The sequence below is a fragment of the Dermacentor albipictus genome, chromosome 1 (genome assembly GCF_038994185.2).
Source record: "Dermacentor albipictus isolate Rhodes 1998 colony chromosome 1, USDA_Dalb.pri_finalv2, whole genome shotgun sequence".
Taxonomy (NCBI): domain Eukaryota; kingdom Metazoa; phylum Arthropoda; class Arachnida; order Ixodida; family Ixodidae; genus Dermacentor; species Dermacentor albipictus.
In genome coordinates, this window is record NC_091821.1 from 453650900 (window position 1) to 454152166 (window position 501267).

The window sequence follows — 501267 nt, forward strand, 5'->3', positions numbered from 1 at the left end:
GCATCGATCATTCTCTCAACTGAGCTTTATACTAACGTCAGCACCCCTCTTGCGTCACTTCTGTCCATCTTGCCCAACTGAAGTTCACAGTGATGCTAGTGGAATCCCATTTCGAGTGGTGCTTGTACAACGTTACAGTGGCGCAGAACATGTCGCATATGCCAGCCGTTGCCTGAGCAAATCTGAACGCAATTATACGGTTACAGAACAGGAATTCCCGGCAGCTGTTCTCGCCGTACAGATTTTTCAGGGTTATCTATACGGTAGACCATTCAAGATTATCACCGACCATCATTCTTTATGCTGGTTGGTCGGTTTGCGTGGTCTCTCTGGTCGCCTCGCATGTTGGGCGCTGCGCCTCCAGGAATACGACTTTGTGGTATCGTACAAGAGTGGCCGTCGTCACGCTGACGCAGACTGCCTCTCTCGGATTCCTCTTACGACTACCGACTGCTATGCTGCGAATTTTGACGGCTGTCTCGCTGCTGTTACTTCTATGTTCTCTGAAGTGAGAGACTTCAGGGAACAACGTAATGGTCTTACCCTCGATCCGCTTTTTGTCGCCACCCGTACTTCACACGGCAATGGTCGCTTTACTGTCCATGATAAGTTGCTCTACAAAACTAATAACTCCGGTCATGAGGTGCGTTTTCCAATTGTTGTCCCCGAGAGTCTCCGCTCCGACGTTCTACGCGCCATGCATGACGATGTGACATCCGGCAATTTCGGTTTCGTACAAACGCTGCACCGCACGCAGGAGCGCTTTTACTTTCCCGACATGTACGAAGCATCCAAGCGCTATGTCGCTAGTTGTGAAACGTGCCAACGTCACAAGCGACCAACCACCGCAGCCCCGGGTCACCTTTGGCCATTGACACCGCCCAGTACGCCGTTCGAGCAAGTAGGCATTGACCTTTTGGGACAATTCCCATTATGTAACAACAAGAACCGTTGGGGAAATGTCTGCTAGACCATCTTACACGGTACGCAGAAACTGCAGCCATACCCCCTTCCACTGCTGCTTGCGTGGCACCCTTCCTGCTGCGTTCCGTGGTCATTCTTCATGGTCCACCACATGTCATCATCAGCGACCGTGGTCGCCAGTTCACTGCTGATGCCACTGAACAGTTACTTTGTTTGTGCACTTCACAGTTCCATCATTCCACGCCGTAACTTCAGCAGATCAATGGCCTCGTGGAAAGGACAAGCAGAACGCTGACCAACATGCTTGCCATGTACGTCTCCTCCAATCATAAGAACTGGGACGACGTGCTGCCCTTCATCACTTACGCATACAACATGACGAAACACGAAATCACGAAATGTAAACTATTTTATTTTCTGTATGCAAGGTTACCGCGAAGCCCTCTGGATACTTTCTTACCCTTCGTTCTGCAAAATGACGATTCTGTATCGAAGACATTGTGTCTCGCCGAAGAACACGGTCGAATAGCTCGTCTTCGTACTCTGTCCTCGCAAAGTCGTTCGAAAGAGCGATACAACGACCGTCATGTAAAAGTATCGTTCGAAAAGGGGGACTTGGTTCTTCTTTGGACACCGCAACGCAAGCGTGCCAAAAGCTCTTGTCACAATGTTCAAGCCCATTTGTAGTCGTTGACCGCCTGAGCGAACTTACGTAATAATTCGCCTCCTGTGCAATGGTCGGCGATCAAGCAGAACTCAGCTGACTCATATTGCTCGCCTGGAGCCTTTCTACCCTGCTTGTGCATCCTTACTCGCCCCACGAGTTTCGTCTGCTTGCGGGGAAATGCAGCGGATACGAAGAGCAGGTACAAAAGAAAGCTGAGTAGACGAGGAGAACGAAGAGTTTGAGAGGCTGGACTGCGCTAAAATCACGCTATGATCATCGTCCATCTCCTGTAAATAAAAGCATTTCTTCACAACTCTTCGTAACAATATGTATACGCTGGCGACATTGCTTTATTTGCATCAGACAGGGATGTTCACTCCTTATATTATGGAGTACAGAACTACATCTGCGCCCTTGAAACCTGATTAAACAAGTCTTGCCTTCCACTTAACGTTAGATTGTGCTCGATATTGGTTTTTCTCTTAATGATCACGTTAACATACGCTATCCTACCGTCTCGAGACTATGCCTCAAGTGGAGTCGGTGAAATACCAAGGTCTAGTCTGTGACAGTTCCCTTAGTGGGCTTGACCATATTCACCATATACTTAAACAAGGAGTGAGAGCAGTTGGCATGCTACCTCAGCTATGCGACGGTAGGTCGGGGATGTGGAGAGACCCACTTCTTACGATATATAAAATGTATGTGCGGCCCATTTTAGAATTTGGGTGTGTACTGTTTCGTGGTGCGCCAGCTTATGAATTACAGCCCCTTGTTCTGCTTGAGCGGCAAGCCCTCAATTTGTTGTTGCTAATAACGTATTACATCACGAAATCAGGTTGCTTTCAGTATTATGCAGATTTTGTTCGCTGACGGTACAAGAATTCTCAAATATGTAAGAAACCCCTATAAGAAGATTGGAAAAGTTTATCAGCTCCCAGCCTGCATTTTCTTCGGAGTACACTGGCCCCGTTTTCCTGCACCACAGGTGGTCTTTGCACAAACATTTATCGATCCGTCAAATGCAATTATATAGGAGGTGCCACCTGTTTGTGATGCGCGAGAGAGTCTACAAATCGTCTATGAGTACTTCTTCCCAAACAGTGCAAAACTTCTGTGTTATAATACATTAAATTGACTATTACAAGGCAATTTATTCAGTTTAGCTCTAAATACGTGCATTGCAACAGACGCCTCACAGTGCGGAGAAAAATCTTGAATTGGCATTTCCACACCTGCTCTAGACTGGTATAATTATTCGTATTTCTGGCTGAATTTCTAGCTGTATCTTGAAATTGGAAGTTTAATAAATACTTAGTGCAGATACAAAAGTATACATATTTAGTAAAGAAATAAGTCCCATAGTGTAAACACTGTAGGGGGAGCTTTTATAATGCTAAAAAACAGACACCAATGCTACTTGAGAACAAAACTGTTAGTAGCAGTACAGTGTAAAATATAAAACGATAAGGTTAGGGCATAGGCTGAAGTAGGAAACGATACAAACAGTGCTCAAAACAACAGTGTTAACCTTGTGTTCACAAGACATATTCAATTACCAGTGCTATATTTTAACCATGAAATTGCGAAGCTGATGTTTGAATGACGAGATAGAAAAGGCGAACTTATTGTTATAAGGCAAAGAACTCTAGTTTCATTAACGCTAATGCTACTCTTTGAGGATCATAGTTAGTCCGTACCTTGAAGACTATAAAATTGTTATCGATGGAAAAGTTCTTGTTAATAAATTGTTAGCTGTTGTTTGAAGGCCCAATCGTTATTGGAGGTGTTAGCCTTATGCAAACGAAATTCTCCAATATTGACGGTAGTCATAATAGTGGAGTCTTTATCTTTATGCACATGGCTCACAACAAATAGGGGTACCTACATTTTGCGTACACGTTAACTAATATTGCCTGCCCACATAAACTCAATTAGGTTACTTTGGGTGCCAGGTCATAAGGGATTATACATTAACGAAATGGCTGGCAGTCTTGCGAGAGTGGCCCGCAATGGTCCGTTACTATCATTGCTGCCCACATGAGCATACCTGACTACTACTAGATTCAGGAGATGGGCAATTGCTCAAGACTTTATGAACCCTGCGATAGCAAGATTTTCAGAATATCGACACCTCCTATTCCCTTGGCATAAAAATTCCTTTCCCATCAGAAAAATTAAGTAATATTATCCGATTACGATGTCGAATACCAGTATTAAATCTTTCCGCCACAAGGCTACTCTGGCACTCTCCCCTCTGTGCCCAATCTATGCGGAAGATGAGACCACAGATCACTAGTTTTCTTATTCTGCCACCGTCTTTCTTCATTAAGGAAAAACGTTTTAGAACTGATGTTCAGGCAACTGGGTTTCAATTTTTTCTTTATAAATATTCTTTTTCTAGGTGCATCCTCTCTTGAACACTACAACAGGGATATTTTCTCAGCCGTGGAGAAATTCATAGGTGTTTCAAGGCGATTCTCCTAAATTCTCCAAACTTAATTTCTATACATTTGCACCTGACATTTTTACCAATTTTTGTATTAACAGAATCTTTCTAATTCAATCCTAATCATGGCCAGTCCCCGCAGTGAGTACGCGCCAACATAGAAGGATATCCTATCCTCTCCTATCCGATAGCTTGGGCTTGCGCTCAAATCTTTAATACCCGACGTTTATGCTGGTGCCAAAATCCCCTGGTCGTCGACCTTCCAGGCCTTGTTGCTTCGATGGCATCCATTGAGTGGCTCCGCAAGAACTGTGGCGTCCTCAGGGCCAGCGTCACGGAAACTATCACGCCCCTGACTGAGGAACTGCAGGCCTCCATTCCCGATGCCTCTCAGTTGTAATATCACGTCACCTAGCTTATTCAGCAGACCGCGAAGCTCTTCAGCTTCAACAAGCAAATATTCTACGTCACTGATGGCGACGCTTACGCGGAACAACTCGAAGCTGCGGCCAGATATGGCCGAAAGATGTCTGACATAGTGTCAGGAGCGTGGTTTTTTCTTCAAGGGCTTGCGAAGCAAACTACGGCGACGATTGCTTCAAGTCCGCACACAAGTCTATCGAATCCCGACGCCAGTAGTGACCGAACCTCAGCAGAAAATGAGGTTAGTGACTCTTCACCTAGCATACCAAAAGAGACAATGACTACCAGTCACAGGGCCATGCCGCCTCACCACGCATTGGTTTTGCGAAACTGCAAATTCCTACGTTTTCTGGCGCACTTCGCGACTGGTAGTCGTTCTGAAATCAATTTGGGGCCACCATCCATCTCAACGAAGAAATCTTGCCGATAGAAAAATTTAAGTACTTAACATATTTGACTGGCACAGCCAAGATAGCAATCAAGGGCATTCATCTGACTGAAGAAAGTTATAGCGTCATCATCAGGATTTTGACAGACCGATTTCGTCGACGCGACTTGCCCATCAACGAGCACGTTTACCACCTCCTCGCCTTGTCACCAGTCAAATCTTCGGCTGAGGTCGAAAAAATTCGGCTACTGTACGACAAGGTCCAGTTTCTGGTCTCCGTATTGACCAGTTTGTGCGTCTCACCGGATCAATACGACGCATAATCCGTACCCGCGTGCTGATGAAGTGCCCACCCCACGACCTCACGATACCATTTCGCCAGAAGTCAAAGGAAGAGTCCCAGGACACATCAGGTGACACGACTCCTCAAGAGTGAGCTCGGCAGGCTACAGAAAAGCTAAGGTTTCTGCGCGTCCAGATTGAAATCCGAGAGGGGGTAGTCAATGGCGCTGGTCGTCCGCATCCTCACGTTTCCTACGTGAAGATGACGCCCTACCTCCCCCAAAACGGAGCCAACATCTGCCAATGGCGTCCGCGCTTGCTATAGAGTCTGTTCCAGTTACGTAAGAAGCGTGCCCCTTATGCAACAGTTGTGGTCATACCATAACGAAACACAACGTCCAACTTTCTGCAACTTTCTGCTTTCTGTTCCTATTGTTGCCGCAGGAGCAATCACATGGCACATCGTTGCTGACTGTCGCGTATCATCGTGTGTAGCAAGTGCTACCGTCGCCATTTGACCACCCTCTGCGAGTCATTCGAGCCAGGTCTATCAACGAGGACAACCATCACGGCAGCGGATAAAGATGCCCCACGCCTTGCAGCGCGTGGCACCAGTCCGTCTCCGGTAACATCTGTCTCAAGTGGCGTGAGCGGAGTCAATGCGGTCCTGCTCCACGCAGGACGCGTGTGGATTGAGTGCGGATCACGAAAGCGCCTTGTGAAGATTCTTCTTGACAGCAGCAGCCAGCGCATCTTAATTCGAGATGTTCTTTCGAAGGGCCTCAAGTGGCCGGTTATCGGAAAGGAGGAACTCTCTCTTGTCATGTTCGGCCACTCGAAGCCCCGCCGTCTCACGCGCAGTGGTCGGGTAGCTTTGCCTCTGCGAGGCCGCTTACGTTGAGGCTCTGGGGGTACCTGGGGGTAACCGTTGAGCTCTGGGGGTAACCGTTGAGGCTCTGGGGGTACCTGAAGTATGTACCTTCGCAAGCCCGCCTCTCAGCAGCACAATCTTGCAGCTTCGATGCGAGTAGAAATATGACGTTACAGATAACTTTCATTCCGAGACACGGCAGCCACACGAAATAAGCGTTTTACTTGGTTACGACGTGTACTAGAAGGAAGCCACTGGAAAGATTGATAATTTGACCAGCGATCTAGTAGCCGTGGATACCAAGTTAAGATGGACCACGCAGTGAACCATGCAACTCAAAGGAGGTTCAACACCAACGAGTGCTCTGTTTCAGACTTGCAGCACGACTTCTATTCCTGACTGCAATTCGTTTGCGATGTGGCGTGTCGACGTCATTGGAATTGACACATACACAGCGGAAAATTCCAAGGCTCACCCGAAAGTTGAGACATTTGAAAAAAGCACCACCAATTTTGATGGGTGCTACCAGGTACCGCTAATGATACAAGCTCCATGGACGACACTTCAGGCAGCGATAATCGAAGGTTGCCCGAACGCTGTCGGCAAGCCCAACTGAATAGGTTTCTACAACACTCCGAACTTCTGAAGCAAGACGGCACGGCAATTAGATCATCCTTAATAAAAAGCCCTCAGAGTGTCTTGAAGAGCCACTGCCAAAGGAAAACGTGTTTGATAAGCCCTATGATGCAGTTGTCGGCCGAGATGCTGTCGCGACAGAGTTTCGTGTTGTATTTGAGCCTTCCTCCTACGTGGTTGGTCATCCCTTCCTGGGCGATGTTCTTTTCAAGGTTATTTGTCTTGTTCAAGGGTTACATTGGGCCGCTGCTGCTCGTCTTCTCGATTTGACCCTGTCGTACTGATTGCGGATATCAAAAAGGCTTACTTGCAGATACTTGACAGCAAACTTCCACGTTTACTAAAAGGCTATAATAAAAAACAAATCCATACTCGCCAAGTAAAATTATCTGACTTGTACGCGTTCTTCCTACCCCAAAATTAACCTTAAACCTGAATATGATCTGTATTTAATTATGTGCTTTAATGCGACTATTACTAGCGTAGGTTGTTATGAAATGTGCTGGCGTTCGAAGCTGATGTGAAGGGATGTATCCTAACGCATGAAACCCTGTGTAGGGCATTAACTAGTGATGTGTTTAATTTTAAGCTTTTCTCAAAGTGTGTGACGAAATTGTGTTTAATATGATGGAAGTGTACAGCAATGTAAGCAAAATCAATGTGCCTCTCCTGCTGTCTTTGCCACTATGGGTGCGAAGGACTCTCTCAAACCGCCCTTGAATGGCTATTCCTTTCGCCTCCTATCACATGTATTGTGATAAACTAATAAAGAATCATATTCGCTAACATGTTTATTCGTTATGCGCTCAGATACTGACCCATCTCTAGGAGGATGAGGGGGTTCCCATTCGGAGCCTCACCCAGTCGTTTTCGCTAGCAGCTATCATTCGCCATTACCTCTCGGGTGATCGAAAGCAATATATATATATACCCTTATACTTTTCTTTGCCACACAAAAAGGCCTTTTACGTCGACTATTTCATCGTGGGATTTCCGATTGTGGGAAAAGTGTAACAGTGTACACAGTGGAACGCCCAAAATATTCTCTGAAGCAAGCATGGAACTACGCAAGTAGGCCTCCAATTCAGTTGCTTTGTGGAAACGCTTCCTGTGCGACAAGGTTCCTATTGAAGACGAAGGCGGAGAGGGTCCCGTAATCAAAGTCCTCGTCGTACCCTGGGGACTTGAAAGCGACCAGATTATCCTCGCTGTACGCAAAGTGTCTGACATTCCAGCGAACAAGCCTTCTAAGAAGCGTTTGGTGCTTCAGACTTTAGCAAGGGTATACGATTGTTTGGGGTATCCAGCGTGCTTTACGCTCAGAGAAAAGATGCTTTTTCAAGCCCTGTGGAAGAGGAAATGCGCATGGGACGACGCCCTTCAACAAGGAGAACAATCAAGTTGGAACAGTTAGCGTACTGAATTCGCCAGCATAAACCGCAGTGGCGTCGTCAAGGCCGGGGTTTATAGTGGAGAGCTCTGTGGTGGGGAGGCTGTTAGGAGTGACTCATGAGATCTACAAAAAAAACGTATAGAGATGTTCACTAGGACGCATCAGTCTCAACGCCAAGTCTCTCTCTGCCGTTCTCTGCGAAGTAGCAGTGGTCACCAACAAAAAGTCTATTGCTTATCTTGTCAGCAACCCGGATAAACTGGAACCACAGACTCCGTCGCTCTTCTTGCTCGGAAAACGCGCCATATGCTTTCCGTAAGCAGCCAGCATTTCCGATGGCATGTCATCGTCAAGAATGAGCCTGGCTACACCGCGCGCGCTTTAGTGAGCGCCTCACTGCGGAGCTATGGATCAGATGAAAGCAGTAGTACCTGCTCTTACTTCGGTCTGCGTAGAACAGCCCTGTTCGCGAACTACCCCTGCTACACGAAGGTGAAGTGGTGCTTGTGCATGACGACAACGCACGTTGGTTACTATAGAAGCTGGGCAGAGTTCTTGCAAACCTCCACTAGCTTCTGGATAAAACGTAAGATAAGGTATAACCTACACACTTTAAGCTGTCACCACAGGGGACTCTTAACATTTCTCCCATTGTTGGAAACTATGTTGGTGCTACCATATTTACTTATGCCAGAGTAGCAAGGAAGCTATGCGTTTCTTTCACAGAACGCCTCCAAAGAGACAGAAATCAGTTATTTATCAGTTTTTATGTAACCCTTAAATGTCAAGCACGTTTCAAGAATTGACTGCATATCACCCCCTATGTCCCCTTCACCATTTATAAATCAACTTGGTGAGTTGATTTATAAATAGTGAACCTAGGTCCCTCAGCACTCCATGAAAACTGGCATTTAATATTTTCCTGCACTACTGAACGCACCCAGAACTTCGCTGTAGAAACTCAGCGAAAATGAACCAGAAAGTCATTGAAGCCTGCAAAAAAATTGCAAGAATACGTACAAGTGCCCCATACGTTTCTATACTAAGAAGGAGATGGCTAATATCTCTGTAAACTTGAAAACACCTCATTTCCGGCGCGAATACGTCACTCGGTGGACCGTATTAGTGCTTTAAAATAAAAAAAAACGCGTGACATAAAGGTCGTGAGCTTCTGCAGCACACAAACATCCACACTGCATCCCATTAAAATTGCATAGCGTGAAATTGACTACTCTCGCAAGCATCTTCGTTAGTTGTACAGCATTTATTTTTCTCGTTTGACTAAAATTTCACAGCACCTAGATACTAAAGTGTATGATGAACCCTCGTAAATTTTTATGTGATTTTACTATGTCTTCCTCTTTTGCAGCATTCCCACCAGGAACTTATATCTTTATTTCGAAGCTAAAGACACCGCCTTTCATAAACCGGCTACTCATAAGTAGAATTACCTTCCACTACATGCTTTCCCCAATTCGCGAATACCATTTATTGTCTTTTTTAGAGCAAACGTGCTTAGGGTGTGAGCTGCATGGCTTTATCTTTTGAGTGGACATGATCGTCGCTCACACTTTCAACTACAGCGTCTAACTTTCGCGCAAGCAAACGTCAAACGTACGCCTGCGTGTTGTAGACGAAGATAAATCGCTATCAGTGGCCCTGCGCTCCATTCCTTATCACCGCTGGGACAGGTTCACTTCTCTATGAGTGCCGCGAGGCGCAAGATGTCCCGGCATTGATTCTCCGTCACTTAACGCGGATAAAATCCAGGGGCTACGCACTGTGTCATACTTATTCTAAAAAACCACCTTCTTTCAAATGAACCAATGTCATCTTGTCGAAAAGTTCCAAGTCTAACGCTACCAGCACTAACAAATCACCACCATTGTGGAACGGCGGTACCTGCATCCCGGATATACCAGTACGAAATGGATCTGATGAACAACAAGTAGGGCACCTTCCATGGTCCATCCATATTCCGACTGCCCGCTGATAGAGCTGCGACAGCAGTGCCAACACAGCTGACGTGAGCGCCGCAACCACTGCAGCCATGGCTTGCACCCGAATGAGTCTTCTTTAGTCGGTTCTGCGAGCGTGCACAGAGTCGACTAGATAGGTTGCATTCGCTGGCGAGGGTTGTCGGTGAGGCAAGATAGGGTAGAGGCGCTGCTTATTGGAGTGGAAGTCGCTGCGGCGCTATCGTAGGCGGAATAACACGAACGTGTTGATGCGAGGGTATGCACAAAGATTGATTGATTGATTGATTGATTGATTGATTGATTGATTGATTGATTGATTGATTGATTGATTGATTGATTGATTGATTGATTGATCAGGCGCAACTTTTTGCAGAAATTTTATTGCAGTTTTGGGACGTTCTTTTTTGTTTTTGGGACCCGCCTGCAAATAATATGCACTATTATAACCTAGAACCGAAACAGCAATTAAATACAGCACAATAAAACAATTCAGCATAATCCTCCCACCTAAATCGGATAAATGCGCCACGCGAGGGCGGCTTGGCCCAATCCATAGCGTGATCAAACTCCTAATTTAAGCGATCAAAGAGCGCTACCTGGATCACTGTCACTTGAATAGGTAATAAGACATATAGTTACTTGTAGCATAAAGCATCGGAGATATGCAGTCAGAGTGAATGACATGCACTATACATGCAATGATATGATATACATACAATGACATGATATAAATGCAGTGTTTTGCTTTTATTACAATAGCAATTATATGGGCACTTCAAATAGGTTTCATATGGACACTCCGTGTAAGCAGCCTCCAGTTTTTTTGCCGTCGCCGTCGCCTTGATGTTCCGTATAAAATCCAAGGATGATAACGCTGTCCCCACGCGTCGCATGCTGTATGTACGAGTGAAAGCACGCGAGGGAAAGCAACGTTTTATCTGCAAGAAAGCGCAGAGCAAACGCGCCGTTTTACGTCGCGGTAAAGGCCGTGGGGGGATGGGATAGCAGGGGTGGAGGGGCGCGGCATTGTGCTCCGGCAGCAAGTGCGCATTTCGCGACCGGGCTCAACAGGAACTGACGTTCCAGGCTGAATCTCGCGTGCCCTATATAGAACCAAGCGGGGGGGGGGGGGGGGGAGGGCGGCTTCGATCCGCCAACAAGTGCGTACTTTGTAAGACCGCACGCTTTCGCGCGCGCCCTTATCTTGAAGATGATCTCCAGGCGGCTCATACCTTTGTGCGGGCTGTGTGCTCGCCGCTCTTCCATTGAAGCCGTAGAGTGCACGGAGGTCATTTAGCTACCTGCTGCTGGCGCGTTGCTGGCACCAGCGTTCGGACAGCGTGTGTCCGCGCTCATCGAATGTGATGTTTTCTTGTGTAGCAGCAGCCCCAGAATAAGCGTCGCGTCGAATCTGCTACTTCGTCAATGGCGGTGGGTGAGAGCGCTGCGACGGCGTAATGAAACTTTGAGGCTTGAGAGCGTGCACCAGCCACTTGGAATTGCGATTCGGCCTGAAGAAACCACGCCGAGAGACACTGGTCCCAGCACTGTGGGAGGTGGATGGCATTGGCGGAACAGGAGGGCTCAACCGCGTTTTTCGGAAGGGTTCTGGCCTTGAGCACTCGTAGCGTTGGTCTGGTCCATGGTCTTCTCTACCACATGAGCTGGTTTATCGCAAGGAGCAGACAACTGCACAACAAATAAAAATATCCAATGAAAAATTAACGAAATTTTACTAACAAACGATGATGATATGATAACTTTATTTGGAATCCGGCGATTGGGAGGCCCGGGCCTGGGGCCGCCTAGATGGCCACTGGGAGCTGCTGCTCCCGTGCGGCTTCCTTGGCTCGCTGGACGGCCCAAAGTTGGTCTTGGAGTTCTGAGCTGAGCAGCACGGCCGACCACCGCGCCCGTAGATTTTCTGGGGAGACTGCCATTTTATTTTGGTATATTTCACATCCCCACAACATGTGTTGAAGGGTGGCTCTAACAGACTTGCATAGCTTGCACATATCGCTCTCGTATATATCGGAGTAGAAAGTTTTTAGTAGCACAGGACTCGTATAAGTTTCTGTTTGTAGTCGCCTCCAAGTAACGGACTCAGCTCTGTTCAGTTTACTGTGAGGCGGTGGTAATACTCGCCTCCGGTTTTGATAGAATTTGGTAATATCACTAAATCTTGTTAATATATCTTTTTCTCTCCAGATTTCCTCCTCCGCGTTCTCCTGACCGATGGAAGTCACTCTTTGCTCAGCTCGGCGAGTAAGACCTCGAGCTTCGCGGTGTGCTACCTCGTTGAGGTTGACTGCGGGAATGTCTGGAGTCGTATGCGCTGGGAACCAGAGCAATTGCCTGCCGTTCTTCTCTGCATTGGAGAACTTTGCTTCATTGACTCTGATGATGTGCCATGCCTCAGGAGAGATCCTACCTTTTGCATAATTTCTAATGGCCGCTTGAGAATCGCTTATGATGTACTCAGCATTCGTGGAGACCAATGCTAGTGCAATGGCTACCTCCTCTGCGGTCTCGGAATGTTTGGTATTAACTGATACGCTTGTAAGGGGCTTTTGGGTGTGATCTACGATTACTGCTACATAGCTATTTCTGTCTGGGTATTCAGCCGCGTCTACGAAGGTTGCTCTGTCGTCTGACCCAAAGCATCGGATAATTTTCTCTGCTCTACTCTTGCGTCTGCCGTCGTTGTAACCTGGATGCATGTTCTTGGGTATATTTGGTACTAGGAGTTTGTCACGAATTTCTCTCGCTATCGTCCTCTTTTCCCCGTATAGATTGTGATAATTCTAACAAACGATTGAAAATTATTTAAGGTACAAATTACAAACAATGAATGGACGCTATTTTGTTCAGTATTTGCTCTAACCTACATAAACAAACACGACTGCTCAACTGTTTATAAGAATTCTGCAACTTTTGTCTTTTCTCGTAATTTGACTTCACCACAACAACTTTATACAACACCAGTGAACTTAGATTTGGGAGCACGTTAAAGAACCCCAGGTGGTTCAAATTAGTCCGTAGTGACACACTGCGGCGTGCCTCATAACGATATCGTGGTTTTAGCATGTAAAACCCTATACTTTAATTCAACATCAACCTTATAGGTCGTATGAAGCTGCACGATGCTGCCTACAATATATGAAATTCGAAGTGTTCGCAGATACCTAATTTGCACACAAACAACAGGACATGGATATGCTGTGAGTTATCTTGATTCCTAAATGCGCACGTAATGTCAAGTAACTTTATATCCTGTCTTGTTCATTGACATTCTTGCTTTTCGGACTTCACTTCTACATGTCTAAGTCCACATTGTGGACTGCAATCTAATGTACCTTTTCTGCGATCGTTTCTTCTATTGGTTGTTTTCATCGCCCTTAATTTGTACTGTATCCACTATAAATTGAGTGATCACTATAAAAAACAGTGTAAGAACGCTTCATTTTTGGCTTCTCAATGAAAGAAAAGCGACGGACCGTGGCCCTGCCATGCGTGCACAGCTTATCTCACCGCTTGAAAAAGAATGGGCGCAAAGCTGGAGTTAATGTAGTGCTTACTGCCCCGAAAAAACTAAAAAGCCCCTGTGGACACGTCAACGCTGAAGAGTCGATAAACCAGGAAGGGTGCGCGATAAATCACCAGAATCGTTTTGTGGAGTGCACAGAAGCCGTGGTGTATTCAATACTTCTGAAATGTGGAAAAAGGCATATAGGGCAAACTTCGAGATGCACAAATGAAAGACTAAAGGAACACAAACTTAGCGTCGAGCAGGCTAACAGAATCTAGGCATCCATATCAGGGATTGCCCCTCAAAATATTGCGCCGCAGAATTCAGACGCTGTAAAGTGCTGAAGAAACACAATGACCAGCTGGTCCGGGAGATAATTGAGGCAGCCGAGATTACCAGACTTCGTGACCAATGCGCTAGCATGCCGTCCTTGTTACTGACAAAAAAAGAGCTTGAGCTTTTGCATGTGTAACTACTATCTTGAGTGCAAAAAAGAAAAAGTTCATGTTTCACATGATGTGCGATCACCTGACTGCGACACGTGTGGGCAATGGTAATAAGAAGCCGTGTTTCTTTTGGAATAAACGCTGTTGAAAGTCAGCGCTTGTGGTGTGTTCTTGTCTCGTCTCTTGTCTACATTTTGCGCTGTTACTAGCAGTATGGAAAACCAAGCCCAAGCTGCTATTCTAACTTAGGTTCCAGGGGTCATACGATAAGGTATTTCACGAGGCTGCTCTAGATGATCTTGAGATGGTCACCGGCCTTGAGGGTCAAGTTTTTCAATGTATTTCTAATTACATAGTTATGAGACCATTCTTTATGAGTACCGCTCATGGCCAAACGGCACAACACTGCACCTACCGAGGCGTTCCTCAAGGCGGAGTACTTAGCCTCACCCTGTTCAACCTCACACTCTTTGGTCTTGTTGAACACATGCCAGCAGCAATCAAGCAAATGTACGCCGACGACATACCTGTGCAGACTTCAGGTTTGACACGTCCTCCGATGCGTGCAAGACATCCAAAAGCTGCTACTCTTCCACCTACCTCCACAACTAAGATACTCAAATCATTCCAAACAAGTGTGCACTGGTGGCATTCACTGGGAAACCAAGGCACCCTGCGCCATCTCTATATACGGTCAGATCATTTGTTATTAGAAGAGTCACAGATTCTTCGGGATAATTATTGATAGATATCCCCCAAGGAGCACGCACATGATCCACATGGAACAGCACCTGACAGCAATCTTCCAGCTTTTCAAGTTACTGGGCATAAAGAGTTGGGGTATGTTAGTGCACTCAATGTTGAAATTGTACAAGGCACCTTTTCTGGGCTTTCTGAGATACAGTTTGCCCATACTGACCAACATCTACAGGACAAATCATCATGCTCTACAAGCTATTCAACTTCAGGCTCCCAGATTTTGTCTTGGTTTGTGAAAATACGCATCAATAGTGGCGACTGTTGCAATCACCCGAGGCCAACCAATATAAACACACATTGCGGTGGAAGTGCTCACAGTGCACATTAGGCAATTTGGCCGAGCCCATTGTCATTATCTTGAAAACTACCGTTAGAAGGGCCGAAGGCATCATTTTTTTTGTTAAAATTTCAGATAGTTGCACCTGCCTTCTATCAGTCTTCAGCCCCGCAACTAAGCCATTGATTCCTCCATGGTATTCGGTTCGGCGTGCGTTCCACATCGTGATACCAGGAATGAGAAAAAAGTGACGCGGCCATCACCTGTACTTCATGCGACTATCTCTACTCGTTCTGCATGAGAGGTGCGCTGATTACATACATATGTGTACTTATAGATAAGCATCTCTCCAGTGCTCTTCTGGGGCCGTGTTTCTCCGGGGAGAGCCACCGCCATCAGTTTCAAGACGCGTCACCCAATGACATTGACCGCTGCGGAATTGGCATCTCTTGACACTGCACTTCGTTTCTTCAGCCAACGACTTCAAAGGTGGGTAATATTCAGTCACTTGAAGGCAGCACTGCAGGCTTTGCCGTCAGCCCTGCGGTCTGGATGACACGAACTGGTACTCGAAATTGGAGAACTCACCCACACCTTAGCTGAGAAAGGGCACGATGTGATATTTCAGGGGCTTCTAAGTCACTACGGCGTCTTAAATAACGAACACGCCGATAACGATGCTCGGTCGGCTCTTGAAGGCGGCAAAGAGGAGTCGATATATCATAGACATATGCCGCTTGAAAGTTACGCAAACTCAGACGGAATATCTCGTTCTCCATGTAGAACACCCCATGTTTTCAGGACAATCGGCTGCACCAGCTAGACTCTTCTCTCCGCCTTCGTATCCCAGCTAGACTATGCACACACGAGGCTACCCTACTTTATCGGACATGGGCCGCTATAACGTAAAACTATTCCAAACTTTTCTATTCCAATTCTGCTACCAGCCCTTCACGATTGGTCAAAAACTTTTTTCGACCATCCCCACTTCACCTGTCTGTCACGCGACGTCACGAAAACCGCGATTGCTCCCCATCTGATATAATGTGTACACACTGATTATGCATGATTTGACAGAAAAAAGAAAAACACTTATTTATGATTCTACCCCTGTCACCATTAGCCCCCGGCTATTGGTAAAAAGTTTTCGGGCTGCACCCACTTCACCTGCCTGTCACGCGACGTCACAAAAGCGCAAGAACTCACCGCGTCAAAGTGACGTGTACGCGATAAAGATGCATTAATATGCCGAACAAAACTGAATTTTCTTCGGAATAGCCGCAGGCTGCCCCGTTCCGAAAGGAATAGAAGATGGCTGCCGCCGATCGCTGTGACGCTGGCTACTCGGACCTGCCGGAGAGCATGAGTGCATTTGCGTATAATAAAACTTCTTGCGTGGCCGTGTAACGTTTTCGAGCACTTTCGGCCTGTTTACTCCCTCATTTTGCCAACTCTTCTTTGCTGAGGGTCCATTTTAGCGTCATTCTTGAGCTTGCGTTGCATGCCACCGCGATTTTCGACCAGCCACCGCAAGCTAAGTAAGGGAAAGCCGACCAATCGTAGACAACGGCATCACCCTCTTCATACGGTTATTGACTTTCAGTGCAGTGGCTCGGCCCCGTCGAATCCTTCTCCACTTGAGCCTTCTCCTCGCCTCTTGTCAGCCAATGTAGATACGACAAGCCGCTCAGTGCAGGCAATGTTATTCGTTTTTCAAGCAAACAAAAGTGACCTCCTATGAAGGAGGAGAGCGTTTGACTGGTCTGTTCAAACAACCCTGCGGGTGACCGCCCAGTGCTTGCGTTGGTGGTTACGCAAATTTGACGTCAGGAGATTGGAATAGAAACATATTGGAATAGATTTACGCTACAGGGCCCATGGATAAGGGTGGCTTTGGCGAAATCTTTGGCTTTCCGAATCAGATTGGCCGATAACGCCTCGTGTGATTACTGTGGTTGGAGGACGACTCTTCAACGCATTCTTTCGCTGTCCTGGCTACAATTTACAAAGACGATCACTCGCTATCGCGATAGCGCGCTTTGATCAAATGGCTTCAACAAAAGAAATCATTTTAGCATGCCGACATCACAAGCCATCGCAGTAGAGTGCGAAGAGGGGAGTTTTACAGTTTTTAAAGACAACAGACTTGGACGGGTGGCTGTAACCTGCACTCATTTTTACAGTGCTACAAATGCTACTGTGCCTGAGGCGATAATATGTGGAGATAGTGGCTGGCTTTGATTGTGTATCTGTGCTCCTTTTCTTTCTCACTCTATACTTTCCTATCAGTTTACATTCCTATCCCCTCTCTCCCCAGCGTAGGGTAGCAAACCGAATTTTCCCCTCTGGGTAACCTCCCGACATCTCCCCTTTCTTTTGCCTCTCAACCTCTTTTACTCCAGGAATAGGATATGCCGCTACGTTGCTCGAATACTATTCGAATCACCTGTGACAGTCATAGCCAGTTGAGTTCTGCTGGAAGTTTCTTGTATGTTTGCACAAGCCTAGCTTTCTCGTTTGTTGTAACAAATGCTATTTCATTTATCGTACGCCGCGTAAGTTGTTTCACACTATATTATATCCGTCGTTGGAAGCGTGACAAATGCCCCAACATTGCTTTCACGTATTTGCTCATATTGATTAGTATTAGTATTTATGTTGTTTAAAATAAAACGGTCCTGACACGCGGCTAGTCACAGCTTCTGTTCATATTTTCTCAATATTGACCCTTCATTTTGGCGCCCGTTCTTAAGCACTTTTTATTTATTGCAACTTATCGGAAATGCATTTTAGTCTCTCAAAAGCGCGACTTGATCTAACTCTGTGTAGGTACCAAGATTTTACAGCTTATGTAGCTTTGTGTATTTCCCCATTGTAAAATGTCATATGCCCTATAATGTAATAATTTATATTCTATGTAATCCCATGTCTTCATATCAAATAATGGTACGGTCATAATGAAAATTCCAATACGGTTGGGCCCTGAACACCACTGTATTGTGGCACACTGTATAGAGTCTAATACCGACTTCCAATAGTAGATAGATACGTACGGTCCACAAAGTCTGCCAAAGATCGCCGACGGACTTCGCCCGTTCCAGATCTGAGTCAGGAATGCCAGCGCTTCATCAAAAGGAAGTATAGATGCGCAGCCACACACACAAGTGCCGCTTTGTGCGTGTAAAGCGGTGCTTCTCAGCTGCATTTCGGGACGACAGCCATTTCAAAGGTGTGCAAATGCTATCACCACACTGAAGTTACATACTAAATTCCCCACGGTACATAAAGACACTTCGTTTCATTAGTACAATAACCTAATTGAGAAGCAACTTCTCTCTTTTTTCTTTTAACTAAAGTCTCATCATTGTGGCCTACTTGGGCGTCTTTGGTTGGACGATTAGAAAATATCGCAGAAAACGCGTTTTCAAACACAAAACCCTTCAGCGTTGTTTAAGCCGTGTTCATTGAAGCCTTAACTTGAGTATTTCTTTTGCTAGTTATGTCTTTCCCAATGAGCAAAAGCATCCCCCCTACATGGCAACGAGAATTATTATTATTTGCTCCAGCATACCGACGATTCGCTCGTGCACTGTCCAGTATTGTCTGCTGCAGAACGTTCTCAGCGAACGGCTACTGAAGGTACAAGTTCACAAAGACTTCCGGTCGAATCCACCGATTTCGTCCCAGGTCCTTCCACTGCTCTGATTGAAGTCAAGTGGTCTTTGCTGGCTAGGTGGAAGAAGCAGAGGCTTAATCGCAGGCTGCGTAAAAAGATTTCCGAGCTGAATAAGCTGATTGAGGAGCACTGTAAGCTTTTGTCTAGGCAAAAGTGGGATGAGGTATGCAACTCGGTGGACGAGCAGGTGCGCAACGGGAGGTCATGGGGCTGGCTTAAGCACTTGCTGAACGACTCCAATACGAGGGTTAGTCAGGGGCACGTCCTTGCTAGAGCTGTACACGAAGCAGTGGGGTCTGCCTCGGAGGAAGAGCTGGTTGAAAAGCTGGCCAACAAATACCTTCCTGTTGCGGACCCGGATGCTTTTCTGACGGAGCAGGCCTACACGGGAGAGGACAACTTTTCCCTAGATGAAGACTTTTCTGTGGAAGAGGTACGCACGGTTTTGCATAACCTTAAGAGCAAGTCGGCTCCCGGAGCGGACAGGATTTCGAACAAGCTTTTGAAAAATCTGGATGATAGGTCAATCAAGTACCTTACCGGGGAGGTTAACGCTATGTGCAGAGACGGGGTGGTTCCGGAGCAGTGGAAGACAGCTCTCACGGTGCTGATTCGCAATGCTGGCAAAGTCCCGAGCATCGATAACTTAAGGCCTATTTCGCTTACTTCGTGTGTGGGCAAGGTAGCCGAGCATGCGGTGCTTAATCGGCTTACAAGGTACCTTGAGGAGAACCAGGTCTACCCCCACACTATGATTGGTTTTAGGGACGGGCTGTCAACTCACGACGCAATGAAGCTCATCAAGCATCAGGTCATTGATTGAGATGGAAGGGGCGTTAAGGCCATCCTAGGGCTGGACCTGGAGAAGGCTTTTGACAACGTTCGGCACTCTTATATCCTTAAGTCCATTTCGGATCTTGGCCTCGGCGCGCGCTTTCCTGACTATGTCAGGTCCTTCCTGTCAGGCAGGAAGGCTACCTTGAAGGTTGCGGAGCTGGAGTCAAAGATGTTCAATCTTGGAGACAGGGGCACTCCTCAAGGGGCCGTCATCTCGCCCACATTGTTCAATCTGGCCATGGTCGGATTGACCAAGAAGCTCTTGGAGATTGAGGGGATTTGGCACACCATGTATGCAGATGACGTGACCATATGGTGCCCCGGTGGTAGTGAGGGCTATATTGAAAGTGTTCTGCAGGAGGCAGTAGATGTAATTGAGAAATATTTGGACCCGACGGGGTTAAGGTGCTCCCCCTCCAAGTCGGAGCTGTTGCTGTATAGTCCCACTAGAAGGGGACGCAAGCCAAGGGGATGGATCCCCGTGGACGAGCTGGGCATTCAGCTTCGTACAAGAAATGGTGATCTCATACCTAGGGTTGATAAGATTAGGGTTCTGGGGATGATTATTGAGTCGAACGGCGCCAACACGCTGACGATCCAGAAGGCCATTGCCAAGACAGAAAATGCGGTACGCCTAGTGAAGAGGGTGGCCAACAGGCAGACGGGGTTCAAGGAGGACACTCTCATTAGACTTATGCACGCATTTCTAATGTGTCACTTTACTTATGTGGCGGCCCTGCACAAGTGGAAACCATCGGAGAAGGAGAAGCTTGACACGCAGATTAGGAAGATCACGAAGAAAGTGTTGGGAGTGCCAATGTGCACCAGCACCGACCGACTTCTCCAGCTGGGAATTCATAATACCTTGGATGAGATAGCTGAGGCTCAGGAGAGGACGCAGATGGTGCGTCTCTCTACGACTAGCACGGGTCGGGAGATTCTGAGAGAGTTAGGGGTTCCTCAGGAGATTTCGCAGCTTCATGTCGGTATTCCCGTGAAGGTCCGTAATCGGTATCACGTCAAGCCTGTTCCCAGGAACATGCATCCGGAGCGAAATGCTGGTCGAAGAAAGGCAAGAGGAGCTTGCCTACTGAGACTCATTCGTGATGAGAATCAGAAGGTTGGCTTCGTCGATGCTTCTTTTAACGAGGAGAGAAAGGTGTTTACCATAGTTGTCGTGGACAATGAGGGCACTCTCGTTAACGCTGCTACCGTTGGGACTGATAGGCCAGAGGTCGCGGAGCAAGCGGCTATTGCGCTCGCCTTGGTTGACAGGCGCAGGCCTTTTGTATATAGCGATTCAAAGTCGGCTGTTAGGGCCTTTGAGAAGGGCTCGGTGGCTAAGGTTGCTTTTAAAGTTATGCGGACATGTGAGAACTCTCAACACTACTTATGCTGGTTCCTTGCTCACCTTGGGATGATCGAGGGAGCCCCTTCGAATCTCAATGAGTCCACTCATGAGGCAGCGCGAGATCTTACCCTCCGCTCTGCCACGCGCAACGGCGTGGCGGTACTCCCCAAGAATAGAGACGCCCCTTCCACATACAATGAAATCACGAAGTATTGCCTTCTTAATCGCGGGGTTTACAGTTTGCCGCATCCTAAACTAAACAGGGCTCAGGCACTTACATTACGCTTACTACAGACTGGTACTTATCCTTGCCCACGGAGACTGAACATGTTTTATCCAGAGATGTATACAGAGCCTTATTACCAAGATTGTGGTGCTTTAGCCACGCTCGAACACATGCTCTGGTCTTGCGAAAGAATTGAAGACTCGGCGATCAAGGATGCGTCCAGGTGGGAGGCTGCACTTCGCAGCCCGGACCTGGATGAACAATTCTGGGCTGTCCAGCAGGCTCACGATGTGGCCGTGAGGCTTGGCCTTCCGGTCCCGACGTGGGGGCGGCCCGCTTAGTGATTAATTATCACTACTTGCAGGACCAAATAAAGTTTTCCTTCCTTCCTTCCTTCCTTCCTTCCTTCCTTCCTTCCTTCCTTCCTTCCTTCCTTCCTTCCTTACACTGCTCAAGGGCGCAATCTGACATCGAGACCCGCTATTGATCTTCCATTGAAACAGATTTGCTCCAATTGGAATTCAGCGTGAGTGAGTTGAAACTTGATAATGGAATATTCCCTTGCATGTCTAGCAAACCAAATAGGCGCAGCATGGTTAGCCGGCAGCATAATGCCTACACAAACCAAGGAAACGTGCGAAGCTGTCGTTTTTCTAACACGAAAGTGCTGTCTGTCGAGCTGTAGTGAAAATGTGCCCCATGACGGGATTTATGCACTTATCATCACAGAAATGTTTCACAATTTCCGATCATGATATTTTGCCATTTTGCGCCTACTTGTGGTTACACAAGTAGGCATATAATTATTAGAAAGGTTTCGTTTATTAGAGTAATTGTGCTCTTGATGATATATATTTGTTTGAATCAGAATATTTAGGCTGCATTTGTTTCATGACTCAGTAATTCTGTGAGGAGCCTGAAAGCCTACGAAGTAGTAACTAATGCTGACCTGTCCTGCGTGCGCTGAATTCGGCGGACAGCCGCAGCACCCACCCAGCCGACAGCCACGGTCAGCAACGTCCAGGAGGTTTCGCAGCGAAAGCTTTGCTTTAAAAGCAGAGAAAACATCCACAAAATTGGTTTCCTTACAGACATATTGGTCGACGGAACTAGACCTGATACTCTGCGCTAACCCTCGCATCATACAGATGTGGACGTGCTCGGCAAGGTGCGCTGCAGTGACCATAGAATGGTTAGAACTCGAATTAGCCTAGACTCGAGGAGGGAACGGAAGAAACCGGTACATAAGAAGCTGACCAATTTGTTAGTGGTAAGAGGGAAAATAGAGGAATTCCGGATCAAGCTACGGAGCAGGTATTCGGCTTTAACTCAGGGAGAGGACCTTAGTGTTGAAGACATGAACGAGAATCTTATGGGCATCATTAAGGAGTGTGCAATAGAAGTCGGTGATAACTCCGTTAGACAGGATGCCAGTACCCTATCGCAGCAGACGAAAGATCTGATCAAGAAACGCCACTGTATGAAAGCTTCTAACCCTACAGCTAAAATAGAACTGGCAGTTCTTTCCAAGTTAATCAACAAGCGTAAGACAGCTGACATAAGGAAGTATAATATGGATCAAACTGAACATCCTCTCAGGAACGGAACAAGCCTAAAAGCAGTGAAGAAGAAACTAGCAATAGGCAAGAATCAGATGTATTTGTTCAGAGAGAAAGCTGGCAATATCATTACTAATATGGATGAGTTAGTGGAAGTGGCTGAGGAATTCTATAGAGATTTATGCATTACCAGTGGCACCCACGACGATAATGGAAGAGAGAATAGTCTAGAGGGATTTCAAATCCCAAAAGTAACGGTGGAAGAAGTAAAGAAAGCCTTGGGAGCTATGCAAATGGGGAAGGCAGCTGGGGAGGATCAAGTGACCGCAGATTTGTTGAAGAATGTTGGGAACATTGTTCTAGAAAGAGTGGCCACCCTAATACACAACGCCTCATGACCTCGAACGTACCGGAATCATGGAAGAACGATAACATAATCCTTATCTATAAGAAAGGGGACGCCATAGGCTTGAAAAATTATTGATCAATCAGCTTACTGTCCGTGGCTACAAAGTAATAACTAAGATAATCGCAAATAGAATCACGCACACCATAGGCTTCTGTCAACCAAAGGACCAGGCATGATTTCGTGAAGGCTGCTTAACAATAGGCCATCTTCACACTATCAATTCGGTGATAGAGAAATGAGCGGAATATAACCAACCCTTATGTTTAGCTTTTATTAATTACGAGAAAGCGTTTGATTCAGTCGAAACCTCAGCAGTCATGAAGGCATCACGAAATCAGGGTGTATACGAGCCGTATGTAAAGATACTGAAAGATATCCGTACCGGCTATACAGCCACCGTAGCCCTCCATAAATAAAGCAATAAAATCCCAATAAAGAAAGGCGTCAGGCAGGGACTTACGATCTCTCCGATACTATTCACAGCGTGTTTACAGGAGGTATTCAGAGACATAGATTGGGAAGTATTGGGGATAAGAGTTAATGGAGAATAGCTTAGTAACTTGAGATTCGCTGGTGATATTGCCTTGCTTGGTAACTCAAAGGACCAATTGCAATGCATGCTCACTGACCTGGAGGAGCAAAGCAGGAGGGTGGGTCTAAAAATTAATCTGCAGACAACTAAAGTAATGTTTAACAGTCTCGGAAGAGAACAGCAATTTACAATAGGCAGCGAGGCACTGCAAGTGCTAAGGGAATACATCTACTTAGGACAGGTTGTGACCGCGGAGCCGGATTATGAGACTGACATAATCAGAAGAATAAAAATGGACTGGGGTGCGTTTGGCAGGTATTCTCAGATCATGAACAGCAGGTTGCCATTGTCCCTCAAGAGAAAAGTGTATGACAGCTGTGTCTTACCAGTATTCACATACGTGGCAGAAACCTGGAGGCTTACGAAAAGGGTTCTACTTAAATTGAGGACGACGCAACGAGCTATAGAAAGAAGAATAATTGGTGTAACGTTAAGCGATAAGAGCAGGTTGGGTGAGGGGACAAGTGCGAGTTATTGACCTCTTAGTTGAAATCAAGAAAAAGAAATGGGCATGGCAGAACATGTAATGAGGAGGTAAGATAACCGATGGTCACTAAGGGTTACGGACTGAATTCCAAGGGAAGGGAAGCGTAACAGGGGACGGCAGTAGTTAGGTGGGCGGATGAGATTAAGAAGTTTGCAGGGACAACATGGCCAAAATTAGTACATGACTGGTGTAGCTGGAGAAACATGGGAGAGGCCTTTGCCCTGCAGTGGGCGTAAGCAGGCTTATGATGATGATGATGATGATGATGATGATGATGATGATTATGATGATGATGATGATGATGAAACAGACATATCTGACTCTACAAGTTAGCAACAGAAGTGTTAAGAAACTGAGAATTGATTAAGGGGCGTAGTCATCACGTCGCTTAGGGTGCTAAGGGGCGCAGTAACTCGAAGCTATGGCAATCTGTTTCTGTCACATTTCTGCCATTGGCGCTCGGTAAAAAAAATTTTCGGGTGATCCGCATTTAGTTAATGGTGCGACGGCGGGAAGTTCCTATCTACTGTGACGTATACACACTTCTTACTCAAGATAACGCCGAAGAAAATGATCAACGCTCCTCCCATTTCGCCTGTCAGTCACGTGACTTCACAAAGCCGCGAAGCTCACCACGTCAAACCGACGTGCGCTACCTAAAACTCCATTACTAGGTTGAATGAAACCAAACCTTCTTCCCAAATGCCGGAGACTACCCCGTTCCTAACCGAATAGATGATAGCTGCCCACTGATCACTTTGGCACTGGCCAGTCGGACCTGCCGGCGAAAATGAATTTCTCTACGTATAATGAGAATGTATGAGTGAAAGCATAACGTTGTAGCACCCTTTCGGCTAGTGTGCAACCTCGGTGTGCCAAAATGGCGGGATGCCGCTGGAGTTTTAGTGAAGCAGTTTCGTCACATACGCATTCACCATCGCGTCGGATGTACTTATGACGCCTCGCATCCTCGCGGGTAATGTTTTGACTTACGCTGTGCAGAAGCCCACGCCTCGCGTGCTTGCTGTCGTTATGGTTGCTTTGCCCTCCGAGCGCAGCTTGAATTATAAAAGCTGCGCACATTTGTGGACCTCTATTTGTCATTGTGCAACAAAGCTGTCACTGTTTCTTAGAATACACTTTTCCGTTTTGTGTTATGAATGATTGCTCTGAAAGGGGAATCAATCAGTTATTGTTTACATGGTGCCATCTTCGAAAAGCGGCTAATCTAATTTGTTGAAATTTCTTGAAATTTCTCTCTGTCCCAGACAGAGAGGCCGGCCCATAACTGTTCTTCGAGGTTAGCGCTGCGTAGAACTGCATCCTAGCGTGAAGAACGGCTGCTTTCATCGCCGCCTAACGCGGGACACCACCAGGGCGTGTGATCTAAGTTTGTTAAGTGATTGCATAGTGCACATGCCTTTGTTGTCTGAATTTCGGGGTAAATCGTGTGAAGAAGTAGGGTACTTTGGTATGCCCCCGTCTGTAGACGCCTTGGTGCTAAGGTCTGAAGTGTATTGAGCTTACACTGCGGGAGAGGGTAGATTCTTTGAAAAAAGTAAAAGTGCTTAGTAAGTTCGTTGTACGAGGAAGAAGAGTCTCGATGTTCTGTATCTCCAACATGACTTGACGTGGTAGCTACACGCTCGATGATCTCTCGCGCAGCATTGGGTGCGGACTCACTGAGGTTGGGCAGGGCACCCTCAATCTGTTCCATGTGGCCTAGAAACGCGATGACTTTGTGTCGCTTGATCTCCTTGCTGCGCAGCCTCCCCAGGGCCAGCTCGAATATGGTTTCTTTGGAAAATGTTCCAACGGCTGTTCTCGAGTCACTGTAGATTGCTGTTCTCTTGTCGTCCAATAAGACCATGGTTATTGCAGCCTGTTCTGCCATCACAGAGGACGTCGTCCGAATCGAGATTCAGTTCGTGACTGGACTTTCATTGTATTCGCTAACCGCAGCGAAGGCCCGTCTGTCAGCGTAGCGCGGTTCGTCGGCAAAACTTCTCCGAAGCCCATTCACAACTCTTTTTTCATGACGGCCTTCGCACGCACCCGACGTCTTCCCACGTTTTGTTCCAGATGGACGTTTTGTGGGATCGGGGTTACAGTGATGCGGTCCTGCTGCTGTCGAGGGATTCTGCAGAACCATACCTTGATTATTGGGGGGGGGGGAACCCAGCTCTTGTAGCATGTGTCTTCCAGCTTGTGTGGTAGATAGCCTTGCGAAGTGGGCCCTCTCCTGCACTTCCGCGATTTCCTCTAGCGTTTTATGCATGCCGAGTTTACGTTAGCATTCAATGTATTTGCATATGGGGAGGCCGAGAGCTATCTTCATTCGCTTCCTGATTAATGCATTGAGCATATCCTGCTACAAACTTTGCCAGTTCTCCATGGCTGCGGTGTAAGTGAAATGGCACAATACGAACGCATTTACCAATCTCACAAGGTTATCTTCTTCGAGGCCCTGCTAGCGGTTGACAAGACTTCTTGATATTCTGATGGTATTGTCCGTTTTCTGAGATAGTCACACCACTGTCTCATTGTTGGAGCCACTCTATTCGGTCATCACGTCGAGAATTCGGATGGCATTCACCCTCGGTATATAGACGTCATCGTTTGTGAGCAGTTTGATATCGCATTCGAGAAGTGGCTTCCATCCCTTTGGTTTGGGGCCTCTGCGCTTGCGACGGTATGGTTGCAGTTCCGACTTGTGCAGTGAGCACCGAAGGCCCGTGGGCTCGAGGTAGCTCGCGGTAGCATCAATCGTCTCTTGTAGGGCCGTCTCTACATGTCTGTCTCTACCTCCCGTATATACCAGATGGTGACGTAGTCTGCATATGTGGTGTTACTGTTACCGTTGATATCATAGAGTCCCTTGGATAGACCAATCATGGTGAAGTTAGAGAACGTAGAGCATATGACTGCCCCTTGAGGTTTCCCCGTAGACCACAGCTTTATCATGTCTGAAGTCAAGTCAGTAACCTTAAGGGTGGCTTCCCTGTCCCACAGGAACGATCACATGTAGGAATGAAGGTCCCTGCCCAGGTTAAGGCTCCAGATCAGGCCTAAAACGAACGAGTGAAGAATGTTGTCAAAGGCCTTTTCCAGGTCTGGACCTAGTATGGTTTTCGTGTCCTGCGTATTATGGCCAATATTGTGATGCTTGAGGAGCTTCATCGCGTCCTGCGTCAAGAGTCTGGCCGTGAAGTTGATCATGTAGGGTGGTTAAACATCATGGTCCTCCAGGTAGTAGGAAAGTCTGTTGATGATTGCGTACTGAGCAATCTTCCCCTCGCTCGATGCGAGCGAAACTGGGCGGACATTGTCGAAGCTGGGCGGCTTACCTGGCTCGGGGTTAGGATGGTGCTAGCCCACTTCCACATTTCCGATACCTTACCACTGCTCCATGCTTGGTTAATGATGTCTGTCCAACCGATGGAGTTAGCATCCAGGTTCCGTACGGCTTTATTTGTGACCTTGTCCAGACCAGAAGCCGATCTCTCATTCAGGTCGTGGAGCACCCGCAGGATCTCAATCCCGAATTCTACGTTGAGCTCAGGGTTCCGGGAGCCTTCGTAGTCAGGTGAAGGCGGTGTAGAGACCGATGCGACCGATAGGTACTTCTTCACGAATTTAGATAAAATTTCCTCGCCGGAAGATTCACGCTTGTCTGCGTGTAGGGTGGGCGCCACTCTATTGCGTTGGCTGGATTTAATGTTCGTCTCGTCGAAAAGATCCTTCAGGAGATTCCAGGTTCCCCCGCTCTTCATCTGCCAGTCGATGAAGTTACACACCTCATCCCATTTCTCTTTATATAGGCCCGTCTCTGCAGTGTTCCTCTATAGTAATGATGATTTCCGAGATCTTTTTTCTGAGCCTGATGTTGATGCGTTGTCCTTTCCAGGAGGAGAGGTGGAACTGCTCAGCCTTCATCAGGTGAGCCAGACGACTGCCCATCTTTTACAACAAACCTCTTTGGTGGTAGCTTTGATGTCGTATTAAAACTTGTGCCCCCCTCCCCTTTTTAGACGATAGGCTTGTTCTCGCTCTCCGTTCGTTCTTCCCTAGTCTTGCGAAACCTGTCTCAGTCTGTGACTGAAACATGCGCTCTTTCTTCGGCGCGACCTGGAGGTGTGTAGCCAAACTGTAATGGTCACTACCAAAGTGTGCCTCCAGGTTCGTCCACTTCACTGCTGCGGCGCTCCTCACAAAGGTAAAATCCTGTGTTGTGTCAGACCTTGACGATATCCCGCATCTGGTGCGGAATGTCGGGTCCGTGACTAGCATCAAGTTTAGGTTCATAGCCTCGTGCCAGTCTTCCTGCCCCTTGTATGCGTTATATGGCCAGCCCCAGGTATAATAGAATACAATATAATAGAAGTAACCCGCTATGTTCAAAGGGGAGTCATGCGCTAGTTTCGAGGCCTTGGTGGTTAGGGTTTTCAAGCGTTGTCTTCGGTTATTTAGGCTGCTGTAGGCATTTAGGATGAGTATACTTTCGCGGTTTGCTTGGCTGGGGATAACTTCTATCATTATGTTCTCGGCTTTACTTGCGGTCATCTTGATGTCGTGAGTGACCTGGGTCAGCTTGTTGCTAATCAGTACGCCAACCCCCCGTCCTTTCTCGTACTTCGTTATGGGCCAGTGGCCGGACAGCGTGACGTTACAGGTTAGCGTTTCTCGTATACCATGTGGCTTCTCTGCGTGTGAGCGAATACATTGTTACAAGGGAGCCCTTTTGCAAGAGAAACCCCTGCTATTTCATTGCCACATCCTGAATGAGTTAGTTTGTGTGGCCATCGTATTGCTTTTGAGTTGCTGTGCCAACCTTCGGAGGGCCAATTGGCCTCGCGCTGTGACTGGTCGATATTGTTGCTGGGGGTGTAGGAGCTATAAGTCTCAGCACAGGTGCCACCACGTTTCCTAAGAATGATTTGATTTTGCTAATCCGCTGATTAGTGTGCTCCTCCATAAAAGCCATGTTGCTTTGGAAGAACGAGAAGTTTTCATTTATCTGCCTAATACTGTCACTGAGACCGGAGAGCATCTCCCGAGTCTCTGATTTGGCTCTACCTGACGCTCTTTCTTGCTCGTTGTCGTTTGCCCTTTGTTAGCGGGCCTCTCCGTATCGCTCTTCCCAAATTTCATTGGCTGGGGAGTGACAGGCTACTTGTCAGCCACGATGGGTTTCTTAAGACGGCCGTTCTTTTTCTCGGAAATTTCTGCCACGAGTCAAACTGTTGTACGACGGGTTTCTTAGGACTGCCGTTCTTTTTCTCGGAAATTTCTGCCACGAGTCAAACTGTTGTGTTCTTCAGCATCTACCATTTCCATACCTATTGGAGATGTTTATATAATTGGTACTTTGTATATAACTTCGGATATTATATTGGTGATTGAGTGTGTGGTCATCCGGTGCTACCAAGCTCTGCTCTTGGGCATCTGCACTATTATGCCACGTAAGTGGCTCCGTTATTATGCATAAAAATTAAGGATGTGTTACGCAAAATCTTTACCTGTCTTAGCAGCCTCCCAGACACACGCTTGAGCATATAAAGAGCTGCCTATTTATTATTTGATCCGCGCAATCCCATGGAAGTTAGGAATGCCGGTCATCTGGATGTAAAGGTTTGAGGTCGCTAGACTATTCATTCGTACATTATTTCCTTCCAAGCACCGTTCTTCAGTGTTGGCACGCGCGGCAGAACTTCTGTTATGGAAGTGAATGCTTTCTTTTATAAATGGTTCTTGCGCTATGCCTAAATATTGTTCAGTCAAGCCACGTCTTTTTAGGCATGCACAGCTATGTCATGACTCACTAACTTGACCTAACCGCGCAGAATTTCTCTATAAGCTCATGATGTAAATTCAGGTTTGAAAATTACATTCAGATTGAATATACATTCAGATTGGCGAACAACCTAAATGTATATCAGGTAAGAAAAACCGCATAAAGTGTCCACATGAAACCTCGCTGATTTCAAAACGCAATTAAAAAAAAAGCTGTGATACATATAAAACCTGCCGTATGTGGCATCATGTAAAGCAATTCAAAAAGTATTTTGCAGCTTTTCTTCTAGACAGTTCCTCTTGTCTGGTGCTGAACAAATACCAAAAATGAAAATTCCTCAGGGGAGAGCCCAATGTGTGGTTTGGTACGCGGAAAAGAAGTCACTCGTTCCTGTCTAACGAAATTTTCGAATTTAATTTCATTGGAAACCACAAGACGGCAATGGGTGACTTCCTTGATATTTTAGAAGTTCGTTCCTTAGGAGAGTCGTTGGATATATTGAGAAAACCAATAACGTATTTTTCGTTGATAGTAGGCAAATCGCTGAACCACACTTGTTTCTTGAGGTTATTGCGCAATGATGTCCCGTCCTTGTTCAAATAAAACTCAACCTTTATTTCCACATCTCCTCAAACAACAGTTCGTTAACTACGGCTTCGAGGCATCTGACGCAATTTTAGGAATCTGCTCGCATGCGTGCCCAGTGAACCATGCTGAATTACAACTACTATGCTACTGAGCCCAATTTAGAGTGAGTATCCTGTTTAGTTAAATACATTAAACGTTTCCTTGTGTAAAAATCCTGGTCAGTCATCTTCGGCTTCAGGAAGAGGAATTTTTCTGATGACGCCAGTGTTGCCATCCAGCTGGACGTAGTCCCCTACGAGGAACAAACAGGGAGTGGTAACTCATCGTGTATACACACATATAATATAAGTATTAGTGTACGTTAAGCTTTTCTAGCTTTCTCTCTTGCTGGTGTTGTTTTAGGTGAGCCGGCACTTCCGCATACTGCGGAGTTAAAAACATATTTCTGTTCAACATGATGACTGTTTGCTCTCATTGAACAAGTTGCACAGCATAATATAAGTGAAACCCTGACAGTAGCTTCTCGCAGCGCCTCGTAATGCTTATAAGGGTTGTTATAGGAAGCACCATCTCTTAAGCTTGCATGAGTCGTAGTTACAGCTAGCGGTATGAATGTCAAGTAAGGAAGTCTCGAAGCTATTTTTCCAGTTCCTAACCGCAAGCTGTCATGAACGCATGCATTACTCATGGATCGCCACTATGGCCCTGTATAGGGCAATTTTCATACAGGTATCTTCAGTTCAGATCAGTTCAATTTATTATTTGTCCCACACAAAAATGTACAGCAGGGGAAAAATGGTGAAAACATGGTGACCAGAAAACAAGCTACTATATAGCACGGAGCTCCGCCCACCGTGAACAAGCAGCAACCAGGCGCAAATACTGCATCACAAAATGTGGTAATAAACAAATAAATAAATTAATTAAATAAACCGGGTAATACGCACATCAGTTAGGGCAGGGATACGCAAAACTTCAAAAACCACGCACACTTTAAGCATACGATGGTTAGAGCACTGAAAGAAGCGATGCAGCGATGCAGCTCGCAATTGAATGACGGATGATCACGTACGCAACACTAGAGCATGGCTGACTGCAATAGAGCGCATCCTTAAAGTTGCGTAGCGCAAATACTAGCAGCAGCAGTAAACATTTTTCTAAGAGTAAAAGTGCATGAAATAGCGAAGTATAACACCGGGCAAGTCATTAGGCTTGTGTTCGTAACACCCTTTTCATATAACTTCACCGACACATGTACATTGTGTAATGATTCCGGAATCCGCTTATTAATGTACTTAAAAGTTCTTCCGTCCGCAGCTGCAGTTGTTTTCGGAGTATGTGCATTAAATGTTTGCGTAGATATGATAGTTTTCTTTAAGCAACAACACAAACTACATGATGTTTCACACAGTTTTCTCTCGCACTTTTTGAAGCAGCCAATTTAGTGCAATTAGAAGTGACACCACAATGCGTTTAACGAAACGTCTGCTGTACGATAGTAAAAGACAGATGAAAGTTTTTGGGCATTGCGCCGAGCATTAAATGGCTTCAGTTCAGAAGTTGTAACATTCGGTCTGACATTTGTCGAAAAAAACATTTGTGCAAATTCAACGCACATTTTTGACATTTTTGTGAAGCACAGCTTTCGTGAAGCAGTTATTCGTGTGCTATAAATCTGCTGATGATGTCTGGTGATGATAAATCTGATGTCATTCCGGCGCCTTCCGCGTAAAAGGAACTGCTGCGCACGAATGCGATCTCGCGCACCCGTGGTGCGCAATGTGGCGCACAGGGCGATAAATAATCTCAGAAAGCTAGTCAGCGTTGACACAATAGAATTGCATGAACTGTGTGGGCCCAATGGTTATAGCATCCAGCCACTGTGCTAGAAGTGACGGAGGTTCGATGCCACCATGAAGTGTGCATCGTAACCACATATATATATATATATATATATATATATATATATATATATATATATATATATATATATATATATATATATATATATATATATATATATATATATATATATGTGTGTTTTTTTTCAACCTACTCGGCCAGGAAGAAGCACCCAGCAGCCATGATCCGTCAGGATTTATCTGGAAAGCTTCCGTGCTTTTTTTACAATAATGTCGTCGCTTCTTCATTCACAGTACGTAGCTCGGAGCTCGGAGCTCACCTAAATTCTTCCTTTGGTCTCGGCTCCTTCTGTTACCGACTTCTTCAATATTCTGTTTTAACTTCTTGCCTCTTGCACTGCTTGTGTGTTCGAGCACCTCTACCTAGTGACACACCCATTCCAGGGCATGTTTCTTTTTTCTTTCTTTTTCTTTCTTTGTTGTTGTTGCTAAGAATATGCACATGCGTAGTGCCATATGCACACGCTCCGTAAACCAAAGAGTATAATCGGCAAGACTGACGCAGCCAGAAATGGAAAAGTGGTGGTAGAGAAAAAAAGGAAGGTTCGCTTTAAAGCAGGTAAATGTTGACTGACACTGCAGCTGCTACCGCGTGTTTCAACTTTCCAAACAGTCATACTTGCGCGCTATGAACGTAAGAAAACCTTTAAGACCAAGTGGCAATACATACCTGAAGTAGGCATCGTCGTGATGCCTTCGATACCGACGACGCATGGAAGGCCGTATTCACGGGCAACGACGGCACCTGCGAAACGTGTAAAAGACATTTTTTGCTAACTGATAAGAAATATTCGGCAAAAAATACATTTGCTCCCCATGGGTTAATCAATGGCGGTAGTTGCTTGGTACTAGGATTGCACATCAAGTAATGCTTGTAGTCTCACGGTTAGCACAATGTGAATGAGTATTCGCTGACTACTTAATCAAGCGGTTAACCCGGGTGTTTGAGTATAAAAACGCGTCAGAAAAAAGTTTAGTCGATGATCACGAGTACAAATATTCGCAATGCAGATGTTATGAACGTTAGAAAAATTAAATCCTGCAGTTTAGTGTGACAAAATGCCGATCTGAACCACACCATAGTGGGCATTTCCGAATAATTTCGGCCACCAGGAGCGTTTTCGTTTCACCCCCATTTAAATACGGCCGTAGCGGATAGAATGTTATTTCACCAACTCGTGCTTAACAGTGCAACACAATAGCGGCAAGACCTCCACGCAGGGTGTAATCAACGTTCCGCCTTGCTGTTCCATTCACTACTTCGCTAAACCGCGCCTGCGAAATTCAGCCCATCACGCTACCTTCGGCACTTACCGCCCAGGCCGCACAACACGCGATGACAACGGCAAAAGCTTGCCTTATGTGTCCTTACAATTTCTATCACAAGACAAGTGCATCAAGAGCAAAAACGCCATCACTTGTTACCTTAGACCTCGCATTGCTGGCGGAGGAGTTCGAATACAGTTACTTCTATTCAGTAGAATGTTTACCACGATCAAATCAGTTGAATATTTATCATTTGCCTTGGCGCATCATATTGTTATGGCACAACATCGCTCAGTCTCAATTTCCTTTCGTATCTCCTGCTTTAAGTATGATTCATTCACAGAAGCTGGAAAGCCACTCGTGAACGCGGAAAGACAGTGCGGATCTAAATGCATGTACAACTAACGTTAAGCAACCTGCTAGAAGAAAAATTAAGAAATATACAGGGTGCGAGAAAAAATTATAACGCCCACAGTGCTCGCTAATCGCAAGTGTGACGACCGAACACTACAGGTCTTATAGCCGCACTTTGCACCGTGTTTCTTCTTGCCTTTTTACTCATAGCAGATAGCCTAACGTAATCAGGGACACCCTACACGTATACTTTCGCTGTGATATCAACTTCGGACCACTGCTGGCAGGATTGGTTACCGTGAGACAATGGGCCTCCAATTTCCGTCACGACGCCGGCCAACAAGGGGAAATACGGGGTCCAGCCGGTGTCGGTGGCAGTCGTTACCAGTATCTCACCTTTCTGTGCGAGGAAAAAGGTGAAGTCACATAAATAGCACTATTTTTTATCCTTCACTAGCCATTCGAGGCCTGGGCATAAAGAAGTGACGCGGCAATAGAGCTCTTATATCGCTGGTTATTCGCATCGCTTACATGGCTGGTTATTTACATATCGTTATACAAGAAATCAAATATATCTGATGATGGGAAAGAGGCGTGTAGCACTCAGGTAAGGAGCGAGGGAAAGAAAGAGGAGGTTCAAATTTAAACGATAGCTTCAAAAAGATCGGTCCTCTGTTTCGTCTCCTCATTGCAACGAGTACATTTGTTATCACTGAAGTCACGACAGTTTAACTCTAGAACTAGACAATGTGCGGTTACCTGTATGAGATGGGCTTCTTCAAACGTCTTTGCCACCCGAACTTTGCCTTCAACAACGCCCTGAGACATGGGGCTCCCTGAGAGAGAAATAACGCGCACAAGTAAGGAAGCAGTAAGTTTTGTAAGCATGCTAAACCATCTCCTGATTACTAGAACATTGATAACACTTATCTACACAGTTTGTTGCTGTTACTTGAGAGACAGCCGATTTGATATATTACGGCGTTGTAAACTACAGGCATGTTGCTTTCGTCTCCACTGTGTATTGCGACTGTAAACGAATGTCAATATTTTGTATCAGCACAGCATGGTGAACGCCTTCGCTCTAAAAAAATAGAATCATTGAGTGCTATGTCGCATAGCCTGCTAAATCCAGGAATAAATTTAAGAAGAACGCTCAATTTTTGTTTCAATTACAAGATCACTGGATATTTTTGTTTTACGAAGACCGTAAAAATTACCATGCTCAAAAGTAAGCACGCGACTTGTTCGGAGCATCACCATTAAAATCTTTTAACAGCATGTAGAAACGCACATAGCTAATTAAGCACGCTTAGAGAATAATTTCTGAACAATAGGATCCCCACAACGGCCTCAAATGGTGCTACAATCTTCATATTCTTGCCGACCTAGTCAACATGTAGAAATAAAAAATATATAAGGAATACTCACGAACGTTGATTTGACCAGTAACGCTTTCCATGCTTAGTACCTTGTCTATTGCTCTCGATATTGGCTGTATTTCACAGTAAAGAATCCATAAGCTCAGGTTCATTCAAGAAATAAGCGCGCCTAAATTTGAGATTGCTTCAAGTACAAAATTTACCCTGTGTGACCGGCGCCAAATGAGATGGTAAGCGAACAAAACTGAAGGCACCGACAGAGCTCAGCTGAACTCGCTCAGCTTTGCATTCTCTTAATGCACTTGGGGAAAAAACCTTACCTTTAATTTCAAAGTCACCTTCAACGTGCCTTTTCATCCGCTCAATCTACAAAAGAAAACCATAAGCGATTCGAGGAAAATGAGTGAATAAGCGCATGAGAAAGGACACAAGAAGACGGAATCTTATTATCTGTGTCAGCATGTACGCCTGACTTTATCTGGCACAAATCCCCAGCAACTAGCTCAACATTCGGTCGTTCTAAATTACAGCGCTTTGAAGAATCATGAATAAGTCTGCACTTTTTTTCTCTTCTGGAAGAACGCAGTGCATGTGCAACGAATTGTGATTTACTAACTTTTCAATCAGCACAAAAGTAGTACCGCCAGAATAAAAAGCAATGATCTTCTTTAGACATTGTTATAAGTAACCGCCAAAAAGCATTTTAATCTCTAAGAAGAAAAAGAAAGACCACATTACAGCAATGACGAGATCGATGCACGCCAACAAAGCGATGGTTTTCTTTTAGAGCCTGCTACCATGACGGCAGACATTATTCGACTGTGATGAAGAAGAATTAGACCACAGAATTTAATATCTAACTACTATATCTGTACCGCTGATTTAACGCATCTTGACAAGAGCGTGACTCAGTATGAAATAACCTTAAAAGGTGGTGGTTTGTACGATGGTAGACACTTTTTTTAATCCCATTTTTTCTTCCTGTCATGCTGCTCTTTATTATAATGCAATAACAAGAATAAACATTCGTTCAGAATTTTTAGTGCATTAGTATCCACCATCCATCACATCACCACACGTGAATATAAAGCGCCCGTAGCTTTTACGTCTAATTTTTTAAGTCACGAAACAGAAATACAAAAAGTTACCTTAGCAAGGAACCGCGCCTTTCAGGTTTCATCTTGTAAGGTAAAATTTAAACTTACGGGCTTCGGTATGCCAACGAAGATGGATGGGTATCGGTCCTTGTCAGCTTCCGCGTAAATTTTCTGACGCCGCTGTGCCCTAAAAAATTTAATTCTTAAGTGAAACGACGTAATCACATAGCGCACCTTGCAAAGTTAAACTCTCAGTTTGGGACAACGATAGGACAATGTCTAACGATGGAGGCTTTTTTGTAAAGTCTGTAAACACTGGCGTGTATGTGTAACGCGTAAGCTATGTTTCTTTTTGTATTGCAGTATGCACGAACGCACACATTGGCAAGCGAAAACAGTGTTCGCAATGAGCGACTTTTCTTTCTTTACAATCACCATTGAATAAACCATTGAATTTGTGTCGTGCAGTAAAAGAAAACTATCATGAAAGTTTATTATGAAGACTGGTAAACTGAAAGCTAATCCATATGCCTTATTTTTTTTTGCATCACATGCGAAACAGCATAAACATGGGTGTTTGCTCTCTTCTGTGTAGTGTTAACGAGAAAACTTAATTTGGTCGCGCCACTACAAACTCTCGCAAAAGCATCGTGACGGTAGATGCAAAAATGTGAACTATAATTGACAACTTAAAGACTATTCCGTAAACAAGTGGAATTTTCCTCCGTTCCTTTATTAAATACGGGAAGGACTCAACGACTGCTGTAATCTCTGACGTGAACTTCAGGAATCTGCAGATTTCATCGGTACGCATTCCTGAGATTCACCGCTGGGGGAACTCCCGATGCATCACACTATTATTTGCTTCGTCGACTTTGCCAGCCTCTGCCAAAGTTTGAATGCGTGGTACCCCTCGTCCGACCATTTGTCCTGAAACAACTGCTGCGTCAGAAGTGTATCAAGATAGGCCAGGTAAGCACTCTGTGCAGAAACCAAGTGACCCGCCAGTGTTGCGGTGGGCAACATAATACTGCCGGCTTTGAGGCACCTTCCTGACACGTCCCAATGTCCTGGCTCTCACGAAGCAACATATAAGGATTGCCTGAAAGTGCAACATGAAGTTCGTATTCTCACTAAATGGCACGAATAAATCTTCCCATTGAGAGGCTGCTCAATCGGCTCTCCGAGACAGACAACGCTCGCGTAAAAAGAGCCATCCAGTGACTTCAGAAGACCCTCAATGCGGGGTGCAGAAGCCACGGCGCCCTTTGCCTGCGCCGGCACCGAGGACGGTAACCGCGCCTACTAGAAATTCAGGGTCACTGAGAGCACAAGGCGAGTGTTGGTCGCCCCTAGGTGGCACAGACGTGGAATTGCCTTTGCTGCCCTGCAGACCCACGGGCACACCACCATGCTGTAGTGTTTCTCTGCGTCAAGGAGTGGATGATAAGGCTAGTAAAGCCGACGACCATACAGGCAACCAAGGAGCCGAAAAGAATGACATGCGCTGAAAAATGCTGAAGCACCTACTAGAATCAACGCGCGTGATTCTCTGTGATCTCAGCACTCCGGCTGCTCAAAGCGTCGTGCATGTCCTCACCGTACTTGAGAAACTTGTTGCTGCTCTTTGCATAATTGAATACATTTCTTGGCATCGGATCTGTTCATGCAGGAGAAGCCCACGCGCAAGGTTATTCGCTGTGAATTTTTGTGAAGTTTCAATTGTATTCGTGACTCCAGCCACGCTCTGGAAGGTGTTTCGCGAATCTCCATGACATTTATGCCCTTTATTGACAGCAATGAAAATGCTGAACTTCCCTTCATCGTTCTGTATCCCTCCATCGTGTCATCATCATCTCTCATCCAGCCTCTAACTCCCCGTTCCCCCTCCTGTGCAGAGTAGCAGTCTAGAGTGCGATAGCTCAAGCCTTACTCTCCGTCTTCATTCAAATAACTTCTCTCTTAACATAGCACTAGTTCGTGACTTCCACCACCGTTTCTAAAGGGACAGAATACAAAACTAAGAACTAGGAGGTACAAATCGCAACATAGCTCGCGAAATCACTGTGGTGAGTTATCTCACTGGTTAACACCTTAATGCGCCAATGATATACAATTGACACTAAAAAAAATATGACCGGAAGCCATCAGGAGTGATTGCACCAGTCATGTGAAAGCTTCCTGGTAAAGAAAAGAAAATAGACACGTTAGATCTCAGCGCCGGCATCGAGGTTTTGCATTAACTGCATAACGATTTGTCGCCTTCGCCAACATCTGCGCTGAGTGATGCTGCACCACTTGATGGCGCCACCAGTGCTCAATGTGCAAGCTTCTGACCACTACAGTTTGTGATGTCATTTAGTTCCTAATCAATCCGTGCACTGTTCCGCACCTGAAATATTTCTGTTGCCTTTTCTCCTTCTCGCTTTTTTCCTTTGCGCGACTCGAAACACGGTCCGTAAATATAACAGCAAATACGCAGGGCAATATATTGATTTGTCAGAGAAATCAGCCGAACTGGCTGGCAATAGCATGAGTGATTCGTAGCGCCATGGTGTTTCCTATATGATGCCTCGTTTGTAGCATGTTCCCATCTGAATCTTTGGCACCACATGTGCGATTCGCACCTTTCTTTTCACAACGGTGCTCTCTTCAGACTTTGCGGGAGCGATTGTTTGGTTTATAAACCCCGAATACAGCGCGTTAATAAAGTGGGCCCAATACCGGAGACAGCTAGCGGTAGAGGAAAATGAAAAATGAAAGGCAGAAAGGCTAGCCAGATTAGATGTACGGTTGACTGCTCTCCTTTGGGGAAAGAGGAAGGGCAGGAAGCATTAGAAAATGGAAGAGAATATATGAAGGGAACGTTCCGCACGAAGACGAGTAATGGAATTGGCCACGACTATAGTTTTTTCATGCAGTCCCGAGTCCTTTAGAGTACACTTCAGAACTTTTAGGGCTACTCCGGCACTTTCTGTGTGATTGCCCTCTCGTTGGTGCACAAGTAAAAGTGCTCAACATCAGACTCGACTAGATTGAAAGTCGTCCCTTTATGGAAAGTCGGATAATTGGACCAAGGTAACAGCCGATCTCCGCCCGGCGACAGTGTGATCGATAGACTCGAGTTGCGAGCCGATCCTGTCGCCAGTGCACAATATCCACCCTCGCAAGGGTTCTAACGCGGTTTGTAACGTTGGCCAATTTCTCAGGCAATGCAACCACACAGCCCGACCTGCACGCCTCATAGCATTCTTAATAAAACTTCCTGGGCAAGTTGTTGCAATTTGGAGACATAATTTTAGGGCGCTAAAGTGACACACGCAAAGAAGACACATACAGAGATTGCTACAGAGAACACAAATAGCCAACTACCAACTCAAATATTCAAATTAAATACAGAGAAAGGTGCAATTCCTGCGCACGCGCAACACGAGAGATATGACGCGACATTGAAGGATTACCTTTTCTGTTTCATCTGTGCTTCAAACAAGTGCATCTCAGCAACATGCAACGTGACTGAGGTATCGCTCACAGGCGTCACACCATTCTTCTTGATGTATCGTGGCTCCAAGAGTTGACGAGCAGTTTTATTACCGCTCCGAGCCAGTACGGCAACGCGCGCTATGTATGGCTCACTCGCGCAGGCGTTGCAATGCGCGCTAGAATTCGCACCATCCAATTTGTTTAAGTTGCTGTAATGTTCCTGCAGTCGATCATTCAAGTATCTACCATTTTCGCATATATACAATTTTCTGGATCTGGGAGGAATCTCGGGCCCTGCCCTAACAGCACAGCGAACAAATCGCTTAGCGTGCTTCTTTGTGCACACTTGCGTATCAGTACTCGTGGCACCGCGACGTAGCTGGGCCAGCTTATTGGGGGCAGAAAACGCGACGCCACCGAGCATCTAGCTATCAGCTTCTCAAGGTTGTGGCTAATTTTGTACACGTATGTCACAACCTGAGTTCTAGTGGCGTCTGTTCTGCTAACGTCAGACTGGGTACTCGACAAGCTTTTCTTTACGTTATGGTTAACAGATTCAGCAACACCGCGCACGACCGGCCGAGGGAAGCCAGTTTTTAAATGCCCTGTGATGTGAAAAACTTGCGTGCATTGAATGAGCACGTGCTTTGCGCCGCATCTACCCATGGCATAACGAGGCAATACCACGTTTTACAACCTTTGAGTGTGTCGAGTCGTACTGCAAACTTATTTCCCAACGCGCGGAAGTAATGCAAACAATGGCGAGGTAATACCACTCGACGGATATCAAAATTCTGTAAATTCTTGTCAGCGCACAGTTCGCAGGTAAAAGTGGGTCCCTGTCCACATTGCTTCACATTAGCTAAACCTAAATAAACGACCAGCGGAAAGGCCACTCGGCAGTCACGTCCTAAAAGAATTAAAAATCATCAACATACCTAAAGACTTTGAAAATAAGAGGTGTGCTGTTAGAACATTGCCGTGAGTAGTCAATAGTAGATAAAGATATGTCACATAATATAGGTGCAGTACGCGAACTGATCCAAACACCTTTCATAGGCTGATGCTACCTTTCAATACAACGTCCTAGCAGCACACCTCTTTTTCTATAATTATTTAGGTATGTGAATGATATTTAATTATTTTAGGACATGACTGCCAGTTACCTTTGCTCTGGCCGTCAATTTAGTTTTAGCTAATTTTAAGCTATGTGTACAAGCATACTCCTTGACCTTTCAGCTGTCTGTTGCAACACATTACAGTATTTAGATATCCGCCGAACGTTTTCACCTCAAGTTTGCTTTACTTCCCCGCATTAGGAAAGAACTTATGCGGTACGACTCGACGCACTCAACGGGTGTAAAACGTCATATTGCATCTTAATGCCAGGGGCGACGCTGCGTAAATCACGTGTTCATTCAATGCAGGCAAGTTTTTCAGATCACTAGGCATTTAAAAACTGGCTTCCCTCAGTCGGTCATCCGCGGTGTGGCCTAAATCTGTTGACCAAAATGTGAAGAAAAGCTTGTCGAGTTGCGAGTCTGATGGTACCGGAACAGACGCCACTAGACCTGAGGTTGTGCCGTACGTGTAAAAAATTAGCCACAACCTTAAGAAGATGGCAGCTAATTAGGGGGTTGTGCCACTTTTTCTGCCCCAAATACGCAGGCCCAGATACGTCGTCGTACCCCGAGCACTGATAGGCAAGTGGGCGCAAAGAAACACGCTAAGTGATTTGTGCGCTGTGCTGTTGGGGTAGTCCACGAGATTCCTCCCAGCTGCAGAAAATTGTATGCATGCGAAACAGGTAGATACTTGAATGAACCACTGAGGGAGCATTCCAAAAACTTAAACAAATGGCGTGCAGTGCATCTTAGCGCGCATAGCAATGCCTGCGCGAGTAAGCCATACATAGCGGGCGTTACCATAGTGGCTCGGATCGGTAACAAAACTGCTCGTGAGCTCTTTTAGGCACGCTACATCAACCAGAAAGGCACCACGTGTGACAGCGATTTCTCGGTCAAGTTACATGCTACCTAGATGCACTTGTTTGAAGCACAGATGTATCAGCAACTATAAACCTTCAATATCACGTGATATCTCTTGCGTTAGGCGGTCGCAAGAATTCCAGCATTACCCGTCTTCTTGTTAAATAAATCATTTGGCATTTGGCGCTTTGTGTGTTTCCCTTTGCGTCAGTCTCTACAGCACCTTCAAATCATGGGCCCTATAACGTAATACTATTCCTATATTGTCGCAGCCTAGTAGAAGGCGGGAAAGCCGGTGTAGAGGACGTATGGAAGCACTTTATCAGAGCAGTCAACGCGACGTCGTTGTCGTCTCCTTTTTTTCCACTCGCGCGCTACTTCAGCGTCGTTCTCATCGCCTGGCACATACCCGCGGCGACCCTATAGGGTGTGGCATTCGCCCCCCCCCTTTGAAAAAAGAGGCATCGTCCCGATGCACCAACGTCCGAAGGCTGTGCACAGACGGTGCAAAGTTGAAGTCATGAGGAAATGTATGGCTTCATACGAAGCACATGCACAACCTCGGGCAGATGCCGCCGGCGTTTGGAGCAGTTATGGCTGTCGGGGACAACTCGATAATTAACATCGCTGATGCGGCGCAGAACTGTGTACGGGCCGAAGTATCTTCGCAGGAGCTTTTCAGACAGCCCCCGCCGACGAATCGGAGTCCAGACCCACACCTGGTCACCGACGTTGTAGGTGACGGGTCTGTGTCGATGATTGTAGTGTCGGGCATCGTATTCCTGTTGTTCTGTGATTCGCAAACGCGCAAGCTGCCTGGCTTCCTCTGCGCGTTGCGTAAACTTCTCGGCACCAGTCTCGTCGTCACCGCACTCGTGCGGCAGCATTGCGTCCAACATTGTTGTCACTTCGCAAAGGCGTCACGCGTGTTGTCTCTTGGCGAGCCGTGTTATACGCAAATGTACCATATGGTAAAATCTCGTCCCAGTTCTTGTGGTTGACGTCGATGTACATACTCATCATGTCTGCCAGAGTCTTATTCATACGTTCTGTCAGCCCATTGGTTTGGGAATGATAAGCCGTGGTCTTTCGGTGAGTGGTACCACTTAGTCGCAACACGGTATCCAGAAGCGCAGCCGTGAACGCAGATTTTCTGTCGGTTATGACCACTGCTGGAGCGCCATGCCTTAGGACGACGGCTTCGACAAAAAATCGTGCTGCTTCGGCTGCTGTTCCACGTTGGATAGCACCTGTTTCGGCGTATCGAGTAAGATAATCTGTGACGACGATTATCCATCTATTTCCGGCAGTAGACATTGGAAACGGACCTAAAAGGTCCATGCCAATTTGTTCGAACGGTGCTTGCGGTATCTGAACAGGATGCAGCAGTCCAGCCGGCTTGCCGGGTAGGGCTAGCGGCGCTGGCAATCCAGGCATGTCTGTGTGTAACGTTTCACGATCGACGCAAGTCTCGGCCAATAGTACTTTAGCCTAATTGTTGCCAGTGTCCGAGTGTAGCCCAAGTGGCCAGCGGTCGGCTCGTTGTGACAGGCATGTAGGACTTCGTCGCGAAGAGATGCGGGAATGACGAGTAGGTAGCTGCTGCCACTAGGTGAAAAGTTCTTTTTGTACAGAACGTCGTGGCGTAAGCAGAATGAAGGCAGCCCTCTGGCGAATAACCTCGGCACGCTGCCTGTTCTTCCCTCTAAGTAATGAAAGAGAGGTACCAGTTCGGCGTCCTCGCGTTGGTGGCGTGAAACGGCGACAGTATCTAGCACGCCTAGAAAAGCCGTGTCATCATCGTCGTGCACTGCAGTTTGAACAGGAGACCAAGAAAGGCAGTCGGCGTCGGTGTGTCGTTTCTCTGATTTGTAGACAACCGTGAAGTTGAACTCTTGGAGACGAAGACTACAGCGCGCTAGCCAACCAGCTGGATCTTTTAAATTCGTCAGCCAGCAAAGTGCATGATGATCGCTGACAACGGCGAAACACCGACCATAGAAATATGGCCGAAATTTCAGGACGGCCCACACCAGTGCGAAACATTCTTTTTCTGTAGTGGCGTAGTTTGCCTCCGTCCTTGATAGCGTCCTGCTGGCGTAAGCAATCACTCTTTCGGCGCCGTCCTGCCACTGTACAAGCACTGCGCCGAGGCCGACATTACTAGCGTCGGTATGAAGAATCGTAGGAGCGTCGTCATCAAAGTGTGCGAGCACGGGAGGCGTCTGCAGCCGTTGCCGTAGGTCGTGAAATGCCCGTTGCTGGTCTTCACCCCATACGAAGGGGACATCTTCTCTGGTTAGATGCGTTAATGGCCATGCGATGCGCGAAAAGTCCGCAATAAAGCGTCGGTAGTAGGCGAAAAGGCCCAGAAAACGTCGCACGGCCTTTTTATCTGATGGCATTGGGAAATTAGCAACGGCAGAGATTTTATCAGGGTCAGGTCGGACACCTTCATGACTGACAACGTGACCGAGAAATTGAAGTTCTTCAAAGCCAAAATGGCACTTTTCGGGTTTCAAAGTTAGACCAGCTGAGCGTATTGCTTCAAAGACCGTCTTTAGTCTCCGTAAGTGTTCCTCGAACGTGACCGAGAAAAAAAATCACGTCGTCGAGGTACACCAGACAGGTTTGCCATTTGAGGCCTGAGAGTACCGTGTCCATGAGTCGCTGAAACGTTGCTGGCACAGAACACAAACCGAAGGGGAGCACCTGAAATTCATAAAGCCCGTCGGGCGTCACGAAAGCGGTCTTCTCACGGTCTCTCTCATCAACTTTTATTTGCCAGTAGCCGCTTTTCAAGTCCATCGACGAAAAGTAACGTGCGTTTCGTAGCCTGTCCAGTGAATCGTCGATACGCGGCAGCGGATAAACGTCTTTCTTTGTGATCTGGTTCAGTTTTCGATAGTCGACGCAGAAGCGCAGGCTACCGTCCTTCTTTTTCACCAACATGACAGGCGATGCCCAAGGACTCTTAGATGGCCGAATAACCCCGTCCTCAAGCATCGTCTTCACTTGCGTTTGTATCGCCTCGCACTCTTTCGGTGCCGCACGATAAGGATTCTGCCGAATAGGTTTGGCATCGGCTTCGGTGACAATACGGTGCTTAGTGAGCGGCGTCCGGCTGGCTCGTGACGTAGGTGAAAAGCAGCTCTTAAACTCATCGATGAGCTCAAGAAGGCTGTTACGTTCAACGGGTCACAAGGTGGGACTGATATCAACCGCAGGGGCAGGCATGGCCACGGTGGCCGTCGCGTGCTCCACTGAGAGGCAGTCTTGTATTGAGGTAAATTCGTCGAAGTAAGCAACAACCATGCCTCTAACAATGTATCGACGTTCCCTGGTAAAATTCGTCAGCAGGAGTTCAGCACATCCGTCATGTACGTTAATTACGGCCCTGGCCATGGAAACACCTTGAATCAGTACCAGTCCGTCGATGTGTTCAGCGACACCCGTCCCGGTGTTCAAGTTGTCGCAGATAATAGGTACGAGGGAACAGCTTCGCGGCGGAAGCGTGACGTCGTCGTCGGCGATACGTAAGCGGGGTCGCTGGTGTTCCGCGGGGTCGACGTCGTCTGAGCTCGTAGAAAATGTGACGACGAGGTCACGAACATTAATCACTGCACCATACCGTCTCAAGAAATCCATACCCAATATCAGTTCCTTGCAGCACTCAAAGAAAATGACGAGGGTGGCGACGAAGGTTTCACCGGCGATAACTATCCTGGCTGTGCAGTTTCCGATCGGCGTCATCAACTGGCCGCCGGCAGTTCTGATGTTGGGCCCGGTCCACGGCGTCTTCACTTTTCTCAACCTGTCGGCCAGCTGATGACTTATTATCGAAAAATGCGAACCAGTATCGACGAGAGCGGCCGCATGGTGGCCGTCAATGAAAACGACAAGATCGGTGCTGACGGCATCGTTTACAGGGGGTGCGGTTGGAGACGTCGGAGCTTTAGCGTCCTAGGTCGTCAGTGCTGGGGGCTCTTGGAAAGCTAGACGGTTTGCAACCTCACCCCCGGAGGTTGCTGCTTCTAGTTTCCCCGGCGTGGGCTAGGGGACCTGCCCCTAGAGGCGTCGGAAAAATCGCGATGGGTCGGTGGGGTATAACGAGCCGGAGAAGGGGAACGTGATCGAGGCATCGCTGAACCTTCCGGCCGAAAGTTTGTACAATTTTCGTCGCAGGTGCGTGCAGCATCAAACACAGGGTAATTGCAGTTGGGAAACCTTGGATACCCGGCTGCGCGGTAGTGGCACGCGCGATAAACATGTCCTGCTTCGTCGGAATGAAAGAAGAGCGGCCGGCGGTCAGCGGTGCACCACAAATCGGTCTTCGAAGCGGGTAGCCCACAGGGGTTTCGCCGTAAGACCGAGGCGCAGTAATGGGCTGGCGGCGATACGGCATAGCTGGCGGCGTCTGTGACTGGCGAAAATATGGCGTCGGAGGTGGCGGTGCTGGCTGCGTCGTAGTGGTCGATGGTGTCAGCAGCATCGAAGTCGCGGGAGGTGGACGACAGACAGCTTCCGCGTGGGTTAGTCGTCGCGGCACAGCCTGCCAGTCGGGGGACGAAAAGGCCTGTCGAACTTCCTCCCGAACGATATCGGTGACAGAAGCCACCGCTGGTGCCATAGGAGAAATCCCGAGCTGCCGGATCTCCTCTCGCACAATCTCCCGGATGACTTCACGCAGAGACGTGCCGTAGCTCTCAGGTAGAACTGAAGCATTCACCGGTGCGATCATATTCGCGGTGCCGCTGCTTTAGTGCCCGTTCTATAGCGGTAGCCTCCTTGGTGAATTCGACCACTGTCGTCGGTGGGTTCCTCACGAGTCCGGCAAACAGTTCCTCCTTCACTCTGCGCAAGAGATAGCGTAACTTCTTTTCTTCGGCCATCTCAGGGTCTGCTCTGCGGAAAAGGCGGGTCATATCTTCTGCATACATGGCTACGCTCTCGTTTGGTTTTTGAATACGGGATTCGAGTAGGCGCTGCGCAGTGTCTCTTCTGTCGGTACTAGTGAACGTGTCTAGCAGCTGGGAGCGGAAGGCATCCCATGTGGTTAAACTTCTCTCCCGGTTCACAAATCACGTCCGCGCACTGTCTAGAAGCGCGAAATAGACATTAGACAGCTTTTGCTGGTAGCCACAGCCACTATAACTGGCGACACGCTCAAATTGGTCCAGCTAATCTTGGACATCTTCAAAAGCGTCGCCATGGAAACTTTCTGGTATCTTAGGATTCTGCAGCGTCACCTGCGAGGGAGTTGCAGTAGCCATGGCGGAAGTAGGTAGACGTGTTCCAACATGGTCCTGCAAAGTGTTGAACTCGGGCGTCAGGCCTAGCAGGCGGCGACTGTACCGGTGAACAGGCGTTTCGACGAACGAAGGTGATCCCGTTTTCGAGGTATGGCTCCGCGAAGGGGTGCCGAGCATGAGGCAATCCTACCCCGCACCTCCACCAGTGTCGCAGCCTAGTAGAAGACGGGAAAGCCGGCGTAGAGGACGTATGGACGCACTTTATCAGAGCAGTCAACGCGACGTCGCTGTCGTCTGTTTTTCCACTCGCGCGCTACTTCAGCGTCGTTCTCATCGCCTGGCACATACCCGCGGCGACCATATCGGATGTGGCAATATGTTTTTATTCTATTCTCCTGAGGTCAAATTTGCGTAACCGCCGACGCAACCATCGGGTGGTCACCCGCAGGGTTATCTTAACAGACCAATGGAATGCTCTTCTCTTTCGTAGGAGATCACTTTTGTTTTCTTGAAAAACGAATAACACTCCTTACACTAAGTGGCTTGCCTTATCTAATTGGCTGGCAAGAGGCGAGGAGCACACTCAAGTGGAGAACGTTTCGATGAGGCTGAGCCACTGCACTGAAAATCGATAACCGGATGAAGAGGGTGGTGCTGGTGTCTGTGACTGGTCCGCTTTCCCTTACCCATCTTGCGGTGGCTGGTCAAAAAAAATTTTTTTCACAAGGTACAACGACCTTGTAAAGTCATTTTACCTTGCAAGAAGAACCTTCCCCACCCCTCACCGCAAGTTAAACAGGGCACAGGCAACCACCCTTCGCCTGTTACAGACGAATACATACCCCTCCCTCACACGCTATCACACTATATACCCCGACATCTACCCGAGCCAGACGTGCAAGGTCTGTCACACTGAATCGGCAACACTCCCTCACATGCTATGGGAGTGCAAACATCAATACCCAGACCTTAATCCCGTGACCCTCTCGTCGAGATGGCACGCCGCCCTGCGCAGCTCCCATCTCGACGACCAACTCTGGGTGACCCAGCAGGCCTACGAAGCGGCGAAGAGGCAAGACCTCGACGTCCCATCGTGGGAGGCCTAGGCCCAGCCGACTGAACTGCTGGTGCTCATTAAAGTTTGCTCTCTCTCTCTCTCTCTCTCAAATCATGCATAATCAGTTTGTACACGTCATATCACATGGAGAGCTATCGCAGTTTTTGTTACGTCGCGTGACAGGCAGGTCAAGTGGGCGTGGTCCAAAAATGTATTTCACCAATCGCGGAGGGCTGATTGCAAAATACGAATAAAAACGTTTCGAATAGTTTTATGTTATAGCGCCCCATGTTTTCCTCGTGGCCTTCACATGTGCGCAGATCCACCCGGAAGCTATCGTTTGATTTTTGCCAATCGCCTACGGTTGGTTTCAGTCCAGTTCTTTTTTTATTCCACTCTTTTGCTCATCGTCAAGCACGCATTCACTGAAAGTTTCATTCATTGTATGGTCGAAACTGGAGCTAGCTTTCTCACTTGTGGACCAGTTCCGGGGACCTCGTCCGGAGAAGGATGCCGATCTCTTCGTAGGTCAGGAAGAAGAGTTGTTCGGGTGAAGGTAGTCTGCCCTCGCACACCATGCACCGCGACAGCTGGTGGCAGAGCAGCCGTAGCTGGTGGATCACGCGTACTGCCGCAGACTGTGAGGTGCAAGGACAAAAATTACCCAATAGACGATGTCCCAGAGCTCTAGAAAACATCAACTGATAGGTGCATGTGCCTGCGAACAGCTACTGCACACAACCCGTTCTTCTCATATATGAATTATCGCTACTTCAACTCGCCTATACACTCTTACGAGTAATTTCAGCGTAAGTAACTTTAAGTAATTTATATGCCTTAAAAACAGGTATCTTTTCTTGATTCAATTGGCTTCATTTTCTTGGCCGTAAATATAGCCAGAATTGCGATGCAACAAGGGTATTTATACAGCTACGGTGGTGAACTAAATGCAAATATTAGGTCATAGTTTATGGAGCCGTATTACTGTTTGCTCACTTTTTTTCAGAAGCGCTAGACTTTTCATCCGGAAGCTAAAGGATCCTTCAGCAATCTTTCAGCAGTCTGCTTCAAATTTCTAGTGCTGGTCTCACAGCAGCCGCGCTGACTTTCATGCAGGGATCATTGTGGAGGAACTGCCTCACCGATGTGTGTGACATAAATCAGCCACATTGAATGTAGGAGAGTGCTTGAGTAGCGATATCAAATATTTTGTGCGTCGGCTTTGCTATAATTATCTTCTCTTTCCATCGTAGGTTCGAAGCTACGACAGCCAACGCATCGGGTTTGTAAGGTAACACTGCCACACCTGTTTGTGGTCACGCAATCAGTAAGGATATTCAGGATAACAACAATGGGTATTTGTTGAAGTGGAAGGTTCATAATGGCTGTTCAACGTGCCCCATCTTACACTTACAGATCCACGGTTGTCAACTTGCGAGAGGCTGTTACGACGAGAGATTGATATGTTTTGCAGCTCTGTTTTACAGTTGTTTCTCCTTAATACGCTAATCTTTAGTACGCTCACATCTGCAGCCAAATGCCGTCATAGTATCAAAGCTTCTAGTTCGGTGGTTGTTCCAGATCAGTCAAGTAAATATCGCGTCATACCACAATTTCAAGCTTCCGTAGTGGGCGTCATGTTTTTTGAGAGAAAGAATAAAGTCTCGTCCAAACCAATTCACATTAGCTTATTCATTGTAAATTCTATAGTAAATGCCTATCGTTTGATACACTAACCCGCTGTTTCAACTAGCTCTTATGCATGTATGAAATTGCCACAGAAAACTCTCTCACGCACCCGCTCACTGTGGGGGACGTGGCGTTCCAAGTGCGCTCAGAGTAACAGTCAACTGACGCAGCGGAAGCATCTGGTCCAATGATCCAAAACAACGACCCTACGGTCCGCGTCTGCCTACCAGTTACATCATAAATGAAGAATCTGAGGACACACATCCAGGGTGGCTAATTGAACCCACTGAAATCTGCCATAAAGCACGGGATTGAGGACCAGAACTCAAAGATGTTCTTTTTTGTTTTCTGCAAGATCGCCGAAGCTTTCCATTCAAATAGAAAAATTATATTGATGAAAAAAAAATATATTTGATATCGCAGGTAGTTTTCTTCGTGCGCAGAGTTGTGAAGCATTCTCAGAGCCCCTCGTCGTGTGTGCAAACCGTGAATTTGCGACCCAATGTAGATTTGCATATCAACGCAAGTTCCGCTATTATGACCTGGATGCTAAGACGCTGTATGTGAAGCTCAGAAAAGTAAGGCTCGATTCTCATACCCCACATTATTTCCCCATTGTAAGTAAAAGCAAAGAAGCTACATCAATTTGTCACTTTTTTGTTTTTAGAGGGAAATATTCGTAATTCCACTAACGTGTTCTGAACATTACAGAAAATCAACAAAATCATAATGTCATCGGGGAGCCGTCCTGACCATAACGCAGTGATCGTTGGGGTCGTCATCATCAAAAGACAGTCACCAGCCTCGTGCCTATATTTAGAATTTATTCAACGTTCGGCCTGCAAATGGTAGCCATAATCATTTGCTTTCTTTATCAAATCTAGCGAAAAGAATAGTTCCTAATCAACCACTTCACACAGTCACTTCAAGATACGTAAGTGGTGAACTTTGTGTGCGCATTTTGTCACCTGAATACGTGGTAGCATGGTGCCTTCATATAATGGGTAATATGGAAGGCGCTTTTTACGTGCCACAAAGTGCAATTTCAGTAATCGCACCCAATCGAAGCTGTAACCGTCCACAGTACACTATATCGTCAATTCTGCGCGTAATATGCATGAAATAATCTTTCTCGCACTACTAACCAACGACACTCACCTTTGTCGTCTCTCGTGCTACAACTGCAGCTCGGGCCCTGGGCGCCACCAGCTTTAATATGGCACTGCAAAAGTGAGGCATCGTAGAGCTAGAAATTCACTCATTTTCTCACGATTAGTCCGCCTACAAACAGGTTTTAATCACGTTGTTGTCATCTGAACAACTTTCAGGCTTTATAATTTGGCGAGTTGAGAGAGTCCTTCATCCACGAAAGCGTGAAACGGACGACGTTTCGGACAAGGAGAAATAATGAACGAGCTGGGAGTGCCAAGTGTGCCCAGTTCGGTTTTCGTTTTTGTTGCCCGCAACGTACAACTTTTCGTTTTTTAAACACCGGCTGCATTATTTTCTCCCTGTAACCTCACGAGAAACCTATCAATAGCATACAAAGTAATGTGCGAAATTGAAGTAATTGCCTGTTGTCTCAATTCAACGTCTAACAAGGTTCTTTAAAAACGTTTCTTGTTGACTGTCCGTAACCAAGTTCAAAGAAAATCCCCTTCAAAATTTTCTTGATATATCATATTTATAAGTGGTAGAGTGTAGTATAGATGGTAGCCTACTGCACCAGTCGTGATCAAACTGAGTCTTGTATTATTGAACGGGCCAGTATGTGTCACCAATCTTATTTAACGCGTTCAACTGCTGATTGCACAAAACACGAGCACTATAGCTCAAGCTACTATCAGCGAACTGAAACCAAGTGCCTTTCTGAGCAACAAAAGCTGCGCAAACTTTTTTTTCCATTGTCTCCCCCGTAAAAAAATATTTACAAACACAAATAACATACGGATGTCTGCAACAAAGCTAGCAATAATATCTACGATTTCGCTTTACTTGCAAGAACTTTCTTTGATAGCCTCATTTCGTCAACAGTTGCGAACGTGTCCATTGAAGCAAGCCGTAAAAAACTAAAGTTTTGTGGGGTGAAACAAGTTGTAATGGTGTCGAGCAGCAAGCTTGGTTTGCAGTTGCTGAAGCAAGGCTTCGATTTCGATAAGTCCACACGCAACTTGTTACACTTGATCCCATAACTTCGCAGCTTTGATTCTACTTAAAAAGTTCATTGTCATGCGTTGCATGTATGCCTAACGATAAATCTGGTGGATGATAGACTTGCTCGCAATGTTTTATAACTCAAGTCGGCAAAGAAGGCTCTCAGAGATAATCAGCGTCATTTATAACAGGCCGCCACAAGTCATTTTCATTTCTATATTGTCTCTATCTAATCAGTCCTGTGTAACAAGAGGGCATAGCAAACCACAGAACCTCCACACGGTGTCAAATTGTGCTTCGGTATTGCTATACAGGATCGCACTCGCCGTATTGTCCTTATATGTCACTTGTAAGACTCGTGGTCATGCTGAACACTATTTGTTGCAGTGCTGTAAGCTGCCTACAGAGGGCAAATTTCTTTTGAGGTTATCCACCGTCTAACAATCTACACGTTGGTGTGAATGACATGGCGTTTCCCAGAGAGTACTGGCCATTCAAGACGGAGGGGTCAGACTACACCTGAAGATTTTCGGTTATCTGGACTTATCCTGTGATTATCCTGGCCTTATCCTGTGATGCACTGTCTAGCAAAGCTATATCTGTCAGCAGTTAATAACCTCCTCCTCGCGAAAGACTTATTCGTAACGGGTAAAAAAAGTATGGCCCTAAGCTGGTGGAATGTTATCAGAAAGCGTGGGAGTGATGTCTTGCCATTCGAAATAGCACGATTTTCAATGTACCAGTGCTCCTGCAGTGCAAGATGTAGCACAGTCTACTGATTGTAACTGCACCAACGACATGCTCCCCATGTCTCGTGGTTGTGTAAACATTAGCCCTGTTGCGCATTTGTAATAGTAAAGCACTTCATCAGCACGAACGCGCAAATTTGCCATTTACCTCTGGATGGTAGACAACCTGTGGGGAAACTTAGAGAAGTCCCATGGAGCAGATGCTTTCTGTTCGACTTGCGGTGCGGCAGCCGCAGCCTAGGACAGAAAGCAGATAATTATCCTGGCGTTCTGCACAAAAATGATTCTAACTACACGGAAAGTCATCAAATAACCTTTTGAGATGTACTTGCACATGACTATGGGAGAATAAACCTAACAAACTACGGAAAAGTGTTAAATGTGAAAGATATAAAAAGAAATACACGTTGAATAATTACCTGTAAGAATTCATAGGATCCACAGGACTTAATTACTGCCGTTAAAGGTGTGCTGTGGTTGAGTATATCGCCTAACGTTCGCTCATCGCAAGAGCACGCTGGTGTTTGCGTCTGTGTTGCTACCACAATGAGCTATAAGTCTCCATGTTTCTTTCAATTCCAGACTACACCTCTCGCGAAAGAGTCACCACTGTTTTTTTTTTTTCATCTTCCGCGAAATCCTTCGTTTCTTACCTTCAATGATTTCACAAGAGACCACAGATCCATCACCCATGGTTTGGTATAAACGTCGAACTAAGCAAAAGAAAGGAGAAACATTTAGCTACGTTGAACAAATATACCACGTACAACTACAAAGTGTATCCTGGACTTTCCGTTCCGAAAATATTCTAGAAGAAAAGCAGCACATGGTAGCAGATAAGCTCTCAACATGGCCTATGCTGTGACGTCCTGCATTTTTTCCCGAATGTCATTATCGAAATCAGTGAATCACCATATGGCAATTAAAAGCAATAGTTTGCCCGTCACTGCGACTGTAAAATGAGTTGCCGAAACCACATCAGCAGGTGAAGTTTCTTTCGCTTGTGTTGATTTTCAGGAATCGTTTCATTTTGCTAGCTTGTTTATTTCGAAATGAAGCATGCTTCAGTCACTCCTGTAAATTGCTTACTTATGCTGCCTGAATTGATCAGCATTCACTCAATCAGGTGCTCAATCGCAATTCAGGTGCTCAATCGTCTCCTCGCAGCCGCAGGTGTAGCAGTGGGTAAACATCTCAGAAGAAGAGCAGGTACGACTAATAGCTCAGCTTTTACACAAATGTACCGCGAGTTTCAACGCACTTGAAAATCCCTACTCATTTACTATGCAACGCTGGCTAAGCGTGCACGCATATTAGATTTTATGCCATTCCACTCTCATGTGGTAAGACGTACGTTGGTCAGACAGGGCGTTGCGTGAATGAGCGACTCAGGTAACATGCACAAAAAGTACACAAAATTGTAGATAGAGGAGCGAACCTTGTTGCGCATATAAACTCTTGCAACAATTGTGAGGTGCGACTTGATGGGACTCCGATTCGTGGCAAAAGCAAGAATGAGCATGCGCGGATTGCCTTAGAAGTCTGCCACATAAAAAGACAAGGCGATAATTGCATCAGTGACACATCTTTGGCCTTGCACCCACCTGAATTTTACTTCCTAGGTTTGCGCATGTGATAATTCTGCAGATCTCGGTAATGTAATCTGTGCGCCAGCGCGGTTGCGTGGCCTAGAGTTTATGTATGCATCGACGACGGAGAAATAAAGAAGCTGTAAGTCAGTGCCATTGTGTGTCGTATGTTACTTTTGTGGTCCGTCTTAGGTGTTTACACTGTCAGATTAAGTTGGGTACATTTCAAAGATGCCGGAATTTTTCCATGTGGAAGTTATGATGCGGTAATGCATTTTTTTTTTCATACATGCATTGCAGGCGACATACTGTAATACTGGCTCTACCAAGGCGTCTGAGCTTTCTTCTGAACATAAAGCGTGCTGCTACAGGTTTCTGTGGTGAACCGAATACCCGCCAATGCACATAACGGTGAGCCGAACTCACATGTGCTCTTTAGGCTTACAAACGGTTCGTTGGTCACAACCGCCATTCACTAACGTATAGCCCAATCTGTTGGAAATAGGAGAGAATAAATGATCCCTTCAAACTGACGTAGTGCGCCACTTGTAAATACCTTCCCTAAATTAAATAAGATAAGGCGGAAAATCGCCTTCGGCACCTTTACATACGCCTTTTGTGAATCTTCACGCGAGATGAAGATTCGAAGAGATGGGCTGCTCAACAGACTAATAAGAAAATTGAGCGCTAATGTTTGCAGACATTGAGCACACCCATTATACACAAGCCATTCAAATGATCAATAGTTATATGACCTTAATAAATATATCAATGTATAATAATATACTTGTTTTTTATGCAATCTATATAAACAATCTCTAAAAACAATTCTTAAACGCACCCAATGAATGCAATCCTCGCAAAACATGGTTAATAATTGGTGGTTCCCCTGCCTTAAACGAAATGGAGATTGATGAGGTTGCTTGCCAGGTCTGGCTGGCCTAGCGCAATAAACACCAACCCATCTACTGCTGGTAATCATTATTTCCTGTCAATGTTTTTTCAACAAACTCTTATACAAGTGCAGTGTAACATACTTTCATTAAGTAAAGTGAAGTTGGCCCAAAGTTGTAGACGACTCTGAAACATGCACCACAACACTTTTTGAAGGTATATTTCTTCAGTCATAGCGAATGATAGACTGACACTGCTTGTGCCCGAGTTACATCATTTGGTTCAATGATGCTGTACACTCGTTAGACAGAAAGTCAGGATGGTAGGATAATCGTTTGTTCCTTTTCTAGAGACTCGCCGTAATTACACCGTTAATTTTTATTTATCACACAATCATTTTACGTTTTCCAACAAACAAGTTTCCATTCATTTCTTAAACCACATGTGCTAGTCAGTTGGGGGATGCGGGCATTAGGATCAAGAAAAAACTATTCGTTCATCATTGCCGACTGAAAGCAGCATGTCGAACTGTCCATCACAACTCGCAATGCCATCATTCCGTAAACGGAATTGAAGTCACGTTTGGTAAGCAGCTGGTTCAATTCACTCGCAGCTTATTGACTGTGATTTTTTTTCAAGTGGAGTTTTATTTGTCTCTCGTATGAGGTATGACATTCACCGTTTTTTTTGGTAATATTGGTGGATGCAAACACGCTCCTTAAGCCTGTGAGTATGTAGGTGGTGTATGTCATTCCAAGTAGACAGCTTGGGCCACTAGGTATGTGCCCGAATATATAAATTGCTGCCGGGAGCTGCGTGGCCTAATAGACAGCTTGAATCACCGAGCAGAGAACTTCGGCACTGGGTATGCTCGACAGGGTGTGTGCCTATTCTTGTCCGGTCCCCCAGATAGGATGTGCCTCTGTGGCGTCAGGGGTCTAAATGACTAAATTTATGTACATATGTCTCGTACTTCATATGTGTGGTGCTTTTCGGCACATAAAACTCTCAAGTACATTCCTTCCTCGACATTCTACATACAACACCTTTGTCATCGTAACGAAGATAGCTAACAGCTACACGCAGGCAATCAAATGGAGCCCATATCGTCTGCTACTGCTGCTACTACGCTAACTAAAAGAAGGTTCGCGTCACTTAGACCCCAAGGTTACTTTGGATCTTCGAACTCATTTCTTCTTCGTTGTACTGGTCGATTGCACTGGAAAAAACAAATGGTAGTTAAAAATGTGTACGCCTTGACTGAAAGTGATAGAAATGCTTTGCTTCTATTCAAAACAGGTTAAAAACTCAGGGCGTATTAAAAAACAAATTTAAATAGGACGGCTTCGATACCTCCTTAACGGCACGATGGCCATGCTTCTTGATGAACTCCCGGTACTTCTTTCCGCAGTCGCTTTCGGTCGTTGACAGCCATTTACAGGCCTCCTGTTGAATGAGGAAAGGCGAAATTGGCTTACGACTATCAACTCTGAGCACTTGCGACCAACAGCCTGTGTACTGCGCGGGCATTTCGAACTTTACGTGGGTCTTCAAGTTCCAGATGCTTGCACTACATTTGCCAACGAAAAGCACTAAACGTAGGGCGCCTCAACACAAGACGTAGAATGCGATGCTGACTGCGGAGAGAATATTTTGTTGCATGGAGAGTACCTTATGAAATTTCAGTAGTAGATGCCGAGGGTTCTCACTTAGACTTCAGCTATTCGCTGGTTTGCTGTCCAGAAGTGCTTGTCAGTTAACATTAACAAGAGGGCTTCGAATAAGGCGAAATTGAGTGTTGCAGCGAATACCAAAAAGTTAAGTTTAGATGTAAATTTTAATGGCGTTGTGTCTTACGTTTGCGACAAACTAAATATACCACCGTTACAGAAGTTGGGAGGACCAAATAAGCAAAGCATCCGTGTTTTTGGCCCTCTGCAATTAACGTGCATGAGACACTTCCCATACATCTTGGATCATATGAACACGCAGCCGAGTTGCAGAACGGACGCCAAATTCTACTGGCGGCGGAATGCTGCAACCCTCTCGTCGCATGTAGATTTGGCCGTAAGTTCAAGAGTGCATATTAAGCTGCATTCCTCTACTATGGCGTCCGTTATACATAATGTGTGACCTTGGAATGGTGCACCGCATAATTGTATGGTATTGTGATTTTGAATAATTAATGTTTCTTACGTCATTAACAATCTGAAGTAGCTCTGAATGACCGACGTAACGTGGTAGTTTAACCTGTCATTTGTGCTTAGTGCCCCCGAAAACATGCAGCATGGCAGTACTCATCTGTTTCACCATGTTAAAATAATGTTAGAGCATACTTCTGGGATGCATTCACCTCTGTGGTCATGCTGACGAACTGATCTTTCTCTGCCGACTCCCTCAGCACTCGACCCAGCTCCTGCGGCAAATAAATGAGAAAGCGCATCAGAAGGCAAACGACATAAAAGGTTTTCCTAAAACGCTGTTTGAGACTAACTATTACTTAGCTTTCAATTTTCGCAATTAATCTACAAAGTAACGTCGGTAACAATTACTAATATTGCACTGCTGCCCTTATTGTTAAGTCCACTCAGCCAGATGCTTTGTAACGGCAAGTGGCATGAAGATGAAGTACGGAATAGAAATCCAATAGGTAAGCCATGCCCGCAAATACGGCAACTATAGAACCCGTATTGTAAAGAAGAAAAAAAAAGTGTTTTTTTTTTTCATAACGTTGTCGTGCGAGTTAAAAACAGCTGCCGAAATTGTGAGTTTACAACGTAACTCTTTATTGCGCGAACATCTGCTGATAAGGAATAGCAGCACTCGTACCTCAGTGGGAGCGGTGAGCGTGCTCGTTCATCCTCGAATTCGGCCGCGCGGGTCTAGTTCGTCCGTTATTTAAACGTCTGTTACCACGCATTCGATATGAAGGAGTGATAAATGTGCGTGATTCGCTATGCAATAACGCTATAACTTATACATGCATGCGGGCCTGATGCCGCTTACTGCCGCGGAAATTGTCATGTTTGCGTCCCGACATCACGCTTTGATATTAATATACCCTTGCTACTGGCCCTTCTTTGTGGCAACAACACAAGAATGCCGAAATAAGTCCCAGTCACAGCTTTATCTGACGCTGAGGATAAATCAATGGCGATGTTGAGCTCTATTATACAGATGGCGTGTTTGTTTTCACGCAGCTAAGCCCGGAGGGACGGCGCCGAGCAGGGAAAGTGTCTTTATTTCCACCTAGCGGGTGGCGCCAGCATCCGCATTCCTGATGCGGCACAGCTGTTCGCTTGATGACTAATTTGATTAATTGCTGTACCATGGTATGCGATGAGGTCAGGCTAAAATGTTGGTCTCTCGGCTTATACTCCGCGGCGAAGAGGAGGCGCACGCTCATAGCAACGGTTGCGTAACATGGGGCCGTAGCGGGTCATGAATCGCGCTAACTTCAATCTCACTTAAGCGCTAGTGCTTGTGTGCAATCGAGAACGTAGAAAACAGATTGCGACGCGCGCTCAAGCTCGTGAATTATGAATTCTTCATTTCAGAAGCAGATACAGCATTTACGAAATTTCTGACAATGCAGCTGCGTGTTGAGCCGAACGACTCGATAGCAGGGATTACCCCCAATGAAAGAACCACGGACACGTTAAACCTTACAGTTTTATTTCATACAGAGAAGATGTTAGCCGCTCGTCAGTCGGCACTTTTCGTGTCCATGCCCGCCGGCAAAAAATGTGGGCCGTTCCCGGAGGCAGTGCAGTAGCGGGCCGACCCGTAGTGGAGCGAAGCAGGCTTCACACACTCACCAAAGTGAAGCGAGAAATGCATAATTTCGTCGGAATCACGAACGTATCGAATAGCATTCGCTTAAAAAAACTAAAATTAAGAGTCCGAAACCCATAATTAATGACCAGGCGCTCCTGATAACAATGCGCTCGCGCATATTTTTCCCCGCTAAGTATTGCTGTTGCGCAAGCTGCCGTCGCCGCGACAGCTTGACGTCACTAGCCTCTCTCATACAAAAGGACCAGCCTAACGACTAGTTTCATTGTTGTCGCCGCACCATTATGGGTAGACAGCGGGTAGTCCGCACTCCTGAGGAGCAACATGAGTACGAGGAGAGGCAAAGGAAAAAAGAAATGGCAATACGACCATCGGCGGCGTCCTGTCACAATTACCATTACTTCAATTGCTCTAAATTACCATTACCGTCATTACCCTATAGCCATAAAGCATCGCATACCCCACCTCGGCAGCTGTAGTGGTGGTTTTCAACTGCAACATTGGACATCCAACTTTCGCAGGGCCGGGGCGACGAGCCAATGCTTCACGCAGCTTCGGCTTCAGTCGCGATATTTCGCGCAGACACTTCACCGCATGCTCATATAAGCTCACCTGAATCATTCGCGGCACATCGGCGCACTCCGCCTCTGTGCCTCGTAAGATCTTGGACAACTCGCTGAAGACCTCGTTGTCGAGCCCTACAAGGAAAGAAAAGAAAGAGCGTGTCTTCGCCGTCATACTTACTTGAAAAAAAAAAAACAGACGTGAGACCAAAACTAAACCATCTGCATTATGGAGCTATCTGGTGAAACATCCGCTATATTTGTGCTCCACTAAACAATGCATGACCTAACTTACACTATTGATCAATGACTTTTATGCTGCAATGTGAAATGTTTTGCTTTAAGAATTTGCTGTAAAATATATGAAGTGACAAGTTTTAAGTTTTATGGAATTTTCAAAAATAGCTTGTTGCAAAAATACTCTTTGAAAGAGAGGTGGACAAAACGTGCACGAGAATTCGAAACACTTATTAAATATAATAACCAACATTCACTTATTAATTTCTGAGTTCATTACCCTGAGGCGCATATTGCGATTTACTAATTGTAGCCGATGAGCTTCCAATGCGTAACCACTTAAAGTAAATTTCCAGAATGACGTCAGTTCGGAAATATGCGCCATCAAACTCGCCGTAGAAAGCACTGTCATTCCACTCGCTCGTTTATATACTGAAGCACAACAGTAACGGGAAAGCCCATATATTTTGTCCTACACTTTATATTATCTCGAAAGTGTTGTCGTCCTGGAAATTCATTTCAAGTGGATACGTCCTGCAAGCTCGGCGGCTACAGTTCGTGAAGTGGCATACACTCTATGGGATGTAAAGCAATTAAAAAAGAGAATTAGCGAATTTTCTCTGATTAGTTCCATATCTGTTTCGATTTGTCATGTTAGTACTTTCTGCCTCTTCTAATAATGTAGCTCAACGACAATAATTACGCGATCTCCCACAGGTGATCACTAAAAATTTCGTAAAATTTAAAATGATCACCCTGTGGGTTGCAGACGGTTGCTTCTCTTGTGTCGAAGATTATTCCACTGCTGCTAGTAAGCCCGCACAATAAAAATATGGAAGAAAGAAGACAGAAAAGCAGTGGCTTTTTCCTAGCACCACACGACGCTGCTTCCCTCAAACTTTGTGTGAAACACAGGTAAGTCACTCTACCTGAAAACAGTTTTATTGATGGGAAAGCATCAATTGGCTCCGTGAACAGAAAAAATTCATGTGGCCGCAACATTCATATGGGCACGAATTACCAGCGAAGCGATTTATGCTGCAGTAATGGGCTGCATAGATGAGCTGCGTACATTATGAAATCATGCATTCTTTTTTTTTTCATACGGCACCACACTACACCAACACAAGCGCCCCCGCGGTCACCGCACCTCCCACGCATCTGCCGTAACCGCTGTCGCAGCCGCGCCGCCACCACTGACATGCCTGACGTTATAACCATAGAAGCGCAGGCCACTTGCACAGGAGCCGTTGCCACACTCTTTCCCCCTATCATTATTCTTCGAAAAGGATCTAAGCGAATAAAGCGCATAAAGGCCAACTTGCCATACTAAGTGCACTTCCTTAAACGGGGTGTCCGAAGCAACATTAATTAAAATTTAATGTATGCAAATGCCACGTAGCCTCACAGAACCCCGGTGATGTTGCTTGCCGTCGCTTTGAAAAACATAGATTATTCACTTTCTTCATTTCGCCTGATTAGGTAAGCAACCTTAAATAATTATTCAATTTCTTAAATATTCCAATTCGCAGGCTTCTTGCACGCTCGAAATGTCACTTTTACGAAGCACGTATTGAGCGACAGACAGCTGTATCGGGAGTTTTTCATGTTCTTCTACAATTTAGTCATCCTCACTTTTCGTCTAGTTCTAACATCTGAGAAGTTCAATGTATAATTACGACTAATTAAGTTATTAGGCGGAATGAAGAAAATAATCTGAGCACCTTTAGGCGATGTCAGACAAAATTTACTTGGTTCCCTCCAGCTTCATGGTATTGGCAGCTATTTGTCCAGCCACGTGGTTCTGCTTCGAAGAGGGTGAAGAGTGCAAACCGATGTGCTACATAGGTTATAAAGCTTGTGGGTTGGCGTAGAGACGAGGAAGAAGTGGCGCTATAGTACTGGAGGAGAGAGAACCAAGAACTTCAATAGACCACCCCAGGGATGTTTGCTCAGCCATGGAGGAATTATCACTTGTTCCAGGGAGATCTTCTGAAGCACTTCATACGCTGTATTCATTCTTTCCTTACAGTTTAACCAATTTTAGCAGTAACAAGAATTTCCTATTACTACCCAAATAATGGCCAATCCCTGCGATAGGTATGCGCCAACATCAAAAGGAAAACCAAAGCAAATGGAGGAACGGCTTCATGTGCGTCTGTTGATATGTTTACATTTTGACGCAGTCGCAGAGAATTAACACTAGTGCGCGTTGACAAGATTCACCGAAAGCGAAGAGGGAAACGCCGGAGAACTACCGTCCAAGTATAGAGATGGAGGCTGACTCGGGCGGGTCTTCTACATCGATTCACCGAAAGGGAAGAGGGAAACGCCGGAGAGCTACCATCCAAGTATAAAGATGGAGGCTGACTCGGGCGGGTCGTCTACATCGATTCACCGAAAGGAAAGAGGGAAACGCCGGAGAGCTACCGTCCAAGTATAAAGATGGAGGCTGACTCGGGCGGGTCTTCTACATCGATTCACCGAAAGGGAAGAGGGAAACGCCGGAGAGCTACCGTCCAAGTATAACGATGGAGGCTGACTCGGGCGGGTCTTCTACATCGACCGAACCACTCATCGGCGTCATCAGCAAGGCCAGTCCACGCGACCGCACCTTCACAGAGAGAGGTACGCCAGAATTTCGCACTTTGATGCACTTTGGCAAGACTTATATACTGTCATACACCACCGAATGAGTCGCCGTGAGGACAGAATTCGATGTCTATTACGATTAACCTACTGCATATGCCGGCGAAGCAGGTTGGGCAAAAGTCCAAGCTCTTGAATATCTTAGTCAGGCGGCATTACACGGAGCCGTTTCAAAAAGTGGTGCTGTAAAAGCGTACGATTTTGATGGTAGGTCAACGGCTGCAGCTACATGGATAGATTTTATTAATGCGCCTTCCAAGAAAATCATTGCGATTTAGATGATGACAAGAAACATGGAGCCATTTTTGTCGGGAATCGTGTAAACAGGACCAACCTGCAAGTCTCAGACTACCTTAGGGACGCGTCGAGCCAATGGAAATAAAGCTTCCTGAGATCGTTTAAAATGAACAGACCATAACGGGGGAACAGAGTTTAGGCACAAAGACGGGAGCCTTCAAGAATACTTGTATGAAAATTGAAGGATTCTCCTACTCGCTGACGCAAGCCTTCCTCACACATTAGTTGTGCCGCTTCCTGACTAGGTCAGCATGACGAAGGGCTTGAAATTTCTCGCATAAAAAAGTGCACTGTTTGTTTGGAGTGAACCTTGCGAAGAAACATATCAAGAACTTGTCAACATCATATCTTCAGATCCAGACATGAAACTTCCGGTCTTCAAAACGTTTTTCGAGCTCTGCACAGACGCATCACTTATGGAGCTGAGGCCGTACTCTACGAAGGGGATGGCTCACAGCCACTTGGGTTCCTGCTCAGGGCTCGGGGTAATTAATAGTGCGCCTTTACGAAAGCACAAGAAAACTGCGCTACAAGGAAAAGGAAGCGCTTGAAGTGCAACGGCTATCAGATATTTCCGCTCATACGTTAAGATCGACACTTCATCCTGTTTATGGGCGACAAAGCACTTAACTATCTTCTCAATCTCTCGTAACCCTCGGGTATATTAGTGAGGTGGATCAGCGAATTCAAGTGTGATTGCAAGTCACACTTGGAGTGAACACAGACCAAAGGACAAGCTGCCATAAGCTGATGCACCATCCCGGCTGCATATTTCACCATCAGCAAATACGGAAAAATTGTACACCTTCGACATCTCATAGCGCACAGAGGAAATTGGACCACAGGACGAGATGTTTTCCGTGCCAGAGACATGCCGGCCAAGAATCTTGCCATTTTACCACGCAACTACTCAGTAGAATGGGCATGACGGATTCTCAAAGACCTTCAGGAAGATAAACCTGCGTTTTGCTTGAGAAAATCTACAAAAAATATGTACATAAATATGACCGCATTTCCCACCTTTGTGAAATAGTGAAAGCCAAATACAAACCTAAAGGGAGCGAAATCGTCATTCCCACGCATGGGAGCATGCCCTTTGATGTCGTCCACCTCAACTTCGTTTAAATAAAAAAAATGGAGAAAGGATGTTGAGGACGCAGGCTTTCGCTGGCGCTATTGACGTATGTACAAGAAGGGTAGCAGCTAAATGAGGGAAACAGAATGCCATTGCCCTGATGGCACAAGTTGCTTCCAAGAACTAAAGTATTGGTCTCCGATACCGTACCTGTTTCTCGTATCGATGAGCTCAGAAAATGGACAGAACAGAAAGACACCGCTATAACAACTTGGTCGCCGTACTAGCCAGAGGGCAACGCACTCGCAGAAAGGTTAAATTGTGATCTCAAGAAATACTTGTATTTATACCCTACCTTCCCTGGTTGGTGGAAATGCGCCTAGGAATTTGCAGAGACTGTACACTGAAACACCTGCACGGAGTGGTAGGGCCGCAGTCCGCACTTATCTGCAAATGAATCAAGTTCTTGGCTTCCTGCAGATCGTCAGTTAGGAATCGCCGGTAGTGTTACTCTTCTAGAGACGGTCAAGACAGCCGAACAGCAAACGTAATATAAATTTGGAATGAAGATAAACTTCCACTTCGGTTGCCTGCGATTGAACCTGCATGTTTCATACACAAGAAAGGGCTCAGTGGCCTCAATTGCCAATTTAGTCATCCATACATGGTTCAGATCATGAACAGCAGGTTGCCATTATCCTTCAAGAGAAAAGTGTAAACAGCTGTGTCTTACCAGTACTCACGCATACGGAACAGAAACTTGGAGGATTACGAAAAGAGTTCTATTCAAATTGATGACGACGCAATGAGCTATGGAAAGAAGAATATGGGTGTAACGTTAAGGGACAAGAAAAGAGCAGATTAGGTGAGGGAACAAACGCAAGTTAATGACATCTTTGTTGAAATCAAGAAAAACAATGGGGCTTGGGCAGGACATGTAATGAGGAGGGAAAATAACCGATGGTCATTAAAGGTTACGGACTAGACTCCAAGGGAAGGAAAGCGTAGCAGGGGGCGGCAGAAAGCTAGGTGGGTGGATGAGATTAAGTTTGCAGGGACAACATGTGCACAATTAGTACATCACCGGGGTAGTTGGAGAAGTATGGGAGAGGCCTTTGCCCTGCCGTGGGCGTAACCAGGCTGATGATGATGATGATGATGATGATAATTATGATGATGATGATGTGGTTCCCATCAATCGGGAAACTGTGCATGCCATTGTGAGCCATCCGCGCATGACTGCGGTGCCGCACTACACGCAGGAACCCAATGCAACACGAGTATTAAGTGGATCAAGACCGTTCTTCTTGCGCACGCAAGCTTTCATCGTTCTGCTTCGCAGCTCCGTTAGCTGGGTGCATGGCATACAAAGCTTTTACTCCCACTATACAGACGACTCTTTCCCCTCCGTCTTATCAAGTGCATCTCATGAACAACGATCTTCTTGGCGGTGTCCGCCACCTTGGCTCTGGCCATGCAACGGCATCAGACACCCATCTAAGAGGCACCCAGGAGGCACAAGACGTTCTTGTATATTCTTTCGTTGCAAGTATCAATGCTCGAATTCTGCGCAGCGCGCTCCTGTGCCCACAGCGTGCAGAGGTAAGCAAGACTGACCGTATGCAGCCAACCCTGAACACCGAACGTAAATTATTGAACTTACCGCCATACGAGATGCATTGAACTCGCTGAAGCGTTTTTTCGAAATCCCGTAGTACTTGTAGATTGTCATCAGCATCGAATGCATGCTAGCAGTTCGCAGTACTTTTCGTGAAGCTCCATACACGTGACCCTCAAATGCCCTCCACTAGCTGGAGAGAAACGCCTATTCCGGTCCGTATCTAGTGGATCTCATGTGTCGCTGCAGCTGGCCAGTTAGAGGTAAAATCTGACATTCTTCCGCCAAAGATACGTCACCCTGTACCGTAGTTTTCAAATAAATGAGGACAACTGCTACTCAGTGACGTACTTAATCCCCTAGAGAAAAAGGCACTTCGTAGATGCTTTAGGCCTGCGCTTAAGCTGGTTGCACTGCCCTGTGGTCACAGCAATACTATGCCGCAATTGGGCGTTCTTGCCCATTTTGTGCCGTCTCCGTCAATGTTGTAAACGTGACAAACATGCATTGGTCGTGCCCGGTGCTATAGCAAGCGTGTCTGCGACATCTCGGGCCGATCGAGCTTCGTCCGGACCACCCACTCGACTTGCAGAGTTTGGTGCATGGGCCGTTGTCTTCTCTATAGTTTGTGCACGAAGGAAACTTTTTTTTGCATATGATTTACAAATCTTAGCTGTGGTGTAATTTCAATATTCCTCCGGGCAGTCCTTCTAGAAAGAATCATAGTGTGAAAGGGTGTTTCCTTGCCTCAATTACATTTTGTGTTTATGAAGTGCGCAAGCTATTGAAATATATTGCTGAGCGTGAAAACACAGAGCAAACACTATGCAATAACAAATAACTAGGTGCACGTACCTCCTCTGGCACTGCTGAGAATACTAATAATGATGGAGTTGTAGAAGGAAGACGATGTGGCTGCATTCCTCAGAAGAATAGCAGGCTGCAAGAAACGCCATTGGTTACTATCACACGGAGATTTCGGCGATAATTATATACTATAAAACTCTGTTTTACGGTAACTCATTGGTTTTATAAACTTCTCGATTGCTTTTTTAAACAAGAAGTATTCCGATCGGCCAAAGAAAACATTCCGATCGAAGGCGTTTCGTTTTGCCATCGTAGTTCTGCGGCGAATTAGATGCCTCGTCGAGCGCGGAATTCTATATATATTGCCCTTTCTGTTAGATAACTGCAGGTACAACGACATATGTATCTACATTAAACATTTCGGAAGACTATAACACACTCGCTTCACGTTATATTACCACGCGCAGAATGTTTGACTTTTCCCGGTGACCGTTCTAGTTTCGACTATCAGCGTTAGCGATATGCCGTTCGACGGAAGGCAACCGCAATGTATCTAAAGACTCTCGATTATAGCCGAAGATTTTGCATCCAAAAAGTGTTATTTAATCATATTGCGGGTGCTACGCGAATGCTGTTATTTATTCTCGAATGTAAGCTGGTGCTCAGCTCCGGGGGGAGGGGGGCGCAGGGAGGGGAGGCTTCTTACCTCACGTATGTGATGAAAGCTGCGTCCTATGTAGTCATAGATCTGCTCGGCAGTGGACGCTTCATCAACTGACAGGCGTAGCTCCGCTGATTTCTTTGTATTGCTCTCCACACCTTGGCTAGCGGTGAGCATCGTCTGTGAGAAACAGAGACAGTAGCAGTATAATTCAAACCCTGTAAAAATTATGCAGATCCCACGCACTCTCAAAATTTTAGGTGTGAGGTTTTACGTGTAAATCCCCTTTCTGATTATGAGGCACGCCGTAGTGGGGGGGGGGGGGGAGGGATCTGCACACATGGGATCTGCACAATTTTTTCTACCTGGAACTGCTACGACGTTGACTTACTTTTGCGAAGTAGTAAAACTGCACAGGAAGTTTCCAGCGGGTGACCATCCTCATCCGGTTTATGCCAGCTTCCACTTCGTCGCCTGCGTCACGTGCCAATATGCTGTACATTAACGACTTCTCTATTAGGTTTCCATCCGGTCCTGTCCTCCGTAAGCCCTGGAATATAGTTTACACATTCTCGTGGAAATTGCCTGGGATTACGCAGGCTGACTTCGTTGCACTCAACGTTACGTACTGGAAACGCACTATCCTAGCTTTTGTTTTCCAGGCTTTCTAAGCATTGCATTCTTTGAGTGCGCTGTTAAAACTGAAAAGCTGACAGCAGTCGGCATTCTCAAAAATGGAAGCACCACAACAGATTCCACCAAAGATAAATGCAACATCAAAAATGTGTTATATATATTGTTACGGAAACATGAAAGAAGGGAGAGAGGAAGAAGATCGTGAGACGCTGGTTGCTGCGTGTTGTTACTAGTCAGACGTTTTTAACCCCATTGATCCTGCTTCTATATGCTTTGTGAATACAGTCTTATACTCCCAATATCCCCGTAACATATTGGTAGAGGTGCGGTGTACCACGGCTGGAAACGGAGCTCCACAGTGGACGCCGCATTACCGTCCGCACCATGAACGACGGTGAGCACTCCGGATCAACGTCGTCACTGCCTCCAACGTCACCATCGCCCACTACGTCGCTGTCCCCTTCAGTTGTGAGTGTGCAACCCAAAAATCTCGGAACTTTCTGCAGGACAGATGGCGCCGACGTTGAAATGCGGGTGCCTATGTACGAACGTGTGAGTGGAATAAACAGGTGGTACCCTACACTTATGCTAGCTGATCTGTTCTTCTACCTAAGAGGCAAGGCAAAGGTGTAGTTCGAAAACCATAATGAGGAGCTGACTAGCTGGGACCAATGCAAATAGAAGTTAACAGAGTTGTTTGGGTAACCAGCCGGCCGTAAAATTGCCGCAAAGCAGGAACTGGCCTCTCATGCCCAATCCCCCACAGAGTCCTACGTTTCGTATATCGAGGACGTTCTGGTGCTTTGTCGTAAAGCCGATCACGACATCACAGAAGCTGAGATGGTAGGGCATGTGCTCAAGGAAGTGCTGACGACGCCCTTCACCTGCTCATGTGCAAAAGCTGCTCTACAGCTGATGCTATCATCAAAAAGTGCCGACGATTCGAGTTCGCAAAAAGCCGACACGTTCTGCACCCACTCACCAGACTTCCCAATACTGCCGCAACGTCGACGTGTCCGCACAGCAGCATGCGTCGCCATCAGAGGACGTGGTGCGAATCGTTCGACGTCAACTGGACGCGATGGCGCCCGCAGCTTTCTGTTCGCGTAGGCCTGATGCTACCCCTTTTTCAGTTCCTCTCGTGCTCGCCACCGTTTGACAAGAGCTTCAAAACTTTGGCCTACATTCGGTCTATGGTGTCACCAAACCCAGAGCCAACTAACGCCCTTCAACTGTTTTCGCTCCAACCCGACGCTTTTCTCCGTGTTATCGCAACCAGACTGAATGGAAAACCGTCGACGACCAGCCGATATATTTCACCTGTCGGCGCGTTGGTTATATCGCCAGATACTGTCGCAACTCGTGGCCCTCAACACCTCGCACGCCGACCAACCTGAGCCATTTTAATGGAAATGCCCGCAATGTTTCGCCCACCGCCGAGTCTTAACAGAGCCGTCAGCTCTGCCAGGAACACGTCGTACCGTGCTCACGGAATGAAACGCGTCAATTTAGGGCTAAGTAATGCGCATACTTTCGCTTCAACCGGTTGCAGTTCGTGTCACATCGACGTAATTCTGGCGCGTACACTTACATCAGAGTCCTCGTCACCTTTGGTGACCAAATTCCTAGCGACATGACATGGTGCTCTCACGTACTTGGCACATAAGTAGGGTTCTACTTAATGCTCCACGTCCTATTTCATTCCGTGTGCACTGTACATACCGGAACCATATATTACCAGATACAAGGCGTCCCGATGGGCAGTCCTCTTTCTGTAATCGTGGCTGACCTGCTAATGCAACACTGGGAACCGGTTGTGATGATATCCTTGCCCTTCCCTGCCAAAATGTACTGTCGCTATGTAGATGACACTTCTGTCATTGTCGAAAAGAAAACCCTACATGCCATGCATGAGGCGCTTAATGCCGTCCATCATGCCGTTCAATTTACATGCGAGACGGAGAATCGTGGCAACATAGCCGTTCTAGATGTGCTGGTACGTCGGAGCAATGGAGGTTCAGTGGAGACAGCCGTATATCGCAAATCATGCGATAGCGGGAGTATGCTGAGTTTTGACTCTCACCACCCTACAGAACAGAAGCATACTGCGGTATGTACGCTCCTGTCTCGTTGCGATGCACTCTCGTCAACGCAATCTTTGAGGGAGCAAGAATTAACTAGTGTTGCCGCTCTTTTCCATAAACGGAGTTACCCTCTGCGCTTTGTCAACGATACGCGACGCCGCAAGGCAGAGCAAGGCAGAGCAAGGCCAAAAGGCAGGCTTCCTTTGTGTGCATTCTGTATGTTCGCGGTGTAGCAGATGCAGGGCGCAGGGCCTTATGGCCTTTGGGTGTTCGAACTGTGTTCAAACCCTCGTATACATTGCCGAACGCGTTCCTGAAGCTAAATGACCGCACACCTCCGGACGAACAAAGTGGTGTCGTCTACAAGGTTGGCTGCTCGGACTGTGGTGCCGCTACATTGGCGTGACGGGGCGGTGACGTCTCACTCGACTCGAGGAACACTTAAGCGACGTTACGAAAGCCACCCATGCCACACGTGCAAAGACGGAACTGGTCGATCATCGTATAACAAAAGGACACATGTTCGATTTTGATCATGCAACCACGTTAGCACGGGAACACCGATGGGCCCAGGAATATTTGTGTAATCATGGTTTATCCGTCGCAAAAAATCTGCCGCGGCCCCCTGCCGGATGTTTACGGCATTATCGTACATAAATAGAATGTATTTTCTCATTTGTTGCCATTTGCGTACTGACGATGCCACCCGCATAGGTGGTGAAACGTCTATGTTTTTGTTATACTTTATTGTTGAGTAAAGCCAGTGATAACACGTTGAAGTATGAGTTCCCCTTGCCTTTGGGACATTCTTTCACGTGATACAGTCGCTCACGATCGCCGCGCGGACACCAGTCTCGCTCACCGCAAAGACGTCGCCCATCTTCCCGTTCGCCGCAGACGCGTGGCCTTTCGTCCCCTATGGCTTTTGGACACACCCTTTCGGAAAACTAAGAAATGCAGCCCTCGGAGGTGGTGCTGCATTGCCCACTACTCCAGCAAATCCTCTGTCTGTGTCCACAAAGAGAAGTGTAATTGACGTTAAAATAGGTGGCTTACCTGTCCAAGCACTCGTCGACACTGGAGCCCAAGTGTATGTGATCAGTGCTTGCCTACGTAGACGCTTAAAGAAGGTCCTCCCCCCAGCAGGTGCCCGAGTGCTTCTTGTGGCCGACGGCAGCATGCTTGTTGTACTTGGAATGTGTACTGCGCGCCTAAGTATAGCCGTCCGCCCAACTTCTGCTTTCTTTACTGTGATCGACAACTGCCCTCACGGCAAAAATCCTTGGATTGGACTTTTTATCCCATCATTCCGCTCCCATCGACTGCGCAACCGGCGTCCTTCAGTTGGAACTGCCTCAAGTCGCCGGTGCCCCGAGCACCGCTCCACCACCCTTGTGTGCGCTTCAAAATGTCCGTCTATCACCTGAGGCAGTCACTTACGTCGCTTTGAGCGCACAGCCACAGATTCCCGACAGTGAATATGTCCTTCGCCCCATCATCGACGTGTTTTTGAACCGGAACGTTGCTCTTCCGCATAGGCTGGTGACGGTTGCTAATAACAACGCCGTTCTTTCGCTTCTGAATTTCAGCCTGAGCTCTCAAGCGCATCCAGCCGGCATGTTCTTGCAGCGTTTTTAATACTTCCGAATTTGACATTGAAAGTCTGAATGCCGAGAGCTGTTTCTTAGCACTAATTGCAGCTCAGAGCTCTGGTTACTCACAATATGTTTCTGAAAATTAGTGAAACCAAAAGCTAGTTGTACTCACGCTCTGAATAAAGGAAGTGCTCGAACTAGGTTAATGGCAGCCGCAGCCCGAGTTTTGAACGAAGATGGTGCGCCTCTATTCTTCGAGGGTGATCATAACGATTTGGCGACGAGTATCAACTGGCAATTGCAAGATGCCAACGTAACGTTATCTTGAGTCCTTCGAGCACCACTTCCAGTCGCAGCAGGAGTATTTGAAGAGTATTCTTCTAATGCCTACCATATAAGCTGTACCTATGTATGGTACGTTGGCCGCAATACCTCCCTCATACTTGCATAAAGCAACGCATAACCCATTAATACGAATACTAACAAACACATGGCAACGTTTCACTTGTTAAACATGGGAGTTACGTTTTGACAGGTGGACAAAGGTTTGACAAGACGCTGAAATTCCGTCATATCTTGTGAAGCACACTCATTGGGACCCCTTTTACAAGAGAAATTTGTTAGTCTCTTGGTTGCGTCGAGAAAAATGTGTCGAGTGGTATTTACAAAACATTGTGCGAGAATAGCTACGATAAAGTTAGCGCTCCTGCAGCCGCAAATCGAATGCAGCGCCCAGTATTTCATTTTCCCGATGGAATGGTGGTACATATTTTAACTCTTGTGCTCAAAATGAAGTGTTATAATTAAACTCTACACGTCATGAAATTCGGCTATATGGACTCCCGTGTTATACGTATATACATGACCTAACATAAAGCTTCTTATTGAGCACTCGTTCACTCGTGAAAGCGTTCAAGTGCAGAACAAACTTAATGGTTCACTTTGAAATCTGCCATCCACAGCTTTCCAGACTAAGTATGACACAAATGTTTTGCGCTAGCTCTTATTGTTATGTAATAGTGCTTATAGCTTATCTTCAAAAGTATCTACAAGAAACACTTCCTCAAGGATTTTAACTCTGATGTTTTTTGTTTAATTATTTTTCTTTAAACGGCGAGATCTTACAACCGCTGAAAGTTCAAGTACTTTGCAACAATGGCATCCAATGGACCCATATTTTGCAGCAATGGTACGGATCGACTGTCGGCCAGAGGCAAGAAGGCGGGCCTTCGTTGTCTTCTCTGATACGTCCAGGGGACGGCTGTAGTAGTTTATTTGTAGACAATTAAGAGGCGATAATACATCACTAGCGGACGGCAAGAATTAAGGAGGCTGGTGGCAGTCTATGAGGATTCTCAAATATGCTTCAGTAGATCAATCTCTTTTTTTTTTTATACTCGTGCGAGCGTGTTAGACTTGAAACCATTGTTACCAACTGCAGTATTCTTTGTTATTATTGCACGACAAAGTACTCACACTGGGCGGTTCATGCTTTTATCATGCAATCAATTGATAGGGTAACCTTAGATCATCCCTTTGTAGCATTTATTGCTCCGTTTCTTGTGGTATGCAGTAGGCTGTCGTCAATACGCATATCAAGGAGCCCGTGAAAATCTGTTCGTCCTTTTAGAAATTCTTTCTATTAGAACCGATCTGCACAAGAAAAATTCTGCTATTTCTAGTGTGTCCCAATAGGGCTGACGCAAAACAATAAATGAAGTACCATTAAAATACTAAACTCAAATAAAACCCTAATAGATATTTATTCGAATGGTGTAACATAAGGCATAGCTTTTGCACTCTTGCCTAAGGTGTTGCTTGCCCCGACTGTCCGAATATACGCACAGTCAGGAATGCTGTAATTTCATTTAGTTTCCTCATAACGTTTTCACAGCTGGTTCTCGCGGCTTTAGAGCAGCGTTCTCACTACAATGATCAACCCGCAGAGGCACCTGGAGCTACTCGTGATGTATTGCTTCTTTGCTGTCAGCCCAGCAGGCTTCTACGTCATCGTTGACACTGGGGCAGTTAGCTCCAAAGAAGCACCATTTGCTCCTCACCCACTAACAGACTCGCCTTTTCCACGTCTTCCTATCTGGACCTCGCGGTGAGCCGAGTAGCGGGAATGCAGCTGAATCAACTGCATACTTAACATTCCAGCGAATATTTTTGCATTGAGTTTATAGGTAACCAAAGTGAATGCTCCCTCACTGTTCCATCATATCCGAAAATTCATCATAAGCAGGTTAGGGTTAACCGGAATGCACTGTAACTCCAAGATTGGAGCATTAGTTCTAACCGTCGATGTGTTGATCATGATTTTGGTACCAGTATACTTACATTAGACAACCAAATGAAGTAGTTGTAGCGATAAATTGGTCCCCGTGATGTTATGTATGAGGATCGATCAGGGCTGCTAGCGTACGCCAATGCCATGGCAGTGTCCTGCAAGAAATACCGATAACAAATTATCGCTTCAAAAAAGTGCATTGAACGTGCCCGACAGCTTCCAATCGCTCGAAAAAAAAACACGTAACTGTCATGCGGGACGCTTTATCAGTGGCTTTTTTAGCATTATGAGCGCTATGACCAAATTCGTGTGCGTCGTCTGTGGGCTGATATAGAGCGTGTATTCTTCATCCGCAAGCACCGCCACCATAACCAGGGAAGCGGAGCATGCTCTTAACTGCTATATTTGCAGCTGTAGCACTGCACACATTGGAAGCGGTGTTCGGTGTACTTCCTAAAAGTACTATCTTAGATTACTCACAAAGCATTACCCGGAAACATTTCTAGTACTATCATTTTTCGCGCTAGGCGAGGTGTTCTACCTGTCGTAACGCAAATAGAGCATACAGCTGCTGGATGGCTTGAGCCAAGTGCACTTATTAATGAATGCGTTGGAGCTCGAAGCCACAGATAAAAACACACAGCACAGGAATGAGATGGCTTGTTCTTTCGCTAAATAACGAGAGCAAAAAGCATCACAACTTACTTTTAGGGAAGCAGTAGCCGCAGCTACAGTCCGGGGATCCATGAATCCCGCAGCAAAGCTGATGCTTGTATCTTGAGCGGCACCATGGGATACACTTATGCCCGCCTTGCTGCGAGGAAAGCCGCCCCAAGCCAATCTCACAGCTTTCTTACCAGTTGTCCATCTAGAGGGCCAGAAAGGCGCGGCGCGCAGCCGCAAAAGCAGCGCCTTGATAAGAGAAACATTGACGCGGCAGAAACTAAGCGGCCGTGGCTGCAATAAGTGCAAAGGCGCCTTTGTCGCCGCTGCCAGCAGTTAGCTATCGTCAGTACGTTGAAGTGCAAACCGTGAATTATACAATACCGGATACATTTATTATCCAGGGGCTTCATTCACAAAAGCGTTCCTTCCGAAGAACATTTTATCATTGACCGGTCCCTTTAGCTATAGTAATATGTTCAATATAAAGGCGTTTCCGAACTCCCGAATGGTGGTCCTTGTCGCATTGGTCCCTTTGTTGATCAAGTCGGAATCTGATTGTTTTTCATTCTGACACCACTACACAATCGAAACGGGGATTATTGTACTCATGCGTTCGTCCATTATGATGTGGTTTCGTCATTTAGGTGACCTAAGCATCATCATCTTCATACTCATAATATGGTAGAGAGAAACTAACAGTGCGTGAGTGAGTGAAGGAAATAGCATCATTGGGTGCAGAAAAGACGAAGGGAAGACCCCGCGCCAACCGGCTAGTCCGACGCAGGGACCGCGAAGCCCAGCTTGAGGGCCCGATCGCGGGCACTCTAGATGGCCAGGGTTTGGTCATTGAGCACCTATCCTCGCTGAAGGAGGAACTGATGGCTTCACAGTCCCACAACACATGATCCAATGTCGCCCTTAGTCCACAGGCAGGGCAGTCCGCAGTAGGATACCTTTCAGGATATATTGCATGAAGAACCGCAAGGTTAGGATACGCACGGGCTTGTAAAAACCGAAGGACCACCGTCCGCACCCTCCATAAGGCGGGGTGCGGGAGGGGGAATACCCATCTTCACAGATTGTAGTGTGTGGTAACCTCATTGAACGTGAGCAGGGGTTCCACGCGGGGCAGGATGACTGCGGAGGCGGCGCGGTCAGTCAGTCCTCACACGGCCTCATGCGCGCCCTCTTTAGGAGGAGAGCCCTCAGTCGACCCCAAGTGAGCGGGAAACCAAGTGATAGAATGCGGAGAGATACTTTTGGTGCCTTGGAGAATGCGGAGGGCCTGAGGGGAGAACATCTTGGTTTGGCAGGCCTTAATGGCTGCCTTGAAATCGCTATATATTACCTCTCTGCGTCCACCGAACACAGCCAGCGCGATTGCAACCTATTCGGCTGCTACGGGCCTCGACGTGCGTACCGTAGCGCAGCAAGTGAGCCTACAACTAACCCACCAGCACCACAGTGGATTGAACTTCTGTCCCTATGACAACCCTAGCAAAATGTTTATGCTACATATCCAATATTCGAGTATGATCATATGAAAACACAGATGAACCTTATCACGTGTGATAAAATCACAAAATATTATTGCATTTGTGACGTGCGTGTCACAAGACTGAATGACGATGAAGACAAATTTTGCTCGGATGTGCGGAGAGGAACACGTTTCGCACCCGTTTGGACAGTCGCGACAAGTCAGGATATTTGGCGAATCTGTAGCCGTGCTCAACGCGCCCGCATGCGTGGCCATGGCAGCTGCTCCGATAAACATGGCCTCATTTTTCGTTCAGGTGCCACATAATTAGTGACTGTGGACACTCAAACCAAAGCGCAAACAATGACCGGGCCATCACAGTTTATCACCGAGCCCCACCTACACCTATGTATCAGCCTGGTCACTTCCAGATAGACTATGGAGCGCGCCAGTGTCCTTTAACGGTCAATGCCGTTTAACGGTTCTGAGGGAGTCGCAGAAGCCGCGTCAGGCTCTTCACAGTTGGTACCTCGTGAGAACTGGATACTGATAAAATCTTCCACCGCACCGGTACCACAGAAACCACGATGCAGTGACTGCACGACCACAGCGCTTTCCTCGCCTCGTCCGTTGCATGGCTACTAAGAACTTCCCAGTCCACTGCAGGCCCCGTCAAATCCTCTGCAGGTGCGCCTACTAGTTTTCAACAGAGATCTCCTTGCATCCAAGCCCACGTGTACCACCACGTCGGCACGCACTTGACTCGAATTGCATGGCATGGTGAGTCGAAGTCCTGGCGTTGATACAGCCGCGAGTGGTTCCTTTGCGTCTGGTGATACGAATTCCGATGCTCCTGTTCTGAGATAGGCCCCACGGCAGCAACATAGTGAGGCTGGTCCATCAGCTGTCACGTGCACTGCAACTCCTCACAACACCAGCGTCTTTCGTGCTGTAGCGTTGCTTTCTGATTCCACTTACAGTGCTCCGTAAGTGTATCAGCTCTAACGTCCCAGAGACATGGCCATGACGTCAGTGGCGTATGAGCTGTTTCTCGAATGTGAAGGGGGGGGGGGGGGGGGGGGCAAGTCACCTCTCTCGCTCTCCCTATATATATATATATATATATATATATATATATATATATATATATATATATTGCTCTACTGCCGCTGCTCTGTCCGCATTGACGCGTCACGCCAACAATGGCAGCTGCACTACCCTGCATATCATTTCCCCTTTGACTTCTGCAGAACATGTCCGCTTTTCGTATGCTTTACGACAAAGCCCGACACGGAGGGTTCCTTGCAAGGGGAGAGGAGGTTAGATTAGCAGCATCTACCTAACCTCCCTCCCACCCGGCTCCTTCCGGGCGGGAAAGAGGTAAGGTAGATGCCGCTTTAGTGGCCACAGACCAATAGACGATGACATGTTGTTTATATAATATGTTAATGACATGTCGATTTGTTGAAAAATGTTCATTGCAGGTTACACAAAAGTTCACGTTCACGAGTGGGCGGAGAATGCATACTCAGAGCGGGCATAGGTGGCACGTATTCTTTGTCTGCATTCTTTGTCTTTGTCTGGCACGTGAGTTTGCCTCCCTTGCGGATAAGAAAGGCTTGAGAATGCGTCTTTGTCATCGACAGATCTATTTTTCTATCGTAATTTATGAACCATTACATTCTAGTGTTGCCAAGATATTTGGAAGCGTGTCATTGAAGTGAGACAAAAAACTCACTAACGCTCTAGCTATAACTGTGAGGTGTATTTAGGAGTGTAGTTATTTTGAAACACTAATAAAAGCTAGCGTGAACTAGATGATTTGTGGAGACGTGTCTGTCAGTCTAATGTTCGTGCAGCTGAAGGAAAACGGTGAACTTACTAACAGAGTATAGAGGGCTTCAGCTTTAGCAATGTATTTAGATATTTACATATTTTTATTAGTAGTAACTACATAAGTAAACCTATAGCCCTATATACGAGAATCGGGAAATATCGAAGTTTCGAATATGAGTAGTTGGTGTGTAATATTTTATCCCTATTCGAAAATCTATTTGGAAATTTCTAACATCAAAACTAACCAAATATTTCGCAACCGACTGTGCAAATCGAGTTAATGTTCTCCACATGCAGGACAACGTATCGCGAATTATATTTTATCAGAAGTAAAACAGCGACAAGGTGTTTGACACAATGCAGAAACGAGATCGGCAATGCAAGCTTTCTTGGTCTTGAGGGACCCTCCGTGGTTGCTTAGCGGCTACCATGTTGGGCTGCTAAGCACGAGGTCGCGGGATCAAATCCCGGCCATTACGGCCACATTTCTATGGGGGCGAAAACACCCGTGTATTTAGATTTAGGTGCACGCTAAAGAACCCGAGGTGGTCAAAATTTCCAGAGCCTCCGGACATAATCAGATCGTTGTTCTGGCACGTAAAACCCCATAATTTATTTTTTTGCGTCGGAAATTTTGCGCTAGTTAACGCTGCTTGGGTTAGATCTCATATACATACATAAATAGCCAAGACTGCATGGGCGTGGGAACTGCCATCGTTGCCGTTGCACAATTTGTCGTGCAACGCACGCGTAAGGCAGAGGTTGAGGATTCGGCTCTCACCGACAGCGTCCCCAAGTTGAGCTTTCCTCCATTCCCCCTTAGCTTCTAATTTTTGCACTTCAGTTACAAACTACAAGCAATGTATCCTATGCTTTCCCTTTTTTCATTATCTGTTGTTTTAATATGGTTCTGACTAACAAATACGTGCGAGCGTTCTTATGAAATCAGGCCCCTCTGTTGCCTTTCATCTCGTCCGATACTTGACAATCGGCTACATTGTGCTTATAGCCTAGCTAGTCAATCTTGAGCCTAGTCATGTAGGAGTTTTGTCGCATACGTTATATTAACTAGTGTTTATTCTTGTAGAAGGCTCTGTATTCTTTCTTGGGGACACAAATACCTCCTTAGCGTTTTATTTTCCTTTTCCATAACTTCTGATTTTTTTAGCAACTATTTATTGTGTGTTTCTAAAAGTTGGTCAGTTTCAAATGCCTGTCGTTCTTGGAAATTTGTTTGCCACCAGGCTTAAAGGTGTCAAGTAGTTAGTGATACAGTACTTTTCATGACTATTGTGATCTTGTGTTTAAAACGATCCTAATTGTGCGGGATGGTTGACTGTCTATTCAGTGCAAGCGCTTTCCTAATTATACTGAAACAAATGTTCCTGCTGTAAATATGTGCGTGTGCACTTGTCTATTCGCTATTCGATACTTACTATTCGAAATCAATTCGCATTTGAAAAAGTCCATATTCGATCGTCCACCTCTAATATTTACATACTGGATTATGACAGCTTAAAATTTTCATTGTCCTCAGATTGGAAGCTTAAAAATACAGCACCATTAAAAAAACGCAAGCAACGTAGTTTTTCTTTTGCAAGAAAATGCATTTAGTTGGCATGTTATCCGTAAATTTTTTGTGCTTGTCGACATTCGTGATTGCAGAACCAGATTCTGTGGAACGCGCTTGGCCGCATGCTGTTAACATGACAATGGCAATTACCCGAGCTTTGTGCAGGTTAAATACCATATTTTCGCTCTTGATCTAGCCGAAAGCCGCCGTGAAGTACTGAGTGGTCCGAAAGGCGTGAGAAACAGAAGTTCTTTGTTCAGTCGCGCGTGAACAAGCTAAGCCGTTCCGATATTTACGCACTTACGCATTAGATATGGCTAACTAATCTGCTGTGTGCTAAATCTGAACTGAACAATTATTCCACTTCATTTGGTAAACTAGTTCTCTGACACGAAATTGAATGAATTTAGTGGCACTGCTAAACCCACAGCGTTTAGACGCTGCTGGTTCACGTAGGTTTTCTAATATTCAACTATATGTGCATCCAATGAGTTTCGTAAATAATGAATAAACTACAATTTTGTCACCACAATTTCAAGGCTATGGTGAGCACTGTGCTGTGAAGCAGTTATCACAGTGTGACGGCTACGAATGTGAAGGCAGCCGTTGGTTCATCAAGGTCACGGAGCTTATGCGCCGTACAGCGAGTTTCGGTCATTTGCCTGTGGCTTTTGAATTTCAAAGCACGTTCTTGAAGGCCATTTTCCAAGCATTTTTTAACTTATAAGTCGTTAAAATCTCGCCAACTGTTCATTCAAATCACTAAAAAAGTCACTGATTGCTAACTAGCAAACTTTACCGAAAGCAGACAAAAAATTTGGAGGATGCTTACGTTTCGCCTTTAAGAGTGCAACGCCGATAGCATTCAAAGACCGCAGACTGCTTCTCACGCTTCCCCGCAACTGCAGCGTATGTAACCATAATGTGTGTACCCTCAGCCTATACCGTTCCTGGCCTGGACCATACGGATTCATCCATAGAATGTCAAATTTTCTATATAACTGTATACAGTTCGCACGGTTTCATGCGCACTCACCAAGACTTCAGGTGGGAGCGTTACGTTAGTTAGTCACGTTAGTTACTCTACGTTAGTCAAAAAACTTCATTAACGAAATCAGCAACTACCACGCAAGTTTAGAGCTTGGAAATTTCTGCGGGGTTTCGTGGGCCACGCAAACTCTAGAGTGGCGTTGTCCGTGCATCCATATAGAAGAAGGCCCCAGCAAGCAATCTTGCACCTGATGAATGCGGTGTCTTACGCGACGAAAAGAGGCAGGTATTCTTGAGAATATTTAAAAGCCACTTTGACAGCTGGCTGCTGTCGCGGTAAATCAGTTGACAGCCGAAGGAAGACTCGAAATTTGCTAATTTTATAGCAACTATACGGGAAGCTACATCACCTAATTCAGCGCTCTCCTCCACACCACACCAGCTGGACAAGTGCCGCGTTCAAGCAAAGCAAAGTTATTGGACAAAATATGCAATGATATGCTCAGGTTTACTGTCTTGAAGCTAGTTTTCCCTAGGCCATGTCTGCTGGATGTACGAGCCACAGAGCAGGAAGCCCCTTTTGCCGTGTTGACCGGCCCGCATGAAGCTGGTGAAATGGTGAAAAAGTGAATCACCCAGGTTTGCCTGCCTAATGCAATTATGTGCGTGCTTCGGGTAAACGAAAGCTTCGGAATACAAATACTGGCTATCCTGAACACTTGACTGTTACAGTGGCTGAGATTCTTCTGCGCAAGACGAAGCAAGTACGCGTGACTGATCAGGTGCATGGAAATGAAGTCTGATCGAAAGAAGGCGGCGGTCATCCCATATCTGCACACGACGCCACATCGCCTCTAAAAAACTGAGGAAAATGCAGCCCTTATATTCGTCATGCCAGCCCTAGGCAAGTTCACCAAGATGTGCAGCATGACATCACCGGTAAAAAATCAAAGAACCACTGCAAAGTAAAGCACCAGAAAAAATCGGTGCATGCGCCGCAGGTGTCGTTTATCGAATACCGCTGTCATGTGGCAGAACTTAGGTAGGGCAGACGTAATGGTGCCTAAACGAGTGGTTAACGGAGCAAAGGAGTACGTGACAAAGAAAGGACAGGGACGCTTGGTGTTACACTGCCGGGCTGTGGGTTTGCTCCGTATCTTGAAAACACTGCAGCATTGTCCAGACACAAAAATCGGTGCACGCGCGACATTGTAGAAACTGCAATAATGAATAGTGATGATCATGAATGCATCAGCTTACCGTCTCTTTTGTTATCGCCAAATAAGTTAGTTTCCTTGGAGGCAGCTGGTAGCAAAGGCTACCAGCTCAAGTAATTAGCTACGTAATTAGCTAATTAGCGATCAAGTTTTTAGCTATGTTCTGTCTTTTCTTTTTATCTATTTTACTATATATATTGCTAACACCTGACATTAAATGTTATCTATAAATTAGCGCCGGTTCCGTTCGTGTATATGCGCGCTTTTTTGCAGATTCTGCGCTAAAACACTAACTATGGATCGCCAATTAGCTGAACCGGCGCTTTGCTCGCATAAGATAAATACCTACTCACTCGTGTGCTTTGCTTTATCTCCTGCATATGGCAGCAACCAAGGCACATTTTTTTTGTTGGATGCATTTGGGGTGAGCCCCACCCCTCCCTTACTTCGCCCCATATGTAGTAAATGGGTACAAAAAAAAATTCAAATAAACTCGAATAGCCTTGTCTGACGCATGTTCTCCAGCAATGCGTTCACGCATTTGTTGTCCTACGAGAGCAAGGCTTGCAAACTCTGTTTCAGTATGACAAGCAACGCCTAAACGCCTGTATTTAAATTAAGTATTTCCATTAGAATTATTGCACGAGTTCTGCAAGCACACTAATCAAGAACAAGCACCAAAACATACCATGCAGTTGACGTCGAAGGCACATCGAATGATTGACATAGAGAGCGGAGACGCGGCTCCTGGCAGCACTTCACTAAAAATAAATGAGAAACCAAATATTCAAGAAACGTTCATGGGATAGGGAAACGTGGCATTTATTTACGCAGTCTTCTAAATGTATACCATCTATATTAACTGAAAAGTTATGTTTACCAGTCCTAGCGAGAGCATACAGTAATCACAGTCGTAGTCGTAGACAATCTTCCAAGGCTATGAGAAATATGCAACAGAAAGCAGAAAAGTTTATTGCATTGAAATTTTATTTTCAAAGACAATTTGTCACAATCAATCACGTGGACCTCGTGTTCAGCGTCTAGCATTTGTTCTTTCGGGCACTACGCGGGTTCAGTGGGAATTAACGCGAGCAAGGTATCACATCTTCATTTGATGATGAAGACAGAAGGAACTGCGTTGTCTACACTTTACATGCATAATAGAAAGTACCCCACATGTTGAAACAAAAGTACACAGAGGCAGGATTCACTCATATTATGAACGACAGATACTTGATTAGTTCAATTAGGTATTTATGACATCGAAACGAGGTCCCATAAAACAATAACAATTATTTGTTCCATGCAGAAGCAAACCTTCACATGAGTTTGATCCGTCTGTGTGACCCGTTTACATACACTTGAGCTAGGTGGGCTTCTAGAGGCAGTGAATTAGGCATTTCTGAAAGCCATTAGACCAGAGTGCCTAAATTTAATTTCGCACTAATTATTGTTAGCTCAAATTCTAGATATGGTGGTTGCGAATTTAAGGCGCTCTAACGTAAAGGTATTCCAACATGTTTTGTTTGTTTTTTTCCCTCCTGACGTCAAATTTACGTAACCGCCGACGCAAGCATCGGGCGGTTACGCGCAGGGTTGTCGGAACAGACCAATCAAACACTCTTCTCGTTCATAGGAGGTCACTTTTGTTTGCTTGAAAAACGAATAACATTGCCTACACTGAGTGGCTTGTCTTATCGAATTAACTCACAAGATGCGAGGAGCACGCTCAAGCGGAGAAGGATTCGATGGGGCCGAGCCACTGCACTGAATATCGATAACCGGATGAAGAGGGTGGTGCCGGCGTCTGCGATTGGTCCGCTTTCTCTTACTTAGCTTGCGGAGGGTCGTCGACAGTCACGGCGGCATGCAAGGGAAGCTTACGAATGACGCTAAAACGGATCCTCAGAAAAGAAGTCTTGGCAGAACGAGGTCTTAAACGGGGCGAAAGTTCTCGAAAACGTTACACGGCCGCGCAAAAAGCTTTATTACACGCACATAAACAGATGGTCTCTGGCCGGGGCGAGTAGCCAGTGCCGGAGCGATCGGCGGGAGTCTTCTTTCAATCCTTTCAGAACGTAGCAGCCTGCGGCTATTTAAAAGAAAATTCAGTTTTGTTCGGCACATTAACGCATCTTTAACGCGTACGCGTCACTCTGACGTGGTAAGTTTTCGCGGTTTTGTGACGTCGCGTTAGAGGCAGGTTAATGGGGTGCAGCCCGAAAACTTTTGACCAATAGCCGAGGGCTAATGGCAAGTAGGCGTCGAATCAGAAAAAAAGCTATTTTTGTTTTGTTCGGTCAAATTATGTATAATCAGTGTGTACACGTCATATAAGATGGGGAGCTATCGCGGTTTTCGTGACATCGCGCGACAGGCAGGTGAATAGGACGTGGTCAAAAAAGGTTTTGACCAATTGCGGTGGGCTGATTGCAGAATTGGAATAGAAAATATTGAAATAGTTTTACGTTATAGAGCCCTAGTTTTATGTTACAGCGCCCTTATTTACATTGAAAAGAAATGGCTAGCCCTCTGCAATGGGTAGTCATGTGTGGCTCCACAGTACATTGCCCTTCCACTATTTGGCAAATGTAACCCGGTCTTCATATAACACAATATTAAACGAGCATATTTATTGGAGGATGAATTCTGTTTATTTTTCACTTGTCCTTTTGTCACCATACAACACCATAGAAAACATAATACCGTCAAGTCTGCCTCCGCAAAGAATATGCCCGTGCGGCTGGAACGTTCGCAATAGCTGAGAAATGGAGTAGGGTTTGCAGGATTTCTTCAGGCTCAAAATATAACGCCAGAAACCGAGCCGGTCGGATCTATCCGGTCACGACGAATCTTTTTTGGTGCGCGCGGGGCACGAGCCGGATTTGAAACTTAGAGGCTGGGCTTGAGTGGGTCAGCGCGTAGCCCTTCTGGGCTCAGGCCAGGCCTCGACAAGAAAAAAATGGACCATGCCAGGTTCTAGTGCATATTACCTCTGTGTTATAAAGCATTCTGCACGAATCAGAAACCTTAATGTTTTGTCTTCACACTCAATGACACATTCTCTATATGGAATTATTGAACACGGACATATATATTTTACATTAGTATTTTTTTACAACAGAACTGTAGAAAATTAAAGTGACTTTTGTCGACAGGAGAGGAGTTTTGTAAAATAAAGTTAATTGGTTCCTTTATTTTCATCGGCGACCAAATAGATACATAAATGTGGACAAGTAAATGCTCTTCAATTGTGCTGAACTATCACGGCTAAATGGTCAAATTTTCCCGGAAGACTAAATTATTATGTGGCTTGAGAAAAGTTAGAATCTGCGCATACTCACTATACATTTCCAATGGTGAAACTTTCTTTCGCTGATTTCAATCCTTCGTTGAATTCGTGGAGCATCTCGCAGTCGCTCTCCCTGAGGAATGTTGTGACGGGCCGACACTGAAAGGAGCACCATGACTGAAATTAGCTCTTTATTGATGGCACATTTAAATACCCGCCCATTTTAGATTTTTTTCGATATTAGATTTTCTATCTAATTGTGCAATATGCATCGACATTGAGCATACTCAGCGAAAAGAACAAAAAATATTCCGCGATGATTTTTTCAGCAGCAGGAGGAAAACACAAGACAAAAATTTGGAGAACGCTTAAGCTTCGCTTTTAGGAGTGGAACGTGACAGCGTTCAAAAACCACTGACTGTTTTTCGTGCTTACAGGTAACTGCAGTTTGTGTAACCGTAACGTTTACTGGCAAACGCTGGTGGCGAACGCTATGCACGAAGGCAAACTTTTTGGTACAAACGCGGCTTCTTGCGCGGCGCAGTCTCCTGCTATTGTTTCGCACTTCTCATATTTCAGTCCGGAAAAAGATGACGTAAAAGATGTGCGCTGTCGGTGGTTTGTTTCTCAATACATTTGTTTGTGGGCTACCATTCTCGAAATTCCGAGGCATACCTTAGTAAAGCGGGAAAGACAAAGTATGAGCAAATTTGTTGGTAGAAAAGTGGTTCGGTATGCGTGGTTCGGAATTTGGTCCGAAATTTTTTTTTTCCCGAAGCGACATCCGACCCCGCGTTGTCTGCGACACAGGGCCCTTCACGCTAAATTATGGGGCTTTGCGAGCCAAAACCACGATCTGAATTCGAGGCACGCCGTAGTGGGGGACTCCGGAAATTTCGACCACATGGGGTTCTTTAACGTGCATCTAAATCAAAGTGCACGGGTGTTTTCGCATTTATCCGTCGTCGTAATGCGGCCGCCGTGGCCAGGATTGGATCCCGGGACCACGTGCTTAGATGGCCCTTAACGCTGTCGCGTTCAAAAGGGGAGGAGGCATTCACCTCAAGCCACTTACGTATTCCTGTGAAATTTTTGCCGTTAGCTCTTGTCCCATGTCAACCATAGGCGTACATTTCGTTTGCGACATTGGCACCAATGTCGCTGGAGAGTGTGCATCGATCCGTCTTCTCTCAAAGTTATTTGTATACCGCAACAAAACAAAGGCACAGGTTTTGCACCCCTATACAGATACCTTTCACTGATCACCGACCAACAAGCCCATATCGTCACCCTTGTCTTCTCTACATGTCCTTTGAAAATAAAAAGATTCATGGGCCAGATTTCATTTTCATCTTGTGTTCCTGCTCTGAACTAAGAAATCACGCTTATTTCCTGTCATTCAGTGCTGGCTCAAGTCATTTAGGCGGACGCTTCATACTCAATACCGAAATTCAATAAAGCTGGTTTTTTCTGCTACGTTGAATGCAGGCACCTAGCAGAAAGAGTTAGTAGATTTTCTTTTTTCATTTCTTACCTGGAGCATAAAGAATATTCCATCCTTGAGTGCCCACTCAATATCTTGAGGTGTTGTGTATGTCTTTTCAATCTATACGCAAAAAAGCACAAAAGCAACACGGAATTTTATATGAGTCACTACTTCAGATTTTGTATTCATTTGCAAGTGTAAACCTTTGCTGCAAAGTAAACAGCGCCTATTTGCTGCCAACTTCATTACAGTCGCCTTGAAAGATATGAGAATTCCGTAAGCAGCACACGAATGTCAAGCCAATACATTCTCAGCGAATAAGTTTGTTTTCTACGGTTCAGACCCACACGCAACGCTCATGCTGAATATTGCAGGTAGTTCGTTGCTCCTATACGCGGGTATTTCTTCTTATGCGATTACCCTTACCAAAACGTCCACACGGAAAAAAACTTTTAATCACATCGAGTGTATTCTTTTTCAGTAATCCCGCTCATTCCAGCAATTCACATGTGAGCATCCACTGCGCCAATGAAAGGCGTTTTAACACTGCAGCTTTGTTTTCCTGCTTTCAATCAATATCTTTTTTTTTCAGTCATCACTGCCCTGCGAAGAACGCGATTAATAGGCCTTTCTCATTTCCTCATTCTCTTTGTATTCAACTGACAGCGCTGCTGACAAAACTGTCCAGAATTGGGCGCTGTAGGCATGCGCGATCATTAAGATTGAAATTACTTAGCGAGAATGTGCAAGACTTGATGCTTTTCGAGCGCTTAACGAGAAGCAAGAAAACCGAGAGAAGAAAATACAACAGCACAGGGAGGACGCTGGCGTGCTACTTATTTTAGTGTCAAAGGGAGGCACTTTCAGGCGGCACAGCAACGGACAGCAGAACTTGAATCGTGGCGCATCCGTGAAACCACTGCTCACGAAAGTGCGGCAGACATGTTTTTTCGTTGCATGTAGCACAGATATTGTTTATGGAAAACTACTTATCATGTGGCAAAATTTACGATGGCAAGACAGAGCGACATAAACGACAGAGACAGAGACAGAGACGTAAACGACAGAGCGAGGTAGCATCATGCGCAGGTACGGACATTCGCTGGGTCTGGTCACTTCGCAGACCACAGTTACCCATGCAAGTGCGCACCCTCAATTTACAAACGTTAATAATTGGGTCTCGAAGCCTTTTTAGCATACAAAAATAAAAATAACATATCAATTTCTGGCACTTTGTGGGGGAAAAAACAAGTTTTGATTAACAGGCACGCTGTAGACGGGCCATCCGCCCTTGCTTTGACCACCTGGGCTTCTCTAACGTGCACTCAATGCATGCGCGCGGGCATTTGTACACTTAGTCCCATTTGATGTGCGGTGGGATTTGATGCTGCCATCCCATGCTTAGCAGCGCAACCTCATATCAACAAATTCGCCATTGCAGGTAGCATGAAGACAGGCTCTGATAGGTGTGTTAGCACTGTGTCCATCACACTATCAATCACAGAGAGCGATTATCTGTGTGAAGAGACGCCGGCCACACATTTATGACGAGGGGCTTCACGCTTGCAAGCGATTCAATTCTGCCGTCTGTTGCCGCACGACGTTCGAGTGTATCTTTCGGGCAGGGAAGTGCTTTCGAGACCAGCGTCCTCCCATCATGTTGCCGCTTCTTCTCTCGGTTTTCCTGTTTCCTTTTGAGCGAGGAAAATGCATCAAATGCCGAAATTTCAACTAGTCCCGCTCTCTGTCCCAAGAATATGTTCGAGAGCACTGAATCACAGTTTTGTTTAATTGCAGATGCTAAAAAGTTTGTAAAACACCGCCAGTTTTCTTCGTATCGGGTAGCCCAAGGGCACGACCAGTAACTGTGTGTCATGCGTGTAACTTAAAACATACTAACGAACAAAATTATCTGAGAGAGTTTTTGAGAGTGATTCCGGAGACTTCAAATCTGAGAGTGATTCCGGCCTAGGAAACCGCCAAGGATGTAGAGAAGGTCATTTATCCTTAGTGTTTCCTCACTACAAATAATGCTAGATGGACGCTGCACGAACTTTTTAAGGATGGTTTACTCTGCAAGTGGATGTTCTTCTGGAAGCAGTACTCAGCGCTGTGTCTGTTTCTTTATGTCATTATACCTTATTTTGTCGCACTTCTTGCTTCAACATTCGTGTGGCGACCTTCGAAAATTCGGCGTCTCTACCCTGCGCCGACCACGGTCAACGCCCGCGTTTTACTGCCTGGAGAAAAGTAAACAGTGCAATTTGGTCTACATATTCATGATTAAAGCTTAGCGCGACAACCTGCATAGGGTGGAAGAACGACACAGAACGACTGGGCAAAATGTTTCGTTTTGCCTAGTTACCGACCCCTGACGAAGCCATCAAGCGACTATTTACAGCGTCTAAACTCACAAAGGTTGCCTTTACCTCTGCGCCAATAGCAGCCAAAATCTGAACGTCTTCTTCAGAGATGCAGGCACGCTGGGCTTTCTCCGCACTCACAGAAACCGTAGCCACAGCATCGCTTCCTGAAAGCAAATAAATAATCGCATGTCGCACAATGCTCCTAACAATATTCAAACTATCTCCTATGGTCGGTTAATGAGGACACCATGGCTTCTTTCCCAACAGCCAATTCTTCTTACAGCAAAAAGCACCGCCACAGGTCAAAGGGTCACGTGGTCTAGTGGCATTGCACAAAGCAACAAATTATGGCACCTTGAAAGAGAATGCACCATTGTTTAGTCGGCAAACGATGTGACAGACGCGAACTTTCACGATATTTTTAATCGTTAGTGCTGACACCCTTTTCCACAGGTTTCGAAGACAAACGGTGCCTGGCGATGCTATATGGCAAACTCTCTGCGTTCGATTGTTTCTCCGACACTATAGAATTTTCCTCGCGTTTGGGAACTTTGGAAATTAGCATACTGAGCGACCAATTTTTTACACGTTTCAGCGTCAGCATTGATCACGCGTGTTTCGCAATAGTTTAGCGCAACGAAGGAACTCTTGTTGTTCTTGTTCAAGGATCTTCGTCTGAAGTAAGAGGTACGCCTTCTGTAGTCTCATTAAATTATATATGTATATGAGTTCCCTTCGCGAAAAATGAGAAGACAGGTCTGGATATTCACCTGACGTCGTTGTGTAGACGGACTTGTGCCCAATTTGACTTGACTCGATGGTAGGGTGCTGGGATCCTCTCTTCTTCAGAACGAAAGTATCCGGCTCCGCAGAGGCTGAGACCACTGACTGTGCATTTGGTAGTTCAAGAAAGAGAAGGTAGGAAAATGCAGTTGTAGGAATACAGGCTGAACGATAAATAACTCAGGGCCCTTAAACGCTGCAAAGAAGGATGACCAGCGAAGTTGTGTATGTGCGCCCCTTAATGGCGAACTGCACCTCCACCGGCGGGCGGCCAGGCATTTCACTATCTTCAGGATCGGACCACAAATGGGGAGTGCTTGAGAAGAAGCTTTAGCTCGCATGCTCCCAACTAAATAGATTCAAAGAAATATTTTTCTCGGCAACGACTGCACCAAACTTGAGGAAAGTTGTTGCATTTGAAAGAAAAACCTAATATCTAGGGACTGTTGGTTTCGAATTTTCCATTTATCTCATCAATATTTTATGAAAAATTGGCAGAAATCGCACATTTTCAGCAAACGAAGCTATCAAGTTTACAACTGTGTAACTCAGCTATGAGGAACGATATCACAATTCTGTGAATTGCAGCTAATAGTGCATTTAAAGTGGACAAAATTGATATATTACGCATGATCCTTAAAAAATTTAGTAATGTGTAAATACAGTTTTCGCCGAACCCTTGTACACAACGCCACAGTTTCAAGTAAGATATGAATTGACATACTAAATTTGTTCGCTTTGAATGTTCGAATGGATGCCGTTGATATAACTGCGATAGCTGTTCTTAATGCAGAGCTAATAATTTGTAAACTTCGTGCTTCTATATTTTTTTCGAACTTTCGAATTTTGAAAGTTCTTTCTAAAAAATCCAGGCCCTAAATATAGAATTTCGCTTCCAACATTCTTTATAATTTAAATTTCTCTCTCAAATGCAACAAACTTCGTTAAAATCGACCGGGGGGTTATCACCAAAAAGCGTTTTTGCATTTGACATGTATTTGAATAAGCCGCGTCGTAGTTGGACGCGAGCTAAAGCTTCCTCTTAAGGCCTGCTTCACCTCCGCCGCGGGTCAGCCCGGCAGTGGACTATCTTCGGGATTTCGTGTCTATCACATGGACACAATCCTCGTGGAACTATCCCTTAAGAGCTTCGCTGTAAAAACAAGCCTTGCGCCTCACTTCTTTCTCGCCCATTTTTTGTCCCAGCCAAATGTGACTAATCGACAAATAAATTAGATCGTATGCCCAATGACAGGCTTCATGGGTTGTTCTTGATTTTTTCATATACTCAATTTCCTCAAGTATCCCTATTAAAATGTGTACATAAACGTTTTAATGGGTAGTATTCATTCGCTAGGTGCTTAAGGTCATTTTCTGCTCCTTTCGTTTCATGTGCCAAAAGAACCGTACCGCGATATTGGAGTAAACAGGTGAATTTCTGTGCATACACACACATATGTACGCTTACCACCAACTACTTATAGGCACGCGAACCTCCGAAGACATATTTTGGCAGCAAGCATAGGGCTCATGGTTTATACATATAATATTTCAAAAACATTGTATGCTACATTATGCGAGAATCTGTCGGCGTAGTCGGCGTGACAGAAAGATGCTACAATAAGTGGCCGAAGGCGTAAAGAGTAAAGCCAGGTCACAAGATGCTCGGATTGACATCAAATTTATCAGGCTGGTTCCTGTGAACAAACCAACTCAATGACTTTGAAAAGAAAATTCTGGGCTGGAATTAAGCCCAGACCTCCGGGTGGGAGACGAGCACACTTCGCCGGCGCCATAGCGTGTTCATGGTTTACGTTGACTAAAGGTGCGCCTAGTGCATGCGTCATCGGACACGTGGCGATGCGGCCATTAAGGAGGAGGTAGTGCCACGTCACGAGTGTATAAAATAAGCGAATATTACGCAATAATGCCTAAATGAACGGTGCCGAAAAGCCTTCAAGGTACAAACTTCCTCGCGGGCAAGTGAGCCCGTTCCGACGCTGAACGTGTTTTGAGTTGACCTTAGCGACGAGCAGTTTGGTCAAAGGTGAGAGCTTGCATGGTCAGGGGACGTGCAGAAAAACAATCTCACCAAAGGCATCTATGATGCTATCGCATTCCCACACGTAAGCAGTCTGAAGTGTCTCCGCCGAATTTTGCGTAAACTCGTCCTTCTGCCTTGAAAGTGCTTTGTAGCCTCATCATTTTAAACAAATTACTGTTATATAAATACTTCAACACACGCAAACCAAAGATGCACGGAAGCCTATAGCCATAAGCAGCTTAGCTGTAGTAAACACCATTAAATTGTCAGGTGGCAGTGTATGAACACACGACGTCTAGAACGGAAGCCATATATTGAAACCATTAGGCCACGAACGCATGCATCGACAAGCGGCGCTGAACACCCTTATGAATTGCTCGTGGGCAATTGAGCATGTTGAGACCTAGGAGAATATAGAAAAATTGCTAGATTGGAAGGGACGCTCTTCAAACAAAACCAGTGCTACCATATTGTGGTGGGAAGAAAGCTCGGCGGCCGCCGGATTGTGTGCAGCGACTGCAGTGCGCAGGGATTTTTCCTGGACAAAGATGCCTCTGGAGCACCTTCGTATGGGGGAAGCCACATTGCAACGGGCACGGTCCAATCCTGTGTGTCGGGGGGCCAATACTAGCCACCGCCTAATTTCAAGCTGGCCCACCCCTAATCTCAGTTTGGCCCTCCGCTAAATTTCAAGTTGGCCCAACACTAAATCTCAAGTTCGCCCACCCCCAAATTTCAGCTTACTAATGGATATCATTTGCGAGGGAAAAAAACGGCGGCACAAGCGCACCATATGCTACGCGGCACCCGCCGCGGTGGCCGCCTTTCGATGGGGGCGAAACGCGAAAGCACCCGTGTGCTTAGAATTAAGTGCACGTCAAAGATCCCCAGGTAGTCGAAATTTCCGGAGTCCTCAACTACGACGTGTCTCATAATCAGAAAGTTGTTTTGGCACGTAGAACCCCATAAAAATTGCTACGTGGCCAGTTTCCTGCCCACCACACTATGGCTGCCGGCGGGTTCATTGTTCTCTATGAGTACGAACAATAGGTTTCCACTGCCGAATTTTTTTTATATCCTCTTAGGTTGAGATCATCGCATTATTGTAGGAAAGTGGTTAAACGGCTGTACGTGTGTAAATTTGGCCTTGCCAAGACGCAGTTAGAACGTATCCGAGAGCTTGCGTGGGAATTTTTTTTTTATTGCGATGAAGGCTTGCCCTTAAGGCATAATTCTTGTAGCGTATATGTGTATTATATGTGTGCTGTGAGGCCTGTGTTGTGTATGAATTGAAGCAGTGTTTTGTGAAATCTGTTGTCATGTATCCAGCGGTCATAGCTGGTTGTCACACTATAGCGGAGGCCGGCTTGCAGTAGGAGACACGAGCGTTCCGATTGTAAACCCGCACATGTCCATATTAGGTGGTATGCATCTGGGCCGGTATTTTGTAGCGATGCCTTTTCCGATTCTATGCTCTTTCAGGCTTTTTGCGCTAAGCCAGTGGTCAGAGCGACGGCCTGCCCACATTATCAAAGGGATCAGGCGGTCGTGTGTGGTGGATGATAAGAATAGCATAGAATAAGGCATAAGGCATCGCTACAAAATAGCGGCCCTGATTCCACCACAGGAACGGAGCAGTATGGACATGTAGCACCCAGTGGTAAATGCGACCACTTCCACCTTGAGACAACAGCCGGTGTAAGGGCCACCCCGGCCCGAAGCCTCCTAAGCACAACTTCCTCCGCCCTAGTAAGGTGAAGGGGGAGGGAGCAGACACACGGTGGGATAAGAGCGCGTGTGTCCTGCCGGAGAACATTTTTACGGGCTCGCAGCGAGTTACGGGGTTGGGGTGGGAGCGGAATAGGTGGAGGATCAGGATTAGGAGGGCAGTGTGCCTGCTGGTCAGCAGCAATGTTGTGAGGGTTCGCTGAATGGCCTTGAATCCAGTGTACCTTGACGCAAGTAGCTGTCTTGCTATTCATAGTGTGTATTCTCTCGCAGATTTCCATCGCCTTATCAACCTTCTTGAGTTCCTGAATAGCCGCTAAAGAATCCGTGAAGATATCTAGTTTCTCGATGGTAGGCAGCTTAGATGTCGCATCTTGCACAGCGTCGTAGATGGCTTGAAGTTCCATTACTAGAGCGCTGGCTTCCGTAGATAAATAGCGCTGGTGGCCGCTGATGAAATTATGCGTAGTACTCAGGAATGATGTCCTTCCGCCGTCTGCCAGAATGGCAGCATCCGTATAGACTTTGCAGGTGTTAACGCATCATGCATCGACGATGTTGTCTTCGTCAATAGTACCTGTTGTATCGCTGCGTCGTAACTTCGTTGGCTTATTAGTTGTGATGCTCGTGAATTCCCAGGGAGGCATTGGGTAGGGCTGATTGTCAATCCGAGAGCCGCGGTGAACATGAGCATGCAACGCAGCGACAGCCGGAATAAGTTGCTTTTTTATTTCACGTGCTTTTTCACGTTGCAAAATTAGCTCTGCAATTGTATTGAGCTGGGCATGTTCCTGTAAGGTTGGTATCGGAGTGATGCGGGGCAGTGCTGTGATTGTGCGCATAGCATCGCGATTAATCGTCTCCAACTGTGCCAGCTGCGCCAAAGTCAGCCGTTGAAATTGTGCTTGATATAAAATTCGTGGCTGCAAGACTGCACGCACCAACCGTCGAGCTACGTCAGTACGAGCTCCAGCTACTTTTGCTGCAATGCGACGAATAAGGTTAAATGTTTTTGTCGAACTCTGTCTGGTTTTACGGAGCCAGTGTGCACCACTGCCGGATTGGTGAATATCGAGACCCAGTATGCGGACCTCAGAAGCCTCAGGGATTGTCAGTGCGCCGAGTCTAAATGTAAAGGGGTGCTGCGTGATTCTTGTGCGTCCTTTCTTGTTGGCCACCACAACAAAGCTTGATTTTTGGGCGGAAATGTCCAATCCTGCTTTCCGAGCGTAGTTGTTCAGCACATCAAGGACTTCTTGAAGCTGTTGAGTTTGTCTAGATATATCTTTATGCACGGACCACAAAGTGACGTCATCTGCATAGATTAAGAACCTTACATCTGGAATCCAATGTAGTTGCCAGGCCAGAGGTATTAGAGCAACGTTGAAGAGAAGAGGAGCCAGAACCAAACCTTGTGGGACTCCTCTGTTCGATGTGAAGTATCCTTCTTGCCTTCCATCTACTCTAATCGCAAATGTGCGATTCTGAAGGAATGAGTAGATGAATCTTATCACCCTCGGTGGAAGTCCCAGGTCGATGAGGTTGGCTATAATGATTTCATGGTCTATATTGTCATAAGCTTTCGTTATGTCTGTTGCTACTACCGTGCGCACAGCGTGACTGTGTGGAGAAACCTGTAAAACACCGTCTGATAACATAGAAAGTCCGTCTTCAGTTCCCAAGTAAGAACGGAATCCAATTTGAGCAGGATGATATTTATCGTGGCGTTCAAGCCACCAGGAAACTCGTGTGGCCAGCATCTTTTCAGCGAGTTTGCAGACAGTAGAGGTTAGTGAAATTGGGCGTAAAGACTGCAGGCTATTTGGAGACTTACCTGGTTTCGGAATCGCGACAACAATTGAATGCTTCCAATCAGGTGGAACGTTTCCAGTCTCCCATACTTTATTAATAGCCTGAAGAAGTGCGTCGAGAGCTGCTCATTCCATGTTTTTGAAAACCTCATAAGGAATACCATCGGGACCAGGTGTTGTTCGTTGCTTCGAAGTTTCAATCGCCGCTATTAGTTCGGCCATGCTGAAAGGGCTGGAGATATCGGATTTGGAGGTTGTGTCAGACTCATCAATTTCGGGGCAGTTTATAGGTGACGCTTGATCGTATTTCGGGAAAAACGCTCTAGCAGCGTGTTCTTGAAATTGATGCGGCGAACTCTGCATCGCTAACCTAACGCTCGCTGCAGGGTCAGGTTGCTTATGACCGCGTTCCATTGACCGGAACGTACGCCAAAGTGCTCTGTTTCCAATGCCCGATCCAAGATTCTCGCACCACTCATACCATCGACGTCGAGAAAGTTGTTTTTCGTGCTGACGCGCCTTCGCCGCAATATGGTTAGCACGTGCACGGCTACCTGGTGCATCGGGATTCCTCGACGCATACAATTCTGCCTGACGTCACTTTGCCCAAAGTTGCAAAAGGGTGAGGTCCGGTTGAGGTTGTTCCTCGTCAACGGTGGTTACAGTGGTATTCCGCCGTAGCAGTTCTTTCAAAGCGGGAAGAATTTCTGAGGGCTCTGAGGGTACTTTATCAATCGATGATTCCCGAAACTTATCCCAATGCGTGACTGTTACTCGTCGTCGAATTTTCTTTATGCACGTTCTGTGCAAACCAATCATTATTGGCATATGATCACTGCCCCATGTATCTGGTTCCACCCGCCACTGCGGCATTCCAGGACCCAACCACCACGTGAGGTCCGGAGCGTTTGTTCTAGATACTGCGGGTACAGCACAGGTAGCCACAGCATGATGGTTCAGCAGTGTAAAAGTGGCATCGCTCATGATGTTTTTAACTTGGTATCCTCTTCGGGAGTTGTACTTGTACCCCCATTCTGTATGTTGGGCATTGAAGTCTCCACCCACGAAAATAGGAATTCCCGGGTACGTAGACCGGAGATGGGCTATCCACCCCAAGTTCAAACGTGTGCGCTGCGGTCTGGCGTAGAGTGACACTAGAATGACGGGAGTCTTCACTGGTCGTGTCAGGACCCCGACAACTTCTTGATTACCACTACACCATGGCTCCAGGTCAATCACTGTGTGAGCAATATGCGATGATATATAAACTGCAGCTTTTCCCGGAGCTGAAGCCATTGTTGTGGCACGTCTATCTCTAATAGATGGGTTATGGTACCCATTAAAATTGGATAGGGAGCATAGCTTATTATGCTCTTGAATAAGCAGTGCCCACACATGTAGCTTATTGTATTGAAGCTTGGTTTTAATTTCTCCTAACTTGGAGTTTAGGCCCCGACAATTCCACTGTAGAATTCCATCCTGTGACAGCTGCTGCAGAGAATTAGCCATGATGCAGGCAATTCTGAATGAGCAACGTTAGTTGAGCAAGTTGATCTAAAACTGCTGTCCAGACAGCTTGGTTGGCCTGTGGTGCCGGACGGGATCCAGGCGTAACGGTGGCATTAGCAGTGGTTGATGCGTCACGTGTCGGTCCTATTTTCTGACGACAGAGAATTACCAATTCTTTATGTTTGCGTAGTCGCTCAATCTCTCTGGCCAGTGCGTCTATCCGAGCGTCAATGTCATCATGGTCATCATCTGACTGATGCAGAGGTTCCGGTAATTTCTGTTTCTTTGTCTGCGACTGCTGGCCAAGTTTAAGAACAGAAGAATACAGTTGTTTTTCTGAGCGCACGGAAAACGCAAACAAAAGTATTGCGTCTTCAGCAACAGGGAAAAGCTTCCGAAAAGGACGCCTTGGAAGGCAAGCGAGCGTGTCGGAGGGCAAATTATGTGAGGAAACGAAGCGCTGCAACATTTCTTCGTTTAAAAAAGGAAGATTGGCGGTAAGAACAAGCTTAGTGGGGTGATCCTCATAGTGTGCGTAGTATTATTTGGAGTTGCTTATTTTTTAAAGTACAGGAATGTTGCTTTCAAGGGTATAGTATAGCCTTCATTAGTCATGATTACAAAGAATGCTACGCCATACATGACAATTCCTCATTGGGGAGTTTCTACCCGATTCTTTGTTTTCACTTGTGTCAGCCAAGTAACCAAGTAATCAGAATGAAAACCTTGGTCTAATCTGTAGGCGCCAAGTAAAATTTGAGGTATGGTAGGTTGTGACCACCATCTCTGTAGTTTCTCCTTACAGTTGCTACCATGAAGGTTCGAGCTTTCTACAGGCCAAATAATTGATGCTGTTCATGTAGCTAGTTCTCTAGTTTAGAAAAAGGATGTTTTTGCTTCTGAACTTTAGAATATTTTCTGCATAGTTTTCTGAACTATATAATGAACTTTTTACTTTCCATTTCTTTACACTGACTTTCAGCATGTAAGAAAAAGTGTACACTCCGCTAGAATTGTCTAAGCAAGCATATGCATATCTCCCTTTTTCAGCTGGCTCAACCCCACATTTAACTTGGCCCACATAGAGATTTCAAGATGGCGCACCCCCAATTTAAAGTTGGTCGTATCCTAAATTTAAAGTTGGCCAACCCCCCAAATTCAGTTGGGCTTCCTCTAAGCTTAAACTTCGCCCACCGTAAAATTACAGGTTGGCCCACGCCCGAATTTCGCTTCAACCAGCCCGAAAATTAGGTTAGGCCACTCCCAGATTTATGTTGGCCCATCCCGAAATTTGGGTTCGCCTAAGACGAAATTTCCATTCGGCCCATCTCCAAATTTTAGTTGGGCCACCCACAAATTTAGGTTCTCCAACACCCAGATTTTGTCTTGGCGCACCCCCAAATTTAATTTGCCCCACCGAAATATTTCAGATGGCCAACCCCCATAGTTCAAGTTGGCCCGCCCCCATAGTTCGATTTAGGCGCCCCCATTCATTTTTATGTAGCCCTATGTATCCCTGCGGGGATTCACTCTGTTCAATGTTACCTTTTTATTTCGTTTCGATTGTTCCTCATCGCCCATAAAACTTCGAAACATATACATTTAAATTATTATAACGATTAAAGGTCTCAACTTATCAGATGACGCATTTTTTCTAAATACAAGGCATTGCACTTTTTGTGTGACAGGCCGGGGTACTCGCCAAACTATGCTTACACTTGAAAAAAATATCAAAAGCACAATAAAGGCTTCTACACACTTAAAATCTTCTGTCCTTCTTTTCATTTCTGGATAGACTTCATCAAGTATCTTTCATAACTAAAGTTACTATGCGCAATTCCGTATTGTACTGGCTACAAGGTAAAAAGCATGCCTAATAACATACGGAAGAAAGAAGCGACAGCCATGCGCAGCAACTGATTCAGCATGACTCTTACTTATGCACCGCACGGTGAAGTTCTTAATCATACGGCGCGCTGCAAATCTCAAGTTACAACTGAAAGCACTAGAGGCCGAGTAATGTGACTTTCAACCATGCATCCCCGTTGTATATCTTTAACTCGCACATACGAAAGCTCCCACGCTGCGCCACTTACCTCCCCAATGCCGTAATTTGCAGTCACCGTGATGTACCCTGGGTTTCCCGTGAGTGGGTCGCAGGTGAACATCACCCCAGCAGTATCAGCATTCACGAGCTCTTGTACTACTACTGCCATCGGCACTTCCAAAGCTTGCCCATATTGTCTGCGTAAATTCAAGTGCACAGATATTTTCAGTTTCATCACCCTGATTATTCACCACACTCAAAGATCATCCCGATTCTTATGGCAGGCTAGATATAGCAACAACATGGAAGAAACCATGTATACTTTCGCGTTCGAAGCATCCGCACAGGAAAACATGATTTCTATCCTGAATCACTTCTTATTCCTTCGGATCTGTTAATGCTGCCTTCTTCATACTCTGATGCATACATGCGAGTATGCATCAGTTCACTTACAGCACCACAGCCTTCCAGGAGGGCTGGTTCTAGTTGTTCGCGTGTGGCCTATTTTGGTATTACGAAAGCATCATTGCCTTGATAGACTTTAACGAAAAAGGGATTATGTATGGAACGTCGGCTTACAGAACCGGTTTCCTTAATGCAGAAGTTAGGAGTGGCACTGTTGCCCGGTTTTTGAATGCTTTGAACTCGTTATTCTAAATAGATGCCTCAGTTTGTCGGCGAAAACTGGCGTAAAGCGATGCTAAAAGAGGGGCACATATAGTATTTTACGCAACGATTTGGTCCCTGCTTGCTTGGTTTCTTCAAAAAGTGCGTATACTTGTCAGTAAGCCTCCTTTTGTTCGGCTAACATCACAACTCTAGCGCATACGAACCACAGCCATAAATGGGCATCGAAACAATTTTGTTTCTCGTCTCTTTAACTTCAGCATGCACGTATATGGCTGTGCATTTTTAAATTCAACCTTAATAGATACACAAACCAGTACTACAGCCTTCGTTTACCATGAGGATCCGGTATGAAGTATTGCAGAGGAAAAATAAGCTAATCTTTATGGGCATGTTCGTGGCAAAATCTGTACGCTTTTCTGTGGTATCACACAGAAATACTACAATATACAATTTAGTAATACTACTATTATTTACAACAATATAGAAATACTACTACACATTCTCGCACCAGAATCCATATCATAGGCAAGGCTTTTAAGACGACACAGGCGCCCATTCACCTCGCACCTCCTAATCTTCAGTGTTTCTCAGGTATAGCAAAGTTGATGCTGTTCGCGTGGCCTGATGTCTAGTTTCGATTGAAGAACGCGCGTCGTTTCCTTCTCAACTTTCGAATATGTTATTCGGAGTCTTCTTAAATATCCGACTCAAATATTGACTTCTCATGAAGCTTCACATCCTACATGTTAAAAGAAAAGGTTAGAAAATTTCCTAAAAGCAGAGACCCTTAAGAACGGACCATCTGGGGCGCTATAACGTAAAACTATTCCAAACTTTTCTATTCCAATTCTGCTATCAGCCCTCCGCGATTGGTCAAAAACTTTTTTCGACCACCCTCCACTTCACCTGTCTGTCACGCGACGTTACAAAAACCGCAATACCTCCCCATCTGATATGATATGTGCACACTGATTATGCATGATTTGACAGAAAAAAGAAAAACAGTTATTTCTTATTCGACCCCTTTTCGCCATTAGCCCTCGGCTATTGGTGAAAAGTTTTCGGGCTGCACCCGCTTCACCTGCCTGTCACGCGACGTCACAACACCGCACGAACTCACCGCGTCAAAGTGACGTGTACGCGATAAAGATGCATTAATATGCCGAACAAAACTGAATTTTTTTCGGAATAGCCGCAGGCTGCCCCGTTCCGAAAGGAATAAAAGATAGCTGCCGCCGATCGCTGAGACGCTGGCTACTTGCACCTGCCGGAGAGCATGGGTGTATTTGCGTATAATAAACCTTCTTGCGTGACCGTGTAACGTTTTCAAGCACTTTCGGCACGTTTACTACCTCATCCTGCCAACTCTTCTTTGCTGAGGGTCAATTTTAGCGTCATTCTTAAGCTTCCGTTGCATGCCGCCGCGATTTTCGACCAGCCACCACAAGCTATAAGTAAGGGAAAGCCGACCAATCGCAGACGCCAGCACCACCCTCTTCATCCGGTTATCGGTTTTCAGTGCAGTGGCTCGGCCCCATCGAATCCCTCTCCACTTGAGCGTTCTCCTCGCTTCTTGTGAGCCAATTAGATACAACAAGCCGCTCAGTGTAGGCAATGTTATTCGTTTTTCAAGCAAACAAAAGGGACGTCCTATGAACGAGGAGAGCGTTTGATTGGTCTGTTCAGACAACCCTATGGGTGACCGCCCGGTGCTTGCGTCGGTGGTTACGCAAATTTGACGTCAGGAAATTGGAATAGAAACATATTGGAATAGTTTTACGTTATAGGGCCCCTGCCTTTGCATTCGTCGCTTTTCTTCTCTTTTTTTTATATTTTCTGAGTAACAAAAGTTACAAATCAATCAAATCGAATATAGTGAGCTTAGTAAACTGTACCTTGACATGTACTGTTGTTTTCTTCTACTACTATTCTGTTCACTTAATATAACGTGACTTTCAAGAACAAGGCTCTGAGCACATTCGCAAAGTGAGTCGGTTTCGGATAGGGCAGTTGCAAGTGCAGCCCGCATTAAGAAGCAAGGACATCTCAGTTCCTTATTCCAGTATCACAAGTGTGACTTGCCTCATATTGTATTCCCCTTATTTTTGTTGATATCTGACGAACTTCCTTTCACTATTACTGTACTCGCAGTATATTCCTTTCGGTTATGCGTTGAGTTCCACTCCCGATATATTAAAACTCCGGAGAAAAAAAACGAAGCGTTGTAAGCTGGAAAGCTGGAATTATTTATGATTCTCATTACGTACCTAATTATCGTCGTCGCGAATCGTTACGAATCGGAATTTATGCCCAACGATCTCTGTAATCTTTAATTAAGCATCCGTAGCATTATCTATAGCTGTTATATGGACGCTTCTACAAAATTGTCTATAAGACGGCTTCGTATTGCCACGCAGGTGCGAATACCCCAGAACTACTTCCGCTCAATTGGCTTTCATGTTCCGGGTGCCTTGCTTAGCAGCAGCCACTGACTGCCTGTCGGGGCAGACGTATTCGCGCACTGTTGAACGAAATAAGTCTGGCACTTCGTAGTTTCTTGAATATGAGAAGTGGAGGCTAGGTGCCGGATTCACGTGCGAGGTAATGGCTAATTATTGAACCAATGTTCCTGTTCTGCTAAGGGGAAACTAATCGGGAATGAACTGCTTGATGTTACCGAAATAACGGGCAACGGAAAATCACGGGTATTGTCGTTTCCATGGCCGCTGAGGGCAAACTTACCTTTTATAGTTCACGTTTGTGAAGCTGAACTGTGATGCCCAGCATTTCACCACAGCGCTGATGACCTTAAATAAAGCAAGCGTGTTCGACGTACCTTAGGCAACCGCTAACCAGAATGACGGGTGTGCAAAACACGTGAATTCGCTTACGTTGTCTTGACCGCGAACCCCAAGCAGTGTGGTCATTTGGCCAGCGGCTGACATGTCTTCAGAGTCTTCACCTACACACACACAAGCCGACATGTCATTGGTTGCACACCATGAAAATGTCTTCATTTTATACCAAATTCAATGGCTCACCTAAAGCTGACGATCTCACCGCAAACAATGTGTCTTTATCAAACTTGGACAAGCGCTGAGAAATTGCTTCTTGAACATCCGCAGGCATATTTAGTCTCTCGAGAGCGCCTACCATGCTGCAAGCAATGAACGTAGAAATTAAACGCAAATGTCGCCGCAGTAAAGCTTAAAACATGATTGCATCACTAAAAGGGATTTGGCGTTTGTATCAACAAAGGCTAGAACATCCGCTACTGATATCAGGCGCCTGTGCTATTACCATGCCTTGCTTGAAAACATACCCCTGCTTCGGAAACTTATGCTTGTTCTGAAACTCGTAAGAATGAATAACACGACAAAACCAATAGCAATAAAATGGTGGAGCAAGTTGTTCGGTAACTAATTATATATTAACAGTAATTATATGGCGAAAAACAAGAGCGACAATCAAATTTAACGAAACTACGCTCAACAACTAAGCCAGCCAATAAATACGTTAGAATTGTGGAAAATGAGTGCTTGACGAAGCTCTGCGACCAATCCAAATTGAACCTTTCAAGCTGCAGGATCATTGGCAGAACCTTCCTGCGGGGATGGACAATCGAAAGCAAGCAACGAAAGCGCAGAACCTTGCACCTGACTGCTATGTCAGAAAACTGGCTCTCTTGGGGAATGAGCGCCTTTTTGGTTTCGGAAAATTCGCCCAATTATTCGAAACGCAACCGAGAATGTGTTTCCCGTAAATCAGTAAGGTGGGGACTACAGCTATTACGAATACAACGTCTACTAAAAGCACGTTAAACATTTGTCGAATGATATAATTGGTGCATGGCTCTTGTTCGACCCCTCAAGTTAGCAAACAGTTCCGTGTATGAGAATATGAGTTCTGCGCATCGTCAAGCATCCATTTTTAGTCATCATACAAAATATGCAGGCTTTTCTCTCAATTTATTATTATTCTTTCTTGTTCATTCACGCACATCATACCTCGCTATGTCTACAAATTATTAAGAAACTTTATAATGGTCTGGGCTATCTGGCACAATTTTTATCATGGCGTCAGCCAAAACCATGAGCGTAAAATTCCGGAATTACGCTCATTACGTTATTTGTTAAGATATGTTATAAAAAAAACATTTAGACGCACAACAAAATTGTTTGTTTACCCAATGTGCAAGTGGGTTGTCCAAGGGCAGTACCAAGACAGGTTATACGCCATTATTCTTTAATTTTGTTGCAACTTTAGTTGATTCCTTAATTATCATTGCGATGTGGTTTGTATTTGTCTTTTGAAAAAGATTTCATACGGGTACCTAAGTGCTACCAATTCCCAATATACCCTTGTCGATACGCTGTACATACCTGGAGCAGATTCCTTTCAGCGCTGTCTGCCAGTCGTCCCTGTAAATGATATAAAAAGTTCAGGAGCAGCTACCAAACCTTCAACTACACTCACGTAGAAGTACTGAAATATTTTAACCATCTCTTACGTTCATTCTAATAACCCAGTTACGTTTCGTTATGAATGTGCGAACAAGAACATAAGGATCATGTACCCAAAACTATCCGTGACAAGAAATGTCTGGCAATACTTCCGCTGGCACCGACGCTGAGAAGGTGCCTAGTGAATCGTCGTGATTTTCAGAAGTACGGGTGGAGTCTTTGTTACTGAATGCGCGAGTATTTTAAATGCAATGTACACTAGAGCGTTGTCGAAGAAATATTTGTTTTTGGCGCAATAGTTTCAAAGCTCCCAAAAAACCAGCGCTGGAAGACGCCACAGCGTATTCCAGCCCTACTTTGTGTGATCATGAATCAAACTAGCCGGTCACTCACTTCTTGTGCCATTCAGATTACTTGCGCTCGTTAACTAATGGAGGCTGTGCTTTCTTTGTAAAATGACTCGTGAAAGTGAAAACACTCACAATTCGTGAGGTATATGTCGGGAAAGCAAAGCTCGCAGTTCATTCGCATGACGACGCCGCCTTTGTGTCCTTATGGCAACATTAGGATCTTCAACATTTGTTCTGTCCCAAAAGTGTTCGTCGTTCTTAATTTTCTTTACCTTTCTTCAAACGCTTACCTGAGTAAATTAAGCGAGGCAGAACACGAACTCACCTGGTCATTGCGGTCTCCATTGTCCGCATCAACTGCTGAAAGTGTTCGCTCGAAGAAAAGACCTTGTAGGACTCGGTTGTGATGATAAATCCGCGAGGAACTGCAAACTAACCAAATTGGAACACAGTTAGGACGACGTTCCACGCATGCAAATATGCTCGGCTTGAGAAGGTTTTTGAAACGAAACCACAGAGCCACCGGAACAGAAAATATGTTATCGTGTTATAAACAGTTTGCGCCTCGACATCTTCGTATCACTATTCATTATCGTTCTTATTATTAGCTGTGAACGACGTAGTACTTCTGCGGAAACCCGCAAAGTGGAGAGAAGTAATGAATAAAGAAAAAATCAGGCATCCTCCTGTTCGTATCAATTGCTGCAAAGGAAACCCATACGGGTTCCTCGGAAGAAAAGCCTCATACTTGAAGAAAAGTTCATCCTGGCCCGGGACGTCGGACCAGGACGAATTTATTTATTTTATTAATAATTCATTTATTATAACATTATATTATTATTCTAATTTATTATATCAATAATTTATTATTTATTGAGGCCCTTTATTAGCTGTGAACGATAGAAAATTTCACTGCTGAACGGGCCTGCAATTTCACAACCTCAAGCATGGAAATACCATTAAGGGAAACGAGGTAACCGCATAAGGAAACGCTACAAAAAGAAGGCCCTGAATAACAAACGAGAAATAAATACAAGGAACAGGAAAGAACGGTACAGACACAGTAGCATGAAACGCCACAGGAGCATGCGCACTAAATTAGAACAGAAATAACGACTCACAAAAGATTCTTCGGGTTATATATATATATATATATATATATATATATATATATATATATATATATATATATATATATGTGTGTGTGTGTGTGTGTGTGTGTGCCCGGGTATTATATATATAATACCCGAGGAATATCTATCTAGTGTCACCTGGTAGTGACGGTGCAGAAAGCAGCAATACGGTGGAATACAAAACTAGCTTTTATTGGGCGAACCTGTGCCCACAAAAACAGGCTACTCTTCTAGCACAACGATAGCGGCGAACACAGTCGGCGCTCGTCGGAAATCTGATCAGCGGGTCAAGCACGTCGGCTTTTATAGAGCAGTCCTCGAATGTTCCAGACTAATCGTTCGGACCCGTGTGCCTTCCACAAAATTCTACACCATTCGCGTCAGGTGATGAAATCAGATAACATAAGGTTCGGCGACAACAGACAGCGGATAGAAGCATCGATAACTTTCCAGAAAACTTCGGATACATGCAGGCGCGTCCCACGCTGTGCGATTACATTTGTTAGGCGGCGAAACGTGGTTTCCCGATAAAGATGAGGACACGTGTCAATACACACACACACACATAAATATATATATATATATATATATATATATATATATATATATATATATATATATATATATTAATGAGAAGAAAGGAGGTTAACAAAGGGGCCCGATTTTTGTTAGTCCTATCACAAGAAGCCAACAAAAACACTGATACCAAAAAGAACACAGGGGAAATTACTTGTGCTTCATAACTGAAATACAGAAACATAGGGCGCTATAACGTAAAACTATTCCAAACTTTTCTATTCCAATTCTGCTATCAGCCCTCCACGATTGGTCAAAAACTTTTTTCGACCACGCCCACTTCACCTGTCTGTCACACGACGTCACGAAAACCGCGATACCTCCCCATCTGATCTGATGTGTACACACTGATTATGCATGATTTGACAGAAAAAAGAAAAGCAGTTATTTCTGATTCGACCCCTTTTCGCCATTAGCCCTCGGCTATTGGTAAAACGTTTTCGGGCTGCACCCACTTCACCTGCCTGTAACACGACGTCACAAAACCGCACAAACTCACCGCGTCAAAGTGACGTGTACGCGATAAAGATGCATTAATATGCCGAACAAAACTGAATTTTTTTCGGAATAGCCGCAGGCTGCCACGTTCCGAAAGGAATAAAAGATCGCTGCCGCCGATCGCTGAGACGCTGGCTAGTCGCACCTGCCGGAGAGCATGGGTGTATTTGCGTATAATAAAACTTCTTGCGTGGCCGTGTAACGTTTTCGAGCCATTTCGGCACGTTTACCACCTCATTCTGCCAACTCTTCTTTGCTGAGGGTCAATTTTAGCGTCATTCTTGAGCTTCCGTTGCATGCCGCCGCGATTTTCGACCAGCCACCACAAGCTAAGTACGGGAAAGCCGACCAATCGCAGGCGCCGGCACCACCCTCTTCATCCGGTTATCGATTTTCAGTGCACTGGCTCTGCCCCAGCGAATTCTTCTCTACTTGAGCGTTCTCCTCGCCTCTTGTCAGCCAATTAGATACGACAAGCCGCTGAGTGTAGGCAATGTTATTCGTTTTTCAAGCAAACAAAAGTGACCTCCTATGAACGAGGAGAGCGTTTGATTGGTTTGTTCAGACAACCCTGTGGGTGACCGCCCGGTGCTTGCGTCGGTGGTTACGCAAATTTGACGTCAGGAGATCGGAATAGAAACATATTGGAATAGTTTTACGTTATAGGGCCCATAAATAGCCAAGAAAGTGGATGGAAATACGGAGCCGCGGTTGCGTAGTGCGAAGACGTCGATTCGTGTCCCACCTGTGGCAAGTTGTTTTTCTTTCACTTTCGTTTCCGTTAACTTGTCATTTCCTCAATTCGATTACGAACCACAAATAATTTATCTTGTGGTGTGCTTGGTGGCATTGTTTGATGGCTTGTTATGATGTGACCAACGAAAATTGTTCCCCTCGGTTTCCTTTCTTCTGGATCATACATACATGTTCAGATCCTATTGTTGGGTTACTTGGTTCATTATCGTCCATCGTGTTCTCTTGCACCGTTTGCTGCTATAAGCGGTTTTAATACCGCGCCCAAAAGTAGAAACCACCAAAATTACGCAATTTATATCGTGCTGAAGAAGCATGTATTGAACACTGAACATTCTTTTATGCCGAAGTTCCCCTCGACTTTATTGATCAAAGTATGTCGCTCTGGAGTTGCAGGTCCAGATGAAATAAAAGATCGTTTGCCCTTCCAAATTGCTTGGCCCGCTGATAATTCGAGGGCAGAGGTACGCGGTTTACTGTTGTTGTGCACGTACCCTATTGCTGAGATTCTTGCTGAACGTTTCTTTTACGCTGCACTCGAATCAGTGTTTCAGTATAATTTCTCAGCAGCAACATTGCCGCTGGGTGTATTAGGTGATTTATACCCAACGGACAAGTGCAGACATTCTAACTCTAGAGCCGCCCTGGAGCATATCCTATGGGAATGTAGGGCTGTAATACAGGGTAATGGTGATGCAGCCTCAAACAGCGACAGCCCCTGCGCGCGCTGAGAGTCTGCGTTGCTCAGCTCCGACCTCCAGCACCAACTCTGGGCCGTCCAGCCTGCCGAGGAAGCCGCCAAGTGCCAACAACCCTTGGCCGAAATCTAGGCCGCGTTCAGGCCCACCCCACCAAATTGCAGGGCACTGAATAAAGTTATTTGAATGAATGAACATTGCTGCTCTAAGAAGCCGTTTAATGGGCGTGACATCTCTAAAATATATGCCACAATTTTCCCCCAAATTTGATGATTCGCCAATATGATTCCAAGTACAGCTAGAAAGCGTGTCGCAATGCTACGACTTCCATTAGGCGTAACACGTGCCAATAAGGGTTTGCGAATGATCATTTCTTTAGTTTTATTTCAATGACGCGTAGGAGTACAGGAAACGCCTTGATTAAACATGACATCATATTTTGTTTAGGCAGGGGCGCTAAACGTAGAACTATTCCAAAATTTTCTATTCCATTTCTGCAATCAGTCCTCCGCAATTGGTCAAAATCTTTCTTGGACCACCCCAACTTCACCTGCCCATCACGCGACGTCACGAAAACCGCGATAGCTCCCCATCTGATATGACGTGTATACGCTAATTATGCATGATTTTACCGAAAAAAGGAAAATAGGTATTCCCTTTTTTTTTACCAATGGCGCTCGGCTATTGGTAAAAAGTTTTCGGGCTGCACCCACTTCACTTGCCTGTCGCGCAACGTCAAATAACCGCAAAAACTCGCTGCGTCAAAGTGACGTGTACGTGTTACAGATGCATTAATATGCCGAACAAAACTGAATTTTATTCTGAATAGCCGCAGGTTGCCTTGTTCCGAAAGGAATAAAAGATGGCTGCCGCTGCTCGCTCAGGCACTGGCTACTCGCACCTGCCGGAGAGCATGGGTTTCTTTGCGTACAATAAATCTTTTTGCGTGGCTGTTTAACGTTTTCGAGCACTTTCGACCCGTTTACGACCTCCCTCTGCCAACTGTTCTTTCCTGAAGATAAATATTGGCGGCATTCCTAGCCTTCCGTTGCGTGCCGCCGCAATTTTCGACCAGCCAACTCAAGCTAAGTAAGGGAGAGCGGACCCATCGCAGACGCCGACACCACCCTCTTCATGCAGTTATCGGTTTTCCGTGCAGTTTTCCGTGCAGTGGCTCGGCCCCGTCGAATCCCTCTCTACTTGAGAGTGCTCCTCGCCTCTCATGAGCCAATTAGATAAGACAAGCCACTGCGTGCAGGCAATGTTATCCGTTTTTCAAACAAGCAAAAGAGGCCTCCTATGAACGAGCAGGGCATATGATGGGTCTGTTCAGACAACCCTGCGGATCACTTCCCGATGCTTGCGTCGGCGCTTACGCAAATGTGACGTGAGGAGATTTGAATAAAAACATATTGGAATAGTTTTACGTCATAGGGCCCCAATTCATTTTTTTTTAATCGTTGCCTATATATTCTGTCACAAAAAAACTGAAACATTAAATTCTCGACCAAAGTATCACGGCTTGGTCGCGTTATTTAACGCCAGGAAAGCAAAGTGTATGCAAAGGTATTCTTGCTCTCGCACTTGCAGGTAACACGCTATACCCATAACATAGCATTTTAATGCAATAACATACTAGCGTTGTTATGCATTGACAGGTGTGCGCGTGCATCACGAAGGACCTTGCACACTGTCATTTGTCTAAATGACGTGTCTATACCCGGTATCTCCTTTGCAATTTCGTGAAGTATAATGCTGTAAATAAATGCGTTACCAATGGTGGGATCTAACTTCGTGTCTTCAAGCACAGCAGCCCTATGCTCAGCAGTCGGGCCACGATCGCCCGCATCCTTCTCTCCCACCATGCTACTAGGGAGTTTTAGTGTTGGGGACGCAAGCGGCTTGCGTACGCAAGAACTAGGGGCGACGTTACTGCGCATGCGCATACCGCTACGTCTACTTGCGTCCTTGGGTTGTTGGAGCGGCCGAAAACATCGCTGCCCCTAAGAGGTCACATTACCCACGTGACTCTTGCGGTGTAGGAGAACTTACGAGTAGCTAGCGGGTAGATAATCTAATAAATCTTTCGACAAGTGTCGACAGACGTCGTTTTTATGTGTATTAGAGAGGTTTAGCGTGTCGGTATTCGGATTAACGCAGTTGGGGTGTTGGGGCGGAGCCATAAACGGGAGCGTCCTGCTTGGTGCATCCACCTGGCGGCGCAAAGCTCAAATCGACAAAAGCAGGTAATATTGCTGTAACCAAGTCTATTCTACTTCGCTGCTGGCGTAAATTATCGGCAATGGCTTAATTGTGTTGCTGCCAAAAATTTATACCCGCAGCAAAGTAAAATACACTTGGTTACTGCAATATTAGCTGTTTTGTCTGTTTGAGCTTTGCGCCACCAGGTGGCAGCACCATGCAAGACGCTCTAGTTCATGGCTCCGCCCCAACGTCCCAGCCTGCGTTTACCCCGTTACCGGACGCTGTAAACCTCTCTATTAACTGCTTCTAATAAAAAGAGTTTAATGTACTTTACTTCGTATGCTTCATTTCATATTTTATAGCATGATAACGCAGCAACGATCAGACGTTGGTGGTGCTGCGAGCGCATGCGACCTCATTGCGGTTTGCGTTTGGGGCCGCTAACCTATAACACGTTTCTGCTTGCGTACGCAAACGCAAACGCACCCAAGCGCTTGGGGCCCCAACGCCTTGCGTCCCCAATACTAAAACTCCCTACTATTTGAAAAGTCTGGTGCGTGCGTCACGTGGCTGATTCCTCCCCCTCCCCCCTCGCTCCTCCTCACCCCCAATCTTTCCTAGTGGCCTCCTGTGCTTTGATAGACATCACTGCCTCCGCTATCGGTGCAGATTCTACGTCAGATGCATGTCTACAAAGGGTTCCGTCATAATATCAGAATTCTCTTTCGCGCTGTTCGCTAAAGAAGAATGCCCCGTTTCAGTGCGTGTAACTATATGGAAAATGAAATGTGTGTAGAGTTCGCATGCCCTGCATTTTTTTAAGCTTACGACGAAGCTTATAGAAATAATGTGACTACTCTCATGGGCGCCTACGATTGTGGGCGACCTGGCTCCTGTGTATTATTGTCTGGAGGTTTCTTGATGGACCAATATTTTGATTCTTGCATCATAAAACATTGAAGAGCGTGCAAAGATATGCAATTAGCCCCCTTATACAGGGCGTGCGTATGATGACTCTGTATATAAAGTGACCTTTGGCTCCTTCTTACGCGCACATGCTTATGAACTGCATAGTTGTCGTGCGCATGGCGTTTTAGTCGTTAAGTGAAAGCTTAACGCTGCCTTCGTTTCACTGTCGAGCTCCGATTACAAGGAGCGTAACGGGGCGTCAACGCGGCTTTCTTTTCAATGCTTTGCAGCCAGCTGACAGCGCGTCCCACACACCCCCTAAAAAAAATTGTGGAGCTTTACGTGCCAAAACCACGATCTGATTATGAGGGACCCTGCAGTCGAGGACTCCGGAATAACTTGGACCACTCAGGAGTCTTTAACGTGCACCTAACTGTAAGTACACAGGTACTTTCGCATATCGCTTCCATCGAAATGCCGTCGCCGTGGCCAGGATTTGATCCTGCGACCTCGTGCTTAGCAGCGCAACATCATAGCCCCTGATGAAACAAAGCTGGTCGCTTCGTGTGGACGCATTAGTCAAAAATGCGACAGCAACGCAGTTTACTTCAGTGCCTAGTCGCCTCATGTGTAAGCAAATGCTTCGAAAAACCTGCCGAATGATTGTCTCAAGCAAAATGAGTTTTCTTAGAGCTTCTATGGCCATGCTTCGCAAGTTTTGCCGACAAGGAAAGAAACAAAGCGACGCAGCTTATTTGCCAAATTGCAGGGCTCCTGCAGAAGAAGGCCGATGCACATTAATTAGCTACGACTACCGCTATGTACAGACGCTGCTCACGCTGAGCATCAACGTACTCGATAATATTTTAATGCGAATAGCATTTTTTTTCATCTTCAGCCGGCTTAAGCCTATCTATCTATCGAGCCTCTTACGGCAACCAAGTGGCCCAAGTTGTCTACCTGCTTGGGACACTAGGTGTGTGCTCCTGACTGTTATGCGTTGTGGTCCTTCCGTTGTCGTCATTCTAGCTTCGTGATATATCCTACTTTCGACATGCCGTCGCCATCACGCCTGGTATCCCTACCTACGCCCCGAACTGTCTAATATCTTGGATAGGCACGTACCCAGGCAGGGAGAGGGGAGGCGAGGGCCCCCTCCCCTGAATTAAGCGGCATATCCCCCCCTCTACCCACTCACGCCACCAATCCTTACACAGATTCCTAAAGCGCCGCCAAATCAATGTTGAGAGTTGACAGCTATTCGATGGTCATCGTTTTGCTGGCTTTTTCACTCCGTTTCTGTGACGGTATTTATCGGCATCTCCTGACGTGTGAACGCCAGTTTTCTCATCGATTCGGCGCCCGTGCGATTAACTCGAGATGCGTTCCGTTGCCACCATCTATTCAACGGTCACCACGCGTGGCTGTCACTTCGTTAGTTCGACCTCCTCTGTTTAGACTAATCCAGGGACCAGGAAAGGGATTCTGTTCGTAGTCAGCTGGTCAGTATGCTTGAGGAACGAGTTGCAGCCGGAGAAAGCGCCAGTTGAGTTTAACTTTTCCTTTTGCTTAATTATTACCTCGAGTGGCGGCTTGCCGCGACGCTGGCAGATCGTCAGAATCATATACCCGCGATATGGGTTAAATAAAGTGCAAATTAAAGTAATGCGAAATGGCGTGCATCATCAAACCTTGCAATAACCCTTTAACCCATAAGCAATATGACTGTCACCCGTTAACTCGTGTGGTTTTTCCCTAATTGTACAGCACTTTTCGTGCAAAATCGGCAACTGGAAAGAAGAGTCGCAATGAGTTAAGAAATTAAGCGAAGGCAACAGCCAAACAGGGAGGAAAAGCGAAAATTAACAAATTTAACCATTGTTTATGAAAATTTTTATGGATCAATACCTTTTTATTTAAAAAGGAAGAAGATAACGCTGCCGGAAGTTTAGAAAAATTCTGGGTATCTTGAATGACACTTCTACAGTTACCAGTCGAGCCGTCTGACGTATGCCGTTCTCTGCTGTGCTTATGTAGGCATTTTTGTAACCTTCCGCGGTGGGCGCAGTACGCCCAGAAGCGCAGCCTCCTGCACCCTACGCGGTTCTACGGGACTCGCGGCGACGCATCGCGGCGCTACTTCCCAGATAACAATACGAGTCGGTCACTACACTTGGTAGAGCAGTAAACGAGGGATCCAAAATAACTGTGATTGTAGCGTATATATATATATATATATATATATATATATATATATATATATATATATATATATATATATATATATATATATATATATATATATATATATATATATATATATATAGAGAGAGAGAGAGAGAGAGAGAGAGATAGATAGATAGATAGATAGATAGATAGATAGATAGATAGATAGATAGATAGATAGATAGATAGATAGATAGATAGATAGATAGATAGATAGATAGATAGATAGATAGATAGATAGATAGATATTCTCTATAATTCTTACATAGCTAATACAACAAAGACGCAACTATAGCCGGATACAACTGAAGTCTACAGTGAAGCCCCGCGCACGCCCTCATGACCACCAGCCACTGTTCCTCGGTGATGGATAGATGGATGGATGGATGGATGGATGGATGGATGGATGGATGGATGGATGGATGGATGGATGGATGGATGGATGGATGGATGGATGGATGGATGGATGGATGGATGGATGGATGGATGGATGGATGGATGGATGGATGGATGAAAAACTTTATTAGGGTCCTTTAGGGCGCGCACTAGAGCACAGCGGGCCGCTCTCACGTCGGGACAGAGAGGCCGAGCACCGCCGCAACGTCGCGGGCCCGTTGGACAGCCCATAACTGTTCTTCGAGGTTGGGGCTGTGTAGCACCGCATCCCAGCGTGAAGAAGTGTTGTTTTGATCGCCGCGTAACGCGGGACATCGCCAGAGCATGTGAGGTAAGTTCGCTGCGTCATTGCATAGTGCACATGCATTTGTGGTCTGAATTTCGGTGTACATCTTTTGATGAAGTAGGGGGTTTGGGTATGCCCCCGTCCATAGAAGCCTTAGTGTGAAAGCCTGAGGTCTACTGAGTTTGCAGTGTGGGAGGGGGTAGATCCTCCGAGCCAAGTAAAAGTGCTCAGTAATTTCGGTGTACGAGGAAGCAGAGTCCCGATTGTCAGTACCCCCAGCGTCGTGCTGCCCGGTAGCTACGCGGTTGATGATCCCTCGCGCAACTTCGTGTGCCGACTCATTGAGGTTGCGTGGGGCACCCTTGATCTGTCCCACGTGGGCTGGAAACCAGATCAATGTGTGTGGCTTGACCTCCTTGCTTCCTAATATCCCTAGTGCCAGCTCGGATATGGTTCCTTTGGCAAATGTCCTAACAGCTGATATCGAGTCACTGTAGGTTGATGTCCCCTTGACGTCCAATAAGGCCATCACTATAAAAATGTGGAATGCTTCACGATTTTGCTTGTCATCCTTGCGCAGGGGCCATGCTAATCTTCTCTGTATCGTTCCAGTTTTAGTATATGTACTTTGGAAGTACATATACTTCTCCTGGTACTCAAATAAGGCGGTACCCACAAAAATAAAATTATTAGAGCGTAATTTTATACGTCTTCTCTCGCCTATTATAGTGGAATAGCGAAAGCCTAATTCTTTAATAAAGTGAAATAAAATTCTTGCTTCGCTGCAACTATTTAATGTCAAGTTTCATTTCAGTTGGTAGTGAAATTTCATGAGTAAAACGGGCGCAGCAGTGAAATGAACTCTACTGCAGACTTTTGAATATTTAATTAATTATGCAGTTTTATGTGCCGAAACCAGGATCTCATAATGAGACATGCCGCAGCGAAAGACTCCGGAAATTTGGACGAACTGGGGTTCCTTAACGTGGACATAAATCTAAGTAGACGGGTGTTTTCGCATTTCGTCCCCATTGAAATGCGACCGCCGTGGCCGGGATTCAATCCCACGACCTCGTGCTTAGCAGCCCAACACCTTAGGCACTGAGCAACCATGGTGGGTAGACCTTTGAAGAGCGAAATTCTCAGACTCTATACGCTTTGTCCATGTGGGATGCACAGCTCACGGCTGCCGTCGATGAAAAGACTCTTCAAGAATAGCAGACGCGCTGAAGGTATCAAGTACGACGCCATTTTTAAAAGGCCGCATGAAGACGATTTCGTTTGCTTCTATGATTGGCTGGCAGAGTAACACAACCCTGCGCGATCCATGTGCCTTGGTTGCCACCTGCTGTTTTTTTTCAGTTGTATGCTACTATAGAAATCTACCATATGTCACCTTGCAGTTGACATATTATAGGCTGATGGTAATGATAGAAATATTGATTTCGCACTTTCGTTTGTTTACTTGTTCTTGGCAGTGTTCTTCCTGCGCTTCTTTCTTGCGCGAGTCCATTGGATGTGGTTCCTTCTTTACCAAGTAAGGAGGTGTATCTCACAGTTGTACTACCTGTGAGGTACACGTACCTTACTTCATTCCTGTTTTGCGGGTTTACGCGTCTTTATGGCGAATGGCGGGCGTTATTGACATTTGTACTAATAAAGGTACCCCACCCCTCATTTGTACAGAAAAGGCCTTGAGTTGCACGCCCCCCCCCCCTCCCCGCGAAAGAAAAATCCTGGGTACGTGCCTGATCTTGGATCACTAGGTATGGGTTTTTGGTTGGGATGCCTTCGAGCTCGTTGCATCACCGTCATTGTAGCTTTGTCATTCGACACTCACTATGCCGTTGTCCTCACACCACCGTCGTCACGCAGTCCTCATGCCTTCGTTCACACCGCAATATGGATGCCGTTGTGGTCATTCAATCGTCGTCATTCCATCTTCGTGATTTGACAATCGTCATGCTGTCGTTATCAGTCCTTCTACTTCGACCCAGTGGTTCAAGTTGTTCAATAGCTTGGGTCACTACGTAGGTTTTCGGAAGCGTGATGCTGTCGTGGTCGTTGTGTCTTGGTCATTCCAGCTTTGTCATCGGACTAAGGCCATGACGTCATACTCCCGCCATCATCCTCACACAGTTGTCGTCATGAAGTCGTCGTCACGCTGTTGTTTTATCGTTGTCATCACCTCAGTAACGTCATCCTATTGTCACCATGCTGTGGTCGCCACAAGTCCTTCCACGCCCTATTGACGCGAATCTTTTTGAGTAATTTTAGTTTGATCATGATGATGTTGTTCAACCGTCATCAGGCCGCCCTTGGGAGGTCGTCATCGCCAGACAGCCGCTATCATGCTTCAATTGTCGGCCCGTCATCGTAATCAATGCCGTCATGGTCATGCCAAAATTTTCACTCCAGCTTCGTTACCCTACTCTCTCTATTCAGTTGTCGTCAAATCATAGCCGTCAGACAGGTTTTGTGATACAATCATCATGACCCCATTGCCATCACACAGTCGTCGTTATTCCATTGTCCTCATGTCGTTGTCATACCATAGTCGTCGTTGCCTGGTCGTCATAAAGTCGTCGTCATGCATTCGATTTCATACCGTCGTCGGGATGCTGCACGGTCGTTCATTAGTGTAACTTCGGCATCTGACTGTCGTTATACCGTTGTCGGTATGCCACCGTCGTCATGTTGTCCTTTCATCATTGTCATCACTTGAATATCATCATCCCACTCTCATCATGCCGTTGTCTTCACACCATCCTCATCGATATATCGACGTCCTTCCTTGTTTATCATTTTATTGTAATCATGCTGTCCTCATTCAATCGTCCTTATGACACCGTGTTCATTGCGTCGCCTTCACAAAGACGCTAGTATGCATTCGTTGTCCTACCATCGTCATCAAGTTGTTTCACCACGCCGTTTCGTCATTCCTGCGTCTTCATCAGACTGTCGTGACACCGATGCCGTCCTCTCATTGTCCTTAAATGATCGTTATGTTGTCGTCGTACTACCATCGTTATAATTTAAACAGCGACATTTCACTGTATCCATGCCGTCGTTGTTATACGCCTATGTCGTTCGATCGATATCATTCCTTCGTCATTGCGTCGGCGCCATACAGTCTTAGTCACGCCTCCATGCTGACGGTCCACCTTGGCAAGCGACTTCCATAGCAAACATTGTTTACCTGCGCGAACAAACGAACCACAAAGACAGCAAGGGACAAGGCCGGGCGCAGACCTTGACGGGCGCAGACCTTGCGCCCGTTCTTGTCCATTGCTGTCTTTGTGGTTCGTTTGTTCGCGCAGTTAAACAATGTTCGCTAATATCTACCAACTCGCCCAACAACAAGTTCTTCTAAAATTCCATAGCAAAGTAGGCCGAAATGAGAGCATTTGTGATATAGCCGAAGCAACGAAATCCTCATAATTAGCTCTACACGTGTTGAACAAACTTGACTTCAGGAATTGGATATGTCGCTACATTGCCCGATCGCTATTCTCATTACCATCCACTGTAACCGTCAGAGTACTTCTTTCGTAATTTTTAAGAGTACAAACAACACTGATGTAAAACACATGCAATAAGTATATTTTGTTTTAACGTTTCAGTCCCCTTTTCAGAATGTAAACTCGTCATGCTGTGTCTGCGAATGTGGCACTCGGCTGCTCTAGTGCGGCGTTGTTATGAGGCTCTCACTTGAGTATACGCCATGTATGTAGCAGAACGGAACTTTCAGGCTTAATCGTCACTTGTAGCGAAGAAAGCAAACATGCATCCATTTTTCTTTCTATTGTGCGTAAAATTAGACCGTTACATTGCACAAACGTTGAATATTGGAATTACAATCTAAGAAAAGCAGGATTTTTTACTACGATAACACGTTGCAAGTTGCCTAATAAAAGGACAGTTTGCAATCTAACATTCTGCATGGCGAAAGTTTTCATAATGTTGTCGAAACGTTGCCATAAAATTCATACGAACATACCTCTGCGAAACCTCCAGGAAAACCAGAATGATACAGCTCAGAGATTATGTTATACGCGTCTTTCTTAGCCTGGAAGTCGTGTCAAATCACTCCGCTATCTTGCTTTTTTTGTCTTATAGTTACCATTGTAGGCAGTAAATGTTTTGTAGGATCCTCTGTCTCCCACTTTGAACAATATTGCCATGTCAACTGTGTTTTTAGGCGGGAAAAGTTCGACGAGGAGAATTAGTCAAATCTACAGTACAACGGTTCACGCTGACAAATTATGACTGTGAATGTTGTGCGAGAACACACGGATCCAGTATATGTGCTTTGTTAGCGAATCTTTAAGCCCAATATTTCAACTCGTGTCGAGCCACCACCCGCGGGCTGGACCTCCACATTTGCTTCTAACAGCGGCTGTAATACGGTCATAGTCGTCATGATTCACGTCCACTGCAAAACTAAGGGCTCTTCATTGTCTACCGTTACCCTCATCTCCAATTACCCCTGCCATGTCGCAGCAGGCCCAATCCTATACCAGCAAATTTGTTTACGCGAGGTGCTTGTAGGAAACCTCACAAATGTCGCGGTTCTAGTAAACGCATGTTGAAAGATTTCAATGTAGCGCTGTACCTACCGACTTCACTTCTCTGGCAATGGAGTCCAGCACCGCTAGCGATGATCCTTTCCCTCCCGTGAAGTCCGGCGTCTTGCTGCATTCGTTGTCAATATCTGATACAAGCGGAGACTCCCCAGGACGCTGGCGTTCTACACACCACCGGAAAAGAACGTGAAAGAAAATTGATTGTTGCGTTTGTGAACACGATGGCGCGGGCGAAAACAGGGACGGCCACCATATCAGCTGTTCCAGTTCCCCTGGAACTCAAAACTCTAAAATTGTGTTTGGACTCGATCGTGCGCCATTGTCAGCGAGGGAAGCGAGTTTTGTACCAAAAAAGCACGCCCTCGGAGGCACATTTCTCAATTCCGGAAACTAGTTCTACACAGGAAAATTTCATTCTTACAGAGCACTTACCTTCAATAATCTTGTGCTTCAAGTAACCTGGCATGCCGCAAGTTCTTCGTTGAGGCCTAGACGAAAGATGGTAAAGCTCGATTTCAACGGCAACAGTCGAGATTGATGTGGCTTGACAAAGTTACAGAAACGCTCGCTACATAAAACTATAACAAGCTGAATTTGATTTCCTTTTCTTTTATGTGCAGTATGTGTATCTTCGACCATGTGGGCCTTCTCCAGCCGATCTTTCTTCGAACCCGTAACTACTACACTAAACAATCACACTAAGCTTATGCGTGTTTACTTACCTTTTAACGGAAACGGTGAAGCCACATGCCGGATATTGCTCACATTTGAGGTCAACAGCAGTGACGATGATGCTACAAGCACTGTCTTCGTTCTGGAAGACCCAGTCAGGTGCAACGTTTCTTACGGAAGCAAGCAGAGTATACGCACCTGCATAAGAAGTGCATGCTCAAGAAGGCCGTCTAGGGAACAGTAGGTTAGTCTCAATCAGTGGACGTATGTGAATTGCGAGAGGATATGTCACAACAGTTGACTTCGTAACATTCAAGCCATCTATGTCAACTTAGAAGAAAAAAACCTAATGACAGTTTCGCGTTAAATGAGAGAGAAATGTGTTATATATATATATATATATATATATATATATATATATATATATATATATATATATATATATATATATATATATATATATATATATACTGTTCCACTATATAAAACTGTTCCACTATGTTGCTTTCGCGAAGCGCTCATCAGTGCTGACTATACAGTCCCAGTAGTCTGAATACTGTCCAAGAGACTCATTGCAGGTAAGCTACCTCTAGGTGCTCATTTTTTAAACGCAGTGCGGCCTTCATTCTATAAAATATACCAGACGTCTCTTGAAGAATAAAGATATAGAAATATTCCTCCTGATGACACGTGCCTGCTCTTCTTTTTCTAAACTAACTTTCCTATCTTTACCTAATTTTCCATTTACTGTTCTCAGGTGCCGTAAGCATCTTAAGCAGATCCCAAGTCTTTATATTACGGATTCTTTCATGGCGCCTCATCTTATTCTCCGCAAAGCATATTAATATTATACTTGAAGTTAATTGGAAACATGGGCTTGGACGCTGGGCCCAAACAAACGTGTAGCTTATTATTGAGTCCGCGGGACACGCTATTGCAGGCGACATCTCCTTAGTGCATAATATACGGTCTTTCTTTCGGTTGTGACTTTCAGAACAAAACCCACTGCTGCTAAAGTTACAGACATCTCGCCAGACGACATCGAGAGCCGCGGAACTTGCTGCTCTTCCTGCGCACTTCGCATGCTTCGTAAAGAAACACCTAAAGAATTTGGTGCTTTCTGAGGCTCCAAAGCAGCTCTACATTGCTTGCATTCCGGCTGACGCCATGGACCCTACGAACAACTAATTCTAGAAATACGATAGCTCTTTCATCACCTTGTCGAGCGAGGACACGGCGTCAAATTTCACAGGCTTCCTAGCCACTGTAGCGTAATGGGCAAAGAACATGCCGATGAAGCAGCTCAATCTGCTCATGAAGGCAGCGTGCTGTTACCAATATCGCTATCAAGAACAGGTGCACCAGTAAAATTTTGAGTGCCCGCAAATTATGCCACACAATCGCTGTGGTACACGCATAGCCACCAGCACACACGTCTGCATCGACTGGACCCCTGTTGTCGACTTCGTCTTCCACCTGGACTATGCTGGCCCGCGGCAGCAGTACTGCGCCGACTGTGTCTTGGCGTCGCTTTCACAAAGCAGTTTGCTTTCCGCATCAAAGGGAAGATAGCCCTGCGTGTGACCACTGCGGAAGTCAGGAAGCTATTGAACACTTTCTTTGCCGTTGGCTCTCTACAGCGCACAAAAGCAGTCATTCGCGACCGCGCTGGCCCGTCTTGACCCACCGGCAGCTTTCGAAGCAGACAGTTCTAGAACATCGGCCTTTGCAGTCGTCTGACCGCAAGTCGGTCAAGGCATTCTTGGAGTTCTTGCTTTCTAGTGGCCTATTAGACAAAGTATAGTTCTCACGTACGTTCCCGGCGTCCTGGGTTTAATGGTTTCATTATCTTGCTATTCTTTACATCATCCATTCCAGCTTACCCTTCCTACAGTGCAGGGTAGCAAACCGGGACCTCCTCCTGCTAATCTGCCTACGTTTCCCCCTCCGTTTATCTCTGTATCCCTCTTTTTTCACATCTAATGCTCTTCAAGTCTACAATCAAGCAGTTTAGAGCTATATGGCTCCCTTCAGTAGGCCTGTTCCTGTCAATATGAAACTGTGGCATGAATATTCTCAATCATTTTCAGTCATTCCTTGTTGGGTGGAGCGCTCTACAAGCCTTCTATTGCCGCATTGCCTGCTGAATTTGCATTGGTAGACGTGATGCCCTATTGAGACTGAGTCCTCCTTGTCTTTTGTGGTCAGGTTTCACGTGAATAGAATAAAGTCAAGAGTATTCACGTTCTTTATGAACGTAACGCACTCCTAAAGCGCCATATTTAGCTTCTTGGTCAGAACATCGGAGTACACCCTCATCTACTAGCAAACTCTCTCTCTCGCACACTTCTGGAATGAGTTCCGTGCTTGAAGCCCATTATTTCTACTCACCGCTTCGTAAATGCAGCTTGCCACGCTCAGCATGTAATTCTTGCTTAGTCTCTATGGCAGCGTAGTCGATAGATCGCATCTCACTTGCAGGGGCGTAGATTGATCCATAGTAAATGCTATACAAAAAGTGAGTGAGTTTATTTTTCATGCAGTGGTATCGATTACCGAAACCTTAATGCTGCCTTCACGGCACCGCCATGGGTTGTAGTCACTGTCCAAATGACTGCCCTAAAGCAACCATCGCAACACTGGTGGTCCGCGTCAATGCCCCAAGCGACAGAGAAGCGTAAGTGTTCTTTTGCAAAGCAGCGCGTTACGCAGGGGGGGACGCGAAAATAGCGGAATGGTACAAGCATTCAAATTTTCTACCGTCACATCCATACAACATTCTTGCGGACAGACGTATCGCCACGCGTGCTTCTCGTGCGAAGACCTTCTGAAGCGCGGTGGCAAACAAGGCTCGTGATGCCGAAAAAGGCACATCGGCTTCTGTGCTGATTACAAAAAAATGCCGCTTCACATGCAGCGGTGGTTGCAGCTACACACCCCAGTCACTGCTCTGAGAGAACTTGATTGATGAACTCATTGTTACGAACATTCATGGCAAAGAAAAAGACGCTAAGCAGGTGATTGCCGGGCAAGTCGATAGGCTTACCGCGCCTGCAACGTTACTTCGATTATCACTACGCCGGAGCCACCAAGATCGTCAAGTCTGCGCACGAGAGGTCGTCACAGGGTGCGGACGGACACAAGATGGCAAAATATGCTAACATGTTGCACAGTATGTCGAGATGAAACGATGAAAGAAAGTAATTGCGCGACAGCAATGCATATTTACCGCGTGCAGTATGAAGCTATCTATCAGTGTTGTTATATTTCGCAAGTGGTGAAGCGGGCATTTCTGTTTTTGTCTTAGTAAGTAGGGTATATGTAGACGTAGGATGCTCAAGGGAAGTGCTCCACTGAGAAAACATGTACGCATTAGGGATTCCGCTCTCTAAACTCAATTTTGTTCTCCGTCTTAGAAGGTAGATTGAAGACTGCACGCAGCGCTTTCTTTTTCTTTTGTTTAGATGAGCCTGTGGTTCGCATGTGGACCTTCGCACACAGGCGAATGTGTGCATTGTACACAGTGTACGTGTAGAGAGAGAGAAAAATGTGTATACAGAAAGGCAGAGAGGTTGGCCTGAGCTATAACTTACTCTGGCCTGCTACTCTACACTGGTGAAAAGGGACGCGAAGGAAAACGGCTGATGAATGATGATGATGGTGTAAAGAAGATATGCGTACATACAAATTCACAGAGTTCTAGCATCTCTAAACCCTCTAGTCCAGCCCAGAGGCCTGGAGAAAAGCTATAGTGGCACTTGTTATCAGGGCAGCGCTTTTTGCATTAGGCCAAGGACCTAAAAGAAACTCGTCTGATAGCGGCCTCTTATGGATCGTTGCAATGGAAGAGACCAGTTCTGACGCTCTTGCGCGTACGCGGGACACACGCAGAATATATGATAAAGTAATTGTGGCCCGTAACAGTATTCACAGTTTGGACTAGTATCACTGCCACCTATATCAGTGTACGTGTAAATTCTCGCCAAACCGTGTTTTGACAACAGCAACTTCACATTTGTTTCTTGAGTTCTCGCAGCCATCCGAGAAGTGAAAAGGACTAAATACGAACTCGTTCTGGTCATGGCGCGGACACAGAATAACCGTATTTGCCATTTGTATCGTACCTTCATTTTAAGTTAGCCTCGAGAAAAATAATGGTGATATGCTACAGCAGCCACCGCCGTAGTTGCAAACATTCACTCACCCACTTTTTCCTCCGTAGTTGTTTGTGCGAACCAAATGGTACATGTCTCCATTCTGAAAGAAACTAAGAAGGCGTCCAAAAAGAATCCACAAAGTGGCACACGATCATCTAGCCTATTGGTCAACATTCTCTACGGTCATTCTCTAATGACAACGAATAACAAGCGTACTATTTAGATTAGGTGAGAAAATCTTGAATAACAGTAAGAGGGCAGATATCTGCCGTAGAAATAAAAGAGAGGCACTGAAGAGCATTAGTCGCACTCCTAAAAAAGATGATTGCTCGACTAGGCTGGCGACCACGTTTGAACAGATTTTATGACATTGTCATAGTGTCACATTCGTCGCAATTGTCTGCGCAGTCTTTAGTGTGGTCTTCCTAATGTGTGTGCGGAGACGCAAACGTGTGGCCTGAGTTTGGTATTTTTGAGCCTAGAGGTCTTCTTTTGCGCAGTAGAAATTGAGCACTTTTGGGTTCGCTCTTTATCTGTGCTGGCCGGATGCCCAATATATTATGGGAGGTTTTGTGAAGTTTCTGACATCAAAGTACGTATTTCCTCGCCGATAGGGTAGAAAGGCATGGGAAGCGGGCGGTCTCAGAAACATCGGTAAGATCATGGACTATGCGCTTGCAGGTGCTTTTTCGAGGTTTTTTCATGTCTATGCCAGGCGTAAAGCTATGAATGCATGACCTACGTAACTTTTTCTCACTCCATACTACGCCGGTTGTTTGGAGCACAAACATGAATTTTTTTACTCAAAAATAATTGCCCCTTCCTTGGGTGCCTTTTTTCTTAGGACACGTACTCGTCACTGAACGATCTCCTCTAAGGTGTGGTTGAAACGCGGTAAAGTAAAAAAAAATAATTTTTAAAGAATATGCACGTTCTATTTTCAAATCTTTGCGATGTAAGCAACAACTAAACAACCTTCACTGACGACATGCAGATCTCTCGGTATTACCGGCATATTTGACCATTTTTGCAATATAGAAGAAATCACCTAGGCATCATTGAAGCTTTACGTGTGAAATCTCACATTGGGTAGGAAAGCAAGGATTGGTACAAAAACTAGAATCTGCAAATAGTGATTACCTCAAAGAAGCCGAAGTGGTGGTTCTCCTCACAAGGCCAATCAACTAGGCCACCTAGAAAAGGACGTATTTTTCATTATACCTTTAACGTCTTCAGGCAGCACCATCGTACTTATAGGAAGGCTTAGAAATTGAACGTTGTTAGAGTTGTCCCAAAGAAAGATACAATTTGAAAAAATAAAGATACTGAAGGAAATATATTTTAATGACGGGGTTTCACGTCAGTAATGCAAAGCATTCGATGAAGTGAATTTGACAGGAAGCAGTTAAGTAGCCTGTACCACAGTAATGGCGCTTTGTGGTAATATTTCTCCAGGTTGATTCTTGCAAATGTGCTCCTTCTATAGGCATGTCTGCAGGAACCAACACAAGAAGGCCAGTGTTTTTGCTCTTCGTTAATTCTCTTCACTTCAGCACACTTTTACGCTGCCCCGCATTTGGAACAACGTTGTCCTTTCATCGCCATGGCCTCGAACTTTTAAACGGTCGCCGTGCTACATTTGCACACATTGCTTCTAAAGCAGCACCTTTGGAATATATCTTATGGTATTATCGTTACCACTTCGGCAAACAGAAGAAGTTGTCACCCTTTCTTTAGTGGCATGCACACTGAGAGACGCTGGCACCAACATGCGGGGCCGGCTGCTGCTTTGCCTCTGAATGACGTTGACATCACGTATTTCCGCATATTCTTCTATATAATGTATTAATAGATAATATCAGCAGACTAAATTAAAGTTTTTAAAAGGACACCATAGGTCGACACTGTTTAAGTGGGCTTATACCAAGTGTCGGAGACTCAACAGATGCAGTACACATAAACAAAATTTCACATGATACAGAAGTGCATGCATTATAGATACCTACAATGCGCCAACATGAAGTGAGTGTTGTTTTCACCGGAGGAACCTACGCCTACTTCGTGCTCTCGTATTCCTCCACAATATCAGCGATCTTCAAAAATGCTTGAAGAGCAGTCAGCGCACGTTTTTCGGGAGTACATGTTAGCCACGGTCCCAGCAGCCTCTCCAGGCTTATTAGCCTGTGATCGAGTCTCATGGCTTTAACGCCGGTCGCTTTCTTGCCTGATAGTCATCGCGGCACACCTAAAGTAGACATACACTCCCCAAAAAATTTCCGGACCATGGGATGTCGGAAAAGTAGTAGTAGCTTGAATCAGTAACTAGCAAAACAGCTCATCAGAATGTTGACCACACATCCTTGTAGAAGCTGGAAATGCGAATACCAGGCTGCGTTGTGAGGCTGCGGATATACCAGTCTGAGGCTGCGGATATGCTTGTATTAGACCCTGGGATCTTTCTCAGATCCCAAGGTCCGTAATGGTATTTTGCCTGTGGTGCATCTTCATCTGCACTGCCACGTTCACAGTCAGGGTTTTGAACGTGACCGACGCGATATAGAAACGTTAATTGCATGTGTGTGTGCCTGTGCGTGTGAGTGTGTGTGTGTGCGTGTGAGTGTGTGTGTGTGCGCGTGTGTGTGTGTGTGTGTTTGTGTGTGTATGTGTGTGTGTGTGTGTGTGTGCGTGTGTGTGTGCGTGTGTGTGTGTGTGTGCGTGTGTGTGTGTGTGTGTGTGTCAAGCAGTTCTCAGGCGCCTTTTGAGCTCTGTTAGTATATGAAGTTCAATGAGGGCATCAGTACTATACAGATCTGAAGCCGGACCAGTTATATCAAACGACGTTCTTCTCCTTTTGTGGGAAGCTGCGTGTCTCAAAATGTAACGTCTTTCAAATGTAGTTACATGTGTGTGATCGGTCTCGCATCAGGGACAACATCATAAGGCGATTGCATTTTTTTTTCATTTTCATTTCAAAAATACGATTTGGCCAATCTTGTTTTCATAAGACGCTGGGCAATAAAACATTGCGGGCAATGTAAAATCTTTTTAGCCGAAGAATTTCAGGCAAGCGCAACTAATTCATCGTTCTGCAAAGTTTCTGCTTCATTATGTACATTTGGGAAAAAAATCGTTTTCTTGCTTTGATCTGTGCGTGAATATTCTTTTTTGCTGTCAAGTTGCCAAGAGTGCATGCCAAAAGTGCCAGGACCAAAATTACGGTAGAATGTTGCATGAAATCATACACGGCTCTCTAACAATTCGAATCAAAGAACTTACTATTTAACATTCCCATGTTATAAATGTTTTTGCGTGTGCGACGTTGTAACTCGCGCGTAATTTTCAGCCGGACGCACCCACCTTGGTTCCTGATTTTGTATCCCCAAAGGCACAACTCTCTGCGCTCGCCGTCCACTATGACCTCGCCAGACATCATGCCAGCTTGATCATACGAATCCATTTCATTCGCCAGCCTGTGAAAGGACGAAAGGAAAACGATTGAAGCATATCCAACTTTTTTTATTTAGGTCGAAATTTTAATGTACATTTCGCTTTCCGCAAACACATTACGCATGCAAGGACCAGTACCCCAGTAAGCGCCATCTTGAAATGCTCAGCTCAAGATGCAAGCGCACAGGCTCAGACTTTGTAAACCTATTACACCACTGTAATCACCCTCTATAGATTATTTTGACCAGTCTGAAAAATTACTCTCAGCATATTCCGAGCAAATATGAGTCATCTCAAATGTAACTTTTCAACAAGAAAGTGGCACCTTCTTTTCAATTTCTTTGAAAAGTGCTACTGACTAAGAAAATGGCGGAGCGTTATGATGTTCGAGGACTACCGTGATTTGGAGCTTTCCTCATGCGTGGCCTTAGACAACGCCCTAGCTTCATCGCGAAATGAAACAGAGCATTGCGTAGCGTTTCTGCATTGTTAAGTAAATAAGTACCTACCGCAGTGGTTCAGCGTCTGAGGTGTCGAGCTCTAAGCATAAGGTCGCGGGATCGAATCCCGGAAGCGGCGGCCGCAGATCGACGGGGGCGAAATGCAAGAACGCCCGTGCCCCGTGCATTGGGGGCACGTTAACAAACTTCTGGTGGTCAAAATAATCCATAGTCTCCCACTGCAGCGTGCCTCATAATCAAATCGTGGTTTTGGCACGTAAAACCTCAGAATTCAATTCAAATAAGTGAGTCTTAGAATGTTGCCAATGACGTTTGCTGGAATTTCAAATCGTTACCCACATGCAGATCCGCCGTTTCCCCATTAATAATCACATCAAACTTTAACATAACAGTTTATTGCACACAGGAACCCACAAAATGAAAAAAATACCAGCCATTTTGTAATTTCTAATGCGTTAAAATTGTGCTTTTATCATATTTAGTTCATCTACAGAACTATCACGTTGTGTTTGCAGTCTCTACTACAGCCAATCCTAAGCATTCAAAATTAACAATCCCCCTGTTACAAAACCAACGCAGGATATCAGTCTATGGGAACAACTTGAGATGTGTAGTTAGCCTAGCAGGGAATCAAGAACATCAAGTCTCTTCTAGCACCTCACAAGGGTACACCTGTCGTCGTTCTGATCGTTTGACCATCACTAAGTGGTTGGCTGGGGGCACTGACGAAATTGTTTCTTCCTTTGCGCTCGAACTTGTGACAAAAATTCAGCTAACACATTTCTTATGTCTACAAATTAGTCTGGACGTACGTTGCTACAAGTGAACGAAATTGGACTCAGCCATGCCGAGACACGTCAAAATTCTCTTTAGGATGGTAGTTTTTGCGGAAACCAATATCTTCTGCGAAAATATTAATGTTAGGTAAATCTTAAGATGTGAAAAATTTCCCAAGTGCGCATGCTACAAAACGCCCTTTCTTTTCGCTTGCAGTGTGCTGTTTTGTAATGGGAAGCTATCTTGTGTGGGAAATACGGGCAAGGAACCAATTTACGAATGTGGGGGTTTCAGCACGTCTTCCCTGCCAATCAAGAGAACTGTCATTGCTTGTGTCCAGAACAGTTCTCCCGGCGGCTTGTTAGGGTTCCCTTTTTTGGACTGGTCAATCTATAATAAACGGAAACCCATCGCAAACATACATACTTCGTAGGCCATGCTTACCTCTTGACATCACGCAGCATCTGAAGCGTCGATCCTTCAGCGCAGCCCTCGGCCAGCATAGCTGGTGCCAGCTCGGCTGGCTGCTCCAATGTGTGAGACACGGCGGACCAGCTGAAAGGAAATTTTATAACATGACCAAAGAAAAAATTAGGCGGTTGTAAACGAATCTATAGGGTACTCTTGATGCATAAAAGTTCAGATCAGACGTTTTATGTTCTGGTAAATATTAAAATTACGGAGCAGTCGATGAATGAGTGGAAGGCAAGATGCGCTCGCGGAGGAACCTGTGCAGTGATAACCATAATGTTAACTTGGGACCATGCATTGTCTTTGGCAGATAACTCACCTGCAGTCCATATTCGACGGGGCAGACATTACTCTCGTGGAAAATGCAAATGGACTAATAATTAAAAACATACAAATTAACTCGGTAATTACTAACTCTGCGGCACATATTGCAGTTCACGAATTCCTGCAGATGAGTTTGCAAGGCCATATTCATCTGAACTGGTTTCTATAAATCACACTGCATTGGAGACATGCGCCGTGAAACGTGCAGCAGAAGTGAATTAATGGTACGTTTTCTTTTTGACAAACCGCTGTTTTACGCATTGAGGCATAAGAATAACTGATACGCCCATGCATCTGGCCGCACACTTTTCGATTGAGTATCTCGAAATTGGCATCGTCCTTAATATTCGTTCCAACTGCATATGTATTGCGAACTCACAGGTTACAATATGTCATTTGAAATAAATAAGAGCCGTAAACTAATTGAATGGAAATTTAACAAGTGAGTTTTGGTCAATTAGTCAATTATGCATTTCAATTTCTCGGGCAAGTAATGTCCGCCTGTTTGTATAATAATCCAGCTCAACGACTAAAATTATCCTATCCGCCACAGGCGATTTTAGAAAATTCTGTGCGTTTTAAAGAAAACACCCGGTATAAGAAAACAAACAATATTTTCGTGAGTCGATGCAGCATTTTTCATTGTTGAAGTGTCCAAGCACACGAAGCCCGTAATGTGCAGATCAATACCTACATGAATCCAAATTTCACGTGAACCTCTGATTCCGCGGATGTCGCACTTGTGGCTTCAGAGTGCTTCCTGCAAAGGGAGAAAAAACATTGGATTTTAACCACCTGCACAGCCGGCTCGGATAATACGCTTCATCATCCATGTGTGATTGAAAACATTTCTGAAGATGACGAAAACAGTTATTCTTTCAAAGGGGGTTGTGCATGGACCTTATTGTAATATATTTTAATTCTATCTGATTCCCAAACAGCGCATTATCACTGCATCTTATGTTTATTTTTTAATTTTTGTCATAAGCAAGAACTTATGTTTAGGGTGCCCTTGCCAGTCTTCGAAAGACTGTACATGGTTATTTCTGTCCAGGGAATGCGACACGTCAACGACAACTGACGAAGGCGCCTCCCGAAGAATACTTCACGTGGTTGGAATGCGGCAGCAGTCCGAGAGACATTCACCGTGAGACATTTTCAGTTTTGCGAAGCTGCTTTAATGTTGACGATATTGGTTCGAACTGTGTGTTGAAAAAGTATTTCTCCGGGTTACAGCAAAGCTCTTTCAAAGGAATTCTACCCCAGTTCGCGCGACGGCGCCGATGGAGTGTGGCGGCCTGCTCGCTATGAATCGGACAACAAAGCAACCTGCAGCAGAGCCACAAATTTGCCCTGAAACCCAATCATGAAGATTATCAAGAATATAGGATAAGCGTATAAGCGTATAAGCCACTAGAATAGACTACTTGAAATCTTGTTTATATTAGCCAATAAAACATTATTTGTGTTTTGCACGTCCCGTTTAACCAGCTCCATACTGGATAGCGGCCCAGATTGACTAGTGTTCTGCAGGTATTGCTCGAATCGTATGTGGGCCCTTTGGGTAGCATCAATTTTCGTTCCCACGCAATCAGCATCCCGTCACCGTCTAGTGTTGCGCCGGCTTCGGGGATCCTACTTGCCGCTAATCTAAGGTTTAGCAACCCGTCATCACCGACCCAGCTGGTCTTCCCGGGAGACCTGCAAAGATGGCCTCGAATGCAGTCTTCCGACGTCCCCGCAAGGAGCACTGTTTTACATTCTATGGCTTTAAGAACTGCTATATACAGATTCGCCTTCCTTGATGTGGGGAGCTCTCTGATTGTCATGCATCTTTCAAGATTTATTTCTTTCTTATTTTTCGCTCATTTCAGTCTACATAAGTGGTTCAACTGCTTTGGCAGATTCGTTAGTTTAGAGTTCTCAAAATTTTTTTTGACACGTCCGTGAAAGGCGCATGCAATATTCTTCGCCGGATTATGCGACGCGTACATTTCTAAAGATAGACCATGGCGTTGCAGTAACAGCGCATAGGCACTTAGGTCTGTTCCGGCAACCACAGCTGCAACTGTGCCTTACGATGTTTCGTCGCCTCAGCAATACCCTCGGGTGTTCACTGCAACCCACTACGAAACAACAGTGCGAAAAAGGTTGAGCGGCAGTGTCCTGTTTACCACGTGACTACGCTTAATCTAAACATTGAGATTGCCCTGCAGCACGCACACCATAAGAGCAGGTGAGATAAGAGTGCTGGACGAGACATTGAGGCGGTCAGCTGAATGCTCGTCTTTTTTTGTATTCGATTAGAAACAGCGCCGAATGACAGAACGTAAAAAATAGACAGGCGCGGAAAACATGTTACCACGTAGGAACAAGCTTAACGTGCCAAGTACAAAGGCTAAAGCTTAGAGGATATCGCTTAAAAGGCTCTTGGCAAGAATTATCGGGTCCCTCATATTTCATTTAAAAAGGGAATCCACTCAGCCAGAACGCCGCTCGCAGCAAAATATTGCGGTAATTTCCCGCGCACACAAGATATCGGACCATCTAAAAGGAAGGGTCGTTGACAGGGCAGTCTTTAAGCTGGTGTCCACTGTCTCAAACACTTTTGGCAGTCTATGTCATAATGTAGATCGCGAACCACAGACTGAACGAAATTACGAGAAAAGTCGTAGGCGGTTGTGCCGACGTAGTGTCGTCGGATGTCTACGTCGGGCACAGGGGCCGCAGTGTCGATAAACGCATGCGCGAGCACTCAGATAGGATACGTAAGCACTCATTTTGGTATGGCTGCAAACTACTTTTTTTTATTTGTGCAATTGAGTCATTTGCAATTATGAGCGGGCACGACCTGTGTCCGAGGCCTCCCACACCCAGAAAAGTGCCACACGTAACCTTCGCTTCTACTGGACGCCTTTCCAAGGAAATATAATCCCCAATGTACGGATTATTTATTTATTTATTTATTTATTTATTTATTTATTTATTTATTTATTTATTTATTTATTTATTTATTTATTATTAGTCCTAGCACAGAACTGCGCGCGGACATTGGTTAAGCAATTGGCGGGTTGCCCTCCAGAACGTTCTCGGCAAGATCTCCCCTTTCTTTTCACTTAACGGCCAATCCTCTTTGACTCGCCGTGGCAGCCCAGTGACTACGGTGTTGCCCTAGTGACCTCAAGGTCGTGGGTTCGATCCCGGCAGCGGCAGCCGCAAGCCGGTGCAGGTGGAATGCCAATACGCTCACATAACGTGCAGTGTGTGCACCTTCGAGGACCTCACGTCGTGAAAATTAACGCGGAACGCCCCACCATGCTGGGCGCCTCGTAATGAGATTGTGCTCCTGTCGGTCAAGGCACCCACGAACTTGGCTTTCTTTCACCAATCCACTATATTGCTCTTTTTATCGCAATCCCTGCGTTGCGCTGCTTCGCAAACAGCATCGTTGGGAGCTTCATACCGGCCTGCGACTAAGCCTGTTTCTTCTATATTTCTTTTTTCTTTCGAATTATCTCCATAGAAAGCACATTGCGCCCAAGCACTGAACGAAATACAGACCAACCTGAGCAGGCCGTTGAACGCGACGCGCCAGCGCCGATTGGGCGCCAAGCACTGCAGCCTTAGACCGGCGGCCGAGAAGCAACTTCCGGCGCTGCGGTCGAGCGTCACCTCCGCCGGCAGAGAATAGCGCCTTCCGTCTTGTGTGTACACGGCTAGCCAGAGCTGGGCCACGTGATTGCGAAGGCGGGACACGTTCAGTGCCAGGCGGTCACCGTCCGTGTTGACGCCGAAGAAGAGCACCTCGTCGTGGCCCTGAACGAAAGGGCGTCAATTTGGGCACTTGGCCCTTTCTATTCCGCACCCTCATAAGGGCACGCGTTTCGGAAGCACGTACACACGCAAACAATGTTTAAAAAAAGATAGAATAAACAACGTGGGGATCTCTTGCATTGTGGGAATTAGTTTAAGTGCAGCTTAGTGATGTTTGATGCTATTTTCGGCTGGTCGTTTCTGAGCACTCTGGAGTGCTCTCGCGAGCAGCGTTGTCTACGGCTGGTTGAAAGAGGGTGCGCGCCCTGCGTTCGGCTGGTTCTTCTCGATTGCTCTCTTCTATCTTTGAGCGCTCTGAGGCGCTCCGAGCCCTGTCGTCGAAGCAGTCATCGAGATTGAAACGTCATCGCAGCGCCGCGTCGCTGCTGTTGGCGACGGCCCACCCTAACCTTGGCAACCTAGGCCACTGCATGCTGGGGTCTCGACGAACGTTCGTCCCGCCGGCACGTCCGTCGGTTTTTTCCGGCAGCGCCGGGAGCTTTGGATAGGCGAAACATCGAACGTTGGCAGTAGTCACGTGGTTTCGCATTAGCAATTTCCTCCTCCGAGAGCGCGTCGCACGTTCGGCTTGCTGGCCATTCCCCTGCCTTTGAGCTCGGGAAACGACCGATCTACCCGACTCTGCTTCGGGGCATACACGTCACCAGTCGAAGATACCATAAGTGAAGTTTAGTGGTTGCTAGGAACGCTGTTCTTGTTTAGCGATAATTAGAATGTGTCCAGCACGCGACAAATTTGGACAGGTTCCCGGTGGAAAACGCTTGGCACCACACAAGATTGTCCAAGGTTCTTGTGCGAAATATTATTTATATATATTGCGTTCGTGTACTTTTCCCTTTGTTATTCTTTGACTTTATTCTTTGTATAAAGCTAAGAAACCCACCACGAAAGAAAGGTCTTCCACATTGGCTGCTTTTCATGCTATTGAGTCTGTTCTATGTCTAACTTGATAATCCTTGAGCTATGGCCCTGCCAAAAAAAAGTGCTTTTTAGGCTGCTTTCTGCCGCTAACAGCTGCAACATTTTTATGCAGAATTATTAGCGCTTTTTTTTAATGAAGGCTTAATATTCAAGACCTACGAATTTACATCGCTTCTACATATTTCCTTCGGCATCCAAGAGCTAAGCTTTTAAAATTTGCATATAATACCTTGGCAGGGTTGTTCAAATACTGTGTAGCTGTGCGTACTTACAATTATGCAATAACGGTTAAATGGCTTCCGAAGATTTATGGCTTTCAAACAGTCACTTCTAGTGACGTAAAACCGCGCAGGGTGATATTTTGAGCGAGCATTATTTTCATAATGACAATGTGGGGCCACGTAATTTCCATACTTTTTGCCGCCACACTAAAAGGTCACAAATAATAAGCATGCTTACGCGATCTAAATAAAGAACTATAAAATTATTCTACCCATGTCTAAGTTTCATAACAAGAGAGGGGCAAGGACATGTTTCACCTGTGGTAAATGTGGTACATCTGTACTAAATGGAGAAAGCGAAACATAGCTTGCAGTTTAGCCATTCGGTGAAATTGTTCCTTGGAACCGCCAATTACCATGTATACACAGAAAGGCGACGCAAGACGAACGCATCGTCTGCTCTTGCTTCTCATTTCTGTGTATATAGTGTGCGTCTGTTTCTCTAATAATAACGGGAAGCTAATTCGCACTTGCCTTCTCCAAGTGCTGCCTTTGTTGTGGACATTCTTTCGACCACTCTAGCGGTGCACAAACCGCTCCACAGTTCACGATGTCATCGTGCTTTCCGGATTCCAAGTAAACGAACCGTCGACCTTTTCTCCGCAGAAGGTACGTAAGGCGCACCACAGCCACCAGGTAGCGGAGTATATGGGCCAGCCCTGCATGAATACAGATCGGCTGGTGACTGTGCACAACTTCAGCGCCTCCGTTGGTACCCACGTGTCCACTTCCATCGAAAAAAATGCTGTTTCAGGGGCCCTACGGAATAACGAAGTAAATTTGGCGGCGCGCCGGCATTGAAGCGCCGGGCCAACGCCGCAGACAGCAAGCAGATAACGCGAGCTGCGAACGAGGCCGTACTCGCGGGGACCTCCGATACGGGAGGAAAGGGGGGGGGGGTGAAGTCGACGACACAGACGCTCTTTCTCCAGCTAGTTTCGGCTTCAAGGAGCCTGCCAAGGAGGACTAATTGTTCGCGTGGCTCCCTCATGAACTCCGCTATTCAAAATTTGATCGTTGGGAGAGGTAGTGTTGAGGACGGGCCCCAAAGTACTCATTTGCTGTAGCCACTCATTGTTGATAATTAGAAAGTTAATTGCCGTAACTTTGCTAATTACGCATGTAATAGCAGAAATTGCTCTGTATCTAGAGGCTGTCTATCCGTACACTCGAATGGCAAACATAACGTTACCGGGATTTATATTGTGTAATTTTCAGAATCTGTTGCAGCTAAAAATAACCTGTATGTACGTAGCTGAAAACGTTTGGCCCATTGAAAAATACAGTAATCTATATATATATATATATATATATATATATATATATATATATATATATATATATATATATATATATATATATATATATATATATATATATATATATATATATATATATATATATATATACAACTGAACTACAATATAATTAGGTAGGAGAGCACGTGCTTGAGCTAGTTTGTTGGAACGCATACTGAAAAGGTCTGAGCGCAGACATGGGGACAAGCCGAGAAAAGACAAGGTCGAGCGCTAACTCCCAAAGGAAGTTTATTCCGAACGCCAACACGAATAAGTAGGAAAACCGAAACAGAACAAAACAAGGCTATCATTTTGAACATTACGTGTAACACCGTGTGCCGGACCGAGTTGGTCAAGAACTTCCCTATCAGAGAAACCGATGGAAGCCTGACTGATGCACTTATCTCCTCTGATATGCATATTAAAGACCTCCGTGAGCTCTCGCACGTGTTGATCCCTGAACCTGAATACGTCTGTTGGTTTGTTCAAGCGCGCTTTGGATTGAATATTTTCTTATCGTTCGTCCCACCAGTGCGGCAATGTTTAGGGAGGTTATCAAGGGAATCTCCTCGAAGTAATCTTCACTGTTATTCTAATATTTCGTTAACGTACATGTTAGATTAACGTGCATCATTGTATATCGCCCAAACCGGTCGATGCGTTAGTGAAAGATTAGGAGAACCCCGAAGAGAACTTGGAGGAGATTCTCTTGATAAACGCCCTAAACATTGCCGCACGTGTGGCACGAACGATAAGAAAAAGATCCAATGCAAACCGCTTTTCGACAAAACGACAGTCCTATTCAGGCACAGGGATCAACTCGGGCGAGAGCTCATGGAAGCTTTCCATATGAGTATCAGCCGAGATAAGTGCATCAGTCAGGCTTCCGTCGGCTTCTCTGATATGGAGTTTCAGTTCTTGACAACTCGGTCAGGTACACGGAGTAACACGTGGTGTTCAAAATGATTTCCTATTTACGGTTTCCTAAACGGTTTCCCTATTTATGCGTGTATGCATTTGGAATAAACTTCACTTGTGAGTTAGTGCTCATCCTTGTCTTTTATCGGCTTGTCCTCGTGTCTCCGCGCAAACTTATTCAGCATTAAAATATAATGCTACAACGGCCGGATTCGAACAAACCAGTTCTATGACGGAATCCCGGTACTCTAGCCATTAGGCCGCGAGCGCTTACCTCAGCATGGGACTTGAAGCACCCTGTTACGAGTAGAAGTGGGGGGTCATGGATCTGCTCACAAGATTATCATTCCAGCGCAAAGGTGCCTCAGCTTTGCAAAGCGATGAAGAACCTCCGTTTGAGCAAATACACGTCGCTGTATTTGTGTAACTCGTCTGCCGAAGTCCTACGCGTTTCTCAAGCTGCTGACATTTCGCGATGTTCGTTTGAAACCCTAATCGCTGCAAGCAGTCTAAGCTGACCGTCACAGAAAGCCAAATAGTTACTGATGGGAGCCAACATCTAACCGCCATAGCGGCGTTGACTGTTGCATCCCGTTGCTTCCCGTTGACTTGTCATTGCGCCATATGTGGGACGGTGGGAGTAACATCAGAGGCAGAGCCCAGCGCTGTAGCGTGACAAAGTGGGCGCAGTACTGCGAACAGTTCTACCATTGCGATTGGCCAGGAAAATGTCGCTGAATTCCCTTGTCTAGTGACCTAGAGAAAAGGAGAGCTTAAAAACCGACACATTGGTAGCTATGTGCGGTGTGTGCTGACTTGTACAGTGTAATATCCGCTGACCAAACTAGTGGAGGTCAGAGACGGTCCGCACCATGTAGCACGGCCAGACTGGAACGTATGAGCGCGAGCGCACACTCAGACTGCCGTGCGCTAAGCTAATGCTGTGCCATCGCACTGCAGCAGCTACAGTTCCATGAAGCTGCGATCTGCTACGTAGCGTATACACCACAGCCGCCGCGGGTTATGTCTGCTCGCTGAGTGCAGTGTGGTTCGCTGAAGGCAACCGCGACTGGCTAAGCCACCTGAATAAAACTAAAGCTAGCGACAATCCTCCTCTCCCGGCCTCTCCTTCTCCGGCTCTCCTCGCCGCTCGCGCTTTCTCTTGTCGCTCGCCTCCGCAGTTTGGTCGTTCGCTCATGGGTGCGCCGGCTTCGCCGCCCATGCAGTTACGAGAGGTGAGGCATTAAAAAGTGTTTCGTGTTTGTGCATATATTTCTGATGCATGTAAGGCTTGTTTCTTGTGTGATGCGCTAGCAGCGATGGTGGAACGCTATGAAACTGGCAGAAGCAGATGACTTTTGTGCCTATTTGGTACAGTAACTGCACACTTGTTTTGCTGCTTTGCGTTGGCTGCCTGCTTCAAGTTAGAAGCCTTTTGAGGCTAGTTTCGTGGACAAGCTTGTTTGATTGTCGAGTAGAAGCCCAAAAATCACAGCTCTTTGTCTGTACACGATCACGATCAATGTACACGATCTTCATATACCTACCAGAGCATTACTTGAGTGTTATGTGGTCCACGACCAGCCGACCTGCAGGCAAAAACACTGTCGCGACTTGTACAGATCAAGCTGCTTCGCGAGATATTTCTGTTGCATTGACCAGATTCTCTATTTAGCTTTCTGAACACACCTTCCTTGCGTGAAAAGGCTGTGATGAAGTCAAAGTTTCGCCGGTAGACGAGAAAGGCAACGCGTTTCCGCATGTGCAGCAGTATGTAGCTGCTGATTCAACAGCTTGTATGTGTCTGATCTGCACGAAGTGCTTACGTGAGTACTTGCGTGTACTGAATCGACTGCCGTGTCCCGAGCTTCTGCAGTTTCATAATACAGCCACCTTAGTAACACGATGACCGAAAGTAAAGCATGTGACATATTTTCACCTGCATAACGCGAGCTTCATGCAGGAGCGTTGTTGCGTACTCCAGGCTAGCCTATCATACTGCTGCCGAATTGTAGCGATGCCTGTTTATCGCAGCTTGACCGACGTTACTATTGGGTAGCGTGGCTTTGTCCGAGGGCTGCACGCATCCAGTATACCATGGCGACCAGGCAAGGACTAGACGATTTCTAGTGTGAAACTTGCACGGTGTATTCAAAGGTTGGTGAAAGATGATAAGAAGAGAATGAAGTAATAAAAGTACATTTCTGAGCCCCTTAAAAACAGTCTCTCTAAAATCGTGGGAGGGATCTTGCTGCCACCGACGTCACGTGACAGGCACAGAGTCTCGTTTGTGGATGGGCATCTCACCTCCGTATATCCCAAGACGCAGGTCCGTAGATGCTTTTTCGTTTCTTTTAGGCCACGTTTGCTTGTAGAAAGGGCGTCCCGCCCCCGCAGATACCAAGCCGCAGCAAGGACTGAGCGTCCTGCCTCCATATATATCAAGCCGCAGGTCTGGGAATGTAGACGCTTTTTCTTTTCTTCTATTCGACGTTGGTTCGCGGTAAGGGCGTCCGGCCACAGTAGCTACCAAGCCAGCAGCAAGGCATGAGCGTCCCGCCTCCGGATATACCAAGCCGCAGGTCTGGGAATGTAGATGCTTTTTCTTTTCTTCTTGGCGACGTTGGTTCGCGGAAAGGAAAGTTGCGGAAGGGTGATTGATCCATTCTCCTAGTTGACGTATTCGCTAACGCGCCTCTGCAGGCGGCAGTCCGTGGTCCTGGGAATAGTAGACAGCTAAGCCCTTCCCTGTCGCGCGTTGCTCGTTCGCGGAAGTTCTCCTGCAGAGCTCGACAGTTCAAGGAAAGGGTCTCTCTAAAGTCGCACACACACAAAAGGGGCCTGTAAACACTGCGGAGCTTCCGCCAGACCAGCATAGACACGAGACAACCATGGCGAATTAGGAAGTCACCCTTCGTTCCGATGACGCATCGCGGGCGAGAATCCTTTTTGCTCGGTGTGCTAGACGCCAACCGTAACAGCGTGCGCGATAAACGCGGAGAATGTCAACTGTTGCCGTCGTTTCGTCATGACGCTATCATCTGTGTATGCAGTGGAACTAGTCCTACACCTTTAGACAAATTGGTGCCGCTGGCTCTCAAGCGCAAATGTCACACTAGAACCTGTAATTCGTTTGTAAACAAAGCTTATGCAAGGATAAAATTCACACATGGATATGGTTTCCATCATTGAGCCCCTTCCGAGCCCTTTTCTTCGCCCACTTTCCAAATCAGTATGAGCCAGCAAACTCGCTGACCACTTTATTTTGCCGAGACGGCGGAGGGTAGAAAGCCTACTCACAATGGTCCAAATCATTTACACTTAGTGATGAGCAGGTTTTCTTAGCAAATTATACTTTCAGCGGTTAACAAAAGCATGGACTGATAAAGCTACGTACTAGCAGTAGTACAACAACAGCGCGTGTTACGTTTTTAGCACGATATATGACAGCACACATCCTACGCACTGCATAGCTCCATACCCTTGTCGAGGATAGCGCAGTCAAGAAAAAAAACATTTGCACTTTTATTAACCTTAAAGTCAATCCCTAACATAAAAGAAAACAAAAACGGAGTTGTTCAATGACGCGGGTAGCTACGAACTTAGCCAGAACATGTGAAATCCCTTGTGGGTGCCTCACCGCGGCAACTCGATGGCCAACTGTCATGGTGGCGAGTGCGCCGAGACACGTAAACAAAGAAAAAATTGAGAAAAGGATGTGGAAAACACCGCGTGACGGCGCTCAACCAATGCGGAGTAGCAGCTCTTCTATCCTGCTTTCTCCCATGCTCCTCACCGCAGCTGCGGCGGCAAGAGAAAAGTATGTCGCTGCCTTTAGTTTTATTCAGGGGGTTTACGTTTGGCGCGTTGTAGGTACCGAAATCAAATGTAGTGGTGTCTACGTCAACATCCACAATCAAATTTTAACTGGGCGGCGTTCAGTCGGCGCCCCCTTCTCCTGCGTGGGCTTCGCAGTGCAAGTCATTGAGAAGGAGCCGACGAACCACGTAAGGGGGCGTTTGATTGCCAATAACTATGCTTCTGCTGAAGGCATTGAAGTACTTTTTCATTCGGAAGCCCTATATGCCCCATGAAGCAGTAAATATGGCACCCTGCGTTAACATTCCGTGGTACCTGTACCATACCCACGTGACGAAGTGATAACGTCACGTTCTGGCACTGCGAAATCCCATGGTGAACAGCCACGGCGCCTGACGGACGGTCGTCGGGAGCAAGTTCCATCTACATTGTTTAACTTTCGCTCAAGTAAACATTATAATGAGCGTTGCCTGCGTTGTCTAGCTCAAGTCGCCGACAATGGTCGTGCACCCTGCTCCTTATCGCTGCTGTGCTAAGTCAGCGGCTCTAGAGTGCCCTGGCACACGCGTGGTCAGAGCTTCAAATCTCAGTGATATAAAATGCACCGACTCCTCTTAAGCAACGGCAGTCATTTATGACCTCCCACAACCGGTCATGCGAACGTACCTTATGCTACAAGTAAAGCTTCGGTTTCTTAACGCAAGTAAACCGCCGACGTTTTGAGACAACTGTTTCTGCACGCATGATTATCCGCTAAAGAATAGCACCAATGAAGTACGAAATAAGGCACCCACCCTGGTCCATCCATATTCCTAATGCGCGCTTGTAGAGGTGCCAAAGTAGAGCCCACACAGAGGCCGTGAAAGCGGCAGCCACTACCGCCATGGCTTGCGCCTGATGGAATCCTCAGTCGGGTCTGAGTGGCCACGGCAATCAGCCAGATAGGACCGAGTGTGGTAGAGAGTGCGACGTAAGCTAGGTCAGATAGGGTCAAGCTGCTGCCTATGGGAGAGCAAGTCGCCATTCCGCAGAAAGGTAGAACAATACTGAGACGCTGTTTCTTCGAGGGCAAATACAAAGATTTATTTATTTATTTATTTATTTATTTATTTATTTATTTATTTATTTATTTATTTATTTATTTATTTATTTATTTATAGGTTGATTGAGCGAAACCTTCAAGGTCAATTTAGGTGCATTTGGAAAAACTTTAGTACAACGCTGCGCTTTGTGCTCTCTTGAGGCTCGAGTTTTTACTGAAATTTGATGCCAATATTTCATAAATCTTTTTAGGGTAATTTACCCACCAGATTTCTTTATATGACTACCAATCGATAGTGCTAGCATGTCTTCGAATGTAGTACAACACAATAAAAGAGCACCTTGCTACTACAGAAACTGGAGGCGACAGTAGGCAAATGCTGTTTTATGGGGTGGCTTCACACAAACCCGATGTCCCCCTCGGGAGTGCGATGTCCACGTACCAATTGATTAAATAACAGCGCGTATCTTCATTGGTGACTGTGAAACCGTAACAGATCGTATCCAACGACATACGCATTTGACATACGAATCTGTCCCTTCCCACTCAATGCAGAAAATTTAACAAAAAAAGATTTGAGAATGGCGCGTTACGTGTGCCATAACCGCAATATGATTGTCAGACAAGCCGTAGTGGGAGAGCCCAGAATGATTTTTACCACCTCTGACCATTTAACGGGCACCTAAATCTAAGCAGACGCGCTTTCGCATTTTGCCCGTTGGAAATGCGGTAGCCACGGCCCAGCTCGGAACCGCGACCTTGAGCTAAGCAGGCGCACTGCGATAGCCATTGGCCTAATGCGGCTGGTAGTCCGAGAAAACGCGCCATACCGTAAAATTAATAATACTTTTTATAAATGGCGTTAAAGCACCAAGCAGTCACCTTCACAACTCATTGCCAATTATATCTACACATAATTTCAGGTTTTTTCTGTCTTTCTTTATTAGGTTGTACTGCCCTTTTTCATGCGCTAAAATGTCATGCAGCGTTTAATGTGCATTCTTATTCCACGGGCAGTAACAAGGGGGATAGGGCACAATTGCCCGTGTATTATATTCTCTTTCTTTATCGCGGTACGAACAATGAGGTACGCGTTCGGGCCGTCGGCGCCGTCACAATGCGGTCTTTGTAACGACAGAACGCCTACCGCCCATAGCTATGGATGGTTAGATAATCGCCAGAAGAGCTAGAGTGACAGCGACTGTGGCCCCATCTGTAGGAAACACCAAACACCAATATCGCCCAATAAGGCTCACCTTGTCTCGAACTTGTAAAATCAGAGTCGCCGGTGCCCAATATTGCAGTCGCTCGCCTCTCCGCTTTCAGCGTATCAGTCTTTCGGTTCACTGAGCTGTACTGTTCACCCAAACGAGAACATAGGCAAAACTGAGGCACATGCGCCCAACGTTGCCCGGATATGTGCCAGTTTTATTCATTTTTGTCATTTCTGTGAACAGTACAGTGCATTAAAACAGAACGGTGGCAGAACAACTAGTTCCAGTTGAAGCCTTATATTTGACCCCAGCAATTTGATATCAGCGTTCCTCTACAAAAGCATTGCCTTCTGCCATAAATCTGCCACTGGCTACTGCCATCGGCTTTGTTGGCATTGGCGTGGTGGTGTCGTCATTTTACGTAGTTGAGGCTCCTAAATGTGTTCAGCAGTTTCGCCCATTTTCGGGTCGTGCTCGACATAGATGCAGCAGTAACTAATCTTGTATTAAAGGCAGGGGCAGACAGGGGACCGGATGATTGCACTGAAAAAAAAATTTGACACCCTTTGGGGTTTATCTCGTCCACAAAGAATAATCGTCATCCGCCTTCCTCGCGTCTCCTCTCTTGAAAACTCGGCGCACGCTACTTTCCTCTCGAGAATGCTGTGTCAGGCTTATAACGCGCAAGCCGTTCGTGACTAGGAAGTACCGGGCTCGCAGCCTTAAAGAAAAGAAATGCGGGCAAGACGGATGACGATTATTGTTTGGGGACAACATACAACCCAAAGGGTGTGAACTTCTTTTTGAGTGTGGCTACAGGGAGGTACTAACCATTACAGACTGGGTAGGATGTGGTTGCCCCCCCCCCCAGATACCCATCACTTAATAAGCAGCATGCAATGGCATGGCGCCTCCTTCAAACTAATACGTATCCAAATTAGGTGGCTAACAATCTTCATCATCGAGAACAATATTCCGCCAAATGTAAATTTTGTCAAGAAAGGGCGGACTTGAACCACATTAGCTGAGCCTGTGATCTGGCGCCCCGAAAGGGCCGAAAAATTAACGATGGGATGCAGTGGGAGACCGTGCTACTAATCTCGGCCCCCGAGGACCAACTTTTGGCCGTCCAGCAGGCGGAGGATGCCGCTAGAGTCCAAGTATTTCTGGCAGCCATCTAGCCATCTAGGCAGCCCTCTAGATGCCGCATGAAATCAAGTTATTTCTCTCTCTCTCTCTCTCTTGAGGGTATGGTCGGGACTATCCTGCAGTGCTTCTATCACTTCTTTAATAAAAAGACGCAAAATGAACACAGCATATGGAGGCTGCAGCGCCAGACGAACACACACTGGACCACCTTGGTTGCACAGAAAAGTTTATCCAACTCAATAATTAAGTATGAGGACGTTTTGGCATGTTCCATGACCTAGCAACCATTGCTTCGTGAGCCTAAATATTGCCATCAAGACCAAACCAGGTGCCCGCAGCAACGAGTAACAACAAATGCTCAGTGTACAATAGGACCTTAGACGTTTTCACCTCTGTGAAGCTGCTGCTTTCCCACTTTGCATGGGCATCGCTATAGCTAGTATTGACGCCAACAAATCTTCATAATAATTTTCTTGCGTGATCTGACTTACAAAAGCAGTAAACAAGGAACGAAGTGCAAATTCTGTATATTTCAGTTTTCTTACCTCTCAGTACTTAAATTAAAAGTAGGTAATTATTACTTTTGATCCTGTTTCTTGAGGTGCTTCTTCAAAGTTTCTTATAAGAATTGTCAAAAATTGCCTGAGCAAAAAAAAAAATGTGCGTTTCATCTATTCAGAACATCAGTGATCAGACCATAATTTTATGTACACCCGTCGTGGTTGCTCAGTGGCTATGGTGTTGGGCTGCTGAGCACGAGGTCGCGGGATTGAATCCCGGCCATGACGGCCGAATTTCGATGGAGACGAAATGCGAAAGCACCCGTGTACATAGATTTAGGTGCGCGTTAAAGAACCCCAGGTGGTCAAAATTCCCGGAGTCCTCCACTGCGGCGTGCCTCATAATCAGACAATGGTTTTGGCACGTAATACCCCACATATCATGAACTAGTTTTATGTACGCCAGCATACTTTGCGAGTACGTCTTCAAATAAACGCATAACGAATAAACGTTCAAACGTATAAGCACCGAGAATGAACACATTGCCAGCGGTAATAAAATAGTTAAGTAGCTACGCCATGGATTCACTTGCTCTGTGACGGTGTTCAACGAGCCTCTCGCCAACTTGTGTCACTGAGTATGTGCCACTAAATGTGCTGCAAGCTAGGTCACAGTTCTGAACGTTCGCAGGCATCGGCACGCGACGCTTCTCGTCTCGGAGGCCACGAGCGGACTTCGCGGCATTGCCGCCAGATGGCGCAGCATCTCTAGAATGAGACGCCGGAGAAAAGCCTGGTTTCCGCATGACGCTTCATAAGTATTCGCAAGCACCGGAGTGCCACGTGTTTCGTAGGCCACATCTAGGCTTCGTGGTGGTGGCGCTACATGTTGCCGAGCATTCTCAAGGAAGCGTAAGAGAGCAAATCCGCTGCAGCACACACTCCAAACGTAACTCGTTTTCGACGGTCGCAATACGCTTCGTGACTGTGCTTATTCAACGCTAAAGACATTACCGTCGACAGTCGTCGCAAGATGGGTTCCACCACTTACTTTGCTACGCATAGCGATGCGTGGTTCTAATCAGCTACAAATTAAATATTCAAACTTCGTAGAAGCACCGATTATTTTTGTTATGAATTAGAAATAATTCTATTGTTCAGAGACTTCATATTTGATAACTGGTCATAGTTTCCACAATCTCAGAACCACATGCATTTGGAAGACGAAAATTACGATAACGTGTAAGTTACAGCAGCGTCTCTACTAAGCATCTGAGAGCGTAGAAGAACCAACAAACTCACACTTCCACTATATTGAAGTATTTTACGTTGATTGCTTATTTATTCGCCACATTTCAGATTAGTCAGTTAAAAAAAAATTATCAATGACATGCGTCATTAAATGTGAGGGCGAATACAGGCCACGTCTGATAGACGTCCATGTGCATAATGTTTCTGAAGTCGACATTACGTATTACAAAATGCTTCTTAAAAAGCGATTATCTACCGAACATTAACTCAGCACTCAAGAAGCAACCTTTATATCAGCCAAACTGCACGCTAATCCTACATTAGTCGATTACAGTAAGCGTAACCTTACTGTCTAATAGTGTTGAAAATAGTGTCCGAAACGTTTAACAAACCTGGGTGCAATTGTCGCAAAAAGGTCATCCGCATTATTATGACCACTGGAGCGTCAACACAGCCGAGGCAGTCTTTACTGATTATCTGCGCTATCACCCTCCGCACTCGCTGGAGTACCTCGCCGCAGTGCTTTCCAGAAACGAAGTAAGGGATCCCTTTATCGGTTACGGCGAAGAGAGACATATCCGGCCTGTTGCCGGTCAGGAGAAAATTCCGCTTACAAAATTACCCTGAAGCCTTTTTACTACCATAAGGCAGAAGCGTACCTTCAGTTTTTTTTTTTAATCGAACCCATCGACATCATGCTGGAACAAATCCTCAAACCTCTTCCTGCAGCGCAACAAGACAGTGCTTCAAAGAGCTTTACTTGGCTCACCTTGGTCGAGCCATATTCCCGTTCCTTACGGGTAGAGTTGCTTCAGTATCGCCCACAGGGTGGCCGTAAGCGCCAAGGCCATCACTTCACTTCACTTCATTACGCATTTATTCACTGTCCCTTGCAATACTGCATCTCAGTTTGAGGAAATACATATTGCTCGCACATAATACATCTACAACATTTACAAAATGAAGCCTTGAGGATCATTAATTTCTCTACTTACATGTCACATGCGGTACCAATTTTCAGTTCCTTAAAGGGCCCCTGAAACGGTACGGACAAATTTTGTAGGCGCCTAGGGTACAGCTTAAGTAGAACATTCGCACCACAATTTAGGTGAAGCGTTAAGTATTAATGGAGCTACAAGCGATTAGAAGTTACCCTCCTGCCTAGCCATGTTTTTCCTCCTCAACTCGTTCGCCGAGCGAGCGAGGCTACGCTCCGCCTTCACTGGTCCTGCGTCACGATGCGACGTCATATCGTCCACTTCCGGTTGTTTTGAAGCCCGCCCCCACCCGCGCGAAACCTCTCCGCTAGCTCTTGGCTGTCGACCCCAAGCGAGAGCTATCGAAGCAACGGGCGTTGCGAGCATTCTGTCGTAGCGCCGAACGTGTCTGGTATTCCGTTAGCCGCAGGCAAGCTGGTCATATCGGCAAATGACTGGATGCATAAACTCAAGCTGATGAAGGAACTTTGGCGCAGACGTAGGTGAGCGGCCTGATCGGTCTGCACTGTCCAGACACTTGTTGGCGCAGCGCTTAACCAGCAAAACAAAGCGCTAATATTGCTCTAACCAAGTGCAAAATATTTTAAACATTTATAAAAACAACGTGTTGATGATTACACTCCTGCGAAAAATACGCACCAGCAGCAAAAAAGAATACATTTTGTTGCTGCTACTGTGTATGGTTGAGCTCTATGCCACCAGGTGGCTGCACCATGCAGACCATTCACATTTGCCCTTCTGTTCATCTCGGCTCATCCCGTTACGGCACAGTCAAGCGGCCAGAACCTGTCCCCTTGCGCTTACGTTTGCCCTAATATGGGACTCGCGAAACGCTAGTGCGTTAGTAATCTTCCGGTGTAAAGTGACGGCCACAAACGCGCAAATCCTGACGCCGATCGGATAGCGGCAGTCCGATGCGCAGCAGCCAGTTCGCTCGTACGCTGCCCTGCAGAGGGACACGATGTCGCAGCTTGACATATTGCCAGTCGCTACGTTTGCAGTCCACAAGGCAACAAAGTCGAATCATAGTGCTCGCGAAAAGACTGAGACCAACTCTGACCGCGGAGCTCTCGTCAAAACGGAGTATGTTGTAACACAAGCAGACGGCACTTGCTGTGTGCCGGAAGTGCTTAAGTGTACTGAAAAATTGTTCTTGTGCATTCTCTTTCTGCTACTTTCTCTTTATAAAAACAAATTAACTAACATTCCAACTATTACGAAGATCATTTGTTTACCATAAAGTTGGAAAAATTATCGATCACGCGCCCTGGTCAGCCAATCGGATAGCTCGCGCCACTGACGTCATATGGGTGATTTCGGTCATATGGGTAGGGGCGGCTTAAAATTCCGCCGAGCAGTGCGCTGCGATCGGCAGCGATGTGCATTTTTAAAACCTTATAATAAATTACACGCTTTACGCAGAGCACTTGGATGTGTCAATTAATGATCAGAAGGACCTACTCCGACGACTCAGTACGTTTGTAGAAAATCGTCAAAAGCGTTTCAGGGTCCCTTTAAGAATACTACCATTACGTTACATGCTCCAGCTCAAATTAGTTTTACTAAGATACCGCACACTAAATCATGAAATAATTTTAGGTGCATTTAATAACTATGCTCTTACCAACACTAACAATACGACATTTTCCTCTAACAACAATTTTTTACTTCCTCGAATAAACACTAATTATGGAATGTTTACTTCCCTTTTTACGGCCATTAAATACTGGAACAAAACTACCACCCCATATTAAAGCCTGCCGCACGACATTAACATTCAGGAGAGAGACGAAGAAATATTTACTAACGACACTACTGGCTACTGATTCATTACTATAAGTATATATTGTGTACAAATCTATTTCCCAGTTTTCAATAATTCTGTACTTACCTATTGTATCGAGAGCCTTTACTTATTGGTTATTCTATATCTTGCTTTGTCTTCCTTTTTCTCCTTTCTTAGGCATTTCAAATTTTTTGTCGCATAGTCTATATAACATTTGTACTTTGCGTATTGTAAGCATATATTTATTTCTAATTATCTGTTACATTAACCCCGTGTTCTTTGACACGTGTCATTCCTATGATTCTATAACGTGTCAATTACTACATATTCTTTTATTCATACGCTGTATAGGTTTCATTCGCCTGTGTATTGAACTTCAATAATTGCAAGCAACTTTTTGTATTTGCTTATTTTTTCATTAAATTCGTGTTTTCTGTTGTTGCCAAAATGTATTAATTCTTGCAATGTTAAATTACTAATAGGAGGTCGCCCTGACAGTTCTTGTAACTCCGGGACCTCCTTCTGTACTAATGATGAATGATGAAATAAAGAAGAGAGCCCAGTCATTGTGCGCTTCCGTGGAACTGACCTCTTCCGCGCGCAAAGAAGCCAGCGTGAAATCCACTGCCAAGGTTGGCGCAACTGATTACTGAAGAACGGTTTGCAACAAAGCGTCAGCTGCCGTATCGTGGGGAAAAGTGCGCTCGGCGGATAGGCGCACTGGCAAATGCCTTCGACGCTCCCCTTGACCCTCTGTGTAGGTATAACGTATGTCTATAAAGCATGAGTTTTAACTTCTTGTATCGCAGTGACATTTTATTATTAGCGTTTCTTTTTTTCGAAGTAGTGTCCCCCATGACACACAGAGGAATATATCTTGTTAACTAAATATAATATTTTCTCAATAAGCAATAAATAAAAAGTGCTATCGAGTACGACAGGGGATGACAAGTGCTACTGGTGAGATACTATTTGTTTCCGTGTACTCAATCCTTAATTCGCTCATACTTATATGACTGCAGTTTGTTGCGGCCCCTTGAAGGTTATTTTTTGTTTGTTTCTGCTTTGTTTTGGGTTGTTTTATTCCTAAGCACTATCTTTGACAGGAAGCTTGAGCGGGAGGCGAACTCCAATTTCTGCATCCAAGTAAAATGCAGAAATTCTTTTACGAGGCAACCGCTGGAACGATTTGAAATAAATTTGTTGCATTTGAAAGAAGATGCTAAAGTATAGACATTTTAAGCAGCTAGATCTTGATTTATTCGATGCAATATTTTACGAAAATTCCGGAAACTTGGTACTTTTAAATAAAGGGTTATAATTGAAGCAGAAGCTTAAAAATCCATAACTCTACATCAGTGACTTCACCTGTTAGAGAATCTAAGAGATTTGATACAAGACTTCACAACTTAAGTGAAACGGTGATAATGTTTAGGAGTACGAAAATTATTGCAATGGCACTACTCAGAAGTTTGGGTTATATTTCAGAGCTGTCTGTAACACATGAACTTCGTACGTTTTAGACGTAATATTGCATGAACTTTACAGAAGTTTGATATCCTTTATTACCACTTAGTTACTCAGATGTACAATTCCTAACATTCTGAGAAAAGGGCTTAATTTCTTGGTGAGTTAGTAATATTCATAGAGTATCTCACTACATTACCTAGAGGTAAATCTGACGCTGCTGCGCTGTGGTATGCATGGGAATGCCGGTATATTGCGACTTCGGATCGGCAACGTTCTCGGAGAGACAGTACACCTTGAAGACGCGCTTGGCAAGTACCATTTCGTGTGTCACATTGATTCATTTTCTGCTAAAACAGCACGTGAAAAGCAGTTTTAGCTTTATTATTACGCGAAAACATGTTTTGTTTAACTATGACAACTTGCTATTGCGTGTACGACTATCTGCTACGTAAAAAGTATCAGCGGGCCACTAAAGTTAGAGGACAGACAACAAGGTTCGCGCTCGCTTGGGAACAGTTGGCCGTCTGTTCTTGCTTTTCTTCGCTTGGTCATGCATTGTAGGTGAGTAAAGATGTAATATGCGTGAATGGAAACATTTTACGAAGATTTTACTTTGAGAACGCATTATTTGTGTAGCCATATCCACGTTTTAGACGAAGCCTCTTATAACACCAGCCAACACGAGCCTCGCAGACACATATACCGTCATTCCCATGAGGGCACGGTGCTCCCTTAAGAAACTCCCATAGACGGTGGCGCTAGATTTCCCTCTATGTGTTATAGTGAGAAACTCTCTGCTAATATTGAAGTTTTTTAGAAACCATTCATGACCTTAATACAGTATCTGCTTCATACTATATATATATATATATATTGTCACAAGCTGTCATGAACCACGCCTGCCGCGCAAACAACCAGATGAAAGAAAGAAGAGAACGACGTGAGCCAAGCTGCCGCGAGACCGCTCTTCAACAACCGCGCCTATCAACCAGATTCATCTAGTTCTGCATTAAAACACCTCGTGTGTAACATTTGGTGGAGCTGTGCGGGGTAACTCCCACGACCTACAACGGAGCCACCAGCACGAGAGCTACGCCGAAGCCGTCGCCTCGCCGGACTTTCGCCGTCGCGCTCAGTCATGGCCACAGAGCAAAATACCTTCACCAGCAGTGCCTCGGCGAGCCCAGTCCCTATCCAGCACTACCGAGAGCCACGCACGTTCTCGGCGAAGGCAGAGGAAGATGTGGATGAGTGGCTAACCCATTACGAAAGGGTAAGCCAATACAATAACTGGAACGCTGCCAGTCAGCTTAGGAACGTTGTTTTCTTCTTGGCCGGCACGGCGTTGGTATGGTACGACAACCACGCGGACATGCTAACTACTTGGACACGCTTCGTTGAGGAAATCAAAAAGTGTTTCGGTGACTCGGACGCAAAGAGGAAACGTGCGGAACTCACATTAGCCCAGAGAGCTCAGGTACCCGGCGAGACTTGCACTACCTACATCGAAGAAATTTTGAAGCTGTGCCGCACCGTCAACTCTCAAATGACAGAGGAAGATAAAGTGGGGCACGTGGTAAAAGGAATAGCGGAAGACGTGTACAACTTCCTCATTGGTAAAGAGAACTTGCACACTGTATCAGAACTGATACGGCACTGCCGTACGTTCGAGGCGCTGAAGACTCGCCGAATTACACCAAAGTTTGGACGGCTGGCCAATGTAACGACTGTAGCAAGTGTTGACACGAGTCCTCTGCTCCCAGACCTTTCGTCCGCCATCCGCCAGATAGTCCGCGAGGAGCTCCAGCGACATGACGAACAGGCACGTTATGCGGCGCCTCGTTGCAGCTCCTCCGTTTTCCGAGACACTTTTCGGGAACCCCCTTCGCCTACTTGGAACCACTCGGTGAACGTCGCGGATCTTATCGGCTCCAGAGACGTACCGCATTACATTACGACCGAACCACCACGCAATGATTCGCCCCCTCAACGTTTTGATCCACGCCCACGCAACTTTCGTCCACGAAGACTCGCCGCTACCTACGACTTTCAAGGGGAAGAGCCTCGTTACCCTCAACCGATGTCTTCGGCAGATTACTTCAATCCGCATTCTGAAGTTCGCCCTTCGCCAGTGTGTTACTGCTGCGGCATGCCTGGCCATATAGCTAGGTACTGTAGCCGACGCCGAGCATCAAACTACGGATCGTCAGCGCCGACTACGCGGTCTAGCGGTCGTACACTGCGCACTCAGTGGCCAGGAGACTCCTCTTCAGGAAGCCACTTTCGAGAGGACGGATGCACCGCCCAGGAGACCTACTTTGGAGCAGAAAGAACCCGGAACCGCTACCGCTCCCCTGCCTCCGACCGTACTCTGACGCCACCACCAGCCTTCCGAGCCTCCCGATCACCATCCCCTCGGCCGCGATTCACGTCACCATCGCCTCGGCGCCGTTTCGTGTCGCCCCCGCCGGGAAACTAGCCAGCGCGGCCGATGGAGGTGAGGTCGCTGGAAAATGTGTGCTGCCGACTCAACTGCCTCCAACTATTTTCATGCTAAAGAATAAGGTTTATGTACTGATTGATGGGGTCTCCACAATGGCTTTAGTCGACACTGGAGCAACTGTCTCGGTCATGAGTGTGGGGTTTAAAGGCCTTCTGGGACGCAAGGTTATGTTTCGTTGGGACCAGTGCACAAGTTTCCGTGGAGTCAGTGGTGAAGCATTATACCCGGTTGGTGTGTGTAATGTGGATGTGTCTTTGGGTGGGAAAGTTTTTAATGCAGAGTTTACTGTTCTTCCTCGCTCCTCGCATGACGTGATTCTGGGGATTGACTTTTTGCAGTTGTGTGGTGCGAATGTTGATTGCCGGACGGGAGAACTCAGTGTCGACACCAGTGTTTCACCTGTGCTCTTTGAAGGTGAAGCTTGCCCGGAGAGTGTGCTGTGCGTGTCTGAGGATACAGTTGTGCCCGCCTTATCCGCGATGCGTGTTGCCGTCGCCTGTTCATCCCCGACTCCTATCTCGTTCGATGCTGCAGTGGAACCTGTACATCGGAACTGCCTCAAGAAAAACGTATTAGTTCCGCACTGCGTGGTCTCAGTGACCAATGGATGCGCGGGGCTGTGGGCGCTAAACTGTTCCACTGAAGCGGCAGTGCTACCTCAAGGCCTAAAGATTGCCACGTTTCCGACAGACTCTCCCGTATCGGTGGCAGTACTTGCGGAACTCCCCGATGAAGGAGCAACCAGTGTCTCGAGCTCCGGGAGCTCGAAGATACTTTCCATGATTGATAAGTCACTCAGCGATAATGAGCGTCAAGTTTTGATGGCCCTGCTTACGAAACATACCTCGGTATTCGACTTTGCGCAGCACAATGGACCGCCATCAATTCCTGCGTCCAGAACTCGTCACCGCATCAACACAGGAGCCGCCCAGCCAATCCGACAAAAACCCTATCGTGTATCCCCATCAGAACGCAAGATAATCAGTGATCAGGTCCAAGAAATGCTATGCAAAGGCGTCATTCGAGAATCATCTAGTCCTTGGGCAGCCCCCGTAATATTGGTGAAGAAGAAAGACGGTACGTGGCGGTTCTGTGTTGATTACCGTCGCCTAAACGCCGTTACTAAGAAAGATGTATATCCGCTCCCCCGAATTGACGACGCCATCGACTGTCTCTTTGCGGCATCTTACTTTTCCTCAATCGATTTACGGTCAGGTTACTGGCAAATTCCTATACACAAGGACGACAGAGAAAAGACAGCATTTGTAACACCCGACGGACTATTCGAGTTTAACGTGATGCCTTTCGGGTTGTGTAACGCGCCCGCAACGTTCGAAAGGTTCATGGACACGATATTACGCGGCTTAAAATGGGAAGTTTGCATGTGCTACTTAGACGATGTTGTGATCTTCGGGCGAACGTTTAGTGAGCACAACAAACGTTTGGATTCGGTCTTGAACTGCTTGGAGAAAGCGGGTCTTGTGCTCAATTCAAAAAAATGCCGTTTTGGGGAACGGCAAACTCTTGTGCTAGGCCATCTGGTCGCTAAAGAAGGCATCCGACCAGATCCGCAAAAGACTGCGGCCGTAGAAGCATTTAGAGTACCCAACTCTGTCAAGCAGTTAAGAAGTTTCTTGGGCTTGTGCTCCTATTTTCGCCGCTTCATTCCCCGGTTTGCTGACATAGCTCATCCCCTTACACGCCTTCTCCAAAAAGGCGTTCCCTTTGAATGGACTGCAGATTGCGACTCATCATTTCGCCAGCTCAAGTTCCTGTTGACATCCCAACCAATTCTTCGCCACTTTGATCCTTCATCACCAACTGAGATTCACACCGATGCCAGTGTCGTAGGCATCGGTGCTGTGCTAGTTCAGCGTGTTGGCGACCGAGAGCACGTGATCTCTTACGCTAGCCGGTCCTTGAGCCGCTCCGAGCGCAACTACACAGTCACCGAACAAGAGTGTCTGGCGGTCATCTTCGCCGTGCAACGGTTTCGTTCGTATCTCTATGGGCACCCCTTCACTGTCATAACAGATCATCATTCGCTATGCTGGCTTGTGAATCTGCGGGATCCCTCAGGACGACTAGCGCGCTGGGCCCTCCGTCTACAGGAATACGATTTCGTTATTTGCTACAAAAGTGGTCGGCGGCATGCTGACGCTGATTGTCTCTCTCGGATGCCACTTGAAACAACTGAATGTGATGCGGACAATTTTGATGAGTACATCGCTTTTGTGTCCCCGGAATTTCCGGATATGGGTACCGTCATATCCGAGCAGCACAAGGACGAGAGCTTACAACCGCTCTTCGCGGCAGCACAGGAGTCACCTGCGGGCAGTCGCTTTCGCCTACGGGATGGTGGCGCGCTGTATAAGAAGAGCTACTTGACCACCGGTGCACGCTACCTTTTAGTTGTCCCCAAGAACCTTCGCCACCAAGTATTACACGCCATGCACGATGACCCAACTTCCGGTCATCTTGGTTCCACACGGACACTCTACCGGGCTCAAGAACGTGTTTACTGGCCTAAGATGCGGAAAGATATCGAACGGTACGTCGCCAGCTGCTCTAAATGCCAGCGCTACAAGCGTCCGCCACAAGCGCCACATGGCCTGCTTCAACCAGTTCCCCCTTCTAGCGTCCCCTTTGAGCAAGTTGGTATAGATCTTCTGGGCCCTTTCCCGCGATCCTCCAAGGGTAATCGTTGGGTTATCGTTTGCGTAGATCACCTTACCCGCTATTGTGAGACCGCCGCATTGCCATCGGCCACAGCTACAGAAGTTTCTATCTTCTTGCTGGCTAACATTATACTCCGACATGGACCTCCTCGCATAGTAATCAGCGATCGTGGGCGACAGTTTACCGCGGACGTGGTTGAAGAAACCCTTCGTCTGTGTTCATGTAGCTTCCGCCATTCTACGCCCTACCATCCACAAACTAATGGTCTGGTCGAGCGCACAAACAGAACGCTTGCCAACATGCTGTCCATGTACGTCGATTCAGCACACAAGAATTGGGACAGTATCTTGCCTTTCATTACCTATGCCTTCAATACCGCGAGACACGAGACCACTGGTTACTCACCATTTTTCCTTCTGTATGCTCGTCCGCGGCGCTACACCCTCGACACAATATTTCCCTACTTCGCTCATGACAACGAATCAATTGATGAGCTCCTATGTCGAGCAGAAGAAGCGCGACGCCTCGCTAGGCTACGCACCATAGCATCGCAGGACCGGTCCAAGATACGCTATGACGGGCGTCACCGCCACGTTTACTTCGATCCTGGTGACCTTGTGTGGCTCTGGACGCCGTTGCGGAAGCGTGGCTTGTGCCAGAAGTTTCTCGCCCACTACGTCGGCCCTTACGTTATTCTGGAGCGCCTCAGCGATGTAAACTACCGCATTGCGCGTCTCACGAGCAGTGGACGACGCTCGGCCAAGGCTGAAGTGACACACGTCGCGCGTCTGAGGCGTTACAATCCGCGAGATGACTGACTCGCCCGGCGGGCTTCGTCTGCCAGCGGGGAAATGTCACAAGCTGTCATGAACCACGCCTGCCGCGCAAACAACCAGATGAAAGAAAGAAGAGAACGACGTGAGCCAAGCTGCCGCGAGACCGCTCTTCAACAACCGCGCCTATCAACCAGATTCATCTGGTTCTGCATTAAAACACCTCGTGTGTAACAATATATATATATATATATATATATATATATATATATATATATATATATATATATATATATATATATATATATATATATATATATATATATATCACTAAATTTTAACCACGTTCTTTTCTTCTGTTCTTTTGCTATTAGTTTCTTTATTGCGACCTCCTCACATTGTGCCGTGCTTTCTAAAACATATGGTTTCTCGGCTTACACATATAAAAACATGCATTTCCGAGCTAAAGCTTCCTAGTAAGAAAGGATTGCGCTGATTGAAGTTATCATAACTTATCGCGGCGCTAGATAGAAAGAGTGTGCCTTTTAGAGCGAAAACCGTATATGACTAACCACGGACCGCGTCTCCTTCAAACCCGTAGTTTCGTAGGCATCCGTCAACATAAAAAACCTCATGAGGGCCGCTCCTGATGAGAGTGCAGTAAGGGTGCAAGCTAAATGGAACATACCCCTCTGGGCCCGGGAAACTGTAACGCGCCCTTCCGGACCTTCGGGATGGGCCCACGTATGGGCTTGCTTAATGCCTGCGTCACCTCCGCCGCAGGTCGGCCCTGCGTTGCACTGCCTTCGGGACGTAACCACGTATGGGGAGCGCTTAACGCCTGCTTTACCTCCGCCGCGGGTGGGCTCGGTATTGCACTATCTTCGGGATCGGCCCTCGTATGGGGAGTGCTGAGCGTCTCCTTCACTTACGCCGCAGATCGGCCCTGCGTTGCGCTACCGTAGGGATAGGCCCACGTATGGGGAATTCTAACGCCGGCGTCAGCTCCACCGCGGGTCGGCCCGGCATTGCAGTACCTTCGGTATGGACCCATGCATTGGGAGCGCTTAACGCCTTCTTCACCTCCTCAGCGGGTGGGCTCGGTATTGCAATATCGTCGGGATCGGCCCACGTATGGGAAGTGCTTAACGCCTACTTCACCTCCGCCTCCAGTCGGCCCTGCATTGCTCTACCCTCGGGATCGGCCCACGTATGCGAGGTGCTTAACGCCTGCTTCACCTTTGTCGTGGGTCGGGCCTGTCGTTGCACTATCTTCGGGCTCACCCGCGGCGGAGGTGAAGCACATTGCTTTTCACTTGAGAGCTTCGACTGTCGTCAGCTTTCCATGCCATTCCACCATCACAGAGTGAGCTGGTTGTCAAGTTTTTCACTCCTTTTGGATGGCGGCAGTCATAGGAATCTCTTGGGATGTGAAGGCCAGTTTTCTCATCGATCGGTGCCCACGCGATTAACTCAAGATGAGTCTAGTTGTCACCATCTATTCAACGGCAACGCGCCTGTCTGTTACTTCGTTAGTTGAACCTTCTTCGTTTAGACTGATCCAGGTACCAGGACATGGATTGGGTTCGTAGTCAGCTGATCCGTATGCTCGTGGAACGAGTTGGGGCCAGAGAAAACGCTAGTGCCTTCAACTTTTCGTTTTTCTTCATTATTTCTTCCAGTGACGGCTCTGCACGATGCTAGCAGATCCTCGGAACCATATACCATACCCGTGATATGCGGTAAATATGGCGGAAAATGCGAGACAGCGCCCATCGTCAGACCTTTCAATAACCGTTAAACGCTTAAGCAATATGACTGTCACCGGTAGCCTCGTCTGGCTTTTCCCATTATTGTACAGCCGTTTTCTTGCATAATTGGAAACAGGAAACAAGAGTCGCCATGTGTGAAGAATGTAAGCGATCTACCAAGGGAGACAGCCAAGGCAGCGGCCAAACAGGAAGGAAATCCTAAAATTAGCAAATGTGACTTTTTTTGTGAAAATATTTGTGGATCAACATCTACAGTACGTAGAGGACTGTATTGACAACTACGGCTCACTTGCGTTCCAGAAGGCTTCTGCTGTTTCGGTAAGGGGCTTTCTTGAGCTGCGTATATTATATTTAAGGCCCACGCTTGCCTCATGGCATGAACACATTTACATTAAAAAGTGGTGCTTGCATTGGTTCATGCATAGCACCAATTTTAAGCGACATTTTACTCGCTTCCCGTGACCGACTTATTGCTAGCAACATTGATAGCACCCTGGTTGTAAAGGTTTTTAGTTTTGTGGATGACTTCTTGTTACCTTTTGCGTGTGGAGGGGAAAATTTTGAGCCTGCTGTTTCAGATGCACTTTGCCTATTCAACGAGTGTTTGTCGCCACTCGTCCCAACGCATGAACTACCAGTAGATGGCTCTTTAAGGTTTTAGGTTTGCGACTTATGGTATCTTCGACTGGTCGCCTGTATGCCCCGAAGCAGAGTCGGGTAGATCGGTCGTTTCCCGAGCTCAAAGGTAGGGGACAAGCGCGCAAACCGAACGTGCGACTCGCTCTCGGAGGAGGAAATTGCTGATGCGAAACCATGTGACTACTGCCAACATACGATGTGTCGCCTATCCAAAGCTCCCGGCGCTGCCGGAAAAACCGGCGGACATGCCGGCGGGACGAACGTTCATCGAAGCGCCAGCATGCAGTGGCCTAGGTTGCCGAGGTTACGGTGGGCCGTCGCGGACAGCAGCCGCGCGGCTCTGCGATGACGTTTCAATCTCGATGACTACTCCCACGACAGGGCTCGGAGCGCCTCAGAGCGCTCCAAGATAGATGAGAGCAATCGAGAAGAACCAGCCGAACGCAGGGCGCGCACCCTCTTTCAACCAGCCGAAGACAACGCCGCTTACGAGAGCGCTCCAGAGTGCTCGGAAACGACAAGCCGAAGATAGCATTAGTATCTCTAGAGATCACTTGTGCTGGAAGTACGAGCCCAGAGGGAGCAAGCCACTTTTCTCTTATCTGTCGGCCCATTCTAAGATGGTTAAATTGGTCATTGTAAACATTTGCTTCACAAAAGCCCTGCACAGGTCTCGCTTCCACTCTTTAACGCGCAGTCCACAAACACATGCTTCCCGCCTAACATGTGCTGGGTACCCCGAGATTTTTTTAGTTTCAGTCGCAGAAAAATATTAAAGAAAATCAAGAAGGGAGTCAAAGCACCAGCTCACAGCACTGCCAGATGCAAAAAGCCAGTTGCGGTGCTCCCCTATTTGCGCAAAATTTCGCAAAGCTTGAAGAAGAGAGGAAGTTAAGAAGATGGTAAAGTTGCTCTTTCCTCCCCCGAAAAATTATCAGTGCTCTATAGGCGCACGAATGCTCATGCCACACGACGGAATATTTGCAATACTAACCACAGGAAGCGGTTTGGAGCAGGCACCCTCGGTGTGGTTTACATTATTCCTTTGATTTCCGGAATGAAATATGTTGGCTAAACAGGCAGATGTTTAAACGAGAGATTGAAAGAGCATTTTTAGAATGTTTATACCGCCGTGCAAGATCACCTTGGCATTAACTCCAGAGACTGCCATTGTGACCCTGAATTTGAAAACTGCGTCGTAATTTCAAACACCGAGAATAGCTTACACGCAAAATCATCAAGGCTGAAAAGATACACGGGCTGGGCGACAATATTCGGCAATATTCGGCAATAGCGGCAATATTCCGTCTATTGCCCTCACAAAAACGAAATCAAGCATCTGGCTGTGATGCAATAGGGGCTCATGTGTGATTTTATGCACAAGTGTTTTTTATTGCTTTTTCTCATGCATATAGTTCTGGCGGTTTCGCAAATCAAGATCAGTTGAAATCAACACCTTTGTTGTGTTCTTTCTTCAATCCTCGTCTTTCGCGCTGTGCAAACACGTCTATATTGAATCACCAACTCGCCAAAGGTTCCACCTTGACAATTTCTTTTGTTTCCTGCTGAATAATTACCACAAAAGACAATCCCTCAATAGAGAGTCCAATGAGGGGGTGATGTATGCCAAAAGGAAGTCACCCATTCCTGTCCAACTTGAGAAAACCAATAGCATATTTTGCGCTGATATTGGGCAAATCGCTGAATGACACGTGTTCCTTGAAATCACTGCGTATTGATCCCCGTCCTTGTTCAAATAAAACTCCACCTTTATTGCCACCCTCCACAAGCAACATTTCGTCAACTATGACTTCGAGGCATCTGGCGCAGTCTTTGAAATATGCTCGCACACTTGCCAAGTGAACCATGCTGAATTACAACTACTGTGCTACTGCGCTCAATTTAAAGTGGGCAATTTCTTTAGTGAAAAACATTAAACTTTTCTTGAGTCATAATCCTGGTCAGTCATCTTCAGCTTCCGGAGTAGGAATTTTTCTGATGACGCCAGTGTTCCCATCCAGCTGGACGTAATCTCCTGCGAGGAACAAAGAGCAAGCGGTAACTAACTGTGCTTACACACATATTATAGAAGTACTAGTGTACGTTAAGCTTATCTAGATTCTCACTTACTGGTCTTGTTTTAGGTGAGCCGACATTTCCGCATATTGCGAACTTGAAAAATGTTTCTGCTCTACAAGATGACTGTTTGCTCTCGTCGAACAAGTAGCGCTGCTAGATATAGGTGAAACACTCACAGTAGCTCTCCGTAACGCCTCGTAATGCTTTCAAGGGCTGTTATAGGAAGCACCATCTCTTAATCTTGCATGCGTCTTACTTACAGCTAGCAGTATGAATGTCATGTAAGGAAGTCTCCAAACTATTTCTGCAGTCCCTCAGCGCAAGCTGTTTACTCATGGATCAACACTATGGTCCTGTATGCGGCAATTTCCCTTCAGCTATTACACGGATACGCATCACGGTGAAGACTTGCAAGAACCACGCACACTTTAAGCATATGATGATGAGAGCACTAAAAGAAGGGATGCAGCGATGCAGCTCGTAATTTAATTACAGATGTTCAAATATGCGACACTAGAGCGTGGCTGACTGTAACGGAGCCAATTTAAAGTTACGCTGCACAAGTATCAGCAACAACAGTAAACAGTTTTTCCATGAGTCAAATCGCATGAAATACCGAAGTATCACCTCGCGCACTCCACTAGGCTTGTATTCTTAACACCCTTTACATATAACTTTACAGACAAATGTGCATTGTGTAAAGACTTCAGAATCTACTCATATTGTACTTAAATGTTATTCCGTCCGCAGCTGCACTTGTTTTCAATCTATGCGTATGAACAGTTCGCGTAGATATGATAGTTGGTTGTTTTACACGACAATACAAAGTACATTGACGTCTTACACACTTTTCCCCGCACTTTTTCGAGCGGCCCCTTCAGCGAAATTGTAAGTCGAAAGCTTATGAATTTCACGGAACGTCAGCAGTAGGTTATTTTAGCTGCAGCAGCCCTAAATGCAGCAGCACTAATTAGTTTCTATTCTAAAGTTGTAGCATTTGGTCGGATGTTTGTAGCAAAAAAATGTCATGGAAATTGAACGGACTTTTTGACATTTTTGTGAAGCAAAAGCTTTCGTTAAGCAGTGAATCGTGTGCTGTCAATCTGTTCATGTTATTCCGGCGCCTTCGCCGTAAGAGAAACTGCTGCGCGCGCATGCGCTCTCGCCCTCCCGTGCTACGCAATGTGACGCACAAGGCGATAAAACATCTCAGAGAGCTAGTCAGCGTTGACACGATAGAATTGTAGGTACTATTGTAAGCCTAATGGTTATAGCATATGGCCTCTGTGCTGGGTTCAATACCACCATGAAGCCATGGATGTAAAATGTTTTTGATATTTATTTCTATATTTCGAGCTACTCGGCAAGCAAGAAGCACCCAGCAGACATGATCTGGAATGTTCGGGACGGTTCGCAGACAAAGTTAAGAAGAAGCTTTAGCTCGGGCCCAGCTCTGACGCGACCTATTCAAATACATGTAAAACGCAAACATTTTTCTGAAATAACCCCTCGACCAAGTTTAATGAAATTTGTTGCATTTGAGAGACAAAGTTTAATTCTAGTGACAGTTGGAAGAGGAATTTCGATTTAGGGCATGAATTTTGTTACAGGAACATAAAAAATATTAAAGATAGCAGAAAATAGAAAGGCAAAGTTTACAAATTCATAACTCTGCACCAAAAACAGATATCGCGGCTCTCTAAACGGAATCCATTAGATCATTGGAAGGGGACAAATTCCATACATCATTTTACATTTTACGTAAGTTTGTTACCTTGTTTACGCGAGTTCTGCAAAAGTTGTATTTCCTTACCTCTAATCTTTTTCTAAATTCTTGTGTAACATATCCATTTTGTCCGCTTTAGATGCCCTATTAGATACAATTTATAGAATTGCATTATCATTTCTCGTTGCTGAGCTACAGAGTTGTAAACTTGATAGTTTCATTTCTTGAAAATTTTTGATTTTTGCCCATTTTTAATGAAAGATTGCCAACCAAAATCAAAAATTCGAAACCAACAGTCACTAGATTTTAAGTTTTTCTTTTGAATGCAACAAACATTTACATGTATTTACATAGGAGCACCCATCCTAAAGCTTCCTCTTAAACATCGGTCGATCTCACGCATACGTCAGGATTTGTTATCTGCAATGTTTTCGCGGAGTTTTCACGTTAATGTCGTCGCTTCTTCATTCACAGTACGTAGCTCGCAGCTCCTGACTCACTTAAATTCTCTTTGCTCTCGGCTGCTTGTGTTGCTGACTTCTTCAATATTCTGTTTTAACTTCTCGCCTCTTGCACTTGTGTGTTCGAGCACCTCTGCCTAGTGCCTAGTGGGCTTGGTGACTGTGCCAGTGCACAGACCACTAATCAGTTCAATTTCGCTATGCAGATGGTTTACTGCGTTGTGCGCCTGCTGCTGCCTGCGCTTGCGCATGTAGCGTCGCAAACAACATCGGAATGCGGACTCATCGATCCTGGAAGCTACGGACCCACTGCCCGGCTCCTACCTGTCGGCAGGCTGCAGTTCCTGCCCAAGCCGCATGGGGCACGCTGGACAGCGGCACTCTCCCGAGATTGGGCTGCCGCATCATCGTCGACAGCAACAAGTCTACCGGCTATAAAGGAACAAGCACCTTCGGCGCAATCCTGTGGGCTAGGTGACTGTGCCAGTGCACAGACCACTAATCAGTTCACTTTCGCTATGCAGGTTGGTGAACCTTACGTTATGTTTGCAAAAAAAACGAGTAATTATTGCCTGGTACAGCTGCCGAGCCCACGGTGCTGTATTGATATTATTGCTGAATGTGTTGATGTAATGCACTCGCTACTACTCCAAGGTGGAGATATTGAATATAACCCTGGCCCTTCTAATGAAGCCCTTCTCGCGGAATTGCGTAATCTGACTAACGGCCAAGCGCAGGTACTTGCTGAAATACAAGGCCTGAAAGCTCAACTCGGCAATGCGGACAAAACAATAGGGATATTGAAGGAACGACTAACAGATCTCGAAAATCATTATCCGGCATTGGTGCCACTGCGGAAAGAAATTGAAACCATGCGCATCGGCACAGGGCGCACTGCCTCTCGAATTTCGGAGCTGGAAGCCCGTATGGATGACGCCGAGAACCGTTCGAGGCGAAATAACCTAATCTTCTACGGCATCCCCGACCCCTCCTCCTCGGAAACATTCGCAGAGACAGAGCAGTTGGTCGCAAACCTTTGCCGGGATAATTTACAGCTAACCTTGGAACCAAGAGATATAGAGCGTGCGCATCGCCTCGGCCGTCCCTCAGCCGGTCGCTGCCGGCCCATAATAGTGAAGCTTGCGTTACACAAGACCAAAGCTGCAATATTGTCAAAAGGCTGGATGCCTAAAGGGACAAGTTATGGCATCGGTGAGGATTTCTCGCGCCCAGTCCAAAATGCCCGTAAACAACTAATTGCCTTTGCGAAAAGCAAGAACAAACCATTTTCCGTCCGTTTCAAAACTCTGTATATGAACCAAAAGCGTTACGTCTTTGACGACAGTACTAACAGCATCAAAGAATTATCATAGCAGACTAAGCACCAAAAAAAGAAAGAAAAGAACCGAGCATATGCTGTCTCTAGCGATGATTTTTCACTTTCTGCAATTTACACTAACATCCGCAGTTTTCTTCAAAAACGTGAACGTATATCTAGCATTGTATTGTCCTCTAGCAATAATCTACTAATACTTACCGAGACGTGGCTCACTGACGACGTGAGCGATACTGAAGTGCTATCTGACCTACCAAACTTTCGTGTGTACCGCAATGACCGTGCATCTACGCGCGGTGGTGGTGTACTGATTGCATTCCACGAACGATTGTCTTGTGCAGTAATCAATGTTCGGTCACAGTCGGAAATATTATGGGTGGCTATCCAATCACGCCCACACACCGTACTACTAGGCGTTTGTTACAGACCTCCCAACACTACTTCCGAATTTTGCAGCCAGCTTAACCAAACCATGTGTCAGCTTATTGCTGCTCACCCAAATGCACACATACTACTATTTGGCGATTTTAACTTCCCGCAAATAGACTGGCACACTGAAAATTTGTGTTCTTCGACAGGACTAACCGAAGCCAGGAACTTCCTCGATATCTGCCTCAATTTTAACATGACCCAGCTGGTTTCTGAAGCAACACGTGTTTCAGAGGATACATCCAATATCTTAGATCTAATATTAACCAACAACCCCGAAAGTCTTTCATACATCCATTATCTCAAGGAAATAAGTGACCACAAGGTAATTCATGCTGGCTTTTCTTTTCGACCAACAAAGTGCGAAATGTACAAGAAAACGATACAGTTGTATGACAAAGGCGATTATTAAGCGATAAATGAGGGCCTTTTCACATTTTTTCCCACATTTGAGACAACGTTCCACCACCATAATGTTGACGCCAAGTGGACACGTTTTAAAGAAAAGCTGAAGGAATTAACCGATAAATTTGTACCTAAAGTAAGTTTCAGAGCCAGTCGTCACAAACCATGGTTTACGAAAACATTAAAAAGGCTTGAAAATAAAAAGAAACGTCTATTCCGGGTTGCAAAGATTAGAGATCAACCAAAAGCATGGGAGAAATATTATGAAGCTGATAAAAACTACCTTTCTACTCTGCATCAAGCAAAGCACTCTTTTTACCACTTAGAATTGCCCAAGCTACTAAAATCTAATCCCAAACAGTTTTGGAAAACACTGAAAGACGACGAACCGCGAGAAATCGTACTCACCATTGACCTGAATGAAAGGATTACGGACGTCGACTGTGCGAACTTGTTCAACACCACGTTCAGTACTGTATTTTCTGATGAAGGGACCGCACCCCCATGTTTACCTTCGCTTGACATTCATTGTGACATGCCAGCGATAAATTTTTGTGAAAATGGAATTTCATCCATAATAGAAAATATTAAATTGTCATCTTCTGCTGGAATGGACGAAATTAATACCAAAATCTTGAAAAACACCAAACACAACGTCTCACTTTATCTCACCCTAATTTTTTCACAGTCACTTTCTACAGGAATCATTCCAGACGACTGGAGGACAGGGAAGGTCATTCCTGTTTTCAAGTCAGGTAGCAGAAATTCCCCACTAAATTACCGCCCTATCTCTCCAACAAACGTCCCTTGTAAAATCATGGAGCATGTGATCTACTCCCACATAATAAATTTCCTTGACAGTAATCACTTTTTCCATCCTTCACAACATGGCTTCCGCAAGGGCTTGTCATGCGAAACACAGCTTGCAGTTTTTCTACACGACATCCACACTAACCTGGATAGTAACATACAGACTGACGCGATCTTTCTTGATTATGCTAAAGCGTTTGATAAAGTGCCTCACCAACGATTACTTGCGAAACTCTCCCCGCTAAATTTACATCCTACTATCTTAGCATGGATTGCAGAATTTCTTACTAATCGATCGCAGTACGTTGTTATAAATAACCACCTATCCACACCGGTTCCAGTAACGTCAGGCGTCCCCCAGGGATCGGTTCTTGGCCCCCTCCTATTCTTAATATATATTAGCGACTTACCTTTGCATGTATCCTGTAATATGCGCATGTTCGCGGATGAGTGTGTTATCTACCGCACCGTACTTAACACTTCGGATCAGATAACCCTACAAAGTGACCTTACTAATATTTCAGAATGGTGTACCACTTGGTTAATGACACTAAACGTTAACAAATGCAAAAGCATGTCATTTACCCGCAGTCATAACCCTCGGACGTTTGCGTACACAATTAACAATTTCGCTCTTCAATCAACCGACACTTTTAAATACCTCGGTGTCACTGTATCAAACGACCTCAACTGGCGTACGCATGTGCATACCATCATTTCAGCTTCTAACAAAACTTTAGGTTTCCTAAAACGTCATTTGCGGAAAGCCCCAAATCACGTAAAATTACTTGCCTACACATCACTTGTACGACCGAAACTAGAATACGCCTCAGCAGTCTGGAATCCGCATCAAGCATATCTCATCGACGCTCTTGAAGCGGTACAAAACCGCGCTGCTCGATTCATCCATTCGTCGTACTCATATGACGTAAGCGTTACGTCACTGAAATCACTATCTGGGCTTCCGGACCTCGTTTTACGTCGGCGCATCGCTTCCCTCTGTCTTTACCACAAATTTTTTTACAGTCCTATCCTTCATCAAGCACCATATATCACGCCCGCGGCGCGCATATCATACCGGACGAGCCACTCGCTGCAAGTTTCACGACCACGCTCACGAACATCAACATTTCTAGCCTCGTTTTTTCTTCGCATGGCGGCAGACTGGAACGGCCTCCCCGCCGCCATTGTCGACATAATCTGCCCATCCATATTTTTACAACATGTTACTGACCATCTCCAACCACATTGTACATGATTTTTCCTTATATGTGTTGTTTGTATTTACATACGTGTATTTTGGTCTACATATATAGGCTTTGATATATGTAAATACATGTGTGAATATACTTGAATATGTATACTATGTATGTGTATATATATGCGTGCTTGAACTTGAACGTTACTTGAACTAGTCTTAATTCGAATCTTGCACCCACCCCTTATGTAATACCCCTGAAATCGGGGGTCTTTAAGGAAAATACACTGAACTGAACTGAACTGACACAAACCAATTCTGGGGCATGTCTTTTTTTTCTTTATTTTGCTTTCTTTGTTGTTGTTGCTAAGAATGTTCACATACGTAGTGCCATATGCACACGCTCCGTAGTCCAAAGAGTTTAATCGGCAAGAGTGCCGCAAGTCAGAAACGGAAAAGTGGTGGCAGGGAACAAAGGAAGGTTCGCTTTAAAACGGGTAAATTTTGACTGACACTTGTTGCTGCTGCCGCGTGTTTAAAATTTCAGAACAGTAATACTTGCATGCTATGAACGCAAAAAAACACCTTTAAGACCAAGTGACGATACATACCAGAAGTAAGCATTGTCGTGATGCCTTCGATACCGACGACGCATGGAAGGCCGTACTCACGGGCAACAACGGCACCTGCGAAATGTTTAGGAAACATTCTTTGGTAACTGTTAAGAAGTGTTCGGCAAAAAATACTTTTTCTCCCCATGGGCTAATCAATAAGAGTGATAGCATGGTACTAGAATTGCACATGAAGCAAGGCTGGTAGTCTCACGGTTAGCATAAAGGGAATAACCAATCGCTGACTACTTAATGGAGCGGTTAATCCGGGTGTTGGATTATAAACGCGCGTCATACACGCAATAGCAAAGTTCATTCGATGACCACGAGTACAAGCGCTGGCAACGCACATGTGATGAATGTTAGAAAAATTATCTCCTACAATTTACCGTGACAAAATCCCGATCTCATCTTTAAGCAAGCCGTTGTGGCCATTTCCGAATAATTTTCACCACCTGGAGTTTTTCTCTTTCGCCCCCATCGAAATGCGACCGCAGCGTATAGAATTTCATCCCCCCACCTCGTGCTTAGCAGCGAAGCACCATAGCGGCTAACCCTCCACACGGGGCGCGATGAAAGTTCCACGTTGCTCTTCCATTCACTCCATTCAGCACATCACGCTACATCCGGCAGTTACCGCTCAGGCAGCGCAAGATACGATGGCAACTGCAAAAGCTTGCATTTCGTTCCCTTACGATTTCTATCGCATTAGAAGTGCAGCAATAGCAAGAACGTCATCTCACATTGCCTTTGGCCTCGCATTGCTGGCAGAGGAGGTCGAATACACTTACTTCTATTCGGTAGGAAGTTTACTGCGATCTGATCAGTTGAATAATTATCGTTTGCCTTGGCGCCTCACATTGTTATGGCACAACATCGCTCAGTCTCAATTTCCTTTGGCATCTCTTGTTTGAAACATGAATCATTTACGGAAGCTGGAAAGGCACTCGTGAGCGCGGAAAGACATTGCGGAGCTAAACGCGCGACCAACTAACCTTAACCAAGCTGTTAAAAGAAGAAGAATTAAGAAATATACAGGGTGCAAGATAAAATTATAATGCCCATGGTGCTCGCTAATCGCAAGTGTGACGACCGAACACTGCCGGCCTTACAACCACACTTTGCACCGTGTTTTTTTCTTGCCTTTTTACTCATAACAGATAGCCTAACGTTATCAGGGACACCCTACACTTATGCTTCCGCGCCGATATCAACTTCGCACAACTGTTACCTGGATCGGTACTCACCGTGAGACAGTGGGCCTCCAATTTCCGTCACGACGCCGGCCAACAAGGGGAAATACGGGGTCCAGCCGGTGTCGGTGGCAGTCGTTACCAGTATCTCACCTTTCTGCGCGAAGAAAAGATGAGGTCACATAAATAGCATGATTTCTGCTGTTTGAGTAGTCATTCTAGGCCTGGCCAGCAAGAAGTGACGCCGCAATGGAGTGTTATATCGCTGATTATTCGCATCACTTACATGGCTGGTTATTTACATCCTGTTATACAAGAAATTAAGTAAATCTGATGATGGGAAAGAGGCGTGTAGTGCTCACGCAAGCAGCGAGAGCAAGAAAGAGGAGGTTCAAATTTAAAAGATAACTTCTAAAAGATCGGTCCTGTTTCGTCTCCTCATTGCAACGAGTACATTTGTTATCACTGACGTCACGACAATTCTAACTTTAGAACTAGACAATGTGCTGTTACCTGTATGAGATGGGCTTCTTCAAACGTCTGCGCTACCCGAGCTTTTCCTTCAACAATGCCCTGAGACATGGGGCTCCCTGAGAGAGAAATAACGCGCACAAGTGAGCAAGCAGCACGTTTTGTAAGCATGCTAAACCATCTCCTCCTTACTAGAACATTGACAACACTTATCTACACAGTTTGAAGCTGTTACTCGAGAGACAGCAGATTCAGTAAATTACGGTGTTGTAAATACGGGCATATTGTTTTCTCGTCCACTGTGTATTACCACTGTAAACGAATGTCACTATTTTGTATAAGCACAACATGGTGAAAGGCTTGTTTCTCAAATATATAATCATTGTGTACTATGTCGCACAGCCTGCTAAACCCAGGAATAAATTTTAGGAAGAACGCCCTATTTTTGTTTAAATTACAAGATCCCTGGACATTTTTGTTTTACGAAGACATTAAAAATTACCATCCTCAAAAATAAGCACGCCGCTTGTTCGGAGCATCACCATTAAAATCTTTTAACAACATGTAGAAACGCACATAGCTAATTAAGCACGCTTAGAGAAGGATTTCTGAAAAGTGGGCCCTCCATAATGCCCCCAAATGGTGTTACAATCTTCCTTATTCTTGCCGACCTATTCAGGATGCAAAAATAAAAATAATATATAAGGAATACTCATGAACTTTGATTTGAAATGTAACGCTTTGCATGCGTAGCACCCGGTCTACTGCTCTCAAAATTGGCTGTATCTTACAGTAAAGAACACATAAGCCCAGGTTCATTCAAGAAATAAGCGCGCATAAATTTCAGATTGCGTCAAGTACAAAATTTACCCTGTGTGACCGGCGCCAAATAAGATGGTAAGCGAACAACACTGCTAAGCTGAGCAGTGTTGTTAGCTCAACAACACTGCTGTGAGCAGTGTTAGCTCAACACTGAGCGAGTTGAGCCAAGCTCAACTCGCTCAGCTTTGCATTCTATCAACGCACTTGGGGGTTGCTCTCAGAAACAAAAAATGAACTTACTTTTAATTTCAAAGTCACCTTCAACGTGCCTTTTGATCCGCTCAATCTATAAAAGAAAACCATAAGCGATTCGAGGGAAATGAGTGAATAAGCGCGTGATAAAGGGCACAAGGTGACGGAATCTTATTGTCTGTGTCTGCATGCATGCCTGACTTTCGTCTGGCACAAATCCCCAGCAACTAGCTCAACATTAGGTCGTTCTAAATTACAGCGCTTGGAAGAATCATGAATCACCATCATCATCAGCCTGGTTACGCCCACTGCAGGGCGAAGGACTCTCCCATACTTTTCCAACAACGCCGGTCATGTACTAATTGTGGCCATGCCGTGCCTGCAAACTTCTTAATCTCATCCGCCCACCTCACTTTCTGCCGCCCACTGCTACACTTCCCTTCCCTTGGGATCCAGTCCGTAACCCTTAATGACCATCGGTTATCTTCCCTCCTCATTACATGTCCTGCCCATGCCCATTTCTTTTTCTTGATTTCAACTAAGATGTCATTACCTCGCGTTTGTTCCCTCACCCAATCTGCTCTTTTCTTATCCCTTAACGTTACACCTATCATTCTTCTTTCCATACCTCGTTGCGTCGTCCTCAATTTGAGTAGAACCCTTTTCGTAAGCCTCCAGGTTTCTGTCCCGTAGGTGAGTACTGGTAAGACACAGCTATTATATACTTTTCTCTTGAGGGATAATGGCAACCTGCTGTTCATGATCTGAGAATGGCTGCCAAATGCTCCCCAGCCCATTCTTATTCTTCTGATTATTTCCTTCTCATGATCGGGATCCGCCATCATTACCTGCCCTAAGTAGATGTATTCCCTTACGACTTTCAGTGCCTCGCTGCCTATTGTAAATTGCTGTTCTCTACCGAGACTGTTAAGCATTACTTTAGTTTTCTGCAGATTAATTTTTAGACCCACTCTTCTGCTTTGCCTCTCCAGGTCAGTGAGCATGCATTGCAATTGGTCCCCTGAGTTACTAAGCAAGGCAATATCATCCGCGAATCGCAAGTTACTAAGGTATTCTCCATTAACTTTTATCCCCAATTCCTCCCAATCCAGGTCTCTGAATACCTCCTGTAAGCACGCTGTGAATAGCATTGGAGATATCGTATCTCCCTGTCTGACGCCTTTCTTTATTGGGATTTTGTTGCTTGCTTTATGGAGGACTACGGTGGCTGTGGAGCCGCTATAGATATCTTTCAGTATTTTTACATACGGCTCGTCTACACCCTGATTCCGTAATGCCTCCATGACTGCTGAGGTTTCGACAGAATCGAACGCTTTCTCGTAATCAATGAAAGCTATATATAAGGGTTGGTTATATTCCGCACATTTCTCTATCACCTGATTGATAGTGTGAATATGATCTATTGTTGAGCAGCCTTTACGGAATCCTGCCTGGTCCTTTGCTTGACAGAAGTCTAAGGTGCTCCTGATTCTAATTGCGATTACCTTAGTAAATAGTTTGTAGGCAACGGACAGTAAACTGATCGGTCTATAATTTTTCAAGTCTTTGGCGTCCCCTTTCTTATGAATTAGGATTATGTTAGCGTTCTTCCAAGATTCCGGTACGCTCGAGGTCATGAGGCATTGCGTATACAGGGTGGCCAGTTTCTCTAGAACAATCTGTCCCCCGTCCTTCAACAAATCTGCTGTTACCTGGTCCTCCCCAGCTGCCCTCCGCCTTAGCATATCTCCCAACGCTTTCTTTACTTCTTCCGGGGTTACCTTTGGGATTTCGAATTCGTCTAGACTATTTTCTCTTCCATTATCGTCGTGGGTGCCACTGGTACTGTATAAATTTCTATAGAACTCCTCAGCCACTTGAACTATCTCATCCACATTAGTAATGATATTGCCGGCTTTGTTTCTTAACGCATACATCTTATTCTTGCCAATTCCTAGTTTCTTCTTCACTGTTCAGCTTGATCTGGAATTCCTCTATTTTCCCTCTTACCGCTAACTCATTAATCGTCTTCTTATGTACCAGTTTCTTCCGCTCCCTCCTCAGGTCTAGACTAATTCGAGTTCTTACCATCCTGTGGTCACTGCAGCGCACCTTGCCGAGCACGTCCACATCTTGTATGATGCCAGGGTTAGCGCAGAGTATGAAGTCTATTTCATTTCTAGACTCGCCGTTCGGGCTCCTCCACGTCCACTTTCGGCTATCCCGCTTGCGGAAGAAGGTATTCATTATCCTCATATTATTCTGTTCAGCAAACTCTACTAATAACTCCCCTCTGCTATTCCTAGTGCCTATGCCATATTCCCCCATCCGAGCTTGGTCAAGAATCATGAATTATCGCACACTTTTTTTTTCTCTTCTGGAAGAACGCACTTCATGTGCAACGAATTGTGATTTAGTAACTTTTCAATCAGCGCGAAAGTAGTAGCGCGAGAATGAAAAGCAATGGTCTTCTTTAGGTATTGTCATAAGTAACCGCGAAAAATCATTTTAATCTCTAAAAAGAAAAAGAAAGACCACATTACTGCAATGACGAGATCTATGCACGCCAACAAAGCGATGGTTTTCTTTTAGAGCCTATGACCATGACGGCAGACAATCGACTGTGATGAAGAAGAATTAGACCCCAAAATTTAATATCTAACTGCTATATTGATACCACTAATTTAACACATCTTGACAAGAGCGTGACTCAGTACGAAATAATCTTAAAAGGTGGTGGTTTGTACCATGCTAGACACTTTTTAATCCCATTATTTCTTCCTGTCGTACTGCTCTTTATTATAATGTAACAACAAGAATAAACATTCGTTCAGAAATTTTAGTGCGTTAGTATCCAGCATCAATCACATGACCACACGTGAATATAAAGCGCCCGTAGCTTTTACGTCTAATTTTTTAAGTCATGAAACAGAAATAGAGAAAGCTACCTTAGCAACGAACCGTGCCTTTCGGTTTTCATCTTGTAAAGTAAAATTCAAACTTACCGGCTTCGGAACGCCAACGAAGATGGATGGGTATCGGTCCTTGTCGGCTTCCGCGTGAATTTTCTGACGCCGCTGTGCCCTAGAAAAATGAATTCTTAAGTGAAACGACGTAATCACATAGTGCACCTTGCAAAGTTAAACTCTCAGTTTGGGACAACGATAGGACAATGTCTAAGGATAGAGGCTTTTTTGTAAAGTCAGTAAACACTGGCATGTACTATGACACGCGTATGCTATGTTTCTTTTTGTACTGCAATATGCACGTACGCACACATTGACAAGCGAAAAGAGTGTTCGCTGTGAGCGACTTTTCTTTGTTTACAATCACCATTCAATAAACCATTGAATTTGTGCCGTGCAGTAACAGAAAACTGTCATGAACGGTTATTATGACGACTGGTAAACTGAAAGCTAACCACTCTGCTTTATTTTCTTTTTTTTTTGGCGGGGGGGCAGCACATACGAAACAGTATAAATATGGGTGTTTGCTCTCTTCTTTATAGTGTTAACGAGAAAATTTAATTTGGCGCTGGAGTCTTTGCTGCGGGGGCTCCGAGGAATAACCTTTGTCTCACATTTGGGAGGAAGATAAAAAAGCGCCCAGAGTTAACCGATGCTCTGGGCCTCTCGCTGTTATGCAGGTTGTTGTGGTTTTGCTAGTTTCACCAGTTCACTTTCATGAAGAATGAGCAAGAAGACGATCGCATTTCCACCTGAACAATATGAGCCGTCTGTTTCAGTGCTAATGTTTGGACAACATGCCTGTGGCAGCTCAGCCATGTCCATTCTCGGGCAGTTCAAAGCCCAAAGCTATGTACCCAGACAACGAGTACACCGTAGTCACGGGCCGTCGTGTAAAGAAGATACACCAGATGTAGAGGGAGCAGATTTTATCGAACGAGATTGAGCAGCAATCGTTAATGATATCTAACGTGCCGTGAGCAGACGTAGCCACAGTTTACTTAGGCCGGCCAGCCATGGTGCAGTGGGACCTCGGGAGTGGAGGACACCGTGGCCACTCAGGTCTAGCGCGCTAGCATGTTCTGTCCTCGCGCTAAACGCACGTTAGCCCTTTCTCTTCTTCGCCTTTATAGGAGGCATTAGTCATGCCGCTACAAAACACTCGAAAAAACATCGTGACGGTAGATGCAAAAATTTCAACTATAATTGACATCTTGAAAACTATTCCGGCATCAAGTGGAATTTTCCTCCATTCCTTTATTAAATACGGGAAGGACTGCTGTAATCTCTGGCGTGAAATTCAGGAATATGCTGATTTCATCAGTACGCATTCATGAGATTCACCGCCGGGGGAACTCCCGATGAATGAAACTATTATGTCCTTCGTCGACTTTGCCAGCCTCTGCCAAAGTTTGAATACGCGATACACCTCGTCCTACCATATGTCCTGAAACCCCTACTGCGTCATAAGTGTCTCAAAATAGGCCAGGTAAGCACTATGTGCAGAAACAAAGTGGGCCGCCAGTGTTGCTGTGGGCAGCATAATACTGCCGACTTTGAGGCACCTTCCTGACACGTCCCAATATCCTGGCTCTCAGGAAGAAACATCTAAGGATTGCGCGAAAGTGCAACATGAAGTTCGTATTCTCACTAAATGGCATGAATAAATCTTCCCATTGAGAGGCTGCTCAATCGGCTCTCAGAGACAGACAACGCTCGCGTAAGAAGAGCCACCCAGTGACTTCCGAAGACCCTCAATGCGGGGCGCAGCGGCCACGGCACTCTTTGCCTGTGCCGGCATCGAGGCCGGTAACTACGCTTACTGGAAATTCAGGCTCGCTGAGAGCACAACGCGAACGTTCGTCGCCCCTTGGTAGCACAGACGTGGGATGGCCTTTTCTGCCCTGCAGACCCATGGGTACGCCGCCATGCTATAGGGTTTCTCTGCGTCAAGGAGCGGATGATAAGGCTAGTAAAGCCGACGACCATACAGGCAAACAAGGAGCCGAAAAGAATAACAAGCGTTGAAAAATGCTGAAGCACGTACTAGAATCAACGCGCGTAATTCTCTGTGATCTCAGCACTCCGGCTGCTCAAAGCGTCGTGCATGAACTCACCGTACTTGAGAAACTTGTGGCTGCTCTTCGCATAATTGAATACATTTCTTGGCATCTGTTCTGTTCATGCAGGAGAAGCCCACGCGCAAATTTATTCGCTGTGCATTTTTGTGAAGTTTCAATTGTATTCGTGACTCCAGCCACGCTCTGGAAGGCGTTTCGCAAATCTCCATGACATTTTTGCCCTTTATTGACAGCAATTAAAATGTTGAACTTCCCTTCATCGTTGTGCATCCCTACATGGTGTCATCATCATCTCTCATCCAGCCTCTAAGTCCCCGTTGCCCCTCCTGTGCAGAGTAGCAGTCTAGAGTGCAATAGCTCAAGCCTAACTCTCCGTCTTCCTTCGAAAAAATTCTATCTTAACATAGTACTAGTTCGTGACTTCCACCACGATTTCTAAACTAAGAACGAGGAGGTACAAATCGCAACATCGCTCGCGAAATGGCTGTGGTGAATTATCTCACTGGCTAACACCTCAACGCGCCAATGATACAGAACTGACACTAAAAAAAATATGACCGGAAACCATCAGGAGTGATCGCACCAATCATCTGAAAGCTTTCTGGTAAAAAAAATAGACACGTTAGATCGCAGCACAGGCGTTCAGGTTTTGCATGAGCGGCATACCGATTTGTCGCCTTCGCGGACATCTGTGCTGAGTGACGCCGTACCACTTGATGACGCCACCAGTGCTCAATGTGCAAGCTTCTGTCCACTCCAGTTGGTGATGTCGTTTACTTCCTAATCAATCCATGCACTGTTCCGCTCTTGAAATATTTCTGTTGCCTTTTCTCCTTCTCGCTTTTCTCCTTTGCGCGACTCGAAACACGGTCCGTAAATATAACAGCAAATACGCAGGGCAATATATTGATTTGTCAGAGAAATCAGCCGAACTGGCTGGCAATAGCATGAGTGATTCGTAGCGCCATGGTGTTTCCTATATGATGCCTCGTTTGTAGCATGTTCCCATCTGAATCTCTGGCACCACGTGTGCGATTCGCACCTTTCTTTTAGAACGGTGCTCTCTTCAAACTTTGAGGGAGCGGCTGTCAGGTTGATAAACCTCGAATACAGCGCGTTATTAAAATGGGGCCAATACCGGAGACAGTGATAAAGGAAAAATGATGGATGAAAGGCAGAAAGGTTAGCCAGATTAAATGTACGGTTGACTGCTCTCCTTTGGGGAAAGAGGAAGGGCAGGAAGCATTAGAAAATGGATGAGAATATATGAAGGGAACGTGCCGCACGAAGACGAGTAATGGAACTGACCACGACTATAGTTTTTGTCATGCAGCCCCGATGCTTTTAAAGTATACTTCAGAACTGTTAGGGCTACTCCTGCTCTTTCTGTGTGATTGCCTTCTCGTTGGTGAACAAGTAAAAGGGCTCACCATCAGACTCGACAAGTTTGAAAATCGTCCTCTTACGGAAAATCAGATCATTGGACCAAGGCCACAGCCGATCTCCGCCCGGGGACCGTGTGATCGATAGACTCGAGTTGCGAGCCGATCCTGTCACCAGTGCACAATATCCACCCTCGCAGGGGTTCTAACGCGGTTTGTAACGTTGGCCTATTTCTCAGGCAATGCAACCACACAGCCCGACCTGCACGCTTCATTACATTCCTAATAAAACCTCCTGGGCAAGTTGTTGCGATTTGGAGACATGATTTTAGGGCGCTAACGTGACACACGCAAGAGAGACACATACAGAGAAACCCAAATTGCCAACTACCAACACAATTATTCACTATAAACACAGGGCAAGGTACAATTCCTGCACACGCGCAACACGAGAAATATGACGCGACATTGAAGGATTACCCTTTCTGTTTCATCTGTGCTTCAAACAAGTGCATCTCAGCAACATGCTACGAGACTGAGGTATCGCTCGCAGACGTCACACCTTTCTTCTTGATGTAGCGTGCCTCCAAGCGTTCACGAGCAGTTTGATCACCGCTCCGAGCCAGTACGGCAACGCGCGCTATGCATGGCTCACTTGCGCAGGCATTGTAATGCGCGCTAAAATTCGCACCATCCGATTTGTTTAAGTTGTTCTAATGCTCCTGCAGCCGATCATTCAAGTATCTACCTGTTTGGCATACATACGATTTTCTGCTGCCGGGAGGAATCTCGTGGACTACCCCAACAGCACTGCGAACAAATCGCTTAGCCTGCTTGTTTGTGGAAACTTGCGTATAAGTACTCGTGGCACGACGACGTAGCTAGGCTATTTTATTGGGGGCAGAAAACGCGACGCGACCGCGTATCTAGCTATCACTTTCTCAATGTTATGGCTAATTTTGTACACGTACGGCACAACCTGAGTTCTAGTGGCGTCTGTTCTGCTAACCTCAGACTGCGCACTCGACAAGTTTTTCTTTACGTTGTGGTTAACAGATTCGGCAACACCGTGGTCGACCGGCTGAGGGAAGCCAGTTTTAAATGCCCTGTGATGTGAAAAACTTGCGTGCATTGAATGAGCACGTGATTTGCGCCACATCGACCCATGGCATAAAGAGGCAATACCACGTTTTACAACCCTTGAGTGTGCCGAGTCCTACTGCATAAGTTCTTTCCCAACGCGCGGAAGTAAAGCAAACAATGGCGAGGTAATAACGCTCGACGGATATCGAAATGCTGTAAATTGTTGCCAACACAAAGTTCACAGGTGAAAGTGAGTCCCTGTCCACATTGCTTCAAATTAGCTAAAATTAAATTACCGGCCAGTGGAAAGGCCACTCGGCAGCCACTTCCTAAAATAATTAAAAATCATCAACATATCTAACCACTTTAAAGAGATGTGTACTGTTAGAATGTTGCAGTGAGTGGTCAAAAGTAGACAAAAATATGTCACATAAGATCGGCGCAACACGCGAACCAATCCAAATACCTTTCTTGTGCTGATACTACTTTTCAACACAACGTCCAAGCAGCACACCGCTTTTTCTTCAATTGTTTAGGTATGTTGATGATGTTTAATCATTTTAGGACGTGACTGCCCAGTGACTTTTGTTCTGGCCGTTAATTTAGTTTTAGCTAATGTTAAGCTATATGGAGAGGCATACTCTTTCAACTTTGAACTCTCTGTTGACAACGCATTACATTATGTAATGGATGAACGGATGTGGGTGAACGGATGTAAAACGTTACATTGCCTCTTAATGCCAGGGGTGATGCTGCATAAATCACGTGCTCATTCAATGCACGCAAGTTTTTCACATCACTAGGCATTTAAAAACTGGCTTCCCTTAGTCGCTCGTCCGCGATGTGGCCGAATCCATTTACCATAAGGTAAAGAAAAGCTTGTCGAGTCCTCAGTGTGACGTCACCAGAACAGACGCCACTATACCTCAGGTTATGCCGTACGTGTAAACAATTTGCCGCAATCTTGAGAAGATGGCAGCTATTTTACGGGGTCGTGCCACGTTTTCTACCCCAAATAAGCCGGCCCAGATACGTCCTCGTACCACGAGTACTAATAGGCAAGCGTGCACAAATAAACACGCTAAGCGATTTGTGCGATGTGCTGTTAGGGTAGTACACGAAAGTCCTCTCAGCTGTGGAAAATCGTATGTAGGCCAAAAGGGTAGATACTTGAATGATCCACTGAGGGAGCATTCCAAAAACTCATCCAAATGAGATGCGGCGCATCTCAGCGCGCATAACAACGCCAGCGCGAGTGAGCCATACATAGCGGTCGTTGCCGTAGTGGCTCGGAGCGGTAAGAAAACTGCTCGTGAGTTCTTTTAGGCACGCTACACCAACGAGAAAGGCACCACGTGTGACAGCGACATCTCGGTCAAGTTACATGCTAACTAGATGCACTTGTTCGAAGCACAGATGTAATAGCAAATATAAACCTTCAATGTCACGTGATATCTGTTGCGTTACGCATCAGCTAGAATTCCACCATTACGCGTCTTCTTTTTAAATAAATCATTTGGCAGTTGGCGCTTTGTGTGTTTCCTCTTGAGTGTGTCGCTACAGCGCCCTGAAATCATCGGCCCTCTAACGTAAAACTATTCCAATATGCTTTTATTCCATTCTCCTGGCGTCAAAATTTTGTAACCGCTGACGGAAGCATCGGCCGTCTCCCGCAGGGTTGTCTGAACAGACTAATGAAACGCTCTTCTCTTTCCTAGGAGGTCACTTTTGTTTTCTTGAAAAACGAATAACATTGCCTACACTAAGCGGCTTGCCTTATCTAATTGGCTGACAAGAGGCGAGGAGCACACTCAAGTGGAGAGGGATTTGATGGGGTCGAGCCACTGCACTGAAGTTCGATAACCGGATGAAGAGGGCGGTGCTTTCCCTTACTTATCTTGTGGTGGCTGGTCGAAAATCGCGGCGGCATGCAACCGAAGCTTAAGAATGACGCTAAAACGAATGCTCAGCAAAGAAGAGTTGGCAGAACGAGGTCGTAAATGCACCAAAAGTGCTCTAAAATGTTACACGGCCAGGCGAAAAGTTTCAATATACGCAAATAAACTCATGCTCTCCGGCAGGTGCGACTAGCCAGTGCCTGAGCGATTGGCGGCAGCCATCTTTTATTCCATTTAGAACGGGGCAGCCTGCAGCTATTCCGAGAAAAAGTCTGTTTTCTTCGGCGTATTAATGTATTTTTAGCACGTACACGCCACTTTGACGCGGAGAGTTCTCTGTTTTGTGATGTCGCGTTACAGACAGGTGAAGTGGCTGCAGCCCGAAAAGTTTTGTCCAATAGCCGAGGCCTAATGGCGAAAAGGCGCCGAATGAGAAATAACAATTTTTTTGTCCAATCATGCATAATCCGTGTGTGCACGTCATATCATATGGGGAGCTATCGCAGTTTTCGTTACGTCGCGTGACAGGAAAGTGAAGTGAGGATGGTCCAAAAAAGTATTTGACCGATCGCGGAGGCCTGATTGCAAAATAGAAATAAAAAAGTTTGGAATAGTTTTACGTTATAGCACCCCATGTTTTCCTCGTGGCCTTCGCGTGTCAGCACATCAATCGGGAAGCTATCGATTGATTTTTGCCAATCGCCTACCGCTGGTTTCAGTCCAGTTCTTTTTTTATTCCACTCTTTTGCTCATCGCCAAGTACGCATTTGCTCAAAGCTTCATTCATTGTATAGTCGAAACTGGAGCTAGGTTTCTCACTTGAGGACTAGTTCCGGGGACCTCGTCCGGAGAAGGATGCCGATCTCTTCGTAGGTCAGGAAGAACAGTAGCTCGGGTGAAGGTAGTCTGCCCTCGCTCACCATGCGCTGCGACAGCTGGTCGCAGAGCAGCCGTAGCTGGTGGATAACGCGTACTGCCGCAGACTGTGAGGTGCAAGGACAAAAAATTTACCAATAGACGGTGTCACAAAGCCCTATAAAACATCAATTGATAGCTGCCTGTGCCTGCGAGCAGCTACTGCACACAACCCGTTCATGTCACATATAAATTATCGCTACTTCAACTCGCCTATACACTCTATGAGCAATTAAGTAACTCTAAGTACCTTATATACCTGAAAAACAGGCATCTTTTGTTGATTCAATTGGCTTCATTTTATTGACCGTAAAAGTAGCCAGAATTGTGCAACAACACGGATATTTATACAGGTACAGTGGTAAACTATATGCAAATATTAAGTCAGTGTATGGAGCCGTATTACTGTTTGCTCACTTTTTTTTGAGAAACGCTAGACATTTCATTCGGAAGCTGAAGGTAGAACCTGCAGCAATATTTCAGCAGTCTGCATCAAATGTCTAGTGCTCGTCTCACAGCAGCCGTGGTTACTTTCACACAGGGATCATTCTGAAGGAACTGCCTCCCCAATGTTTGTGAGATAAATCAGCCACATTGAATGTAGGGTACTGCTTGAGCAGCGATATCAAATATTTCGTGCGTCGGCTTTGTCATCATTATTCTCTCTTTCCATCGTAGGTTTGAAGCTAAGACTGCCAACGCATCGGGTTTGTAAAGTAACCCTGCCAAACCTGTTTGTGCTCACGCAATCAATAAGGATATTCAGGGTAACAAAAATGGGTATTCGTTGAAGCGGAAGGTCCATAATGCCCTTTCAAAATGGCACCATCTTACATTTACAGGTCCACGGTTTTCAACTTGCAATATGCTGTTACGACGAGAGATTGAAAGGCTTTGCAGCTCTGCTATAGCAAAAAGTCGTACAGTTGTTTCTCCTTAGTACGCTAATCTTTAGTACGCTCACATCTACAGCCAAGTGCCGTCACAGCATCAAAGCTTCTAGTTCGGTGGTCCTTCCGGATCAGTCAAGTAAATATCACGTAATATCACAATTTCAAAGCTTCCGTAGTGGGCGTTTTGTTTTTTGAGGGGAAGAAGGAAGTCTCGTCATACCCAATTCACGTTAGATTAGTCCTTGTAAATTCTATAGTAAACATCTATCGTATGAGACACTAACCCGCTGGTTCAGCTAGCTCTGATGCATTTATGAAATTGCCGCAGAAAACTCTTACCCGCCCTCTCACAGTGGGAGACGTGGCCTTACCAGTGCGCTCAGAGTAACAGCCAACTGACGTAGTGGAACCATTTGGGGTCACCTTGTAAGGAAACCTTCAAGGCCCAATGTTGCGGAACAAAGACCCTACAGTCCACATCTGCCTACCAGTTACTTCGTAAATGACGAATCTGAGGACACACCTCAAGGGTGGCTACTTGAACGCACTGAAAGCTGCCATAAAGCACGGAATTGAGGAGCAAAACTCAAAGATGTTCTTTTTTCTTTTCTGCAATATCGCGGAGGCTTTCCATTCAAATAGAAAAATTATTATGGAAAAGAATTTATTTTATATCGCAGGTAATATTCTTCGTGCGCTGACTCGTGAAGCATTCTCACAGCTCCTCGTCTTGTGTGCAAACCGTGGATTTGCGTCCCAATGTGGATCTGCATCTCAACGCAAGCTCCGTTATTGTGACCTGGATGCTAAGACGCTCTATTTGAAGCTCAGAAAAGTAAGGCACGGTTCTCAGATCCCACGGTATCTTCGCATTGTAAGTAAAAACAAAGAAGCTACAACAATTTGTCGCTTTTTTCGGTTTTTAGAGGGAAATATTCGTAATTCCACTAAAGCGTTCTCAAGTTTAGAGAAAATCAATAAAATCTTAAGGTCATCGGGGAGCCGTCCTGACCATAACGCAGTGATCATTGGGGTCGTCATTGTCAAAGGACGGTCACCATCCTCGTGCCTATATTTAGAATTTACTCAACATTCGGCCTGCAAAAGGCAGGTACAATCATTTGCTTTTTTCATCAAATCTAACGAAAAGAATAGTACCTAGTCAACCAATTCGCACAGTCACTTCAATATACGTGAGTGGTGAACTTTGTGTGTGCATTTTGTCACCTAAATACGCGGTAGCATGGTGCCTCCATATAACGGCTAATTTTGAAGGCGCTTTTTACATGCCACAAAGCCCAATTTCAGTAATCGCGTGCAATCGAAGCTGCAACCGTCCACAGTTGACTATATTGTCACGTGGTAGTGACGTTAAAGAACACAGTAGCAGTACTGTGAAAGACAAAACTAGCTTTTATTGGGCGAACCTGTGCCCACAAAACAGGCTGTACTTAAAGCGCAACAATAGCGGCGAACACAGTCGGCGATCGTCGAAAATCTGATCAGCGGGTCAAGCGCGTCGGCTTTTATAGAGCAGTCGTCGAATGTTCCAGAAAAATCGTTCGGACACGCGTGCCTTCCAAAAAGTTCTACACCATTCGAGTCGGGTGATGAAATCAGATAACATAACGTTCGGCGACAACAGACAGCGGATAGAAGCATCGATAGCTTTCCAGAAACTTCGGATACATCTAGGCGCGTACCACGCTGTGCGATTACATTTGTTAGGCTGCGAAACGTGCTTGCCCGATAAGGATAAGTACACGTGTCAATATCGTCAATTCTGCGCTTAATATTCATAAAATAATCTTTTTCGCACTACTAACCCGCGACACTCACCTTTGTCGTCTCTCGTGCCTCAACTGCAGCTCGGGCCCTGGGCGCCACCAGCTTCAGTATGGCCCTACAAAAGTGAGGCATCGTAGAGCTAGGAATTCACTCATTTTCTCACGATTACTCCGCCTACAAACGTGTTTTAGTTGCATTGTTGTCATCTGAACAACTTTCGAGCTTTATAATTTGGCGAGTTTACAGAGTCTTTAATCCTCGAAAGCGTTGAACAAACGACATTTCGGACAAGGAGAAATGAAGAAGCAGCTGGTAGCGCCAAGTGTGCCCAGTTCGGATTTTGTTTGTTGTTGCCCACGACATACAATGTTTAATTATTTTTTAAACACAAGATGCATAATTTTTTCCCTGTGACCTCACGTGACACCCATCAATAGTGTACAAAGCAATGAGCGAAAGTGAAGCAATTGCCTGTTGCCTCAACTTAACGTCCTGCCATGGTTCTTAAAAAGTTTCTTGTTGGCTGTCCGTAACCAAGGTCAAAGCAAATCCCCTTCAAATTTTTCTTCATATCTCATTTTTAATATTGGTAGAGTGTAGTATAGATGGTAGCCGACTGCACCAATCGTAATATAACTGAGTCTTGTATTATCGAACGAGTGAGTATGTGTCTCCAATCTTATTCAACGCGGTCAACTGCTGATTGCACAAAACACGAGCAGTATAGCTCATGCGACTCTCATGCGAACTGAAACCAAGTGCCTTTCTGAGCAACAAAAGCTGCACAAACTTTTTTGCCATTGTGTCCCGGGTAAAAAGAAATATTTAGCGAGAAATATTTATCTAGAAATAAAGCTAGCGAAAATATCTACTCTTTCGCTTTACTTGCAAGACCTTACTTTGATAGCCTCATTTCGTTGACAGTTGCAAAAGTCTGCATTGAAGCAAGCCGAAGAAAACTAAAGTTTTGTGGGGGAAACAAGTTGTAATGGTGTCGTGCAGCAAGCTTGGTTTGCAGCTGTTGAAGCAAGGCTTCGATTTCGATAAGTCCACGCGCAACTTGTTACTCTTCGCCCCATCACTTCGCAGCTTTGATTCTACTTAAAACGTTGAATGTCATGCGTTGCATGTACGGCTAGCGACAAATCTGGTGGATGATAGACTTCCTTGCAATGTTTTACAACTCAAGTCGGTAAAGAAGGCTCTCAGAGATGCTCAGCGTCATTTATACCAGGCCACCACCAGTCATTTTCATGTTTTATGGTCTCTATCTCATCAGTCCTATGCAGGGGCGTAGCCGGGGGGGGGGGGGGGGGGGGGCTTATGGGGCTTCAGCCCTTTCCCGAAATTCTTTCGTGCTGTCCAAGCACCGCCGACCAAAGCAAGCCCCGGCGCCGAAAATCATTCTGGGTTTTGTCTAGAACGTCTTTTTCACGCTCGAAAAGCCATTTCACCGCAAGAATTGCGAACTCGGGCTGGGTTTCGCGGCAACCTCCATGCACCGGGAGTCACATAACGCAAGCAGCCCCATCCGAACACAAAGTTTCAAGGACGTTTTGATGGTGAACGGGCTCGTCGGGCATCTCGCGGAGGCCGCGGAATCTGCACTCTATCATGGAATCTACGGAGCGCGTGGATGTCAATTCCGAAACTTCATAGGTGTAAAGTTCTTATAAACTTTTGATGTGGAAGGTGCATTGACATTTCCAAACGTGTGCTTTAGATTTTCAGTTGCGGAACTTTGTATGTTGAATGTTCCCATAAATATTTGACGCCAAAGGTTCATTAACTTTTCCAAAGTCATACATCGGACCATACAACGAGACAAGCCAAACCGACGCACTATCAGACAAGTTGACAAAGCCCGCAGCGAAGCCGATGAGACGAAGCGTTGTGGTGGTTCTTTCGTGCCATCATGTCACATAAAAATATTAGCATTGTGTTTTTCACCGGCGCCAAAGCATCCAGTGAAGACACTAAAGCCAGCTGAAGTAACTACGTTCCTATTTATTTTTTCTACTTTGACTTTCAATCGCGAGGACCCATTGAGCCTCTTCAATTTTTTTTTGTTCTCGCTCCCCTACCCGCGGGCTGCCAGAGCCAGCCAGAGCGCCTGCGTTTTTCTCGTGTTGCCCAGACCACCGCGCGGCGCACTTCGGTGCCCGTTCGGTTTTCTCTGGCCGAGTGCATTTTCGCCTGGCAGTGTTTTGGACGCTTTCTAGTTAGAAGACGAGAAAAAGAAACAATGGTCGCTCGCCGCCATCACTGTGCGTATTCGATGGATTGCACCGCATTCGCCTGAGCGTCACCTCTCCAGAAAGTCTTGTCTAGCCGGTGTAGGACACCGAGCAGCATGCGTATGGTTCTCGGTAGAACAAACGTCTCACGATTTTTTTGGTATTCTTTTGGTAGCCAAATTAGGTGCCCGAAGTAGGCATTTGATTGTGGAGATACTTTCGTTTGCGTTTTTCCATTTCGGTGCCGCCGCACCACAAAAGGAAAAAAAAGACACCGTTGTGGCACAGCGAATTGTCGCATGGTGAAAGTTCGATTTTGTTGCTTCTTTTGCGGAAAGTAATGGGCCATGGAACGCTTCAGCTGCCGGATACTCCTACTATATTATTGCGGTAGCAAGTATATGGACACTCTAGGTGGATTCCTGCCGTTGCTGCCACCCTCATGTTCCGCATAAAGTCCAAAGGCGATAACGTCATGACCACGCGCCGCATGCCGTATGTGCGAGTGAAAGCGTAGGTAGGGGGACGGGGGACTGGAATGGATGATACGACGATGGTGGCTCAGTCTTGTGTGCGCAAGGACGAAAAGTGAGGAGCAAGCGTGCGCTTTCCGTCGCGCGCGATAGATCGGGGGGAGTGGGTGGAATGGGGGAGGGATCTAGGATTCTGTGAATCTGTGATTGCGCAGCAAGTTTATTTGCCTTGTTTCACCCATTATATACCGTGACTTTTTCTTAGATACGTAGATTTATTGAAAACTTATACGTACGTTTAGATATCTTGTTGTGAGCTTTTGTGCATACGTGCAGTGAACTTTGTTTCGAGTGGCACTTTTTTGCCCTTTTCAAGCTGTATCTTGCCATTTGTATATTCAATTGTATCTTCGCGTTTCTAATGTACGAAGGCGAGTGAAATGAAAGTGAGCCCACCCATCCTGTGCAATTATGGTTCTGTCCATTACCTGCAAGGCCTGCGCGTAGCACACAAGCATCTCTCATTTATAAAAGTGACACGCAGGTGTGAGGATAAATGTTCTTCATTGCGCTCATACACTGGTTTGAACATGGTCACGAGACGTAATGGACGCTCCAGAAGTTGAGCAGCGTGGTGCCGTGAGGTTTTTGACAGCTGGAGGTGTTTCCCAAAAAGAAATTAGTGACCGTGTGACTGCCGTGTACATTGCAAGCAAGTAAAGTAAGTAAGTAAGTAAGCTAGTAAAGTAAGTAAGTAATTAAGTGCTTTATTTCCCATATACAATAAATAGAAATATAAATGTAAATAAATAAATATAAACAGGTCTTGAGGAAAAAAGCTGCGTCAGCACCTTGACTAAGTCCTATTGAACATCCAACAATGCATTGCATTGACCACTGTCAAGCGTTAGAACAAACGGTTCAAAGAAACACGTGAAAGTTGCAAAGACGATCCCAGACCGCACCAAAGCCATCGTGCAATCATCCCTAACAAAATTACAAGGGTTGATGAGATGATGACACAAGAACGGAGGATAAGCATCGATGAACTGGCAGAACATGTGAACACAGTTTGGTTCGCCGTCCCCGTTCACGCCATAATTCATGAACATCTCGGTTATCCGCTCTTGTGTGCGCTATGGATGCCCAAGATTTTGAACCACCGCCAGAGTACGGAGAAGTTCTGCGCTGCCTTTACTCATCTGATCCGGTATCACAATAAGGGTGACGATTTCATGTCAGCAATTGTGATCGGAGACGAACCATCACGCTACTACTAAGAGCCTGAAACACGACGGCAAAGCTTACAATGGAAACGTTCGAATTCACCACCCCCAAAGAAAGCAGAGGCCGTCATTTCCGCCGGAAAGGTGTCATTGACTTTCATTTTTCGATCGTCAGGGGCCATTACAGATAGAATTTGCTAAATCTTGACGGACAATCATTTGTTTCCGATATTGTGAAACGCCGGATCGGCTGCATGTTGCAATCAAGAACAAACTACGTGAAAAATTGACAAATGGGGTCATCTTGTTCCGCGACAATGCCCATCCCCACGTCGATGATATGGTTAATACAAAACTGGCAAAGTTCAAGCAGGAAACGCTGCAACATCCGCCATACAGCTAAGACTTGTCGCCTTGCGACTTCCCCATTTTGGGGCAACCAAAAAAAAAACAGCGCAAGGGAACTAGATACGTCTCAGACGATGACGTGAAAGTCAGTTGCAGACGTTTTGGAGCAACAACCCAAGGAGCTTTATGAGACGGGAATTACGCGACTCATTAGTCAATGGGACAAATGTCTGAATACTCATGGAGGCTACATTTAAATTAAGTACCCCGTTTGGCATAGATTCGCATTGGCTCACTTTCATTTGACTGGCCCTCGTAAATTCTGCAGAACTGCTTCTTATACGTGCTTTCTGTTGCGACTATAACTTCAGTGCAATTACTCACGATACACGACCGGTGACACGCTCCTACGTAATGCATTGGAACAAATGACAGCTTCATTGAGATTTTTCACTGGCCGTTGCATATGTACAAGAATGTAAACAAGGATCTTGAATGACAAAGTTTCATTAACATATTTGTCCTCAACATGTTCATTTCATGGCCTTTACATTTTTCATATCAGCGGCATGCACTGCTTTGCTGGTTTCGAACTGATGTAGTTCTAAAGCTCGCGCGATATTTTCTTTACTTAGTAAATAGACAAAAACATAGAAGCATTGACATCAGTTATGTTGGGCACAATTTTTGGCACATACGAGTATAATACTCGATGAAAAATAATAATTTGCTGGTATTGACAGTGCGTAGCGTTCAAGAATTCGGTTGCAGAATCTTTGGCAATGACAATACAGTTATTCATGTATTTGATCCCTAGGCAAATTGTTTAAGAGGAAGCTTTAGCTCGGGCCCAACTCCGATGCGGCCTATTCAGATACATGTAAAACGCTTTTCTGAGATAACTCCTGAACAGTTTTAATGAAATTTGTTGCATTTGCAAGAGTAAGTTAAATTCTTGTGTCTGTTGGATGTCGAATTTCGATTTAGGGCCCGAATTTTGTTTAAAATATCTTGAAAAACTCGAAACACCGAAAAATATAGAAGCACGAAGTTTACAAATTAATAGCTCTTCATCAAGAACAGATTTCATGGTTCTGTAAACGGCATCCATTACACCATTCAAAGCGGACAAATTCGATATGTCTATTTGAATTGGTTATGTTATGTACAAGGGTTCTGCAAAAGCCTTATTTCCATAATACATAATTTTTTGAGACTCATGTGCAACATCACTATTTTCCGCTGTAAATGTACTATTATGTACAATTTACAGAATTACGATATAAATTTTCAATGCTGATTTGCAGAGTTGTAAACCTCACTGTTTCGTTTCCTGAAAATTTTCGTTCTTTGCCACTTTTTAATAAAATATTGACGACCTAAATCGAAAATTCGAAACAAACAATCACTAGAATTTAAGTTTTGCTTTTAAATGCGGCAAACTGCATCAAATTAGTGAAGTGGTTGCCGAGAAAAACGAATTTTCCTTCTACATGTATTTAGATAGGAGCATCCGACCTAATGTTTCCTCTTGGAGGTGGCCAAACTGCATTGTGAGCCTCCCCCCCCGAACGAAATTTCTGGCTACTCCATTGGTCCTGTGTAAGAAGAGGGCATAGCAAACCAAAGAACCCCCCGCTGCATCGCCTCCACACGGTATCAAATCGTGCTTCGGTATGGCTGCACAGGATTGCACCCACCGTATCGTCCTTATATGTGACTTGTAAGACTCGTGGTCATGCTGAACACTATTTGTTGCAGTGCTCTAAGCTGCCTACTGAGGGCAAATTTCTTTTGGGGTTATCCGCCGTCTAACAGTCTACACGTTGGTGTGAATGACATGGCGTTTCCCAGAGAATACTGGACATTCAAGAGGCAAGGGCCTGACTCCACCTGAAGATTTTCGGTTAGCTGGAATTATCCTGTGACTAATAACGTCTAGCAGTCTCATTTCAGAGCGTTTAGCGAGGGCCTGGGCAGCCTGACACTGCACCGTGCAGGGAATGGCCCATGGGCTGCTGGCTTTTGCCGCATTTCCGCTTCGGTGTGCGCGGGGCCTTAATTAGTCCCACGCTGCGCTTCTGAACGGGGACGAAATTTCCTGAAAGAAGCCGCTGCGAAGGAGAGAAAGTGTCGCACCGTCTAGCAAGGCTATATCTGTCAGCAGCCAACAACCTCCTCCTCACATAGGACCTCATTCGTAACGGGTGAAAAGGTATGGCCCTAAGCTGGTAGAATGTTATCAGAAAGCGTGGGAGTGAAGTCTTGCCATTCGAAATAGCAGGAGTTTCAATGTACCAGTGCTCCAGCAGTGCAAGATGTAGCACAGTCTACTGATTGTAACTGCACCAACGACACGCTCCCCGCGTCTCGTGTTTGTGTAAACACAAGCCCCGTTGCGCATTTGTAATAGCAAATCACTTCATCAGCACGAACGCGCAAATCTGCCATTTACCTCTGGATGGTAGACAACCTGTGGGGAAACTTAGAGGCGTCCCACGGAGCAGATGCTTTCTGTTCGACTTGGGGAGCGGCTGCCGCAGCCTAGAACAAGAAACAGATAATCAGCCTGATGCTCTGCACAAACATTATTCTAACTGCACGGAAAGTCATCAGATAACCTTTTGACATGTATTTTGATAACTACGGAGAGAGAATAAACCTAAGGAACTACGTAAAAGTGCTAAATGTGAAATAGATCAAAAGAAATAGATGTTCAGAAAATACCGGCAAGAATGAACAAGATAGATACAACTTATATAAAAAAATGCTTCCTCTAAGTACATTTTAGATGCGGTTGAGGGTCTCCAAACGGCCTCGAACTCGAGACCTGTCGCGCTGTCGTGGTGCATCAACAGCCTGACAGCGTTGTTAATGGGACTACTCAATCACTGCCGTTACAGGTGAGCTGTGGTTAAGTATACCACTTGATGTTCGCTGATCGCAAGAGCACGCTAATGTTTGCGTCTATGTTGCCATCATTGAAGCATTTAGGCTCCATTTTACTTTCAATGACAAACTCTGACTTTCGCGATCGAGTCACCGTTGATATATGTATCTGTTTTTCATATTCTATGAAATCCTTTGTTTCTTACCTTCAAAGATTTTACAAGAGAAGACGGCTCCATCACCCATGGCTTGGTATAAACGTCAAACTATGATAAAGAAACGAAAAACACGTATGTAGTTACGTCAACCGAATATACCACGTACAACTACAATTTGTGTATCCTGGATTTCCCGTTTCGAAAGTATTCTTGCAAAAATCAGCAAATGATAGCAGCTGAACTCTTAACATTGCATATGTTATACCGGCCTGTATTTTTTCCTATGCCATCATCGCAAACAGTAAATAATCATAGGGCAATTAAAAGCAAAAGTTTGCCCGTCACTGCCACTGTAAAATGAGTTGCCGAGACCGCATCAGAAGGTGAAGATTCTTTCGCTTGTTTTAATTGTCAGGAAGTTGTGTTATTTTGCTAGCATGTTTATTTCGAATTGCAGGACAACGCTTCAATTACTCCTGTAAATTGCTCACTTGCGCTGCGGGAATTGCTTAGCATTCACGCCTCCTATACTGATCGTATTTTGGTCCTGGAAAGCAAATTACCCCACAAGGGTTCAACAGTTGATAAATATATCAGAATGCAAAAAAAAACAGGTGCAACTAATACATCTGCTTTTACATAACTGTACCACAAATTTCAATGCACTTCAGAAGAACTATTCATAAAATATGCAACGCAAGCTAAGCGTGCACGCGTATTAAAGTACAATGATGCAGGAATTCTTCCTTGTGGAAGTGATGATGCTGTAATGCATTTATTTTTCAGGCGTGCATTGCATGCGACATACTGTAATATAAGCTCTACCAAGGCACACGAGCTTTCCTCTGAACATGAAACATGCTGCTGCAGGTTTCTGCGGTGAACGAAATTGCCGCTAGTGCGCATAACGGCGAGTCAAACCCAGATGCACCCTTTAGGTTTACAAATGGTTCGTTGGTCACAATAGCCATTCACAAACGTATAGCCCAATCTGTTGGGAATAGAAGAGAATAAATCCTATATTCAAACTTACGTAGTGCTCAACTTGCAATTGGCTTCTGTAAATTAAATTAAGTAAGGCGGAAAATCACCTTCGACAGCTTTACATTCGCCTTTTGTGAATCTTCACACGACATTACGACTCGAAAACATAGGCTGCTTAGCAGACTAGTCAGAGAATTGAGCGCTAATGTTCGTGCTAAAATGCTGACATTGAGCACACCTATTACACACAAGCCATTCAAATGATAAATAGGTATAGGATCTTAATAACTATATGCATGTATAATGTTATACTTGTAAATTTACGCAATCTATATAATTGATCTCTAAATACAATTTGTGAAGCACCGTATTAATGCAAACCTCGCAAAACATCGTTAATAATTGGTCGTTGACCTGCCTTAAATGACATAGAGACTGATCTCGTTGCTTGCCAGGTCTGACTGGTGTAACGCAATCAACACCAACGCATCCGCTGCTGATAATTATTAATTGCCATCAATTTTGTTGAAAGAAGCTCTTATACAACTGCAGTGTAACATACTTTCATTACGTAAAGCGCAGTTGGCCCAACGTTATTATGCTCGCGACTCTGAAATATACATTATAACACATCATACAAGTTTATTTCTTCACCCACTACAAATGATAGACTAACACTGCCTGTGCAAGACTTACATCATTTGGTTCAATGATGCTGTACACTCGTTTGACAGAAAGTCACAACGGTAGGATAATCGTTTGTTCCTTTTCTAGAGCCTCGCCGTAATTACAACGTTAATTTTATTATATTAAACAATCGTTTTACGTTTTCTAACAAACAGGTTTCCATCAATTTTCCAAACCACATGTGCTAGTCAGTTAGGGACTACGGGCGTTACGATCAAGAAAAATCTATTCGTTCATCATTGCCGACTGAACGCAGCATGTCCAAGTTTCCACCAAAACTTGCAATGCCTTCATTCAGCGAACGGAAATGCAGCTCGTTAAGTAGCTCATTGAATCCACTCACAGCTTAATGACTAGTTTTTCTTTAGGTGGAGCTTTCTGTGTATTTCGTATGAGGTTTCACGCTTGCCGTTTTTTTTTTTTCGGGAATACTTGTGGATTTAAACACACCCCTTAAGACTCTGACTATGCGCGTGGTGTATGTCATTCCTAGTAGACAGCTTGGGCCACTAGGTATTTGCCCGAATAGATTAATTGCTCCCGGATGTTGCGAGGCTTAGTAGAACAACTTGAATCGCTCGGTACGCGCCACTGGCTGTCTAAGCAAGCAGACAACTTCGGCACTGGGTATGCTCGACCGGGTGTGTGTCTATTTATTTATTTATTTTATTTATTTCAGAATACTGCAGGCCAACAGTTATGGCCCATGCAGGAGGGGCTATACAAGGCATGTAAATACACTGTGACATAAAAAAAGACAAAGAAAGAACGGCAGTTTAACAGATTCCCGCTAATAGACAAGCAGAAAAATATATATACACATGTGCATATTCATACATATATATACGCATACGCACATATACAGCACTCATTCACTCAAACAAATGCTCTTCTAGAGCTTTAACAAAATTAGGGGACAGGAAGATGGCCCCTGGAAGACAGTTCCAGTCGGAAACGGTCCTCGGGAAAAAACTGTGTTTGAATGTTTCAGTTCTTGCAAAAATTGGTTCCAGTAAATGACTTCCTGTGCGGTGTGTTCGTCTAGACGATAACTGTTTAAGTTCTGTGCGATGCGAAATGTTTAGTTTATGTGCTAAAAGGTTATGCAGGAGCAACAAACGGGACATTTTCCTACGTACTTGAAGCAGTTGGATGTTATTTGTTTTCATTAGTGTCGTAGGTGAATCAAGCCTTCTGTATTTGTCACAAATAAACCTAATCGCTTTCCTTTGCGCCATCTCAAGCTGGTAAATGTCCTTCTTTCAGAACGGGTCCCATAAGACCGACGCGTACTCTAATTTTGATCTGATGAATGTTATGTATGCAAGACGTTTAAGCTTACTTGGAGCGCCTCTAAGCTTCCGCCTCAGAAAGCACAGCTTGGAAAATGATGAGGAACAAATGTCTGCAATATGCGCGGACCAGGTTAAATCGTTTGTTATTGTAACCCCTAAGGCCTGACTCCTAAATACTTGGCCTGACCGACTCTTGGTCGGTCAGGCCAAGAGCGACTCTTGGCCTGACCCCTAAATAGGGTGTGCCATGGTGTAGTCATGGGTGTGAATGACTAAATGCATTTAGATATCTGTTGTACGTCGTACGTGTTGTAGTTTTCGACGCATACAACTCGCACGCACATTCATTCCTCGACATGCTTCGTGCCCGTATAGTCTGCTACTGCTGCTACTTCGCTAACTCAAAGAAGGTTCGCGTCACTTAGACTCCAACGTTACGCTGGATCTGCGAATTCCTTTCTTCTTCGTTGAACCGGTGGATTGAATTGGCGAAGACAAATGCTACTTACAAATGTGTACACCTTGACTGAAAGTGATAGAAATGGTTTGCTTCTATTAAAAACCCGCTAAACACTTAGCGCGTATTATTAAACAAATTTAAATACGATGGCTTCGATACCTCCTTAACGGCACGATGTCCATGCTTCTTGATGAACTCCCGGTACTTCTTTCCGCAGTCGCTTTCGGTCATTGACAGCCATTTACAGGCCTCCTGTTGAATTAGGAAAGGCGAAACCGTTTACGACAGTCAACTCTGAGCACTTGCGACCAACAGCCTGTGTGATGCGCGAGCCTTTTGAACTTTACGTGGATCTGGAAGTTCCAGATGCCTACAGTACATTTTCCAACGAAAAGCACTAAGCGTAAGGTGCCGAAACACAAGACGTAGAATGCGATGCTAACTGCGGAGAGAATATTTTGTTGCGTTGAGAGTACCTTATGAAATTTCAGTAGTAGATGTCGAGCGTTCCAACATAGACTTCAGCTATTCGCTGGTTTGCTGTCCAGAACTGCTTGCCAGTTAACATGAACAAGAGGGCTTCGAATGACGCGCAAATGAGTGTTGCAGACAATACCAACAATTTAAGTTTATATGTACATTTTAATGGCGTTGTGTCACACGTCTGCGACAAACTTAATATACCACCGTTATAGAAGTTCCAAGGATCGAATAAGAAAAGCATCCGTGTTTTTGGCGCTCTGCAATTGACGTGCATGAGACACTTCCCATCCATTTTGGATCATATGAAAACGCGGCCGAGTTGCAGAACTGACGCGAAATTCTATTGGCTGTGGAATGCTGCAACCCTCTAATCGCATGTAGATTTAGCCGTATTTTCAAGAGTGCATATTAGGCTGCATTCCTCTACTATGGCGTCTGTTATACATAATTTCTGACCTTGTAATGGTGCGCCGCATAATTGCATGTTATTCTGATTTTAATTCAATAATTTTTCTTACATCATTAACAATCTGAGGTAGCTCTCAATGACTGACGGAACGTGGTAGTTGAACATGTCGTTTGTGCTTGGTGCCCTCGAAAACATGAAGCATGGCACTACTCATCTGTTTCACCATGTTAATATAATGTTAGAGCAAACTCCTGGGATGCACTCACCTCAGTGGTCATGCTGACGAACTGATCTTTCTCTGCAGACTCCCTCAGCACTCGACCCAGCTCCTGCGGTAAATACACGAGAAAGCGCACCAGAAGGCAAACGATATAAAAGGTTATCCTAAAACGCTGTTTGAGACTAATTATCACTTAGCTTTCATTTTTCCCACTAAATCTGCAAAGTAACGTCGGTAACAATTACTAATATTGTACTGCTGCCCTTATTGTTAGATCCACTCAGCCATATACTTTGTAATGGCAGTTGGCATGAAGATGAAGTACGGAATAGAAATCCATTAGGTCAGCCATGCCCGCAAATACGGCCCCTATATTACCCGTATTGTAAAAAAGAAAAAAAAGTGTTTTGTGTCAAAACTATGTCGTGCGAGTAAAAAAGAGCTGCCGAAACTGTGAGTTTACAACGTAACTCTTTATTACGCGAACATCTGCTGATAAGGACTAACAGCACTCGTATCTCAGTGGTAGCGGTGAGCACGCTGGTTCATCCTCGAATTTGGCCGCACGGGTCTTGTTCGTCCGTTATTTAAACGTCTGTTACCACGCATTCAATATGAAGGAGTGATAAATATGCGTGATTCGCTATGCAATAACGCGATACCTTATACATGCATGCGGGCCTGATGCCGCTGACTGCCGCGCAAATTGCCATGTTTGCACCCCAACATCGCGCTTTGATATTACTATACACTTGCTAATGGCCCTCGTTTGTGGCAACAACACAAAAATGCCAAAATAAGTCACAGTCACAGTTTTATCTCACGCTGAGGATAAATAAACGGCAATGATTGAGCCCTATTATTGAGATGGCAATTTGTTTTGACGCAGCTAAGCCCGGAGAGACGGCGCGGAGCAGGGAAAGTGTCTTTATTTCCACCTAGCAGGTGGCGCCAGCATCCGCATTCCTGATGTGGCACAGCTGTTCGCTTCATGACTAATTTTATTAATTGCTGTACTTAGGTATGCGATGACGTCAGGTTAAAATGTTGGTCTCTCGGCTTATCCTACGCGGCGAAGAGAAGGCGCACGCTCATAGCAACGGTTGCGTAACATATGCCCGTAGCGGGTCACGAATCGCGCAAACTACAATATCGCTTAAGCGCTTGTGCTTGTGTGCAATCGAGAACGTAGAAAACTGTTTGCGACGCGCGCTCAAGATGATCAGTTCTGAATTCGTCGCTGCAGAAACAGAGAGAGCGTTTACGAAATACCGGGTAAAGTAGGTGCCTGTTGAGCCGAACGACGACTTCATAGCAGTGATGACCCATAATGAAAGAACCACGGACACGTTTAACCTTACAGTTTTGTTTAATACAGAGAAGATGTTAGCCTCTCGTTAGTCGGCACTTTTCGTGTCCCTCCCCGCGGGCAAACAATGTGGGCTGTTCCCGGAGGCAGTGCAATAGCGGGCCGACCCCTGGTGGAGCGAAGCACGCTTCACATGCTCAGCAAAGTGAAGCGAAAAGTTCTTAAATTCGTCGGAATAATGAACGTATAGAATGGCATTAGCTTAAAAAAACTAAAATTAAGAATCCGAAACACATAATTAATGACCAGGCGCTCCTGATAACAATGCGCTCGCGCATATTTTTCCCGCTAAATATTCCTGTTGCGCAAGCTGCCGTCGTCGCGGCAGCTTGACGTCACTAGCCTCTCTCATACAAAAGGACCAGCCTAACGACTAGTTTCATTGTTGTCGCCGCACAATTATGGGTAGACAGCGGGTAGTTCGCACTCCTGAGGAGCAACATGAGTACGAGGAGAGGCAAAGGGAAAAAGAAACGGCAATACGACCATCGGTGGCGTCCTGTCAAAATTACCACTACTCCGATTGCTCTAAATTACCATTACTGTCATTACCGTATAGCGATAAAGCATGGCATACCCCGCCTCGGCAGTTGTAGTGGTGGTTTTTAACTGCTTCACTGGACATACAACTTTCGCAGGGCCGGGGCAACGAGCCAATGCTTTACGCTACTTCGTCTTCGGTCGCGATACTTCGCGCAGACATTTCACCGCATGCTTATTTAAGCTCACCTGAATCATTCGCGGCACGTCGGCGCACTCCGCCTCTGTGCCTCGTAAGATCTTGGACAACTCGCTGAAGACCTCGTTGTTCAGCCCTACAAGGAAACAAAAGAAAGAGCGTGTCTTCGGCGTCATATTTATTTGAAAAAAAAAACAGACGTGAGACCAAAACTAAACCATCTGCATTATGGAGCTACTTCGCGAAACGTCCGCTATATTTGTGCTCCATTGAACAATGAATGACCTAACTTACATTATCGATCAATGACTTTGCTGCTGCAATGTGAAATGTTTGGCTTTTAGAATTTGTTCTAAAATATATGGAGTGACAACTTTTAAGCTTTACGGAATGTTTAAAGATAGCCTGTTGCAAATAGTATAATTCTTGTCCTTGAGCTGTATTATTCACAGCGTTGGCCAAAACTTGCATGAGAATTCGAAACACCTATCAACTATAATAACGAACATTGACTAAATAATTTCTCAGTTAATTACCTTAAGGCACATATTGCGATTTACTAATTGTAGTCGATGAGCTTTCAAGGCGTAACCACTTATAATGAATTTTCAGAATGCCACCAGGTTGGAGATATGCGCCACCGAACGCGCCGTAAAACACCGTGTTATTCCACTTACCTATTTAAGAAAACGCTCTTTTATATATTGAAGCACAAAAGTAACGGGAACGCCCATGTATTTCGTCCTGCACTTTGGGAAAGAATATCTCGAAACTGGTGTCATTCGGGAAATTCATTTCAAGTGGATACGTCCTGCAAGCTCAACGGCTACAGTTTGTGAAGTGACATACAATGTATGGGACGTAAATCAATTAAAAAAGAAGATAATTAGTGAATTTTCTCTAATTAGTTCCATAGTTGTTTCAATTTGTCATCTTAGTACTGTCATGTCATGTACAACAAGCATTACGCGATCTCCCACAGGCGATCACTAAAAATTCCGTCAAACTTAAAATGATCACCCTGTGGGTTGCAGACGGTTGCTTCTACTGTGTAGCAGATTATTCCACTGTTGCAAGTAAGCCCGCACAATAAAAATATGCAAGAAAGAAGACAGAAAAGCAGTGGCTTCTTCCTAGCGCCACACGACGCTACCTCCCTCAAACTTTCTGAGCAACACAGGTAAGTCTCTCTACCTGAAAAAAGTTTTGTTGATGAGAAAGCAACAATTGGCTCCGTGAACGGAAAAAAATTCGTGGGGCCGCAAGGTTCATATGGGCACGGATTACCAGCGAAGCGATTTATGCTGCAGACATGGGCTGCATAGATGAGCTGCGTACATTATGAAATCATGCATTCTTTTTTGTTTCATACGGCACCACACTACGCCAACACAAGCGCCCCGTGGTCACGGCACCTCCCACGCATCTGCCGCAACCGCTGCCGCAGCCGCACCGCCAGCACCGACATGCAGGACGTTATAACCACAGAAGCGCAGGCCACGCGCACAGGAGCCGTTGCCGCACACTTTCCCCATCATTATTCTTAGAAGAGGATCTAAAGCGAATAAAGCGCATAAAAGCCAACTTGCCACACTAAATGCACTTCCTTAAACAGGGTGTCCGAAGCAACATTAACCAAAATTTAATATATGCAGATGCCACGTATCCTGACAGAACTTCGGTAATGTTGCTTTCCGTCGGTTTGAGAAACAAAGATCATTCATTTTCTTCATTTCGCCTGATTAGGTGATCAGCCTTAAATATTTATTTGATTTCTGAAATATTACAATTCGCAGGCTTCTTGCACGCTCGAAATGTCGCTTTTACGCAGCACGTATTGAGCGACAGGCAGCTGTATCGCAAGTTTTTCAAGCTCTTCTACAATTTAGTCATCCTCATTTTTAAATCATCTAGTTCCAACATCTGAGAAGTTGAATGTATAATTAAGACTAATTATGTTTTTAGGCGGAATGAAGAAAATATTCTGAGCACCTTTAAGCAACAACGATAACTTGGTTCTGTCCAGCTTCATGGTATTGGCAGCTACTTGTCCAGCCACGTTGTTCTGCTTCGCCGTGGATGATGAGTGCAAACCGACGTGCTACATAGGTTATAAACCTTGTGGGGTGGCGTAGAGACGAGGAAGAAGTAGCGCTATATTACTGGAGGAGAGAGAACCAAGAACTTCAATAGACCACTCCAGTGTTGTTTGCTCAGCCACGGAGGAATTATCACTTGTTCCAGGGAGATCTTCTGAAGCACTTCATACGCTGTATTCATTCTTTCCTGACAGTTTAACCAATTTTAGCAGTAACAAGAATTTCCTATTACTACCCAAATAATGGCCAATCCCTGCGATAGGTATGCGCCACCATCAAAAGGAAAACCAAAGCAAATGGACGAATGGCTTCATCTGTGTCCGTTGAGATGTTTACATTTTGACGTAGTCGCAGAGGACTAACAATAGTGCGCGTTGACAAGATTCACCGAAAGGGAAGAGGGAAACGCCGGATAGCTACCGTTCAAGTACAAAGATGGAGGCTGACTCGGGCGCGTCTTCTACATCGACCGACCCGCTCATCGGCGTCACCAGCAAGACCAGTCCACGCGAGCGCACCTTCACAGAGAGGGGTACGCCAGAATTTCACACTTTGATTCACCATGGCAAGACTTACATACGGTCATCCACCACCGAATGAGTAGCCGTGAAGACAGAATTCGATGTCTATTACGATTAACGCACTGCATATGCCGGCGAAGCAGGTTGCGCAAGAGTCACAGCTCTTGAATATCGTAGTCAGGCGGCATTACACGGAGCCGTTACACGGAGCATGACGAAGGGCTTGAAATTTCATTATGCAAAAAAAGAAGTGAGGCGTGCAGACAGGACACAGGAGTAGACAAGTGGACAACGAGAACGCCGCACGTTCGCTTTTACTCTGGACCACACGAATGTCATCACGATTGCCGCCTTCGTGGACAACACGAACGCCGCCGAACGTTCACTTCTCTACTCTTGAGTCCTGTCTGCACGCCTCACTTCTTTTTTACATAATGAATCCTCACCAACTAGCTCAGCTTTCTGTCGTTCTAAGCTTGAAATTTCTAGCGCAAGAAAATGCACCGTTTGTTCGGAGTCAACATTGCGAACAAACATATCAAGAACTTGTCAACAGCATATCTTCAGATCCAGTCTTGATACTTCCGCTCTTCAAAACGTTTTTTCGAGTTCTGCACAGACGCATCACTTATGGAACTGAGGCCGTACTCTACGAACGGATGGCTCACAGCCGCTTCGGCGCCAACTCAGGGCTCTGGGTTATTACTAGCACGTATTTACGAAAGCGCAAGAAAACTACGCTACAAGGAAAAGGAAGCGCTTGAAGTGTAACGACTGTCAGGTATTTCCGCTCATACGTTAAGGTCGACCCTTCATGCTGTTTATGGGCAACAAAGCACTTAACTATCATCAAAATCTCTCGCAACCCTTGGGTATAATTGTTAGGTGGATCAACGAATCCAAGCGTGATTGGAAGTCACACTTGGAGTGACCACTGACGAAGGGACAAGCTGCCAGAAGCTGATGCACTATCCTGGCTGCATATTTCACCATCAGCAAATACGGAAAAATTGTACACCTTCGACATCTCATAGCGCACAGAGGGAATTGGACCACAGGGCGGGATGTTTACCGTGCCAGAGACATGCCGGCCAAGAATCTTGCCATTTTACCGCGACACTCCTCAGACAAATGGGCATGACGGATTCTAAAAGACCTTCAGGAAAATAAACCTGCCTTTTGCTTGAGAAAATCTCAAAAAAGATGGAAATAAATATGACCGCATTCGCCGCCTTTGTCAAATAGAGAAAGCTAAATACAAACCTTAAGGAATCGAAATCGTCATTCCCACGCATTCGAGCGTACCCTTTGAAGTCGTCCACCTCAACTTCGTTTAAATAAAAAAGAATGGAGAAAGGATGCTGAAGATGCAGGCTTTCGTTGGCGCTATTGACGTATATACAAGAATGGTAGCAGCTAAATGAGGGAAACAGGATGCCATTGCCCTAATGGAACAAGTTGTCTCCAAGAACTCAGGTATTAGTCTCCGATACCGGACCTGTCTCTCGCAGCGAGAAGCTCAGAAAATGGACAGAACAGGAAGACACCACTATAACAACTTCGTCGTCGAAGCACCCAGAGGGCAACGCACTCGCAGAAAGGTCAATTTGCAACATCAAGAAATACTTGTATTTATACCCTACCTTCCCTGGTTGGTGGAAATGCGCCTAGAAATTCGGAGAGACTGTGTACTGAAACACCTACACGGAGTGCTTGGGCCGCAGCCCGTACTTATCTGCAAATGAATCAAGTTCTTGGCTTCCTGCAGATCGTCAGTTAGGAATCACCGGTAGTGTTACTCTTCTAGAGAGTGCCAAGACAGCCGAACAGCAAACGTAATATAAATTTGCAATGAAGAGAAACTCCGACAATCGGCAGTATGGTAGGCTGCCTGTGATTAAACCTGGATATTTCATACTCAAGAAAGGGCTCAGTGGCCTCAATTGCCAATTGAGTCGTTCATACATCGTTCAGATCATGAACAGCAGGTTGCCATTATCCTTCAAGAAAAAAGTTTATAATAGCTGTGTCTTACCAGTACTCACGTACTGGACAGAAACCTGGAGGCTTACGAAAAGGGTTCTACTTAAATTGAGGACGATGCAACGAGCTATGGAAAGAAAAATGATGGTTGTAGCGTTAACGGATAAGAAAGTAGTGGATTGGGTGAGGGAACAAACGCGACCTATTGACATCTTAGTTGAAGTCAAGAAAAACAAAGAGGCATGGGCAGGACATGTAATGAGAAGGGAAGATAACCGATGGTCATTAAGGGCTATGGACTAGATTCTAAGGGAAAGGAAGCGTAGCAGGGCGCGGCAGAAAGTTAGGTGGGCGGAGGAGATTAAGAAGTTTCCAGGGACAACATGGCCACAATTAGTACGTCACCGGGCTAGTTGGAGAAGTATGGGAGAGGCCTTTGCCCTGCAGTGGGTGTAACCTAGATGATGATGATGATGATGATGTTGATGATGTGCCCAATAATCGGGAGACTGTGCATGCCATCGTGGGCCATCCGCGCATGAATGCGGTGCCGACTTTACAGGTAGGAACCCACGGCAACACGATTATTAAGTGGATCAAGACCGTTCTTCTTGCGCACGCAAGCTTTCATCATTCTGCTTCGCAACTGTGTTAGCTCGATATATGGGATACAGAGCTCTTACTCCCACTATACAGACGACTCTTTCTCCTCCGTCTTATCCAGTGCATCTCATGAACAACAATCTTCTTGGTGGTGTCCGCCACCTTGTCTCTGGCCAGGCAACGGCATCAGACACGTATCTAAGTGGCACCGAGGAGCCACAAGACGATCTTGTATATTATTTCGTTGCAAGTATCAGTGCTCGAATTCTGCGCAGCGCGCTCGTGTGCCCACAGCGTCCAGAAGTAAGAAAGACTGACCGTATGCAGCCGACCCTGAATACCGAACGTACATTATTGAACTCACCTCCATACGAGACGGATTGAACTCGCTGAAGCGTTTTGTCGAAGTCCCGCAGTATTGGTAGATTGGTCATCAGCATCGACTCCATGCTAGCAATTCGCAGTACTTTTCGTGAAGCTCTATATACGTGGCCATGAAATGCCCTCCACTAGCTGGAGAGAAACGCCTATTCCGATCCGTATCTAGTGAATCCCATGTGCCGCTGCAGCTGGCTAGTTAGAAATAAATTCTTACATTCTTCCGCCGACGATATGTCACCCTGTACCGTAGTTTTCAAATAAATGAGGACAACTGCTACTCACTGACATGCTTAATCCCCTAGAGAAAAAGGCACTTCGTAGATGCTTTAGGCCTGCGCTTAAGCTGGTTGCACTGCCCTGTGGTCACAGCAATACTATGCAGCAATTGGGCGTTCTTGCCCATTTTGTGCCATCTCCGTCAATGTTATAAACGTGACAAACATGCATTGGTCATGGCCGGTGCTATAGCAAGCGTGTCTGTGACATCTCGGACTGATCGGACCGACCCACTCGACTTGCAGCGTTTGGTGCCTGGGCCGTTGTCTTCACTATAGTTTGTACACGAAGGAAACTTTTTTTTTGCATATGATTCACTATGCTTAGCTGTGCTGTATTTCGCAATATTCCTCCTGGCAGTCTTTCTAGAAATAATGATAGTGCAAAAGGGCGTTTCTTTGCCGCAATTACATTTTTGTTTATCAAGTGCGCAAGCTATTGAGATATATTGTTGAGCGGGAAAACAGAGCCAACAACAGCATGCAATAAGAAATAACTAGGTGCACGTACCTCCTCTGGCACTGCTGAGAATACTAATAATGATGGAGTTGTAGAAGGAGGACGATATGGCTGCCTTCATCAGGAGAATAGCAGGCTGCAAGAAACACCATTGGTTACCATCACACGGAGATTTCGGCGATAATTATGTACCAGAAAACTCTGCTTTACGGTAACTGATTGGTTTTACAAACTTCTCAATTGCTTTTTTTTAAACAGGAAGTATTCCGTCCGGCCAAAAAACATTCCGATCCAAGTCGCTTCGTTTTGTCATCATAGTTCCGTGGCGAATCAGATGCCTCGTAAAGTGTGGAATTCTATATCTATTGCCCTTTCTGTTGGATAAATCTAGGTACAACGACATATGTATCTACATTGAACATTTCGCAAGACTAGAAAACACTCGCTTCATGCGATATTATATCACGCACATTGTTTGATTTTTGGCGGTGACCGTTCTAGTTCCGACTATCAGCGTTAGCGATATGTCGTTCGACGGAAGACAACCGTAATGTATCTAAAGACTCCCGAATACAGCCGCAGATTCTGCATCCAAAAGGGGTTAGCTACTCAGAGTGCGGGACGCGAATGCTGCTATACATTCTCGATTGTAAGCTGGTGCTCAGCTCCAGGGGAGAAGGTGCGGGGGGGGGGGGTTTCTTACCTCACGTATGTGATGAAAGCTGCGTCCTATGTAGTCATAGATCTGCTCGGCAGTGGACGCTTCATCAACCGAGAGGTGGAGCTCCGCTGTTTTCTTGGTATTGCTCTCCAAACCATGGCTAACGGTGAGCATCGTCTGTGAGAAACAGAGACAGTAGGAGTATAAGTGAAACCATATAATAATTATGCTGATCCCACGCACTGTCAAACTTTTAATTATGAGGTTTTACATGTAAAAACCGATCTCTGATTATGATGCACGCCGTAGTTGGGGGACTCCGGAAATTTCCACCACCTGGAGTTCTTTAACTAAATCTAAGTACACGGGTGTTTTCGCATTTCATCCCCCGTCGAAATGCGGCCGCCATGGTCGGGATTCAATCTCGCGACCTCGTGCTCAGCAGCCCAGCACCATAGCCACTAAGCAACTACGCAGGTGCATTGTCAGAATTAATATTATACCAAGCATTTTGCAGATAGCTGGCCACCCAGCATTGTTTCGGGCTCCGCATAGCATTACCGGTTACAACAACGTAGTGCGAGCAGTTATGTGTTTAACTCGAGAAACTGTAAGATGCCAGAAGCAAGACGACAATGACAGTGATAGCCATAGTATGAAGCAGACGGCATAGTTTCTACTCCGGTTATTCGACATGAGTTTCAGAGGTGCCAATTGTTGTGTTCTGCATAAAGTACTCAACTGGCGGCAGCGTCATAAGCACGGATTGTAGCGCCACCTGAGCATAATTGCTACACAGTCGTACGTACTTAAAGCTACGTTATGTTGTGTAAGCATACACAACCATGACATTATACTTCAGCGTAGAAACTTGAAAACTTGTTATGTCTGCGCCGCTCATGGGGTAGAACTGTTGTGCAGCTTATCGTTAGCTGCGGTGAAGAAAGGATCGAGAAATGTGGGCCGCAGCAGAAGGTGGTGCAGTCTTATAGCACCAAATGTCTCTAGAAAAAAGTGCAAGAAACTAACACGTGACGAAAGCGCCAAACATTTTTGACAATAGAGAACTATGTGCGCGATAGGGGCCTGACTTCAACTTAAACCGCTGAGGTGAACGGACACATGAATGTCTGGCTAATTGCGAGCGCTTTCGCCTGGCCAGGTAGTCCTCGGTAACGTGTTCCTTCTTTGCTGTTGGATGAATATCACGTCGTGTTACCAAGCTGGCCTACAGGATGCACCATAATTAGCACTGTTTTTACGCATAGGGACAGGTCTAGGCCCTACCACGTTGTAGATTGCCGAGTCACACTGATTCTTTGTGGCATGCTCCCCAAGATCGTAGCCTCAGGGACATACCAGATAAGTCACGTGGAGTACAGGAGGGCGAAAAATGCTCATGCCGCGTGGAACCTTTCATAGATGCTGCTGATGAGAAGGGCCACCGATCCATGATCTTTGACCGCTACAACCAGGACACAAGGTTGAAGATGCACTGGCTTCTACATGGTGTGCCTGACAAAGATGTGCAGGTTTATTTTTCGACGTATGGTAAGGGGACCGATATAGCAAAGGAACGTTGGAGGGTGCGAGACTTTACTTGTAGAGGCTCAACAAGGTGGACAGTCCCTTTAAAGCTCGAAGGTGCAGTAAGAAAGCCGGCATCCCTCATCAAGTACGGATCACTGCTGAGTTAGCCTTCGTCATTGTGCTACACTCTTAAACATAGGTACACCCTTTGGGGTGTATATTTGCCACACAACACTAATAGTCATGCGCCTTGATTGCGTTTCCTTTCATAATACGCCGCGCCCGCTACTTTCCTACCGGAAATGCAATGTCATGCTGATAACGCGCATGCCGTTCGCTACTGGGAAGTACCTGGCTCGCATCGTTAAAGAAAGGAAATGCGGACAACCCAGATGACAATTATTGTTGTGTGGAAAGATATGACCCAAAGGTGTAATTTGTTTTAGAGTGTAGGTGAAGCTCCTCTATGGCTAAGTTGCCATAGCACTGACCATAAACGCCGGGTGTGTCCGCTGCCGCGGTCTCCGCAGTGTCGTTGGTCTGGCCACGATGCACTACAGTTTTTGAATACGTACGCAGTGAAGACTACCCTGGGCACCCCATAAACAACGCAAATGCTGAAGACACTGTTGGATGTCTCATGCACGAAGGGAAGAAGGCCGGGACACCCATACCGACTAAAACGGCAACAATGGGAAAAGCATGAAACAACATCGAAAGACAAAACAGGCAATTGACGGGACACAGCGGATAAAGGAAGCAAGGATCAAGTCGTGTCGCCGTTGATGGGCGCCAGCAGCAAGCACGGCTATGGACTTGCAAGACGCGCTGGGCGTCGGCCTTCACATCATCAAGAAGTAGAAGAACTGCCCCGTAAAGCTACTCCCACTGGCCCATCCACCTTCTCACCGACGCCGATTGTCCTTATAGACAAGAGGCTGGCCTCGACACCACCAACACACACGTGAAGTTGTCACCATGGCGAAGTCCGTGGACGCAACATAGACATTGATAGTAAGAACCATGCATCCTTTTTAAAGCGATGCTTTTTTAGTCTCTTTCTTTGGTTTTGAGGAAACTATTTATTCGCTATTGACTGCGCAGGCACACCGTGAATTGAAGGCGGCGCTCTGAAACAACTCATTAAAAGTGTACCACAACATTGCGTTATATTTTTTTTTTTCCTGCGAGAAAGCACATGCCGAGGGTCTCACGAGGTGCATCGTCTTGCTTGCCTGATTACTCTTTCCATCGACAGCACCAAGAAAACAAATTTCATCAGTTGGCGTACAGCTAATAATATAAAATTGTAAATCTAATAATATTGTACCAAAAGAAGTTTGGAGGACACTTAAACTTGGCCTTTAAGAGTAGAACGGCGATAGCATTCGAAGACCCCTGACTGCTTCTCAAGCTTCTAGGCAACTGCTATGTATGTTTCCGTAATGTTTACCGGGAAACGGTCGCGGCGAACGCTATGCACGAAGGCGGGCTTTCTGGTCAGAACGCGGCCTCTTGCAGGGACCACGATGCGGTGGAGGTGAGCGCCATCTTTGAAGGAAGCAGGTGCGCCGCTCCGTGAACTCTGAGAGGCGTGCGCAAATTGCGGACGGAAATTAAGGTGAAAAAGGGATTTGTATGAGTTTTCGCGCAACAGAATTATGTTTGCTCGTATTTTCAAATTACAATCAAAGAGCTATCAAGTCTGTAGGTTGTTTGTAGGTCATAATTAACCAGCCTTTTACGCATTTTGGCTTGAGAAATTGAATTAGTTCAGTGAATTCCTTTCGTCCATGAACAGCCTGGCTTTGGGTCGTTCGATGATCCTTTTTCTCGATCTGACGTCTGACAATGGTCACCGAGTTTCTTCGACAAGGGCTTCTTAACGCTATCCCGTTAATACGTGTGCTATGACACGTTGCAGCATAACACCTAGCGCCGTCGGCCGTCCCTGCGCTGGTCGGTGAGTTGGACGTTTGCTTTCTCAACCGGCAACTGCCAACGGAGCCGCAGAGAGCGACGGGCACCTGTCCAATGTGTGTCCTCGTGTAGGCATGCTTTCATTGACCTGTTTTACCGCGGAACTGTTTACCTGACGCGCCTGTATGAATCAGCCTTATGTGCGGTCCCGTTGGGGTGAAGGGAGTATGTTGGCTGACTAACGTTCTTAAAGCGAACACAACGACGCTGTTTGGTCTCGTAGGGGGCTATCTTGGCCGCCTAACGGCTGTAAAGTGAACAAAAAAGAGGGCAGGGCAAGCGCCGACCCGTGTCGGAGGAGAAGCTCGTCTTGAGCACCCTCCATACGTACAATACCGCGTCGGGCTGGTATCGCACTACCATCGGGATCGGCCCACGTATAGGGAGTACTTCACGCCTGCTTCAACTCTGCCGCGGGTCGGCCCGGCATTGCACTATCTTCGGGATCGGCTCGCTTTTACAAGCGCTTAACGGCTGCTTCCTCTTTGCCGTGGGTCGGCCCGGCATTGCACTATCTTTGGGATCGACCCACGTATGAATAATTGTTGGTCTATGCCTATGGAGACGAGACCCGCCAGAACCTAGCCATAAACAGCTTCGCTATAAAACAAGTAGCCAAATGCGGGTGGTCGCGAAGATCTCCCGCACTGTTCGCGTGCACATATTCTAGAAGTTTCTACAGCAGAGCCGAGCGCCGCTAATGAGAGTCGGCGTGCCCTCTTAGGTAGAAATTGATCGGCTTTTACATGATCTGCCATTTCTTCGACTAAGGCATACAATGCGAATTTCACGATGAGAGTACAACAACATCACCATCAGGAGTGCGTATTCCTTGCTCTCGGCCTTCGAAGAAATACACGCACGTTTAACATTGGTACACTCTTGCTATGTTGTTGCCACAGTGAGCAAATAATAATATATATATATATTATAATAATTTTCCCTATCATCTATTAATAGCACCTCATCTGCAATGGCGCGGTAGTATGTCACCAAGTTCGTTCTCCCAGCTTGATTGTGTTTTTACCTACTTTAGGTACCTTAATACCATACGCTACATTTGCTATGGTTTACTGGCGCATAGAAACGAAAAAGTACATAGCATGATGTATTGTTTATAAACGCTCTTACGTCTGTACAAAACGCGCAACCAATTCGGTGCATAATATGTAGGTTACGCATTGAAGCTGAGTGCTGGGCAATTACAATAATATCCACACGAAGACATACCGAAACGAGAGTCTCGCCCGTGTTATCAGTGCACCATATACAGTGACTCGTAGTGTGTGTAACGGTGGCATAGAAAAATCGCCGATTGCGCAGCGTGCCTGCGTTGATCTGATGCAAGTCGGTTGGCTGCATAGATGGTTGCGCAGTAGCGATTTATTGCTCGGTCACAACGTAAAAAGCATTTCAAAAGAACGAGCTGTACTGGTGAGAGACAGAGCGTATCGCAAGTAAACGGTTGTAGGATGGCACAGGCAGCGGCCAAAGAGGAAGGACTCCGGGCCCACTAACCGCCGTTGCCTCATGCAACTAAAGCTACTCTCCGCCGATGAATTTGAATAATAGTTTTTTTTTCATCCATCCACCTGTAAACTTGCAATGGCCCCTATAGACGAGCTATCAAGACGAATGAGCTAATATCTCGAAATATCTAAAGATAGAAATGGCAACATTCGTATCGAATACGATCAGTTTCCTACTATTTTGTATCTGTATGTTAAATACTTACCGGTTCATTATTTTTATCGGTATCATAATAGAGTTACAAAGAACCTTTACCCAGCTCTGTGGCTGTTACAAGGAACGAAAGCCAAGTGGTGCTAAGAAAGCTTTACTTTAAAAACCTAGAAGAAAATCTCAGGACCACGCAAAGAGGAGGAAAAAGAAAAGGCAATAGAAAAAAAGACACAGAAGGTTGTAGTGTCGTGATTGTGTTTATGTGTGAATATCGGTAATGAGAATTTTTCTTCTGGTTATGCTTACAGTTTGACCCTCAAGGGAGCTGCTTCACATTTGCTGAAGAAAGGGCTTCCACGTGCCGAAAATGGAGCTCCTATGAAGCAGTTACTCCAGCTTACACTGTGACTGTGCGGCGCCTGCTGCGCAAGCATGTGACTTCTTCATGTTTGTCAGTGTTTTGTATTGAGAAAAATTATAAAAGACTGCATTTCAGTAGTTATGTCGCTACGTGGACATTCTCCCAGCAATTATTCAGAATATTGTTGGCCATTATGTTTTGTCACTAAATTCGGCGTCTGAAAATGTCGCTTGGAGCACTGCGCGGGCTCGAGCTGACCCGTTAGCCGGGCCCAGCCCGGACCGTGCGCCCTGCTGGGGCCAGAGTTGCGATTGTTGGATCACGCTAGGGTTTGGATCGAGCTTGAGTTAGGCCCATGATAATGTGTGCATGTTTCGCTAGTATCTTCGCATTACTTACGCTACGCTTAGGCTTTAGGGCTGAACCGAACCGGACCAGGCCGGATACAGTACCAGGTACTCTATAACGTATAAGTATTCCAATATGTTTTTATTCCAATCATCCGACTTGAAATTTAGGTAACAAAATTAAGTAAAATTAGGTGACAAATTAGGTGAAATTTAGGCAAGCACCCGTAGCCTTGTTTCAGCTGACCAATCAAACGCTGTCCTTGTTTATATAAGGCCACTTTTGTTTGCTTTCAGAGCGAATAGCATTGTCTGTCTTGACAGTGACAGGGTTTACCTATCGCATTGTTCTGACAACAGGCGAGGAGCATGCAGCAGTGGAAGGGGCTCGGTGGGACCGCGCTTGCACATTGAAAGTAGGTAACCGGTTGAGTAGGGTGGTGTCGGCGTCTTTAATTGGCCTGATTACCATTGCTCAGCATGCTGTTGCTGGTCGGAAACAATGCCGGTGGATGACGGAAGGTTAAAAATCCCGGTAACACGAATCCTCAGCGAAGAAGTGTTGGAAGAACGACGTTTTAAATGTGTCAAAAGGGCTCTACAATTTTATACAGCAACTTAGGAAATGTTTATTATAAGCAAATAAATTCATGCTCCCTGGCATCTACGAGTAGCCAGTGTCCGAGTGATCGGTAGGCAGACATCTTGCATTCCTTTCGGAACAGGGCAGACTCCGGCAAGTCCGAAAAAAATATGTGTTCTTTCCGGAATATAAATGCAACTGTAGTGACTATATGAGAGGATTAATGACTTATTAAGGTGACAAAGAGCGTATCGCTCAAGTATGAATTCGTAGGAGAGGTACTGTCTATGTGCGTCATGCTGGGGAGAGCCTCACAGAAGCTGGTTTATAGTACAAGCCAAACCACAGAACGCGCTCGCCGCAGTGTGAGTCATTCCAACGCAGGCGAAGCAGCCTTCCTAAATGCATCATCTCCAAGCTGTGGCTTACACCGGAGTCACTTCGCGACGAGAGGCAATAGCAGCAGCATGCCACGGTTTAGCAAGTGGTACACACGTAAGATAGAATGTACATCCCCCTCAAGGATAACATGAGCACACCTCTGCCGTTAGGCACCACTAACCAAGATGTTTTTTACAAAACACCAGACAAGCCACGCTATCATAAGCTGTTCATCATAGTCTTACCCAATACTAATTAGAACCTCAATGACAGACATTCCACACTTTCTTTTCTGTGCGAAACGCGCCGCAGTGCAGTACTCCTATTGCAAAATGTTTTTTCGACGTATACAATGATCCGTTTATGCCCGCACCAGAAGGCGTAAAGTGAGGATGACCAGTCAGATGCGTATTAAAAATTTCTTAAGAACAATACTCTTCAATCATTGTTTAGACCCTGGGCCATCGTCTAACATTTGTCTGTGTCTGTCTGTGTCTGTGTCTGTGTCTGTGTCTGTGTCTGTCTGCCTGTCTGTCTGTCTGTCTGTCTGTCTGTCTGTCTGTCTGTCTGTCTGTCTGTCTGTCTGTCTGTCTGTCTGTCTGTCTGTCTGTCTGTCTGTCTGTCTGTCTGTCTGTCTGTCTGTCTGTCTGTCTGTCTGTCTGTCTGTCTGTCTGTCTGTCTGTCTGTCTGTCTGTCTGTCTGTCTGTCTGTCTGTCTGTCTGTCTGTCTGTCTGTCTGTCTGTCTGTCTGTCTGTCTGTCTTCTCACGCCGCCGTGATGGGGTTCATGGTCGTCCCTTTAAATTGATGTGTATCAGAAAATATATGACACACTTGCAGAAATGACAATAATCTCATCGTACGACATGGCAGGCGTATTATGGAGATTTTCATGACATAAATTACATAACATGTGCATCATGATGTCGCGAATTACCACATCGCGATGCCGTCATGGGCGTTTCTAAATAGACATATTTATCAAGATATGCATGAGATTTGTGTCATGGCATGTACGTAATGATATAATGACATTCAATGCAATAAATAACATCATGTCATGACATGAATGACATAACAAGACAAGAATGTCATGCATTCGTGACATGTAGTCATACGATAGGCAAATGTCGCATTACCAATTACGTGACAAATAATTACGTGACTTATACTTTTGTAATTAACAATTACATGACTAACCAAACACAATTCGGAAGATCCAACTTCGCACGCTCGCAAATAACCATTGTTTCCTCCTGCGATCCTCAAGGGAGTGTTCTTACCCGTATTTTATTCCTAATATACATTAATGTCCGGCCTGGAAACCTCAAAAAATCCTAGGGCTATTCTCTGACAAATTTATATCAGATCACGAAAGGAACTCACCTATAAATGATGAAACTCTAAATAATGCCCTTAAATTGGCAATTAAATCGACATGACATGTATGACATTATATGCATGGCATTCATGACAATACGTGAGAAGTATGACAAACGTTCATGACATGCCATGAGTGATATATGTAGCATACGACTCATAACATGACGTGAATGAAATGGCTGACATGAATTACATGATATTCATGGTATGTAACCATCACATGCGGTGACATTCATGGTGATACATGACACGACATAGTCGCTTTGATTCGGTCGTAACGCGGACGCTCCCGTTAGCACATTACACAAGCGCGTTCCCCCATCTAGAAACTCTCTGAAGGGTACCGAATGATGTGTTGAAGAGCCAACGAACTGCCTGCAAAATGCTTCGCCTAACATCGATTCCCACAACGCATGCGATCTGCACAATTTTTTCTACCTGGAAATGTTACGACGTTGACTTACCTTTGCGATGTAGTAAAACTGCACAGGCAGTTTCCAGCGGGTAACCATCCTCATCCGTTTTATGCCAGCTTTCACTTCGTCGCCAGCGTCACGTCCCAATATGCTGTACATGAACGACTTCTCTATGAGGTTTCCATCCGGTCCTGTCTTCCGTAAGCCCTGGAATATAGTTTACACATTCTCGTGAAATTTGCCTGGGATTACGCAGGCTGATTCCATTGCACTCAACGTTACGTACTAGAAATGCACTATCCTAGCTTTTGTTTTCCAAGCTTTCTAAGCATTGCATTCTTTGAGTGCGCTGTTAAAACTGAAAAGCTGACAACAGTCGGAATTCCCAAAAATGCAAACACCACAAGAGATTTCACCAAAGATGAATGTAACATCAAAACTGTGTTATATATATTGTTACGGAAGCATGAGAGAAGAGAGAGAGGAAGAAGAAGATGGTGAGACGCTGGCTGCTGCATGTTGTTCCTTGTCAGACATTTTTAACCCCGTTGACTCTGCTCGTATATACATTGTGAATACAGTATTATACTCCCAATATCCCCGCAACATATTGGTGGAGGTGCGGTGTACCACGGCTGGAAATGGAGCTCCGCAGTGGACGTCGCATTACCGTCCGCACCATGAATGACGGTGAGCACTCCGGATCAAAGTCGTCGCTGCCTCCAACGTCACCATCGCCCGCTATGTCGCTGTCCCCTTCAGTTGTGATTGAGCAACCCAAAAATCCTGGAACTTTCTGCGGGACCGATGGCGCCGACGTTGAAAGGTTGGCAGATATGTACGAACGCGTCAGAGGAATCAACAGATGGTACCCTACATTTATGCTAGCTAATCTGTTCTGCTACCTAAGAGGCACGGCAAAGGTGTAGTTCGAAAACCATAATGAGGAGCTGACCAGCTGGGACCTATGCAAAGAGAAGTTAAGAGAGTTGTTTGGCAAACCAGCCGGCCGTAAAATGGCCGCAAAGCAGGAACTGACCTCTCGTTCCCGATCCCCCATAGAGTCCTACGTTTCGTATATCGAGGACGTTCTGATGCTTTTTCGTAAAGCCGATAACGACATCACAGAAGCTGAGAAGGTAGGGCATGTGCTCAAGGAAGTGCTCACTACGTCCTTCAGCTGCTCATGTGCAAAAGCTGCTCTACAGCTGATTCTATCATCGAAAAGTGCCGACAATTGGAGTTCGCCAAAAGCCGGCACGTTCTGCACCCGTCCACCAGACTTCCCAATACTGCCGCAACGTCGACTTGTCCGCACAGCAGCATGCGTCGCCATCAGAGGACGTGGTGCGAATCGTTCGACGTCAACCGGACGCGATGGCGCCCGCAGCTTTCTCTTCGCGTAGGCCTGATGCTACCCCTTTTTCAGTTCCTCTCGCGCAGGCCATCGTTTGACAAGAGCTTCAAAACTTTGGCCTACATTCGGTCTGTGGTGTCACCAACCACAGAGCCGACGAACGCCCTTCTGCTATTTTCGCTCCGCCCCGACGCTTTTCTCCGTGTTATCGCCACCAGACTGAATGGAAAACCGTCGACGACCAGCCGATATGTTTCACCTGGCGGCGCGTTGGTTATGTCACCAGATGCTGTCGCAACTCGTGGCCCTCAACATCTCGCACGCCGACCAACTTGATCCATTTCAATGGAAATGCCCGCAGTGTTTCGCCCACCGCCGGGTCCTAACAGAGCCGTCAGCTCTGCTAGGAACACGTGGTACAGTGCTCACTGAATGAAACGCGTCAATTTATGGCTAAGCAATGCGCATACTTTCGATTCAACCGGTTGCAGTTCGTGTCACATCGACGTAATTCTGGCTCGTACATTTAAATCACTCCTAGTCACCTTTGGTGACCAAATTCCTAGCGACATGGCATGTGCTCTCGCGTACTTCGCACATAAGTAGGGTTCTACTAAATGCTCCGTGCCCCATTTCATTCCATCAGCACTGTACATATTGGAACCATATATTACCAGATACAAGGCGTCCCGATGGGCAGTCCCCTTTCTGTAATCATGGCTGACCTGCTAATGCAACACTGGGAACCGGTTGTGATGACGTCCTTGCCCTTCCCTGTCAATATGTCACTATGTAGTCACTATGTAGATGGCACTTTCGTCATTGTCAAAAAGAAAAACCTGCATGCCATGCATCAGGCACTTAATGCCGTCCATCATGCCGTTCAATTCACATGCGAGATGGAGAATCGTGGCAGCCTAGCCTTTCTCGATGTGCTGGTACGTCGGAGCAAAGGAGGTTGAGTGGAGACAGGCGTATATCGCAAATCTTGCGATAGCGGGAGTATGCTGAGTTTTGACTCTCACCATCCTACAGAACAAAAGCATACCACGGTACGTGCGCTCCTGTCTTGTTGCGATGCACTGTCGTTAACGCAAACTTTGAGGGAGCAAGAATTACCTAATGTTGCCGCCCTTTTCCCTAAACGGAGTTACCCTCTGCGCTTTGTCAATGATACGCGACGCCGCAAGGCAGAGCAAGGCCGAAAGGCAGGCTTCCTTTATGTGCATTCCGTATGTTCGCGGTGTAGCAGATGCAGGGCGCAGGGCTTTAGGGCCTTTGGGAGTTCGAACTGTGTTCAAACCCTCGTATACATTGGCGAACGCGTTCCTGAAGCTAAATGACCGCACACCTCCGGACGAACAAAGTGGTGTCGTCTACAAGGTTGACTGCTCGGACTGTGGTGCCGCTACATTGGCGTGACGGGGTGATGGCGTCACACAAGACTCAAGGAACACTTAAGCGACGTTACGAAAGCCACCCATGCCACACGTGCAAAAACGGAACTGGTCGATCATTGTTTAACATAAGGACACATGTTCGATATTGGTCATGTAACCACGTTAGCACGAGAACACCGATGGGGCCCAAGAATATTTGTGTAATCATGGATTATCCGTCGCAAAAAATCTGCCGTGGCTCCCTGCCGGATGTTTACGGCAATATCGTACATAAATAGAATGTATTTTCTAATTTGTTGTCATTTGCGTACTGAGGATGCCACCCGCATAGGTGGCGGAACGTCTATGTTTTTGTTATATTTTATTGTTGAGTAAAGCCAGTGATAACACGTTGAAGTATGAGTTCCCCTCGCCTTTGGGACATTCTTTCACGTGATACAGTCACTCACCATCGCCGCGACACCAGTCTCGCTCACCGCAAACACGTCGCCCATCTTCCCGTTCGCCGCAGACGCGTGGCCTTTCGTCCCCTGTAGCTTTTGGCCGCACCCTTTCGGAAAACTAAGAAGTGCAGCCCTCGGAGGTGATGCTGCATTGCCCACTACTGCAGCAAATCCTCTGTCTGTGTCCACAAAGAGAAGTGTAATTGACGTTTAAATAGGCGGCTTACCTATCCAGGCACTCGTCAATAGTGGAGCCCCCGTGTCTCTGATGAGTGCTAGCCTACGTAGACGTTTAAAGGAGGTCCTCACCCCAGCACCTGCCCGAGTGCTTCGTGTGCCTGACAGAAGCTTGATGGTTGTACTTGGAATCTGTGTTGCGTGCATAAATATAGGCGACCGCCCTATTTCTATTCTCTTTGCTGTGATCAACAACTGCCCTCATGACATTATCCTTGGACTGAACTTTTTATCCCATCATTCCGCTCTCATCTACTGCGCTACCGGTGTTCTTCAGATCGAACTGCCTCAAGTGGCCGATGCTCGGATGCTCGACCTCACTTGTGTGCGCTTCAAGATGTGCATCTATCACCTGAGGCTGTCACATACGTCGCTTTGAGCGCACAGCCACCGATTCCCGAGAGTGAATATCTCCTTCGCCCCATCAGCGACGTGTTTTTGAACCGGAACGTTGCTCTTCCGCATACGCTGGTGACAATTGCTAATAACAACGTCGTTCTCTCGCTTAAGAATTTCAGCCTGAGCTCTCAAGCGCTTCCAGCCGGCATGTTCTTGGCCAGCGTTTTTAATACTTCCGAATTTGACATTGAAAGTCTGAATGCCAAGAACTGTTTCTTAGCGCCAATTGTAGCTCACAGCTCTGGTTACTCACAATATGTTTCTGAAAACTAGTGACACCAAACGCTAGTTGTACTCACGCTCTGAATAAAGGAAGTGCTCGAACTACGTTAATGGCAGCCGCAGCCAGAGTTCTGAACGAAGACGGTGCGCCTCTATTGTTCGAGGGCGATCATAACGAGTTGGCGACGAGCATCAACTGGCAATTGCAAGATGCCAACGTAGAGTTATCTTGAGTCCTTCGAGCACCACTTCCAGTCACAGCAAGAGTATTTGAAGCGAATGAAGGAGTCCTTTGATACCAACGACGTACAATAAACAAACATCCTTCTGAGTTGTTGCGTACTCCATCCTACGGAGCCTTCTTGCGCGGGGAAAGCCCACGGAAACTACTCTAACGATTTGCCTACAAACCCTCGACAAGCAATTTTAGCCGAAACCTTCAGTAGTGGTCAGTCGCTTCAGGTTCAATTGTCGCATCCCCGACGAGGCCACGTCGGTTGGCAACCATGTAGCAACAATCAAGAAGCTCTTAGAACACTGCGATTTCAGAATGCTCCTCAACCATTTGCTTAGAGACAGCATTGTTTGTCGATCCTCAAATGCAAACGAGACTCCTTGAGCACCCTAACCTCATGTTAGAATCCACAGAGACGTTGGCACTAGGTATGTAATCTCCTACACGTGATGTGTCGGAGCTCCGTGCTACTTGAGGAGCATCTTCTTCACCAATTACTGCTATCGAGGCTCCGCATACGAAGCATGTTAGTTGCTACCGCTGCGCTGAGACGCACTACGCGACTAAGTGTCGTTACATTGATGATGTTTGCCATCTTTACCACAAAGACGGTCATAGAGCCAAAGTATGCAAGGAAAAAAGTGCTGATTGCAATCAGAGATCTGCTGTTCCCAAGCAAAAATATCCCCGGAAGAGAAATGTCGGCAAGCAAGCTGCAGGGCAGGCTGCCTGCCCTGCAGGAAACCAGGTTCGAACTTCATGCTGCAGCCCTGAAACATACGATATGTAGACAATTTCTTCCACGTCACACGAAGCCTCTTAGTCCAATCCATTCATTATTCAACTTGAAATACAAGGATGATCATTTACGATTCGGAGTGACACAGGAGCGAGCGCATCCAAAATGGAGAGAAGAAATGACACCGTGAGTTTGCGAATTCGCATTGCACACATTTAGTCGTTGAACTAAGGAGTTACAGAAGTGAAATCAAAGCTTTCCTTGGAAAGTTTGTGGTATTAGCAAAGTACAATAATAATCAGTACAACCTTATATTGCTGCTCTCCCATGGTAAAGCACAGTCGCATCTCAGATGTAACTGGACGGAAGCGTTGAAGATGTCATTCGATATGCCAGTCTACAGCGTCACTGAAGCTTGTTCCAAAAGTGATGAGCAGCACTTAAAGTGAAGCGCCGTGCGTTGTTTTCTGATGGGTCAGGAACTTCCCGAGGCGTCACCTTTAAACGTCCTATTAAGTAGGGATCAAAGCCTCGTCTTTTCAAGCCTCGAACAGTTCCGTTCGCGCTGATGGATGAAGTCTCTGAAGAAATAGAAGAGTAGCAGTGGGACGACCATACAACCTGCATGCCCATCTGAATGGAAATCGCTATTGCTGCCGTCCTCAAGAAAGATCATCGGATTGACATATGTGAAGTTTGCGAGGTGGCTGTAAATACTCTTGCAAGTGTGGATAAGTACCCAGTTCCACGCGCTGAAGAGTTGTGGACGAAAATATCAGGTGGATTCAAATTTAGTAAGTTAGATCTCAAGGATACTTATCAGCAACTGATTGTCGACCCGGCGTCTATGAAGTACACAACTATCCACATGCTGAAAGGTTTCTTCGAATATGAAAGACTTGCTTTGGAAAGGGAAATCCATCTTCTACGTCGGTGCCACATTGCAGTCTGCTGTGGGGGCATGCTGCTTACAATCACCGACGACAAGAACCATGTGAACAATCTCTCCAAATATTTGTAGAGTACTGGCATCAAGGTCAAATATAGCGAATGATATTTCACGGTGTCATCTGTAAAGTACTTAGGCCACGTCAGTGATGTTACTGGGCTGCACCCCGCTCCACACAAGATTGAGGCCACTCTTTGCGTGCCTCTACCAAGCAACGTCAACGAGCTGGTCTTGGTGAAACAATGCAGGGCGTTTTTGATAAACCTATCTTCATTTCTCAATGCGCTGCATCACCTTCTGGCAAATAATGTACCTTGGACTTGAAAAAACGAGGGAGAATTCATTTCTAGAATCAAAGCTACTGTAAATACAGCTCCTCTAATGGTTGATTATAATCCCAATTAAAACTCTTCCTCATGGTGATGCTCATGCAACACGCCCATAAGGACTGCCAGGTCGACAAGGGAGATCTAGCGTTAACCTCCGTAGTTACAAGATTCTACCAATACCTCTCGGGAAGACATTTCCAAGATCACAAGCCGTTATTCGGATTTCTTGGATACGTCAAAGTTATTCCAGATCGCAGTTCTCTTAGAGTTGCGAACTGAGCTATGTTATTGTCTTGCCAAACGTATCTTCAGTTCTCAAGCAGCTGCATCACTTTCTGAGGAATACCATACCGTGGACTTGAAACAGAAGAGCATGAAGATTCGTTTCTAGAAGCAAAGTTATTTGCAACTACAGCTCCTCCATTGGCTCATATACAGTACAAGAATTAAGATGGGGTGTACCGATGGACCGAGCCGTTTGCCACTGAAATGCGACAACTTCACTGTTGAACGTTCCTGATATATATCCATCTTGTAAGAACATTACCTTAGAGTTTTCTCATATGAAACAGTAGGCAATGCCTCGACGAAAGACCTTTTCTTGTCTAAAGTTCATGACGTGCTTTTGCAAGGAGATGACCTTCCACAGGAAGCTAAATGAAAACTGTTCAAGCCACATGAACTTTAGGTTAGCCTTCAGCACAAAGCTGTTCTCCGGGGAACAACGGTCGTAATCGCAGCTGCACTTCAAGCGGAAGTGCTCAAACGCTTACGTCAAGGTCATCAAGTTACTGAGAAAAACAAATCTATAGCCGGATGGCATGTCCGGTGACCCAACATTGACCACGATATTGTTGGGAAGGACAAGTCTTGCATGGTATGCCAAGAACATGAGCGTATGCCACAACCAGGGCCATCAACGGCTTAGCCGTTTTCTAAGAATCCTTGGTCACGCCTCCACATTTTTTTGGTAGACCATTTGAACTACTTCTTAGCAATCGTTGATGCCTACTCAAAGTGGGTTGAAGCTCTGGAAGTCTCATTTCCATGTTCTGAAGTGATGACCGACAGGATGTCCATAAATGTGGTTAGTGCAGCTTCGCATTGTCGTTCATTAATGAAATCCTTGAATCCTGTTTAAAGTAAAAGCGGTAGCGTGTTTTTTATATCACCACGAACCACCTCTTCGTGTAGATCTCGACAAACCATTATAATTGCGCTACTGCCTTTCAATATCTTACTATGCGTTATAATAGTAGTTGTTATGACTGTGCCTAATTATCTCACTTTAACATAGTCTGCGCGCGCAAAACCAATTTGCATTTGGTCTCTTCATTGGTTTCTGCCTTCCTCAGTCTAAGTGACAGTTGGCTGTACAGTTGGCTCGTACAGTTGGATCATGTACAGTTGGCTCGAAGGTATTGCTAATAGACGGAAACTTCCGATCTCCTCGATTGACATTAGGTATCCTAATTGTCTTACATTTCCCCAACCGCAAAATTGCTTAGGTGATTGTATGCCATAAGTCAAGCATATGACGCACCCCTTTGCCGGAAGTGTTGTTTTTCGTGCGCTACAGTAATATTTTCGCTGTTAGAGGTGTGTTTTCCATTGCCATTTCTCTCATGCAAGAATTCCAAGACGAGAATCCATTCACAGTGCAGTTTAGCATTTCCCAGAGCCTTAGTAAAGGTGATGCATTTGTTGAGCAAAGAAATAACGTGTAGTCCCCTATAGTGTATGATTACAAACAAACAAAAATTTCAATTTGGCATGCATATTGTTACAAAGAATGCCGATTGTAAGTAATCGCAAGTTTTCTTCTAATGCCTACCATATAAGCTGTACCTATGTACGGTACGTAGGCCGCAATACTTCACTCATACTTGCATAAAGCAACGCATAACGCATTAATACGAATACTGACAAAAACATGGTGACATTTCACTTGTGAAACATGGGAGTTACGTTTCGACAGGTGGACAAAGCTATGACGGGACGCTGAAATTCCGTCATATCTTGTGAAGCGCACTCATTGAGACCCCTAATACAAGATAAATTCGTTAGTCTCTTGGCTGGGCCAAAAGTGGGTACCACTTGCGTAAATTACAAAATGTGTCGAGCGGTATTTACAAAACATTGTGCGAGGATACCTACGATAATGTTAGCGGTGTTGCAGCCGCAAATCGAGACCAGCGCCCAGTATTCCATTTTCACGATGGAATGGTTGTACATATTTTAACTCTTGTGCTCAAAATGAAGTGCTATAATTAAACTCTACGTGTCATCAAATTCGGCTATATGGACTCCCGTGTTATACGTACATACATGACCTAACATAAAGCTTCTTCTTGAGCACTCGTTCATTCGTGAAAGCATTTAAGTGCAGAACGAACTGAATGGTTCACTTTGAAATCTGCCATTCTCAACTTTTGAGACGAAGTATGATACAAATGTTTTGCACTAGCTGTTATTGTTATGTAATAGTGCTTACAGCTTACCTTAAAAAGTATCTACAAGAAACACTTCCTCAAGGATTTTAACTATGACAGTTTTTGTTTGACTTTTTCTTTAAACGGCGAGATCTAACAGCCGCTGAAAGTGCAAGTACTTTGCAATAATGACATCCAATAGAACCATACTTTGCAGCAATGGTACGGATCGACAGTGGGCCAGAGAGCAGGAAAGCGGGCCTTCGTTGTCTTCTGCGATTTGTCCAGGGGATGGCTGTAGTAGTTTATTTGTAGACAATTAAGAGGCCATAATACATCACTAGCGGACGGCAAGAATTAAGGAGGCTGGTGGCAGTATATGAGGACTCCCAAATATGCTTCAGTAGATCAATCTCTTTTTTTTTTACTCGTGCGAGCGTGCTAGACTTGAAACCACGGTTACCAACTGCAGTAATCTTTGTTATTATAGCACGAGAAAGTACTCACAGTGGGCGGTTCATGGTTTTATCATGCAATCAGTTGATAGGGTAACTTTGAATTTTCCCTTTGTAGCATTTATTGCTCAGTTTCTTATGGTATGCAGTAGGCTGTCGTCAAGACGCATATCAAGGAGCCCTTTAATATCTGTTCGTCTTTTCAGAAATTCTTTCTAGCAGAACCAACCTGCACAAGAAAAATTCTACTATTTCTAGTGTGTCCCAAAAGGGCTGACGCTAAGCAATAAATGAAGTATCATTAAAATTAAATAAATTTCTAATAGGTATTTACTCAAATGGTGGAACATAAGGCCTAGCCTTTTGCACTCTTGTCTAAGGTGTTGCTTGCCGTGACTGTGCGAATATAGGCACAGTCAGGAATGCAGTAATTTCATTTAGTTTCCTCATAACGTTTTAACAGCTAGTTCTCGCGACTTTAGAGGAGCGTTCTCACTATAATGATCAATCCGTAGAGGCACCTGGGGCTACTCGTGATGTATTGCTTCTTCGGTGTCAGCCCGGCACGCTTCTACGTCATCGTCGACACTGGGGCAGTTAGCTCCAAAGAAGCACCATTTGCACCTCACCAACTAACAGAGTCGCCTTTTCCACATCTTCCTATCTTGACCTAGCGGTGAGCCGAGTGGCGGGAATGCAGCTGAATCAACTGCACACTTCATATTCCAGTGAATATTTTGCATTCAGTTTATAGGTAACCAAAGTGAATACTCACTCACTGTTCCATCATATCCAAAAATTCATCATAACCAGGTTGGGGTTAACCGGAATCTACTGTAACTCCATGATTGGAGCATTAGTTCTACGCCGTCGATGTGCTGATCATGATTTTGGTAGCAGTATACTTACATCAGACAACCAAATGAAGTAGTTGTAGCGATAAATTGGTCCCCATGGTGTTATGTATGGGGATCGATCAGGGCTGCTGGCGTACACCAATGCCATGGCAGTGTCCTGCAAGAAATACCGATAACAAATTATCGCTTCAAAAACGTGCATTGAACGTGCCAGACAGCGTCCAATCGCTCGAAAAAAAAACACGTAACTGCCACGCGGGACGTTTTTTCAGTGGATTTTTTAGCATTATGAGCGCTATGACCAAATTCGTGTGCGTCGTCTGTGGGCTGATATAGAGCGTGTATTCTGCTCCGCAAGCACCGCCACCATAACCAGGGAAGCCGAGCATGCTCTTAACGGCTATATTTGCAGCTGTAACAGTGCACACATTGGAAGCGGTGTCCATGTATTTCCTAAAAGTACTATCTTAGACTACTCACAAAGCGTTACCACGGAAACATTTCTAGTACTATAATATTTCGCGCAAGGTGAGGTGTTCTACCTGTCGTAATGCAAATAGAGCATATGGCTGCTGGATGGCTTGAGCCAAGTGCGCTTAGGTAATGAATGTGTTAGAGCTCGAAGCCACAGATATTATTCTGTGGAACTATTACAGAACTATTACATGAGTTACGTGTTTGCAGAACTATTACATGAGTTCTGCAAACACAGTAATGAAGAACAAGCACCAAAGCGTACCCTGCAGTTGACGTCGAAGGCACATCGAATGAATGACATAGAGAGCGGAGACGCGGCTCCTGGCAGCACTTCACTGAAAATAAATGAGAAACCGAATATCCAAGAAATGGTTCATGAGATAGAGAAACGTGGCATTACACGTGGCATTTGTTTACATGGTCTTCTAAATGTATACCATGTATTTTAGCTGAAAAGTTATGTTTAACAGTTCGAGCAAGAGCGTACAGTAATCACAGTCGTAGTCGTAGACAATCTTCCAAGGCTCTGAGAAATGTGAAACAAAAAGCAGAAACGTTTCATACATTTCATTTTTATTTTCAATGACAATTTGTCACAATAGATCACGTGGACCTCATGCTAAGCGTCTAGCATTTGTTCTTTCAGGCACTACCCGGGTTCACTGAGAATTAACGCAGGCAAAGTATCTTATCTTATATTGGTGATGAAGATAGCAGAAACTGCGTTGTCTACGCTTTGTATGCAGATTGGAAAGCACCCCTCATGTTAAAATGAAAGTACACAGAGGCAGGATTCACTCATATTATGAACGACAGATACTTGATTAGCTCAATAAGGTATTTATGACATCGAAACGAGGTCCCATAAAACAATAACAATTATTTGTTCCATGCAGAAGTGAACCTTCACAAGAGTTTGATCCGTCTGTGTGACCCGTTTACATACGCTAGACCTAGGGGAGCTTCTAGAGGCAGTGAATTAGGCCTTTCTGAAAGCCATTACACCAGAGTGCCTAAATTTACGCAAACTCCGCACCAATTCTTATTAGCTCGAATTCTAGATATGGCGGTTGCAAATTTAGGGCCTTATAACGTAAAAGTATTCCAATATGTTTTTTTTTTCAACTTCCTGACGTCAAATTTACGTAACCACCGACGCAAACATCGGGCGGTTACACGCAGGGTTGTCTGAACAGGCCAATCAAAGGCTCTCCGCGTTCATAGCAGGTCACTTTTGTTTGCTTGAAAAACAAATAGCATTGCCTACACTGAGTGGCGCGTCTTATCTAGTTGGCTCACAAGATGCGAGGAGCACGCTCAAGTGCAGAGTGAATCGACGGGGCCGAGCCACTGCACGGAATATCGATAGCCGAATGAAGAAAGTGGAAAGTCGTCTGTGATTGGCCCGCTTTCTCTTACTTAGCTTGCGGTGGCTCGTCGACAGTCGCTGCGGCATGCAAGGGAAGCTTAAGAATGGCGCTAAAACGGATCCTCAGCAATGAAGAGTTGGCAGAATGAGGTCGTAAACGTGCCAAAAATTCTCGAAAACATTACACGGCCACGCAAAAAGTTTTATTGCGCGCTAATAAACCCACGTTCTCCGGCAGAGGCGAGTAGCCAGTGCCAGAGCGATCGGTGGCAGCCATGTATTATTCCTTTCAGAACGGAACAGCCTGCGGCTATTCAGAGGAAAATTCAGTTTTGTTCGGCATATTAATGCATCTTTAACGCGTACGCGTCACTCTGATGCAGTGAGTTGTTGCGGTTTCGTGACATCGCGTTAGAGGGAGGTGAAGGGGGTGCAGCTCGAAAACTTTGGACGAATAATCAAGGACTAATGGCAAGAAGGCGTCGAATCAGAAATAACTATGTTTGTTTTGTTCGGACAAATTATGTATATTCAGTGTGTACACGTCACATCAGATGGGGAGCTATTGCCGTTTTCGTGACGTCGCCTGACAGACAGGTGAAGTGGAGGTGGTCCAAAAAAGTTTTTGACCGATCGCCGTGGGCTGATTGCAGAATTAGAATAAAAAAGTTTGGAATGGTTTTACGTTATAGCACCCTAGTTTTACGTTATATGGCCCTTATTTACACTGAAAAGAAATGGCTAGCCCTCTGCAACGAGTAGTAATGTGTGGCTCCACAGTACATTGCCATTCCACTATCTGGCAAATGTAACCCGGTCTTCATATAACACAATATTAAACGAGCATATTTATTGGAGGATGAATTCTGTTTATTTTTCACTTGTTCTTTAGTCACCATACAACCCCATAGAAAACATAATACCGTCAAATCTGCCTCCGCAAAGAATATGCCCGTGCGGCTGGAACATTCGCAATAGCTGAGAAATGGAGTAGGATTTGCACGATTTCTTCAGGCTCAAAATATAACGCCACAAACCCAGCCGGTCGGATCTATGCGGTCGCGAATCTTTTTTGGTGCGTGCGGGGCTCGAGCCAGATTTCAAACTTAGAGACTGGGCTTGAGTGGGTCAGCGCTTGGCCTTTCTGGGCTCAGGCCAGACCTCGACAAAAAATAAATGGACCATGCCATGCTCGACCTCTGTGTTATAAAGCATTCTGCATGAATCACAAGCTTAATGTTTTGTATTCACACTCAACGACATATTCTCCACAGGAAATTATTGAACACGGACATATATCTTTTACATTAGTATTTTTTACAACAGAACTATAGAAAATTAAAACGACTTTTGTCGACAAGAGAGGAGTTTTGTAAAATAAAGTTAATTGGTTCCTTTATTTTCATCGGCGACCAAAAAGATACAATAATGTGCACGAGTAAATGCTCTTAAAGTGGGCCGAAATATCGCGGCTAAATGGTCAAGTTTTCCCGGAAGACTAAATTAATATGTGGCTGGAGAAAAGTTAAAATCTGCGCATACTCACGATACATTTCCCTTGGTGAAACTTTCTTTCGCTGATTTCAATCCTTCGTTGAATTCGTGGAGCATCTCGCAGTCGCTCTCCCTGAGGAATGTTGTGACGGGCCGGCACTGATAGGAGCACCATGACTAAAATTAGTCCTTTATTGGTGGCACACTTAAATACCCGGCCAGAGTATTCATTTTCTATCTAATTGGGCAATATGCATCGACATTGAGCATATTCGGTGAAAAGAACAAAAAATATTTCGCGATGATTTTTTTCAGCAGCAGGAGTAAAACACAAGACAAAAATTTGGAGAACGCTTAAGCTTCACCTTTAAGAGTGGAACGTGATAGCGTTCGAAAACCACTGACAGTTTTTCGTGCTTACCGGCAACTGCAGTTTATGTAACCGTAACGTTTACTGGCAAACGCTGGTGGCGAACGCTATGCACGAAGGCAAACTTTTTGGTACAAACGCGTCATCTTGCGCGGCTCAGTCTCCTGATATTGTTTCGCACTTTTCATATTTCAGTCTTAAAAAAGATTACGTAAAAGATGTGCGTTGTCGGTGGTTTCTTTCTCATTACATTTGTTTGTAGGCTGCGGTTCTCAATATTCCGAGGAATACCTTAGTAAAGCATGAAACACACAGTATCAGCAAATTGGTGGTAGAAAAGTGGTTGGGCATGCGTGGTTCGGAATTCGGTCTGAATTTTTTTTTTCCCGAAGCGACATCCGACCCCGGATTATCTGCGACACAGGCCCCTTCACGCTAAATTATGGGATTTTGCGACCCAAAACCACGATCTGAATTCGAGGCACGCCATAGTGGGGGACTCCGGAAATTTCGACCACAAGGGGTTCTTTAACGCGATTCTAAATCAAACTGCACGGGTGTTTTCGCATTTATCCCTCGTCGTAATGCGGCCGCCGTGGCCGGAATTGGATCCCGGGACCACGTGCTTAGACGGCCTTAACGCTGTCACGTTCAAAAGTGGAGGAGGCGTTCACCTCAAGCCACTTACGGATTCGTGTGAAATTTTTAGTCAGCTCTTGTCCCATGTCAATCATAGGCGTACATTTACATTGGCACCAATGTCGCTGGGGAGTGTGCATCACTCCGTCTTCTCTCAACGGTATTTGTATAGCGCAACAAAACAAGGGCACAGGTTTTGCACCCCTATACAGATACCTTTCTCTGATCACCGACCAACAAGCCCATATCGTCACCCTTGTCTTTTCTGCATGTCTTTTGGAAATAAAAAGATTCATGGGCCAGATTTCATTTTCGTCTTGTGTTCCTGCTCTGAACTAACAAATCACGCTTATTTCCTGTCCTTCAGTGCTGGCTCAAGTCATTTAGGCGGACGCTTCATACTCAATACCGAAATTCAATAAAGCTGATTTTTTCTGCTACGTTGAATGCAGGCACCTAGCAGAAAGAGTTAGTAGATTTTCTTTTTTCATTTCTTACCTGGAGCATAAAGAATATTCCATCCTTGAGTGCCCACTCAATATCTTGAGGTGTTGTGTATGTCTTTTCAATCTATAGGCAAAAAAGCACAAAAGCAACATGGCATTTCATATGAGTCATTACTTCAGATTTTGTACTCATTTGCAAGGGTAGACCTTTACGGCATAGTAAACAGCGCCTATTTGCTGCCAACTTCATTACAGTCGCCTTGAAAGATATGAGAATTCCGTAAGCAGCACACGAATGTCAAGCCAATGCATGCTCAGCGAATAAGTTTGTTTTCTACGGTTCAGACCCACACGCAACGCTCATGCTGAATATTGCAGGTAGTTCATTGCTCCTATACGCGGGTATTTCTTCTTATGCGATTACCCTTACCAAAACGTCCACACGGAAAAGAACTTTTAATGACATCGAGTGTATTCTTTTTCAGTAATCCCGCTCATTCCAGCAATTGACATGTGAGCATCCACTGCGCCAATGAAAGGCGTTTTAACACTGCAGCTTTGTTTCCCTGCTTTCAATCAATATCTTTTTTTTTCAGTCATCACTGCCCTGCGCAGAACGCGATTAATAGACCTTTCTCATTTCCTCATTCTCTTTGTATTCAACTGACAGCGCTGCTGACAAAACTGTCCAGAATTGGGCGCTGTAGGCATGCGCGATCATTAAGATTGAAATTACTTAGTGAGAATGTGAAAGACTTGATGCTTTTCGAGCGCTTAACGAGAAGCAAGAAAACCGAGAGAAGAAAATACAACAGCACAGGGAGGACGCTGGTGTGCTACTTATTTTAGGGCCAGAGAGAGGCACTTTCAGGCGGCGCGGCAACGGACGGCAGAACTTGAATCGTGGCGCATCCGTGAAACCGCTGCTCATGAAAGTGCGGCAGACATGTCTTTTCGTTGCAAGTAGCACAGAGGTTGTTTATGGACAACTACTTATCATGTGGCAAAACCTACGACGGCAAGACAGAGCGACATAAACGACAGAGGCAGAGACAGAGACATAAACAACAGAGCGAGGCAGCATCATGCGCAGGTACGAACATTCGCTGGGCCTGGTCACTTCGCAGACCACAGTTACTGATGCCAGTGCACACCCTGAATTTACAAACTTTAATAGTTGGGTCTCGAAGCCTTTTTAGCATTCAAAAATAAAAATAACGTAAATTTCTGGCACTCTGTGAGGGAAAAAACAAGCTTTGATTAAGAGGCACGCTGTAGACGGGCCATCGCCCTTGCTTTCACCACCTGGGGTTCTCTAACGTGCGCCCAATGCCTGCGCACGGGCATTTGTACACTTAGCCCCATTCAAAGTGCGGCGGGATTTCCAATGCTTAGCAGCGCCACCCCATATCCACAAATTCGCCACGGTAGGTGGCATGAAGAAAGGCTCTGATAGGTGTGTTAGCACTGTGTCCATCACACTATCAATAAAGGACAGTGATTATCTGTGTGAAGACACGTCGGCCACACATTCATGACGAGGGGCTTCACGCGCTTGCAAGTGATTCAATTCTGCCGCCTGTTGCCGCGCGACGTGCGAGTGTATCTTTCGGGCAGGGAAGTGCTTTCGAGACCAGCGTCGTCCCATCATGTTGCCGCTTCTTCTCTCGGTTTTCCTGTTTCCCTTTGAGCGCGGAAGATGCATCAAATGCAGAAATTTCAACTAGCCCCGCTCTTTGTCCCAAGAATATGTCCGAGAGCACTGAATCACAGTTTTTTTTTTTAATTGAAGATTATAAAAAGTAGTTAAAACGCCGTCGGTTTCCTTCGTATCCGGTAGCCCAAGGGTACTACAAGTAACTGTGTGTCATGCGTGTAACTTAATACATACTAACGAACAAAATGATAAGACATAATCTGAGAGTGATTCCGGCATATGAAACCGCCAAAGATATAGAGAAGGTCACTTATCCTTTGCGTTTCCACAATGAAAATAATGCTAGATGGACACTGCATGAACTTTTTAAGGATTGTTTACTCTGCGAGTGGGTGTTCTTGTGGCAAGCAGCACTCAGCGTTGTCTCTGTTTCTTTCTGTCATTACATCTTATTTTTTCGCACTTCTTGTTTCAAAATTCATGCGGTGACCTTTAAAAATTCGGCGTCTCTACCCTGCGCCGACCACGGTCAACGCCCGCGTTTTACTGCCTGGAGAAAAGTAAACTGTGCAATTCGGTCTACACATTCATGATTGAAGCTTAGCGCGACAACCTGCATAGTTTGGAAGAACGACACAGAACGACTGGGCAAAACGTTTCGTATTGCCTAGTTACCGATCCCTGATGAAGCCATCAAGCGACTATTTAGAGCGTCTAATCTCAGAAAGGTTGTCTTTACCTGTGCGCCAATAGAAGCCAAAATCTTAACGTCTTCTTCCGAGATGCAGGCACGCTGGGCTTTTTCATCGCTCACAGAAACCGTAGCCACACCATCGCTTCCTGAAAGCAAATAAAGAATCGCATGTCGCACAATGCTCCTAACAATATTCAAACTATCTCTTATGGTCGGTTAATGTGGACACCATGGCTTCTTTCCCAACAGCCGATTCTTATTAGAGCACAAAGCACCGCCACAGGCCAGAGGGTCGCGTGGTCTAGCGGCATTGCACAAAGCAACAAATTATGGCACTTTGAAAGAGAATGCACCTTTGTTTGGTCGCCAAACGATGTGACAGATACGAAATTCCACGATATTTGTAATCGTTAGTACTGACACCCTTTTCCACAGGTTTCGAAGACAAACGGTGCCTGGCGACGCTGTATGGTAAACTCTCTGCGTTCGATCGTTTCTCCGATACTACAGAAATTACGCTGTGCAGCGCAAAACTTTCCTCGCGCTTGGGAACTTTGGAAATTAGCATAGTGAGTGAACAATTTATTACACGTTTCAGTGTACGCATTGATCGCACTTGTTTCGCAATAGTTTAGCGCAACAAAGGAACTCTTGTTGTTCTTGTTCAAGGATTTTCGTCTGAAATAAGAGGTACGCCTTCTGTAGTCTTACTAAAATTATATATGTATATGAGTTCTCTTCGCGAAAGATGGAAAAAAGGTCTAGACACTTACCTGACGTCGTTGTGTAGACGGACTTGTGCCCAATTTGACTTGACTCGACGGTAGGGCGCTGCGATCTTCGCTTCTTCAGAACGAAAGTATCCGGCTCCGCAGAGGCTGAGACCACTGACTGTGCATTTGGTAGTTCAAGAGAGAGAAGGTAGGAAAATGCACTTGTAGGAATGAAAGATGAACGATAACGAACTCAGCGCCCTTTCACTCTGCGAAGAAGGATGACGAGCGAAGCTGTGTAGGTGGGCCCCTTAATGGCGAAGTGCACCTCCGCCTGGGTCGGCCTTATGTTGCACTATCTCCGGGATCGGGTCAATGCATGGGGAGTGCTTAAGAGGAAGTTTCAGCTAGGGTGCTCGTATGTAAATACATTTAAAAGGCTAATTCTTTTTTTTTCGGCAACCACTGCGCCAAACTTGACGAACTTTGTTGCATTTAAAAGAAAAGCTTAAAATCTAGAGACTGTTGCTTTTGGTTTTTTTATTAGGGTTGACAATTTTTACTAAAAAATTCAAAAACTCGCAAACTTTCGCAAAACAAAACTCTCAAGTTTACAACTCTGTAACTCAGCAATGAAATATGATATCACAATTCTGTGAATTGGCATGTAATAGTACATCTAATGTGGACAAAATCGATCTGTTACTACGTGAATCTTTAAAAATTTCGTAATATGGAAATACAGCTTTTGCATAGCCCTTGTACACAAAATAACGTATTGATGTAACATTTAAAGTGACATAACGAATTTGTTCGCTTTGAACGATCTTATAGCTGCCGTTTACATAAGCGCGATATCTGTTTTTGATGCAGTGATATTAATTTGTAAACTTCGTGCTTCCATATTTTTAAAACATTCTAATCTTGAAAATCATGTTAACAATATTCAGGCCCTAAAGCTAGATTCCGCTTCCAACAGTCACTAGAATTTAACTTTCGCTCTCAAATAAAACAAATTTCATTAAAATCGGTCCAGAAGTTATCTCAGATAAAGGTGTTTGCGACATGTATTTGAACGAGCCGCGTCAGAGTTGGGCCCCAGCTAAAGCTTCGTCTAAAGAGGAAGCTTAGCTCGGGTGCTCCTATCTAGGTACATGTAAAAGGAGAATCAGTTTTTCGTTGCAACCACTGCACCAAATTTGACGAAGTTTGTTCTGTTTAAAAGAAAATTGTTTTATCTAGTGACTGTTTCTTTTGAATATTTTATTTATGTCGTACATTTTCTATTAATGATTGGCAAAAATCGTAAATTCTCAGAGAACGACACTACCAAGTTTATAACTCTATCTCTCAGCAATAAAAATTGATACCATAATTATGGGCATCGCATATAATAGTACATCTAAAGCGGAGAAAATTTCTTTATTACACATGAGCCTCAAAAAAGTTAGTATTATGGCAATACAGCTTTTGAAGAACCCTCGTAAATAGCGTAACAATTTCACCTGGCATATAAATTGACATATCAATTTTGTTCGCTTTGAATGTGCTAATTGATGCCGTTTATATAATTGCGATAGCTGTTTTTAATGCGGAGGTATTAATTTGTAAACTTCATGGACTATTCCTTTTTTCGAACTTCCGAATTTTTCAAAATTGTTTTTTTTTAAATCCAGGCCCTCAATTGGAATTCCGCTTCCAACAGTCACTATAATTAAGCTTTCTGCCTAAAATGCAACATTTCATTATGATCAGTCCAAGGGTTATTTCCAAAAAACACTTTTGCGTTTTACATGTATTTCACTAGGCCACGTTGGAGTTGAGCCTGAGCTAAAGCTTTGTCTTATCTCAGGCCCAACTACAACGTGGCCTATTCAAAAACATGCAGAACACAAAAACGCCTTTTTGAAATAACCCTTGCACCGATTTTATAGAAATTTGTTCATTTGAGAGAAAAAGTTAAATTCTAATTACTGTTGCAAGCACACTTTCGATTCAGAACCTGAAGTTCGTTATAGGAATTTTCTAAATTTCGTAAGTTTCAAAAACATTCAAGAACGAAGTTTACAAATGAATAGCTCTGCATCGACAAAAGATATCAGGGTTTTGTAAACGGCATCCATAAGATCATTGAAAGCGGGCAAATTCGACTTGTCATTTTATATCTTACGTGAATGCGTTGCATTGTTTCCAAGGGCTCTGCAAAAGCTGTATTTCAGTATTACTAAATTTTTGGAAATTCATGTGTGACATATCAATGTTGTCCGCTTTAGATGTACAGTCAGATTCAATTAACAGAATAGTGGTATCATTTTCGATTGCTGAGTTACAAAGTTGTAAACTTGATAGTTTTCTGAAAATTTTCTATTTTGGCCCTTTCTTAAGAAAAAGTTTATGACCTAAATAAAGACTTTGAAACCAATAATCACTAGATCTTAAATCTTTCTTTAAAATTCAACAAAGCTCGTCAAATTTGGCGCAAGGGTCGCCGAGAAAAACGAATTCTCCTTTTACATACTTAGATACGAGCACCCGAGGTAAAGCTTCCTCCTAAGACCTGCTTCATTTCCGCCGCGGGTCGGACCGGCATTGAACTATCTTCGGGACTTTGTGTCTACACACGGACACGACCCTCGGGAACTAGCCCTTAACAGCTTCGCTGTAAAAGAAAGCCATGCGCCTAATTTTTTTTCGCCCGTTTTCTGTCACAGCCAAATGTGACTAATGGGCAAATAATTTAGATCGTATGCCCTATGACTTCCTTCATGAGTATTTTTTTTCACGTACTCGACTTCCTCAGGTATCCCTGTTAAAATGTGAACATATACATTTTAATGGGTAGCATTCTTTCGCTACGTACTTAATTACTAGGTACTAATTTCCTGCTCCTTTCCTTTCATGTCCCAAAATACCCGTACCGCCACATTGTATTAAACAGGTGCATTTCTGTGAATACACACATATCCGTACGCGTACCACCACCTACTTGTGGGCGCGAGAGCCTTCGAAGCGATATTTTGTCAGCATGCATAGGAGTCATGGTTTGTACATATATTATTTCAAAAGCAATGTATGCTACATTATGGGAAAATCTGTCGGCGTAGTCGGCGTGACAGAAAGATGGAACCATAAATGGCCAGAACGGCGCCGATAGACCTTCGAGTTACGAACTTCCTCGCGGGCAAGCGAGCCCGTTCAGACGCTGAACGCGTTTTGATTTGACCTTACCGAGGCGGAATTTACTTGAAGGTGAGAGCTTCCGCGGACAAGGAACGCGCAGAAAAAGCATCCCACCAAAGGGACCTATGATGTTTTCGCATTCCCACACGTAAGAGAGAGAGAGAAGCTTTTATTGACCTAAACGATTTGCGTGCAGTGGTCGGGGACCCTTTAGTCCAAGGCCCCGCTGGCCTCGGCCGCCCGCTTGACCTGTCTCATGAAGGACTGTTGTCCACCAGATCTGAGTTGGTTAGCTATGCCTCCCATTGCTCCATTGTGTGGTATTTTTTTTATAAAACGGGTGTGATTCACAACCTCAAGTAATGTGTTGGAGTGTTGGTATGCCTACTCACCACGGGCAGTCGGGCCTGTAGCGAGTGGGGAACATGTCATTCTGCAATTTAAGATGGGGGAATACCCCTGTCTGAATTTTGCGCCAGCTATCGGCTTGCTCTCCACTGAGTTGTGGGTGAGGGAGAGGGTATTTTTTTCTGGTTGCACGCTGATGAGCGAGAATCTCCCGGGCATTCGTAAGCTTGGGGTCATTAAAGTGGCTACCTGGGACCGTCCCAGTCGAGTCGGCCCAGTTAATAATACCTCGGGCTAGCTAATCGGCCAGTTCGTTCCCCTCAAGGCCTGTATGACCTGGACACCATAGGATCCGGTGATGATGGGCGAATTTCGTCGGCATTATTGAATGGCATGTTTTGGTCTCGTAGCCCCTGAGGAAAAGGCGACATGCTTCTTGAGAGTCTGTTATTATGGAGACGCTCTTTTCCGTGCGTTCCGCTTGAGCGAGGGCTATTGCCACGGCGAAAGTTTCGGCAGCCGCCGGAGTACCTGCCTTAACGGGTGCCGCAAATTGTTGCTGTGCTTTCGTATCGACGATTGCCACTGCGTACCTCCGTATGTTCTTTTGGGCATCACTGACATTCGAGTTTACGTTCGAATACGCGGCTGCGTCCGTCTTTATTGTATTGTGGGTGGGATTATTTTCATACATTGTTCTAATATGTTGTTCGCGTGCTTTTCGCCTTGCTTTATTGTATTCGGGGTGCATGTTTTGGGGTATGGGGGCCACTGTTATTCGAGCTTGTGTTGAGGTTGGTAGTGGTAATATGTGTTCGCTGATAAATTGTGGGTGTGGGAAAATACGTGTCCTTGTCAGTAGGGCCCGTCCTGCGTGAGTGTAGCTCAAGCGTTCCCTCTGGGAGATTAGTGTGGCTTGCTTTAGTTCTTGAAATGTGTTATGCACTCCTAAGGCTAGCAGGCGACCTGTAGACGTTCTCTGGGGTAGTCCGAGGGCCGCTTCGTATGCTGATCTTATTATGATGTCGACCTGCTTTTCCTCCTCGCGACTAAGGAAGTGGTAGGGCAGGCCGTACGTGACTCGGCTTATCACTAGTGCTTGAATGAGCCTCAGCGTGTCGTGTTCATGCATTTTAGCTTTTTATTTCGTTTCGATTGTTCCTCAAAGCCCATAAAGCTTCGAAACCTATACATTTCAATTTTTATAACGATTAAAGGTCTCAACTTCTCAAATCACGCATTTTGCCTACATACAAGGCATTACACTTTTCGCGGGACAGGCTGGGGTAGTCGCCGAACAATGCTTACACATTTTAAAAAATGTCAAAAGCAGACTAAAGGCTTCTACGCACACTTAACAATCTTCCGTCCTTCTTTGCATTTCTGGATAAATTTCGCCAAGTACCTTTGACAACTAAAGGTAATACGTGGAGTTTCGTGATGTGCAGTCTACAAGGCAATAAGCATGCCTAATAACATATGGAAGAAAGAAGCGAGAGCTGTGCGCAGCAGCTGATTCAGCTTGACTTTACTTATGCACCGCACTGTGAATCTCTTAATCATACGGTGCGCTGCAAACCTCAAGTCACAAGTGAAAGCATTTAAAGACCGAGTAATGCGACTTTCAACAATGTATCCCCGTTATATATCTGTCACTCGCACGTACGAAAGCTCGTACGCTTCGCAACTTACCTCCCCAATGCCGTAATTTGCAGTCACTGTGATGTACCCTGGGTTTCCCGTGAGTGGGTCGCAGGTGAACATCACCCCGGCCGTGTCAGCATTCACGAGCTCTTGTACTACTACTGCCATCGGCACGTCCAAAGCTTGCCCATATTGTCTGCGTAAATTCAAGTGCAGAGCTATTTTTAGTTTCATCAGCCTCATTTTTCACCACACTCAAAGTTCATCCCTATTCTACTGGGAGCTAGATATAGGAAGAACATCGAGAAAACCATGCATACTATGGCGTTCCCAGCCAAGCACATATATATTTGATTTCTATCCTGAATCACTTCTTATTCCTTCGGATCTATTAGTGCTGCCTTCTTCATAGTCTTCTGCGTGAGCATGCGAGTATGCATCAGTTCACCGACAGCACCACAGCCTTCCAGGAGGGCTGGTTGTTGCTGTTCGCGTGCGGCTTATTTTGGTATTACGAAAGCGTCATTGCCTTGATAGACTTTAACGGAAAATGAATTATGTATGGAACGTCGGCTTACAGAACTTCTTTCCTTATTTCAGACGTTAGGAGTGGCACTGATGCCCGGTTTTTGAATACCCAGAACTCGTTCTTCTAAATACATGCCTGTTTGTCGGCGAAAAGTGGCGTAAAGCAATGCCACAAGAAGGGCGCGTATAGTATTAAAAACACCAATTTGGTCCCTGCTTGCTTCGTTTCTTCAAAAAAGTGAGTATATATGTGTCAGTAAGCCTCCTTTTGTTCGACTAACATCACAACGCTAGTGCACATGAACCACAGCCATAAATAGGCATCGAAACAATTTTGCTTCTCGTCTTTTTAACTTCAGCATGCACGTATATGGCTGTGCATATTTAAATTCAACCTTATTAGATACATAAAGTGGTACTACAGCCTTCGTTTACCATCAGGATCCGGTATGAAGTATTGCGGAGGAAAAATAAGCTAATCCTTATGGGGATGTTCGTGGCAAAATCTGTGCGCTTTTCTGTGGTATCGCACAGAAATACTACAATTTACAATTTAGTAACACTACTGCAATGTACAACAATATAGAAATACTACTACAAATTTTCACACTAAAATTCATCTCATAGGGAAGGCTTCTAAGCAGACACAGGCACCCATTCACCTCGCACCTCCTAATCTTCAGTGTTTCTCAGGTATAGCAAAGTTGATGCTGTTCGCGTGGCCTGATGTCTAGTTTCGATTGAAGAACGCACGTCTTTTCCTTCTGAACTTCCAATATGTTATTGGGAGTCTTCCTAAATATCCGACTCAAATATTGACTTTTCATGAAGCTTCACTTCCTACATGTTAAAAGAAAACGTTAGAAAATTCCCTAAAAGCACACGCTCTTAAAAACGGAACATCTGTCTTTGCATTCGTGGCTTTTCTTCTCCTTTTTTCTATTTTCTGAGTAAAAAAAGTTACAGATCAATCAAATCAAATATAGCGAGATTAGTAAACTGCACCTTGATATGTACTGTTGTTTTGTTCTACTACTATTCTGTTCCCTTATAATAACATGACTTTCAAGAAGAAAGCTCTGAGCACATTTGCAAAGTGAGCCGGTTTCGGATAGGGCAGTTGCAAATGCAGCCCGCCTTAAGAAGCAACGACATCTCAGTTCCTTATTTCAGTATCACAAGTGCGACTTGCCTAATACTGTATTCCACCTATTTTTGTTGATATCTGAGGAACTTCCTTTCACTATTACTGTACTCGCAGTATATTCCTTTCGGTTAAGCTTAGAGTTCCACTCTCGATATAATAAGAACTCCGGCGAAAAAAACGAAGCGTTGTAAGCTGAAAGGCTGGAATTATTTGTGATTCTCATTACCTACCTAATTATCGTCATCGCGAATCGTTACGAATCGGAATTTAAGCCCAACGATCTCTGTATACTTTAGGTAAGCATTCGTAGCATTATCTATAGCTATTATATGGACGCTTCTATCAATTCGTCTATTAGACGGATTCGTATTGCCTCGCAGGTGCGGATACCCCAGAACTACCACCGCTCAATTGGCTTTCATGTTCCAGGTGCATTGCTTAGCCGCCATTGTCTGCCTGTCGGGGCAGAGGTATTCGCAGTGTGCTACGCATCAAGTCGGGCACTTCGCAGCTGCTTGAATATGTGAAGTGGAGGCTAGGCGCCGGATTCACGTGCGAGGTAATGGCTGATTATTGCACCAAGGTTCCTGATCTGCTAGGGGAAACTAATCGGGAATAAACTGCTTGATGTTACCGAAATAACGGGCAAAGAAAAATCACGCGTATTGTCGTTTCCACGGCCGCTGAGTGCAAACTTACCTTTTATAGTTCACGTTTGTGAAGCTGAACTGCGATGCCCAGCATTTCACCACAGCGCTGATGACCTTAAATAAAGAAGACATATTCGATGTACCTTACGCAACCGATAACCAGAATGACGGGTGGGCAAAACACGTGAATTCGCTTACGTTGTCTTGACCCCGAACCCCAAGCAACGTGGTCATTTGGCCAGCGGCTGACATGTCTTCAGAATCTTCACCTACACACACGCAAACCGACATGTCATTGGTTGCACACTATAAAAATGTCTTCACTTAATAGGAAATTCAATGGCTCACCTAAAGCTGACGATCTCACAGCAAACAATGTGTCTTTATCAAACTTGGACAAGTGCTGAGAAATTGCTTCTTGAACATCCGCAGGCATATTTAGTCTCTCGAGAGCACCTACCATGCTGCAAGCAATGAATGTAAAACTTAAACGCAAACGTCGCCGCAGTAAAGCTTAAAACATGATTGCATCACTGAAAGGCATTTGGCGTTTGTATCAGCAAAGGCTAGAACATCCGCTACTGATAGATGCCTGTGCTATTACCATGCCTTGCTTGAAACCATACCACTGCTTCGGACACTTAGGCCTGTTCTGAAACTGGTAAGAATGAATAACACGACAAAACCAATAGCGATAAAATCTTGAAGCAAGGTGTTCCACAACTAATTATATATTAACAGTAATTATATGGCGAAAAACAAGAGCGACAACCAAACTTAACAAAACTTCGCTCAACAACTAAACCAGCCAATAAATACGCTAGAATTGTGGAAAATGAGCGTTCAACGAAGCTCTGCGACATATCCAAACTGAACCCTCCAAACTGCAGGCGTATGGCAGATCATCCGTACGGGGATGGAAAATTGAAAGCAAGCAACGAAGGCGCAGAACCTTGCACCTGACTGCTATGTCAGAAGACTGGCTCTCTTAGGGAATGAGCACCTTTTTGGTTTCGGAAAATGCACCCAATTATTCGAAACGCAACCGAGAAGATGTTACCCGTAAGTAAATAAGGTGGTGACTACAGATATTACGAATAAAACCTCTATTTAAAGCACGTTAAACATTTGCCAAATGATACAATCGGTGCATGGCTCTTGCTCGTCGCCTTAAGAGGAAGCTTTAGCTCGGGTGCTCCTATCTAAATACATGTAAAAATAGAATTCGTTTTTCTCGGCAACCACTGCACCAATTTTGACGAGGTTTGTTGCATTTAAAAAAAAACTCAATTCTAATGACTGTCGGTTTTGAATTTTTGAGTTAGGGCGTCAATCGTTTATTAAAAACTGGCGAAAATCCGAAATTTTCAAAAACAAAGCTGTCAAGTTTACAACTTCGTAACTCCTTAAGGAAAAGCGATAATACAATTCTGTGAAATGCATCTAATAGTACATCCAAAGCGGACAAAATTGATATATACATGAATCTCAAAAACTTTAGTAACATGGAAATGCAGCTTTTGCAGAACCCTTGTAAACAACGTAACAAATTCACGTAAGATGTAAAATGACATATCGAATTTGTCCGCTTTCAATGATCTAATGGATGCCGTTCACAGAACCGCGATATCTGTTTTTGATACAGAGCTATCAATTTTTAAAAATTGTGCTTCTATTTTTTTCAAACGGTCAAATATTTGAAAATCGTTTTAAGAAAATTCAAGCCCTAAATAGAAATTAGGCTTCCAACAGTCACTAGAATTTAACTTTCTCTTTCAAATGCAACAAATTTCATTAAAATAGGGTTATCTCATGAAAACGTTTCTGCGTTTTACATGTATTTGAATAGGCCGCGTCAGAGTTGGGCCCGAGCTAAAGCTTCCTCTTAAGTAAGCAAACAGTTCCGTGTATGGGAATATGAGTTCTGCGCGTCGCCAAGCTCCCAGCTTTGGTCATCGTGCAAGACGTGCAGGCTTTTCTATCAATTTATTATTCCCCTTTCTTGTTCATTCATGCACATGATACCGCGCTATGTCTACAAAATATTAGGAATTTGATAATAGTCTGGACTACCTGGCACAATTTCTATCATGGCGTCCGGCAAAACCATGAGCGCAAAATTCCGGAATTCCCTGTACGCTAAGTTTACGTTATGGGTTAAGGTATGTTATAAATGCAAAACATTTAGACGCACAACAAAATTGGTTGTTTATCCCAATGTTCAAGTGGGTTGTCCAAGGGCAGTACCAAGACAGGTTATACGCCATTATTCTTTAATTTTGTTGCCACTTTAGTTAATTCCTCTATTATCATTGTGATGTGGCTTGCATTTGTCTTTTCGAAAAGATTTCATACGGGTACTTAAGTGCTACCAATTCCCAATATACTCTTGTCGATACGCTGTACATACCTGGAGCAGATTCCTTTCAGCGCTGTCTGCCAGTCGTCCCTGTAAAAGATATAAAAAGTTCAGAAGCAGCCACCAAACCTTCAACTACACTCGCGTAGAAGTACTTAAATATTTTTAACCATCTCTCACGTTCATTCTATTAAACCAGTAATGCTTCATTATCAATGTGTGAACAAGAACATAAGGATCATGTCACGAAAACTATCCATGAACAGAAATGTTTGGCCATACTTCCCCTGGCAGCGACTCTGAGAAAGTGACTAGTGAATCATCGTGATTTTCAGAAGTACGGGTATAGTCACTGTTACTGGATGCGCGAGTATTTAAATAGGTGCCATTTAAACTATAGCGTTGTCGAATCAATATTTGTTTTTAGCGCAATACTTTCAAAGCTCCCAAAAAACCAGCGCTGGAAGACGGCACAGCGTATTCCAGCCCTCCTTTGTGTGATCATGAATCAAACTAGCCGGTCACTCACTTCTTGTGACATTCAGATTGCTTGCGCTCGTTAACTAATGGAGGCTGTGCTTTCTTTGTAAAATGAATCGTGAAAGTGAAAGCACTCACAATTCGTGAGGTATATGTCGGGGAAGCTATGGTCGCAATTCATTCACATGACGACGCCGACTTTGTGTCGTTACGGCAACGTTAAGATCTTCAACATTTGTTCTGTTCCAAAAGTGTTCGTCGTTCTTATTTTCTTTACCTTTCTTCAAAGGCTTCCCTCAGTAAATTAAAGGAGGCAGAACACGAACTCACCTGGTCATTGCGGTCTCCATTGTCCGCATCAACTGCTGAAAGTGTTCACTCGAAGAAAAGACCTTGTAGGACTCGGTTGTGACGACAAATCCGCGAGGAACTGCAAACTAACCAGATAAGAACACAGTTGAGACGACGTTCCTCGCATGCAAATATGCTGCAGAAGGCTTTTGAAACCAAACCACAGAGGCACCAGAAAAGAAAATATGTTATCGTGTTATAAACAGTTTGCGCCTCGACATCGTCGTATCACTATACATTATCGTTCTTATTATTAGCTGTGAACGATGGGAAAATTCGCTGCTCAACGGGCCGGCAATTTCACAACGTGAAGATTGAAAATACCATTAATGGAAATGAAGTAACCGAAAAATGAAACACAATAAAAAGAAGGCCCTGAATAACGAATGAAAAAAAGATGCAAGGAACAGGAAATAACGGTACAGACACAGAAGCATGAAACGCCACAGGAGCATGCATGCATGCATCAACAGGTGCGCAAGCGAGCGCCTCGAAGCACCTTGCACACTGTCATTTGTCGAAATGACGTTTCTATACCCGGTATCTCCGTTGCGATTTCCTGAAGTATAATGCCGTAAATAAATGCGTCACCAATGGTGGGATCTAACCTCGTCTCTTCCAGCGCCGCAGCTCTATGCTCAGCAATAGGGCCACGATCGCACGGATCCTTCTCTCCCACCATGTCACTATTGTAAATATCTGGTGTGTGCGTCACGTGCCTCATTCCTCACCCCCTCACCCCATTCTTTCCAAGTTGCTCTAGTGCTTTGAGAAGTTCTGTCAGACATCGCTGCCTTCGGTATCGGCGCAGATTCTACGACAGGTACATGCCTACAAAGGGTTCTGTCGTAATATCAGACTTCTGCTTCGCAGGGTTCGCTAAAGAAGAAAACCTCTTTTGTGAAATGTGTGTAGAGCTCGCATATCCTGCATCTCTTTAGACTTACGACGAAGTTTATAGAATGAATGTGATTACTCTCATGGGCACCTATGATTGTGGGCAATCTGGCTTCTCTGGATCATTGTCTGGAGGCTGCTTGATGAACTAATATTTTGATTCTTACATCACTAAACTTAGAAGAGCGCGCAAAGATATGCCCCTTCAGTGCAATATCCCCCCTAATTCAGGGCGTTCGTATGATGACTCTCTATATAATGTGAGTTTTGGCTCCTCCTTACGCGCACGTGCTTAACAACCATATAGTGGTCACGCGTAAAGCGTTCGAGTCGGTAAGGGAAAGCTTAACGCTGCTTTTGTTTTGCTGCCGAGCTTGGATTGCAAGGAGCTTCGCGGGGCGTAGGCGTGGCTTTCTTTTATTTGTTTACAGCAACCAGTGCATATTTGAAAGCCAGAAGGATATACCTACCGCCGAGTCCCAAATTGAACAGGAGGCAGGCCGTCGACTGGTGACAACTCCAGACGAACACCTTCCCTAATCCATTCCGTCTGAAACGTATCTTCCCGGATAAGCATCACGACGACAAGTGCAAATTGTGCCAGGAAGCACTAGCAACACTCAAACACATCCTGTGGGAGTGCAATGTAGTTATAGGAGGGATGACAGTTACTCCGGAGACCCTGTCATCGAGGTGGGCCGGCGCTCTGCGCAGCTCAGACCTCGGAATCCAGACGTGGGCAGTACAGCAAGCCCATGAGGCGGCGTTGAGGCAGGGCCTTGACGTTCTCCCGTGGGAGACCTGAGCGCGGGTCGCGTTAATCTTTGCCGGACATACAAGAAAGTTGTATCCATCCATCCATCCATCCATTACAGCAAGCTGACAGTGGGGGCCGCACACACCACGTAAAAAAATTATGGGGTTTTACGTTCCAAAACCATGATCTGAATATGAGGGACACTGTTGTTGGGGACTCTGAAATAATTTGGACCACTCAGGGTTTTCTAATGTGCACCTAAATCTAAGTACATGAGTGCTTTCCCATTTCAATCCTATCGAAATGGGGCAGTCGTGGTCAGGATTTGATCCCGCGACCTCGTGCTTAGCAGCGCAACATCATAGCCGCTGAGCGACCAAAGAGGGTCGCATCGGATAGACGCATGTCGAAAATGCGAACGCAATGCAGTTTCTTTCGGTGACTAATCGCCTTGTGTGTAAGTGAATGCGTCGAAAAACCTGTCCAATAAATGTCTCAAGCAAAATAAGTTTTCTTAACGCTTCTATGGCCGTGCTTCGCAAGTTTTGCCGACAAGAGAAGAAACAAAGTGACGCAGCTTATTTGCCAAATTGCAGGGCTCCTACAGAAGGAAAACGTACATTAATAAGCTGCGTCTACCGCTAAGTACAGACGCTGTTCACACTGAGCATCGACGTAATCGAGAATATTTTAATGCGAATAGCATTCTTTTCCATCTTCAGCCAGTTTAAGCCTATCTATCTACCAAACCTCTTGTGCAAACCCTGTGGCCCAAGTTGTCTACCTGCTTGGGACAATAGGTATGCGCACTCGATCTTTCTGCTTTGTGGTCATTCCATTGTCGTCATTCTAGCTTCGTGATATCTTACTTTCGTTATGCCGTCACCGTCACGCCTTGTATCCCTACCTACTCCTACCCAAACTATCCAATATCATAGATCACTAGGTATGGGTTTGTGGCCGTGATGCTTTCATGTTCGCTGCATCACCGTCATTCTTGGTTTGTCATCAAACACTCACCATGCCTTTGTCCTAACACCAGCGTGGTCACACAGTCTTCATGCATTCGTTCACACATCAATAGTGATGCCTTTGTGGTCGTTCAATCGTCGTCATTCCAGCTCTTCGTGATTTGACCCTCGTAAATGCTGCCCTTATCAGACCTTCTACTTCGACCCAGTAGTCCAAGTTTTCGAATAGGTTAGGTCACCAGGTAGGTTTTCGGGATCGTGATGCTGCGGTCGTTGTGTCTTCGTCATTCCAGAATTGCCATCCGACTATGGTCACGACGTCTTCATCCCGCCATCGTCGCCGTCATGCCGTGTTCGTCACGCGGTCGTTGTATCATTGTCCTCACCTCAGTAACGTCATCCCATTGTCACCATGTGGTCGTCGTCACAAGTCCTTCTTCGTCATACCGACGCCAATCTTTCCTGGTAATTTTAATGTGATCGTGATGTCGTTGTTCAACCGTCAATGTTGTGTGAGAATACAAGGGGCCACTATTTGTGCTTTGATAGCGAATCACTTAACCCAATATTTTAACTCGAACCGAGCCACCAACCGTAGGCTGCACCTGCGCGTTTGCTTCTAAGAATGATTCTAATACGATCATAGTCGTCATAATTTACGTCCACTGCAAGACTACGAGCTATTCATGCTCTCCCGTTAACGTCGCCTTCAATTACCACTGCCATGTGGCAGCAAGCCCAATCCTATACCAGCAAATTTGGTTACGTAAGGTATTTGCATAAAACCTCACAAATGTCGCAGTTCTAGTAAACGCATGTTGAAGATTTCAATAGTAGCACTGTGCTCACCGACTTCACTTCTCTAGCAATGGAGTCCAGCACCGCTAGCGATGATCCCTTGCCTCCCGTCAAGTCCGGCGTCTTGCTGCATTGGTTGTGAATATCTGACACAAGCGGAGACTCCCCAGGCCTCTGGCATTCTGCACACCACCGGAAAAGAACGTGAAAGAAAATTAATTGTTGCGTCTGTGAACACGTTGGCGCGGGTAAAAACGGTGACGGCCACCATATCAGCGGTTCCAGTTCCCCTGGCACTGGAAACTCTAGAATTGTGTTTCGATTCGGACGTCATTATTGACGAGGGAAGCGGGTTTCTTCAAAAAAATGTACGCCCTCGGAAGCACAATTCGCAACGTCATAAATGAGTTCTGCACTGGAATATTTGATTCTTACCGAGCGCTTACCTTCAATAATCTTGTGCTTCAAGTAACCTGGAATGCCGCAAGTTCTTCGTTGAGGCCTAGACGAAAGATGGTAATGCTCGATTTCAACGGCAACAGTCGAGATTGATGTGGCTTCTCAAAGTTAGAGAAACGCTCGCTACACCAAACTAAAACAAGCTAAATTTGATTCGTTTTTGTTTTGTGTTGAGTATGTGTACCTTCGACCCCGTGGGACTTCTCCGGACGATCTTTCCTCGAACGTTAAATTAGTACATTAAACATGCGCACCAAGATTACGCGTATTTACTTACCTTTTAGCGGAAACGCTGAAGCCACATGCCGGATATTGCTCACATTTGAGGTCAACCGCCGTGACGATGACACTACAAGCACTGCCTTCGCTCTGGAAGACCAAGTCAGGTGCCACGCTCCTTACGGAAGCAAGTAGAGTATACGCACCTGCATAAAGATTGTAAGCTCAAGAACGTCGTCTATGGAACAGTAAATGAGTCTCAATCAGTTCACGTATGTGAATTGTGACGTTCAGTATAGCTGGGACGCCAAAACGTAAAACTGTTCCAAACTTTTCTATTCCAATTCTGCAATCAGCCCTCCACGATTGGTCAATAACTTTTTTGAGCAACCCACACTTCACCTGCCTGTCACGCGACGTCACGAAAACCATGATAGCTCCCCATCTGATACGGCGTGTACACACTGACTATGCATGATTTGATCAAACAAACAAAAAATAGTTATTTCTGATTCGATCCCTTTTCGCCATTAGCCCTCGGCTATTGGCCAAAGTTTTCGCATTGCACCCACATCACCAGCCTGCCACGGCATGTCATGAAACCGCTAAAGCTCACCGCGTCAAAGTAATGTGTACTCGTTCAAGATGCATAATTGTACCCAACAAAACTGAATTTTCTTCTCAATAGCGCCAGCCTGTCCCGTTCCGAAAACAAGAGATGGCTGCCGCCAATCGCTCAGTCACTGGCGACTTGCACCTGCCGGAGAGTATGGGCTTAATTTCGTAAAATAAAACTTCTTGCGCAGCCGTGTAACGTTCTCGAGCACATTCGGCACGTTTACGACCTCGTTCTGCCAGTAATTCTTTACTGAGGGTCCCTTTCAACGTCATTCTTAAGCTTCCATTGCATGCCACCGCGATTTTCGACGAGCCAACGCAGGCTAAGCAAGGGAAAGCGGACCAATCGCAGACGCCGGCACCACCCTCTTGATTCGGTTATCGATCTTAAGTGAAGTGGCTCGGCCCCATCGAATCCGTCTCCATTTGAGCATGCTTCTCGCTTCTAGTCAGACAATTAGATAAGACGAGCCGCTCAGTGTAGTCGATGTTATTCGTTTTTCAAGCTAACAAAAGTGCCCTCCTATGAACGAGGAGAGCGTTTGATTGGTCTGTTCAGACAACCCTGCGGGTGACTTCCCGATCCTTGCGTCGGTGGTTACGCGAATTTGACGTCATTAGATTGTAAGAAAAACATGTTGGAATCGTTTGCAAAACATATTTGCCCCCGGTAGCGCATCGTAGCCTCAGTTACGTCCAAAGCGGCAAGTTTTTTTTTTTTTTGACGTCATGGCTCCTTCGCAGGCGAGAAGCGGTAGCGTGCCACAAAAGCGTGAGCTCTGTCGCTGGACTGAAATCCCGCTAGCATCGTTCGAAAGCGTGTTCCTTTGTCAAGCGAAAACATGTTTTTTTTTAATTAAATGTGGGCCCTGTAATGTAAAACTATGCCAATATGTTTTTATTCCAATCTCTTGGCGTCAAATTTGCGTAAGCGCTTACCCAAGCATGGGGTGGTCAACGAAGCGTTGTGTGAACAGACCAATGAAGCGCTCCCCTAGTTCATAGGAAGTCACTTTTGCTTGCTTGGGAAACGAATAACATTGCCTACACTTAGCGGCTTGTCTTATCTAGTTCTCTGACAAGAAGCGAGGGCACGCTTAAGTGGAGAGGGATTCGATGGGGCCAAGCCAATGCACTGAAAATCGATAAGCGAACGAAGAAGGTGGTGCCGGAGTCTGCGATATTGGTCCATTTTCCCTAACTTACCTTGCGGTGGCTGGTAGAAAATCGCGGCGGCTTGCAACGCAAGCTTGAGAGTGACGCTAAAACGGATCCTCAGAAAAGAGCAGTTGGCACAACGATGTCGCAAACGTGCCAAAAGTGCTCGAAAACGTTACACGGCCACGCAAGAAGTTTTATTTTAGCAAATATACCCATGCTCTCCGGCACGTTCGAGTAGCCAGTGCCTGAGCGATCAGCGGCAGCCATCTTTTATTCCTTTTGGAACGGGCCAGCCGGCGGCTGTTCAGAAGAAATTTCAGGTTTGTTCGGCATATTAACGCACCTTTAACGCGCACACGCCACTTTGACGCGGTAAGTTTTTGCGGTTATGTGACGTCGCATGAGAGGCAGCTGAAGTAGGTGCAGCCCGAAAACATTTGACCAATAACTGAGGGATAATAGCGAAAGGGCGTCGAATCAGAAATAACTACTATTCTTTTGTTCGTTCAAGTTATGCTTATTCAGTGCTCGCGTCATATCAGATGGGGAGATATCACGGTTTTCGTGGTGTCGCGTAACAGACATGTGAAGTGGGTTCAAGAAAGCTTTTGACCTATCGCGGAGGGCTGATGACAGACATGTGAAGTGGGGGCGGTTCAAAAAAGCTTTTGACCAATCGCGGAGGGCTGATTACAGAATTGGAATAGTTTGGAATAGTTTTACGTTAGAGCGCCCCTGTTGATATTGAAAAACGCTCATCGGTGTTGACTATAAAGTCCCAGTAGCCTGAATACTGTCCAAGAGGCTCATTGCAGGCAAGCTACCTCTAGGTGCTCGTTTTTTAACGCACTGCGGCCTTCATTCTTTATAATATGCCAGACGTCTCTTGAAGAATAAAGATATAGAAATATTTCTCCTGATGGCATGTCTCTGTTCTTCTTTTTCTACACTAAATTTCATATCTTTTCATAATTTTCCATTTAGTGATCTCAGGTGCCGTAAGCATTTTAAGCCCAGCCCAAGTCTTTATTTTCCTAATTTTTGCAATATTGGGGATTCTTTCATCTCGCCTCATCTGATTCTCCGCAAAGCATATTAATACTATACTTGAAGTTAATTGGCGACATGGGCATGGACGCTGGGCCCAAACAAACGTGTAGCTTATTATTGAGTCCACGGGACACGCTATTGCAGGTGACATCTCCTTAGTGCATAATATACGGTCTTTCTTTCGGTTGTGACTTTCAGAACAAAACCCACTGCTGCTAAAGTTACAGACATCTCGCCAGACGACACCGAGAGCCGCGGAACTTGCTGCTCTTCCTAGCGCACTTCGCATACTTCGCAAAGAAACACCTAAAAAATTGGTGTTTTCTGAGGCTCCAAAGCAGCTCTACGTTGCTTGCACTCCGGCTGACGCCGGGGACACTACGTCCAACTAATTCTAGAAATACGATAGCTCCTTCATCACCTCGTCGAGAGAGGACACGGCGTCACATTTCACAGGCTTCCTAGCCACTGTAGCGTAATGGGAAAAGAACATGCCGATGAAGCAGCTCGACCTGCTCATGAAGACAGCGTGCTGTAACCACTCCCGCTATCAAGAACAGGTGCAGCAACGAAATTTTGAGTGCTCGCAAATGGTGCCACACAATCGCTGTGGTACACACATAGCCACCAGCACACACGTCTGCATCGACTGGACCCCTGTTGTCGACTTCGTCTTCCACCTGGACTATGCTGGCCCGCGACAGCAGTACTGCACCGACTGTGCCTTGGCGTCGCTTTAACAAAATAGTTTGCTTTCCGTATCAGAGGGAAGATAGTGCTGCGTGTGACCACTGCGGCAGTGAGGAAACTATTGAACATTCTCTTTGCCGTTGTCTCCCATACAGCGCACAAAGACAGTCATTCGCGACCGCGCTGACCCATCTAGGCCACCGTCCGCTTTCGAAGCAGACAGTCCTGGAACATCGGCCTTTACAGTCATCTCACGACAACTCGGTCAGGGCACTCTTGAAGTTCTTGCGCTCGAGTGGCCTATTAGACAACGTATAGTCCTCACGGACGTTCCCAGCTAACTGTGTTTAATGTTTTCTTTGTCTTGCTATTCTTTACATCTTCCATTGCAGCTTACTTTTCCTACAGTGCAAGGTAGCAAACCAGAATCTCCTCCGGGTAATTTCATTGCGTTTCCCGCTGCACTCATCTACATATCTCATTTTTTCACATCTAATGCTCTTCAAGCCTACAATTAAGCAGTTTAGAGCTATATGGCTCCCTTCAGTAGGCCTCTTCCTGTCAATATGAAGCTGTGGCATGAATATTCACAATCATTTTCAATCATTCCTTGTTGGGTGGAGCGCTTTACGAGCATTCTATTGCCGCAATATGAATTGCGGCAATGCGTGCTGAATGTGCATTGGTAGTCGTGATCCCCAACTGACAATGCGCTCTCCTTGCCATGCGTGATCAGGTTTCGCTTGAACAGAATATATTCAAGAGTATTCATGATCTTTATGAACGTAACGCACTCCTGAAGCGCAGTATTTAGCTTCTTCGTCAGAACATCGGAGTACGCCCTCATCGACTACCAAACTCGCACTCACACGCTTCTCGAGGGAGTTCCACATTTGAAAACCATTATTTATACTCACCGCTTCGTAAATGCAGCTTGCCATGCTCAGCACGCAATTCTTGCTTAGTTTCTACCGCAGCGTAGTCGATAGATCGCATCTCACTTGCAGGGGCGTAGATTGATCCGTAGTAAACGCTGAAAAAAAAGTGAATGGCTTTATTTTTCATGCAGTGGTGTCGAGTACAGAAGCCTTACTGCTGCATTCGCGGTCCTGCCATGGGTTGTAGTCACTGCCAAAATGACTGCCCTAAAGCAACCATCGCGACACTGGTGGTCCGTGTTAAGACACCAAGCGACAGAGAATCATACATGTTCCTTTACAAAACAGTGCGTTACGCAGGAGGGGCCACGACAATAGCGGAAGGTTACACGCGTTCATGCTCCAAATCTTCAACCGTAACATTCAGAAAACATTCTTGCGGATAGACCAAAAATACAGAAGCTTTTGACATATCCTAGCACCGCGTATCGCCACGCATACTTCTCGTACAAACACATTCTGAAGAGTGGTGCCACACAAGGCTCGTGGTGCCGAACAAGGCAGATGGACTTGTATGCCGATTGCAAAGAAATTTCGCTGCACATGCAGTGGTGATTGCAGGTATACATCCCAGTCACTGTTCTGAGGGAAGCTGATTGATCAACTCATTGTTACGCACATTCAGGGTAAAGAAAAAGACGCTAAGCATTGCAATTGCCGACCACGTCGATAGGCTTACCGCGTCTGCAACGTTACTGCGATTACCACTACGCCGCAGCCACCAAGAGCGTCAGGTCTGTGCATGAGAGGGCGTCACAGGGTGCGGACGGAAACAAGATGGCACAATATGCTAATGTGATGCACAGTAGGTCGAGGTGAAACGATGAAGGAAAGTAATTGCGCGACATCAATGCAGATTTACCGTGTACCGTATGAAGCTATCTATCATTGTTGTTGTATTTTGCAATGGTGAAGCGGGAGTTTCTGTTTTTCTTAGCAAGTAAGGTATATGTAAGCGTAGGATGCTGAGGGGAGGTACTCCGCTGAGAAAACATGTACTGATTAGGGATTCCGCTCTCTAAAGTCAATTTTCTTCTCTGTCTTAGAGAGTATATTGAAACTGCACGCAGAGTTCTTTTTTCTTTTCTTTTTTAGACGAGCCTGTGGTTCGCCTGCGGACCTTCCTACACAGGAGAACGTGTGCATTGTACACAGTGTACGTGTAGAGAGAGAGAGAGAGAGAACTGTATTTACAGAAAGGCAGAGAGGTCGGCTTGAGCTATAGCTTACTCTGGCCTGCTACTCTACACTGGTGAAAAGGGACGCGAAGGAAAAGGGCTGATGAATAATGATGATGATGTAAGGAAGATATGCGTATATACAAATTCACAGAGTTCTAGCATCTCTAAAGCCTAGAGTCCAGCCCAGTGGCTTGGGGAAAAGCTATAGTGCACTAGTTATCAGCGCTTCACTGTTTGCATTAGGCCAAGGACCTAAAAGAAACTCGCCTGATAGCGGCCTGTTATGAATCTTTGCAATGGAAGAGACCAGTTCTGTCGTGCTTGCGCGCACGCGGGACAAACGCAAACTATATGATCAAGTGTTTCCGGCAACTAACAGTACTCACAGTTTGGGCTAGTATCACTGCCACCTATATCAGTGTACGTGCAAATTCTCAATAAACTGGGTTTTTCGCAACAGCAACTTCACATTTGTGTCTTGAGTTCTCGTAGCCATCCGAGAACTGAAAAGGACTAAATACGAATTTGTTCTGGTTGTGGAATTTGCTCTGGACACAGAGTAACCGTATTCGCCATTTGTATCATAACGCCATTGTATTTGCACCTCGAGAAAACAAAACGGTGATATGCGACAGCAGCCGTCCCCGTAGTTGCAAACATTCGCTCACCCATTTTTTCCTCCGTAGTTGTTTGTGCGAACCAAATGGTACATGTCTCCATTCTGAAAGAAACCAAAAAGGCGTAAAAAAAAAGAAGCCACAAGGTGGCATACGATCGTCTAGCCTATTGGTCAACACTCTCTACGGACATTCTCTAATGACAACGAATAATAAGCGTACGATTCAGATTATGTGAGAAGTTATTGAATCAGAGTAAGAGGGCAGATATTTGCCGTAGTAGCAAAAGAGAAGAACTAAAAAGCATTAGTCGCTCTTCTAAAAAACACGATTGCTCCGCTAGGCTGGCGGACACGTTTGAAATAGACACGTTGTTCATAGAGTCACATTCTTTGCAATGGTCTGCGCAGTATTTAGTGGGATCTTCGTAATGTGTGTGCAGAGACGCGATTCATACATCTTTTTGTGTATTTGCAAACGTGGCGACAGCGTCTGATATTTTTGAGCCTAGAGGTCTTCTTTCGCGCAGTAGAAAGTGGGCACTTATGGGTTCGCTGTCCATCTGTGCTGGCCTGATGCCCATTGTATCATGGGAGGTTTTGTTAAATTTCTGACATCAAAGTACGTATTCCCTCGCCGAGAGGTTAGAAAGGCACTGGAAGTGAGTGGTCTCTGAAACATCGGTAAGATCATGTACTATCTTTTGCAGGTGATTTTCGTAGTTTTTTCATTTCTATGCCAGGCATAAAGCTACGCGTGCTTGACCTACGTCAATTTTTCTCACTCCAAATTGCACCGGTTGTTTGGGGCACAAACATGAATTTTTTTTTCTGAAAAATAATTGCCCCTGCCTTGATGATGATGTGTGGTGTTTTATGGCGCAAGGGCCAGGTTTGGCCAAGGTACACGTAATCGGTACACGTTAGTACACGTAATCTTCACTGAACAATCTCCTTAGGTGTGGTTGAAACGAGGTAGAGTAAAAAAAAAACACTTTTTAAGGAACATGTAGGTTTTATTTTAAAATCTTTTCGATGTAAGCAACAATTCAATAACCTTCACTGACGACTCGCAGATCTTCCAGTATTACCGTTATATTTGACCATTTTTGCAATATAGAAGCAATCACCTAGGCGTCAGTGAAGCTTTACATGCTAAATCTCACATTGGGTAAGAAAGGGACGATTGGTACAAAAACTAGAATCTGAAAATAGTCATTACCTCAAGGAAGCCGAAGTGGTGGTTCTCCTCACAAGCCCCATCAAGTAGGCTACCTGGAAAAAGACGTATTTTCAGTGTTACCTTTAACGTCTTCAGGCAGCACGATCGCACATATCGGAAGGCTGACAAATTGAAAGTTGCGAGAGTTGTCCCAGGGGAAGATCCAATTTGAAAAGATACTGAAGGAAATATATTAAGTGACGGGGTTGCATGTCACTAATGCAAAACATACAATTAACTGAATTTGACAGAAAGTAGTAACGTAGCCTGTACCACAGTCGTGGTGCTTTGGTAGTAATATTTCTCCTGGTTCACTCTTGCAAATGGGCTCCTTTTTTTGGCATGGCTGTAGGCTTTATCATTACAGCCCTAGTACCAACACGAGAAGGCCACTGTTTTTGCTCTTCGTTAATTCTCTACAATTCCACATACTTTCACGATGCCCTGCGCTTAGAACAACGTTGTCCATCCGTCGCCATGGCCTTTATCTTAAATGGTCACCATGCTACATTTGCACACATTTTTTCTAAAGCAGCACATTTGAAATACATCTTATGTTACTATCGTTACTACTTTGGTAAACAGAAGAAGTCGCCATCCTTCTTTTAATGGCATGCACATCGGGAGCTGTTGGCACCAACATGTGGGGCCGGCTGCTTCTTCTCCCGTGAATGACGTTGACATCACTTATTTCCGCATTATAGTCTATATAAAATACTAAAAGATATTATCAGCACAGTAAATTAAAGTTTTAAAAGGACACGATAAGTCGACACTGTTTAAGTTGGCTCATGCCTAGTGTCGGAAACACAACACATGCAGTATACATAAACAAAATATCACATGATACAAAAGTGCAATGATTATACATACATACAATGCGCCAATACGCAGTGACTTGTTTTCCCGGAGGAATTCACGTGCACTTCTTGCACTCGTATTCCTCCGCAATATCAGTGTTCTTCAAGAATGTTTTAGGAGCAGTCAGCGAACGTTTTTAGGGAGTACCTGTTCGCCATGGTCCGAGCAGCTTTTTTAGGCTCATTAACCTGCGATCGAGTCTCATGACTTTAGATGCCGGCCGCTTTCTTGCCTCACAGTAATTGTGCTATTCTTTAGATAGATGTACACTCGACCAAAAGAAGTTTGCGGACCATGAAATATCGGCAAACGTTTAACTTCTAAGTAGCCTCTGTCAGGACTTAGCAAAACTGTACCAAAATGTTGCTCACATATACTTGTGGAGGCTGGATATTGTCAATACCATGCTTTGTTGTGAAGCTGCGAATATATTAGTCTCAGGCTGTGGATATGCTAGTATTAGACCGCGGGATCTTTCGCAGATCCCAAGGTGGTACATCTTCATTTGCGCTGCCGCGTTTTGAACGTGACCGACACGATATATAAAGGATTTTTGTGTGTGTTGCAAGCAGTTCTCAGGTGGTGAATAAGTCTTTCGAGACGCCTTTTGGGCTCTAATGCTATATAAAATTCATTGAGCGGAACAGATCAGAAGCCGTACCAGTTTTATCGAGCCACGTTATTCTGCTTCTGTGGGAAGATGCATGTCTTACAATGACAAATTTCATGTCTAGTTACAGATATCTGGTCGGTTTTCATGATGGACCTCTCGTGTTGTCGCATCAGCGACTTCATAAGGTTATTAGATCTTTCCTTTTCATTTGCATTTCAGAAAGAAAATTTGGCCTATCTTGTTTTCACAAGACACCTGAGAGTAAAACAATAAGGGCCGTACACAAATCTTTTTCAGCAGAAGAATTTCAATTAAACGCTACTGATTCATCGCTCTGGAAGTTTCTGCGTAGTTACATATACTTGAAAAAAAACTTGTTTTTCCTTTGATCTGTGCGTGAATGTTCTTTTGTTGCTGTCAAGTTGCCAAAAGTGCATTCCAAAAGTGCCAGGAATAAAATTACGATAGAATGTTGCATGAAATCATACACAGCTCTCCAACAATGCGAAGCAAACAACCTACGATTTAACATTCCAGTGTTACGAATGCCTTTTGCTTGTTCGATGTTGCAGCACGCGCGCAATTCTCAGCAGGACGCACCCACCTTGGTTCCTGATCTTGTATCCCCAAAGGCACAACTCTCTCCGCTCACCGTCCACTGTGATCTCGCCAGACATCATGCCAGCTTGATCGTACGAATCCATTTCATTCGCCAGCCTACGAAAGGACAAAAAGAAAACGATGGATGCATATCCAACTTTTTCTCAGTGAAGTTTAATTTTTTTATGTTGACTTCACGTTACGTAAATATATTACCCATGCAAGAAAGAAGACTACCCCAGTAAGCGCCATCCTCATATGCTCAGCTCAAGAACAAAGCACACAAGCTTACACTCAGTAAACCTATTACACCATTTTAATCACTCTCTATAGATTCTTTATTCCAATCTGAAAAATTACTCACAGCATTTTCCGAGCAAATATGAGTCATATCAAATGTAGCTTTTTTAACAGGAAAGCGGTAGCCTCTTTCCAATTCCTTTGAAAAGTGCTACTGACTGAGAAAATAACGGAGCATTATGATGTTGGAGGACTTCCGTCACGTGGAGCTTTCCTCACGCATGGCCTTAGACAACGCCCTAGCTTCATCGCGAAACAGTCACAATGAAACAGAGCACTGCTTTGCGTTTCTGCATTCTTAAGTAAATAAGTACCCTCCACTGTGGTTCAGCGGCTGTGGTGTTGTGCTCTAAGCCTAAGGTCACGCGATCGACTCCCGGAAGCGGCGTCCACATTTATATGGGGCGAAATGCGAAAACACCCGTGTCTCGGGTTTGGAGGCAGATTAAGGAACCCCTAGTGGTCAAAATTAATCCAGTCTCCCACTACAGCGTGCCTCATTTTCAAATCGTGGTTTTGGTACTTAAAACGCCAGAATTCAATTTAAATAAATCAGTATGCGAATAGTGGCAGTGACGTTGGCGGGAATTCTGAATTCTTACTTGTATCCACGTCCACTGGTTACCCATTAATAATCACATTAAACGTTAAACACAACAGTGTAATGCACACAGAAACCCACACAATGAAAAAGAAATGATAAGCCCTTTCTTAATTTCAGATGCATTAAAATTGTGCTTTTGTCATAATTTGTTTTCTGCAGAACCATCAGGCTGTGCTTAGAGTCTTTACTACAGCCAATCACAAGCATTCAAAATTATAAATCCCACAGTTACAAAACCAACGCCTGATATCATTCCATGGGAACAACTTGAGATATGTAGTTAGGCATGCAGCGAATCAAGACCATCAAGTCCCTTCTAACACACCACAAACGTACACGTATCGTGGTTCGGGTCGTTTGACCATCACTACGTGGTTGGCTGGGGGCACGGACGAAATTGTTTCTTCCTTTGCGCTCGAACTTGGGAAGAAAATTCAGCTAACACATTTCTTATGTCTATAAATTAGTCTGGACGTACGTTGTTACAAGTAAACGAAATTGGACTCAACGATGCATAGACACGCCAAAATTCTCTTTAGGGCGGTAGTTTTTGCGGAAACCGTTGTCTTGGCCGAAAAAAATTAACGTTAGGTAAAGCTTCAATTCTGAAAAATTTCCCGAGTACGCTTGCTACAAAGCGCCCTTTCTCTTCACTTGCGATGTGCTGTTATGTAATGGGAAGCTATCGTTTTTGGGAAATGCGGGCAAGGAACTGATTTACGAATGTGGGTGTTTCAGCACATCTTCCCAGCCAATCAAAAGAACTGTCATTGCTTGTGTTAAGAACAGTTCTCCCCGTGGCTTGCTATGGTTCCCTTTTTTGGAGGTGTCAACCCATATGAAAGGGAAACCCATTGCAAACATACCTACTTCGTAGGCCACGCTTACCTCTTGATATCACGCAGCATCTGAAGCGTCGATCCTTCAGCGCAACCCTCTGCCAACATAGCTGGTGCCAGCTCGGCTGGCTGCTCCAATGTGTGTGACACGGAGGACCAGCTGAAGGAAAATTTTAAAAAAGGACCAAAGAAAAAATTAGGCGGTTGTAAACGAATCTATAGGGTGCTTTTGATGCACAATGGTTCATATCAGATTTTGTATTTCCTGCAAGATATTAAAATGGCCCAGCAGTCGATGACTGATTGGAAGGCAAGATGCGCTCGCGGATGAACCTGTGCAGAGTTAAGCATAACGTTAAATTGGGACCCTTGATTGTCTGTGGCAGACAGCTCAGTTGCAGTCCATCCCCGATAGCTCAATTGCAGTCCATCCTCGACATGGCGGTCGTTACTCTCATGGAAAATGCTAATGTGCAAATCGACTAATTAATAAAAAGGTACTAATTACCTCGGTAATCACTAACTTTACGGCACATATCGCAGCTTGCGAATTGCAGCCGGTGAGTTCACAAGGCATAGCCACCTGGACTGGTTTCTAAGAATCGCACTGCGTTCGAGACACGCGCCGTGAAACTTGCGGCAAAAGTGAATTAATATTACACTTTTTTTGACAAACTGCCGTTTTACGAATTAAAGCATCAGAATAAATCAGACGCCCATGCATCTCGCTGCACACTTTTGGATTCAGTACCTCGAAACTGGCGTCACCCTGAAAGTTTGCTCCAACTGCATATGGGTTGCAAACTCACAGGTTACAATATGTCCTTTGAAATAGCAGCCGTAAACTAATTGAGTGGAAATGTAATTTTCGAGTTTTGGTTGATTAGTCAATTATGCATTTATATTTCTCGGGCGAGTAATGTCCACCTCAATGGCTAGAAATATGCTATCTGCCACAGACGATTTTAGAAAAATCTGTGTGCTCTAAAGAAAACAACTGATATCAGAAAACAAACAATCTTATCGTGAGCCAATGCAGCATTTTTCATTGTTGAAGTATTCAAGCACACGAAGGCCGTAATGTTCATATCAATACATACATGAATCCAAACTTCACGTGAACCTCTGATTCCGCGGATGTCGCACTTGTGGCTTCAGACTGCTGCCTGCAGAGGGAGAAAGAACATTGGATTTTACCACCTGCGCAGTCGGCCCGGATAATGTGCGTCATCATACATGTGTAATAAAAGCATTTCTGAAGATAACGAAAGCGGTTATTCTTTCAAAGCTTTATGTGCATGGACCTATAATAATATGTTTTAATTCTGGCTGCTTTTCCACAGCACATCATCACTGCATCTTATGTTTACTTCTTTATTTTTTGCTCATAAGCAAGAACTTACGCTTAGGGCGCCTTTGTCTGTCTTCCAAAGGCTGTACATGGTTATTTCCGTTCAGAGAATGCGACAGGTCAATGACAAGTGATGAAGGCGCCTCCGAAAAAGACTTCACGTGGTTGGAATGCGACAGCAGTCAGAGAGACTTTCACCGTGAGCCATTTTCAATTTGGCGAAGCAGCTTCAATGTTGATGATTTCAGTATGAACTGTGTGTCGAAAAAGGAGTATCCCGTGGGGGGTTACAGCAAAGCTCTTTTAAAAGAGTTCTACCCCAGTTCGTGCAACGGCGGTGATAGAGTGTGGCGGCCTGCTAAGCCTGCACCAGAGCCGCCAGTTTGCCCTGAAGTGCAATTATGAAGAATATCAAGAATATATTGCAGGTTGCCTCGCGTATTTGCCACTAGAATAGACAACTTGAAATATTGTTTATGTTAACCAGTATAGTTTTATTTCCGTTTCTCACGTCGCGTTTAACCAGTTCCATTTTGGAGGTCAGCACGAAGCGGCCCAGATTGACAAGCGTTTTGCGGGTATTGCCCGAATCGTGTATGGGCCTTATGGGTAACAACAATTTTAGTTCGGGCAGCATACGAAGCACCACAGCGTTTTGGTTCACACGCAAGAAGCACCCCGTCACTGTATAACATAGCGCCGGCTTCGCGGATCCGACTTGCCGCTATTCTGATGGTTTACAAACCGTCATCATCGGGCCGACTGGTCCTCCCGGGAGGCCTGCGAAGATGGCCTCGAGGGCTTTCCTCCGACGCCCCCGCAAGGACCACTGTGTTACATTCTAAGGCTCTAAGAACTCCCATAAACAGATTGCATTTCCTTGATGTTAGGAGCTCTTGGATTGTTATACATCTTTCAGGGTTTCTTTCTTTCTTCTTTCTCGTTGATTTCAGTCTACACAAGTGGTTCATCTGCTATGTCAGATTCGATACCTTAGAGTTTTTAAATCTTTCTTTTTCAGACCTCCGTGAAAGGCGCACGCAATATTCATCGCCAAATTATGCGACGTGTACTTTTCTAGAGATAGACCATGGCTTTACAGTAACAGCACATAGGCGCTTATGTCTGTTTTGTCAACCACAGCTGCAACTGGGTCTTACGATGTTTCGTCGCTTCGGCCATACCATGACGTGCTCACTGTAACCCATCACGAAACAACACTGCGAAATGGGTTGCTCTGCAGTGCCCTCTCTGCCACGTTACTACGCTTAATCCAAACGTTTAGATTACCCTGCAGCACGCACACCAGGAAAGCAGGTCTTATACGAGTGCTGGACGGGACATTGATGTGATCAAGTGAAATCTCGTCTTGTTTTGGATTCGATTAGAAACAGCGCCAAATAACAGGACGTAAGGAATATACAAGCACGACAAGTATGTGCCAAGTAGAAAGGCTGAAGCTTGGCGAAAACGCTCTTGTCAAGCATCGCGGGGTCCCTTATATTTGATTTCAAAAGGAAATTCGCTCAGCCTGAGCACCAAGTGGAGCAATATTTTGCGGTAATTTCCTGCGCACACAAGATATCGCCCATTCTAAAAAAAGGGGTCATTGACAGGGCAGGCTTTAAGCTGCTGTTCACTGCCTCGAACACTCTTGCCAGTCTATGTTATAAAGTCGATCGCGAAACTGAAACTTAAAGAAATTACGAGTAAAAGCGTAGGCGGCAGTGCCGACGTAGTGGCGTCCGATGCCTACGTTGGCCACACGGGCTGCAGCGTCGATGAAATCATGCGCGAACGCTAAATAATGTAGGTAAGCAATCAATAGATAGCCACCTCCATAGCGCTGTCTTTCGTCGAATCTGGCTGCAGACAATTTTTTTTCAATTGTCCCATTGAGTTATTTGCAATTAAGAGCGTGCACGACCTGTATCCGAGGCCTTCCACACCCAGAAAAGTGGCACACGTAAGCTTCACTTCAATTAGACGCCTTTTCCAGGGAAATACAATCCCCACTGTTTGAAGTTTTAAGTTTTTTATGTTTATTTAGCAGATAAGCACAGTGATGTATACGAGCGGTGGGGATGGCAGGATAAACGCTGCATAATGGCAGCTTGGCTGGTCCGACCTCCCTGTGAAGAACAGGCAGCAACATGGCATCATATCCGTTGCACATACTTGCGGCAAGGCTAATAAACATATATATATATATATATATATATATATATATATATATATATATATAGCAGAAATCAAAAATTGCAATTTTGAAACGGTCAAGAAATACTTTTTCCGGTGCCAAAAATATATATACATATACATATATATATATATATATGTATATGTATATATATATATATATATATATATATATATATACATATATATATATATATATGTATATGTGTATATATATATATATATATATATATATATATATATATATATATATATATATATATATATATATATATATATATATATATATATATATATATATATATATATATATATATATATAGCAGAAATCAAAAATTGCAATTTTGAAACGGTCAAGAAATACTTTTTCCGGTGCCAAAAATAGAACAGTTAACATTCACAGAAATTTTTGCAGTAATGTGTTGTCGGATATGTGAGATATGTTTACATCCCTTAGGCTGTATTTGTTAAGCGTTAATGGAAGACAGTAGGAAAGTGCTTGAAGGCCATAATTAGTGCGCCGGCATGGAACTGCCCACATATCAGTGTATCAATTTAGGCAAAAACCAGGAATATGTTCCAAGTTCGCAATGTTTATGATATTATTAGTACAAATTTTCTCTTATTATTTGCACAATATACTATTATTTATTTATTTATTTATTTATTTATTTATTTATTTATTTATTTACGGAGATACCCTACATCATCCGTGCAGATTATTATGGCAGGGTGGAGTGGTTATACAACGTATATGACATATTTTCACACAGGTCGTACAGCAGTATACACAGGCATCACATTTGTCACCATAACTGTAAGCGCTGCGAAATGGGCCAGTTTAATATCCCGCGCATGGAGCGCAATTCATTACAACCATAAAGTAAAAAACGCAAATGGAAAAATCAGACTAGCGCAAAGAAAAATACAGTCCTAAATACGGTCCTTAGTGAGAACAGTATCGTAGGCGTTAAAATAAGAACCTCTGCAGAAGCCCGAAGAACAGCGCATGTCGTGCGGTAACAATAACCTGTCGCAAGCGGCTCTACTCCTTTCTTGCTCTTGGGAAAAAAGAAAGGCAATTTAAGAGCATTGATACGGCAGTCACACTCTCTTAGTTTCTACATGTGGTCAGAACGAGGTGAATTGTAGCTAGGCGGTTTTATGTACAGGCTCGTCCACTCTTAGGGTGAACACGGCTCACCGTGGCCGCGCTCCGCGGGGCGCTAGTGCGTCCGGTGCGGCGGCGCATCGAAGCGAAGCGGCGCAGGCGCACACGGACCTCGGGGAGGCGCTTCGCGTCGTCTGCTACAGCGCTGGAGCGCGCCGCTCTGGCTTTGCTGTAAAGTACGCTTCGCTAGACCCAGGTGACTGAGCGACCGAGGCGGCGTGGCGGGAAGGCGCACTTCACTTACTGGAGCATTTTCCAGCTAGTTCGGTCTACAGCTTGTGAACAGCCTGCTTAATCAATACACATTAACAGAAACAAGCTTATCACCACATAAATCACTTAGCATGTTTTTATAAGTGATGAGGGTAAAAATACAGTCATTTCTTCGCGCTCTTTATTAGGCTGGTGCCATTTTATTTTACTGTCACAGCACTTGGTGTAGTGCATACCGAGAAACCTATTAGGCGCGCTCTTCTTCGTTGGAGTCATCATGTGTTGAGCCTATAGCGCGCCGTTTCGCGCATGTCTTGATGCTAGAACGAATGTGCTTAATTGTCCTGAAAAAGCAACCGAAACCCGCAATAAATTCCACAGAAAGTTAGAGAACAATTGTTCAATCATGCATCGTCATTTTTGCCATCGATTTTACCAATAAGGAGGGCTATAATATTACTTCGACAGCAACTAAGAAGCGACATCCGCTACTTCGCGACTTTCTTATTGAGGCGTTAACGTCGCTGGTAGGGGTGCATGGAGCGCTTTACGCGATGTTGGAAAGGGCTCTTCCCTGCATAGCAACTGATTTGGCGGCAGTTTTACTCCCCCTTTTCCTCTTTCTACGTCGTATTTTTGTTGTCACAGATTGGTTAAAATTGCCGAAACGGTGCCGGTCCTTTGACGGCAACCTGACGTGAGAAGTCGCATTCTTATTTAGAGGAATCGTCGGTCAGTTATTTGATTACATTGATTAGGTGGAGTGAAACATGCGGCGCCATCGTTTATTTAGTTGTTTGTTTTTTCTCCTTGGAGTCGATGCACGACGCATGCGAATGCCCTTTCTGTCCGTTTTGAATAGGTAAGTGAATGGATGGATGAATGGATGCAAAACTTTAATAAGGTCCTGAGGTACGCGACTCAGCGCGCTGCGGGCCGCTCTCACGTTGGGACAGTCATGCCTTGCCCGACCGCGTAATTGAAGTGGAAAATCTATAATCTACATGTCTGTTTTCTAGCTTAAATTACGTCTTGCCGGGTAATGAAGTTGTTACTCGCTTGTATTTCATTTCAGTACTTCCTCGGAGTAGGTCATATGTATATTCTCACTAGCATATAATTGTGCGGTATGCGTCCCGAAGTGGCACATGGCCTCTGCGTTACGCCATATAGGGGGGCATCGGATAAATTTGGAGAAAAGGAGGAATTGATTTCTCTTTTTTTAGGGGTTAGGGGGGTGGCGAGGCTGAGTGGGTAAAACCCAAATATGAATACGGCACAGGAACCCTTGCCTTGAACAAGCGATGCTGTTGCAGTCGTGGGGAAGTGGCCGGTCCGTGTGTTGTACGAACGTGGCCACGATAATTAAACCGGCGGTCATGAGGCCGGCCCGGTGTCGTCTGCCGACAGCATGCCGGTGGTCAGCCAACGGGCTCGACATTTCTAAAAGCCAAGCCCGATTGCTATGTTCGGGCCAGTCTACTATTTAACTGACCATGGGCGTCAGCCGGATCTACCACCGAGCCCCCCCCCTCCTCATTTTTTTTTTTTTTGCTTAGGTCATGCTACTCCATTTTAGCTTAATATGGTGATGCGGTGCTGCCAATGGCTGCTCAAGTGAGTGACTGGCCGCTCACGAGTTAAATATTCTGGGATGACTCGTCAAATCGAAAGACACCAGAGGTGTTTCCATTAAACGCATTTCTATCGACTTGCATGATGAATTGCATTTTGTTCGGTTGTCGGTTGCCGGGGCACTTCGGCGACAAAAACGCTGTAACAGTGCAGGATTTTATTTCCCCGGTGCACTTTCAGAAACTGGCCATGTCGCGGGTACCGGAAAAAGAAAGACGACGCATTGTAGATCTGTGCCTACAAAACTATTCTCAACGCGTTATATCGTAGATGACAAAAAGGCCACTGAATACTGTGAATCGGATAGTTCAGGCTTGCAAGAAGGATGGAAGAATTGTGGATGCTCCCCGTAAAGCCCGGCAAAGAGCGACCACTGAAGCTGAATACATGACCATTGTTGCGGCGGCTGCTGCAAACCCGACCTTTATCGCTCGGGAAATTAAGAACAGCCTCTGGCTGGGTGACGCCTCTGACATGACTATCAAGCGTCGCCTCTACGCCCCAGCCTAATAAAGAGCGCGAAGAAATGACTGTATTTTTACCCTCATCACTTATAAAAACATGCTAAGTGATTTATGTGGTGATAAGCTTGTTTCTTTTAATGTGTATTGATTAAGCAGGCTGTTCACAAGCTGTAGACCGAACTAGCTGGAAAATGCTCCAGTAAGTGAAGTGCGCCTTCCCGCCACGCCGCCTCGGTCGCTCAGTCACCTGGGTCTAGCGAAGCGTACTTTACAGCAAAGCCAGAGCGGCGCGCTCCAGCGCTGTAGCAGACGACGCGAAGCGCCTCCCCGAGGTCCGTGTGCGCCTGCGCCGCTTCGCTTCGATGCGCCGCCGCACCGGACGCACTAGCGCCCCGCGGAGCGCGGCCACGGTGAGCCGTGTTCACCCTAAGAGTGGACGAGCCTGTACATGATTATGTTGATCCCTGTTGCTTCACGAAAAATGTTGAAGAAAAGGCATAGACCAAGGCAAGTATGTTTTTTGGATAGTAAAGGCCATCTTAGCTTTCCGGCAAAGAACACTGTATCTTATCTTGAAGTCATAAACGTTGCGCACAAAACAAAGCGGCATGTCTCTTGATTTAGTAGCCGGGTCGCAAGCTGCGCAAGCGTGTTCTATAACTGGGCGGACGTTTGAGAAGTACAGAATTTCTTTCAGTACTAAACTTGTATTCCAGACGTTTATTCGAAGAACGTTTAGTGCTCGACTCGCCTTCACTGTCGCAACATGGACATTCCAAGATAAACTTTTATCGAGAGCCACTCCTAAATATTTGTGTTCCATTACGACAGAGAGAATCAAGTAATTCATGTCATAATCAGTCACCAATGTTGTTACATTATTAGTAATCGAATGACGTTGTATTTAAAGAAGTTAAGCTTCATGTTCCACGTCGCAGGCTAGGAACGTACAGAATCGAGGTCCCTTTCTAACAGTTTCGAGTGATTCATAGAGCTAATTTATCAAATAAATCATGTGCGGTTGCCCGGACATGACTGCAAATAAGGTCAACAAGGTCGTTTAGACAAAGCAAAAGCAAAAAGGCGGCTAAAGACTGAGCCTTATCAGACTCCGTATATAACTGTTACATGTGACGAAACACCCACCATTCAGAACGACGCACTGTTTTTCGGTTCGTAACATAGGATTCAAGCCACCCAAATATGGCAGCAGGAATGTCAAGATTAGATAGCTTTACTAAAAGAAGAAGATGGGATACAGAGTCAAGCGCCTTTCTAAACTCAAAAGATCGATTTGACTACCTGAATTAAATGCAGTGGCAATGTTATGTGTAAATTCAAGTATTTGCGTATCACGCGAGAGACCCTTTAGAGAGCCATGCTGCTCCTGAAAAAAACAACATTTGTTAGACTTCTGTAAATGACGTGTTCGAAAATTTCGCGAGACCTACGCGTTCAAGAGATAAGTCGGTAGTTTGTAAAGCTTGACTTGTTGCCCTTTTTGTGAGCTGGAACAATGTTTGCTGTTTTCCAGTCAAGAGGTAATTTACCTTGAGATAGACATAGATTTTTCAAATATGACTGTTCAGAATAGGCTAAATGAAAGGGCACTTTTTTTTTTTCAAAACTAAGTTCGAAATATTGTCAGCGCCGGCAGCTGAACCTAGTTTAATTTATTTTAAGGGGGCACGACACTTTTCTCTTGAATGGCTATGTTGCCGAACTCTCAGATTCCCCTGTTGTTGTGGGTTCTGTATGCAACATTTGGGCATGGCGAGAGCATGTAATTCGAAGTATGGGTTGGAATAGTCAACTTTGCTTCTCTTAACTGCGGCAAAACTGGTACCATTAGTAACGTATAGAATGGCCATTACCGCTTTCTTATTTTTCTTGACGTACTTGCGTACAAGCTTTGGGTTAGTTTAAACATTTTTAACATTCTCCCCTACGTTGCGCAAATGCGCATTTTGTGCTGTGCGTGTACCTTTCGCGGTTCTCTTTCCCAGTTCTTTCATCTTATGCTGCGTGTCAGCATCTGGCAAGCGACGGTGACTTCGGCATAACATTTCACCTTTTTGACGTAGCCTCGAAGTTCGTTATTTAGCCAGGGTTCAGCTTCTCGAATTTTCACTGATGACATTCTCGGTGGAATGAAAGAGAAAGTCTTGCACGCCGCGCTCTTTTTCAGTGTTGCCTATGTTTCTTGTTGAGGTGCGTGCTATATAGGGCGTCTCAAAAAATTCAGAGGCGATTAAGTGGTAAATGCGAGAGAAATGCGTCACCATTAGGTCGCACCGCCTTGAAGTCCCGGACCCGTGATTTAAACCGCGTTCACCACAGTGCAACGTGTTGTTCAGGGGAGCTCACTCCACACACGTTCTACCTCTTGAAGGCGGGAAGTGCAACTGAAGGCGGCCAAGAGCACACCACCATTAGTTGTACTATATATATACATATATATATATATATATATATATATATATATATATATATATATATATATATATATATATATATATATATATATATATAAATATATATATATATATATATATATATACATATCAGGCACGTACCCAGGGGGGGGGGCGGCCCCCCCCCCCGATATCAAGTGGCATACCCCCCCCCCTCCCCACCCACGCCACCACTCCTCACACATTCCTAAAGCGCCGCCAGATCAATGTTGAGACTTCGCAGCTGTTCATCGGTCAGCATTATGCTGCCTTTTTCACTCCTTTTATATGGCGGTAGTTATCGGCATCTCTTGTAATGTGAAGGACAGTTTTCTCGTAGATTCCGCACCCGCGCGATTAACTCGAGATGCGTTCAGTTGTCACCATCTATTGAACCGTCACGCGCATAGCTGTTGCTTTTGTTAGTTCAAGCTTCTTTGTTTAGGCTGATCCTGGGACCAGGAGAGGGATGCGGCTGTTACTCAGCTGGTCTGTACTCTCATGGAACGAGTTGCGGCCGGAGAAAACGCCAATTGCGTTTAACTTATCCCTTTGCTTTTGCTTCATTGTTTCCTTGCGTTACGGCTCGCCGCGACGCTGGCAGATGCCCGGAATCATATACACGTGATATGGGTTAGGTAAGGTGGGAAATAAAATAATGTGAATGAGCGTCCATCCTGAAACCCTGACAACCCTTAAACCCATAAGCAAGATGACTGTCGCCGGTTGCCTCGTCTGTTTTTCCCTAACTGTATAGCACTTTTCGTGCAAAATTGGCAACTGGAAACAAAAATTGCAAGGAGTTGAGAAATTAAGCGATCTACTAAGGGGGAGAGCCAAGGCAACTACCAAACTGCAAGCAAAAGCAAATAATAAAAAAGTTAACCGTTGTTTATGAGAATATTTATGGATCAACATATTTTTATTTAAAAAGGAAGTAGAGAGAGAGAGAGAAAATGATAAATGAAAGGTAGGGAGGTTAACCAGGACTGAGCCCGGTTGGCTACCCTACACTGGGGAAAGGGAAACGAGGACGGAAAGATTAAAGAAAGAAGAGAAAGTCCACCGGGGATATCGTTCAGTCACTCAGTCCGGATTACAGACGCTGACTCAGTCCTGTATCTTTCAAATATCGCAGCAGCGCTTTTGTGGCCTTCTGTAGCTGCGATATACGAGGCCATGGTCCCAAGATCTTGTTCAAGGTGAACGGTTTTCTGTCTAACTGGTTGAGAGCTGTGCAGAGATCTTGTCTTTCATTTTCAAATGATGGGCAGTAGCACAGGAGATGGAAGTAGAGAAAACTCCGCCGGAAGTGGAGAACAATTACTTGTTTTGAATGACGCTTCTACAGTTATCGGTCGAACCACCTCACGTAGCCACTTCTCTGCTGTGCTTATGTGGGTGTTTTTCTAACTTTTCGCAGTGAGCGCAGTACGTCTAGAATCGCAGAGTCCTGCGCTCTATGCGGTTGTATGGGACTGGCGGCCGCACAGCGTTACGCAATTCGCGGAACTGTCAAAACTGATCAACAAGGCGGAAATAACTGATATTCGAAACTATAACATGAGAAAGACTGAAGAAGCCGTAAAAAATGAACGCAGCCTGAAATCAGTAAAAAAGAAACCTGGCATAGGAGAAACCATGATGTATGCACTAAAAGATAAGAAGGATAATATCATCAGGAATCTCGAAGATATAGTAAAAGCAGCGGAAAAATTCTAAGCTGACCTGTATACAGTACCCACAGGAGTCACGATAGTTCACTTAGAAACAGTAATGAACAGGATACAGAAACTCTCCTATAACTAGCGATGAGGTCAGAAGGGCCTTGCAAGACATGAAACGATGAAGAGCGGGAGGATAAGGTGGAATAACAGTCGATTTAATCACGGGTGGAGGAGACATAATGCTTGGAAAACTGGCGGCTCTTTATACGAAGTGTCTATAGGCTGCAAGGGTCCCGGAAAACTGGAAGAATGCAGACGTTATACTAATCCACAAAAAAAGGAGACATTAAAGAATTGAACAATTATGGCACCATTAGCTTGCGTCCAGTATTATACAAAATATTTACCAAAATAATCTCCAATAGAATAAGGTTAACACTGGATTTTGTCAACCAAGGGAACAGGCTGGCTTCAGGAAGAGATACTTTACAATGGATCACATCCATGTCATCAATCAGGTTATCGCAAAATCTGCAGAGTACAATAAGCCTCTCTATGTGGCTAATATAGATTACGAAAAGGCATTTGATTCAGTAGCGATACTAGCAATCGTAGAGGCACTACGTAATCAAGGAGTACAGAACGCTTACGTAAAAAGCTTGGAAAATGTTGCTACATGCGTGAGGTATTTGTTTGTTTGAACGAGGCACGTAGGCGCCATCACTCCAGAAAAGAGGAGGAAGAACGAGCTGGGCTCGCGCTGTGAATCTAACCGGTCAGCGCTGCAACCGTTGTAGTAAATATGTTCTGCAAATAGTTTCTCGTCTTACTGACTCGTCTTTCGCGTTAGAATATATACAGAGGTTCTACAGCTACCTTAATTCTACACAAGAAAAGCAGGGAGATAACTATAGAGAAAGGGGTCAGACAGGGAGACACAATTTCTCCAAAGCTAATCACTGCGTGCTTAGAAGAATTCAAGCTATTAAATTGGGAAGGCTTAGGAGTAAAGATCGACGGCAAATATCTCAGCAACCTTCGGTTTGCCGATGACATTGTTCTATTCAACAACAATGCAGACGAGTTACAACAAATGATTGGAGACCTTAACAGAGAGAGTGTAAGAGTGGTGTTGAATATTATTATGCAGAAGATGAAGATAATGATAAATGGCCGGGCAAAGGAACAAGAGATCAGGATGGCCAGTCGGCCACTAGAGACTGTGAAGGAGTACGTTCACCTAGGTCAATTAATCACAGGGAACCCTGATCATGAGAAGGAAATTAACAGAAGAATAAAAATAGGTTAGATTGCATACGGCAGACATTGCCAGCTCCTGACTGGAAGCTTACCATTATTTTTGAAAAGTAAGGTGTGCAATCAGTGCATTTTGCCAGTGCAATATGTCCAGTGCCAATGCATTTGCCTGTGCATTTCCCAGTGCATTTTGCCAGTGAATATGGGGCAGAGACTTGAGAGCAAGTTAAGGACCACGCAGTGAGCGATAGAACGAAGATTGCTAGGCACAACGTTCAGAGAAAGAGAGTGGTTTGGATCAGAGAGCGAACGGGTATATACGATATTCTAATTGACATCAAGAGGAAAAAATGTAGCTGGGCAGGTCATGTAATGCGCCGGCTAGATAACCGCTGGACCATTAGGGTTACAGAATGGGTACCAAGAGAAGGGAAACGCAATCGAGAACGACAAAACACTAGGTGGAGCGATGAAATGAGGAAATTCGCGGGTGCTAGTTGGAATCGGTTGGCGCAGGACAGGGGTAATTGGAGATCGCAGGGAGAGGCCTTCGTCCTGCAGTGGACATAAAACATGATGATGGTGATGATGATGATGGTGATGATGATGATGATGATGGTGGAGGTGGCGCCCCCCCCCCCGAAAAATATCCTGGGTACGTGCCTGATACATATATATATCCTACTACGTGCCACAATGTTCCGATCACGGTGGCAAGTAGTAGTACGCTATGCAGCGTCCCGCTTCACCAACACCATATGACTGGCTTGTCACAATTCGAAAACATATACTTATGTCCACTGTGATATTTCTAATGTGCACACTGTATTAAAATTTCTTAACTACTCACAACATGGGCCTGTACCACCCTTATGTTCCGCTGTTTCATCTCGAGACACCAACCAATCAGTGCAAAGGTGCACTCTTCTGTCTTATATAGTGCCCGATTATGCACGTTTTGATAATATCGATTCCACCATGCTGCCTGCTGTAATTACCGCAGAGAGTGCATACCTCCTTTCTTATCGTTTCATGCACAGCAATTTAGCAACATAATGGAATCAGATGTTCTCGTGAATGGCATACGTGGGCAGAACTTGATTTTCCCTCAAATGAAATGTAATGCGCGTTCGTTGTTTTTCTGAGTTCGATAGCTTTTAACATCACACTACAATCGTCATTATTCAATATTCCGCGTAGCCTCTGTGCCCCATATACCGAGTCACAAAGGTTTAAATCGCGTTGGTATTTACTTGTTACCCGTCGTGGTAGCTTAGTGGCTTTGGCGCTGTGCTGCTAAGCACGAGGTCGCGGAATCAAATCCCTGCCGCACTTGAATGTGGAAACGTCCGTATACCGTGCATTGAGTGCATGTGCAGTAAAGCACTCCGGGCGCTCTACTATTCGAATTTGGTTTTGTTTTAGTTCTAAACCTACTGGAAACCAACTGCTTCTTGGCCAATCCCCCATAGTGGATATGCGCCAGTGTTTAGAAACGAAACACGACATCAACTATACTAAGCGGACAAGGTGCCGCTCCTTACGCTTCTGCAATAAATGTGGCCGCGCTCGCCTTCATTGGCGGCGTGAACATTTTGGCCACGCATACGAGTCGGATTCAACCCTTAAAGTCTCTACTTCTATGCCAAGAATACCACGTCACGCTGATCGACGCAGGTCATTCATCTCAATAAATTACTGGGCGGTGCGACTTTAAAATAAAAAAACACACACACTGTACATGTCAAATATTGTTTGGGGACAAGATGAGCCCCGAATGGAGAAACTTGCTTTATAACGTGTCTATGGGTCCGCCTGCCTGCTTACACTTCATTGATACATCTCATTAGTCTAATGCGTGGGTGGGGGGGCGCGGAGCATGGGCATATGTTTATCGCCTGATTAACAATCAGCGAACAAACGCACTCCTACTGGACTACTCAGTGATCAGATAAAATAAACATTTTTTGAGCCAGGCACAGCAGCACTGCTCTGCATCATCATTTATGCATTTGCAATAAAATCAATTGATGCAGATGCATTCTCATCGCCTACCACCCAGAAAAACCTACCGACACATCGATGACGTTCTTGTGAAAGTGTTAGACAATAAACGGCCCTGGCGTAATTTTTTCTGGCGCAGAAAGCGTGGGCATTGGTTAAGCAATTGGCGGACTCTGGGCCAGATCTCCACTTTCTTTTCACATAACGGCCAATCCTCTCTCACTAGCCGCCGCAGCCCAGTGACTATGGTGTTGCCCTAGTGACCTCAAAGTCGTGGGTTCCATCCCGGCAGCGGCAGCCGCAAGCCGATGAAGGTGGAATGCCAATGGGACAGTGTAACGTGCGGTGGGTGCACGTTGCAGGACCTCACGTTGTTAAAATTAACGTGGGGCGCCCCACTCTACTGCACGCCTCGTAATGAGATTGTGCTCCTGTCGCTCAAGACACCCAGGAACTTCACTTTATTTCACCATTCTACTTTAGTGCTCTTTTTATTGTAATGACTACGTTGCGTTGCTTCGCAAACAGCCTTGTTGAGAGCTTCGTATCGACCTGTGACTAACCCTGTTTCTTTGTTGTTGTTTTTCTGTCGAATTATCTCCATAGAAAGCACATTGCGCCCACGCACCGAGCGAAATGAAGACCAACCTGAGCAGGCCGTTGAACGCGACGCGCCAGCGCCGATTGGGCGCCAAGCACTGGAGCCTCAGACCGGCGGCCGAGAAGCAGCTTCCGGTGCTGCGGTCGAGCGTGACCTCCGTTGGCAGCGAGTAGCGCCTTCCGTCTCGGGTGTACAGGGCTAGCCAGAGCTGGGCCACGTGATTGCGAAGGCGGGACACGCTCAGTGCCAGGCGGTCGCCGTCCGTGTTGGCGCCGAAGAAAAGCACCTCGTCGTGGCCCTGGGCGAAAGGGCGTCAGTTTGGGCACGTGGCCCTTCCTATTCCGCACCCTAATTGGGGCACGCGTTCCGGAAGCACGTACAGGTTCAAATAACGCTTTCAGAAAAAATAGATAGAATAACCAACGTGGGGATCTCTTGCATTGTGGGAATTAGTTTAAGTGAAGCTTAGTGAAGTCCAGTGGTTGCTAGGAACGCTGTTCTTGTTCAGCGATAATTTGCACGTGTCCAGCACGCGACAAACTTGCACAGATTCCCGGTGGAAAACGCTTCGCACCACACAAGTTTGTCAAAGGTTCTTGTGCGAAATATATATTTATATGTATTGCTTTATTGTATTTTGTTTTTCTTTATTATTCTTAGGCTTTATTCTTTGTTTAAAGCTACGGAGGTGAACACGAAACACTCCACGAAAAAAAAAGGTCTAAGGCGTTGGCAGTCTTTCTTGCTGTTGAGTCTTCTCAATTCCTAACTTCATAATCCTGAAGCTATTGTCCTGCCAAAAAAAAAAGGAAGAACAACATTCGCGCTCTGTCGACAACAATCTTCATTTACAGCTTACTGTCTGAATGGGGCTTCAAGTTTCATTTCTCTGGTGAACTACGCCAGCATTTGTTAGGCTGGTTTATTGCTGCTAATAGCTAATGCTAATGCAGATTTGTCAGCGTATTTTTTCACTGAAAGCTTAATCATCAAGCCCTATAAAATTTCCGTCTCTGCTGCGTATTTCCCTCGGCATCCAAGAGCTCAGCTTTGAAATATTTGCATATATTATCTTGGCAGCGCTGTTCAAATACCGGGTAGCTGTATGTACTTACGATTATGCAATAACGGGCAAGTGGCTTCTGAATATTTAAGGCGCTGACACAGCCACTTCTAGTAAAGTACCACCACGCAGGGGGATATTTTGAGTGAGCATATATAATGACAATATGGAACCCCGCTATTTCCATACCTTTTTCCCGCCACAAACTAATGTCACAAATATTAAGCATAAATGCGCGAACTAAATAAACAACTATACAATTATTTTATCCAGGTCCAAGTTTCATATGAAGACAGGAACAAAGGCATCTTTCACCTGTGGTAAATGTGGTAAATCTGTTTGAAAGATAGCTTGCAGTTTAGCCAGTTGGGGAAAATTGTTCCTTGGAACCGCCAATTACCATGTGTACACAGAAAGGCGACAAAGACGAGCGCATCGTCTGCTCTTGCTTCTCATTTCCGTGTATATAGTGTGCGCCTGTTTGTGTAAGAATTCTGTTAACGGGAAGCTAAGTCGCACTTGCCTTCTCCAAGTGCTGCCTTTGTTGTGGACATTCCTTCGACCACTCTAGCGGTGCACAAACCGCTCCGCACTTTACGACGTCATCGTGCTTTCCAGATTCCAAGTAAACGAACCGTCGACCCTTCCTCCGCAGAAGGTACGTGAGGCGCACCACAGCCACCAGGTAGCGGAGCAGATAGGCCAGCCCTGCATGAATACAAATCCGCTGGTGAATGTGCACAACGTCAGTGCCTCAAATACTGCAAAAAATGGCTGTTATCCGTGCTTTGTAGGACAACGTAATATCAGGTGAGTAGCGCGACAACCGTATAACTGTTAGAAAAACGAAATATGCAGTCTGGCTGTTCTTCCAAGTGAAGTTTACTTCGCAGTAGCCAAAGCGCCTGGCAAGAAAAGAAGAAAGAAGCTTTGCAACAAATAATTACACACACCTGTTCTGTCTCTAAAAAATATTACTTTTCTTGATAGGGAATCTAAAAGGGAATCTCGAGCCTTAGTCACATTTTTTTTCATGTTGTTGCCCTTCTATATCTCAAATACGGGATTTCTTTTACCATAATGGTTTTATACATCATAAGAAGACTTAATTTAAAAAAAGAAAGATGACGTATGGATTAGCTGAAGAGTGCGCCGCTCATCTAACACTCCACAACTGAATAAATCAGACAGTAAATATAGATGACATAGGTCTAGACAACGTATGACGGTAAAACTACACGATACGTGAAGTACCTCAGGTACCATGCCTCTCGCGGGAAAGTTTCGGGAGAAGTGGACAAGAAAACTTTGTATGTGCTTAAATGATATACAGAGCCTGTACATGTACAAATACCTACATGAACAGCGCAAGCACGCTAGCAAGTGTCATGAAATCAAATAATACACGATCATCTTCCAGTTTATTCGGGCCACGTGAACATTCCACCATCTCTGTGACCTGCCGCGGTAGCTTAGCGGCAACAGTGCTGCGCTGCTAAGCACGAGGTCGCCGGATCAAATCCCGGTGGCGGCAGCCGCATTTTGATTGGGGCGAAATGCAAAAAACGCCGGCGTCCCATGCAGTGGGAGTACGTTAAAGATGATCTCCTGGTCAAAATTTATCCGGAGCCCCCACTACGGCGTTCATCATAATCGAATCGTGGTTTATACGTGTAAAACCCCAGAATTAAATTTACCGTCACAGTGGAAAGTGCACGTGCACAAATTGTGTGCGTGGAAGAGCTCTGTTTAATGAATGCGTTACCAACAACGGTGCCCATGGTGCAATAGAAAATGTCGCGCAGCGAACGTTCTTGGTGATAAAATTGAGAAGCCTGACCATCCTCCAATGTATTAAAAGAAAGGAGCTTCGTTACCGTTACGGGCTACTTTGGCGACACGTAATTACCTAGGAATCCGTAAAAGCTAAGGAACGTCCTTTCCTTCTGCGCCTTGACTTAGTGACCACACAAGTGATTCATAATGTTGTCTGGCCAGGAAGCTTTCATTAACACCATTGCTATAACTTGTTTCCATCACGAATAAATTTGTGTGCGGACACGCCTGGAGCGAATGATATGGTAATTAAGGAAAGGCAGCGAGGTTAACCAGGACGCATCTGGAAAATAGTTTCTGTATACCTATAGGCTGCATCCATGTCTTTAAATGTGTTCTCCCCACACTAACACACTAAATGTATTCTTCCCACACTAAATGAACGAAGGAGATTGGTTCATTTATCCCCAATTGTCCTTTTTCGCCCTGGACGGGCGCTTACATTGTTCACTTCCACTTCCTCATCCCGACAATCAGCTGACAAGTTCTAATCGCCGAATTCAACTGATTGAGCCGATGGCGAAACTGTATTTGCGCTGTCGTTCAGCCCACATTCGCCCCAGGAGTCGAGGACACGTAACAACGAAGGCCGAAGGCTAAACAGTTTCTCTTGTACTGATACATTATTGCGGCTTCACAGCCTCCCAGCGCGCGATGTTTCTGATAAAACTGAATGTTGGCCTAAATGTGACCCTAACAAAGCTGGCCTCTCTAAATATAGCCTCATATTTCAGTCGCTCTCAATCAAACTATTATCGCTGCTAACGTCGAACTTATCGATGCTAGTGTTAGTGCAAGTCATTTCCACCGACTGATGTTGTTTTACAGCACAACTCTTAGGCTCCTGCCCTAACGAGGGTCCCGAATCCGGCTACATTGACGTCTTCAGGTAGCACGTGTGGGTTTATTGACCAGCTGCCTTCACCAAAAAAGATCACGTTCTCGTGACGCCTGCGGTAAAAAGGACGGTAAAAAGGACGCCGCCATGGTCTGTGGGTGGTGGCGCTGGCTAACACTCCCAGGGTTCTACTAGGACACATAAATACCCAAGAAAGTGAATGCGGAAACGGCGCCATGGCAGCTCAATTGGTAGAGCATCGCACGCGAAATGCGAAGGTTGGGGGTTCGGTTCCCTCCTGCGGCAAGTTGTTTTGTCATCCCCTTCAATGTCCATTAATTTATCGTGTCTGTATTTCATTTATTAAGCACGAGTAATTTCCCCTATGTTGTGCTTGGTATCAGTGTTTGTTGGCCTCTTACAATACGAGTATATATATATATATTGATAACGAAAATATGATCACTTAGGAGAGCACATAGTTGAGCTAGTCGGTTGAAATGCATACTGGAAAAGCTTGCACAAGGACAAGCCGAAAAAAACACAAGGACGAGCGCTAACTCAATTGAAGTTCATTCCAAGCACACACACGAATAAATAGGAAAACCGACACAGAAACAAACAAGGCTATCATTTTGAACACCACGTATTACCCCGTGTATCTGATTGAGTTGGCCAAGAACCAGAGCTCCTTATCGGAGAAGCGAACAGAAGTCTGACTAACGCACTTATCTCCGCTGATACGCACTTGGAAGGCTTCCATGAGCTTTCGCACGAGATGATGCCTGTGCCTGAATAGGGTTGTTGTTTTGGCGAAAAACAGTTTGCATCGGATCTTTTTCTTATCGTTCTTGCCACACGTGCGGCAATGTTTGGGGAGGTTATCAAGGGAATCTCCTCCAAGTAATCTTCGGTGTTCTCCTAGTATTTCATTACATACACCGTACATTAACGTACATCAGTGTGCATCAACCAAACCGGACGATGCGTTAGGATGACTTTGGACGCTCCGAATTCGTCGAAGAATCAACAGCCGTTTTCCCTCACCTAGGGATCTAAGGAGGACAGAGCGTTTACAACCAGCCGTTGTCAGCTCTTCAGTGTGCATTCCGCTTTCAGTCATGCTAAACTGATGAACTGCAACGTTCTCATCTAGATACTGTACATAAAACCCGTATTCCTCGTTCTCGATGAGAACAAGTCTCTACCTTCAACAAAGTCCACAGCGTCGATGCATTGGACGACGGCATGGGCCAGCTACCATCTAATCCATGCCCGCCCCCAACCCTTACAACGTAAAGAAAGAAATAAATAGAGAAAACGGCGTGAAAACTACCACGCGATGGCGATGAGGCAATGGGGAGACGCAGACCTTCTATCCTGCCTCCTCTCATGCTCCTCGCCGCAGCTGCGGCGGCAAGACAAAAAAACGTCGCTACTATCACTTTTATTCAGGGGGGTTACGTTTGGTGCTTCGGAGGCCCCGAAATTAGCTGTAGTGGCGTCTACGTCAGCATCCAAAATCAAATCTTAACTGCACGACGTTGAGTAGGCGGGGCGTTCCGGGCGCGCCCTCCTCCGCGGTGGCCTTCGCTGTGTGATTGAGAAGGAGCCAAGAACCGCATAGGAGACGTTTGATTGCCAATGACACCGCTTCTGCTGAATGCATTGACGTACTTTTTCATTCGAAAGCATAATATGCCCAATGAGACGGAAAATATGGCGTCCTGAATTAACATCCGGTGGTACCTGTACCATACCCACGTGACCAAGTGATTACGTCACGTTCTGGCACTGCGAAATCCCTCGGTGAACAGCCACGGCGTCGGACGGACGCCGTGGCCAACACTCAAAAAAAGAAAAGTTGACTTTGCCCAACTCGAAAATTGAGTTGACTCACGTTCAAAACCAACCTGACCCACTGGCAAAATTGGCCCACACCCAGAATTCGAGTACCCACCCCACAATATTGACTTTGCCTAGTTCCAGCACCCGACCAAGCGAAAAGTATTCTGCTGAAGAGTCATACTGCTTTCGCATTCAACGCACCTAAAGAGACTTCAGGGCTTCTGTAACTTATTGCGCGTCTGGCGGCACAGTATTTCTGAAACAGTCGATTTTAACTTGGGATGCATTCCTCGACTTCGATGAAAAGTGGTTCAGAACCAGTTTAAGAATTTGCCGCGTGCCACAGACGTTCCGTCGCTGCCAGGGCATTGCTGATTCCGTCCGCCCAGCACTAGCTGCCTTGCGTGCTGCTTCGCGCCGACATGTTACTCCCGAGTTTATGCTTGAACTCCTTTGGAGCAGTCGTCATTGCTCACGTTCGAACGCGCGGCTCACACCCACTGTGTTGGGATCGGCCAGTAAATGGGTGGATGCTATTGCGCAAGTGCTGTCGCAAAGGTTAAATCACGTGTTAAAAGAAAAGCAATGATGTCGGGGAGCATCAATAACTCGTATTTGAAAAGCACACAGAAGAAGGAAGAGAAACAAATTTAACAGGGTATTCGCTTGGACTCCATGAGAAATTTCTGGATTGCGAAGCAGACATCTGCTACTGAATCCCAAAGTAGCGCACACCTAAGCGCCACGCTAAACCTTGCTATCGCTGTCAATTCTTCGCCTTTCGGGGAAAACCACGTCTTTTCTTTTTTCTTTCTTTCTTTTGTCCGCCCTCTCAAGTGCGTACTTGTTGACGGCACGAGTCAAGATAAAGCGCGTGGAACGAAAGGTAGGTTAGTATCGATGGCGCCGACCCGTCTGTTCATAGGAAACCACAAGACAACTAAACAGCAGAGCGAGGAATGCCGACAGACTTCTGTGTATGGATTGTATTATTCGGATGAATGGACATAGCGACATAGTTTATATGCAAGCGCCTCAGGTTAATAATGTGAAATAATGCTATCGGCACTGTGTCGGTAACTATAACTGCGGCCTAGCTAATTGCGTTAGACCCATTTGTTCCTCGCCCATCGCATACAGCAGGATTCAATGGTCAGTTACGCTTGTTTTTTCTGTTTACGTGTACACATAGAAGGTGCATTGGTTGGCTGCTGCGCCTGAATCTCTGTTCAGTGCTAAACACTCCGCCATTTATAAACTGCTCCCTCATGAGAACATCTCCTAAACATTTCTTCTTCCTAGGTTTGGAGGATGGTGAAAACTCGAGAAATCATTTTTTTTCTGCCTCAATTACAAGAAGTCAGCGTTGCTATAGAGTTGTACGATCCATAATTAACTTTTCACACGATGGTGTTGTAAACGTCCCAGGATCAAACCCTGGGCGTGTCGGCCAAATTTCAATGAGGGTGAAATCCAAAACTCCCGTGTGCAGTGGATGCATTGGGTTCACAACAAATAACCACACTGTGTCAAAGCAATCCAGAGTCGCCCACTACGATGTGCCTCATAATGAAATCGTGGTGTTAGCACGTAAGACGCAAGAACTAATAATTAATTAGTTCGGGTTCTGTCATCGAGAGCAAGTTCCATCTACATTATTTAATATTCGCTCAAGTAAACGTCATAAACGGCGTTACCTGCGCCTGTTTGACTGGCTGAAGTCGCCGACAGGGTTGGTGCACCCTGCTGGTTATCGCTGCTCTGATATGTCAGCGGCTCTAGAGTGCTCCTGACACACGCGTATCCAGAGCTTCAAATCTCAGTGATATAAAACGCACAGACTCTTACGCGTATTCTCTCCACTTTACTCATGTCAAGCAACCGCACTCATTTAAAACCTCCCACACCCGGTCATAGAAACGTACCTGGTGCTAAAATACAAGCTTTGGGTTCTTAACACAAGTCAACCATCGACGTTTCGAGACAACTGTCTCTGCATGCGTGATTATCCGCTAAAGAAATTGCGCCGATGAAGAACAAAATAAGGCACCTACCTTGGTCCATCCATATCCCTAACGCGCGCTCGTAGAGGTGCCAAAGTAGAGCCCCCACAGCGGCCGTGAAAGCGGCAGCCGCTACCGCCATGGCTTGCGTCTGATGGAATCCTCAGTAGGGTCTGCGTGGCCATCACAATCGGCCAGATAGGACCTATTGGCAGAGGGTCGGACGTCAGCGATGACAGATAGGGTCAAGCTGCTGCTTGTGGGGGAAGAAGTCACCGCTCCGCAAAAAGGTCAAACAATGTCGAGATACTGTTTGTGCGTGGGCGAGCACAAAGATTGATTGATTGATTGATTGATTGATTGATTGATTGATTGATTGATTGATTGATTGATTGATTGATTGATTGATTGATTGATTGATTGATTGATTGATTGATTGATTGAAACCTTCAAGGTCAATCTAGGTACATTTGTAAATATTACAGCGGAAGGCTGCCACGTTGTGCTTTCCTGAAGTTCGAATTTTTACAGAAATATGATGGCGATAATTCACAAATCCTTCACGTCAATCCACTCAGCAATTTTTTTATGATGACAAACAATGAATAATTTTACCACGTGTTCAAATGCAGTACAATACAATGAAATGCCACGTTCCTCCTACCGAAGGCGGGGGCGACTATAGACAAATGCTGCTTTACAGGTGGCTTCAAACAAGCCCGATATAAATCGATCGATTCGAATGCCAGTTTTTCTGCGCCTTGGTGAACATTTCCTCGGGAATTATTATGCTGACATCATCGTGCGCTATCTGAAATGACAACCGCACTGTATATATTTATCATACTTGACCATTTTTGGCAGATAAGGAAGTAGGGGGAGTTGGATTAGGGAAGCCGAGCGAGCCACCGGGGCACCGCGGCTGGGGCCGACAGGTCACCGGATGGTTGGCTACAGGGAGATAACTAACCAGTACAGATTGGGGAGCGTGCGTTTTCGCCCCCCCCCCCCCCCGTACACCCATCGCTTAAAAGCAGCATGCAGTGCTATGGCGCCTCCTTCAAATCAATACGCATCCAAATATGGTGACTTATAATCGCTATCATTTGGCCAATTGTAAATTTTTTCAAGAAAGGGTAGACCAGGATCACATTATCTGGCCCTGCGCTCCGGTGCCCCGACAGAGCCAAAAAATTAAGGATCGGACGCAGTGGGATACCGTGCTACTCAGCTCGGCCCGCCAAGAGTAACTTTTGGCCGTCCAGCAGGCCGAGGATGCCGGCAGAGCCCAAGGACTTCTGGCCGCCATCTAGGCGAAGTTACACCCCCCCCCCTCTTCCCCTTGTCAATGTGCAGGAAAAGTTATTTCTCTCTCTCTCCCTCTTGGGAGTATGGTCGGGACTGGTCTGCAGTGGTTCTAGCACTTCTTTAATAAAAAGACGCAAACTGAACACAGCATATAGAGGCTGCAGCGCCAGATCAACACAGACTAGACCACCTTGCTTGCACAGAAAAGTTCATCGAACTCAGTAATTAAGTATGAGGAGATCTCGGCATGTTTCGTGACCTAGAAACTCTTCCCTTGTCAGCCTAAATATTGCAGTCAAGACCAAACCAGGTGCCCGCTGCAACGAGTAACAACAAACGCTCCATGTACAATAGGACTTTAGCCATTCTGACCTCCGTGAAGCTGCTGCTTTCCCACTTTTTATGGGCATCACTATGGTTAGTATTGATGCCACCAAATCTTCATAATAATTTTATTGCATGATTTGACTTGCGAAAGTAGTAAACAAGGAACGAGGATCTTATTTTGTATATTTCCATATTTTTAACTCTCAGTACTTAAACTAAAAGTAGCTAATCATTACTTTCATTCGTGTTCATTGATGTGCTTCTTTAAAGTTTCATACAAGAATTGGCAACATTGCCTGAGCAATAATTATCCGCTATACATCCATTCAAAACACCAACGATCAGGACATAACGTTATGTAGGCCAGCATAGTTGCGACTAGTACTTCCTGAAATAAGCTGTTAAAACGTATAACCACCGAGAACGAGGTCATTGCTAGCTGTAATTAAATAGTTAAGGAGCTGCTTAATGCATTCACTTGGTCTGTGCCGCTGCTCAATGAGCCTCTAGCCAACTTGGGTCACTGAGTACGTGCCACTAAGTGGGCGGCAAGCGAGGGCACAGTTCCCAGCGTTCGCAGGCATCGGCGCGCGTCCCTTCTGGTCTCGAAGGCCACGCGCGGACGTCTCGGCATGATCGCCAGATGGCGCGGCATCTCCAGAATGAAACGCGGGAGAGACGAGCCCGGTTGCCGCATGACGCTTCATAAGCCTTTGCACACACCACAGTGCCACGTATTTCGGAGGCCGCGTCTAGGCTACATGTCGCCGAGTACACTTATGGAAGCATGAGAGAGCCAGGGTGCAGTTGTGACGAAAAAGGTCATCAGCACTATTATGGCCAGTGGAGCATCATCACAGCCGAGACATACTTTACTGCTTATCTATGTTATCACACTTCGCACTCGCTCAAGTACTTCGCCGCAGTGCTTTCAAGAAACGAGGTCGCGAACCTCTTTATCGGTTACTGCGAATGGAGAGCTTGTTAATCGCATTATCCTGCCTGTGCCGGTCAGGAGAGACTTCCGCTGACAAAATTATCCTGAAGCCTCTTTACTACGGTAAGACACTGGCACAAGCTGATCTCCAGTTTTTATAAAGCGAACCCATTGCATCATACTGGAAGAAATCCTCAAACCCTTCCCGCCGCGCAACAAGACAGCGCTTCAAAGACCTGTAATTAGCTCACCTTGGTCGAGTCATATTCCCGTGCCTCGCAGGCAGAGTTGCTTCAGTATCACCGACAGGGTACCCGTAAGCGCCAAGGCCATCACAGTCATTGTAGGTTTGCGTGGAACTGACCTCTTTCCCGCGCAGACAAACCCACGTGAAATCAACTGCCCAGAATGGCGCAACTGACTACTGAACAACAGGTTTGGGACAGAGGGCGTCAGCTGCCGTATCGTCGGGAAAAGTGCGCTCGGCGGATACGTGTACTGGCAAATGTCTTCGATGCTTCCCTTGACCCTCTGTGTAGGTATAACGTATGTCTGTAAAGCATGAGTTTTAACTTGTATCGCAGTGACATTTTATTATTAGCGCTTCTTTTTTTCGAAGTAGCGTCCCCCATGACACCCAGAGGAATATATCTTGTTAACTAAATATAATATTTTCTCAATAAACAATAAATAAAAACTGCTATCAAGTATGACAGGGGATGACAAGTGCTACTGGTGAGATACTATTTGTTTCCGTGTACTCAATCCTTAATTCACTCTTACTTGTATGACTGCAGCTTCTTGCGACCACTTGAAGGTTATTTTTTGTTTGTTTCTGCTTTGTTTTCTTTTGTTTTATTCCTAAGCACTATCTTTAAGAGGAAGCTTGAGCTGGAGGCCAACCCCAATTCCTGCATCTAAATACATGCAGAATAGAGAAATACTTTGACGAAACAACCACAGGAACAATTTGAAATAAATTTGTTGCATTTGAAAGAAAATGTTAAACTACAGACATTTTGGGCAGCTAAATCTTGATTTATTGGATGCAATATTTTACTAAAAGTCTGCAAATTTGGTACGTTTAAGTAAAGGGTTAGAATTGAAGCAGAAAGCTTAAAAATCCGTAACTCCACATCAATAAAACATGTCGCATTTATAAATGAGAAGAAGGGGGGTTATCCGAGGGGCACGATTTTTACCTGTTAGAGAATCTGTTAGAGAATCTAAGAAATTTGATACAAGAATTTACAACTTAAGTGAAACGGTGATAATGTTTACGAGTACGGAAGTATTGCAACGGTACTACTCAGAACTTCGTGTTATATTTCAGAGCTGTCTGTAACGCACGAGCTTCATGGTATTAGACGTAATATTCCATGGACTCTACAGAAGTGTGATATTCCTTATTACATCGTAGTTACTGAGTTGCAAAATTTCTGAAATTCTGAGTAGACTAATTTCTTGGTAAGTTACTAATATTGAAGTTTTTTTTAAAAACCATTCATGATTTTAATATAAAATCTGCTTCCTACTATCCCTAATGTCTAACTACGTCCTTCTTCTTCTGTTATTTTGATATTACATTTTTTTATTGGGACCTCTTCAAATTGGTGCCGTGGTTTCTGAAACATATGGTTTCTCGGCTTACACGTAGCAACATATGCACTTCCGAGCTAAAGCTTCCTAGTACGAAAGGATGGCCGCTGAATTCATGTTATCATAACTTATCACTGCGCTAGATAGAGTGAGTTTGCGCGATATAACTATTATTTACAGAAAAGAAGTGAACTCAGCTGCTGTGCTCCAGTCGGCTCTCGGCACTGGGGAATATGTAAGGGGAGGAAAAATATCGGGATGAAGGATGAGGAGGATAAGGGAAGGAGCCCATGCTTATGTCCAACCCAACAACGGCTTTACTACAGCAGCTCATCCAGTCAGTCAGTAGGTTCGGTTTTCCTCCAAGAGTGGCTCCCGTGTTGTGTAGGCACTTCAGCAACTTTTTCATCGTCTGTCTTGCAGTTGTTATACGAGGCATGTGCAGCGCCTAGCGCGCACCTGGCTTGAAAACTATCTAGAGTCTGTCTCTCCAGCATCTATGCTGATCAATTAGATAATATTTGTTCAGCGTTTCAGGCGTCCGGCAAGGCTCCCAGTCAAGACTATTCGACTGCCCGGTGAGATGTTCATAGCGGCTGGTAAAAGGAACGCCCAGGTTAGTCCTACGGTGGCGAATGTGCCTGACTCCACGTAACCTTCGGTGAAATTTAGAATTTATCATCTCGATTCAATAGATTCGTGTGTCTGCTGACGTTTTCGGCAATTCGCCAGCTCTGTCGTTTTATGGATTAAAAACATATCTGCGAGATACAGCCCACTACTGAATTATGTGCCATCACCTATGCATGCGGACTGCGGATCCGGATCATGAGACTTAAATAATCAGACGAATAAGAATGTGCTGGGGTGCGTTTGGCAGGCATTCTCATATCATGAACAGCAGATTGCCATTATCCCTCAAGAGAAAAGTTTATAACAGCTGTGTCGTACCAGTACTCACGTACGGGGCAGAAATTTGGAGGCTTACGAAAAGGGTTCTACTTAAATTGAAGACGACACAACGAGCTATGGAAAGAAGAATGATAGGTGTAGCGTTAAGGGATAAGAAAAGGGCAGATTGGGTGAGGGAACAAACGCGAGTTAATGATATTTTAGTTCAAATCAAGAAAAAGAAATGGGCGTGGGCAAAACACGTAATGAGGAGGGAAGATAACCGATGGTCATTAAGAGTTACCGAATGGATTCCAAGGGAAGGGAAGCGTAGCAGAGGGCGGCAGAAAGTTAGGTGGGCGGATGAGGCTAAGTTTGCAGGGACAACATGGCCACAATTAGTGCATGACCGGGGTAGTTGAAGTATGGGAGAGGCCTTTGCCCTGCAGTGGGCGTAACCAGGATGATGGTGATGATGATGACGACGATGATGATGATGATCTATGCATGACGCCGTGCGTGGTCGCAATATAAAACAAAGAATGAGGACTGTGTGCAATTGTTATTAGAATCCTCCATGACTTACATAATCGGTGAGTCAGTCTCATACTGCGATTAAGAAATCCCCATTTGCTCGAAATACGAGAAGGTCAACCTCGCCTCACTGTCAGCGAGTCCGTTACCAGCCACGCAACCGTGACGAGGCACTCACTGAAACGCTATAACGTGGCCACTTTGCTGGGCACGGTAGAGAAGTTCTGCGATGTCTACCACGAGGATGTCATATGGTTAGTTTCTTTTTTTAAATATCATGTTGCCGCCTGCAACGCTGATTCCAGATGACAGAGGACGTTCAGTTCTGAGGGGCCTGAGCTTTGAACGAACAAGCAGCCTTCCGTGTTGCTGCGAATTATCCAACCATGCATGTATATGTGTGGTAAGTTGCGGGACAGCAAACGCTGCCGCTGTGGCAGATGGTGTGACCGAATCGTAGAATACTAAATGCACAATCCCATTACATGGGTTCTACCTAAGGTGTCTCAAGTTGTTTGAAAAAAGAGCTAGAAGACACGACGATTGGACGAACGGTGTTTTATTAGCAGTCACCTTGCTCACGCCATTGAATTTTTTTATCATTCATTCGTCAGGTAGTCAAAATTATTTGCCTAAGTTTTTGATTACTTGCACAATTACGCAAGCTAGAAGGTCAAATTGCGATTCGCATTAGAGAACATCATACCCAAAACTTTCCAGCTCGCAAGATTTTTCTGGCTTATTTTTTCTACATTTGTAAGTTGTGACGCAAAGCGTTCTACTTCGGCGGCAGCTGCGTATGGCGCTGCAGCGCGGATTTTATCTTGACAGTGATCTGCGATGGGGGCACAGTCCAGTCATCTGAGCGCACCGACGGCCGATAGCTTCGTTCGCGCAATGTTCTCACCACTTAGTTCGATTTGAGGCGAGAGGCCGCACGAACGCCTATTCGTTTCCTCACAGCGAGTTTCCGCGGTCACAGAGTAGATGTGTTCATGTTTGCTTGTGCAAGCGTGGCACCATGCTTGTTAATTCAGTTAGTACGCGAATTTTACTAGTTTTTACAGCCGAAAATACTAACCTTTCTTATTGTAAAGCAATCTACTAATTTGCTATCACAATCATTTATTCGCCTTTAAGGCGATACTACGAGTTTAAGGCTTCATAATTATATAATTATATATTTAAAAATGCTTGGCATAACGTTACGAAGCAGAGAGAGACAGCGGTTTGCATCAGATAGCAAACGGATATAGCCGATATTCTAATACACATCAATAGAGAAAATGCAGGTGGGCAAGTCATCCAATGCGCAGGTCAGACAACCGGTGGATCATTAGGTTTACGGAATAGGTGCCAGGAGAAAGGAAACGCAGTACGGCAGAAGTCTAGGCGGGACGATGAAATTAGGAAATTCGCGGGCGCTAGTTTGAATGTGTTGGCGCAGGATAGCGGTATATTGGAGATTGCAGGGAGAGGCCTTCATCCTGCAGTGGTCATAAAATAGGCTGATGATGAGGATGATGGTGATGATTATTGCAAAGATTGAGAAAGCTCTAACTGATGAAATGTGAACAGTATCAAAAGGCCACTACAGGCGTTCGAAAAGAACAGAACGCATGCAGTGTAGAGTAGACAAGTGTATGAGTTGATTAACTTTATTAACGTGCGTTAGTATGGGGACGCCGCGTAACCATGTGAACAATTTTATAGGCCGCTACACTGATTGCGCAACGTGTGTAATGCCAAACTACGACAAAAGCTGCTCTGGAATGCTAGCAATTCTTTCAAAAGACAACGGCGACTGAGCAAACGAAAGAGTGGCGCATTTCTAAGAAGCTTCTATGAAGAAATCTATGGCAGTGTTTATCGAAACCTTCGTAGGTGGATAATTCTATTAAAGTTAATTCTTATGTTGTATGACGGGAGATTAAAATTGTTCAAAAATTTACCGACCTAACAGTTTGCTGTGCACCTCGTACAATATATACGCTGTTAAAATGACGTCAAATGCAACCACTGCAATTACTTATGTCTCAGATGAAACAATTTGGCTTCGGCTACTGCTATTGGACAAAGGACTTTTGTTTTCTTCGCCGTTTCAAATAAATTAATTCGTATTTATTCGACATTGCTGAATGCGTGTGAATTCCCCAAAGAATCACAAGAGCAAGGACGATGGGCTTTCCTGGCTGTAATTTCTGACAAGATCAGCACTAATAAAAATAAACAGAAATAAGAAATTACATTGGTACTTTTGTGTCCCGGCATCTCCAGAAGAAAAGCAACCATGTATGGCATTCACAGCCTACGGAATGACGTCCGATTCAATTTAGGTACCAAGAAGTGTTGCTGTATTTCATTTGGAAAACATTAAAGAAGCTTAACTGAATATCTAGGAAAATTAATGTAACAAGTTACAATTGCCATGTTGTTATTTTTTTAACAATAACAGTGTAGAAATGCTTATGAAAGCTGTCAAGTAAAGAAGCGAAATATCCCAGTTGCTCTTCAGTGAATGCCTTAGATATAAAATTGTTTGCGCTCATTACAAAAGAAAACAATTAATCGGGAGCTAGACAAGAAGTTTTATTCGCACTTGACTAATAACAAAGGTTCAAAATGCTGGCTTTAAAAGCACATGAGGGTCAAGACGACTAATTCCAATATAAGTTTGCTGATATTTCATTTCTTCTTAGGCGTGCTGTGAAGTAAATTATCAGCTCAGGTGCAACTTGAGCTACAGGGAGCGCTAGGCAGAGGCGAGGTCATTACCGCTCTGAGTAGTCGAGTGTCACCTAATCAAGAAGTACAGGAGGGCAACACGAGTAGGCCTTTAATGTTTCATGTTTTCCAGCATGATTTTGCCAAATTGATTTAGCATCACAGCAAAGTCTTTCTGGCATCGCTCAGAATATCGGATCAGAAAGAATCCATCTGAGTCAAACGTCCTCTGACCTACTCACTCGTCGCCAGGTGGCCAGCAGCTGTTTGCGCGGAGTTCTGTTCAAAACTAAAATACCCACGTGGTGAGTGCGTGGCTGTGTTCACGCCCGTCTTTTCTAGCTCAGAGATTGAAATGTTTAGGTACTATTCCACATCACGTTTTAACAACATCTTACGACCATGATCCCGCATCTACAGAATGCCACAAAATCGCTGCTGCGATTTTTGAAGGCCACCGGCTTAGGTGATCCCATGGGTGGGAAGCGCAACCCATACGAAAGACACGAGGCTGTACACGATTCGAGCGCAGTACTTCCTCTTCTCTTTCGTCTGGGTTGCGCTGCTCCCCCATAGGAACATGTTGAATCACCAACTCGCCCAGCTTGCCAAGTTAATTCGGATTAGGCGACCGTCTCTGATACAGAGCAGAGAACTCTTACTGCGACTACAATATCCACTGCGGACTTATATGGCTAGGGTTCTGTGCATTTTTGTTCTCCATGAACAAAAACTATCATCATCAATGACTCATATCCCCATAACCATTCATACTCCCGTAAGCAAGCAAAAAATGCAATGGCTAACACCGCCGTAAGGTAGAGGCCACAAGCACTCAGCAAAGTGAAGCGAACAGTGTTTAAGTTCTTTCTAATCCCGCATACAACATACACAACATCATGTCGAAGACTCTCATCATCAATGGCTCATACCCCCGTGAGCAAGCAAGAAATACAATGAGTTCTAGTCCCGTAAGATTCATAGCTACTTACTTTGCTTGAATTAGCTGCGGTGACATTATCCCTTTTGTCGTTGTCCATGATCTCAATGTGAATGTGTCGGTTCCGAAAAGGGAGCGCTTTACGCGTTTCGTGTGACTTGCGATACCATGCCGATAGGGCCCAACCGACCACGGAGTGACGTACGTGCGACGATTTGAAATTATCAAAGGATTTGATTGCAGTTTAGAGTGAAATAATGACCACCGATCAAGACAATAAATGATTCTGCGTACCTTTGTTCAAAATTGTGTGTCACCTGCCTGTGGTGTGCTAAACACCTTCGCTGGTCAACCACCTTCACAAAATGGAATGGCTCATTTGTTCTTCATCTCTTAATATTTTCCTCCCCTTTTTCCCCCCAGTGCAGGGTTTCAAACCGAGCTCGGTCTTGATTAACCTTTCTGCCTTTCATGTATCCTTTCCCTCTCTCCCTCTCTCTTTACCACGCAAGATCTAATCTTTGTAGGTTATGGTTGGCCTTCCAGAGCCGGCACATCTTTTTATTAGAGCCATTGTCAGTGATTACCATGCACCTGTTATTATTTGAAGAATCTGTGCCAGTTATGATTCGCAAGGTTCACTGGAAAGCCACTGCCGTTATTGGTGTTCACGTAAGCACCATCGCTGAATCCCAAGTGTTTCCAAGTCCCAAGAATCCCAAGTCCAACGGCGAAGCATGCTGGTCCACGAAGATATAGCCTGTGCAAAGGGCATTTTCCCTTTCCACGTACTCACTCACACTGACACTCAGCCTTCATGCCTCAACGCCTTTCCTAGAGGCACTCACATTCAGCTCTCACTCACACATAATTCTAACTACCGCTACAAAACAACACTTTAACCATTTGCGCATGATTTACTCGCACATTTATTTTTTTTCTTGATGAAGAATCTTGTCAGTCGTCTTCGGCCGCCGGAACCGTTATTCTTCTCAGCAAACCTTTGTTGCCGTCTAGGTGGAGATAGTCACCTGAAGGGAAACAAAAAATCAATGCAAGCTCATGTGCATATGGGTTCAATTCTAGTGTAAGTGCGCGTTAAGCTTATTGAATTTGTCATTTTGCTTTATTTTATTTTCGTTAGCATGTACGTTTAAAATATTACACAGTGATCCTCCCTGTACACTGCTACCTTCCGCTAACGTCATGTCAGGTTTTTTTCATCGAAAATTCAGCTTCCGAACTTGATAAGCACACGTGAGGCATAGAGCTGGTATTAATGAGCCGTCGTGGTTGGTCCCCAGTTGTCATTGTAGTTTGAATAGCAGCGCAAGGACAGCAGAGGGGACAGAAGAGAGAACAGAGCGCTAAGTTCCAACAGTTTCTTTTCTTTTCAGAAAGCGTAGCAAGTTTTATAGCCACACATTAGCACATTGACCATGCCCAGAACGCCGCGACAAAGCCATGCAAAATTGAACGTGGCATCGATAGCCCGAGGTATATGACCTGCTTGTCAGTTAGCCGGACAGAAGGGGTGCTGACGCACCCGTCTTTTAAACATAGAATTTTTTCTACTTCGATAATTTCACGCGTAGCACGACCGGGCTATCGATGGCACGTTGAATTTTGCATGACATAGTCGCGGTGTTCCGGGCATGGTCGATTTGCTAATGTGTGGCTTAAAAATTGCTACGCTTTCTGAAAAGAAAATAAACTTTTGGAACTTAGCGCTCTGTTCTCTCTTCTGTCCCCTCTGCGGTCCTTGCGCTGCTACTCAAACTTTAAAGCATGTTTTCCCAATAAGCCCAATCATACACTCTTGTTAGCGTCAGTGTAGGTCTGTTATACGTGTGAATGATTGAACAATTGTTAAAATGTGAACATAACACTACGAAGAACGCCTACATCTGATCATTTCATTTTTTCAGAACCTTACGAGGGTTGAAATTGCCTGTCAGATCTATTAGTTTACGTTAGTACCACCAATGCGTTCTCGATGAGGCGCCTGCTAAGGTTGTCCAATACATTTTGATAATCATCTATTCTGAAAGTGTCGCATTAACGTTTTCTACAACACCTGTTATTACTATTCTGCCATGTCCATAATCCGCAATGTGTAGCCTGCTATACACTGTATTTTGAAGTTGCTGCTTTTACGCGCTTATCCTATCTATATAACTTGGATTATATCCTTACGTTGTACTATGCGCTATTACTTCATTCGTAAGTGTCAGTAATTGTTTTTGGTATCCGCATACCAAAGTATACAGACACTGACAGTCTGTGTGTAACTGCACACGACACCCACCAAGATGGGCGCAGTGGCAGCCAAACTCAAACGGAAGGGTCAAGACGGACGGTAAAAAAGAACGAGTGAGGAAACAATGGCACAAAGGTATGTGTGCGAAATTTAACAAAACGAGACATACAAAACATTTAACAAAACAATGAGGAAACACGAGACGCATAAGATTCCTCATTCAGCGGGCGTCAGTATAAATAGATCTTCATTGGACAAAAAAAAATTGCGAAAGACAAGATAACAACAGTGAACAACAGATGGTGCTGTTTTCAGACATAAGCCTACACCAACATTCCCGAGCTAATGGTGCTGCGGTAGATGAATGGCCCGCTCTAATACGGAGCCTGTTCGGCTCCCAGCAGCAATTGCCGGCTGTGAGAGTGACGTCGCGTACCATGCCAGATTGATGGACTCCAACGGATGATGTGCGTGTGCTGTGCGCTCTCTCTCCCTCTCCCCCTTCCCCATCTTTAATCTCCCCCATCCCTCTCCAATGTGTAGGGTAGCAAACCGGTTAAGCCAAACTGGTTAACCTCCCTACCTTTCCTTCTCCACTTTTTCCTTCTTGTCGGATTCCGATATAGAGGCGGTATGGAAGTACATTCGCTCGCCTATACATAAAAGCTACTTCCAGGGCCTAAGGTGGCCAATACTAGTCCTTAAACCTCCAGTAGGGCGTGCCTCGAAGCATCCTGCAATGCTTTCGGGACGCTTAGCCACAATAATTAGCTCCAGCACCGATCACTTTTTGCAGGTTCTTCCTCGCGACAAGGACACAAGGATACCCGCGAGGTCATTGACCTCGTAAGTGCTAAGGCCATATGAAACTGTCGCACGAAGACCACTTCAGCTATCGACTTTGCCTAGGCATGTGCACCACGTGTCCACACGAGAAATCTACCCGTAGGCTCAGTGGCTACGACATTCCGCTTCCGAGCCCCAGGTCATTGACTGTATTCCCGGCAGCAGCAACCGAATTCATGGGGAGGCGGAATGAAACAACGCCAGTCTACTGAGCCTTCGATGCCGTCGATGCACTCCAAAGAAATTCATTTTGTTTATATTGATCTACAATGTGTATATATATATACATCAAAACGTTTATTTCAAAGAAAAAACATGCAGAAAGCGAGTGGGTGGAGCCCCTAGTCCAGGGCCCCACTGGCTTGAGTGGTCCGCCGTGCTTGGTCGAGGAGCGCTAGTTACATCTCCCGATCCTCGCTGGCGAGCCAAGTCTCCCACTGCTCCCTTCCGGAAAGTTTGCCGGCTATTTTTGGTGTATTAATTTTGGGTGGCCTGTTCTGGCAGTCCCACGTAATGTGGGCGAGAGTTCGCCGGCCTCCGCACCAAGGACAGCGAACGCTGTACAGCGTTGGGTGAATGGCATTTTTCAAATAAAGGTTTGGAAATGTGTGCGTCTGTATTCGGCGCCAGTCATAAGAGTCCTGCCTGGATAGGTCAGGGTGTAGTGGACTGTACTTTCTTCGCTCGCGCCACTGGTGCTCAAGGATGTCTCGTTGTAAAAAGGGGTTTTCGTCAGAGTGGTCGACCGCTCTGTTGACAAAAGCACGAGCTGCGCCGTCCGCTCTCTCATTGCCCTCGAGTCCTGCGTGACCCGGGCACCAGATGATCATGTGTTTCTGCGTTAGGTTGGATCCTAATACGTGAGTGCTGCTGTGTGGTAGCCTCCCGGTGAGGAATAGTCTACATGCGACTTGGGAATCTGTAAGAGTTATCGACCATTCTCCTAGAGCGTCCTTAGTTTTAATAGCTAGCGCGATGCCTGAAGCTTCTGCAGTATTCGCAGATGCAACTCTAGCCGTGGCGCAAGTCACAAGCTCTTGATTTGCTGCCGCTCCTACCACTGCGAGGGCGTATTTGTAAGCACCACATCGAGCGACATCTGTGTAGACTATCCGGGTTCCCACCGAATTGCTGCATTAACTTTCGAGCTCGAGAACTTCTACGTCCCCGGTGGTATTTTGGACTCATGTTCTTAGGGATTGGGGCTACTATGATCCTTTCACGAAGGACTCTGGGCAGAGATTCGAGTTCTTCTCCCGCATACTGAGGACGAGTAGAATAACCCACGCGGCAAAGTAATTTTCTGACAGAGGAGGTTAAGCTAAGCCGCTCCCATTGCGATATGAGCGTCGCTGCCCGTAGCTCCTCGTAGTTATTGTGAATCCCGAGGGCCAGCAGGCGTTCAGTAGAGGTTGCCTGTGGTAGGCCGAGAGCCGCTTTGTACGACGTTCTAATCAACGCATCTAGGGCCTTTAGTTCTGTTTTCGTGGGGTCCTGGAAAGGGAGGCTATATGTGAGGCTATATGATTAGTACATGACCGGGGTTGTATTAGTACATGACCGGGGTTGTTGGAGAAATATGGGAGAGGCCTTTGCCCTGCAGTGGGCGTAACCAGGCAGATGATGATGATGATGTGAGACGACTTAGCACAAAAGCCTGAACGAGCCGGGTCGTCTCTGTTTCCTTGAAACCTTTTCGGTGATAAGTTACTCTACGGATCATACGGGAGATCTGTTTCACCGTAGTCCTAATGGTTTTAATGGTGTTGTCTACTCGTTTGTTGCTTTGCAGCCACAATCCGAGGACTCGCATTTTCTGGGCCTCCTTTATCTGGCTGTCTCCTAGAAAGAGGTTCACCGGCTCGTGAGTTTGACGGCCTCGACCTCGTATCCTGATAAATTCTGATTTATCGGGAGCGCAGCTCATTCCACTGCTGCGAGCGAAGGTTTCAACAATGGTCGCTGCTTCTTGCAGGATTTCTTCTTTTTGTCCTGACGAGCCGCTGGTTGCCCATAGGGTAATATCGTCTGCATATATCGCGTACCCTAGCCCAGGTATGGCGTCGAGTGTTTTGGCTAAGCGTCGCATGCCGATATTGAAAAGAAGGGGGGAGAGTATCGCCCCTTGCGGTGTACCTCTATTGGGCATGGGAAAAGGGTCTGAGCGCGTAGTGCCAATGCCTATTGTCGCGATGCGAGAGGTCAGGAAAGAGCGGGCGTAATCATAGATTCTTTGTCCACAACCGATGTCACTTAGCTCAGATAAGATAAGTTCATGTGAAATAGTGTCGAATGCGCTTTTTAAATCAAGAGCCAGGACGAGATGTTCCGCACCAACCGTGGTGTTGCATAGAACTTCTTCGCGAAGTAGCAGGAAAACATATTGTGTCGACAAATGTTGGCGAAAGCCGAATATGTTAGTGGGAAATAGGTTGCGGTCTTCAATGTAAGACGTGAGACGTGTGTGGATCACCTTCTCAAATAATTTGCCAAGACAGGAGGTTAGTGATATCGGCCTGAGATTTTGTAGATCATGAGGTTTTCCTGATTTCGGAATAAGCAAGATTTTAGCCTCCTTCCACTGTTGTGGAACTACGCCCCTCTCCCATATCTGTTCATTAAAATACCGGGTAAGCTGTTCTAGGTGCTCGTCGCTCAGGTTCCGGATCATAGCATTTGTGAGCTGATCTGGTCCTGGAGCAGTATTTCTCTTCGCAGCTTGCGCTGCCGCGAAGAGTTCTGCCTTAGTCATCGGAGCGTCTAGTGCCGCGTTTTCTCGCCCTTGGTATGGCAAGGTGCATGGGGGAGTGATTACTGCTCCTACGTACTTCTCTTTAAGCTTAGTGAGGAGAGCCTGATCTGTTCCTGAAAATTCTCCGGCAAGTTTTTGAAGAGTGCGGTTATTGGCCATTTTTTGTTTTTCCTGGTTCCATTATGCTGCGAAGTGTCACCCATGTCTTGGTGGTGGGTAACGTTTCGCGAAGTGAGTCGCAAAAGCTCGCCCAACTCGCTGTCTCTAACTGCCGTGCGTAAGCGTTTGCCCACTCTGATATTTCAGCAATTCTGTGGCGCAGTTTGCGATTAAGTCGCTGTTTTTTCCATCGTTTAGTTAGCCCCCTTCTGGCTTCCCACATATGTAGCAGATGGTTGTCAACTACCGGCGTTTCCGCTGTGAGCGCTAGCCGCTTAGATGTTGCTTTATGAGCGTCTCGTATGTGTGTTGCCCACTCTTCAGTGTTCTCAGGTGATATCTCCGGCATGGGGATTTTGCGATAACTTACCCTGTTCGTGATTACTACCTGGCCACAGGGTCGCCGAATTTTCGGGGAGCCTACCGACACACTGATAATGAAATGGTCACTGCCTAGATTCTCTCCTAGATTGGTCCAGAATACCTCGTTGACATTATTTGTGAATGTGAGATCTGGAAAGGTGTCTGCATTGACGCTGTTATCTAATCTTGTCGGGTTTTGAGGGAGAATGATGAGTTGGAGATCATGTGCTTCGGTCGCTCGCTCGAGCTCCCGGCCTTTGGGGGTGTCTGTTCGGTAACCCCAGCTGGTGTGAGGAGCATTGAAGTCCCCAAGAAGCAGTAGTCTATCCTGGGTGCCGGAGTGACACATGACGTACCAAATGATGGCCTCAAAATCGGCCCTCCTTTCTTTAGGTGGGCTATACACGTTCGGGATTATGGTTTTTGCCTTGCTACGCTTCTGCGGTAGTATTGTTACAATTTGATGGTTGATGCTGCTAGTCGCCACATAATCTATACTGACTGCTATGTCCTTGAGCACCATCGTCGCGACCTTAGGGTAATCTGGGTGGGATATCGTGTAGTAGCCAGTCAATCTGACCGGCTTGTTACCGATCTCTTGCAAACAAATATTATCTACAAGCTTTTACCCCACCACTCCCACCTTTTCTTGAGTCTTTTGTAGCTTTTTTCATGCCCTGCGAAGAAAACTCCATGACTTATATTCGACAATAAAAGTTGTACGAAACCCTTCTTTATAGAAGAGGACCCCCGTTTTGCAGTAAGCCTGTGGTTGTATATCTTTTTTTTAGCATAATCACAGTTACTTCAAAAAATCAGTATTTTGATATAACTGTTCAGAGGCATGATTTCTGCTTTTCCTTTCGCTTAATTTTGTATGTTTGCCCCTCTTTGGACGCAGACAGATACTTCGTGTAATTTCCTACACTCGCATACTTTTGAACGCCTGTGCCAAACGATTTCACTGCGTGAAGTTGCATTTCTTCCGTGTTCATGTTCTCGTGAATTTGTAGGTGCGTGTGTGAGGAATCTCTGTGGTGATTTAGCGATAAGCGCGAGAAAAATACGTTAGAATTAAGTCGCATCTCTTTCAGGTCCCGAATCCATGAGTTAACCCACGTTCACCACATTGCACATCACAAAGTATTGTGCCTAAGCCCACTCGACACACGTCCTGCCTCTTCGATAAGTGATTCGCAAGTGACGAGGGTCAGTCGCGCCACGTACACTCAGACACACACACACACACACATTTAATATATATATATATATATATATATATATATATATATATATATATATATATATATATATATATATATATATATATATATATATATATATATGTGTGTGTGTGTGTGTGTGTGTGTGTGTGTGTGTGTGTGTGTGTGTGTGTGTGTTCGTTCGTTCGTGTTTGTGTGATTTCGTGTGTGTGCGTGTGCGTCTGTGTTAATACAGAAGAAACAGCGTTCCAGGGTTGCATTCTGAGAGGACTGACATTCTGACAAGACTTTGGGAAGCTGTGTTAAAATTTGCTGGAAGCGTAAAATCACCCTTGCAACCAAGTGACAGCACGCACCCGTAGCAAGCATCGTGGTGATGCCTTCGACACCGACGATGCATGGAAGGCCGTACTCTCGAGCGACGACGGCACCTGCGAGAAATGCGACAAGCATGTTTAGTTTCTCTTCTCACGGCGAATGTTACGTGAATGGAATACAGGTACACGATAACGAAGAGCTGCGCGGCGTTTACACCGCACTCACCGCGTATTCAGGGAATTGTGCCTTTTGGCGAAGCATTGTATGTACACCCTGCCAGCTTTTTAATATCATCTTTAATTTTCAGTAATAGCGCCCACCTCGATAGTGTGTAAGCGCATTATAAAGTCAAGAAGCGGCGAGATCGATGATAGTACGCGCAAGCGCACGTAGCAATCAATCTCCAGTGCGAGTGTAGCTAGTAAGGCTGTGCCCGCCCTGCCACTTGTCCACGTGGATTTGAAATTGAACAGGGATCTCTGTGACCAAATGTCACGGAACGATTGAAAGAAAAGTATAATAAATGGAAGCTTCACAGATGAACAGAAAAGAACACCTAGAAGAACTATTGTTACTGAGCTTTTGGAAAGTGAGAAAAGTAGCCCCACGCTTGCGTTAAGCATCACTGCCGCAGATGAAGGTTCTTGGTACCACCAAGATTGAGCGTCGGCCTATTTTATTGTGCATTACAGATGACCCCCGGTGCATTCAACGCGGACAACAGAATCAACACCTACAGGGCTGAAAATAAACGCAATTGTATGCATCGCATTTGTTTACTGCATGTAGTTACCTTCTGACCGACGAAGTAAAACTTCGACCGGTAAGATGTTTTGGCTTGCGTACGGAAGCCTTGTTCATGTAATCCCCGAAACGTTGCCGGAATTCACAAAATGTCCGAAACGCCTTGCCTTCCAAAGTTTTATTTGGTCGGCGTAAGCCTTTCTTTTCTCATGTTTTATCCCAACCAGGTGGGCTTCCGTCGAACTCTCGATGACAGCGTTACTAAATCTTAGACTCAAGCGTTGAAGTTCGATAACGCTAATTTATTGCATTACTTGGCCTCCGAATGGAGCAAGAGAATTAAGACGAAGAAGGAAAACTGAAATCAGTCAAGAGGCGCGACGTATTGCCATGTATTCACGTGAACGATGGGGCCTCATCGTACACTAGACGATGCCAGCATTTAGATAGTGTTTTCCGCGTTCGCTCCCATTAAGTCCAATGTCCCCGCTTGTCACTCTTATAAGACGCCCTGCACTCGATGCTAGCGCGGTATTGTTAAAGATCAGGAAGCCGTTCACTGAGTAAAACGGAGTTTAGAGGAGCATTTGGTGCATTACTCCATAGTTCAAAACACTATAACGTGCTGAAATAGTCGCGCAAATAATATCGGGTGATAATTATTAACAACCACACCTGGTATTTACACTTTGTTTCAACCGTCTTCGTTTTAATATTGAAAAAAGGCGGTAAGAGAGTAAACCAGACGAATTTGCAGCATTTCTTTTCCTTGATGAATGATGGTTCTTGCACTTATTTTTATTTTTATCGCATAGCCTTGTTTTCATGTATATTTTATTCTTCATTGAGATCACCTGGAGCAGAAATAAAGGTTTTTCGCAGAGGCTAAGATCTCAAGCTCCCAATAAAATATGTTTATTTTTCTCTGTCTGTCGTTCTCTCGCACGATTTGCTGAATTGTAGGAGACTTAAGAGACAAAGGGACCTGAAAAGGGAACTACTGGGCACAGCGCACACACAAGAAGTTCATGAAGTGTAAAAAAAATGCACTAGCAACCAAAATATCTTTTTTTCGCAAGCAACGAACGTGGCTGTCGTGTCGGAATCTTCGCTTATTAAAACGCTTTGGCATATCGGTTTAACACAGCTCGCACAAATAGCAGCTGTACTACGTCCCGACGAACAATTGATTCGCTTCTGTTATGCTGGTATCCAGAAGGAATCGTCATCTAAAGATTGCGGGGAAGCGCCGCGTCCGAGTCCCGGTTTGTCGGTCACGGCCAGTCTGTACGTGCCCGTGTACTCTACTTCAACCTGTCTATCGGTGGAGATACCACTGCTGCTGCCGCTTGACGTGCAGGCTGGTTGGACATAATGCTCCGCGCTGGCTCTTTCTCTGTCAAGACTCTCACGTCCTCCAGCGGTCGCCTGTACCACGGCACCCCGCCGGATAGGTTGAGTTGAGTAGGATAGGATAGGTAGAGCCACACTCTGGAGCATGACGCCGAGCGGCTCTTGCGAGACCGAGGTCTTCCAGGTGCACCCACGCCCTTAACCTATCTGGCATTTGGAAAGTTGGTTCATTTCACAACATCAGGTGCACCAGTACGGAACGGAAAAGTGCTTAAGTGATGAGGACATCGGAAAAAAAGGTGCATTTTAGCAGTTTGAAGAGTTCCACCACACCCTGGTTTGAAAGGCGACGACGAAAGCAGGTGCTACAGAACAATTCAAATCAATGGCCTTATCCTACTACGGATTTCACATCAGTTTTACATCAAAGTGTGCGAAAAAACATACAAGGTATCATACTCAGATTTGAATTTTTCGATTATCCACGTAGACGCTCGATTGTTTGTTTCCACTGATTTAATATGCTGTGGAGATAATACGGCTGTAGTTGCAGTCTATAGTTGGCACGTGCCACTAGTATGTGCTAACGGTCCGTATGTCTCGTTAGGCGGGTGGAGGGATTAAGAGTTATATTTTCAGAAATGTGTATGGCGGGGCGATGCTGAACTAATTCGGCCTGAAATCTTCTTAAAAACCAAAACGCTTATGAGGTGACAATTAATAAACCTTAATATTAACAAGTAGATCGGACGTATGTGCATTATACGGGAAACCCACACGCAACGCAAGGTATTGCCTTCATAAGAAGCCAACAAGTACTGACGCGAAGGACAATATGGGGGAAATTACTTGTGCTTAATAAGTAAAATAACGAAACGATAAATTAATGGAAATGAAAGTGGATGAAAAAAGAACTTGCTGCAGGTGGGGAACGATCCCATAACCTTCGCATCGTGGGATCGTTCCCCAACTGGGGCGACTTGTTTTTTCATCCACTTTCTTTTCCATTCATTTATCCTTTCTTTATTTCAGTTATTAAGCACAAGTAATTTCCCCTATGTTTTCCTTAGTGTCAGTGTTTGTTGGCTTTTTATGATATGACTAATAAAAATCAGGCCCCTCGGTTAACCCCCTTTCTTCAAGGTACTCCCTTGGAGTATTGCTGAGTTGCGCGATAAATTTTAGTACGAGTAGCCCACACTAGATGACAGTAACGCAGATGAGGAGAAAAGATAGCGTTATACAAAGAAACGTTTTGCTCCTCAGGCAATATATGGACTCTGACTTTTCCGTTGAATACTCAGTCCTGACTTTGCTTTGCTAAGTTTAATCTTAGGTAATCTGTACGGCGTTCTCAATACACCTACTCAGTATCTGGCTACCAGGACACATCCCTCGACACACGTGGAGACTCACAGAGCGCGTTACCACAGAAGGCAAGAATTATCTGCTTTCGCGGTGTCTGCAGCATGCAAAAGCGCCCCCTACCGCTCACATTGGGTCGCATGCTCTGTTCAAGAGCGGGCACATCCTTGGAAAGAATTGATGTTGTAAAAAGCGATGATATGGCACGATGAGGACGCTCCTGAGTGAAATTCGTCAGCTTCAATGGAGCAAGTCAAGGTCCCCACGCTTGGTCAGTGATTCACGGCAGCCAACGAATCGCCACTGCATGGTCCATGGTGCGCGTGAGGTGCAGCTTCTAGCCGTTCTGCAGATGGCCGCCACCTTTCGCACGCACCGACCGCGTAGTCGTATAGCAACCACCACCATAGGAGTGTAGATAGTTCCTTCGCTCACAACTGTCCCTGTTCCAGTGTATGCGAACATCGTACCTTGATATCTCTACCGGCTGCGTTACCAGCGCCGTACAATTTCGTCTCTGAGCGAGCCAGGACCCTGCACGGTGCACCAGTGCGAAGACGTGCCGGCTGCGAGCCCTGGCTAGGCGGCCATGGCCAGTCCTGTGCTGCGCTTCAGCCTCTTACTTGATGGCGATGCCTCTGCTACTGTACGGCGCGAGGGCTGATTGTAAAAGATTTCCGACAAGCAGTGCCACGCGATGGCACTGCGGTTACTTTCAAGCCACTAGTTTGTACTCACTACAATTTGCCGAATAGCTATGAGGTACGTAGCTCTGACCTGCGCTCCCCCCGCAGATCCAGAACTCACCGTGAGACAGTGGACCGCCAACTTCAGTCACGACTCCGGCCAACAGAGGGAAGTACGGCGTCCAGCCGGTGTCGGTGGCAGTCGTTACCAGTATCTCGCCCTTCTGCGCATTGATAAAGAAGGGTCGCTGCATTAAGGACTAAACCTTTTTTTCGCTCAATAGTGCAATAACGTGCAGTGCATATCACGTGGTTAACGATGTATAGGTAACCTGTCACTTCTGCTTAGCGCTGAACAATAGAAGAACCACAGTCTCGGCCCTCTCTTGAACGAAGAAAGCGTGGATTTCTTCATATGTGGAAAAAAAAAAGCATTGACGGGCATTCGGGCATACGAAATAAGAAAGACGTAGACATTTTGATATTGAAAACTTGCGCTCTAATGTCTTAGAGCATGGTGGAAGTGCACACTTTAGCCGTGCAAAAATTGGCGCGCGAATATGTACCTTAGCACTTCGCGTGCCTTCATTAAGTGCTGGCCGACCTCCCAGATTTTCTCTCATAATAAGTACATCTATCTTTATTAAGTGCTAAATGCGACAGTAAAAGCTACCTTTAACATAATTTTAAGCTTCCCGAGGGAGACAGGACGTGAACTAGACGCACACACAAAGCGCAGACTTCCAGCGTGGTTTATTTCATGAACGCAGGGAATTTATGAGGTTGTTTAAAATATAAAAACAAGGAACAATCGCAAAGAAATTGTGCACGAGGCAGCGACAAAAATAGCAAGCCCACGTGTGCATTAAGAGCGCGGGATAGTGCTGAGGTGCCCATCTAAGAGTTATATTTATTTCCTTGATAGTGATAAAGGTGAGCTAAACGGTTGCCACGGCTTTTTGGATGTGAAATGCCTCGATGACTTCTCTTTCTGTTTTACAGCGAGGCTTCATATTGCTGGCCAATTCGTCCATCCGTCGCCTGTAAGCCGAAAACTCTTCCATACGTGCATCGATCCCGAAGATAGTACAATGCCGGGCCGACCCGCGGTGGAGGTGAAGCAGGCGTTAAGCACTCCCCATACGTGGGCCGATCCCGAAGATAGTGCAATACCGGCCCGACCCTCGGCGGCGGTGAAGCAGGCGTTAAGCACTCCCCATACATGGGCCACTCCCGGAGATAGTGCATTGCCGGGCCGACCCACGGCGGTGGTACAGTTCTTAATTTGAGGGGCCTACATTCACTGCTTCGCTGGTCATAATTCTTCACACAGTGGAAAGGCACTGTTTTTTTTATTATTATTTTGCCTTCGAAGGGAATTTCGCCTGTTCCAGATAAGGCAAATTGCTTTTGCTGTTGCATCTCTTGCAGTGCAAGGGGATATTACTGCCCATGCCAGTGCGTGTGAATCGCTTGTGTTCCTGTGCACGCTCATTGAAACAACGGTAAGGTTGACCTATGTAGGACCGGTCGCACAACAGAGGTATCGCGTAGATAACATTATAGATGCATTTAGTGAACTTGCTCTTATGGTTCTTCTTACCTTTTTTTTTTACATTAATCACTACTGGGCACACTTTCTTAAGTTTGCAAGGTGCTGAAAAGACGACGTGAATCCCATATCTTTCTGCAACCTTCTTAATGTCATGACACAGACAATGCAAATATAGCATGACAAAACGTGGTTTTTGGTAAAAATGTTGCTCTTTACTTTTTCGGAGATATTAGTTTTTGAAGCAGGCTCTCGGATGCACTGCGAATTAAGTGATGTGGGTAGCCAGAAGACAGCAGTCGCTGAACCTGACATTTGAAACTAAATGACACTGTGTGGGGGTGCACAAGATTTCTGTAGAGCAGAGAGGTAACTAGGCGTGGTGATGCCTCGTTTCACAAGTTTCGAATACGCACTTTTGTAAAATATACTTTTGTTAGACCTTAGATTACACGACCCACGAACGTGGGCATCTGTGAACTGCAATTTAAGGTATAAAAAGTGGATGTGATTGTCCTTAGTCATTTCATGGATGAAACTCAAACCTTGCCCCTCAGAGGAGAAAGAGTTAAGAACATTAGAGACAACACTGTCAAGATCATTATTGATATAATTACTTAAAATCACTAAAAGCGCCTCGACAGACCGAAACGCATGTAACACTGGAAGCTTAAAAAGTTCTCGGTCTAGGCATCAATCCAAAAAAGCCATAAAACATGTTACACAGCACAGGAGCAACCGAGGAACCAATGCAATTACCAGTTTTTTACATCAATGTGCCCGTTGTGAAAGGTTATAAATTGCTTGCCTTCACGAAATAAAGCCAGTTGGAAGTCTGCTCTTTGTGTGTACGTCTATGTTTCTGTACACAACAAGCCTTCCTCCCGCAGTTTAAAATTTTTCCGGAATATATGAACCGACTAGTCCAACAACATACCTTACTACTTTTGACAGTAGTCAAGACCGCGTTACATGTCAGTGCTTGTTGCGACGTTTTGAGTACATTCACTTTTTGGCATGGCTGATATCGTTGCGATTGCATATTTCTTACGAGAACACATTTTACGACATGTCATTTTTTCTCTACCACTATAATGTCTTCACGAAAACTACAGTGCACGCATCCGCCAAAATAACGCTCGTACTATCAGCCGCATTCCGGCAGCGCTGCTTGCATAAAGTGACGGCCTCGTATTACCTGTATAAGGTGGGCTTCCTCGAAAGATGGCACCACACGGGCTTTGCCTTCAACGACGCCCTGGGACATCGGGCTTCCTGCGGAGAAAAAATATGGCGCAGAAAACAAAAATTAAGCAAATATTTGCCACTTGCTTGGGGAGAGCGCAATTAAAACACCATAGGTCTCATGGACAACGCTGGGGGATACGCTACTTGAAACGCTGCTTTTAAAGTTGCGTTCATGTTTTATAATTGCACACCGACATCCAATTTTGGTGTAGTGTTTTTTTTTTCACAATGAGTTAGTATGCATTTCCTTTGCTTTGAAATGTGCATTTACCTTATCGGTTTATTTATGTACTTACAAGCACAGCGTCAAGAAACGTACTCACAGATTATTATACTTATAGTATTTGACTACATTCTCTATAAAATAGACCGGTTTTTTTTTTACTTTCCAATAAAGAATGCGAATATAGTTCCATTAAGGTATTTGTCAGTGACAAAGTTGACATGAACATCTGTTGAGGCCGTTTTTTGACTGGTTGACACTCTGGTGGTCTTCTCAGTGGTGTTCTGCGTTACCTTAAGACGGTCACGATATAATAATCGCCAATAGATGATGGAATTTACGCGGGAGAAGGGTATTGAATATTGCCCGGGATTAGTAGTGGAAAGCATAACTGCATACGAGAAAGTCTGTAAGCAATTTTGTTCCTACACTTGAGAACTAGATTCCGGTCTCAACAGCTATATCGACGCACATCACTACAAGAAGCTATGGAAGCGCCCATTCTCGTCAGCATAAATCTGCTGAAAAGTTGCTGCCAAATTACATCAGTCAAATTGCAGGCGGACAAATGTCGAAGTATGTGCTCGGGCTTAGACGTGAACACCCGAAGACGCAAACAACGGAAAACATGAACCATTAACCTTCCGTTGTTTTATTAGAGAGGCTGACCAATATCACATGCAGTGACTGTGGTGTTGGGCTGCTAAGCACGAGTTCACGGGATCGAATCCCGGCCCAGGTGGTGCAAATTATTCTGGAGTCCCCCACTACGGCGTGCCTCGTAATCAGATGGTGGTTTTGGCAGGTAAGACCCCATAATTTAACAAGTACCACATATGACTGAGATACTTAGCGTTCCCAATTATTGTGGTAAACAACGCTACACGGGTTACTATTAGGTCGTATTGCATACATCGCCGTATGAGACTTGTAAATATAAGCGTAATGCTTCCGAAACAACCTGCTGGATTTACACTCTACTACACGCAACTGCGAAGACAAGAAACGTTAATTCTAATAACCATTTCATGGTGACCTGATAGTATAAATAGACGACTCACCTTGTGAAACTTTTTTGGCTACGAGCCAAAAAAGTTGCACATGGTGAGTCATTGTTAATGAGGTACGACTGCATTTTTAAAGTAGCGCAACACCAGAATCACATTGGCATGTTCATGAACTAGCCTTACAGGCACAAGGCTCAGTTCAAGGCCTGTGTAATATCCTTGAAGAAAAAAAATGTCTCCTTGTCCTGTTTTTAAACCGCGGTCTGCCAACCACCAGCACCAACGTATTCCTACAAACTTCATCAGTGACAAATCAATCAAGCGTTCCCACCATATCAAGAAAGATAGCTCCATGATTAAAATATTTCTGCATGGCGCGCCTCATACAGTCCTCGGACACAGTTATTTGCACCAAAGACACGAGTTCCGTTAACCGGCACATACGTAGCGGTAGTATACGTGACCGTGACATATAGGCCACCTATATACGCTACATAGCCTTGAACGTGCCAGGTAGTAGGACGACGACGCCTTGGCGAGAATGGGATGACGTTTCTTAAATATTGTCGATGGCACGACGTCAGCGTGATGACGGCGGCATGACGAGAATGGAGTGCGGATGACCGAATGACGTTGATATCCTGACGAGAGTCCGATGGCGAAGCCCGAAAGACAGCAACGCAGTGATCACGATAGCGGGTCGACCGCGAGCACATAGTGAGTGGCCCAAGCTAGCATAGACAACGTGAGCTACTGAGTCGGTGTAAACGGTTGGAGGCACAGGGAGACAGAGATATAGGAAACTGCGTCAACTATGCGAAGAATGGTAATTGCATAAAAAAGTTAACCCCTTGGTCCCCTTATTTGTCTTTACTCGTACTTCTAGAAGTAACAATTTGGCCTGCGGGTTTGCCGTTTGAGGCAGCGGAATAACAAATCAGTTGGTCCAGTAGCGCGCCTAGCTGTCGAGATGTCAACGGTATATAGAAGTAAGAATATCAAATTATTTTGTTTTCGCCGGGGGACTGTACCTCCGCACTTTTGTCTATCTTTGTGCTAAACATTGCCATACGAGACGAATCTGTCATTCACATAAGTAATGCTCGTTTACACATCGGAGTTAGTTCATGCAACGCTTGCTGCTTCTGAAAATAAGCACTTACCTTTGACTTCGAAGTCCCCTTCAATGTGCCTTTTAATTCGTTCGATCTGAAAAAAAAAGAATATCAAACAAATTATTGGATGACATAATAGAAACCTACACTGCTTTCAAGATGCTGAAGAAATGCATACTTGTCTTCTTTATAGAAGACGTACATCACAATGTCAAACTATACCTGCCTGCTTTTCGATAGAGGGCGATGAATAATTGCAGGTCCCTAATGTGTGATCCCCTTCGTCAATAGTCAGAAACACGTTCTTTGCAAAACAGATTGCATTACCGCAGCATTTCGACCGCTCACAAAGTAGCACGAAAATCAGGCACGGATTCTGCTGCCGTGAATGCGAAGCCTACAAATGAAGCAACATTGGGGGTAAAGTAGTCATTTGTTATACTTTTGTCACTTTTAATTGTACGTGTTAGTAGGAAATAAGTTCCCGCATGAAAATAATGTAGTCGTGAACGGACCGAAGCGTCTCAGAAAATTTTTCTTTGTCGGTCTTGATCAGTAAGTGTGTTTACATTAAAAACAGTAAAGTGGACCCTGAAATTTTATAGCCTTGCGCCTTTCGATCCTGTAAGTGCATTGTTTTTCAGTAGCACTTAAAGGGACACTAAAGTGAAAAATGAGTTCTTCTGCATCAGTAAATTACCGTTCTACAACACCGAAAACACCACTCTTGCAACGCTAAGACGTTTGGTAAGCCAGAAAAAGCGCAAGAACGAAATACGGGTGGCGACGCCTACTTAAGTTCCCGCACCTGGGGGCTGTGAGGTCGTAGATTTTGATGGCATCTTCTAGGGCCTACTAATTATATATAGCGGAACAGATTGACTACATTGTGTTCTAAAGGAACCAAATATTAAACATGGCAAGTTTCGGGAACCTTTATTCAGCCAACGCGGCCCGAATGCGAATACATACTTTGGAATCCCTGACGTCACACTGACGTACCGGCGCTGGGGTTTCGGCGCGAAATTCAAACACAGATACTTGGACCTACATTTTCTCATCTAATAATCAAACTTTTTTTTTTAATGAATGCCTGCGGGGTTCTCAAACAATGCTTCGTTAGTCTAAACTGATTTATTGTTTCGCTTTAGTGTCCCTTTAACAACTAAGGTAGCGCAGCTTCTTTTTCTCCTTCACCGACTTGGATTATTTCGTTCTTAATCAACAAATATGGGCAGCGACTAGGGTTAAAGTATGCTAGCTTATTAGTAAATAGCATATGCCGTGCGCTAAATGCTGCGAAAGAACAGTGAACTAATATAAACGTGCAAAAGACCAAAATGTGTCAATTTCGTTATTTTAATTTATATCTATTTGTAACAAATTAATCTGAACGGAAAAGCTTGCAGCGTACTCCACAGAACGCTCTTCATAGTACTGTACTACGCACAACAAACTGGTGGAGTGACAAAGAACCAAGGAAACCCGCCGTGGTTGCTCAGTGACTATGGTGTTGAGCTGCTGAGCATGGGGGGGGAGGTCGCGGGATTGAATCCCGGCCATGGCGGCCGCATTTCAATGGGGGCGAAATGCGAAAACACCTGTGTACTAAGATTTTGGTGCACGTTAAAGAATCCCAGGTGGTCGAAATTTCCGGAGTCCTCCACTACGGCGTGCCTCATAATCAGAAAGTGGCTTTGGCACGTAAAAACCCATAATTAATTAAAAGAACCAAGGAAGTTGAACTTTTGCGTATTTTAGGCCTACTTGTTTCCAAGGAGGATAAAGATAAATTTACAAACAAGCTAGTGTAGAATATAATACAATGCAGTACCTCTTGGAGTTAGACGGACATAAAACTAGATTACGGAGATCCGTAGAAAAGCTATTCAGTACTGAAAAAAACAGTGATTGCGATGCAAGGGGCCATATACGACAGAAGTTGTACTTAAATTGTACGTAAAGTTATAAATCCAACTTTGTTTATTTACACGCGTACGATTCTCGTGCGAAAGACAATACAGGAAAGTAATATATTTTATTATGCACAGAAAAACAAGAGCTTTTGTAATTCGGCTTTACCAAAGTTGAACTCAGACATTTCGTCGCGCGTGGAACGTATGACATGTTTTAAGATATTATCCATTATATCCTTACATACGCTTTAGCGTGCGGCGCTATGAGTAAATACGCTGGGTATCGGCCGTTCTTCAATGAAGCTCTCACCAAATTGGGTCACTGAGTATGCGCCTATAAGTGTTCGGAAAGCGAGGGAACAGTTCTCTGCCATTCCCCACGTTTCTCGTCTCGAAAGCAACGCGCACACTTCTCGGCAGTACCGCCAGATGGCGCAGCGTGTTCAGAAAGAAGCGCGGGAGAGGAGCCTGGTTGCCGCATGGCGCGTTTCTTGGCGTTTGCACGCACCGGCACGCAATTCATTTAGAAGCACATGCGCAGTCTTCACGGCGTCTCCACTAGATGGCGCCAAGCGTTTTAAAGAGGTGCGAAAGAGGAGTCGTGCCGCAGTACGCATCTCATACATAACTCGTTTCGACGGTGGCAGTACGTCGGGGGGCTATATTGATTCGATGTGAAACTCATTATGATCGGCAGATATCGTGAGACAGGTTATGATGATTTTTTTCGGTCTCCTAACAAGCGTGTGTTACACTGAAAATGTCATACATTTCATTGTGTAACAGCTACCATGCCGCAATATGTGCACTTTCAAAATAAAATAGGCCATGGCGGACGAAAGTAGTTAAAGGTTTTTTTGTGCTCACCATTCCAGGAAGATGGCAGAAAGAATCTACGCTCGTCTTTATTGCTCCATTTCTTGATTTTGGCGTGGTATGATGTTCACATCGAAATAATATCACTATTATTAACCACTAGGTAGGCCCCTTTCTCCACTTCCTATCTCACCTTCTGTATCCATGACTATAGCCACAGAAGCAGCGCACTGTGCAGAATCATTTTTTTATATTATTTTGGACATCCTAGGGTCAACTTTGCATCTTCTAAGTAAAAAAAAAAGGACTTGCCGGTTTGGGGATTCCGACAAATATGGACGGATATCTGTCTTTGTCAAGCTGTGCGTGAATTTTCTGACGCCGCTGAGCTCTGTGAAAAGGGAACAAAAGGTGAAACAATATGGCAAAAGAGCACATAGTCCAAGTCTAGCGATGTTCAGGTCAACTGGATAGTCTCAATTGAACCATACTTTACAATGACACAAATGTCAAATCCATGAATAATTCATTATAAGCTACATCCGAAGCAGTCGCTGTACTTGATAAATATATCACACCGTGGTAAAGCAAAGGGAGCTGCACATATATGCATATTAGTTTAGCAAGCAGTACCTCGCCAAAGGTTGGGCGAGTTGCTTCTGCACGATGCTAAATGTAACAATGCGATTTTCTACAAGGACGAAAACCAACGAGCAGACTAGGACAAGAGCTTGTCCTTGTCTCCTTATTAGTTTATGACCATGTCCGGAGATCCGCCATTACATCTTGAATGACATCCCCAATTTGCCAAAACCAGCCAATAACTTACGCGCGCTTACAACAAAGCTAAACAACTCCACGTTTACTGTAGAACTTTAGATTCAGTAGAGATGATATATTGCTTCAAACAAGCAGCATACATTAAAGTGCTAGTTAAAGGACAAATTCTAAGGATATGCATATATTACTACCTACAATTACTGGCCTCATAAATAGGTATATTTTGGTAGATCTGTGCAATTTTCAGCATAGGCACATCGCAGGCAGTGAAGATCTGGTTTCATCGTCTACCAATCAACTCCTTCAACCTTCAACCTTCAATCAACCTTTTGGTGTTTTCAGGCAGCCTCGTGCGTCGAAGCGCAGAGATTCAGTATTCAGACTCAGTATTTATCAGTATTCATTTATTCAGACTCAGGATTATTCAGTATTTAGATTCAGATTCAGTACGGTTTTCGTCCGTGCGAAGCAAGGACGGAAACCATACGGGATCGGCGCTCAGAGCGACAGTGCTAGCCGCTCACTCCTAGAATTATCTGGGCGGGTATCGCTTCGCCGGTGGTCGGTTTCATTGAAGAAAGGAAAAGACGGCGAAAGCACTGAGCTCATTTCACGCTACCGAAAGGCTGACCATTTCCTGTAGCTCGCTCGCTTACTTGAGAACGAGCTCTGGATTCCTCGTCCGGAGGAGGATGCCAATCTCCTCGAAAGTCAGGAAGAACACCAGGTCCGCCGAAGGGAGCCGGCCTTCGTGAACCATGCGCCGCGCCAGCTGGTGGCACACAAGACGCAGCTGGTGGAAGACACGCACCGAAGCGGACTGTGAAAAAAAGTACCCGTGTCACGTGAGTGCCAGTTATAGATGAACAGACGACAGATACAACAAAAAGTTATTCTCAGTTGTCGCCACACACAACATCAGCTCTACACTAAGAAAAAAGAAGCCTTCTTGACTGAAGGGCTTCTTCCAGTTACAGTTTCAGTTTTCATACTTTCTTTGTTGTTGCTGATTGTTGCGTCATTTGTGACGCACAGGTTTGTTTTGACTTTAGGAAGCTCAAATGTCATGAATGTGAGAAGGGCACAAATGAGCTTTCCCGCTGTTTAACTTACATATAAGTAATAATGGATAAGCAATAAGTTCGCGATAAGCTTTACATTCACAATAACAAAAGGAAAAGTGATAACGCAACTGGAGGAAAAGACGCATTGCCGTCAGTAGTAGCTGAAGCCGCGTGCTTCACATGATGCGCGTCACGGGGACGTTCTCGTACCTGATGTGCCACTATTGCGGAACGCTATGCCCCATCACTAAAGACGGAGCTGCGGAAGAAACTTCCACTCCCAGCTTTCTGTTCTCGTGTACGATATCCCTAGATATGCACCCTCTGACCACCCGCCGGCAGTAAAAAAAGAAGTGTAATTGTCTGCGTGGTAAAACTCGCAAGGAATGCACCAGTGGCTTCAGGAGAATAAGTTCCTGTTTATTCATCATGAGTCAGCTTAGGAACTATCACGCAACGCTCCTTCCTGCTTGTTTGCTCTTCTTCCTTTTTTTTCGCAGATATGTGCAACATCCCGTGCTTTGAGAGTACGAGTCAGGTTAAAACTTTCCAAAATGCCTACCGAAGAAGTAGTGAGACACAGAACAAGGGTCAGAGAATGCAGAAGGCAAGCGCTTTCTGTGGGGAAGGCCTAACACCGAGTTGTGGTGCACATAAATCCCGGTATTGATTGCGACGGCGGTAGGCTATAGACAGGCCAAAGCAGAAGCGTCATGCCTACTGCAAGAGAATAATAGAGTAGGTAGACTTATTGCACTAGATGATTTAGAATGACGTATAGCGAGAAACAGAGGTGCTGTTGTTCCCTTAATCGCAAATATAGTAATTAATAACAATGTGTATAGCGAATCGGTGGATACGGAAATAGATATGTTTAGCGGATACTGGAAATATTTACCTGGTGGCATGTTTGTCATGATTTACCTGGTGGCATGTTTGTCATGCTACTCCAGATTGATAGAATGAAAAAGGAAATGATGTGAACAATTCATACCAAAGGTACACAACATACACAAACCACAGCACCGAAAGCTCAACAAATGTCTCATTGAGACTGCTCTAAAGAAAGAAAAAGTGTTTTTCGGTGCACTGGATGCACAGGCGAAGGTATAGTTCATGGGCTAAGGACAGGTCTTAATTGAAACGATGACAGTTGGTGAATTTTGAGTTAGGACAGGGCTATTCTTTGTACTGTACATACAGCCTGCAAGCGTACAGTGTGTCTGCTGTATTGCCACGTTGTAGTGACGATGAAGAAAACAATCGCAAAACTGTGCATAGAGGAACAAACTCTTTGTTGGGCTAACCTGTGCCCACAAAAGCAACTTACCCTCAAAGCACAATGAAAGCGGCAAACACTCTCGGCGATCGCGGAAATCTGATCTGCGGGGCAAGCACCTCGGTTTTTATATATGAGTCATCGAAGGTTCCAGAATAATTGCTGGTGCCCGCGTGCCTTCCAGAAAGTACTACACAATTCGCGTCGCGCATACGATCAGATTGCGCAAGGTTAGGTGACAAAAGATAACGGATAGAACCATCAGTACCATTCGTAAAATTTCCGACACATCCAGGCGCGTCCTGCGCTGAGCGATAAAGCTTTAGCTGATGAAAAAGCGGTCACCGGAGGAAGATACACAAGTACACGTGTCGATATCTTCCCGCAATTTGCACGCAGAGCACAGTGGTGATCTTATCCGTTTGAATTTCAATGGGAAGTACTTTGTGCTTGTCTAGTTTACGAGAATTCTGTGTAGACATGCCCTATTGCGCCTGTTACGGCCGCATGGCATGCGAAACTCGCACATAGGATCATAAGTGCGAAAAGCCCATAATAATTTTCCGAATGATGGATATCTTTTCCTCTTGCTCCAATGAACCATCACTCCCTACAGTTGCTTAACACTATGGATTCAGAGCATCGGGTCGTCATCGTGCGTACGGACCTGTGAATAAATGTTTAGATTTTTTTTTCCACGTGTCATACTTGGGTACCCACCTTTGCCGCCTCTCGCGCAGCAACGCCGCCTCTCGCCTTGGGCGCCACCAACTTCAACATGATCCTGTAATGGAGAGTTTGAACTTTAGGATGCTGCAGGAAGTGGAACTGAAGCCTTTTATGATAACCTTATCTTCTCACTTGTTTTATCTCTCTCATATTTATCTTAACCAACTTACCCAGCATTCATTCAAGTTCTCGACGGATCAAGAAAGTCAATCCTTGCGAGCGGTCAGCGTTAAGGCAAACTGCAATGCTAGGGCTGCGCATGCAGTGACGTGCCGGAACTGGTCCTTGCACCTTCACCAGAAAGGGGCGACCGAGCTCTCGAGAGTGCCATCACGTAGTCCTTTCCATGCGCGCCATCGCATGATTCCAAGCGACAGTATAGGGAATCGACAACGTCGACCCAAGATATGGCTTTCACACAGCGTGTGGCGATGGAATGCTTCACCGCACTACAATCAGCAAATGTCAGCTATACAAAAATTTTGCTTGGTGAAACTGTAACTCACGCCACATCAAATTTCGCAGCACGTGGGATGGCTTGAACCGTGCTTAAGTCGTCGGCACGCGCTTTGGACCTCAGAACGTGTTCGTAAGGGCACTTTTTAGGCACCGTCTGTAACGTTAGCTATAGGCCAAGCACTCCAATGCACTGCGAGTCTGTGCGCTTCTTTACGCTGTGCTACGTGTTTGGGACTTCATCTACCACCTGGAATACCTTGTTAGGCGCGTGTGGTTGCAGCTAACATCTCCGGTATCCGTCAAAGAATGCCACGAGCCTGCTCTCTCTCTACGGCCCCATCGCAGTTATATGACTGGGATGTACGAAGCATCGAAAGTAGGGAACTCCCAACGGCCATGTCAAAATTCCTTGCCGGTTTCTATGGTGCAACCTTTTAGGCAGTCATAGAACTGCAATGAGTGTTGTCAATTTACCGATCTTGTCGCCAGATGTAGCAATAACTCATTTTTGTACTGCGATCAGCAATTTCTTTAGCGACATGACAGAACAATCGGGTGGCGCTTCAGCGACTTTTAATTTAAGAAAGTCGCTTCGAAAACGGCTCTCCACAAAGCGCTTTATTATTCAAGAGCTATACGCAGGTGGACAAAATTGACTGCGCGGCGCGTGGGCTCTGTGACCATGATAAAGCAATGGTGGTATTCTCTCAAGTACGGCATGCGTTGCAGCTAATTCCTCCGAAAAAAACAGATGCTCACACAGTTCACCTTATCTCTTACTTCTTGCAAAACCAATTAGAATGGTTCTTAACGCTGCAGGTCCGGTTCTTTCGCAAAATACTATCGATTGGTGGATGTTGGAAACTGGAGCAGTAAATTAAGCTGCCAAAACACTCTGCAGTAGCGTTTATTCTGACATCTAGAACGAGGAGGCGAATAACAAAACAACCATTCGGTGAATAACGAAAGACGTCAGCTGTAGTTATAGTATTATTTTTTTGCTCACATTTAATAAAGACGTGCATATTGGAGTAGCTGCACCTGTTCACGCGAAGCTCAATGCCGCGCATCTGTTTCTCATGGTTTTTCTCAAATGAAAACAGCACGCAGATTTTAGATTGGTCAGGGCCGAAAGCGGGAGGGGGGGGGGGGGTGCAAGCGGGTGTCGACGAACTTAGGGCCCACGTAATGTAACGTCTAATTTTGCTCGATTCTATTTATTTCTTCATACACCACTTGCAACCGGATGATCCTGGTGATAACGTGGGTGGAGGGCCGCTCGTACCACTGACGAAGCATTCAAACGAGTAGCGTCGGAATAGAAACATGGCCATATCTCGGCCTAGTTCTCCTTTCATGAGATGATCCCTAGAAAATTTGCAGGCATAACGTCGACCAGGTGCGTCATTGCGCTGTGAAAGTCAGCCTATACTAGTGTTATGTTGAGCGTTACTAATGGTATCTTCGACTGGTGGCCTCCGTACCCCGAGCAGAGTCGGGAATATCCGGCGTTCCCCGCGCTTTAAAATTATGGGGTTTTACGGGCCAAAACCACTTTCTGATTATAAGGCACGCCGTAGAGGAGGACTCTGGAAATTTCGACCACCTGAGGTTCATTAACGTGCACCTAAATCTAAGCACGTGGGTGTTTTCGCATTTCGCCCCCATCGAAGTGCGGCCGCCATGGCCGGGATTCGATCCCACGACCTCGTGCTCAGCAGCCCAACACCATAGCCAATGAGCTCAGAGGTTCCCCGAGCTCAGAGGTAGAGGGCAAGTGCGCAAGCCGAACAAGTGACTCGCCTTCGGAGGAGGAAATTGCAGATGCGAAACCACGTAACTACTGCAAACGTCTGATGTTTCGCCTATCCAAAGTTTCCAGTGCTGCCGAGAAAACTGGCGGACGCGCCGGCGGTACGAGCCTTCGTGGAGACGCCAGCATGCAGTGGCCTAGGTTGCCTAGGTTACGGTGGGCTTTCGTCAACAGCAGTGACGCGGCGCTGTGATGACGTTTCAATTTCGACGACTGCTGCGACGGCAGGGCTCGGAGCGCCTCAGAGTGCTCCAAGATGGAGGAGAGCGATCGAGAAGAACCAGCCCAACGCAGAGCGCGCACTCTCTTTCTATCAGCCGAAGGCAACGCCGCTCGGGACAGCGCTCCAGAGCGCTCAGAAACGACCAGCCGAAGACATAACATTCGCCCCATGCAATCTGACGGTCAACAAGGAATTTCCGCTGTTATCGTTCGTTGTTTTTGTATGTACGTTAGTAAAGTTAGAGCCCTCTACATCCTGCTGGTAAGTTCTGTCAAGCGTTTTTAAAAGAGATTTAGCGACTCAGCAGCGAAACTTTGTTAAACTAGTGATTTCGTTCGTTCGGTTCCGTGGCGCAGTCAAAAAGTTTGCATCACTAACTACAACACCCGATGAGGTGAAGACAAGCTTTTTTCAATATTAACAGAATTTCGAACAACAGTGGTGGAACAACCATTACACCTTTCGGTGCACGTCCTGGCGCAGCCGCAAACAGTTTAAGCGCACGGTCCAATGCACGTGTGCTTATCATATACCATGCAAATCGTAATTTATTTTATTTATTTTATTTATACATACTGCAGCGCAATTAGCGCTATAGCAGGAGTGGGTTAAGAAAAGCTACAGAAAATGCAATGGAATATACAGCGGTAAAAACAAGTGAACACTTTGAAAGAGCACTGATGAAAGGAAAATACACAAATAAACACAAGTGGACCCTTATACAAAAGAGCACTGCTGAAAGAAAAATACACAAGAAGTTATAAAATGAGGCCAGGCATGGGTGAGCACGATTATGCATCTGGGATGGCGGTTGCAAAAATTTGGGATGAGCATGAGTGAATGGATCCATGTAATTAATTCCAGTCTTCAATTGAGCGGGGAAAAAAGCTGAATCTTATATATTCGATATGTTGTGGAGCCGCGTTTCCACGAGGTTTATCCTGCAAGCGCGGTCAGGAAAGAACACAATGCTCCTCGGCACAACGAGGCACAGAGGGCCCCACGGCCGGGTTTGTCAATACGGGGCAGAGAAGCCTCCACGATAGACAAACGCATGTTCTTTTTTTTTAACCCAGGATGCAACACAGAGCGACAGTCATGGTTTGTGCGCAAAGGCCCACCGCAAAACCGATCAGTACGCGCGCCTGCGCTGAACATGACATCACACAATGCACTTTGGCCATGACAAGCACATTAGGCAGTTTTAGAATAGGGGCCGCAAAGGTTCCGCAGCCGCAGTAAAAAAAGAATAGCGTCGGCGCCACTGCGCATGTGCGAGACGGAACAGGGTTTTGCGTTTGCGTCGCAGACTGTTTCACCGAAATGGCCTACCGACCCAAGCTCGACGCAAAACATTTGCGTAAACAAACATGCCGTCACCCATCGATGTGGCGCCTCTCGTCGTGAAATACGGACGACCTCATTCGCTAATACCATTTTTAATATGCACCACGTGCAATTCTAATCACAGCAGCTCTTTTGAAAAGCTCCTCTATCACCCACAAACATCTAAAAAGTGTCACTTTGATTCTAGAATGTTATATCCTCCTTCGACAAGCTCCGCGGTACCACGCAGGTTTCATGAACACGAAAACAAAGCGCCAGCAAGGAGGTACCATGGCACTGCATTGCACTTCTTTCAGAGAAAAATGCGCGAATGACGAACCGGACGGCTTCGACGGGCCCATTGTTTCTCACTATATAGTGAGAATTGTGTAAAAGTAGATGTATGTGGTGAATATTGTGTAAAATATTCGCCAAGGTAATGTCCAATAGAATCGGGACACTTTACTTCAGTCAACCATGAGAACAGGTTGGCTTTAGGAACCGCTATTCTGGATAGATCATATCTATGGCTCAATCGATCATGTAGCTGAAAAATCTGCGGAGTTTCATCAATCTCTCTCTATGGCTTTCAGAGATTATGAAAAAATAAAGCTATTTCCACGCAGTGAACGCTGTCAAAACAGTGAAGTTGGTTGTTTTCTTAAGTTTGAACTCGTGTTTAGCGCGATTTTCATGAAAGTCTTTTGTCTGGTCGACGTTTTGCTAGATTGGAGCTTCGGTTCCAGATTTCGCACACTCTTCAGTTGCGTGAGCTTGTGACAAACAAGCCACCGTCTATCACATACCATGCAGCTGTGGCCGCATTCACGGTCGAGGAATTCCCTCTTGAACCGTGCATGGGCACCCCCCGTGGGCGGAATCTCTCTGCATCGACGTCTCTGCTCAGCCTCCTACTCTCGACGTTGGGGGTTAGTTTGCTTTTGCTGGCGCTTGGCTTGGGTTGTCTTCTCTTGAAAATAAGGGTTGGCTTGCCTCCACCGGCGCTTGGGCTGCTTCCCGTTCTTGATCCTAGGCGGTAGCGGCTTCCCTCCACTGCCGCTTTGCTTGCACTACTCGCTCTCAAACTCAAGATTTGCCGCGCGTCGGCGCTGCAGCTCTCGTGCGAGCTCCCGCTGCCACTCATGCCGAGCGGAATCCATGGGGCGAAAGGGCGCGCGCCGGCAAAACACCTGCTCCTATGCCCCTCTCCTCTCCCCCTTCCACAGGCGCGCCCTCTAGTTGGTCCGCTCCCATCCCGGCTGGGCCCTGCTCCTTGAAGGGCATTACCGGATGGATGGATGGATGGATGGATGGATGGATGGATGGATGGATGGATGGATGGATGGATGGATGGATGGATGGATGGATGGATGGATGGATGGATGGATGGATGGATGGATGGATGGATGGATGGATGGATGGATGGATGGATGGATGGATGGATGGATGGATGGATGGATGGATGGATGGATGGATGGATGGATGGATGGATGGATGGATGGATGGATGGATGGATGGATGGATGGATGGATGGATGGATGGATGGATGGATGGATGGATGGATGGATGGATGGATGGATGGATGGATGGATGGATGGATGGATGGATGGATGGATGGATGGATGGATGGATGGATGGATGGATGGATGGATGGATGGATGGATGGATGGATGGATGGATGGATGGATGGATGGATGGATGGATGGATGGATGGATGGATGGATGGATGGATGGATGGATGGATGGATGGATGGATGGATGGATGGATGGATGGATGGATGGATGGATGGATGGATGGATGGATGGATGGATGGATGGATGGATGGATGGATGGATGGATGGATGGATGGATGGATGGATGGATGGATGGATGGATGGATGGATGGATGGATGGATGGATGGATGGATGGATGGATGGATGGATGGATGGATGGATGGATGGATGGATGGATGGATGGATGGATGGATGGATGGATGGATGGATGGATGGATGGATGGATGGATGGATGGATGGATGGATGGATGGATGGATGGATGGATGGATGGATGGATGGATGGATGGATGGATGGATGGATGGATGGATGGATGGATGGATGGATGGATGGATGGATGGATGGATGGATGGATGGATGGATGGATGGATGGATGGATGGATGGATGGATGGATGGATGGATGGATGGATGGATGGATGGATGGATGGATGGATGGATGGATGGATGGATGGATGGATGGATGGATGGATGGATGGATGGATGGATGGATGGATGGATGGATGGATGGATGGATGGATGGATGGATGGATGGATGGATGGATGGATGGATGGATGGATGGATGGATGGATGGATGGATGGATGGATGGATGGATGGATGGATGGATGGATGGATGGATGGATGGATGGATGGATGGATGGATGGATGGATGGATGGATGGATGGATGGATGGATGGATGGATGGATGGATGGATGGATGGATGGATGGATGGATGGATGGATGGATGGATGGATGGATGGATGGATGGATGGATGGATGGATGGATGGATGGATGGATGGATGGATGGATGGATGGATGGATGGATGGATGGATGGATGGATGGATGGATGGATGGATGGATGGATGGATGGATGGATGGATGGATGGATGGATGGATGGATGGATGGATGGATGGATGGATGGATGGATGGATGGATGGATGGATGGATGGATGGATGGATGGATGGATGGATGGATGGATGGATGGATGGATGGATGGATGGATGGATGGATGGATGGATGGATGGATGGATGGATGGATGGATGGATGGATGGATGGATGGATGGATGGATGGATGGATGGATGGATGGATGGATGGATGGATGGATGGATGGATGGATGGATGGATGGATGGATGGATGGATGGATGGATGGATGGATGGATGGATGGATGGATGGATGGATGGATGGATGGATGGATGGATGGATGGATGGATGGATGGATGGATGGATGGATGGATGGATGGATGGATGGATGGATGGATGGATGGATGGATGGATGGATGGATGGATGGATGGATGGATGGATGGATGGATGGATGGATGGATGGATGGATGGATGGATGGATGGATGGATGGATGGATGGATGGATGGATGGATGGATGGATGGATGGATGGATGGATGGATGGATGGATGGATGGATGGATGGATGGATGGATGGATGGATGGATGGATGGATGGATGGATGGATGGATGGATGGATGGATGGATGGATGGATGGATGGATGGATGGATGGATGGATGGATGGATGGATGGATGGATGGATGGATGGATGGATGGATGGATGGATGGATGGATGGATGGATGGATGGATGGATGGATGGATGGATGGATGGATGGATGGATGGATGGATGGATGGATGGATGGATGGATGGATGGATGGATGGATGGATGGATGGATGGATGGATGGATGGATGGATGGATGGATGGATGGATGGATGGATGGATGGATGGATGGATGGATGGATGGATGGATGGATGGATGGATGGATGGATGGATGGATGGATGGATGGATGGATGGATGTTATGAGCGTCCCCTTTGGCATGAGGTGGTGGGAAGAGCCACCAAGCTCTTGCTATTACACTGCCTAATGTCCTACCTGGACTGAACAATAAAAAAGGAAAACTAACACTATGAACTACTACACCCAAATTTTGTGATCCCCTATTGCGAACTTTGCTTTTGTACGTCTCCGTCTTTGGTCCTTTCCCTACTTTTCTTCCACCAATCCTCCAATCGCATCTTACTAATGCATATTGTGGACGTGTTTACTTGACCACTGCTCCCGTTGAACCCAACGGCTTCAAGGAGACCAGTGGTGCCTAAATCGACCACTGGGTAGACGTGTTCACATTCCAATAAAACATGCTCCATAGTTTCTCTCGCTTTGCCGCAGCAAGCACATGTTTCTTCTTGCTTCTTATATCTCGCTTTATAGGTGCGTGTTCTAAGGCACCCCCTTCTCGCTTCGAAAAGTAATGAGCTTCCCTTTGAGTTATCATAAATGGTTTCTTTCCTGATTTCTTTTTTTCCTCTTAAGTAGTTACTCATGGCAGGTTTCTTTTCCATTGCCGCCACCCATGAGATTATTTCAGCCTCTCTGACTGTCAGCATGACCTTTTTTGTGGCTGTGTTGCCCACCCTACAGGCCGCATGCTTGCTGGTAAGCTTCCTAGTTCTTTTCCTCCACTGTGAATCAATGTTTTTCCTGCACAGATACCTGAACACTCTCCCAGCCCATTTACTTTCTTCCATATTCCTCAGCCGTTCTTCATACTCAATTTTACTGCGAGCTTCTCTCACTTCAAAACTAGTCCAGCCCATATCACCCTGCACAGCTTCATTTGTAGTCTTCCCGTGAGCGCCCAATGCGAGGCGACCCACTAACCTTTTGTTCCCGTCGAGTCTTGATTGTGCCCCTGATTTAAAGCAAACAACCGCAGTTCCAAAAGTAAGTCGTGGAACCATTACACCTTTCCACATACCTCGGAGGACCTAGTGTATCCCCATAGCGCTCTGTGCTTCATTATGGCTGAATTTCTCTTCCCCTTCCCTGTTATTGTTCTTTCGTGTTAAATATATATATTCCCTTCGTTTATCCATATACCAAGGTATTTATATTCTGTTACTCGAGGTATTTCTTGGCCCTCTATCTCCACTGTCTGTTCACTGTTTTCATTGAATACCATAACACCTGATTTTCTAACACTAAATTTAAAGCCTAAATTGTTGCCTTCGTGTTCACAGCTATTAGCCACACGTTGCAAACCAGTTTGCTCGCTAGCTAGCAACACAATGTCGTCCGCATAAAATAAACCCGGAAGCCGCTCCTCTATTACTGTACCCGCCTGTTTGCATGAGAGATTAAACCCGATATTAGTTCCTTCTAGCGCCCTCTCCATCCTTACCATGTACATCCTAAACAGTAGTGGGGTAAAAGGGCACCCCGGCCTCAGTCCCTTGTTAATATGAACTTTCTCCTCACTCCTCATCCCTTCCAATTCAACGCAAACAGTAGTTTCTAGGTAAATCTCTCTCAAAGGCTGTAGACAATCGTCACCTAAGTACTCCCCGTCCAGAATATCCCACAAAATGTTGCGGTCTACGTTGTCATAGGCTCCTGCAATGTCTAAAGAGGCCACATACAACGGTCTGTTTTCTACTTTTGATATTTCAATACATTGAGTAAGAACAAACAAGTTATCATCCAAACGCCTACCTATTCTGAAGCCATTCTGAAGCTCTCCCAAAATGCCATTATTCTCCGCCCATGCTTGAAGCTTTAATTTGATTGCCTGCATTCCTAGCCCGCATATTACCTATGTAATCATCGACGGTCTATACGAGTGAATTCTATGTTTTTCCCCCTTACATTTATAAATTACATTCATTCTACTTTGTCGCCTACTGTCTGGTATTCGTCTATCTTTTAAAGTTTTGCCCACTGCTTTCACCAGAGCCTCCTTACTTTTTCGTCCTAGTTCTTCAATCAGCCTAACGGGAACCTCGTCTAGCCCTGTGGTTGTGCGCTTAGGAATTTTCTCTTCCGCTTTCTTCCAGTTGAAATTTGTCAACACCAGCTCCTTTTCCACTTGGTTCTCTTTCATGCTCCTTTCTTCTTCAAATACAACATCGTCATTGCCTTGGAAAGATTCGGCTGTTACTTTTCGGATGTAATTTATTGCCGCTTCTCCTTCCAGTCTGCTTTCATCGTCATCTAGGATACGTTGTTGTATTGTTGTTGACTTCCAGCCTAATAATTTTATGTGGTTCCAAAATATTCTAGGTGCGGCCTTCTATTTCTCACGTATTTCTGACAACCAACGTTCACTTTCACCTTTTAATTTTGCTTGCACCAGTATTTGAACCATAGACTTTTTCTCCCGGTATATTTCCCATTTACTGATTACTTCAACCTGCGGCAACTGCGCCTTCTTTGCCTGCCTGTGCTCTCGAGATGCTTTCTGTCGTTCGGCGATCGCTTCTCGTACCTCCCTGTTCCACCAGCTTTTCGGTTTCTTTCTTCCTTTCCAACGAACATTTTCTTCCTCTTTCCGCATTTCTGTCGTTATTACACTTAGAAGCTCACCATATTTCCACCCCATTACTTGGCTCATACCCTCATACCGCTCATACCCTCGGCGCGCCCTCTGGCCGTGAGCTCCAGAACCTGCCCCCATGACTGGACGCCGGACGGCGAATGTTCCGCTAAAGAAAAATATTGACTCAACCCGGCATTGCGAAAGTGTATGTCCAGCGACGTTGTAAAGCACCACAACTGCACCCCAACTATGAGGTGAGGAGCTCTATGGACAGACCTCTGCTTCCTCCTATGATGATGACGATGATGATGATTACGATAGTAGGCTGTTGGTTTTGATTTCAGCTTTGCTAGCTGCAAAGCATAGGAAATTTATGCTCTATATTATTTTCGAATAATCCACCCATTTCTTGGCCAATCCCCCATCGTGGGTAGGAGCCACACGTGCCACAGGCTACAACAACAACAATAAAGCATCGACGGAAAAAGGGATTCGCTCTTATGCATGCTTTGGCGCAGGCTCGGCGCAATTTTGCGCTAAAATGCTGTTTTCGGGCAGGATGGTGCAAAGGCCCGCTCTAAAAGTGGTTTGACGCAATTGGCGCAGCAGTTCCACCCCTGCAAGGGTCACAAGTGCTTCATGAAAAAATTGTGCAGATCCCACGCACTGTGAGAATCTACGTATTGTGAAGCATTTTTCAGCTAACGGGCTATCCAGTATTGCTAGGGGTTCCACAAAACGATGCAAAATGAGCCAACGTGTTCTTGTAAGTTGAGTAGCTGTGTGTGTGAGTCGCCAGCGTACGCGTGTGTGACTACAGCCGCACGACGATAACCTCATTGTAGGCTATCGTACAACCGCAATGGCATGATTTCCATGCGCCGGCCATTCCATGCGGGCCTGCTACACTGCTTCTACATAGGTAGTGGACAAGCGTAAGCGAAAGAAACGTGGCTTGTTACGTCATCATCGACCACGTGTTATGCAATCGTCCGTACATAGGCCGATTTTATGAGTTCAGGAAAACGAGAACAAGGTAAAAGCGGGAGCCAAGGTTTCGGCAACAGGACTTCTCTTTTTCACGGCTGCGTATGCTTTCTTCGGCACAGTACATATGGTAGTGTTCTTGTAAAGTGGAGACCGGGTAAGCCGGGTGGGCGAGGCGACGACCGGGCTTGTGTTAGCGGCTAGGGTGTAGAATTTAAAAGAAAGGTGCGCTATTCAACGACGGTGGAGGAATGTGAGGTAGCGCTGTGTGTCTGCCGGTTGACGTGTCACTGTAGGTTCCTTTTTTCGTGGAAAGGGGCAAAACGACAAGGGGGAGGGGTGAATTATCAGCTCCGCTGGCGGTCATATCCTGCGGTGTACTTTAAAATGACGATGGCATTTGTACTGCGGCGAAGAAAGGTTAAGACTTGATTACTTCGGGCGATCATGAAGTTTTGTTCAATGTCGCACAGTTTCCACGAATAGCGTAAGCGGTTACGAGGAAAGTAAGGGGCAAAGTAGGCCGGTCCCGGAGATTCTTCAGTCTCGCACGCTGCCCCAATACGCGAGCTGTCACAAGGACCGAAGACGACAAACTGGCACGGGGTGCGCGCGCCGAGTGCTCCAGTGAGCCGGCTGTCTCTGGAAATACGTAATCATGAATGCGCAATTGTTGGGAATATTTGTCCAATGTGTCGAAAAAAAAGCGTGTTTAAAAACACCTTCTTGATGTTATGCTCCCTACATTATTGTACCGTCTAACCAATTCTGGGTGCCAGTGGAAAATGTACCCAACGGAATTTAAGAAACGCTCGTCGCCCCTTTGTTGAGAGTTTCTTTTTTACACTACCCTCGAAGACATTACCTGTTAGAACACTGCTCCAGCAAAAAGTAATCTTAGTTCCCTGAACGAGTTCATCAATGCCTTTTCTGTGCGCCCCGATTCCATTTAGAATGCTGTTCGTGTAAGAGAGGAGGTCAGGAATCAACCCGATTTGCCAGAGTGGATCACCCTGTTCGATACATTCGCAATGCTCAGGAAGTTTTACTACGCGTCAGCCACATAAATACTGACGCATTTTAACATTGCGTATTGGTCGTTCAGTAAAAAAAAGGCACTAAATGAAAGAAGGTCGTAGCCTAATCGTTAGAGCGCCCGGCTGCTGCGCTTGGCACAAAGGTTCAATTCCCATAGCGGTCAGACATCATTTTATTTTTTTTAAAGAGAGACGAGATGGGAACCTAAATACCGCAAGTCAAAACGTGTTTCGCATTCATGAAATGGAATCCAGATTGCGGACACATTATGTGCAATTTTTTTTCATATACTCGTAAGACAATGTGCAGCCATCACTTTCCATTAAACGCAGCTAATAGCAGAGCATCACAACCCAGCACCACCGTGTCACAAGCGGTATTTCTGCGAGGCAAACAGACATAGATAGCGTCACTATAGAAGCAATCTTTTCTTTCTTTTACTCTTTTCGCCTATTTATGGACAGAAAGTAACAGTGTCATAGATAACTAACATGCATTCCGTACAAATACTAAATCGGAGTTTAAAAGTAGAGAGAGACGTCTTTCTCTATAGACATGCGCAGGTCTTATTCCAAAACAAGATATCAGTAAGAATAGATTTCCTTAGGAAGAAAATTTGTGCGCTGCGACATTACACGTGCGACATTAGGCATAAGCAGCCCAAAGGTAACGTAGGACTTTCGTGTTCTTTTTTTATTCTTCTTTTTTGTATGTGTGACCTTTGGAGAAACGACAAGCGGCTTAAATAGTACACTTTCCTTAGACTCCATTGTCAAGAAATGAAGAGACCCTGTCATGTACTTACTGTTGCCCTATCCGAGGCGTAACGACCGTCGTGTTTAAGCTAGTCTTTGCGCTTGTAAAGTGGTTACACGATATATTCTACATGCACGGAGTAACCTTTTTTTTTTTACCTCCGAAGGGCAGAAAGCCTGCGAGTTATAGTGGAAAGGTCCCGCGAAGCAGCCGGTGCTTCTCCCTCGACCTGGGGTGCCCTTGCTGCAGCCTGGAACATGGAAGCGAAGACAGACAGCGCACAGCAATCTGTATATTCACGAAGGTCATTCTCTTCATTGACAGATCAGTATGCACAGATACTTTCACCGAAGAAGAAACCGCATGAACGAATACCGTAATCACCTTGCAAAATAATTCCTTCAGGTCTCTGGAAAATCACAGATGCAACGAAAGCACCAAGTTATCAAAGTAGAAACTAAAAGTACTAACACTAGCAAAATTCTATAAATCAAAGGTCGCAACATGCATGTAAAATAGCATTAGGGCAAATCACGAAACCTATCTGTAGCAGTACGTTTTAACAAGAGAAATCCAACTTAAAATCAACACATTAAAGAATCTCATCGGTTAGAGTCAACTATGGTATTTTGTGTCTCAGATACTTATCTCTATACTTCCTTAAGAGCAATAAGAATTTTATAAGTTGGAACGACGAAGCCCCCTGACTATTTAAAATGTTTTTTGAAGGGCTACATTGTTTAGGTTGATTATATAGCTTGTACTTTGCGTTTGCATTTTATTCATGTATGAAGTGTTACTTTCTTGTTGTTGAAAAGATATTTCTTTCTGTTACATTCCGTGTTGGACTGCGAAGTCATTGTAATTATTGTGGGTTATCTGCTCTGCATGCAAGTGGTTGCGGCTGCGGAGCACAGAACGTCTTGCATAGCGGTCATGAATTTATTGAGGTGCTGTGAGCACATTCTGTCCTGTACACTTTGGTGTGCCCGTGAAGCAGAACGAACCAAAAACTATCTCAAATAAAAAAAAATATAATAAACTCAACCAGTCATCTTCTGGGACACCTGGACTGCTCCTGTAAACAATAAATCGGATCTTTTTCTCGGTAAATATAGCTTGGCCTGTCATGCCTTCAGCTCCTCTGAACATCCCCATGTAGTAGGTCTATCATATAAAACACTGTCATGGCCACCGCTGGCCACACTCACGCCCGAGGTTTGCGTAGGCTTTGTGACGCGTGGTGTCATCACTAGCACAGGTCAGGACGTACAATATACAGGGGCTCACCGCGCTTTTTTTTTGTTGAATTTCATATGTGCTACCAGAGCCAAAAGTGAGAGCAACCGAATCCCCGTGATAGAAGCTACCGGCACAAAGTGCTCTTTAGAGAAGCGTTGCACGACATGCTGCCCACATCGCCGTGCTGAGCACTGCGTAGCAACTATAAATTAGTGAGAAAGTGCAACAAAGTTGGAGGGATGAACGCTATACGTAAAATGCGGCACGTAGCATCCATTACAACGCTTGGTGGCATTAGGTGGTCAAAGCGCATGCGTGGGGTCGGCGCGTGCCCCGCCTGCGCAGACGGCACTTCTAGGCACGGATATGAGCATGCCGAAACGCTGTAGCAAAGAAATGCAAGGAACTAGCCATAACATTGATCCAACGAAGTCATTGAACGGCCTTCGTCACGTGCGCATCTGTGATCTCGAAGACAGGCGCTGTGTGGCATCACCTTCCTTATCGCTTAGTTAGATGCAATAGCGCAGCGCAGTATGCTACCCCGTCTAAAAAAGAACGTTGTTACCCTTCTTAATGTGGTACAAAGCTACCTGGATGACGAGACATCGTTCTTGAGAATGTGCACGGGAGCGCATTCAAGGGAGCTCTGTACAGCGGTGTGCGGGACAGCAGAATTCGACAGCGACCAATCACCTTTCTTTTACTGAAGCCGCTACCTTCTAAAAATTAATTTTGTTTTATTTTGTTACGATATGCGCATTGCAGCGTCCCTGTAGAAATCTTGGTGCTCATTCGTTAACACGAGTTCGACTGGAAGACAAGCGTCGTTAAGCGTTGTCCTCGTTCTTGGAGTATTGATTTAATATTTAGGCTGTATGTCTCTCGGACCGCTTGAGTTACTATGTCGTATCTCATCCTTAAGATTGCTGTGACCCATATAAACGAAACAGAAAACAAAATTTAGCCACATATTTTAGTGTTTTGCTCCGACCAGTTCGAAGCTGGTTCTTAACATGTTGAGGGCTGTCTGGATTATGTTCGCTGTTTCATTGCTCAAGTAATGTAATTCGTAAGCAATACAATTTGTGCAAGATGTTATTTTATGACCAGAACATACCATTCTAACGTGGCATCAACATGTCATGTTCACATCAAACACTACAGGATGCAGTTCGTTTCCATACTAGCGGCTGTACATATATATATATATATATATATATATATATATATATATATATATATATATATATATATATATATATATATATATATATATAGAGAGAGAGAGAGAGAGAGAGAGAGAGATAGATAGATAGATAGATAGATAGATAGATAGATAGATAGATAGATAGATAGATAGATAGATAGATAGATAGATAGATAGATAGATAGATAGATAGATAGATAGATAGATAGATAGATAGATAGATAGATAGATAGATAGATAGATAGATAGATAGATAGATAGATAGATAGATAGATAGATAGATAGATAACTTTCTACACAGAAATAGCAAGCTATTCTCGCTACGTGCGGTCTTGCGCAGCACTTTCATTCAACTATACGGCACTAAATCCTGCTAATGAACTGCCTTTCTTCTCGAAGAGTTCGCGTTAGCACAACTGTCAATAGGTGCACCATGAACCTATCTCGACGGCTATTCAAGCTGCTTGTTTTGTCTTCTGCAAACGCAGGTGTCAGACGTGCATAAGATTCTGCGGGCACGCCCCTGGCTTTAAACCGTCCATTGACGTCGTCTGCGTCGTGAGGGCGTTCAATCCAACCGGGGACGAGACTTGATCATGTGAACTCATAAACCACATTTCCACTCTTTCTTTTTCTTTTTTCAAACTTGATGCCTGAGACCGCGTTTCACGACCACGTGTAGGAAATGTTTCATGCCGGAGGGCAAACTAACCTAAAGAAATTCACGTGCACACAAATGTTAGCAGTTATGTTTGCTCCCAGGCCATGTGAGCTTACTTACCTTTAAAGACTTCACGAGAGACGAAGGATCCAGTGCCCAGGGCTTGGTGTACAAATCGAACTGAGAAGCAAGAAGTAAACAATCTTGTAAACACATTAGTATATTTATCAGTCATACTTTGCTAAAGTCAATTTGTCGAAGCCAGTGGTCCCGTGGAGACATTAACATATTGGCGCCCATGAATTAATGTGCCCCCTTCATACCTTTTGCGCCAGGCTATCGTACAGACGTTATAATATCAGAACTAAACGTACTGATTAAGTACGAAACGAACGAATTTTGGCTATTGATCTCCGAACCATTTGTTTCGCGTCATTCTTCGGCGAACGGTTAGTCATAGTAGGTTAACAAAAGTGTCGATGGAGAGTCGATGAGTGCAATTTGCTCGTCACGTTGGTTTAGGCGCGTACAGTGGTGATCAAAACATAAGGAGGCGAACGAAAAAGATGATAAGAAAACGGGTACGAGGCCAGAAGGCGGCATCTCCCATCCAAATTCGCCTTTACTCCTTGCTCTTCGTTGCGATTGCGAAATAAGTATTGATATGCGGATACCACGCGTTGCGGGAACCGGTTTAGGTGAAGCTTTCATTGGTGCTTGCGAAGAACGTTGTTCACGTTTAGCGACCACCTGCAGGGTTAAACCACACGATCAAGCTAGACACATTCTCACCGGGAAATTTCTCTCTGAATGTAAATTTCTGGTATTCGAGCAATACCTATTCCACGCACGACGATGAAAGAATAAGGATAATTGAATGACGACGGTGGTATAACGGGGACGGCGTTAAGGCAATGGGGTGACGGCACAGGAACGATCACACAATGGTGACGACGGAGGGGCCACGATCGAATGACGGCGACACAATGATAGCGTAAAATGACCACGACGCATTCCGACGATGGAATGACCAGGACGGCGTGACGACAATTGTATGACAACGACGCAATGACGACGATAATATTGTTACGTAGGATGACGCAGACGAAAAGCTATGTACAAATATATTTACAAGGAAAATACGCTGCGCTAGGCCAAGAGGCAACAGCCCGCGCTAGCATCTAATCGTCGTCGTCGTCTTCACACTGCTGGCCTTTCGTGATCGCACATATTGTGCTGTAGCACTACCCCCGGCTGCAAAAGCGCCGTCCCGGAGCGACTAAAGATCGGACTCGGAAGCAGTGTAGTAGGCCTTGAGCCTACTGACGTGTACGACATCACTAGATGCCACAGGAGAGGACGAGCTTGAGCCCACAGGAGCAATTTCGTAAGTCACAGGCGTCACCTGGCGCAGCACGCGGTAGGGCCCTGTGTATCGCGAAAGAAGTTTCTCTGAAAGTCCGACGTGACGAGAGGGCGACCACAGGAGCACGAGCGCACCAGGTGAAAACTGTACGTCACGATGGCGGGCGTTGTACTGACACTGCTGAGTGGTCTGTGAGGCCGTAAGTCGAGCACGGGCAAGCTGGCGTGCATGGTCCGCGAGGGCGATGGCGTTGCGCGCATACTCGCTTGTTGAGACCGCAGCAGGAGGAAGTGCCGTGTCTAGGGGCAAGGTAGGTTCGCGACCGTACAGGAGATAAAAGGGAGAAAATCCGGCGGTGTCGTGCCGGGAAGAATTGTACGTAAATGTTACGTATGGAAGGGCAATGTCCCAGTCGTGGTGGTCCTTGGAAACGTACTTGGCCAGCATATCGGTAAGAGTACGGTTTAACCGCTCTGTCAGGCCATTGGTTTGAGGATGGTATGAAGTAGTCAGTTTGTGTTGAATGGAGCAGGAACGCACAATGTCAGCGATAACTTTCGAGAGGAAGTTTCGACCACGGTCAGTAAGCAGCTGTCGCGGGGCGCCATGAAGCAAGATAATGTCACGCAAGAGAAAGTCCGCGACGTCAGTGGCGCAGCTGGTAGGGAGAGCCCGAGTGATAGCGTATCGGGTGGCGTAATCAGTCGCGACGGCTACCCATTTGTTCCCAGAGGATGACGTGGGAAAGGGACCGAGCAGGTCTAATCCAACACGAAAGAACGGTTCCACAGGGACGGTGATCGGCTGGAGATGACCGGCAGGTAGCACCTGAGGTGTCTTCCGACGCTGGCAGGGATCACAGGCAGCAACATAGCGTCGAACGGAGCGAGCGAGACCAGGCCAATAGAAGCGGCGGCGGACGCGGTCGTACGTGCGGGTTACCCCAAGCTGTCCTGCATTGGGTGCGTCATGCATCTCAAAGAGCACAGCCTGTCGTAGATGTTTTGGCACGACAAGAAGAAGATCAGAGCCATCAGGGAGGAAGCTCCTTCGGTACAGAATGCCGCCCTGGAGGACATATCGGCGAACGGATGCGTCGGTAGGTGTAGAGCGCAGACGCTCGATGAGTACTCGCAGCGATAGGTCTCGGTACTGCTCATCGGCGATGTTAGCGAAGGCAGACACAGAGAAAATGCCGTCAGCGGTACTACTGTCAGCGTCGTCAGGCTCGTCTACCGGGTAGCGAGACAGGCAGTCAGCGTCCGTGTGTAGTCGGCCAGATTTGTAGGTGACACAGAACGAATATTCTTGGAAGCGTAAGGCCCAGCGACCAAGTCTTCCGAAGGGTCTTTCAATGAGCATAACCAACAAAGCGCGTGATGGTCTGTGACAACGGAAAAGGATCGGCCATATAAGTATGGGCGGAATTTCGCAACCGCCCAAACTAGGGCCAGACACTCACGCTCAGTGATGGAATAGTTGCGCTCCGCGGTCGAGAGGAGCCTGCTGGCGTAAGCGATAACACGGTCGTGGCCACGCTGGCGTTGTGCTAGTACTGCTCCAATTCCGTGACCGCTGGCATCAGTACGGACTTCGGTAGGCGCAGAAGGATCGAAATGGGCCAGAACGGGAGGCGTTGTGAGAATGTCGATTAGATGAGAGAATGCAGAGGCCTCGTTATCGCCCCACTGGAAAGGCGAGTCTTTTTTCAAAAGGTCGGTTAGTGGTCGTGCTATGGCGGCGAAATTCCTCACGAAACGGCGGAAGTACGAACAAAAGCCGATGAAGCTGCGCACATCCTTGACACACGTCGGAACAGGGAAGTGCGTAACAGCATGGATCTTGCCTGGGTCCGGTTGCACTCCGTTCGCGTCAACGAGATGTCCAAGGACGGTAATCTGGCGACGGCCGAATTGGCACTTCGATGCGTTGAGTTGCAGACCGGCTTGCCGAAAAACGTCCAGGACTGCTGAGAGGCGCTCGAGGTGCGTAGCGAACGTTGGGGAGAATACGATAACGTCGTCCAAGTAGCACAAGCACGTGGACCATTTGAAACCGTGAAGAAGGGAGTCCATCATGCGTTCAAAAGTGGCAGGAGCGTTACATAGGCCGAACGGCATCACCTTGAATTGATAAAGACCGTCGGGTGTCACAAAGGCAGTCTTCTCGCGGTCGAGATCGTCCACGGCAATCTGCCAATAGCCGGAGCGAAGGTCAATAGAGGAGAAATAGCGAGCACCGTAGAGGCAGTCAAGGGCGTCATCAATCCGAGGTAGGGGGTACACGTCCTTTTTGGTAACCCTGTTAAGGTGCCGATAATCCACGCAAAAGCGCCATGAGCCATCCTTCTTTTTTACCAGCACAACCGGTGACGCCCAAGGACTACATGACGGTTCAATAATGTTCTTGGCAAGCATTTTGCGAACTTCTGCGTGAATAACTTGACGCTCAGCTGGTGACACTCGATACGGGCGGCGATGAATAGGAGGGGCATCGCCGGTATTAATGCGATGTTTGACAGCTGTAGTTTGGGCTAAAGGACGATCGTTAAAGTCAAAAATATCGTGGTAGGAAAACAGAATGCGGTAGAGTTCATGAGCGTGCTCGGAGGGCAAGTCGGGCGCAATCATTTTCCGTAAGTCAGCGATGGAACAATTTGTCGACTGCGATGGTAGAGAAGTATCGGATGAAGTGTCGTCTACTGCAATGGATGCTACTGAGTGATCCTCGAACGAACAAAGCTGGGCCAAAGACATCCCACGTGGCAGCACTTGTGTCGTCAAGGCAAAGTTGACCACTGGCAGGCAGACGCAATTCGCCGTAATAGATAAAACTGTATGGGGTACTGTGATCCCGTGTGTAAGGAGGACGTCTTGCATAGGAGCCGCGATGTAGTGACCGTCGGGGACTGGTGGGGATGACACTAGGTCAACGTAGGTCAGTGCCGAAGGTGGCAAGCGAACGAAGTCGGCGGAACTGAGGCGACTGGGGTGTGGGTCAGTAGAATCCAGAACAGGCAGGTCAAGGCGGAGAGTACTGGCGGAACAATCGATGAGAGCAGAATGTGCGGAGAGGAAGTCTGAGCCGAGGATGATGTCGTGGGGACAGTGGGCGATGACTGTGAATAGCACGATTGTTGAGCGATCGGCGAAGGAGACGCGGGCGGTACACATACCAATTACGGTGGCTGTTCCGCCATCGGCGACACGGACAACAGGCGTCGTGGCGGGCGTGATAATTTTCTTGAGCCGGTTACGAAGGTCAGCGCTCATTACGGACAAATGCGCCCCAGTGTCTATGAGAGCAGACACGGAAACACCGTCGACGTGCACGTCAAGAAGGTTCAGATGAGTGGGCAAAGTCAGTAGAGGATTTGGCGGCGTAGGGAGCAATGCAGCGTCACCTCGAGGCGCTGCATCGTCTAGTTTTCCGGCTGGGAGCGGTGCCCGAAGGGGGTCGGCGAATAGGAGCGACGGGGCTGGGGAGAGCGAGATTGTCGTCGATGGGGCGAAGGCGAACGAGAATAGGGGCGGTTCGTTGCAGGAGAATCAGTGGCGGCATTATCGGAGCGTGCGGCATAGGGACGAGAAGGGCCACCTGAGGGGTGAGAGTAGGCAGTATAAGTAGACCGGATCGGGGAACTCCAGCGACTACGACAGTGCCGAGAAATGTGCCCGATTCGATGGCAGTGGAAACAAATAGGCTTGTCGTCAGCAGTGCGCCACTCAGATGGGTTGCGGACACGTGGTGGGTAAGAAGATGCGGGACGGGGCGAAATCGAAGAAGCCGGGCGAGTATCAGGGCGATGGGCCGGGCGGGTATCAGGGCGATGGGCCGAGCAGATGGTGTGAAGACCCATGTTTTCAAACTCCTGGCGGACAACTGCCTGGATCAGTGAGACCGTGACTGCAGATGTGTTGGTGGGACTGGAGTCGAAGGCAGCCGGATAGGCGGCCTCGATCTCACGCCGGACGATCCTGGTAACATCGGCAGTGTTGTTGGGACGAGGAGCGTCGGCACAGGAAGATGTCGCTGGGGTGTTGGGCAGACGGGCAACCTGCTGGTCAATACGTCGGCTTTTGGCGAGTTCCAGGCGGCGGCACTCCTTTATAACAGCATCCACCGTGGCTACGTTGTTGCAAACGAGCAAGTTGAAGGCGTCATCGGCAATGCCTTTGAGGATGTGGGAAACCTTGTCTGACTCAGTCATGTGGGTGTCAACTTTGCGGCACAGAGCCAAGACGTCCTGAATGTACGTGACATATGGCTCTGTTTACGTCTGCACACGGCTGGAAAGCGCCTTCTGCGCGGCAAGTTTTTGACCGTAGGGGTTGCCGAACAAGTCTCGAAGCTGTGTCTTAAGTGAATCCCAACTGGTGAGCTCATCTTCGTGCGTGCGATACCAAACTCGAGGTGTGCCACCGAGGTAAAAGACTACGTTGGCGAGCATAATAGTAGGGTCCCACCGGTTATTGCGGCTGACGTGTTCATAGAGGCTGATCCAGTCATCGACGTCTTCCCCATCGTGGCCCGAGAATACGCCAGGATCACGGGTAGCGGGGAGAGTGATGTAGGTCGTCGAAGGGGCAGCAGGTGTCGGAGCCGGCGGAGTCGGGTTGTCGTCGCCGGGAGCCATGAAGGAAGGCTCGACGTACCGTCCACTGCGAAGCTCCGTGACGAGGTACAGGGAACGTCCACCTCCACCAGATATGTTACGTAGGATGACGCAGACGAAAAGCTATGTACAAATATATTTACAAGGAAAATACGCTGCGCTAGGCCAAGAGGCAACAGCCCGCGCTAGCATCTAATCGTCGTCGTCGTCGTCTTCACACTGCTGGCCATTCGTGATCGCACATATTGTGCCGTAGCAATATGACGACGACAAAATGACAACGGCGTGAATACGATAACGTAATGACTACGGCATGACGGGTCCAAAAAGACCATGACTGTACGCTTACGGTGGCGTGAGGACAAGAGCATGATCGCGATGGAATGATGACCACGACGGAACGACAACGACGACGTTACGTTGATGACGGCATGATGACGGCGTGATGGCAATACGACAACACAGTGATGTCGACAGAGTGAAGACGGCGGAACGATGAAGACGGCATAAGAACAAAGAAAAGACCACAATAGAAGGAAGGTGATAAAATGACGACGGCGTGTCTTTGTTGGAGCCCACCCCTGCGCCTATACGTGCATGACCTGCCGCCCCGGGTCTCCTGCTGCATCCTCGGTTTACCCCATATACGGTACTGGCAAATCATGCAGAACTGCAGCTCAGCACCCGAAAATGGGCTGCTCTCCAGGCACTCTTCAAGGCACTCTCCAGTGTGCGTTGAATAGACTGGATGACAGGCCATTTGCGGAAGCGAAGATCTTGGGAGCCTGGCCTCACAGTTCATTGGCCCAGAAAGCAGTTCGAGCGCTTTTTCACTACCTGAAGGCAACAGACTTGAGTGCCCGACTATAGACATCCTACACCTCAGTTCTCTTTCTCTATCTCTTTCTCTCCCCATTCCCCTCCCCACGTGTAGGGTAGCAAACTGGACTCAGTCCGGTTAACCTCCCTGCCTTTCCTTCCTCGCTTTTCTCTCTCTCTCTCTCTCTCTACTTGGCCACGTTCAGTCACTACGCGAGAGATGAGCTGTTTCTTTTTAAGGGTATAATAGACGCCACCATTGCCTTAGATGGCGCGTTAATGTTTCCCTACTAAATGGTATCACCAGTTTGAGCAATGGTTGTGTGCTTTCGATGAGGACCACTCTAGTTGAGCTTCCTCGTCAGCGCACGCGTAAGGGACGGTGATTCTTTTGCGCGTGTCCATGTAAACGGCCCGAAACACTAGAAGGAATACTCTGTTAAATGCCACCAAAATCGCTCGTAACTAAATATAACTATGGTAAAAGAGAAAAGCCGACAGACCTCCTTAACCGACCGATGACCATGCTTCTTTATAAATTCCCGAAATTTCTGACCGCACTCGTTCTCGGATTTCAACAGCCACTCAGTCGCCTCCTGCAAAAGGAAAAAAAGTCGAAATTAGTGCAATTCGTCTGGAATTGCTACGCCTATGATTTCGCAAAGTGTCTTAAGGTTTAGCTATTGATAAACTTGTATTCACGTATTATTCGCTCAGTATTCATAAATTTCTACCTTCATCCACACGTTTCGACTAACTGACCGCTGAGAAATGTGATGGTACAAATTTCATTATTTTTATTATCTGTTCTGTGTTGTTTAATGTTCTCTTTAACCATCGTATGACAAATATTTTGTATTGTGTGTGGACGGCTGATATTCTCCTTCTCCATTGTCTAATCGGTACTATTACGACTGTCAACCTCTTCTATGAAAGAAACGTGTCAGCACAGTATTTATTATTTGCTCTTTGCACCCCCTTGAACAAAATAACTTCTTTTGCCCTGTCCTCATTGGAAGTATAGTTATCAGTTTTTATGTGAAGCGTTAATATTTAATGGAGACAGGAACAAGGCTACAAGAGTAAGCGAGGCCACGCTTTGTTTATTCGTCTCCGTTAAATGTTTGCGCATCACACAGAAATGATGCAACACCAACTAACCCGATCAGTTACGCTACTAAGGAGATATAGGCAAAACCGCTTGTCTTGCGTGCATTCACCTCAGTAGTCATGTTGAGGAATTTCTCCCTGTCTGGAGACTCTCTCAGCACACGGCCCAGTTCCTGTAGTAAAGATCATCATCATCATCTTCATCATCATCGTCATCGTCGGTAGCCTGATTTATGCCCACTGCCGGACGAAGGCCTGTTCATCGATCTCCGTCCGCTCCTTTTAAAACTAAGCCAGCGGTCACCAACATATACCTGCAAATTTCCTGATTTCATCATATGACCAAGTTGTCCACCATCCTTGACTGAGCTTCCCTTCCCACATTTTACTTCCCCAGAAGATTAACCATAACCTCTCATCTTAGTTTTGCTATATTTGATCTCGGTTTCGTTTCCAGTTCTCCCATAGCAGCAGGATAAATTCTGTTTTGTTCGTAAAACACATTGACAAAGCTTCGGATCGCTTGCATGCGTAATTTACTGCATGTGTCGTAATCTGTCCCCTCACCTTGAAATTGGCCTACACATTGACTATAACGTGCTCCTTACTTTAACCAAATACGACTAAGGTACCTTCATAAGTTCACCGAAGAGCTCAGAGGCCCCAGCTACCAAAGTCTTACGACGCGGCAATATGGGGAAAGAAAACGAGGGTTCAGTAACAATTTCCAACTCTTCACACTGGATCAGGAGCATAGACATTTTGTCAAACATGACACTTACCATGACCAGCCCTCGCATTTCCAAAAATACAATACAAACATGTCATAGCCTACAGCGATGTCGGCTTAATAGGAAGTGTGTCTGATAGCGGGCGAATGACATGTTCTAAAACTTGACTAAGAGTTTTTTTTTTCTAAAGCTGAATTGGAATCAACTCATTTAACATCGTACAGTGATTTTGCACGGCGTTACACCCAATCTCGCTAAATTCAACCTCGCTGGCATTTGTAGCTCTTCCAGGGCAACGGGCTAAATTCTACCCCGTTCTTCGGACACACTCACAGCGCTCCAGAACGCTTGCATACGTAATTGATTGCCACAGCACTAATTACCCACCCAGAGTGCACTTTGCCTACACATCACCCATTACCTCGTCCTTACTGTCACCAAACATAAACAAGCTGCCTTGCTCAGTTCGCCGAAGACACCAGGCGCATCCAATTGCGTACCACACATAACCCCATCCTCTTCCCCGCCCCCACAAAAAGAAAAGAGCATGCAATATTTATTGGTAACGCTTCTAAATAAGCCAGAAACGCTCAATCTTCGCAACACATTGCCCTTAAGCTGCGCGCATTCTTTCTAAGGATAAAGTTTGTGAAATGCAGAGCTCTCTTGGTATGTTGCGATAACTAGCTGTAACGGCATCATGACACATTGGAACGCTTGCTTAACATTGTTATCTTTTTGGAAGATCTGTATTTTATCAACACGCATTTGACATCACACAAAAACTTGTCCTAGCATTCCCCCTTTGGTCGCAAAATTTCACCTCGGTTGCGAGCTCTAATTATGCCACGGAAGCGGTTTAAGTTAAACGCCGCTCGTCAAACAATAATAACGCTCCAGATGACTTACATATGTAATCTTTTGTTAAAAGAAAGGCGCAATTACACACCTATTTGGCATGTTACCTACGAATTATACATACCGTTCCCATAATTTTCAGCAAATATGAACAAGGTGTCCTGTTTAGTTCACCGAACACACTGGAGAAACCAACTGTGAGCCTCGTATAAGCAACAAAAATAATGGGGGAACGAGCGTTCAGCTTTTATTAACAGCTTTACGTTTAAAGCAAGCACGCCAAAGTCTCGCAACGCGATTGCACTAAAAATTCTCCCTATTGACAAGGAACTCCAAGCTCGTAGTTCGCGCAGTTGTCTTAGTAGTCTGGCGAACATGTTGAATAATGGCAGTGTGACACCTTGGAACGCTTGCATAAGTAACTTCTTCACAAAGGCTGCAATGGACCCACACATACTGAACATTTATCGCCCGTCACTGAGAACATGATTTCTAAACACCAAAGTATAAAAACCGTGCCTCGCATAAATTACTGATAAAACCGTGAAAAGCAACTAAATACCCTGTCTAAGGGTGTATTTTGAAATGTTAGGAGAAAGTAGGTACCTAACAAATATTTTCAAAGCACATAAGTAGCCTACACAGTTAAAACTTACGATATACGTATCCTCCAAAAAGTGGCCCCTTTTTACTTAAAATATGAAATTTCAATATTTTTATTCTGCCTGTGAACGCGTGCTAATATCAAGGTATAAAAATAAAACGAACAGACAACGTCAGAAGTGGTACATGACCATAGAAAAAAAAACCTTGGCAGAGCTGTAATGGTATTCTAACGGCTCTGCACATTCGACGATGACGTTTTCATAACGTATGAAGCACAAAACAAAAAGACGACACCAGTCTGCAGGTTGAATTTTGGCGTGATGCACCCTTTCTTTGGCTGCAGACAAGACATGATATGATTTTTTTTTAGATCGTATAGGCGCGCTAGAAAAAAAGACGATACCAGACAGCGCCTGAAATTTTTGTACTGTTATATCTCTAACGATCTTCACGGCTCAGGAACATTATCTCCAGCTGATACACCTAGTGATATCCAAGTGAACGTTTCTCGCGATACTCAACGTCGTTAAAGGTCCTTGTATACTTGAGCACCTTTGCGAAACCATGTTGGAAAACGTGCAATATATATATATATATATATATATATATATATACACAACCACATACACACATAGATACACTTTTCTAAGCTCTCCCATGCCCTCCTTACCTATACCACGCGACACATTTCACACACATACACTTATCAAACACATTAAAGACCCATTTACTAACTTACATTACCTTTGCTCACATTTAAGATGCCCAAAGTTCGGGTGAAAGATTTATAAGGAGGTAAGATATTTTCTACCGTTTCTAAGAATTCTTTTTTTGTGTGCGCGTTAGAAAGGGCGGGGGGGAGGGGGGAAGAACCGACCCTACATCACGCAAATACTGCTGTCGGCGTTGGAAATTATCGCGCTCAGATTTGAGCACATGATTACGCTCACCTGAATCATTTTAGGCACATCGGCACTCTCCACCTCTGTGCCATACAGTATTTTAGACAGCTCACTCCAGAGATCATTGCCGAGCCCTAAAAAAGAAGGGACATTTTCATTATATACAGGGAGAAGAGCAAGTCTAAGGAAGATAAAATCTCGGAAATACATAGACGGAAAAGTCGCATGGCACTTTTTTCGTATTTTAGTCTTTCTTCAGACCATGGAATAAGTTTTATGTGGCACTAGGAATGTAACTCAGGCCGTCCTCTGTGAATTTCATATCATTAAACTTCTGTCTCTCTCTCTCTCTCTCTCTTCCTTTATGTGGCACGTGTTGAGCAACAGAAAGCTGAATCGCGGATTTTTCAGGATGGTCTACAATTTTCCCAATGATAATTTCGCTCTAAATATATTATTTGAAAAGTTGAATAATTCATTTTAACTAATTATGTAATTATGCACAATACAAACAACACTCTGACTTGCGCCAAGCGACGGCAAACCTCATTATACAGGGTGATCACATTTGTGTTATGTACAATTTAAAAAATCTGCCTGTTACAAATAACATAATTCCAGTCCTTGAGTTGTATCATTCAGAGGTGCCTTTTACAAATAACATAATTCCAGTCCTTGAGTTGCATCATTGAGAGGGGCGGACATTACTTGCACGAGCAATAGCAATACATATTCAACTGGTTAAAAAAGAAATCCCCTAATCAACTTTTGAATGAATTACTTCATCGTACATACTGCAATTTACGAATTGTAGCCGGTGAGTTTGCAAGGCGTATCCGCTTGGAACGATCAAACTTGCCGTAAAAATGCACTGTTGTTCCAATTTACTTTTTCAACAAAATGATATTTTATTCACTGAAGCAAAAAAGTAACTCGAACGCCTACGCATTTCGTTCCACACGTTCGAAAATATTGTCTCGAAACTGGTGTCGTCCTCCAAATTTATTTCAAGTGAATATGCCTTGCAAGTTCAAGATATCCTGATTATCTTGCAAGTTCAGGAGATGTTCTTGCAAGGTAGTCAAGTAAGAAGTTAATTAGTGAAATTTTGTTAATTAGTTCATAATGTGTTTCGCTTTCTCGTGCTAGTAATGTCCGCCTCTTGGAATAACCGAACTCCTGGACAATAATTACGCTACCTTAAACAGGCGATCTCTAAAAATTTTATAGAACTTGAAACTCATCATCCTGCATTTCTGCTCACCTTCGTGGCACTTACATTTTATTTTAGTGTAAGACCGTGGAACACCAAGTGTATGCCTCTAAACAAACCAGAAACGAGGTTTTGGTAATCTTATTTTAACTCCTAATTAACCGACACGTTACAGATTTGCCCTTATATCACCCCTATATATATTTTCCAAAATTTTCAGAAATTATACATTTTGGATGTAATCTACTTTTTTGAAAAAACTAAGAACCACAAGCACATACCCTTTCTGAGAACTTCAAGGCCCTCCGCGTGCGTGTGCGATCTCACCGCGGCTTTCCTCCTCCCCCCCTCTCACTCTATTTTAGCTTTATAATTCCTCTCTACCTTCCCCTACAGTAGTGTAGCCAACTAGACGCATTAATGGTTAACGTCCCTGCCTTCGCCCTTTATTTCCTCCTCCTCCTCACCTAGTCGCTCAAACTGCCCCACCACAAAAGTTTCAATATTTAATGGACTCATAACCAATTATCTCATAACATTTCATGACATTTTTTGCAAAAACTCGTTCGCTCTCATACGATTGCGCAGTTAATTCGGATATGACAACTCCTTTGCGAATCTGAACTCGGTTTAATACGGTAGCGCAACGCATATGAAACCTATGCTCTTTCTGGTAAAGGCTGAAGCCTATACCCGCGAGCTGGATTGTCACGTGGTTGTCTTGGTAACTATGTTCTTTCCCCAATTTTATTCGTTTGCTTTATTTGTATGTATTGCAATTCTACTCATGGCGAATAAAACGATTGCTTCAGAGCTTTGCCTTTGGTTTCCGTTATTTTTTTCCTCCATGATACGATCGCACGCACCGGCCACATTACTAAAGCCGCCTCACTAAAATTAAGCGTTTTAAGCATTTCTCCTTGATTTCGAAAGCACCGTGTCGTCGCGGCAACGAATGCTTCTCCGAAACGGCGCCCGCATTGTTCGGCCCAAGCCATCTCCTATAGGACCATTTGGTCAGCAAAGGGTGCACGATGCATGGACGAAGAAGCGCTTTTGGTATCCACTTCAATGCCAAGGGGTAGTGACAGCAGATACGTATAAGCACTATACCGGTAAGAACGAACAACGAATCCGACTCCACGTTGGGAGAAGTTGTGCCCACCGGGGGAGTGCAGCACTTACGTACCACGAATGTGACGCGCAGCGATGGTGGCTGCGGAATCAAACCACAAGGCTCAAGTGCGGCATCACACATGCCAGCGCACTTGGCGCCGGTTAGAAAAAGGTCTGGAGTCTCACAACAATGTCATTATCTCGATTTTAAACAAAGAGAAATGACAACGCCCGCGTTGCATACGATAGAGACAGGGTCTTGTGCCGAGCGTTAACTTCATGAACGCCTTAATTTGGCGAAACCGAACGTGGGGGAAATTCAAGCGAGATTGTGGGATTGAAGCATTGCCCATCACGGATGCACTGAAAAAAATACCGCGCGCATTAGGTGCAAGCGGCATGATGCACGCGTGGCTGAAATAGTAGAAAGCTCGCTTCTCGCTGCTGGTAATGAATAGCCAGCCCCAGAGTAGCGATAGGGCTATGCATGTGCTTCACTTTGAATACCATTATTGCCAAGTTTTGTTCGCACTGCTTGCTTCTTTGTGTAAGGTTGTTTTTGTTTTATGCTCTCTCGCCAACGACTGCAACGATGACGCAACTACTTTGTTGCGTCATACTATCCTCACAAGTTGTTTCCACCAGGGTTTTACACCGCACAACAAACAACCTGCTCAGCAGAAAGAAGGCAAGCGAACTGTGAGGCAGTTGCATCGACCATACCGTACTGAATACACCAGTTCACCTACGATCACCAAGGGGAGCACTCGGTTATTCTGTCATGTGCGTTCCGCCTTACTCCGTACAAATAAAAAGTTTATAGGTATAGTCCATGCTTCTGAACCTAAATATGCTAAATGTAATATTTCAAAAATACCAATAAAATTTTATTGGCTCGTCTGAGGTGTCACATTACCTCGGTCTGCCTAAGTTTCCTCGCGTTATAGGCAAAAAATAACTTTTTTTCTCGTTCAACCGTCTTGCGATAGACGTGTTCCGTTCTCTTGTGATAATAGAGGGCTTTAATATGTTATGCACGTAATTCTCAGCACAATAATATTATATCAGAGACACGGTCGGCAGCAGCAGAGCTGCTAATTACATGTTGTAGCGCGTGTTAGAACGTGTTAGAAGTGTTACTGTGTTGCGTTGGCGCTCTTGGCGCAAAAAAACAGGAAGAGTACGCCCTGTTATCGATTATCTAATTGCCAACATTTTACGCCGGCAGCAAGTCAAATTATAGTTGATTATTTCGATATCCACTGTATGGCCTGCAGTTCACGTCTGCGCCAAGAGATGGCGCCGTCACCACGACTTCGTTACAGCTTTCTTTTACAGCTCAAAAGCTGTGTACAACTTTTGAAAGAGATTTACATAGAAAATACCATTTGCGTTGAATGGGAAGGGATGAGGAGCGAGGAGAATGTTGATATCAAGAAGCGACTGAGACAGGGGTGGCCTTTATCCCCACTGCTGTCTATGATGTACATGGTGAGGATGGAGAGGCCGCTAGAGGAAAGAAATATCGGGTTTAACCTCTAATGCAGGCAGGCGGGTACAGTAGTAGAGCAGCAGCTTCCAGTTTATTTTATGCGGACGACATTGTGTTGCTAGCCAACAAGTAAAGTGATTCGCAACGTCTGGCTAATATCTGTGGGCAGGAAGGCAAGAATTTAGGTCTGAAATTTAGTGTTAGAAAATCAGGTGTTATTGTAGTCAATTGAAACAGTGAACAGGCAGCTGAGATACAGGGCCAGGAAATACCTCGGGTAACAGAATATAAATACCTTGGTATATGGATAAACGGAGGCAATAGATATATGGAAACAGAGGAAAAAACAATAACAGTAACAGTAACAGAAAGAGAAATGCAGCCATAATGAAGCACGAAGCGCTATGGGGACACGATAGGTAGGAGGTGCTCCGGGGTATGTCAAAAGGTGTAATATTTTTAGGACTTACTCTTGGAAATGCGGTTGTTTGCTTGAAATCAGGGGTACAATCGGGACTCGATGGAAACCAAGGGTCAGTGGGTCGCCTCGCATTGGGCGCTTACGTGAAGACTACAAATGAAGCTCTGCTGGGTGACATGGGCTGGACTAGTTTTGAAGTGAGGGAAGCTCGCAGTAAGATTGATTAGAAGGACTGAGGAATATGGAAGAAAGTAAATGGGCTGGTAGAGTATTGATGTATTTGTACAGGAAAAGCATTGATTCACAGTCGAGGAAAAGACCTAGGAAGCTTGCCAGCAAGTATACGGCCTGTAGGGTGGGCAACGCAGCAACAAAGAACGACAAGTGGAAAGTCAGAGAGCCTGAAATAATCTCATGGGTGGCGGCAAAGGAAAAGAAACCTGCCATGAGTAACTACTTAAGAGGAAAAAACGAAATCAGGAACGAAACAATTTATGATAACTCAAATGGAAGCTCATTACTTTTCGAAGCGAGATCGGGATGCCTTAGAACACGCACCTATAAAGCGAGATAAAAGAAGGAAGAAGAAGCATGTGCAGGCTGCGGTAAAGCTAGGGAAACTATGGAGCATGTTTTATTGGAATGTGAAGCCATCTGCCCACCAGTCAATTTAGGTATCACTGGCCTCCTTGAAGCCCTTAAGTTCAGCGAGAACAGGGGAAAAGTAAACATGTCTGCAATATAATTTAGTAAGAGGCGATTGGAATATTGGTGGAAGAAAAATATAGAAACGCCGTACTAAAGCAAAGTTCGCAATAGCGGTCAGAAATTCTGGATTTGGGAGTTCACAGTGGGTTTTTCTTTCTTTCTTTTTTTTCCTTCCCTAAATTAGGTAGGACATTAGGCAGTATAATAGCAAGAGCTTGGTGGTGCAACCCACCGCCCCGTTCCAAAGGGGACACTCATACCATCCATCCATCTATCTATCTATCCATCCGTAACTTTGTGGCTCCAGTGAACGAATGTTTTGTAAATGGTAATACGAATGAGGATATACTGAAACTCACTACTAGGGAGTCTTACTTTTGTCCGTACACTGCTGACCGTTGGCGGGTTACTGGTCTACCGGGGCCGTTAGTGGCTGTAGGAAAGCAGATAACGACATCTTTTGACGCCTTACTGAACTACAATGAGTTTCAAAACATTTTTTTGACCCACGAGTGGTCTCGTCGAAATGCGGGCGCTGCGACCGGGATTCGACGCCGCGCCGTGGTTGTTAGAAGCGCAATGCCTTCGCCACTACAGCCCCACGGCGGGTAAAGTACAAAAAAGTTAACAATTGCCTCGCTACCAACGTTTTACATCAGCAGTTTAGTAGCATATGTAAGCCACTGCAGTATTAAGCCTTGCATGCTCTCCGGTTTGACTGTGCGTCATCAGATGGCGCTACCAGAGTTGCTGCTGCCGTATGCCCCTCCGGCAACCCGGTATTCAGAAATCAGCAATGGGTTTACTGACGCGCTAAAACCCTCCAATGTCAGCAGTGACGCGACATATCCAAAGGGATCCCGCAAACGCTGTCAGCGACCGTTCGATATTGAGCGATTAGTGTAATACTAACTTCGGTAGCCTAGCCTGTATCAGCATCGTATACTGTTCAATGGAAAAAGCCCGTAACGGCAGCAGGACCGTATACTCACCTCGTTCTGCAGCACCAAGTATTTGAAGTATGACGGCGTTGTAGAAGGAGGACGCCATTGACACTTTCATCAGGAGAATTCCAGGCTGCAAGAAACATTAACGGTGACCTCGAGTACCGCAGATTCTGCGACGTTTTACTTGCGAATAAATATATAACCATGTGAGTTAGTGAGTGAAATCATTTTATTAAGTGAACTAACTTTGTTAAGATATAACTATATCGTAGGTGCGCATAGTTCGCGTTAAAGGTTACCGCCATTGGTGAAACGAACATTTATTTAATGGCACCATTTCGATCGAATAACAATTTCATCCAACTTTTATGAAGCGCGCTTGGTTCTTCTAATGCAGCAGCCGCAGGAAGGACAGATGATACAAAAATGCAAAACTGACTCCCCGAGCGCTCAACCAACAGCTCAGTTTTGTTATTCAACGATTCCGACAACATGCACGCCCTCAATGCCACCGTGGGCGTCGGGCAGCGCAGAAGCACCACAAGCGCAAAGAATGTTATGGCGTGTTACCACCAGAATGATATCATTCGCCCGATGACAGCCCAGCGGTGCCCGATCATACAGTATATTTGTTTGCGTTGCTTCTTACCACGGCCTCATTCCGGCATTCTGGGCTGGTATATTGTCCCAAAACGCTGGCCAACGAAAGTTGGCGCTTGTGGCCCCAGTTTCACGTTCTTGTATACTCTTGTTCCTCCTGCGCTGCTAACTTAGTATGTAATACGAACTCGGCCCCCATCAACTCGTCCTTGATCTTTCTAAGCCGCCTGTTTAGGCCGAGGGCGGGCGCACAGTATAATTTGCGCATTCAATTTTGATAGCCTTACGCCGTTATTTCAGTGGTCCTAAGCTATTTCGCACACCACGATTTGGCTTACTCGTTAGTATATTCTAAACGTTGGTATTCTGATCTACTTTTTTAAGGAGTGCGGTAAGCCGCCGTTGATGCATTGAGTTTTTCAGAGCCCCCTTAACTTATGGTGTCTTGTCCTAGCGCAATTTCTTTCCGTAATCAGTTTTCTGTGGCTACATGGTTTTGATAAATACACTCGCTCTGCGAAGCTTAGAAGTAATATTTGTCCAGTCACGTAAAACGACGCCTTGCCTCTCGTTTTATTACAAGTTTCTAAAATTGATTTTTTTTTCAGCCATTGGTGCAAGTTCGCTGTAGGTGGCATTATTGTTAATTAACGTGTTGCAGCAAGACGACCACTGCGCGAATGAATGTTACGAGGCCCGAGGTGCCATCCGTTTTGCCCACACGAATGCGGTTAGCAGCGCTAGACCACGGTGCACATCCTCATATTACTTTTGCCGGTGAAATACAGGGCTCCGCGTGCCGTTTTAGGCTGATTGGAAAGCACAGCGCCCAGAGAGGAAAAAAGTACTGCGACCACGAAGCCGACCGGTCATCCGCAAACAAAGCCACCAGAGCACGGCTCCGCTTTTTGAAGGTGACCGGGCCGTGCGGCTGCCTCTGATTGCACGGTGATGTGTGCACATGTTTCCCTCGTTCTTTCTTTCATTCTCGCTTTACTTTGGTGTGATATGGTTGGTGTGATATGGTTAACCTCCCTGCATTTCCTTTCCGTCCTCTCAAGATTGTTGGCACTCTTACGTGCAACGACACTCTAAATTTCAGATGGCGCTCCATATCTTCAGTGTGCACAGTTACCCAGCGTGGGGTGCTAGGACGATGACTTATTCAAAACTGTTTCGTTTCCTTTTTTCGCAAGCAGCACTCCCCAATTGGTCAAACATATTTCGGGCAAGCCCCCTCCCCACTTCACCTGTCTGTCACGCGACGTCACGAGAACCACGACAAGTCATTAACCAATAGGACGCTTGCACATTAATTATGCATGATTTGACCGAACAAAAGAAAAGTAGTTATTTCCTATGTTAAGCCTTTTCTTGCCATAACGTTCTGCTGTAGTTCAGAAAGTTTTCAGGCTGCGCCCGCTTCGCCAGTCTGTAACGCGACGTCACAAAACCACGGAAACGCGCCACGTCAAAGTTGCGTGAACACATTGAAGATGCATTAATATGCCGAATAAAACTGCTTTTTCTTCAAGAATAGCCGCAGACTGCCCCGTTCCCAAAGGAAGGGATAATGTCTGCCCACCCATTGCTCTTGCAGAGGATACTCGGAGCTGCCGAAAAGAATAGATTTATGTGCGTCACGACCGGCTTTATTAAGTATTAAGAATAGAGGCGGTCGTGATTTGCGGATATAATAAAGATATTTACGGTGCCCTATAGCGTAATCGAGTCCTTTCGGCACGTTTGCGACATCGCTCTGTCAACTATTCGTTGCTGAGGGTGCGCTCTAGCGGCATCTTTAACCTTCCGTTCGGACTTTTGACCAGCCACCGCAGGCTCAGGGAGGGCAAGTGGGCCCATCCCAAACGCCGGCACTGCCCTCCTCATCCAGTTATCTACTTTCACTGCGCTAGGCTGAACCCACCGAAACCCTCTCCCCTTATGCGTGCAGATAAGAAAGATAAGTCAGATAAGAAAAGCCTTCCAAGGTAGGTGATGGTATTCGCTTTGAAAACAAACAAAAGTGACCGCATATAAACAAGGAGAGCGCTTGATTGGCTGGATCAAAAAACGCCGCGGGTCACCAGTCAGTGCATGCGTCAGCGGTTAAGTATGTTTGACGTCAAGACATTGGAATAAAAACGGGTTGGAATAATGTTACGTTATACCACCTATGATGTTCCTAAAAGGAACCATACACGGTAAAACAATAACATTACGCGGCTCGCATGTCGCTTCTCTCTCTCTTCTTTTTTTATTAGTACAGCGAAGGGGCGTATGTGTGGATTTTAACGAAGTAAAAGTGTACCGGCCCTCGTTCTGTCGAAATTTAACACCTAATTCTAGAACCTATTATGCATAAGTCACTACTTGTACACATATGTTCGATCAGCTCTTGTACCATGTTGGCAGCTCTTAATATGTTCTTCGCATTCGTTGCTCCGTAGAACTACAACAGATTGTGAAAGTCCGCTATAGTTGGCCCAGCAGAATCATTTGGACAGCTCCCGAGGTCTTTAGGTATTGCATCCTAGAGCTATGCTTATGCCGTTATCATGAGGGATCGCGTAGCCTGAGTGGCTCTGGACCTGCGGCCGTCCAATCAGCGCTTCGTGGGTCTCTCTTTCTTGTCCAGTTAGGTTGCTCTGTTTCCGTTCTAAAATGTGACCCATCAGTCGCGCCTTGGCTTCAAATGTTTCGCTGCGTTATGACAGGAACTGATGTGAGCCTTCGAGTGGTGTGGCCGTTCGAACACCTTACGCCTACGCTTATTGGCGCTTAGCCGTGCTCCCTAAGGAGCTGCCGGAAATAGCTGCTCTTCCTCTCCACAATCCCCATCTCTCTACGCCCCCCCCCCCCCTTATGCCTACGCTAATCAATCAAACTCGCTCAATCAGAAATGCTTACTTTTTTGCAACAGGTTGTACACATTGTTTCAACATGCAGAAGGGGGAGTCATAGCTCAATGCAGCAAAAAAACCTGCTTGTACGGAGTGCATGAAGCGGACTTAGTGAACACGCAGCAATGCATACGATAGGTTGTTTTGTAAAACAAGAGCAGTGAGAATGCATTGGTAGTAAATATGATGAGTACATATGTCAGCTTTCTCTTACAAAGGGCAATAGCGTCTTTTTTTCAGAAAATCTACGTGCGGGTAGAGAAGGCTTTAAGTGATTAATTAGACACGTCGTTCGAAACACGATTGCTGCGAACTGAAACAAATAACGGATACCGCGTTCACTTAGGTGACCTCCACCGTATTTGAAGCTCCTTGCGTACTTCGGTACAGCAGAAGCCGAGTCAGCCGTGCAGTTTCATACCTCGCGAAGCTTGTGCACGTGGCACTTGATGTAGTCGTACATCTGCGTGGCGGTCACCATCCCATCGACTGAGAGGCGGAGCTGTGCAGTTTTCCTCGAGGTCTCCTCCACACCGTGAGTGAGCGTAAGCATAGCCTGAAAAGGAAAACGAAAGAAAGCTGTCGCAGGGAACGCAGTAGGGGTGCTTGCAAACTACACGATGAAGGAGTTTACCACTTTCAGAAAAGTGCTGCGCCCTGAGAGTTGCGGGTACTAATTGCGACCTTTGAAATTAAAAAAAAGACAGCGCGATGTCTTTGAGCGAGAAAAACCTTAGCACAATAATTTTTTTCTTTTTCTTTTATAGCTTGTGTTGAAGTCAGGCGGGGAAATATTTTATCCAAGTGCGCTACGGTAACAAAAGGGGTTTACTGCAATTCGGCTTCTTCAACAGACAATTTATATACGTGCCTGGTCTGTTTCAATATTGATCTTGCAGTGCATTTTTCCGTGTTTCAGCATTTTCTCAACATTTCGTCAACATTGTTTTAGAGCCTCGTTCATTTGCTAGTCAAGTTTTCAGGCGTTGTTATGATTATTTATTTATTGTTTATTTATGTTTTACGATTTCATTTTGTGTTTCTTCTAGAAGAAATGTCCCCTAATATTTTTGCGACATATATAGTATGACTACTTCTTTAAAGTAAGATTTTCAAGTAGTAACCAAGTGTGTATGCATGTTTGCTAGGCCGGCACGTATAGTTTTGTGCCATTGAATATAAGCTGCTTGTGTCCAGTTGTTCTTTGCAGGCTATAAAATGTTTGTAATCATGTGGTTGGATGTAAAGCCATTCTAGTTCTGTGTTTTAAGTGCAGGTTAAAGAAGCATGCTTCCGAAGGCGGAATATGCCTTTTTCAATCCTTGTCATCTGCCCACACTGAGCTTACAGCCAGTGTCGCTTTCGTCCAGCGGATGTTAGGCCTATCATGGCCGACAAGTTCGCGCACGTGTACCGTCTGCCTGCCGATTCCAACGGATGAGCAATTAAAGCAAATAAAACTGATGCGATGGTCCATTCCTTGCCATACCAAACTGAAATAATACAACACTCTGGTAAAGGGCGTACGCAAAGAGCGGTAAGTGGCGACATGGCATGCTGCCAACATCGGCATTTCACCGTTCTCGATCGAAAGCTACACTGATCGCACCCGCCTGCGCTTCCGTCATGAACTATACAGCGCAAAGGGGTAAATCTGCATGGTGTTGTTACGGTGACACATCTCGCAATTACCAAAGTGCGCTTTTTTTTTTCTTAAGCAATACAGCCAACAAGTGATGACCTCTTTCATATACAATGGCGTTGCCTAGTTGACAAAGAGTGACGAGCATGAAAAGCGAGAATCAGCTATACAAATCAGCAGCATCACAGTCCCTGACCTCCCCCTTCTACATACGCTCTCCCAGTCGTCCTTATTGAAGGGGTCCAGGCGCTCATATCGGCTAGTCTCAGTGTGATTAGAGGCAGATGGTATGCGCCATTCTGCATGATGCCCGCCATTTCGTCATTGTTCCATGTTAGCGCTGCACGGTTACCACTGTATTTCAAGAGAACAACGAGTGGTGGCGGCTCGCGTCTATGTAAACAAATTTGTCCTTCTGGTAAATCGGCGTTCAAAAGTGGAAATTTGATTTATAAGATTTCCTGCAGCGAATACGCGGAATGTAATTTTCGGGCATTGGTAAAACTGATGAAGAGCGAGCGTCACACGAAGAAATCAGTAACAGCAATTCGACGGCAGCCGTGTCGGTGCCTGGATAGGACGATCGTGTAGTTGCAGTGTGACGACATAATCGTCACAGTGTCGGTCGATGACTCCACTACAACCGACTGCACACGGACTAGACTATAGGCGGACCGTCTACAGACTGTCGGCGTCGGTGCAACGTGATAGGGGTGCCGACGCTACAAGGACCAGTCGCGGGAAATGTTCCACTGTCGTCCTGCCTTTATACGATCGCTGTGCCTTGTTCCTAGTTGCACAATGCGAAAAAAACACACAAACCTATTGAAATGTTCCGCATGTGATTCCAATAATTACGTGTGTTTCCGTACAATTCTTACGGAATCTACATAAATTAGGTATAATTTCTTGTAAAATTTTTTTATAAGGTTCGCACGGAAAGCATACGGAATTATTGTAATCAGTCCGGAACGTTTCGATAGGAAAGGACAGCAAGAACAGAAGGAAGAACAAGCACTTGTCACGCACACACACACACACACACACACACGCACACACACACACACACACAAACACACACACACACACACGCACACGCACACACACACAAACACACGCACGCACACGCACACACACACACACAGTTCGCAAGCATAGATACGCATGCGCACACAGATACGCATGTTCACGCACGTGCACATTCAAACATGAACACACACGTTCGCACACATGCACATAAGCACGCGCCCACGCAGACGTACACTAACCCACACGCACGCATACTCAAATGCACACATACAGACACGCACGCGCATGCTCACAAACACCATACATGTATTCGCGCGCACGAAAATTCAATTGCGCGGACGCACACATGCGCGCACAAGAAGTGCACATGCACAATCACTCTCTCTCCCTCCCTGATACCTCTCAAAAGCCTGCGCGTGCAAACTGTCTGAGTGACATTCTTTTATCACCGTTCCAACGCCAGCTATAATCAATAGCTTTACCGTTTAAATTCCCCGCCTCTTATTCAACCCAAGTAAAACTCTTGCTTGGGCTAGTTGGTTCATGCTTGAAGTAGTAAAGCCAGGTGCAGAAGACCAGGACTCAAGAAGAAGAACACAAACGACAGAACTGGCGCCACTCACAACTAAGTTTATTTTCGCAACAAGCCTGCCTTATGTAGTTTATTCACGCCGAGTCACGCACGAAACTTTAGAAGTAAAAAACAGCAATCTATCGACCACTCAGGACTCATATCTGGCACATAATAATGAATGAGCAAGCAAGAACCACACGTGGATCAGCACGGGAGGCAATTGATCTAGTATAGTCTTTTTCCAAGCCAACGGGGACAAAAACCAGACATAAAAAGTACCGTCTACGCTTCACTATCAAACTATCAACAACATAACACACTTCAAACGCCTAGGGCCCAGTCAGTGATAAAACCCGCACGACTATGGGAATAATGACCAACGAATAACACGGAAAAGACATGAAAAAGGCGTCTAAGTACAGCGTCTGAGTCAAAACTAAAATCTCTAATAGTCACTCACCTAAAACATTGATAAAATATGCGACCACGCGAAAAATGAACCACGTGAGAAACAATGATATGGACAGAATAGTTGAACGATAAAGGTCTAAAGAACAGCGTCTGCGTCAAAAAATGCAACAAAAGCTTAAGAGCCACTAGAAAATCGTCAACAAAATGAAAACTAGGTAAATAAAAGGAAGACAGACGGAAAAACCAAATGAAATCACTCTAACATGAGGCCTAAATGAAACCTTCTAAAAAAGTCGTCTCCTTGTCACTAAGCACAATGGACGGCCTGCTGACGCATGCGTTTCCCTCTTTCTTGATGAAATGGGCTTCCACAATTTCCCGCTCGAGCCTGTCTTTTCCAAACTTCAAATTTTTTTTTAATTTAGTTTTGTCAAACTGAGGGCGGCAATTAGTGCAGTCTCTGCAATACTCTGCAAGGAAACTCCCTTCATTGTTGCGCAGATTCCGACAATGTTCCAGTGCACGCTCATTGAAACATTGACCTGTTTGTCCGATATAGCTGCGACCACAGCTTAGGGGGATTTGGTAGACGACACGTGTCCTGCATTATAGGCATGCCGATTGAGCAATGTCGAAAATTCCTGGACAATGTTGTGCTCAATGAGCTCAGCAGCTCAAGTTCCGTACTCGATTGGACAGTCGTTTTTTGTGCAATATTCATATTCTACGATAGATTCAGAAATTCCAATATTCCGACCGCCCTAAGTACAACCTAAGCTAACGGCAACAGGTGCGCCACCGCGAGTCCCTTAGGCTTGGAAAATAAATTAATTTCATATCCATTCACAACTAAAACATTCCGGTGCGACTCTTTTATGATAATATGTCATCTTGCATGTTCTAAGAGGTACTAAGCGTTTTCATAATAATAGATGAAAACTTCTAATTAACTTTATGCTGTAAATCTGTATGTCCTCTTTGCCCACTAATTTCCATTTACGACTGTTTCAGAAACTCCTCACCTTTGCCGTATAGTACAACTGCGCAGGAAGCTTCCACCTGACCATCTTCTTGACCCGTTCCACTGCTCCATTCACTTCCTCGGCCGCATCACGTCCCATTATACTGTGTATGACTGATCTCTCCATGAGACTCGCGTCCGCTCCGATTCTCTGTTGTCCCTGAAATGTAAATAACACATTGCAGCATACTTTGCCTCATACAATGTTGACCTAATTCATGAACATGATGACGATGACGACTCAAGGACAAAGTCCCTTCCTTGCCAGAATTATGAACAGGAAGTGTTCCTTTAGTTTATGATACATGAGCTGACCTCTATGTGAGTGTGAGTAGGACCGCAATGACCGCTCGTCAACTATCTTATGTTGCGTCAAAACATCGTATATATATACATATATATAATCATGTCATAAGAAGCCAACAAACACTTACACCAAGGACAACATAGGGGAAATTACTTGAGCTTAATTAATGAAATAAAGAAACAATAAATAATGGAAATAAAAGTGGATGAAAACCCAACTTTCCGCAGGTGGAAACCGAACCCACAACCTTCGCATTTCGCGAGCGATGCTCTACCAATTGAGCTACCGCGGCGGCGTTTCCCCATCCACTTTCTTGCGTATTTATGGGTACTAGTAGAACCCTGGGAGTGTTAGCCAGCGCCACCACTCACAGACCTTGGAGGCGGATGTGGAACGTCGTTTTTGCCACCGGCGTCACGAGAACGTGATTTTTATGGCTGAAGGCATCTGGTCAATAAGCCCACACATGCTACCTGAAGGCATCAATGTTGCCGTATTCAAGACCTTCGTTATGTAATAGACCAGAAGAAAGGGAGTTAACCGAGGGGCCCGGGTTCGCTTCCCACCTTCGGGAAAGTTGGTTTTTCATCCACTTTAATTTCCATTAATTTCGATAAGACAACTCGTCGACTGCTCTTCATGACATCTGCAACTCATTTATTCACGGAAGCGCCCTCGCTCTCCTTACCCTACATCAATACATGGAACGAACCATCGCTATCTTGATCAACTGATCAATCCCTGTTGGCCCAGTGGCTGTGCCACATCACAAACTCATCCACTGCTTTTCATGATCGAGGTCAGTGAAAAATACGCTGTTTCCTAAGACATCCAGTGACTACATTTTACTGCAGCTACCGGGTCTCCAGTGCTGCATTGCCATTTCTGTCGAATGTGTCGATGTCATTACTTTTGCAATGGGGCTATATTGAAACTAACCCTCGTCCAAATATGCCGATCTTGTTTTCTGAATAACAAAAATTCACCTCAGATCAAACGATGCTAATCAACGAGGTAAAAGAACTAAGGTCGCAGGTACTAACAGCGGACAAAACATTAACCGAACTAAGTCAGCGGTTAGCAGTCCCGGAAAGCTTTTGCCATAACCTTGGCCCCATGCAAGATGAATAGTCTTTCGTACGAATATACACCGGCCAGGCGGCTCGTCTTGTGCGGATCGTTGAAGCTCACGTGGACGATTCTGAAAATCCTTGGAGACAGATTGACCTGGGTTTTGCGGCCTTGCTGGCGCTTTCCTATGCCAAAGTTTTTCACAGACCAAGGAGGTAATAATCTGTCATTGCCACGACCATCTAAAGATAAGCATTGGTCCGGAAGAAATAGAACGTGCTCATCGCCTCGGCCGTCATTCACATGGCCGCCATCGCCTCGTCATCGTTATATTCACCTTTCACAAAACCATGGAATCAATTCTCCCACAAGGACGCAAGTATAAGGGCACGCAATACATCGCCGGGAAGGACTTTTCCCACTGGGTAGGCACTGTACACAGACACCTCCTTTCTTTAGCCAAGGCAAAATCTGTTCCTTTCAGCCTCATGTATAAAACACCTTTCATTGATTCGAAGTGCTACACCTATGATGAACAATCGCAATCCGTTGGGGAATTTACGTTGAGCTATCCGGTGTTGCATTTGGAAGGGGCAACAGTGCGTAACACGAGGAGTGAGAGAGTTGTTAAATATTCATTCTCAATCTGTAATATGCACAAAAAGGTTGTGTGGACTTGTGTGGACTCTTTCACTCATCTGTAAAAGATGGCTGTACTATAGTTACTGCACTGTGCCATCCTTTGTGCCATCCTCGGACTGTGCTGGTCCCCGTAGAGATTTTTTGTACGCTTATGTTCCTGTGTGTATCGTGCTTCTTGAGATTTTCTTCTTTCCTTTCTTTTTATTGTTGCTTCAGTAAAGAATTGAGCACTTTGTGATAGACTACTCCTATTAGTCCTACATTACCTCGTTTCTGCATCCAGATCGTCGTTACATCAAAGTTGTTACTTTTCGCACCATCCCGTACGGGTGTTCGTATTTCATAGCTATTTTTTTCCGGTTAACACTATGCGGCGGGAAGTAGCTTACATGAAAATGTGCCACCAGCTTAGAGCCGGCTAAAAAGCCTCGATTTCTAGCACTACCTAGCTTCTCCGGAAATGGTTTTTAACTGAGTAGGCTAACCTCGACATCCTCGTTTTGAATTGAAGACGCCGTCTTCAGACTATACTTAGCACAAGCCGTATTAACCAATATACTCACGTTGGACAACCACAAGAAATAGTTGTAGCGCTGAATCCGCATCCATAAGGCAACATACTGAGTTCGGTCTTGTTCGAATGCATATGAAAACCGCATGATGCCGTCCTGAAAACAGACATACGAGTGAACCCTTCTTTGTAGAAAATGGTTTAAGCAAGCCATTAGCTTTAGATGCATCAGAGATAATTCGAACATTGTGCAAAGTACACCATCAGCTACGTTTCGTCCAAAAAATTGAAGCATGAATACAACGATGGTACACGTGTGACGTAAAATTTGAGCTGTTGCATATACCTGTCCGTCTAAAATACATGTTACCAATTTAAATTTTATTTGAAACAGACAGGCAAAAACCACGCTAATGTTTTTCAGGTAATAAATAGGCCTGCGCGTCGTCTTTGTGGCGTGCTGGTAAGTGCAAGGCAATCAACAGAGGTACACTCATCGTCAGTTTCATTTGAGCCACTTAATGAGAGCACACTCGATCAATTCGTTTTCGGCCTCTTGTGCTAACACGATTAACAAAATATTTTACTTTATGTTGTACCCGAAAGTTATAATATGATGGTGGAAAAATACCTATCTTTTCAAACCCCTACTTCTGTATGCTTCTGACTCTCTACGGCATACCTCACTTCACATCAGTTACCCATTGTCACCAGTTTGTGCTTTTATGTGCAAAACAATAGAATGCTCTGTTTATCTCTTTCAACGTGACTGGACTCGATTCCGTTTACTGGCTTACCTTTTAATTTTAATTGTTCACGCAATGTTAACGTTTCTCTCCTTTGTTGAAATTTAAGAGTACAAGCAGCCGCTGATGGTATGGCTACGCTGGAAAAAGGAAAGTTTTTAGAAACGTTGTCTGGTGGGTTTTTAAAGCTTTTTGAAACGACGGTGAGCAAGATAACCAATTTCAGGTTCCACAATCATTTAATTCTATCGTGATCTTTGAATTTCATCGTGGAAAATTCGAAGAAATAAGCATTAAGACGTACCCTGATGTAGATATCAAAAGCAGCACGGAGGAAACATGAAGTCAGAGGTGGCATTGCTCCTGGAAGAACTTCACTGGAAAGGAGGTCAAAATATCTGTTACTAAAGGTGACCGATTAGAAAGAATGGCTATTCCAGCTAACAAATAAAAGCGGTCCATTCATTCGGCATACACAATGAGCAAGGTGCTGGGCTGTGTACGTATCAGCAGACGGTCTTCATAGCTTCAAAGGCATAACCCCTAAATAATGCCCTTCAGTTATAATAGCTTAAGCGCTTAGAGATTAAGTCAGTACATGGGCTCCGTTTCCTTCCTATTTCACCTAGCTTCTCCCCGAACACTACGAGATCTCGTGCGAAGAATAAACGGATTGGCAGTTTTGCCCGAAGGCCAAACATTGAAAGCGACAGGAAAGTATATCATTGGCGTTGAAGACGCCTCAGAGAACTTGTGTGACCAGGAGCACCGCCAATGGGGTTGCATACGTCGCATTCTCAATCGTGCGCGAGATGAGACCGAAGTAAAACCGCCAGCGTTCGCGAGCCTCCAAAGTGAACGATCAGATAGATTTGCTCCGATGCGCACTGCCCGTTACGCTGATGTGATTTCCGAACAGCTGCTTAAAAATAATGTATGTGTGCGTATACGGCGCTTATACGCCAGCAGCGAAAGCCAGAATGCTGTCCTGGCTTCGGCATAGCCGAGTGAGTGCAACATGGCGGTGCGTCCTCTTGCCTTTCGCTGCTGAACGCGCCGCGAGCCCACCGTGCGCTGTCCGCGCATGCGCGTCGACACCGTGACAACACGCAATGAATGCCAAAGGTGGCGACAGCGGTGGTGGCGCAAACGCGTCTCGGGCGTACCTCTAATTGCTATCGCAATAAACGCAGCGTACACGAGAGCGCCGTGTTCTATGACTGGGGCAAAAACAAACCTTATCTGTTGTCCCTGTAAAATGTTACGAACCCACGTCTTCGCAGATCAGGCAACCAATCTCCACGCTATTGTGTAGTTCTTATCAATTTTACATCGAACGGCACGTGCAAATTAGACTTTCAGGCTATCTTATATTCCGTCGGTGGATAATAATAGCAGATGGCGCTTAAGCGCTCTTTTTTTTTTCTTTGCGGGCGAACTAATTAGCTTTTACATACTTCCGTGGGCTTAGCTCTGCTAGTACAACCACACGTTACTTCCAATTTAGGCGCGCAAAGGGGAATGTGTGGACGTAAAACTGTATTAAGAGGAAGCTTTAGCTCCGGCCCAATTCCGACGCGGCCTATTCAAATACGCGTAAAACGCAAAAAAAACGCTTTTCTGAGATAACCCCTGGACCGATTTTAATGAAACTTGTTGCATTTCAGAGGAAAAAATTAAATTCTTGTGACTGTTTGAAACAGAATTTCGATTAGGGGCCTGAATTTTCTGAAAAGAATTTAGATAGACGCACGAGGTTTATAAATTAATAGTTCTGCATAAAGAACAGATATCGCAATTCCGTAAACAGCATCAGTTAGATCATTCAAAGCGGACAAATTAGATATGGTAATTTATATCTTACGTGAACTTGTTACGTTGCGTACAAGGGTTCTGCAAAAGCTGTATTTACAGATTACTAAATTGCTTTAGATTCATGTATAGCACATCAATTTTGTCTGCTTTAGGTGCAGTATCAGGTGCAATTCACAGAATTGGGGTACAATTTTTCGTTGCTGAGTTAGAGAGTTGTAAATTTGATAGCTTCAATTCTTGAAAATGTTCAATTTTTGTCCATTTTTAAGAACAATTAACGATCTAAATCGAAACTTCGAAACCAGCAGTCAATAGATATTACGTTTTCCTTTTAATTCAACAAACCTCGTCAAGTTTGGTAAAGTGACTGTCGAGAAAAACTAATTCTCCTTTTACATGTATTTAGATGCAAGCACGCGAGCTAAAGCATCCTCTTAAGCCGTAAACAAGCTAAGCAAAGGTTACAGCGCTAAGCAGACGAGGACGAAGTGAGACACAGGTGACATATACGAGAGCCATCGTTGCACGTTGTGTCTCCCTTCGTCCTAGTCTGCTTAGTGCCGTGACCTTTGTTTTTGAGTAAGTTTGTGGAAAGCTATAACGCAGTTCAACAATGCTGATGTCAATTCGCGACCTACACGTGATGACTTCATTGAATCTGTAGTACGGTTCAGGGATGTCCATCGGGCACTCCCTGAACAACCAACATGGATTGACATCCTAGATAAACTTGCAGCATTGAAAAAATTTTGATATGTCGTGCCAGCAAAATCCTTGCTGACATGTTTTTCCTTTTTCTGTATTGTTTGTGTATGTCAAAGCCGGCAATAAAGAAAAAAAAACTGAACCAACTGGCTCAGCAACAGGTTTTGATATGGCATCAGTTCTTTTTTATACTTTCTCCCGCTGCCGGTACACTTCTGCAAGTTTCCGCAATTGGTTCAAATTTGAAGTGAATTAACAGCCACAGTTTCTACAATAACGTATGAGCTGCCCAACAAAAAACCTTGTGGTCTTGTCGTGCTTTGAGAATTCTAGATTCTGAGCATGTGGGTGATCATAAATGCTGAGCGGCAATTTGCGAAGATCTTGAATTACGCTGTGCCAGAAAGATGAAATTGAAAAGTATGTCTACTGACCATCGTCATAGCGTTCGCCGCTTATTTTAAGACACATCACGTGTAAGCCGCCTGTGTGTACATAAGGCGATACTTAAGAAGTATGCGTGGCACGAAGCTAAAATTCTAGAGAATAATCACGAGGAGAAGGCAAGATTGCGAAACTCGCAGCTAATTTATTCCTGGAAGCACCCAATATACCGAAACATAACATGCACGCGCAAATCTATTAAACTCGCTGCATGTACAGGAACGCTGTCAATATAGTCTGAGAGAGAGAAAGACAGAAGAAGGGGGAAACAACATAGTCTGAAACTGCAAGTAAGCTATAGCAGATTGTGGCTATAGCATACTGTGGAAAGCCAAGTGGTTGGAAATCGCCAAACGCCGTGTGGTGGAAGCTTCTTACTATATTTCGTGGGGATAGGTGGGGATAGCCTATCTTTTTAAAGATGCATACAACTTCGCACGTAGCACCCAAAATTCTGGGGAAAAAAATCTTTAATACTCACGATACGTTTCCTTTGGTTAGGATTTCTTTTGGAGACTTCAAACCAGTGTCAAATTCGTGGATCATTTCGCAATCAGTCTCCCTCAAGAACGTTGTCACAGGCCGAGACTGCAAGCCATAGCGCAGGTAATAAGGCAATGCGTGCGCAAGTGTGCTTCGAAAATGAGAAACCGCTTAATTGCATGTTTACCTGCAGCATGAAGAATTTTCCATCGTAGAGCGCCCACTCAATATCCTGTGGTATTGTGTATGTCTTCTCAATCTGTGCGAAAAGGCACGCAAAAGCTTAAGGAAGCGCTTGCGAACGCGTAAGACTGCCGCGAACCCTATGAGAATTGACAATGGCAAATTATTTGTGGTAAACTACACCATCTCTTGATTGCCACTGGCATCCCTCTTTCGTTCAAATGGTATAACAGTATAACGACGCGCATACTTATTTGCTTTTTTTTTGCCTCTATACTTTCTACAGCTCGTGTCGTTTTTCTCGGATACTTGCGGTCCTGTCACATGTACTAAACCTTTATCTAGCCGTCGCTGAGGAGAGCTCTCGTTCAGGCACTTTTCTACGGCTGTTTTATACGCGCGAACTACTCTCCTAGCCTGCAGTATCAATAATGAATGCCCCCTATCAATCTAGCTCTAACTTTGAAGAACCAGGGCTGTCGCCCCCTGACTGTGAGGTTAAAACGCAGCTTGCTCAAGTGACTTCGCAAAATCGCATACCCATTTCTAGCACAGTCGATTTTTTTTTCAGCCAGTTGTAGTAATAATTTTCACTGCCTGTAAATAAACCACACGCTTTAAAATTTCGCCCACGTATGACCTTTGCCATCGCCATGTATTCACGGCAAATGTAAACTCGGTGTTAAATCTTATTGCCCCAAAAGCTTTCGAGAGGAGCAACGAAAAATTTTCTGTAAACAGTATAATTTACCCCATATAAGAATTGGAGTCCTCGGGCCACTCTTGAGCTCCCCATTTTCGCCAGATACGCAGACATTGCGACTTTGCCTTCTGAGGACAATGTGCAAACATTCTACACTCTAGATATAACACCCAATAAAATTTCTGAATATTGGTGTTCTATAGTTATCTACAACGGCCGTAATTAACCTGAAAACTTTAAACTTTGGCAGCACATCACACGAAACAAGCGCCTCCCCCCTCCCCCGGTTTTATTGAGTGTGAGGTAGATGAGGCGTTTAGTTTTCCCAGTACGCTGGGAAACTCTGCCGAGAACGGCTGCTTGATGCTTTCCACCACTTCTACGCGCAATTTACGGCAAAGACCATAATTACCCGCACATTTCTCCTTTGACACTGGTTAATTTCGCACACACTTATCGAAGCACTTATAGTTGCGATAATGAATTTTCCCGTAAAAAGAATTGTGTGCATATCGTTCATATTTGTTTATGTGTCGGAACTTTAGCTTGCTTCGCACAAGGTGAGACGTTCCAATAAATGCAATACAAAGGTATATCTCGATATCTACAGCTTGAGTTTATTCTCGTTATATATCTTCCCTAACAGTCTGAAGGTAGTACATGGCTGAAAGACTAACATAAAATTGAACACCCAAGGGTGCAATAAATAGCTAGGCCCACGTAGACACACGTATACAGCTATCGTGCGTGAAAACCCGAAAGTTCAGTTGCAACTTCAATGTAGATGTTATAATCAGGTCTGAGGTTGCCACACTACTGTCTTTAGGTACACAACATTAAGTGGTTGAACTGCATGTGCCAAACTGAAGCCGTTAGAAGCAGGACGGAAGCTTTAGCTCGGGGCCAACTGTGATGACACCTACTCAAATACATGTAACCCGCAGAAACGCTCTTCTGCGGTTACACCTACACCGATAAAAATGAACTTTCTTGCATTTGAGAGCGACTCTTGTATTCTAGTGACCGCTGCAAGCCGAATTTTTATTTAGGACAAGAATATTTTTACAGGAATGGCTGAAAACCTATAGGGCTGAAAAAATATAGAAACACGAAGAAATATCGAAAGAAGAAATATTGTACTCGCATATTAGCGGCGTAATTGAGAGTCACGTATAATGCGCCAAATTCGTCCGCTTTAAATGTTCTACCGGTGCACTTCACCGAATTCTTATCTCATTTTTATTGTTCAGTTACAAAGTTGTAATTTTGATTGCTTTGCATCGTGAGAATTAGCGATCTCCTACAATATTTGTTTTAAAAAATTAGAGCCTAAATGGAAAGTTCACTTGCTGCAGTCACTATAATTTCGGTTTTTTTTGTTTAGAATGTAACAAATTCCCCAAATTTGTTGATGTAGTGGCCAAGAAAAAACGAATTTTCGTTTCCCATGCATTTAGATAGGAGCCCCCGCGCTAAAGCTCTCTCTGAAGTGCCCTGCATGCTGTACACTATCCGAATGTGCGTTTAAGTTATGAATAACATGGACCAGCAGAGTGAGATCACGACGTTACCTGCATGCCAATAATGGCCAACTTTTCGACGTCTTTGTCAGAAATTGATGAGATCTGTGCCTTCTCCGAACTCAGTGGTACCGTAACCACACCGCCATTCTCTGCAATAAAAATGTCAAGTCACGTGCCACACGATGATTATGAAGACGGTTGGTATTTATAGTGGCATCCGACTGGAGCACAGAAGCAGCGTAAATGCATTTGGACACTCCCCACACCACCCAGAGGACCAGGCTTGTCATGGCAGGTGTACAGAAAACTTGTTCGACTCAGAAATCTGTTGATTTCGACATCAGAACAGGATATAGGCTGCTTACAACGATCCTGGCGAACTAGCCTGAAAGTGTTATCGTTACTATGTAACCTCTAACCTAAAAAAATCCAACGCTGCTTTTGCAAACCTGCAGTCTTTCTCTGAGCGTTAGAGCACATTCGGCCTTTGACCGCATTTCATGCAAGCGCCAGGTATGTTTATGCCATCCGACAGGCCTGAAGCTATTTCGGGCCTACAGACCTGTAGTTCAATTGACCGACTATGGTGGCTCAGGGGCCATTGCTACTGACGAAGACAGGGTAGTGGGCTTTATTCTAAGCCACGCCAGCCGCATTTCGGTGGAGGCCAAATGTAAAAGCCCTCATGTACTTAGATTATGTTTACCTTAGATAACTCCAGGTGGTCACAATTATTCGCATTACAAAGGTGTCGCACACTCTTGTTCTGCGCATTTACTAGAACAGCAGCCCCTATTGTATGATTTCATAGGCTCACAGGCTCACCGGACGTGGTTGTGTAGACTGACTTGTGACCTATCTGTTTTGACTCGATGGTCAGTGTCTGCGTTCCCGTCTTCTTCAATACAAAGGTATCCGGGTCTGCCGATGCCGATACCACAGACTGCACAGGAACAAACCCAAATGTATAAGATACCACCAGGAATTGGCAAAAGAGGCCTATTACGTTCGTGAAAATTATTATCTCGCGCATGCCTTTTTTTTCTATTTCGAGGCGAAAGAATGGTTCGGCTGTCGCATAAATTTGGAAGGTGCAAACATTGATTGAGTAAATGCGCATCATACTCTAATGCTCAAATTTTTCTTATGGTTGTTTCCACTTCCATAGCACCGTTATATCTAACTAACTTTTCGCACCACTAACAGCCACACATCAGAAAATTAGCTGTTTGCATAAACAGAATAAGGGAACGCGTTCCACCTAAGCCCAGCGAAGAAGACACAGTTGCAGTTTGGCTGCGCATGTCTAGAATACCATAAGAGGCCGTACCCCCCAACACCAGTCAGTAGTCACGCAGCCGAAAAGAAAGTAAAAAAACTGAATTTCTTTCAGCGTCTACTAACTGTAGCTCAAAATCATTCATGAACTATCCAAAAAAATTAATGACGCGATAAAATGTGATGCAGCGCTTACTTCACCGATACCGTAGTTGGCGGTCACAGTGATGTACGATGGGCTCCCGGTAAGTGGATCACATGTAAACATGACACCCGCCGCAGTTGCTTCCACGAGCTCCTGTACCACAACTGCCATTGGCACGTCCAGTGGCTGTCCATATTGCCTGCGAAATACCACGTCAAAGTAGCAGAGAGTAGCACATAATGCAACGCTCAGAAACCCACTGGTCGATTGCCGAAGACTACAAACTGAAGCACACGTTTCTTCTGAAACATTGAGGTGTCTGGTGTCATAAAAGAAAGCTCAGTATGGGTTCGTTGTTTTTTGTTAACAGGTTTTCAGTAATTGGTACATTTCGGATAATGTCTTCTTTCGAGCACACGTCTAAGCTTGTGAAGGAGGGCTCAAGGAAGGCAAGTGCTTCTTAACGACATTTAGCAAGAACAGATACCACCGCAACTGATGTACATGAGAAATTACCTCGCGATTTGAGTCTTTTCGTTGGTTTCGTCCTGATATCTCGATGAAAAATGCCCATATACAATAACGCATTTCTAAACCGCTGTCCCGAGGTGGTATGTCGCACGTTTCAGAAAGCACAATATGCAAGCTTGGATGCGCGGACAGCACGATGCGTATCTCACTGCGCATATTCACATAAGCAGGTATGAAAGTCATGACTTTGACTGCTTTATTTAGTATAAAACACCTACATAACAAGCACGGCAATATTATAGTCATTAAGAAACAATGCAGCACACTAGGAAGCATGCGATATATTCCGCTTCTAACTACTTTCATTAGTTTTAATAACCAAAATTAACTGCCGAGCAAGAAATGAGCTGTGGGAGCATGTTCGCCAGCCTCTGGGAAGCGTTAATTTTGTGCTTCTCTAAGCCAAAGTCCTCTTTAGTTTTCCGTCCTTCATGTAATGTACGTCTTCATGCAGCCTGCCTGCAAGTTTGCGTGTTTTGAACTTTCCTGTTGAGCTCACCAGGACTGGGGTGCTATGCAGGATGCGTCGAGTTTGGCGAAACACGGGATCTTCACGAGCTCTGGCGACACCCCAAGATGAAAGCACGAATGGTACCGAGACACAGTTTATCTTTCGACAAGCCTCCAGTTTCATTGGTTTATCTAGATTCACTCTGGCTGGCTATCATTCCTTGGGCGTTGCCTTCTGGGCGGTCGACAAACTGGGGCTCACGTGATCATACCGTCGGTGCATAGTCGTGCCTTCTTTCACTTGTTTGTCGTTCCACCGAGTGCATTACATGCAGAAGCAAGTTGTAAAACAAATGCATTTAGTACAATATTATTAGTTACTTAAACGTGGTTTAGAAGCATTTTGAAGCTTACGAGATGTGCACTGAATGCGTCTTAGACTACTTTGTAATTTAGTACGCTTCGCATTATACCACGAGGGAGCGCTGTAGTGGCGTCATCACATCCATTCACCGGGCAAGCATGGCGGCTAAGCATCAGAGAGGCCCAGTGTAAACAAACCCGTACAACGAGCTTGCAGTGCGCGACGTAGTGATCAGGCTCGACGAAGGCCACTATTTCTTGGATAGTTCTGTTCCTCCGTGGGCAATCTTCCCGTGCACCCGGTAAGACTGCCAATAGCTTCGGCGATTTTGTAGATCGCAACGCGCACCTACTGTTCACGGCGAAGTGCTGAAGAAACAACTTGTCCGGTGCTGCTTCTGCGAGTGCGCTGAGTTCCTCCACTCTGCGTGACTGCGAGCGTCACGAACATTACATAGTGTGGGCAAAAGGTAGACATCCAATATAGCTACGATGCGACGAGGTGGTACCGACGATGGATCTCGCTACCAACACAGTGAAGGAGAATTCGACAAACTGCAGATAAGTATATTTCTACTGTTTCATATTTAGCATAATAAGAGTGCACGGATTAAGTCACTTTCGTAGTAACGAACTGAATGTCCAGCAGTTTAAAGAAGGCAGTGAGAACCAATGAGTGTTCGTGCTTTTACGTGCAAGTGGGCCCGCGAAAATATGGAATAGATGAAGGTAACCTTCACTAACTTGGTGAGGCAACAGAAATTCATGAGTGACATTAAGCTAGAAAATTTATGGAAGAGTATCTTTACCCAAGTGAAATATCAATAGCAAGTACTGATATAAAGCAGGAAACTTATACAAAAATTTCATGGGTTGAACAGCACATCGAAGGCATTACCGAATCGTGATCCCCACGTTAACGATATCCTTGAAAAAAGTCTAGAATCATTGCATTCCACCGGTTATGCAATATGGGACATAAACCTGGAGGTTAACAAAGAAACTTGAGATGTCAAGGACTGTGTAGAAAGCGAAGTAACAAAAATTGTTGCAGATAGCATTAAGGCAGGAAGACAGTGGCGTAGTAAACCGTGGCAACTGATATGCTAGTTGAGATTAAAAAAGAAAGGAATCGGCAGGCAGGCCATGCACGTATTCGATCACTTGTTGCCAATTCATATCAGGTGATTACATAAGCATTACAGAATGAATGTCAAGGAGAGAGAACTACAGCCAAGGATGGTAGAAAATTGCGTAATGGGACAAGAATATGATGTTTGTAGGCATAGGATGCAATCAGCTCGTATATATAAGATGGGACTGTAGGGTGAGGCATTTGTTTTGCAGCGAACAAAAATAGGTTTGTGGTGCTGACAGTAGAGACTCGTGAAGGTGCAGGGCCACCTCAGTGGCTGGCACACTAATCAACATGACAATTGGCTCTGAAAGAAAAAACCCCAGTTTTGAAAAATAAAGCAATGTGGTCCCAACGCATTGTTTTACTAAGCATACTACACTAGAGGCTTCCACATTTAAGGGCACTTAGTACTAATAGTGCAACGAGAATTTTTCTTTGTAAATTATGGTTTGTACGTGGCTGATTCATTCCAATACACTTTTTTGCAGCAAAACATTCTGCTGCTGGAGGCACTCAACCGCCTGGTGGCAGTAGGCGAGCGCCAGGCACGTGCTCTTGAGAGTGTGGCAAAGGTCCAGAGGGCTGCTCCGCAACAGTAGTATCGGTGCCCTCACTGCTCTCATGTCGAGCCCACAGAAGGCACCTTATAAAGGAGCTTTCAGTTTAATATTTTGTTTATTATTCAAGAACATGAATAAAATTATTGCAGTAAACACTGTGCTGTGCATATTAGGAGACTTATAACATGCACTTTGTGTCCCTTCAAAATAGGCAAAAACGTAAGACAACCTGTGCCACTCTTGGACCATGTAAATAAAAAATACACTAATGCAGCATACACGTCATCATGCTGTTTGTTCTTTCTATGTGCAAGAATACAGTGCGAGTTCATTAGCCACAAGATGAACGGTGTGTGTAATTCACAATGAAGAAAGGAAACAGCAGGAGCTTAATAATGCTATCACCTATAGACTGTGCATATGACTGCAACACTCCCCGATTCAAATGTGCCATTACATGCATGTACGATACCACATATTCTTTAACATTGTCTTATAATTGCATGTACCATATTTCACACATCTTAAGCCCTTGCATAGCACACTTCTTATGTATCCATTTCATAGGCCAAATAATTGTACACTTTGTGCTTTTGTGTTGTATGAAAAGCACATCCTTTACAGTCGGATAAAACTTCAGAAGACAGGAGAGGCCCCACCCAGATGACCAAAGCGCAGCAGCCGATTGCCTACACGTCTAAAGAAATAGTCCCTCTCCAACGAGCAATATTAGTCTGTCTGGCGGCACGATATCAGTCTCGAGTGCGTGCCCATTGGTGCAGGCTTGTGTTCACCTGCCTTAAAGTGCAGATTCCGCAGCCTCCTAAAGTTGTATCCGACTATAGAAACACGTAATGCCTTGCACCTTTTGCATAGACTTCTGCAATTTGGTAGCGCACAATGATTTAGGAGCAGAAATCTATAAAGGCATTCAAGCAAAGCTGGCTGACCACACTTCCATTATGAGGGGCTGAAAAAGGTCTCGCCAAATATTCCCATGACGTCCTTGAAAAAGGGGTGGTGTTTGGCACTTCTTTAGAATCAAAAACAGGTTACACTGAATGTTGTGTAGCACGTCAAAACAAACTGAGCTTGGTTATTTGCACAGCATGTAATGGGAGGTCGAGCTTCACATAGGAAACAAACTGCTCTGTCCAGTACAATTTTGAGGCCGGTATGGCACCTATTATGGCACCGGTATGGCACCTATTATGTCAACAGTGTCTATATACAAATTACACTTTTCACAGGCCATTGATTTCACCATTATTTTTGTGTGATGGTTCTTTCAATCAGCGCTTGTATTACATGAGCAGGTGGATTTGAAAGCAAAGCTTTGTTTGCAAACCTTCCGACTTCCATAAGTGTGTGGCAAGGCACTGGCATGTTGTCGAATAGCTCACACTTCCTCAGTCCTGCACCAAAGAAGCCCAATGCTCTATTTTCAGTTGGATCGCACAACAATTCAACGGCACACAAAGAAGTGTAACACACACAGCAAAGCATTCTGCTGTGTGTATTTCTCTTTGTGTCCCGTCGAATTGTTGTGCAATTAAACTTCAAGTTTCTATACCAATACACCGTCTTCAACCTCACCAATGCTCTAGTTATTAGGCCACAATGATGCACATCTTTGAAATTTCCCAACACAAATTAGTTCTCCGAAAAATCACAAATGTTAAATTTTGCAGCACAGCTGTATGTATGAACGTGCCATATTCTTTACCACTAAACTCACAGGAATCAAAGAGGCAAGCATTAACGAGCCTTGCTGCTGCCGTTACCATTATCATCATGACACCAATGGAAAGACAGTGCCACGTTTCAGTAAAGGGAGTGCTGGAGGGAAAGGTGTGACAGCGAGGGCTTACAATAAAAATAAGTTACGAGACATGTTCAATGCCAATATATGCTGCATTTCGCTCAGCCTACTTTGGCATTGCGGCAAGTGTTTACTCGTTTGGGCATATAACGTTTTGTGTAATCGTTGCTCTAAAGCTGTACAAATGGTCTATTTGCTCTGCAAGTTTTATTTTTATCATGGTAGGTTAAAGACCCACTTTTCATTGGCATCTGCACCACATTTCTCCCGATATGTAATAATGCCTTGGTGGTTCACGACATCTTCACGTACAGAGAGTTCTGCAGAGTATCGGATGTGCATTGTTCTAATGCTTAAGAATTAGAGCCCCATTATGAGACGAAAATATACAATTTATCCATCCAGAATAACGCCGCCCCCCCCCCCAAAAAAAGAAGGTGCACTGAACCTCTGGCACATGCATCGACAGTGAACAGAGCAAACAATCTGAAGTATTTTCTTCATGCAAGCCAACACACTAAGATTCTCAATGCATTTTCATTTCGCCACAAATGCATAGGCACAACCGGCTTGGCGCAACATCCACATCTCGCGCTGCAACAAATTGTGCAATGCCTTGCTGTTTCATAGTGCGGCCGATAGATTACGCATGACCAAAATTCAGCATTGTGCATACTTAGTAACTTCACCAATGAAGAACCCCAAGTTGTTTATGAGATTAGGATTCATAGGTTACTTCACACAATTAGTGATATCCATTTATCTATTTATACTTAACCCCTTTCCCAAGAAAGTGAGCCATTTGGAAGGCACCCTGACAGATAAGTAGAACAATCGACAAAAAGTGATCAACCAGCGAAAAAGTCTGTTAATCACAGTAACGCTGACATTGAAGGCGCCTTAATTCCTACGTACGTTCCGTCGACACACCCGACTACGTTCGTAATGTTCCCACGAAGTGGGAAGCATTCTTTTATATATGCCCGCTCCGCCGCAGTATTCTGGAAAGCTAGCCACCGCTTACGCACTGCCGCATCGATAAACGCGTCAGACACATCTCTGACACAGTGGCTAACAGTAGTTTGATGGCGTCCGATGTAACGCTCGGCGCCGACGCTTCCCTGAAAACTCCCAGTCCCGTAGAAACGGAAGACACAGAGGACTTGCACTACGGCGGTGAGCGAATGAAGCCCGCCACGCTGTCTCCGCAGACGAGAGTCTTCGCCTAGCTCGTCACACAGCCAGCACACTGATGTCTTCGACAGGCGAAAATGACGCTGAAACTTCCCGTCGGTCATGCAGGTGAACGGGTCCGGACGGTCACACTGACGCTTGCTGCCGCTGGATGCAATGAAACAGGCTGCTGCTGCCGCCGCCATGTTCCCGAGTTGAACTCGGAGGGGGTTTCGCGATGTACGAGTTTAGCACGAGTTCGCCTGTCAATCAAAACCAGAGGTCACGCCCCGCGCGAGGCATGTAACTATTGCGCGCGCACCCACTACAGTTGGGCCACGCCCAACTTATCTTCCGGCAACAGCGACGCGGTGTCGAGCTGAGAGGCATCAACAATCTTGACCGCCGACATAAAACACGCACAACGCACTGTCATCGGTGATGTACTGAGCACCACTATCGAAAACAAAGCGTTGACTGTCGCTGGCATACATCTTCTCGGGCTGAGATGGCCGCACAACGCGGTTTCATTGCCTGCATTGCGGCGCGTAGCGCAGAGTAAATAATTATCGGCACGTCACTGTAGGTGCTTGCAAGGCGTCGAGGCGTCGAGGGGGACGACGATGCTGAGGAGTGCTTATTGCAGCAGTCGTTTCAGATGGCTGCTCTGTCATCGGTGATGAAACGGAGCCACAACGTCGTAAACACGATCAGCGTCCGAGAATCGCTCGCTCTTCTAGGCCCAGTGCAATGGCATTTCTTCATCACAAGCACTGCGCACTCAACAGTTCCAACACCTCTCTCCGTTCGAAATCTGATTTCATAACTGCACACAAGAGCCCTCACCTGCCAAAATGCGAGTGCTGCGGTGTCGTTACGATATCCATCTGCGATCGCTGCTGGCTCCAGCAGAGGTAATCCGCAAGCACCTTCGACTGCACAACACTCGTATACTGCGTACATGCGCTCAGAGGCGCCTTCACTGGGCAAGCGATGACAAGCGATGAATTCTGTCGCTGGGGAAGCGCGCACATTTCGCAATGTATCGCAGAGGCTTCGCGCACAAAGATAAACTGGTACATTTTCACTGAACTGCGTCACTACGCACTCTAAAATAACATACCGCCATTTTACAGCGACAGCTGTTGTGTCGTTTTTAGTTGGTAAAGCGGGGGCCTTAATGGCCTAGTGAAGCGCCTGCGATGAACAGCCGTACCGCGGCGCTGCGTTTCTATTCCCCTAATAGAGAAAGAGTGGCCATGACCCTCCATGGATCATGACCGACTTTATTGAGAATAGCACTACAGCGCCCCTAGGCGACTTATCACCGTATGAACGCCCTCGTGCGTGCGACCCACTTCAATGTACCGCTTCTAAGCTTTCGCCTCCCTGTCGCCACTGACGGCAAGAAGTGCAAAATTTAATAATTTGCTCGATCTCCGTTTGTCATCACAAATTTCTAGCATTGAAAACGAAAAACAGATACCTAAAGAAATAAAAATGTGCGTTATTTTATTTGTCGTATTTTAATGTATTCGTTTGAGTGAAAGTGTAGGTGCAAGAATGCGCCGCATGTACCCCGTTCGCATTCGATGGAGGATAGATAGATAGCGCCCGAAAGATGAGGCACGCCCTTGAGGCGCCCGGGAAAGGCGTGGCAAACGGCTCACGGCAAGTGTGCTGACAGACAGCGGGGCAGTCACGGTATCGCTAAGTTGCGATAATCCGTTGGTAACAATACGCGGCGCTGGCGCGTTTCGTTGTGCAGCCTTGTGCGCGTGAAACGTGGAAGCAGCGTGCCGCGCAGGGTGCGCTCATGTTGTCATACGCGACTTCTTGTCTACATATTTTTTTGCCTGCACCTTCGGCCCGTTCCGCGCTATCTCTGTTCACTGACTGCCGTCGAGCAAACTCGGGCAAAACTCGGGTGAACGAGAAACTCGGCGCATCCTGCATAGCACCCCTGGTGAGCACTATAACTCCGCGTTTGCCAATTTCAGAAGAGACACAGCGCAGCAGTTGCAGCTTCTTAGGATGTCCGCACAGAACACACTGGAATATCAATCAAAAACATGAACGCTGGCTCCCGAATCAGTTGTTGGAAAAAGTAACGCAGGCACACCAACATGCACTCACAGTGATTCACATTTAGGTACGTACGCGCGAACACATACATACATACATACATACATACATACATACATACATACATACATACATACATACATACATACATACATACATACATACATACATACATACATACATACATACATACATACATACATACATACATACATACATACATACATACATACATACATACATACATACATACATACATACATACATACATACATACATACATACATACATACATACATACATACATACATACATACATACATACATACATACATACATACATACATCGCCATCCACGTGTCTGTATGGGGTTCATGCATTCCTTAGTAGTGCCATTCGACAACTATGTTAAAATTGTTACTGTGCATCCAGCTCCGGTTTGTCGTCCCGTCATTTCGTCTCCTTCACACTACATCCGGTTCGGAAAGACAACTTCCCAACGCATTTCCTGTTTATCTATATTGTTCTCATGTTGTCGCGCTACAGAAAGCACCCACGAATGAACGCAACTCGCCCATCATGTTGCACAAGTGCAAGGCTTAACTTTCTGTAAGAAAATTGTTTAAGTTGTCGCTTCCTGTATTTGGTTTACAAAACAAGACATGCACAATGCACAAAGGCAATATTCGTATAAAAATATAGCGAATGCTTTCAACCTTGGCGGCTCGTAATTTAAACTCACCTCTTATAGTTCACGTTTGTGAAGCTGTACTGCGATGCCCAGCACTTCACCACAGCGCTGATGACCTTCAAAGCAAAGCATCATAAACATAAGATAACTGGGAACCGAGCGGGTGCCTAAATCAAATTAGTCTTTTTACATTTTCCTGGCCCTGAACGCCAAGCAATGTGGTCATTTGACCAGCGGCTGACATGTCCTCAGAGTCTTCACCTGCATTCAAGAAGTGCCAGAAGAAGGTGTGAGTATCCACACATATATCCTTCTTTCTTTCATTTTTCAGTAGTATGAAATCTTACCTATTGCTGAAGATCGGACGGCAAATGCGGTGCCGTTGCGAAATGTTGAAACGCGGAAGGAAATTTCTTGCGCAACTTTTGTAGGCATCTTCATTTCTTCAATAGCATCTACCACCCTGCATGCGATAAAGACGGTACGATAAAGCTAACATCTCCAAAGAGGAAAATAAAAAGTAGATTATTATCCCTTAAGCACTTGACGTCCCTGTTTTTTTATCTTTTAAACCACAGTTATTTATGCATTTTAGAAAGTCATTTTTAACTTAGAGAAGTTGAGCTTGTAATAAATTTCTATTTGTAGAATTATGCTTGCTTTTTTATTTCTTTGCGTGCACGTGCCCTCGCTTCCACATGTGTGTGTGTGTGTGTGTGTGTGGTGTGTGTGTGTGTGTGTGTGTCTGTGCGTGTGTGTGTGTGTGTGTGTGTGTGCGTGTGTGTGTGTGTGTGTGTGTGTGCGTGTGTGTGTGTGCGTGTGTGTGTGTGTGTGTGTGTGTGTGTGTGTGTGTGTGTGTGTGTGTGTGTGTGTTCGTGCGTGTGTGTGTGTCATCAACGCTACAAATGCCAATAATGCCCATAGATATACCCAGGATTCATAATTTTTTGTCATCTTTGTAATTCTCACAGTACCCTCTTATTATACGGAGATAGCACACTTTTCCAATATGAAGTCGCTCTTTGCCCTTCTAAACCCTTCTAAAATATCTTTGCTTTATTGTGCATGTCTAAAAGCATACAACTTACCTTGAACACACTTCTTTCAGCGCTGTTTGCCAGTCATCTCTGCAAAAAAATTTTAAAAATCTGCGGTAGTTGCGTCAACTTTCACTGAAACAATCGAATGGCGCGGTATATCTGCGCCGACATCTCCTTATATTGTGTAAATAAAAAACTAACGTGACAGTCTTGCTTTCCTTTAGTTTTTTTTTATCGCATTACCTACCGCTTAAGTTCGGTCCTCACGCAGACCGCTAATAACACCCGAATTGTTAAGCAATTAGGAGTGCGAAACTTTTTATTAAATGTCTCTCTACTTCCGCAGCGTAACTGCAGAACTTCTCATGCAGTCACTTTTTTTCGTCTTGTGGATTCGTGTCATCTGAAACACCCGCATGACGTCACTGAGGTGAAATATTGTTAAATCATGCACGTAGCCCTTCGAATGCAAAGAAGCTGTGCTGTTCTTGTTCCTTTTTACAACAAAGCGCATAGGCTCAATGAAATTCTGCGAGTGAAGCTGCATGTTTGATAGCACACAAAAGTAATTTGTAACCTGCAACACTCTTCCTACTAGAATAGTGAAACATACCTTCCACAAGTAAAGACGTTTCTCACTTTAGTTCAGAACATTTATTTCTGCGCTAATACGCTCATTTTCATTGAATAATTCCACCTAAAAAGCTCACCTGCCTCTTGCAGTTTCAATTTGTTGCACCAGTTTACCGAATTCTTCGTTCGCAGAAAAAAGCTCGTATGACTTGGTTGTGATGATAAATCCACGAGGTACTGAAAACTGAATATGAAAGGCCATTAACTGAACAGGCGAATGAACATGCGGTTACGGTGCAGTAACAAAACGCATTACTGAAAGAGGTTATGCATCAAGCAACCTTTTATAACAGTTTTCCTGTCAGTATCTTCAAAGGATCAACTAATATCGCGTGGAGTCACACAGCACTCGTCCCATCCAAACCCGCATAGTTCTTTAACTGGAGCCACAGTAGTAGTCGATCACTATTTTCGAGCTTGATTTAGAAATAATTACCGTTATACTGTTTAATTTAAACGGTTTCGTTTCACACTGTAATCTATGCGTGTATTTGTAAATGATGACTGTAATGGATTACTTCCCGCAGTATTCTTTCATTTCTTTTAGTATATTTACTGTGAGCGAGAGAGAAACAAGCTTTGATAAAATGCTGGAGATGTGAGCCTGGCGTTTCTCCCTAGTGCCTTTCGTAGCTTGATGCCTATGAGGAGAAAATTGAGATCACCCGGTATGTTCATTGCAATGTTACTCATTTAGGAGTTCTTAACTGAAAGTGAACGATTTATTCGTGCGAAATTTGAAATGCTGTCAGCTACTGTGCCACCGTTTGCGCCACAACCGATACCTTTTACAACGGTCAAATGATGATGACATGAGATGATATGAAAACCGTTCCCGCCATAAAGTGCGTTACATAAACATGCCTAAATAGTCAATAAAAAAACGGCCACAAGTCGATACATTCTGCACTTCCCGCAATGAAAGCACAACCCACCGCATATCATAAAATGAATTAATAAACCAACCCTTCCTAATCATATCGTTTAAGCATCGTAGTCATATGTCATACAACATATTCTAATCTCAATGTCACGTTTCTGCTTAGCTGTTCTACTAAGAGCTGTGAACCTTGATTAGTTTGACATCAGAGCGCCTGAAAAACTGCAAACAATCATAGCTGCCTTATATGTAGCTATTATTTCACGGTCGTTCGCCTGTGTCCTTTCAACACATTAACAAAACGTAATTCATTCCTCATTGCGGAGGCTGAACGGCGATAGCAACATCTTGGCGAGGGCTAGTTGGTTCATCTTTAGAAATATGATCATACAGCGTCACTAAATAATGGACACACAGGAAAACAAATGCCACAGAACAAGCGCAATGGCGGCGGAAGATAAGCGGTTCCACTCGGTAAAAGACTGTGGCGAACAGCACAGCACTTCTCATTTATGCGTCTCGAATAAAGTACATGGTTATGTTGCGCTTAGTTTTACAGCGACAATACTAAGTGAAGGACAGAACGTGGACGTGCGTTGCGCTACGTACGTCCACGTCCTGTCCTTCTCTTAATATCGTCACTGTAAAACTAAGCGCAATATAACCATCAACGTTCAACAAGTAGCCCATTTCATTGCTTTACTAAATCGAATAAAGTAAATGTCCTTTTTTTCGCTCTCCTATGCTTACAGTGACGCACCGTTTGCACTTCTGTGGCGATAGAATCCAGCACAGCTAGCGATGATCCTTTGCCCCCCGTCAATTGAGGAACTCTGCTGCACTGGTCCCTGATGTCAGATACAAGTGGAAGCACCTTGGGCAGCTCGTGCTCTGCACAACGTCAGAAAAAAAAAGAAACCCTGTAAAAGCAGCATTTGTAATAGACAACTGCATGCAGTATTTGCAGACTGAAGTAACAAATTTTCCCGAAGCACTAGCTCATTTTTTTTTTTTCATGCCAGGAGGACCGAAAGTGTGGGTGCGTTATCAAAGTAAAGGCATACGATTAAACATGACGGGTTTTGGGCAAGACTGCTTTGTTATTGTGCAGATTAAAAATTGAGCACTCGACGCTTACTTTAACTTTACTTTAATAAAATTCGTAGATGAACTAAAGCATGCCGATATGATAGGCTTAAAAAAGAAATGTATATATGCTGGTACCAAGCTGTTGCACCGATACATTAGAGAAAATATAAAAAAGGAGTCAGCGAACTTTAGCCACTGCACCATTTGTGAACTCATTTACTGCGAAAAAAGCCTGCTCTCACGGCGCACAATCTTCACAAGAATTTCTTGACAATGCACAATACGTCTTCCAGGCCGCTGCGGGATCGCCTTTCCTGATCTGATATAAAGGATTCTTTTCGCTCGATTGTAATGCTTTCTTTAGCATCAACCGCTGACAACCGACCTATCGATAACGTAGGCTGAGCGACGCTGGGATTACTGGCGAAGCTGTAGAAGGCACAAAATTAGGCTACAAATGTTACATCAGGAGATGGGGCTTCTCGCCGTGTACAACGCACAATGCCACTCGGGAAAAATAATTACTCATAATTGGACTTGACAGACATAAGGAGACAGCGATAGATTTTAATTACGAATGAATGAAGAATTGTTTCATCTGAAGCGGGGCGATGGTTTGGCCTAAAGGGACGGAGTTGAGGGGCGGGGCTCACGGGACTTGAAAGCTTAGCTTAGCGGTAGGGTTTGCGTGCTAATTCATGTTCAATACAGCACAAAGTTAAAGAAAATTGAAATAATGCGCGCACTAAAATTCACAGGCATGTGAAATCTCGTTCTGGTCTGTATCTCGCAGGATTGCTACAGACGCCCGCCAAACCAGAGCAACGCCCTGTAACAGGGACGTCCCGCCCCTATACAGACGTCCTGTGAGTGGCATGCTCAAAGCGTCTCTTGATACCTGCATGCGCTTGGACACAATGAAGCGTACAATGCTACTTATCTCCTTTATACATGGTCTCAGAGGAGAATCAATAATAAAGAAATAACCGCGAGTCTAAACAGAAATGAACGCCATTATAAATGAAGGGTAATAGAAATCCCAGCACTATGTGGCGAATAAAAAATAACTTTTGCACAAACAAAATCATCCTAAAATTTCAAAATCATTTCTGGATGAGTTGTTTGTGCACAAGAATGGTATCTGCATAGGGTCCAGTGTGGCACCCGTCTTATGCCACATTTTTCTTTCAAAATTTGACAAAGCTCTGAGCAGCTCTTTAAATGACGATAGGGTAGTCAAGGTCTTCAGGTATATTGAGGATTTTTAGACCTTGTCAGACCTTAAAGACCCTTTGTAACTATAATCGGTCTCAGGTGACATTTTTAGCTCAATTAGAGCGTGCACGAAGGCTCTACATTTTTCGAAACAACTGGTACCAGACGATGCAATTAGGTTTTTAGACTTATAACTAACCTTCTCTAACAATGGTCACCTTTGCTGGATGTATGCGCCTTGTAACCAGAAACAGCTTCTGCCATTCGAGTCGTCGCACTCTAAACTAGTGAAGCGTGGCATAGCCGCCGTCTGCATCAACAATGCCCTCAATAGAAGCTGCCATCCTTCAATGGAGCAAAGTTTTCATGAGCAGATTAAACATTTACAGCTGGCCGGCTTTCCTGACACTGTTCTCAAAACAGTAGCCGAGACAAAGTTGAAGAAAGAAACAGAAGGCAGAGCACTTAGCACTGCCAATGAGGACCGTAAGCGAGTGTAAGTCACGCCCTACATTCACAAGGTTTCTCACAATGTGAAAAAAGTTGTCACAAGGCACAGCATACGGGTTGTGTTCTCGGCGCCGTGCAAGGCGTCAAGTCTATGTGCTAGGATTAAAAAACTTAAACCTAGGAGTGCCTGCAGTACCAGCCTTAATTTCAAAACTTGCCTCAAAAATTTGGTCTATCGCATACCGTCGAAGTGTGGTCGCGTGTATATAGGCCAGACGGGGCGCTGTATTAATTCCCGCTTAAAAGAACGCGAAGCGGCCGTCACGTCAGGAGGAGGGGCAAACGTGCCTACTCAGTACCGAATGTGCAGCTGTTCAACTCTTCTAGAAGACACACAAATTATTGGCAGGGGAACCACACCATACTAACGAGAACTCATTGAAGCGTACTATATCCAAAAACATGGTCACAAGCGATGTGTTAATGTACCTTCGTTATCGCTGTCAACGAAAGACATATAGATTATTTAGAAAAATGTGGTTACTAGATGTCATTTTGGGTGTTGTTGATACTCACGTGGCATGCACGACGCATGCGAGCTCTGGCTGCCCTGCGAACTTCTGTGTGGTTAATTTCATTAAACTTGTTGCTAGTCCCAGCGTGTGCCAGTCTACTTTTCTCCTATTGTTTGCGTCATAATGGCTAGGTTCCGTCGTTTCTAAAAGCTTTAGAAAGGGTCGGCGTGCGTACATACAGAAAACTGCGCAGCGGCATTCTGCATAGCTTCCCTTAACGTTTTGTGCAAGGTCTGGTCAACTGGGTCGCTTAGACTCGTCTACGACGGTAGAAAGTGCTGCGCTCAACTGAAAAGAAAATCTACACGCTTGACGCTGAATTTGGATGGATACCAGATTCGAAGTGTCACCAATGTCCGATTACTGGGCGTTACCTTAGACCACAGGCTACTCTGGCGCCGCGGTGTTGACCACGTTGTGGCGTCATCGTCACCCAGGCTACATGTGCTCAAGCGAGTCGCTGGCATGCGCAGGGGCAGCCGCCCGTCGTCGATGCTACGGCTACATACAGCATTGGTTACCAGTCAGATCCTGTATCAGCTACCTCTGATGTCACCCTCAGACAGCCAATACGAGCGCTTAGAAGCCATCCACAGGAAAGGTATCAGACTTTGCCTTGGAGTCCCTTAACCAGCGTCAAACAAGAAAGTGCTCTACGAAGCTGAGTCACGCCCTCTACGACTTCAGGCTTCCCAGGCTCTCATGATCCAGCTATTACGGTTGAGTGAGTCTACGCCCGGTAGAGCCCTCCTACGACGTATAGGTAACAGGCCGCGCTCACATTTTTATTCAGCACTGAACACGCTTCGCGTATTAGGATTGCGCTGCTCGAGACAGAGGGAAAGGATCGAACCACCCTGGACATTCGAGGACATCACATGCAACTTAAGTGTACAACGATTGCAGTCAAAAAGCTGCATTCCATCTGCAGAAGCGAAGTCATTAGTCCTGGAACACCTGAACACGACTTACTCGAATCACCTACAAGTATACACAGATGGCTCTGTCAAGGCAGACGAAGACCGCTGCGCAGCTGCATTCTATATTCCGTCTCTAAGATATGCGTGGTCTGGGCGTCTGGACTGTATAGCCTCGTCGACAGTAGTGGAAGGCGTAGCAATGGCTTCTGCTCTGCGCAGACTAAAGACTTTGCCTCTGCAGATTGTGGTTGTCCTTACGGACTCAAAGACCGCCTTACAGCAAGTATACCGTGATCTGCTATCCCTCAAGTTCCCACGCAAATCACTAGCCATCGTGAAAGAACTCAACAACAAAGGCTTCGCAGTAAAGTTTCAGTGGATTCCTTCCCACATTGGTATCTCAGGAAACGAAAAAGCTGATGCGCTTGCATACGCAGCGCTCTATCATCCTCCCAAAATCAAGGCTCCAAAGAGTAATCAAGTGCAAAAATCTGACATTCGAAATCACTTTGCGTCGCTTTGGGCTCCACCGCATATGCCCTGCGTAACCAAGAGATTGCACTGAGAGGAAGCCTCACTCCTATATCGAATAAGGACAGGATCTGCTAATACAGCGGCCTGGTTATTTAAGACGGGGCGAATCAATTCTCCGAACTGTACCGAGACAGGAGACAGGAGACTTCTCCGAAATGCAACGAGACAGGAGACATTGAGCACTTTTTGTGGTCCTTCCAGCAATTCCAAGATGCAAGGGACGCTCTCCTGAAGAATCTGCAAAAAAAGGACCTTCCGCATGCGCGCCTGCAACACCTTATATTTCCCAAGGGATCAGTTATAGCCCGCAAAAAAACTTCACGTCTCCTTATGGAATTCTTAAGAGAGACTGGTTTGTTGGACATATGGTGAAACTCTTCAGCGGTATTTTGCGAGACGCTCGGGCGGAGCAATTGCCGGCCTTGATCGCCAGGCTAAACCCGCCTGTTGCTACAATTCACCACCACCATCAGCCCCACTTTGCGAAAATTAAGCGTCTATTCTGCCCGAGACCTCGTCGTACTCAGAAATTCAAGGCCAGCGCTACAACGATTACATCGTAACCTGCCTGGCGAGAAATTTACTCGGCAATGTTACGAACTCCAACCGGTGCCACCAGTGTTACGAACTTCCAACCGGTGCCACCAGTGTTACGACATCCAACCGGTGCCGCCAGTGTTACGAACTTGTACCGCTGCACCACGATAACGGCTTTGTGGTCCCGTAGCGCTCGTCACCCGTTTCGTGACAGAGCGTTGGTAGCGAAGACTCCGAGCCTGGCGTCGATGAGAATAACAAAAGGGACTTTATACATTATATACAGGTTATCATACAGGACATGAACGGATCGGCACTGGGGCCGAGAGCTCACACAAACGCGACTGTTCTCGCACGACGGCGTCCGGCGAAAACGCGTGACACATCTCACCCCAGTCGGGAGCGACACTCTCTCCCGGTAGGTTGGCGGATCCTGTTTTCGAGCGGCGTGTCGCTGCTTTTATAATCCCCGAGGCCCATTGTCACTCAAACGGCCCAATACAAAGTCAGCACACGACGGTCGTCCGAGGGGTCCAACCAGCGACCGCGCTGGCCACTCGGTTCAAAGTTCGCGCGCGCGGTGACCTCCAGGCAAGGGAGGTGCGGCGCCGGGCCGTCGGGCACACGCGGACACGTCAAAACACGCTGCTCCGCCGAGGCTTCTCCCGCACGAAGGCGCAGCATCTTGACTTGTGAAGGGAGAATTATGGCGCTCGCAGGATAGATTCTGCATCTTGCAGATTCGGGATCCGGGCTTGTGGTAATGGCACAACAGCATCCCCGCCCTCAGATAAGGCGCCGGGAAGACGAGCTGCCTCCACGTGGCTCGGATGCCAGGCGCGCACGTTCGTCAGGCTCGTCCAAGTTCACGTCCAGTGTCGGGACGCCAGGTAACTTCACGTGCCCAGGTCCGACTCGCCAGGACAGGAGCTCTGCTCACCACGTCGTCGCCAAGGCACCTTGACCAGCTCCGCTCGGGTCGTTCCTAAGACCTTGCTTCTCGCCACTGGTCCCGCTTGGTCGTTCTGCAGCTTGCAAAACCGACCGGCAAAAGGCAACACCCAACACGAACAAGTGCCCTCTGTCCCCCGTCAAACACCAGACAAGGTCATAATTCAAATCAACCTAACTAAATTGCTATCCCTCTTTTTGCTCCCGCTGCAACAAGAGGCAGGTGTACGATCTAGTACACAAGGCTCAAACAACCAGTTTTCAAATTAACAACACAACAAAATAGATAAGAAACAATTATTAATCAGCAATAATAATTACAAATGGAATGGTCCCCTTGAAATCACTTGGACCGAAAACATACTACTGAGGAAGCAAATGAGGTCATTCATTTTTCCCGGCGATATTTTCGCGGAATCCGAAGCTGCTTATATTTGCGACCCTGCTTATCCGTGTAGCGGCGGTACAATAAGCCAGATTCTTTGCCAAATGAAACCCTCTTTTTTTTCACTCCCCGTTTGACGCTCTTCCTCAGATCGGCTAATGAACAGTCTTCCTGTTGCTCGCGAATCAGACTTTCTCTTTCAACTGCAGCCTGCTCCTGCCGGCTGGCGGAAACCGGAGCGAGTGTGGAGCCCGCGTCGCCTAATTGCGGCGTCGCGTCTCTATCGCGGCTAGCACTGCACGCGTCACTCCCACTCACCTCCAGGACCCGCTCGTCTAGGCCAGCCTCCGAGCTCTGCCTCTCCCGTGACTGCTCGCCACTCAAGTTACCGTGATCGGTCCGTGTGCCGCACCGCCTTTCGCTCACCGACGCTAAGTCAAGTTCCCTCGACAGCGGGCGCGCTTTGGATCGCGTGGGGGCCATGTACGCCACGTCGGCAAAGAATGATTTGCCCTGATCCCTCAGCAGCTGCTCCGAGCTATTTGAGAAGAGGTAGGAAAATTGCTCCGGGAGGGCGGCTGACACAGCGGCTTCGGTGTTAAGTTTTCCAAACTCTCCTTCAATGATAACCGTTGCGATCGGTAAACAGACACTCTCCTTCTCGGCCACTTGCCGTATCCTAACGCATTCTCCAGTAAAATCACTCGAGGAGACGAAAGACGGGTGAACAACGTCCATAGTTGCTGCAGAGTCCCGCAGTGCTCGGCACTTCTTGCCGTTTACCTTAATTTCCTGCACATAGGGCTCCAATAGACGTATGTTCTTGTGAGTTTCCTGTATCGTTGCAAAAGCAATTCTCTCTGGGCAGCTTGCAGCGATGTGCCCTTGCTTTTTGCAATTGTAGCAGGTTAACGGTTTTCGCTTTTCAAAAGAACGCGTCATTTCGTTTCGCTGTTTCGGACCATCGTCATCATTCTGAGATGTATTCTGCCCTTCCCTTACAGTTTCTTTGGTAAGGGATTCGTCGTCCCGAAACTCGCGACGCGTGATTTCCTTCCGTTCGTCGGGCTTCCCGTAAAACCCATCTCTTCTATCTGCTTTTTCTACGCGCACTGCCTTGCTGTGCAAGCTGCGGCGGGTGTAATACTCTTCCGCTAACTCTGCTGCCTTGTTTAGCTTAACCTCCTTTAGCCTATCTTGCAGCCAGAGCCGGACATCCTCATCAATGCAACGGTAGAACTGCTCCAACGCGATGCATTCGACAATTTTGTCGCGGTCGTCGTAAACCTCTTCGCCCTTTAGCCATTCCACCAAGTCGGCTTTTAGACGAAACGCGAAGTCAACATTCGACTCCTTGCCCTTTTTTGCATACCGGAACCTCTGCCGGAAAGCTTCGGGCGACAATTTGTACTTCCGCAGTAGCGCTTCCTTCACATCACTGTAGCTCTCAAACGCCTCTTTCGATAAGCAAGTTATTACGTCTGATGCCTCCCCAGGAAGCAACGCTAACAGATTCTGTGCCCAAAGGGATCGCTCAATGCTATTCCGTTCGCACACGTGCTCAAATTTCACGAGGTATTTGGCCATATCCTCTCCGACGACAAAGGGTGGAAGTTGATCGCGTATTCTTGGAACATTAGAAGTGAGACTAGGCGCTGGCGAGCTATTTCGGGTCTCCAACTCTTTCATTTTAAGCTCGTGCTCACGAATCTCTCTCCTTTCCTCCTTTTCCTCCTCGCGACGTTGCTGTTCTCTCCTTTCCTCCTCGCGACGTTGCTGTTCTCTCCTTTCCTCCTTTTCCCGTCGTTCATTTTCCTTCCTTTCCTGCTCGCAACGTTCCTTCTCCTCCCTTTCCCGACGTTCATTGATATCCGCCCAGGCCTCTGCGGCTTCCTCAGCCGTTACGTCCCCAGTCCTCATGACCTCAAGGATCGCATTCTTTCTTTTGGTTGAGCCCAACTCAATGCCCAACTCCTCACAAATTTCGAGAAGTTCCTTCACCTTGTACTTCTCCATCGTTCACACTGTCCTCCTGCTGTTTACCCTTTTTGAATATACCTGCCGTACGCTACTATAACACTACTAGTAACACCTATGCAAGTATATCACACACTGCCCTGTTTACCCCCTCAGCATCCCCTGGTTTTCAAAACACTCTTACTAGGCTTGAAACACACAAGGTTATCACAATGCAACACCAAATCCTTCCCTAAGCTACTATAACCTGTGTCAGAGAAAGTCTGGTGTTTGAGGTAAACTTCAGGCACTCACCGCGCCGAGGTAGCTGATGCCGGTCAATCCCGTAGCTGCCATCCAGTGTTACGTCTTCCCAACCGGTGCCACCAGTGTTACGATCATCCCACCGCTGCCACCAGTGTTACGAACTCCAACCGGTGCCACCAGTGTTACGAACTTCCAACCGGTGCCACCAGTGTTACGACATCCAACCGGTGCCGCCAGTGTTACGAACTTGTACCGCTGCACCACGATAACGGCTTTGTGGTCCCGTAGCGCTCGTCACCCGTTTCGTGACAGAGCGTTGGTAGCGAAGACTCCGAGCCTGGCGTCGATGAGAATAACAAAAGGGACTTTATACATTATATACAGGTTATCATACAGGACATGAACGGATCGGCACTGGGGCCGAGAGCTCACACAAACGCGACTGTTCTCGCACGACGGCGTCCGGCGAAAACGCGTGACACATCTCACCCCAGTCGGGAGCGACACTCTCTCCCGGTAGGTTGGCGGATCCTGTTTTCGAGCGGCGTGTCGCTGCTTTTATAATCCCCGAGGCCCATTGTCACTCAAACGGCCCAATACAAAGTCAGCACACGACGGTCGTCCGAGGGGTCCAACCAGCGACCGCGCTGGCCACTCGGTTCAAAGTTCGCGCGCGCGGTGACCTCCAGGCAAGGGAGGTGCGGCGCCGGGCCGTCGGGCACACGCGGACACGTCAAAACACGCTGCTCCGCCGAGGCTTCTCCCGCACGAAGGCGCAGCATCTTGACTTGTGAAGGGAGAATTATGGCGCTCGCAGGATAGATTCTGCATCTTGCAGATTCGGGATCCGGGCTTGTGGTAATGGCACAACAGCAATCACTGGCGCTGCTTAAAAATCGCAGGAGCAAAAGATCAGAGGTGAACTTTCAGATCGTCGGTCGCACGTTGGTAATGGACACAACGAAAGAGTTGACGCTGTCGCGCGAAACGCAATCATACGCCCTAAAATGAGAGGCACAAGGAATTCGCGCCAAACAAGGGAAGCAATCCGCAATTATTTCTTGCCGCTTCACAAAACTCCGCATCAAAGCTGTGTGGTCCAAGGACTGTGGTCCAAGGCGAAGAAAACATACTTCCCTATTGCGTTAGAACTAACCTCGCTGACACTCAGGCTAAGTTATTTAGGATTGGATGATTCCCGACCCCATTTTGTCCTCTATTTGGTGAGATCGGTGATATAAAACACTTCATGTGCATGGTTATGCCCGCAGTTTGACGCGGAAAGGAAGGCTTCGCTTTGCAACCTACAAAATAAAGGCCTTACACATGACAGCTACAAAGACGCTGCGTTTTCCGAGGGTGCCCGCGGTAATCAGGCCGCGACATTTGGTTGCCTTCCTTCGAAACACGGAGCTGGCCAACGTCAGGTGGCGCACCCTTGCTAACATCGTATGAGAAGCTCAAGCGGAACAATATGTCGGCTAAGCATGCCACACTAACCGCGCGTGCTGTAGCACCACCAGCACCCCCAGCATCACCACCGCCATTTTAGGAAGGAAACAGGAGAGCCCCCCCCCCCTCCTCTTTCAAGGAGAGAGGTAAGGCAAATATCAGTGGGAATTAAATATTCGTGTAGGTTTCGCGAAGAGTTTGTAAAGACCATGCATAATAGCGGCCACCAGCAGTGAGCTTTTCCATAGACTCCGAGTGAACGATATATAGGGTAAATGTCTACTGTAATGAGCGATTTCTTATAAAATATCTGTAATAGAATATATTCCCGTATGAGAGAGTGTACATTAAAAGAAACAATACTACAACTGGAGAAAATTTTAGCTCTTATGCTACGATTCTGCGGAGTCATTTTTTAAGGAACGTGACCATTTACTTGAAATTGTCGTGCTGCGTATTAACAGTGCAATTAGCATTTTACTGGTATTTCATATGATGAAATGCCTAATATAACAACGCTCCATTTTATCATTAGGGACTTTTAGCGCGTCCGGTATCCGGGAAAGCGGGGGCGTAAAGGTGAGCGGCCCGATCGGTGGCGCCAGCTGGTGGCGCAAAGCTCAACCACACAACCACAGAGCTAATTACTGTATTCTGCTTAGCTGCTGGGGTAAATATTCGACAGTGGCGTAATCGTGTTCACAATTACGCCGCTGCCAAAAATTTGCACGAGTAGCGAAGCAGGATATGGTGAGTTACTGCAGTTTTAGCTATGCGTTTTTCTGGTTGAGCTCTACAACACCAGGCGGCTTCACCGCTCACGTTTACAGGAACACTAACGTTTACGCCCCGACCATCCGGTAACCCGCCCAAACCGCTCCCGTTTAGCGGATTAGCGTACAAGCTAAACGTCTCTATTGTCACTTTGCGCACTGAACGTACGCAAAGTGTAACCTGCACGTAATGGTTTGATGTTGACATAGATCTACACACAATGATAAGCTGTGGACGTCGCTAACTCACTTTTCTGAAGAAATAGAATATTTACTAAAAGAAATGCGTTACACTGTTTAGAAATTTATCATCAGCCATGTAGGCTGATGATAAGTTTACCGGGCTCCCGAAGAAGACTGTAATAGTTCACATTTTTCATGTAATGTCGCAACAATTCATTTGTTTTCCGCATTTTCATTCAAGTACCACTCTGTATTTGAATTGTTCATATTTCCCAACATGTCGTGGCCTTTTACATTACTATGTTATGTACGTCAGAGCCAGCAAGCAATATGCCTTTCGCTCTTTTTTCCTTGGATATTTCTCGTTCGGCTTGAGTACATTATTGTTTCCAACGCACGCAATAATGAGCGGCCAAACTGTAGCGAATACACCAACAACAAAAAATAGAACCCTTTTGGAGCGCTCACCTTCAATTATCTTGTGCCTAATATGTTCCGGAATGTGGTCAGTCATCCGCTCGGATCTGTGTATAGAAGAGGAATGACAACGTTTTTTTCATTTCTCAGTGGCAAATGCTTGCCGTTCCTTGCTACTTTTTGCCCTACACTGTCGCGTACGGCCGGATTGATTTGCGGTTTTTTGCAGCCATATTTAGTTCCTTCGTCGTGGAATTACAGAAAAACTTGAGAACAACATTGCGATATTCGTAAATACTATCTATATTATATACCATAGCCCCTTTAGACTTGCTGGAGGCAGCGGGTAAACAAGAGTAGTGTGCTTCTTTACTTACCGGTTCACAGAAAGTATAAAGCCGGACCCGTGGTTCCCCTCACATTTGAGGTCGATTGCAGTGAGATGGACATCAGAAGAGCTTTCGTCGCTCGCCAAGGTCAACAAAGGTGCCGCACGTTTTACGTCGACTGGTAGGAAAACCTGGCCTGTGGGAAAACAGTATATGCAACTCCAGAGTTCTCATCGTGCTATTACATTCACGACTACGTGATCAAATGCATAAGCGTACATAGTATAGTAGATAAAAAAAATAAGTTGTTGACGTGCCGCACCAATCAACAAACGTACGTTTAGCGAAGTCACTTTCCGAATAGTTATCCTAGTAAAATGGAGATTGAGATGCCCCCTTAAAAATGTCAAGAGAATGTAAAAATGTCCGTTCGCATTAGGTGACGCTGAGTTGCGCATATTTTATGCGCTTTTGTCATACGCATGCAAGTATGAGTAACTTTTGGAGTGCCATTTTACGCCGGCAAAAGCGCGCGTGTCAGACCGCCCGCCAGTGTGTGCTTCTCACAATTGAGAAGCGTTCTTGAGCTGCACAGAAATGTGCCACCCCAGCGCTATAACTTCACTCGTAAATGCTCGGATTTGCATGCCAAACAGTTACGGAACGGCAACCACGTTACGCTACGCGCCGGCGCAGTAGCACACGTTGCGGGACAGGCCGTACGCGTCCAAGTGCGGCGCGATCGCGAATATCTGTTCCAGACAGATGTCAGCGCTTCGGCTGCCTCGCGTCTTTCGCGCGCCTCGCTATGCGCAGCTACGGCGTGGCACAATCAACACTCGGTGAAGCAGATTTATGTCCCTCGAGGATGTGCTTTTTCTCGGCGCTCTGCGCCAGTCTAACGACTCTAAAAATAAACCACTTGCGTTTATTGTTACTTAAACATTTTTTGGAGCGCGGTCAATAACAGAGCACGAAACGTTGCCTGTCCAAATGTATGCGAGCGAGATATGTGACCGCGCTCTGGCGCGCCTCTTTTGTCGATACATGCCACCATTCCTAACGAGGCGCGACGAACGAAAAGCGCGGATGCGCGAGCTTGCGCGCGTCGGCAAGCGTACACCCATGAGCAAAAGTATATGGACCACAGGGTCGCCGAAAAACCTGAATTCCTTCGTAATTAGCACGCATAAAGGGAAACTGACGAGTGCACTAGAAAATTCGTAATGTCAAGTTGGGGCTATACAGCCTTTAATTTCAAGTGACATTCATATACAAAGGAGAAAGTTAGTTTTATCGCGCAATCGCTGGTCCTTATGCTTTTGCTCACGTTTGTACGTGCGGCCTACGCTTAAGACTCCCACGCCAATGTAGAAACTCACCGCTTCCTATATGTGTCTTGCTCCGCTCTGCATGCAACGCTTCGTCCATCCTAACAAGGCTGCAGTCAATCGGCCGCATCATGGACGTAGGAGCGTAGATGGACCCGTAAGAAACACTGCGGCAAATAAAAGCGACAATCTTCCTTAACACAAATATTTATCCGCAGAACACAGTACGCACATATATTTTAATATTGGCAGCATTCAACAAGTATAAGTGACGTTCAACTTTTTTCGTTTCTCTAGCTCAAGTTTCTAGGGCCGCTTATATATCGACAACAAAAAGCAAAAAACAAACAAATTCGCACAGTAGTATTAGGGAAATTGTAACATCCTTATGCCCGAAGGGCGTTTATTTTCCAGCAAAGTAAAACTTGCGAGTATCAAAGGTCCTCTTTGATCCTTCGCTAATTGCGCAGACCTCTATGTACTGCGGCATAAGCCACGAAGTAACCATTCTGCCGTCTATTGCCTAGATGTCAGCTCACCCATTTTCTCCTCCGTAGTTCGTAGAGCGAACCAAATGATACATGTCGCCGTTCTGTAAGAGATCAATAATGAGGAGTTAGATGCTACTTCGCACCTCATACAAATTAAATTCTCCCTTCTCATGGTCTATTGCCGCTACAGCAATTCACACATTTCCAGTAAAATAATTCTAATAGGACTAGTACTGTGGCTGCAACCACATGCATTGATAAAACGTAGAACGCACGTTCCACGTGAGAAGCACCTAATCTATTATTATAGGTAGAACTTCAGTAACCTAGCAAAATCTGGAAAAAATGTAGTCCCGTTTTCTACCTAAATACCTAAATACAGTTTGCTGAAATGGGCTAGCAATATGGATATACACATAATGTCATTAAATGGGATAAGTAATTGTCTCTGCATGTTTATAGTAGCCCTATTTGTCCCTATGAGTTGAAACAAAGAGCTTTGTCAAGATAAAAACTAGAACTACATACGCAACGTATACTATATATTATAATGTCGTAGAATTTTTCAACTGCAGTCCTAGTCTCATGCGTCTGTAGATGCAGGAGTTCAGGACAGCAAATGCATAGACGTCGACGCATGCAGATTCAATAAGAGCATATTTTTTGTCTAACTCTAATATCCTTTCAAGATACTTGTCCTATACATTCACTACACAATCCCATTCGGCTGTATTTCTTAAGGTTGAGCGCACTGTTGAAAATTGTGCCCCTTGTTCCTCAATTGAATAACAAGCTTTGAGCCCAAAAATATGCGGTGGGTCATGTTCAGTGTACTGCTGGTATCTGTAATCTGTTTCACACTTTTCTTGCCATTTGTTCCTGTTGTGTGTAGCATTAAGGTATACGGACCAGTCAGCTATAGTCTTCATATGTTGACCCAATTTTCACTTCTCTGCCTACAACATAACACTGCGCGTGTAGGTTGCTGTAAGCGTGCGTATCATTCTCTTTAAACCGTTTAAATATTTATTTAGGTAATGAAGAAAGAAATGTGCAACGTATTATATCCCAGAGTCAAGCTATAGACCAAATGCCATCCTTATTATGAAATAAACCAATTCCCGGTATTGAATGAATGATGCTTCTACGACTTCAAAGCCTTAAATGGTAGGCTAATGTGAATCTCCGTGTTTTCAGATATAGATATAGCAGTGACATGCCATGCTTTTATCAGCACCATTTTCTTCTTTCCTTCCCTCCTCTCTCTCCCTGTCATCTTTTTCCCCCTATCCCATTCCCCCGGTGTAAGGTAGTCAACTAGACGTTATTCTGGTTAACCTCCCTGCATTCTGCTTTTCTCTTTCCTTCCTCCTTCCAAGTACCACTGGTAATTAGGAACCGGTCACCTCAAGGTAGCCTAAGTGGTGGTGCTCTTCATAAGTTCCGCGTGGTAGGCTTCCTGGAACAAACGATTGAGTTTGTGTCAATGTTTGCAACTGACAAGATACGATTTGTGTGCATGCGCACAAAACACACAGAAGGTGGACATAACGTCGAATAAAAGTCGACAATGTGAGAGCAATGCTAAGCAATAAATAAATTAGTCAATGGAGTTACATAAAAGCGCTAGGTGATATGCAATGATGCCAACGGCAACTAGTTACACCTCTCACAGCATACATATATGAGTATAGTTGCTGCAGTGCTTTATTTTGCATAATCATTTCAGCAACTTGTGCCAAACATATGCGTACGCGTTACTTTTCCATGTATATGTTCTAATTTTTCGTTTTATTTATTGTTATTAATATTTTTTTCATTTACTCATTGTACTTCCTTCGAGCGCAACACTTCAAACGATTGCACCTGCCTTGCTATCTCCTAGCTTTTGTAAATTTTTCCCTCTTAAAGAAATAACAGGGCAGCGAAGTAGGCGTTGACTACGCGATGAGCGCCACTGAAGTGCTTCCCACGTGGCGGTTCACGATTGCGATAAGCAAGCCGGGCAGCACGAGATTACGTGGCATACACTGCAATGGTAAGGCGCAAGCGGGTATGTCACCAGGGGCGCTATAACGTAAAACTATTCCAAACTTTTCTATTCCAATTCTGCTATCAGCCCACCGGGATTGGTCAAAAACTTTTTTGGATCATCCCCGATTCACCTGTCCGTCACGCGACGTCACGAAAACCGCGATAGCTCTCCATCTGATATGGTGTGTACACACTGATTATGCATGATTTGACCGAAAAAAGGAAAGCAGTTATTTCTGATTCGACGCCTATTCGCCATTAGCCCCCGGCTATTGGTTAATAGTTTTCGGGCTGCACCACTTCACCTGCCTGTCACGCGACGTCACAAAACCGCGAAAACTCACCGCGTCATAGTGACATGTACGCATTAAAGGTGCATTAATATGCCGAACAAAACTGAATTTTCTTCTGAATAGCCACAGGCTGCCCCGTTCCGAAAGGAATAAAAGATGGCTGCCGCTGATCGGTCAGGCGCTGGATACTAGCACCTGCCGGAGAGCATGGGTTTATTTGCGTATAATAAAACTTCTTGCGTAGCGGCGTAGCATTTTCGAGCACTTTCGGCACGTTTAGGACCTCATTCTGCCAATTCTTCCTTGCTGAGGATCCGTTTTAGCGTCATTTTTAAGCTTCCGTTGCATGCCGCCGCGACTTTCGACCAGCCACCGCAAGCTAAGTAAGGGAAAGCGTACCAGTCGCAGACGCCGGCACCACCATCTTCACCTGGTTGTCGATTTTCAGTGCACTGGCTCTGCCCCATCGAATCCCTCTCCACTTGGGCGCCTTCTCCTCGCCTCTTGTCAGCCAATTAGATACGACAAGCCGCTCAGTGTAGGCAATGTTATTCGTTTTTCAAGCAAACAAATGTGACCTCCTATAAAGGAGGAGAGCGTTTGATTGGTCTGTTCAGAGAACCCTGCGGGTGACCGCCCGGTTCTTGCGTCGGTGGTTATGCAAATTTGACGTCAGGAGATTGGAATAAAAACATATTGGAATAGTTTTACGTTATAGGGCCCCAGTATTATAAATTCTTTCCGTGGGTGTTCTTTCGGGCGTAGAAAAAAGTGAGTACTCAACAATTAGGTAGGGAGAATCTGTTGATTAAATGTTTTCTCGGACGCTCTATCCTTTTCTGAATGGAAGATGTGGTCTTAATGGAATGCTTGAGAAGTTACTAAATAATCCTGACTGATGCCACAGGATACTAAGATCGTGCGACTTCCGCTGTGCAACAACTACACACAAACACTTTATTTCGTCGCATCCTCCTATGTGGCTTACTTTTAAACTTCGACTAAGGTTAGCTGGAACAGCTTATATAAGAAAGCGCAATAAATTTTGTGAGCATTGGCCGCGTACAGTTAGCGTAAAAAGAAAGCGCTAAAGCGGCGTGTATATTTCTAGACCGTCGAGGCCTAATTGTTCAAATATCTGGCAGTGCTCGTATTGTCATTCTCTTGAACAGTAATCAAAGAAAAACCACTTAGTAAGTAAACAGGTTGAGTACGTAGCAACCACAACAGCGACAACAGACAAACTTGTCGAGTCGAAAGCAGGAATTTGCAGTCTTTCTTGCACATAGCAAAATGGATGCTACAAAGTTTATCAGCCAATATACGTTTACCTTGACTCCTGATTTTGTACCCCCAGAGGGTCACCTCTCTGGTCTCGCCGTCCACAGTCACCTCACCAGACATCATGCCAGCTTGATCGTGAGAATCCATTTCACTCACTAGCCTATGACACAGCGAGAAAATGTTTGTCAGTCATCGGCGTCAATTAAGATAACGTCTCGCTGCCTCTACGCGCGAGAAATTATTGAAATAATCACTTTGGTTTCCGGTAATATACTCAAATAAATTTTGCTGTTCTTTCCAATCGAACACCATTCCGCAGACTAGCTAAATAAATTATAGTTGCATCACCAATGCTAGCTTTATACGTCACTTTTGTATTGAGCATACAAGTGCTACTTTTGTAATAAACATGAAACTTGTCAGCCAGCTACCAATATTTTTCGATGGCCGATGTCAGCTGCATTCGTTTTCTTGTACAGGGACTGAAATCCGGGAAGTATGATAAGCTATTATTTTGAGAAAAAACACCAAATAACGAGCGACATAGAACAGCCTGACAAACAACACCAGGCCCGGTCTTTCAGGGCCAGTGTTTGCTAGCCCATTCTACGCCCCTCCTTCACATAGCGCTTCGTTCTAAATAAGGCTGTTGTATGAATTTTGCATCAAAGGTACATTGGCTTTTATAAATAGCTAAAATCATCTTGGTCAAGAAAAAGGCAATAGGGAGTGGCTCTAGCGAAGAGGAGCAACGTTGGCAGTGTCGCCGGGGCCCTCTTCTGTAGTCTTGCAACGTTACCTCGAAGTGCGGAAAATTCGTGCCTTGGTTGTGTTCTACTCAGTTTTGACGCATTAAATGGCACGAGCTTGCACATTGTAGGCTTCGCTGTGCGATAATATGCGCTAACCCGCCGTGGTTCCTCTGTGGCTATAGTGTTCGGCTGCTGAGCACGAGGTCGCGGGATCGAATCCCGGTCTCGGCGGCCGCATTTTTATGGGGCCAAATGCGAAAACACCCGTGTACTTAGATTTAGGTGCACGTTAACGAACCCCAGGTGGTCCAAACTGCCGGCGTCCCCCACTGCGGCGTGCCTCATAATCAGAAAGTGGTTTTGGCACGCAAAATCCCATAATTTTTTTTTTGTCTGCGCTGGAAAGTACCCTGCATCCCGATGCGAGAACGAACAGAAAAAACTTCCTCTTTGCGACCCTCTAGTTATCGTGCATCGCTGAATTTCCAAAGCGGATCCCAGAGTAAAAGGACGAAGTGGCGGACCACGAAGGCATCACTCACCTGCTAACGTCACGGAGCATGGCAATGAGAGGCATTTTCGCTAAGCTTTCGGCCAGCAGCGTTGGAGCCAACTCGGCTGGCATCTCTAGTGTGTGTGAGACGGTGGACCAGCTGCAAGGAAAATTGTCGAAGCACATGTCAGAACTTGCCTTCACCTTATTTTTTTATGAAACAATAAGTGTGATTCCGTCACATATGAAACTGCTCCATTTTTCCAAAATCATCTTTTACACAGCGCTACCAAATTGAAGGTCCAATAATTAAAACAAAGGCATCATGTTCCTTTGTTCATTCAGTGTTCTCTTGGAGCTCGTCTTCATTCTTTGTGCCACAAAACCGCAGTCAGGAGCAAAAGGTTGAAGATTGCGAGGTCAGCAAAGAATTTGAATTTCTTCTAGCACAGCTACGCCACCTGGGATTTATTCGATGCATTTCCTTAGTCCAACACACGCACGTATGCGGTACAACTGGATTTCAACCGGCACGCTCTAGGCTACGAATAAAGAAAAAGCAAATTGTCGTGGCACCATTGGTCTCGAAACTTTCGCTCGTGGCTATATGACCCAGAATACATCATTGTGCGACCATAAAGCTTTCCTGAGGTGCAAGCTTCAGGTATGTGATATCTGAATAGATGGCTAACACGATTATCTGAAATATTTTCAGCCATTTGCTTAACCATATTGGCTCGGCGCGTACTCATCAGCAAGTTCTTTACCGGTCGAAAATAAATTATTGAGAAGAAAAATAAAGCATAACCAAATATTTATAAGAACACCGTAAACTTGTTTGCTTTCTCTCCACTTGAGGTTTTCAATCAGTAAAGGCATGCTACGTAGTAGAAAAATTGTCAGCAGAGAGCAAAAGGTGATATGACGTTTATGTTTATGCACACGTTGCTTCAGCGCTGAAACTTGCGGTAAGCAAAGATGGCAAGATAAATGCAAGGAATGTACTCATTATATCAAAACAGAACTGTTCATGTCCGGTAATAGAAGGTCGACCACAGACAAAAGCGGAGCTTACTTAGAATAAAAAAGTTCACTTTTCAGATGAAAAAGAAAATATTTTTGATAGATAGAACATTCGAGGCGGCCTAAAGAAAGCATTTCTTATAACGAAAGAAACATTGCAAGGCTGCTAAAATGTAAATCTGTACGTCTAGGTTTATTCAGTGTTTGTCTCTAGTGTCGCATCATGCAAAAACAGTGTGACTGCGGTGGCGTTCACTACGCTGACGAAGAAATGTCACACAGGAACAACATTTTCCCGCATATCACCTTGTGCTGCGAAAAAAACTGCGCACACATTGTCTAGAAGCGCATTGTTCGCGTGCGTTCTTGTAATCAAATCTTGTGCTTTAGCGCCACCTTCTAACTTAGAAATATTCGCCTGCGGGTGCGAAAATTTCATTTCTGATCTTCCTTTGTTCTCATGGAGGTGTCAGCAATACAACAAAATACGGAATCCTCTTGAACACAGTGATTTGCCTGGAATATGCAAAGGGACCAATCGACACTCTCAGTCATTCTTACGAGGACGTCACTATCGCTGGCATTCGAGGTTCGGAAGTTGCAGAAAGTCAATTTAGAACTGATACTGTTCATTCCTGCAGTCCTTTCACAGACCATATTTTCTCAAGACGTGTTTATTATTTTGGCATAACTCTGTGTTTAACAGTTTAGCTATGAAGAAGGAAGTTAAACGTAGGCCCATCATGAGTGGAACATCTTTCCTTTTACTTTCTGCTTTTAAAACATAAGAGGTCTGAGAGCCGTTATCTAAAAACTTACATAAATCCAAACTTCACATGAACTTCCATTTCCTGTGAACCCAAACTTCCCGTTTGTCGTTGTTTCCTGCACAGAAAAAGCAAATGTTACACCTAGATTGCAATATGTAGTCGATGCAGTCATTCAACATTCTCAAGAATATATTTAAAACACCCATGAAGAAAGCAAGCACATTCTAACACATTTTCTATATCATAATTCCGTTGTTGGGCTGAAATTGAAGCTTCATTATTTGCAAGCACAAATTCGTACTTATGAAATCACACATTACTCTACTCATTGCATTCAATTTTTCACTTCGTATTCAAGTTCATGCCTAGGTCGATAACAATTGTAAATGAATGTTCCGATGGTTCCTGCAGGAGCGTATTAGTGAGGATGTGATCATTCGAAACGGCTCATATTGGTAGTACCATATACTTAGTACTGGACAGTTTCTGAACAAGTTGTAAAAGCGGTAAAAAGTTTGACCCGCCGCGGTTGCTTAGCGGGCATGGAGTTGCGCTGCTACGCACGAGGTCTCATGTTCATCTCCCAACATTGGCAGCTGCATTTCTGTGGGAGCGAAATGCAAAAACGCCCGTGTACCGTGCATTTGGTGCACGTAAAAAAATCTATAAGCCCAAAATTTATCCAGAATCTCCCACAATGGCAAGCCTTGTAATCAGATTGTGGTTTTCGCACGTAAAACCCCAGGATTACGAAAGACGTCAGCAATAAATTTTCATTCTTACCGATTATCTTTGTGCGTATCGTTCATGGAGATCGCATACATAATTTATAATTGCGATCGCGAGCAGGAGATAAGAAAAATATTGGCGCCGTAACGTGCGCCTGTTCGCACTTATTATAGCCTCGCATAAAGAAAGAAGAAAAAAATTGGCAGTGACTTAGCTCGGCTATGCCAGGATATACGTAGTGAAAGCTAAGGCATAGCATGGTTAGCATTGGTTAATCTTGATTGCAAGTACAGGTTAGTCTGGTTGTCTAGCTGTGTTGCGGCGTTTAGCCAGTCGTTCGGCGCGCTGTTCGTCTGTTTCCTGGGCGATTCGTTTCCTCTTCATCTCGTTCCGATGTCGATTCCAGGCCTCCTCCTGCTTATCAGAATTGTCGGCGTCCATACTACCACCTCAACTGTGGTGGCGGCGCACGCGAGCTCTCCTTTTCAATCCTCCGACATGTTATCAGGCATGCGACGCAGCTGGCGAAGCTAGCGGAGGCGAACGCAATGACGATGAAGGCGGTGTGACGTCATGTGCCTCCTCGGAGCACTGCCACGGCGAAATCGCAAGTTCGTGGCCAGTAAAGCTACCGCTTTAAAAAGAAGGACTGTGACAACAGAAGTGTCGTCACATATATTATAAACGAGAAGAAAGGGGGGTTAACCAAGGGCCCGATTTTTATTAGTCATATCATAAGAAGCCAACAAACATTGACACCAAGGACAACGTAGGGGAAATTACTTGTGCTTAATAAATGAAATAAATAAACGATAAATTAATGGAAATTAAAGTGGATGAAAAAACAACTTGGTGCAGGTGGGGTACGATCCCACAACCTTCGCATTTCGCGTGCAATGCTTTACCAATTGAGCTACCGCAGCATCGTTTCCACATCTACTTTCTTGGGTATTTATGTTTCCTAGTAGAACACTGGGAATGTTAGCCAGCGCCACCACTCACAGACCTTGGCGGTGGATGTGGAACATTCTTTCTGCAGCAGGCACCACGAGAACGTGATGCCCGCGGTGGTGATCCCACTTTCGTTTTCATTAATGTATCATTTCTTTATTTCATTTATTAGGCAAAAGTAATTTCCCTTATGTTGTCCTTGGCGTCAATGTTTGTTGGCTTCTTATGATGTCACATATATTATACAGATAGATAGATAGATAGATAGATAGATAGATAGATAGATAGATAGATAGATAGATAGATAGATAGATAGATAGATAGATAGATAGATAGATAGATAGATAGATAGATAGATAGATAGATAGATAGATAGATAGATAGATAGATAGATAGATAGATAGATAGATAGATAGATAGATAGATAGATAGATAGATAGATAGATAGATAGATAGATAGATAGATACGAAATGCATTAAAAATTGGAGGACCCTTAAGCTTCGCCTTCAAGAGTGGAACGCGACAGCGTTCCTGTCGACCCGCCAAGGGGCGTAAGACAATGGGCCACAGGGCAGCCATCACTTACGAGGCGCCCTGCATCGGACGCGGTGAGCGTCGAGCCATATGGTCGGAGGGGGAAATGATGCACGCCAGCTAAACGTCGTGATCGGCACGGGCAGAGAGATAGACAGATAGCGATCTAAAGAAAGGAAGGACGCTTGATTCTGCAGAAGGAGCAAGGCGAAGCGTTGTCAGGGGAGAGAGAGTACGGGAGCGAGCCGCCTCGCACAGCTCCAATGCGCGCGTGGCGCGCCATCTGTCGGGGCAGCGCCGTACATGGAGAGGAGGGGGTCTTCTGTGTTTGCCGCAAGATGGCTCTGCGTGTGCGGAAAGCGTAGAAGAAATGCAGCGGAAACGCACTTCGCTACTCGTGTAATTGCGACTTCTGTAAGTTACATGTTCATAATTACCGATATACACCACAGTATAACCTCCCACGGCTCGTTTTGAAGGCAACACCGCATTCACTAGAGGCGCGTTTGTACTGCTTGGAAGCATCGAACTCGTGGCTGAGTGGTAGCGTCTCCATCTCACACTCCGGAGACCCTGGTTCGATTCCCACCCAGCCCATCTTGGAAGTTGCTTTTTATTTATGAAGTGCCTGCCGTGATTTATCGCTCACGGCCAACGCCGCGGACGCCGACGACACCGGCTTTTCTGCGACACGAGCTCCTTAACGCTATCGCGTTAAAAAGCAGATCGAACTCAAAAGCACATTGAAGTCTGCGCAGCTGCTCGCAAGCCTGTTGAACGAGGCGTGGAGGCAAAAGACGCTTGCCCTAAGCAGGATCAAAATTCCTGAACCGGCAAAGAATGCTAATCACATTAAAAACTCCGCCTGCCAATGAGGGCTCAGTTAAGGAATAGCAATATGGCGCTTGTGGATGTGGAAAAACAGCGCTGCTCACTGGGCGATAGTAAAAAAAAATGGCCCTCAGCGCCGGTGTTGAGAAAGCGTCGTTCCTCCCAAGCAGACGCGGGGCGCAGTGAGCGCCTGTTTTTTCGTTTTACGAAACTATATCCTCAAGGAGTTTGGAGGGTTTCTCTTTATCATTTGTCTCAATGTGAATATTAAAAACGGTGGAGAGGCTACGGTCATCGATGGCGAATTTACTTTTTGAAAAAAACTGGCTGTGGCTTAGCTAAGGTTAAGCCCAGGATGCGAAGCATACTAGCCTTTATTTTAACGCGACAGCGTTAAGGAGCTCTTGTCGCAGAAAAGCCGGTGTCGTCGGTGTCGGCTCAGGCGTGCGGCGCTTGCTCAGGCGCACATTTCGTTGTCGCGCCGAACGCTGCGTTGCTCGACGCTCACCGCGTCCGATGCGAGGCGCGTAGTCGCTGCGCCGTAGCAAAGCCACCTAGAAACAGTCTCTGTAGCACGCCGCAACCTTCGCTTCTCATTCCAACGAGCAGCTCTGTCTCCAGGAGGCATCTCACCTCGTGAGTGTCTAGCAGAGGCAAGCGCAGCTGCTTATATACCACCGCGGCGCTGCGAGCGACGGCACGAGTTGGAGCCCCGTTTCTCTTCTGTCGTGACGTCACGGTGTCACGTGGTCAGCCTTGAAGGCGACGCCGCGAGCGACGGCGCGAGTTGGAGCCCCGTTTCTCCTCTGTCGTGACGTCACGGTGTAACGTGGTATTGAAGGCGACACCGCCGCGCCTGAGGAGCTGGGTTGAGCTCTAGTAATATGCTTCGCATAAAACGCCGTAGAGTCTTGTGCAGAAAGCTGGGAACCACCAGCATGTGAAAGCCTATACCGCCCACAGTGTTGCTGTGTAGTTGCGAAAGAATTGACTCACTGTAATATTTTTATCATGCACAATAACTCGAGAAGGGCGAGGACTGCAGATAATGGATTGTTTTCCACGTTGAGAAAACGATACCTGACAAAGGCCGTACAGGGTTTTAGCGAAATACAATTCACGAGTGACCCCACTGCAAACACCGTCGGAATTCAAGTAAGCGATCACTTCTTCCATTTCTGCGTATCAAAGATACAAATAGAGACAGTTCTCTTGCATCAGTATTACTTGCCCGGAAAGGCCAGTAGCAGGTATGCTGACTCACCGCCTTTGCAAGACAGAGATTTACAGTATCACTTAGACTCGAATTCATTAACAGTGGTTGAACAAGTGATGCCTCCGGCTCCGAGTAAACATTTCGAAATGGGTACTTGTCGAAACTTCACCTTAAGCAAACAAGCCCCTTCATCCAAGCCATAGGCTCCGGCCTTAGATACCCCTTGCTTAGCCATTGTTATTATACTCTTTGTAGCACATCAAAGTTTCCATGACAAAAAAACTTCTTACTTCTGAGTGTCCTTACTGTACCAAATACTTGTCCTGAATCTACTTCTTGTGCCTCACCTGAGCAGCCCATTAAATGCGACGCGCCAGCGACGGTTGGGAGCCAAGCACTGAAGCCGGACACCGGCCGCCGAGAAGCAACTTCCCGCGCTGCGGTCGAGCGTGAGTGATGCTGGCAGTGAGTACTGCGCTCCATCGGGTGTGTACAGGGCGACCCAGAACTCGGCCAGGTGATTCCGAAGGCGAGAGACGTTCACCACCAGCCGATCACCTGCCGTGTTGACACCGTAGAAAAGCACCTTGTCTTGGCCCTGCGACCGAAAAAAAATATTCTCGGTAAATGTGCACCCGGGAAGACAATCGGGTTCCAATTCACAATTCAATCCGACAATGAAATCGGCAAATAAAACCCTTTGCGTTTGTACTAAATAACAACCACGTTCTCGGATGACGCAAGGGCTGAAATTGAGGACTTAACAGAAAAGTTCTATAGCTACCTTTCACTTGAGCTTTGAGCAGAACTAACACTGACGTCAAAGTATAACCGCATGGAACCGTTTGCTAGCGAATGCGCAACACTGGACGTGTTGCGAATGTTTGACCACAGCGTCCCGCTTAACGAATGTCTTCAGGCGTGTGTGCCGAGAAAGTGAGTAAACACTCCACCCCCTTCGCCCACACTGCAGGCAATGTGTAGTAAGCTTAAAAATTAGAGAAGATATATACTGAATCCGAAATAAAAACTGCACCCCCCCCCTTCGCCCCAAGGTTTCATAAGGCAACCAAATCCACTGGCATGTAGCCCCGCAGATGGAGTACTGACACATGCATTAGTCAAGCGCTTGAAGTGGAAAGCTTTCAATTCCCTATAGTCACCCGCTACATGCTGCATCATCCAAACGTCCGAGTTTGCCCAGCTCTGGTTATTTATCCGGGCAATTTGTCCGGCGTAGCCTGTTGTAGACATTCTTATTTACTCGCACAAACTAGTAGGCGCTGCTTGCCTTGTCCAGTTCTTCTTTTTTCCTCGGACATTCCTGTGTCCATTCCAGTGGTGCGCTGATGGCTCCGCTGCTCACAACGTCATCATTGTGTTCGGATTCCAAGTACCGGAAGCGCCGACCTTTTCTACGCAGCAGGTATGTAAGTTGGACCACGGCCAGCTGATAGCGGAATAGATAAATGAAACCTGCGTGAGAAAAAAAAAGCATTTCCTCTGTCAATTCTATGGGATTGTATCATATACGTGCGTCCTCCTCCTCGTTACCCATGCATAATCTTGTTCCTTATCACTCTGCTTCCAGCAAACGATTTTTGCTGAAATGGCTGCAGGCTCTGCAGTGCAGCAACAAGATTTTTACATGAGACGACTAGAGCAAAATATTCGTGTTTATAAAGCGCAGAGCTTTATTACAGACGATTTGCAGCGCAACAGCTCGTTTGGTATCAGCACGTATATATCGTAAAATGTTTCTTTACATAGTCATATGCTATTCTCACCAGAGTCGACAGTTCCTCTTCGCAAAGGGAGGGGGGGGAGGGGTCGTTTTGTAACCGGCGTGTGAGGTTGCGGAATTTTATCTAACACTCGAACATTGAAAACTACACAAAGAACATCTTCGTAAACAGTAAAAAAAATTGACGCAACGCAATGCAGGGATGAGCAACTATCTCTCGAGTCTAACCCCACACTAACCCCACCGACATCTCTAACGCAACCTCGTATCTTCGGAACGCACATCGCAAACACGCATCTTACAGTAACATTTCTAACCTTTATATGCTACAGGGATGCTTGCTTTTCTCATACGCGGAGGCTGCTATAGAAGACAATGAGCCGGGTGGGATAAGCGAAACTTCATCTAGAACTAAGCCTGTGTAACTGTCACGTGAACATGAACACCGTTAACAACACGCGAGATCACTTATGCCGCTGTGAAGAATGTGCGAAGAGATCTGTCGTCGTTCACGTCGATAAACTCGCGCACGGGTGTCCCGTGCGCCACAGTTGCTCCAAACACACTTGGCGCGTGCGTCGCGTCGCACAACGGCAGGTTACTTAAAAAAGTGTGAACGCGCTGCTTTCTCCCCACCTTTTATGCTGGTAGCTTGTGTTTTCAGACACTATGTGACATTGCGCCACCTTCGATGTTGTCCTATATCGTAACGGAGCATTTTGTACTGTTTTTCTCCGAAATACGATAAATCATTCGTCAAGCCATTGTCGTCGCCCTCCTGCTGACGTCACACTAGACGTTCGCGTCATATTACTCGTTCCATGTGGGCCGGCCTTTAACGCCAGCCCACATGAAGCGAAGTATCTTGACAAACTTCCGACGGTGTGCCTTCGTCGTGCTGCAAACACATTGCAACGATAAACAGGCGGCCAGCGCCATGATTTCAGTGTTGCTACAAGCGCCGTGGTTTATCGCACAGTAAAATGAAAACAAAAACAGTTTTGTTTTTACAGGCAAGCCATCTATAATTTAGCGGCGAGATAGAGAAAGACCTACTACTTATGGTTTCACGTTGATTCGACAATTTTTACTTTTTTCCATCAGAACCTGGACTGCACAAGGCGGAGAAATCGTTCGAGTTGCTCACACTGTGCTTTGACGCGCGGATTTCGTGGCCACACCTAGGCGCGTCAAACTTTCGCGATGGACGCAGTCGAGCACTGTTTGGTCCGCGCTGCCAGCCTGCGTTCGCCTCTTCCAGCGGGCAGCTAGCCACCGGCTGATGTCTGGCTGGTGGCTGACGTCCGGCAGGCTTTCCAAATATGCGACGCATCTTTTGTTTGCAGACTATCCAGGGTCAGGTCTTCTTCCTGCGTGTCATTCCACACGCGAGCCGTGCCTTGGAGGTAGAAGATGACGTAGACAAGCACGAGTGTCGCGTCCCATCTGTTACGATCACTGACGCGGTCATACCAGATGAGCCAGTCCTCCACGTCCATGTCATATGTGCCGGTGAAAATCCCTGGGTCACGAAGGTGCGATAGCACTAGATGTGATGAAGCCTGGGTGTATGCGACGGGGCGGCGTCGTTTAAAAACATCGTGACGGAAACGATGTGGCGTCCACTACGGAGATCCAGCGCAGCGTCGTAGCGAGCATACCCCGCATCTGCACCAAATGTGATGGCGTAGGAGATCTGCACCGGTGTTTAATTAAAGGCAACTGCGAGGGCTCCGAACCACAGTATCGGAAAGTCAACCTCGTCTTCATTCATTCTCGCACTGCCAGCACACCCCATACCGTAACAAGCTCGGGCTCATCGGTGACGAACCGCCACGTTTTGGCCGCCGGCCTCCAGGTGGACGCCGCTGGGCGTCCGGCCGCTGCCTTTTATTGCGATAGAAATTATATGGACATTCCAGGCGCATTTCTGCCGTCCCCTTAGACGTGGCCATCGCCGTGAGCTTCCGTATGAGTGAAAGCGTGTGAGGGTAAGCTAGCGAACGCGGTTCAATTAGGCGTAGGCGAGCGAAGAACGCCGCCCCGATGCGTGTACTCTCTTGTGGAGCGCGAGGCAAAGGGTGAGGCGAGGAAGGAGGGGCGTTCTTCTCTAGCGGCTGCTACGGTGCCTTGATGTCCTCCTCACCCGCCGCTCCGTACAGAGTGGAGGCAACCGCGGCGCCTACTCCGGCGTTGGCCAAGTGAATCGCGGACGACGTAATAGATACCTTTGGCAGACGCCATAGGGACCCGTTGCCGGCGCTCGTGTGTCTTGAAAGAGGTCTCCGACGTGGCTAAAGTGCGCGCCCGCACGGGCCTCATCTTCAAAGCGATCTACGATGTTTGCAGAGTGCGTGTAGTGCCGGTAGCTTCGTATGCGCTGTGCTTTCAACGTTTCGTACGCGTTGAAGCTGCAGATGCACGGAGGTCAATTGGCTAGCCGCTGCGGCCGTGATTCATAACTCCAGCGCTTTCACAAGCAGTTTCCGCTGTCATCAAGCGATGTGTGTTCATGTTTACCTGTGCGCGCGTGACACTGTGCTGGTTAATTCAGTCAAAACACGTTGATGGGCTAGTTGGTTTGAATCCATGATAGAATGTGTAAGCGCGACTGCACAAGGATGTAGAAAGAAGCAGACACACAATGACAGCGCTGTCTCCGTGTGTCTGTTTCTACATCCTCGTTGAGTCACGCTTACGCATTCTATCATTGTTAATTTAGCTAGTAAGGGAGTGTTTACAAGTCTATAAGGCCGATAAAACCACTACATTTACTTTGCACAGCTATCTACTAATTTGCTATCGCAATGGGTGCTGCGCCTTTCCGGCGGGAATGCGACTTTTTTCGCCGTAAGATCGCTCCACGTGGATCTGCATTTCAATGAGCCAAGCGTTTTTCTTTCATGTGGTCTCCCCCCTTAAACAAATATGTTTCTGCATCTGGTAATGCCTTGCAGAACTCCAAATAATGCTCAGCTCGAAATCTCAGCAGCTGTCTAGATCGTGGTCTCTCGGCGTCTTGAAAGAAGCGTGCAATGATTCCCAGTCATCAAATCACGTGGAAGTGATCATATTCCCACATATTTGAGGTTCAAGAGACTATTTAAATACTCCTCTACGACTCTTCAACGAATTTCCTGGTCGGTGTTTCACGGAGGACTAGTCGGCGTTTCATAACATGGAGGAAGTATGCCAGGAAGGGAATCATTCAAGTCTGGCACACGAAATTCAAAAAGTCATGCAAGAGGCTACGCACGGCTTTCAGCCTTTCCTGAAATATGTCTAAGCTGAACTGCAGTGACTACAAGCGATTCGGCGCCAAGCTAATAGAAGATATAGGCGAACTAAATCCTTCCACGACCTCTGAGATGGAAACGATGTGAGTCGTTGGGTCCACATCAGCGCTAATCTAATATCTGGAGAACCGTGTGTGGACTGGGCGTATCACCGCAACAGCGTGTTCCTTTCAAATCACTCGCTTTGCACCAAGGTCGACGAGAGATTGAGATTGCTGAAGACTTTTCCTCAAGACTTGCCTGCTTGCAGCCCCAACGCCAGGCACGTACCCTGGATTTTTTCCGAAGGGGAGGGGGGGAGGGGGAAGGTATCTCAAGGTGACTTTTCTATGCAAAAGAAGCGGGCAGGGCGTACCTTTACTAGTACAAATGTGAATAATGCCCATCGTTCGCCATGAAGACGCGTAAACCCGCAAGAGAGAAAGGAAATAAGGTGTATCTCACAGGCGTATCTGTGAGATACACCTCTCCTTTACTTGGCAAACAAGGAACCAAATCAAATAGATTCGCACAGGCAAGAAGCGCAAGAAGAGCACTGCCAAGAAGGAGTAAACAAAAGCGAAAGTCTAAAATCAAGATTTCTAGTTGCATTTATTGAATTACCTCTGAATTAATTATAGATAAATATATATTTGCGGAATAATCACTGTTCTTCTGGATCCCTCGTTTACTGCTCCATCAAGTTTAGTGCCAAAACGGACTCGTATTGTTGTTTGGGAAGTTTCGTAACGATGCGTGGATACCAGTCCCCTACAACCGCGTAGAGTGCAGGGCGCGGCGGTTCTAGACGTACTGCGCCCACGTAAGACATCCACATAAGCACTTCAGAGATGTTAACTGTAGACATCAGAGACTGATAACTGTAGAAGCGTCATTCAAAACACAAGGAATAATTCTCCACTTCCGGCGGAGAATTATTCTCTACCTCCTTTTTAAATAAAGAGATTTGATCCATAAATATATTTACAAACAACGGTTAAATTCTTGCTTTTCCTTCCCGTTTGGCTGATGCCTCGACTCTCTCCCTTAGTAGATCGCTTAATTTGATCTTGCTTCTAGTTGCCGATTTTGCACGAGAAGTGATGTACAATTAGAGAAAAACCAGACGAGTTAACGGGTGACATTCGTATTGCTTATGGGTTTAATGGTTATTGCAGAGTTTGATGGTGGACGATGTTTCGCATGATATTATTTTCCACCTTAGCAAACTCATATCACGGTTTACAAGGATCTGCCAGCGTCGCGGCGAGCCGTCACTCGAGAAAATAATGAAGCAAAAGGAAAAGTTAAATGCAACTGGCGTTTTCGCCGGCCGCAACTCATTCCACGCGCATACAAACCAGCTGACTACGAACGGAATCCTTATCCTGGTCTCCTGTATCAGTCTAAACAACGAAGATTGAACTAACGAAGCAACAGCGATGCGCGTGACCGTTGAATAGATAGCGACAGCTGAACGCAGCTCGAGTTAATCTAGCGGGCGCCGAATCGATAACAAAACTAGCCTTCATTCCCCAGGAGATGCCAATAACCGCCATCCAAAATCAGAGAAAAAGGCAGCAAAATTTTGACCACCGAATAGCTGTCAAATCTCTAGATTGATTTGTCGGCGCTTGAGTAATGTGTGCTAGGAGTGGTAGCATGGACTGGGTAAGGGGAGGCGCCTGCCCCCCCCCCCCCCGCCCCCCATGAGTATGTGCCTGCCCAACGCGTACTTGCACCATGTGTCACTCCTCTGTTTCGGGGCTCTCCTATGGATGTAATGTTTTCGGTGGAGGATCCTGAAGCGGCACTAGCGGCTTGCAGGCGATCTTCGTACATGCGTGCGTACAGTTTAACGCTGGACAGCATTAAAGTATGTGTCGGTGACAAAATGTGATTGGAAGCGACTATGATGCTTACGACGCCTAGTTCACATGCAAGTTGTGAATAGGTGCTCTTTTGCATAATTTGGTTGCGCTGGTGGCCATGTAGTGCCTCCTTGTGCTGACTCGCACTTACTTGCCAGAGTCGTGCGCCTGTGTGTTGCCATTGCTAGCATGCATCGCGAAACACTGGGAGCAGCATTTTATGCGACAGCAGGCGTCCGCGGCGCATTCTTGCCGTTGGCGTCACCACCGCCGCCACCGTGCTCTCTCGCTATCTACAGCGCGTGCGCGGCTCGTGCATTCTAAGCTAGATGGTTTCCAGAGACGTGGAGTTCATTTGTACGCAAAAGCGATGCAGCGGGCGGACGCACCGTCAACGCTCCACTCAGTCGACTGGGCCAAGACAGCGATCTGCCTTGCGCTGCTGGCACCAGCGTTGTGCGCGCACCGTGGTGGCTCAGTGGTTATGGCGTCAAGCTGCTAAGCACGAGCTCGCGTGATCAAATACCGGCCGCTCCGGCCGTATATCGATGGGGGCGAAATGCAATAACGCCCCTATGCCGTGCGTTGGGTGCGTGCACGTTAAAGAACTCCCAAAATTAAACCGCGGTCCTCTCCTCCCTACGTGTGCCTCATAGTCAGACCGTGATTTTCGCACGTAAAACTCCGGAATTTAATAAATTGAGCACCATGTGCACACTAGCGTCAGGCTGAGGTGCTGTGGGTAGGCGCTCTTGTGACTGGAAAGGATAGCGAACGTCGAGGCAACGTCATTTCAGCGGGCAGCGCTGACTAGCGCCTACGGTTTCACGTCGGCCTTGTCTCGCGCGCAATCGACATGCGACGCCTGCAACGCTCCCTGGCGGCGCTCCTCAACGCGCCGGCTATCTGGCATGCTGCGCCGCGTCATCACATCGCACCCGCGCACACTTCCAATAGATAGAAAGACGGGCGAGTTGGAAGAATGCACTTCCGCAGTAGGCACTTCTATAAACGCCTTCCAAGGAGTTCAAACGTCGCAACGCTAAGCGTTGCTATCGCTGTCATTGCTTCGTCTTTCGAGAGCAACTGGCTACATCATTTATTTATTGCGGTAGCATAATAGGGCACTCTCGAAAAGCAAATTTCCCAATCCCCGAAGATTGACTGCCCCTTGACGACTTTCTGCGCAAGCTACGCCTCCTAGGCTCTCGAAATTACTAGGGCGACCGGACAGCGGAAGTGAGAACGCGCGTTATGTCAGAACTGGTCTAATCACCCCCGTCAGAGAGGCCTAGGTTCTCCGTAAATTGTTACCATTTACGGATTTACTGATTTACCAGAGGCCGCGGACCGCAGCAGAAAAGCTGGCAGTGACATATTATGACACTTTGGCGAACTACAACGCGTTTGAAAAAAAAATTTTGTGCCCCGTGAGTTTTGTCCTCCAAGGAAAATCGTAAAAGGACGGTGCATTAACCTTTATGTAGCTGCCTACGCTTTACACCAGCAGTTAAGTAGAACATGGTAAGGTCCAACACTTTCAAGCCAGCTTTTGTAGATTTTCGCTTAAAAGTCTCTTTCCGGGCACTTTGAGGTGGCGGTAACACTCAGGAAATTGCAAACCAATACCTTCGTTCACGGTATCCTATATATATATATATGTATATATATATATATATATATATATATATATATATCGCTGAATTTCACCATCTGAGCACTCATACATCTGCAAATAGTGTGATGTCCCAAACACCCTATGTCATATGGTACGGGGATGTGTACGAAAACATGGCACAGTAGACATCGACACACTAACTGAGGAGCAGCGGGAGGCCTAGCTAACAGACCCGGACCCGAAGAAAAAGCCCAGCTTGATCAAACGTGCACTGGAGATGAACATGGCCCGCGGCTATTTGAAATAAGGAGGCCGCCCACCTAGGGGCGCACACTGCACTTGCTTAGAATAAAAAGTTTATTCTCTCTTTCTCTCTCTCTCTCTCTCTCTCTGTGTACTGTAATGGGAATCAATAAACTTCTAACATCACTGCAGTATTACCATTGAGTGCACCTTGGTAAAACTCCGCGTCACAGGATGTCATTAGCAGAGCTTCTGCTGCCGTACACCTTGCCGGTAAGCTGGTATTCTGCAAACGCTGGTACATTTATACTGACACGCTAAAACTTTCTATTAGCAAACAAAGACGCTTGCTTCTGCCGAGTTTTAAACAGCCAACGAAACCGCTCGCAGAGGGTCGAGTGAAATTACGAAACCGCCAACTCACCGTGATCGAGCCATATTTTTATTCCTCGCCTGTAGAGTTCACCAAACAGCGCTAGCAGAGCCGCGGTGAGTGCCGCGGCTGTCCCAGCCATCATCGAGAACGTCTGAACAGGACATCCCTTATCGGCGCCTATATGTCCCCCTGCACAATCGATAAGACAGCTGGCCGCGATCTTGACGAAACCGATTAGCGGAGGCCCGCCGGCTATACGCGTGCGCTGGGAGCGATTGCGTTGGACTGCACAGAACGAGATGCTGTTGTGGCACACCGCGTCGGATGCGTCGTCTCGGCGACCGGACGAGGCAGCCCATGCAGCCTATGGTTACCTTTGTGCGCCCCTCTCCCGCCGCTCTCCGTGCACACTGGTGGCATTGAAGAGGTCGTTGCCGCGCGTCCCCCGCCGCTGCCAGCGCCTTCGCCATTAGGTGCCCACGCTCCTTAAATGCCTGCCGCAGCACGTGTGCACTAACCACTCCAAAAAATGGCTGCACAATGTTTGTAGAAGACATCCGAAAGAAAGTTCCTGTGGATGGTGCAAATCAAGAGTGACTAGGGTAACCGACGAACTCCCCTCGTGTATGCAATGCGTATACTTCTGCAGCTTGGCTACAGCGTTAACTTGGGTGTTCCTTTTGAGCCACGTGTAAAGCACTTCGAAAACGCAAACATTATTTTTTGTCGTTCTTCTTGTTGTTGTTGTTCGCTACCTCCTGCGGAATCGCGCAGAATATTTAAAATATTAACTTGCGTGCAGCCTCTGGCTTGTTGGCTGAGTCTCTAACACATCCTACTTGTAACTTCAAGTTGAGCCCCACAGCGTTATGTGTGACAGCCTCCTAAGCGCTATCATTAAGATATTTCTTTTCGCTCTGAAGCGCAAGTAGATCGACACATCCGATCCGAATCACCGCGAAGGCGGCAACCTACGCTATTCTAATTAGGAAGTCATGCACGTGCAAGAATCCTGCGAGAACCTTTGCGAAGGAATCTGTGCTTGAATGGAGATGCACTTCTCAATAATTTCACCAGTGTCTAACCAGATATCTGCGCCAAATGATGTCCGAATCTGTCCACTTACATGACAGTAACACTCTCTCCACGATTAGCCCTCATTGAATTTGTCTCTGTTGTATGAAACCATGTCTGAGCAGTTGTATCGACCACACTTTCTAAAATATGGCGCGCGGAGGCGGGTGCCCCACCAGATAAATTATATAATGCTTGTGTCATCTTTGTAAGACATTTCTTGAAGGATCAGTTGATCCATTGCTGTCATTGCACAAAGTAATGTAAAAAAATTAACTTTTTCGAGGCCGTGGGAGGATCGTATAATCAGGTTCCACGACATCACGACACACTACCTGTTACAAAGGCGCGCACACCCATTCCCTCACGCTAGGCTAGACAGGATGCAAGCAGTACGCTTCAGACAATTACAAACGGATTCTTACAGAAACCCCAGACTCATGCACGCCACGTATCCAGACATGTACACTGCAAACAGATGCACATCGTGTGGCGAGGCTGCCTCACTTAATCACATGTTACGGGAGTGGCTGAAGTTGACAAACAAGTGAGGTAGTGCCGACCCCTCACGTCTATTCCACCACCAGCCACCTCTCGCGCTGGAAGACCGCACTGCTCAGCTCGAACCTAACAGCGCAACTCTGGACCGTCCAGTGAGCCGAGGAAACCGCTTTGAGACAACGTCTCCCAACCGCGTCCGTGGCGGGTGCCCAGACCCACTAAAGAGACGCCGGACTCGAATCTTATTGATTTGAAAATAGAGTTTACGCTCTTCGACTTGAACAACTTCTCATCGAAGCAAGGAGTTCTGATCAAAAAATTCACCAGTGATTACGATACACCCTAATGCAAAATTTTAGTGCAGCTCCACACGTGTTTTCATGTTGCGATATATTGGCTGGCACGGACAATCTGTCTCGTGCGGCACGTTGCAAAGGGAGCAAAGTGTGGCGGGTCTGCTTCGCTAATATGGGTGCGATTCACAGCAGCCGCTGCCGAAAGACCTCCCAGATGACGTGCGCTACTCTGGCGCCATCTCGGAGCGATCGTCGCCGCACTACGCTCTTCTTCTCACGCTTTCTCCATATCATGCTCCATACCCTACTCTGCTTTCCTCCTCATAGCTCCGCTGCACCCTACTCTTCGCTTTCCTCCTTGCTGCTTTGAACCTTCACTGTGCTCGTTCGCTCCGTTACGGCGCCGCCAGCGCCGATGCTCGCCAAAGACACGGGCACCAAAGAGCTGCGCTCTAAAAGATTTGAAACTCTCCCGTATGAGAGTAAAAAGCGTGGCAATTCCGCCCAAAAACTTGACAACTGAATACTGGTAAGCACAATTCCAAGACGAGACAGAAGATAGACAAAGAAGCACAGGGCAAGCACTATAAATTTTATTCTGAAGACTTCGCCTACTTAAGTACACAGCAGACCAGGATTGCGCAAACGCACTGCCCATGAAGCGTGCCAATGCATCATATCAAGAAGCGTTTAGATTACAACATAATTTCTCAAACACTGCCTTTCTTTGCTACGCAAAACAATCGACGTATTGCTAATATAGGCACTTTTTTTCTTTCTAATATGATATGCTTCCATGATTTCTCAGTCCAAACATTGCCATTCCTGCCTAGAATTCCCGAAGGTGAAGCATAGAAAGTGATAGCAAGATTTATATGGTGTTCCACTGCAGGCGTCTCAGAACATTGGCGTGCGGAGAAGTGCCGCCATTGGCATGAAGGCGTCGCATTTCCATGGTGCACGTGATGAGATCAAAGGAATACGTCGGATAGCCATGTGGACCCGTCCAACTGCTCGATACTGTCAAGAATGGCGAGCTGCGAAACAAGATTGCCACACAGTTACGACAGGGCGACACGAGGCGCACCTCTCCCTCTCCGTCGCTGCAGCTGGGAGGCGTTCAAAGAAGCGGCCTTTGCGCTGGAATCCGCCGCCTTCCTCCAGCCCCCTCGACATTGTGACGGAACTAGTTCGGTGCGTGAACAATGATTCCGGAGTTCCCCAACGCGGAGCTGATTTGACACGCATGGACAAGCTACCGTGGGGACGACGTATTTTGGTGCGTCTCACGCTTTGGCGTGGCACGGAACAACGAGCGACCCTCGATCGGCGTCGATAGTTCCCGGAACGGCACCCCGCCAACGCCGTCGTCGGGCATCAGAGCGCGGTTGCCTTTGTGTACGTAAACTGTTCTGCAGAGCAGCGGCGCGTTGGTGATGAGTAAACGAACAGTCGCCGCGTCGTAGGACCGGCGGATCGAGTGTATAAAAACTGTGGTTGTGCGAATGCTGAGGACACTTCTCTTGAGCAGTCATGTTAGACTGAGTCACTTCTCTCATGCAGTCATGTTGGACTGATACTCTTTTTCTCAAGCAGTCATGTTAGACTGAGTTAATTTCTGTAAATAAACCCCTTTTCCTCGTTCTCGATGAGAAGCAGTTCTTCACTTCATCAAGGATCTCAGCGTAAATAAGTTGGACGACGGCATGGGCCAGCTACCTTCGAATTCATGCCGTACTCCAATCTTGGCAAAGGACCACGGACGATGGGATTGAGCCCCCAATCCTGACAATACGTACTCGTAACTGGTCTCAGCTGGACCGCTCGTTTCATACTATCGCCTGCTCGCGCCAGCTCTCGATGACGCTTGTTTAGTTTGCTTGGTTAGGTCTCGTTCGCGCTTGTTTAGATTGTCATGGTTTGCGATTGCTTTGTAATCTGGGGCCGTATAGCGTAAGACTGTTCTAATATGCTTTTATTCGAATCTCCTGAAATCTAATTTCCGTAACCACCAACGCAAGCATCGGGCGGTCACCCGCAGGGTTGTCTAAACAAACCAATCAGATGCTCCCCTTGTTCATGGGAGGTCACTTTTGTTTGCTTGAAAAACGAACAACACTGCCTGCACTGTGTGGCTTGTCTTATCTAATTGGCTCACAGGAGGTGAAGAGCATGCTCAAGTGCAGAGGGGTTTGATGGGGTCGAGCCACTGCACTGAATATCGATAACCGGATGAAGAGGGTGGTGCCGGCGTCTGCGATTGGTACGCTTTCTCATAGCTTGCGGTGGCTCGCCGACAATCGCGGCGCCATGCGACGGAAGCTTAAGAATGACGCTAAAACTGATCCTCAGCAAAGAAGGGTTGGCAGGACGAGGTCGTAAACGTGCTCAAAGTTCTCAAAAACGTTGCACGGTCACGCAACAAGTTTTATTACACGCAAATAAACCCATGCTCTCCGGCAGGGGCGAATAGCCAGTGCCGGAGCGATCGCAGGCACCCATCTTTTATTCCTTTCGGATCGGGGCAGCCTGCGGCTGTTCAGAAGAAAATTCAGTTTTGTTCGGCATATTAATGCATCTTTAACACGTACACGTCACTTTGACGCGGTAAGTATTTGCGGTTTTGTGACGTCGCGTGAGAGGCAGGTGAAGTGGGTGCAGCCCGAAAACTTTTGACCAATAGCCGAGGACTAATGGCAAAAGGGCGTCGAATCAGAAATAACTATTTTTGTTTTGTTCGGTCAAGTTATCCATTATCAGTGTGTACACGTCATATCAGGCGGTGAGCTATCGCGGTTTTCGTGACGTCGCGTGACAGACAGGTGGGGGTGGTCCAAAAAGGTTTTTGACCAGAATGAAGACCCGTAAAGAGCAGCGCTCAACTTACGTATTAGTGAGTATCGTAATCGTCGGTGCATTTTTATCATTGCCACCACTTCAGAAACATCATCCATTGTCGTCATGCCGTCGTTGTCATGCCACTTTCGTCGTTCCATCGACGTCAATCTTTCTTCGTTCTTGTATTTTAACCATACTGTCGTTATTGAATCGTGATTACGCTGCCCTCGTGAAGCCGTCATCATGCTGTCATGGTGGCATTATTTATGAATATCACTGACAATCATGAACATGTTGCTTCAGTTACGCCGCCGCCTCCAAGAGATATCACGAAACACGTATTCCCCACTTACTTCACAGTCCCTGACATGCACAAAAAGTCTGATATGCCTGTTTCGGAAATATTCCAATTGGCTCAGTCTCACTTGTTCAATAAGTTTCCAGATTATCTTCAAGTATTCACAGATGCATCTGTATACACAGCGACAGTCAAGGCACCTCTGCAGCTTTTTTCTGCCCTTCCACTCAAGTGCGGCGTATCTTTCAAATACCTCATCCAAATTCGTCAACAACTGCGGAGCTAGCATCGATTAATGTTGCACTGAAATACGTGCAAGAGGAGTTAACTACATCGAAGATTGCCATCTTTACACACTCCGACGCTGCCCTTAGCAGGTTACAACGCATTGACATTGATTGTCCAGTTTTGCGCAGCATTACTGACTCTGCGAGCAAAATTTCATGATGTGGGGTACCTCTCATTGCTCAATTGATACCTTCACACGTAGGAATCGCCAAAAATAAAGAGGCTGATCGACTCGCTTCAACTTGCGCTCATAACAACTGTGACTGCCCAGAATTTTTGTGCAAGCTTGATGAAGCTCGTCTGCTAATTCGTCGCCACCTACTCAAGCAGCATCCAGACCAGCGCGTCGCAAATGGAATGTTCCCGCCCCGTGTTCGCGGTCGAGGCTTGCCTCGTCGCGCTAGAGCACAACTACTCAAGCTGAGGGTTGGCTGCGTTAACGTGCACGAACGTTTATACAGACAAGTACGTGTGGCCAGTCCATCGGGTACGTCTTGTAGCTGCTGCGAGACACTTCAGCACGTTATATTTGAGTGCCCCGCATTCAGGGCGCATCGCATGTCGCTAGTGAGAGACTATCATCTCCTTGGCCGGCGGTGTACGACACTCGACGAATGTTTGTACCCCAGTGGTTGTGCGTCTAAACGTGATCAGGCTTATCGCGTTCTAGCACTCTACTTACTTTTCTAGAGTTAACTAACTTAGGTTTACGTTTGTAGCGTCGAAACTATTCTATTCAAAATTCTTTAGTAGCGTGACCGTCAATGATCGGCCCTACTATGCGTGATCTGTACTGTGTTCTACATTATTCTTTAGATTTGTCCTGTTGCTCTTCCTTTCCTCTTTCCTCCCCTCCTTCCTAACTTCCATTTCTGTGTTGCTGTCACCTCCCTTCTGAAGAGCAGGCAGGCGTTGTGCCTATTCCGGTGGCAGTTGCCAGCCTGCTCCTCGTTTTCCCTTTCCTGTTAATTGTATATATGTGTGCAAAATAACTAACACTTCAAAAACATCATCCCATTGTCGTCAGGCCGTCGTTGTCATACCAGTTTCGTCATTCCATCGACGTCAATCTTTCTTCGTCTCTGTATTTTAACCGTACTCTCGTCATTCCATCGTTATTACGCCGCCCTCGCGAAGCCGTCATCATGCGGTCATCGCTATCAGGCCTCCATTGTCAGACCATGGTCATAACGCCGTCCCATCATCGTCGCTCCAGCTCGGTCATCTGGCTCTCGTCATGCCGTCGTCAGCACGCCATCGCCGTCATACAGATTTCGTGATGCAGTCATCGCCATGCAACTGCCATCATACACTCGTCTTCATGCCATTGTCTTCATGCCATTGTGCCATTATCGTGCCATCGTCGTCAATGCATCGCTGTCATACAGTCTTCTTCATGCATTCGTTGTCGCACCGTCGTCGGGATGCCGTCCTGGTCGTTCGTCAGTGTAACTTCTATATTGGACTCTCGTAATGCCGTCGTCGAACTTGGGAAGCCAGTGGTGGTGGTGGTGGTGATGGTGGTGGTGGTAAATTGTAGCAACAGGCGGGTTAAGCCTGGCGATCAAGGCCGGAAATTGCCCGAGCGTCTCTTACAATAACGCTGAAGGGTTTCACCATATGTCCATCAAACCAGACTCTCTTAACAATTCGATAAGGAGACGTGAAGCTTCTTTGTGGGCTATAACTGATCCCTCGGGAAATGTAAGGTGTTGGAGGCATGTATGCGGAAGGTCCTTATTTTGCAGATTCTTCAGGAGAGGGTCCCTTTCATCCTGGAATTTCTGGCAGGACCACAAAAAGTTCTCAATGTCTCCTGTCTTGTTGAAGTTCGGAGAATTGATTCGCGCCATCTTAAATAACCAGGCTGATGTATTAGCAGATCCTGTCCTTATTCGATATAGAAGTGAGGCTTCCTCTCGGTGCAATCTCTTGGTTATGCAGGGCATATGCGATGGAACCCAAAGCGACCCAAAGTGATTTCGAATGTAAGATTTTTGCACTTGATTACTCTTCGGAGCCTTGACTTTGGGAGGATGATAAAGCGCTGCGTATGCAAGCGCATCAGCTTTTTCGTTGCCAGAAATACCAATGTGGGACGGAATTCACTGAAACTTTACTGTGAAGCCTTTGTTGTTGAGTTTTTTTCACGATGGCTAGTGATTTGCGTGGGAACTTGAAGGATGGCAAACAACGGTATAGTTGTTGTAACGCGGCCTTTGAGTCCGTAAGGACAACCACATTCTGCAGAGGCAAAGCCTTTACTTCTCGTAGAGCAGAAGCTATTGCTACGCCTTCCACAAGTGTCGACGAGGCTATACAGTCCAGACGGCCAGACCACGCATATCTTAGAGAGGTAATATAGAATGCAGCTGCGCAGCGGTCATCGTCTGCTTTGACAGAGCCATCTGTGTATACTTGTAGGTGATTCGGGTAGGTCGTGTTCCAATGTTCCAGGACTAATGACTTGGCTTCAGCAGATGGAATGCAGCTCTTTGACTGCAATCGTGGTACACTTAAGTTACATGTGATGTCCTCGAATGTCCAGGGCGGTTCTATCCTTTCTCTCTGTCTCGAGCAGCGCAATCCTAATACGCGAAGCGTGTTCAGTGCTGCGTAAAAGTGTGAGCGCGGCCTGTTACCTATACGTCGTAACAGGGCTATGCCGGGCGTAGACTCACTCAATCGTAGTAGCTGGATCATGAGAGCCTGGGAAGCCTGAAGTCGCAGAGGGCGTGACTCAGCTTCGTAGACTCTAGCACTTTCTTGTTTGACGCTGGCTGAGGGACTCCAAAGCAAAGTCGAATACCTTTTCTGTGGATGGCTTCTAAGTTCTCGTATTGGCTATCTGAGGGTGACATCAGCGGTAGCTGATACAGGATCCGACTGGTAACCAACGCTGTATGTAGCCGTAGCATCGACGTCGGGCGGCGTCCCCAGCGTATGCCAGCGACTCGCTTGAGCACATGTGGCCTGGGTGACGATGACGCCACAACGTCGTCAACACCGCGGCGCCAGAGTAGCCTGCGGTCTAAGGTAACGCCAAGAAATCGAACTTTCGGGACTTGTCGAATCTGGTATCCGTCCAAGTTCAGCGTCAAGCGTGTAGATTTTCCTTTCACTGCAAGAAATAGTACGAATGACGATTTCTCTGCTGATAGTGATCATCCAATCGTTGCCAAGTGGCCCTGCATGACATTTACTGCTCCCTGGGCTATTCCTGTGAGGCGGCGATCCTGGTAGTAGGAGACCCATATGCAGTAGGTATATGCAGTATGCAGTCGGCATCGGCATATATATATATATATATATATATATATATATATATATATATATATATATATATATATATATATATATATATATATATATATATCTTTACTGGTGTTCGATGGTTTAGTACTCTTGGGAAGCTAGGCATGGAAATGTTAAATAATAAGGGAGATAAAACACTTCCCTGTGGCACGCCGCGAAATATATGTATTTCATCGCTCAAAGTGTCGCCAAGACGAACTCTGATGCGACGATCATTGAGGAACGTATGTATGAAGTGCAAGAGATGACCCGTGACGCCTATAACTTGTAACTGGCTAATGATGGCTGTTTGAGACACGTAGTCGTAAGCCTTGGAAACATCCATGAAAACAGCAAGTGTCGACAGGCCATCCGCGCTATAATGTTCTATGTGGCTTAGCAGGTCCAGCACATTGTCTTGAGCGCTTAGACGCTGCCAAAACCCAGTCAAGCATGATGGTAGTTTTCGACCCTGCTCGATATACCAAATGAGTCTGGTGCACGCCATCTTCTCCATTAGCTTCTCTGCACAGGAGGTCAGCGATACCGCTGTGTATAAGTCCAGAGCTGCAGGATTCTGCCCAGGCTTCAGAACCAGTACCACCCTTGCTACCTTCCATAAATGTGGTATCTCCCCGCCGGCCCACACTTGGTTAAAAAATGCCAGCAAATCACGTCGTCTTTCAACCGCTAGGTTTGTCAGCATCTGATTACTGATAAGGTCAGGTCCCACCGCACAGCAACGTCGGAGGCTGCTCATAGCTATTCCAACTCTCTGGGTGTGAAAGGAGCATCCAATAGAGACGACGATAGCGGCGGAGGCGGGTTGGTTGTGCCGGCTGACCTGCCGGAAGAGTATATTTCAGCAAAGGCATCCGCAAGACAAGCGAGCGTCTTGCCTAACTTAAATCCGAGGGCTTCAAATGGCTTGTTTTCTCGAAAGTTTACAGCAAGGTTATTAACGACCCACCATATCATTGGAACTGGCGTTAAGACCGATAGCTTTGGATTTATGGAATAAGCTTGATTGGTATCTTCGCATACTCGGTACTGAGCAGTTTGAAAAAGAATTGCGTAAATATGTATTCTGTTAAGGTTCTCTTGTATTCTGGTGAATTTTGTTGAAAGTATTCATAATTGTATTTCTTTTCTGCACTCACTCCAGCTATGTCTCAGAAACTGAGACAGCAGTATTTGTAAATAAAAAAATGTTACTCATTGATCTCTTCTTAGTTTCCTTGTGTAACGTCGAATCACTACGTCAATCCTGTTATATATAGTCTTCATTGGGGGGTCACCATTCGTCCTCATCAGCCTCCGTTCCGCTCTTCTACGGGCAGCCCATATATTTTTGAGCTTTGTATCCGGAGCGGGGAAGTGGTCGGGTAGCTTCAGCTCAGCGGTAGCTAATATCTTGCTACGTAGCATGTCCGCGAACAGGTCTCCAAATGATTCACTTAGGCCGTCCCTGTAGGTATCCCAATGCGTCACAGGAAAGGATCTTCGGCCGTTGGTTCTATATTCAGCAATGTTAACGAGGACAGAAAAATGGTCGCTGCCCATTCTATCTTTACTCGTCGTTGACGATGCAAGGATGCCCGCTGACTGCAGTTTCAAGTCAATGACAGTGTAAGAGGCTGGTGGTCGAAAAAACGATGCCTGTCTGTCATTTGCCACGCAGAGTCCCTCGGTGTTTAAAGCACTAACAATTTGTTTTCCACGTGCATCAGTCGCCTTGTCGCCCCAGAGAGTATGGTGCGCGTTGAAGTCCCCACATATAATCCTCGGAGCTTGGCAGCGGCTGCAGAGGTCTCTTATTTCTCCTATCGAGACCTTCAGGCGAGAACTCACATATACAGAGGCCACGCTGAGGCTTCCGTTTCTCAGCCGCACTTGTACAGCAGTAATTTCCAAAGCACTGCTGCAAAGGTCTTGAACTGGTAGAACGAAATGTGGTATTTCGCATCTGACATATAGCATGGCGCTTCTGTTCGGAAATGTCGGAATACTTTGGTTTCCATGTGCGACATAACCAGCAATCGATCTGGAACTTGGAAGACCAGCCTCGGACAGGGCCAATATTGGCACAGGCATGTTGCATAAGAAAGGCGACAGTTCAGGTAAATGGCACGCAAGACCCGCACAGTTTCATTGCATATTAAGTGGCGCCCTTGGGTGAGATGGTGAACATTGTGTCCTGACCGCATTCATATTGCTAGGCGCTTTAAGAAGAGGCAGAGCTTACAATCACTGACTCGAGAGCCAGGACTACTTCGAGCATGTCCTTCATCGACCTCGCCGGCATCTTCTCCATGTGTGATCGCACGGCCTTGAAGAGAGCACGTAGCACCTGCTGACAGTCCCCCTGTGGCGTTTTTTCATCGCAGCGTGATTGGGGTCGCTGTACTTCGCTGTACCGGTTGTTCAGCAGTCTTCTCGTCTACGGGGCCTCTGTCCATTGATTTGACTGCTTTAGCCGGTCCGCTGCGTGATGGCACCACTGTGTCCTGGGTTCCTGGAGAAGGCTTCAGGCTTGGGAAATAAGGTTCACTCTTTGAACTCCATTTGAATTCATCTGACTCTGCGACTGTCCTTTTTTTCTTCGTCGTATTTTTCTTATCCTTTCCTGTTGGCCCGAAGATAAACGTTTTCTTTCGCTTTATTGCCGTTGCCCGCGTAGGACACTTGCTACATGACAACCACTCAGTTTGCATAAAGAAAGTCGCTGCACGCGCATGTTTTGTAATCATGCGGTCCTCCACATCTCTTACACCGCTGCTCACCACAGCAGTACTTGGCCACATGTCCATAGCACTGACACTTGAAGCACCGAGGTGGTGTCTCAACGTAGTCAGTGGTCTCGTGTCTTGAGAAGCCCAAGTTGATCTTTTCAGGACGGTGTGTGTTTGGAGCGAGAGTAAAATCCACGGAACTGGTTCGCCTGGACCCCCAATTGGATTCGGAAGTTTGAACGTTACGCGTGACTCTCCTTGCATGGCGAAAACCTTGTGGCTTTAGGCATTCCAACAGTTCCTCATCAGTGTACCACTTCGGTACTCCTCTAATAATGCACGTGTTTTGCAGGTATGAATTGGGCATTCGTGCTGAGATTGCAGTCCCTGAGATTGACTTGCAACTGAGAAGGTAGTTCACATGCTCCTCTGTCTGTACGTCTAGAAGCAGCGCTCCTGGAGCAGTAAATCGGCTCCTAACTGGCGATGCACCAAGGATTTTCTCAATTTCCGTAGACAAAACAATTAAATTCCCTTTTTTCAGGTTGGCTCCTTCTGTGGCAGGGGCAATAATCACTGGTACTCCGACGGTCCTCTCCTTGCGGTGACGCACAAGCCTGAAGCCTTCATAGTCCAGATCTGTGATATCAGCTATGTCACAATCATCAATAAGCGTAGACTCGTCGTCTGTTTCTGTAGCCTTATATCGCTTACATTCACGGTTTCTCTCGGAGTCAGTCGGTGGCCTCTGGCCCGGTGTCAGGTCAGCCGTAGTCATGACGGAGCTCTCACCGCTACCAGATCGGCATCTTCTGCAGGCTCCTATCGAAGCGACGGAAGGCGAAGGCCTCCCGTTGCTTCGATAGGAGCCTGCAGGAGCCTGTGATCGAAGGGAAGGTATATCTTGGCGAGTCGTTCGGCGTCTTCGACAATTCTACTTGACAAAACGTAGAAAAAATACAAGAACACTGGGAAGCGAGACAGCAGTGCGACTTTGCCAAACCAAACTACTTTTTCTTCTCCAGTCCAAGCCAGTGCGATAGCAAAGTGAGACGATATCGAGTAGTATACGTGGCACATAGCCGAAGCAACGAAAGTCTCATATTTGCCGCTACACGTGTTAAGTAAACGTGACTTCATAAGTGTGATCTGTCGCTACATTGCTCGAGTGCTATGCGCATTACCTTCGACAGACATTGTGAGCTGAGTTCTGCCATAATTTCTGTTAGGAGAGAAACTCCGCGATTCGATCCTAGTGGATCTAGTTGGCCCTGTAAGCCAATTCACTGCTATTTTGTGAACTATTTGTAAATATTTGGATGAACTTCTTTTTCACAAACTTTGGGAGTCTGCGTGTCTGTCCGGATGCTTTACTAGTAAAGCGTTCGACTACAGTCGACAACATGCTGTCCATTTCACCTATGCGGCGGGCACTCCTCCGGACTTCACAACAGTGCGCAGTAGTGGGCTATTCCAGACGGATTGATTGATTGATTGATTGATTGATTGATTGATTGATTGATTGATTGATTGATTGATTGATTGATTGATTGATTGATTGATTGATTGATTGATTGATTGATTGATTGATTGATTGATTGATTGATACTATAAAAGATAAGACGACACAATGGGTAAACGGCATGAGGTATACCGATGACTGACATGAGCTCCTTTTTTTGCATACCTGCAAGGCATGATGCCCTAAGTATTAAAAGATCCAGCAGCAACTACTTCCCTCATAAATCCATTATTATTACGATGAATTACAATCATTATTATTACACTCACGTTTCAGTGTGCTGTCCAATGCTCGATGATTCGTCACCGTTGACACCAATACCCGGCTCCTTATGGCGCATATAGATGTAGCGGCCACTCTATCCAGTAACACCCCCCCCCCCCGCCTCCAATGCGCTACATACAGCCCAACGCACATAAACCTGGCGACAACTTTCTGCGGCAGCATGACCAAGACTACGGAGCCGAAGCACACGTTTTACTGCGCCCCAGCCTGTAGTCCCCTAATGAAAGCACCTGTAGACTATTCAGGGTAAATGAAAGTTTACCATTGACTCGGTTTTTTATACGGTTTCTTTATCAGTTATTCACTGAAAATAGTGCGGAGTAGAAAAAATTCCCTATCATGCTCTTTAAGGCTTTGTGGTTTTCTGGCACCCGAAGCGCTTTTCCATCCCCTTCGAACAAAGACAGCGTCCCCTGGTTGCCGATGGTCGACGTCGCCTATGCAGGAAAGTCCGCCGCGACTCGTGAGTGCGCCGGCTTTGCAGCCGCACCAAGAGTTCTCAAACCAAAAGCTTTTCGTATATGCAAAGAAACTGGTTCGCCACGTTTACGTGCAATTAAGGAAAAGCGACCCGCAGATTTCTGTGAGAGCCGCATGTCGGTAGGTCAGTGAGCTTACTGGTGTGAGCGAACGCGTCTTTCACATCAAGCTTGACGTAAACAGTGGCACCCTAAAGACACCGAAGCGCAAGCGCCTGCGTCTCCTAGCCGTAAATGCCCGTGCGAAAACCGGGAGGACAAGACTGCAACTTCATGACAGCGTCTCCCTCCCAGCTCTACGAATGAAAGTGCCTCAGTACTTACTGCGAAAAGAAATTCCGACAGCTGCAAAACTCGCTCAAGATGCAGCCACCGAAAGCGACATGAACATGCCTAAAATGTGCGTGCGAACGATGCAGAGGCTGCTTAATAATATCGCCTTTTCCGCTCGCAAACAGAAGATAAATTTTGCGCTCTTCGAGGGAAATGACGTCATAATGTGGCGACGGCACTACCTGCGTACCGTCCGAGAATTTCGCACTGAAAAACAGTACGTACGAGAGTCGGTCCATTTTATAAGTTTTGTAGCGTGTAGATGAATAAGTCATTTTTTATTCACCCAGCAATCTATATTATGAATGCTTAGAAGAGTGTGGGTGTAGGCCAGTTGGTGAATCATGATTTGGAAAGACACCGCAAAGAACACACGAGACAAACAGAGGGACAACACGAAGTGGTGCTGATGATTTAATGAAGCGAATGCCGAACTTGTATAGATCAAACACACGTGCACTCCCGAAAACGAACGAGATAACCTATAAAAACACAGAGCGACCTTCAACAGGAGTGCTGTACAAATGCTAAGATAAACGCTGATAGACTACTGCGGCACCGAAGACTTGTGTCGCGTGTTTGGCAGAAAAAGAATGGCTATCTGGAAAGAGATATTGCAAAAGCATTGGCAATGCGACGCTTTAAGGATGGCGATTGCGTTATCTCGCAGTCAGTTTGCTTGCTTGCTTGCTTGCTTGCTTGCTTGCTTGCTTGCTTGCTTGCTTGCTTGCTTGCTTGCTTGCGTGCTTGCTTGCTTCGCATACTATGGCGCGCAGCCACTACGGGCAATTGGCCAAGAAGCCGGCGGTTAAACGGAAAACGGTTGTGGGAAAACGTGCGTTGTTGACAGGAAAAGCACGCTATAGAAGAAAATAAAATTTAATCGATTTGCAGTTGGAACGCGATTTAACGAAGTGATGACCCCGCGCGAATTATTTTGTTGCTCGTAAAATCGAGAAAGGAATTTTTCAGTCTTTCGGAAATCACACATTCTAACGTAGCGTCGTGCAAAAGCTGCCGCGGCATTGTGTTTGTCGATAATCCAGCCATCTGTCGCATAAACCATAAAATACCGAAAGCAACCACCGCCACCCCAAAAGAGGCGGTTTTGAGTCGGCAGTTCCGTGCATGGCCGCGGCGTGCAACCTGGTCAATTCTTGACCACAAAGAAGCTCGGCGCATGCAAAAGAAGATCAAATGCCGAATGGATAAGCTAGCGGATCAAAGATGGAAATGTTTTTGCGACTCACTAGACCCCTGCAAGCCATTGTCCTATGTGTGGCGTAACCTACGGGGTCTTTGCTCAAGTCCCCAGCAACGGCACCCTTTCAACGCCCTTGCTCTCTATCAAAACCGCCGTGAGATAGACGTCGCCGAGGAATTTTGTGCGGAATTTTGTGCGAACGTCACCGGCGGCACAGTTTTAGCCCCTGACATGGCTCTAGGCAACATCCCCGGCCCACGAGATGCAAGTATGGACGCTCCATTCTCTATGGAAGAGTTAGAAGCTGCTATGGCGCTATGAAGGTGTTCGTCTTCACCAGGCCCGATGGCATAACATATACTGCTTTGCACCACCTAGGCAGAGAAGCACGAAGAGAACTCCTCAGCCTTTTTAATAGTTCATGGCAAGATGGTGTCGTCCCACAGGAATGGAAACGCAGCCGTCTGGTACCGCTTCTAAAACCAGGAAAGTCACCGCTCGAACTGGCATCCTATCGGCCTATAGCTCCTGCCAGCTGCGTCGGGAAGCTCATGGAAAGTATGTTCCTCATGCGTCTCGAATGGTACCTTGAACGCCACAAACTTTACCCTGACTCTATGCCGGGATTTCGACGCGGTCGTTGATCGATTGACTGTGTCATCGATCTAGTATCATCTGTGGAACAACAAAAATCTCGGAAGCGATTATCAGTAGCACTCTTTCTTGACGTGAAAGGTGCTTATGACAACGTTTCCCATCAAACCATTCTAGACGCACTTTTGACAATTGAACTAGGAGGGCGAGTATATCGATGGGTCAGTAACTACTTGACACAAAGGTTCTTGTTCGTACGTACGGAAGATGGTCCAACTACCGACCACTATACATGCCGAGGCGTTCCCCAAGGCGGTGTTCTAAGCCCTATTCTTTTCAACCTCGCGCTTCTTGGGCTGGCCGAATCCCTACCGGAAACAGTGAGTGTTTCAATCTACGCCGACGACATCTGCATCTGGACATCAGCGGTCACTCGCCTGCAGGTTCGCGCACGGCTACAGAAAGCAGCAACACAGGCATCTGACTACCTTCACACACAAAGCCTTACCATCTCAACAGAAAAATGTGCGTTAGTCGCTTTTACGCGAAAAGCGATGACTCCTTATCCAGTATGCATCAATGGTCAGCCTATCTCCTACAAGAGAAATCACCGGTTTTTGGGCGTCATTGTAGACCGGGACCTCACTTGGAGCCCTCATGTTGTCCACTTAAAGAAGAAGCTCACATCTATCGTTCATCGCCGGCAAAACATGGGGATCATCAGTGGGCTCCATGCTACAGTTGTATCGAGCACTGTTCGTCGGATTCTTACGCTATAGCTCCCCCGTGCTTGCTAAAACATGCAAGTTAAATCTTCGAGAACTTTAGAGCGTGCAGGCGCAGGCACTACGTGTTTGCCTAGGCCTTCCGCGCAGAGCCTCAACAGCTGGAGCCATTATAATGGCTCAAGACCATCCGATCACGACGTACATTAGCACCGAAATGCTTAGAGCCCATGTTCGTCATGTTTCACGGATGCAGTCAAGCTCTCTTGCGTGCCTGAGAGAACGACGACCACAGGCGTCCTTCTCCAACAAGGTCAGCATCCATCATGTCTTCTTACCATCGGGTTTCACACCCTCTACACGTTCAACCTCAGCTTTGTGGTGTTTAAAACAACCTCAAGTGCGTCTTACAGTTCCAGGGATAAGAAAGAAGACCGACCTGCCTACCTTGGCCTTGAAGCAAGCAGCTCTGGATTGTTTGCACACTTTCTACTTTGATCGAGTACACATATATACGGATGGCTCTTACACTCAGACCAGTTCTACCAGCGCAGTGGTTATACCATCACGATCAAGCATTCAATACAAGATTTCTCACTTGCCCTCCGAGGTGCCGTTGATTATATTAATAACCAACCGGCTAATCGGTGGGCTATATTTTGCGATTCGAAGGCGGCCTTACGATGTCTTCTGGCATCTCTTCGTCGCGGGTCATGTGAACAACTCGTGTCGGAGATACGAGAAATGCACCATCACATGATCGCGAAAGGACACAACGTCGTGTTTCAGTGGCTGCCTGGTCATTGCGGTATCTCCGGCAATGACCTCGCTGATGAAACTGCTAGAAAAGCACACGAAGGAGCAACCCTTGTTTCAATACCTTTATCGCGGACCGACGCAGCCCAACACCTAGGCAAGCTAGCACACTTTTTGACATTGGAGAAGTGGCACACACCTGAATGCACTCAACATTGCTTGCATTCCCTCGATCCCTCTATGCAACTGCGGCTGTTACCAGGTCTTTCGCGAAATGAGGAAACAGTGCCGTGCCGCTTACGTTTGGGCGTCGCATTCTCAAATGCTTATGCATTTCTGATTGGAATGGCTGATAGCACCGAGTGCAATGCCTGTGGTGTCGAGCAAACCATAGAACACCTACTGTGCTACTGCCCAACTTATGAAAATGAAAGGCAAGACATCTGCACAGCTCTCAATCAGCTAGATGGAAACCCGTTCACCTTGAGCAAGATCTTGGGATCATGGCCTCGCATATCGCAGCTACAAAAGGCCACAAAAGCGTTGCTGCGATATTTGAAAGAGACCAGATTGAGTCAGCGTCTGTGATCCGGACTGAGTGACCGACTGATATCTCCAGTGGACTTTCTCTTCCTTTAATCTTTCCGTCCCCCTTTCCTTTCCCCAGTGTAGGGTAGCCAACCGGGCTCAGTCCTGGTTAACCTCCCTACCTTTCATTTATCATTTTCTCTCTCTCTCTCTCTGGTCAAAATGAAGCTAGAGATGTGACCATGGCGCGTAGATATTTTCACGCGGTAGCTCTAGAGCATACGCTCGAAAAAGAAACCACCTGTGTCAAAATTACAAAGAAATCACGGATTTTTTTATTCATTTACTTAGGGGAAAACTTCATTAAATTGAGTTCGGCGAAGTTTGTTTCGTTACTTCGGGTTCATCATAACATTGAACCCTGTGGGTACCTGCTCGGGAACGGGAATTTCTTCGTTCGATCGGGAAATTCGTAAAATAGGGTTTCGTCACATCGAATTTTAAATGTAATTGCAAGTTTGTAAATTAATAAAAAAACAAATCATTGAATTAACGTAAATTTGAATATTGCAAAATTATAAATAATAAATCAGTACAATAACTAGGTATTCTTGTGTTAGCAAGGAACTTGCATACGGCTTCAAAAGTTGCACCAGAAGAGAGAAATATTTTCACTGTTCATACCAATACCTAATTTTCGCAATGGCATTGCGACCTATTTCTTTCTCTGGATTGCGGCAGGTTAATAAAGAGGAAAAATGGTTTCAGGTTCCTTGCAGAAATGACATATAGGGGACAGCGCCAGACCACATCTGCGTAGATAAAAATTTAGTGGTGGAATACGGCATCGCAATTGTGTGAGGGAGATTTCCAATTTACGTGTGGGACACCATGGACCGTCCCAAGGGTAAAGCAAATGTTTTAAGTGTGTTATTTGGAATGCCTCTTTTGCAGAGTATTTTAAAAGAGATAGTTTTCTAAATCTAGCCGTGGTGACATGTAAGCAGAAGTTGTCAGAACAAACAAGAATGGTTCATTTAGGGATGTGCGTGAAGTGCATCGGCCATTTTATTTACGAAAAATCCATGGTTACCTGGTACCCATACGAAGCGCACATGACGTGAGGTCGAAGGAATTAATGCTTCTAGTTCATTAAAAACTGCACTATGGGAGGATGCGGTGCGTGCTGTGCACACTGAGAACCAATCGGTCACTGCTACAGGTGTCGAAGAATTTGCAGGAAGTTCTCGAAGAGATAAAGTAATTGCTAATAATTCTGCTTGAAATATAGGCGTAAAATCAGGAAGTAGCATTGAATACCACCAGGACAGAGCCCCAAAAAGACATTCCTACACCCGCTTTCACTTCACACATTGGTGCATCTGTCGCTACTGTTGCATTACTGATTTTCAACTGCGCTAAATATTCTTGCAATAACCTGCTTAGATATCTAGTTGGCAAGAGTTTAGTATTGGAAGGAAATATGCCGTCAGATTCATTTCTAATAGTATCTACGGGTTTGTTTAGCAGTATAATCTCGCGCATCTGAACGTTTAATGATTCTATTTGTGCTTGCACAAAAATAACCTGCGGATTATATAGACAGGACCAAGTATTTACAAAGAACGCAGATCTTTCCTTAACAAATACATACTGGGATCGTTTGAATGAAGATGCGTAAATGTTCAAGTAGGTGTTTATTATAAGAATGCGGAGCCTGCAAACAAGTGTGGGTAATCGGGCTTCTTGATATAATACCTTACTAGCAACAAAGTTAGGCAATCCAAGATAAAACCGGAGAGCCTCTCGCTCTGGAAGAAGGTGGGGGTTAATATTCTATGCTGGCCCGCCAGAGAATAAAAAACGCACCGAACTTTCATTACGGAATTGGGGTGCACTTTATTCCAATGCGGAATCCCAATAACTCCACACCGGCATGTTATTAGCCGGTTTTACTGTTCTCAATAATTTGGCAGCTTATCGCAAGCCCTCTGTCACGAGCGCTCTGTCGGACATTCCTATGTGTAGCAGACAGCTCAGTTTTGAAAAGCTAATTTTTTCCAAATAGCCTGAGCATCTCTTAGATCTTCATTGTGTAATGTATTGTCTTGTCAGCTAGTATAGCACGCATTGTTCAGTTATTGGTAGTCTACTAACATATCCGTACGAAGAAATCATTTGCGGCAATAACAGCATATACATTTCAAAGGTGCGACCAGCTTAACTTGGACATGTGTATATATACACGTGTGTCAGGCTCAGGAACGGGCCCAGCTAACTCGGCTGTCCACCACGCCGGCCAGCAGGCGTATCCTCGAGGAGATGGGACTCGCACCAACCAAGAACTTGGCTGAAGACACCCAAATCCCCAGAGAAATAGGGGAGAAGATCGTGGTCGCCCCTTTGCCCCGCAACGTTCATCCCGTTCACAACGCAGGTCGTCGCAAGGCAAGAGCATTGAATATACTAAAGCAAGTAAACAGGGACAAAATGGCAGCAAGCTTCGTGGACGCAGCTGCATACCGAGACGGCAAGGCTTTTGTGGTTTTCGTCGTTGACACGCTGGGCAAAGTTATAAACTGTGCTTCCGTCCGGACGACGAACCCAGAGGTGGCCGAGCAAGTGGCCATTGCACTCGCCATGCAAGACGGTCGGAGAGACAGGGTGTATAGCGATTCGAAAGCCGCCATCAGGGCATTCCAGAAAGGCCGGGTAGCCCGGTAGGTAGTTCAAATTCTGAAAGGCGCCAAACACGGCAACACCTCCATGCACTCGATCCTTTGGTTCCCTGCACACGTCGGGGCGATTGAGATGGTTCCTCTGAACCTCAATGAGTCTGCCCACGAGGCTGCGCGTGGTTTTACCGACCGCGCTGCCCTCGGATCGGGCGACTCTCTCCCCGGACACAGAGACGCTCCTCTCACACACAACGAAATCACTAAATTCTTCTATTTAGAGAGAAGGGTTTTCCCCCCGCCTCACTCCAAGTTAAGCAGGCCGCAGGCGTTGACACTAAGACTTCTGCAAACGAACTCGTACCCAAATCCGGCGTCCCTTAAACACGAGTTAGGGACACACTTTCATTGCATCTCAATATTTCAATTCCTGACATGGCTATATCTCGAGCGCACCGTTTGGAGTCGCTTTCTGCGAATAAGTCCCGCCCAATAGTTGTTATGTTTTCTGCATTTAATATTAAAGAGAGTATCATTTTCCAGAGGGCAAAGCTAAAAGGCTCAGGTGTATCTGTGGGCGAAGATTTCGGTAAAAGTACGAGGAAACTCCGCAAAAAACTTATCAATTTTGGAAACGCCAGAAAACAACCCTGCACACTTCGTCACAACAAAGTTATCACCAACAGAAAAACGTATGCCTACTGTGCAGCCACCGAGAGCGTCTGCGAAATTTTTCCGTCCCAGAATACGCACGCGGCCGTAACTGAGTCTATAGTCACTCTGCTGAATGTTTCCTCATAGCCATCTGCTGCACGCCAGAAAGCGCAAGACGTATCCATACTGTTCACTAATGCACGAAGTGTACTCAACAAACGTGTTGCTTTGTCGTCAGCCATTGATTCTTGTTCCGCTGATATTGTTGTCATTACTGAAACGTGGCTGTTCGCAAAAATAACAAGCAGTGAAATATTGGATTGCGGAAACCCTTATAATCTGTTCCGATATGTCTGCGGCACTCGATCAGGAGGGGCGTCTTGATAGCTATCAAAGATACTGTTGTGTCACAAAACATTCCGCTTGTTTCATCATTAGAACTTATAGTGTACGAGTGATGCTTGCTAACCGGGAGTTTATTTTCTGTACTTGTTATAGAACGCCTGCTGCTTCTATTTCCTTTTGTAACGAACTGCATGATGCATTTAATCATATTGTTATTAGATACCCTACGTCACCTTTGTTTATACTTGGAGACTTCAATTTTCTTAATGCTGTGTGGTCGAACGACTCCGTTACTGTTAAACAACGTTCACCGCACTTTCCCGAGTTTTTAAACCTCTGCCACGATTTTAATTTAATCCAACTTGTTCACTACCCCACGCGTTCCACACAGACTTCTGTCAACACATTGGACCTTATTCTTACCTCTGCACCCAACTTGGTTTCTCCCCTAACGTTCCTGCAAGGAATAAGCGACAATTTAATGATCCACTTCAATCTTAAGGCTCACGTTAGTAGTAAGAAGAGCTCAAAAATTATACTAGATTATAACAGAGCCGATGTTTCTTCAATAACTGCCGATTTTCAGTGTTTCATTGGAAACTACCTCGAGCACTTCTCACAACGAACTGTAGACGAAAACTGGTTTCTGTATAAAAATAAACTTCTGTCTTTATTTGGTCGTTACGTGTCTAAAAGAAGGGTGCCTTCTAACCTCCGCTCACCGTGGTTTAATAATTCGCTAAAGCGCCTGCTCAACAGGATAAAGCGGGTGTTTCGCCGCGCCAAAGCTTACACCAATGGCTGGCACTATTGGCACCAGTGATCATCCTGATCCCTGGTGCCATTATCGCGACATTGCCGATGAATTTTGTTCGGCATCGGCCAATGCCAGACAAACTTTTTTGAGCAATACTCTTCCAGCGTTTCTGGTTTCTAACCCTCGAAAGTTTTGGTCATGTCGTGCATTGACATGCATTGTCATGCAATGTCATGCAGTTAATTCAGTCTGACGTACCTGTTTTGCCTCACGAGTGCTGTGATATCTTGAACGACACCTTCTCCTCATTTTTTCAGCAGTCGCTTGCAACTGCTGTGCCATTCTTATCACACGCAAATTTTCCGCCTATGGATCCCATCTTTTTTCACTGGGTAGGCGTCGGCAAACGTATCAGCAATATAAAAATTTCTTCGTCTTGTGGCCCCGACTCCATTAACTCAAAAATGCTAAAATGCACTGAATTGATTTCATATATTATTTTAACGAAGATTTTTGACCAGTATTTAGAGCTTTCTGCCCTGCCTAAAACTGGAAGGTGGGAAAGGTGGTACCGGTTCATAAATCAGGTGACGTCCATTCCGCTAATAATTACCGTCCAATTTCCTTAACATGCATCCCAAATAAAATGTTGGAACATATAATTTATTCATATCTTATTAGTTTTCTTGAGACCAACTCTTTTTTAACAACGCGCAGCATGGCTTTAGAAAGTTATTTTCCTGTGAAACGCAGCTCCTTTCTTTTACGAACGATTTGTTCAACAATGCGGATCAGAAAATTGACACCGACTGCGTATTTCTGGACTTTTCGCGAGCTTTCGATTTTGTTTCTCACGATTTACTGATCTTTAAATTTTCCCTTCTTAATACTGACCCCAAGGTATTTGCATGGCTAAAGGATTTCCCCTTTAACAGGACCCAGTATGTAACTGCTAACGAATTATCGTCCAGACCTTGTTCCGTAAAATCCGGTGTACCACAAAGCTCGGTACTCGGTCCATTGCTTTTTCTAATCTACATTAACGACCTTCCTGACTGTATCTCTAATTCAACCATTAGGCTGCTCGCGGATGATTGTGTCATCCATCGCAAAATAACTAACATTAGTGATTCTGGTAAGCTACAGGATGACCTGGATAGCGCATCCAACTGGTGCAACAAATGGCTAATGCAGCTTAACACAACTAAATGCAAAAGTATGCACGTCTCCTCTAGCTCTGGCTCTAGCTCTAGCTCTAGCTCTAGCTCTATTCCCATATTCTATTAACGGTACTACCCTTTAGGTTGTTAACTCCTATAACTATCTCGGCCTGTATGTTACTAGCAACCTTCCATGGAATATGCATGTTGCATATGTCACTAACAATGCTAACCAAACGTTAGGCTATTTGAGATGAAACTCTGCATCAGCACCCCAGCTCACTAAAGCTTGCTAAATACAAAACACTCGTCCGTCCAAAATTAGAATATGCTTGTGCCATATGGGACCCTGCTCGTGCCAATCTTGCCATTTCCCTTGAAAGCATTCAGAACCGCGCCGCCCGTTTCATTCTCTGAAATTATTCTCGTCATTCCGGCGTCATGTCCACGAGAACAACACTAGATCTATCTGACCTTTGGTTACGTCGCAAGTACTTTCATCTCTGTCTTTTTCATAGAATATATTACTTCAACCCTTCTCTTAACGAAAATCTTTTCACCGCACCAATTTACATCTCATCTCGCATCGACCATCAACACAAAATTGAAGTGCCATCTTGTCGAACTAAGTTGCGCCATTCATCCTTTTTGCCAAGAACAGCTATTGAATGGAACCGCTTTCCCGCCTCCACAGTCTCAATTTGTGACTCCACTAACTTCAAGATCGCCATTCAAAGTGACTTATAGTTTGATATTTCATTTTTGCCCTGTACTGCAATAATTGCATATTTTTACCACTCCTTTCTGTTGTGCCTACTAGGCCTTGAAAGCATGTAAAATAAATAAATAAATAAATAAATAAATAAATAAACTTTGTTTCGGAATAGTTTCGATAAAGCAAGAGTTACAGCCGTTTTCTGCAACCATACTCCCTGCGTATACGACCATGTATTGACACCAGACGGGAATTCTCTAGCATTTACAACTTCACTGTGAACTAACTAATTATGACAAGTAAATGAAACTCGGCGTCATGATATAGTCGTCCTAACAGCTAATTTCCGTAGGATTTTTTTCGAGATACCTGCATTAGATTGAGGGCTACAAAGCATTCGGGAGAAACTGGAGACGAAAATTTTTTTCCTGTCGACGCGACGCGTAGACGGACGCCGGAGGGTAGCTATGTGCAGCTTCGCCTTCGAGAGTGGAACGCGATAGCGTTCAAAGATCCCTGACTGCTTCTCACGCTTCCCGGCAGCTGCAGCGTTTGTAACCCTAATGTTTTCCTGGAAACGCTGGGGGCGAACGCTGTGCACGAAGGCGAGCTTTCTGGTTCATTTGTTCACTCCCTCCCCCTTCCCTTCGTGGGCGCTACCGCTACTGCGGATCTGTGGAGGCCAACGCCATCTGATGGTGTAGCAAGAAACCGGCCGGGGTGCACCGCTCCTACGCATACAGACCTCAAGCGGCAGCAAGAAAAGGGGTCTGAGTTGGAGTTTCCGCGCAACAGATTTGTTTTCACGTATAATGAAATTACAATATGACACTATCATATCTGTAGGTTATGTGCAAGTCGTACTTCACGAACTTTTTGACTTTGAGAATTCAATTAGTCAAGTAAGGCCTATGCACCACGCGGAGAGCCTGCGTGGGTCGGGATTCATGGTTCGGGATGATTTTTATACAATGGATGCCGCCGCCGACGCCTGCACCGAATTTCCTGCGACGCAGGGCCCTTAACGCTATCGCGGTAAAATGATTACGTGATATATGTGGGAAGTCAGAAGAATTGGGTGCCCCTAGAACAGTTTACATCTTTATTAGTGGAAGTTCCGCCTGAAAGTTACTACTTACGAAGTTTGTTATGTAGCCTTGACTAATTATATGGTTAAGCAGAATACCAAAATAGTGTGCTTTGCTCCCTACATTAGCCAACAGCATGGAATTAGTCGGGTCGTTTTAGACTGCTACGGCATATTTTGAAACATTGAGTATAGATAAAGCTGGGACGCCCTGTATGTAAGACGGTAAAGGTTGTAGAGGTTGCAGAGGCGAATCGCACCATCGGATAGGCTATCGCACCATCCGATTTCGGTTTTGATTTGTAACGCTGTCAGTCGGGCTGTCCACAAGTAGACAGGCATTTTCGGAGCCGTAGTGCACATGCAACACGACAAACTGAAGGCTCATTAGGCAAACATAGTCTTCCAGGCCGAATCTAGAACATTCCACCTAGTTTCACTTAGCGAAAGTAAAAAAAATAATGAAAGAAAAAGGGCTGTGGCTTAGCTAAGGTTAAGCCCAGGATGCGAAGCATACTAGCCTTTATTTTAGTTGTTGAACCACTTTTTAGCCTGGTGAACTGCTGTTGCTTGGCTATATTTGGTTCGGCTAGACGAAGAAACAACTCATGCAGGCGAGCGCACGAGCTGAGACCCGGCTATGTAGCTACGCGGCCGCAAGCGAGCGCACGAGTTGAGCCTCCGCTTTTGCAGCTGCTATGACGTCATATGGTAGCTACGCGGCCGCGCGCGGCGCAGCAAGGAAGAGCGTGGTTGCGCAGCTAGTATGCTTCGCATAAAAGTATTTACACGCAAAAAGTATTGTGCAGCCCAGTGATTCTCATCCTACAATTGCGCACTCCTCACAGTGTGTGCGCCCTAACTCCTGTCCTAAAGATTCTCGCACGCTTGCCATGCCACCTAGAGAACGAAACAAAAAAGAAGAAGAAGGAAAAAAGAACTGTTCGAGTTTTCGTCAAAAAGAATACTGTACAAGTCTCGTTAGCATGAGCTCAGGTGATGTTGCAACTTTAGGTGCACCAGACCAGAGAAACCCAGTTGAAGGCGGTGCTTTGTTTTAGGAAATTGTCGCGGTGACCCTGCGTATCGTCCGAGGGCGACTAGAATGAGGGAAGGGTAAGTTCACTGTGATACCAAAAGCGTCGACAGAAAGCCAACGCTTCTAACGTAAAGAGCCAGAGCTTCTCGAACGCGCTCGGCGTTGCTGCTCTTGCTGCCGGTTTCTGAATTTTTCACTCGCAAGGGGGTTCGTTTTTTTTTTTCCGCGTCCCTCCTCTGTACACGACTAGCGAGCGGGCACGTGCGTCGAGGCTAATCGAGTTAGGGCCGTCTGACTTTAACGGCACTCGCGGGGGGTAAGCGCGTTATTCGATGACCGAAGGCAGCCACGTTTTCAATAAGAGAGAGTGCGCGGCCTTTGTCCTGTTTGCGCAGTCGTTCACGGTAGCCGCTCGAGGAACTCATTTACAGGAAGCGCACCCTCCTGCCTCAAGCGCTCGGGTAGAGTGGACACCGCGGATCGAGGGCATCAACTCGAGGGCTCTCAAACGCTGCCTGGGTTTCGTTCGAGCCGAACGCGGTTACCCACGCTTGTCGGGTAGGCGGGAAAGGCGAGACGCGTTCCCGACGGACGTTTTTTTTTTTTTTTTTTTGAGCGTATTATAAGTACCGCATACGAGGAAAACCTTTGTCACACGGTTGAAGTTAGGCTTGCGAGAAGGGCAAAACCTGCATGATCTCACTCGCCGTGCTCACAAAGTCTTGTTTTTATTTGTTTGTTTTCAAAACAAAGAGAGAGAAAAGAGGGAGTTTTGCGTCAGGACGATGCCCTCAGCAACATTTTGAATCTAGCTCGCTGGGCGGCGCGCATTTAAACCTTGACATGTTAATGAGAGAATGCTGACTTGTACCGGGTGCTTTCTTTATTTTTTTTTTACACCACGCAGACCTTTAAAAATGTTGCCTGTGGAGATACAATAATTGTAGTTATTAAGCTGCATTACTAAAAGGGGCGGACATTACTGTCACGAGAAATGAAACTGCATAATGAACTACTTAACAAATATTTACTAATTACGTTTTAAATGATTACCTTACTGCAGATATTGTAATTGCGACTAAGGTTGCACGTAGCGCTAGTCGGTGGGTCATACTAAATGCCACTGGCGTATCGCGTCTAAGACAAGACGTAGGGAGACGGAAACGCGAATTTTAGATGCGCTAGGCCAACGGCACGTAATTAAGAATTACAGACAGTGTGTTCGCAAGGAGTATCCACTTGCAACAATTTTTTTTTTCGGAACCAAACCAGCTTCGAGATATTGGTTCCCAATGAGTGCGACGAAATACGTGGGCTGTTCCAGTTACTTTTGCGCTTCGATGCATTAACGGGCGATTCTGTTAAAATATGAACTGGAACTATGGTAGAATCCTTAGGTGTCGTTTGCAAATGCGTATGCCTCGCAGCTTCCGCAGCTCCTATTGTTAAATTGTAATATGTGCCGTTAAAGCAATGATTTCGGAAGGTAATTAGCGATATTTGTTAATTAGCCGGACATATACGTTTGGATTTCTTTTGCGAGTAATAACCGCCGCATCATAGTAATGCTGCTCGAGGACTGCAATTGCGCGATCTGCCACAGGCGATTTCCAAAATTTCTATATGGTCTGAAAGAAAGTACTTCGCACACGTTCAGCCGTGCTGCAGAGGACGTGCAAACACGCGAAATAAAAAAAACCAACAAACAATACACACTGAGGTTTAAAGAGCGCCGGACACGCTTTAAAGAAAAAAAAAAGCCTGTCTTAGAAAGAGAAAAATACGAAAAAAATGAGACAACGGTAAGCAAAGAGAAAGGCTGGCAAACCAACTCTATATCTTTTTACATCTCAGTCTATAACACGCTGCAGCGTGGACAAACGTCGTTTCAAAAATCAGCGCAAAGTGGTTGAAGTGATGCAACTAGACGGACCACAAGAGACTACAGTGACATTTAAGAAGTGAGCATTCGCGCGTTTTTGCGCGAATCGTCTAGGCGTTTGCTGACTGATGATGTTCGTTGGAGGCACGCAACGACTGGAACTTTCAAAGCATTCAAGAGAGTTGATCAGTAGAGCGAGCCGTTGAAATTCATGCATGGCGCAGACGAGAGGAATTGTGGGCCGCCCGTTCTGTATGCTAATGCGGAAGAGCATTGTTCACTGGCCGCTTTTTATGCCTAAGTGCGGCCGGCGTACAATGGGTGTCCGCGCTGCTGGTCGAGGAATTTCGAGAGCGCCGAGGCGCTGGTACTGGGTCAGGACGTGTCTATTACGAGGGCTTCATGTCTTTTTTTTTGTCTGTTCCTTTATCTAAATTTACTTATGACGAGCGTACGCCCTGCTAGAGAGTTACAGGGCAAGGGGAAGAATGGGACCAGGCGCAGGCATAGAAATGCCACGCACGGCACCATTAGGCAAACACTAGCAACGCTCGTGGAGACGTGTGGATGCATTCCTTAAAGAAAGACACCGCGACCACAAACAGGAGGGGTTCAAGCGTTCCGAGAAACTAGCCCAGCTCTGACCGACGATCATTCTGGGCGAGTTGTAGAGTGTTCGGCCATTCTGCGCCACGGGCAGCAACTTTCCCATGCCGCTGGCGAGAGGCGCCACAGAAGCTGCATAGACGTTCGTTTTGCCAACTTTGCTTAGAGGACGCGGTTGGCTGCTATGATGATGGCCAAGTGGCGAAGGGGCTCTATACTGCTCAGCACGGGGTCGTGGGTTAAATAGCTGACTTCGTTCCATTGAAGTCGGAATCTAAGAACGGTTGTGCTGGTGACAAGAGGTTCAGTACGCCGTTGGCTATCGTGGGATTTCGACGCTGTACCCTCTAGGGCACCGTCCCTCATAACAACTGTGTTGCACGAGGACGTTAAACACCAAAACACCTCACACCAAGTGAGGAGAAGTCGGATCGACATAAACACTGTATGTGCGAACTGTCAAGGGTCCTACTTTCGAAAACTGTGACGTCCACGTGATTCCCAGGGTTGTTGTTTATTACACAATGTAACCAGGCATTTACACGTTACGTCTCTCTATTATCTTCTTCTGCATGTTTTTTTTTTTACTTTACTTTTGGTAAAGGTGAGACATTGAAATCTGCCTGTCGAGTATGCTGGATTAAGTGCTTTGTTTCTGCGGCCACTTACAAGAGCAACGGATATTGTAGGCTCCGCGGTCCAGCAACGGCGATGGAGTGTTATAGCCACGGAGGAGGCACTGACTCAGGGAGAGCGCGCAAGCGGGCGAGCGCAGGCTTCACTTCGGCAGTGTGGTTCGCGGGAGCAAACTTGCTGCTTCGTGGTCAAGCCACCGCCACTTCGCTGCACCTCTGTCGAAAGCGTTTCGGAAATGGACCGTAGGCCTCAACAAGCGTGGAAATATTTTTCTTCGAGGACTGCGTCCTGCAGGTTGCTGAAATAATAGGCCCGCTGCAGGGCGAGGATATTTGTTAATGATTTCGGAACTGTATAACCCCCTACATTGTCCTATTAGAACACCGCTGAACGTCCACTGGTCTCGCCCAATTGCGATTGAATATAATGACGGAGTGAGGGTAACACCTGGGGCAACCTTCGTGTGCCTGGCGGACAATCGGGAAGGAGATTCCGATGAGATTTAGATTGTATTAGAAACGGAAACAATGCTGGTACATTGCTCGTGGTCTTCAGAAATTTCTTTAAAGTTGTTTCCTTTCAACTCTTTTTTATTCAGTAAGTTTAATAAACAGTTAACCCCTTGGAATTAACGTCATTGTCTCGGTCGCTGTAAGGTGACGTTAGCGCAACCTTCAATTTTCCCACATTGACATCGTGGACAATGTCAGGTAGTAATAGTCTTTGCCTTTATCATGCCGTTAAAAGAACTCGTAAGTTAGGTAAGCCACTGAACAAAAAAAGAAGAAATAAATAAATAAAGAAAGAAAGAAAGAAAATATAGCGACGTTAATTCATGGCAGAAAACTATGACACTTTACTTTAACCTGCATGTGCTTTCATGCGATGGCGTTTTCCAGTCTCGACATGCCTTACGTTTGCATGCATCGACCACTTCGTCACTAGAGAGTTTTAGTTCGGAGGACGCAAGCGGCTTGTGCACTAGGGGCCACGGTACTGCACATGTGCAGACCCCTATGTCTGGGTCTGCGCATGCGCAGTACCATCGCCTCAAGTTCTCGCGTGCGCAAGCCGCTTGCGTCCCCCGAACTAAAACCCCCTACTAATCATGTCACGCCTTGGCCAAGCGTTGAAGGACGTAAATCGCCGTGCGTATAGAAAAGAACACAAAGAGAGCGCGAAATAACACAAAGGAGCTACACGGAATTTGTGTCCCCCAACACTTGGCAGAGAAATGTAAAACTCCATATTACGTAGTTTTACAAGCAGCATCCCCAAGTAGGCTTCTGTTCATCCGAATCTCCAGCCGTCGGCTGTGTGTGTTTTTTTTTTGTTTTTTTTTTTGCACGTCCGGCTGATAGCATTCCCTACCTTTGCATCCCCTGTTTCTATAGCTCTCCACTTACCTGATATTTTAGCGGAACAAGAACCTGAGCAGCAATTTTGAGTGGCAATGACTGACTGCTTGACCACGCACGCACGTACGCAGCCGCGACAGAAATGGCGCACCTGTTAACACTTGTGCTAGATGCAGTGGTGATTGCTTATTTCTCCACCCTACCAGTGACATCCTTCCAAAGCGCGAATCTAGGAAACGTATACCTGCGACTGAAGGACACATCAGACGACCTGCAGTTGACAAAACGAATATATAGCGGCGTGACCACTCGTGGTTGAGCCGTGTGGTTTAACAATGCCTCCAAAGCTGACAGCTGTGTTCGTGCGAAGTAGAAACCCCCGCTCCAACTATAGATATAACGTAATGAGGTTTCACCTTTCGCAGTAGGTGCATTACATGACAGTTTCCCTTGCTGAAGGCTCAGTCGAAAACATCGCCATTTCTCGCTCTCGATATACATTCTGTAACCGTATCTCGCGACTCTACCCAATTTTTCTTCAGTAGCCGCATATTCCATTTTGTATGGATCAGCGTTTTTTCTATTTCTCCCTTGCAGATAACATAGCATTTCTTCGAAAGGCAAAATTGTGTTCAGGCATAAGTGAAAGCTTGTAAACCGGCCGATGTAGCTCATAACATTCGCAAGTTTCCAATAAGTCCTCCCATAGTTTACAAAACTAAACCATGGCTGTTGTCCATTCCGCTTACCTTTGTTTTCATTTGTAGCGTCTTTGAATACTTCGTTAACGATTTCTTGCGGCGTTTCGGCGCCATTGTTCGGCGCTAAACTCGCAGCGCCAACTGAGGCTGCTAAATTTAGTGGCGGAAAAATTTCGCTACGTGCTCCATTCTATTGTAGCAATTTCGTGCATCGAGGTATTTCAAGGCGCGCTAGTACTGCCACTGTACACCGGAAGTACCACCGGTATTGCAGAGTGTAATATATATATATATATATATATATTACAAAAACTAGTCAAGCAGGGTGTAGTGAAGGGGGTTGGTGTAGTACATGGCCAAAATAAAGTGCGCACGTCTTTTCAACTATGTGCTGGCAGGGTCAAACGTTTACGGGATGCGAGATCCGAATAAAAGCGGGGTGTTTCCTTAGCCTGAGCACGCTATCTGTATCGCGAATGTGCGGCATGTAACGTTGCACGCGACCAACATACAGTTGTATTGGTTTATTGGCTGCAAGCTAGCGCTGGGCTCACGTTAGACTTTCCGAAGGCATCGCGGCACCCCATAAACTTATAGACCTGCCTTTGCGTCCCTGAAATACAAAATAAACGTGTATTTGAAATTTCGGGTATCGTGTTGCTACGGTTACCACGTTTGCCAAAAGAAAAAAAACAGAAACAGTGTCGAGAAAAGAGGGGGGGGGGTTGTAAAACATACCAGTTGCAAAAAAAGAAAGCAGTCAAGATCACACGTCGAGGCACGTAGTACGAACTTCGCGGGATTGACATTTAATAAATCCTTTGTACAATTCTTGTGTTCTGTTTTTCACGCGAAGCGTCTTTCTGAATGTAACAACTCAACTTGGCAGTTTTTATATGTTACCGTATTAAACAAGCTTTTTTTTATGGTGTTGGGCTGCTGAGCACGAGGTCACGGGATCGAATCCCGGCCGCGGCGGCCGCATTTCGATGGGGACGAAATGCGAAAACACCCGTGTACTTAGATTTAGGTGCACGTTAAAGAACCCCAGGTGGTCCAAATTTCCGGAGTCCTCCACTACGGCGTGCCTCATAATCAGAAAGTGGTTTTGGCACGTTAAACCCCATAATTTAATTTTTTTAAGACCTCAGTCATCTCGACTCGGCCGAGGTCAAATTCCGGCACTCAATCACTCGACCATCATATAGTAGCTACGTGCAATACCTATGATAGTTTAGTGCATATTGCACAGGTGAATAGAACAGTTCCGTAATTAAGAAAGAAAATAATATCACTCTTTGATCTATGTGTAAGAAGTCGTGTTGTTTTTCTGCATTGTTTATATTCCTTTATATGACTTTGTAACCTGAATTGCCTAGACTGATTTCCTTTTCCTTCTTAATTTGCTATGTACTCGTTATAACGCTGCGTACCTCCATTCTTCGAGGATTATAGCAACACCGTCCATTCGTATCATGTAATTAATGTATTTTTTCTATATTCATACATATGCATGACATATTGAATTGTTCCGAATTATTCCTACAGTGTTCGCCGTCCCCCTATGGTGTAGTTTGAGGAACCGGGACGTAGGTCTCGTCAGCAGACATGCGTTGCTTGTTTCCTTTTGGCTCACGTATTTGGCGTGGTACGCCGTATATATATATATATATATATATATATATATATATATATATATATATATATATATATATATATATATATATATATATATATATATATATATATATATATATATATATATATATATATATATACATATATATATATATATATATATATATATATAAACGAGAAGAAAGGGGGTTAACCGAGGGACCCGACATGCGAAGGTTGTGGGTTCGGTTCCCACCTGCGGCAAGTTGTTTCTTCATCCACTTTAATTTCCCTTAATTTATCATTACTTTCTGTCATTTATTAGGCACATGCAGTTTCCCCTATGTTGTACTTGGTGTCAGTGTTTGTTGGCTTCTCATTATATATATATATATATATTGTGAAGAAGTACACAAAAAGTACCGGGCGCAAGAGCAGACGACATTGCGGCCGTCCTCAACAAGAGGAAAAGAAAGACGAAGGAGGCTCGAGCAGCGCATGAGAAGGGGCTCGCGCAACGGAGATCGTTGGAACGCCGGCGCGACTAGGGCCACCGGGCCTTCGGAACCGACATCTCCTGGCGAGGTTCACCTGACCAGGCGTCCGTCTTCGGGACTGGGAACGCCTCAGGTCGTTGCCTCGCACGAGACCCCGGAACGGCCTGCTGCAGCCTCGAACCCGCTTCTACGCGCGTGGTTCGGGTGACCGGGCGTCCGTCATCGGAACGAGCGCCTGGGGCCTGCTCGAGACTTCAGAGTGGCCTGTTCACTTCTACGGAGCTGTGGGCCGTCCACCTTTTCCTGCCCCGTGCTGCTGCGTCTGCTCTACCACGCCGGTCCTCATCATACCAGCGAGTGCTTCACCGCAAGGACGCAGCGTCTCACCACACTCCGGCCTTCAACCGCAACCTCGTGAGACTATATTTGTCTTGTTTACGAACAGCCTGACATGCGTGGGTCTAGTTGAAGGTATTCTTCGTGATTATGTGCCGTCTGATATAATTGTCGTGTATTTGCTAATCATGCACCGTCTCCTCCATCTTCTTCGCGTCACACGCTTTGCAACGTGACGATCCTAACAACATCACATATCTGGCGTCCGCGACAGGACTGCTCTTACGCTATCGAGAAGAGCAGCACATTGCATATGCGTGTCTGACGGGTGAGGATGGAGACAGACAAGCTTACGGCAATTGGAAAAGAACTGGGGTTGACTGGCCCGGCACTGAAACAATGGGTAGACGAAGAGCGCGCACGCGAAAGGGAAGTGCGTGAAGCACGTCTGGCTGAACGCAATGCAGCAAAAGGAGCTGATGCCGAAGCGCTAGCTAGATTGAAGGCAGAAAGAGAAGTGCTCGAGCTCAAGCTGAAGTTGAGGGAGTTAGACGCGACAGCGGGTAGTATGAGTACTGGGCAGCTTACAGAGAGTGTGCACGCAGGTGCTACCGAGAGCTACCCAAGTCCGCACAAGCTAATCCCACCATTTAACGAAGAACGCGATGAGTTGGACGCATATATTCAACGATTTGAGCGCGTCGCAACGAGCCAGGGCTGGCCACAAGACAAATGGGCCCTATCGCTGAGCCTCTGTTTGACAGGCGTAGCTCTAAGTGTTGTCGGCAGAATGGCACCGGATCATGCCATGGACTATGCGACACTAAAACAAACGCTTTTGCAACGCTTCAGGTTCACGGAGGAAGGCTACCGAAGGAAGTTTCGGTCAGCGAAACCCGATAATTCCGAAACTGGTAGACAGTTTGCCGGTCGTCTATTGGGATACTTCGATCACTGGCAAGAACTGGCCAATACAGACCGGACATACGATGCTCTGCGGGACAAGATTGTCTCAGAACAGTTCCTGATGACTTGTCATGAGAAACTGGCAGTCTTCTTAAGAGAAAGGAATTGTCAAGGAATTGACAAACTAGCGGAAGCTACTGATCATTACATGGAGGCGCAGGGGTTAGTTAACCTTGGCGAAGGTAAAAACGAGAGGGATACTAGCAAGCCACCAGGTCAAGCTCGAACTCCTGAGCGACAAGAAGAGAAGGAAAGACCACGCTGCTTTCTTTGTGGTAAGCGCGGTCACAGAGCTGCTGGTTGCTGGACTAATACGAGGGGTCCAAATACAAATACATTTTTCTCTGGAATGTGCCGCCGTACTGGGCATAAGACAAGTGATTGCCCCAAAAAAGGCAACAGTACCGAGAAGGCTTCGTGCTCGATGCAGCAAGTAAACATGTCCAAGGCAGTAACTGAAGAGACACAGACCTTGCGTCGAGTTCCCGGAAGTTCGGAACGCGGGAGAACACAAACGCATAAACGAGAAGAAAAGTCTATGCCTACTGCCGAAGGTGTGCTTGAAGGATATCCCGTTACTGTCTTGCGAGATACAGGATGCGACTCTATTATTGTCAAAAGGTTCCTCGTATCAGACAGTAAGCTGACGGGAAAAATTTCCTCGGTCTGTCTTCTGGACAGAAGAGTGTTGAAGCTACCTGAAGCAACCGTGGAAATCGCGTCACCTTTCTTCACAGGCAAGACTCGAGTTTTATGCATGGGCAACCCTTTATACGATATTGTCCTGGGAAATGGGAAAGGTGTACGGAACGCCTCCAATCCTGACAATGGATGGAAAAGACATCTTTATACACCGAGCGCTGCAGATGAATCATTTAGAGCAGAAGGCGGAAGCTGTTCTAGCAATGAATCCATCTCTGCTGACACTTTATCATCGTCTGCTAGAGAAACCAGGGACAACTCGGAAGTGGCGGCGACAACCAGACAGCCAAGATCAAGTCCGCCTTCAATACCAGTACCAGCTATAAACCCCCTAGACATCAGCCCAATCGACTTGAAAAGCAGGCAAAAGGAGGACAGCAGTCTACGTAAATGCTTTGAAGCAGTGGACAAAGAGATGAAGACTAGGTTCGCCGATGTCCAATTCTTTATAAAGGAGGGAATTCTTTACCGAAGATACACACTGCGGTCAAAGAAACAAATGGAACAGCTTGTCGTACCCAGAAGCCTGCGTCATTTCGTGATGAAAATGGCTCACGAAGGGATCCTTGCCGGACATCAAGGAATAAAGCGAACCACAGACCGTGTGAGTGAAGAGTTCTACTGGCCTGGATTCCAATCAGACATCACGCGATTTGTTAAATCGTGCGATACGTGCCAGAGGACTTTTCCCAAACATCTAATAGGTCGAGTACCACTGGGAAATACTCCCGTCATTGATACCCCGTTTAAGAGAGTTGCCATTGACATTGTGGGACCATTAACTCCCATGTCAGAGAAAGGGAATAAGTGCGTTCTGACAATGGTCGATATGGCAACGCGGTATCCTGACGCTTTGGCACTGCCAAGTATTGAAACAGAAAAAATAGCTGAGGCACTTCTAGAGATGTTCTCTCGTGTGGGAGTCCCACAGGAGATAATTAGTGACAGAGGCACATCATTCTCGTCACGCCTGATGAAGGAGCTAAGCCGTCTTCTCTCTTTCACGCAGTTGCCAACAACTCCATATCATCCGATGGCAAATGGCCTTGTGGAGAAGTTCAACGGCACCCTTAAACAAATGATAAGACGAATGTGTCAAGAGAGCCCGAAACAATGGGACCGGTACTTGGCACCATTGCTTTTTGCTTATCGCGAAGTCCCTCAGTCAAGTCTGGGTTTTGCACCCTTTGACTTGTTGTACGGCCGTTATGTCAGAGGGCCCATGGCTATATTGAAAGACTTATGGACAGGTGATCAGCTTGACGATGACACAAAAACCTCATACGGGTATGTAGTTGAGCTACGGAAGCGTCTTGAAGACACTTGTCGTTTGGCCAAGGAGGAGCTTCAAAAAGCGAAACTTGTACAGAAGAAGCACTACGACCGGAAGGCCAGACCACGTCATTTAGCTGTTGGAGACAAGGTTTTGCTACTGCTGCCTTCGGACAACAACAAATTGATTCTTACGTGGAAAGGGCCATTCACTGTACTTGAGAGGAGAAATGACGTCGATTACGTCATTGACCTCGGGACAAGGACGACACTGTTCCACATAAATTTACTGAAAAAATATGAGGAACGACCGCCTATATCACCGCCATTAACGAAAGCGCCAGTTGCTTGTCAGACTGATGACACCGGAAATGATCATGCCTACCGTTTGAAGGGAAAGAATCGGCGGCCGACGGGAAGCTATCGGCGTCGCCCTCCCATGGCGTTTTAAAAGCATGAACTTCAAATGGGTGTAACTTTAATGTCGAACAACATTTGCTGGCATGTTAGTTTAGTGGATTTTTGTTTTCACCTTATATCGTGGTGTTGTGACTTCTTCATGTTGTCATTATGCCGAGTGTGCGGTGCTCGAAACTCTAGTGTTGTAATCTTTGTGTGTGTTCTTACATGCCGAGTGTGCAGTGCTCGGAACTGTAGCACTGTGGTAATACTTATGTCTACTCAAACGTACCGAGTGTGCGGTGCTCGGAACTGTGGTGCAGTGTTAATGCTATTGTGGTGCGTGTGTGATACGGTGGACCAGCAGATAGCGAGTACCCTCAAGTTCTTTGAACGAAAGAACTTTCTTAAGTAGGGGGTGATTGTGAAGAAGTACACAAAAAGTACCGGGCGCAAGAGCAGACGACATTGCGGCCGTCCTCAACAAGAGGAAAAGAAAGACGAAGGAGGCTCGAGCAGCGCATGAGAAGGGGCTCGCGCAACGGAGATCGTTGGAACGCCGGCGCGACTAGGGCCACCGGGCCTTCGGAACCGACATCTCCTGGCGAGGTTCACCTGACCAGGCGTCCGTCTTCGGGACTGGGAACGCCTCAGGTCGTTGCCTCGCACGAGACCCCGGAACGGCCTGCTGCAGCCTCGAACCCGCTTCTACGCGCGTGGTTCGGGTGACCGGGCGTCCGTCATCGGAACGAGCGCCTGGGGCCTGCTCGAGACTTCAGAGTGGCCTGTTCACTTCTACGGAGCTGTGGGCCGTCCACCTTTTCCTGCCCCGTGCTGCTGCGTCTGCTCTACCACGCCGGTCCTCATCATACCAGCGAGTGCTTCACCGCAAGGACGCAGCGTCTCACCACACTCCGGCCTTCAACCGCAACCTCGTGAGACTATATTTGTCTTGTTTACGAACAGCCTGACATGCGTGGGTCTAGTTGAAGGTATTCTTCGTGATTATGTGCCGTCTGATATAATTGTCGTGTATTTGCTAATCATGCACCGTCTCCTCCATCTTCTTCGCGTCACACGCTTTGCAACGTGACGATCCTAACAACATCATATATATATCATCATCATCATATATATATAACATCATCATAACATATCATCAACATATCATCATAACATCATCATATATATATATATATATATATATATATATATATATATATATATATATATATATATATATATACACACACATGTGAGTGAGTGAGTGAGTGAGTGAGTGAGTGAGTGAGTGAGTGAGTGAGTGAGTGAGTGAGTGAGTGAGTGAGTGAGTGAGTGAGTGAGTGAGTGAGTGAGTGAGTGAGTGAGTGAGTGAGTGAGTGAGTGAGTGAGTGAGTGAGTGAGTGAGTGAATAAACTTTTATTTGGTCCAGCAAAGCGCGATGAAACGCGCACCAGGCTAATCCCACGACGGGACTGACAGATCTAGTCTGCCGGCCCGATCGCGGGCGCGCTGGACGGCCAGGATTTGATCCTCAAATACGGGACTTCGCAGGAGGTCGTCCCACTCTTCCTTGGTGAACTTCTGGCCCAGCGACCCGCACTCCCAGAGCATATGAGGCAACGTAGCTACCTCACCACAGGCCACGCAAGAACAATACGGATAAATCTCGGGATATATGCTAAGGTCAGCTAGAGCACCCATAACTTCGGCGTGCCTCGAGTCGAATTTCGATGACAGGTTGCTGATTGCTGCAAGCAGTTGGTTATACTGTGGATCACCGAGAGGGCCAGGGTTCACCTCAACATCGCCGCAGACCAGTAACTTCTTTGCAACTAGTATGCAGTCATAAAAACATTGTAAGAAAACACTTGGGCACGGAATGATCAGCAAAAAAGAGATTCGATCGCTTACAAAAAAGTGACTGTTGTCTACGAACCTGCATGTAGAACAAAAACGGATTTGTGAGCGACGAACGTCGTCGCTATTCCTTGCCCACTGAAGGCGGGAGCCGGATCCTTGGTGCTTTTGTCGTAATATTCTGGCCGGACTGTCGGTGACGATGCCGCTCACCAGCCAGTGATGGGAGGGATGCTGTTATCCAAGTCAGGTAGATAGCACATGCTATCATAGTCGAATGTCGATGACGTAAACTGCGTCACCGGTGAAGCCGCTGAAGCTTCAGACAGGGGAGATGTGCCCAGCAAGGTGACGAACTGCATGCAGAACAGAAACGGGTTTGTGAGCGACGAACGCATTGTTGCCACTATCCCGTGCCCACTCTGGCAAATAGCTGTTAAGACGACTCTAACATTACGCCGGGTTTCATCTTTTCTTTTAAGCGAAGCATACTAGCCGCACAACCACGCTCTTCCTTGCTGCGCCGCGCGCGGCCACGTAGCTACCATATGACGTCATAACAGCTGCAAAAGCGGAGGCTCAACTCGTGTGCTCGCTTGCGGCGTATACATAGCCGGGTCTCAGCTCGTGCGCTCGCCTGCATGAGTTGTTTCTTCGTCTAGCCGAACCAAATATAGCCAAGCAACAGCAGTTCACCAGGCTAAACAGTGGTTCAGCAACTAAAATAAAGGCTAGTATGCTTCGCATCCTGGGCTTAAGCTTAGCTAAGCCACAGCCATTTTTTTTTTCATAATTACGTAGTTCACAGTGAAGTTGTAAATACCATGGAATTTCCGTATGCCATACGGCGATACTTGCACACGTCACAACTTCATAAAAAAATAAGCATAAATCCCTCCTCGAAACTAAATCAACAAAACGATGTATTCGTTGTCTGTCTCCTTGAGTAATCATAATAATGATCATAATAATAAGACTAATAAGAACACTTATGTATAACATAGATGCGGCGATTGAAGTAAAACACACCCCAGTTGGACTGCTCTTCCTTCTTCGGAGAGTGGAAGGGCTGATGAATTCTTTGTTTGTTTTTTCTGCAACCCCAAGACATGAAAAAAAAAGCACATGGCGTGTCTGCTTGCGCGCCGCAATTGCAGTCCACTGCAATTAAACCTTGCAGCAGCAAGGTTTATTGTACAATGATAGAAATAATATTCCACCCAGGACGGACCCTTGGGGAACTCCAGAGTTGACTGCTGGCGTAGGAGGGTCGGTGACGTTGACTGCAACGAATCGAACTCGCAGTGTTAGAAAAATTATTAAAATTCACCGGACATCTTGGAGTCTATGCGAAGCGAAGCTTCCGCAAAGTGAACAGTCAAATGCTATATTATTTTGTCCCGTTGATTCCTGCCTCGTCGGACTAAAAGGAATTGAAGCGCGCCTGTGCTCTCCCGGACCCATGCTATGCAGAGTGCCCCACGCGGTGTTCATCTCAAGGAGCTGGTTGGTGTTGGCATAATAGAAGTAATACGTGTGATAGTGGCAGGGCGCGCAAGTTTCGATCGCACCATTGGGCACGTAAATAACTTTTCTTTAACTGGAGTTTTTCGGCCAGGCACCCAGCATCCATGGTTAGGAAAGCAAGAGAGGGTTGGCAACTAAATATTACCATTCAGAGACCCAATCCAACTTAAAACGTCAACGTCAGTGCTCAGTATGCTTAGTCCCTAAAACGTATAGTGTGCGGTGAACTTCATCGAAAGCCTTCGCAACATCTGGAAATGCGCAATCGGTCAAGGATTCGGCCTTAGCAAAGCAGTACAAGCCACTAGTAAATCGTAGGAATATGTCCGTCACACGAAGCTCTTTTGTTTTTCTTTATTTAAACAAGCTGTGCTAAGATGGCATGAAAAATTTAGTTTAAAAAAATTACAATATATGCAGAAATAACATAGTCCACCATATTGCAGACTAGAGATGTGAGAGAAAGTTGTCTGTAAGTTGAAGGGATTACTACATCACCCGACTTCTAAATTCCAACTATTGTTCCTGATTTCCTTTCCTCGTGAAAGAATACATACTGATATGACTATGAATAAAAGAAATGCCTTCAAGATCGTGCACGAATATTCAACAGCGTTTTCTTTAGAAATATAGCGTTATTACCGTTTACCTTAGATGCCAATATTGTTTTATCTTCTCTCTATTGCTTCTTTAATCCAGGTAGACTCAAACCTGATAGGGTTGATAGGTAAATTATTGTTTCATGAAATTTCTGTAGAAGCTAATTAGCAGAAATAATCATTTACAAAGGGCTTTAATGAAAATTCGAAAACTATTCAGGCCAAAAAAATATTAAGGCTGCTGGCCTAAAAAGAGACCGTGGCCCACCCTTGCTAGTGATTTTTCACGCGGTGCTTTCACTGTGCAGTCACGGCGGCAGTCGTGGACGGTGGTTCAGGACGAACTGCCGCGGCACCTCACTACACACTGGACCGATGAACACCCCCGAACTTTTTTACCACCGGCGTACCCCGTCCAGCGCTCGTGGGTGCTCGCCAGACCGCACAGCTTCACCCGTGCTTCTATGGTTCCTTGTTGGCAGACAGCACCACATAACGCCACAGCCTCCCGGCGCAGTGGGTGAATGAATGAATGAATTATGGGGTTTTACGTGCCAAAACCACTTACTGATTACGAGGCACGCCGTAGTGGAGGACTCCGGAAATTTCGACCACCTGGGGTTCTTTAACGTGCACCTAAATCTAAGTACACGGGTGTTTTCGCATTTCGCCCCCATCGAAATGCGGCCGCCGTGGCCGGGATTCCATCCCGCGACCTCGTGCTCAGCAGCCCAACACCATAGCCACTGAGCAACCACGGCGGGTGCGCAGTGGGTGGGTGCCCTGCAATGTCAATGTGCTACGTGCTGCACATGATCAGGGTACCGACCCGCTGACCTACCATCACTGCACCGAGCGTTTTAATGACTCAGTCACAGTCCTGGTCAGGTATCATGTTCATTAGTTAGTATATATCCCTTTAGGTGCTGCGCAGTCATAACGCCAGAGCGAATGATCCACACGGAAGGCTAAGCATGATGTGGCTTCTGTTAAGGCATGAAAATAAAAGAGGTGCAACGTGAGAGGCTTTTTAAAGCGGTGCATTCGTTGCCCGTTCCACCCACCTTGCGGGTACTGTTTCGTCAAGTAGACAACAACTTGGGCAAGTGAGTGTGTGCAAGTGGGCATGAGGCACTAATTACGTGCCTGATTTATTGCGATAGGCAATCCCTACGATGCTCCACGCACTTTCCGCAGGCTACTTATCAACCTATTTTTGTCTCTAGGTGTTTTCCCGCCAACTCGAGTCACTGCAAAGTCCATGGTCCAACAGGTAGGGCATCGCGCTGGTGTCGTGATGGAACACGCTTCGAGACAAACCGCCGGACCAACTTTTGTCACTGGGCACATCCAGGTAAAAAAATTGGAGGACGCTTAAGCTTCGCCTTCAAGAGTGGAACGCGATAGCGTTATCGCATCCCGTTCGCACCGCCTACTCAAACGCACTACGCCAGCCAAACGTCGCGATCGGCAGAAATAGCCGGGCCCCGACGCGCCATGAAGGCGGACGCGGTCATAGGGCGAGTGGCGCGCCACGTGTCGGGGCAGCGCCGTACATTGCGAGGAGGGGGTCTTCTGTGTTTGCCGCAAGATGGCTCTGCGTGTGCGCAGAGCGCAAAAGAAATTTAGCGGAAATGTACTTCGTTACTCGTGAAACTGCGACTTCTGTAAGTTACAGGCTCATAATTACCGATATACACCGCAATAGAACTTTCTACGGCACGTTTCTAAGGCAACACCGCATTCACTAGAGGCGATTTTGTCCCGTTTTGAAGGAACGAAATCGTAGTTGAGTGGTAGCGTCTCACGCTCCGGAGACCCTGGTTCGATTCCCACCAGCCCATCTTGCAAGATGTTTTTTATTTATGAAGTGCCTTCTGGGATTTATCGCTCACTGCCAACGCCGCTGACACCGACGACACCGGCTTTTCTGCGACACGAGCGCCTTAACGCTGTCGCGTTAATAGTTTTTTAGCGCAAAGAAACGCACGACACGAGCACACAGGAGACAGCGCTACTAACAAGTAGCGCTGTGTCCTGTGTGCCTTCTTTCGCGTCGTGCGTTCTTTGCGCCAGAAAATATTAACGTGCAATACCAACTAGCCCGCCAGTCTGCTTTCTTGTCACATCTTGGAATTGTGGACCTTGCCCCTTCGGCTATGCCTATGACTTCACCGCAGTGCACCAGCGTAACTCAATGAGCAGCATTTTCAAGAAATAATATTTCAGAAGGCCGTCCGTTTCTCAACAACTCTCAGTTAGCAACGTCTAAAAAGTACGCCCTTTTATAAGCACGCGCACTTGCGGCACTCTTGCATATGCGGCACGTTTGAGATCGCGGTGCGCAAGCGGGCATGTCACGTGCTTTCTTTGTTTTTTTCTTATTTCGAGAGCTTTCTTTAGGATGCCACAAAAAATAATTACATCACCAGTAGGAAGTGCAAAGATGCTGAATCAAGTAGCACAAGTGGTTTCCAGCAGACACCGACAGAACGGGACGACACGGACAGAAATGGGCTGACATGGACAGAAAAGGCCGACGAGACACACCGTCCGTGTCAGTGCGTTCTGCGGGAAGCCATTTGTGCTGAGTGCAACCAACGAGCGACCAGCCAAAACACTACTCTGAATTAGATATGTTTCTTAGGACGCTCTCCAAGTTTCTTGTTGGATATCCTGCCCTGAAATATTACTGGCGAATTATTCTGGACTATATGTGCAAATAATGAGAACATCAACAATAGTGCGACTAGCTCCATACAACAGACAACAAACAATACCCACTTGGTCGCATCTCCTACTTTGCTTCGGCATATTTTGAAACCTTGGCTAAAGTTAGCTGAGATACCTTGTATATCTGCACATGGACGAGGTCTCCTTGTAGGCAGTTCTTACTGTTTCCTTTCTCCTCTGTTTCTTTTTTCTTTTTCATATGTCAGTTCTGCGCTTGCCACACTCGGAATGCGTCTGCAACCCACTCAAAGTGCTAAGAATTAAATAGTGTCTTTGCGCTATAGTTTCGAAAACTCTAACATTGCATTTCTTGTGAACAGCCGTGGCGAATTTCTTATGGCGAACGAATCTATATCAAAGTATGATCGTATGGTGAGCCTTGCCTGAAGCTCTATACAAGCTGCGACTTTATTATGAAAGTGCGAAAGCCAAAGACGGCTGAAGGACTTCCGGTTCCCCATTTTGTTGGCACAAGGTGCACACGATGAGCAGGCGTATACTTTTTTTTTCCTTGGGAAACTGGTCGCCGGATACGTCTTGGCGACTAGGCCAACGTAAAGCGTCAGCGAATCTGAACTGCTGCGGAAGTCGCCAGACTAGAGAGAGCACCTACAGAGGACGCCGTCCGAGCCACTTCCTCCACAGCCTTCTTTCGACGCTCGGCGTAAACAAAGCACCTTCCTCCTCCATTTCCGTTTATCGATCAACGAGGGCTGAGCTTGTAGCGAAGCTCTGACTGCTGGCGCCCTCTCGTCATTGCAGTCAGAAAGGAGCCGTGGCCTCCGAGATTTTGTGTCTCGTGACAACGTGCCACTACCGAAGGTCATGACGGCACACTTGAAATACGTGGCCTCCTATTCAGTTGGCGCTTCTCAACTCTCATGGACTAGGGTTGCCGGTTACCGAATGCACGCAGCTGCACTATCTGACAACCTAAGGATGAGTTACGAATACACCGCTCTACCACTCACATAAATTGTACAGATGCACCAGCCGATTACGTTCTTTCGCTTCTGTCACGTAACGTCGCCGCAAACAAACGCCTTTCAACATCGGCACTTCTGGAGGGCTACGCTTAGCAGTGCGGGCGACGCACGACATAGGCACTACTACGGGGAGGGGGGTTCCGAGGCCCGAGCCTCCTCTGAAGTCTTCTTCCGAAAGGTAGGGGGGAAGGGAGGGAGCGCCCCCCCCCTCCGTAAAATTTCCTTACCACAGTTCTGCTACACATATCAATTGAGGTTTCCTTTGAGTTGCCTCTGCCTTTTAATTTAAAGCTTTATTGTGGCTACACGCTTACTGCATCATTGTCGGTGCGGACGTGCGCAACGTTTAATTCATACTTTCGCTTAATTCCAGCAAATCCTCACAATGAGAGGACAAGCGCGTTATAAGCGCCAGTGGAGGCTAACTCATCCGTATTCTTTAACTTCAACACTTCTTTATAGTTTGGACTGCGAACACCATGCACAAGCACAATATATTAAAATTGGACAAACACAGAGCAAGCTTTATTATATTTTTTTCAAGAGGATGAGGTTGCCAACTAAAAATTATTAATAATGGTATAGGTAGCCTACACCTAGCTAATAAATCTGTTGCTGTGTGTTCACCTCGCTTCAAATTCCTTTGCATGCTTTCTTGATCCTGAAAAGAACCTGCAGACCTCAGGGATAAATTCAGCGGAGTCTTTCAACAGCGGCATATGAAATGCACGTGAATTATATGTGTCTCAGTATTGTTTCTCTTTCCACTAGGCAATGCTAACGACTCAGGGAAAAAAAAACTCTTCTAATAATTGACAATGTTTATTAGGGATGGAAAAATCGCCACTTGCATGTAGAGGTCGTAAATATAGATATAATTCACTGAGTAGCCGAAATAAGGCCAAGCCGGCTTCACTCAAAATCAGAATCAATTGCAGTCATGAGCAGCAGCGTTTGTACTCGTGCTCACAGTAAAAATTAAAAAAACACGAGAAAAAAGAGGCTGCAGTTTCGCCGGAAAGGCGAAGCAGTATTACTGACAGCGAAGTAAGAGACAATTTACACGAAGGAAAATTATTACCGTATAAATCCGTATAAGGTTCGCACGTCCAAGTTGACAGCCAATATTTAAAAAGAAACGAACCGAGAAGCAATGGCGTTCTGTGCGCTGATTCCAATCACGCTCAACTGCGAATTTTCGCTACACGGGGAGAGGAGGCGATCACGCAGCTTTACGGACGATTTCATACACAAGCTGGTGCAGCGCTTCATTCTGGACGCGCTGCCCCATCTTGCGGCACGGCCCAGAAGCCGCGCATGGCCTCCGAGACTAGAAGCGTGGCGCGCCGCTGCACGTGAACGCTGAGAATAGTCCACTCGCTTGTCCCACATTCACTGGCACATACTCAGTGACCTAAGTTGGCGAGATGCGAGATTGAAGAGCGGCTCATATCTAGTCTATTCATGGCGCAACTCGCTAAAGCCTTGGCGTGAGAGGCTTTCACCTAAAATCCACACCTACCCAGTGCATTTATACCGCAGCATGCTAATGCGTTGAGTTGTTGTCCTTGAGGAACGCTTGCGACGCGGGCTCGATTCCGCTCGGGAGGGAAGAACGTTACGAGACCTTATTCGTCATTGTAGTAAAGTGAAACAATTCCACTGACACATACCTAGTGAGAGCAGCATTCCGGGCAGGTTGGTAATCCATTACTCAAGTAATATTGCACAACAAAAAAAAAAGAAAACGACGCGGGCGTAAGGGAGTGGTGTGTCTTCTTCTCTTACGTCCATGTCGCTTTCTTTTTTTGCTGCGCAATATTACTTGAGTAATACATACCTAGTGGCTCATGTCGGCGTCAAAGACGTTCATTGAAGAGCGGCGCACAAATACTGGCCCACACCCAGTGACCGAAGCTGGCATCAAACAGGTTAATTCAATACCAGCACAGACTCACTGACACATGCCCAGTGCTCTGAGCCAGCGTCAAAGAGTTGCTTCGAACAGCGATACTTACCCAGCTCCGCATATACAGGGACCCATGTCGGCGTGAAAGAAGATCGTTGAAGAACGGTACATGTGTGTACCCATTACCACATACTCAGTGACCAAAATTGGTCCAACGGTTGGTTTCGAACCCTGTTCGCGCAGCACAGCGGTCCAATGCGCTACCCGTTCGGCCACACACTACCCAGTCACCTAGACAGAAACGTAGATAGAGGTTAGGTAGAAACATAGATACAAACATAGCCCCCGGAAAGTGCGTGAAGTGCCCGAAGAATGCCAACGCATTAAAAAGGCAATTTCGGGGCATTTCGCCAAACCGATCGATTCAAGCCGGGACTGGGGACGTTCGCACAAATGACGGGACTGTGCCGCAAATTTTTGAACGTTCGGCAGCCCTTAAAATGCCCCAATATCAAGAAAGAATAGCGCGAAATAGACCAGAATTTCGTTGCTCAGGAGAAATGAAGGGTAGTGAATATCTGTACCATTCACAGCTCGTGAAAGGGTCAGATGGCTCGGAAATGGCTACCCACGTGGCCGAAAGCGTTATTATATTACAGCACCTGCATATACAGTGGCGCGTACTCTCTCTATAGAGCATTGACCAAAACTAGACACCTGGGGCGCTATAACGTAAAACAATTCCAAACTTTTCTATTCCAATTCTGCTATCAGCCATCCACGATTGGTCAAAAACTTTTTTCGACCACCCCCACTTCACCTGTCTGTCACGCGACGTCACGAAAACCGCGATACCTCTCCATCTGATATGATGTGTACACACTGATTATGCATGATTTGACAGAAAAAACAAAAACAGTTATTTTTGATTCGACCCCTTTTCGCCATTAGCCCTCGGCTATTAATAAAAAGTTTTCGGGCTGCACCCACTTCACCTGCCTGTCACGCAACGTCACATAACCGCAAGTACTCACCGCGTCAGAGTGACGTGTACGCGATAAAGATGCATTAATATGCCGAACAAAACTTAATTTTCTTCGGAATAGCCGCAGGCTGCCCAGTTCCGAAAGGGATAAAAGATGGCTGCCGCCGATCGCTAAGACGCTGGCTACTCGCACCTGCCGGAGAGCATGGGTGTATTTGCGTATAATAAAACTTCTTGCGTGGCCATGTAACGTTTTCGAGCACTTTCGGCACGTTTACCCCCTCATTCTGCCAACTCTTCTTTGCTGAGGGTCCATTTTAGCGTCATTCTTGAGCTTCCGTTGCATGCCGCCGCAATTTTCGACCAGCCACCGCAAGCTAAGTAAGGGAAAGCCGACCAATCGTAGGCGCCGGCACCACCCTCTTCATCCGGTTATCGACTTTCAGTGCAGTGGCTCGACCCCATCGAATCCCTCTCCACTTGAGCGTTCCCCTCACCTCTTGTCAGTCAATTAGATACGACAAGCCGCTCAGTGTAGGCAATGTTATTCGTTTTTCAAGCAAACAAAAGTGGCCTCCTATGAACGAGGAGAGCGTTTGATTGGTCTGTTCAGACAACCCTGCGGGTGACCGCCCGGTGCATGCGTCGGTAGTTACGCAAATTTGAAGTCAGGAGATTGGAATAGAAACATATTGGAACAGTTTTACGTTATAGGGCCCCCACTCACTCGCACGTATTCAAGTGCACATATTAGTCTTTCCGTAAACCATTTTTTGCAACCTTGTTCAGTGGCTCTCGTATGCGCCAGAGTTGACATTTGGGCGACTTGGCACGGACCCGGGTTGAAAGAAGGCGAACGCGGCAAACAAGGACGAAGGATAATGGTTATTTCAAGAGCGCCCTCGCAGCTCAGTTGTGAGCAACCAGTGAAAAAGAAAGAAAGAAAATATATAAATAAATATCGGGTCCGTGGAGGACCATCAGAGGTGATGTCTAGGTCGCTGCCAGAGCATGATGATAGTTTGGAAAAAATCACGAGATTAGAGCACGAGAACGCGGCCAGGAGAGAGAACATTAATAGGCTAATGGCCGAGATAGCAGAGATTAAGGGCGCTAGGAACTCGCAACCCACCGCTACCGTCAACGCGGAAATTCTGGAAGTCCCGATGGCCGAGGGTAGCGACGGGTCACGACCACCGAAGAAGAGGGCAATAGCTTGTGATCAGGAGAACGTGTCACGTAAAGCTAAATCAGAGGTGCGCGAGATGTTAACCGCTCTCAGCGAAAGTCTGAAACAGTTAGGTGATAGGGTCACTGAGATGCAAAGCAAGACGACGACCTTAGAAGCAAACACCAATCAACGGTTGGCCAAAATGGAATCCTTTCTCGAGTTTGTGGTGGGCCCGGTAACGCCACCGAACCCACCGATACGTCTTTCTGAACCAACAGCTAGCAGCGTAGCCCCGATTCTAGCCCCACCTAGGGTCGGTGTTCAGCTCGTAAGAGATGGCTCCGCCCCTTGAGACATTCCGAATTTGGCAATGGAACTGTAGGGGCTTCTCTAGGAAGAAGGCTCCCCTACAGCAATATCTACGCAATTATAAAAAGGTGCCCCAGGTTACCTTATTACAGGAAACCCTCTCGCCTGGCATCTCGATGACTGGGTTTTGCTCGGTCGCCGTGCAGTCGGGGGGGAGGGGGGTATGTACTCTCGTTAGTAAGAAACTCACTCATGTGACACATGATCTCAAATTGGCTGGTAGTAATATTGAGTATATTATGGTAGAGATCATGCCTGGTCGGGTCAACCGAGGCAGCATATATGTTCTTAACATATATAGTAGTCCCGACGAAAAAAGGCAACGATTTAAGACTCTGCTTCGCAAGGTCATAGACATGGCAGGCTCAAGCCCTCTTATTGTCGCAGGGGACTTTGATGCCCCGTTTCATGTCTCGGGTTATAAATATGATACAAATAAGGGTAAGCATCTCTGGCAGAATGCCATGGATCTGGACCTGATGCTGATCACTGACCCTAACTTTCCAACCCGAATCGGGACATCCACGTGTAGAGACTCTACCCCCGATCTCATCTTCGTCAAGAACGTGACTGAGGCCAAATGGAATAACTTGGCTGAGAACCTTGGTAGTGACCACTATATTTGTGAGGCCCAGCTTCCTATCGTGGGTAAAAAACAGCGCGAATTCTCGTACACGGACTGGGATAAATTCCGCAAGCTTCGGGAGGAGAGGCATCCCTCAGATTCCCGACCTACTATAGAGCAATGGATGGTTCAGGTTCAAGATGACATTCGGCGTGCAACCTCTAAGGTATGCACCGACCTTCCTGTTGAGAAAATGGACAGCAGGCTAGCCCATCTGTTAGAGGCCAAACAGTCCATTCTCAACAGATGGAAGTGTCAACGACTTAATCGTAGGCTACGCAAAAAGATATCTGAGTTAAACAAACACATTGAGGAGCATTGTGTAACCCTCTCTAAACAGCAGTGGAACGAGGTTTGCAATTCGATAGACGGCCAAATGCGCAATGGTAAAACTTGGAACTTGCTTAAGCATCTGCTTAACGAGACCAATACTAAGTCTAATCAGAGGCATGTCATTGGTAGAACCATACATGAAGCTGCACGAATGACCTCTGAGGACGAACTAATCCGCACGCTTGCCAACAAATATCTCCCAGTCGGCTCAGGGCGGTCTCCTGTACATCTCGATTAGCAGGGCCAGGCCAATTCCTACCTGGATGCAGAGTTTGGCGTTGAGGAGATTCGCAGGGTTCTACGTGGACTCAATGGTAGATCCGCACCAGGGCCGGATGGCATCTCCAACAAGGCGTTGCGAAATCTAGAGGAAAAATCAATCGCATACCTCACAGAGGACATTAATGAAATTTGGAGGAGTGGAACCGTCCCATTACCTTGGAAGACTGCTCTCGCAGTACTCATCCCCAAACCTGCCAAAACACCTAGCTTTGACAATTTGAGGCCCATCTCGCTTACATCCTGTGTGGGTAAGGTAGCGGAGCATGCGGTCCTGAATCGACTCTCCCGGTTCTTGGAGAATAACCACATTTACCCCCATAGTATGATAGGATTCAGACCAGGCCTATCCACACAAGATACCATGCAACCGATTAAGAATGAAATCATAGACAACGACTTTAGCGACACTCGAGCCATTTTGGGACTTGATCTTGAAAAGGCCTTCGACAGCGTTCTACATTCGCATATCCTAGCCTCGATGTCTCGGCTCAATCTGGGTGAGAGATTTTATAACTATGTTAGATCGTTCCTCTCGGATAGGAAGGCTACCATCCGGGTGGCCGATCTCGAATCCCAACTGCTGGAACTTGGCGAGAGGGGCACACCACAGGGGTCGGTCATTTCCCCCTGTTTATTCAATATAGCCATGGTTGACCTGAGCAGAAAGCTTCTCGAGATTGAAGGCATCAAACACACTATGTATGCTGACGAGATAACTATATGGTGCCCAGGAGGCAATGACGGTCAGGTTGAGGGAGCCTTACAGGAGGCAATAGACACTATTGAAACATATCTCGAACCCACCGGTCTCAGATGCTCCCCCTTGAAGTCGGAACTTTTGTTGTATAGTCCCAAGAAACGCGGTCCAAGGCCCAAGGGATGGACATCGTTAGAAGACAGAGACATTAACTTATGTACAAAAAACGGTTGTCGTACTCCCAAAGTCGATTCAATCAAAGTCTTGGGCATGATCGTTGAGTCAGGGGGTACAAATGGGAAGACTATACGCAATCTAATTGCTAAAACTGAAAGTGCTGTTCGTTTAGTTCGGAGAGTATCAAATCGGCATCATGGACTCAAGGAGGATAACCTCATTCGACTAATGCATGCCTTCGTTCTGTGCCACTTTAGATACGTGGCAGCCATGCATCGATGGAAACGGGCAGAGCGGGATAAAGTGAATGCACAGCTTAGGAAGATTACCAAGCGGGTTTTCGGGTTACCCGTATACACTTGTACAGAGCGCTTAATGCAGCTTGGCATTCATAACACTCTTGAAGAGATTGCAGAGGCCCAGGAGCGCGCACAGCTAACTTGCCTCACAACAACGAAGGCAGGGAGATCCATCTTGCAGGGACTCGGATATCACCCCGATAGAGTAGCAGAGGAGTTCTCTGACGTTCCTCCGTCGATTCGTGAAAACATTACAGTCGCGCCAATACCTAGGAACATGCACCCCGATCATAATCGCGGAAGAAGGAGGGCAAGGGCGGCCAACCTCCTTAGGCAAATACACAGTGATCAGCGACAGGTCAGCTTTGTGGATGCCGCTTCTCGTAAGGGACGTCAGGCGTTCACCATCGTCACTGTTGATGGTCGGCAAGGAACCACCAATGCTGCCTCGGTTCGGACGAGGGACTCCGAAATAGCTGAACAAAAGGCTATTGCACTAGCCCTGCTGGATAGCTCACGGGATGCCATCTATAGTGATTCAAGATCTGCAGTCAGAGCATTTGAAAAAGGCACCGTTTCCAAACAGGCCCTCAGATTTATTGGGGGCAAGGCAATCACGCACCACTTCATTTATTGGTTTCCAGCACATCAGGGTCAGATAAAGGGTGCTCCTCCCAACCTCAACGAGTCGGCTCACGGGTGTTGTGACGGAGACATCTCAACGCTGCCGCCACTGTTGCGAAGGAGGATCCAAGGCGACGGTGATTAAACGAAACATTTATATGCAGTACGTACAAGGGCGTTACATGAACGGCTCAGAGGCCGGGGCATAATGGACTCGCACTAAAGCGTGCGGTGAGAAACGGGAGCACGCCTCTGCTTGCTGTCCTCGTCGTCGTCCCGGGGTTCGGGCTTTTATAACCACAGGAGTCGATGCAGTTGCCATCGGCTCGAACCTCCAATCAGGACCCACCGCGGGTTGCTGTGCGAATTTCGACGAATGGACGAGAGGCACCTGCATCAGGCGATCCCGGTGAAGTGGTTCAACGGCGCCGCTTCGGCGGCGCCACCGGATGTAACCCGAACACGACCCGCCGTCGGGCCCGGCGAATTCGTTCGGCGCCCAGCTTAAGCCGCATGCCGGCAAAGGGAACCTTTGTTGGGAGCTCTAGCACAACATGGGGCTGCGCGTGAACTTGCCCACCGCGCTACCCTCGGCCAATCGGAAGCCGACTCACTAGAGAACAAGGACACGTCCTCCATCTACAACGAGATAACTAAACACTACTATTTCAGCCGTAGAACCTACTTTGTTCCTCATCCGCGCCTCAATAGAGCTCAAGCATTAACGCTCCGTCTACTACAAACGAATACCTATCCGAATCCATCGCTCTTAAATAAAATCTATCCGGATACCTACACCAACGCTACCTGCCACGCTTGTGGAGATATAGCCACGTTAGACCATATGATCTGGCGGTGTGCTCGGTCACGCTCTATCATCGCTAACAGCTCGGCCAGATGGGAGGCGGTTCTCTGCAGCCCTCTTTTGGCTGACCAATTCTGGGCTGTCCAGCAAGCCCACGATGCGGCCGAGAGGCTCGGCCTTCCGGTTCCCACGTGGGAGCGGCCCGCTTCGTGAAGACTCACGACCTGCAGGACTTTAATTATTAAAGTTTTACCATACCATACCATACCATACCATGGTTGATATCGCAATCTGTTGCCCAGAAGTTGTCTTAAAGCTTCTCTAAAAGTTGATCAGATTAAATCAAAAACAGGAAACAACAGGAAAAAACAGGAAAGTCTCTCCTGAAAGAACCAAGTTACACAGTTTATTTCGCAAGCGGCATTCTAGCAGTTAATATTTTTTTTCAAGAAAAAGGAAGAAGCATGCCCAGAGGTCTTATCTACAGCGTAAGATCAAATCAATGTATCAAATCCATGATCTGTGGATAATCAGGCAAGGACAGCTTTAAATAACGTTTTGTGGTGGAAATCCAGAAACCAATCGACGGGACTCGCGGCAGTCGTACGGAAAAGGCGCGCTTCCCTTCCACGAACCCGAAGCACGTGGGCTGCGGACGGCGAAAATCCGCACTCTCGTTCACACTCGCCTCATCTTGTGTGCGTGCTCGTGAGCGCTGTGTTTTCCATTAACGAGGCACGTAATTTCTACTTCAACTCGAACGTTTCAATTTTCTGAACAGCTCCAAATATTTTGTGTTTGTGCATTTAATGTCGCGTTTATCCGAACCTCAGAACTTCCTTCTTTTCACTTTAACCTTTTCTTATAATATGGCAAAAGTACTTCACGAGCACCTATGATTGATTGGAAGGAGCAGTAGTCGGTACCGTCTACTAGGCACCGTTTTCTCCTCGAACACCGATAACAGAAATTCCGGCAGAACCAATCCCACGATGAATACCGAGGGTAATGCGATTAGCATTGAAGCAACGTAGTAAGACACCACATTGACGACACCGAAACGAGTCATGCGTGAGGCGTGTATGCAACCGGGCTCCCCTCTCGGGCTTCCCACTGGACACGCTACGCCATCTGGCGGCGGGGCCGTGAAGTCAGCTCGTGGCACATGTTTGATTATATATATATATATATATATATATATATATATATATATATATATATATATATATATATATATATATATGTAACGTGGGCTCAATTCCGGCCAACACCGAAGAATCTTCAAAAGGTCGTTTTGTCTGACGGCACATACACAGCGCAAAAGAAAAGAATACCCAATGACCCGAGGTGACACAGCTATCTTGAGCTACTAGTGCCACTAGTGACATGCACGACTTTGTTGACGCTGACTTCTTGACTGATTGCATGTCTGCAGATTTCCAAGGCGTTCGATGAACTTATAACCCCACACTACATTCACATTAACTAAGCATAACGAGCAGTCAAGCTGTTGTCATATATTGCATTCGGTGTCTTAAAGCGAAGCTTGTACTTTCGAACACTCCCGGACTTTGCTGACTGTGTATGCCGGGTTCTGCAGTCGTCTTGCTGAATGGCTCGTACGTTTAAAGACATGAATTAAAGTCCATTCCCGATTGTGGGATCGAATCTCGCTGCCCCAGCAGAGCCAGCCCGATGCTCTAACCTTAGGAAAATTTGCTGTCGGGCTAGTTTGTAACTTATTTTGGCAAAAGAAATGAAGACGCAAAAAATCCACCCGCATACCGCGTACATGCGCGCACGCAATCACTACAGAAAGAATAAAATATTAACGAGTGGAACAAAATACTTGCATTACTCGCAGGCATAACCTGCTGCGATCACTTCAAGAGGGAAATGAGCAAACGTTACATTTACATTAGTAAATCAATAAAGAAATCTTGAAAGTCCGTACTCTCGGTTTGGTTAAGCGGTCACGTTTGCTTCAACGTTTGACAGGCGTTTGAAATCCGTTCTAAACGCTGAGGCGTTAGCGATTTATCGGGGGCAGCCAAATGAGCTGAAACGGTGCACACCAGGTGCCCATTACTATTTTCTTTTTCTCTCTATTTAGCATTCTCTCTTTTAGTGTCAACCGTCGTGGACATCGGTTTTCGTCCTTCTGAAAATTTAAACAAATATCATCAGCTAAACATTTGTTATCTGAAATATAGCTAGACGCCGACGACACTATATATGAAGTGCCTAATCATTTCGTCGTCACTGATTTCTCGTGCGATTCCTACCTCGTGGGAAATTTACGTTGCATTGGCACCGACGACTAAAAAAAATGAATGCGTAGTGCATTGCATATGCGTCGATCTAGGCTAGAACGTAAATGCAGCGAGCCCAACGGATGTTTTACACTTGTATATATATATATATATATATATATATATATATATATATATATATATATATATATATATATATATATATATATATATATATATATATATATATATATATACAGGTAATGAACAAATTGAAGAGTTAGACTCTGTCAGCACACATGGAGGAGATGGTAACAGCATATACCTGAGCTATCTGATCAAGCACATCGTTTTCACGTTCGTCAGGTACTAGCTGACATAGTTTAAGGGGGAGTAAGTAAAAAATAATAAATTACTGGAAAAGAAGACAGTGTATAATACTCCTGCATGTGCACTCTATAGTTGACTGTCAGAACTGGCTCCGCATTAACGACGCTTTGGGTGAACATCTCGGATCGCCACGTCTGGGCAAAAACTGAAGGGAAAGCGAGCGCAATAAATATGCCTGAGTTGAGCCAGGTACACGTTTATGCTTTCCCGCTGTTGCCCACCCATGAGATGAGACAGCGCGCAAAAAAAAATTGCTTATTTGTTCTCGTGCGCTTCAGCATTATTCGTTCCAGCATTGAACATACCAGAATTCAGGTCTTGTGTTCCCACACAACGTGCGTTCACATAACATAACAGGTCGGCTGAACAACCCCCCCCCCCCCCCTCCGTCCCATCCGGCAAACTCCGGCTTTGGCCTCCGATAGCGGCCGATAGCGGCCCCCAACCCACAGACCATCATGGTCCCCCTTTGATCTCCACGGTGCCGCCTGTTTTGTTATTAATCTTATAAGTGCTCTCCTGAGGTCTGTGTTTGACGATGTTATCTTTGATTTCGCGTGCTACGCGTTTCACAGCGAGCAAAGTGGAAGGAGCGGCAAGGGATATTTCTGTTGTAGGTACAGAGCCCATCTACAGGAAGCGGGTTATGGCCTGTACCCAAAGCACACATACGCGGCGGCGGTGTGCTTCGCGTTTCTTCCGCGCGATGGCGATGTAGTCACCGGCTGAACTTGAGCTGTACAGAAAGCAGGTTATCATGATTTTTCCCTTTCTTGAGGGATCGCCTAAGTCGGGCAAGGATGACGGCTGGATCCAGGACTGTGTCGAAGCTCAGATTGAGCTTTAGCACAGCTCTTCTCAGATGCGATATTTAAATCGCCGTGTGTCGTTTAAATTGAACTTCGTGTATATACAGAGTGTTCAAAATTAAGCTTTATGGTTTTCTTAAATTTAGGACCAGGGATGTACGCGAAGGCCACCTGTGCATATAAGTTATATGGCCAGGGGGACACAAAATGTGATGATAATAACCGCTGTCAGCAGCCCAATTACCTAAAATTGAATAATTAACTTTTTGTTGACTTCAGTGAGTAGGTTTCTATTGAAAAGTTAGAGGCAGTCGTGTTTGTAAACAGTATCATTTAGAAGAATTCTCCTAGCGTGTTTGTGCTTCGAGATATCCGACTCCAAATTTTAATTGTCGTTCGCATGATTACGCATGCGAGAGAGTGAGAACCAGCGCAAAGCTCCTCCCTGATGTGAAACGGCTGTTGCGTGCGGCGTTTAGTCTAACAACAGAGCTGAGGCATGGGCAAACATGATAACTTGTCCAACTCCCGGATAGGCCAAGTACTTTGTGGTTGTTGGCGCAAAAGGTAGACGATGGAGATGGAGCCATCGGCTTGTGCTTTCGAAAGTGTGTCGTGCAATGGGAGCCGCACACCATCTTGACGATGCGATTCCGCGGTATTTTCGCTGTATCCGGCGTCAGTGACGCTGAATGTTTCGGTACAGGGGCAAGACTGGACAAATGCAAGCAAGTCTCCGGTACGCCGGCATACTACTACAGATAATAAATGCTTTTATTTCCCGTTTTTCGTGACATAGCAGACAGCGAGGTGATGCTATTCTTACCGACGATTTGCATGCTTCTAGTGCGGATATTTAAATGGGCACTGCCTTAGAGGCGGTGGTAATTTAGCGTAAGCAAGGATTTGTAAATGATTCATATCACTTTCTAGTTCGCGAAATGCAGGCGTGTACGTGCGCTAGCCAAAACGTCGAGCGGTCGTCTGCTAATACGCAGGCACTTTTTCAAGCGAAGCTTGTATTGGCTCACAAGTGGCGTTGTCGTGAACACGCAAGAAACCAGTTGCTAACAGAACAGACCAGCTGCAGGAAAGGGCGGTTTGATGAGTTGACAGCTTGGCTGGCGCCGGAGCGTGAGTCATTAGGAAGCATTCCAGCTGCATAGGCGCGCGCTCACGACACGCGTGCAACCATTCAGAGCCGTTCCGCTTCAGCCGGAGAGAGAAAGGGCAGGAAAGGGTATAGCGCGCGCTGCCGCCGGCTTCGTTTCCGTTCAGTGCAGTCTCGGAAACCAAATGAGTCACCCACACTTTCTGCACTCCCCTGAGGAACGGGCAGCGTTCGACGAGCGGCGGCGAGAACTCGCCCGTGGAAGGGCTCTCCATCGGCGCGTGATTCCAGCCGCTAGAGCCACCCGAGCCCAGCCAATCCGACAGCAACGACAAGAAGATCCCGAGCAGAGGAAGCGGCTGACCGAAGCAATCCGGTGCCGCTACGTGAGGGTTACCTAACCGTGACGAAGGTCACCTGCGCGCAGGACAAGCTTCGCTTACCTCCATTTTCCGGAAGCGGAAGGGTTGGTCATTCTTTACTGAGAGCTGTCACTTCGCGCTGCCGGCAATTCTTCGAACCAGAGGGCGTGAGCGCACAACAATTCTTAAAGTGTTGTTAGCCGAGCGCGTAACAATACGGGTTGCTTTAACGTCACCTGACACTTTATGCAAGGCATGAATTTGATGTATTAAGTTTTGCGTTACCGATGCTTGGATGCAAGCTAATCAAATCGGAACTACTAGTTAGGACTTAGTATCTCGATATTCAATATTCAGTACGAGGTTAAAATAGATGTTTACTTACGTAGCCGTTGCATCGTTTGAGCTCATGCGTGTTTCTTAAATACGGGCTTGCCGAGCTACCTGCCTGAGTTTAACAGCATGGAATGTGCCTGGCCGCTGCACTCTTGCCTTCGCAAAAAGTAGTAATTTCGTTTCAAATTCAGCGCGCATACAACCATCGTCAGTGTTATGGGCTTGCCATTCGCAGTACCTGGGCGCATAGCTGCCTCTTCTTTGCGTCGCTGGTATAAGGGAAACGATGGAATGACAGCTCGCTACTCTTCCATATTATGGATGTGCCGATCGGCGTGCAACAATGTTCTAGAGATTTTGCAACGCTGCCTTGGTGGCATCAAAACAGAGCTTTACAAGTGACATATCTACGCGGCAGATGCTGTGGTTTCGTAATTTACTCAAACGTATCCTGCATAGAGTGCTTCGCGGCACGGTTGCGGTGCGGCGTCGATTTCGTGAAAAATCTAGTACCTCACTCACATCATCAATACGGATGTCGCGATACCTACAGCGCGCAGCTACCAGGAACAAATGCTGAAGTTTATCGGAGAAAGTTCATTGTCTTTACACTGCTGCAATTATCAGAGGGATGATGATGAGGATCGTCACCATCACTAATGAACTAATGATCACATGGTAACCACCCCCTTTTCGTGGTTACCACGTGAAGAGGAAGAGAAGTGGGAAACGTAACTGGAGAGCAAGAGTCAAAATGGCGCCTACTATGACGTCTCTCGCAACCTTGAGATAGCGCTACTTATGGGTACAATGAGAAATTCCTTCTGGTGTGCGACATGCTCTGCCAGTGTAGGCTGAGATATTAGGGCTCGAACTTGCAGGAAATATCCGCGTTTTAATTATTTTCTTTCAAATGGCAAGAAAAAAGTATCTAGAATTTCTGACAAAGAAAACAAAGAGGTCTGCGTCATCGTCCTCAACACAGCAGTACTGTATATCAAATTAAAATTCACAAAAACAAGAAATCTCGCCTAGGAAACCATGCAACTCTGACGTTACAAGCTTCAGTCAGTATATTGGACTTTAGACCGAACTTCATTGATTCGACACTTACCAAGAAGACCTGAAAGATGACAGCATTGTGCCCAGATTTTACTGCATTTCCGGACAATCCCGTAATGGTAAGTCTTGATGCTACAAGACTTCTCTCTGGCATAGTAAAACAGCGGGCAAACGCAGAAATCTGTGTTACGAACAAGGTCTCGGCAACTGCAAAGAACATAGACCTATTCACTTATTCAGAATGAACGCATATCGTGTAAACAGCCGTGCCTCTTCTCAGAAACGTGCTGTTGGTTGTGCCGCCATCGGTTGTCCGTAAACAGAACTGGTGAAACATTAGGGACGTTCGAAATAATGAAGCCAGATATTAGGCCGGATAAACCCTGTGCCATATCCGACTGGCATGCAGACAGCAGTTTCTTGAAAGCCATCTGCAAAATATTTGTAGTAATGCGTGGGTACTGCAAATACTTTTCTTTTTGTCCATAAGAGTGCGAGTGAGGCGTTTGGGAAGCTATTAAGTGGAACGCCAGAGTATGTCACTCATAGCACATTGTTGGGACCGATATCTCTAAGCTGGTACTAGACTCCGGCTCTCAACTAAGACGATGCGAGTTCCGTTTTGCCCGGTTTCATATCTGGAGCTGCAATAAGCTGTAGAAAATTTCCCTAAAATTGACTCTCAAAGACACTGAGGCGACGCATACGAAAAGCTTAACATAATCAAGTTGGGAAACTTATGTCACAGGTCACATTTTATTAGGTTCAAATTTTTTAAAAGAAACACGGCACGAGTTCTCATCTGTGCGATAAGGTCAAATGAATGCATCAAATGTATAACCGGGCGGGTAATCACGCAAGGGCCATACTGAGCAACGTTCAGTGGCGGAATAGGCTATGAGTTATTTCTTATAAAGTCGTCGCCTTTGTATTTCTCAACCATTAGAATAAGCACCCCGCATGGCTTCAAGGCAGCGCTGCATAAAAACCCATGGGTCACTTGTCTCTTGGCATGACAGTGTAGTTCAGCAGTCCGACATTACAATTTCGGCACTTCTAAAACCCCTATGGCATAAAAATAATTAGTCAAACTAACTACCTCACGTCTCGCAGTTTCCTTCTAAATTTCTCGTACTTCGTTAATTGTGAAGGATTTTTTTTTACTTTCTCATGCTTCCTGGATTGGGTACGCCACCCACCTCGGAAGATTCCACGATCACCTCATTTCTACAAATAAAGTTTATTCCTGCACTTCTCGTGCTTCACAACGAGAATGTGATGAATAAACATCGATATACGAACGTTTACTGACTGTCGCAGAATTGCATCGTGCACAACTATAACTTGATCGCTTTCGTCCCTGCCGCCACAGTGGTCTTTGCAGGCAGCAGCTAATGAAAATGAACGTCATGACAAAATTAAAACTTCTTCAACAAAAATATATCACTTTCAGCTACAAAACAAAACCGGCTACAGGCCCACTGTGCTAGCGTTCTGAAACCAATAGCGGGGACTTGTAGCAGTCGCGCGGAAAAGCCGGCCTGCCTTCCACGAACCCGAAGCACTTCGACCGCGTGCGGGCCAGAAGCGCCGTGCGGTGCCTCAATTGCTGCGGCGGAGTCTGGAACACGAGTCCCTTCCTGCCGCGCGGGTCGAAGCCGCAGGCGTAGCTGTGGTACCGGTGCCGCGACACCTTCCACTCCGAGTGCCACGATCGACACAGCTTCGAGAGTCGCTCGTGACTCAGAAACGACGCCTTCGGCAAGACCCGCTGGATCGCGTTCGCGTCGCACGAGTCCGAGGCGTTCGCGAGCACGACGGACACAGCCGCTACCGGAGGAAGCAGGTGGCACAGCGAACGACCGGGCGGAGTCTCGGTGAAACCGGAGGCCTTCTCGCTGGCGGCCATCATCCGGGAGGGCGAAGGCCACTCGCTGACGTTGCCAAGCACCGACGTGGTCGGGTAGAGCAGCAGCGACGCCGTGGCACCCAGGACCTCCTCGAGCACGCGCACCCTCGCCGCGTACCGCGCGGGCTGCGCATGCGCCGCTGCGTACGGCAGGAAGAATCCCAAAGTGCAGCCTGCCTTCTGCAGTTCAGCGGCGAGGTGCCTCACCGCCCGGACGAAACCTCGAGCGACGACGCTGCTTCCGTGGGACTCTGGCCACCACAGTCGAAGGCCAGCAAAGCGCTCGGACCGCGCCAGCAGCAGAGCGTTGCGGGCGAAGTCGGCCCTGGCCCGCTGACCTCCTGTTGCGAGGAGCCTCGGGAAGGCCGCGTCCCGCTCGCGGACTGCCACCAGCGTCGTTGGAGAGTGACGTTCGCCGACGTCAGGCCATCCGGTCGCCTCGCCGTGATTGCGCGACTTTGATTTAGTGACGCCTGTTCTGGAGGCCTCCGGTCGCAGGGTCATGTCGCCATGGAGGAGGTAGCAGCACCGGATCAGCAGGTCGCAGTGTTCGCTACCCGCTGGCATTGATTTCTGGCCCGTGATTTCAAAACTGTCGATCACGTCGTCACGGTGTGTATAGAGGCAGATGCTGCGAGTCAGTTCCGTGGTGCCGTGACGGGGACGTGCTGCCTTCGATGGCTTTCCGGCAATGTGCAGGTCGGTCGTGTGAAAGTCAAGAAAAAGACTCGCACCTGGAACCAAAAATTGGTGGCGAATGTTGGAGCAAATAAATGTGCGCAAGAAATTTAAAAAAAAACAGAGAGAGACAATTTGAAATGGATAAAGCCGAGACTGTAAGTGACGTCATAAATATCCAGTACCACATTAACTCACCATCGGTTGGTGTAACAGTCGGGGCCATAGTTTTTCGTACTGAGCCAGACTTTGCGGGTGTAAAAATTCCCTACGCTGAGCGCTTTCCTCGGGCAGGAGTTACGAATATCAGTTCTTGCCTAATTCTCCGCATACTGCATACTGCATACTTTTCTTGCTAATTTATTATATATAGAGGCGGGCGAATAATCTCAGTTTCGAATATGAATCGTATGTTACACGCGAACTTTTCTTATTCGTATTCTGAAATTTACTATTTCATATTTTCGAATGTCACTATTAACCCAATATTTCACTACAACCTACTGTTAAACTGCAGTAAGCGAAAGGTAGGTCTACTGTTACGCTAACGTTACTGGCCTGTCTGTTAAGCAAGGTATCTCAAGCTATCGAAATTGAAGCAAAGGCTAAATGTTTCGAAACAATGCAGCAACAAAGCTGGTCATGCAAGCTTTGTTCAAGGTTTATGCATAACCATCTACACGACAACTCGTGAGTTTCCCTTGTGGTCTACGATACGCAAGGAAACCGAGGGCCCTATTTTTATTAGTCATATCTTAAGAGGCCGAAAAACAGACAGAAAGGGCAGCATAGGGGAAGTTAGATATACTTATTAATTGAATTTAAAAGATGATAAATTATTGAAAACTGAAAGGGGATCAAAAAAACTGGCCGCAGGCGGGGCACAAACCGACATCTTCGCATTACGTGTACGATGCTCTTATCAATTGAGCTCCCACGGCACCGTTTTCCCATCCACTTTTTGGGGTACTAATGTTTATCTACTAGAACTAAACCTGGGGTTGTTAGCCATAACCTTGACGGCGGATGTGGAACATCCCCTTTTGGCGCAGGCATCTTTTTGGGTGAAGAGAACGGGTTAATAAAACGACACATGCTACCTGAAGGCATCAATGCTTCCGGATGCAAGGCCTCGGTATGTAACGAACGAGAAGAAAGGAAACCGAGGGTCCGTTTTTCATTAGTCACATAATGAGAAGCCAACAAACAGACACCACGGAGCATCATTTGTAAGAGCCTCGCACGCGTAATGCGAATACATGGCTTCGTGCCACACCTGGAGCCAGTTGTTTTTCATTCACTTTCATTTTCCATTGATTTATTACTTCTTTAATTCGATCAATAAGTACATGTAACTTCCCCTATGCTGTCCTCGGTGTCTTTGTTTGTCAGCTTTTTATGATATCCCTTGTAGTCGGTAATTTAGTGTGTCTTGTCATCTAGTTATGTAGCAGTTCGAGCTTTTACTCTGCAACCTGTAATGTTGTTTTCGAAATGCGCCATTTTACACGTGTCTACGGCACAGAACTGCTTCAAAAGCTTTTTCTTTCCTTTTTCTGTCCTTTTTGTACAACGCCTGAATTCTCTTCAACAAAAATTTGTTGGTATGCTAATCATTCAGCAGCCACTGATTCTTAGAAATATTGTTTGCAACCGGGCTCCGGTATTCGGGGAGTCCTTTTATTGACAATTAGTGATATTGCGTTTAAAGCTGCTCTTACTTGTCCGTAAGAGTTGCCTGCTGTTTTTCACTAGTCTGTACAAGTGTATCACCCAAATATACCGGAATTAATATTCCTGCTACAAATATTGTCATCATCATCAGCAGCAGCAGCAGCCTGTTTTATGTACACTGCAGGACGAAGGCATCTCCCTGCGATCTCCAATTACCCCTGTCCTTCACCAACCGATTCCAACTAGCGCCAGCGAATTTGTTCATTTCCTCGCTCCCCGTACTCTACTGCCGTCGTCGATTGCGTTTCCCTTCTCTTTGTATTCACATTCCGTAAACCTAATGGTCCAACGGTTATCTAACCGGCGCATTACATGACCTCCCCCGCTCAATTTTTTTCTCTTAATATCAATTAGAATATCGTCTATACCCGTTTGCTCTCTGATCTAAACAGCTCTCTTTCTGTCTCTTAACGTTATGCCAAGCAAGCTTCGTTCCATCGCTCTATGCGCTGTCCTTAACTTGTTCTCAAACTTCTCTGCCAGTCTCCAAGTCTCTGCCCCATATGTCAGCACTTGTAAAATGCACTGATTGTACATCTTCCTTCTCAATGATAATGGTGAGCTTCCAGTCAGGAGCTGACAATATCTGCCGTGTGCAATCCAACCCATTTTTATTCTCCTTTGAATTTCCCTCTCCCAATCAGGGCTCCCTGTGATTAATTGACGTAGGTAAACGTACTCCTTCACAGACTCTAGAGGCTGACTGGCGATCTTGAACTCTTGTTCCTTTGCCCGGCTATTCATCATTATCTTCATCTTCTGCATATTAATATTCAACCCCACTCTTACACTCTCTCTGTTAAGGTCCTCAATCATTTCTTGTAACTCGTCCGCGTTGTTGCTGAATAGAACAATGTCATCGGCAAACCGAAGGTTGCTGAGATAACCGCCGTCGATCCTTACTCCTAAGCCTTCCCAGTTTAATAGCTTGAATACTTCCAAGCACGCAGCGAATAGCATTGGAGAGATTGTGTCTCCCTGTCGGACCACTTTCTTTATAAGTGTCTGCCTGCTTTTCTTGTGTACAATTGAGGTAGCTGTAGAACCTCTGTAGATATTTTCCAATGTATTTACGTAAGCGTTCGGTACTCCTTAATGAAGGAGTACCTCTATGCCTCTATGCCTCTATGACTGCTGGTATCTCTACTGAATCAAATGCCGTTTCTTAATCTATGGAAGCCATATAGAGAGGCTGATTGTACTCTGGGGATTTATCAATAACCTGATTAATGGCATGGATGTGATCCATTGTAGAATATTCCTTCCTGAGGCCAGCCTGTTCCCTTGGTTGACTAAAGCCCAGTGTTGCCCTTATACTATTGGAGATAATTTTAGTAAATACTTTATAGAATACTGAAAATAAGCTAATGGGCATATAACTTTTCTATTATTTAACGTCCCCCTTTTGGGGGATTAGTATAAGGTTTGCGTCCTTACAGTTTTCTGGGACCATTGCAGTCGATAGAAACTTCGTATAAAGAGCCGCCAGTTTTCCAAGCACTATGTCTCTTCCATCTTTGATTAAATCGACTGTTATTCCATCTTCTCCTGCCGCTCTTCCTCGTTTCATGTCCTGCAAGGCCCTACTGACCTCATCGCTAGTTATAAAAGGGGTTTCTGTATCCTGTTCATTACTGTTTCTAATGGAGGTATCCTGACTCCTCTGGGTATTTTACAGGTCAGCATAGAATTCTTCCGCTCCTTTTACTATATCTTCGAGATTGCTGATGATATTACCCTGCTTATCTTTCAGTGCATGTGTGTTGGTTTGTCCTATGCCAAGTTTCTTTCTCACTGATTTCAGGCTGCGTCCATTTTTTACGGCTTCTTCAGTGTTTCTTACGTTATAGTTTCGTGTATCACTTATTTTGACCTTCTTGTTCAGTTTTGACAGTTCCGCGAAACTTATCATATCTCTTCAGTTCGACACTTTCATTCTTTGTTGTTTCTTTATTAGGTCCTTTGTTACATGGGAGAGATTGCCTACTGGTTGCCTTGGTGCCTTGCCTCCCACTTCAATTGCTGCCTCTGAAGCCAAGCTCATTTGCGGCTTCATTCATTACCTCTATGTCATCATCATCATCATCTCTCTGTTCTAAGGCTGCATATTTGTTTGCAAGTACCAGCCTGAATTTGTCTGCTTTTGCCCTTACTGCCTCTAGGTTGGCCTGTTTCTTCTTGACCAATTTTGCTCTGTCTTCAAATTGAGGTGAAGCTTAGCCCTCACTAAACTATGATCACTGTACTATACCCTACCGATCACTTCTACATCCTGCACTATGCTGGGATCAGCAGAAAGTATGAAGTCAATTTCATTTCTTGTTTCACGATTAGGGCTTTTCCAGGTCCACTTTCTGTTGCTACGCTTCTTGAAAAAGGTGTTCATTATTCTCAGCTTATTCCTTTCGGCGAATTCTACCAGCATCTCTCCTCTAGCGTTCCTAGAATCGACACCGTAGTTGGCAATTGCTTGTTCACCAGGCTTCTTTTTCCCCACTTTTGCATTGAAGTCGCCCATTACTACAGTATACTGAGTTTGCACTTCTCTCATCGCTAATTCAACATCTTCATAAAACTGATACACTTCCTCATCATCGTGACTGGATGTTGGAGCGTAGGCTTGTACTACCTTTAATCTATACCTCTTATTAAGTTGGATTACGAATACAGCTACCCTCTCATTATTGCTGTAGAATTCGTCAATGTTGCCCGCTATGTCCTTATGAATTGATTCCCGTATTGACCCCGGATTGACCCCGTATTGATTCGTCTCTGGGAGACCTCTATAGCAGAGGACATGTCCGTTATTCAGAAAGTATAAGCTTTATCAGTTCTTCTAATCTCACTAAGGCCGATGATATCCCAAACAATGTCTGATAGTTCCTCAAAGAGTCCTGCTAAGCTAGCCTCACTCGAGAGGGTTCGGTTGTTAAACGTTGCAAGGGTCAGTTTCTACTGGCGGCCTGTCCGGACACAGAGATTCTTAGCACCCTCTGCTGCGTTACAGTTCTGACCACCGTATTTGTCAGGCGCTCCGCAGCTGCTGAGGACTGAGGGCTATTGGGTAATTTAGTGAGTCAATTGGGAGGGAGTGGCGGAATCCTGCACCATGGAGGCCAGTTCCTGTTCTGGTGAGAGAGTGTCTTTGTTGAAGCTTAGTGGGCATTCCTAATTTGGTTGCACGTGGATTACTATAGCCCCACGCGCTCTCTTTTTCCGGTGTCAGGCGTCACTCCAAGCCTGCAGATGTAGTGCACTGGAGGAGGTGAACTTCAAGCTCACCATCGTCAAATTAAAAAAAAAAACCTTATAGAAGGATTCGAACTTCCGACTATGGTAACTGAGCATTCGACATAGCTCAGTCAGATAATCCCATAGGCGGCGGGGCTACTTTATTGCAGACAAGTACAGCCCAGAGGGCCCTACATGTCTAAAAACTTCGCCATCGCCTTCAGGAAAACACATCTATCACGGATGAATGAAAGAATATAAGTGCAAATGTAGAAGAAATAACAGGACGCAAACTACTTTTTTTAAGGAAATCTGTGAATGAACTTTGCAACTGTTGGCGCGTTACGGTATTTATTTCTTGTTATTTGCGTGCTACTGCAAGCCTTCATCACTTTTCTCTACCTTTAGCGCTGCAACTTTTTTTTTTGAGGGGGGGGGGGGGAGGGCTTTCATTAGAAAGTCAGTGCGAGCCATGTCGGTAGAGTCAGTTTAGGCCCATTTAGTATATCTGAAAAGCCTGAAAACATGCTTGAATTATCCGCGGTATAAGGGTTTTGATTATCGCGGCAGGTGACACGGCATAGTATTTCTCAATGGTTCCAACATCGTGGTTTAGGAGTCTCCCGGACGCAAGCGGCCATGAAATCGGCTAGATATACAATATATTTTCGGCGGAATTGAACAGCACTTAAAAGTTGTGTGGAAAAAAAAATTAGAAAATAAGAAAATATTCAGCGCTTAACGCGAATTCACTAGTCGCGCCTGGAGGGAGGTACATCAAACAGTTCACGATCTCGGCTGTCTGTCTCACGCATCGGAGAAGTCTATGCACTATTAAAGGGCCCCTCACCAGGCCCCACAGGAAATTTCGGTTATACGCTGGAAGTTATGTGTCCTCTAGGAAGCTTTCTGCCGCAAGAATTTTTCAAATCGGCTCATTAATAGCCGAGATAGAAATATTCCAGTGCCGCGAACCCATGATTTCAGGAGGCGAGCTCCACTGCCAAGCGATACACTCTCTCCACTCGCCCCGTCTAGGCTCCGCAAGCGAAATTCCTTCCCTGCGTTCTCCCATACCGGACCTAGAGGATCGCGTGACGCATACGTCATTGGCCACACGTTGATTTTTTTTCTCCTCACCTTCTTGCGGCGCGGTGCACTTCCGCTGACAGCGCCCACGCGAGCTGTTGCGTTTGTCTCGTTTCATGCAGCACACGATTTTGCGCGCCGTGCACGAGGACACCTGACTAGCGCTATAAGTCAGTGCTACACGAATACTGAGGCAGGCACAAGTGGATCACAGAGCATTATCCCGCCGCTGGAACACGGTATAAAATGACATAGTTTCGGTGTCCGCGCGCGCGACTGCACGCCGGTGTGGACAAGCAGACGAAACGGAACGACATCTCTCTTGTTGCGGTTCAAAGTACAACAAAAAACATGCAGACGTTCGGTTTCTGTGCTTTATTATTTCCCTAAGCTTTAATTCGTCTATTCAAGCAACGTATCACACAAATAACAGATGCTGGCTTGAATAATTCTCGAAGTCACGTGTCACCACGAGTGACGTCACAGTGCGAGTATGGGTACGTAGGCGCACTAGCGCGTGTACGTCGTCCTCCGGCTTCGAGCGCTGCAGCCGCGAGGACAAGAGAAATCAGCGTTGGGTTTAAAATTGCAGCTCTTTACGCGGCGCAGAGCGATGTAATACTTAGCAGACACGATCGTCAGCGCGCGTTGTGTGCACACAACTTGTCAACTCAAAATGGCCAGACCTGCACTGTAACATAATTTACACCCTTAAAAGTAAAAAGGGGTGTAAATGTGTCTATAACTCACCCCCTTAGGATGTTATCTATGTAACGGATACCCTAAGGGTGTGAGTTATAGACACATTTACACCCTTTTTTCACTTTTGAGGGTATAATTATTTTACAGTGTGGTGAGGGGCCCTTCAATGTACTTCATGTTTTCTCAATGTTGCCGGGTTCAAGACCCTCGTTATGTAATGAACGAGAATAAAAGGGGCCCGATTTTTATTAATATTGTCATGAGAAGCCAACAAACAAAGACAGCAAGGATAACATGGGATAAATTACTCGTACTTACAAACTGAACTAGAGAAATTGCATATATAACGGCAATGAAAGTGGACAAAAAGAAAAACTTGCTGCACGTGAACGATCCCGCGTAATGCGAATGCGTGCGGCCAATTCCCGCCTGCAGCAATTTGCTTTTTCGTCCACTTTCATTCTCAGTGATTTATCATTTCCTGAATTGAATTAGCAAGTATAAGTAATTTCCCCTATGCTATCCTTGGTGTCTTTGTGTGTTGTTTTCTTACTATATATATATATATATATATATATATATATATAAACGAGAAGGAAGGGGGTTAACCGAGGGTCCCGATTTTATTATTCATATCATAAGAAGCCAACAAACATTAACACAAAGGACAACATAGGGGAAATTACTTGTGCTTAATAAATGAAATAAAGAAAGGAAGAATTAATGGAAATTAAAGTGGATGAAAAAACAACTTGCCGCAGGTGGGAACCGAACCCACAGCCTTCGCATTTCGCGTGCGATGCTCTACCAATTGAGCTACCGCGGCGCTGTTTTCCCATCCACTTTCTCGGGTATTTATGTGTCCTAGTAGAACCCTGGGAGTGTTAGCCAGCGCCACCACACACAGACCTTGGCGGCGGACGTGGAACGTCCTTTTTGCCGCGGGCGTCACGCGAACGTGACACATAAACGTGACACATACTAAGACACATAAATACCCGAGAAAGTGGATGGGAAAACAGCGCCGCGGTAGCTCAATTGGTAGAGCATCGCACGCGAAATGCGAAGGCTGTGGGTTCGGTTCCCACCTGCGGCAAGTTGTTTTTTCATCCACTTTAATTTCCATTAATTCTTCCTTTCTTTATTTCATTTATTAAGCACAAGTAATTTCCCCTATGTTGTCCTTTGTGTTAATGTTTGTTGGCTTCTTATGATATGAATATATATATATATATATATATATATATATATATATATATATATATATATATATATATATATATATATATATATATATATATATATATATATATATATATATATATATATATATTGTGAAATATACCACGGTCGAGACGTAGCTTTATTCCAAAGTAAAATGGCGCCGATGCACACACGAACACGAGCCGAGATGATTGATGATGACTTTGTACAGATGAAGATAGAGTCTGGATAAATGCTTACACTAATTTCCCCCGTGGACGGAAGCGGCCAGCGTGGCCGCACATTAGATAGTGGAACGGAGATAATAGGGCTCCAGGCGGGAAACGGTCACGATCTCTGTTCCGCGTCAGCGTCGGTCAGTTGGAGCATCAACGGGTGTAACGCGATAGTTCACCGGCGACGCCTGCTCTATAACTTTGTAGGGGCCAATTTATCGAGACTCAAGCTTCTCACATAAACCGGCTGTTCGTGCAGGTGTCCATAGGAGCACATCGTCCCCAGGGCGGTAGGAAACGACGCGGTGAGAAGCATCGTACCGATGTGTGCGATCGTCTTGGCTGGCTTCAGTGTTCACACGGGCGCGACGATGACATTGGGCAAGACGAGACACAAGCTGGTCGCAAATTAATGGTGTAGCGTTGACGGGGCCAGAGAAGAAAGGAACGTCGAGTGATGAGGTGACGTATACTAACAAAAACGGAGAGTATCCGGTGGTCCATTGAACAGACATGTTGTATGTAAATGTTACAAATGGGAGAATCGCATCCCAGTTGCGATGGTCAGGTTGAATATACATGGATAGCATGTCGCACAGCGTGCGATGAAATCGCTCTGTTAGGCCGTTGGTTTGAGGGTGGTAGCTAGACGTTGTCTCGTGCCCGGTGTTGGACGCTTGCAGAACTTGATTAAGAGTGCTTGAAATAAATGTCTTGCCTCGGTCGCCTAAAAGAACGTGAGGCGCCCGTCACGTAAGTAGATAACCTGCAAGAAGAAGGCCGCTACTTCTGAGGCAGCTCATGAACGCATTGAGGCTGTTTCAGCGTACCGGGTCAAGCGGCCAACAGCAGTGACGATCCACCTGTTGCAGTCTTGAGAAGGTGGGAGTGGCCCAAAAAGGTCAATGCCGACGACAGAGAAGGGTTCTGCTGGACAAGGAAGTGGTTGTAGCGTCCCGACCGGAGCAGTAATAGGTCCCTTACGGCGTTGGCAAAGCATGCACGAGGCAACATATCTAGCTATGCTCGTGGAAAGATCTGGCCAAAAGAATCGGCTGCGTATGCGCTCGTGTGTTTTGTGGTAGCCCAAGTGGCCTGACGTATACATATAGGGTCATCGTGTGAGGCCTGCAGAACTGCAGCGCGAAGAAAGCCCGATAGAACAGGAACCCATCGATGGCCTTCCGGGTGAAAAATGTACCGGTAGAGCACGTCGTCTTCGAACTTGAACAGTTTGAGCTGTTTCCGTAGCGTCGCATTGGGTGGAGATGAAACACCGCTACGGCGATTGATGATACCACGGCAATAAGAATCGGCGCGCTGGTGAGTGGAAAGCCCTGAAGGGCGGTTTGATGGAGTTGAGGAAGAAATCGGTGTAATAGACAATGCGTCCTCCGTGCGGCCAATTTCACAAGGTGATGTGATGTGCTCCCATGATGGTGGTAATGGGCATCGTGAAAGAGCATCGGCACCTTGGTGCTTCCTTCGGGACTTGTATATGACATCGAAATCATAAGCTTGTAATCGGAATTTCGAGCGGCCAAGGCGTCCAGACAGGTTTTTGATTGTCGACAACCAACATAGGGCATGGTGGTCGGTCACAACTGTGAAATGTCGACCGTGGAAATTTGGACGAAATTTCTGAATGGACCAGACAACAGCCAAGCACTCTTGTTCGGTTATCGAGTACTTTTCCGCGGAAGTGAGAACGCGGCTTGCATATGCAACAACCTTTTCGCAAAATTCGTGGTCACGCTGCAGCAGTATGGCACCAATCCCTTCACCACTGGCGTCAGTATGCAGTAATGTGGGCGCCTTGTCATCAAAATGACAAAGAACAGGTGGAGATGTTAGTGAGCGCTTGAGTTCTTGGAACGCGGCTTCACACTGATCGTTCCAATCGAAGGAACTGGAACTAGCAAGGAGCTTGTGGAGGGGCGAGGCAATGCTGGCGAAGTTCCGGATAGAACGTCGAAAGTATGAGGCGAGTCCAATGAAGCTGCGCAGTTCTTTTGCACGAAGTGGGCGTGGAAAGTTGAGCACTGCGGAAATTTTGTCCGGATCTGGCTGGATGTCGTCTTTGCTAACGAGATGATCCAGGGCTTTAATCGTTGTGCTAGCGAAATGACTTTCTCGTGTTTAGTTGAAGTCCGGCATTAGAAACGCATGTGCTCTTTTCATCTAAGCGTTGTAGATGGTTTGTGAAAGTCGAGGAAAACACGACGATGTCGTCCAGGTAACACAGACAAATTTTCCACTTGAGGCCGCGAAGAGCAGTGTCGATCATTCTTTCAAATGTGGCGGGAGCATTGCATAGACTGAAAGGCATTACGTTAAACTCGTAAAGACCATCCGAAGTAGAAAAGCCAGTCTTTTCTTTGTCTGCTTCGTGCTTTGGAATTTGCCAGTATCCGGAGCGAAGATCAAGGCTGGAAAAGTATTGCGCGCCTTGCAAAGAATCAAGGGCGTCATCGATACGGGGCATCGGATATACATCCTTACGGGTGATCTTGTTTAGCGCACGGTAGTCAACACAAAATTGTACCGATCCATCCGTCTTCTACAATAAAACGACGGGTGATGACCAAGAACTGGCGGAGGGACGTATGATGTTTCATTTCAGCATATCGGCGACGTTCTCCTCGATAATCTTGCGTTTGGCCAAAGAGGCTCGGTAGGGACGACGGCGTACAATAGTCTGGTCATCGGTGTCGATACGATGGAAGGCAACGGAAGTCTGTCCGAGTGACGAAGTATCCATATCAAAGGAGGCCTGATGCTTCATGAACAATTTTAGCAACGCTTCACTCTGAGCAGCAATAAGGTCAGGCCTTATCACGGAAGCAAGGGCAGATGAAGCAAATTTGCCCTGTTGAGGAAGAGCTTGCGAGGCGGCAAGAGGAAGCAGGGAGACTGGTTGGGTATCCACACAACAGGTCACTGCGAAGCCTTGAGCTCGGAGGATTGTCTCAGTGGTCGCGTTTAAAGCGATGATTAATGCAGAGCTTTCTTTGAACCGCACCAGGCAGGAAGCGAAGACAATCCCACGGGCAAGACAGCGGCCGTAAGGAGTGATGATCACGTCGCCATTGGTGATGTCCGTAGAAGCGAGACTTATGATTTGCTCGTGGCCGGGAGGCAGTACAGAATCGGCAGCAGTGAGAAAACGCAGTCGTGGCTCCTCGGCACTCCCGCTGCGATGATTTGCTTCGATCATATGGACTGCACGTTGATGGAAAGAAATTAAAGCGGACGCTGACGAGAGGAAGCCCCAACCTATAATTATTTCGTGAGCGCAAGGGAATAAAATCGCGAACCTAATTTGATGACGGATACTATCAATGAAGACGCGTGCTGTACTTGGGCTGACGGTCGTATGATTGCTCCATTAGCCCCACTCAGGGATTAACCAATATAAGGCGGGTTCACTTTCCGGAGACGAGATCACAGGTCCGCACGCATAACAGATATAGTAGCTCCCGTGTCAATCAGAGCTAACAAACGCACACCCTCCACAGGCACCAGTAACATGTTCGAAGGACGTTCAGGAGGACTTGGAGCACTTCGCGGCGATGCAGTTTTTTCTCCAAAAACTGCACTAGTTAGTTTTCCGGTGGGTGGACGTGGAGTTGGAAGATAGGCCGAAGTGGCGAAACAGAACGTCGGAGCGGCGATGGGGAGCGGCGTCTCGAGGCACGTGTGTTTAGTGCGGTGTTGGAGAAGTCGGCCGGAGATGGAGATCGGCGAACGGGAGGATTATCTTCATAAGTGCGGTAAACGCGAGGAGGTGGCTCATCGCGTTCAAAGGCAGCGTAACCACGACGTTCGTCTTGCTGGCGGCGTCGGCAAAACCGGGAGATATGTCCTCGAAAGCCGCAGTAATAGCAGATAGGCCGCGACGAACGCCAGGCAGAGTAGTGAAGCTGGTTCGGAGCTCGGGCGACTAAAGTTACCAGGATCGTGAGCAGACGCAGGTGGTGTGATTGGAGACGACGCGGCTGGCATTGCAGCAACCTGGGCGTAAGAAGTCGGTTGTGGGCAAGGAGAAGCGTTGGTATGGTGGGCATTCTGCAGGGGGGTCCAATTCCTCCTTAATAGTGCCGCGCAGGTCAGTAGAAGCAAGTTGGACGTCAGCGCTGCTGCAAGGGGGTGAGCCACGCGCTTGCAATTCCTCGCGAATTATGGCTCTAATGATAAACCGGAGCTCACTACTGTTAGCCAGGAGGTTGTTGGAAAAGTCCGGTTGCAAGCGGATCGATTGCAGGGCGTCGAGGCGCTGACAGACGGAGACGACGTCCGACACCGTCGAAGGGTTTTGAGCGGCGAGTGTATTGAAGGCAGTAGGCCCTATACCCGTGAGAGAGGCACAAAGGAGAGATGCCTCGACCTGCACCACTAGTGTATCGCAGGTGTGAAGAGAAAGCCGAATTTAATATAAAAAAGAAGGTGTCGCACGCGGTCAGGTTCTGGCATGGCACTGTCGACACGGCGGCAAAGCGCGAGGATATCCTCAATGTACGAGGTACATGAGTCGCCATAATGCTGGACGCGCTCAGACAGCCTCCTTTTCGCAACTTCCGAACGAACCGTGGGTGTGCCAAAAATCCACCGTAGCTGCTCCCTGAAAGAGGACCAATCAAGGAAGTCTCTCTCGTGATTCAGGAACCATGTCTTGGCTACTTGAGTGACGTAAAATGGTACGTTGTTTAACCTCGAAGTCTCGTTCCAGTTGTTGTATTCGCTGACACGATCGTAGTCGTCGAGCCAGTCTTCAACGTCCTCACCAGGCAAGCCAGAGAAGATTTCAGGATCGCGATACCGGTTGTTGGCAGGGCTGGGAGCGGGGGTGGCTGGCACTGGAACCGAGATGGTGGACGCTGCGGTCTGGTCTTGCGACATGGCGGCCTTTTGGCGTAAACGGCGTCCCGAACGTAGCTCCAGGAGAGATCTTGAAGTGGATTGAGGTCGAAGGGATCTTAAGGCGCCTCCACCACTTTAAATACCACGATCGAGACGACACTTTATTCCAAGAAGGAAAAAATGGCGCCGATGCAAAAACGAACACGAGCCGAGATGATTGATGATGACTTTGTACAGATGAAGATAAAGTGCGCATAAATGCTTACAACATATATCTGGTTGTTTTTTCCAGGAAAAAACAAAAGCCCGCGAAATACGCGAAATACGAAATAGATGCGCACTCGCACGCCGCTACTCAAGCGCCTACAAGCAACCATTAAAAGATACGCGGCTGCATTCTCTTATCGCCGCATCGTGCAAGGCTCCGCTACGCTTATCAATGCGTCAGCGGCGTGTTCTCTTGATGCCGCGACCATCACATATAGCGTGAAGCGCTGTATGGAGCTTCGGCCGCTAGTAAAGCCGTGCATCCGTGGCTAGACGTTTGGGAACGCTTGAGTAGCGGCGCGCGAGAGCGTATCTATTTCGTGTTTTGGATGTCTCGCGCGCCTTTGTTTTTTCTCGGTAAAACCTACGAGGCAAAGCTGAGAACTAAACAAATACTTGATTCGGAGGTTATTTTAGGTGCCCAAAAACTTTGTAATTGATATGTTTGCGATTCAAGCAGTAATTAAGAGTTCACTAATTAAAAGTAATTAAATAAGTAATACTTCATGATGAAAAAAATACTGGCCGAAAGTACGTATACGACTACGGCTACTACGACTACGATGTCTCTAGTGTTCTTGGGTATTTTTAAAATCTTGGTCCAAATTAGCTACTCGGGGCAAAAAGGTCAGCAGTACCGTCTTATTTTTTACCTTGCACGGCGCCTACTCAATCGTGAACATTTTTTTTTTTCGATTCGAAATATTCACCGCAAAGGAAGGATAAAATCTGGAAAGCAGTTTCATTGCGTTCAATGCGACAGTCAGCAAGAAATTATGCGCCACAGTATAGCGCCTCCCGTGAAGAAGGCCACAGCAGCGGCACCAAATAATCAATTTCTTCTTCATCGTATGTCCGAGCTATAATCGATGAGAAACTCAGAATTAGGCGCAAGCTTCGCCCTCAATAAAGAACCGCACACGCGCCTGCGTGCTCGAGAATACAGTTACCAGAGAGACGCCGCTATTCCAAGAAATTCGTCCTGGCGGCACCGGCAGGGGTGAACGTATATCTATACGAACTCCTTTTGAATATAAGCAACGTTCTCGTATTTGCCACTACGTTCACATCTCGTCATCACTGAGGCCTACATGAGTGTTTCATACTTGTCAAGCTGCGAGCTTTAACATTCGTAAGGTGTCAATTGCCGAGGTAGTGGAGCTGGGAATTAAATACATTTTCTTTAGGCCTTGCCCCATGCAAAAGTCTTTTCATAAATACTTGCACACTTTATTAAGGATTCTTTAACTTTCCACGCAGCGCAAAGCAACGACAAACTTTGTGCAGCAAATAGCCAGATGCAGCGCACAGATTTTAGATCACTAGTGAATGTTGCCGTGACTCCTTCGCAAGTTTGTCTGTATAAACGTGCTCGAGTCAAGTACCCCACTTGAATGATTTCCCCGTGCGTCGAAGGAATTCAAACGGAGGGTTCGGGGACCTATACAAACGAAGCATACTTGCAAAGAAAAATTATTTTTCGTAAAATTTTACTCAACGTCGGAAAATTATAAAATTAACCCAAATTCGGAAACATTACCAAAATTCGGGAGGGTCAGCAGGTATATAGGGTGCTTTCCAATTCTTGACATCACTGAAAGCAGTCTGCTTTGACTGATAACAAAACAGGTTCGAGGCCGAGTAAATGACTGAATGAAAGGAATAAATGATTTGTAACTCGTCTCTGCATCCTGACGGTACCTCGAATCGAAAAGAAAAGCTACGCAAAGCAAATATTATGCCGGTGTATTAAAACGTTTCCGTCTGAAAACATGCGGAAAAGAAAACGTCGCTCACTTTCACCACAAAGGGCGACTAAGTTTTCTTCTGCGAAAGCGAACTTCGCGTCGAGTTTCCGAGCACTTTTTCCAGCATGCAGCCAGCTTGTTTACACGTCAACGTGCAGACTGCAGCGTTGATTTCGAAGCTGTCGTCGCGAAACTCTCTTTTGCGAACCTCGTCTGATCTGGCACGAGGCTAAACGTCGCTGCTGTCGGGTGCATGCGGTGCCTGCACTTAGGCGCCGAACTCGGGTATCGGTGCACTCCTGCAGCGAGTTCACATTTCCTTAGCCCTAAAAACATGGCGCCATAACGATCGCCCCCTCACCTTCGTCGCCCGGCTCTTCTGCGCCCTCTTCGTCCGTCCCTGGCGGTGCGCCGTTCGCGGTGTTACGCCACCGGATGGCGCTGTCGGTGGCCTCGTTGTCACGGATGCCGGCGTCGCGGTTTTTGAGGTACTTCCAGAACCACGTGACGAACACGGTGAACACGAGGAGCAGCATGACGACCAGCACCGCCATGATCCAGATGGTCCAGAAGGATCCGGGCCGCCGCGTGTCGTCTGCCGCCGGGATGGCGGGGTCGGCGACCGCGGAGCTGGCCGTGCACCACGAGATTCGGCGGCCCTTCGGCTTTCCGCCACCGCTGGTGAGTCACCGGGGGAACCGCGCATTGTTTTTTTACATTCGTGCGATGTTCGTGCGTAAACTTTGCCAATAATACTAGCAAACTGGGCGAGATGGTAGCGTTTCGTGTTTGAAAAGGCACGTCATACGAGGAACAAGAAGGGAGACAGGACAGACGACACGACTACAACTGAACGTTTGCCGGAAATACCGAAGTTACTTAGGCAACACTGTACGAAGACACTGCACGCGCGCCATCCCCGACGTCCCCTTCACTCACTTTACTTGTTGGATAAAACATGGCGCATACGTCCTCTTTACCTTCTCCACCTGTTCCCTCGTTCTAAACGCCCTTTTAAACATTCATCGTTATCTACCGTTTTCTACATAGTAATTCTTTATCGACACTTAAGTAGTGAATAAAACGCTGACTATATGTTGAGTATGTGGACCTTCACGCCCTGCGTGAGCTCGGCATAGTCAAAGGTTCACGCAAGAAAAGTTACTGGGTACGTCGGCCTCTCTGCAGCGAACAGAACCACATGACCTGCAAAGGACCATATGGCCATTAGAAATACTGTAGAAAAGTATATAAAAAAAGCTATACGAGCCCCTCAAATGAAATAAGGTAGGCCCGTGTGGTGGTGGTAGAGCTGGGCACATGCTCGTGCCGCGTCTGTTTCCAGTCAGAAAAGGGACACCCGTAATGTATACCATACACACACCTGTTAGGAAATTCAGAGAAACTGGTTTGGCAATATACTTATTGGCATCATCAAGAAGAAGATGGCGTCGCTGCGCGTACAGACGATCTACGCTCTTTCTTGTTTGCGTGTTTCAAAGAGTAGACAAGTTCTTTTTTCATGAAACCCGGTGCCGAAAGTACCGCCAACGTACCCGGGTATGGCGATGATGGGGCGAACTCTGGGGTCGCGCTGGTCGAGTCCCACGAACTCGAACTCGGTGACCTGCGGTGTCTGCTGGCCGGACGCGGCCGGCGTGGCGCCCGCGTAGAAGTAGCTCTGGTAGCGCGGGTCCCAGTACACCTCCAGGGGAGACCAGTCGCGCGTCGCCGCAGCCGCGTCCATTTCGGCGCATATCTTGGGCCGCCTGTGCCTGAGCGGCACCTGGTTCGCTGACCGGGGCATTCTTCTTCTTCCTGTCCTTCTCTCCTGGTCGATGCCACTTGCCCACTGCGAGAGCGTCGGACGCCGCGCGCGCGCGCGCAATTGGAACGAACGAGGTGGGCCTGGGACTAAAAGATCTAAAGATGCGTACACGTCTATAGAGCAACCGAGCGAAATCAAAAATTTAAACCATATATAAAATTTCAATGAGGGTGCAACTTATATTACTCAGGTAAGGGCGACGAACCGGCGACAGGTTAGCGTAACATGAGGTCACTGTTCATTACCGGCTGATCTCGCCGCGCACTTTACTTTTTAAGCTCGAACGCTCAAATTGTTAACTCCCTTATTTCTTGTGCACCTAATTTAGCCACCCGATTCATGGCCAATCCCCCAACGTGGGTACGTGCCACAGCCACTCAGAACAACAACAGCATCCGTCCTCCGCAGTCTACATGGAGATGCTCCATCCCGCTGTCCATAGCGCTCCGATAGCTTCCCTCTCCACTCTGCTTAGACGTTCAGGCACATGAATATCATGTACAAATTCTTTATGCTGCTTACGAAATAAAATGCTTTGCAGGAAGGTTCACACTGCACGAATACAAAATTTTTCATCGTGGACAGGTCCATGCAAAAGCCTTTTGGCAAACTTCTTAAATAAAAATAAGAACCCTCCAACTATCGTCGAGGGCTGGGGCAAGGGCAAGCTGTGCGAGCTTGACGCCATTCCCTTCCTCTTGGTCCTTCGACGGGCGCCGGTCGCGTGTCCAAGTAATTCAACGCATTTAAGTTCACGCTCCTCCGCAATGCACCAAAAATTGCGTGCGCATAAATAGCTGGCTTGACAGCTTTGGACAACAAAGATGAAAGCTTCCAAAAGCTGACTTCTATAACATGGAAAACAACAGACCGAACCTACGGCGCAACCTTTTTCATGTGCAGAATAATAAATTTCAGGAAACGATATGTACGAAGCGCATTTGCTAAGGTATCCAAAATGAGGAGAAGGAATAAACTTTATTAGCAGAAATGAGCCGACGGTAAAATCGCCCGAGGTGGGCGGCGTCGCTAGTCCAGGATGCCGTGAGCCTGAGCCAAGCTTTCTTTTTTCTTTTTTTTTCTGGCGGATGACCTTTTCGTCTTTTAACCATTACATAAATATCGGAACATCACTCAGAAATCTCACAGCCAATACGCCAATATGTTTTACTTGCACGTGCCAAAGGTTACCGACGACCAGCGCCGTTTCGCGGCAGGCCTTAACCCCTCCTGACCACAGTTACGATCCTGTTGTTATCAAGGGGACAACCAGGCAAGCATACAACGTTCGGCGCACCCATAACGTCATCGTGTGAAAGAGATTCTCATCGAATATGTTTTTGCAGAAAGTGATTTCCTTTCGTGACTCACCAGTGCTTTTTTATAGCTCTATCCTAAGACAAGAATAAGATTCATAAACGCGTAATCGCTTATTTGGCTACCTTTAGTACGCCTTGCCTGCATCCGTATGCAAGACCTCAAGTGTTCTACTCTCCGTTATGTAGCTCCTGCTTGAATCACATATCATCCTCGTCGCGAGTAGGTATTTGCTTTTTTCTTTTCAAGAAATGAGATTACTAAAATTGAAAGAAGTAAGAGCCGGATGCAATATGATTCAAACAACATCGTCGACAAGTGAAGTAGGAAACTTTAGCACACGTCAGCAGTGATCAGTCCCCTCACTCCGAAAGCCCGCTGCCGGCTCGTACTATTGTCGATGTGATCGCCTAGGTACCTTGTCAGCTACCGTTGGTACTCAGTCAGGTATCGGCATGATGAGCTACCATTGTTCCTCAGTGAATGTAGCCTGAGTCAACCACGCGGCAGGTGGGGGCATGCTGAGCTTGGTTTTCGAGGGAAGTGATGGAGTCCGGGGTCCACATACTCATAGAATACGTGGTGCGTCCCCATTGCAGCCGGAGCTGGACATCTGTATATCACAAGCAACCAGAAGGCTCTGGCATTCTTATAGCTTACGCTTGCGGATCCACCGTAAAAGCGGGTATGTGTATATTGTGCGGTCTTCACCGAGCTGCGATTTCAATACAGACAAAGATTTCATTCAAGGAAATTCAAAGGAGGCTGGCCTGCGCTATAGTGTGATCCAGCGTGCTACTCTGCACAACAGGAGAGTAAGAAGCAATGAGGGATGATGGCGACATAATAGAGGAATGCTAGCTGCACAATCACGTAGCATTGCTAATAATACTGCTAAAACCCGAAAGTGTAAATCTGTTAATGGGGAGCGGAAATAAACGGCCTCTATGCATCTGCACAGTTGACTTAGCAGCTGGCTTTTAGAAATCAGAAAGAAGCACGCGGAGTAAATGTTTCAGTATGCTCGGAATATTATCTTCGTCGCTAACTTGATGTGTAGTGATTTTTGAAGGAGAGGAAAAGAGAAGTGCAGTGCCGTAACTATCTCTCAGAGGAGGACACCTCAACAGCACTGCACAGGGAAAGAGGAGTGGGGAGAAAAAGATAAGGGAGAAAAGGAAAGGAGAGCGGAAAAAAAATAACGAGAAGGTTGAAGAAGCAATGCGGGGCTTACAGCCGCGCTCTCAGCTGCGTGTCAGAACAAAAGTCAAGTAGGGCAGGAAGCACTTTCTTGACAATGGAAGGGTGGGCTGCCGGAAAGAGAAGTGCTCCCTCCGAGTCACAGGGCAGTCCCACATGACGGTATGATGCAAAGAGCGCAGTGCGCTCAACATCGAAGGCCGGGCAGCGGAGCAGAAGGTGCTCAAGCGTCTCCTCCTCGCCGCAATCCAAGCACGCGGGGCTGCCTCTTCCGTGCAGTCTGTGCATTCTGGCGGCCGTGTTGTAGCAGCCGATGCGCAGCCGAAGAGAAACGAGTGGTCCCAGCGGGAGAGACCCGCGTGGGGCAGTAGGCGAGGGGGCGTACCTGCAGCAACGCGCGGATCCGGATGCTGCGCGCGGAGGATGCGCAGTATCGCCGTATTGGCCACGTCGAAACGGGTGACAGAGCTGGCGAGGGGGAAGCAAGTCGAAAGGGCTTGCTTCACGAGGGCGTCGGCCGCTTGGTTCCCGGGCAGGCCGATGTGCGCGGGGACCCATTGCAATGCCAAATCGCAGCCCTGATTTACGAGATGGCGCAGTTTGGATCCCACGCGCTGCAGAAGCGGAAGACCGGCACAGTCCTTCCTCAGGATGCACAGAGCCGCACGCAAGTCCGACAGTATCGCGGCAGACGAGACACCGCACTGCTGAAGTAGGTCAGCCGCGAGGTCAATCGCCGCGAGTTGGGCGACTGTCGACGAGGCAGGAAAACGAAGGCGGCACTGTCGAGACGCAGAAATGTCCGGTGCCGTGCACGCGGCAGCGGCGGAACCGTCACTGGACACGGATCCGTCAGTGTACACTAGGAGTCGGTCGCGTAAATGTTCTAAGATCAATGCAGCCGTCTCCTGTTGCATGGCACACAGTGCTTTTTGTCGCTTGCTCTTGACGCCCGGGACGGTGATGTTTGCGTCGAGGAGCGGGGAGGCGTACGGCGAAGGCGGCAGGGGGAGGAGTTGAGGCAAAGAGGCGATGCGAGTGCTGAACTCGGTGGCACGCTGGCCCATGCCCGAGCCCTCGAGGGTATGGAGGCGGCACACGAGACGCTGACCCTGTGGCGACCGTTGCAGACGCTCGATGTGGTGAAGCGCTTGTTTCCGAGCGCGAAGTGAGGGCGGCCAGTTTCCCGCTTCGGCGAGAGTTGCCCCCACTTGCGAGAAGCGGGGAAGCGCGTACCCCGCTTCTCGCAAGTGGGGGCAACTCTCGCCGAAGCTGGAAACTGGCCGCCCTCACTTGGCGCTCGGAAACAAGCGCTTCACCACGTCGAGCGTCTGCAACGGTCGCCACAGGGTCAGCGTCTCGCTAGCTTAAATCCCTGTCTGGCTGGAAACGTCACGGGGTTTGTCAGCTTGTTTATTTTCCTCATTGTGCCGATGGGAAGTGCGCATTGGGGTGGCGCGTGCACAGGCCTGTACAGTAGTAGCTAAGGCGGTTCCATATCCAGGTAGCAGCTAAGAGTGACCCCGTCGCGCTTTCGTCCAATTCGGTAAATCTATTTGTATAATAGGCAAAGGCACACGTGGTGTGGGAAGAGGGCGGTCGTAGGGAAATAAAAGTTCTTCTGGGTGGGACGTCCCGTGAGCACGTTGGTGGCGTGAACCGGCTCTCCGCGCACGTTGGCGGAGAGTTTGGGGGGGGGGGGGGGGGGGGGTACTCTGTAAGTGTCCACCTTGTGGACTGTACATTTCTGCCGCTGCTGATTGGCTAGGGCCGCTCGTCTGCTTCTCGCTCTTACAGCTGCATCCAATCAGCAGCTGCGCAAATGGACAGTCCACTAAGTTGCACTCTTACAGAATACACCCCCCCCCCCCCCTGTTGCAGCTTATCTGCACGCAGAGTGATACTGAGTCATCTTTTGATGAATTCTCTTTTCATTTCTTTAATCTTCGAGTATCGCTTTCATGTTGCTTCGCGGCTGCTGGAGCACTTCGGACGCGTAACAGCAGCTTCGCGGTGCTCGTCTTCGTGGGATACATCGCGTCGTTTGCGCGTTTCAGCGCTCTTGTAGACACCGCTGACACGGAACAGTTTCATGGACCTACATCAGTGCAATGGTTTTGGCACGTGAGAACGTACTGATTGCATAGTGCACCCAATCTTTTATTTGCACAGGTAGGATTTCCCACTGGAATACTTGTTTAATGCATCAGGATACCACAGTCCGAAACCATGGATGTTACAACTGGAAACTTTCTCGCAAAAATAGCATGTTTTGACCTGCGCATTCTGCTATTTGTGATTTTGTTCCTTAGCGGTGCTTATTACGCCGCATTGGTTCGTGAAATTTCTTGTGCATTGCACTACGCTGACGGAAATTTTCATTTGTGCTGTCTGTGCCTCGTAAACGGGTTCCATCATGGTTCTGTCTATAAAATAAAAGATTTTATTTCCGTGACTAATGGTATCGCACCCATCGCACTTGTCGCATCTGTCACACTCCATAACAATTTACAAGGAGTGTCTCTAGGGGTGTTTGTGAGATACCAATATTTAAAAACAAAAAATAAATAGCCTATAGGGAAGCCAAGGGTGATGAAATATAATTGACTGACATGCACTACCTAAGAGGAGCTGCTGGGAGAATTGTGGACTTTATTGTAAAACTTTCTTCGTTATTGCGCTAGTGCATTATTTGCAAGAATACTGTTCTGCTTTTTAGGGGATACAACACAAGTCTGCAGCTGAAATCCAACATGACCCCGTGGCACAGTCGCTGAAGCTTCCTATTGGCGGTCATATCGACGTGTGTTCTTGTGCTAACCTCAAAGCTACAGTCAGTTTAGAAAAAGCAAGAAACGAATACCCCTGGTTACATTGCCTCACAGCCAGCATCACAGTATATTTATGTAATGGAAAGTGACGGGGCTCTTGCACAACACCCTCCCTTCAGAGTTTTGAGGAACGTTTTGACCCAACCGATCCAATCGATTGAATTTTGCGTGCTAGCATGAATGACACATACGGCTCTGTATATCCAAGATTTTCATTAAGAGATATAAACACCAGATTCCACTATACCCTATGCTTCTCTGCTTGAGGAAGCACTTTCCCCCTTGAGCAAGTGATAAGGTTCGTGAGACCAACAATGCCTGAAGCAAATTATGAACAGAACGATGGAATGCTAGTATGTGAATTTATTATCAGGTTCATATCGCCCGCCGTGGTCGGTTAGTGGCTATGGTGTCGCACTGCTAAACACAAGGTACCCGGTTCGAATACCCGGCCAAGGCGGCCGCATTTCGATGGGGGCAAAATGCACAAACACCCGCGCACCGTGCCTTGGGTGCGCGTTAAAGAGCCACAGGTGGTCGAAATTGATCCGGAGTCTCCCACTACGGTGTGTCTCATAATCAGATTATGGTTTCGGCCGGTAAAACCCAAGAATTTTTTTTTTCATTTATTCCGACTTGTAGAAAGCTCTTCAACTGTAAAACGTTGTATGAGTGCGTTTAGAGTTTCTAACAAGTGGCGTAATAAAATTTATGATTATCCCGTCAAGCTTTCCTGATTCGCCACGAAGACCTTACCTAACTACATCGTAAGAAGTGGGATAAAAACAAATAAAAACGTTTGTGCATTTACTACATTTTTTTTCCCCAATGGGAAGAATAGTCTTAACATTAGAAAAGATTAGGTTGATGCTGAAAGGTACTTTCTTCCCATACTGTATCTATACGGTAAACTGAAGAATTTGTCATTAATACTGGGGGAAAAATTACTCTTGAATAAATCATAAAACCCCTATGTGTCTCGTGTACGGTTCTGTGCGGTATTCTGACGTCCACTTGAACGTGTGTTCCTATAAGGCTGGCAAATTTACGGAAACGTTGGTGCTGATCATTGTGGAGATGTTGACTGATTAGCCTTGACTTCTATGGCAGACAGCGTAGTTAGGGCCATGACATCACCATACATGATTTAATACCGGTCTACAAAATTCAAGCCATACGCGCCTTTGTGCACTTCGCCTCTGTCGAAATGCGGCCGCCTGAACCTGCAAAACAAACTCTTGACCTGGTGCTAGGCGTCGTCGTGTTTTATCAGCTGATGAAAAGCTAAGAAGAAGTGATGAGCGCTGATGCGATGTCACAGTGCGATAGGCAGCGAAACTGGCACGTGGGGATGTTGCGTAGTGAAGTTTTCGGTCGTAATCTATAGGAGTGGCGGTAACCACGGCTTTTTTCTGCAATGCTGTCTTAGGGCTGCTTTTTTGGCTTTCCGTGCACTCGACAGGGACCCTATGCGAAGGGAGAGCGCGCTTCGTCATTGGTTAGCCGCCGCCGACGACATCGTCAACCAGCACCTTAGAGGTACCGGCTGCCAAGGGAGCTGATATTGAGCCTATGCGCGGCAATAGAACCGCACCTGCAACTGTGTGCAGCGTGATCACGTGCCATAGCGATGAAAGTACAGGTGCTTGGCCCCTTGCCTTGAGGCCATACGGACTATATATTGTTACGCGAACGAAGGATTAAGAACTGGAGACTATTTGCAAAGAATATTTGCAAAGGATAACTGCAGCGCTGGCCAGTTCAGCCGACAGTTCAAGAGCCAGACAGCGTTCGTCGTCTTCGTCAGGGCGCCCGTGTGCATCGTCCACAACTAACACGCAATATGCATTTATCATTATCCCCGGCGGCAGAAGCACCATCCAGGTGCGTCTAAATATCGGCGATAACCGGAGTGTAGTATGGTTTGAGGCGTGCGACATGCACAACGTCAGTGGAATTCGGGGCAGATGAAGTACTGGTACTGACTGGGGCAATTTCATCCGTAACTGGAGTCACGGCACGCAGCACTCGATATGGGCCTGTGTACCGAGACAGGAGTTTTTCTCACGGGCCAACGTGACGAGTCGGGAACCACAGGAGTACCAAAGATCCAGGCGAAAAGTGGACGTCTCTATGTTGGCGATCGTAACAAACGCCGTTGCTTTGGGAGGTCAGGAGGCGAGCGCGGGCAATTTTGCGTGTTTGGGCTGCCCTGGTGATGGAGTCAAGTGCATACTCGCTGGTCTCTGCTGCGGCGGATGGAAAGGATGCGTCCAGTGGCAACGCGGGTTCTCGCCCGAACAACAGAAAGAACGGGGAATAACCGGCAGTGTCGTGAAGCGAAGAATTATATGCAAAAGTGACATAGGTTTGGGCAAGGTCCCAATCAGTATGGTCGGACGAAACATACTTTGAAAGCATGTCTGCTATAGGCTGCGATTCAGACGCCCCGTGACACCATTAGGGCGAGAAACGGCGCGGGTCGGCATATGGGCGAGGAGACTGGAAAAAGGAGCTCGAATACGGCGACGTCCAGGAAGTGCGGCAGTGGCGAGTGACGTGACCAATGCGGAAGGAACGGAAGCAAATGAGCTTGTCGTTCGGAGTTCTCCACTCAGCAGGGTCGTGGTATCTGGGATGGTAATACAGATCGCGGTGAGGCGCAGCTGTCGGCACCAGTTGGCAGCAGGCAGCAGGAAAACCGAGTTTTGCGAATTCTTGCCGCACAACTGCCTGAATGAGAGAGATCGCTGGGGCTGGTTGATCAATGGTGGGGTCAAGTGGTCGTGGATGGAACGGTGCAGGACTTGCAGCCTCGAGCTCGCGGTGAAGGGCGGTGAAGCGGTAAATTCGACGCAAGACGACGTCGCAGCCATGGTAGGGAGCCAGGAGAACTGTGGAATGACGCTGCGGCTTTTGGGGAGCTCAAAGCGACGGCATTCCTTGACAGTGACGTCGACGGTGGACACATTGATGAATACCAACAAGTGGAACGCGTCGTCCGCGATCCCCTTGAGTACGCGGCCGACTTTGTCACGTCAGCCTCAGCAATTTTCTCGTCGACTGTCCGGCAAAGAGTGAGCACGTCTTGTATGTACGAGACATACAATTCAGTAGAAGACTGAACTCGGGTAGCAAGCTCTTTTCTAGCAGCCAGCTGCCGACCGGTGGGATTTCCAAGGAGGTCGCTGAGCTTCTCCTTGAAAGCATCCCAGCTATAGATCTTGTCCTCGTGTGTCCGGAGCCAGACACGAGGAGTTCCGCCCAAGTAGAAGAGGACATTCGCTAGCATAATGATAGGGTCCCAGTGGTTGTTTCAGCTAACACGCTCATACAGGCTGAGCCAGTACTCAACGTCGACATTATCTTGGCCGGAATATATGCCAGGATCGCGGGGATTGGTAACAGTAACGTACGTTGAGGTAGGGGTCGCAGGAGTAGAAGCAGAGGAGGTGTCGTCAACGGGAGCCATGGCGGAAAGCAGGACAGTGCGGCCGCTGCGGAACTCCGTAGCGAGGACGCGAAACGGCACCCTCCACCAAAATGTTACATGAACGAAGGATTAAGAACTGGAGGCTATTTACAAAGTATATTTGCAAAGGATAACTGCAGCGCTGGCCAGTTCAGCTGACAGCTCGAGAGCCAGAGAGCGTTCGTCCTCTTCGTCGGGGCGCCCGCGTGCATCGTCCACAAGAAACACGCAATGTGCATGTATCAATATTATGGAGCTTCTTTTCATTTCATCCGCCGTGGTTGCTCAGTGGCTATGGTGTTGGGCTGCTGAGCACGAGGTCGCGGGATTGAATCCCGGCCACGGCGGCCGCATTTCGATGGGGGCGAAATGCGAAAGCACCCGTGTACTTAGATTTAGGTGTACGTTCATGAACCCCAGGTGGTCGAAATTTCCCGAGTCCCCCACTACGGCGTGCCTCATAATCAGAAAGTGGTTTTGGCACGTAAAACCCCATAATGTTTTTTTTCATTTCCGTAATTAGTATCGAAATAAAGACATTAAGTCGCTTTATAGTACGATGGAGGTGGTAATGGTGATGCATACAGACAGGGCTAGCCTGGCAGATCTAAGCGGCATTTGCTCCGACTGATCGTCTCTTTCTGCACTAAATATGTCACCATGAGTCCCCCGGTCCTGTCTCTCACATAAATGTTGGAAGAATGCGTAACAATTCAACTGCAATTATTTTGACCGCGGTGCAGTTACGCCTGTCAACACTACAGCAGACGCCCGGAAAAGGAAGATGTCGAATTGGGGTGTGCAGCGATTTCCGGTAAAACATACAGCCTTAATTACATGTGCATGATATCCGATCGGGCCATCGGTAAACCGCACTTCTTTCATTTCTTTTCGTTTAATGCGGGTGTTTCGTCCTCCAAGCTCTCATACGACGCCCTAAAGTTGAATGCGGTGCCGCTTCAGCTGCACCCATATCTTAGTGCGAGAATTTTTTTACTAACAAATTTCGCGTGAACAGCGCAGTTTTGTCAATTCCGCCCGAAGCCTTATTGGATGCATTATTATACCATGTGGCTTGTTGTTTATACTTGACTACCTTCGGGATCAGTCCACATTTTTAGACAACGCACTATAGAGGGATCGGCCAATATTATTCTGTGAAAAGAGTCACACTTACTTTTCTAGTTTTATGTGCACGCAGTTTGAACGAACGCATCTGGGTTTGATTTCGGCCTTTTTGCGCTAAACACGCATTATTACTGCTCCGTCCATAGGTCTACGTTAACATGGTGCGTTTTCTTTTTTTTTTTTTTTTGTTCCAGCCTTCATTTCGAACCCTTTTCAGTTGTCTGACGTGCAGTATAAGCCTTACAATCATCTAATTTCATGCGACAAACGTGGAGGGGTGCCCAGATCCCACGACCCCCAAATTTATCTGAAGTCGTCAAAAAAAGCCCTTGTCTTCAAAACAGCTGCTCTCCGGGGGACCCATGCAACTTGTAGCATGAATATATATATATATATATATATTAGAATACACAAATGAATGTGCCGCGTAGTTCCGGGTGTATTGTCACCGGCTTTATGGTTACATCTCACAGTATCATGCAGCGTGCGAATCTGTTATTGTACCGTCTGCGACAAGCCCATTCCAGCATTAATACTTCATAAAAGCTGCAATCAAGAAAGGAGTATTTTATAGTCCCTTAATGGAATGAACTGTTTAAATAAATGTTTCTCTAAAGTGGCGCAAACAGCTGTCAATAGAAAATATTAGTGTGACGACAGAAACAGTCCGAAACAGAAAACAGAAGCAAACAAGAAAGGTCCTTTTTTTAAATTACTGTGTACTTTTCTTGTCACAGCTTTTATTTATTTTATTTTTCCCCACCAGAAACAAACCAACAGCAATTCAATACAAGGAAATCGGCACTCTTTAGCAATTATTTCCCCTGGGAACGCGTTCACCACGGTTGTGTTCTCGCACACATGCTAGCGCAACTAACTACGCTCCATCCTACGTGGTCATGACTTCCTGAACAATATAACAGCACAATATAACAGGCTAGCCACTGCTAAACAGTTGCGCTATCCTATCAAGCCAATTCTGTATGTCATTGTAATCACGGGTGATGTAAGAGCTCTTCCAAGCCCGTGAAATGGCTTCCCTGGCTGTGGTGCATCGGTGAGGGAAGGTGTTCCAGGATGCCAACAATTATTTCTTCGTTTTTAAGAGCAGCTGCGCTTCTGCTCTGCGGCACGTCCCAATGAGGCGGTTGATTGTTTAGGCAGCGCAAGGTCCTTTGTGCGATCAGAGGTCATGGCATAAGCGCCGGAATCTCGTCTTATTGTTTTAACCGCGAAAAGGGCCCACGACCTCGTTGCTGGCGACCGGAACGGTAGAGTACTTGAGATACCGGCGCGGTTGATAGCCCCGATAGACAGTAAAAATTGCTGCGGCTGTCAGCGTGCTGCATCTGCAAAAAAAAAAAATTCTGACATTGTACTTTTTTCAGTGTTGCACGCAGTTTCTATACGCTGTTTGCGACAACAGCATAGGGAGCCGATCACGCATCCTGAAACTGGTTTACGTAGCTAATATGAAGGTTATTTCGAGTACGCTGAATAAATTGTCGCTAAATTTCTGGCTTGAGAGAAGAGGCACTTCCGAAGAGCAGCTCAAAAGTCATGAAATATGGCGCATCATGTACGAGGGCATCTATAGTAGCTGCGGCCCGTATTAAACCCGTATTCGATGAAAACGCAGCTTTTTTTTTTTTTTTTCGGGTAACAAACGTGAGATGCGATGAAGAAAAACTGCTCGGAAGTCTAAATACGGCACATCGTACGGCATGTCGACACATATGTTACAAAATAAATGTGATGTTCAAACTCTCCGGGCGATACTTCACTATCGTACTATCGATACTTGTATTAGCGATACCTATACTATCGAGTGAAAACGGTTCGAGCATTTTCGGTCAATACGCAAAGAAAACATGACTAGTTGTTTTACCACATTTCGAGATTCACTTGGCAGCTCATTAGAACCGCGCATCGCTGTACAACGCAGAAGTTTGTCCAAATGTTCCCAAAATTCCTAAGATGACCGCAGAATGCGACGCGGAAGTGCATATATTTACTGGGAGGTGATACAGGCCCGCTCCCGCAATTTAGAGAATCTGTCAATCAAATATATTAAATATAATAACCAACAGCAATTCAATATAAGAAAATCGGCACATTTTAGCAATTATATCTGCTGGGAACTCGTTCGCCATCATTGTGTTTTCGCATACGTCCTTACTGTATGGTGCTATTAAGGCTAAATATGTGCAATGAACGGCGTAAATATAGAAAACGCCCTTTTGACACCCTAAAGAGTATAGGAGTGTGTTATAAGACAGCAATTTCTCCCCCTACTCCTTCGAACACGCCACCCCCTCCCCTGCCGCCCACCTCTTCTAAGCGAAGGACTTGTTGCTGGGCCGGTTAGTGTTTGCCTAACGACATATTGTACCGCGAAGCCACAAACACAAAGAAGGCACACAGACTGTGTGCAAGTGCTGAAAGCCTCGAAATGTATGCGACGATGGCACGTCTACATGACATCGTTGATTGGCATTTAAAACGCGTTTTTACAAGAGCAATCTTGATGTTTTCTGTCGCCAAGCACCAGCAACTAAAGAAGTAGCTATGCTGGCTCTGCCATACCACGAGCACCACGTGGCTACCACGAGGCGACGGGAGCTCCCACTTCTCCACGACGAATCAAGAATTCGACACGGGAGGCGACTTCAAGAAGCACCCAGTCATCTCCGCGGCGCCAAGCCATCTCCGCGACGAATCAAGAATTCGACGTGGGCGAGGTCATCACCCTGCCCGCCTGGTTCCTGCCGACGCGAACTCGCCAAAACCGGTTCCTGCCGACGAGGAGTCGCCGAAGGGATTTAAGGGAGAACCGGCCCATTATGAGAAGAGAGTTGCTTCCAGCCGCCCAGTCGGTCTGATGGGCTCTTACTGCTACCAGTACGCTATCATCCACTATCTGTAAATGTAGTATAAAGTTTTTCGTTTCTTCTTCGTCTGCGGAAAGAGTCCGTCTTTCGTCTTCCACCCCGAAGTCACAACAGTGCTTGACATTTCCTCCGTTGGAAGGTGCACGCCACAAAAGTCGCAGAAAGGGACATGAGCCCGAATGGCGCGCCGGATCCGTGGTTGGAGCATCAAGAGGCAAGCCAAAAAAAAAAATTATAGGGTTTTACGTGCCAAAACTACTTTCTGATTATGAGGCACGCCGTAGTGGAGGACTACGGAAATTTCGACCACCTGGGGTTCCTTAACGTGCACCTAAATCTAAGTACACGGGTGTTTTCGCATTTCGCTCCCATCGAAATGGGGCCGCCGTGGCCGGGATTCGATCCCGCGACCTCGTGCTCAGCAGCCTAACACCATAGCCACTGAGCAACCACGGCGGGTCAGAGGCAACCAAGCGCACGCAATTTTCAAGCGACGGCCCCGGGACTGCATTCATAAAACTCACGCTGAAATTGCTCGGCAGATTCCGCCCAATCCTAACGCGTATTTTAATTTTTGAGGCAGTAAAAAAAACGCTGTCTTGCTCTGTAAACTCTTCGCAGATTGTCTCAAGACACCGAGGCTAGCAGCAGTACAACTAACGAAATAAATATGGTGATAATTATTGTGGGGATGCGCGACCCTCGCGCCTCCCCTGATGTTTTTCCCGCATAGCGCGTCTCCTGTAGTGCGGCTTCGCCGCACATGCGGCGGTCGGAATGGCACACGCGCAGTCCGAGAGATGGCGCTAGTGTTGCGCGGCTGCGGGGTTACCCTCGGCGGGAGAGACAAGGCGCGCTCTCTTGGGTTCGAGACAGCAAGCGTGCCGCACTTGCAGCAACGCTCTTCCCCGGCGGGTCGCCGGACAGCGCGGACATTCCGCGCGCGCGGCAACCGATGCATCTGCGAGACCGCCTCGCGTGGCCGCCTTCGAACGCGCCACGATTCGCGTGACCGTACACGCGAACGACCAGGCGCTGGGATCCAGCATGGGGCGAACCTATTCGCTCGCGAGGTCGCGGTGAGTCGGACTTCTAGATTTGTCGCGCGCCCATCGGCATGTTTTGTGGATAGCAACTCGGCTAGCAGGCATTGATGTATGAAAGGTGCAATAAATGCCCTTGTGTTTGTTTGCACTACTGTGTTGTCGTTCCTTTGTCCCAAGAGTACGGTGTGAGAATCCCACATCAGACCCCACATTATTTATATACCTTTTATGATCATATACTTCAGGTTGATTAGGCGTACATATTGAAGGAATGCTGGGACTGGCTCCGGTATGGAAACAGCCGTTCGAAGATGCGATGCGAAAATGCATTGTCGTTCGATTTTATTCGAAATTGTTGCCGTAACTTCAGAGAT

The 501267-nt window shown here is 46.0% G+C and overlaps 6 protein-coding genes and 3 non-coding genes across 11 annotated transcripts; 1 reads left to right on the forward strand and 8 right to left on the reverse strand.

The window, feature by feature from the left end:
* Window positions 1-30545: 30545 nt before the first annotated feature.
* LOC139054767 (rifampicin phosphotransferase-like) lies at window positions 30546-278473 on the reverse strand. 3 transcript variants are annotated; one of them, XM_070532366.1, is made up of 40 exons: window positions 278365-278473; window positions 272312-272496; window positions 270773-271023; window positions 256811-256876; window positions 255760-255870; window positions 253972-254084; window positions 251894-251946; window positions 250724-250776; window positions 248854-248969; window positions 244476-244623; window positions 244186-244241; window positions 243791-243921; window positions 240296-240402; window positions 239537-239575; window positions 237475-237590; window positions 237325-237395; window positions 237176-237240; window positions 234850-234997; window positions 229690-229807; window positions 228962-229062; window positions 226618-226689; window positions 225163-225269; window positions 222510-222582; window positions 221823-221927; window positions 67512-67670; window positions 67166-67300; window positions 66508-66592; window positions 59826-59911; window positions 57772-57834; window positions 56772-56864; window positions 53589-53648; window positions 53084-53172; window positions 51191-51254; window positions 48818-48981; window positions 36672-36750; window positions 35787-35832; window positions 34844-34920; window positions 34382-34484; window positions 33135-33209; window positions 30546-30834 (listed from the first exon to the last, which is right to left on the reverse strand). In XM_070532366.1, the coding sequence occupies exons 1-40, from the start codon at window positions 278453-278455 to the stop codon at window positions 30761-30763; spliced, it is 3948 nt and encodes a 1315-aa protein (XP_070388467.1). In that variant the 5' UTR covers window positions 278456-278473; the 3' UTR covers window positions 30546-30760. The 3 variants fall into 3 exon arrangements, with proteins under 3 accessions (XP_070388467.1, XP_070388465.1, XP_070388466.1); XM_070532364.1 differs by lacking the exons at window positions 51191-51254; window positions 53084-53172; window positions 53589-53648; ... (4 more) ...; window positions 67166-67300; window positions 67512-67670 and adding exons at window positions 182206-182269; window positions 188894-188982; window positions 189534-189593; ... (4 more) ...; window positions 203097-203231; window positions 211765-211923; XM_070532365.1 differs by lacking the exons at window positions 30546-30834; window positions 33135-33209; window positions 34382-34484; ... (11 more) ...; window positions 67166-67300; window positions 67512-67670 and adding exons at window positions 159007-159450; window positions 166471-166545; window positions 167718-167820; ... (11 more) ...; window positions 203097-203231; window positions 211765-211923.
* Window positions 80800-114202, reverse strand: LOC139054998 (rifampicin phosphotransferase-like). Its single transcript, XM_070532707.1, has 11 exons — window positions 114008-114202; window positions 104319-104425; window positions 103563-103601; window positions 102222-102337; window positions 102072-102142; window positions 101923-101987; window positions 98600-98747; window positions 89399-89516; window positions 88692-88792; window positions 86311-86382; window positions 80800-80874 (listed from the first exon to the last, which is right to left on the reverse strand). The coding sequence occupies exons 1-11, from the start codon at window positions 114200-114202 to the stop codon at window positions 80800-80802; spliced, it is 1107 nt and encodes a 368-aa protein (XP_070388808.1).
* On the reverse strand, window positions 114209-114311 carry LOC139055077 (U6 spliceosomal RNA). The gene has a single exon (XR_011511639.1). It is a non-coding gene; the product is annotated as a U6 spliceosomal RNA (small nuclear RNA).
* Window positions 116813-140524, reverse strand: LOC139054999 (uncharacterized). Its single transcript, XM_070532708.1, has 8 exons — window positions 140434-140524; window positions 136095-136117; window positions 132134-132384; window positions 129263-129328; window positions 128218-128328; window positions 126419-126558; window positions 118293-118423; window positions 116813-116872 (listed from the first exon to the last, which is right to left on the reverse strand). Exons 1-8 carry the CDS (start codon window positions 140522-140524, stop codon window positions 116813-116815), a joined length of 873 nt encoding a protein of 290 aa, XP_070388809.1.
* Window positions 278474-288484: 10011 nt separating the features above from the next.
* On the reverse strand, window positions 288485-408242 carry LOC139054768 (rifampicin phosphotransferase-like). Its single transcript, XM_070532367.1, has 40 exons — window positions 408118-408242; window positions 400234-400418; window positions 399290-399540; window positions 394730-394795; window positions 392937-393047; window positions 391690-391802; window positions 389438-389490; window positions 388080-388132; window positions 387592-387707; window positions 386258-386405; window positions 385932-385987; window positions 374937-375067; window positions 373374-373480; window positions 372712-372750; window positions 371971-372086; window positions 371814-371884; window positions 371675-371739; window positions 362862-363009; window positions 362213-362330; window positions 361436-361536; window positions 359166-359237; window positions 358977-359083; window positions 355836-355908; window positions 354838-354942; window positions 352256-352414; window positions 347999-348133; window positions 344120-344204; window positions 338226-338311; window positions 335191-335253; window positions 334474-334566; window positions 327291-327350; window positions 324216-324307; window positions 311363-311426; window positions 308956-309119; window positions 307832-307910; window positions 304832-304881; window positions 302393-302465; window positions 299764-299866; window positions 295533-295607; window positions 288485-288604 (listed from the first exon to the last, which is right to left on the reverse strand). The coding sequence occupies exons 1-40, from the start codon at window positions 408209-408211 to the stop codon at window positions 288531-288533; spliced, it is 3954 nt and encodes a 1317-aa protein (XP_070388468.1). The 5' UTR covers window positions 408212-408242; the 3' UTR covers window positions 288485-288530.
* A 60691-nt stretch (window positions 408243-468933) lies between these two features.
* LOC139059308 (uncharacterized) lies at window positions 468934-487007 on the reverse strand. The gene is made up of 3 exons (XM_070537530.1): window positions 486737-487007; window positions 485542-485858; window positions 468934-470166 (listed from the first exon to the last, which is right to left on the reverse strand). The coding sequence occupies exons 1-3, from the start codon at window positions 486985-486987 to the stop codon at window positions 469010-469012; spliced, it is 1725 nt and encodes a 574-aa protein (XP_070393631.1). The 5' UTR covers window positions 486988-487007; the 3' UTR covers window positions 468934-469009.
* On the reverse strand, window positions 477620-477692 carry TRNAS-CGA (transfer RNA serine (anticodon CGA)). The gene has a single exon. It is a non-coding gene; the product is annotated as a tRNA-Ser (tRNA).
* Window positions 477890-477962, forward strand: TRNAS-CGA (transfer RNA serine (anticodon CGA)). The gene has a single exon. It is a non-coding gene; the product is annotated as a tRNA-Ser (tRNA).
* A 2113-nt stretch (window positions 487008-489120) lies between the features above and the next one.
* Window positions 489121-490592, reverse strand: LOC139054379 (uncharacterized). Its single transcript, XM_070531295.1, has 2 exons — window positions 489911-490592; window positions 489121-489125 (listed from the first exon to the last, which is right to left on the reverse strand). Exons 1-2 carry the CDS (start codon window positions 490590-490592, stop codon window positions 489121-489123), a joined length of 687 nt encoding a protein of 228 aa, XP_070387396.1.
* Window positions 490593-501267: the final 10675 nt, after the last annotated feature.

Coding starts and splice junctions, on each gene's coding strand:
- LOC139054379 (XM_070531295.1), bottom strand. CDS start 490,592: ATGGGCCAGCGTGCCACCGAGTTCAGCACTCGCATCGCCTCTTTGCCT.
- LOC139059308 (XM_070537530.1), bottom strand. CDS start 486,987: ATGCCCCGGTCAGCGAACCAGGTGCCGCTCAGGCACAGGCGGCCCAAG. Junction 485,859..486,736: donor CCCATCATCGCCATACCCGG/GTACGTTGGCGG, acceptor GTGACTCACCAG/CGGTGGCGGAAAGCCGAAGG. Junction 470,167..485,541: donor AGAAGAGCCGGGCGACGAAG/GTGAGGGGGCGA, acceptor TTTTGGTTCCAG/GTGCGAGTCTTTTTCTTGAC.
- LOC139054998 (XM_070532707.1), bottom strand. CDS start 114,202: ATGGCCTTATTGGACGTCAAGGGGACATCAACCTACAGTGACTCGATA. Junction 103,602..104,318: donor ATGGAGACCGCAATGACCAG/GTGAGTTCGTGT, acceptor TATCATTTACAG/GGACGACTGGCAGACAGCGC. Junction 101,988..102,071: donor GGGTTCGCGGTCAAGACAAC/GTAAGCGAATTC, acceptor GCTTTATTTAAG/GTCATCAGCGCTGTGGTGAA.
- LOC139054767 (XM_070532366.1), bottom strand. CDS start 278,455: ATGGCGGTAGCGGCTGCCGCTTTCACGGCCGCTGTGGGGGCTCTACTT. Junction 66,593..67,165: donor GCTTTCATCACATACGTGAG/GTAAGAAGCCTC, acceptor CGTTTCTTGCAG/CCTGCTATTCTTCTGAGGAA. Junction 33,210..34,381: donor TGGAGGCCCATTGTCTCACG/GTAACCAATCCT, acceptor CACGTTTCGCAG/GTGCCGTCGTTGCCCGTGAA.
- LOC139054999 (XM_070532708.1), bottom strand. CDS start 140,524: ATGGCGGTAGTGGCTGCCGCTTTCACGGCCTCTGTGTGGGCTCTACTT. Junction 126,559..128,217: donor ATGCTGCGTGATGTCAAGAG/GTAAGCATGGCC, acceptor GTCCTTTCACAG/GCTGGCGAATGAAATGGATT. Junction 116,873..118,292: donor TTGCCAGAGAAGTGAAGTCG/GTAGGTACAGCG, acceptor TTGTTCGCGCAG/GTAAACAATGTTTGCTATGG.
- LOC139054768 (XM_070532367.1), bottom strand. CDS start 408,211: ATGATGGCTGGGACAGCCGCGGCACTCACCGCGGCTCTGCTAGCGCTG. Junction 388,133..389,437: donor ACCACTTAGGCTACCTTGAG/GTGACCGGTTCC, acceptor GATCTCTTACAG/AACGGCGACATGTATCATTT. Junction 373,481..374,936: donor TCGCCACAGAAGTGCAAACG/GTGCGTCACTGT, acceptor TTTCATATTCAG/TTTTCAGTACCTCGTGGATT.